This window comes from Artemia franciscana, chromosome 15, assembly GCF_032884065.1.
Source record: "Artemia franciscana chromosome 15, ASM3288406v1, whole genome shotgun sequence".
NCBI lineage: Eukaryota > Metazoa > Arthropoda > Branchiopoda > Anostraca > Artemiidae > Artemia > Artemia franciscana.
In genome coordinates, this window is record NC_088877.1 from 4673376 (window position 1) to 5186535 (window position 513160).

General features: G+C 34.6%; 9 protein-coding genes across 20 annotated transcripts in view; 5 read left to right on the forward strand and 4 right to left on the reverse strand.

Moving 5' to 3' along the window:
- LOC136036728 (RNA-binding Raly-like protein) overlaps positions 1 to 49781 on the reverse strand; it is a gene marked incomplete in the record, with an annotated part of 113052 nt that extends 63271 nt beyond the window's left edge. Inside the window, 3 exon segments of the mRNA XM_065719077.1 lie at positions 11532 to 11639; positions 37700 to 37845; positions 49695 to 49781. Coding sequence (XP_065575149.1) covers positions 11532 to 11639; positions 37700 to 37838 — 247 coding nt within the window.
- The window catches only part of LOC136036729 (uncharacterized), a 132054-nt gene extending 40075 nt beyond the window's left edge, over positions 1 to 91979 (forward strand). Inside the window, exons 2-6 of one of the 3 annotated variants that reach the window (XR_010619777.1) lie at positions 260 to 413; positions 15041 to 15161; positions 56154 to 56297; positions 59796 to 60378; positions 91712 to 91979. Coding sequence is in view for 1 of the 3 variants with exons in the window: in XM_065719078.1 (XP_065575150.1) it covers positions 56144 to 56297; positions 59796 to 60088 (447 nt within the window). In the remaining 2 variants the exon portion in view is untranslated. Of the gene's footprint in view, positions 1 to 259; positions 414 to 15040; positions 15162 to 56113; positions 56298 to 59795; positions 60379 to 91711 lie in introns of those variants that run through there. The other 2 variants (XR_010619778.1, XM_065719078.1) reach the window with 2 other exon arrangements.
- Positions 91980 to 94664: 2685 nt separating this feature from the next.
- Positions 94665 to 179522, forward strand: LOC136036730 (serine/threonine-protein kinase dyf-5-like). Of its 2 annotated transcripts, XM_065719079.1 has the most exons (9): positions 94669 to 95475; positions 110053 to 110107; positions 122554 to 122687; positions 131107 to 131319; positions 142004 to 142175; positions 154009 to 154184; positions 161320 to 161949; positions 172390 to 172502; positions 179218 to 179500. In XM_065719079.1, exons 1-9 carry the CDS (start codon positions 95375 to 95377, stop codon positions 179316 to 179318), a joined length of 1695 nt encoding a protein of 564 aa, XP_065575151.1. In that variant the 5' UTR covers positions 94669 to 95374; the 3' UTR covers positions 179319 to 179500. The 2 variants fall into 2 exon arrangements, with proteins under 2 accessions (XP_065575152.1, XP_065575151.1); XM_065719080.1 differs by lacking the exon at positions 172390 to 172502 and having other exon boundaries at positions 94665 to 95475; positions 179218 to 179522.
- A 14826-nt stretch (positions 179523 to 194348) lies between these two features.
- On the forward strand, positions 194349 to 244077 carry LOC136035960 (actin-binding Rho-activating protein-like). The gene is made up of 5 exons (XM_065717845.1): positions 194349 to 194544; positions 214251 to 214414; positions 223322 to 223472; positions 234693 to 234785; positions 243836 to 244077. Exons 1-5 carry the CDS (start codon positions 194440 to 194442, stop codon positions 243965 to 243967), a joined length of 645 nt encoding a protein of 214 aa, XP_065573917.1. The 5' UTR covers positions 194349 to 194439; the 3' UTR covers positions 243968 to 244077.
- An 8903-nt stretch (positions 244078 to 252980) lies between these two features.
- Positions 252981 to 374872, reverse strand: LOC136035961 (probable phosphorylase b kinase regulatory subunit beta). 7 transcript variants are annotated; one of them, XM_065717848.1, is made up of 22 exons: positions 374801 to 374872; positions 368339 to 368467; positions 362864 to 363021; positions 357444 to 357579; positions 354631 to 354853; positions 348313 to 348509; positions 343585 to 343744; positions 338861 to 339058; positions 337467 to 337605; positions 328321 to 328574; positions 317372 to 317389; positions 309748 to 309852; positions 308166 to 308291; positions 301994 to 302181; positions 300892 to 301007; positions 297363 to 297522; positions 294743 to 294845; positions 283858 to 284016; positions 279087 to 279289; positions 270932 to 271108; positions 266918 to 267158; positions 252981 to 255387 (listed from the first exon to the last, which is right to left on the reverse strand). In XM_065717848.1, the coding sequence occupies exons 2-22, from the start codon at positions 368398 to 368400 to the stop codon at positions 255061 to 255063; spliced, it is 3450 nt and encodes a 1149-aa protein (XP_065573920.1). In that variant the 5' UTR covers positions 368401 to 368467; positions 374801 to 374872; the 3' UTR covers positions 252981 to 255060. The 7 variants fall into 7 exon arrangements, with proteins under 7 accessions (XP_065573920.1, XP_065573919.1, XP_065573921.1 ...); XM_065717847.1 differs by having other exon boundaries at positions 374693 to 374862; XM_065717849.1 differs by having other exon boundaries at positions 374768 to 374829.
- Positions 374873 to 380158: 5286 nt separating this feature from the next.
- Positions 380159 to 395420, reverse strand: LOC136035963 (U6 snRNA-associated Sm-like protein LSm7). The gene is made up of 3 exons (XM_065717855.1): positions 395281 to 395420; positions 393355 to 393532; positions 380159 to 380337 (listed from the first exon to the last, which is right to left on the reverse strand). Exons 1-3 carry the CDS (start codon positions 395281 to 395283, stop codon positions 380201 to 380203), a joined length of 318 nt encoding a protein of 105 aa, XP_065573927.1. The 5' UTR covers positions 395284 to 395420; the 3' UTR covers positions 380159 to 380200.
- LOC136035962 (dolichyl-diphosphooligosaccharide--protein glycosyltransferase subunit STT3A-like) lies at positions 395405 to 449211 on the forward strand. Its single transcript, XM_065717854.1, has 13 exons — positions 395405 to 395532; positions 402161 to 402328; positions 407384 to 407544; positions 409834 to 409924; positions 411902 to 412008; positions 417445 to 417636; positions 421806 to 421959; positions 427511 to 427749; positions 429611 to 429808; positions 438618 to 438806; positions 441861 to 442080; positions 445292 to 445480; positions 448920 to 449211. Exons 1-13 carry the CDS (start codon positions 395436 to 395438, stop codon positions 449063 to 449065), a joined length of 2151 nt encoding a protein of 716 aa, XP_065573926.1. The 5' UTR covers positions 395405 to 395435; the 3' UTR covers positions 449066 to 449211.
- Positions 449212 to 452604: 3393 nt separating this feature from the next.
- Positions 452605 to 471702, forward strand: LOC136035965 (protein ABHD13-like). 2 transcript variants are annotated; one of them, XM_065717856.1, is made up of 6 exons: positions 452605 to 452825; positions 460294 to 460525; positions 462046 to 462236; positions 462883 to 463043; positions 467573 to 467785; positions 471509 to 471702. In XM_065717856.1, the coding sequence occupies exons 1-6, from the start codon at positions 452645 to 452647 to the stop codon at positions 471575 to 471577; spliced, it is 1047 nt and encodes a 348-aa protein (XP_065573928.1). In that variant the 5' UTR covers positions 452605 to 452644; the 3' UTR covers positions 471578 to 471702. The 2 variants fall into 2 exon arrangements, with proteins under 2 accessions (XP_065573928.1, XP_065573929.1); XM_065717857.1 differs by lacking the exon at positions 467573 to 467785.
- An 8208-nt stretch (positions 471703 to 479910) lies between these two features.
- Positions 479911 to 504651, reverse strand: LOC136035966 (uncharacterized protein C18orf19 homolog A-like). 2 transcript variants are annotated; one of them, XM_065717858.1, is made up of 4 exons: positions 504551 to 504651; positions 491768 to 492261; positions 485832 to 485974; positions 479911 to 480285 (listed from the first exon to the last, which is right to left on the reverse strand). In XM_065717858.1, the coding sequence occupies exons 2-4, from the start codon at positions 492190 to 492192 to the stop codon at positions 480041 to 480043; spliced, it is 813 nt and encodes a 270-aa protein (XP_065573930.1). In that variant the 5' UTR covers positions 492193 to 492261; positions 504551 to 504651; the 3' UTR covers positions 479911 to 480040. The 2 variants fall into 2 exon arrangements, with proteins under 2 accessions (XP_065573930.1, XP_065573931.1); XM_065717859.1 differs by lacking the exon at positions 504551 to 504651 and adding an exon at positions 496436 to 496570.
- Between the last annotated feature and the right edge of the window lie 8509 nt (positions 504652 to 513160).

A 513160-nucleotide genomic window follows, 5' to 3' on the forward strand; every position in this document is an offset into this window, starting at 1 on the left:
ATTCAAAAACCTCTATAGACTAACTAAAAAATATAACTATAAAAAAAGAATACCACATCCTTAGTAGGGGGATGTTTTACACCAATCGTCCAAATCATCTGTTTAGAGATCTTGTTACACTTATTTTGAAACTGAAATTCACTGTTTACATTGTCCAATGACGAGCATTCCAGTAGTATGCTACTGTTTGCAACAGACAGGATCTGAGTGATGGAAGCATGATGTAATATAGATTAAAACTTTTTCTTTCAACTTTCAGCAACAAAATCAAGTCAACATATCGGAAGCGCGTTATTCTACCCTTGAACTGCAGAACCTGGATAGGAGGTATATTTAGGTAGATGATACTGGCTACTAGGGACGTTTGAAGCTTGTAAGACTGCCAAGAATTGTTAGCTTTAGAGCTAAGTATGGTAAGCGGATTAAGTCTGGTAGCTACCGAAATAAGTCAGATACCTAACTTGTTATCATAGACAATGATGAAAGAGACAAAACTTCGTCATATAATTGAAGTCGAAGCATTTGTATAAATCTTTTCTTCTCAAGCTGTAATGTTTCTATACAGGAGACAAGCCTGAATGACATTTGCAAAACTAATGAGATATCTACTTAATTTATTAGCAAGAGGGACGAAATATAGTCTTATAGAAGTACCACCTTTAAGGCCAATACCACTACTGCTACTACTACTAGCAATTCACCGCAGCACCAAGCAGGCTCAAGCCAACACGGCTACGGACGCCTCTCCTCCTTACCATTACCTATTAAAAGGTAAACCACTTACCTCTTTTTCAAAAATAGTATTAATAATCAGGAGTAAGTTATTTCTAACCTCATAACAGCTATATTTAAGAAACATGTTTACCACAGTATAAGCACCTGGTGCCTGATTATTTATTATTGGTGTCTTTTTATTTTGATTCTTTAAGTACTGTCACCAATTCTTTCTCATAAAATAAATATTCCTGCTCATCCAAGGTGTCATAAACTTTTCATTTTCATCTATATCATTTCCTGTAGCTGTATCCCAGTCTATCCCATTCTAAAAATGTTCTTCCCCCATGTCTTTAAGTGTTTCTTTATAACAGAATTTACTCCGTATATGAAAGGGGCTTTTCCTCCTCAACACCCCAGTCTTTACGCTAAAGTTTGACTCTTTCTCTTAACTCTACTTTTTAAAACAGTAAAAACCTTTAGCGTAAAGAGCTGGGCGTTGAGAAGGAAAAGCTACTTTCATATTCGGAATGATTTCTGTTCGTTTTAAGTTTTAATGTCGCTCCTCACTTTCAGTTAAAAAAGCTTGTTTTTTTATTTAATTTCTGAACGTTTTTGAATTAATGCAGGTTTTGATTTTGGCTCTCCGGACATAAATAATTAAAACGAAATTTACATATTATTTTTTTTTTGCTAAATAACTTTCTCACAGTTTTAATCGAAAGATTTTGAGAAAAAAAAAGAGCAGGGGAGGAGGTGTAAGGAGGCCCAATAGCCCTCCAATTTTTTGATTACTTAAAAAAGGTAACTAGAACTTTTAATTTCTTACGAACGTTTTCATTAGTAAGAAATATACATAACTTACGAATTAACTTACGTAACGAACTTCTATATTCGTATATTTTTATTACGTATATGAGGGGGTTCACACCCTCGTCAATACCTCGCTCTTTATATTAAAGCTTAAATTTTGTCCCAATTCCTTAAGAATGACCCTTAAATCACAAAGGCCGTGGAATATATAGTTGAAATCACTAAAAATACTTTAGTGTAAAGAGCGAGGTATTACGACGAGGTGAACCCCTCATATACGTAATAATTTCTTTTCGTTTTAAGTTTTAATGCTACTCCTTACTTTCAGTTGAAAAAACTTTCCATATTTATTTTTTCATTGTTTTTTAAATAATGCTAGAAAATCCTGCGTTCCTTTCATTGAAATTCTCCTCCCCCATGACAAATTCCTTCATGGAAAGATACTCCCACGAAGATACTCCCACGGGGACTGTGGGGAGTAAGTCGTCCCAAAGCCATAGTTATTAGGTTTTTTGACTATCTCGGAATTTTGATCCAGTAACTTTGGGGAAAAAATGAGCGTGGGAGGGGGCCTAGGTTCCAATCAGCATGAAAATCTGATTCTTGTGATGTATCTTTTAGTATTCGTTTTTTAGAGTTTCGTTTATTATTGAGCCGGTTCGCTCTTTACTACAGTTCGTTACCTTGAACTGTTTGATAACATGGTGATTGTGGAGGTGAACATTTGGCGATTATTTTCTATTAACAAGAACCGAAATCCTGTGCAGACAATCTCAAGCCTATTAATCCCGAATAAATTTTCCGAATTAATTCCGAATATTCATACCTACAAATATTATGTTATTACAGAGAGGCACCCTATATCGTATAAAATTGCTATGAAAAGGTTTTCAAACAGTTCGTGGTAACAAACTCTAATAAGGGGCGATCCGGCTGAATAGTAACCAAAACTCTAAAAAACGGAATTTGATATCAATAGCTACAACAAAAGAATTGCATTTTAATGCTGATTTTAAATATATAAGTTTCATCAAGTTTAGACTTACCCATCAAAAGTTACGAGCCTGAGAAAATTTGCCTTATTTAGGAAATCGGGGAAAACACCCTCTAAAAGTCATAGAATCATAACGAAAATCACACAATCACATTCAGCATATCAGAAAACTCTACTGTAGAAGTTTCAAGCTCCTATCTAAAAAAAATGTGGAATTTTGAATTTTTTGCCAGATGGCTGATCACGGATGCGTGTCTATTTTTGTTTGTTTTTGTTTCGTTTTTTGTTGTTTTTTTTTCTAGGGGTGATCGTATCGATCCAATAGTCCCAAAATATTGAGAGAGGGCTCATTCTAACGGAAATAAAAAGTTCTAGTGCCCTTTTTAAGTGACCGAAAATTTTTGAGGGCACCTTGGCCCCCTCCCACGCCAAATATTTTCCCAAATTTATCGGATAAAAATTCTGAGATAGCCATTTTATTCAGCATAGTCTAAAAACCTTATAACTATGTCTTTGAGGATGACTTATTCCCCCACAGTCTCCGTGGGAGGGGCTACAAGTTACAAACTTTGACCAGTGCTTATATCTAGTAGTGGTTATCGGGAAGTATACAGACGTTTTCAGGGGGATTCTTTGGTTGGGATGGGGGACTTGTTGAGAAAAGGGAAATACGTTGGGGGAACTTTTCCATGGAGGAATTTGTCATGGGGGAAGAAAATTTCAATGAAGGGAGCGCAGGATTTTCTAGAATTATTAAAAAAAACGAAAAAATAAATGTGAAGAAGTTTTGGATAGGGAAAGTAAGGAGCAGCATTAAAACTTAAAACGAACAGAATTTATTACGTATATGAGGGGTTCGCTTCCTCCTAATACCTCTCTCTTTACGCTAAAGTATTTTTAGTAATTTCAACTATTTATTCTACTTCCTTTGTGATTCAGCCGTCATTCTTAAGAAATTAGGACAAAAGATAAGCTTTATTGTAAAGAGCGAGGTACTGACGAGGGGGTAAACCCCCTCATATACGTAATAAAAACAAATGAATACAGATCGTTGCGTAAGCTAATTCGTAAGTTATATATCTTTTACTAATAAAAACATTCGTAAAAAATTAAAAGTTCTAGTTGCCTTTTTAAGTAACCACAAAATTGAGGGGGGGGGGCAAATAGGCCTCCCCCCTGCTCCTTTTTTTCTCAAAATCATTCGATCAAAACTATGAGAAAGCCATTTAGCTAAAAAAAATAAATATGTAAATTTCGTTTTAATTATTCATCTGCGGAAAGCCAAAACCAAAACATGCATTAATTCAAAAATGTTCAGAAATTAAACAAAAAAACTATTTTTTTTAACTGAAAGTATGGAGCGACATTAAAACTTAAAACGAACAGTAATTACTGCGTATATGAAACGGGCTGCTCCCTCCTCAACGACGCTCTTTGCGCTAAAGTTTTTACTGTTCTAAAAAGTAGAGTTGAGAGAAAGTTTCAAACTTTAGCGTAAAGAGCGGGGCGTTGAGGAGGGAGCAGCCCCTTTCATATACGAAGTAATTACTGTTCGTTTTAAGTTTTAATGTTGCTCCTTACTTTCAGTTAAAAAAAAAATGTTTTTTTATTTAATTCAGTCTGAAAACGCCCACCAAAAAAGACTAAGATCAGAAAAATATCCATTAATAAATATCAAGCGCAAATGCTGTGTGATTTACTAGGCAATAATTTCCTCGAGTGATGTCACTCCTGAAGTGATAATATAGTCCACCGCAAGGATCTTAGTCTTGTAGCTACCCGATAGAGATGAGGCAGCCCTTTACAGAGACCATTGGTTAAAGATCTGAATATGACGCCCTGCCGTAGTTGTCCTCCTATAAATGACCCTCCTACGACAGTGTTGTGTGTCATCATGCAATTTAGTCCAATGCTGGGAGAAGGTTTGCAACTCACAAGACGTGTCAACACGCCTGTGGGCCGTGCTGAGTGTGCATTTCAGGGGTATTCTTCCTCCTGTGCTTTATTTTCACCCCCCCCCCCTCGAGAATGTGCCCCAGTTTCTATTGTGGACCCCAGAGACTAGGTCCCCCTTATGTCCCCCTTGTGCTTCCTATGGAGGTACCCTACGTATCTGTAGGGCACTTCTCTGTCTGTTCCCTAGGGGCGTGCTGAGTTGCTTGAGGGAGGCTTTACTCGGATTTTTACCCACGGATCTGTTATTTGGTTACGGAAGCAGATAATCAGGCATCAGGCATTTAACCACAACAATGGAACCAACAACAGTTTTACTCCTGTGCTAGCTGCTTCGAACACCTTAGTAAACATTCACTGTTGACAAGAAAACAAAATCAAAAAGAGATCGTAGGTAAACATAATGTCTGTAGTTTGTTACCAGAAGTAGTGCCCTAGCACTGCTTAAATAAAGAACCATATGCCTTCGGTTTATTATTTTAATTTTTCTCTCCCGCCACGTCGTAAGGAAGGACTGATCGCAAAAACTTTGAAGGGGGTTCATTCAATTGGAGCTTGAAACTTCGTGTGCCTTTCATAAGGTCCAAAAATTGCTGGAGGATAATCATCCCCTCCAACAACTTTTTGATTTTTCGAAATAGCAATTTCAGCATAACTGTTGTTCTGTGGGATAAAAAGGTCAAACGTTTTATTGCAGGAGAGTGGAAGGGGCTAACCCAGAAATTGGGCCAACAATGTTTTTGACCATGATCAGTTCGAAGATTGCTTGTTAGAAACCTACTGAAACCTGTTACTTGGCACAGCCCCTCCCCCCCACATACAAAGGGACCGAAAAAGGGACAATGAATTTTTCTCGATTGCCTCAAAACTTATATTCTTGTTCTGGGCTAAGGAGAACCCATTGTAGATGGAAAAATAGAAATAAGATTGGCTCCCCCCCAAAAAAATGGGGCCTGGCAAAGAACAAAGAATGTTTCCTCAGCCGCCCTGCATAGAATATGGAACTGTAGGTACTTGGCTGGGGGCTCATTTGAATGTGATTTGAAGCTTTAATGCTATTTTTCGGGCCAAAATTGACTTGAGGTCAACTAGCCTCCCTCCTGTCCCTTTTCTGTTCCCCCCTGTGATCCCATTACATTGAACTATAATTATGTAGCATTTTTCAGAAACATCAAAAAGTCTAATTTATATGCCTTCGGGGTCTAAATCACCCCGTAGCCCCTGGGATCTTGGCTCTTAATTATTAAATTGCCCCTTCATTCACAGTCAGGTCTTCGTAGAGAAGGAGATACTATTTGGTCTTGCTTGTCATATTGTCAAATAACTCAATCGTTTCGCTAGGCCCGAGTTCCAAGATCTCCCCACGGCTGTACTCTAGAAACATCACGTGTCCCTGAATAAATAAAAAGCCACTATGTTTTTTGGATTCCCGCAGCTAAGACATTTTGACAGATAGTATGTTGCTTGCTCATTTGTAAAAGAGAGCTGTTCTCCGTATGTTTTGGATTTTGGACACATCACCCCCGACCAAGCTTTGTTTTTGTAAGAAAACGTTTACGACTCGTCAAATTTGCAATAAGGGATCCTTTGCTGTGCTGATTATTTTCGTTTAGTTTACTGCTGTTGCGTTTTCCACCAAAGAAGTATAGGCCTTATTTTTAGAAGATCCCGTATAGATTTTAATAGGCACTTAAATGACGCATGTACTTTGACCACTTGAACATCTTGAGCGGTCAGAGCTTGCAGTAAGTCGGAATCTGTGAAATTTTGTTCAAATATTTTAACATGATTGGTAATTCTCTGAGAATTTCTAGCGCGAATAAAAGAAGAACCCTTTTAAAGCCAATTCAGTTTTTAGTCACTGAATTACGCAGGAAAATATTCTTTCTCATTTGGAGCCTCATCCAATCCTTTCGGGAGGGGTGTATGGCTCTTTAGAGAGTATAAATAGTAAAAAAGAGAAACACTTTTCAGAAGAAAGGGTCCATTGGACCATCTTGGTGGGATATGTAAAATCTATAAGAAAATACAGCTATGACACTGTACTTGAATTTACTAACTGAAAACGTGACAAAATTTACATAATGTATTTTGATTTTAAAAGGTAGAACTCGTATTATATTGAATTCTAATTATTAACTTGAAGATATGTCATTAATTGAAAACAGAGAGAAATGCTTTGAAGTGGCAGCACCTATTGTCCAAAAGTGAATTGAATGCCAATATTCATGGCGCTGCCTTCCTAATCCTAAAAAAGCGTATGTCCATAAACTCAGCTTTTTCCTAAATAAGCTTGAAAATATATTAAAGTAAGCTTTTCCTGTAGTTAGTCATTTTAAGTAATTTTAGGTCAACTTGAAACAACCTTTCAAACAGTTCGTGGTAACGAACTGTAGTAAGGAGCGACCCAGCTCAATAGTAACCAAAACTCTAAAAAACTGAATTTTGATATCAAGAGCTACATCAAAAGAATCGCATTTTAATGCTGATTTTAAATATATAAGTTTCATCAAGTTTAGTCTTACCCATCAAAAGTTACGAGCCTGAGAAAATTTGCCTTATTTAGGAAAATAGGGGGAAACACCCCCTAAAGGTCGTAGGATCTTAGCGAAAATGACACCATCAGATTCAGCGTATCAGAGAACCCTACTGTAGAAGTTTCAAGCTCCTATCTACAAAAATGTGGAATTTGGCATTTTTTGCCAGAAGACAAATCACGGGTGCGTGTTTATTTGTTTGTTTTTTTTTTTTTGTTTTTTTTTTTTTTTCCCAGGGGTCATCGTATCGACCAAGTGGTCCTAGAATGTCGCAAGAGGGCTTATTCTAACGGAAATGAAAAGTTCTAGTGCCCTTTTTAAGTGACCAAAAAAATTGGAGGGCATCTAGGCCCCCTCCCACGCTCATTTTTTTCCCCAGGTCAACGGATCAAAATTCTGAGATAGCCATTTTGTTCAACATAGTCGAAAACCATAATAACTATGTCTTTGGGGATGACTTACTCCCCCACAATCCCTGGGGGAGGGGCTGCAAGTTACAAACTTTGACCAGTGTTTACATATAGTAATGGTTATTGGGAAGTGTACAGACGTTTTCAGGGGGATTTTTTTGTTTGGGGGTGGGGCTGAGGAGAGGGGGCTATGATGGAGGATCTTTTCTTGGAGGAATCTGTCACGGGGGAAGAAAAATTCAATGAAAAGGGCGCAGGACTCTCTAGCATTACTATAAGAAAACAATGAAAAATAAACATGAAAACGTTTTTTTCAAATGAAAGGAAGAAGTAGCATTGAAGCTTAAAACGAACAGAGATTATTACGCATATGAGGGGTTCTAAAAATACTTTAGCATAAAGAGTGAGGTATTTAGGAGGAGATAAATACCTTGCTCTTTATGCTAAAGTATTTTTAGTAATTTCAACTATTTATTCTACGGCCTTTCTGATTCAGGGGTCATTCTTAAAGAATTGGGACAAAACTTACGATTTAGTGTAAAGAAGGAGGTATTAACGAGGGTACAAACCCCCTCATATACATAATAAAAATTAAAGAATATAAAAGTTTGTTACGTAAGTTAATTCTAAAGTTACGTATATTTTTTGCTAATAAAAAAATTTCGTTGAAATGAAAATCAATAGTTGCCTTTTTATGTAACCGAAAAATTGCATGGCAACTAGGCCTCCTTCCCCATCCCATATTTCTGAAAATCGTATGATCAAAACTAAGAGAAAGCCATTTAGCCAAAAAAGGAATTAATATGCCAATTTCATTTGAATAGTTTAAGTGTGGAGAGTCAAAATCAAACATGCATTAATTCAAAAACGTTCAGAAATTACATAAAAAAAACTAGTTTTTTTAACTAAAAGTAAGGAGCGACATTAAAACTTAAAACGAACAGAAATTACTCCGTATATGAAATGGATTGTCCCCTCCGCAATCCCTCGCTCTTTACGCTAAAGTTTGACTCTTTGCCACAATTCTGCTTTTTAAAACAATTAAAAGCTTTAGCGTAAAGAGCGAGGGATTGCGGAGGGGACAATCCATTTCATATACGGAGTAATTTCTGTTCGTTTTAAGTTTTAATGTCGCTCCTTACTTTCAGTTAAAAAAACTAGTTTTTTTATGTAATTTAGGTTAAATCGGCTAGTTTTTAGCCTCATAGTGATGCATTTCTGCATTCATTACCAGTACGGTATTCAATACCATTACTCCTTTTCAGAGTTTCGGTTACTATTGAGCTTGGTCAAGCCTTACTTTTAGATTGTTACCACCAACTTTTTGTTTGAAAATTAATTATCTTTTATTTATTATCTTGTATATTTATATTATACGATAGTCAAAATCATAATTGATAATATAATTAATAATGTAAAAATAATTAATATTAATAATTGTCATTAACTGAAAACAGAGAGAAATGCTTTGAAGTGACAGGACTTGCTATCCAAAATTAAAATGAATGCCAATATTAATGGTGCTGCCTTCCTAATTCTAAAAAAGCGTATGTCAATAAACTCAGCTTTTTCCTAAATAAGCTTAAAAATATATTAAAAATAAGCTTTTTCCTGTAGTTAGTCATTTTAAGTAATTTTGGGTCAACTCGAAAGAACCTTTTTAGGTTAAATTGGCTAGTTTTAAGCCTTAGAGGGATATATTTCTGTATTCATTGCCAGTATCCAATATCATTATCTCTTTTTTAGAGTTTCGGTTACTATTGAGCTTGGTCACGCCTTACTTTCAGATCGCTACCACCAACTTTTTGTTTGAAAATTAATTATCTTTTATTTATTATCTTATATATTTATATCTTATGATAATCAATATCATAATTAATAATATAATTAACAATATAATAATGATTAATATTAATAATTGTCATTAACTGAGAACAGAGAGAAATGCTTTGAAGTGACAGCAGTTGCTGTCCAAAGTGAAATGAATGCCAATATAAATGGCGCTGCCTTCCTAATTCTAAAAAGCGTATGTCCATAAACTCGGTGAATCTATAGGCCTGCATTCTACCCGCATGGCATATACCTTGTTCAGTTTATTTTAGATGGCTTCTGAGTGATATAAAACTTGTTGAACAAATGATGAATTATTTGTTAAAAACTATTTTTTTGTTAATAATAATTATTAAAAAATAATAAACAAATTATCAGCAAATAATAAATAAAAACAATAAATATATTGAAAAATAAGGGTATTTGTCTGTCAAACGAAACATACTCAAGAATTACGCTCTGTAAGTTCTGTTGAATCTGCAAAGAACCGGTTTACTGTCTGTATTGACATATAGCTTTGGCTCTGTGAAAAACCTAAGATGTAGGCATATTTAGATTAAATATTTAGTTGGTATTTTGGTTAGGCTAGATATTTAATATAATGCGTTCTGGGCGGCCTGCTTTCCATAGTTCTTTATCGTAGTTTTTATAATATTGTTAATAAATTATTACATTTTTATTATATTTCAGTACACAAATTTTGTTGGTATTTAATTTGGTTGTTAGCATAATTTGGTATATTTCATCAGGATTAACCCTTGGGTAAACCGTTTTTTGTCTTACAGAGCATAATTCTTAAGTGCATTTCGTTTAATAGACGAGCACCCAAATAAATTTTATATTATATTTTATATAAATAATTATAATTATACATTACATTTTAATTATACAATTATAAATTATACATTATAAATTATACATATAAATATCATTATACATTATATGTATAAAATAACTATACATTATAAATTATACATCACGACTTCTTATATGAACATTTCTTACAAGAAAAATTAATATTCAGTTTTTATGTACAATAAAACGCTTGCTGTAACTAAATTTATTTTATACCTTTTGAGAGGGGATAGGGGTGAGGATGAGAAGATCAAATTAGATAACAGATAAATTTATCGAGGGGATAGCTTCATAACTTAACGTTATCAGTAAAGATGGTGAATGCCTTGAAGATGTAAAAATTAGAATGGCGAAGGTACAGGGTGTTTTTTGAAAAAATTGAAACACTTTGGAAAAAATAGGAAAATAAACATCTCAACTAATATCAGAATTTAAGCAAGAGTAGTGACAGTGATCAAGTGTAACCCTGAAATGTGGATGCTCCGAAAGGTTGAGGAACGTATACTAGATGTGCTCTTGTGGAAACGTCTAAGGATGGATGACGGTAATTGTTTGACTGACTCTATATCAAACAAATAGCTGAAAGAAAAATTTTGTCCGATCCCACCTTTAAGGACTATAATGAAAGAAAGATTAATGTGGCTAAGTCACATTTTACGGATGGTGAATGATAAACGACCAAAAAGCGTGCTTTTTGGCCATCCGTCTGGGATTAAGTAAAAAGCAGGATGTCTCCAAATGTGATAGGAAGGAGTCATAAGAATGGCCTTAGAGGGATTTGAACTTTATGGGATGGGGGGGGGGGGTCAAAGAGTGAAGCTTTGAAAAGATATGGGTAAAGGTGGAATTTACACAGCCGTCTTAGCATCAGACAGATGGTGCTGAAATGAGCTGTTATTAATAGCAGTACTATTATTACTAGTATTAGTATTACTAGTATTATTATTACTAGTATTAGTAGTAGCAGTAGCAAGGGGCAGCAATAGTAGCAGTAGAGGAAAAATTCATTACAGTGCTCCCATATCGAGCCAAATACAAGCAAAAAAAAGCCAAATAAAAGTGAAAAATTTGATTAAAAAGGGGAAACACCGAGCCACAGCATCCCTGGCTTGGGGACCTGAGGCAGCTGACCTGGTTGCCTCCCCTAGGAACGGCCCTGGTGGTAGAAGTAGTAGTAATAGTAGCAGGAGCAGTAGTATCTCTAGTGCTACTATTAGCATCAATAGTAGTAGTGCTAGTAGTAGCAGTAGATTATGGTTACGGTAAGACAGAAAGTAAAAAATCTTTAAAAACGAGATAAACCTCCATAAATAGGGTAAAAATATTATTATCAATGCTGAGCCACCCCCTTTTTTTAAAGAGTGCTTGGATGCTCTCACGTAGCGTTTAATTTCAGGTTTAAGAGGAAAGTATTAGAGGACTTACCTAAAGTTTGACCAAGGACAGTACGCCCGTCCTCACCCTGACATGAACTCTTGGCATCAAACTGGTTTGTAAACTGAATGAAAGCATATCCACGGTGCATAGATATACCTGAAATAGAATTTAGCACGATAAAATAAAAGATTAAATGAGTATTTAATTAATGAACCATTTTAAATATTTCCCAACCTTAGATCTATTTTACTTTACACCGTTTAATTATAGACTTAATTTTGATGTTATAACTTATAAATTTAGTTATAAACTTAAATTAAATACTTATAAATAATTATAATTATAATAAGGTGCAAAATAATTGTGATTAAATTATAAGTATTAATTTACACATAAGTAATTATGGTTAGATAATTATAATAAGTACAAAGTCAAATATAAATTAAAGTTCAGTTATAGCCCAACATGTTTATTATTTTTTACAAAACATAAGGAACAGGACAGGCGTAGCAGTTTTCAAGAAAATGACCGCGATATTTATTCAACACGTATATAAATATGTATAAATATAAATACAATAAATATAATTTTATATAATTAAATAATTATAATAACTAAAAATTCAAATATAAATTAAAGTTCAGTTATAGCCCAACATGTTTATTATTTTTTACAAAACATAAGGAACAGGACAGGCGTAGCAGTTTTCAAGAAAATGACTGCGATATTTATTCATCATGTATAATAATATGTATATTAGTCTTAAACTCGCTAGGAATGTTGGCATTTTAAGAAAGTTGCAGTATATTTTCCCAAGAGATATTTTAAGAACAATATATTATTCCTTAATTCATCCTTATCTGCTATATTGTTGCAATGTTTGGAGTAGTACATTTCCTTCTCATCTCCATCGTGTTCGAGTTTTGCAGAATAAAGCGCTTTGAGTGTTATGTGGTGTAGGTTTTAAAGACTCGGTACAAAAGAGGTATATAGAATGCAAAATCTTGCCTTTAGCAGGACTTATTATTTTTTATCGAAGCCTGTTTATATATAAATATTTTCAAAATTGTTTACCAACATGTTCTAAAAGTATGTTTGAATTAGGAAGTGATATTCATACACATTCTACGAGACAGTCCGATATAATTCGTCGTCCGCTTGCTATTACCCGTAGATCTCAATTTTCTATTCGGCATCTAGGACCCCATGCATGGAATTGTTTACCTACGACTTTGAGAAACATGGATAGTTTTTTTGAATTTCGGCGGGAATTAAAGCTATTTTGCCTTAATATTTATGGTTTTGATAGTTGAGTGGACCTCAAGTGGAGCCAAGATGTTGGTTTTGATTTTGGCGATACTGGTAAAGTGGTTTTGGTTTCTTTTTGTTTTGTCTCTTTTGAAGTGTAAATCCGTTTCGATTGAAATGCAGGGTAATTGATTTTTTCTTCTTCTTTCTTTCTTTTTTCTTTTCCTTTTCTTTTCTTTTTATTTTTTCTTCTTTTTCGTATTGTTTTATTTGTATGTGTATTGGGGTTGTAAGCCCAAACAAGCTTTGCTTCGGGCCATTTGCTTGTTTTGTTTTGTTATTTATATTAATAAACCCATCTTTCTCTCTCTCATATAAATATAAATGAAATAAATATACTTTTATATAATTAAATAATTATAATAACTACAAATTCAAATATAAATTAAAGTTCAGTTATAGCCCAACATGTTTATTATTTTTTACAAAACATAAGGAACAGGACAGGCGTAGCAGTTTTCAAGAAAATGACCGCGATATTTATTCCACATGAGCGCACTTTGAGTCAGGTTTATTTTACCTAGGAGTTCAGCTTGCTCTACTTGAAACACCGAAGCGATAAATACGCCGACTTATTTATTTTTGCAATTTGTGTTTCAATATTTTTAATCCTAGGTTTGTAGAAGTACTTACTATAGAAGTTTAAGCTTATCCGACCTTACTTTGTACGCTTTTTGACAGTTCGTCTAATATATTTCTTCGTTTAACGTGTATTTTTTACAAATTTAAAACATTTACATAAAAACGCCGTTCTTTGTGTGAAAAAGGTAGTACATTTCTTAAAGGTGTGTGCCAGCGAGACACATTAAGACAGATCTGAATTTGGTGGCGCGGTGGATTGTCTATCAAAAGTTTCAGTTGGGAGTCTGATAAGTACATATGGCTTGTCACTCTAGATTAACCTGAATATCAATTATAAAAAAAATTACAGAAAAGGTTGAAAAAGGTTAAGATGAATATGAAAACCTAAAAACAAAAACAAGAATAAGTCATATAATAATTCAAACTTAAAAAGAACAGAAATTACTGTTAAACAAAAAGATATCCGTTGCGAATAGTTGTTTAAAACAAATAATCATATCAAACAAAAAGAAAACAGATAGTACTATAAATGAATAGATGAATCCTAAAACAAGTAGAAATTGAAATGAATAGCCAAGTCAAAATTAAACAAACAAAATTAACGCAAATGAGGGTAGGGCTAGCAGGACTCTAACCTTACCATATATCCCCGGAACCAGGGAAAGCGTATATGACGCCTATAAAACTTCACAAGACACCTCAGAGCTGACGCACAGCCCTGACATCCTCTCAATGTGGTGGAAGGGACAGCCACGCTTCTCAGGTCCTTGTCATACCTCCGTCATAAGGTAGATCTTGGCTGACCTCTTTTGCGCCTCCCCTTTGGGAAGCACTAATATACTATATTTGGGAGGCTATAATCTGGCTTACAATAGACTTGGCCATGGTGCTACATTGCATAGGGTCATTAACTAATCGGCCGTGATAATTAAAATTGTGACATATGCCATTTTTGTAACTTTTCAAGAGAGCCAAAAACGGAAAAAAACTTTGTCGGCTGTGGTCGCTCTGAAGGATAAGGCTGATGGAGATAAGGAGATCATATTCTAAGTGAATTCAAATTATTTCATTTTACGGCGAATGTCTCGCCATATACCAGGGCCTTATGACAAATGTCAAGTCCCCGTGTTATAGCTCCATTGGATAATCCTGTTCTGTCATTCTGAATATTAATTAAATGAAAAAAAGATTTTTTTTTTTTACTGAATATAAGTAGCGACATTAAAACTTAAAACGAACAGAAATTGTTCCGTATGTGAAACAGGCTCTCTCCTGCTCACCGTCCTGCTCTTTACGCTAAAGTTTTACTCTTTGTCACAACGCTTCGCTCATGTCCTCAACGCCTCGCTCTTTACACTAAAGTTTTTTTTATTGTTTTAAAAAATAGAGCTGTGAGAAAGAGTAAAACTTTAGCATAAAGAGCGGGGCGTCAAGGAGGGTACAAACTCTTTCCTGTACGGAACAATTTCTGTTTGTTTTATGTTTTAATGTTGCTGCTTACTTTCAGTAAAAAAACGTGATTTTTATTTAATTTCTGAAGGTTTTGAATTAATGCAGGCTTTTAATTTGGCTCACCGTACTTGAATAATTAAAACAAAATTTGATTATTAATTTTTCTTAAAACTAATATTAACCTTATGATAACTTAAATTAGATTTTTGTTTCAGTTGTTTAAGACTGACTCCTGAGTCACAAAGGCTATTTAATTAGGATAATAGCCTTTTTTAAAAGTTTAAAAAGAAACGTTAGCGTAAGAGCGAGCTACTGAGGAGAGGCAACCCATTTCGTGTACGTAATTTCTGTTGGCTTTACTTCTTACTTTCAGTTGAAAAAACTTGTTTATATTTAATTGCTGATCTTTTTTTAAATAATATCGGGAAATACAGCTCCCGCTCCATAAGAAATTCCCACCCCCCATGAGAAATTTCTCCACGAAAAAAATATCCTACGTAACTTAAATTCGCGATATTTGGGGAACCAATTTTTTAAGGCATTGTAACAAAACGGCCAAACAGGTCGAACCTATTTTTATGAAAATGAGAGTCACAAGTTCAGCAATTCTCAAATTACTGCAATGAATGAAAGAAAAGATCTTCAAAAGATATGCGCAATAATTTAAGTTTGTTTGAATCTCAATTTTATTCCTTACTTTCAGTTGGAAATTTTTTTTTTGTTATTTAATAACAGCCATAAGCCGAACACATACAATATCTTTAGTTTATTATCACATAAAAATCATAGTTATGAAGCAGCTTAAAGTAAAATCAAACAGTTCGTGGTAACGAACTGTAGTAAGGAGCGACCCGGCTCAATAGTAACCAAAAGTCTAAAAAACGGAATTTTGGTACCAATAGCTACATCAAAAGAATCGCATTTTGATGCTGATTTTAAATATATAAGTTTCATCAAGTTTAGTCTTACCCATCAAAGTTACGAGCCTGAGAAAATTTGCGTTATTTTAGAAAATAGGGAGAAACACCCCCTAAAAGTCATAGAATCTTAACGAAAATCGCACCATCAGATTCAGCGTATCAGAGAACCCTACTGTAGAAGTTTCTCGCTCCTATCTACAAAAATGTGGAATTTTATATTTTTTACCAGAAGGCAGATCACGGATGCGCGTTTTTTTTTTTTTTTTTTTTTTTTTTTTTCTTTACCTCGGGGGTTATCGTATCAACCCAGTTGTCCAACAATGTCGCGAGAGGGCTGATTCTAACGGAAATGAAAAGTTCTAGTGCCCTTTTTAAGTGACCAAAAAAATTGGAGGGCACCTAGGCCCCCTCCCACGCTAACTATTTTCCCAAAGTCAGCGGATCAAAATTCTGAGATAGCCATTTTATTCAGCGTAGTCGAAAAACCTTATAACTATGTCTTTGGGGACGACTTACTCCCCCACAGTCCCCGTGGGAGGGGTTACAAGTTCAAAACTTTGACCAGTGCTTACATATAGTAATGGTTATTGGGAAGTGTACAGGCGTTTTCAGGAGGATTTTTTGGTTGGAGGCAGGGGTTGAGAAGAGGGGGATATACTGGGGGAACTTTCCATCGAGGAATTTGTCATGGGGGAAGAAAATGTCCATGAAGGGAGCGCAGGATTTACTAACATTACTTAAAAAAAACAATGAAAAAGTGTTTTTCAGCTGGAAGTAAGCAGCAGAATTAAAACTTAAAACGAACAGAAATTATTACCCATATGAGGGGCTCACCTCCTCCTAATACCTCGCTCTTTACGCTAAAGTATTTTTAGTAATTTCAACTATTTATTCTGCGGCTTTTGTGATTCAGGGGTCATTCTTAATGAATTGGGACAAAATTTAAGCTTTAGTGTAAAGAGCGAGGTACTGACGAGGGGGCGAACCCCCTCATATATGTAATAAAAACATAAGAATACAAAAGTTCTTTATGTAAGCTAATTTATAAGTTACGTATATCTTTTACTTATAAAAAGATTCGTAAAAAATTAAAAGTTCTAGTTGCCTTTTTAATTAACCGAAAATCGGAGGGCAACTAGGCTTCCTCCCCCGCTCTTTTTTTCTCAAAATCATTGGATCAAAATTATGAGAAAGCCATTTAGCCAAAAAAAAATAAATATACAAATTTCATTTTAATTATTCCTCTGCGGAGAGCCAAAATCAAAACATGCATTGATTCAAAAACGTTCAGAAATTAAATAAAAAAAAACAAGTTTTTTAAATGAAATTAAGGAGCGACATTAAAACTTAAAACGAACAGAAATTACTCCGTATATGAAAGGGGCTTTTCCTTCTCAACGCCCCGCTCTTTACGCTAAAGTTTATTTTTTACTGTTTTTATATGTAGAGTTAAGAGAAAGAGTCAAACTTTAGCGTAAAGAGCGGGGCGTTGAGAAGGAAAAGCCCCTTTCATATACGGAGTAATTTCTGTTCGTTTTAAGTTTTAATGTCGCTCCTTACTTTCATTTAAAAAACTTGTTTTTTTTATTTAATTAAACACTAAGATCGACTTGAAAATAACACAAACGAATTATTGCTTATATCGGCCATTATTTTTACAAAATTCGAATTTTAGCTTAGAGAACGAGGTAATGACGAGGGGGCAAACTTCCTCATATACGTAATGCGAGGGGGTTCACCCACTCATCGATACCTTGCACTTTATGCTAAAGTTCAAATTTTATTCCAATTCTTCAAGAATGACCCCTGAATCACAAACGCTGTTTAATTAGAATAAATAGCTCTTTTGAAATTATTAAAAATACTTTGGCGTAAACAGAAAGGTATTGACGATGTGAAGAACCCCCTCATATACGTAATAATTTCTGTTGGTTTTAAGTTTTAATGTTGCTCCTTACTTTCAGTTGGAAAATTTGTGTTTTTTAATCTAATTTCTGATCGTTTTTGCGATAATGCTGGGATGTCCAGCTGGGATATCCTTCATAGAAATTATCTTCCCCCGTCAAAAATTCCTCCATGGAAAGATATTCCCACGTAACCTAATCCCTCCCCACCAGAGAAAACCCCACATGAGAATGTGTGTATACTTACCAATAACAAATACTATATGTAAATAATGGACAAAGTTCGTAACTTTTAGCCCTTTCCGAGGACTGTGTGAGATAAAGTAGTACCCAAAAACATAGCTATTAGACATTTTGACTATGTTGATCAAAATAGCTATCTCAAAAATCTTGATCTGGTGACTTTGGGAAAAAATTGTTGTGGGAGGGGGCCTAGTTGCCCCCTCACTCAAAAAGGACAGTCACTTAAAAAGGGCACTAGAAATTTTAATTTCCATTCAAATGAGCCCTCTCGCGAAATCTTATGACCACTGGGTATACGATCACCCTTGGGGAAACAAAAACAAACACGCATCTGTTATCTGTCTTCTGGCAAAAAATACAAAATTCCGCATTTGTGCAGATAGGAGCCTGAAACCTTTACAGTAGTGTTCTCTGATGCGTTGAATCTGATGGTGTGATTTTTATTAAGATTCTATAGCTTTTAGGGGGGCCTCCCCCTTTTACTAGAAAAAGGCAATTTTTCTCAGGCTCGTAACTTTTGATGGGTTGGACTAAACCTGATGAAACTTATATTTTAAAATTAGCATAAAAATTCGATTCTGTTGATGTATCTATTGGTATCAAAGTTTCTTTTTTTAGAGTTTCGGTTACTATCGAGCCGGGTCGCTCCTTACTTTCAGTTCCTTACCACGATCTGTTTGACAAGACCTGATAAAAAAGAGACGAACGCCACTTATCTTTTTGTCTTTTTGTCTTATATAGGGGTACACGATAGGACAATTATGACTGCACCATTCGATTCCTCGTGCTTAGTTTACCCATGATACATACATAATTTATTTTCGACCAAAATGGGATATGTCGCACTTAATTATCACAGCTGTGAACCGGTTCTCCAGCAAACTCCTATGTTTCGGTTAACTTTTACTGCCATGATATATTCAGAATTCTTCTAAGAAACATATTTTCATAGGCTAGAGAATGGTTCTCAAGTTTGATTGTCAGCTTCCAACATTTGCTAGCAGCTAGGAGGTTGGGCATCACGTTGTTATTCAGAAGGCGAAGCTCCAAGCGAATAGAGTATGTAATAATGCGCAAGACTGGTTTGAAGTTGTTCAAACCCAATATTGCTTATCCATTTCCCTTATAGATCTCGTAAGCTGTTAGACCATTATGGCCTTAATCATGTATCTAGCGCTATAAAGGACAAGAAAATGTCCAAGATACTTTTTATTTGTTTGTTTGGTTGGGTATGGGAAATACTGTTATAGAAATTTCTGTTGTAGATGGACTTTCGCAGCGTTTGTGCAAATTTGTCTCTGGCTTCTGGTGAAAAAAGTTCTTCAGCGATTTCAAATAAGAGGTGTCATTTTTTAGAAAAAGACAAAGGGGAAGTATTAATAACACCATTCCTAAATTAGCCTGCTGACTTGTCACTGGATATTGGTGATTTTCTTTTGCGCTTGAAGATAAGGGCAACTCGATTGAGATTACTGATTGTTCCTTGGATACTACGAGTCAGTACCTCTTTAGTTTCCTAATGATTAATGAAAAAGAGGTAATACACTCGCTTAAAATAAATCCAAAGTATGTAGTCTCATGTATAGTAGTCCTTTTCATATAACAAATTTAACGAATATCCTTTTAACGTAGTCCTTTAAACGAATATCTTAAGTTAGGCTTTAATTGGCATTGTTTCAGCTTTCGCAGAAAACTTTATGACAGCAATAGACTTAAATTTTTGAAAGAAATCGTAAGGGGTCTCTGATTAAGGCATATTTAATATTAATTTTGTTTCGTATATTAAAGAAGTATTTGACGGTTTTGAAACACTTCAGTAGGATAAAACCACGATTTATAATATTTCAAAACAGAGAAATGTAACGCTCTTTAGTTTTTTTTCTTCTCGGGCTGCTGCTGTGCTTTTTGGTATTCTAACCTCTTTTTATTTTAGTGAATTATGCCTGTTTTTTGTTTATTTTATCTTTTTCTGTTATTCAGCTTTTTCTTTATTATTCTAATATTGTTTAGATATGCTCTTTCCAGGCTTAGCTATTGAATAAATGATTTGCTCAAGGCTTTTGCATATTTTAAGAAGAACTGTGAGCTACAATAATAGAGATAGGAAAAGAATGGAGAACATTTTTCGCTACTTTGCGCTATTTTTTCTGTTATTCCTCTAAGAAACTAACGTAAACCAGGATTAACGGTAAAACCTGACAGCAAAAAATTGAAGTGTATGGTCTATATTATTTTTCCATCCTTTTGCTACGACGAGCCTAGGAATGGACCAGGGAAGGGGGTGATGGTGATGCAGGAGTTATACTCCCCTCATCTCTTTTAATAGATAACTTCGAAGACCACACTACCTTTCCATGACGAAAGTAAAACAGTTCAAAATAGTGATGATACCTTTTTATTGACAGTAAATAGATATAAAATTATTTAACTGGATATTTCGAACACATGTACAGTGTTCATTATCAGCAGTAAAACTGTTTTACTGCTTTTACTGCTCAGCAGTTTTACTGCTGATGATGAACACTGTACATGTGTTCGAAATATCCAGTTAAATAATTTTATATCTATTCACTGTCAATAAAAAGGTATCATCCCTATTTTGAACTGTTTAATCTCTTTTAAAGTGAGATGAGTCGTTTATTTTAACCTCAACCAGGTCCCAGCCACTTAATTCAGTCAGAGACTGTCTAAGTTGTATTTTTTTTTTCATTTAAAGGCTTTCATACTTCTCGGTAGATGATGGATAAAATCTGACAGCATTTAGCATCAGCTATAAATTGCAATGAAGACAAGCCGAGTCGTTTAAATCAACAGGCTCAAAAGAACTGACATAAACACTTAATTTTGTTCTTTTTTTCTTCCTTCAATTCAGTATTTTGCAAGAAAGTAATAAGCGTTTAATCTTTACAGTTTTGGCAGAAAGTGGGAACCTTGAGCAGAATTTACGAATATGTTATTACATTTATGAAGGCTGCAAGTAATTCATACTAGTGATCAAAAAGGATTTCTTTTTTGATTTTCTTTGAGGTACAAATTACAGAGGGGAGTTGAAAAAAGTAGCATAGAATTACTTTCAATTGTCTTAGAAGTAGAGCTTACAGTCTAGGAGCTGAAATGAAGTTTTATATTCTGTGTCAAAGAAGATTATCTATTGTTTTTCCTTAAGCTCTTGTTTCTTTCGACTATCATTTTGCTTTATAGTGGAAAGATTCGTTCTAGTCGTTAAACAAACAGATACCAACTTCAAACTGATGTCTGACATTAATAAAAATCTCCAGTTGAGGTTAATATGAAAACATTGAAGTGTACGACAGTTCCATAGCCATATTGTCGAAATATTAGGATAGTAAATGGACAAATTTTGAAACCTAAGATAGGAGCATCTTCTGTCAGATCTGAAAATGATGCCCTCTTCTTTTAATAAATATTCCTGTGCCAGATTTCGGTTTAGCACGTTATTTAGTTTTTTTTTTTGTTTAAAAGGAATGGGATTAGATGTGCCACCTAAAAAATAGTTTTACCATGGCTGACGAAAATGGAGCTTACCCTTTATTCAGGGGTGACCAGAACTGGCACGGAGCGGAGAGTTGATGGATCTTCCCTGATTTTAGTCATATCTGTCATTTATTTTGAGCTAAACTGTGCCCTAAGCACTTGATACACACATAGGGAGTCCAAGTTTTATAATTCCGTCCGTGGAAAGGGTTTTGGATTTTTAAGCTTTAACAACACAAAATGATTAATTTTGACGCTCCTTAGCAACTATTGGGTATCCGAATAGAGACTAGTCTAGTCGTTTAAATTAAACCAGGTTTAAAGAAATTCGATTTAAATCAAGTTGCCATGCATCGATTCCCGTTTATATTCGGGTATAATTGAGTTACAATAGCAATATTTTGATTTTTTTTTCTGTTCAGTAGATTTTTGTATATTGCAAGAAAATGGTATAGCTCCGGCCTCTATATTTTTAAGGAGAGAATGGCCATCTGGTCGGATTGATGAACATGAGGTTACGTTTTAGAAAGTTATACCCATGGCAAAAAGGGTGGCTTTTCGTTTTCCTGGAGACAGAGTCTACGGCTTGGGAGATGAAGTGGACTTACATAGCCTGTGTCTGAGTAGACTGTTCGAAGCTGTTCCCCAAGGTTTTATATATTTGGGCGTTGATTCTGCTCTTGAGTGCATTGCTACTTTTGAGCAAACAGGAATCAATTTCAAACTACTACTAAACTTAAATAAATAAGTTACTAAGATCTGTAACGGACAGTGGCTTCATCTCCAAAATGTTTCATTAGAGTTAAATAAACAGAAATGTTCAAATCAAAGGCCCCAATCTGTTGCCATCTTCTTCTTCTTATTTGATTATTTGGAGATACTAACGCATAATCCCTATGCAGCTCCAGGCCCTGCGGTAGCTGATATTGAACTTAGGGGCCTGTAGTATAAAGCAGAGATTAATCCTATTGTGCCACCACAGTGTGTGCCTTCATCTACTTATAGAAGCCATTTCTGTTTTTGATTTTGGTTAAGTTTAATTTATCAATTTTTCTAAGTCTAGGGTTGAAGCAGAGAAATGCCATCACAAGTGCCATATAAAATTCAATAGTTCACTCAACTCTAAAAAATATTGGAGCTTACCCTTTGGTATTTTTTGCCAGCTAAATTAAATAGTTGGACTACGGTAAAAAAATAATTATAGCTAAGAAAGAAATGAAATTTTGGATGGAGAGAATTTAGAGAGGGAATATCTTTTTTTCTCAATTCAATCAATATGTTGAAGAACTGATACACATATATCCGCAATTCTCAACAAGTGGCATTTAGTGAATTTCAGCAGGATGAAATCTTCATTGTCGTAACGCCCATGAAAAAAAACTAGATAATTATTTCGTGTAAAATAGAGCTGAGTCTGCGTTTGGTACAAAAATGAGTTAAGTTCTGATTTGGTGTCAAAACAAGCTAGAGACACTAGCCAGGACCGTGGGCCTTCCACTCTCTCTTTTCTCCCTGTTAAACTTCTAGTAGAAAGTTAGACATATTGCCTCTTCCTTAGTCAGAATAAAGCAAGAATTATCAATTTGTCCTGTTGGAGGCCATAAACCTGCCGTTTGGTCTTGTAGCCCCTCCCTGTCCCTCCCAATGCTGACTTCTTTGTGGAAAGTGGGCATCTTACCCAATGTTTGTTTCAAAATACTCAAGGTTCATTAGTCTGTATGACTGAAGAAGCAAAGGTGGCACAACTGGCTTCTCGGACTCAGCCCCCCTATCCTGAAATCGATTTTTTTTTAGCAGAAACTTAAATTTGTTACAACTTATTTGAACCAAAAAGAGAGACGAATTTTCAATCAGCGTGACTTCAGTAAATCGGGCCAGTACCCTGAGACTAGCCCTCACCGAGTACCATCTTATTCTCAAGTACCAACGAGTAGAAATTTAGTCCTATGGTATTTTGATTGAACTACAGTAACACAATAATCTCCAGTTCTTACTATTAAACACGTAAAGTATACCCGTGACCGACCCCGCCCTGCATTCTTGTCACCATTATCCCTTCGAGTGATCTACGATGATAAATTTTGAAAAAAAAATTTGTAAAGAGTCTTTGGGACATAAAAAAATCGAGAATCCCTCTATTGAGATATAATTGCGACAATTTTGATCTCGTTGTCTGAAACTAAAATTAATTTCAAACGAAATCTAATTGAAAACCAGGGAGTTAAACTAAATTAATTTTGCATCTTTAGAAGGAACACAAAAAGTAGATTCTTTAAATGCAAAATTTAGACTGATTTTATGACTTTAGGCACAAAAAAATTATCCCCAATGAATAAGGCTCTTTTCAGGGCAACTATAATAGAAAGTTGGCCATGAAAATAATTTTTTTTTAGGAGAGCAGATACTGCTGGAGCTACAAATTTACTGTGTGGCCTTTTTACCCCTCGTCCCTCTCACCACCAGATTTTCAAAAAGTAGGCAAGTTACCCCTTTTTGAGCAGGTAGCACAAGTGGCTTCTCGGACCCAGCCCTACCCTCCATCCTACGTCCAATCTTTTAACGGAAACTTAGAAATGTTGCACTTCGTTGAAGGATTTTCAATCTCTGTGACTGGAGGATTAAAGTAGGACAACGGTACCTAGAAATTACCCCCCCACCCACTACCACTTCCTAGTAGAAAGTTAGGCATAAGACATTTTGTGTGAACCATAAAAGTTTTCAGTTTTTACTACCGAAGGCGTAAAGTATACCGGTGATTTATCCACCTCCTCCCCTACACTCTTTTCACCATTATCATCATGACTTACGCTGAAAAATTTTGGATGAGAAAAACATTTGGTAAAGGTTCTTTGAGACATGCAATTTATTTGACATGGTTTTCAAGGACAAAAAGATTGAGAAACACTGTTCAAAAGAGTTAACAACAAGCGTAAACTGATGTCTTTTTCATGAATGGAGAGTAGCCTCTTTCGAACCAATTTATCTTCTGATCTCTTTCTTTTTATTATTCTTGTAAAATACGCTAAAAAAAAACTCACACACAGAAAACAATAGATTGCTTGAGAACAAACAATAAACGCGAAAACCTAATTGTATGACTTTCTTAAAGCTTAAGTATGACTCCTTTTCACCCTGAATTCGGGGATTATATTTTTGTTTCCTGTTATATAAAGAGCTTATGGATTGTAAATGGGACCATACGACTCGTTTAGCGCTTAAAGATGCCTGTTTTTTTTTAATCTTACTACTTTTTCTACCTTTATTTGCTACTTTGCACATATCCTATAAGTTATAGTTATCACTGTATAACTGTCGTAGCATCTTAAGACGAGTTCTTTTGATCTTTGACATCTGGACTCCGTTTCTATCTTCTTCTTCCTACAGATTTTGTATGTTTAAAGGTCAATGTAACTACTCTTGAATAAAATAGATGAGTAGCATGGGGAGCAATACTCCTGAATATACAGCCTGAGGCTCTAAGGATTATACCCTGAATCTCATTGCATATACCCTTAACCTCATTAGCATATTACAGACAGAACATCTCATTAGCATATTACAGATGATACACACAATCTTATGAATACATTTTTTATTGGAGTTGAATGAAACCGGTTTACATTCTTATGTAAATAAACATAAAATATAATAAGTCTAGCTTCCTACACAGAGTGAATATAAAGTGGAATTTTAAATACATCTTATAATACGAACCGGATTCTAATGAATCAAAAACGACAAGTCTGCTACTCTTTTTTTATGACACACACTTGGGTAAAGTAAACCGGCGAACTTATGTCCCCAATGAATCAATTGCTATAGCATTTTTTTAGTGGGAACTGGGACCAAAGACCAACCTCCAAGGGCCCTTAATGCCCAGCCCATCAACTTTTAACCCTTTTTTTGAACTTAAGATTCTTTTTTTTTACTTAATTTTTTGTCTTAGGAATTATTCAACTTTTTTTTACAAGTCTTAAAATGACAATAAATATACTTATAACAAGAAAATTTCATTTGTGATACTTTCGAAATAGGAAATGAACACAATATAGATATCTAAATCGTGATTTTTCCATTAGAAAAATTATGTATATAGTGATTTTTTTTACTTATTTTTATTTGAACTTAGAGAGTTTTTTCAACTTTTTTTTCATTTAAAAAATGACATTGTAACATGTTTGTATTAGAATTGGATATCGTATGCTTGTAATGAGTCTGATATAGGCAATTTGAAATGATGTTTACGTAAATTTGAGAGGCTATTAGCAAAGGATTCTGTCAACTGAATGTTTTTGGTAGGAAGCAATATAGGGCAAAAGGTTGTTAAGTTGGTATAAATGTTAGACTTAAATTAAGGATTTTTGTTTCAACTGTTCTGTTTCAAGGAAAAATATGATGTTACATGCTAGAAAAAAGCTTGAATCAAGGAATGTACCCTGAAAAGCTATAAAATCAAAGCACTTCTGTGTATAAATATCTCAGCTAGTAGTTAAGTTCCAAGTGTATCAGTTGCTAATTGAGTGAACAAAAATTAATAAAGGCACTTTTGAGTACAATAAACTGAGGTAATTGATCAATTTTGAGTGTTTTAGTTGCAAGCTGAGTACCAGGAATTTAATAAATACATTTTTGACTAAACGAAATCGGCTAGTTGATAAATTCCAAATGTTTTAGTTAGCGACTGGATATAAATATTTAATAAAAGTAGTTTTGAGTTGAACAAACTCAGCTAGTTGTTAAATTGTGTTTTAGTTGCTATGTTAGTAAAATATTTAATGACAGCACTTTTGAGTACAACAAACTCGTCTAATTGATAAATTCTGTGAGTTTTACTTGCAGGTTGTGCGCCAAAAATTAAATAAACGCACTTTTGAGTACAACAATCTCAGCTAGTTGGTAAATTCCGAGTCTTGGAGTTACCGACTGAGTATTATAAAATCTAATGAAAGCACTTTTGAGTATAACAAACTCAGCTAATTGGCATATTCTAAGTGTTTTAGTTGCTGATTGACTAACGAAAATTTAATGAAAGTACTTTTGAGTACAACCAACTCAGCTAGTTTTTAATTCTATGTGTTTTACTTGCTAGCTGAGTACCAAAGATTTACTAAAAGCTTTTTTGAGTACAACAATCACAGCTAGTTGTTAAATTCCGAGTCTTTTAGTTACTGATTGGATATGAAAAAATTTAATAAAGCACTTTTGAGTACAAAAAACTCAGTTGCCTGGTAAAGTGTCTTTTTTGCTCGCTGAGTAAAAAATTTAATGAAAACATTTTTGAGCACAGCAAAATCAGCTAGTTGACAAATTCTAAACGTTTTAATTGATGGCTGAATAACCAAATTTAATAAAAGTACTTATGAGTAGAAAAAGGTGAGATAGCTACCAGCTTTCGAGTGTCTTATTTACTGACTGAGTATAAAAAATTATAAAAACACTTTTGACTACAACAAACTGCATTAGTTAGTATATTTTGAGTGTCTTCGCTGCTGACTGAGCATAAAAATTTAATAAAATCAGTTTTGAGCAACAAACTGTGCTAGCTGATAAATTCTGTGTGTTTTAGCTGCAGGCCGAGTAACTGTAATTCATTAAATGTACTTTTGAGTAGAACAAAATCAGCTTGTTGATTGATTTCGAATGCTTTAGTCATCCACAGGGTATAAAAAATATAATAAAAGCAGTTTTGAGTAAAACAAACTGAGATAGTTGATAAATTCCGTGTGGCTTACTTGTTGGCTGAGTACCAAAAATTTAATAAAAGGACTTTTGAGTACAGCAATCTTAGCTAATTGGTAACTTCCGAGTGTCTTAGTTACTGACTAAGTATCAAAAATTTAATAAAAGCACTTTCGACCAAAACAAACTTTTTAGTTGCGAGCTGAGAACCAGAAATCTGATAAATGCACTTTGTAGTAGAGCGAAATAAGCTGGCTGATAAATTCCAAATGTTTTAGTTACCGACTGGGTATCAAAAAATTTAATAAAAGCAGTTTCGAGAACATCTAACTCAGCTAATTGGTAGATTTTGAGTATTTTAGTTGCTGACCGAGCAATCAAAATTTAATCAAAGCACTTTTGACTAAAAAAAAACTCAACTAATTGATAAATTCTGTGTGTTTTAGTCAATGAAAGATTTTGAATTGAAAATTCTTCAGAAGTTGATAAATTCCTTGTGTTTTACTTACCGAGTGGGCATAACAAATCCAATAAAAGCAGTCTTGAGTAAGACAAACTCAGCTAGTCAATAAATTCAGTGTGGTGTACTTGCTGGCTAAGTACCAAAAAATTAATAAAAGCTCCTTTGAGTACAGCAAGTTCAGCTAGTTGATAAAGTCTGAGTTGTTTAGCTGCTGACTGAGTAATAAAAATTTAATAAAAGCATTTTTGAGTACGAAAAACTCAGCTAGCTAGTAAATTCCAAGTGTTTTAATTGCTGGCTTAGTACAAATAAAAATTACTGAAAAAACTTTTGAGCAAAACAAACTCAACTAGTTGGAACATTCCGAGTGTTTTAAATTTTAACCGAATATCAAAAATTTAATAAAAGCAGTTTTGAGTACAAAAAACTCAGCTAGTTGATAAATTCCATGTGTTTTAGTTGCAAACTAAGTGCCAAAAATTTAATATATGCACTTTTGAGTACAAAACTGATCTCTTTGGTAAATTCTGAATGTTTTAGTTGCTGGCTGAGTACCAAAAAATTTAATGAACAGTACTTTTTAGTACGACAAACTCAACTAGTAGGTAAATTCCTAGTGCTTTGGTTTCTAGCTGAATATTAAAACTTTATTAAAGGCATTTTTAACTACAACAAAATTAGTAAATTAGTAAAACAAACTCAACTAGGTGATAAATTCCGTATGTTTGAGTTACCGACTGGTAATGAAAATTTAACAAAAGCACTTTTGAGAAAAACAAATGCAGCTACTTGGTAAATTCCGATTTTTGTAGTTGCTGACTGAGTACAAAAAATTTAATAAAGGGACTTTTGAGTACAATAAAAGAACTTGTAGATAAATTCCGAATGTTTTAGCTGCTGATCTAGTAACGAAAATTTAACAAAAGCATTTTTGAGTACAAAAAATTCGGATAATTGGTAAATCCCACATGTTTTATTTGCTGTCTGAGTACTATAAATTTAATAAATGTACTTTGGAGTACAAAAACTTAGCTAGTTGGTAATTTCCGAGTGTTTTAGTTACCAATTGAGTATAGAAAATTTAATAAAAGTACTTTCTGAGTACAACACACTCAGCTTCTTGGTAAGATTCGAGGGTTTTATTTGCTGACAGAGTAGCAAAACTTTAATGAAAGCACTTTTGAGTACAAAAATTCAGCTAGTTAGTAAATTCTGACTGTTCTAGTTACAGGCTGAGTACAAGAAATTTAATCAGCTAGTTAACATATTCCAAATTTTTTAGTCACCGTCTGTGTACCAAACAATTAAAAATAACAGTTTTGAATACAACAAACTCAGCTAGCTGATAAATTCTGTGTGTTTTACTTCCTGGCTGAGTACCAAAAATTTAATAAAAGCACTTTTGAGTACAATAAATTCAGCTAGTTTGTAAATTCCAAGTTTTTTTTCACCGACTGGGCATCAAAAAATTCGATAGAAGCACTTTTGAGTACAGCAAACTCAGATAGTTGGTAAATTTTGAGTTTTTTAGCTGCTGACTGAGTAAAAAATCTGATGAATGTAGTTTTAAGTACAACAAACTCACACTTACACTTAATAAAAGCAAATTTTAGTACAGCAATCTCAGCTACTTGGTAGTTTTAAACTTAGCTAGTATTATAGCAAAGTCGACTAGTTGGTAAGTTCCAAGTGTTTTAGCTCCTGAGTTAATATCAAAAATACAATAAAACCACTTTTTACCATAACGAACTTAACTAGTTGATAAATTCCGTGTGTTTTAGTTACAGGTTGAGTACCAAAAATTTAATAAAAGATCTTTTTTTACAACAGGCTCAGCCATTTGATAAATTTCGAAAAGGGCTATATGTATGCTGGTTAGCATTTCTATTCTTTGTTAAAGGTGAACACATTAGTTTTGTGTGTTAGTTCGTTTGTAATTAACAGTGTGAGTGTCAACTTAAATTGTATAATGCGGAAAAAAAATTTGAAGTCTCACTACTTTGGATTTTTTTCAAAGCCAGAGACACATGAGCGTGAATTACAGCCCAACTTTTGCCATCTATTCCACTATTTTCAAGATGACAACATAGCGTGGCCGGCCACGCTAACCTAATTTAAACTAACCTAACTTAAAAGTAGTTAACTTAATGTACCCTAACCATTTATGCTGCCCTCTATAAATATAGTGGAATGGATGGTAAGAGATGGGCTGTAATTCACGTTCATGTGTTTCTGAAATTGAAAAAAAATCCAAAGCAGCAAGACATCATAAGAATCTTTAATTTTTTCCGCATTATTCAATTTAGATTGACTTTCAAACTGCTGATTATAAACGAAATAACAAACAAAAATTATCTGTTTACCTTTAAAATGTTAAAAGCTGAAAACTAAAAAACTTAAAAAACTGTTCACTTTTGAAAAAAAACTAATCACCAACATATTCCACTTTCTGCGATTTATCAACTAGCTGAGTCTGTTGATAACAAACATGCTTTTATTAAATTCTATTAATTAATAAAATTAATTAATAAATATTAAATTATATTAATATTTCTATTAATTATTATTTATTAATTATTTTATTTTATTAAATTCAACTAGCTGAATTTCTTATGCTCAAAATGACTTTTATTAAATTTTTATATTAAATCAGCAACTAAAACACTCTGAATTTACAAACTAGTTGAGTTTGCTGTGTTAAAAAAAAGTGTATTTATAAAATTTTTTGTACTCAGCCAGCAGCTAAAAAAATTGAGAATTTACCAACTAGCTGAGTTTGTTGTACTCAAAACTGCTTTTATAATTTTTTTTATACCCAGTCAGCAACTAAAAAATTCAGGATTTATCAACTAGCTGATTTCGTTCTACTCAAAAGTGGATTAATCAGATTTCTTTTACTTAGCCTGCAACTAAAACACACAGAGTTTATCAACTAGCTGAGTTTGCTGTACAATAAAGTGCTTTTATTAAATTGTCGGTCAGCAACTAAAACACTCGGATTAGATCCAATAGCTGAGTTTGTTGAAACCAAAAGCGTTTGTATTAATCTTTTTGATTCTCAGGCAGTAACTGAGACACTCGAAAGTTACCAAGTAGCTCAGATTGTTGTACTCAAAAGCGCTTTTATTAAGTGTTTGGTGGTAAGCCTGCAAGTGAAACAGATAGAATTTATCAAGTAGTTGAGCTTGTTGTGCTCAAAAATGGATTCAGTACGTTTTTTGGTACTCAGCCAGGAACTAAAACATTTGGAATTTATCAACTAGCTGAGTTTGTTGTGCTCCAAAGAGCTTTCATAAAATTTTTGTTGTTTCATAAAATTTTTGTTAAGCAGTTAGAAACTAAGGCACTCGGTATTTACCAAGTAGCTGACCTTGTTGTGCTCTAAATTGCGTTTATTACATTTTTTTATACCAAGTTGGTACCTAAAACACTAGGGATACACCAACTAGCTGAGTTTATTTTTCTCAAAAGTGCTTTTATTAAATTTTTGATATCCAGTGAGTAAGTAAACATTCGGAATTTATCAACTAGCTGAGATTGTTGTAATTGAAATGCTTTTATTAAATTTTTGGTACTCTGCCCACTACCAAAAAATTCAGAATTTACAAACTGGCTGAGTTTGTTGTATTCAGACATGCTTTTTATTAATTTGCTTATTTCAGTCAGCAACTAAAACACTTGAAATATATCAACTAGCTGAGCTTATTATGCTCAAAAGTGCTTAATTTTTTTATGCCTAGTCGGTACATAAAACATACGGAATTCATCAACTAGCTGAGTTTTTTGGACTCAAAAGTGCTTTCATTAAATTTTTGTCAGTCGGTCAGCAACTATAACACTGGAAATTTACGAATAGTCTGAGTTTGTTGTACTCAGAAGTGCTTTTATTAAATTTTAATATTTAGACAGAAACTAAAACACTTATAATTGATCAACTAGTGTAGTTTGTTTTGCTCAAATCTGTTTTTCATTAATTTTTTTGGTACTAAGACAGCAATTAAAACATTTAGACTTGTTGTGCTCAAAAGTTTTTTTTATTAAAGTTTTGATATTCATTTGGTAACTATAACAATTGGAATTTAACAACTACCTGAGTTTGTTTTACTCAACAATGTTTTTGTTAAATATTTGGCACTCTTCTGAAAATAAAACACACGGAATTCATCCACGAACAGAGTTTATTGTACCCAAAAGTATTTTGATACCCAGTTGGTAATTAAAACATACGAAATTTATCAACTAGTTGAGATTGTTGTACTCAAAAGTCCTTTTACTAAAAAAAATTTAGACAGTCAGCAAATAAGACTCACGGAATTTATTAATTATTAGAGTTTGTTTTAGTCAAAATTAGTTTCATCAAATTTTTGTTACTCGGTCAGTAAATAAAACTCAGAATTTACCAACTAGCTGATAAAACTCAGAATTTACAAACTAGCTGATTTTGTTCTACTCAAAAGTACCTTTACCACATTTCTGGTACTCACCTTGCAACTAAAACACACAATATTAATAAACTATCCGAGTTTGTTGTAGTCAAAAGTGTTTTATTAAATTTTTGATACTTAGTCAGCAACTAAAACACTCGGAATATACCAAATAGCTGAGTTTGTCATAGCCAAAAGAACTTGTATTAAAATTTTTGATATCATTCAGTAACTAAGATACTCGAAAATTAGAGCCTAGCTGGGATTGTTGTGATCAATAGTGATTTCATTAAAATTTTTGGTACTTAGCCAGGAACTAAAACACTCGGAATTTATTAACTAGCTGAGTTTTTTGTTCTCCATAGTGATTTCATTAAAATTTTTGGCACTCAGCCTTCAACTAAAACCGTCGGATTTGATCAACTAGCTGATTTTGTGTGCTTTCATTCAATTTTTGTTACGCAGTTAGCAACTGAGTTTGTTGTATCAAAAAATGCTTTTATTAATTTTTTATACCAAATCGGTAACTAAAACAATCGGTAGCTAAAATATATTTTTGATATTCAATTAGCAGTTAAAACACTCGACATTTTTCACCTAATTGAGTTTGCTGTTGTCAAAACTGTTTTTATTAAGTTTTTGTTACTCAGCCAGCAGCTAAAACACTCAAAATTTACCAACTGCCTGAGTTTTTTGTACTAAAAGTGATTTTATAATTTTTTTATACCCAGTCGGTAACTAAAAACTGTACTTAAAACTGTTTATATAAAATGTTCGTTACTCAGCCAGCATCTAAAACACTCGGAATTTACCAACTAGCTGAGTTTGTTATACTAAAAGTTGCTTTTATTATTTTTTTTTATACTCAGTCGGTAACTAAAACACTCGGAATCTACCACCTAGATGAGGCCGTTGTACTCAGAACTACTTTTTCTAAATTTTTTGAAGCCCAGTTGGTACTTAAAACATTCAGACTTTATCAACTAGCTGATTTTTGCTCTACTCAAAAGTGCATTTATCAGATTTCTTGCACTCAACTTGCAACTAAAACACACACAATTGATCAACTGCCTGAGTTTGTTGTACTCAAAAGTACTTTTGTTAAATTTTATGATACCTAGTCGGTAAATCAAGACTCATAATTTGCCAGCTAGCTGAAGTTGTTGAACTCAAGAGTGCTTATGTGAAATTTTTGGTACTCATTCAGCAACTAAAACGCTCAAAATACACCGAATAGCTGAGTTTATGTACTCAAAAATACTTTCACTAGGTTTTGTTTCTCAGTTAGCAACTAAAACAATCAGAATTAGCTGAGTTTGTTGTACTCAAAAGTGCTTATATTAAATTTTTGGTACTCATTCAGCAACTAAAACAGACGGAGTTTATCAACTAACTGAGTTAGTTGAACTCAAAAGTGCTTGCAATAAATATTTTTTTCTCAATCAAACCATACAACATTCTGAATACACCGACTATCTGAGTTTGTTTTACTCAAAAGTACCATTATAAAATTTTTTGATACCCTGTTGATAACTAAAAGACTTTTACCAACTGGCTGAGATTGTTGTACTCAAAAGAGCTTTTATTAAATCTTTGGTACACAGCCTGCAAGTAAAACAGACAGAATTTATTAACTAGCTGAGTTTTTTGTACTCAAAAGTGCATTCATTAGAATTGGATTAGTCAATAAATACAACTAAAACACTCGAAATAAACCAACTACCTAAGTTTTTTGTGCTCAAAAGTACTTTTATGAATTTTTTTACCTAGTCAGTAACTAAAAGACCACGAATATACCAACTAGCTGATATTGTTTCACTCAAAAGTGCTATTATTAATTTTTTTTGTACTCAACATGAAAGTAAAACATACAGAATTTATCAATTAGATGAATTTGTTGTACTCAAAAGTTTTTCATTAAATGTTTGTTACTGAGTTAGTACTTAAAACACACGGAACTTATCAACTAGCTGAATGTTTTGCACTTAAAATTGTTTTCATTATATTCTTGATATTCAGTCAGCGACTAATACACTTGAAACTTACCTACTAGCTGACCTATTGTTATTTAAAAATACTTTTATTTAAAGGCTTCTCAGGGTATATTCCTTGATTCAAGCTTTTTTGTAGTATGTAACGTTACATTTCCTTAAAAGAGGCCATATACAAGAGAAATCCTTGAATAAATCTAATATTTCGAACAATTTAACAACTTATTTTCCTATGGGCACCTTTCAAAGATATTCGCTTGACAGAACCATTTGCTAATAGCCTCTCAAATTTACTTAGAAATCATTTCAATTTGTTTATATCAACCTCATTACCAGCATAGCATGTCCGATTCTAATGTGAGCATGTTACAATGTCATTTTAAGGCATGAGAAAAAAGTTGGAAAATTCGTAAGTTAAAAAAAAAGTAAAAAATGTGTCACTAAAAACGTCAATTTTCTGATTGGAAAAATTGTGACTAACTTCATATCATCTTCATTTCGTATTTCGAAAATACCACAAGTGAATTTTTTTTGTTATAAAGATATTTAATGTCATTTTAAGACATGTAAAAAAAGAAGAAAAATTTATAAGTCTCCAAAAAAAGCTGAAAAAATTTCTAAGATAAACAGAATTTAAAGTTAAAAAAATAATTTCAAGTTCAAGGGGGGGGAGTAAGTTCCCTCTAAAAAAATAATATAGCAATTGATTCATTGGGGACATAAATCGCCGGTTAACTTTAACAAAGCAGGCGTCATAAGAAAAAGGGGTAATAGTAATTTTTTGATTCTTTAGAATTCAACTCGTATTATAAAACGCGTTTAAAATTCCGCTTTATATTCACTCAGTGTGGGAAGTCTATAAAATTGTAAGCCGATTTCATTCAACCTGAATAAGAAGTTTATTCATAGAATTGTCACAGGATTACTGAATATGAATATATAATATAGTATATAATATACTGCAATATGCTAATGAGATGTTCCGTCTGCAGTATACTAATGAGGTTTAGGGTATATGCAATGAGGTTGAGGGTATGATCTTTAGAGCCTCAGGCTGTATACTCAAGAGTATTGCCCCCATACTACTTAGATGTCTCCAAATGTGTAGAAGAGCATAAAAAATCATCTTGAAAGATTTACAAAATCTCCTAAAGGAAGAAGAAGACCAAAAACTAATTGATAAAGTCTTCTGTCTACTGTGCCAATTACTAACTAACAGGAAATAGGCTTGTGATTTGGATCACCAAAACATGTAGGCAGAAATATATTCAACTGGAATTCTGTTTGAGAATAGATACACCAAGAAGGTTCAAGCTGGTCTAACGTTTTCAACAACTACGATTGACCCCTAGAAAACCTCATCGCTGAGAAGCTCTTTTGTGCCGCCCTGTTTCATTCTTGAATAAACGTTAACTTTTTGTTCTCCCAAGGGATATACAAATTGGCACCAGTTTTCTTAAATCATAAACAAAACAGTAGTGATAAATGATCCAATGACTACCTTAGGCTGTAGAAAAAACGGGACACCTGAATAATTTTTATCACACTTAGAAAAGACTGTCAGCATTTTCTCTTATTGATGATAAGTCTAATTGAACTGGCATGACAGATGACGGCATTAAAAATTAATCAACACGAATAATGGTGTTAAGCTTAAAGGTTAAATACAGTATATTCAACACCATTGAGTTCAACCTGGTATATATTTTAGCCAAACGTAACCTTTTCTTTAGCTTTGGGAAACAATCTTATTAAAGAAAGTGCGACCCCCATGTTTCGGCAGTTTTTTTTAATTATAATAAATTCTTCAGCAAAAACATTGCTGGATCCAAGATATGGGGGGGGGGAGGTAGAAATAGGGTGATAGTACTAATTCAAATCACGACTAATATCAATTGCTACTTGTTCTGGGTATTAGAGAAAAGCAAATTAATCCATCACGTTTATATAATTAATGGTTTAATCCGATCAAGATGATCAAAATCATATCAAAAGTCCTAATCATGTAAGTCACCAAGGACACAAAAGTGAAAACATTTTTTACCCTCAGGACTCATCCCTGGAAACTGCAGTTTTATAAGATTTTTCTTTTAGTAGTTTCAAAACTATAAAGCTCTTAAAATAGTACCACATTTTTATCAGCGCTGCCACGTTAACCATTAAAATAAATAAGCAAAACAAAATCGGATAGGTTGACGACACGTTTTGTCTGCAAGACTCCAATCTGTTGATACACAAAGATATCTATGCATCGAAGGAAAACTGTACCTTCTTAAGCTGTTAGGGGCCAATGTTTTTAGCTTACTTACTTATTTTTCACTCACACTTCTTTTTGTTAATGTAGACCCTAATACTACCAAAACTAAGTTTGGACGAATTTGTATCCCAAGTTTTCCTAATTTTAAGAGTTTTTGTGGCAGTGTAAGTTTACACCTAAACAATTTCAATAATCCAAAATTATTTTAACAGTTTTCGACGCTTAAAAGAGACAAATGTTCAAACGAGACAAAGACAAACTCTACCAGTCAAATAGTCTATCAAAACGTAGATAAGGACAATTTTTACTTTCAAAAATTCTACCTGATTCTTTAATCTTAGGTGGGTACAGATAAAGGTTTTTTTTTTTTTTAGAAAGCATTAAAAACTAACTAAGAAATAGCAAAATAATTCTGGTAATTTTTTTAAAGGAAAATTTTAATTTTTTAAATTTTTATATTTTAAATTTTACAGAAGAGAAAAAAGCTGAAAATACTTTTTGGGTTTTTCAGTTTCTTAATCAACAGTATTTTGACCACGGAAAGTTGTTTTTCTGTATCTGGCCTTGATTATAAACAACACAGAGACAATTTTAATCAACGAAGCATATATTTCAAATATTTCAAAATTAGAGAAAATAAGATAGCATTTAAAGAAAATTAAAAACCCAACTAAAATGTGGAAAGAGATAAAAAGAATCAACTAAGAATACTCTTTTAATAATGAGGGTGATAAACATCAATTTTACAAAAAGTATTAAATGACGTCTTTCAAATTACCGTATCCGTATTTGCAGCTCTTCAAATAATTTTAATCTTGAAGGAAAAATAAATAGGATCTGTCGGAAAATATTTTGTAAAAGGCATTCAAGTAGCATTTAGATATATAATGGTCAACGTAAACCTTAAATGAATCAGAAAACATAATAAAATCTGTACCAAATAAGCAGGGAATCTTTTGCAGTGAGGATAGTCCAAGGATTCTGAAGACTATCCCTTTGTTGGATATCAGACGTTTGGAAAGGGGACTTAGCAGGAAATGCGTCCGATGTCCACTGATGTTTTCAACAAAACAAACTTCTTTTTCCCTATGGATTTCCTTGTAAGAGACCTTTAAAGGGATTACTATTTGAAACTATGTTTTAATGATCTGTTTTTTTTTTCGTTGGAAGATATTACATTAAAAAAAAAAAAAAAAAAAATCAAGATTGAATTCAAATTGTTCCAAATTATGAAATTTTTCAATTTTCAAAGTTTTTAGCCAAAATAAAAATCTGTTTTTCAGACAGCGTAATAAAAACTTTGAGATAGCCTTTTTGTTCAGCATAGTTGAAAGGTTCAAAAACTATGTCTCTGGACCTCTGTCAAACTTTTTTGTTCCCTAGTGGGTTTAAAAAATTTGCCGAAATATTGTACTGGCATAGGCTTTATTCCCTACATTTATTGTTCAATAGTTAGCAAAATTATGTGAATATCTGACCAACTTAAGGATCTACCTACCGGCTATTCTTCCATATCTCTGGAATATTCGTTCAAGGTCCCCCTTGGTACATTGAAACGTGTTTAGATTTCCCACAAAAACTCTGGAATTAAGAGCCTGCGGATCCTGGGAATTAGTTTGATTGCCAACCATGCTCATTTTGGACCTGAAATTTAGATTATGATAAAAAAAAATGCGGAAATACCATTAATTTGACTATTACGCGGTTAGTAGATATTAGGATTTTGTATATTATTTTTAAAAAATATTATTATATTTAATGTATATTATTTGTACGTTTTTTGAACACCTCAAGAAGGATCAGACTTGTTGAACTGCACTGCCTTAAAGAATAAAAATAAAATAAAATAAAAATAAAGAAAAGAATAAAAATTTTTACTTTAAAGAAGAAATTCAAAAGTTTTAAAAGGCGATTGAAAATCTGTAATCACCTACAAAATGTGGTTGTTGCACTCAAGAACGCCTTCATTAATGCCTTATACTAATTTGCAGAAAGAGTGGAGGGGTGTAGGGAGAACAATTCCTCCTCACGTATAGGGTAGCTTATGTTGTTTTAAGTTTTAACGTTTTTAGTTTTAAGTTTTAATTTATTATTTTTTTTTACTAGTTTTTTAAACAGTTCATGGTAAAGAACTGTCAGCGGAATTTTGTTACCATTAAATACTTAAAAAAAATCATATTTTAATGCTGATTTTAAATATGCAAGTTTCACCAAGTTTAGTCTTACCCATCAAAAGTTACGAGCCTGAGAAAAATCGCCTTATTTTTGAAAAAAGGGGAAAAAACCTCCAAGAAGTCATAGAATCTTAATAAATTGTACCATCAGAAACAGCGTATCAGGGAACCCTACTATACAGGTTTCAACCTCCTATCTGCAAAAATGTGGAATTTTGTATTTTTGCCAGAAAAACTATCACGGATGCGTGTGTATTTGCTTGTTATTCACCCAGGGGTAATCTTATATATCCAGTGGTCCTAATGTGTTGCGAGAAGGTTCAATCTAACAGAAATTAAAGCTTCTTGTGTCCTTTTTGAGTGAGCAAAAAATTAGAGGGCAACTAGAACCCCTTCCACGCTCATTTTTTCCCAAAGTATATGGATCAAAATTTTTAGATAGCCATTTTGTTTAGTATAGTCGAAAAATCTAATAACTGTGTCTTTGAGGACAATTTAATCCCCCACAGTCCCCGGGGGAAGGACTGCAACTTACGAGCTTTGTACATTGTTTATTTATAATATTGGTTATTTGGTATAAAGGTAGCTCAATTGCATTCGAGCTATACTCTCAGCCTTGAGTTACCTAATATTTTGCATATATTGGTTATATTAAAAGAACCTTGAACCTTGGAAGTTTACAGACGTTTTCTTTTTTTTTTTTTAGTGGTAGGAGGATTCGGGGGGAGGAAATTGTGTGGGTGGATCTTTCCATGGCTGAGTTTATCATGGAAAAATTCATCTTGGGGGAACTGATCATGGGAAAAGAAGATTTCCAGAAAGGGAGTGATGGATTTTCCAGGATTATTGAAAAAAAAGAGAAATTAAATAAAAAACAAGTTTGCTCAACTGAGAGTAAGGAGCAACACTAAAGCTTAAAACATACAGAAATTATTACGTATATGAGGGGGGTTCGTTCCCTCCTCAATACCTCGCTCTTTACGCTAAATTATTTTTGGTAATTTCAAAAGACCTAGTTATTCTAATTAAACAGCCTTTGTGATTCAGGGGTCTTTCATAAAGAATTGCAACAAAATTCAAACTTTAGTGTAAAGAGCGACGTATTGACGAGGGGGTATACCCCCTCATATACAGAATAAAAATATACGAATAAAAAAGTTCGTTACGCAAATTAATTCGTAAGTTACGTATATTTATTACTAATAAAAACGTTCGTAAATAAAATTAAGAGTTCTAGTGGTCTTTTTAAGTAACCGAAAAAATTGGAGGGTAACTATACCCCCTCCATTTCCCCTTTTACTCAAAATCATCCAAAAAAAACTTTGAGAAAGTCATTTAGCCAAAACGCAAAAATCAATATGTAAATTTTGTTTTAATCATTCATCTACGATGAGCCGAAATCAAAACCTGCATTAATCTGAAACATTCAGAAATTAAATTTAAAAAAAGTTATTTTAACTAAAAGTAAAGAGTAACATTAAAAATTAAACCGAACAGAAATAATTTCGTATATCAAAGGGGCTGTCCCCTCCTCAAAGTTCTGCTCTTTACCCTAAATTTTGACTCTTTGTCACAGTTTTACTTTTTGAAACAATAAAACTTTAGCGTAAAGAGTGAGGTGTTGAGGAGGGGACAGCCCCCTGAGGAGAGGAATAATTTTTGTTCGTTTTAAGTTTTAATGTCGCTCCTTAATTCAGTTAAAAAAAAACTCTTTTTTTGTTTAATTTAAATAAGAACCTGGATTTCCGCTAGTATTTTTTTGCTTTTAGTAAACGGAAAATCAGAAGCCAAATAAAAGCTTCAAATGATAAAGATGTGTGTTTGAGCAAAATACTAGTTTTCATGAGTAAACGACAATCCAGTTAACAGGAAATATCACAATAGAGTAGAGCGGGCCTTTATCCTTTTATTTGAAAGATGTCTTTGTGTTTATAATAACTTATGTTTGTTTGAATTTTAAGTTCGTTGACCATAGTAATCACCCTTCGTTTTAGGTTTGATTTTTTTATTCATAGTAATTTATATTTATTTTAACTTGTACTTTTCATCTGAATTGTTAGGTGTAGTTTTAAATTGCCGTGTAATTTGTATGATTTTTTTTTAATTAGTTCTAGTTTTTATCTTTAACTGACAGAGCGTTGTTATTTTTTAAATGTGAGAGTTTTTTTTATAAACTTAAAGTAAAGAACAACAGTACAGCTTAAAATGAACAAAAACTGTTGTAAGGGAGAGGGAATCATAACGTTTCCGGCATATCTTTTTTTCTAAATTTTGTTCCCTGTTTGGGGGCTATCACCCCCTATGTCTGTTTTACCCATAGTAGAGCTCAACTACCATTCTTACAAATTAACCATTTATTTACAAAATCTTATGACAAAAAGTTGAATTTTACCAAAAAAGGCTGGTCGTTGATGGTCCGTTGATAAGTAGAGAGCCCATTCGTATTTCGGATAATTTCTGTTCATATCAAGCTTTAACATTGATTTTTGTTTTTAAATAAACAGACTGTTTTAGATTTTCGGTTATTCTCAAATATCTAACCTATAAGTGAGCAGAGGCTAAGAATTAAATTGTTCTTTCGCCATATTGACTTGAAGGACCAAAAATAAGAAATTATCAACATTAAAATATTCGTTTTAATCCCTTCTTTCTCTATAAATAATCCCGTTGAAACGTTATAATTGTTATACAGATAAGTTTGTGTAATATCTTGGGAATAATAACTTGGGATATTATCCCAAGATATTATATAGACATGATAGGTCGCCAAAAAAAAAAAAAAAAAATCAAAATTACTGCCCGGGCTTGGCAAACGCATAGACAGGAAAGGAAATAATGTCTTGCTTTTATTCCCCGTTCACTGCCCGTGTCAAGAAATTCCCCCAGTCTTGACACTCTCACCCGAGTCAACCTAAGATCCACTACCCAACCAATGGGTTAGGTTGACCCCCTTTCCTTTCCTTTCTCAGTTCTTTTCTCTGAGGGTCCGTTGATTTTTGAATTAAAATGGAATAGTTGTGGGCATCAAGTCAAGGCTAATTGTAGAATAAGCTTAGACAAATAGTCCAATTGAGTGAGAAGAAAAACCTGACATTAATTCCCCCCTTATAGGGATTGTAGGAAAAGGAGGTTAGTTCATTTTTAATAGCTATGTCTATCAAACAAGGACATCTCAAAGACTATAAAAACACTGCTTAAATACAGTGGAGGCAAAACTATATAAAAAACTGTCTATTGGTTCGTGAAACCCAAAACAGGCCAAAATTTGTTTTATCCTTAATAGGCTAGCAATCTACGGGGCCTGCATACTGGACAATTCAAATCTTTGACAACAAAAAGTGAGTTTTATGGATTTGTAACACCCTCGCCAACTATTATATTTTTTTCTTCGATTGGCGTGAAACTTTCGGGGTAACGAGACTGGACAAAGGGAATCTTGATGAGAACCAAAGTTTTAGATTAAAAAATGATGTTAACCATTTCTAGCGTAAAAACTAAAATTTTTCATGCCTCAATTAAAATTTCGGGACCTAGGAACCACAATTAAGAAAAACATATGCATTTCCAAATCACGAATTGAACGTGTATTTCTAAAGATATCCATGGGATTGGAGTGTCAGGATGCCTTTGTCCTTGTAAAAAAAAAGTTAAAAATTACATAGATTTTTATCAACATCAATAATCATGACCCTTTCCCTCAATCCAAAATAATTAGTAAAACAAATATTGCAAATTTTTTACGCAGGCTACCTTGGACCGAACACCTCGACAGAATATTCAAGTTTTGCTTAATATTCCAATTACAATACAATATTTTGACTCTTAAGCAGAAAAACTAAAAAAAAGACTTTTCAAACATTTCTAATATTAACCGAAAATAAGAGCGCCCATTAAAACGAAGAAAAAGAAGAAAATATTCTTCAAAGAAAAGTAAAGAGCCAAATTAAGGCCTTAAATGATCAGGGTCATTTAATAAATCAAACTTGAAAAGGACTGAAATCACTTTCCAATTAAAGAATGACGCCCAAAACGAACAAAGGTGAAAACCAAATTGAACAGCCACATTCACAGAGGAGTTTTAGTAGAAAACTCTCTAAGCTCTCCTTGAGGTCAATATTCCCAAAGTTTTGCTTTCGTATAACCTTAAAACGACTCAGGTACCTGAGACGTTTTAAGGGAAAGTCGTTTTAAATGAAAAGGTGCTATGTGTACCCGAGTCAAGAAATTATCTATTAATGGCTATCAAATGGCTAGTTCTCACATGGCTATGAAATGGCTGGAGGATCAAGAAACAACTTGACAAGAAATGGTCACAGAACCGTAACGAATAGCCTGTAGAAGTTTTGGGAGATAGTAGCTTTACTCCCGTTGCAGGGATTCCTGTTCCTTCTAAGTTTGACTTAGCTATTAATTTTAATTTCTATTTGTTCTAGAAATTATATTTTTATCCGTAGCGCTATCGGTTAACTTTGTGTTTTACTATATGTTTAACTTTACGTTATGACTATTTCTTTTTAATTATACTCGTTCATGGTTTTATTTATACATTGATAGTAATTTATGTTCATTTTAAGTTTGAGTTATTATAGGTGAATATTGTTTCCTGTCTTGGGACTTAATTCAACTTTTACTTTTCTTTGAAAAACCTCTTTTGAAAATGCTTTTCTTAATGAATTAACTAAATGAGCTCTTTTTCTTAAAATATATGTGAGGAAAAGATGAACTTTTATTAAAGAGTTGGCTTTGAAGATCAGCAGTAGTAGTGATGCTAGAGCGACTTTAAAGAGAGCCATAGGGGTTATACTATTGAAGCTGCTAGTCCCTCATGACGTTATTACCCAAACGTGGGTCTTATGCAAAACTCCAGACCACCTGTAATGGTATAGTAGACCTGTATGCTATGCAATAAAGTTTGTTTACTTATATCCATTTTTTCTTCGGATTTGACGTAATAGGACTTGTTAAAATTCAAGAGGTTGATAGTAAAGATGCAAACGTAGACTTTACATCATATTTTCTTCTTTGACTGCTTAAAATGTCCACGATGGCCTGGGAAAACCTTCAGGGGCCCCTGCCGAATTAAGATGCAAACGTAGGTGTTACATAATAGTTTTTTCGTTGGTTGTTTAAAAACCAAAGGTGTAAGAAAAAACCTTCAGGGTCCTGCAAAATTAAGATGCAAACGTAAGCGTTACATCATAGGGAGCGTTTTCTTCAACAAATTCTTCAAAGCACTTTCAAGACGTTTCAAGACATTTAAAAAAATGTTTTTCTTCAAGACGTTTTTAAAAGACATTCTTATTCAGGGAGTTTTTCAAGACGTTTCAAAATATTTCAAGACGTTTATAGGACAATTTTCTTCAAGATGTTTCAAGACATTCAAAGACTTTTTAAAGATATTATTCATCAAGACGTTTTTCAAGACGTTTCAAGAGATTTCAAGACGATTTTAAGGCATTTTCTTCAAAACATTTTTCAAGACGTTTCAAAACATTTCAAGACGTTTTTAAGATATTTTCTTCAAGACATTTTTCTTCAAGATTTCTTAAATACGTTCTGAGACAAAAAGTCTCTGAAAACTGAACAAAAAGTTGAACATTTTTTCAACTCGGGAAAGGATAAAACGGACTCTATACTAGGTAGTGGTGTCTACAGAGTCCCGTGTTCATGTGGAAAATTTTACATTGGAAGGACCCATCAACAATTAGGGGAACGATTGCAAGAACACAAAATTTCAATAGATAAGTCCCCTGGGATTGGAAAATAAAAATGACAACTTTGATTCAGCTCTGGTCCAGCATATATACGAAACTCCTGACCATTTAGTTCTTTTTGAAGAGGCAACTTTAATATCTACCGTAAATGGTCTACCGCAATCTTTTAAAGAGGAAATTGAGATAAAAAAAAACAAAAAAAATATATAAATAGAAATTTGGCTATAAATAGAGACACGGGAGGTATTTCCTTAAGCCCAATTTATAATAATTTAATATTAAAAGACTATGAATATTTTCTTCCAGTCTAATTTAAGACAACCTGTCCGCAGATCTAATGAAAACCGAGATTGTAGAAAGGCGAAATCTGTTGCAAGGCAAAGGATACTTATTCAATCTAATTGGTAACTTCTCTTTCATTGATTTCAAGTTGGTTTTTGTTGTTTGAGTCAGTGTTTTTCTTCCTTTCGTGTAGTTAACTTATAAAGGTTAGATTTTGCTGTTGTTTCTTCTTTGCTTTCTTTCTTTTTTTTGAGCACTGAGGATGACTTGGCAGAGGTCCTTGTCGAAATATTTGCTTGTTTTTCATATTTTACTACTGGTTGATAAAATCATCGTTTTTTCACCTATTTGTTTTTTCTCTTTTCATTTTTTATTTCCTTTCTTTGTTTTCATCCTTCAAGATTTCTTTGGTTCTTACGGAATAGGGAATGTTAACCTGTATTAAGGATGACGTATTCTCGTGGGACTTGTTTCTTCAGATGCCGTGGGGAAACTGCGCTTGTAACTGAGGAGGGCAAATACACTTAGTGCACACTTGGGTGTTACGTTAAACTTCAAGAGTTTTTCTTCAAGATTTTATTTTTCTTTCAAGGTGTTTTTTTTCTTTCAAGGCTTTTTTCTCAGGGAACCTTTATGTGCCAAAGATTTTTGTTTCCCTTAGGAACCGAAAGAGATTTTCATCCAATGGAGCTGTACGCTAGACAGCTGGATCAAGAAGAAATTGATGTTATCTTTATTTGGGGAATACTTTCTAAAGAAAACATTTAGAAAAAATCTATGGATCGCATGTTTTCTATGCCCAGAATAATTGACATACGGGGGAGAAGACTGATCAATGAAAACCGGATAGATTTGATGTGCAGCTGCTTGTTACAATGTTATTAATTTTCTAACGTGATTAGACGGGTTAAATTAGGCATTGAATCATTGAGAAGTTACATAACATTGGCCTTAGATATTTCATTGTGTAAAAGATTACGTATTGAAGATTAATCCTGGAACAAGAAATCTAAAAGACACAGATTTTTTGTTTTACATAAAAGTTTTGTTAACAAAAAACATTATAAAATCATGTGATCACACAAAAAGCAGTTAAAGTTCAGCAAATGGAAAAAAATGTGAAAAGACTGATATTGGATGAAAAAAAAGCGTGAATTAAAGAAAGGCAGGGACGTGTTACGTAATGCTTTAAGATACATTTTTTCGTCAGGATTTCTTTTTTCTTTCAAGGCTTTTTTTCTTGTTTTCTTCAGACGTTTTCCAGGACGTCTAAAGACATTTCAAGACGTTTTTGAGACACTTATCTTAAAGATGTTTTTCAAGACGTTTCATAATTTCAAGACGTTTTTGAGACATTTTTGTTCAAAAAGTTTTTCGTCAAGATTTCTTTGGTTTTTACACAATGGAGAGCAAACACGTGAAGTGTTAAGCAAGGACAATGGCCACTTGGGTGCTACGTAATACTTCAAGAGAATTTTTCTTCGGGATTTCACTTTTCTTTCAAGGCGTTTTTTTTCAAGATTTTTTTTTCAGAAAACCCTTATATTCCAAAGATTTTTGTCTCCTTTAAAAATCGAAAGAGATTACCCCTCAATGGAACTATGCTGTAGACATCTGGACCAAGAAGCAATTGGTATTATTTTTATTTAGAGAATACTTTCTATTGGAAACATGTTAAAAAATCTATGGATTGCATGTCTCCTATGTCTGGAATAATTGACATATGGGGGAGAAGATTGCATACTAAAAATCAGTTTTATGTAACGGGCAACTGCATGTTACAGTGTTATTAATTTTGTAACGTGACTTAGACGGGTTAGGTTAGGATTGAATCAGTGAGATGTTACATAGTATTGGCTTTAGATACTTCATTTCTTAAATGAGTCCGTATTGGACTTGAAACTCAAGAAATGGAAAACCGAAACGTGAAAAAAATTATATAGGATGAAATATAAGCAAAGAAAGCGTGAAATAAAGAAAGGCAAGGACCAAGGAAACTAATTACAGGGGGTTTGTTATTCGTGGTAGATTTAAGTCATATTAAGAGATATTTGTGAGATTTATATGAAAATACTTTGTTTCTATTACGCTATTAGACGCAGGTGTTTGCTATATCGTAATAGTTTAAATATTGGCATTACCCAAATCACATTTTGAATGAACATTAAGTATTATGCTTTACACAGCCGAAGCCTCATTACTTACCTTACTATTAATAAGAAAAAAAATGTCAACTTTACAACTCGTTTTCTCGCTCGTAAATGAAACAAGCAACCGAAGAAAAAAGAGACAATTTTTGCACTCAGTTATTTCTAAGTGGATTTAATGAAAATTCTACGTTTTGTTGAGAAAGCCTAGACTATATTTTTTTTTATCCAGCTGCCCCTTTGGTACTCTATGACTGCTCATTGGCAATAGCTAGTTCATAGTACGTTTTTGATCAGTATTATTTGTGCATTAGAAATATAAACACTTACATCTTACTTTAAAAAGTGAGGATGAAATATTTCACGAGAGTGTCTGTTCATGATAAAGTTATCGCAACTTTGAATGCTGACAAAGAGAAATATTTGAACTATATATTGAAATATTTGAGCATTAATGGGATTTTATTGGAAATGTATTTCTGCGTTGCCATGTCAGTAAGGTGTTAAATTCCTTTGGAATACCGACAAAATTCAACATTACTGCTGGTGGGGGATATGCGTTTTATAAATCGTCCTCAGCTGCATATTTATTGCACTCATAGCGGCTTTTAGTACAGCACTAGAAAACTTTGGTTTTAAGAATGGGGGAGGGGTTAAGAAGGGATCATTACAAAATTCCACATCCCGAGGGGCACACTTTTGATTCCTGGCATGGCCGGTTATTTATTTGGGGATAGGGGTCAGCGGCGTGACTCTGCAAGCTCAGCCATAGTTGACCCTGCTCTAAATGGGTGCCCGGAGAAATCTGAGGAAGGTAAGCAGGAAGGGTATGTGAAATCTCAGGTGGCTGGCCTCCATCCCCCGTCACACTTCTTTTCTGAAGGGAAAAAAAGAAATCAGTTCCGCCAGCTGAGTCTTAGAGGGTCTCGTGCCATCATATTTACTTACTCACTTACATTCCCAAATTTAAGGAACAAATTCCCTTCATTTAAAGTTTTAATACCATTTTATGAATTTTTTGTCGTTGTTGAAATAAGACAGAAAGATGCCATAAGCGTTCATTCTTCGTTGTATGGGGATGTGCGATATCACTAAGATGGTAACAAAAAAAATCTGAGATATAACGTTCGAACAGTCCCTTAAAGCAACTAAATAAAAAACACAAGTTTTTTTTAACTGAAAGTAAGGAGCGACATTAAAACTTAAAACGAACAGAAATTACTTCGTATATGAAAGGGGCTGTTCCCTCCTCAACGTCCCGCTCTTTACGCTATAGTTATTTACAGTTTTATAAAGTAGAATTGAGAGAAAGAGTGAAACTTTAGCGTAAAGAGCGGGGAATTGATGAGGAAGCAGCCCCTTTCATATACGAAGTAATTTCTGTTCGTTTTAAGTACTAATGTCGCTCCTTACTTTGAGTTAAGAAAACTTGTTTTTTTTTAATTTCTGGACGTTCTTCAATCAATGCATGTTTTGATTTTGGCTCTCCGCAGATTACCCCCTCGTCAGTACCTCACTCTTTATACTAAAGCTGAAATTTTGTCCCAATTCCTTAAGAATGACCCCTGAATCACAAAAGCCGTAGAATAAATAGTTGAAATTAATAAAAAAAACCTTAGCGTAAAGAGCAAGGTATTGTGGAGGAGACAAATCCTTTTATATACGTAATATCTTGTTTGTAATATAATATCAAATTCTAATATCGTGTTTGTTTTAAGTTTTAATGCTGCTCATTACTTCCAGTTGAAAAAATTATTTATTTTCTCATTTTTTTAAATAATGCTAGAAAATCCTGCGCCCCGTTCAGGGAGATTCTCTTCCCTCGTGATAAATTCCTCCATGTAAATATCCCCCCAAGTAACGTAAGACAAAGTTATTAGGTTTTCGACTAAGCTGAACAGAATAGCTTTCTCAAAATTTTGATCCGGTGACTTATGGGAAAAAGTGTGTGTTGGAGGGGGCCTAGGTGCTCTCCAGTTTTTTGGTCACTTAAAATGGGCACTTGAACTTTTAATTTCCGTTAGAATGAGCCCTCTTGCGACATTTTAGGACTACTGAGTCGATACGATCACCCCTGGGAAAAAAACAACAAAAAAAAACAACAAAAAAACAAGGAAACAAATAAACACGCATCCGTGATCTGACTTCTGGCAAAATATACAAATTCTACATTTCTGTAGATAGGAGCTTGAAACTTCTACAGTAGGGTTCTCTGATACGCTGAATCTAATGATGTGATTTTCGTTAAGATTCCATGAATTTTAGAAAAAAATAGGTTTTTCCCCTATTTTCTAAAAATAAGGCAAATTTTTCTCAGGCTCTTCACTTATGATTAAACTTACATATTTAAAGTAAGCATTAAAATTCGATTCTTTTGATGTAACTATTGGTATGAAAATTCCGTCTTTTAAACTTTCGGTTACTATTGAGCCGGGTCGCTCTTTACTACAGTTCGTTACCACAAACTGTTTGATTCCACTCAACTGAACAAGTAATATATTTTTCCTTTGAGTCAATATGAAGTAGAGCTTTGATATGTCATTAAGTCATAACTAAGTCTTGATTCGTCATTAATTGAGACAAAATGAAGTTAAAAGATTTAAAAACAGCCTCAAAAAGTTATGTCAGGTGCGGACGGTAGATTTGTTTAGGTGAGGTTGAAGACTACTTTGAAATAAAAGGCAAATTTTTTGAAAATTGAAAATTATGAAAAAAGTCATAAGCATGTACGGTCACTAAGGGGAGCACAGACCCGTGAGTATCACTGCATAATCGACTCAATATGGTCTTTAAGATGGGGCAAGAACATTCAGAGCCCTTTCTCCACAATGCAAGAGTGTGAATAGGCATTACAAAATCCATAAACACTTTAACTTCGTATATTCAGATCTAATTATATTATCAAATATTAGTTGTACTACAGCAGAAAATTATATACCCCAGATTTCAACAAAAAATCAAACCATTTTATTTTCACAAATAAAGGCTCGAAACTTCTTAACTACGGTTTTAGGTGGGCTGGGGCAGCTAAGGTAGCTGTAAATCGAAGAACCATGGAGCTTACAAGAATTAAAACCTTCCAACGGTAATTAAAAATTATAGTCTTTCGTGCAACCCCTCGGTATTCAAGACCCACCCGACTGAAATAGTAAAAGTAATATACTATAGCATCTTACGTTTCTTTGGGGTATTCTTTTCTAAGATTTTTTATAATAGTTCTCCGCTTGTTTCCCCTGGAACTTGTTAACTAGAACTGAAGTAACTTACAAAACAAAAGAAACTCTTTCTGTTCTCAAGACAAGGGGAAACAAAGCTGCGCGGTAATACAAGTTGGAGACGAAGATTAATAAAGAACCTGTGAATATAGGACACTGATAATTACCGTCTTTAGAAAATATGACTTCTAATTAAACATGATGATCAATTATTGTATCGCGTAAAACAAATTCAAAATAATTAGGACAAAAATTCCCAGACATTTATAGGTGCTTTGAAATTTATCTCCATAGAATTCATGTCGGTGAAAAATAAAAATCGGTTTTCAGGAGCTGAGAAAAATAACGAAGAACAAGGTTAAACTGAAAAATGGGTTAACATATATATATATATATATATATATATATATATATATATATATATATATATATATATATATATATATATATATATATATATATATATATATATATATATATATATATATATATATATATATATATATATACATACATATATATATATATATATATATATATATATATATATATATATATATATATATATATATATATATATATATATTTATATATGTGTCTGTGTATGTGTGTTTATGTGTTTCTTAAATCCAAATATTTGCATTACAGTAGTAAATTTGCAGTAGTGAATTTACAGTCACAAGTAGTTAGAGTCGCAAGCAATCACAAACATAAGAGGTCGAAAGCAGATACAGTCATAGATAGTCCTGGTAATAGCAGGAATAGTAGTAGCAGCAGCAGCAGTAGTAGTAGTAGTAGTAGTAGTAGTAGTAGTAGTATTAGTAGTAGTAGTATTAGTAGTAGTAGTAGTAGTAGTAGTAGTAGTAGCAAAAGTAGTAGTAGTAGTAGTAGTAGTACTACTAGTAGTAGTAGTAGTAGTAGTAGTAGTAGTAGCAGTAGTAGTAGTAGTAGTAACAGTTTTAGCAATGGTAGCTGTAGCAGCATAAGCAGTAGTTGCGGCGGTAGGAGTAGCGATAGTAGTTGAAGTAGCCCTGATAAGTTCAATTCAATACCCTCAGCTGGTCTTAAGATACTGCTAATGTGTCCTTTTTACAATCTGCGTGAATATAATATGGTTTGATTTTGTTCAACATCTGCCAAAACAACCCCTGATAGTTTCTTCTTAATGTTCATAGGATTCCAGATGTATTGCAGATATACCCATTTAATATTCATATTTAGTTAAACATGCCCAAAAAGTTTCAACTTAATACCTTATTCTGTCCCTAAGGTATCACCATTATGTCCTTATAACAAACTTGAAAGAACTTAGCGTCTTTTGATTTAGTTCAACATTGTACATTTGGCCTTACCTTAATATTTTAGCAGTAGGAATTGTGGCAGTAGTAATAGTAGCTGCCCTGAAAGTTTCAACTAATTCTTAAAGTTTTGCGATTCCTGAGATATTGTCGGTACGTACTTTTGACAACTAGCATGCATATAGAAACTTTCGAATTAGTCTTATTGAAACATAAACTTTCTCCAAAAGTTTCTACTTTATACTCTACTCCCTAATACCTTATACCCTCTATACCCTAATATGAACACTCTTAATAGTTTATACCCTCTATACTCTTAATAGTCTACTTTATACCTTTATTTACCTTAATACCATTAGCCTTAGTAATAGTAATACTAGTAGTAATTGCAGTAGTGGTACTACTAGTAGTAGGAGTAGTAACATACAAATAGTGCCTTTTTATTAATTGAACCTCCTCTAAATATGCCCTGAAAATTTCTACTTATTACTCTAAGCTTTTCCTTACATATTGCTTATAAACCCTTTTGACATCCTGTACACACATAGCGTGTTTTGATTTAATATAACCTTTCCGATAAATAAGAGTTCAAATACCGATAAATCCTTTTACTAGACAGTGAAAAAAATTAATAAAATACTGGTTATTTCTATGGCACATACTGTAACCGTCATCAGCAGAATATATCTGCTAATGACGGTTACAGTTTATGTTGTCAAAACATCGAGTATTTTTTTATTGTTTTTTTCACTGTTTAGTAAAAGATTTATCCCTATTTGAACTGTTATTTATCGTCAGGTAAAGGCAATGTGGTCTTCATAAAATACCCGTTTAATGTTTCCCCTTAGTATTTCCTGAAATTTTCACAAATACTAGTACTTGTAGTAGTAGTAGTAGCATTACCAGTAGCATTAGCAATAGTAGAAGCAGTAGTACTAGTGTGCATATATTACCTTTTGGTTGATTAAAGAATCCCCTCTGCATGCACTGAAAATTTCAACTGAATACTCTAAGTCCTAAGCTGTCCCTATGATATGATTTTTAGGCCTTTTTTATAACATGTATTCACAGGATGTGTTTTAACTTAATATAACATCCATGTGTTTCATCTCAAAATTCTCTGAAAGTTTCACCTCAATGCCATTGGCAGTAGTGATAGTAGTAGTAGTATCAGTAGAAGTATTAGTGGTTGCAGTAGCAATTGTAGTAGTAGCAGCAGTAGGCTATTGCCAGATATAGCAGTAGTAGGATGTGCGTTGTTCGTTTTGGTTAGTTAAAAATCATTCATAAATGCCCTGAACATTTGAATGTCGCAAGCAGTCACAAACATAAGAGGTCAAAAGCAGATACAGTCATAGATAGTCCTGGTAATAGCAGTAATAGTAGTAGCAGCAGTAGTAGTAGTAGTAGTAGTAGCAGTAGTAGTAGTAGTAGTTGTAGTAGTAGTAGTAGTAGTAGTAGTATTAAAAGTAGTAGTAGTAGTAGCAGTAGTAGCAGTAACAGTAGTAGCAATAGTAGCTGTAGCAGCATAAGTAGTAGTTGCAGCGGTATAGTTGAAGTAGCCCTGATAGGTTCAATTCAATACCCTCAGCCGGTCTTAAGATACTGCTGATATGTCCTTTTTACAATCTGCGTGAATATAGTATGGTTTGATTTTGTTCAACATCTGCCAAAACAACCCCTGATAGTTTCTTCATAATGTCCTTAGGATTCCAGATGTATTGCAAATAAACCCATTTAATATTCATATTTAGTTAAACACCCCCTTAACATGACCAAAAAGTTTCAACTTAATATCTTATTCTGTCCCTAAGGTATCACCAATACGTCCTTATAACAAACTTGAAAGAACTTAGTGTCTTTTGATTTAGTTCAACATCTTCAATAGCACGCTCTGAAAATTCCAACCTAGCTTTTCCTCGAACTTTGTACATGTAGCCTTACCTTAATATTTTAGCAGTAGAAATTGTGGCAGTAGTAATAGTAGCTGCCCTGAAAGTTTCAAATAATTCTTAAAGTTTTGCCATTCCTGAGATATTGTTGGTACGTACTTTTCACAACTAGCATGCATATAGTAACTTTTGATTTAGTCTTATTGAATCATAAACTTTCTCCAAAAGTTTCTACTTTAGTATAAGTAGCTGCAGTAGACTATTGCCAGACATAGCAGTAGTAGGATGTGCGTTGTTAGTTTTGGTTAGTTAAAAATCATTCTTAAATGCCCTGAACATTTCAAATTATTACCCTAAGCCATTCCTAGGATATTGCTGATATGATGCTTTGATAACATACATGCACATAGTGTGTTTCGATTTAGTTTGACACCTTGCTAAACATTCCCCGAGTTTTTCACCTTAATACCCTTTACTACTATGGCAACTGACCATTAGCCTCAGTAGTAATAGTAGCAGTAGTCGTAGCAGTAGTAACAATAACAGCAGCAGTAGTAGTATTGGTAAAATAGACGTAGTACCTTTTTGTTAGTTCAACAACCCCCTCAACGTTCCCTAAAAGTTTCAAATTAATACCATAAGGCTTAGAGTTTAGGCGTTTTGATTAGTTCAACGTCCATCTGAATGTTTACTGAAAGTGTCAACTTAATTTCTAAGATATTTCATAAATTTTGCTGATCCTCCCTTTTTACAACTTTCGTGTCCATGGTGTGTTTTGGTTTAGTTCAAGATCCCCTTAAAATTTACAGGAAAAAACACCTTAATACCCTTGCTATTAGCAGCAGTAGTAGAGTAGCAGCAGAATTAGTAGCAGTAGTATACACATAGTGTCTTTTGTTCAACATCCTACTCAGCATGTGCTGAAGCTTTGACTCAATACTCTAAGTCGTTGCTGTGATATTGCCGATACACCATTTGGCAACTTGCATGAACGTACTGATTTGTTTAGTCTATTTGGACTCTACCTAAATACTCCCTTAAATTACCGTCAGTTATAGCAAAATTGATGTAGAATAAGTAGTAGTAGCCACAGCAGCAGGAGTATACACATAGTGCCTTTTGGTTAGTCTAATATATGTCCCGAGATACCCTGGAAGTTTCAACTGAATGCTCTAAGTAGTTCCTGGGTCATCTCTGATACGTCCTTTTGACAACCTGTATGCACGTAGTGTGCTTTGATTTAGTTCAACATCCCCTCAACATTCCCTGAAAATTTCACTTAATTTCCTTAGTTTCATCAGTAGTAGCTGCAAAAGTATTAATGGAAGTATTTGCATTTGCATGTATATGTGCCTTCTGGATAGTTTAACACCCTCCGAAGCATATTCTGTAAGTTTCAACTTAATAGGGTATCACTGTATATATCCCAAGATATCACTGCATATGCCCTCTTGACATCCTGCAAGCATAATGTGTCTTAATTTAGTTTAACTTTCCCCTAAATATTCCCTGAAATGTTAACCTCAATATACTTACCCTTAGCAGTAAAAGTAGTCATCGTAGTTGTAATAGTAGCAGTAGCAATAGTGTAAGTAGTAGTTTAAGTAGTAGTAGTAGTAGAAGTTTTAGTAGTAGTAGTAGTAGTAGTAGTTTAAGTAGTAGTAGTAGTTTAAGTAGTAGTAGTAGTAGTAGTAGTAGTAGTAGTAGTAGTAGTAGTAGTAGTAGTAGTACTACCATGGGTATTAGTAGTAGTGGTAGTAGTAGTAGTTCTAGTAGTAATAGTAGCTGTAGCAGCAGTATTAGCAGTAGTAGTATTAGTATTAGCAGCAATATTAGCAGTAGGAGTAGTAGTAATAGTAGTAATAGTAGTAGTAGTAGTAGTAGTAGTAGTAGTAGTAGTAGTAGTAGTAGTATCAGTAGTAGTAGTAGTAGTAGTAGTAGTAGTAGTAGTAGCATTATTATTATTATTATTAGTAGTAGTAGTAGTAGTAGTAGTAGTAGTAGTAGTGGTAGCAGTAGTAGTAATAGTAGCAATAGTGGCAGTAGTATTAATATTAGTAGTAGTACTAATAGTAGTAGTAGTAGTAGTGGTAATAACAATAATAGCACTAATAATAGTAGCAGTAAGTAGTATGCACATCTTGATGTAATTGTACCCTGTTGGTCAGTTGAACATATTCCTCATCACTTTTGACGGCCTGTATACATCACTTTTGACACTTTTGAAAGCCTATATGCATACAGTGTGTTTTGATTTAGTTCAGCTTCCCTCGCAACATTTTCTGAAATTTTCAACTTAATACCTTAGCCTTAGTAGCAGTTGCAGGAGAAGTAGTAGTTGCAGTAGTAAAAGTAGCAGTAATAGCAGTAGCGTTCACATATTGTCTTTTCGTCAATTGTTTCCCATCATCCTTCCCTGAAAATTTCACTGTCCTTGTAATACCCCTCTTTGACAACCTGCATGCACATACCTTGTTTTGATTTAGCTCAAGGTTTCCCTTATCGTTCCCTGGAAGCTTTGCGTTAATGCTCTTTGTCTTTTTGGGCAACCAGGATTAAACATGCCCTCATTTCCCGATAGAATACAGTATTTGTAAACAACGCTTGAACTGCATAAGTAACAGCCCTTACCCCATCCTTACGAAGCGCTATTGTGCTGCTTATGTCAAAAATAATTGTAATGTTGCAAAAAGGCCGTATTGAGGGGGAGGGGTTCGGGCTTGGGGGTTTGAACCCCCTGAAATGTGTGTTCGAATCGTAAAAACATGACAAAAATGAATGTAAACCTATTTTCATGCGTATTTTGAATTTTGTTTACTCCCCTGTAATAAAATCCTTTGGTACCCCCTCCTCCCCCAAAAAAAAGTCCTGGATACAGCCCTGCGTTGAAAAGTAAAAATTTCCGTTTGTTTCTGATGCAGAGCACAAAATTTCATCCCAACCCCAGGTTTCAGTTTTATTTTGCATCACGAATTAAACAAGCATAGCCTTTGGTGTTTTTTTCCGCAACCATTATGAAACTAGCTAATTCACATTAACTAATCAATTTGCAAGAACAGAGGTTTTTGGGATCCGTTTTATTTGCGTATATTCGTAACTTCGGAGAAAAGGACGTCATTCAAGGAAATATCATGTTTTATCTTCCAGGCGGAAATGGTCTGCCACAAAACAAAGAAAAAGAAAAACCAAGACAATTAAGTCAGTCACTAAAATCTGAAAAATGTTTTCAGAGCCAGATTACAAGAGAAACAAAGGATTAACACACAATACAGGGGTATACAACGTCACTTGTGAGTCTTTGGATTCAGCCGCGGTGGAAATTGAAGAAATCAAGCCACTGAAGCAAGACGATGTATCAAAGAAAAAGAATGAAGGTAAATACATAGGTTGACGCATTCTCATTCAAGGGAAAGGGACAATCACTCGAAGTAAGCTAGAGAAAACGAAAGAGAGTTTCGAAAACGTTTTATACTTTATGAACGAATTCATTTTTGATTTTATTAGATATCTGGCGAATTTTAGAGCTCTGAGGGCTCTAACTCCCCTTATTGGATAAAGTTAAAAATAAATGTGAGGCATTAAAATAGTTTAAAATATCAAAAAGTAAAAATTAAATAAATTAAAATAAAATAATCTAGTTATTGAAATACTAATAAACGTACAAATTCTAATAAGAAAATTAGAACAAAATATATATTCATTTATCAACTGTAACCGAGAAAGCTGGTGAAAAACTTTGTAAAACTCCTATTTGTTCAACAATTTATAAGCTATTAATCGTCTCAAAGGCCCTATTTGGGCAAAGAGACAAAATCTATATTGTGAATAACACCCAGTGTTGACGATCAATTTTGTTATTATAATGTTTTTTTCTGGGGGGGAGTGAGGTAGGATGGCGAAGGGCTGTTTTTTGCAGGTTTTTTCTTGCTTCTCCTTCTTTTTTAACCAACCAAAAACTTTTAACTAACATTTTATTATGATTTTGAATTCATTCTGTTCTACGTTTCATTTTAATATTCTTGTTATAAATCATAAGGCATTATACACAGATAGTAAGTAGAACTAAATATAAATGGTAAGAACTAAATAGTGAAGAACTAAATATAAATAGCAAGGAACTATCAATTTTTTGAACATTGGCATGCATTTTTTGGGGGGAGGGGGGTCCCTCTTCCCTATATTGTTAAAATATGTTTTTTCTAGTATTCTCTGAATGTGTTTTATTGTATTTTACTGAAAAAAAATCAAAAAAATAAAAAATCACCTCCATAGATATTGTAAAATACATTTTGCTCACCTGCTTAAATTAATTTTTGTAAATTGACGCCACTGTTTTTGTATGTGAGCTAACTTGATTTTATACCTATTCTTTTGTCTGTAACATCTTGTCACTGTATACTCAATTTTACTAACTGATTCTTTTCTGTGACGAGTATCCTTTATACTGAGTGATTACCTGTGGACTTTATCTCTAACTTGAAGTAAAGAGCTACTTCCCCAAGTAGTAAAGGAAATTCTAAAATTGAATTTTACAATATCTATGGGGTAATTTTGTCTTTTTTTGATTTTTTCAATAAAATACAAAAAACCTTTTCAATGAGAATACTAGCAAAAACATATTTTAAAAATCTAGGGAAGAATGACCCCCTCCCCTAAAAAAAATCATGCCACTGTTCAAAAAATGATAGTTCCTTGCTATTTATATTTAGTTCTTCACTAATTAGTTATTACCATTTATATTTAGTTTTACTTACTAGTTATATAGAATTCCTTACGATTTATAACAAGAATATTAAAATGAAACAATCAGAAACAAGATGCAATCAAAATCATAATAACATGTTAGATAAAAAAGTTTTTAATCGTTTAAAAAAGAAGAAGAAGAAGCAAGAAAACAACCTGCAGCAAAAACAGCCCTTCGCTATCCTACCTCACGCTCCCCACCCCCCCAAAAAATATCATATAATAAAATCTGTCGTCAACACTGGGTGTTAAACACAATATAGATTTTGTCCCTTTGCCTAAATAGGGCACATTTACAAGAAAGAAAAGAATTGGAGGTATGGTGATTCCACATATATCGAAACTTATATATTTTTATGAAATATTTCAAATATTTCTTTATTGACTGTCAGAGAGAAATTGTTTGAAAGACTTTTCAATAAGTGATCGTTTTCAACTTCACATATCAATCACCATATCAATGGCACTAAATTGTTAAGACGACGAATGAAATCTGTTTTGTAAGTTTCAACCTAGTATTAAGATTAGTTTTTATCATTATAATAATTTTCTCTTTGGAAATCATAAGTGCAATATAGGTAATAATTTCTTTTAATTTAGCTTTAATGATGCTCTTTGCTTTAAGTTAAAAAACTCTTGTTCTGTTATTACATAACATTAAGAATCTCCAGTAATTTTTGTCCCGGTTGCACAAGTTCCATAAGCAATAAAGATTTTTGGTCCCAAAAACAATACCTTAACAATACCAAAAACATAATATTAAAAACAATAAATACCGAAAAACAACACCAAAAAACATAATACCCAAACAATAAATCCAAAAAAAATACCAAAATACAGTACCAAAAAACATAATACTAAAAACAATAGATACCAAAAAATACCGAAAAACAATACCAAAAAGCATAAACTTGTGGTTGCTTAACATTTGGTTAAGCTTTTGTGTTCGCAAGACATTTCAAGGTACGTTCAAAGCTATGATGAATGCCTTAGTCGTCAAAATTATTTTTGAAAAATAGACCCAATTTTCTATTACTTTTAGTAATAAAATCAATTAATTTTTAATTTATCTGTCTCTGCTTCGAACAGTTTCGGCTATAGAGTTTGTAACAACTGGAACCGTCTTCAAGAGGATGTTGCCTGTTCTTAAAGTTTTGCATAATTTAAGACATCATTACCCAGGATTGATTTTTACCACTAAAAATACAAGAATCTGAAGTTTAATTTTTAAGTATTTGTTCTACTATTTGCTTGGTTGCATTAGTTACTAAAAGAGCTATATTACATGTATTTACGCGAAAAGCGACCAAGCTTTGTTTTTGTTTTCACATATTTGCACACTCCTTTCAAAATTCATACTATTTTCTCTGAAACAGAAGTCTTGATATGTTGTTTCTTTTACAGCTAAATTGCCGGAATCATTCAGACTGAATAGTTCAAGACAGAGAAACCTAAACTTAAAACCTAAAAAAACTTAAACTTAAACCTAAACCTAAATTCATACTGTTTTCTCTGAAACTGAAGTCTTGATATGTTGTTTCTTTTACAGCTAAATTGCCGGAATCATTCAGACTGAATAGTTCAAGACAGAGAAACCTAAACTTAAAACCTAAAAAAACTTAAACTTAAACTTAAACCTAAACCTAAATTCATACTGTTTTCTCTGAAACTGAAGTCTTGATATGTTGTTTCTTTTACAGCTAAATTGCCGGAATCATTCAGACTGAATAGTTCAAGACAGAGAAACCTAAACTTAAAACCTAAAAAAACTTAAACCTAAACCTAAATTCATACTGTTTTCTCTGAAACTGAAGTCTTGATATGTTGTTTCTTTTACAGCTAAATTGCCGGAATCATTCAGACTGAATAGTTCAAGACAGAGAAACCTAAACTTAAAACCTAAAAAAACTTAAACTTAAACCTAAACCTAAATTCATACTGTTTTCTCTGAAACTGAAGTCTTGATATGTTGTTTCTTTTACAGCTAAATTGCCGGAATCATTCAGACTGAATAGTTCAAGACAGAGAAACCTAAACTTAAAACCTAAAAAAACTTAAACTTAAACCTAAACCTAAATTCATACTATTTTCTCTGAAACAGAAGTCTTGATATGTTGTTTCTTTTACAGCCAAATTGCCGGAATCATTCAGACTGAATAGTTCAAGACAGAGAAACCTAAACTTGATATTAATTGGAATAGTCATTCTGCTCTCTATTCTTCTAACTGTAGTAATTGTAATCCTCTGCACCAAATCAGAAGATGGCGAAGCTGTTTTTGAGGAAACTATTATTCAGGAATCCCAAGACCAGTTAAGTCATCCAAACAATGGAACTACTCAATATGAGGAAGGGAAGGAACCCCCAATTCAAGACTATTATTTTCCAAGAGTTGAAGATGTTGATATTCGGAGTACGTCCTAACTTATATTCTTCTATCGGACCTATAAGATAATTTTCGGCTAATATCGTTATGTGTTCATCTTTTTAATATGTGATTAAAACTAAATACATAACTTGGGCATTTTCGAAGGATTTTTTATTTCAGCAATTATTATCAGAGACAAACCGTGAAACTTAGACTTTTTATGTTACAAATTCTGTACCGCCATATAAATATTCAAAGGACAGCAAATTTTATTGATGTCAAGTTAAGGTTCCTCTAGTTGAAATATATATCTGAAGAAGAAATATCAATGAAACAAATTAAAAAGGTAACAGTTAGGCATTGCATTTTTTGCTGGTTTATTCGGCTTCTTTTCTCAAGTTCTTAGTGATTTTTTTTTCCCAAGAGCTTAGCTCTTCCAGCTTAGCTGTACAAAAATGAAAAAAATAATTAATTATAAAAACTCTGCATTTCATTATACCAAAATCACATTGGAAGCAAGAGTGATGACAGTGGTCAAGTATCGTTCTGAAACGTGAGTGATGTTCCGAAAGACAGAGGGTGTTAAAACAAGAAGAGCAATAGGGAATTTCTCAAGACAGTGGGAAACAAATTAGAATAAATAGGTAAAATTCTAGTTAATTGACTTCTTGCTATCTCGGAAAGGGTTTAGGTTAGGAAAATGAAACTTTCAGGAATGGGTCTACAGGCTAAAGTATGTCCCAGGAAGGTATTTTAAAGTACCCACCTCCACTCCCTCTCCCTCTAGAGGGCCCTGAAATATGCCTACATGACAGGTCTATACCTATTGAAATTTTGACAAAACAACATTTTACCTTAATTTTCAGTTACTAGTTGCTTTTTCTCTGCCTTTGGTTCTGAAAATGCAATCCCTGTTATTTGAGTAGAATTTTGAGCCATATCAATGTTTTTTTTAATTAAGGAAATGTATTTGCATATCTTTAAAACCTTATAAAATGGAATTGAGCAAAGTTATGAAGCTGAAAACAATTTTGTTGTACTTCAATTAAGCAGAAGATCTAATTTTCAAGGTTTTACTTTTATAACACACATATTTTTAAAGGTCATCAAAGGTCAGGGCCCTCTAAAGGGAGAAGGAGTGGAGATAGTTGCTTCAAAATACCTTCCCGGGACATACTTTAGCTAAAATACTTTATTTTAAAATACTTTAACCTAAACCCTTTCCAAGATAGTAAGAAGTCAATTAACTAGAATTTTACCTAATTATTCTAATTTGTTTCCCACTGTCTTGAGAAATTCCATACTGCTCTTCTTGTTTTTGGTGTTTGTGATGGAAAGGTAGGGTGGTCTTCGTCGCTATTTACATAGGATGTTTTTATATGTTTTCCACATAAATCGTGTACGGATTACTTTTGGTATCGGATTGACCGACCTTATTTCAAATAGTTAGGTGTAAGAAGAATATGGTTCTATCCCGGTTCCTAGGGGTATAATGAGGGAACGGTTGAGATTGCTAGGACATATATAGCGAATGAATAACGAATTATTGCCAAAGATCGTCCTTTACTTTCATCCATCTAGAACGAAACAGAAAGCAGGTCACCCACAAATGAAACGGGAAGAGGTCATAAGAAAGGATTTAAAGGAAGTTGTAAGTTCTTGAGATGGTCTAAAGAGGGAAACTTTGAAGAGACTGGGATGGAAAAAGAGGGTGCACAGCTGTGTTAACTTGAGGCGACCTGGTGCTGCAATGAGCTGTTAGTTGTTGCAGTAGCGGAACTGACATTCAAAAGAAATACAGGAATAGTCAACAGACTATTTTAAGATCTTATTTACTAGAATTTGTGGGTTTACAATGATAATAGTACGATATTAAGTAAATCAAAAGTGTGTGGAAAGTCCCAAGTAATAAATATTAACTGTCCAGTTTAAGAATGTTCACCACTGCAATATGCAGTAGCATAACAATCCTAATAAAACAATAATAACATTGAAAATAGTAACAACAATATTAACAACATAACAGTATTATTGACATTAAGAATATTAGTAATAGACATAATATTAACAATAGCAACACCAATGACAATAGTCACACAGCAATAGTAATAATAAAGCAGTAATCCTAACATAACAATCTTACAATTTCAAAAATGGTGCCAACAGCGAAGAATATTCAAGATTTTCTTCCCTTGAAAAATATTTAACTATGTTAACTGTTGATCAAACGCTCTGTTGTTAAGAGATCTGTTCACTCAATATAAAAAAAAAAACTGTTTACTCAAATTTGAAGTCAGCATTTATATGTAGCTCAAGCATTCGGTATTCAATTCTAAACTTTCATTTAATTTTTATCTCATTAGAGGAGTGTTAAATTTCTGTGGAAGAAATTTCTGCGAGAAAACGAGCTGGCCATATGTTCACTAAATAAGCCAATCGGAGCAAATATGAAGCTAAATCTTGACAGAAAACAGTAAATTTATCGTTCTAATATTTTTCGAAACGTGCCACATCTCAACTTGTAAAATGCGTTAATCTGAGAATATCTTTTCTTTTTTTCTGGAAAGAAAAAAAAATTTTGCTGGTCAGTTGCCCCCTAATAAATGGCTAACTAAAATATCGTTGAAATATACAACTATTCAAGTGACAAACCATATTCATGTGAAATATTCTTTATCTTATTTCGTTTTTCTCTTTAAAACTGTCAATTTTTGTTAAAACTTGTAATTAGAAATACTGGTCCGTTTTCCAATAAAAAAAACAACATCAAAAAAAGAAACATAAAAACCATAGACATAGGAACAGACAGAAGAAGACAGAAGAAGGTAAATTCAGACAGAAGAAGGTAAGTCCACCTATCATATCTGACCAGATATTTTCCAAGTTAAGTGGCTTGAAACAAATACGAATATGCTTCAACGTGAAGACTCTAGTATGGTCCATGGGGTTGCTATCCTCTTTTTATTGTTATTCAATAAAAAAAAAATTCAACCGAAAGTAAAGACCAACATCAAAACTTCAATATCAAAACGAACGAAAATTAATATTTTTATAAGGGAGATTGCACCCTCCTAAATAACTCACTCTTTACGTTAAAGTTTTTTCTTAAGAGCTTTAAAAAAAGTTTTTTATTACAATTAAATGGTCCTTGTGTTTCAGGAGTTAAAGCTTGACTTTTTTCCCCCCAATTCCCTTGGAGGAATTTTCTCGTACGCTACGCTGAATCTGATGTTGAGATTTTCATTAAGATTCTTTGACTTTTAGTGAATGTTTCCCTCTTTTTTCGAGAATCCAGCAAATTGTCTCAGGCTTGCAGCCATTGATGGCTAACACTAAACTCAATACATACGATATATTTGGCATCAACTTAATAATCCTACGCTTTTGAATCCACTCACTTTAGAAGGTGAGTGAACTTTCTCCATAATGATGTAGACGAGTAGATGAGCAGAGCTTGGAAATGCAGACCACAGGCTTGTGTGTGCTGAAGTTCATCTTCACCTTCAAGCACAACGATCGGAAAGAAGGTCAGTCGATGCAAGTATTGGGAAACTTAAGGAGTCAGATACTCCCCTGAAGCATAGTATTGAAGTATCGAATTGCTTCGTGCTCCTTAGTACACTTAGTACCAGTGAAGGTTCCTGAAAGTATTATAAATTGCAAACACGTGAAGCAGCACACCAGCTGCTTGGCAAGCGAAATTTTCTAAAGAAATCGTGGCTGACTACTGAAATGCTGCCGTTCATAGAGCAAAGACGGAGGGCAAGACACCTTAGGTACATGGTCACTTATTGAAAACTTAATGGGGTGCGGAATAGACTCATTCACCGGGACTGAACTCAGTTCGTTGCAAGGAAAGCTGATGAAATTGAACTAGTCGCAAAAAAGGAAGACATGGGTAGCCTGTTCAAATATCTCCAAGATCTAACAGAATATAAAACTCCCACTTTGGGACCTGTCTTATCCAGGGATGAAATGCTACTTTCTGATGAAGGTTCCTGTCTTGAGCAGTGGTTGGACCACTTCTTCTGGCTCCTAAATAATGACAGCTCGTCTTTCCTTCCAAATGAAGTTCTCACCAGTCCATCAGTCAAAGAAATGAAGAAGATGTTCCTCCAGATGAGGAAGGCTCGAGAATAACAAAGTTGCTGGTATCTATGGAGTAAGCTCTGAACTGATGAAATCTGTTCCTCCACACTCTGTTCTACAAAATCTGGCAAACTGAGATAATCCCTAAGAAATTGCTGAAAGGGTGTCATTATTTCCTTATGGAAGAGAGGCTCTGCAAGCGACTTCTCCAATTACCGTGGAATAAATCTGCTGTCGGTCCTCGGAAACCTTTTTACAATCGTTCTGCTGGATTGATGTTGGAATATTATTCGTAGAATTTGACGACCGGAGCAGGCTGCTTTTATGTCGGACCGTTCAACCATCGGACAGATATTTACGATTCGAAAGATAATACAAAACCTGACAGATAATAAAAAGATAATAGTCAACGACCGACGTGGCCCGTTCTTCCAAATCACGACAGGAGTGCGTCAAGGATATGCAGTGGCCTCAGAGCTCTTCAATGCCATTATAGACACATAATGACAAAGGCAACTTCACGTCTCAGTTTTGGGCTCAAGTTTGGGGACCGCTTCATCCCAGATATTGATTTTGCTGATGACCTTGCCATCCTAGAGGGCTCCATGGATCAGTTGTTGGAAGCGCTTTTGTTATTATGAGATTAGACCGCAAATGTGGAATTGCAAATAAACTGGGATATAACGAAAATTATGGCTATATACACGTCTTCTCCTGCTGTCATTTCCCCAGATACTCTAGACAGAACAGCTAGCATTGAAACCGCCTAAAGGTTCACCTACCAGGGCTCTACAAGTTCCTCAGTTATCGCTTCTCCCCAAGCTTCAAGCATGGATATGCAAAGCGTCTTCTGCCATAGGTAGGCTGAACCGTCACCTTTGACAAAAACCCAACACCAGTCGTTCAACTAAAGTAAAGATTTTCAACACCCTCGTCGGTTTTGTAATGCTTTACTGAGCTGGAACATGGCATGTATCAACCGCAACACTGAAGGCCATCGATGAATTCCAGACAATGAGTCGGGGAAGGATTGAAGGAATGATGGTTTTATTTCATGAGTAATGAGAAGCAGCTGCAGTTCTCTTGGTTTTCTATTTAAGCAGCTAAGCGCAACTTACGATGGTTCGGACACGTACTTATAATGCCCCTGCATTTACCCGCAAAGATGATCTTCGACTTCAACCCAAGAGAAGCAGTTTGGAACTGACCCCGTGGCCGACCAAAGATATGATGGTTTGACAGCCTGTCTGAGTTTCCGGCGATGGCAAATATCAGACCGAGTGAAGCAAAAACGATCACACTGGACCTAAGCGGATGGAGAAGGTAGAAGTTACTCTCTACGCTGACCAGCTCCCGACAGGAGACGTAAGTCAAGTAAGTAAAGTCTTTTGGTACACATATTGATATCAAAATTCAATTTTTAGAGTTTTGGTTACTATTGAGCCGCGTCGCTCCTTACTTACAATTCGTTACCAGGAACTGTTTGAAAATATGAGATTTTGTAATTTTCTAGAAATGGATGGTTACAGATTTGCATTTTTTTTTTCTTCTGCTGTTTATGCCACAGATAACAGTATCGAAGGAGTGTAAGGGCAAAAGTAAACAGGAAATGAGCTCATTCAAACATAAGTGTAAGTTTATATGACCTTTTTGATGCTACAAAAGATATATTGGCACCAGTAAAGTACTGGCCGGTGTTATTTTTAGCACTTTGTGACAAACAGTGACAGTTCTTGTCAGAATAGAGCCAGTGTGTTATCAAGAAAAAAATATCGAGACGCCCATTTAGTTTAGAGCTAACAAAGTACTATTTACAAATTTTTATGTTTTCAGTAACCATGCTGACAGAAAGTGGTGTATTCGTCTGTATGTAGAAAGTATGTAGTCCTGGTATGTAGCCTATGCAAATTGAATTGGTTGGTATAGACAGTTAAATAAAAATAACTTTATTCAGTTTAAAGTAAAGAGTGATATTAAAAGAAAAAGAAACTGTGCTATGTATGAGATGGGGTTCCACCTCCTCAACCTCACTTTTTAAATTGAAATTCAACAACTGCTTAATTGAGAGAACTTTAGAGTAGAAATAGAATTAATTCTGGAAATCACAAGTGCTCGCAATATATAAACAACGCTTGGATGGAAGTTTTATCGGCTGAAATAAATACGAATTAATATATCCCTGAATGTTCAAGGCATTATAGAAGAAAATGAGCTCCATCAACTTGTTCTTCTGCTAGAGCATGCTTTATAGAAGCACTGATGGGGAAACAATTCGACTTGTAGCCTAAAGAGAAAGCAAGTTGAGGGGGTATCAGCCCTTCTGCATACAAGGGTAGATTGTTTTCTATTTTGTGTTTTAATACTACTTTTTGCTTCAATTTGTGATTTCCGTTCGTTTTTAAGATCGTTTTGAGTGTTATTTAGGGAGTATGACTCCAGAGTCATAGTTTTGTCAATTTCAGCCTTTCTCATTGAAATAACTATTTCGACTTTAATTGTCACACCGCATTTTGCCAAGATGGAACTCCAGGCCAAAAAGGCAAGGAAAAGACCCTTTTTTCTGTTGAAGTTTTGTATTAATAAAATATAAAAACAAATACATACATCTATGTAGATGAAAAAAATATTAAAAAAAAACCTTTTGGCCTACCCATGAAAACAGATTGTACTACTCTGGCCTGCCCATAAAAACAGATTTTGCTACTCTGGCCAGCCCATGAAAACAGGTTGTCTTAGGGGCAAGACAGGAATGAAAAATTTGCTTAGAACTGATTAAAATGATGAACTAGCTAAACAATCAATACTGATAATGCAAGTAAATGCATAAATGTTTTCTCGCAAAGTTGCTCCTTGTGGAAAGTATATCTGAGAGGGTCAACTCCAACTGTCATTCTGGAGGTCTAACTTCTAGTGGGTTCTACTGGTTATTATGTCAAAGACTGTCTTTTCGGATCTTTATAGCTATAGCTATCCGTGGGTATGACACCACTTCCTGCTTTCTCATGTTTGTACCTATTAGCTAATCTCTGGAACTTACGTTCCAGAGGAATTTGGGCTGAGCGTTTATTTTAGAAGTTAGTCCAAGTTTCGCCTTTGACTTAACTGCATATGTGGCTTTTACAGTTATTAAATAATAAAAAACAAGTTTCTTTAACTGAAAGTAAGGAGCGACATTAAAACTTAAAACGACCAGAAATTATTCCGTATATGAAAGGGCCTGTCCCCTCCTCAACACCCCGCTCTTTATGCTAGAGTTTTTTATTTCTTTCAAAAGTAGAGTTGTGAGAAAGAGTCAAACTTTAGCGCAAAGAGCGGTGCGTTGAGAAGGGGACAATTCTACTTAAAAGAACAGAATTTATTCCGTATATGAAAGGGACTATCCCCCTCCTCAACGCCCCGCTCTTTACGCTAAGGTTTCTTATTGTTTTAAAAGTAGAGTTGTGAGAAAGAGTCAAACTTTAGCGTAAAGAGCGGGGCGTTGAGGAGGGGACAGTCCCTTTCATATACGGAATAATTTCTGTTCCTTTTAAGTTTAAAATCGTTCCTTACTTTCAGTTAAAAAACTTATTTCTTATTTAATTTCTGAATGTTTTTGAATTAATGCAGGTGTTGATTTTATATCACCACACATGAATAATTAAAACCAAATTTCCGTATTAGCTTTACTTTTTTTGGCTAAATGACTTTTTTAAAGTTTTGATCGGACGATTTTGAGGGAAAAAGGGGTGGGAAGGGGGCCTAGTTGCCCTCATATTTTTTTGGTTTCTTAAAAAGGGCACTAGAACTTTTAACTTTATTTACGAACGTTTTTATTAGTAATAAACATATGTAACTTACAAATTAACTTAAGTAGCAAACTTCTACATTTGTATATTTTTATTACGTGTATGGGTGGGGGGGGGGTTCTTCCCCTCGTCAATACCTCGCTCTTTACGCTAAAGTCCGAATTTTGTTCTATTTTTTTAAGAATCACCCCTGAACCACAAATGCCATTTAATTAGAATAAATAGCTTTTTTGAAATTACTAAAAACACTTTAGCGTAAAGAGCGAGGTATTGAGGAGGGGACGAACCCCTCATGCACGTAATGATTTGCGTTTGTTTTAAGTTCTAATATTGCTCGTTATTTTCAGTTGAAAAAACTTGTTTTTTTGTTTAATTTCTGAACATTTTTGAATTAATGAAGATTAGATTTTGGCTCACCGTAGGCTATATGAACAATTAAAACGGAATTTGCATATTAATTTTACTTTTTTGGCTAAGTGGCTTACTCAAAGTTTTGATCGGACAATTTTGAGTAAAAAGTGTGGGGAGGGGGTCCTAGTTGCCCTCCAATTTTTTCGTTTAATTTAAAAGGCCGCTAACTTTTAATTTTATTTGCGAACGTTTTTATTAGTAATAATTATACATAACTTATAAATTAACTTATGTAACGAACTTCTATACTCGTATATTTTTATTACGTACATGAAGGGCTTTGCCCTCTCTTAAATACCTCAATCTTTACGCTAAAGTTCTAATTGCCGTTTAATTAGAATAAATAGCTCTTTTGAAATAAACAAAAATAATTTAGCGTAAAGAGCGAGTTATTGAGGAGGGGACGACTCCACTCATACAAGTAATAATTTCTGTTCGTTTTAAGTTTTAATGTAGCTCCTTACTTTCAGTTGAAAAAAAACTTGTTGTTTTATTTAATTTCTCACTGTTGTTTTAAATAATTCTGGAAAATCTAGCACCCTCTTCATGGAAATTCTCTTCCCCCATGATAAATTCCTCCATGGAAAGATCCTCTCATGTAACCCCCGACCCACCTCCACCACCAAAGAAAATACCCCCTAAAAACGTTATTATACTTCGTCAATAACCAATACTATATGTAAAAAATGGGCATAGTTCATAACTTGTAACCCTTCCCCCGGGGACTTTAAGGAATTAAGTCGTCCTCAAAGACATATTTATTCAGTTTTCGACTATGCTCAACAAAATGGCTATTTCAAAATTTTGATCCGGTGACTTTGGGGAAAAAATGAGCGTAGGAGGGGGCCTAGTTGCCCCCCAATTTTTTGGGTCACTTAAAAAGGGCACTAGAACTTTTATTTTCGGTTAGAATGAACCCTCTCATGAAAGTCTAGGACTACACACCCCTGGGAAAAAAAGAAAACAAAAAAATAAATAAACACGCATCCGTGATCTTTCTTCTGGGAAAAATGCAAAATTCCACATTTTTGCATATAGGAGCTTCAAACCTTTACAGTAGGGTTCTCGGATATGCAAATGTGATTTTGTAATTTTCATGACGATTCTATGACTTTTAGGGGGTGTTTCCCCTTTTATAGAAAATAAGGCACATTTTACAGGCTTCAAACTTTTGATGGGGAAGACTAAACTTGATGAAACTTATACATTTAAAATCAGCATAAAAACGCGATTGTTTTGATGTATATATTGGTATCAAAATTATGTCTTTTAGAGTTTCGGTTACTTTTGAGCCGGGTCGCTCCTTACTACAGTTCGTTACCACGAACTTTTTGGTTCAGTATAGACAATAGCTCAAACCTAACGTTCTTGACTATCTCAGAGAACTACGTAAGCCTCTGCCTCAGCTGATATAAGAAGGCATATAAGGAGGCATATCCGATTTTATATCAACTTTGAATCATTCTAAATATGCTATAGCCGTTCTGCTAAGATTGGAAGAAGAAAGATAAGTCAAGATTAAGAACTGGAACACACGGAGTGCCGCAGCCAATCACATTTAATAGAGTGAAAATTGACCGAATAGAAGAAACACATTATCTGGGATTTTTTAATGATTGTAATTTGTCATGGAAAAAGCATAGTGATATTGTGTCTTCTAAAGTCTCAAGAGGTGTTGGAATACTGCGTCGCTTTAAAAATGTTTTTCCAACCAGTGTCATTATTATGCTGTATTATTCTTTAATAACTCCATACATATATTACTGTTGTTCACTTTGGGCTAGCGATTCTTACGGTAATTACATAAAAAAAAATAGTTTTTTTAACTGAAAGTAAGGAGCGACATTAAAACTTAAAACGAACAGAAATTACTCCATATATGGAATGGGTTGTCCCCTCCGCAATCCCTCGCTCTTTACGCTAAAGCTTTTAATTGTTTTAAAAAGCAGAATTGTGGCAAAGAGTCAAACTTTAGCGTAAAGAGCGAGGGATTGCGGAGGGGACAACCCATTTCATATACGGAGTAATTTCTGTTCGTTTTAACTTTTAATGTCGCTCCTTACATACAGTTAAAAAAACTAGTTTTTTTTATATAATTTCTGAACCTTTTTTAATTAATGCATGCTTGATTTTGGCTCTCCAAACATAAATTATTAAAATGAAATTTGCATATTAATTCCTTTTTTGGCTAAATGGCTTTCTCTTAGTTTTGATCAGACGATTTTGAGAAATAAGGGATGGGGAAGGAGGCCTAGTTGCCATGCAATTTTTCGGTTACATAAAAAGGCAACTATAAATTTTAATTTTTAACGAATTTTTTTATTAGTAAAAAATATACGTAACTTAAGAATTAACTTACGTAACAAACTTTTATATTCTTTAATTTTTATTATGTATATGATGGGGTTTTTACCCTCGTTAATACCTCGTTCTTTACACTAAATCGTAAGTTTTGTCCCAATTCTTTAAGAATGACCCCTTATCAGAAAGGCCGTAGAATAAATAGTTGAAATTACTAAAAATACTATAGCATAAAGAGCGAGGTATTCATCTCCTCCTAAATACCTCGCTCTTTATGCTAAAGTATTTTTAGAACCCCTCATATGCGTAATAATCTCTGTTCGTTTTAAGTTTCAATGCTACTCTTTACTTTCAATTGAAAAAACTTTTCCATGTTTATTTTTTCATTGTTTTTCTTATAGTAATTTTAGAAAATCCTGCGCCCTTTTCATTGAATTTAGGTTCCCCTTGACATATTTCTCCAAGGAAAGATCCTCCCACATAGCCCCCTCCCCTCAACCCCACCCCCAAAACCAAAAAAAAAATCCCCCTGAAAACGACTGTACACTTCCCAATAACCATTATTATATGTAAACACTGATCGAAGTTAGTTACTTGCAGCCCCTCCCCCAGGGACTGTGGGGGAGTAAGTCATTCCTAAAGACATAGTTATTATGGTTTTTGACTATGCGGAACAAAATGGCTATCTTAAAATTTTGAATTGTTGACTTTGGAGAAAAAATGAGCGTGGGAGGGGGGCTAGGTGCCCTCCAATTTTTTTGGTCACTTAAAAAGGGCACTAGAACTTTTCATTTCCCTTAGAATGAGCCCTCTTGTGACATTCTAGGACCGCTTGGTCGATACGATGACCCCTGGGAAAAAAACAAACAAATAAACACGCACCCGTGATTTGTCTTCTGGCAAAAAATACGAAATTCCACATTTTTGTAGATAGGAGCTTGAAAATTTTTCTATAGGGTTCTCTGATACGCCGAATGCGATGGTGTGATTTTTGTTAAGATTCTGTGACTTTTCGGGGTTGTTTTTCCCTATTTTCTAAAATAGGGCAAATTTTTTCAGGCTCCTAACTTTTGATGACAAAGACTAAATTTGATGAAGCTTATGTATTTAAAATCAGCATGAAAATCTGATTCTTTTGATGTATATTTTAGCATCAAAATTCCGTTTTTTAGAGTTTCGTTTACTATTGAGCCGGGTCGCTCCTTACTACAGTTCGTTACCACGAACTGTTTGATTTCAAAAAAGTACAGATACAACAAAACAAGGCTTTACGAGCTATAGGTAAGTATGAAAGAGGCTTTGTTAGTACTGAATCTATTTTTCAAAAGTTTGGTATTTTAAGCGTAGGACAAATTAGAGATTACCAGATTGGAACGTTCGTATATCAGTGTTTGAACAATATTGGCCCAAAGGTGTTTTCTGACTTATTTAAAAGGAATGCTTTTTATCACGAGTATGATACAAGAACTGCAGAAGTGTTGGCAAGCCAAGAGCAAAATACTACACGTTCAGGTTTTACAATAAAGCATATGGGTCCCACTGTTTCGAATTCAATTCCTGGGGGGATTCAAAGTGGGGTAAGTCTACCACAATTCAAGGCATCATGACAGAAAAAAAGACTTGACTACTGCACTTCTTCACAGACCAGCCTTGAAAAAAAAGTATTTGTTATAGTGATTGGAAGTTGTGAGACGACAGTATGTTTTTTTCCCTCTCTGTGTTCTTTTTCTCTTTTTTTTTAAAAAGTAGTATAGATGAAGTTGATTTGAAGTAAGAAATCACTTTGAATGCCATTTGGGATTTCCTGCAGTCGAAGGTAGTGTGTGATTTATAGTAATTTTGTTTAATAAATAATTTGTGAACTTGAACTTGAACAAGAACTTCAGATACCCCCTCCTACCACCAGCTTTCAAATCTAAAAAGGGTACTATATCTTAAAATTATTGTCCGTAAGAGCCTTCTTCCTACATTTTACGACCATTGAATTTGTTCGAGCAGCGTTGAAATTATAGCTTTGGAGGGAAATAGGAGATGCTAGGGCGTATATACTAGGACATAGAGTATGTGTTGACAATTTGAAGGTTCAATTTTCAATACGATTGGATCAGGAAGATGTTTCCCTTTTTTCTAAAAATAATTTGAATTTACTTCTGCAGAAACTTTTGAATGGTAGCTTGAACTTGGTAAGCTTTCCTTACTTCATTACATAAGCTCCACAACATTTGTTTCCAAACTTAAGTTGTTTAGAATGATGGCTATACAGGTTGCTCTTGACCTGCAGTTCATAGCCACGAACTGTCTGAATATAATTTCAGCGATTAAAAAAAAAAACTTCTAAATTGACTGTTTAAATTCAATAGTTAGCTATTCTGAATGTATTTCTAAAAGTAATTGTCTGTAAAGATTTTTTTTTTTCACTTTGGGAATGAATTCGCCTAAACAGACTGCTATTAGAAAGGATAAGTTTGTTTCCAATATTGTTCAATTTTCCAGTAGCTGACACTATTTGGAATGTAATAGATTCAATTTAACATTTTAAAAGAAGCTTTTCACAAAAGAATTAAGCAGTATGAAAAGAAATCATACTTTTCTTGACAGCAAACAGAGTATACAAAAGCAGCTGTGATTGCCAGCTAATAAAATATTTCCAAGAAAAGCCATTTGGGACGGTACTAAATCACATCTCCAAAAATAAAAAGTTTCTAGAAAAATATTTGTTCAACTGCAAAAGACCATTATCATTTTTTTTCATTTAAAAATATTTTTCTCTCAATAGGAAGCAAAATGTAGATGGGATATAAGACGTTCATATTAAAAGAATATGTTGTAGGAATTTGTCATTTGACAGACTGCACTCTTTTTACCTTCCTTTAACCGGATATACCGCAAAATAGTATTAACAACAAGAATTCGAATTTCCAACCATTTCTGTACGCAAGAACAGAGGGCAAATAGTATCATAGTAAAATAGAAACTCTTAAATATCTAAGTAGCCTAGAAAGACATGAGAAACCTATCTGAGCCAAGCTATCCATCTACTAGAAGGCTTAAGCTTTGCTTGAGGTGATGGGATGTAAACCTAACTTTCCAAAGAAAAATCCACATAACAAACAGCAAAGCTGCTTAAGATTTTAATGAGAATTTCCAGTCTAATGATATCCAGGTGAGGATTATCAGCAGCGGCGAAACGATAATTGCTGATAGCAGTTATCTTATCCAAATTAATATGATTGTTACATTAAGAGACCAAAATCTGGTAAATATCGACACACACCAGTGAGTATCCTAAACTTTTTTTTAAAACAGTTCCCGGTAACAAACTGTATTAAGGAGCGACCCGGCTCAATAGTAAACGAAACTCTAAAAATCAGAATTTTGATGATAAGAGATACATCAAAAGAATCGAATTTTCATGTTGATTTTAAATATATAAGTTTCATCAAATTTAGTCTTTGTCATCAAAAGTTACGAGCCTGATAAAATTTACCCTATTTTGGAAAATAGGGGAAACACCCCCTAAAAGTCATAGAATCTTAACGCCAATAACACCATCAGATTCAGCGTATCAGAGAACCCTATTGTAGAAGTTTCAAGTTCTTATCTACAAAAATGTGGAATTTCGTATTTTTTGCCAGAAGACAGATCACGGGTGCGTGTTTATTTGTTTTTTTTTTTTTCTTTTCCCCAGGAGTCATCGTAGCGACCGAGTGGTCTTAGAATGTTGCGAGAGGGCTCATTCTAACGGAAATGAAAATTTCTAGTGCCCTTTTTAAGTGACCAAAAAATTGGAGGGCACCTAGGCCCCCTCCCACGCTCTTCTTTTTCCAAACGGAACAAAATTTTGATATAGCCATTTTGTTCCGCATAGTTGAAAATCATAATAACTATGTCTTTGGGGATTACTTGCTCCCCCACAGTCCCTGGGGGAGGGCTGCAAGTTACAAACTTTGACCAGTGTTTACATACTCCCTCTTCACAGTATTTGGAAAAATAGGTGTCACCCGGAAATGCGGTATACTTGCCCAATTTGCGGTGATCTTGATGGGCTAGACCATTTTCTTTTCAGGTGTCAGGGGTTAAATGAGCTAAGAGGGAGCTTTCTTGGGGTGGATGGTCGTGAGCCCCTTCTTGGAACTTTGAAGTCGACTTCGAAAATAAATATAGTAGCAGTGGCAAATTTTGTCCGGAAGGGTCTTGTTATTCGAAAGTCGATTGTTACATAATTTAGTTTGTTTGTTGTTATATATGTATGTATACGGCCTGAAAAATGGCTTTAAATACAGTCATTCATTCATTTATTCATTCATACAGTAATGGTTATTGGGAAGTGTACAGACGTTTTCAGGGTGATTTTTTTGGTTCGGGGGGCGGGGTTGATGGGAGGGGGCTATGTGGGAGGATCTTTCTTTGGAGGAATACGACATGGGGGAAGAGAAATTCAATGAAAAGGGCGCAGGATTTTCTAGCATTACTATAAAAAAAAACAATGAAAAGAATAAACATGAAAATGTTTTTTTAATTAAAGTAAGGAGCAGCATTAAAACTTAAAACGAGCAGAGATAATTAAGCATATGAGGGGTTCTAAAAATACTTTACCATAAAGAGCGAGGTATTTATGAGGGGATAAATACCTCGCTCTTTATGCTAAAGTACTTTTAGTAATTTCAACTATTTATTCTACGGCCTTTCTGATTCAGGGGACATTCTTAAAGAATTGGGACAAAACTTAGGATTTAGTGTGAAGAGCGAGGTATTAACGAGGGGAAAACCCCCCTCATATACATAATAAAAATATAAGAATATAAAAGTTTGTTACGTAAGTTAATTCTTAAGTTCCGTATATTTTTTACTAATAAAATCGTTCGTTAAAAATTAGAAGTTATAGTTGCCTTTTTAAGTAACCGATAAATTGGAGGGCAACTAGGCCTCCTTCCCCACCCTTTATTTCTCATAATCGTCTGATCAAAACTAAGAGAAAGCCATTTAGCCAAAAAAGAATTAATATGCAAATTTCATTTTAATAATTTATGTGCGAAGAGCCAAAATCAAACATGCATTAATTCAAAAACGTTCAGAAATTAAATAAAAAAAACTAGTTTTTTAACTGAAAGTAAGGAGCGATATTAAAACTTAAAACGAACAGAAATTACTCCGTATATGAAATGGGTTGTCCCCTCTACAATCCCTCGCTCTTTACGCTAAGGTTTGACTCTTTGCCACAATTCTACTTTTTAAAACAATTAAAAACTTCTAAAATTTTGTAGGCTGACAAAACACAAAGAATCAAAAATGTCTAAGTAACTCTGATTATTAACATTTTTAGCTACCCTTAAGAAACGGTTGAATACAACAATACTTGGTGTTGCATAGCAGAGTCCTTTATTTTTCTTGATTTACTACAGTAATCGGCAATGAATGGAGCTTTAGAGTTGATTGAAACTTCTATTTAGGAACAAAAATTGCGTATATAATTTAATTTTCTTATTCATTAGACTACAAATAAAATAAATATGACTCGATTTGTTTTATGTAAGTTTATTATTAAGTCTCATTGCCTGAAGCAGAGGACCTCACTACCTCCTCCCTTAGTTTAAGCGCCCGACAGGGGTTTTAGTATCCCTTTATATAGGGCCAGTATAAGACAAGTGTTATTAAATTTTGATTTGGGCTTCAAACCGACAAGTCTATAGTTCAATGCTTTTTTTTGCTAGAATTTTAACTTTATATTTACAACTTTGCTCCATTTTTGACAAATAATTGACAGGTTTCATTTTTGTAAATATCAACTTTTGACATTTTTGATGCTGACTCTAAACGTGCATTTCTGTTTTGTCTAAAACAACATTTAAGAAGATATTTTCTTCTAGATATCTCTGACTTAGACTTAGACTTAGACTTAGGTCCTCCCACGCCTGAGGGTGCATAAGGCAGCAACAGTGGTTCGCCACGACGACCTGTCCTGAGCCTTCGACCAAAGCTCCTCCATCGAAGACCTCGCCAGCTTCGCCTCCTTCTCTAACATCCTGCCAACTGTCATTTTGGGTCTCCCTGACTTGCGGAGGCCAGGGGGTATCCAACAGCATATGTCATGAGGTAGCCTTCCATCACCCATTCGCACCATGTGCCCCCAATACATCCATCGTCGCTTTCTAATGGTATCAAGGATGGGGGTATGATTTGTCATGGTATAAATCTCATCATTTCTTATTCTCTCAGTCCAATGTATATTAAAAATATATCTTAGGCAGTTATTATCGAATGCCCATAGTCGTTTTCCTAGTTGCGCAGTGATACTCCAAGTTTCACAACCATATGTAAGGACAGAGAGGACATTGCTATTATAAATTCTGAGTTTTAGCTTCTGGAAATATTTACTATTTCTCCAAACATTTCTGAGACAATTGAAGGCAGAACCAGCCAATGCTATTCGGCACAAAATTTCTCTTTCAGGATTGGCATCTTGCGTAAGAATGCTGCCTAGATATTTGAACTCTCTCACTACTTCAATTTCCTCATTGTTGACCAAACGTCCCTCAGCTAAGTCAGGAATGACTGCATTTGACACTGATTTAGTCTTGTTAGCGTTTATGGAGAGTCCAACAGCATTTGCCACACGCTCAAGTTCATTTATATTGTGTTGTATATCTTCTGATTCGTGAGCGAAGAGTGCAATATCGTCCGAAAAAACACCATCATGAAGGGTTCTTAGTGGGTTTAATTGTAGACCCCCACTGAAGCTACATCCACGAAGTACAAAATCTATGACTATGGCAAATAACAGTGGCGATAGAATGCAGCCCTGCCTTACACCCGACTGAACGGTAAACCAGTCCGTTAGGCCACTCTCGGTTTGTACTGCACACTTAATATCGAGGTAAAGCGCTTTAATTATATTTACAATTTTAATCGGGATCCCGTAATGTATTAAGATTTTCCACATGGTCTCGCGGTGTATCGAGTCGAAGGCCTTGAGAAAGTCAATAAACACTACGAGTAATTGAACCTGCCATTCGTTAGATTCTTCGAGCAGGATTCTCAGGCTAAATATTAGGTCACAACACGATCTGTTTTGGCGGAATCAATTTTGTTCATCTCTCAGAACTTTCTCCTTTACTTTGAATTCTACTGAGAATAATTTGGCACAAAACCTTGCTGCCTAATGATTGTAAAGCGATGCCTCTCCAATTGTCTCATTTAGTCTTTTGTCTTTTTTTGAAGAGTTTTATAATTACTGCCTTTGACCATTCACTCGGGACTTTTTCATCTTCCCAAATACGTGACAAAAGTTCAAACATGGGCACTGCTAGGGCGCTTCTACCACATTTCAACAGTTCTGGGGGTATGCCATCGTTACCAGCTGCCTTTCCGTTTTTCAAAGTCATTAGAGCATCTTTTACTTCACTCAGCAAGAGAGGTCCGGAATATATTCCTAGATCAAACAGTGTTTCTTCAGGGATATTTAAAAAAGTCGTGGGAGGCACCTGATTTAATACCTCGGTGAAATGTTCCATCCAATGTCGGTTTATGTCATCCGTCTGGGTTAATAAGATGCCTTCTTTGTTTTCAACTTGGGTTGAAGAAGCCTTCGAAATACCCGCAAGCTCCTTCGTTATAGCGTACACAGTACGACTATCTCCTCGCCTGGCGGCTACTTCAGCCTGATCAGCCATAGTTTCGAGGAACCCCCTCTTATCATTCCTTGTCCGTGTTTTGACTTGTTTATTGAGACGCTTATACTGCGCTTTTAAATCATCAAGATATTCTCTAGTGCATGTCCTATTATGCTCATGTCTATCTACGAGAATTTTGGCTTCTGCCCTTTGATCAATGATATCCCAGGTACTTTCAGATATCCGCTGCTCTTTCTTCTTCCTGCTATATCCCACAACTTCTTGTGCCACTTCTTTCAGGGACTCGACGATCTTTTCCCATTGATTATCAATTGACAACTCGTCCCTTAGCATGGAAAATTTATTTGACAAAGTAGATGTATACTTTTGTAATACATAAGGGTCCTGCAGCTTTCTTACATTAAACCTTTTTACTGACCGCTGGGGCTTTATGACAGTTTTCAGTTTCAGCTTAAACTTAGCAACAACAAGTTGATGGTCGGAATAGGAGTCGGCACCTCGAAAGGTCCTAACATCCTCTAAACAACGTCGCCTTTGCTTGGCAATTAAAATATGGTCTATTTCATTTCTTGTCACACCATCAGGCGAGTTCCAAGTATATTTATGTATTTGTTTATGAGGGAACCATGATGCGCCGACGATAAGTTCATGAGTCGCACAAAAGTCAATTCAACGTACGCCATTATCATTGATTTCCCCCAGTCCATGCCTACCAAGGATAGCTGGGGCATATGAGGCATCACTTCCAACTTTAGCGTTAAAGTCCCCACACAAAGTCACAATATCATGCCGATGCGCTTTAGCAACAACATTTGACAACACGCGATAAAAATCATCCTTGGTCTGATCAACGGTATCATTGGTTGGGGCATACACAACAATAACTGTCAATTTGGCCTGAGAAGTGGCAAAGTGAGCACGAAGGATTCGCTCGTTAATAGGTTCCCAGTCCACTAGGCATTTTTTGGCCCGACTACTTAATGCCATTCCAACACCTGCCTCTTTTCTAGTTTCAAGTCCAGAATACAAAATATGGTATGTTTCACTATTCAAAGTACCAAAACCGGTAAGTCTGGTCTCAGAGAGTCCAGCAAGGTCAATACGGAACTTATCAAGGGTCCTCATAACACTGTTGAGTTTTCCTGGCTGTGTTTCTTGATTAACTGTTCTAACATTCCAGTATCCAATACGAAAACACTCGGTCGTTTTCAAGAATCCTGTCCGGGGGCGTGCGTTAGTCATCATCAAAGAAGAAGTCAATCCGAGGCTATCTATTGCTGTTTCTTGAGTAATCAGGCAATCTCTGAACAAGGCCATATCCAGGAAAGGGGGGAATTTAGTCTGATCCCTCTCCCAATTTTTCCCCAAATCAGAAATTTGACCTGACTACTCGTCAAAACGTAACAAAAATGAATAGAAAGAAATTTCAATGCGTTTAAACTTTTTTTTAACTCCTTGGAAAAAAAAAAACATTTGTCAACTAACCCGTAAAAAAAATCCTGGACCCGACCCTGTCTCTGAACACGGGCCTTAGAATTTTTTGAGTCATATTTATTTGAGTCAAAACTTGTAATCTTATGCGTATATTCACCACTGAAATTACAATATTATTTTGCTATGAAAAGAGTTGAATGAGACCTGGGCATTTTACTGTTCTTACCTTTTGCTTTTTGTTATTGTCCTTACTTTTCATTTTTTACTTAAAAAACACGGAAAAACTATTTGGGAGAAAAAGGCGCCTAATAGCCATTCCTATCTGAAATCAAATGAAAAAAAACAAGTTTTTTAAATGTAAGTAAGGAGCAACATTAAAACTAAAAACGAACAGAAACTACTCCGTTTATGAAAGGGGTTGTCCCATCCTCAATGCATTGCTCTTTATGCTAAAGTTTGACTCTTTCTCACAACCCTACTTTTAGAAAAATAAAAAACTTTAGCGTAAAGAGGGAGGCGTTGAGGAGGGGACAATCCCTTTCATAAACGGAATAATTTCTGTTCGTTTTAATTTTTAATGTCGCTCCTTACTTGCAGTTAAAAAAAATGTTTTTTCATTTAATCTCTGTTTGGATTCATTCAGCTTCGCCATTCAGTTTTGTCAGTCTTATGCAAGGTTTAATGGTAAAGTTAAAGTTGGGTTAGGTTAAATTAGGTTATAAATATCAGAAATGGGTTAATAACCTAATTTAAACTGTCACCATCTAACCTTCAATAAAACTGACAAAGCTGACTTGCAGAGCTGACTAAATCTAAGCAGAAAAAAAAAAAATGTCGAACATAAAGCGATGAACGTCGACATTCTCCAATTTCTGTCTTTCACGGTAACATATAATAAGAACATGAGTTACTAGTAAGGTAGTAGTAGTGAGGTAGTAGCAAAAAAAAAATTTATAACTGTAAAAGTTATTACACGTCTTGATCACGGAGGACAACTTGTCCAGAGAAATATCATCCGGGACAGATTGCCGATGCCAAGTTGAGAGGGACTACTTACTATCACCGAGTCCTACTTGTTATATATTCTTTGATGGTTTTAATTCTAGAATAGACAGCAAGGTCCTGCCGTAGATGTGGTCAAGGTACCTTTTACAAACAATAGGGTTTTCTAGCCCTTGCGAAGGCTGTGCATGAGAACGCTCAAAATCAACAAAATTATCGAAAGACCTGAATAGTTTTGTTAACTTCTCTTATAAGGGTAGCTATGACTTCCCTCGGAATGATGGGAATTTTGTCAAGCTGAAAAATGACAAATCTTGGGAAAGCAACGTTATTCCCTACACAATTTTAAAGAACACGTATTAGATGAAGGATAAATTATTTTACTCTATTCTTATTAATATGTGGCTGAATCTGTAGAGGGGCACGCAATCCACAAAAGACCTTTCGGTTTACCAACAGTACCTGTTGCGAAAAAATTACAGCTGTATTCCATCATTACTAAGCTATTCAAAAAAGTTCAGAAAAACAAATTCCGTGGAACGAGCTTCTGCCAGTACAATCACGCATGAAAACAATATATATATAGTACTGGGAGGCCGGCGGCTTTGCTGTAGAGCCCGGCACTCGGCACGCAGAAGGCTTCTATATATGGATTCTCTTAAAAAGTACAGTACTAGTCCGCTAGACATCACGATTGTACTAATTAAAGCCTTCGCTGACGATCTTTCAGAACCTTTGTCCTTACTTTTAAATGAAATCACCTCTCCTGGTAAGTTCTCAAATTGTTGGAAATTAGGTTTTATTACTCCTGTAAAAAAGAAAGGTAAAAAGTAAGATTATGATGGTGTACGGCCCATTACTCTTACTCCAGTTCTTTTCAAGTTATATGAAAGATTTTTAGCTGAATGGTTGAGCGTTAAGATAATCCCACATGTTGACTGAAGACAATTTGGAAACTTACACTCTACATTTACCACCCACTATCTTGTTCACTTTATGGACACAATATGTAACACACTTGAAAAACCGAGAACCTGCCTCAATGTTATCGCAGTGGACTTACAAAAAGCTTTTGCTTTAATGAACCCCAATACACTTGTGGAACAACTATCCATTGACGTTCAAGTTGACGCCTATTTAATTAGAATAATTGCGTCTTTATTTTCTAATAGAACACATGACTCCTCCTTCTTTCTCCTGCTCAATCCCCCTTGAATTGTATGTCATCATTATAAAATTACTGGGTATTACCATTTCAAGTAACTTAAAATGGGATTGTCATATTGATTTTAATTTCAAACGTGTAAATGCCGCATTTTACATCCTTAAACTCCTTAAATAATTCAAATGTCCCAAATCACAAGGTTTGAGGATTTTTCTCTCATTTGTACGCCCAGCCCTCGAGTACGCCTGTCCTGTTTAGCATCCTGGCTTCTTCATTGAATTGTTTGACAGAATAGAGGCAGAAACAAAAGTTTCCTTGCGTTTCGTTAATAATGCTCTTCACAACCCTCGGACAACTACCCTTTTCCTTTAGTCAATATTCACCCCTTCAACCTCACCTCCCGCGTTCTGCTGCAACAAAAATCCCCTCCTTACCCTAATATAAGTTTCCACTAAAAGACATAGAGAAAATTTCATCCCTTATATAGTTGACATATTCAATCAGTGAATCTCCTCACTCCCCCTTATTTCCCTTTTCATCTTTTATTATTGTTGTAAGTTTCGACCTTACTATGTTTTGGTCGCATAACTAAATTGTTTTTGTTTTAATTATTTTGTTCCCTTTTAACTTTACGATTTTTTCTTCGTTTTGACATTATACTGATTCGGCATTGACCTTTTAATTTTTGAGTTTCAATTTTTTGACATTTCTGTTCATTTGACGTTGACCCTTTTATAATTTTTTCGTTGTTGTATGTTTTCGGTTTTTCTTTGTTTTATTGACGTTAAGGTGCGAATTTGGCCCATTTGATCTTGTGATAGCCTTTTTTCAGTAATAAATCTTATCCTATGTGATAATTTTTAACCGTTGTTGCTGTTAGATAAACGGTCTACAATAAAACTACATTCTTTAACGACTGAACATATTTTTTAGGACGTTTTTCTATTACGCACCAGTTCAGCCTCCGACACTGGAATGCTTTAGAAACACCCTTTCAATTATTTTCAGGACATTTTCTCAATAGCATTTCGGCCCTGTATTGAGCCAAATTGCTGTTTTTCTCGTAAAGTTCTTGTGGAATAGGGTTCTCGTGGATTTTGAATTTAATTATATAATTTTCATGAGGGTCAAACTCCTTCTTTAGAATGTTTTCAGCCTTTTATCATCCCTTTTGTAAAACTATGTGAGCGTTCACGTGCTAATGATTAGGAGGACATAACTACAACAGGGACGCCGGGGGGCTCAGGGGGATATATAAATGACGATGGCGACACAGGGAATCGTCTTAGCATCACCATCAACAAAGCTCAAGGGCAATCATTAGAATCATGAGGTATAGATCTGAATACGGATTGTTTTCCCATGGACCATTATATGTTGCATGTTCAAGAGTCGTTAAACCTGACATTCTATTTATATGCACAGACAATGGGACAGCAAAAAATGTTGTATATTCGCAAGTTTTACGTAGTTAAAAACACATATATATATATATATATATATATATATATATATATATATATATATATATATATATATATATATATATATATATATATATATATATATATATATATATATATATATATATATATATATATATATATATATATATATATATATATCTATATTCACAGGTGGGACATAGGCACACAACTACAATGGCGCGTAACTAATATGGCGCGTAACGACTTACGCGCACGGGGGGGCTTGGGGGGGCGCGAAGCGCCCCTACGAACTAGGTGTTGGGGTGGCTCGAAGCGCCACCCCAACAGCTAGTATATATATATATATATATATATAATGTCCCAGTGTCCTGGTCGTCATTTGTGACGACAGTCAACACACAACACACAAACAACTTATTTTTATATATAGATTGCCACAGGAAGTTTCTTTTGTGCATTTTTTTTTGTTTTTGTTACTTCACTTCATACCATGCTAGTGGGCCAAAAATAAGCTTTGTTAAAAACTGTTCCACATGCTGACCAATGGTGTGTGCTGTGCATGTAATGATCTCCTGATTCACCGCCATGGGCCGGGAGCACAATAGTGGCTTAGGGGCTTATCATCTGACGCTTCCGGTGTCCTCCCCCCAGAGTTCTCCATGTACCCATTTAGAGCTGAGCTGACTCTAGCTGAGCTTAGAGATTCACACCATTGACTCCGTTAAAACCAAATAGCCAACGACACCCTCAATTGAACCCCCTGTTCTCAGGGTTTCAAGTCAAGTGTGCTAACCACTCAGCTAAGACGGTTCAAAAATGGATTATTATTGTATTTAATGGGTGAATTGCGTAACTAAAGTTTCGATTGGACCTGTTAGGGGAATAAAAAGGCATGGGAGAGGAACTGGTTGCCCACCAATTACTTTGGACTCTTAAAAAGCTACAGCTCCCTCTGTACGAAGTGCCTTAGTAAAAAAAAAGGAAAGAATACATTGTGTCCACACCGCTCTTTACTTAAATAACGCTGTTGTGCTACCTATGATTTTACTACAATCTGCTTTATTTACTACATTAGACTTAGCCATATATTGTTCAGTCATTAGCCCTTAATGTTAGTGGGGGAAGAAGGCTATTAAAAGGTGATATCAACTCATCATACATTCATTGCCACAAGAACCCTTTGGTAGGACAAGATCGTAAATGGTCCTTGATTTGCTACAGCAACAGCATGGCCTTTTGGCCTTGTCGAATGGATCCATTCAACTAAAATGCCCATGCCCTGGGAAAATTCCCCCTCCGTGCCTGAATCATATTGAATAATTAGCCGCCATGATAGTAAATTTAAATTTTTGTATGTGTGGCGATGAGAAGTCACCACATTTAAAAAAAGACAAAGAAAAGACTAAATAAGTAAGCAAAAATAAACAGAAAAGGTTTGTAATCTTATCCGACAAGCCCAATTAGTTATCTAAAGTATTTCACCAGACATATATAATATCAGGTAAAATGTATCTGGTGACATAAAAAATGTCCATTTTTTATATTGTGTAGTATATCGCAAAAGGATGACGCCCTTGTGATGGATATTTTAATAATTCTTCCTTTCTTTCTACTTTACCATCCGTTTTTTCCTATGCTGTAAACTACAATTTGTGGTTAAAATTCATAGTATTTAGCCAGGTTGTTTTATCAAGTAGCTCAGCTAAAACTTAGTTGATAGTTAATCAGCTAAAAATATTGTCTGCTAAAGATTTACTCGGATAATTATGCACTAGATGCGTTTTTACAGATTTTTTAATCTGTAAAAACACATTAACACACATTTGTGTAAAAACACAAACCTGTGTAAAAACACAGGAAAAAATTTTCCTGTTAAGTTAAATGAAAAAAAAAATTGCCTAGATACTTCATGTCGGAACCGAAACCGCAAAAGATTAGAATAATGTTGTCCTTTATTTAATACAAGTTAGTCAATTTGTAGAAATGCTTAAATACGAATCGCAATATGATAGCTTGGCCAAGGGTAGGAAGGGACAAAAAGCGCAGTACACCTTGGCCAATGATTACGAGGACGTTTATGTCCGTCCTCTGCCAGACGCTGAAGACTTTAGGGAAGAAGTAAGTAATCTCAAATTTCATTTCAAGTGACAACTTGTATGAATTACTGCTTAAAAATTGCTGCTTTGTCTAAATGAATATTTTTTTTGGATTCCAAGGACCCTTAGGGGTCCATAAGCTTAAGAATTTTATTTTGTTAGCTATTTTACGTAAAGAGTCCTGTACAAATTCAATTTATCAATCCCGTCACTGGTAAAGGAGTCAACTTTTCTAGTTTTTTTTTTTTTTGGAAGGGCGTCAGTTTAAGTTTCATGTAAAAAAAAAAAAAATATTTGAAAAGTATATCAATCTCTTCACGTCACGGTTCCTGCAGACAATCTTGTAATAAGAGATGCTACCAATTCCCGATGCATCATGTTCTTGAGAAGCTTCCCTCCGCAAGACACACAAATTTTAATTCTGCCTCGTGACTTCAAACGGGGCCGAAGCTTCATTAAAAATAAGAAGGCTCAATAAAAGATGTCCTATTTCTGCTTTTAATAATTGGCAAAAAAGCACCTTCTGCATATCTACACTGGGAACCTTTGTCTCCTTTTTATTTTGGTCTTTTTTAATTTTTTTGCCTCTTAGCCTCTATTGCAGCTCAATATTCTTTTAATCTTCCTTTTTGTGTATTAGATGCAAAATTATTGATACAGTGGCTCTCCGTTGTGCAGAAAAAGAACATAAATATCAGAACTATCATCCCAAGGTATACAAAGGAATGCATTTTCTTCCTTCAGTGTTTATCTGTACAAACCCCTTAACCCCTTGAAATTTGAATGCCTGAATTTTTAAGCCAGAAATTATCTGTCAAGATCATTGTAAAACTCTTTGGAAGGTATCTCACTTTGGGTACATGCGAGAAACGATAGTGCAATATTACTGGGTAGAAGTTTGGTTTTTCCAAGTCTATCACTTAGTTCAAATTTCAACACAAATTGCCAGTGAATACTCATATGGATTGGGCATCTCCTTTGGATACCACCGACAGCCCCTGCTAGAATCTTATACGATTTGAACTCCACATTTCATGGTGGGTTCCACTCGAAGGGCAGACCTTATACCAGATGGATGGAAAGAAAGCCTTCAGGAGTTCCACAGTATAGCCGGCATTGCTGTTGTTGAGACCCCCCTCATATGCGCAGATTGGTCCACCTGGAGGAGCAGAGTTGTTGTGCTCTCCACAATTACATATCTTGTGGCAAGAGCCATAAGTAAATTAAATAAGTAAGTTTTCTTTACTCATATTTGTCCTGCAGTATAATTTCTTATTACAACCGGCAAGCGCATTTTTTTTTCGTGGAGGGAAGCACTAAATCAGATTTCCCCAATCAAAAGATGATAAGAAACTTGGAATTTCATACCGCTATACATTCAATTTTAGAATTGATACTAGGACCTTTTGATGTATTTATAGGGAGAAAATAAACCATAAAAGGGTCATTTTAAGATTTTTCTTAACATTAGAATCAGAAATTAAGTTTAACAGCGTAATAAGCCATTTATTCGGAATACACAGGTAAATTGCACATACACATTTTGTGAGGGGACAATTTTGCTGGGGATTGTTTTAGTACAAGACCATCCAATCACCTTGTTGCAAGAAATGCCTACTTTCAACGCAAAACATTCTACCAGTGCACGTGGTATAGAAATAAGAAAATCAGAAATCATTTATTTATGATTGTTAAAAATGAATTGTTAAATCGATTAGTTCTGCAAGGGACTGTCACTAATTTGTTCTTCTTTCTGGTATTAACTACTGAGTTGGCAGCTTAGGGCAGAGTATGTCGGTGCTTGGGGTTAGCGGGGAGAAATTGCCCGAAACGCATTATCAACTGAAACCTGCAACCTTTAACAGTTCCAACCTTTAAAAACTCAAGAGCAGACTTATAATCTACAAAGTTTTCTCCAAGGATGAGTGTAACTGCTCTTTTTTTTAATCCTTCCACATCATCACTTAGATATTCAATATAATGAGTCTGAGGCCCCCGAACGGGACATGCATATTCTAATATGGGACGTATGCATGTCAGATATCCCGTTTTCAGGTGATTTACTGGGAAACCCAATCGGTGCATTTTTATCAAAGAGCGCAGTGCACAGTTGCCTTTCTAGACTAGCCCTTGAACATGATTACTAAAATGAGCAATCGGCGCTAAGTTTACTCACAGGACTGTAGCTGACGATACAAGCGGAAACCAGGGAGCTAATAAAGAAGATCTCTTTTCAGTAGATTAAATCTTACGATTTTGGTTTTGCTTTCGTTGATCTGCAACTATTTGTACTAAATTCTTCTTTGAATTCTGTTAAAAGATCAGGGCTGAATTTGGGCATTGCTCGGGTTGCATCAACTGTGAACTTAAGAAGTTCAGATAGATCGTCTACATGTATTTAAACTGGTCATCTATTTTGTTTATAACATAAGTAATTACCACAGGGAAAAGTAGAGCGGCCAATTTAGTGCCTTGAGGGGCTCCATATGTAATCTCTTCCCAGTCAGAGTCAAGATCTGCGGGAAAGAGGGCGTAAACTCGCTGGTACCAGGAACATAGGAAATCAATAACTAGCTGTAAATCAATAACTAGCTGTAAGATGTGTTTACGTGTGCCCATTCTTTTCAGATTCGTAGCAGCCACGAGATTCGTAATAAAATTAAATTCTTTCCTGTAGTCAACGAGTAACAAATCAACAAAAGTGTGTCCAGATTTGAGCCATTGCACGATCAGCTGATAAAGCCTGGCTAAATACAGTGTGGTGCCAGACCCTTTTAAACAACCATGTTGGTTGAATTGACTTCTTGTGCTGATATCAAAGTCCCATCCGTTTTCAGCATCCATAGCTCACTACTAACAGATTTTCCGGTCATCCCTTTGACTGCCGAATGCCACTGACGCAAATCACTATCAAGTAGGGTGGGGGGCAATTTTCTTAATAACACACTTCCTTTTAGCATGTCTACTGACACTGACAATGCGGTTCTGTAACTTTTTCGCAGCTTAAATGCACCCTTAACCATCTAGTTGGCATCTAAATTTGATCAATTACTTCAGGTCTCCCGTGATCTACGGCTTAACGGATTCAAAAACAGGCACTGCTCTTGTCGGTAAAAATTCATGGAACTTTTGAGCAGCAGGGAGTTGTGTTTCAACCTTAAGGTTCAAGTCAGTGATTGAGCATATTTCTTGAATAAGTAATTATCAATCCACTGACCAAAGGTACATATAGAGTGCCGGTTCAGTGGGATTAACTGTCACTTTGTTTCTTTTCGGCTTCGGCTTGTTGTTCTTTGCTTGTTACAGGATTAAAAAATGATCGGCAGTTTGCAATGGGCACATTGAGAGGGGAAGACAGTAAAGTTCACAGACATTGGTAAATGTCAGGTTTAAGGTACTGCCACTTTGATAGGTGGGAAAGTTCACCTCTTATATCAGATCAAGCGCATTGGATAGCCACTGTTTGCTGGTCTGGTTGAAGTTGCCTCCAACAATAAAAGCAGGAGCCGCATACGCACGTCTATACTTATCAAGGCAGGATTGTAAGTAAATCACAAGCTACTTTCTGTTTTTGGCAATTTCAGGATAATGGACAGATGCCACTATTAGGTACAAAAACTTCTTCAGCAGTTGGGAAGGCTTACATTCAGCCAAGACTAGTTAATGGTAAGAGTTACTGGGGGCACTTAGCAGTTAGGATGGGTGGTCGTTACGAAAATACAGTATAACACCATCGGCTCTGTGGCTTAGGCCCCTATCGCGTTGGGTGTTAAAAAAAACAAGTTTATCCTTTGATGTATCTGGTATCGTTTATTATACCCCAAAATTCAGTCACGATTGCTATTTGTACACTGGATTCTCGTAAGAAGACTTCTAGTTCGTCCATCTTTTTAGTCAAGGAGCGGGCGTCGGTTATGTAAACACAGGGAAGTTGCAATTTGGCAAACAGGATTCCGGTACATGAAACAGGAGGAATTTCACTGGAATCAGCAGAAACAGTCACAACAGCATAACACGGCTTAAGAGTCGGTGGGATTTCATAGTGCATCTGAGAGTTTATTTTTACAAGTGACCGTACTCTAACTTTCTGTTTTGTCTTTAATCTGGTCGACAAATCTGAAACATGAACTGGGATAAAATGCCACTTATTCCTTTTGCCTCCACGCTTGCCTCTGTGAGTTCGTCTGTAGGTGGTTTCCGGCAACATCACAACATGGGCCCAGAAAAAATCGGAACAGTTTATAAGAAGGGCTTTCTAAGGCGTTATTCTAGAAAACCTAAAAATTATTCTTATTCACTGTTCTAACAACTCATTAATTTATTGTTCAAATTATTCTAGAAATTAAAATGCCAGAAAATTGCTATACTTGGGAATAGAAAACGTAGTTTCCTCTTCCATCAGCATAAACATATTTTTTGACGTTCAATGTAGCTAAAATTATCCCCTTGTCCCCTTAACACATCCGAGTTGTTGGAACCACTGCTTGCAGCAATTCTTTAGAAGCCTATATTTTAAATTTTATGTTAATATGAGCCGAAATTCCCTCTTTTCTAGGTTTAAGCTATTGTTTGAAAGGTGATTTTGTAAGCAAGTACCGTCTTGTTGCACCAACTATTTTAGAAATGAGATACCCTTTTTTGACAAAAGAGGGACTAGCCAAATTAGACCGAGTGAAAGTTAAGTGTATGGGAGTTAATATCTTGGGTAGAAGTTAGCAGTTCACCTTATCTCCAACATAAAAAGCTCAAAATCATCCTGAAACTGGAGAAAACTAATAAAACAGGTGAATATCTCCTAAAATATACATTAATTTCATACAGATAGAAAATCGAGATAACCAGAATAAAACTAAGGTTTCAATTTTTCTCAGCATGAGAAAATACTTTAACCTCCCATTTAGCTAAATACGCCTATATTCAAAAACATATCCCTTTAAATCCAAGTCTCAATACAATATCTGTTGTTAATAGGATTGCACTTTCCCTTTGAAAAGTAAATACAGATAATTTAGAAATAATCTTGTCATGCTAGAAACTATTGCTGGCTAATAAAGCCACGCTCAAATCAGCCCTAAAAAATAGTGAACATTCATTTAATAGCGAGGGAAGAACAAGGGAAAACTTTATCCTTCCTAATGATCCCCAAGAGAAAGCGGCTTTGATGTTCTTTTATAATAATAGAGCTTAAGACTTAGGATTTAAGGATCATAACTTTTGAGCGTGAGTAAATTCAGGAATGGAACAATAGGAAATGCAAGAAATGACGGAAAAAAGTACTTCTTACACAAGAATAATGCAAAAATAGACCTAGCGCCGTGCAAAACGAAGAATTTAAACTAATCGTTGTACAAAACTTGCTATTGGACACATCTTAGTAAAATTATAGTCGGCAAAAGAATAATTGGCAAGTGTGTGCAACCAATTGTCTTAAAGGAGGGGGAAGCTATAAAGTTTCCGGGGTGTAAAGTCTAATAGCTTTTTTTTTTTTAATGGGAAACGTCATGCATTTTGTTAATCTCTAAGAAAAATGTGTCATCTGTAAATTATAATCCTATGTAAATGTAAATTTCAGTCTAATGGTCTATACCCTCCCACTACAACAAATAGCCTCGATACTTTTCTATTTTTGATTATCCTTTCTATTTCGTAATTTCTTATTTATTTTTCTATTTTTAGTTAAATTTATGACATCCCAAAAAATGGTTTTCAAAGAAAATCCAAAATAGTTCTCTTTGATAAATCTCAAATGTTTTGGAGACAGGGTCGTATCCAGTGGGATAGTGGATTACCAGGTCTGATACCCCCTGCTAAAATTTTATTTCAACTCGTACAAAAGTACTGTCTCCATGGTCGACTGTTAGACTAAGTCCATGGGAAGATTTTTTTTTTATCCTTCACCCTCTGAATAAAATCCTGGATACGACCCTTCTTGGTTATTAGTTATTTTCTACCATTCTTTCCCCTATTAATCATCTTCTTCTTCTGTTTTCTTTTATTGCTATCTTGTTGTGTTTCTGCGAAGGTACTATCATCTGCTTCTAGACGTCTCTACAAGATCAAATTTTACAAGTTCTTCTTGTGAAGAACCTTTTTCTTCTTTTTCTTTTCTCTTGAAGAACTTTTTTCTTTTTCTTTTTTTTCTTGAAGAACTTTTTTCTTGTTTTTTTCTCGTGTCGTCAATATACAGAAATTTTTCTTCTTTCTAACAACAGAACTAAATATACGCTATGTATATTTTCGAATTATTTTCACTTTCAAGTTAAAAGAAAAATGCAAAATAAAAATACTTGCAATTTCCGAATTTTCTTCTTTTCCAGGACCAATTGAAACCGAAAAAGGTCAGCTCAATTAAAGACATAGGATTTTGGATTCTTGCAGGATTTCTTGTAGTTCTGGCTTGCGTTCTTCTCATTGTGATTCTTACAATAAAATAAAGACGTTATGAGTAAACTGTATGAATGAAAAATGGAAGAAAAGGTGTTTAAATATTCGAGTGCTAAGATGTTTGTTATTGGTATGTTTTAGTGTTTGAAACAAAAAACTTAAATTATTGTCATAATATTGAATAAATGTTGGTTAACAAAGTTATGAGTAGAGTTTTTAACGGTTATGCCACGATCGCTTTTATTTACTGTTCAAAAACTAATTTATTTTTCGTTAAGAGGTTTTTAGTCATTTCATTTTTCCATCTTTGCTTTTTATTTCCAAAAGTTCACCGAAATTAGCAACACAATCAGTATTTCACTATTAACATCTCTTAAAGTATAATTTTAATAGAAATTGAACATTTAGTAACAGCTTTGCTCTGCTCTCTGACAACAGAAAAATGTATAAAATTCTGTATTTTATTGCTATTTTAATAAAGTACCTTGAGCCTTGAGCTTATGTAATGGCAAATAATAATGACATATAATAATAATAATAATAATAATAATAATAATTTATTCCAGAAAAACCCGTGGGCCATAGGAAAATTACATAACAAAAAACAAACAACAAATTAACTAAATTAAATTAATACTATTTAAAGAAAACGCTCCCGATGTGCCGCTGCAATCCTTACAAATCTTGCTATCCTTTTAATACTCAGGTAATTTATTTCTTTCATTCTATCTACCATCCATATCTCATTCAATTTTTCTTTACCATACATCTCTCGCCTCCAATCATTCAATTCGACACATTCATACAAAAAATGTATTAAACTTTCATCCTTAGATCCACACATAGGACAAGCAATAGATTCTACCTTCTCCCCTCTTCTCCCTTGATACTTCCTTTTCTCCCCAATCAAAAATCCATTTCCCCTCCAATCCAAATAAGCCTTCAAATCCTCTCTACTTAACCCAGCCTTCCCAAATGCACTAACAGTATAATTAAAATAACCATTTTTATTGTTCGCAAAGGGGTTGGACCATGACAATTCAAAATTAAAATGCTATTCGAGTAGATCATAGGCTACTACATGAACTAACATCATCACACAGATTACAGAAATATATGTTTTCTTCCATCCTTTCCTTTGACCTTTTAAAACACACGTGTCACTCACTTTACTTACCAGCCATCTCTCAACATACCTACTCTCTGCATACACTTCTTTATGCAATTCGTTTAACTCATATCATCTGGCCCAATTTCTCACCTTTTTTTTCAATAGTAAGGGGGTGGAGGAAAGGGTTAAGGGTATCATCTTGTAAGTAAGGTTTGAATTGTATGCAACTAAAAAATTAGTGATGTTTACAGGTTTTTTCCGTCATTGTTAAGACTTCCAGTGTGATTTACTCTTGATTAGAATAGAGTGAATCACTGTTACCCATAGGAATTTCTTAACGGAAATAATTCATTTTTGATTGTGACCATTTTTTACGGGGAAGAGGGAGGTCAGGCCTAGAAACAGTTTTTTTCGGCGCCAAAGGGCTATATATTTTCAGAATGACTTTTTCTAAGGAGGGCCAAAGCTTTCTTTTCTTGTGGGTGACCTTGAAATGACCCGTTTTGCACTTATAAGTAAAATGCAGCAATTCATCCATTCACAATGTAGAGGTAACGCTAAAACGGCTTCATTATACTCTACATCTGGCCCAATTTATCATCCATGCCTCCGCAGATAGGATAGTAGTCCTGTCCTTATAAAAGTAAATGCCATCCTGGCGCTATTTCATATTTCATTAAATAAAAACCAAGGTTTTCAACTAAAATTAAGGAGCTAGATTAAAAATTAAACCCAACCGAAATTATTCCGTATGTGGAAGGATTGCCCCCTTTTCGAAGGTTCGACTTCTGTCCCAATCCTTTAAGAAAAATTACTGAAATATAAGGGCCGTTAAATTGGAATAAGAAGCTTTTTATAGCACTAAAAATATTCAGCGTAACTAGCTAAGGATTGGGGAGGGGTAGCCTTCCTCATATACGAAAAAACTTGTTCGTTTTAAGTTTTAATGTTGTTTCGTTCTATTAAGTGGAAAAAACTTTTTTTTTCATTTCATTCTAAAAATTTATTTTATCTTATAGATCTTTTGAGCAGTTCCACTTTCTTTTTATTTGTTTTAAGCTGTATTTCGCTGATAACAACTACTGCATATATAGCCAAAACATCCACTTAGGTTGTATTCACTGTGCTATTCACTGTCTTCACATATTTTCTCACCCTCTTTTCTTATTTCGTATGTCGGTATGGTCTTTGTCAGTATTAACAAGTTATTGATTCACAAAGACAAATGTATCTTCAAAGAGGCCATACAGAGGCCATACTTCAAAAAATGCCATACTTCTTATGTCGCTTCTATTACATACTTCATGTCTGTGACTGTAAGTAAAGAACGACTCGGCTCCATAGCAATCGAAACACTAAAAACGGAATTTTTTGAATTATCAATCGATACATCAAAAGAATTGACTTTTTTTTACTCTGATTCGTGATATATAAGATTAATTTAGTTTAGTGTTAACCATCAAGGAAATGTTAATATTTACCTTGCTTTTAATTTATATTGCCTCACAAAGAACTGGTTTAATATCCAAATCATTGCTAACGAGGGAGGAGTTTTCAAAAAGTACTGAAAAGCTGGGTTTATCAAAAACATGGCTGCATAAAACCGAATTAAAAATAATTTTAGACACCATAAAAATTTAAATAATTGGTTACACCAACTTTGGTAGGGAGGTCGTTAAAAAAGTATAAAACTACCAAAGTGCCAACGATTTACAGGATATTTTCTCAACTGAAAATAAGGAAATACATTAAAAGTTAAAACGAAGAGAAAATATTTTGCATATGAGAAGGAATTGCCCTTACCTTAACTCTCGCTGTTTACGCTAAAGTTTAACTTTTTGTCATAATTGTTTCAAAAATAATGCTTAAACACAAGGGCTGTTGAATTTTAATGAGATTTATTTAACTCGCGACTTTAGTGTAAAGACCTAGGGTTGGAGGAGGGGCTGCCCTTCCCGATTTGCTGTTAGTTTCAAGCTCAAAGAAATAGTAAGAAATTCTATTTCTGTAAGAGAATATAACCTATATTTAGAAAAAAAAAAGAAAAAACAGATAAACAGAAAAAGGAACAGATTAAATCAATTGATGGCGTGTGGCAATTTCAAAGATTAACCTATGAGTATTAGTTTGACTAAAACGTCGTAAAACCATCTTAGATTACTGCAGCCAAAATTCCCCAGCTGTGAAGGTCTGAGCCCTGAAGGCATCCCGTAATTTGGCATAGCAAAGTTTTGCAATCCCCCAGAGTTCTTACACTATGAAGATTCTAGGAATTTATTGTTTGTAGAATACAGTCATGAACGGTTAAAAAGGTAAATATTATGCGCGCTTAGCTACGTCATTGTATATCTATCGTATCTAACGGAAACCAAAAATCAATTTTAACTTGGACCTGCATTGTCCTGGAATTCTATGCTTCAGTATCTTCTGCCCAAGAAAAACTAATAGTGGAGAAATTTGACATAAAAGACTTTCTAGTGAAAAAATGGAAAGATATAAGATGATTGGTCCTCTTGGAGATGGAACTTTCGGAACGGTTGTACTTGCACAAAGGAAAGAAACGGGAGAAAAGGTTGCGATTAAACAGTAAGCGGACTTTAATTTGAAAAAGTAACTCACGATTCAGGACAATTAACATGGCTATAACAAACTCGTAAAATTGCTCCCCATTCCACAATACAGTCATGAAATAATGAACAACTAATAGTTAAGAGCATTGTGTTCTCCTCTTGTGGTACCGAGGTACCAATCTTGTGCTAGCTGGGGTGGGGGTAATGTATAGTGAAGCTCTGTGTCGCCCCAAATTCCACTCTTTATAAGATTTAAGAGAGTGAATATGTTCAAAAGGGTAACACTTTTAGTTTGATGAAAGACAAAGACTTTTTAACTGATTTTCCACCACCAGTTAATCTTTAAAAGGTAAACCGGAATTTATTAACTTAGAAAACAATGGATTTATTAGTTTTTTTGTAGACTACAATAGCTTTGTATCAAGAATTATGCTGATGTTTCTTATAGAGGGGAATGGTAAATTTTTAGACAGGACGAGTTGTCCGACGGAATTAAGCACGTAAAAAGAACTCACAGTAGGTCCACCACACAAACTACTACCCAGAACTGCCCTTCCTCACTCTGATTCGTATTATTATAATCCTCGTTTGTATATAGTTTGAATGTGTTTTGACATCTTATTTTGCTCCTTTTCGTAAGATTTATGCAATTGGTAAATATTTATCCTTTCATAGGTAAAATTTATTGGCAACCATTAGTAATTGGTTATCTTTAAGTGTCGGACATAAGTAATATTTTTGGCACCGATTCGCCTAAATCATCACCAAATTAAAAAGAAAACAGAATCTATTTGGGCTTAACTAATTTTCTTGTTATTGCTCTCGATTTACAAAAACACTTATAAGAAAAAAGTGAGAAAAGATGAAAAAATAAAATGAAGAAAAGCTATAAAAACACAGCCTGAGCTTTGAAAGAGAAAATCTAGCCTACCAATAGATGTCAATTGAAGAAAATTCAGAGCAGGGGAGAGAAGGGGGGCAGTTATTGCTCAACATACGCTGGTGTGGATTTAAATTTGTTGTTTTGGTTAATTCTCTAAGAAAATACGAAAACCTCCCCGAAATTGACTCCACTGTATCTAATATGTTGGCCTTAAATTAAGATTTATTTTTTTCGTTTTTGACCCTTTTCTAATGTTTTCTATAATTACAACTTTCTAGATATTTGCTGTAGTTTTTGTTTACCCATTCAAAAAGGATTCCGAAAATACAGCCAAAACACTAGGACTTTTAGTATTTTAGAAACAATTTTCAAATCTCTTACTAAATAATTTTACCTGTTTTTCAACATTATCATTTTGTTTTGGTTTTAATCGGAACTACGATTTGGTTTAGAAACCACATACCAAAGATACAAAATCGTAATGTCAACGTCTATTAATATTCAAGAGGCTTATCATAAATAAACATTTAGGTTATCTCTTATCCTTCTTGTGAATGAAGGTCTAAGATACTTTTTAGTTACTATTTGTTTATGATTTTGTTGTATGCCCATGCTCGATGCGTTTTGGCACTATATAACACGGGGTTATTTGCCAGGAGTAATATTTTTACAGAGAATGTTCCTTTTAAAACATAAACGTAACAACATGAAACTGAAGTGAGGGCTGTAATCTCTGGAGCTGTTAGCAGATTATTTTTTTTGTATTAAAAAGTAGAATGACAAAGAGTCAAACTTTAGCGTAAAGAGCGAGGAGGGGACAACCCCTTTCAGATACAGAACAAATTCTGTTCGTTTTAAATTTTAATGTTGATGCTTACTAGAAGTTTAAAAAAAGTTGTTTTTTTTATCTCATTCTGAAAACAGCAGCAACTCTAATTCTTCTCATGATTCATGTTCATGCGTCAAAGAAAAAGAGGCTGCTTGATCAGCTGATGTCATTGCATAGATGTTACAGAATTGGTTGAAAATCATAAAATGAAAATCAAATTAATATGAGAGTGATATTGAAAGAAAATCAAGTATAAAACAACTGTGTGAACATAGAGGACAACATATGAGGATTCATAAGATCTACATAATAAGGAGTCTGATACCCCTCAACCTCTCACTCTCTTCGCTGCAGTGACTATAGACTCTCATTGCTTGAATATTGATACCTCTCACTTAATAGTAATGTAGTAAAAGTTTAGTGAAGAGAAAAATATAGTTGTTCAGCCAAAAAAAAAAAAAAAAAAAAAAAAAAAAAAAATATTAATAGGGTATTCAAGAGATATCAGGGCTTGTCAAAACTCATTGAAATTAGAAAATATTACATTGTAGTGAAATGGACAAAAACCACTAAAAGATGATTTAAAGTCTGTAGTAGTCGAGTAATTTCAAAAAAATTTTGAGGGGAATCCAGAATTTTTCTATGTACTATTAAATGGTGGTTTTAGCCCTATATTTGTCTTTTAATAATCCCAAAAACAAATTGAGATGTAGAAAATTCCTCGTGGCGTGACGCCACCAACCTTGGTTGCGAAGCAACAAAGAATTCGTGGTGGTGGATGAAATATTTTTGGCAGTACGCGAATAGTATCTGACAGCGAGCTGCAGGTTTTCGGTGCGGTGGCTTTGGGGACTGTCCTGAAGTACACTCAAATTTTAATAAGAAAGGCTATTTTAGAAAACTTTTTCCACAAAACAAGTTTTACCAAAAAAAGTAAAGAGCTCGATAAAGCCAAAAATGAACAACAATAGAACAAAAAATCTCCAACTACCCCAAATCACTATCAATAAGTAAATGAAACCCCCAAACGAACAGAAATTACAATAAATAGCCGAGTCAAACTCAAAACGAGCATAAATTAACATGAGTAGGGATGATAACCCCCACGCCTTCTCAAGACCAGAACATAATTTTTACTTTACTAAAAAAAAAGACCGTGAATTGTAATGCTAATTGAAATATACTGATATTTATTCCTTAAAGTTTTGATATTTTATTAATGTGAAAGCAAACAAAGTGAAAACATTTAAAACTTATTTTGTTTTTAGTAAAGCGCAAATTATGCTCTGGTATTGAGAAAGCAGGGGGTTGTCAGCCCCACTCAGGTTAATGTTTGGGATAGTTATACGCTAGAAAGACTATCTGACTCTATTTCTGCTCATTTTTGGCTTAACAGGGCTTTTTACTTTTCTTTGAATAACTTGTTTTGCGGAAGAAAATTTCTAAAATAATTTCTGATCGGTTTTTGTTAAACTTTAAAAAAAAAAATTTAATCCTGAGACAAACAGTAATAACTCCTGAAATTGACCTGAACAATAGAACATGAGATCATTCCCATACAAGTTCATCTATGCTCTTTGACAACCTGGATACACATACAGTCTTTTTATTTATTTAAATTGTAAGATCAGAAGTAGTAAAAGTAATAGAAGTAGCTTACTAATAACCCCGAAAATTTCAACTTAATACCTCCAGTTGTGCTCGATATAATGCTGAGGTGTCTTATTGGCAACCATAAATACAATGCCTTTTGATTTAGTCTTGAGTAACATTTTGTTTTAAAGCATAATGGTCCAATTGTATAACTGTCATGGGTGGACATGCCCAATATCCCTCAAGACATAGTTGCTGGACCATTGTACTATGCTGAACAAAATGACTGTACCAAATTTTGACGCACCAAAAATACGTTTGGAAAATGAATGGGCTTGAGAGAAGGGTTGCTTGCCCTCCAATCTCTTTTTACTCTTAAAAAGGGCACCAGATATTTATGGCTATTATAGAGTAGTGTTGCCTATGATATTTTTTATATGCGCTCTTGAAAACCTACATCCATACTGTTTTTTCGTTTAATTGAAACTCCTCCTAAACGTGCCCTAAAAATTTCACCTGAATACCCTCAGCTTCATTAGTTATAGTAACTGTAGTGGTAGTATTAAAAGTATACACATATACCCTTCTGACTAGTTCAAAATCCCCCACAATTTACCCTTATAGGTCTAACTTAACAATATAAGCTGTTCTTTAGACAGTGCTTAGTCACCTTAATGAAAACCCACATAGTTTTGCTCATAGTTTCTTTTGATTTAGTTCAGCATTCCCACCACCAATCGTCTTATGAGTATTAGCAGCAGTGTGCGCATAGCACCTTTGGTTTATTTATCATCCCCATCAACACACGTTGAAAGTTTCAGCTTAGTGCCATCAACCGTTCCTGAAGCACTTCTGATGCGTCCGCTTCTAATCCATGTGGTCATAGTGTGTTTTGAATTAGTTTCATACGGTTTCAATATTCCAAATTTTTTCGCCTTAGTACTCTTAGTTTTAGTAGCAGTAGTAGAAGTAATAGCTGTAGAATTAATAGTAGTAGCCTAAGCTTTAGTACCGGTAGTAGTTATAGAAGTAGTAATAATAGTAACAGTAGTAGGAGTATGAGTAGATGGAGTGTAATTAGCATGCAAATATTTTCTTTTGTCTGGTACAATATCCCTCACAACAAGCCCTATTAGTTTCAACTTCACACACTAAACTGGTCCACAGGTATTGCTGTTAAACCCTATTGAAATTGTGCAGAAGGATGGCGTGATGCGATTTAGTTCACCCCTCCCCCAAATTCCTTGATAATTTCACCTTCATTCCCTTAGGCATAGTTATAATAGTAGTCACGGTAGTAGTATTGATATCACTGGCTATAGTATTGACTAGCGGTACCTAAAAGCAGTAGTATTAGCATATTGCCATTTGGTCACTAGAAAATCCCTCTCATCAAGTCCTGGAAGTTTCAACTTAGTGCAATTATCCATTGATGTGACATCGCTGATATGTCCTTTTGATAAACTGTATGTTCATATGCTTCTTGAAATTTTCATCTCAATGCTCTTAGCCTTAGAAGTAGTTGCAATAGAAGTAGTAGTAGTAGCAGCAGTAAATGTAGCAGCAGCATTAGAATTAGCGGTAATGTACAAATATTACCTTTTGGTTACATGATCTACCCTTTTTAGGATTCTCTAAAAGTACCAATTTAGTACACAAATCAATTCTTGAGATAAGCTATTTTTACAATGTGTATGAACAGAATGTCTTTTGATTTTGTTCAAATTTTCCCTCAGTAGTGTAAAAGGAGTAGTGTAGTAGTAGTAGTGATGGTAGTTGTAGTTGTATTGGTAGCATGCAAGTATTGCATTTTTGATCATCTACCTTGTCATTTTCTGAATTTCCAAATTAATAATAAATTACTCCTGTGTTACACCCTTTTGACAATCCGTATACACATAACATGTCTTGACTTAGTTCAAAACTTCCCTCGATATTCTCTGAAAGCCTCACCTGAATACCACCCTAAAGACATTGTTATATGATTTTTGGGCTATTGGTAACAAAATGGCTATATCACAATTTCCAATTGAATGCGTTTCGGAAAAAGAGGGTATCAGGGAGGGGGGCTGGTTAGTTCCTCTCCATCATGTTTGACTCTTAAAAAGGAACTAGAACAATACATTTACAATCAAATGAGTCTCTTCTAAAGTTCCAAGACCACCCCTTCCATAAAAATCTTATATGCACATAGGGCATAACTTACAACCCTTAGACCCAGATTCGGGGGACTCTGTTAATCCCAAATGCCTTTTTATATGATCTTTGGACTATTTTTGAAAAAATGGCTGTTTCAAAGTTTCTATTGAATGCATTTGGAGAAAATACGACGTAGGGGTAGCTGCCCCCGATCACTTTGACTCTGTAAAAGGGCATTAGAACATCTGATCTCCAATCCAATGATCCCATTACGGAGTTTATACGACCACCCTTTCTATGAAAACCTTATATGCCATTTGGGCATAATTTAAAACCCTTGCACAGAGGGCTGAGGGGGGGGGTTCTCATCCTCAAAAACATAATTTCCAGACCTCTCACCTACGGTGAACAAAATAGCTATCTCAGAATTTGGATTAGATATGTTTTGGGAATTTGATGGGCGTAGGAGGGGGCTTGTTGCTCTCCAATCACTTTTCAGTTCTGTAAAGGGCAATACCCCTTTCAATTTCTAATCAAATGAGCCCTTTTCAAAGTTTCTACAACAACAAATAGCCATTTCAAAATTTCTATCGGATGGATTTCGGGAAAATGTAACATTGGGAGATGGCTGCCCACCCCCATTACTGTGCCCTAAACAAAGGGCACTAGAGCTTCTATAACCACCCTTTCCATAAAAACCTTATTTGCCCTTGGGGCATAAGTTACAACCCTAAGGCTGTGGGAGGTTGTCATCCTCAAAGACATAATTTCACGGTCATTTAACTACGCTGAATAAAATGGATATCTCAAAATTTTGATTGGATGTATTTGGGGAAATAATGGGCATGAGAGGGGGGTTGGTTACCCTCCAATTACTTTCGACTATTAAAAAGGCCACTATCACCATCAGTTTCCAATCAAATGACCCTTTTAGAAGTTTCTTTGACAATGAATGGCTAGCTCAAAATTTCTATCAGATATGCTTAGGAAAAATACGAGGTGGGGGAAGGGGGTCATCCGCCCTCCGATCACTTTGAATCTTAAAAAGGGCACTAGTATTTGTGATTACCAATCAAATGAGCCCCTTTGAAGTTCCTAAGACCACCCTCTCTACAAAAACCTAACATACCCCTGGGTATAACTTATAACCCTTTTCCCGAGGTTTGTTGGGGGGAGGGGTTGTTCATCCCCAAAGACATAATTTACGGACCTTTCAACTACGTTGGACAGAATGACTATCTTAAAATTTTGAGTGGATGTGTTTTGGGAAGTGGTGGGCGCGGGAGGGTGGTTATTTGCCCTTTGATCACTTCTTACTATTAAAAAGCGCACTAATTCTTACAATTTCCATTTGAATCAGCACTTTTCAAAGTTTATACGACAACTGATTCGATACGAAGTGCCCAGGTATAAAATACATAATTAAATAAACAAATTAAACAAAGTGCCCATATCGTTCTTTACTTAGGAGGCGCTATTACGCTGCCTATGATATTTTGAAAAAGTCAAATGGAAGTCGCAAGTCAAATTGACAAAAACCAAATTAAATACAAAATCACGGAATTCCAAAATTTCAGGTAACTAGGCATTAACCAAAGACATCGTTTCGCGTTCTGAATGTTGAGAATTATTTAGGCTATCTGAGAATAACATTCTTCGCACTGTATTATGTTATGTAAACAGATATTATATATGATATAATAGTTTTAAAATAGGGCATATCTCCACGTTTTGTTTCATAAAATTCCAATTAAAAATTTTAACTCTTTTCCAAGAATAAATTTTGAAAAAATATCTTACGAAATAAATTGGGAAAATAGCATCACTACTGATTTTTGTCTTACAATTTGCTTAGCTTATTGCGGTAGTTTAAAACAAGATTTACAATAAAACAATATTTTATACAGAAATAGTTATTTATATAAAGCATATCATAATAAGAGTGAAAAACCCCATCCAATGTTCAGTGGTATACTATAGTCAATTTTGGAAAGCTGATTAGCCCTGAAAGAAGCGAAAACTGACCTCAGCTTTCAGGTTGCATTCACCTATTTATCACCAGACTGGCTTATTTAGATGGTGATACTTGTGAAGTTTTGTTGAATTATCCTCTGGCCTTAATCGTTGCATGATTCATTGTGATTTGGTTTTAACTCAGGTAACTAACGAAACAAAAAGAAAATCTCGAGATTCTTGTAGGAAAATTACCAATAGACAATTCAGTGATGAGAAACTTAGGTATACCAATTACGTCCATATCTATCAAGTAAAGCATTTATGATGATTGCATTTACATCCTGTAACTGCTGGCAAGTTGCACTTTATCAGACATTATCACATCTACCCCTATTATCCAAGAACCATGGTTTACTGGAACCGAAAGAATGCATTTTTGCATACTGAACAATGCATTTTTAAACCTGTATTTTGGTGAAAGTTTTTATTGATATTTACATGTTTGGGTGAATTTATACGTGCTACTTATCTCTATTAGTCCCCAGAGCAAAGAAAGGCATTTTCCATACCCAAATGTTTTAAAATACCACATTCACAAACATTTTGTCCACGACGCTAATTGCATTGCCCATTTTAAGTGCTGTTATCCAAATACTGCAGATTCTTAGAGATCAAAGACCAAGAGGAAATTGGTGTCAAAAGCAGCGTATTTTATCATTATTTTGTATCCAAAACTCTGGAAATGACAGGTATTCAAAAAATTTGGCCTGTAACATCATTTACAGTTTATATTTTAGGTATTTATTTCCAGTTACTACAGGGTAATAGGTGACACCTTATGTTTTAAGCCATGTCAGTTCTTTCACATTAAGTTTGCCACATCCTTTTCTCAGGTCAGGTTAATGATTGCTTTGCAGTAACCCCAGGGGAAGACCCATATAGCCTCAACTGTATCAACTCAATTAAGCCAAGTAATTATTTTCATTTTCCTCTTAATTATGTTTTTTTCTGCCTTGATTCCTCGTCATAGGGGCTCCTGGGGGGGGTAAAGATTATTTTGCTTATGTATGTGCTATATGCTTAAAAATGTGTATATTTCATCTAAATACGTATAATTTCTTAACTTAAAGCCATTTTACCTGGTAAATTCTCATTTTTTAGAAAAGAGAAAACAAAGAATGATTTTTCATTCCAAAGACTATCCACTAGCTGTATTACTGCTTAGCAGTAAGTTGCTAAAATATTCTAAATAACTACTATTTGGTAGTTTATTAGCTGAAAACTTTGAAAATACGTAATTCCAACATTCTACCATGTCTCTCTGCTCAAGAAATTATGTCCCGGCTCTTAAATACAGGAATATCCAAATTACTAAATACTATAAAATTATGATTTTCTACACATAATTCCTTTAAACCTTTCCTGTCCTTTTGTATCGAAAAAATTAATAAATAAGGAGCTAAAGGAAAACTTTAATTATCACCCAGACGTCCTATCTGTTTCATGGAAGAAAGTGCGATAAATTTAATGGGGACGTGAAATTGGTCATAAAATACTTCTCTACTTCTTCTTGAAACGACAACTTAAGAGTAAAATATGATTTTTTAAATACTTCTTGCATTAAAATCAAAAAATTGTATTATCTTTTGATCTCAACAAAAAAAATGGCTAGCTATGGTCTTAGAACTGACAAAAAACACAATTAATTCATTTAATTAGAAAACAAAAGCGTAGGTTAAAGGAATGTCGACCGTTAATCTTCTTAAGCTCTTTGAATTTTCATCTTATCCCCCTCTGCAGGGGTACATCAGAAATGTCCTATTGTGCATTCACAACAATGCATAAGAGAAGAAATTGTGAAGTGGTTCAACCAGTTTCCTAGAGGGCTCTTTATAAGCTTGAGTAGAGAAAATTGTCTCTCTGCTGAGGCACTGGAGTGGGGAAGAGACACCAATACTGTGCAACATAAACTGTTGTAGCACAAACATAGCAAAATCACCAATTTTATAACAAAATCAACTGTTTTTAGGTAAAATCGGCAAAAAGTGATTAAATCACCGAAAAATCACTAAACGGAAAAAAAAACACCAAATTAGATGATAAAGCACCAACAGTGGCAACCTCGCAACTTTTTTTTGGAAAGAATTTATTTTATTCAACAATCCTTACCTCAAGTTAGACCATCAAATGTGAAAAGATCAGTCTAAGCAGCTAAGCCAAAGAGCATTAAAAAATATCTGAAGTAACGATAAACGAAAATGAAGAAACGAAAATATTCCGTTGGAATACTTGCAAAAACGACAATTACAATGAGGCAAAACCGAAAGTGAAGATGAGAGCAATATACGGTTAAAAAATAAGGGGAAGGGAAAATCAAAACCAGTCAAAAACAAAAGCTATAAAATTAAAATATGTAGTTACTGAAAAAAACGCCTAAATGGAGAACAAAGAAATGTGTAATTAAAAGATAAGTGGAAGCGAGAACTACAACGAGGCAAAGATGAAAATGATGATCCAAAATGAAACATGGTTACAAGACATGCGATAACGAGGGTCAGAACGAAGCGAAAATGGAAGTAAAGTGCAAAGAAATTTGTGGTTAGATGATAAGCGACAGGAAGAATCAGAACTTGTCAAAAATGATAGTGAAGAACAAAGAACAGTGTAGAGACGCAAAAGCGAGTATCAAAATGTTTCAAAAATGAAAGTAAAGAGCGAAGAACTGTGCGGTCAGAAGACAAGTCCAAAGCGAGAATCAGAGGGAGTCCAAAATGAAAATGAACAAGAAAGGAATACTACGCTAGAATAATAACACCACCGCAATCCTCGACACCGACAAACTGAGGCGCAAAACAAAGTATAAACATACAAAGATACCGCAAACGACTCAAGTGTTAATTTCATCTGATATGCCGATTGTATTTATTCCTCAATTTAGCCATAATAGTGCTATAACAGGTCATAATAAGGTTAAAATAGGGATCACTATTTTGGGCTAGTGATTACGCCGTTTTGGGCTATACGTCAAGTTCTGCTGAAAATTTGGCAAATATGAGCGGAAAAAAGCCATTGGGGTAAGCACTCAACCACAAGAACCCTGAATGACAGCTGACACCTGAACATCATCTTTTGCTACTGTCAGGGTGAATCAGCTTTCCAAAAATTATTTTAAGCAAACGACTTATTTACGGAATTCTTCAGGTTAATCTTGGATAGAGCTACTCTAAATAACAATTGTCAAACAGTTTATGGTAACCAACTGTAGCAAGGAGCGACCTGGCTCAATAGTAACCAAAACTCTAAAAAATGGTATTTTGGTATCAATAGCTACATCAAAAGAATCGCATTTTAATGCTGATTTTAAATATAAAAGTTTCATCAAGTTTAGTCTTACCCATCAAAAGTTACGAGCCTGAGAAAATTTGCGTTATTTTAGAAAACAGGGGGAAATACCCCCTAAAAGTCATAGAATCTTAACGAAAATCACACCATCAGATTCAGCGTATCAGAGAACCCTACTGTAGGTGTTTCAAGCTCCTATCTACAAAAATGTGGAATTTTAAATTTTTTGCCAGAAGGCAGATCACGGATGCGTGTTTATTTGTTATTTATTTTGTTTTTGTTTTTTTCCCAGGGGTGATCGTATCGACCCAGTTGTCCTAGAATGTTGCGAGAGGGCTCATTCTAACGGAAATCAAAAGTTCTAGTGCCCTTTTCAAGTGCCCAAAAAAAATTGGAGGGCACCTAGGCCCCCTCCCACGCTAATTATTTTCCCAAAGTCAACGGATCAAAATTCTGAGATAGCCATTTTATTCAGTGTAGTCGAAAAACCTTATAACTATGTCTTTGGGGACGACTTACTCCCCCACAGTCCCCGTGGGAGGGGTTACAAGTTCAAAACTTTGACCAGTGCTTACATATAGTAATGGTTATTGGGAAGTGTACAGGCGTTTTCAGGAGGCTTTTTTGGTTGGAGGCAGGGGTTGAGAAAAGGGGGTATGCTGGGGGAACTTTCCATCGAGGAATTTGTCATGGGGGAAGAAAATTTCCATGAAAGGAGCGCAGGATTTACTAGCATTACTTAAAAAAAAAACAATGAAAAAAATAAATATGAAAAAATTTTTTTTTCAGCTGGAAGTAAGCAGCAGCATTAAAACTTAAAACGAACAGAAATTATTACCCATATGAGGGGCTCACCTCCTCCTAATACCTCGCTCTTTGCGCTAAAGTATTTTTAGTAATTTCAACTATTTATTCTGCGGCTTTTGTGATTCAGGGGTCATTCTTAATGAATTGGGACAAAATTTAAGCTTTAGTGTAAAGAGCGAGGTACTGAGGAGGGGGCGAACCCCCTCATATATGTAATAAAAACATGAGAATACAAAAGTTATTTACGTAAGCTAATTTATAAGTTACGTATATCTTTTACTTATAAAAAGATTCGTAAAAAATTAAAAGTTCTAGTTGCCTTTTTAATTAACCGAAAATCAGAGGGCAACTAGGCTTCCTCCCCCGCTCTTTTTTCTCAAAATCATTCGATCAAAATTATGAGAAAGCCATTTAGCCAAAAAAAAATATACAAATTTAGTTTTAATTATTCCTCTGCGGAGAGCCAAAATCAAAACATGTATTGATTCAAAAACGTTCAGAAATTAAATAAAGAAAAACAAGTTTTTTAAATGAAAGTAAGGAGCGACATACCCCTTTCATATATAGAGTAATTTCTGTTCGTTTTAAGTTTTAATGTCGCTCCTTACTTTCATTTAAAAAACTTGTTTTTTTAATTTAATCGCATGAAAGATTGAATTTTTTCTAACTTTACAAGGATTGAATTTTCGAAACTAACAAAAATCACCCTGCCTGAGTCGCTTCTTTCGTTGTGATTCGATACAATTCAGAATGCGAAGTTTCATTAGATTTTTTTGTTCACTTTTCAATCTGAGGTCAGAAGTGAATGTTCACAAAAAGTGTCAGAATTACGCGCATTTATTATCTTTATGGGTAAACGGTCTACGTACTTTTATTTTTAAAGAATGTTGATGAAGATATGGTGTGGGGTACCCACAAGTGAGAAATGAGAAGTGGGTAGCCACAGTCCAAGACATATTATAATTATATTGTGGTCCAAAACTCCAAAGAACCCAAATGACCAAATAGATATAACAAGCAGGAATTTTTTTTCGTTCCAAGCAAAATCAATTTCTATCCCAAAAGTAAAATAATGTAGCCCAAAAACCCGCCCGGTGGGCTACTAGTAACTTGTCCCGCAAAGCTGAAGAATTAATGGCTCAATTAGCGGGAAATAGCCCAACCTGAAAACACAGCCATAAGAAGCAAGAGATTGCTTCAGGTTTCAGCTGACATTCGGGGCTCTCAATGGTTTGTATTGACATTTTGGTCTATTTCCTGCCACACTGGATTCTATTTATGATAATTGGGAGAATTTTTTTTTGGATTTACCCGCCAGCTGAAATCTTAGTTTATTTATTGCGATCTGGTTTACCTTTTTTTTCTCCTTGGATTTAGTAGCGGTGCCAGTCAACTTTATCAATCTAATGCAAGGTTTGATTATGACAGGTTAGGTTAGTTTAGATTATATTTGGTTACGTTAGCTTTGGTTTTTAACCCATTTCTGATACTTATGACCCAATTTAACCTTACCTAATCTAACCTAACTTTAACTTTTACCATCACAGCTTGCACAAAAGTGAAAAAGCAGATTCACCAAGCTAATTGAATCCAAGCAGAGAAAAAGAAATATCGGACGAAATATCGGAAGAAATATTACCGACAGTCATTTTCATTTTTCATTCTTTATTATCTCTTGTTCTCAAAAAGAAGAATAATAAAAAACCGAAATTTCTTTTGGATAAACCTAAAATACTGACTACTAAACGAACCGGAGGAATTTAAATTCAAAACTTTACGAGCAAGCCCACCTTTCTTCGAAAGGCTTCATTTATGAATCCATCTTTATGAAAAAAGTTTTTTTTTTTACCACGAAAGATCCCAAGGCAGATAGAGAATACATTTATCTAGCTGTCCTTCTGTTAGTTCTGACTTTTAAAGAGGACAGTAGAACTTAGGACTAAAGATAGAGCGAGACCCCTCCTGAAACTAGACAGTCTCTTGTTCGAAAAAATACAACTTAGAAACAGCAGGGAAATTTTCTCAAGACAGTGGACTTCGATCCAGTGAATATTTTGGCCCTATATCCAAGGTCTTCAGCACAACACCAGAAAAAAGAAATATATATATATATATATATATATATATATATATATATATATATATATATATATATATATATATATATATATATATATATATATATATATATATATATACTTACATTAAAATTAGAAAATTAAAACTAAAAATGTTTTTAAAATAGTTTTTAAAACAGCCCTAGCATCCTTACTTCAACGAAGTTCGACCAAGACTGATAAATAAAATGATGTGATGTGATAAATTCATTCAAACGAAACAGAACAAAATAATTAAATATAAGTTTTCACAGTTAGTCTTGCTTTTTTGGCAGCTGGCGTCAAAGGCCTTTTTGTAACATGTTCAATACTATTATAAATTGGTATTGAACCAGTTTGAACCAGTATTTTTTTTTCTGGTGTTGTGCTGAAGACGGCCCTTGGACATAGGGCCGAAATATTTACTGAATTGAATTCCACTATCTTGAGAAAATTTCCCTATTGTTTTCGGTGTTGTTTTCGTCACTATTTTTGTCGAGCACGGCTAGCTTACGTCTAGTTCGAGAAGGTTATTTCTGGTACAAAAGTAAAACATAAGAATAAATAAAATACAAAAACAACAAATACACATCAGGAAAGGAAAAAATACAAAATTTAGGATTTTCGTTGTTAGGAGCTTGAAAATTCTGCTGAGCGATTCTAGGACATCCTGAATTTGATAATACAATTTTCACTGAGATTCGACCACTCTCGAGTGGCAATTTCTGCTTTTTATAAAATTATGCAGGTTTATCTACGTTAATACATTTTTCTGGATACCTTTAAACCTAATAAATTTTTTTTTAAGTTTGCGGTCATCGCAAAATTAAAATTTTTTTTTAACAATAAAGCACTGCCAAAATTTTGTTTTATAGTGTTTCTGTTACTATTGGTATGGGTTGATCTTCAGCTATACTTTGTTTGATAATAATCTCCTATTTATTTTAGGATGAAGAGAAAATACTATTCATGGCATGAAGCGTTAGAACTTAAGGAGATCAAGGTGCGTATAGAGCGTATAAGGGCCCTCCTAATTAACTTCAGCTCGGCCATAAAGGAAAGATGATTGAATGTAAACTAATTTATGTACTTATCGGTTATATAATAAACACTATAGAATTTCGATCGCGGATGATGCGAACGTGACACAAGAAACTGGTCAAGCAACTTCTTTATACCACACAATTGGCTTTGGCTTGGTTGAAAAATAAATTGTAGCTATATCGATATTTAAGTATTTAGTTGGTATTTTGGTTTGGTTTGGTTAAGTTAGTATAATGTATGCTATGCTTTACCCCCCCCCCCCTAATGTTCAAATATATAGCTGCTTCAAATATATGTGCCTGCTTGAAATATCTACTATCCAACTAATGCCTCTACCATGATTTGAAACGAGACAGCGTGCCCGTTTAGTATTCAGTGTGTTTCAGTAGTTTAAATTATTGGTATATCTTATGTTAGCTTTAGATCGTTATTTTGTACTAGGATTAGTAATAATTTTCAGGAAGTCCATAGTTTTATGATGTGAGTTCTACTGGAAGGTAGTATTGGTTATTATTCATATTTTATTTTTGAGCTCATTACAGACAAACATCCTTTGGTTTAAGTTCATCCGACGCTTGTAATGTTGAAATAACGTAATAAATGTTTGTTTTGGCTATATTTTGAAAAATTAGAAACAATGGCCATAGAACTATTTTAAAAGGACATATTATAAACTTTTTTTCTTATAAGCTTACCATTTTGTCAATTCAAGCCTCCCCATCCACTCTGAGTTTAATTTTAAGCAGCTTACAATCTTTTTATGCAATCTTTTTATCCACCCCTCTCTTTACACACACCCTCAGACAAGATCTGCGTACTCTGAATATTTTGATAAAGCCACCTCTTACTCCTACCCAATTACCTTTACTTACTTTAAATACACAATGCTGATTTTTTCTTTTTTACTGTAGATACTCAGATTTTTCAAAAAAAAACTTTCAAACTCCCAACGCGTATGCACAAGTTCATAAATCAAACAGTTCGTGGTAACGAACTGTAGTAAGGAGCGATCCGGCTCAATAGTAACCAAAACTCTAAAAAATTGAATTTTGATATAAATAGCTACATCAAAAGAATTGCATTTTAATGCTGATTTTAAATATATAAGTTTCATCAAGTTTAGTCTTACCCATCAAAAGTTACGAGCCTGAGAAAAATTGCCTTATTTAGGAACATAGGGGGAAACACCCCCTAAAAGTCGTAGGATCTTAACGAAAATGACACCATCAGATTCAGCTTAGCAGAGAACCCTACTGTAGAAGTTTCAAGCTCCTATCTACAAAAATGTGGAATTTTGCATTTTTTGCCAAAAGACAAATCACGGGTGCGTGTTTATTTGTTTGTTTTTTTGTTTTTTTTTGTTTTTTTTCCCCAGGGGTCATCGTATCGACCAAGTGGTCCTAGAATGTCGCAAGAGGGCTCATTCTAACGGAAATGAAAAGTTCTAGTGCCCTTTTTAAGTGACCAAAAAAATTGGAGGGCATCTAGGCCCCCTCCCACGCTCATTTTTTTCCCAAAGTCAACGGATCAAAATTTTGAGATAGCCATTTTGTTTGGCATAGTCGAAAATCTTAATAACTATGTTTTTGGGGATGACTTACTCCCCCACAGTCCCTGGGGGAGGGGTTGCAAGTTACAAACTTCAACCAGTGTTTACATATAATAATGGTTATTGGGAAGTGTACAGACATTTTCAGGGGGATTTTTTGGTTTTGGGGGTAGGGTTGAGGGAGGGGGCTATGTGGGAGGATCTTTCCTTGGAGAAATATGCCATGGGGGAAAAAAATTCAATGAAAAGGGCGCAGGATTTTCCAGCATTACTATAAAAAAAAAAAACAATGAAAAAATAAACATGAAAACGTTTTTTCAAATGGAAGTAAGGAATAGCATTGAAATTTAAAACAAACAGAGATTATTACGCATATGAAGGGTTCTAAAAATACTTTAGCATAAAGAGCGAGGTATTTAGGAGGAGATAAATACCTCGCTCTTTATGCTAAAATATTTTTAGTGATTTCAACTATTTATTCTACGGCCTATTTGATTCAGGGGTCATTCTTAAAGAATTGGAACAAAACTTACGATTTAGTGTAAAGAGCGAGGTATTAACGAGGGTACAAACCCCCTCATACACATAATAAAAATATAAGAATATAAAAGTTTGTTACGTAGGTTAATTCTTAAGTTACGTATATTTTTTACTAATAAAAACGTTCGTTGAATATTAAAGTTCTAGTAGCCTTTTTAAGTAACCGAAAAATTGGAGGGCAGCTAGGCCTCCTTCCCCACCCCTTATTTCTCAAAATCGTCTGATCAAAACTAAGAGAAAGCCATTTAGCCAAAAAAAATTAATATACTAATTTCATTTCAATAATTTATGTGCGGAGAGCCAAAATCAAACATACATTAATTCAAAAACGTTCAGAAATTAAATAAAAAAAAACTAGTTTTTTTAACTGAAAGTAAGGAGCGACATTAAAACTTAAAACGAACAGAAATTACTCCGTATATGAAATAGGTTGTCCCCTCCGCAGTCCCACGCTCTTTACGCTAAAGTTTTTAGTTGTTTTAAAAAGTAGAATTGTGGCAAAGAGTCAAACTTTAGCTAAAAGAGCGAGGGACTGCGGAGGGGACAACCCATTTCATATACGGAGTAATTTCTGTTCGTTTTAAGTTTTAATGTCGCTCCTTACTTTCAGTTAAAAAAACTAGTTTTTTTATTTAATACGTTCTAAGACCATAATGGCTATGCATGATGTATGAAAACAAGAAAGGAAATAATAAAAGAAAAGACAAAAAACAAATAGGTGAAAAAACGAGGATTTTGTCAGCCTTTAGCAAAATATGAAAAACAAGCAAATATTTCGACAAGGACCTTCGCCAAGTCGTCCTCAGTGCTAAAAAAAAAAAAAAAATAATAAGAAAGAGGAAAAAGAAAAAAAAAGAAATAAAAAGAAACAACAACAAAATCTAACATTCTTAAGTAAACTGTACGAGAGGAAAAAAAATACTGAATCAAACAACAAAAACCGACTTGAAATCATTGAAAGAGAAGTTACCAATTAGATTGAATAAGTATCCTTTGCCTTGCAACAGATTCGCTTGTCTACAATTTCGGTTTTCATTAGATATGCAGACAGGTTGTCTTAAATTAGACTGGGCGAAAGTATTCATAAAGTCTTTTAATATTAAATTGTTATAAATTGGGCTTAAGGAAATATCTCCCGTGTCTCTATTTATAGCCGAATTTCTATTTATATCCAGTTTCCATGTACACTTCATGCGTTGTGCATAAATGTGAACAGGCCTTACAAAGAAAATTAGAGGAAAATTCTGCTTGGTCAGATTATAAAACCTTGGAAATTGACATAATAATGACGCTTGTACATTTTTGCAACAAGTTCTCTTTATATTTTATGTTTCGAGAAAAAATTTTCCTTCAGGTCAAGAGCCTACCCATGGGCACTGTTTTGTCTCCTTTTTTGGCAAATTTTTATATTGATTTCATAGAACAGTCTGCTTTGAATAGTTTCCCCTTAAAACTCTCTCTGGTTTCGTTTCGTTGATGATATTCTTGCTGTTTGGGAACATGGTCAGGACTCTCTAAAAGATTTTTTGGCACATTTGAATTCTTTTGATTCGAATCTTCAATTCACAATAGAACTCTAAGATTCAGCAAAGCTCCCTTTCTTGGATGTTTTAATTATAAAAAAAATTCCTAGCCTTGAATTTGCTATATATAGAAAGCCGACCAATAATGATCGGTATCTACATTTCTCGTCAAATCACCCTCCTTGTGTAAAAAGAGGGGTAGTAATTTCCTTAGTCGATAGGGTTCTAAAAATATGTTCACGTTATCATGTAAAATCTGAGGTTAGATTACGTTAAAGATATTCTATTCTGCAATGGCTACCCAATCAATCTCATTGAAAATATAATAGATAGACGATTAAAAAAGGTAAAGCAGGAAAATAGAGAGACCGTCCCCCTTGATTCAGTTACACTGGCAATTGAGAAAAAACTTTTACTACATTACCATACGTCTCGAAACTCAGAGAAAAACTTGGAAAATTTAAAAAAAAAACATAATTTCTGTTTCTTTCAAAACTGAACAAAAAGTTGAACATTTTTTCAACTCGGGAACGAAGAAAACGGACCCTATACTAGGTAGTGGTGTCTACAGAGTCCCGTGTTCATGTGGAAAACTTTATATTGACAGGGACCATCAACATCTAGGGGAACGAATGCATGAACACAACATTTTTATAGATAAGTCCCTGAGATTTGAAAATAAAAATGACAATTTTGATTCAGCTCTGGCCCAGCATATATAAGAAAATCGTGACCATTTAGTTCTTTTTGAAGAGGCAACTTTAATATTTACCGTAAATGGCCTACCGCAATCTTTTAAAGAGGCAATTGAGATAAAAAAAAACAAAACATATAAATAGAAATTTTGCTATAAATAGAGACACGGGAGATATTTCCTTAGCTCAATTTATAACAACTTAATATTAAAAGACCCTATGAATATTTTCGCCCAGTCTAATTTAAGACAACCTGTCCGTATATCTAATGAAAACCGAAATTGTAGACAAGCGAAATCTGTTGCAAGGCTAAGTATACTTACTCAATCTAATTGGTAACTTCTCTTTCATTGATTTCAAGTTGGTTTTTGTTGTTTGATTAAATAGAAAAAACAAGTTTTTTCAACTGAAAGTAAGGAGCGACATTAAAACTTAAAACGAACAGAAATTACTTCGTATATGAAAGGGGCTGCTTCCTCATCAACGCCCCGCTCTTTACGCTAAAGTTTGACTCTTTCTCTCAACTCTTCTTTTTAAAACAGTAAAAAACTTTTAGCGTAAAGAGCGGGGCGTTGATGAGGAAGCAGCCCCTTTCATATACGAAGTAATTACTGTTCGTTTTAAGTTTTAATGTCGCTCCTTACTTTCAGTTGAAAAAACTTGTTTTTTTTTTATTTAATTTTTGAATGTTTTTGAATCAATACATGTTTTGATTTTGGCTCTCCGCAGAGGAATTTGCATATTTATTTTTTTTTGGCTAAATGGCTTTCTCACAATTTTGATCGAATGATTTTGAGAAAAAAACAGCGGGGAGGAAGCCTAGTTGCCATTTAATTTTTTGGTTAGTTAAAAAGGCAACTAGAACTTTTAATTTTTTACGAATGTTTTTATTAGTAAAAGATATACGTAACTTATAAATTAGCTTACGTAAAGAATTTTTATTCTCATGTTTTTATTACACATATGAGAGCGTTCGCCCCCTCGTCAGTACCTCTCTCTTTACACCAAATTCTTAAATTTTGTCCCAATTCATTAAGAATGACCCCTGAATCACAAAAGCCGTAGAATAAATAGTTGACATTACTAAAAATACTTTAGCGTAAAGAACGAGGTATTAGGAGGAAGTGAGCCCCTCATATGGGTAATAATTTCTGTTCGTTTTAAGTTTTAATGCTGCTCCTTACTTCCAGCTGAAAAAACTTTTTCATATTTATTTTTTCATTGTTTTTTTTTTAAATAATGCTAGTAAATCCTGCGCTCCCTTCATGGAAATTTTGTTCCCCCATGACAAATTCCTCGATGGAAAGTTCCCCCAGTATATTCCCCTCTTCTCAACCCCTCCCCCAACCAAAAAATCCTCCCGAAAACGCCTGTACACTTCCCAATAACCATTACTATATGTAAGCACTGGTCAAAATTTGTAACTTATAGCCCCTTCCACGGGGACTGTGGAGGAGTAAGTCGTCTTTAAAGACGTAGTTATAAGGTTTTTCGACTACGCTGAATAAAATGGCTATCTCAGAATTTTGATCCGTTGACTTTGGGAAAATAATTAGCGTGGGAGGGGGCCTAGGTGCCCTCCAATTTTTTTGGTCACAATAAAAGGGCACTATAACTTTTCATTTCCGTTAGAATGAGCCCTCTCGCAACATTCTATGACAACTGGGTCGATACGATCACCCCTGGGGAAAAAACGAAACAAAACAAACAAACAAACAAATAAACACGCATCCGTGATCTGCCTTCTGGCAAAAAATACAAAATTCCACATTTTTGTAGATAGGAGCTTGAAACTTCTACAGTATGGTTCTCTGATACGCTGAATCTGACGGTGTAACTTTCGTTAAGATTCTATGACTTTTAGGGGGTGTTTCCCCTATTTTCTAAAATAACGCAAATTTTCTCAGGCTCGTAACTTTTGATGCGTAAGACTAAACTTGATGAAACTTATATATATTTAAAATCAGCATTAAATTGCGATTCTTTTGATGTAGTTCTTGCTATCAAAATTCCATTTTTTAGAGCTTTGGTTTCTATTGAGCCGGGTCGCTCCTTACTACAGTTCGTTACCACGAACTGTTTGATTACATAAAAAAATAGTTTTTTTTAACTGAAAGTAAGGAGCGACATTAAAAGTTAAAATGAACAGAAATTACTCCGTATATGAAATGGGTTGTCCCCTCCTCAACGCCTCGCTCTTGACGCTAAAGTTTGACTCTTGGCCACAATTCTACTTTTTAAAACAATTAAAAACGTTAGCGTAAAGAGCGAGGCGTTGAGGAGGGGACAACCCATTTAATATACGGAGTAATTTCTGTTCGTTTTAAGTTTTAATGTCGCTCCTTACTTTCAGTTAAAAAACTAGTTTTTTATGCAATATCTGAACGTTTTTCAATTAATGCATGTTTGATTTTGGCTCTCCACACATAAATTATTAAAATGATATTTGCACATTAATTCCTTTTTTGGCTAAATGCCTTTCTCTTAGTTTTCATCAGACGATTTTGAGAAATAAGGGGTAGAGAAGGAGGCCTAATTGCCCTGCAATTTTTCGGTTACATAAAAAGGCAACTATAAATTTTAATTTTTAACGAATGTTTTTATTAGTAAAAAATATACGTAACTTAAGAAGTAACTTACGTAAAAAACTTTTATATTCTTAAATTTTTATTATGTTTATGAGGAGGTTTGTATCCTCGTTAATACCTCGCTCTTTACACTAAATCTTAAGTTTTGTCCCAATTCTTTAAGAATGACCCCTGAATCAGAAAGGCCGTAGAATAAATAGTTGAAATTACTGAAAATACTATCAAACAGTTCGTGGTAACGAACTGTAGTAAGGAGCGACCCGGCTCAATAGTAAACGAATCTCTAAAAAACGGAATTTCGATACTAAAAGATATACCAAAAGAATCGGATTTTTATGCTGATTTTAAATATATAAATAGCTTTTCCTATGCTATATATAATAGCTTTTCCTATGCTATATGCTATATAAATAGCATAAAGGGCTTTTCCTCCTCGACACCCCGCTCCTTGCGCTAAAGTTTGATTCTTTCTCGCAACTCTACTTTTAAAACAATAAAAAACTTTAGCGTAAGGAGCGGGGTGTCGAGGAGGAAAAGCCCCTTTCATATGCGGAGTAATTTCTGTTCGTTTCAAGTTTTAATGTCGCTCCTTACTTTCATTTAAAAAAACTGTTTTTTTTTTTATTTAATAGCATAAAGAGCGAGGTATTTATTTCCTCCTAAATACTTCGCTCTTTATGCTAAAGTATTTTTAGAACCCTTCATATGCGTAATAATCTCTGTTCGTTTTAAGTTTCAATGCTACTCCTTACTTTCAATTGAAAAAACTTTTCCATGTTTATTTTTTCATTTTTTTTTTAATAGTAATTTTAGAAAAGCCTGCTTCCTTTTCATTTAATTTCTGTTCCCCCATGACATATCTCTCTAAGGTACGATCCTCCCAAATAGCCACCTCCCCTCAACCCCACCCCAAAAACCAAAAAAAAAATCCCCTGAAAACGTCTGTACACTTCCCATTAACCATTATTATATGTAAACACTGGTCGAAGTTTGTAACTTGCAGCCCCTCCCCCAGGGACTGTGGGGGAATAAGTCCCTCCCAAAGACACAGTTATTATAGTTTTTGACTATGCGGAACAAAATGGCTATCTCAAAATTTTGATCCGTTGACTTTGGAGAAAATATGAGCGTGGGAGGGGGCCTAGGTGCCCTCCAATATTTTTCACTTAAAAAGGGCACTAGAACTTTTCATTTCCGTTAGAATGATCCCTCTTGCAACATTCTAGGACCAGTTGGTCGATGCGATGACCCCTGGGAAAAAAAAATAAACCCTCACCCATGATTTGTCTTCTAGCAAAAAATACGAAATTCCACATTTTTGTACATAGGGGCTTGAAATTTTTGATATAGGCATCTCTGATCCGCCGAATGCGATGGTGTAATTTCCGTTAGAATGACCCCTCTTGCAACGTTCTAGGACCACTTGGTTGATACGATGACCCCTGGAAAAAAAACACACAAAAAAAAACACGTACCCGTGATCTGTCTTCTGGCAAATATTACGAAATTCCACGAATTTTGTAGATAGGAGCTTGAAATTCTATGACTTTTAAGGGGTGTTTCTCCCTATTTTCCAAAACAAGGCAAATTTTCTCAGGCTCGTAACTTTTGATGACAAGGGCTAAATTTGATGAAACTTATATATTTAAGATCAGCATGAAAATCCAATTCCTTTTATGTGTATTTTAGCATCAAAATTCCGTTTTTTAGAGTTTCGTTTACTATTGAGCCGGGTAGTTCGTTACCACGAACTGTTTGACTCAGTGTCTTTTTTTCTCTCGTACAGTTCACTTAAGAAGGTTAGATTTTGTTGTTGTTTCTTCTTTGTTTCTTCTTTTTTTCCTTTTTCCTCTTTCTTATTTTTTTTTTAGCACTGAGGAAGACTTGGCGGAGGTCCTTGTCGAAATATTTGCTTGTTTTTTATATTTTGCTACTGACTGACAAAATCCTCGTTTTTTCACCTATTTGATTTTTGTCTTTTCTTATTTCCTTTCTTGTTTTCATACGTCATACACAAGTTCAATTCTAAAAGTATTTTTATATTAAATAAAAATGCATCTAAATCATATTGATTTCATTCAACACAAAAACAAAACAAAAATAAGACTACAGACATCATACATGGCAAAACCAGCACCGTTAACAGGTTGATTCTGTTTTTCTATTTGAGTCGATGATTTTAATGGTAAATTTTTATTTACCATCATAATGATGATTTTAATGGTAAAAATTTTCCCGCTAGGGATTCAAACAATGAAGCTAACGGAGCCCTTTTAACCCAACGGCTACGTTAGTAATATAGATGGGACCTTTTAAGAAACCTTCCTCAAATAAATAGTCCCGTATATAGATTTTCAGATACTCCCTTTGTTTATATGATGCTTTTGGGTTTATTTGAAAGAAACCAGCTAGATTCAACTAATCTCCACTGAATGAAGGAAGAATATTAAGTAAATAGTGTGATACCTCTTTTATGTGTAATTATATTTTGTGTTTTAGACTGCGAACTAAGTTGCAAATCAGTTTTTAGTTTTCAGTACAATCAGCCACGTGTCGTTATGATCCTAGTACCAGATTAGTAGAGAACGCGAGTAGTAACCGCAAGTTAAAATATATCAAACAGTTTCAAACAGTTCGTGGTAACGAACTGTAGTAAGGAGCGACCCGGCTCAATAGTAAGGAAAACTCTGAAAAATAGAATTTTTATTAGTTAAATCAAAAGTTTTTAGTTAGTTAAATTTTTAGTTAGTTAAATTTTAGTTAGTTAAATTTTTAGTTAGTTAAATTTTAGTTACAAATTTTTAGTTAGTTAAATCAAAAGAATTGGATTTTAATGCTGATTTTAAATATACAAGTTTAATCAAGTTTAGTCTCACCCATCAAAAGTTAATATCCTGAAAAAATTTGCCTTAATTTAGAAAATAGGGGGAAACAAGCCCCTAAAAGACACAATTTCTGTTCGTTTTAAGCTTTTGTGCCGCTCCTTACTGTCCGTTAAAAAAACTTGTTTTTTTATTTAATACACTTAAAGCTTACAGTCAAATTCTTAGTCAAACAGTTCGTGGTAACGAACTGTAGTAAGGAGCGACCCGGCTCAATAGAAACCAAAACTCTAAAAAATGGAATTTTGATAGCAATAGCTAAATCAAAAGAATCACATTCTAATGCTTATTTTAAAATATATAAGTTTCATCAAGTTTAGTCTTACGCAACAAAAGTTACGAGCCTGAGAAAAATTTGTGTTATTTTAGAAAATAGGGGGAAACACCCCCTAAAAGTCATAGAATCTTAACGACAATTACACCATCAGATTCAGCGTATCAGAGAACCCTACTGTAGAAGTTTCAAGCTCTGACTCTTTCTCTCAATTCTTCTTTTTAAAACAGTAAAAAACTTTAGCGTAAAGAGCGGGGCGTTGATGAGGAAGCAGCCTCTTTCATATACGAAGTAATTTCTGGTCGTTTTAAGTTTTAATGTCGCTCCTTACTTTCAGTTAAAAAAACTTGTTTTTTTTTATTTAATTTCTGAACGTTTTTGAATCAATGCATGTTTTGATTTTGGCTCTCCGCAGAGGAATAATTAAAACAAAATTTGCATTTTTTTTTTGGCTAAATGGCTTTCTTATAATTTTGATCGAATGATTTTGAGAAAAAAAGAGCGGGGGAGGAAGCCTAGTTGCCCTCCGATTTTTTGGTTAATTAAAAAGGCAACTAGAATTTTTAATTTTTTACGAATATTTTTATTAGTAAAAGATTTACGTAACTTATAAATTAGCTTACGTAAAGAACTTTTGTATTCTCATATTTTTATTATATATATGAGGGGGTTCGCCCCCTTGTCAGATCCTCGCTCTTTACTAAAGCTTAAATTTTGTCCCAATTCATTAAGAATGACCCCAGAATCACAAAAGCCGTAGAATAAATAGTTGAAATTACTAAAAATACTTTAGCGTAAAGAGCGAGGTATTAGGAGGAGGTGAGCCCCTCAAATGGGTAATAATTTCTGTTTGTTTTAAGTTTTAATGCTGCTCCTTACTTCCAGCTGAAAGAACTTTTTCATATTTATTTTTTCATTGTTTTTTTTTAAATAATGCTAGTAAATCCTGCGCTCTCTTCATGGAGATTTTCTTCCCCCATGACAAATTATCGATGGAAAGTTTCCCCAGCATATCCCCCTCTTCTCGACCCCTCCCCCAACCAAAAAAATCCTCCTGAAAACGCCTGTACACTTCCCAATAACCATTACTATATGTAAGCACTGGTCAAAGTTTGTAACTTGTTGCCCCTCCCACGGGGACTGTGGGGGAGTAAGTCGTCCCCAAAGACATAGTTATAAGGTTTTTCGACTACGCTGAATAAAATGACTATCTCAGAACTTTGATCCGTTGACTTTGGTAAAATAATTAGCGTGGGAGGGGCCTAGGTGCCCTCCAAGTTTTTGGTCACTTAAAAAGGGCACTAGAACTTTTCATTTCCGTTGGAATGAGCCCTCTTGCAATATTCTAGGACAACTGGGTCGATACGATCACCCCTGGGAAAAAAACAAAAAAAAACAAAAAAACAAATAAACACGCATCCGTGATCTGCCTTCTGGCAAAAAATACAAAAGTCCACATTTTTGTAGATAGGAGCTTGAAACTTCTACAGTAGGGTTCTCTGATACGCTGAATCTGATGGTGCGATTTTCGTCAAGATTCTATGACTTCTAGGGGGCGTTTCCCCCTATTTTCTAAAATAACGCAAATTTTCTCAGGCTCGTAACTTTTGATGGGTAAGACTAAACTTGATGAAACTTATATATTTAAAATCAGCATTAAAATGCAATTTTTTGATTTAGGTATTGGTATCAAAATTCCATTTTTTAGAGTTTTGGTTACTATTGAGCCGGGTCGCTCCTTACCTACGCGAGCAGTAACCGCAAGTTATAATATATCAACCGTTTCAAACAGTTCGTGGTACCAAACTGTAGTAAGGAGCGACCCGACTCAATAGTAACCAAAACTCTGTAACCAATGTTACCAATAGTTACATCAAAAGAATCGGATTTTAATGCTGATTTTAAATATATAAATTTCATCAAGTTTAGTCTTACCCATCAAAAGTTATGAGCCTGAAAAAATTTGCCTTAATTTAGAAAATAGGGGGAAACAAGCCCCTAAAAGACACAATTTCTGTTCGTTTTAAGTTTTTGTGTCGCTCCTTACTTTCCGTTAAAAAAACTTGTTTTTTTATTTAATACACTTAAAGCTTACAGTCAAATTCCTAGTTTCAAAATAGGCTGCCGAAATTCGTGCAGAAAACGTGTAGGCATATTATATATGCCATTTAACACAGACCCGTGGCGCAAATTAAACACCAATTTGTCAGTGATGGAATTACATCGGACTGTTATCCCTACTACAACTAGGGCCAACACAGAGTGAACGAGGACCACCTGTGGCCAAAGCAGCTCTGGACACTATTGTTCTATCGAAATGCTGTATTACTGATAATTGTAATATTCTCTTTTAGTCCCTGAAGAAAATTATCCACCCACATATTATTAAGCTGAAAGAAGTTGTTAGAGAAAATGACACTCTTTACCTAATTTTTGAACACATGGAATGCAACTTGTATGAACTGATGCGAAGCCATTATGATAAAGGGTAAGCAGTTTTTTCACTGTGCTACGTGTGTAGGGGGAGGAGGGTTTTGGGCCTGAGCCACCATGAAATCCTTAGTTTCCCTAACTTTCATGATTATCCCTTCCCTTACCCATACTCAGCAGAAATACTCTGTTGTTTCTGCTGATGACGGTTACTGTACATGTGGCCGAAATATCCAATAGGTTTTTGTGAATTATTACCGTCTAATAAAAGGATTACTCCCTATTCGAAATCACTAGGCGTAAATTTAAGAAAGTAGAGGCATAAACATAGCTAGGAGATTAGGTTGTTCATCTTGAACAGTTACCATAAGGTTATGCATATCACCCTGTGCAGTGCATTACTAGGAATCTGTAAATTAAAGGATAGTAATTAAAGAGCAACACCAGTCTCAATTGTTCTGACCCTGGAACATCAACTAATGATGACAATAGACTGGGGAAAACTAGATCCGAGAACACTTTATGAATTAGAATAGTCGTTACTAAATGTTTGCATGTTATTTGTTAAGTCAATTCAGTAGTTTAAAGGTGAATAATCCAATTACAATTTTATATATGCTTTAGCACACCAAGTTATGGTGGATCTAATGATTAATTGGATTATTAATTCTTTAATTTAATGTGCTCTCGCTTTCTGGTAAAATTTTACATCTTTCAAAATGTTAACCACACTAATTCAGTTTTTTGTTTTATTCTAAATGTGATTTTATAAATGATGTATGCTATTTAAAAAATATACGTAACTTATATTTTGATGGGCTGTTGTGTACATTTTTTTCAGTTATGTCATCTGGTTTGATAGTGGGGTAGGCCTACTTATATAAAGTCAAAATTTAATAACTTCAGCAAGTGTTAAAGTTGAAAATGGTCAGATTAGCTCTTGATAAGCCTAGTAACTCACATTATGTAACACTAAATCTGTATCTGCTATGTATTGTCAATTTCAACATAATTTCTGGTATAAAATCTGATTCCTATTTTATAATTGCAGTAAAATTCAATGTTTCGGCAAATTTTGGGTACTTGTGTGAGCCCTCCATTTCTATTGAAATTTTCCATATGCGATATGAATGAATGAATGAATGAATGAACTTTATTACCCGTAAAGTATGAAAAACACAAAGTACGGAGTATTATAAATAAATAAACAAAAACAAATACGATAAACAGCGAAGAAAAACAAAATTCAAACTAATAAAAGACAATATGGACTAATCAACCAGTATCAATATGGAAAAAAGGCTGCAGAGGGTCATAAAAGTGAATAAAGTTGACAGTCTTTTTCCATAAATCATCACTGGAAGACCGAATCCGAGAAGGCACATCTACTAAACCAAATCGAGCAATTATTTTTTTGTTTCGGTGCCATCTAGGAAGCCGGAGGAGGAATTTGCAATATCTGAAATAAGCCGTACGTAGAGTATGTCGATCTTTCTTACGAAACAGATGAGCCATGCCTGATAAAAACAAAAGCACAGGGGCGCAATAAGCGTTATAAATCATGCACAAACCGTTGCGGTTGTAACGGCTTTTGTTTGGGGATATTTTTCCGTAAGCGACGCGTAGGTTTTTCACGGCTTGATTCACTAGGGATGAACAGGTAGCGGAAAGTGTTGGGCCGAAACACAGACCAAGCCAACTAACTAAAGAAGAACATGGTAGAACTGCAGTCCCAGTAACGAATGGAGCAACCGCATAAGGGCTATTAAAACAAATAAACTCGCATTTAGACGCATTAACTGACAGTCCAATCTTAGATAGTTCATTGGTTAATATAGTAAAATTAGAAAGCATTCCACGGCGAGTCCGGGCAACCAGAAGAACGTCATCTGCATATGCAATAGAAGACAAACCAGTATTACCGTAAAAAACAGAACTTCTAAGGGGACGCAGGCACGATGCAAGCACGCATTTAAATATACTAGGAGACAATACGGCACCTTGCCGAACTCCCTTATTAATTTTTACCGGGTCAGATATTTGGCCATTCCAGGTAACTTGAATTTTAGACTTTGAATACCAAGAAGACAATAAACTTAGTACGGAAGGATTAACACCTGAAGACGCAAGGGAAAATAGAGCCTGAGAGTGCACAATATTGTCGAAAGCTCCAGAAATATCAACAGTAAGACAGTATAAAGACATTTTAGCTTTTACGGCATCTTTCATGAGTCGGCTTAAAACATGATGTGCATGGGAGCAACCGAAACTTTTCCGAAAACCAAATTGAAAAGGCGTAAAATCACAATTCGACTCAATTTCTGGTAGTAACAAATGTTCAAGCAACTTACTTAAGAAACACGATACTGTAATGGGACGTTAATTTACACATGACGTGGGGTCCTTGCCTCGCTTTTGAATAGACGTTACACGGCCACAAAGGAAACTATCAGGAACAAGCGACTGTGCTAAGCAAGACTGGAAAAATATTCGTAGATGGTTAAGTAGAGCAGGACAATCATAAGCAAAAAATCGGTAAGAAAGGCCGTCACCATCAAGGCTATTTGAACGCTTAATTTTTCTTAAACCCCGGCGAATTTCAGATATTGCTACAGGCTGGACATGAGCCTGCAGGAGACGGTATGGTAAAATCGGTTTAAGCAACTTGTAATAAAAAGACTGAAGAAAACTATTAAATACACTGAACAAACGCTTATAATGATCAACAAAATTAGCTAGCTGGAGACAAGATAGGGTAGATGGGGAACATTTCTCACTATTAATAACCTTATTCCAGGAGGCTTTATCGGTGGGGCCTGGCCATGCATTCAAGCGTGCCCTCCTCAAACTGGCCTTATATTCAAGTTTACACTTTTGTTTCACAGAGAAAACAGCTCCGGAAGATAGTCGGTCACATGATATCCACATACGTAGCCAAAATTTGGCTTTTTGCTTAGCACGTTTTACTTCAGGATCAACGTTCCAATTAGGCTTTCTTGTACCACTCCTAACTTTATCCACAGGCACTGCAGCTTTGGAAGCTGATTTAAGGCAATGGACGATTTGACAATAATAGAAATTTAGGTCAACTGCACTTGAAGGCGAGGAAACTGACGTTTGCAGCAGGTGATATGGCACTTTTATGGTCGAGAGTAAAGTAGTTAGCGTAGCAAGGTATAGTGGGACATTAGCACGATCCCAATTCAACTTCGTATGCCACTTTGGCTGAGCCGAAAGTATTTTGCCAGATAGCTCACAGGACAAATTACAGCTAAGAATAAGGTGATCGTCGTCAATCGTCTCTTCGTCCACCCTGACAATCGATGATATTAAGCTGGAACTGGAAGAGATCATGTGATCCAGGTTCGATTTTGAACAGCCTCTGTTATGAATATACGTGAATGGGAGGCTCTTATCTGTGACGTGATATATGTTAGGAAGTGATTCTAGCAAGAGGATTGATCTATCGGAGGTACCAAGAATGTTACAGTTAAGGTCACCAGCTAAAACCCAATTTAGGTCTTTCAAACGTAGACTTTCGAGTAGAGACTTTAAACTGGAGCAACATTTAGCGAAAGATGTGAACGATGCTATAGAACGTTGATCGCAAGGTAAGTAAACGTTTATAAAGGCGGTACTGTTACATTGAATCGCTAAGATGTTATCATCACAATGAATCACAGAGGGCTTTGATGGGGAACGGAAAAAAATTGCTAGGCCACCGGAAGGGCGGCTTCTAGTTTTCTTGGCCTCTTGCGAAAAGAAATGGTGGACAGAAGATCGCTTCAGGCTAGAAACGTTTGATTTGGTCAAAAGATGTTCTTGCAAGAACACTATGTCATGGACTAATAATTCATTAATTAACAAGTCTTTGTCTTTTGTGCCGTTAATATTAAGAGAAGCAAAACTTAAAATAGTGGCTTGGTTCATTTTGGAGCAGAGATCAGAGCGCGTTTTATCACTGGGCAATTCATACTATAGGAAACATGAGCTTCGCCGTAGTTGGCACATTTCGGAGTCTCTAAGCAAGGATTGTCTTTAGTATTGGAATGACATCCAGAACATTTAGAGCACTTCATCTCATTCGGGGCACATGGGCAGTGAGCTAACGAATGATGGATACTTTGGCATCTAAGACACCGTCTGGGCAATTCTTTGTATTCCAATATTTTAAAAGACTCGTAACCCAAGCGCAGACCTGTAGCGATGGCAGATTTTAGTGCAGCGGAATCAAGAAACTATAAACGGAATGTATGAGAAGAGCCGATCTTGCTGGCCTCAACAAGACCAGGAATAACGGAGATGAATATACTGCTAGAAACACTATCAGGAAGTCCCCTACTTACTCCAAGAGGTTTGCGATCAATCACTTTAGCAAGAATATTTGGATAGCTCGCAACAGCAGATGCGGCAAGAGAATTGGCAGAAACTTTATCCCGCGTAACAACAACCCATCTTTTCCTTACCGGATCGGACTTTACCGACACAATACCGTCATGTCCGGCGAAAGAATCAAGCTTTTCCTTGCGAGAAACGGGGTCTCTTAGTTCTGGAGGCGGATATTTAAGAACAACGGCGTACGAGGGTTTGTGATTGGTACCCTTACTATCTGAGACCAAAGAACTATTAATAGACGTTGTTGGACTATTGAGGTGAGCAAGCGATTTTAACTGATCAAGGCACTGGTTGACTTTGGCGGTAAGGATAGAATAAGCTGACGCCGGAATGCTAAGGACTTCAGAGGGGGATTTGATCACGAACTCTGGAATATCAATATTTTCTGCAGAGCAGCGAGAAAGAGTAGCGATAATGTCCGACAATGAACTATTCTTAGCACTGGGTCCCGAACGACGAGGTATAGGCTCATCTGGGAAGCAATTGCTATATAAAAGTTTCTTAGCTCCAAGAACATCTTCATACGGGAAAAAATCACTAGCGTATTTCACAATAGACTGATGGTCCAACCCCTCATCGAGATTGTGCTGAGCAAAATTCAAAACTGGGCAATAATAAAGCGTACTGGTATTCCAATTGACCATGATAAGCAAATTTCACTTACGGCTCGGCATCAGTCCAAAAACAATTAAGTGAAAAAGGTATTTCCACAGAGAAGTTCTCAATAAGCACAATTATGAAATGATCCACACTGGCTAAATGAATGCAATGAGAATAAATAATAACTTATCTTTGAGTGGGGCTAGTAATCCAGTGATTTGCAAGTAATCCGAATATTTCAATGCACGACTCAGATGATAGTAGTGCTGAATACTGCTTTTGGGATTTATTCCTAATACGGCTCTGCTAAGACTACATCACGCAAGATCTTCATATAACTTAACTTTCAATTAACTGGGCCCATTATTTTGGTATATGTTTTCTTGTTATATGATAAACTAAACGAACAAAATAAAATTTTTACTCACTTATTTTTGGTACTCCACACCATGGAAGCATTTCCAAAAATAGTAGCCATAAGTGGTTGCACCAGTTTTAGCTGGGCAGTTGCCCCCTTTATATAAGCCCTCATTCCCCAGATTTTGAAAAATTTGATTTTGGGGGATATTTTCAGTGGCAAATGCCGTTTTAGGTATTTTCATTGGAAATTTGAAATATGGTAAATTTGTCAACCTAGATTTTTCAAGTAAATTTTATCCCCCCACCCCACCCTTCTGCCAAAAAATTATTAAATGTTGCCACTAACCGTAAAGATGATCATTACAGTACAAATCACTGGTATTCTAGGGCTAGTAAGTTTTGAAACCTGCAAGAGTTGTCTATTATGAGTGAAGGAAACCCTATGGTTATCAACTGAATTCATAATCAATAGCTTCAAACATAAAGTAAATAGTAAAGAAATTTAAAAAACGCACTTCAAATCTGACAAGACATGCGTGAAGAAAAAGTACGGTATTATAAAAAAAGAAAAAAAAACATTGCTCTTCAAATATCTTGGACCTATGTTAGAAATGAATTTAAAAGTTGTATTAGAAACAAAATAATAGAGAAAAAAATATATTAGATTCTCAGTACAAAAAGGCTGCTTAATAATAAGTTAAAATTAACTTTCTAACGATCTTTACAAAAATATTGTCTATAATAGAAAAAGTATATGCGCCTTTTTGAAAACACCATAACTTTTTTTCTTTATTCAAATAACATATTTTTACATTAAATACAAAATAAAATTTCAAGGAAAAATTTTCTGAATATCCTTGTTGAATTGCCAAAGGTAGTTCCCAAGATATTACTAGGAGAACACATGCATTATTTCAACTACTCTCCAGAGCAATCACCTACAATAACGTCATTTTCTTCGTTTTTCAGTTCTAATACTGAAATGTATCTTATTTCAGGATGTTCAAAAGATCTTTGACTATTTTTGACAAATAAAAACTTCACTTGACGTTCTTATTCTATGTAATTCTGGGAAAATCGCAATTGGGTTAAATCTTTTTAAAGCTCCTTCGAAACGTTCCAAGAAATAGCTCTTTTCAGTGCCAATCAAACAAAAAGAAAGCAGTTCCATTAAGTCCCAGAAAGTCCTTCAACGAAAATTCCCGCAATATCGTTAGAAGAAGACACAGATTAGTTAAGTTATCTCTCTCACAATTGTCAACAATAACACTATTTTTTTTGAGAAGTTCAACTAATGAAATGTTTCTTATTTCAGGATGTTCAAAAAGCCTTTTGACTATTTGGGGAGAACCTAAACTTTTTTGAAGCTCTAAATCTGCTCAGCTCTGAGAAAAATCGCACCTGTGTTATATTTTTTAAAGAACTGATTGTAAGAATTCCTCGAAGACGCTGATAAGAATAAACCCTAAATGTATATTTTTTCTATATGACCAATAGTCATATAGCTAAATAAAAAGAAAAATCTTCATCGAAATAAAAAAAACAAACAAATGATCTAATAAAAATTTAGTTCACGACCAAAAACCGAAGACGCTGATAAGAATAAACCCTAAATTTATATTTTTGGCTATATGACCAATAGTCATATAGCGAAATAAAAAGAGAAATCTTATAAGAATTTAGTTTACGACCAAAACCTCCTTAGTAAAACATAAAAACAAATAAAAGCCAAAAAAGGGCCATAGAACCCTTCATAAAACTTCACCCAAGACATGCTACGGAAATCAAGATGTCCCACGGGCAATGCTAACTATTTTCGATAAATTAAATTTTGGAAAGTTAAAAATTCTTTCAGCTCTTGAAAAAATTTACAATTGTGTTATATCATTCAGGAAATTAAGTGTAAACGCTCCAAAAATAGTTCATTTTGATCACAAGTAAATCGATAATCAAGAAATCATGTGGGATAAGAATGGTCTTGGAAGATATGGATAAAAATTGGATTTTAGTAAATATTTTGGCTACATGACCGATTACGAGCTGCGAAGCTCGCAATGATCCGAAGCGAGCTGTAAAAAAAACCAAACAAAGAAAAAAAAGCAAACATTTAATAAAATTCTAGAACACGATCAGAAAGCTCCTTGGTACACAAAAAAACGAAAGCAAACTAAAAGCCAAATAAAAAGTTAGATAAATAAAAGCCTGGGACTTCTTTACAAAAGTTTATCTAAGACACACTAAGGCAATCAAAATGCTCTACATGTATTTTGATTTAGAGCCTTCACTAGACCTTCAATCACTTGACTTCACCGGTTCTAAATCTATTCAGCTCTGACTGATTAAATCAAAATTCAAGTGAGTATTTCGACTATATGACCAGTAGCCGTCTATAAACACAAAAGAAAAAACAAAACAAAGCGATCAAATAGTAAATCAAAATCAAGAAAATACTCAACAAAAAATATAGTTATTCTTTTTTAATTTTATTTACTTTGCACAAAAAAAACAACACAGCTGCATTATATTTAAAAAAACAACTAATAAACCATACAAATAACTTAAGTGCTTGAGTTGTTATATCTTGTAACCACTTTTTAACTTAAAAAATAACAAACCTAATTAAGCTAATTTTCTTTTTTTAAATAAAAAAGAAAAACAATAATTAAAAAGGTAGAAAGGGTAAATAATTAGAATCAAAATGTAATAAACAAAAAACAGTTTCCCTCGTCAAAGCTTTCCAGATTCCACCTTTTTTACACCCAACTCCTAAGACCCTAGAGAGATTTAAAGCCTTTAATAAAACAACTGAAAAACCTAAAATAAATACCAAAATCCAAAGAGCCTTAAGTTACCTCACAAAAGTTTATCTAAGACAGCCTATGGCAATCAAGATGTCCAGCATTCATTGTACCAATTTGTGAGAGCGTGCTTAAAAAAAACAAAAAGGGAGAAATTGACGTCTTCCAGTGAATTCAGTGTTGTTCAAACTATTTTTACTAATTCGATTTTTTTCCACGTTTTACCTAACTGAGAGCCAGATCTGTGACACATTCTGCTACAAAATGCAAGTTCAGAAAAAAATAATACTATTTCCTTTCTAATCAGATGCCATTTTGTTTTAGAGACAAAGGATTTCCTGAATCAACGGTGCGAATTGTGGCATATCAGGTTCTTGATGGTTTGAACTATATGCACAGTCTTGGAATTTTTCACCGGGATCTTAAGCCGGAAAACATTTTATGCTCAAATCTGGGTGTTATTAAGATAGGTGATTTCGGATTGGCCAGAGATATAGCTTCTAGACCACCATACACTGATTACGTTTCCACTCGATGGTACTCATATATACATATCTATATCTATCTCTCTTTTTCTTTCTTTCTGTCTCTCTCTTTCTCTCCGTCTCTCTCTTTCTCTCCTTGCCCAATTAAATCTTTTTTGTTTTACTGATGTTATATAGTTTTTTCGACGAGAAATACTTCTTTCCGTTGATTGTGTTTGGGATCATCAACTTATCTTCAGCTCAATTCCTGTCGCCTAATTCACTCCAAATTTTTTTATTTTATATCTAATGAAAATGTATTTTTAAGGAAAGCAAAGCACAAAATTAATATAGAGGACTTGTTCAATGAGTAAAACTCTAGTAGGTGCCTCTATGGAGGGACCTCTGTGAAGGTACATTCGGGGTACTAGCTTGCTATTTTCGGTACCCAAGAAAATTCAAAATATCAAAAATTGCTAATTTTGGTGCTTAGAAAAAATTGATGAAGTAATGTAAATAACATGATAGCACATCCGGTGTATACAATCGTTTTACTATGGAAAGACTTGTCAATAATGTAGACCAAAGAATACAGGGAAGAAATACTCGTTAATGTTCTACCTTCACCCCACCCGTAAGAGCTAAAGATATAAGGTTATGAGAATGAAGCATAAGTGTTTTCTATAAGATATCCATGGTCTCTCTAACCAAGAACAGTTGCAAAAATACTTCCCACAGGCCACACATCTTGAAATAGTCATGCCAATAAAAAAACCGGGTCTCAAACTGCCCTCTTGATTTGAAAACTTTTTTTTCAGATAGTAGAAAAAAAAATAAAAAAACTCCCATTTTAGATTTTTGAAAAATGCCCCCTTTGTGTCTTCATTTAAAAAATCAGAAAAAGTCTTTCCCAGTTCTTCCACATTCTTGTGAATTAGTACCACTGCAAGGTACCAAACTAAGAAAACAAATGCCTTAAATTTTTTTTATTGCAAATTTGTTGTAAAATTTTTTTATAACAAACTACTATCACGCTTTAAATGCCTTCGGCTCTCAAAATTAGCAAACCACAGCCCCCGATTTTAGATCCCAAAGAGTATCAATACCCGATATGTATCAAAGACCTGAATTTAGAAGGAAACTCCAATCATTAGCAACAGGATCATTAATTGCGAAAATTGTTTAGCTAGGAAATCGTAAGTCAATGATGTTGACCGGTGGTAAAAGGAAGCAAATATTTGCCTACGGAATACTAACACACGTCCTCCCAAGAACCAAAAACGTAAAGCCGTAAAAATAAACACATATATGCCCCATAGGATATGTATGATTGCTTTGACAAAGGAAGAGTGCAGTAAAAACTTCCCTCATCACTCAAAGCTCAATTCAAATATTATTAGAATTAAAATACCATTTTTTGGATTTCCTAGGGCACACGAAGTAGCAAACTACTATTCTAAATTCAGATAAACTATTGTCCCGATTTTAGATCCCCAAGAGCACCGGTACTGGTACCGGAAGCCCGATTTTAGTGAAAACTCTCATTCCATAGTTGCACGAATTAACCCACAATTTAAATATACGATATACTTGATATATATGTGATATCAAAATTTGAATATGTGAATGCATATATGTGTGCGTGTTTGTAAAGGAGTTCATTTTTTTCGAACAGTGAGGAAACCCCCTTAGCTGACGATTAATTGAAAAAAAAATGATAAAAAGATTTTTCTTAGATAAAAGTGAAGAGTTGTACTTAAACCCAAGTTTATATATATATATATATATATATATATATATATATATATATATATATATATATATATATATATATATATATATATATATATATATAATATATATATATATATATATATATATATATATATATATATATATATATATATATATATATATATATATATATATATATATAATATATATATATATATATATATATATATATATATATATATATATAATATATATATATATATATATATATATATATATATATATATATATATATATATATATATATATATATATATATATATATACTAGCTGTTGGGGGCACTTCACACCCCCCCCCCCCCCGCGCGTAAGTCGTTACGCGCCATATTAGTTACGCGCCATGGTAGTTGTGTCCCTATGTCCCACCTGTGAATATAGATGGATATATATATATAGATATATATATATATATATATATATATATATATATATATATATATATATATATGTATGTATATATATATATATATATATATATATATATATATATGTGTGTGTGTTTTTAACTATGTAAAACTTGCGAATATACAACATTCTTTGCTGTCCCATTGTCTGTGCATATAAATAGATTGTCAGGTTTACCGACTCTTGAACATGCAACATATAATGGTCCATGGGAAAACAATCCGTATTCAGATCTATTCCTCACGATTCTAATGATTGCCCTTGAGCTCTGTTGATGGTGATTGCTAATCGACCATTCCCTGTGTCGCCGTCGTCATTTATATATCCCCCTGTACCCCCCGGCGTCCCCGTTGTAGTTGTGAAAAAAAAAAGGAAAAAAATAAAGGAGAAAAACAAAACTAAAAAAAGAATGTATAAAAAAACTAAAAAAACTAAAAAAAAGGTAAAAAACGAAAAAAACTAAAAACTAAAAAAAACTAAAAAAAAAGGAAAAAACTGAAAAATAAGCTAAAATAAAGGTAAAAACCAATAAAAAACTAAAAAAAAAAACTGAAAAAACTAAAAAAAGGCAAAAACTACAAAAAAAAACTAAAAACTAATAAAAAAAGTAAAAAAGCTAAAAAACTAAAAAAACTAAAAAAACTAAAAAAAGGTAAAAAACTAAAAAAAATAAAAAATAAAAAAAAACTAAAAAAAAGGAAAAAACTGAAAAATAAGCTAAAATAAAGGTAAAAACCAATAAAAAACTAAAAAGAAAAAAAGGAAAAAACTAAAAAAAATTTTCATCTAAAAAACTAAAAAAAACTAAAAAAGGTAAAAACTAAAAGAACTAAAAAAGAAAAAAATAAATGACGAAACTCAAAGAGAAAGCGACCAGGACAAAAGGAATGTTCGATTAGCAATCAACAAAGCACCGGGAAGCACCGGGACACAGGGAGTATGAATGACGACCAGGACATAAGTAAAAAAAAAAATTAACAAAACTAAAAAGAAGTTAAAAACTACAAAAAAACAGACCGGGACACCGGGATACAAATGACGACCGGGACACAGGGAATATAAATGACGACCGGGACACAGGGACACAACTACAACGGGGACACCGGGGGAAACAGGGGGATGTAAATGACGACCGGGACACCGGGACAGGGAATGGTCGATTAGCAATCACCATCAACAAAGCTCAAGGGCAATCATTAGAATCATGAGGTATAGATCTGAATACAGATTGTTTTCCCATGGACCATTATATGTTGCATGTTCAAGAGTCGGTAAACCTGACAATCTATTTATATGCAAAGACAATGGGACAGCAAAGAATGTTGTATATTCGCAAGTTTTACGTAGTTAAAACCATATATATATATATATATATATATATATATATATATATATATATATATATATATATATATATATATATATATATATATATATATCTATATTCACAGGTGGGACATAGGGACACAACTACAATGGCGCGTAACTATTATGGCGCGTAACGACTTACGCGCGCAGGGGGGCGCGAAGCGCACCCACCAACTAGGTGTTGGGGTGGCGCGAAGCGCCACCCCAACAGCTAGTATATATATATATATATATATATATATATATATATATATATATATATATATATATATATATATATATATATATATATATATATATACTAGCTGTTGGGGTGGCGTTTCGCGCCACCCCAACACCTACTTGGTGTTGGCACTTCGCGCATACCCCCCCAAGCCCCCCCCCGCGCGCGTAAGTCGTTACGCGCCATATTAGTTACGCGCCATTGTAGTTGTGTCCCTGTGTCCCACCTGTGAATATAGATAGATATATATATATATATATATATATATATATATATATATATATATATATATATATATATATGTTTTTAACTACGTAAAACTTGCGAATATACAACATTCTTCGCTGTCCCATTGTCTGTGCATATTAATAGATTATCAGGTTTACCGACTCTTGAACATGCAACATATAATTGTCCATTGGAAAACAATCCGTATTCAGAACTATACCTCATGATTTCTTGTGTACCGGTGTCCCGGTCGTCATTTGTGTCCCGGTGTCCCGGTCTGTATATACATTCGTTTTTGAATTGGTCTTTTTTTAGTTTTTAGTTTTTTACCTTTTTTTTAGTTTTTTTAGTTATACCTCATGATTCTAATGATTGCCCTTGAGCTTTGTTGATGGTGATTGCTAATCGAACATTCCCTGTGTCCCCGTCGTCATTTATATATCTCCCTGTGTCCCCCGGCGTCCCCGTTGTAGTTGTGTCCCTGTGTCCCGGTCGTCATTTGTGTCCCGGTGTCCCGGTCTGTATATACATTCGTTTTTGAATTGGTATATGATGAAATAAACTTTTGTGTTTTTCCCCTTTTTTCTTTTTAGCTTTTTTTGGTTTTTACTTTTTTTTAGTTTTTTCTTTTTTCTTTTTTTTGTGGTTATAACCTTTTTAGTTTTTCTTATTTTTATTTTTTTTAGTTTTGTTTTTCTCCTTTATTTTTCAATTTTTTTCCTTTTTGTATTTTTTCTTTTTTAGTTTTTTTAATTTTTTAGCTTTTTTAGTTTTTTTATTAGTTTTTAGTTTTTTTTCTTTTTAGTTTTTTTTGTAGTTTTTACCTTTTTTTTTAGTTTTTTTTACTTATGTCCTGGTCGTCATTTATACTCCCTGTGTCCCGGTCCTCATTTGTGTCCCGGTGCTTTGTTCATGGTGATTGCTAATCGAATATTCCTTGTGTCCCGGTCGCTTTCTCTTTGAGTTTCCCTGTCGTCATTTATATTCCCTATGTCCCGGTGTCCCGGTCGTCATTTGTGTCCCGATGTCCCGGTCTGTAATTTCATCAGTCGAAAACATGACGTCAGCCGACACACAAACATGACGTCACTCGACACACACACACACGTCCCGGTCGTCATCCCTGTGTCCCGGTCGTCATTTGTGTCCCAGTGTCCCGGTCTGTATATACATTCGTTTTTGAATTGGTATATGATGAAATAAATTTTTGTGTTTTTCCCCATTTTAGTTTTGTTTTTCTCCTTTATTTTTCAATTTTTTTCCTTTTTTTTATTTTTTTTTCTTTTTTAGTTTTTTTAGTTTTCAAAGCTTTTTTAGTTTTTTTATCAGTTTTTAGTTTTTTTTCTTTTTAGTTTTTTTGTAGTTTTTACTTTTTTTTTTGTTTTTTTAGTTTTTTTTTACTTATGCCCCGGTCGTCATTTGTGTCCCGGTGCTTTGTTGATAGTGATTGCTAATCGAACATTCCTTGTGTCCCGGTAGCTTTCTCTTTGAGTTTCCCGGTCGTCATTTAAATTACCTATGTCCCGGTGTCCCGGTCGTCATTTGTGTCCCGATGTCCCGGTCTGTAATTTCGTCAGTCGAAAACATGACGTCAGCCGACAGACAAACATGACGTCACTCGACACACACACACACACACAGACAACTTATTTATATATATATATAGATATATCTTCTATATATATATAAATAAGTTGTCTGTCTGTGGATCTGTGGATCAGGTGACGTCATGTTTCTGTGTCGGCTGACGTCATGAAATTAGTTGTCAGGTGACGTCATTTTTCTGGGTCGGCTGACGTCATGAAATTAGTTGTCGTCATTTTTGCTTTGACGGTGACGTCATTCAAGTTATATAAGACATATGTTCACGTAGAAATCTATTAATTGTTTAAGTTTACAATGACTGATGAAGATGCTCAAAGAGTCTATGCCAAAAAACTTGCTGCTGATAGTTCCTCGGCACGCTTTCTTTTCTGACTTTCTCTATCAGCAGCAAGTTTTTTGGCATAGACTCTTTGAGCATCTTCACAGTCATTGTAAACTTAAACATTAATAGATTTCTACGTGAAAATATGTCTTATATAACTTGAATGACGTCACCGTCAAAGCAAAAATGACGGCAACTAATTTCATGACTTAATTTCAGAACTTAATTTCTGTGTTGACTGACGTCATGAAATTAGTTGTCGTCATTTTTGTTATGACGATGCTTAGTATATTGTAAAACACATTAATTTGGTTAATAATATACCATTTAAAACACCAAAATGAACATGCTGGAGTAGTCACTCGGTGAGAGAGGGTGTCAGAACGGAGAATGAAGGTCCCAGGTTCAAATCCTGGTTAGGCTAAAAAAGGTAAAAATCTAAAAACTAAAAAAAAACTGAAAAAACTAAAAAAGGCAAAAACTACAAAAAAAAACTAAAAACTAATAAAAAAAAATTAAGAATAAAAATAAAAAAAAATAAAAAAGATAAAAACTAAAAAAAAGTAAAAAGAAAAAACGAAAAAAAACTAAAAAAGCTAAAAAAAAAGGTAAAAACCAATAAAAAACTGAAAAGAAAAAAAGGAATAAAACTAAAAAAATTTTCATCTAAAAAACTAAAAAAAACTAAAAAAGGTAAAAACTAAAAGAACTAAAAAGAAAAAAAAACTAAAAAAAGGAAAAAACTGAAAAATAAAGGAGAAAAAGAAAACTAATAAAATATAAATAAAAATAAAAAAACTAAAAAGATAAAAACTTCAAAAAAAACTAAAAAGAAAAAAGAAAAAAACTAAAAAACCTAAAAAAAGGTCAAAACCAATAAAAAAAAACTAAAAGGAAAAAAAGGGAAAAAATTAAAAATTTATTTCATCATATACCAATTCAAAAACGAATGTATACCGGGATGACGACCGGGACACAGGGAATATAAATGACACAACTACAACGGGGACGCCGGGGGGCACAGGGGGATATAAATGACGACCGGGACACCGGGACACAAGGAATATAAATGACACCCGGGACACTCAAAGAGAAATCAGAGACTGGGACACCGGGACACAAATGACGACCGGGACACAGGGAATATAAATGACGACCGGGACACAGGGTCATAACTACAAAGGGGACGCCGGGGTGCACAGGGGGATATATAAATGACGATGGCGACTCAGGGAATGGTCGATTAGCAATCATCATCAACAAAGCTCAAGGGCAATCATTAGAATCATGAGGTATAGATCTGAATACGGATTGTTTTCCCATTGACCATTATATGTTGCATGTTCAAGAGTCGGTAAACCTGACAATCTATTTATATGCACAGACAATGGGACAGCAAAGAATGTTGTATATTCGCAAGTTTTACGTAGTTAAAAACATATATATAGACATATAGACCGGGACATCGGGACACAAATGACGACCGGGACATAGGGAATATAAATGACGACCGGGACACTCAAAGAGCAAGCGACCGATAGATTGTCAGGTTTACCGACTCTTGAACATGCAACATATAATGGTCCATGGGAAAACAATCTGTATTCAGGTCTATACCTCATGATTCTAATGATTGCCCTTGAGCTTTGTTGATGGTGATTGCTAATCGACCATTCCCTGTCCCGGTGTCCCGGTCGTCATTTACATCCCCCTGTTTCCCCCGGTGTCCCCGTTGTAGTTGTGTCCCTGTGTCCCGGTCGTCATTTATATTCCCTGTGTCCCGGTCGTCATTTGTATCCCGGTGTCCCGGTCTGTATATACATTCGTTTTTTAGTTTTGTTTTTCTCCTTTATTTTTTTCCTTTTTTTTTCTTTTTTAGTTTATTTAGATTTTTAGATTTTTTAGTTTTTTTATTAGTTTTTAGTTTTTTTTTTCTTTTTAGTTTTTTTGTAGTTTTTAACTTCTTTTTAGTTTTGTTAATTTTTTTTTTACTTATGTCCTGGTCGTCATTTATACTCCCTGTGTCCCGGTGCTTTGTTGATTGCTAATCGAACATTCCTTTTGTCCTGGTCGCTTTCTCTTTGAGTGTCGTCATTTATTTTTTTCTTTTTTAGTTCTTTTAGTTTTTACCTTTTTTAGTTTTTTTAGTTTTTTAGATGAAAATTTTTTTTAGTTTTTTCCTTTTTTTCTTTTTAGTTTTTTATTGGTTTTTACCTTTATGTTAGCTTATTTTTCAGTTTTTTCCTTTTTTTTTAGTTTTTTTTATTTTTTATTTTTTTTAGTTTTTTACCTTTTTTTAGTTTTTTTAGTTTTTTTAGTTTTTTTAGTTTTTTAGCTTTTTTACTTTTTTTATTAGTTTTTAGTTTTTTTGTAGTTTTTGCCTTTTTTTAGTTTTTTCAGTTTTTTTTTTAGTTTTTTATTGGTTTTTACCTTTATTTTAGCTTATTTTTCAGTTTTTTCCTTTTTTTTTAGTTTTTTTTAGTTTTTAGCTTTTTAGTTTTTTACCTTTTTTTAGTTTTTTTAGTTTTTTAGCTTTTTTATTTTTTTTATTAGTTTTTAGTTTTTTTTGTAGTTTTTGCCTTTTTTAGTTTTTTTTTAGTTTTTTAGCTTTTTTATTAGTTTTTAGTTTTTTTGTAGTTTTTTCCTTTTTTTAGTTTTTTTAGTTTTTTAGCTTTTTTATTTTTTTTATTAGTTTTTAGTTTTTTTTTGTAGTTTTTGCCTTTTTTTAGTTTTTTCAGTTTTGACGTCACCTGATCCAGTTTTTTCAGGTGACGTCACCTGATCCACGATCCACAGATCCACAGACAACTTATTTTTATATATATAGATAGTTTTTTTTTTTTTACTTATGTCCTGGTCGTCATTTATACTCCCTGTGTCCCGGTGCTTTGTTGATTGCTAATCGAACATTCCTTTTGTCCTGGTCGCTTTCTCTTTTAGTTTTAGTTTCTTTTAGTTTTAGTACCTTTTTTTAGTTTTTTTAGTTTTTTTAGTTTTTTAGCTTTTTTACTTTATTTTATTAGTTTTTAGTTTTTTTTGTAGTTTTTGCCTTTTTTTAGTTTTTTCAGTTTTTTTTTTAGTTTTTTATTGGTTTTTACCTTTATTTTAGCTTATTTTTCAGTTTTTTCCTTTTTTTTAGTTTTTTTTAGTTTTTAGTTTTTTTCGTTTTTTACCTTTTTTTAGTTTTTTTAGTTTTTTTAGTTTTTTAGCTTTTTTATTTTTTTTATTAGTTTTTAGTTTTTTTGTAGTTTTTGCCTTTTTTTAGTTTTTTTAGTTTTTTAGCTTTTTTATTAGTTTTTAGTTTTTTTTGTAGTTTTTGCCTTTTTTTAGTTTTTTTAGTTTTTTAGCTCTTTTATTTTTTTTATTAGTTTTTAGTTTTTTTTGTAGTTTTTGCCTTTTTTAGTTTTTTCAGTTTTGACGTCACCTGATCCAGTTTTTTCAGGTGACGTCACCTGATCCATCCACAGACAGACAACTTATTTTTATATAGATAGATATATATATATATATATATATACTAGCTGTTGGGGTGGCGCTTCGCGCCACCCCAACAGGGTCATTTATATTATGAGGGAATATAAATGACGACCGGGACACAGGGACACAACTACAACGGGGACACCGGGGGAAACAGGGGGATGTAAATGACGACCGGGACACCGGGACAGGGAATGGTCGATTAGCAATCACCATCAACAAAGCTCAAGGGCAATCATTAGAATCATGAGGTATAGATCTGAATACAGATTGTTTTCCCATGGACCATTATATGTTGCATGTTCAAGAGTCGGTAAACTTGACAATCTATTTATATGCAAAGACAATGGGACAGCAAAGAATGTTGTATATTCGCAAGTTTTACGTAGTTAAAACCATATATATATATCTATCTATATTCACAGGTGGGACATAGGGACACAACTACAATGGCGCGTAACTATTATGGCGCGTAACGACTTACGCGCGCGGGGGGGCTTGGGGGGGGCGCGAAGCGCCCCCACCAACTAGGTGTTGGGGTGGCGCGAAGCGCCACCCCAACAGCTAGTATATATATATATATATATATATATATATATGTATATCTCTATTCACAGGTGGGACACAAGGACACAACTACAATGGCGCGTAACTAATATGGCGCGTAACGACTTACGCGCGCGGAGGGGGGGCTTGGGGGGGCGCGAAGCGCCCCACCAACTAGGTGGTGTGCTAATATATAGCTAGTATATATATATATATATATATATATATATATATATATATATATTAGTATATTAGATTCCTGTTGATCAAGACACTTACGAGTCCAAGTATAAAACTGATGATAGCAAAAACATTAATAACCTCCGAAATAGTGTAAAAGAGCACGAGACTCTAGCGAGCGTCTTTCTGATCATTATCTACTCCTAAAAAGAGCACCAGAGCTTTCCACTTACTATCGAACCAGCACATTTTGAAGTTTTTTTACAATCACCTCTCCATATAAATTAACTGTTTATAAAGTAGCCGTTTAAGCCTTTTCTCATTATCTCTTCACGCCCCTTCGGAAGTTCCCTGGTTTTGTTGATCCAAGTTGGACTTTAAGACAGTATGATTTGTTTCAACCCATCGACCTGGCCATCATTTATATTTTTGAATCATCATTTTGACCATATTTTCTGACCATCATTTGTATTAGTTTTAGTCCCTACACTTTGTCGTGACTTGTTCATTTGAAACCTATGCATAGTATCCCAGGTAATTGATTTATATGACATTTTTTAATATAATATGTTTTTGGCACTTAACATGGTTCATACGAATTCGTTACAGGTACAGAGCCCCAGAAGTTCTACTTCAAGCAAGTTATTACAGTTTTCCAATAGACATTTGGGCTGTTGGCTGTATTGTTGCAGAGATGTATACTTTTCGACCATTATTTCCAGGGAGCAGTCAAATTGACCAGCTTTTTAAAATATGCACAATTTCTGGCACACCAACTCAGGTAAATATACAAATTCACCAATCAAGAGATACCCCTGACAGATTTAGTCATATTTTTACTCCTGGAAGTATCTTGGGCGAGATCTGACAAATGTAAAACTTGATTGGTAGTACAAGCTTATACTCAGACCAAAACCATTTCTGCTATACCCTTTGTCACCCTAGAAGAGAAACCTTTGTGAATCCATTTGGGACACAAGACATCACATTTACATTTACTAATCAAGAGATACCCCTTAAATATTTAGTCATATTTTCGCTCCTAGAGGTATCTTGGTTGAGATCTGACAAATGTACAACTCGATTTGCTAGTACAAGCTTAAGCTCAGCCAAAACCGTTTCTGCTATACCCCTTTGAACCCTAGAAGAGGAACCTTTAGCAACCCATTTGGGACTCAAGACATCAAGGACTATAAGAGCAGCTATCACACCTTAGTTACAAATAGCATGGATTAGCAACAAGGATCCTTATATCAACTGATTCTGAAGATATATGGCTTTCATTTATTAAAAAAATCCAAATAAGACAATATACTCAACTGAGACTATACCGTAATGTATGCTGTATTTTTATGCACCACTAGCTGTTGGGGTGGCGCTTCGTGCCACCCCAACACCTAGATGGTGGGGGCTCTTCGCCTACCCCCCAAGCCCCCCCGCGCGCGTAAGTCGTTACGCACCATATCAGTTATGCGCCATTGTAGTTGTGTCCCTGTGTCCCACCTGTGAATATAGATAGATTTATATATGTTTTTAACTATGTAAAACTTAAAACAGTTCAAAATAGGGATGATAACTTTTTATTGACAGCGAATAGATATAAAATTATTTAACTGGATATTTCGAACACATATCATCCCATATCATCATCAGCAGTAAAACTGCTGATTCATCCTCAGTGTTCATCATCAGTTCACTGCTGATGATGAACACTGTATATGTGTTCGAAATATCCAGTTAAATAATTTTATATCTATTCACTGTCAAATAAAAGGTATCATCCATATTTTGAACTAATTTACTTTCTTCATGGAAAGGAACATATATCATGGAAAACACATATACAGTATTCATCATCAGCAGTAAAACTGCTGATTCATCATCAGTGTTCATCATCAGATTCACTGCTGATGATGAACACTGTATATGTGTTCGAAATATCCAGTTAAATAATTTTATATCTATTCACTGTCAATAAAAAAAGTATCATCCCTATTTTAAACTGTTTTACTTTCGTCATGGAAAGGCAGTGTGGTCTTTGAAGTTATCTGCGTAAAACTTGCGAACATACAACATTCTTCGCTGTTCCATTGTCTGTGCATATAAACAGATTGTCAGGTTTACCGACTCTTCAACATACATCATATAATTGTCCATGGGAAAAACAATCCGGATTCAGATCTATACCTCATTATTCTAATGATTGCCCTTGAGCATTGTTGAGGGTGATTGCTAATCGAACATTCCCTTTGTCCCCCTCGTCATTTATATATCCCCTCTGTGCCCCCCTGACGTCCCCGTTGTAGTTGTGTCCCTGTGTCCCGGTCGTCATTTGTCTCCCGGTGTCCCTGTCGTCATTTGTTTCCCAGTGTCCCAGTCTGTAATTTCTCTTTAATTGTCCCGGTCGTCATTTATATTCCCTGTGTCCCGGTCGTCATTTGTGTCCCGGTGTCCAGGTCTGTAGTGTCATCTTATAATGACGTCATATACAAAGCCTTATATACTTATATCTTGTGAAGATACAACATTCTTCGCTGTCCCATTGTCTGTGCATATAAATATATTGTCAGGTTTACCGACTCTTGAACATGCAACATATAATTGTTCATGGGAAAAACAATCCGTATTCAGTTGTATACCTCATTATTCTAACGATTGCCCTTGAGCTTTGTTGATGGTGATTGCTAATCGAACATTCCCTGTGTCCCGGTCATCATTTATATATCCCCCTGTGCCCCCCGGCGTTCCGGTTGTGGTTGTGTCCCTGTGTCCCGGTCGTCATTTATATTCCCTGTGTCCCGGTCGTTATTTGTGTCCCGGTGTCCCAGTCTGTAATCTCTTTGAGTGTCCCGGTCGTCATTTATATTCCCTGTGTCCCGGTCGTCATTTGCGTCCCAGTGTCCCGATCTGTAGTTTAATCAGTCGACAAACATGACGTGAGTCGACAAACAACTTCACGCGGCATAATGCTCAATCCTTATAATGACGACAGTCGACAAACATGCATGACGTCAGTCAACACACAAACAAACAACTTATTTTTATATATATAGATAGATAGATAGATATCATATCATAAATCATAAAATACCATATCATAAAATATTCATCATATATCATATCATATATAGTCATATCATACCAAATCATCATCATTATCATCATTACTTTTACAGAAATACCATATCATCATATCATATCATAAATACCATATCATAAATAAATATACATTTTTCGATACTTATTTGTTTTAATGATGATGAATGTATGAAAGAATATCAAAAAAAAAAATAAGCAAGGCAGGTTGAAGATAAAGAATCAACTTCAGATATTTAGTCAAGTTTATGTTAGTTCCCAAATAAACAGATATAGGCATACCTCCAATTATTATTTATTTTTTTTTAACTGTTATTGAATGGCAAAGTCAATCTATGTTACAAACACGTCATTTGTATTATTTATTGCTACCGATGCTTTCATGTTTCAATTTTGTTCTCGGTTTTTACTATTATCAGTGTTGAAATTAAAAGATTAGGATTTTAAAAACTTAAGATTTTGTTCCTAAACTGAAGAACCGCTAGGTCCATAATTCAAAACCATCTATAATTCAATTCAATATTCAATCGAAGTGTTCGTGTAATCTATATAGTGTTCTCTATAATTATTGTTCTCTATAATAAATTATAGTGTTCCCTATAATTCAATTCAATATTCAATCGAAGTGTAAAACTATGAGCATTATGAAACCTTGTGTCAGAACTAAATCTTTTACTATTAGAAAAGGCGAAATCGAGTCCTAATCAGTAGCGGTCCCAGGATTTGGGATGAGGGAACAGTGTGAAAAGATTTTAAATCCATATAGTTTCAACTGCCTTTATGTTTTTACTTAATAGAATTTTAGATAATTGTTTTATATTTATTAACGCAAAACAAGTAAAGAGTTATCTAATGCTGTATAGAAAATACATTCTTACATTTTTATGAAAAAAATCTCATATTCCATTAATTCGTTGCTATTGGTTTTGTAGCTTATTTAACCTTACTTACTCCCGTGTAAAACTGACATACCCTCATTGGGACAATAAAAAGCACCTATTCTTTCGTCTATTGACTAGAACAACAGAGAGTTAAATTATAGGTTTTGAATAATGGTGATAGCAAAGACTAGCTTATGGTTTGGAAAAAAAGCAAACAATACATAGGCGAGATTGGAAATAATTAGATGATTTATCTGTGCTTAGATTAATGCAAAACCTCTATTATTTACAAACCTCTCCTCTCTCTATCATGTTTTAATAAACAAATTTTTACAATTGTCTATCCTAATTACTATCATTAGTCGTATCTTTCAATATATGCAGTGTGGGCTACTTAAAATAGCTTATGTAGCAATTACACTAACCGATTCTCCAAAATAGGGGAATTGGTTGAGGTTAAGCTCATTGTGTAGTTCGCATAATAGAGAAATTTCTAAAATAGAGTAAATAGAGCCAAGCCGTCTGAGGCCCGCACAGCTACGCACGCTCCTACGTCCCAATCTATTTAAAGCCTCCCTTTTAAACCCTTCCAATAAGTCCAATTTCCCTTAAATCATTCCTTATGATATCCTCTCACCCAATCTGGGAATGACCTGCTTTTCTTTTGGTCCTTGGTGAAAAAAAAATTTGAGCAGCTCACTCTTTGAAATTCGGTTAGACATACAGGTACCCAAAACTATCCATAAGTAGTTTCTTTAGAAAATATCTAATAAATACCCTCCCCCCGTCTTTCGAAGCTTCCGTGTTCCAAAATCGTAATTGACTATTGTCGTCACTTCAGCATCCAGTATTCTAATCTAGGTTCTCAGACTTTATCTTCATGTTTTTTCAAACCTTTTTACCTGTAAAAACACCATGGGTCTTGACTTTTCTATTTTTGGCATCTCTACTGCACCCACTGTCTTTACTAATAATACTAGCTAAGTAAATGAAGCTGTCCACTTGATCGACATTTTCCTTATCCAGCTTCACCTCCTCATCTTCATTTATTACCAGTCTAAGTGACAATCTTCTTAATTTTAATTTTCAAGCCAATTCTTGCACCTTGAGCTCTCAAAACCCTTAAAAAATCATTCATTTTGCAAATATTTTTATTTAGGCCACTCAAATCATCAGCATAATTCAGGTCTAGTATGTTTTACTTTCCTAATTGATTCCATGCTTTCCCATGGCCCTTGCCGTGTCTTTAAGACGAATTCTATCAAGATTATCCATAGAAACGGGGATAGAACCAATCTTTCGTAACTCCTGATTCAATAAGAAACCAGCTACTAACCTCACTTCCCACCTTAACCGCAGTAATCTTATTCTCGCATATAGCACTAATCACTTTAATGTATTTGTCTGATAGACCGTATAAGGATAAAACCGTTTCTAAGGCTCTTCATCGATCTTAAGAGCATCAAGCACTTCATCAATATATGAGTAGGATTTAATCGACACATTCTCCCCCTTTCTTAAAACCACCCTGATAGTCTCTTAAAACTTTATGTACATCATTTGTAGGTCTATAAATAATCATCATAAAAATAATTTTGCTTCCTAAAGAAACAAGGCTAATGCCAGTAATAACCATATTTACTCTCATTACTTTTCTTATCGAGGTGATATCAGGACCCGGTACCTTATCATTTTCTAATTCTTTTAGTACTCTCTCTCATTCCCCTTCGAAAAATATATATTACTATCATGGGTGTTATGATTTAAGCTAAACGTTATGAAGGTTACGTTAAAATAACTTGTTAGAAATCTAAACTATGTTTTTTCATGAAATTAAATATAGCCAAGATACCGTAGCTTTATGTACAAAAATAACACTTAGACTGATCAGTTCTAAGATCTAATGGTAAATTTAACTGTATTTTTGATCAATTTTTTTGTTTAAGACTGCTTTAAAAAATGTCAGAGAAGTAAGGTAATACGATATTTCTTATCTCTCGGATTTTACGTTTTTGTGAAAGCCAAAACCTTTAATTAGACAAGAATATAACTTTGGGTTGAAAAAAGTTTTTCGTTATTTAATTATTTTATAGTTTTTGAAGCTAAAATACAATTGTTACGAAATTCAAAAATCACCTCTTTGTCTGGCTTCTGCTACTACTACGAATAGCAGGGATGACCTGCTTTTCTTTTGGCCCTTGAAGTTTGTCCAACAAGGAAGATCTTGGGCAATCTGTCATCCAATATCTGCAAAACGCGTCAAAGCCATCTCAATCTTTCTCTCATTATAGTCCTAGTAAGCAGGAATGAACCACATTCTACGTTTGAGCATACAGTTTGAGATAACAATGCGTAGCAAATATTTCTAAAAAAAACATCTAGTAAATTCTTCTCTGTTTTTTGGAGCGTCCACGCCCTTAATTCTACACTTGACTGCTATCATTACTGTAACTTTCAATATTCTAATCTTGGTTTGCAGGCTTACCTTCTTATTTTCCCAAACTTTTTGCAAATGTGAGAAAACACCATGGGCCTTGATTATTTTACTTTTAAGATCTTCACTGCACCCACCGTTTTTAATTAATAATTAAATTTAAAAAACAAAAATATTTTTCAAAAAAATTCTGTTATGTCTAAGTTCAGAATGTATCCACATTTGTCATCCTTTTTCACAATAGGTCTTATGCAAGGTCGAAACACAGTACACACTTATCCTAACAGCATCATGGTCATTTTCCTGTATTTTAAAATCTTTTAGTCGAAATAATCAAAGGAAACTGTCTTATGTATCCCTCTTTCCGTCTGGCTTCGCTTCGTTTAAAGCTTTGTTTAAAGCCTTTGTTTGCAAACTTACCTCCCTCTTCTTCTAAACTTTTTTCAACTGTGAGAAAACACTATGGGCCTTGACTATTCTACTTTTAACATTTTCACTGCACCTACCGTCTTTACTAATAATTAAATAAAAAAAATAATTTTTTAAAAAGAACCGTTATGTTTAAGTTCCTTTTTCATAATAGGTCTTATGCAAGGTCTAAACACAGTACACAGGATAGGGTCACTCAGGCTAGTAGCCTCCCTTACCTGTTTTCGTAGGATTTACCGTTTTACCTTTCATGTCATCCTCCGCTTGAGAGTGGTCTGAGCCCACCTACCCCCCTCCTATCCAAAAAATAATAAAAACAGACACAGTACACAAGAAAGGGTCACTCAGGCTAGTAGCCAGATCCTCCTATGATCCTATAAAAGTAGCTTTCCTATGATCCTCTGTTTGAGAGTGGTCTGAACCCACCTACCCCTCTCCCATCCCCCAAAAAAATAATAATAATAACAATGGCATGTCCCTTGTAAGATTTTATTTCGACTTCACCTTCTAAAATAAGAATACACATGTCAATAAATACAGACTTGTTGTTTGAGCTTAGTAACTCTGTTTAAACATCGAAAAAAGTTTTGTTTCCCTGGCAACAGAATATAGCAACAAGAGTATTGGACCCACCTAATGACTTAATTCAGTTGATGGAATGATACAACTGTTCAAGGTGAATTCAGCATTCTAAGTAAAACATCTTTGTGATATTGACAGTATATACATGCAATAAAAAGAATGAACCAAAATTATGAGACAAAAAAGTTGGAAAGTCATGCCAGTTTCTCGTCTTTTTAGTCATATGTTTGACAAAGAAACCTTTGTATAATCGAAAGTCTTTGTCTAACATCAACAGAGTTTCATTTGAGTGATGTTTCTGTTTGGAAAATTAAACGTCTTTGTGTTTTGGTTTCGAAAGCATTAGAAACATTTCCGAAAAGTCTTTGCATATAAGAAAGAGAAACAAGACAGAAAATGTTTTTATAAAATTGTAATGAACTAGCTGTTGGGGTGGCGCATTTTTTTTTCGTTTTTAAAGTTGATCGAAAGTACTATCGTGTATTTTCTACTTCCGATTTTTTGTTGGAGCAGGAAAGGGGGACATTCTGCAACATAATATTTTAAAGTACAGGTATCCCATTCAATTTTAGGACTAGTAAAAGTGTTGAGCAGATGTTGTTCTAAAATTTTTGTCTTTGAATTTTGAATTGTTGTTTCGCCATAAACTGGTACTCCAGAAACATGTTCAAAACAGAATGAAATAAAAACAACCTATTTTCTTAAAATTGATTGCAAAATAGATTTTTCTGGGCCCTAAAATCCATTTTAAGCTTCCATTTAGGGTCTAAATTTGAGATATATGCATTACTAGTCTAACCCCATGATTCAGAACGTAGGGCTAAGGCCACACCAGTGGAAAATGGCAGTATTTTGTCGGGTCATGGGCAGGACGTTCATCCTACGGCTCGCTATAGTTTAAACCTTTAATTTTAAAAAAAAGAGCATTTTTCATGTGAATGACGTCACATTCATATTCATTTGATAGTATAAAAGATACATAAGAATGTTGCAATGGCGTCATGCATTATATTAAAGGTGCTATGTAGAGACAATATTTTTCATTAGAATTAATTGTGCCTGCAGAACAACTTCAAATTAATGCCACGAGGGGATATTACAAGAAGAGCCCTCCGAAATTTAGAAATGCCTAGGTGGACATGGTCCAAAATCGGTTGGGAACCACTGATCTAACCTGTAAGGCAGAAATGATGCTAGTATGAAAAACAAAAATGATACTAAGTGTTTCTCAAATAAGATAGGAAATCATTCAAAAGATGCATTTCGAAAGGCATAGTTTCCAGGAGTCAACCATGTATTCTTATTTTCTTCTTGAAGTCAAAATAAATATATTGACCGCTCTTGAGCAACTGTTTTCTTATGGGGGTGAACACATTTTTTACTCTGACAGCCAGGAATTTGAATGCAATCTTCACTGGAAATGAAAACATTCATTTCCAGTGAAGATTTGAAGTATTTACTACAGTATGGAAACTCTTTTTTAGCTTAGATTTAATAGTTAAGATAACCTCCCATAGATGTGTCTACAAACCTCCAGTGTACATGAATTTGCATAATACGTGAACGCTCGAACATTTTATGAGAGGAATTATAAATTCTTCTCTAAAAAGAGGGATATCTACATGTATGATGTTAAGTATTTATATATCTATTTCCCTGTTTTTGCATTTGCAGCTAAACAATTCAAGTTAGATGCGTGAAATCTTCTGTAAATAAGCTTGGAACCATTTAAATTAGTCTATTAAAGAAAAGACAGTAACGGACTATAGACTTAAAAACAACTATAAACCGAAAAACTATAAAAAAAGGACTATAAACTGGAAATTTGACGTTGTAAAATCCAATTTTTGCGTAAATGCCAATGAAATATAAATACTTCTATTAGGTGTAACTACTCCACCAACTAAATACTATGTTCGCTATGTTGCTATACTTTTTGCACGCCAGGCATTTGTGACAAGTATTTTTTCCACGCAAAAAAAAATGATATTTTACATTACAAACCATATGAGTCATACATCAGAAAATCACATCATACTTTTAAATTTAAAGGAATTTACTTTTCTTTTCATGTCTTTATTTACGTCTGTATACAATAATTAATTTATCTCTACATGTATGGTCATTTGTGTCCCGTGGTATTTTTGTATTGTGATATCGTGATTTGTGTATTGTGATACACGGGATATCTACGGGATCCCATGGTATTGTGGTATTTTAGGGCATTTGTGTCCCGTAGACGGCCTAGAAGATGCAATTGGGAATGTAATATTGGTATGCTCAAACACATTCTGGGGTAAACTTCCATGTATGAGTCTTCCTCATCTCCAGGGTCCAGCTAGTTTTTCTTGTGCAAAGGTTTGAATGTCAAATTATTCATATAATTTAAAATATTATATATTCATATATTAAAAGTTTAACTTATGTGAAAGTTTTAATTCTGTCATTTTGAATGACCTTGGTAATCTAATTTTGATTAAATAATCATTGTTGTGGTTCTCGCTGCAACCTAGTAAAGAAAGAGCCCATAGTAACCGAAAAAATATACATGAGTAGTGAAAAAACTCTAATTATCGACAAAAGAAGACATATGTACCAAGTCAGTTGATACAAAGGATTGACAGCAATTATTGATGGCAGGATTGATAGTAAATATTAAGGTATTATCAGGTATATGAAAAGTTTCCCCAGGGTAGGTATAGAGCATATTGAAAATAATTGACGCGATTGGATATCTTTTAAGTAAATGTATTTGTGTTCACTGGTTATTCATTTTGTTATAATTCGTTCTTGCCACAGCCCGTTAATTAAAAAAAAAATAAACATCTTAAGTAAATGAAAATGCAAGCGCGAAACAGTAATTTTAAGTTTGGCAAGGATTATAGTACCATAAGTATTGCATCAACGTTAAGATTAAACCAGAATGTGGCTTATTTCCCAGAATGAAAAAAAAGATTAGAAATGAAGTGGAATAAAAATTTAATAAAATGTAAAATATGCAAAAATTGAATAGATCCAATATTTTCTACTCGAATTCAGTAGATTCTACTGAATAATCTACCTTGCAGTAGATTGACTGATTAAACAATGTTGGGGGAGTGCCGTCAAGTTATAGCGGCTTTGGACTACAGGCTGATTAGTCTGGAGCATTTGGTGGCATGGAGAGGAGAGGCTATGATTACTATTATTATTAGATATTTATTATTATTATATATTATTATTATTATATTATTATTATTATTATTATTATTATTATTATTATTATTATTATTATTATTATTATTATTATTATTATTATTATTATTATTAGAGGCTTGCGAAGGATTTAGATATAAATTCAACCCCGAGGCCTTTTTAATTATTTTTGCATTGATGAAATTGAAGACCCCAAACACAAATTATTGAAAGTTCTTCCCTTTAAAATAGTTAGATTTTCTAGATAATCAATTAATGGTTAGTTAATTGGAAATTTTGTCACCCAATACACTTAAAAAGCAAGTATGACGGTACAAGACCCTCAAGTTCTAAACCGGCGGTGTTGATATCCGTTTCGGGATGCTTCAGCCAGGAAGTGAAATTGGGGGACTAGGGGCCAGCTATCCTGTTCTTTTGCAAACCCTTCCTGCTTACCTTCCCCAGATTTCTCCAGGTACCCATTTACAGCTGGGTCGACTCTGGCTGAGCTTACAGAGTCACGTTACTGACCCCCGTCCTAAACCAAATAACCAACCACGCCAGGAATTGAACCTGTGATCCTCGGACAAAGGATTCTTCTGGAACAATAAAATTTATTTTTTAGTTAGCTGTCTGAATTTGTCATTCAGCATCATTTTAAATTTGAAAATACCATGATTGTTTTACAAGTTTCGAACGGAAATCTGGAATCTTGTGTGGAAGGGCAATCTTGGGGGAAATACCGCAGGGGAGGGGAGAATTTTCCATATCAAAAAGAAATTGATTTACATATCTTTTTTGTGACTTTTTGCGTATATAACAAAATATGTTAATTAGGTAAATTATAGAAATGTAGGGTAAAGGTCAACTTTTTTCAGTCCGGAATTAGCTTTACTATTGAAAGCATGCCATTCGAAAGAATCGATGTTCGTGTTTATCAATTCAGCGCATTATCGTCTTCTCAATTTAGTGACTTGATTCCCCAGTGAAGGGGAATTGTCAAGGGAAATCTTACACAGTGAGGGGGAAGTGGCTGTGAATTTTCTATAGGGAAAACGATCGGTGGGAGGATAAATTTGCGGGGATAATTTTTAAATACATTTAAACTTAAAAATGCGATCTTTATTAATATGTGGCGGAATTTTTCGCAGGGAAGGGGAGGGAGAATTTTCTGTGGTAGATGATTTTCCAGGGCGAATCTTCCACGGGGGGATTTTCTTTGAGGGGCAGTTTTTTGGAAGGGGAGTTTTTTCACGGGAGAATTACCTGTGGCGAATATTTCTTGAGTAAGCTAGAAAATAATATAGCTGAATAAATGTCTTGTGTCCACACTAGGTAGCGTAAAAAAGATTCAGCACATAAAAATATTAATATATTTGGATTTAAAAGGCCATTATATATGACATGTCTAGATTTATGAAATATAAGTGGCGTTAAGTCTCAACGGAGAAATTCTCATTTTGACATTTTGTGTCTTGGACAGCAGACGCATCTTTCGAATTCACTTTGAGAAGTAGGAAACATCATGAAAGGGATATTGAAGTGATATCAGATAATAAAAAAGAAGAAAAAAACATAATCAGCTTTATTATAAGACTGAAAAATAATTAATACGATAGCGAAGACACGGCAACCGCAAGAGAGCTTTAATAAAATTATTTATTTTTATAATATGGTTTTTACTTTCGGGAGGTGGGTGGGGTACAAGAAAATTGAACAATAAACCCTCAAAATTTGTTTTTTTAACTATTTTTTATAAGTTAGGAAAATATTTCGAGGAGGCGGTGCGAAACCCTTCACTCCCCTGGATATCACATTGAATACGCCTTGAATACATTAGTATTATTATGGTGCTTATTGGTATAGATTTTTACCTCAACCGTTATCTAATCTGTTTACATAAATTAATATCTAGTTGCTTAAGTAGAAAAGTATATATTGTGTTAGAATTTTTCAAATATAGACTAGAAAAATAAATTTTGGAGAAGGTTTGAATTGAGTAGCTCTTACAATTGTAGGATGAATGGCCTGATGGTTATTTATTAGCACAGAAGATGAATTTCCGGTTTCCAAAGTACCGTCGACGTCCTTTAGATTCTGTTGTGGCTGCAGCATCCCTTGAAGCTCTGCATCTTCTGACGGCAATGCTGGAATGGAACCCTAACCTTCGGCCATCAGCAAAGCAGGCATTAGCGTGAGATACTTTTCAATAATCTTTATTCTTCTTTCCTTATAGGATCAGATCCTTTAACTGAACACGGCAATAAAAAAAACCCAGTAAATAGACTCTGAAGCACGATACAAAATTTAATTTAGCAAACTTGTGACAGCACCAGATCAACTGACCGTCAAATGACCTCTATTCTGTGGTCTATAGATAAACATGTAATTTAAACAAGCATCGTCTTCCAATAGGTATCAAAGACAAGAAGAGAGATCTATTGATTTCTTTTTTTGGGAGCACGGTCATAACTCAGCTAAAGAAAAAATCAGCAGATTTTTTTTCTATACCAGTATCAGTTTCCAATCAAGTAACCTATACTCTAGATATTTTCATGTATTTTAATCGACCATCGTCTTCTAATAGATATCAAAAACAAGAAGAGAAATCGATATATTTTTTTATTGGGAGCACGGTTGCCACTCAGCTATAGAAAAGTCCATGGCAGGTGTCTAAAATTGTCCTCGTAGTGATAGGGATTATGGACAACGACCTTTACAAAGGGCTGACTCGACCCTTTTGGGATACCTTCAAGACTACGGATCTTGTGATCAACTCTGTTTCCACATATCATGTTATCATATTACTACAAACATTATGCTAATACGGGGAGGCAACCCATAGAGGATAAATTAACTAGGAAGAGGTTTTTCAGCCCAAAAATGCCCGTCAAAACATACCAAGCCCAGAAGGATTATCCATTAATCAGAATCCCGTTAGGATACTGTGTCGTTTACTAGGCTACAATTTCCTCGAGGGACCCCACTCCTCAAGTGGGAAGAGTTGACCTCAAGGTCACCAGTCTTGCAGGTGCCCCCAAAGTGTCAAGGCAGCCCTTTGCAGAGACCGTTGTCCATATATCTGGATCTTACGCCTTGCTGCATTTGTCCTCCTATAGAGGATCCTCCCACGATGATGTTCTGCATCACCACGCATTTAAACCCATTACTGGGAGAAGGTTTATAACTAATGGGCCGTGTAGACACGCAGGTGGGCCATGTTGAGTGTACATTTGAGGGGCCTTCTTTCTACTCCAACCGTATTTATGGCCCCGGGTGAGGTTGCCCCAGTTTCTGTTATGGAAGTTGCTAATGATGTCCTAGGAAAGAAGGTTAGGACCGCAGCTAGGAATATTGCAGGATCCTCACAGTATCCTCAACTGTGAGGATACAGTTGCAGGAAAAGATATAGAGGAAAATGAAAAAGTTTGTGATACCTTGGATGTGAAGGAAGATTTTTTTGTGAGGGAGAATTAGAGACAGTACTACAAGGATTACAAAAGAATAAGGCTCTAACTGCTGATAGTGTGGTAAATGAGTTTCACAAATATGGCGGCTCTGAGGTTAGAAATGAATGAATGAATGAATGAACTTTATTACCTTAAAAGTATAGAAAACACAAAGTACGGAGTATTATAAATAAACAAAAACAAAAACAATAAACTGCGAAGAAAAAATTCAAACCAATAAAAGACAACATAGACTAATTAACCAGTATCAATATGGAAAAAAGGATGCAGAGCGTCATAAACGTGAATAAAGTTGATAGTCTTTTTACATAAATCATTACTGGAAGACCGAATCCGTGAAGGCACATCCATTAAACTAAATCGAGCAATTATTTTTTTGTTTCGGTGCCATCTAAGAAGCCCGAGGAGGAATTTGCAATATCTGAAATAAGCCGTACGTAGAGTAGGTCGATCTTCCTTACGAAACAGATGAACCACGCCTGATAAAAACAAAAGCACAGGGGCGCAATAAGCGTTATAAATCATGCACAAACCGTTGCGGTTGTAACGGCTTTTGTTTGGGGATATTTTTCCGTAAGCGACGCGTAGGTTTTTCACGGCTTGATTCACTAGAGATGAACAGGTATTGGAAAGTGTTGGGCCGAAACACAGACCAAGCCAACTAACTAAAGAAGAACATGGTAGAACTGCAGTCCCAGCAACGAATGGAGCGACCGCATAAGGGCTATTAAAACAAATAAACTCGCATTTAGACGCATTAACTGACAGTCCAATCTTAGATAGTTCATTGGTTAATATAGTAAAATTAGAAAGCAATCCACGGCGAGTCCGGGCAACAAGAAGATCGTCATCTGCATATGCAATAGAAGACAAGCCAATATTACCGTAAAAAAACAGAACTTCTAGGGGGACGCAGGCACGATGCAAGCACACATTTAAATATACTAGAAGACAATACGGCACCTTGTCTCACCATGGGCCTATGTCATTTATATATATATGTATGTGCGATTAATAAATAAATGAACTTGAACTTGAACCTTGCCGAACTCCCTTATTAATTTTTAACGGGTCAGATATTTGGCTATTCCAGGTAACTTGAATTTTAGACTTTGAATACCAAGAAGACAATAAACTTAATACGGAAGGATCAACACCTGAAGACGCAAGGGAAAATAGAGCCTGAGAGTGCACAATATTGTCGAAAGCTCCAGAAATATCAACAGTAAGACAGTATAAGGACATTTTAGTTTTTACGATATCTTTCATGAGTCGGCTTAAAACATGATATGCATGGGAGCAACCGAAACTCTTCTGAAAACCAAATTGAAAAGGCGTAAAATCGCAGTTCGACTCAATTTTTGGTAGTAGCAAATGTTCAAGCAACTTACTTAAAAACACAATACTGTAATGGGACGATAATTTACACATGACGTGGGGTCCTTGCCTCGCTTTTGAATAGAAGTTATACGGCCACAAAGGAAACTATCAGGAGCAAGCGACTGTGCTAAGCAAGACTGGAAAAATAGTTGTAGATGGTTAAGTAGAGCAGGACAATCATATGCAAAAAATCTGTAAGAAAGGCCTTCACCATCAAGGCTATTTGATATTTTTTTGAACGCTTAATTTTTCTTAAGGCCCGGCGAATTTCAGACATCGCTACAGGCTGGACGTGAGCTTGCAGGAGACGGTATGGTAAAAGTGGTTTAAGCAACTTATAATAAAAAGACTGAAGAAAACTATTAAATACACTGAACACACGCTTATAATGACCAACAAAATTAGCTAGCTGGAGACAAGATAGGGTAGATGGAGAACATTTCTCACTATTAATCACCTTATTCTAGGAGGCCTTATCGGTGGGGCCTGGCCATGCATTCAAGCGTGCTCTCTTCAAACTGGCCTTATATTCAAGTTTAAACTTTTGTTTCACGGAGAAAACAGCTCCGGACGATGGTCGGTCACATGATATCCACAGACGTAGCCAAAATTTGGCTTTTTGCTTAGCACGTTTTACTTCAGGATCAACGTTCCAATTAGGCTTTCTTGTACCAATCCGAAATTTATCCACAGGCACTGCAGCTTTGGAAGCTGATTTAAGGCAATGGGCAATTTGATAATAATAGCAATTTAGGTCAACTCTACTTGAAGGCGAGGAAACTGACGTTTGCAGCAGGTGATATGGCACTTTTATGGTCGACAGTAAAGCAATTAGCGCAGCAAGGTATAGTGGGACATTAGCACGATCCCAGTTCAACTTCGTATTCCACTTCGGCTGAGCCGAAAGTGTTTTGCCAGATAGCTCACAGGACAAATTACAGCTAAGAATAAAGTGATCGTCATCAATCTTCTCTTCGTCCACCCTGACAATCGATGATAGTAAGCTGGAACTGGAAGAGATCACGTGATCCAGGTTCGATTTTGAACAGCCTCTGTTATGAATGAATATACGTGAATGGGAGGCTCTTAATTGCAACGTGACATATGCTAGGAAGTGATTCTAGCAAGAGGATTGACCTATCGGAGATACCAAGAATGTCACAGTTAAGGTCACCAGCTAAAACCGAATTTAGGTCTTCCAGACGTAGATTTTTGAGTAGAGACTTTAAACTGGAGCAACATTTAGCGAAAGATGTAAACGATGCTATAGAACGTCGATCGGAAGGTAACTAACGTTTATAAAGGCGGTACTGTCACATTGAATCGCTAAGATGTTATCATCACAATGAATCACAGAGGGCTTTGATGGGGAACGGAAGAAAATTGCTAGGCCACCGGAAGGGCGGCCTCTAGTTTTCTTGGCCTCTTGCGAAAAAACGGTGGACAGAAGATCGCGTCAGGCTAGAAACGTTTGATTTGATCAAAAGATGTTCTTGCAAGAACATTATGTCATGGACTATTAATTCATTAATTAACAAGTATTTGTCTTTTGTGCCGTTAATATTGAGAGAAGCAAAACTTAAAATAGTGGCTTAGTTCATTTTGGAGCAGAGTTCAGAGCGCGGGTTTTTATCACTGGGCAATTCATACTATAGGAAACATGAGCTTCGCCGCAGTTGGCACATTTCGGAGCCTCTAAGCAAGGATTGTCTTTAGTATTGGAATGGCATCCATAACATTTCGAGCACTTCATCTCATTTCGGGGCACATGGGCAGTGAGCTAACGAATGATGGATACTTTGGCATCTAAGACACCGTCTGGGCAATTCTTTGTATTCCGATATTTTAAAAGACTCGTAACCCAAGCGCAGACCTGTAGCGATGGCAGATTTTAGTGCAGCGGAATCAAGGAACTCTAAGCGGAATGTATGAGAAGAGCCGCCCTCAACAAGACCAGGAATAGCGGAGATGAGTATACTGCTAGAAACACTATCGGGAAGTCCCCTAATTACTCCAAGAGGTTAGCGATCAATCACTTTTTGCAAGGATATTTGGATAGCTCGCAACAGCATATGCGGCAAGAGAATTGGCGGAAACTTTATCCCACATAACAACAACCCATCTTTTCCTTACCAGATCGGACTTTACCGACATAATTCCGTCATGTCCGGCGAAAGAATCAAGCTTTTCCTTGCGAGAGACGGGATCTCTTATTTCTGGAGGCTGATATTTAAGAACGACGGCGTACGAGGGTTTGCGATTGGTACTCTTACTATCTGAGACCAAAGAACTATTTATAGACATTGCTGGACTATTTTGGTGAGCAAGTGATTTTAGCTGATACAGGCACTGGTTGACTTTGGCGGTAAGTATAGAATAAGCTGACGCCAGAATGCTAGGGATTCAGAGGGGGATTTGATGACGAGCTCTGGAATATCAGTATTTTTTGCAGAGCAGCGAGAAAGAGTAGAGATAATGTCCGGCAATGAACTTTTCTTAGCACTGGGTCCCGAAAGACGAAGTATAGGCTCATCTGGGAAGCAATTGCTTCCCAGATAATTGCTTCCATATAAATAATATGATTTTTGGTATGATTTTAAAAAGGGGGAAGTACCAAGTGATTCTAGGAGAACTTTAATTAAGCCACTGTATAAGTAAGGTGATAAAAGTGAGTGTGGTAATTATCTAGGCATTTGTCTGGTCTCTGTAGGTAGCATATTATTAGTAATATGATACTTATTAGACTGAGAGACGGTGTAGACAATCTTTTAAGCGAAGAACAGTGCGGTTTCAGAAAAGGTAGAGAATGTGTCGACCAAATTTTCACTCTTAATAATTGAAAAGTGCCATAAGCAAGCGTTCGATTCTGTTGATAAAAGAGCTTTAGCAAAGGTTCTATCCATATATGGTAGACCAGACAAATACATCTAAAGTAATTAATGCTATTTACGAAAATAACACTGCTGCAGTTAAAGTAGGAAATGCGGTACCTCTTCTTAGGACCAGTGGTTTGATACAATCCCCCATGGGGTGGGGGGGAGACAAAAGAAAACAAATAAACACGTATCTGCAGCCTTTCTTACGGTAAAAATTGTAGAAGTTCATATTTTTACAGATAGGAGCTTTGAACTTTACACTAGGGCTCTCTGATATGCCAAAACTGATGGTGTGATTTTCGTTAAGATAATTTGACTGTATGGTATGTCTCCCCTTTTTCAAAAATCAGGCAAGCCTTCCCAGGCTCTAAGCTTTTGGTAAAATATTTTGAATGAGTGTGTATTTGAGACAAATTCTTGTGTATTTGTTTCTTATGTATTTGTATTCTTAAACAATCTTAAACAATCTTAAACAACCTTGTATTTGTTTCTTAAACAAATTCTGTTTCTTATGTACCTGTAAGTAATCTTTAAGAATTTACATAGTAAACATATTAATACATAACTTTGATTCTTAGCTGTTCAGTGGCATATGCATTTCTTTTAAGCTCCTATTTCGTAACAAGAAATTATGGTTATATTTTCATATAACTTTAATTATTCAATCACTGCTTTTTACCCAGTTTACTACTAATTAATGGCAGTATTTGCCATTTGCTACAGCAATCAGGAAAGTTAAATTTTCTCGGGCTCCATTATTTTTTTCTGTGGGTTTTCTACCGATTTTGCACACACGTTCTTTATTTTTATGCTTGACACCTTTTACTAAGTGCTGTGTACAGCTCCATCATACATTTTGTGTACTAAAATTAGAGTTCCCAGGTTTATTTAATTTTTTTAGACGCACGAAGTTGTGTAAATTTCAATTCAATAAATTTAAAAATAATATTTAATTCTTATTGTACTTGGTACTTCAACAATTTCTGCGTAGTATAAACTGTTATGACTCACTATTCTAAAATAAAACCGCTTGCAATTTATCATACATTTTATCATCTTTTCCTTATGAAAGGGAAAAAATATAATATTGAAAAAAAACGAAATTATTGAGTTCATCTTTTCTTAATTTTTTTAGACGCACGAAGTTGTGTAAATTTCAATTCAATAAATTTAAAAATAATATTTAATTCTTATTGTACTTGGTATTTCAACAGTTTGTGCATAGTATCAACTGTTATTACCCACTATTCTAAAATAGGACTGCTTGCAATTTTTTAAACATTTCATCATCTTTTCCTTATGTAAGGGAAAAATATAATATTGAAAAAAATGAAATTGTTGAGCTCTTCTTTTCTTAATTCTTTTAGACGCACGAAGTTGTGCAAATTTCAATTCAATAAATTTAAAATATCAGATTTAATTCTTATTGTCCTTGGTACTTAAACAGTTTCTGTATCATATAAACTGTTATTTCTAATATAAGTTTGCATGCAATTTATTATACATTTTATCATCTTTTCCTTATGAAAGGGAAAATATAATATTGAAAAAAGGAAATTGAGGAGCTCTTCTATGATTATCCTTTGATCCTCTTCTTTTCCAGTCATGCTTATTTCACCGGATCCAGAGAAATGTTGCCAAATTCCAAACAATACCGAAACACACCCCACATACAAGACGAGCAAAAGAGATACGTGCCTTTTCAGAATAAAGGGCCTCCAAATCCTTGGCAGAAAATATCTGATGCTAGAGGCCCAGGTGAAAATAAATCAGTAAATTTAGCTAACGGAACTGTGAACAGCAGAGGTACTGCAAACGATAAAATTGATTGGTTAAGCAGAACACGGGTAACACATACTAACAAAAATAACAACAATTTTATTGGACAAAATTTTTCGGATATCCAAGAAAATCGAGCCTCAATAAAACAATCTCCAGAATCAGTTCCCATCTTGGTCCACCACAGCAGTGCTAACTCAGGGAAAACTGCAGGAAGGCGAATTTTAATTGATGGCTTTCATCACCCAAGCTTACCAATGAGTGGCAACTCCAGATTAGACTGGAAAGGGATGAATAGCATTGACACTAGCGATAAGGCAGTGCAAGTTCCAGAAACACCGAAAAATAGACATAGCCACTGTGTTAAAAGAGATGACGGAAGCCTTCCAAGAAAGCAACTGTTTAGGCCTTTGAATCAAAGGATACGCCCTTTGGAACAGCAAAAGCTTGGAAGGTAACTATAATTTCTTTTAGACCAGCCATACTCCTCTTACCTTTCCTATTTTTCCTTTTTTTTTCCACGTGCATTTAAGTACGAGAAAAACTGAAGAACGAAGTAAAATAATTAAAAGAAAAATAAAACCAAACAAGGATGATTTTCAGCCAGTTTGGCTGCAGATACTAAGAGTAACCTTTCTTATTAACCTTAACAAATGGGAAAAAATGACGGATGAAAAAGAAGCTATAGATAAAACATCATTCTTCAGTCAATTGTTTTTTCCTTCTGTTCAGGGTACTAAAGGGTAGTTTTTCCTTTTGCAATTATGACAGCAAACATAATTTGCTTCATATTTTCGTATAGTTCACTGGCTGAAAATAATCCCCGTTTTATCTTTCTAATGTTGTTTTATCTTTCTAATATTTTTTTTTCGCTTTTTGTCGCATGTAAAGCATAGCCAGTGCATTCTCAGATCATATTTACACGCATATTAATGTATTGGGCTGCGCAGGTGTGGGTTTTTGCGCACTTCAAAGTAAGAGATCATTTTAACAAGAACAAACTAGGACGTATTTTGCTGTCTTTTTGATTTTCTTAGTCTTTTGTCAATTACAATTTCCTTGTAAGTTTTTATATTGGTTATTCATTTTTTTTTTCGTTTCATTCTGTTTTTTCATCAGAAAAAGACCGTTATTGCCTAAATATTTTAGAAACATTTGAAAATCAGAACGAAATGAAAATAACTAAGAATATGTGAAATAAAATGGGCCGAAAATTTTGTCTTGAAGGAACTATATTCTTGTTTTCTTATTATCAACTGTTTCATCATTCTTATTATATTATAATTTTAGAACTTACATTATTCTATTCATCCAATGATAAGTATGATGTCGGGTGATATATTGATCTAACGATAAATCAGAATATTCTTTATTTTTGCTTTTGATATTCAATAGATCGTCATCGAAACTGTGAATCAGATTTTTGCTCAATTAACTCTTAGTTTTACCAGAGTTCAATAACGAATGTTAAAATTAAAATTATTTTGGATAATTTTTTTTCAAACTTCGAATAATATAAAATAAAACAATAAAAATAACTATGCTAACATAAAAGAATATCATGGAAATCCAGCGTTGTAATTATTCGGGCTAAGGATAGTGAAAAATAAAGTACTGGCTATTTTGGGTTGTTCAAAAACGGTAACACGTCAATGTCTTTCTCTGAGAGTCAGTTCTGTCTTTCTGGTATTAGTTGGCCAACTCTGGAAAACTTTCTTTCAGACAAGCCATGGGCACGAACATTAATTTCATGACAATCTCGTATAGATATTTCTGAGACCAACATTACGTCCACGAATTGAGCGGATCAGTCTTTCTTGTAACTGTAGACTCCCTATTGAATATCTGCAGAGCCGTGATACATTCGGCTGGCAAGTCATACCTTGCGTCGACTACCAAAACTTCGTCGTGTGATACCCCCCCCCAAACCGGCTTGTTTCTATCGTTAGATGAATCAAAGGGACTGTCGCGGAACTTGCATCTATTGATATTAATTCAGAAGCCAAAAAGGCTGAATCCATCTCTCTTGCTTGTTTTACTCAACTGCAATTGTTTTGCTCAACTTAGAGTAGATCGTCAGGGAAGAAATGCATCTTCTTGAAACCCAGATCAAGGCTTGTGGTAATCGTGACGAGTGTGACCTTACCAAGGCTTATAAACCCAGAAGGCATTTTATCCAGTAAAACCTTTAGGATGTCCTCAGCAACATTTTAGAGTCCACTCTCACTACTCGTAATTTGGGTGTCAGAACAGGCTATGCCAACTTGTGGATCCAGCTGTGTATGCTATGTATCAGTATATACAATTCAGTAGATTGCATATGCTATTATTCTCTTCTCATCCATTTGCGGAACAATTCCCTTGATCAATCGATGTCGATATTTTGTCCAATATATTGATATATTAATACTAACTTATAAACCTAGGTTTGCTTCTCAGTCAATTAGACTATATGTCTTGGCTTTTTCTACAATTAGCCATGAATAGATGCCCACAACTATTCCATTTTAATTCAAAAATCAACAGACTCAATCGAGGCCTTCGACCTCGAACTCGTATATATGTCTATCTATTATCCTTCCATGCGTCATTGTTAGGGCAGTAGAACCAAGGTAGATGGTCATAGAGCTAAGATAATGATAGAGCCTATAGTTTTCCAAATGTTTTATTAATTTGGCTTGGGTAAACGGCTGAAGTATGCGGGTTTAATTCAGTAGATTGTATATGCTATTATTCTTTCCTCATCCATTTGCTGAACAATTCCCTTGATCATTCGATGTCGAAATTTTGTCCAATATATTGATATAGAATGTCGTCCAACAGCACAGTATTAATCCTAACTACTTCCTTTGCAATCCTATATTAACTGCATATTTCGTCAAGAAACGCACAAAACGAGATAAATAATCAAGAAACGGATAAATATCATATTGTAAATATTAATTTTTTTTTAATACGTTTTATAGTTTTCACCGACCAATGGGGCTAGTATGAAGAGCACACAAAACGGAAAAGTATGTACGTCCAATAAGGGTTTTTAATCACGAAGCATGACACTGACATCACTGTCATGCTTCTCAGTCTTTTCACTCCAGAAATGGAACCATAATATGCCATTTCAGGTTTCATATGGCACTTTACGAAGGATCTATCAAGATGAATCAAACAGTTCATGGTAACGAACTGTGAGTAAGGTGTGGCTCAATGGTAACTGAGACTCTAAAAATCGGAAATTTGATTCCAATAGATATATCAAAAGAATCGGCTTATTACGCTGATATCCAATATATAAGTTTCATTAAGTTTAGTACTACCCATTAAAGGCTACAACCCTGAGAAATTTAGCCGGATTTACGAATAAAATTGAAAACACCCTCTAAAAGTCACCGAATCTTAATGGAAATCACATCATCACATTTAGCGTACCAGCAAATCCTACTGTCGAGGTTTCAAGCTCCAATCTGGAAAAATGAGGAATCTTATATTTTTTGCCAGAAGAAAGATCTCGGATGCGCGTTTATTTGTTTGTTTCTTTTTTTTCCAGGGGTGATCGTATCGACCCATTAGTCCTATAATATTGTGAGAGGGCTCGTTTGAACGGAAATTAAAGTTCTAGTGCCGTTTTTAAGTGACCAACGAGATTGGAGGGCAACTAGGTCCCTCCCCAACCCTTTTTCCATAAAATCGTCCGATCGAAATTTTGAGATAGCCATTTTGTTCATTATAGCTGAAAAATCTAATAACTATACATTTGAATATAACATGACCTGCCCCAAGGGAAGTGTTTTTGGTTATATAATTTACCTATTTTTTACGTAAAGTATTTGTTATTGGGAAGTATGCATACATTTTCGCGTGGAGGGGGAGAATTTTCTGCTGGGGTTATTCCACGGGAAATTTTCCATGGAGAGGGAATTTTCCGAGGGGTTGACTTGTTGGGGAAAATTATGCACAGGAGGAATTTGCTAGAATTCTTATACAAAATTCTTTTTATTCGTCTTGCTTTCTCTTTTTTGTCTCAATTCTACAATTGGATTGATTTTTCGGGTAATTTTTCGAGGTAAATTTTCAAAGGAATTGAATGTGTAGAGGATATTTCCGTGGGGTTTCTCCATGTAGGTGGAGCCAGATTTCCTAGAATTATTTTAAAACCAATCAGAAATTAAATTTAAAAAAGAAGTTTTTTCAATTGAAAGTAAAGAGCAACATTAACACTTCAAATAAAGAGAAATAATTACATATATTAAGGGGGTTACCCCCATCTCAACACCTCGATCTTTACGCTAAAGTTTGAATTTTGTCCCGATTCTTCAACAACGAATTCTAAACCATAAGGGTCGTTTATTTAGAACAATAAGAAGTTTCTTTAACTACTAAAAAAACTTTAGCGTAAAAATCAAGGTGCTGAGGAGGGGGCAGCCCCTTTCATAAACGTAAAAATGTCTGTTCGTCTTAAGTTTTAATGTTGCTCTTTAATTTTTTTTTTGTTAATTTAATTTGTAAAAGAAAGCAGAAAGGAGCAACAACTCTTAAAGAAATTATTAAACATCTATCCACGATTTTGTGGTAGCCTGCTAGCCCTGGCAAAAACAAAAAGTAATAAGGAAACACGTCACAACCACCATTGCAAAATAATACATTTTTATTCTGTAAGATTGGGCTCAAAACCGTTCATTCGAAGCTTTAGAATATGAAAAATTTTTTGTCCATGCTATAATTTGCCCCATTTGGGAAAAAATTTGGTATTTGTTGCACAAAATGGCAGAAATTGGCACTTTGCTGTGGTGCAATCTCTTTTGTTATTTTAATGGGACACTATATATTGTAATTTCAGTCAAATGGTCCCTCTTCCAACATTTAATGACTCATGGTATGACTAATACCATGAGTCGACTAATACGTGACTACGTATTAGTCGACTACCATGAGTTTCAACATTAATGACATTTCAACATTTCCATGAGTTTCCAACATTTAATGACTCATGGTTTCATGGTTTCATACGGCTATCCATAGGGAAAAAAGGAAAAAAACAAGCCACATTAGTGCTACCTATGCAAAAAGCGCTTTTCTTTTTATTCAAGGCAGATATCTAAGTCTCCTGTTCAGGATTTTCGACAAAGAAAATTCCAATGGTGCACTTTCCACTTCGATTCACTACCATTTTTAGGAGTTTCAAGTGTTTTTTTTAATAGGCTGCAGGAAACATTACTTCAACCATGATTCATGATTAGAAGCTGTTATTCTGCTATGATACCCTGAATACTAATGAAACAAATGTTTTTCTTCTTCTTCTGTCCTTGGTATTTTGTCCTTGGTCTTCTTATACGAAGCTTTGACATACTCTTTCGAAATTGACATAGCATAAACAGATAATATTATCTGGTATAATTAAGCCATGAATGTTTTTGCTTGTCCAATCAGGAGGAATAACTTAAAGTATAAAAAAAGCTAAAAATACACTGCTGCCACGTGAACCGCAAAAAGAAGCAGAACTAATTGGTTAGAGCACACGATACTTTCTTCCCTAGAATCCAAACATTAACGATCTGTTGACTCAAATACGACTGCACTTTAAAAGGTGAGATACTCCTCCTTAAGCTCTTTTGCTTCACATATTTTTAGCTTATTTGTGCTGATTTTTCTCTTATGTTTCTTTTTCTGTTAAATAGGTGAACTCTGTTACCAAAAACTACCTAACTGCATACCGAGTTTTGTCATTAAAAATAAACTTTCCCAATTTTTAAGATATTTAAGATGGTGTAAGTTTCCACTATGCAATTTCAAACACTTTGGTTTCATTTCCGCTGTCCCTGATACAGTAAAATACGCAACCTCTATGAATGAGGTTTGCTGGTGGTTTCAATACAACAGCACTCCTGCTTGTAAAGCACTAGGAAGCACGCAGCATGATTAGTTGTACTAGACGTTCGCTAAACAAGTAGTTATATCTTATCTGTCTTGCCAAACATAAAAATCTATCCAAACTGATAAAAGGAAAAGTTAGAACAAGAATATCCATAAGAAAATTATCCATAAGAAAGTAGAACCTTCGATTTAACTGAAGAGTAAAAAAAAATCAACTCATTCCTTGTATAACTTTTTATTAAAGGTAAAATTTTTAGATTTAGTATTGCTTAACTTCAAGTAATATTTAACGCTTACGAAAGATGCATACGCCCAAGATTTTCTTGATTTTAGTGTATATACTCTTGTTGAGTTATTGCGTCCTTATTTATAGGGATCTTCTCTTTCTTTAAAACCAGTCATTTACATCTTTTTGGTTGGGGAGGGTGATAAGTTGAATTACTAGTATAGAAGTTTAATGTAGAGGGCCACGGTTTAAGACTGCATCTACGCTACGATTAGCCGCTTTCTGCTTAACCCTATTTAGGGTGGTGGTTTCGCCTCCTTATAATTTCTTTGTGGTTAAACCCTTTAAACTTTTAGAATTAAGGCTAGAAACGCAAGGGGCCAAAAATGTCACATCACCAGCCTTTTTTTTCACCAAGTGCAATTAAGTTTATCTGACATTATTGAAACTAAATTAATCTCAGAATATTCCTTAACCGAAAAAATATTAACATATTTTCTTTAAACACCCGAATATAATATCAAAAGGCTCCCTTAAGGAGAAATTGAGGCTTAGAAAAGCATTTTCTTTCTTCTTCTTTCAAATAGTTTTCTAATTTTCACTCTTAACTATAGCATTTTCAAGTGACAAGAATTCTCACAACAAGATGACACAAATTTAAACATAAGAAATTCCAATTTATTGAAGGACGACAATAAATTCGCAATTTTTCGATATATTTATACATTTGACAATTTTTCTAAAATATTTTACTACATTGTTTTAAATTCTTCAAAATTACACCCCGGTTCAACTGATTCCAGTTCCCACTATGCCCCCTCAAATTCCAGTTCCAAATCAGGCTCTGGTTGCGTCAGTTCAGGATTGCACAGTTCTGCCTTCTGATTCCACAATTCAGATCCCGTCAATTACGCTCCAAGTTCTATTGTGTGAAAATTTGATCGAATAAACTTAATGAAAAATCCCTATTAGCTTTTCTTCTGATGACTCCTAGCAATTGAAGCCGACGTGTCACAACGTACCACTCCCGATGACACCCTTCTGGTGCACATTATCCGACCTATGGGTTTTTCAAGCCTTTTTTTCAAAAATCCTCAAAAAAGCCTTATTCCGCAATAAAATTCAGCACGGAACAAGTTCAACGAGCCAAACTCAGCACGCATCAATATATGCAAGAAGTTTCACGAACAAAAAATCAGCACGCAATAAGTTCTATGAAAAAAAATACGCAAGAAGTTCCATGAAAAAGATCAGATTCACGAAGAGAAAAATCAATGTACAAGTTTCACGAAGAGAAAAAATCAACGTGCAACAACTTTCACAAACAAAAATCAGCACGCAATGAGTTCCACGTACAAAAATCAGAACGCAACAAGTTCCATGACTAAAATATTCTTCACGAGGAGAAAATCGATGTACAAGTTTCTCGAAGAGAAACATCAACATGCAACAAGTTTCACGAGTTTCACGAACAAAAATCAGCATGCAACAACTTCCACAAACAAAAATCCTTACGCAACAAGTTACATGAACAAAATCAGCAAGTAATAAGTTCAACGAAAAAACTCATTTTCACAAAGAGGAAAATCAATGTACAAGTTTCATGAAGAGACAAATCAACATCCAACAAATTTACAAACAAAATCAGCACGCAAAAAGTTCAAATAAAAACAATGGTCACTTTTAGTTTATAAAATTTATTTTTTAAGGGAAAAGGGTTGGAAACGCCTTGGGTGTGATAAAGTGCGCCAGAAGGGTGTCATGGGGAGGGGAAGGTGGTACATTGTGCTACGCTGATCTCAATTGCTAGGAGTCATCAGAACAAAAGTGAATGGAGATTTTCTTAATAAGTTTAAATGATCGATTCTAGTGTAATCGCATATTTTTGCACTAAAATACTCGAAAAATGTCATATGTATCATAATACTTGATAGAGGGTGCTGTGTTCACCATTGAGTGTCATGGACCGGCAGTTGTCATGGAACTCCCACAACAAAGCGGAATCTTCAGCAGATTTGTGGTGCGAAACAACCATTCTAGCCAAAAGAAGGCCAAAGTGCTATTGTGTGAAAATTAGATCGTTTAAACTTTATGAAAAATCCCTATTAGCGTTTCTTCTAATGACTCCTAGCAATTGAAGCCGACGTGTAAAAATGTACAAAACAACAATTCTAGCCAAAAGAAGACCAAGCGCTATTGTGTGAAAATTCTGATATAGTCAATTGATTTGGAATTATCAAAAAACTATACTCATATTAAACCCCGGTTTCAGAGGCTGTAATGCCGTACGGTAGCGCATTCGTTTCTAAAGGTGCGGGTAGTCCTATAAAATAAACGGTAACATAGACATTTTTTAACGCTCCATATGAGAATTCGTTTGAAGCTTGAAAAAACTGTGTGCAGTTGTATATAATAGAGATTCAGCTATTATAGAGAAGGGTCGGTGGTTCTTTGTGTAGTTTGTGGGAGGAGTGGGCCTTAAGCGTCAAAAAGTGCGTTTCTAAGATGAGTCTTAAGGTCTAGGTGTGTCTTAAGATAAACGTAGCCAAATTTTCAAGCCTCACCACTAACAACACTAGTTAAGAATATGTTGAGCGATTTCTTGATTGTTCGATTAAACGTGTGATTTTACGAATGCTATTTGTCCTTGCAAACTTCCAACTTAGTTCATGGTGCAGTATCGAGTGATTTGCAAGCCAATACTGTAAAGGTCATGTTTGATTATCAATTTTCTGATCACCATCCCATAGCCTATTCAATAACTTTGCCATATTTGGTCATCATAGTACATCTCTTGGTACTTCAGCACCTCAACACCTTCATGACTAGATGAAAATTGATCAAGCGCTTTTTAACGTGCTGGTACAATCAATACTGGATAAAATAAGCATTCCTTTCTATCACCTTTTCCAGTTGCCCTCAAAAAAGAGAATCGAATCTTTCTAGACATACGCTGGCGCTGAAGTTCGCCACCCCCTGCTGCAATTGCTTGCTAGGGTCCCATTGGAATTGGTTTCTAGGCCCCTGGTGGAATTGGAGGGATCACTGGTAGGGGGGCTCACTGGAACTGCTTGCTAGGGGATGGTTCTGCCACATGATGTCACGGTGGTGTGAATATGCATAGCCGTGGCTCTAAGAAACGTAGCGTTTCCATTAAAACCTCTCAGAAATTACTCTTAATTCGTTTTAAATTTATCTCTAATAACAATTCCCCTGTGGGATTAGTTTCTAGCCCCCCCCCCCCCGTTGGAATCGTTTGCTAGGAGTGGGACAGCCATTGAGTGTCACAGGCTGGGAATTGAGAAAAATAATACCAAGAACAAACGAACAACATATAGAATTAAGTCACATGTCTTGTGCCCCATTTTCCTATATTTGTGCAAACTTAGATCATTCTGTAAGAATACATCTCTAAAACTTCTCTAAGTAAGAATATTTTTCTCTGTTTTGAACAAGTTTATATCATTCTCAAAGAAAACATCTCTTGAAATCCTCTACGAAGGACCCTCCGAAACGCTAGGATCATATCGTCAAAAAGTGAAGAATCGCTTTTTCCGGGTGTATAATAACCTTCTAAATAAAGATTTAGCAAGCAGGTGCACTTCAGATACAACCAAAATCTAGTAATCGATTTTCTCATCTGCATCTCAATTATTGAAGTCATAGTAAACACGTAATCAATAGCTTAAACATTTTAATAAGCTAGACATGGGAATTCTCTGCGTGTGGAATTGGTTATTTCGTAGAATATATTTCCTGAATAATAATTATAGAAATAGATTGCCGGTCCAGCTGTCTAGGGCACAGCTCCATTGGATAGAAATGGCGCTTTCGAATCCTAATGGGGTCAAAAATCATTCAAGGCTCCCTGAAGAAAACGCATTGAAAAAAAAGAAATCCCAGAGAAAAAAATCTCTTAAAGTATTATTTAACACACTGAGTGTGCGCCAGCCACAGTTACAGTCGGGGATCCCTCACAGAGGCCTGAAAAAACATGTCATGCTAGAATGAGTCATCCTTAACATAAGTAAACATTCCTCTATTACCTGACAAGCATAGAAATTATCAAGAAAAATACCTTGAAGAAAAAGTGTCTTAGAAAATGTCTTGAAACGTCTTGAAGAGAATAGTCTTAAAAAACGTCTTGGAATGTATTAAAACGTCTTGAAGAAAAATGTCTTAAAAAAACTTTCCTTCTTGACTAGTGGACTCTAACAAACTCTGGTAACACCCCAAACCCTATTATGTAACAACCAAAAGTAAAAAGATCCCATTACGTAACAACAAAAGTAAGCCCTCCCTATTACGTAACAGACACCTGCATCTCTTAAGAAACCCTTGAAACTTAAAAAAAAACCTGTGTCTTGAGGGGTTTGCCGTTCAACTTAAATCATTAAAGGAAGAAAGGAGTTGTGGCTATTGGTCTGCTTAAAACCAGTGAGGTCACTACTAAAAAACCGTCACCACTCCTAACCAAGGATTTCCAACTATTTTTCTCTCAAATAGTTTTTCATTATTCACCTCAGTTTAAAGAAATTTATCGAGCGGGAAGGACAGTCAACAAGTTCAAACATGTGTAAATAGAAGTAAATTAGGTCTAATAACAAAAAAAAATGATCTTCAGATAAATACTGCAATGTTTATCTTTGTAGATTTGATATTTTATTTGACTATACTCTTCCGAATTCAAAATATCTTCTTTTTTTTGGCAAGACCGATATGATAAAAAAAAATTGTGACTAGCTATAAAAACAACTGTGACTAGCTATACGTACTTTATTGTGCTTTATGTGCTTGCAGATTAGAATCACAGCGAGAAGCATCAAGAACAATACCACGCCTACGTCCTGTTTCACTACCCTCACTCAAGTTACCTAGAACATCAGCTCTCACTGGACTACGACACAATGTTGGTAAGCTATTGGATTTTGAGCAGAAAATACAACTTCAGCTTTATTTTCCTTTTAGAGTTTTGCTAATTCGGTGAAACTAAAATAAGCTCTTCTGGTAACTGAATGCGGCAGCAGCCTACTAATTTCGGTATCAATCAATAAAAAGTTCAAATTTGGGATAAGTCCTTTTAATAGACAGTGATAAATTACTACTGATGACGGTCACTGCATATCTATTAAAATTATTTATCCCTAGTTGAAATTATTATTTATCGTCGTGAAAAGGCAGTGTGGTCTTCAAAATTGTCTATAATTTCGGTATCTTTATAAACATAAAAGTGTCTAAACTTGGGGAAGCTGATTCTAAATTTTGGTACTCTGAAAAATTAGTAAGCTAACATATTTGGTATCGCATTACAGGCAAATATTGTAGAGTATAGCCCCTTAGATAAGCCAACTGAATTAGCAACAGTCTGTATCTTGAAAATAGTAAAAATTGTGCTTTAATTTGTCTACTACTACTGCAATTGCTAAAAATTCACTGCAAAATCGAGTCACCCGAGGTGAGCACAGTTGTGCACAGTCCTTTTCTATCCCGATCTATTCGAAACTTCTCTATTTACACCTTCCGAGGAATTCCCTTAGAAACCATCTTTACGACTTCATCCCACCCCGTACAGGCACAATACACTTTTTAGTTTGGCCTAGATGGTTAGCCAAAAAAGATGATCTTCGGTAAACTGTCATCCTTCATCCACCAAACTTTTTTTTAGCCATCCCCACCTTTCTTTAATTTTAGCCCTAGAAAGTGGGATAGAACCACAGTTTCATAAAGCTTGCTGTTTAAGATACAGTCAGTCAGATGGGGACCCAAAAGAATTCGTAGATAATTCCTTTGGAAAATCTCTAACAAATCCTATTCTGTCTTTCGAAGTGCCAGCGTTTCAAAGCCATCGTTCAATACTGTCATCATAGCAGTCAAGCCTAACCTGACCACCTAAAAAAAATAATCATTTGCTAACATTTTCAATTAAGGTACTCAGTGTGTCGTAGTGTCAAAATTGAGCAAACTTTTAGAAAAACCGCTAGTAAACCTTGATTTTTTTATTTTCCAGTCAGAACTCGGCGGATCTTATCTTTAGGAAGGAACTTGTTAATTTCAGTGCCGAAAAAAATTTAAAGGTACCCAAAATAAAGGATGTTGATTGCTAATTTTGGTACTAAGGAAGATAAAAAAAAAAGTAATTTAAATGACAGGACGGTACCTCCATATACATTGGGTTGCAGTGGGATCTTCATTTTTTAAAACCGTTAGACGTATTTTAGTGTTTCTTTTTACGGGCAAACTAGAAAAATTAAGCGACCGTGAAAATACGTAGAAGCTATATCTCTCAATTTCACTTGACATTTTGTCCGTAAAACGTAAAATAAAAATACAGTTTTAAATTAGAAATAAAAAAATAAAACAGAACTGAATAGTTTTTATGGGTGAAAGCTAGGGACATATCTACTTTTTTGTGCTGTTTCTACTTTCCCCAAGAACAACAATTTTAGATCATCAGAATTGAAATTTCGTACTTGACAACATTGTCAATTATTACACACAATATAGTTTTACTGATTTCACTTTATGTCTTTTCTTTAAAATACAACATCCTCCCACACCGTTCGGGGACAGCCTGCTTTCCGTTTAGCCCCAGAGGATTTGCCAACAAGGACTAACTTTGACAATCTGTCATTCTTCATCCACAGAACGTGTCCTAGCAATATCAACGTTACTCTCATTAAAGCCCTAGAAATTGTGATTGACCCAAATTTTTCGCACAGAATACTGTTTATGATATGAACAGTCGGTCAGGTACACAAAGCAATCCACAGGGAATTTTTCTGGAAAACAGTCTAGCAAATCCTTCTCCGTCTTTCGGAGTGCCCACGCTTCAGAACTTAACCACTGTAATCACTGTGGCTTACAACACTAATCGTGGTTCGCATACTGATCTTTCTCTTCTTCCAAACTTTTTTCGACTGTGAACAAACACCCTGGGCATTGGCTATTCTACTTTCAACGTCTTCACTGCACCTACCGTCTTTGCTAATATAAATTACAAAGGTAAGTGAAGCTGTCGACATCAACGATATTTTCGTTCCCAAATATCACTCCTTTACCTTCACTTATTCCTATTCTTCGTAAAATAATCTTCTTAACATAAAAGTCTAACCTATTCCTTCGCCCTAAACTCTCAAAACCTATAATACATTCATTTATTATCCTAACATTTTTATCTAGGATGCTTAAATCAGCATAATCTTAATCTAGGAAAGTTTTACTTTCCCTGTTGATCCCATGTTCTTCCACTGCCTTGGATGTGCTCCTTAGGACGAAGTCCATCAAAATAATTCGTATGAGGACAGAACGTACCCCTGCTTAACTCCTGATTTAATACAAAACCACCTACAAACCTCATTTTTTACCTTCACTATAGCAATGTTATTCTCGTACATAGAACTAATCACTTTGATGCATTTTTCTGGCACACAAAACTTGGATAGGACGTTCGCAAAAGCTCTTCTATCATCTAAATTAACCGCTTACTCATAATCTATAATTGAATTAAAGAAACAATTTTGTTCAGTTAAAATTAAGGAGAAAAATTAAAACTTAAAACAGCCAGAAATTATTACGTATATGAGGGGGTTACTCCTCGGCAACACCTCACTCTTTACGCTAAAGGTTTTTAGTACTTTTTATAAAAAGAAAAGCTTCTTATTGTTCTAATTAAACGAGCATAGTGTTTCAGGAGTTCTTCTTATAAAATTGGGACAGGCGTAAAGAGCAAGGTGTTGTGGAGGAGTAGCCCTTTCATATACGTAATAATTTGTGTTTGTTTTATTTTTAATGTTGTTCCTTATTTTCAGTTGAAAAACTTTTTGTTATTTAATTTCTGATCGTTTTTTTCAATATGCCAGGAAATCTGTCTACTCCTCCGTGGAAAAATCCATCATCCCCAAGGATTTATTGTATAGACAATTCAATCTGGTGAAAATTTACCTTGGACAATTACCCCTAACATCTCTACGCGTAAAATTGATATGATAAAGAGAAAGCAAGATAGAAGAATAATTTCGTATAGCATTTTTGACAAATTCCCCCAGTGTAAAATTTTCCCTGAAAAATTCACCTTCTAGAAACTTCCCTTCCCGTTGAAAACTATCCCAGAGGGGAAAAGCACCAGCATAAAATACCCCCTCCCCGAAGAATGTATGCATACTTCCCAATAACAAATACTATAAAATAAACAATAGGCACATTTTGTAACTTAAAAACCTATACCTAGGGGCTATGGGAGGGTCACGATATCCCCAAAGGCATAGTTAATCGGTGTTCCAACTATGCTGAACAAAATGCCTATCTCAAAATTATGATCGGACGCTTTGGAGAAAGAAGGGGAGTGGGAGGGAGCCTAGTTGCCCTCAAATTTTTTTGTTCACTTAAAAGGGGCATTTTAACTTTTAAATTCCATTCGAATGAGCACTCTCACAATATTCTAGGACCATTGGGCCAATATGATCACCCCAAGGGAAAACAAACAAAAAAACAAAAACAAACAAGTAAACACGCGTCCATGATCTTTCTTCTGGCGTCACATTTTTCAGGTAGGCGCTTGAAACTTCTACTCTAGGATTATCTGATACACTTATTTTGATGGTGTGATTTTCATTAAGGTTCTATGACATTTTGGGGGTGTTTCTCCCTTTTCAAAGATCAGGCAAACTTTCTTAGTCTCGTAACCTTTGATGTGAAAGATTATACTTATTGAAACTTATAAATTATTAACCATCACAAAACCCCGATTCTTTTGGTATATCTATCGGTATCAAAATTCCTTTTTTTTAGAGTTTTGGTTACTATTGAGCCGGGTCACTCGTTACTTACAGTTCTTTACTACGAACTGTTTGAAACTGAGGACTGAAGGGATTTGATGGCTCAGGCACTTCTCAGTTATTAATCTAAGAATGAAAATTTGGTCGATACTTCCTCTCCTCTTCTTTAAACCATGCTGTTCTTCTTTGAAAACTTTATGTACAGCATGTTTAGGTGTAAAAGTAATAAGCATACTAAGAAATTTACTTCTTACAGCAACTTCCTAAGACAGCACAGAGTATCCTAATTAGCTCAAATTGGCTAAAAAAATTATTCTGTTTCTGATAATTCTTGGTAAGTCTGGTAGTTCTTCTCCCAGATTCATTTTTGTGAAAATTGTCAATAATGTTATCTAAAACGATCTGAATTAGCCGTTCAGAGACCCGGACTATTTTGAAAGCTTATTTTGGCTGAAAAACGGTTGGCGAATTGGATTTCCCTATTCACATTTTCCTATCCCACGCCAGAAAAAGCTAGATTTTCTCTTCTTCCTTTGAAGTTTTAGGATAATTTTGCCAAACGAAGACATTTTTAGCTTGATTTATCATTATTTAGCGGATTCTGGTTTCTGATCGCACTTGAATTTTGTGGCGAGGAGACCTTTCCACAAATTCTCAGCTAGGCCGTTGCTTTGAAGAAAAAGCATAAATTGCTACGGAATCGGGCTAAGAATCAATATAAATTAAATATTAACGTAAATTTCGAAGATGGTTGAGAATTTCTGGAAAACTCTTTTGTGGCCTTGTGTATACCATTGAGTAGGTCGGAAAATGATCAAGATAATAGATGTTATTGTTATCTTATGTCTTGAATGGTACTTAAAGGAAAGCTTTTTGATCAAGACTGGATTTGCCGTTGCACATTTGCTCATGGTCGTCATCTCGCAAATGCGGGGGGGGTCTTGTATTTTTTTCAGTCAAAATACAAAAAAAAAGATATTTTTCGATGAAGATGTCAAAAGAACGGTAGATATTTCTCAAAATCCAGATGTGGAGGGTGCAAAAAATCTAGCCCCCTGACGTCCCTTAATCTGTTGCTGTTTAATATCAGGCCTTTTGTTCTTAAATACACTTAGAGGGGAGGAGTGAAGTAGTTTAGGGTTTTAAAACCCTGAAACACATTAGAGAGGCAATAAAAACAGGCTTGTGAAGAGCCAGTAGCCCACTAGTCAATAAAAAGACTTAAAAGGGCTACCGGCTCTACCTCCACTTAGTCACTCAGTTTTTCTTTTCTCGCTGATTTAAATTTTATTTGGTAGGCAGTAGCTGTAAAATGTCATTTCATTTCGTTTTTAAGCAATATCTGAAGTTCAAATATATTACAAAATGAATTTCTTGCAAAATTTCATGAATTTACTGGCTTGAAACGAGCCTTCCCTTCCCCTTTCTACCAATAAGCTTTGCAAATACGATTTTGACTCTGATTTATCAGATAATATTTTTGGAAACCAACGGGATGTTTTGGACTCATACTAGATGCGCTCCAAAAAAAAGTTACTAATAAACTTATCTAAAAAAATTAACTTATTTTTTTAAATATCATAGGATTTTCAAGATTTATGACTTTCTGAGTCATCTATTTTTAATTCTAATGCGACCCGCTTTTTTGTGATCGAAACAATTTTTGTTTTTTTTTATTTAGATTTTGCGACAATTTGGGTGCGTTAAATTTCTCCGTGGAAAGTTAATCTTAGAAAAGGTATTGTCATAGGCTAATTTATTTTCCCTCTTTTAATTAATGCTCTTTAAAAGATATTTGAAGCCTGTCACATTTTAATTGGACAAATTGAAACATTTTTGACAAAAAGCTAAAAAAAATTATTTACCATGTGTGTATTTGTCTTGAGAGAGGATATTTCGTTCTCAGTCCGAACCCCATTTCTTGTTCTATGCGCCAATGTATATTACTATTAACGAAATGAACTGCGTCGTAAATGTTTTTTTTAAGATGACGGAAGTGATCGACAGGACTAACTTCTCAATCAGAGGTCTTGAACACATATCCAATGCATTTCAGGTGTAACAACCAAAGTCTTAGTTAATATTGAAAGCTTTTCTCGTCAAATCCTTTTTCTGTTTGACAAGGAAATGGATTGTAATTTTCCACTTTAAATTCATAGGCAAATTCATTTTAAAGATAAAATATATTTTGTGCCCTAAAATTTTGAAAGAAATGAGACAAAAGAAAATTGAATACATTCCAATTTCGACATCGAGGAATTTTGTAAGAGTTTCGTTTATTTACATACTCCAAACCTGGAAGACAACATCATTAGTCTGTTTAGTTTCTACCGCGGAAACTACTGGAAAAAACATGACAATGCTCTAGATGTCGCTTTTCTTTAATGAGACAAAGACCTTTTCCGTTTAATTAAAATAGAAAATGGATAGAAATTACAGTTAATACTTAATGAATATTAGACAACACGAGCTTGATATTGCTTTCCTATAGTAATTTAATGCCAAGGTAGAAAGTTGTTTATGACAAAATAAATTAATTGCAGTTTGAACTAATATCTTAGCACGAAAAGCTGCCAACGGTGTGGCATAAGCCAAAGTTTCTGACGAAAGGAATTTAGAAAAGACAATAAAAACATAGAAAAAAAATATAGAAATAACAAAAAAAATATAGAAAAAAACGTATAATGTTTTGCGAGAACAAGAGAAAAAGTTTGTCCACAACTATCTCATATAGGTTTGGCTTATGTCGTAAACTCAAATAAAACAGGATTCTGAATGTAATGTATTCATTTCAAGACAAAATAAAACATACTATTAATATATATTGAATTTATAGGATACTTTCTGTTTTCAGAGACATCTACTACAAAATCCTTGAGCGGCATTGGAGACCTACCTGAAGAATCTTTTCCAGATGAAGATGAAAGTTGTAGATATAGCCCAGAGAAAAATTAACCCCAAACCTCTCCATGTCAAGAAAGCGGTGAGTCTGAGAAGTGGTGAATATTAAGTGAAATTGAAAACGGGGAAAAGATCGTACAATGTAAAATAAGTGTCAAATAATTATTTTTGTACCCATAAACTGAATAAACGAATTTTGTAAAGCAAACATTTCGACTCTCTAACCAAAACCTCGTAGCTTGCTGATATAAACTGGAAGGAAAGATAATATATAAATTAATTTCCCTTGACTTTTGCCTTTGCTCTATATCCTTGTGTGTTGAAGGAGTGACTTTTTACCGCAATGAAGAATTCCAAGTAAGAAAAATCCAGTGGGGAAAATACTAAATATCATTATGAATTAAACAAATGGATATGAATAAAATTTGCTTTTACCTAAAAATATTTGAATTAAAATATTAATATTTATCAAATAGTTCGTGGTTACAAACTGTAGTAAGGAGCGACCCTGCCCAATAGTAACCAAAACTCTAAAAAAATGGAATTTTGATACCAATAGCTACATCAAAAGAATCGCATTTTAAAGCTCATTTTAAATATATAAGTTTCATCAAGTTTAGTCCTACTCATCAAAAGTTATGAGTCTGAGAAAATTTGCCTCATTTTAGGAAATAGGGGGAAACAACCCCTAAACGTCATAGAATCTTCACGAAAATCACACCATCAGATCCAGCGTTCAAGCTCCTATCTAAAACAAATGTGGAATTTTGCATTTTTTACCAGAAGGCAGATCACGGATGCGTGCTTATTTGTTTGTTTGTTTTTTTTGTTTGTTTTTTTCCCCAGGGGTGATCGTATCGACCCAGTGGCCCTAGAATCTTTCGAGAGGGCTCATTCTAACAGAAATGAAAAGTTCTAGTGCCCTTTTTAAGTGACCAAAAAAATTAGAGGGTACCTAGGCCCCCTCCGACGTAATTATTTTCCTGAAAGTCACCGGATCAAAATTCTGAGACAGCCATTTTATTCAGCGTAGTCGAAAAACCTTATAACTATGTCTTTGGGGACAACTTGCTCCCCCACAGTCCCCGTGGGAGGGGCTACAAGTTACAAACTTTGACCAGTTCTTACATATAGCATGGTTATTTGGAAGTGTACAGACGTTTTCAGGGGGATTTTTTGGTTGTGGGGGGGGGGGGGGGGTTTGAAAAGAGTGGGATATGTTAGGGAAACTTTCCATGGAGGAATTTATCATGGGGGAAGAAAATGTCCATGAAGGGAGCGCAGGATTTTCTAGCATTATTAAAAAGAACAATGAAAAAATAAATATGAAAAGGTTTTTTCCACTGAAAGTAAGAAGCAGAATTAAAACCACTTAAAACGAACAGAAATCATTACGCATATGATGGACTCACCTCCTCCCAATACCTCGCTCTTTACGCTAAAGTATTGTTAGTAATTTCAACTATTTATTCTACGCCTTTTGTGATTCAGGGGTCATTCTTAAGAAATTGTGACAAAATTTAAGCTTTAGTGTAAAGAGCGAGGTACGGACGAGGAGGTGAACCCCCTCATATACGTAATAAAAAAATGAGAATACAGAAGTTCGTTACATAAGCTAATTTATAAGTTACGTATATCTTTTACTAATAAAAACATTCGCAAAATATTGAAAGTTCTAGTTGCCTTTTTAAGTAACCAAAAAACTGGAGGGCAACTAAGCCTCCTCCCCCGCTCCTTTTTTCTCAAAATCATTTGATCAAAACTATGAGAAAGCCATTCAGCCAAAAAATTAAATATGCAAATTTCTTTTTAATTATTCGTCTGCGGAGAGCCAAAATCAAAACATGCATTGATTCAAAAACGTTCAGAAATTAAATAAAAAAACAAGTTTTTTTAACGGAAAGTAAGGAGCGATATTAAAACTTAAAAATAACAGAAATTACTTCGTATGTGAAAGGGGCTGCTTCCTCATCAACGCCCCGCTCTTTACGCTATAGTTTTTTACTGTTTTAAAAAGTAGAGTTAAGAGAAAGATTAAAACTTTAACGTAAAGAGCGGGGCGTTGATGAGGAAGCAGCCCCTCATGTCTTCCTATTTTCCTTTCGCAGCCTTCCTATTTCTTCGGGTTGGTCTTGATTTTTAGACGTCAGCCTTTTGAGATTTGTTCGGTTGGTCTTGATTTTTATGAATTTATTGGGGTTTCTAGGGTCTGGTCGTGACTTGTATGTATTGGTCTTGATTTTCTGTCGTTTACCATGATTTCTAAAGTATTGTCTTGGTTCCTACGGATTTGTCTGGATTTGTATGCACTGGTCATAAATTCTACCGATTTTTCTGGATTTCTACATGATGATATCCTGATTTTTGCGAGTTCGTCTGGATTTCTAAGCATTGGTTATGATTTCTAAGGGGTTGCTCTAGGTTTCTACATATTGACCTCATGATTTTTTTGGATTGGTCTTTATTTTTAGAGGCTGGCCTCTTGATCCCTTGATCTCTGGTCTTGATCTTGGTCTTGATTTCTGGAGATTGGCCTTAATTTCTTCAATTTACTCTTCAGTTTAGATTTACATGAATTCGTTTGGATTTCTAGCGGTTGCTAATGCCTTGTATGTGGGCGATTGGTGCACTGGATTTAGGATCCTTTGTCCAAGAGGGTAAGGGTTTTAATTCTAGCGTTACAAATTATTCTGTTTGGAGCGAGAATCAGTCGCATGACTCTATAAGCTCAGCCAGAGTCCCCCCAGCTCTAAATTGGTACCTGGAGAAATCTTAGGGAAGGTAAACAGGAAGGATGTGTGAAAGCACAGGAAGGTTGCCCCCCCCCACATTGAATTTCATGGCTGAAGGGCCAAGAAACAGAGATTAGCACCACCGGTAGAGACGGTAAATTCCAATGTCGTATTCTTTACTTCTTCACCTTTCACATGTTGCCCTTCATGTTGCCCTTCATGTTGCCCAAACAGAGATTAGCACCACCGGTAAAGACGGTAAATTCCAATATCGTATTCTTTACTTCTTCACCTTTCACATGTTGCCCTGGATTTCTTTGGAATGGTCATGATTTTCGAAGGTTCACCATGATTCTAGAGTTTGGTTCTGGTTTATACGGCTTAGTCTGGATTTCTATGCACTGGTCATGATATCTAAGATATGTTCTGGATTTCTACATGCTGGTCGGTTGATTTTTGCGTGTTCGTATGGATTTCTAAGCATAGGTTATGATTTCTGTGGGGTTGTTCTATGTTTCTACATATTGATCTCTTAATTTCTTTGGATTGGTTGTGATTTTTAGAGGTTTTCTTTGATTTCTTTGGATTGTTCTTGATTTTTAGAGGTTGACGATGATTTTCAAGAGCTTGGTCTTGGTTTATACGGCTTGGTCTGGATTTCTGAGGATTGTTATAGATTTCTAAATGTTGATTTCTTGATTTTTACGGCTCGGTCTTCATGTCTATGGTTTGGTCCTGATTTCTATGGTCTGGAATCAATTTTTAAGCATTAGTCTTGATTTTTCTGGACTTCTAAATATTGGTCTCTTGTTTTTTGTGAGTTTGTTTTTATTTCTATGAGTTGGTCATGATTTCTCTGGGGTTGCTATATATTTCCATATATTGATCACTTCGGTTTATTCTTGATTTTTAGAGATTGGCCTTGATTTCTTCAGTTTGGCCTTACTTTTATGAATTCCTTTGGATTTCTTAGGGTCTGGTAGTGACTTATATGTATTGGTCTTAATTTTTTTATGCTGCCCTTAGTTTCTTTGGATTGGTTTTAAGTTTTAGAGGTCGGGCATTATTTCTAGAGTTTGGTCTTGGTTTTTACGGTTTGGTCTGGATTTCTATGCACTGGTCACAATTTCTGAGAATTGATCTAAATTTCTAAATGTTGATCTCTTGATTTTTACGGCTTGGTCTTCATTTTATAGTTTATTCTTGATTTCTATGGTTTGGTCTCGAACTCTATGCATTAGCCTCGATCTCTACAGTTTGGTCTTAATTTCTAGAGTTTGGTCTTGATTTTTATCTATATTTCTACATATCGGTCACTTGATTTCTTCGGTTTGTTCCTGATTTTTAGAGCTTGGCCATGATTTCTTAGGTTTGGTCTTGATATTTATGAATTCATCTAGATTTGTAGGGTTTGGTCGTGATTTCTACGTATTGATCTTAATTTTTAGATGTTGCCCTTCATTTCTTCATGTTATGGGATTAGGGAAAAGGCTTATCCAAGAAAAAAAAAACATTTTAAATTTTATGCCCTTTTCAAACAGTTCGTGTTAACGAACTGTAGTAAGGAGCAACCCTGCTCAACTCAAAAAAATGGAATTTTGATACCAAGAGTTACATCAAAAGAATTACATTTTAATATTGATTTAAAATATATAAGTTTCATCAATATTAGTCTTACCCATCAAAATTTACGAGCCTGAGAAAATTTGCCTCATTTTAGAAAATAGGAGGAAACACCCCTTAAAAGTCATACGATCTTAACGAAAATCACACCATCAGATTCAGCGTATTAGAGAATTCTATTGTAGAATCCTATCTACAAAAGTGTGAAATTTTGCAGTTTTTGCCAAAAGACAGATCACGGATGCGTATTCATTTGTTGTTTTTTTTTTCCCAAGGGTGATCGTATCGACTCAGTGGTCCTAGAATATCGCGAGAGGGCTCATTCTAACGGAAATTAAGAGTTCTAAGGCCCTTTTTAAGTGACCGAAAAATTGGAGGGCACCTAGGCCCCCTCCCACGCTAATTTTTTCCCCAAAGTCACAAGATCACAATTTTAAGATAGCCATTTTATTCACCAGAGTCGAAAAACCTGATAACAATGTCTTTGGAGACGACATACTCCCCCACAGTCCCCGTGGGAGGGGCTGCTAGTTAAAAACTTTGACTTGTGTTTATATGTAGCAATGGCTATTAGGAAGTGTACAGGTACAGACGTTTTAACGGGGATGTTTTTGGTTCAGGTAGGGGGGAAAAGTTTAAGGGGGGTACGTGGGAGGATCTTTCCATGGAGAAATTTGTCATGGAGGAAGAGAATGTCAATGCAGGGGGAGCAGGATTTTCTAGCATTATTTAAAAAAAACAATGAAAAAATAAACATGAGAAGTTTTTTCAACTGAAAGTAAGGAGCACCATTAAAACTTAAAACGAACAGAAATTATTACGCATATGAGGGGTTTACTTCCTCGTAATATCACACTGTATACGCTAAAGTATTTTTAGTAATTTCAACTATTTATTCTATGGCCTTTGTAATTCAGGGGTCATTCTTAAGGAATTGGGACAAAATTTAAGCTTTTGGGTAAAGAGCGAGGTATTGACGAAGGGGTGAACTCTCTCATATACGTAATAAAGAAAACACGAATGTGGAAGTTCGTTACGCAGGTTAATTCGTAAGTTATGTATATTTTTTACTAATGAAAACGTTCGTAAGAAATGAAAAGTTTTAGTTGCCTTTTTAGGCAATCAAAAAATTGGAGGGCAACTAGGCCTACTCCCTCACTCCTTTTTTTCTCAAAATCTTCCAATTAAAACTATGAGAAAACCATTTAGCCAAAAAAAAATGAATATGCAAATTTTGTTTTAATTATTTATGTGCGGAGAGCCAAGATCAAAACATTCATTAATTCGAAAACGTCCAGAAATTAAATAAGAAAACAAGTTTTTTTTAACTAAAAGTAAGGAGCGACATTAAAACTTAAAACGAACAGAAATTACTCCGTATATGAAAAGGGCTTTTCCTCCTCAATGCCCGCTCTTTACGTAAAGTTTTTTACTATTTTAAAAAGTAGAGTTAAGAGAAAGAGTCAAACTTTAGCGTAAAGGACGGGGCATTGAGGAGGAAAAGCCCTTTTCATATACGGAGTAATTTCTGTTCGTTCTAAGCTTTAGTGTAGCTCCTTACTTTTAGTTAAAAAAACTTTTTTTCATTTAATTAAGAATGAACGGAATTTTTTTATAAAATGACTGGAAATAAGGGACAATGCCAAGTAAAATCATAATCTAACAATGAAATGGCAAGTTTCCACAGTTCAAATAAAAAAAAATGGTCAATTTTACTTTGTAAACTTATTTTTGCGGAAAAAAGGTTGAAAACGCTTTAAGTTTCATATTTCAGGCCTGAGGGTGCCACTAAGCAGGCAAATTGTACCACATTGGCGTCAACTGCGACGAGTCATCAGAAGAAACATTAATGGGTATTTTTTTCATTAAGTTTAAAAGATCGAAGTGTAAACGAATATTTTCGTCCGAAAATACCTCAAAAATGCATTACGGGTCATAATGTAGGTCAGAGGGTCCCGGTGCCATCCCTTGAGGGTCACAGTGTGGGGATTAGACTAAAATGTAAAACGATTGATCTTTTATGACATAAAATAGTAGTAAATGCCCCTCTGCGGCGTTTTGTCAAGATAGGATGGCTTAAAATCTCCATTTTGAAACTTTAGTTGCTATAGAATTTACTAGCCTTAGCTTGCCCTATTTTTCCACTTAGAGTCAACAATAGGCTTCAGGAAGGCGTCTGAGGGTACCTTCAACATGCAATTTTTTCTATTTTACCCCGACCCAAGAAAAAATGCTCTAGCTGCCCATCTTCCAAAGGGTAAGATCTATCCGTAGATTCAGATATATTACACTAAACTAAGGTTCTAGTTGATTTTAGCCCTTGAAGAGGGTACTAGAACAATATGATAAGGCTAAAGAATTGATAATAAAACAAATAATGCATGTAAATGACATCGCTCTTTGATACGTTAAGACTGTTTTGTTTTTTTTTTTTGTTTTTTTTAATTAAGATAAAAAAACCGATCAATAGAAACTCAGGAAAAAACAAGGGCCAACTCTAGTATGATACTTTTATAGAAAAAGTTTTATGTCTAAGCCCCTTTCCATCACTATACAAATGGGTATTAAGGGCCTTAATTTCAGTGTAAAAACATTTTGAAGATCAGATATGATCGATTGGTATTTTTTCGTCTTAACATTTTTGGTGAAAAATGTTACTTCAAACGCAGCTTGTTTTGATGCTCTATCGAACCATTATGAGCAAAAAAGGGTTAATTAGAAAACTAAATAAAGAGGAATTTAATGTTAATGAAGGGAAGCATTGTTGGATATTGAAATGAAGCTGCCCCCTCAATAGAAATAATAACTTATACCGTCTTGCGCCCTTTCTAAATTTTAATTTTTAGTAAATGCTAACTTAATTGGCATAAGCTGATATTCAGTTAAATTAAAACATATTTCATCGGACGAATATATATATATATATATATATATATATATATATATATATATATATATATATATATATATATATATATATATATATATATATATATATATATATATATAGATATAGATATATATATATATATATATCTATAAATATATATATATATATATATATATATACATATATATATATGTATATATATATATATATATATATATATATATATATATATATATATATATATATATATATATATATATATATATATATATATATATTAAAGTGAACCTAGCCAAGTGGTTGGAGCGGTAGATTTGAAATTCTTAGAAACGGTTGTTCAAGTCATAGTGTCGCAAAATATTTTATTTGGAATGGGGACCGATGGTGTGACTCTGTAAGCTCAGTCAAAGTCGACCCATCTCTAAATGGGTATCTGGAGAAATCTGGGGGAAAGACACAGGAAGTTTCGGATGATTTGCCACCAACCCACAAATTGCACTCCCGGCCGAAGGCAGAAATCAGAATATCGGTATCTGTACTACCCAGACCATTGGTCCTCATTCAAAAAAAAATAAGTTTTTTCCTTTAAATGCATCTGGATTCTGGTTTGTTCGAATTGGTGACGGTTTCTTCTTATATTATTGGTAATATTATAATGTTATAATAATGGTAATATATATATAATATTGGTAATATTATCCTTAGTCCACGTATACTACGCTTTATGGAAAGCCTCAGCGATTTTGTAGATTTTTTTCCAGCATTTTTGCAGAGAGACGCAATTCCGTGTTTATTATAATTTTCCTACGCAAGCGAGTAAACGTCCTTAGGAATCAAGTGAATTGATAATACCTAGATATAAATAGCTTTAGAAAAATTAATTATTTCTTTAGGGTTCCGTTTGATTTTGCATATTAATTTATAGCAATAGTAAAAGTTAAATACCAGAAAAATTTTAAAGCTCGTATTGTACAAAATAAAGTAAAGGTAGTAACGATTTTTCCGTATCATTCCTACGATTTTCGAAGTATTTTGTGCGTCTTTTCTTCGAATTGGATACATAGTGGAAATTAAGGGTTATCTCTTGGCTCCTTTTGGTTGGCATTTATTTTGAAAAAAAAAAACGCTCAAAAATACGCAAGAAATCGCAGGTATCAAACATTTCGTGGTAACGAACTGTAGTAAGGAGTGACCCGGCTCAATAGAAACCAATACTCTAAAAAACGGAATTCTGATACCAATAGTTACATCAAAAGAATTGCATTTTAAGGCTGATTTTAAATGTATAAGTTTCATCAAATTTATTCTTACCCATCAAAAGTTACGAGGCTGAGAAAATTTGCCTTATTTTAGAAAATAGAGGAAAACACCCCCTAAAAGTCATAGAATATTAACGAAAAACACACCATTTGATTCAGTGTATTAGAGAATCCTACTGTAGAAGTTTCAAGCTCCTTTATACAAAAATGTGGAATTTTGTATTTTTTGCTAGAAGACAGATCACGGATGCGTGTTTATTTGTTCGTTTGTTTTTGTTTTGTTTTTTTCCAGGGATGATCGTATCGACCCAGTGGTCCTAGAATGTCGCATACGGAAATTGAAAGTTCCAGTGCCCTTTTTAAGTGATCAAAAAATTGGAGGGCACCTAGGCCCCCTCCCACGCAAATTTTTTCCCCAAAGTCAACAGATCACAATTTTGAGATAACCATTGTCTTCAGAGTAGCTGAATACCTAATAACTATGTCTTTGGGGACGACTTCAATCCCCAAAGTCCCCAGGGGAGGGGCAGCAAGTTACAAACTTTGACCATTGTTTACATAAAGTAATGGTTATTATGAAGTGTACAGACGTCTTCAGGGGGATTTTTTCGCGTTAAAGGGGGTCGAGGGGAGGGGGTTACGTGGGAGGATCTTTCCATGGAGGAATTTATCATGAGGGAAGAAAATTTCCATGAAGTATTCTCTAGGACTATTAAAAAAAACAATGAGAAAATAACTAAAAAAAAGTTTCTTCAGGTGGAAGTAAGGAGCAGCATTAGAACCTAAGACAAACAGAAATTATTACGTATATAAGATGCTTCGTCTCCTCCACAATACCTCAATCTTTACGCTAAGGTATTTTTAGTAATTTCAACTATTTATTCTACGGCCTTTGTGATTCAGGGGTCATTCTTACAGAATTGGGACTAAATAAAAGCTTTAGTGTAAAGAGCGAGGTATTGACGAAGGGGTGAACTCCCTCATACGTAAAATATATGTAGTAAAAATATAAAAATATAGAATTTCGTTACGTAAGTTAATTCGTAAATTATGTATATTTATTACTAATAAAAACGTTCGTAACAAAATAAAAAATTCTAGTTGTATTTTTAAGTTACCAAAAATTGGAGTGCAACTAGGCCTCCTCCCCCACCCCTTTTTATCAAAATCGTCTGACCAAAACTGTGAGAAAGTCATTTAGCCAAAAAAAATTAATATGCAAATTTCGATTCAAGTATTTATGTGCGGTGAGCCAAAATCAAAACATGCATTAATTAAAAAACGTTCGGAAATTAAATTAATAAAAAATTTAACTGCAAGTAAGGAGCGACGTTAAAACTGTTCATCTGCGGAGAGCCAAAATCAAAACATGTATTGATTCAAAAACGTTCAGAAATTAAATAAAAAAAAACAAGTTTTTTTTGAACGGAAAGTAAGGAGCGACATGAAAACTTAAAGCGAACAGAAATTATTCCATATATGAAAGGGATTGTCCCCTCCTCAGCGCCTCGCTCTTTATGCTAAAGTTTTTTATTGTTTTAAAAAGTACAGTTGTGAGAAATTGTCAAACTTTAGCGTAAAGAGCGAGGTGTTGAGGAGGGGATAACCCCTTTCATATACGGAATAGTTTCTGTTCGTTTTAATTTTTAATGTCGCTCCTTACTTGCAGTTAAAAAACTTTTTTGTTTTTTTAACTTAATTCTTGTACATAGGACTAATCACTTTAATGAATTTGTCTGGTAGACCGTACAAGGATAAAACAATTTCTAAAGCTCTTCATCGATCTTAAGAGCATCAAACACTTAATCAATATAAGAGTAGGATTTAATTTTTTTTTATTTCAGAATTAACGACGCTTCTTGACTACTAAGGTCCCTGCTTCGGCCCTGCAGTGCATTCCTGCAGCGTGATCCGATCTCTGGGTCCCGTATTACCAAGCTAAGGTCAAATCCACTGCGCCACCACAGGACAGTAGGATTTAATCGACATATCCTCCCCCTTTCTTAAAACCCCGCTGAAATTCTCTTTGAACTTTATGTACATCATCTGTAGGTCTATAAATAAGCATCATAAAAATAATTTTGCTTCTTACAGAAACAAGGCTAATGCCTGTAATAACCATATTTACTCTCATTACTTTTCTTATCGAGGTGATAAGTTTAGGTTTTTCTAAAATCACCAGGTATTTCCCTGTTTTAAAAAACTATATTCGTAATCTTCATTAAATTATCAATAGCCATCTTTCAGCAACACATTCACTACACTATCAGCACCTGGGACCTTATTATTTTTTAATCCTTTTAGTTCTCTCTCTCTCTCATTCTCCTTCGAAAAATATATGTTGCTATCATTGGTGTTATTAGCTAGGCCATGGCTTCATAAACTATGGGTCGCGACCCCATTTGGGGTCGCGTAGCAAAGTTATGGGGTTGCGAGTGATAAAAATACAATTTAACAAAAAATATTTTCTAACTTGTAAAATTATTGTTATGAAGAAAAGTAACAATCATCATAGATTAATATATCATAAAATTTTCTGGTTCGGAAAGACTGTTTATACCAGCATTTCTATTCCGATCATTATAATAACCTGTATAAATTTACTATGAATCAGAAGATGTAAAAAAATGTAGATTTATTTTTGTCAATCTCTTAAAACCGAAATAATCCTGATAAATATTATCAACAAAATTTCTCAGTGTTACTTCGAAGAAACTATATAAACATGTCGTGTTATTTTCATTTAGCCATTGTATGATTGTGAACAAAGTGCATATTATTCCGAATTAGTCAGTTTAACCCTTTCGCGACCGACGGAACTTTACAGTCCCGGCATGTAAAAATCCTTTGGGTGCTTCTTAATTGATTGATAGCACCAAAATTGAACGATGTGCTTCAGGTTGCTGTTAAGGTCATAAATTTTATTAAGAGCCATGCCCTTAACAGTCCCTTATTTTCAAATCTCTGTAAGGATACAGATTCCAACTACACAACTTTGTTATTACATGCAAAAGTAAGATGGAACGTCAAGAGGTCAAAGTTTAAAAAAGTTATCAAACAGTTCGTGGTAACGAAGTGACCTGGCTCAATAGTAAACGAAACTCTAAAAAACGGAATTTCGATGCTAAAATATACATCAAAAGAATCAGATTTTCCTGCTGATTTTAAATATATAAGTTTCATCAAATTTAGTCTTTGTCATCAAAAGTTACGAGCCTGAAAAAATTTACCTTATTTTAGAAAATAGGGGAAAACACCCCCTAAAAGTCGTAGGATCTTAACGAAAATGACAACATTAGATTCAGCGTACCAGAGAACCCTACTGTAGAAGTTTCAAGCTCCTATCTACAAAAATGTGGAATTTCGTATTTTTTGCCAGAAGACAAATCACGGGTGCGTGTTTATTTGTTTGTTTTTTTTTTTGTTTTTTTTTCCCAGGGGTCATCGTATCGACCAAGTGGTCCTAGAATGTCACAAGAGGGCTCATTCCAACGAAAATGAAAAGTTCTAGTGCCCTTTTTAAGTGACCAAAAAAATTGGAGGGCACCTAGGCCCCCTCCCACGCTCATTTTTCTCCAAAGTCAACAGATCAAAACTTTGAGATAGCCATTTTGTTCCGCATAGTCAGAAATCATAATAACTATGTCTCTGGGAATGACTTACTCCCCACAGTCCCTGGAGGAGGGGCTGCAAGTTACAAACTTCGACCAGTGTTTACATACTATGTAAACACTAATAACATAATAATGGTTATTGGGAAGTGTACAGTCGTTTTCAGGGGATTTTTTTGGTTTTGGGGGTGGGGTTGAGGGGAGGGGCTATGTGGGAGGATCTTTCCTTGGAGAAATATGTCATGGGGGAACAGAAATTCAATGAAAAGGGCGCAGGATTTTCTAAAATTACTAAAAAAACAATGAAAAAATAAACATGGAAAAGGTTTTTCAATTCAAAGTAAAGAGTAGCATTGAAACTTAAAACGAGCAGAGATTATAACGAAACTAAAAATACTTTAGCATAAAGAGCGAGGTATTTAGGAGGAGATAAATACCTTACCTGTGGAGGGGATTATCCCCTCCACAATCCCTCGCTCTTTACGCTAAAGTTTGACTCTTTGCCACAATTCTGCTTTTTAAAAATATTAAAAGCTTTAGCGTAAAGAGCGAGGGATTGCGGAGGGGACAACCCATTTCATATACGGAGTAATTTCTGTTCGTTTTAAGTTTTAATGTCGCTCATTACTTTCAGTTAAAAAAACTAGTTTTTTTGTGTAATTTTTATTAAAGGACGAGATCGAAATATTTTTAACTGAACGAAAATGTGAAATTGGTGTTTTTTATTCAAAATGACTTGTGGCTATCCATGCTGTGTTATTTGTCAGATATTTTTGTGAAGTTAGACGACCTTAAATTGTCTCTTCAATAAAAAATTGCGATATATTTACTTCAAACGATAAAATTGAAAGTTTTATTAAGAAGATCAGCATTTGGAAAAGTAGGGTAAAAAAAATTCGTTCAAAATGTTTTCCAGTGTCGACAATTTTGGAATTGAGAAAATTCATTGTTTGCTGAGCTTTTGTGTGACTCAAACTTAAAACTACAATTCCAAAAAAAAGCCATTGACTGAATTCTGGATTGGAACTAGAACTGAATTTTCCGCAATCACCGATATGGCGTTAAATGTTCTTCTGCTATTCAACACCACATATTTATGTGAAGTTACTTTCTCAGCTTTAACACACGTTAAATCCCAATGTCATTCAGCGATAAAAAAAAAAATGTTGAAGAGGTCTTACGTCCAGCAGTTTCAAACATTACACCAAGGTTTGATTTGTTATGCAATAAAAAACAGGCACATCCATCTCATTAAATTTTTAACTTAAACTTTGATTTAATATTTACCACGCAACTACTTGGATATATTTGAGAGAATTAAGACGGTCAGAATCCACTTTTGTTTTTGAAACTATAATAAAAACATTTCTACAACATTTTGTGCAAATTTCAATTTTAGATTGTTATATGTTTCAAAACGAATTCTAAATTTATATATTTTCATATGCATATGTATATTGTTACCTAATAAATATATCATCAAAAAATATTAATTTATTTTTCTTTTATACTTGTTGGGGTCGTTATGAAACTCGCAATCATAAATGGGGTCGGGAATTACAAAAGTTGAAGAAGCCCTGAGCTAAGCTAAACGTTATGAGGGTTACGTTAAAATAACTTGTTAGAAATGTAAACAATGTTTTTTTTTTTCATGAAAATTAAATATGGCCAAGATACCATACCTTTGGGTACAAAACTAACACTTAGACTGATTAGACTGATCGTGTCGGGGGGAGGGGGCTACGTGCGAGAATCTTTCAATGGTGGAATTTATCATGAGGGAAGAAAATTTCCATGAAGGGGGCGCAGGATGTTCTAGTATTATTTTAAAAAACAATGATAAAATAAATAAAAAAAATTCCAACTGGAACTAATGGCCAGTATTAAAACTTAAAACGAACAGAAAATATTACGTATATAGAGGTTCGTCTCCACCACAATATCTTGCTCTTTACGCTACAGTATTTTTAGTAATTTTAACTATTTATTCTATGGTGTTTGTGATTCAGGGGGTCATTTTTAAAGAATTGGGACAAAATTGAAGCTCTAGTATAAAGAGAGAGGTATTGATGAGGGGGTGAACCCATTCATATACGTAATAAAAATACACAAATATAGAAGTTCATTAAGTAAGTTAATTCGTAAGTTACGTATACTTATTACTAACAAAAACGTTCGTAAAAAAAAAAAAATTCTAGTTGTAATTTTAAGTAAACAAAAATTGGATGGCAAGTAGGCCTCCTCCCCCACCCCTTTGTCTTATCAAAATCATCCGATCAAAACTATGAGAAAGGTATTTAGCAAAAAAAAAAATTAATATGCAAACTTCGTTTTAATTATTCATGTGCGGTGGGCCAAATTTAAAACATGCATTAATTCAATAACGTTCAGAAATTAAATATAAAAACAAGTTTTTTTTAACTGCAAGTAAGGAGCGACATTATAACTTAAAACGAACAGAAATAGTTCCGTATATGAAAGGGGTTGTCCCCTCCTCAACACCTCGCTCTTTACGCTAAAGTTTTTTACTGTTTTAAAAAGTAGAGTTGTGCCAAAAAGTCAAACTTTAGTGTAAAAAGCGAGGCGCTGAGGAGGGGACAACCCGTTTCATATACGGAATAATTTTTGTTCGTTTTAAGTTTTAAGGTCGCTCCTTACTTGCAGTTAAAAAAAAACTTTTTTTTTATTTAATGAGGTGGAAAATTCGGAACTACCTTTATGATATCAGAGGGAAAATGAGTATATATCCTCTTGCAACTGTTAAATTATTTCATCCAAAAATAAATAAAGGAATGATAATTTGCAGAATAAAGCTTATAAACTATTGAAGGGTTTTTTCCAAAACGCAGCATGTGGGTTCTGAGCGTTATCCACATAAATATGTCACCATTATCTCACTTTCAAAACTCTGTTTATATCATTACCCGAGATGAATGTGCCTTAAGGATTAAGTTAAGGCTCAAATACGTATTGTAGAAGTCGGTCAGCCAAAACAACTCATTTTAAACAGATGGTCAAATTGTTTTCTTTTTTTTTGCAAATTGCTAAATAATCATTTGAATGTTTTCAAATTCCTTGGATTATGAATCAACAGATGGGGGCTTAGTGCCAAAATCTGTTCAGTTCTCTTCGTTTCGTAGTGGAATGGACATTAAAACTGTTTCAGTAAGTAATTTAAAAGTGTTACTGAGTTTTTCTAATGGAAAAAAAAAACAAATACAATTAGTAACAAATGCCTTGAAATACATCGAACCTGCTATTAAAAAAAAATATATAACCTCGGTTTAGTATAGAGTAAGGTTAAACCTCTCTAAAATTACAAATTCTTATGTAAAAATGTTGCCGCTTTACTGTCAATTTATAGGTTAGATCAGTGGGCCTCAAACTGTGGTACGCGACCGCCCAACAAAAAATAAAATAACCCTCTAACTTTTAGGACTGGCATTTTATTTATGTTTTAGATATAGTTTACTTCGTGCCGGTAACTGAAAAGGGGTACCTAAGATGTTGTGTGGGTAAAAAAGGGTATAGTGTCTAAATAAGTTTGAGAACCATTGGGTTAGGTCGTAGTTGTATCCGGGGCCGAACTATGAAGAAGAGGGGCTGTCAGTGTACTTGGGAGGGAGAATGGAGATGACGTGGCAGAAAATTACTAAGAGCCCACTCTGTTCATAAAGTAGGTAAGTCTATAATATTTTAAATAGATGAATCCCAAATATGTGAAAATAGCTGAATACTTGAGGTTATAGGTAATGAGGAAATGAGGTGGTAGGAAAATTATTCTATCGAAGAAGGATTCTAGCCATCAGGAACCAGAATCATCTATAATACTATGGGCAGGGCATTTCAAAGAGGGGAGGGGGGTGACCGGTACAAGCTGCCTTGGGCACTAATGATCTCGATTTATGTTTCCCTTTAAATGATTTTTGGCAAAAGGGGTTTCGGTACTTGTGTATTATTTAGAACACACTCAATTTTATATTTATAGGTGGTTAGGTTAGGCTAAGTTAGGTATTTGATATAATGCAACCCCCCCCCCATTAATGTGCAAATTTATAGTCCAGACTTTTGATAAAGCTGATGAAATAGACGCAAATTGACTTTTTTCAAATATGGCCTATTGTTACACTTCCAAAAATGTTCCTTCTCGTAAGAGTATAAAGTCATGTTGTACCCATTGACGCACTGTTTTGTGGTGGACAACAACCCCTTATCCTGGAAAAATATAATTGCCTCTTTTTCAGTCTTCGGCAAATCCCAAATCTTCATTTCAAAATCCATATTCAGACAATATCTTCTATCACTATGCATAGGAAACTAAATTGAGTTTTGTCTTTGTGGCTATGAAACCGGATTTTCTCAGCAAAATTCTCGAGTGTGTTCTGAATTGAATGAAATCAATAACAAGTGCCAAATATTTCATTAAAATTTACCTGCATCGTAGTTTGTTTCACGAAAGAAACCTAACTTCACTTATTGAATGTGTTCTGAATAATACATAAGTACCGGGGTTTCTCTACTTTAAAAATATATAACAAAACAAAGGAAAAACAGGAAAGTCTTATTATTTTCTTATTATACCACCTTCAATTGATTATTGCAGTCTTCAATTTAGTGCAGTCTTCAATTTTTAAGTTTCAATTTAGTGCAGTCTTCAATATTCAATTTAGTGCAGTCAATCAAATTTTTAGTGCAGTCTTCAATTTAAAATTTCAGTCAAGTATTAAACAATAGTTCATGGTTTACCTAAACTATTCTGAATTTTCACATTTTCTTACTTTTTGTCTCAAAGGACTACTGTAAAAAAATAAATAGTTTTTCAGTTTGTCGTAAAATTTTTAAAAACAAAACATGTCGAAGATGACTGAAAGAAGGCCAGTGGTGGCGCAGTGGATTTGACCTTAGCTTGGTAATACGGGACCCAGAGATCGAATCACGCTGCAGGAATGCACTGCAGGGCCGACGCACGGCCTTAGTAGTCAAGAAGCGTCGTTAGTTCTTAAATAAAAATAATAAAAGACTGAAAGAAGGTGAAACTTGGAACTTCTTTTTGCCAGTTACAAATCTTTGTTGTCAAAGAGCTTTTACAACAACATTAAATGGAGTTTGAGTAACAACACCGAGCAGGAATTTTGTCACTTTTTTGTCACTTTTGGTCACTTTTTCTTTGTCACTTTGTCACATTGGTTTTGTCACTTTTTTAAATTGTGACATCCTGTTTTTGCAACATTTTTAAGTATACAAAAAAAGTTTAGTGAAACGCTTAGTGAAAGCCAGACTTCAATTTCCCCAAATATATTTATGACTAGCTGTTGGGGTGGCGCTTCGCGCCCCCCTAAGCCCCCCCCCCCCGCGCGTAAGTCGTCACGCGCCATATTAGTTACGCGCCATCGTAGTTGTGTCCCTGTGTCCCACCTGTGAATATAGATATATATATATATATATATATATATATATATATATATATATATATATATATATATATATATATATATATATATATATATATATATATATATATATATATATATATATATATATGTTTTTGACTACGTAAAACTTGCGAATATACAACATTCTTCGCTGTCCCATTGTCTGTGCATATAAATAGATTGTCAGGTTCACCGACTCTTGAACATGCAATATATAATTGTACATGGGAAATACAATCCGTATTTAGATCTATACCTCATTATTCTAATGATTGCCCTTGAGCTTTGTTGATGGTGATTGCTAATCGAATATTCCCTGTGTCCCCGTCGTCATTTATATATCCCCCTGTGCCCCCTGGCGTCCCCGTTGTAGTTGTGTCCCTGTGTCCCGGTCGTCATTTATATTCCCTGTGTCCCGGTCGTCATTTGTGTCCCGGTGTCCCAGTCTGTAATTTTTCTTTGAGTGTCCCGGTCGTCATTTATATTCCCTGTGTCTCGGTCTGTAATTTCTCTTTGAGTGTCCCGGTCGTCATTTATATTCCCTCTGTCCCGGTCGTCATTTGTGTCTGTAATGTCATCTTATAATGACGTCATATACAAAGCCTTATGTACTTATCTATTTTTTTTTAATGTGTTTGTGCTGTTGCATTGATGATTTCTCTTTTCGTTATATGTTTATAACTAAGTAAAACTGAATATACAACATTCTTCGCTGTCCCATTGTCTGTGCATATAAATAGATTGTCAGGTTTACCGACTCTTGCACATGCAACATATAATTGTCCATGGGAAAAACAATCCGTATTCAGATCTATACCTCATTATTCTAATGATTGCCCTTGAGCTTTGTTGATGGTGATTGCTAATCAAACATTCCCTGTGTCCCGGTCGTCATTTATATATCCCCCCTGTGCCCCCAATGTCAGTCAGAACACAAACAAACAACTTATATATATATATATATATATATATATATATATATATATATATATATATATATATATATATATATATATATATATGTTGTTTGTCTGTGTGTCTGTCTACTGACGTCATGTTTGTCGACTGACGAAATTACAGACCGGGACATCGGGACACAAATGACGACCGGGACACCGGGACATCTATCTATATATATAAAAATATCTATATATAAAAATAAGTTGTCTGTGTTTGTGGGTGTCGAGTAACGTCATGTTTGTGTGTCGACTGACGTCATGTTTGTCGACTGACGTTGTTTTAAAGATTGAGCTGTATGCGTCATGAAGTTGTTTGTCGACTGACGTCATGTTTGTCAACTGATGAAATTACATACCGGGACACCGGGACACAAATGACGAGCGGGACACAGGGAATATAAATGACGACCGGGAACCTCAAAGAGAAATTACAGACTGGGACACCCGGACGCAAATCACGACCGGGACACAGGGAATATAAATGACGACCGGGACACAGGGACACAACTACAACGGGGACACTGGGGGCACAGGCGGGATATATAAATGACGACTGGGACACAAGGGATTGTTCGAATAGAAATTGCAGACCGGGACACCGGGACACAAATGACGACTGGGACACCGGGACAAAGGGAATATAAATGACGACCGAGACACTCAAAGAGAAATTACACACTGGGACACTGGGACACAAATGACGACCGGGACACAGGGAATACAAATTACGACCGGGACACAGGGACACATCATTAGAATAATGAGGTATAGATCTGAATACGGACTGTTTTTCCCATGGACAATTATATGTTGCATGTTCAAGAGTCAGAAAACCTGACAATCTATTTATATGCACAGACAATGGGACAGCGAAGAATGTTGTATATTTGCATGTTTTACGTAGTTAAAAACATATATATATATATATATATATATATATATATATATATATATATATATATATATATATATATATATATATATATATATATATATATATAAATATATATATAAATATATATATATATATATATATATATATATATATATATATATATATATATATACTAGCTGTAGGGGTGGCGCTTCGCGCCACCCCAACACCTAGTTGGTGGGGGCGCTTCGCGCCCCCCCCAAGCCCCCCCGCGCGCGTAAGTCGTTACGCGCCATAATAGTTACGCGCCATTGTAGTTGTGTCCCTATGTCCCACCTGTGAATATAGATATATATATATATATATGGTTTTAACTACGTAAAACTTGCGAATATACAACATTCTTTGCTGTCCCATTGTCTTTGCATATAAATAGATTGTCAGGTTATCCCCCTGTTTCCCCCGGTGTCCCCGTTGTAGTTGTGTCCCTGTGTCCCGGTCGTCATTTATATTCCCTGTGTCCCGCGTCCCGGTCATCATTTGTATCCCGGTGTCCCGGTCTGTATATACATTCGTTTTTTAGTTTTGTTTTTCTCCTTTATTTTTTTCCTTTTTTTTTCTTTTTTAGCTTATTTAGATTTTTAGATTTTTTAGTTTTTTTTATTAGTTTTTAGTTTTTATTTCTTTTTAGTTTTTTTGTCCCGGTCGTCATTTATATCCCCCTGTTTCCCCCGGTGTCCCCGTTGTAGTTGTGTCCCTGTGTCCCGGTCGTTATTTATATTCCCTGTGTCCCGGTCGTCATTTGTATCCCGGTGTACCGGTCTGTATATACATTCGTTTTTTAGTTTTGTTTTTCTCCTTTATTTTTTTCCTTTTTTTTTCTTTTTTAGTTTATTTAGATTTTTAGATTTTTTAGTTTTTTTATTAGTTTTTAGTTTTTTTTTCTTTTTAGTTTTTTTGTAGTTTTTACCTTCTTTTTAGTTTTGTTAATTTTTTTTTTTACTTGTGTCCTGGTCGTCATTTATACTCCCTGTGTCCCGGTGCTTTGTTGATTGCTAATCGAACATTCCTTTTGTCCTGGTCGCTTTCTCTTTGAGTGTCGTCATTTATTTTTTTCTTTTTTAGTTCTTTTAGTTTTTACCTTTTTTAGTTTTTTTTTAGTTTTTAGTTTTTTTAGTTTTTTACCTTTTTTTAGTTTTTTTAGTTTTTTAGCTTTTTTATTTTTTTTATTAGTTTTTAGTTTTTTTGTAGTTTTTGCCTTTTTTTTTAGTTTTTTGTCCTGGTCGCTTTCTCTTTGAGTGTCGTCATTTATTAGTTTTTTCCTTTTTTTTTTTAGTTTTTTATTGGTTTTTACCTTTATTTTAGCTTATTTTTCAGTTTTTTCCTTTTTTTTAGTTTTTTTTTATTTTTTATTTTTTTTAGTTTTTTACCTTTTTTTAGTTTTTTTAGTTTTTTTAGTTTTTTAGCTTTTTTACTTTTTTTATTAGTTTTTAGTTTTTTTTTGTAGTTTTTGCCTTTTTTTAGTTTTTTCAGTTTTTTTTTTAGTTTTTTATTTTTTTTATTAGTTTTTAGTTTTTTTTTGTAGTTTTTGCCTTTTTTTAGTTTTTTCAGTTTTGACGTCACCTAATCCAGTTTTTTCAGGTGACGTCACCTGACACATCCATCCACACATCCATCCACACATCCACAGACAGACAACTTATTTTTATATATATAGATATATATATATATATATATATATATATATATATATATATATATATCTATATATATAAAAATAAGTTGTCTGTGGATGGATGGATGGATGGATGTGTGGATGGATGTGTCAGGTGACGTCACCTGAAAAAACTGGATTAGGTGACGTCAAAACTGAAAAAACTAAAAAAAGGCAAAAACTACAAAAAAAACTAAAAACTAATAAAAAAAATAAAAAAGCTAAAAAACTAAAAAAACTATAAAGGTAAAAACCAATAAAAAACTAAAAAAAAAACTGAAAAAACTAAAAAAAGGCAAAAACTACAAAAAAAAACTAAAAACTAATAAAAAAAGTAAAAAAGCTAAAAAACTAAAAAAACTAAAAAAACTAAAAAAAGGTAAAAAACTAAAAAAAATAAAAAATAAAAAAAAACTAAAAAAAAGGAAAAAACTGAAAAATAAGCTAAAATAAAGGTAAAAACCAATAAAAAACTAAAAAAAAAAAGGAAAAAACTAATAAATGACGACACTCAAAGAGAAAGCGACCAGGACAAAAAACTAAAAAAAAAGGCAAAAACTACAAAAAAACTAAAAACTAATAAAAAAAATAAAAAAGCTAAAAAACTAAAAAAACTAAAAAAAGGTAAAAAACTAAAAAAACTAAAAACTAAAAAAAAACTAAAAAAGGTAAAAACTAAAAGAACTAAAAAAGAAAAAAATAAATGACGACACTCAAAGAGAAAGCGACCAGGACAAAAGGAATGTTCGATTAGCAATCAACAAAGCACCGGGACACAGGGAGTATAAATGACGACCAGGACACAAGTAAAAAAAAAAATTAACAAAACTAAAAAGAAGGTAAAAACTACAAAAAAACTAAAAAGAAAAAAAAACTAAAAACTAATAAAAAAACTAAAAAATCTAAAAATCTAAATAAACTAAAAAAGAAAAAAAAAGGAAAAAAATAAAGGAGAAAAACAAAACTAAAAAACGAATGTATATACAGACCGGGACACCGGGATACAAATGATGACCGGGACCCGGGACACAGGGAATATAAATGACGACCGGGACACAGGGACACAACTACAACGGGGACACCGGGGGAAACAGGGGGATAACCTGACAATCTATTTATATGCAAAGACAATGGGACAGCAAAGAATGTTGTATATTCGCAAGTTTTACGTAGTTAAAACCATATATATATATATATATCTATATTCACAGGTGGGACATAGGGACACAACTACAATGGCGCGTAACTATTATGGCGCGTAACGACTTACGCGCGCGGGGGGGCTTGGGGGGGGCGCGAAGCGCCCCCACCAACTAGGTGTTGGGGTGGCGCGAAGCGCCACCCCAACAGCTAGTATATATATATATATATATATATATATATATCTATTCACAGGTGGGACACAGGGACACAACTACAATGGTGCGTAACTAATATGGCGCGTAACGACCTACGCGCGCGGGGGGCTTGGGGGGCGCGAAGCGCCCTACCAACTGCTAGTCTATCTATATATATAAAAATAAGTTGTCTGTGTGTCTGTGTGTCGAGTGACGTCATGTTTGTGTGTCGACTGACGTCATATTTGTCGACTGACGAAATTGCAGACAGGGAAATCGGGACACAAATGACGACCGGGACAACGAGACATAGGGTATATAAATGACGACCGGGACACTCAAAGAGAAAGCGACCGGGACACAAGGAATGTTCGATTAGCAATCACCATCAACAAAGCACCGGGACACAAATGACGACCGGAACACAGGGAATATAAATGACGACCAGGACACTCAAAGAGAAATTACAGACCGGGACACCGGAACACAAATGACGACCGGGACAAAAATGACGACCGGGACACAGGGAATATAAATGACGACCGCGACACTCAAAGAGAAATTCCAGACGGGGACACCGGAACACAAATGACTACCGGGACAAAAAAGACGACCGGGACACCGGGACACAGGGAATATAATTGACGACCGCGACACTCAAAGAGAAAGCGACCGGGACACAAGGAATGTTCGATTAGCACCGGGACACGAATGACGACCGGGAAACAGGGAATGTAAATGACGACCAGGACACTCAAAGAGAAATTACAGACCGGGACACCGGAACACAAATGACGACCGGGACAAAAATGATGACCGGGATACCGGGAATATAAATGACGACCGCGACACTCAAAGAGAAATTACACAGTGGGACACCGGGACACAAATGACGACCGGGACACAGGGAAAAAACTACAACGGGGACACCGGGGGGCACAGTGGGATATATAAATGACGACGGGGACACAGGGAATGCTCGATTAGCAATCACCATCAACAAAGCTCAAGGGCAATCATTAGAATAATGAAGTATAGATCTGAATACAGATTGTTTTTCCCATGGACAATTATATGTTGCATGTTCAAGAGTCGGTAAACCTGACAATCTATTTATATGCACAGACAATGGGACAGCCAAGAATGTTGTATATTCGCAAGTTGTATATTCGCAAGTTTTACGTAGTTTAAAATATATATATATATATGTATATATATATATATATATATATATATATATATATATATATATATATATATATATATATATATATATATATATATATATATATATATATATATATATATATATATATATATATATATATATATATCTATATTCACAGGTGGGACACAGAGACACAACTACAATGGCACGTAACTAATATGGCGCGTAACGACTTTTGCGCGGGGGGGCTTGGGGGGGGGGGCTTGGGGGGTTGCGAAGCGTCCTCACCAACTAGGTGTTGGGGTTACGCGAAGCGCCACCCCAACAGCTAGTATATATAAATATATATATATATATATATATATATATATATATATATATATATATATATATATATATATATAGATTATTTGGAATATTTTGAATCATAACTAACAGTTCGTTAAATTTAAAACATAGTTTTCTGCTCGTGGCCAATCGTACCATTTGATTCCAAAACAGTCCTGGTCAACAGCTAAGTAGTAATTTCTTCTTCCTTTTTTTATGCAAATATGACTGATTTACGTCATAATCCCGTTATAACCAGAACCGTTCAATGGGGGGAGGGGCGCAACCAAGGCAAGCTGCCCTGGGTACCGTGGCTGGAGGGCACTGCATGTTGGACACTTTCATCATATTTTTTACTTTAACTCGGTTTGTTTTTTGCTTGTGTTTGAGATGGGAGGGGCTGCTGTAATTAATTTAACCCCAGGCATGACCAACCCTTGGAACGGGTATGGTTGCAACCAAGACGTAAACTGAGTATTTCATAATTATAATGTTCTCTTTTTATGGCATATCGTCAAGTGATGTCATTGTTTAACCTGATTCATTATCCTCATTTCCATAGCTATAGTATAATTTGTACAATTTATTTAAGGATGCTTGGTACCAAAAAAGTCATTTTGCGAGTCTCAGTGTCAATTGAAACTCTCAAATACAATGGGCTGATTAGCGAATGTTTCCAGCACCACAGGGAGCTTCCGAAGCAATTTTGGGTAAAGATTGATAGGGGATCTTAGATCTGTCAACAATTGAAAATTAACGAGAGGCTAGTTTAAAATAAAAGAAGCTTATAATAGCTTCTTAGTTTTTAAATAAAACACTGTTAATGAATGTACTTTCAGTATAAGTAATGTACACCCTCTATCCGCAAAGATTTGAATCAATGCAGTTAGCACAATAGGAAACTTCCAAAGCTGTGAAATTTTTCAATGAGAATTTTTTTCTGATTTTAATGTTTTCTGAGGAGGTATACTAGAATATTATTATTATTATTATTATTATTATTATTATTATTATTATTATTATTATTATTATTATTATTATTATTATTATTATTATTATTATTATTATTATTATTATTATTATTCAATACAGTACAATACAAAATACAATTCAAAATGGAATTACAATAAACTTATTATTACTGTTTAATCATAATAATATGTTTTGGATAAAGTGAAAAGACTTAGATTTTTTAAGTACAGTGCAAATTATGCTCTTCCTTTGAGAAGGCTTAGAGATTTTGAGCCCTACTCACGTTAATTTCTGCTCGTTTTGTGCTTGATTCGGTTATTTATTGTAATTTCTGTTCGTTTAGGGTTTCATTTATTTATTAATGCTGATTTGTGATAGTGTTACGCTTGGTAGATTATTTGATTCTATTTTTGCTCATTTTTGAATTAATGGAGTTTTTTACTCTTATTTGAAAAACTTATTTTGTGAACAAATTTTTTAATTAATTTCTGTTCGTTTTTATTGATATAGTCTTTTTCAGAGAAAAAGAAAATAATAGTTTAATCTTCTTGGTTTTTTCTTTAAGAATTTATGGTTTGGCCTGCTATTTGTATAATGGAGAGTTTTTCAACAATTTTCAACAACATACACCCTTTTGAAAATCTTAACACAAATAATAGTGTTTAATTTAGTATTATACCTTTTCTAGGTGACCTGAAAAATAAATTTATTACTATTCCCAAAAAAATTCTATCTATACAGTTTGACAGCTTGAATACACTTGCACTCTTTGAATTTTGTTAAATTTTAAGAGCATAAGTAGTAAAAAAAAGTATAAAAGTTTGAATAAAAGTTTGAACTTCATACCCTCGGTTGTTTTGGAATATTGCTGAGATGTCTTATCGGCAACCGGCATACACACATTGGGTTTTGATTTAATTTTAAAGCAACATTTAGTTTTTAAGCATAATGGGCAAATTGCATAACTGTGGAGCTTGACCTACCCAATAACCCTAGAGATATAGTTACTAGACCGCTCCACTATGCTGAACAAAATGGCAGTCTTGTTATTTTTTTGAAAGTTTTTTGGAAAATTATGAGCTAAAGAAGAGGGCTTCTTGCCCTCCAGTTACTTTTGACTCTTAAAGAGGGCACTATAACTTTTTACTTCCAACCAAATTAGCTAGTTTAACATATCAACGATTTTACTAGCTATGCTAGAGCAGCGCTGCTCTTTTTTCCCAATGCCATACATTGCTTATACGCCCTTCTAATACCTGCATGCATATAGTTTTTTCTCTTAATTGAAACTCAGCCCTACCCCGTACTCTTTTCTTCATTGTGTTTAAGATCATGAAGAAGGCTAAACGGCGATTCCACCGATGCTGCAATCTAATAACCAAAATCATAGATGGCGTTATCGTTAACCATAGTTATAGGTGGTAACATGTTTTCTTTTCCAACGGCACATTTTTATGAAGTTTATGTCTGATGTATGGATCGGACGTGGGACCCATTATTTCCTATGGTAAAAGAACGACACATTGCTTTACTGAGCCAACAAGTCGTTAATGATATTATGTTCTTAGAAATGCATTCCAAGGATATTAATTGTTGTTTCTGGGACGATGGTCAACTGATGTTAAGCGACACTATATCGTAATACGTTATATGCGTAATCGATTTCTCAGTTGGATATATGGCATCTTTTTTGTCATCATTCCGAGAATATGCATACCATGATGATTTGAGATACTTGCTTGACAGACATATTCTTTTGATGGTTAATGAAACTTGTTTCAGTCTCGAAAAATTGTAATGACTACAACCGGCAAAGTATCCTTTTTTGTAATGTGTTGGTTCTGAGCAGATTAGGTTTCAATTACCGGGCTTGCACATAAGGCTGGATCCCTGCATTTCCGTCCAGGACCCGAATTCCTCCTCAGGGGCCCCACGTCCCCCTTTCAGGGTACCACGTCCCCATCCAGGGCCCCAATGACCGCCCTTGGTGAATTCCAAGTCTTTTAATTTGTGACTAGGTATCAAAATTAATAAAAAAGCACCTTCGCATAGAACAAACTCAACTACTTTGTAAATTAAACGTCCTTTAACTGGTGACTGAGTATAAAAAATTAATAGAAAAGTAATTTTGCACAGAACAAACTCAGTTACTTGGTAAATTTCTAGGTTTTTCTTTGATGAATCAGTATTAAAAATTAATAAAAAAGCGCTTCTACATAGAAGAAACTCATGTACTTAGTAAATTCCAAGTTTTTTAATTGATGTGTGAGCATAAAAATTAATAAAAGAAAGTCCCTTTGCATAGAACAAACTAAGCTACTTGGTAAATTCCAAGCCTTTTAATTAGTGACATAGTATCGAAAACTAATAAAACAGCACTTCTGCGTAAAACAAACTCAGCTATTCAGCTATATGATTAGTTCCAAGTCTTTTAAGTGGTGACTGAGTATGATAAACTAACAAAAAGTACTTTTGCATAGAAAAAACTCAGCTATTTGGTAAATTTCAAGTCTTTTAATTGGTGACTGGGGATCATAAAATAATAAAAAAGCACTTTTGTATAGAACAAGTTCAGCTTCATGGTAAATTCCAAGTCTTTTAATTAGTGACTGAGTATAAAAAATTAGTAAAAAATGCAGTTTTGCATTGAAAAAACTCAGCTACTTGGTAAATTTCAAGTCTTTTCGTTGGTTACAGAGTATCAAAAGTTAATATAAAAGTAATTTTGTATAGAAAAACTCAGCTACTTGGTAAATTCATAGTCTTTTAATTGGTGACGGAGTATCAAATATCAATAAAAAATACACTTTTGAATAGAACAAACTCAGCTACTTGGTAAATTTCAAGTCTTTTCGGTGATGACTGAGTATCAAAAACTAAAAAAAGCACTTTTTTCCTAGAAGAAATCAGCTACTTGGTAAGTTCCAAGTCTTTTAAATGGTGAATGAATATCAAAAATTAATAAAAAAAGCACTTTTGCATAGAAAAAACTCAGTTACTCGGTAAATTCCAAGTCTTCTAATTGGTAACTGAGTGTAAAAAACTAATAAGAAAAAGTAATTTTTCATAGAAAAAACTCAGGTACTTGGTAAATTCCAAGTCTTTTAACTGGTGACTGAGTATCAAATATTAACAAAAAAATGAGTTCCCTTAAATGGAATAAACTCATGTACTTTGTAAATTCCAAGTCTTTTAATAGGTGACTGAGCTTCAAAATTAATAAAAGAAAACACTTTTTTATAGAACAAACTCAGTTATTTGGTGAATTGCTAGGTTTTTCTCTGATGAATGAGTATCAAAAGCTAATAAAAAAGTACTTTTGCATAGAAAAAACTCAGCTACTTGGTAAACTCCAAGTCTTTTTGTTGATGACTGAGTAAAAAATTAATAAAAACAAACCCCTCGCATAAAAAAAACTCAGTTACTTGGTAAATTCGAAGTATTTGAATGACCAAACTCAGCTACATGGTAAACTGATTATTAAAAATTATTTAAAAAGCCCTTTTGCATAGAGCTATTTATCTAGAACCTTTTGTAGGCCCTTTTGTTTGTTCTATGCAAAAGTGCTTTTTTGCTAATTTTTTATACTCAATCACCAATTAAAATACATGGAATTTGTCAAGTAACTGAGTTTGTTCTATGCAAAAGTGCTTTTTTTCATTAATTTTTGAAGCTCGGTCAGCAATTAATAGACTTGGAATTCATCAAGTAACTGAGTTTGTTCTATACAAAAGTGCTTTTTTTATTAATTTTTGATACTGAGACACCAATTCAAAGACTTGGAATTTACCATGTAACTGACTTGTTCTATGCAAAAGTTGTTTTTTTTTGTAATTGTTGATACTCAATCCCTAATTATATGACTTGGAATTTACCAAATAGCTGATTTTGTTCTATGCAAAAGTACTTCTTTATTATTTTTTTTATACCAATTCAAAGACTTAGAATTTACCAAGTAACTGAGTTTGTTCTATTCGAAGGGGCTTTTTTTTATTAGTTTTGATACTCAGTTATCAATTAAAAGACTAGGAATTTACAAAGTAGCTGAGTTTTTTCTTTGCAAAAGTGTTTGTTGTCAATTTTTGACCCTCAGTCATCAATTAAAAGACTTAAAATTTACCAAATGGCTGAGTTTGTTCCGTGCAAAGATGATTTTTCTTTTTATTAATTTTTGATACACAGTCATCAATTAAAAGACTTGATATTTACAAACCTGGGTTTGTTCTATACACAAGTGATTTTTATTAATTTTCAATACTCATTCACAAATTAAAAGATGGAATTTACCAACTAGTTGAATTTTTTCTATCCAAAACTGCTTTTTTATTAATTCATGATACTCAGTCACTAAATAAAAGACTTGGAATTTACAAAAGCTGAGTTTCTTCTAAGACAAAATGCTTGTTTTTATTAATTTTTGATGCTCTTTCACCTATTAAAAGACATGGAATTTACCTAGTAGCTGAGTTTTTTCTATGAAAAAAAATGCTTTTTATTAATTTTTGATACTCACTCACCAATTACAAGACTTGGAGTTTACCAAGTAACTGAGTTTTTTCTATGCAAAAGTGCTATTTTATTAATTTTTTACGCTCAGTCACCAATTAAACGACTTGGAATATACCAATTAGCTGAGTTTGCTCGATACAAAAGTGCTTTTTATCATTTTTTTTATACTCAGTCAACCATTCAAAGACTTGGAATTTGCCAAATAACTGAGTTTTTTCTATGCAAATGGGACTTTTTAGATTTTTGACACTCAGTCATCAATTGAAAGACTTGGAATTTACAAAATAGCTGAATTCGTTCTATTAAAAACTGTTTTGTTTATTAATTCTGTATGCTCAGTCATCCAGGAAAACACTTGGAGTTTACCAAGTAGCTGGGTTTTTTTCTATTCAAAACTGTTTTTTTTATAATAATTTTTGATACTCATTCACCAATTAAAAGCCTTGCAATTTACCGAGTAACTGAGTTTGTTCTATGCTTAAGTGCTTTTTATTAATTTTTGATACTCAGTCACAAATCAAAAGATTTGGAATTTACCAAGTAACTGAGTTTGTTCCTAGGAAAAGTCTTTTTATATTAATTTTTGATGCTCAGTCACCAATTAAAAGACTTGGAATTTACCAATCATCCGAGTTTGTTCTGTGAAAAAGTGCTTTTTTATCAATTTTGATCCTCAGTCACTAATTAAAAGACTTGGAATTACCAGATAGCTGAGTTTCCTCATATACAAAAGTACTTTTTTTATTTATTTTGATACTCATCAACAATTAAAAGACATGAAATTTACCAAGTAGCTGAGTTTCTTCTATGCAAAAGTGTTTTTTTTTATTAATTTTTATACTCAGTGTAGCTGAGTTTCTTCTATGCAAAGGTGTATTATTTATTAATTGGTGATACTCATTCACCATTTAAAAGACTTGGAATTTACCAAATAGCTGAGTTTGTTTTATATAAAAGTGCTTTTGTATGAGTTTTTGAGACTCAATCACCAATTAAAATACCTGTAATTTTTTAAGGGGGGTTATTATGGGTCCTTGAGGGGGACGTGGGGCCCTGTCCGGGGGCCACGAGTCCTTGGAGGGGACATGGGGTCCTTGACGGAAATTCAGGGACCCAAGCTCATATGCAAGCCCAGTGATAGATAACCGATGGGCTGAGGACCATTACATTACAAAAAGGATACTTGGCTGGGTGTAATCATTGCAATTTTTGGAGATTGAAGCAAATTTTATCAACCATCAAAAGAATATGTCTGTCCAGCAAGCATCTCAAAGCACTGTGGTGCACATATTCTCTGAATGATGCCAAAACCGGTGCCCAAAAACAAATCGCTGGTAGCATTTACCAATAAATACAACTGCAATTGAGAAATCGATCGCGCAGTTAATTTGTTAAGATATTTCAACCCTAAACATCAGTTGGCCTGCGTCTTAGAAACAATACAGTGATTTCCTTAGAATGTATTTTTAAGAACTTCAATGTGATTTTAATACACGGAAAAAAAGTTTAGAAATTCAAAAAAACGGTTGAGGGAGGGGCCGAAATATTAGGCTGGTGCTTTGGGGACCTGGATGGAAATATGGGGACCCAAACTCAGGATTATGCCCAGGTGATGAAAAACAGACGTGCTCAGGACCATTACATTACGTAAATGATACCTGTCCGGTTGTAGTCATTACAGTTTTTGGAGACTGAAACAATTTTCAATAACCATGAAAAGAATATGTTTGTCCTGCAGTTATCTCAAATCACCTTTATATGCAAATTCTCAGAATCATGCCGAAAAAGGTGCCCGGAAACAAATCACTGATTGTATTTATCATATATCCAATTGAGAAATAGATCGCGCAAATAACTTGTTGCGATGTTGTGATACTTAACATCAGTTGGCAAGTATCCCGGAAACAGCAGCATTGATTGCATTGGAATGTATTTCTAAGAACATAATAACTTGTTGGCTCAGTCAAGAAACATGTCGTTCTTTACCATTGGAAGAAATGGGTCTCACTTTCGATTTATACATCAGACATAAATTGTATAGAAATGTGTTGTTGAAAAAGAAAACATGTTACCATCTATATCTGTAACAATAACGCCCACTATGACTTTGGTTATATAGATGGCACATGGAATCGCCGTTGAACCTTCTTCGTTATCTTAAGCCACTAAGGAAGAAAAGAGTAGGGGGTAATGCTGAGTTTAAAGTGCATAATTGGGCACTACTAATGCCCTTAGTGCGATTAGTAACAGTAACAAGTAGTATTAAAAGTATGCACATAGTCTGGCTAGTTCAAAATCCACCACAACTTACCCTGAAAGGTCTAACTTAATAATGTAAGCTGTTATTACTATATTGTATTGTCACCCTATTAACAATCTACATGACTATAGTTCATTTAGATTTAGTTTAAAATTAGCCTAAATGTTCCTTGGAAGCTTCATCTTAATACCCTTAGTCTGTGTAGTAGCAATAGTTTTAGTAGCACTAGTAGAGTATGCACATTGCACCTTCGTTTTTTTAACATCCCCCTCAACACACGATGAAGATTCAACTTAATACCATCTACCGTTTCTGAAGCATTGCTGATACGTCCTCTCGACAACCTATATGCCCCCAGGGCATAACTTACAGCCCTTGCTCCATGGTTCTGAGGGGTTTTGCGAAACCGGAGACATTGTCATATGTTCTTTGAACTATTTTGAACAAATGGCTGTCTCACAATTTCAATCAGGTACGTTTGGTGAAAAGACGGGTAGTTGGGGGGGGGCTAGTTGACCTCCATCACATTTGACTCTTAAAACGGATTTAGAACTTCCAATTTTCAAACAAATGAGCCACCTCTAAAGCTGTTACAACCATTCCTTTCATAAAATCCTTAAATCCCCCTGGGCCGTAACTTACAGTTATATGATCCTTGGACTATTTTCAATAAAATGACCATGTCAAAAATTCTATTGTATGCATATCGAGAAAACATGATGTGTATGGCGGGGGGGGTATTTACCCTCTGATCTCTTTGAATCTTAAAAAAAGCACTTGAAGTTCTGATAACTAATCGAACGATCCCTCTCCGAAAATAAATACGATCACTTTCTATAACAACCTTTTTTGCCCCCAGGACATAACTTTGAAACTTGCTCTGAGGGCTGTAGGATGAGGGGGGGGGTGTGATCCTCAAAGACACAATTTCCGGACCCTTCAAACTACTCTAAACAAAATTACTATTTCAAAATTTTGATTGGATGTTTTTGGGGAAATGATGGGCGTGAGGGTGGGGAGGCTGGTTGCTCTCAAATCACTTTTGACTCTTAAAAAGGGCACCGTTACTTTTAATTTCAAATCAAATGAGCCCCATCTGAAGTTTATATGACCATCCATTCTACAAAACCCTTATATGACCCCTGGGTATAACTTGCAAACCTTGTTCCAGGGCTCGGGGGTGGTAGTGCCAACCCTCAAGGAATTGTTAAATGTTATTTGGACTTTTTTGAACAAAGTGGCTATCTCACAATTTCAATAAGATGCGTTCGGTGAAAAGAGGGGTCGTCGGGGGGAGGGAGCTAGTTGCCCTTCATCTCTTTCGACTCGTAAAAGGGAGCTAGAACTTCCAATTTTCAACTAAATGATCCTCTTCTAAATCTTATACAACCATCCCTTCCATAACAACCTTAAGTATCCCCGGGGTATAACTTACAACCCTTGCCCCCAGGTACTGGGAGTGTTTTTTAACCCCAAAGGCCTTGTTATTTGATCTTCGGACTATTTCAAATAAAATGGCTATCTCAAAATTTCTATTAGATACATTTTGGGGAAACACAACGTTTGGGGGGGTAGCTGCACTTCCATTGCTTTGACTCTTAAAAAGGGCACTAAAACTTCTGATTACCAATCGAATAAGCCCTCTTTGAAGCTTATGCAACCACTCTTTCTGCAAAAACCTTGTATGCTTCCAGGGCACAACTTACAACCCTTACCCTGAGGGTTGCAGGGGGTTGTCGTGCTCAAAGACATATTTTCCGGATCTTTCAACTACGCCGAACAAAATGCTTATCTTAATTTCACCTTATGTGTCCTTGATCTGATATGGAAGAGGTGTTTAAAAAAAGGTTGTAAGGAGTGAAGAGTCTTGTCTTTGATAAGGGCTGGATTGAAGAAAAGCGTTCACTGCTGTGTTTATCTTTCGCAGCTTGGTAACAACGATATTAGATCATCTAAAGATAATGGAAAGTTCAGAAACACAGTTAGAACGGTATCTAAGCCTGTAGAAACAGGCTGACCTGTGTAAAAACAATTTATTTATCCTTGAATAGCTTACAAAAGACCCCCATCCCCAGATATCCCCCATCCCAAAAAGGGGGAACAACCGTTATTATTCACTTTGCACATTTTTAATATTGGCAAAAACATGCTGTTCAAATGAGCATAAAATTTCGAATTCGATAAGGCCAAGTTTTAACGGACGTTGACACTCGTCTGGCACCTAGATTTTACAAGCAACGGACGCAGTCACGATAAGGCTTGATTAAATTCGAGACCTAGCAAGAGCCAGCCTCTGAGGTCCGTTTATTAGAACTTTCTTATAATTCTGCTAAGGTCAGCTAATTAGAGAGCTTCATTATCAGTCCTTAACCAAATAGAAAAAGTCTACAGAAATCTAAAAATCATAATTTTCCTTTTAGAGGAGGTTGTGTACTATCAAAAAATTCAATCCTTGGTAAATATATGACTGTTCATATTATTGACTTACCGATAAAGTGAATCTATCGTTCGATGTCTTTTCTTATGCTCTTTACGAATATAATAATGGCTTCTATCGCAAATTCTAACTTAAGCAGTTTTTGACCTAACCAAAACTAGTCTCATTATAAACAATTTTGGTGCCGAGAAAATGGATTATTTCTTCTAAAACGACCGAGAGAACGGCGCTAAAAAAACGTAGTAATATTTTGTCGGAGAATGACCGATAACTCATACTTTAATTGAAAATTCGTAATTTTTAAGAGCTCAAAAAGTTCTTAAATTTGAATTTGTGATAGAATCGATTATTTTATTCGTAAAGAGCATAAGAAGAAGTATCGAGTGGTATGTTCACTTTTATAAGTAAGTCATTAATGTGAACAGTAATATATTTACCCATTCCTTTTGTTCTTTCCAAATATTTTTGGTATGCAATTAATTCCTTAATTTCAGAGTTTAAGGCCACGAACTAACGACCTTCTGGACCGAGTAGTACAATAAAATGCAAAAGCGCAAGACACAAAAGAAAAGTAACAGTCAAATCCTTTTCGTCTGAGTGGTATCCAATGGGATCCTTTTTCATCCAACAGACTTCAGTTCCATGCCGTCTCCTTGAGCATTCAAGATTGTTTATCCCACAAGCCTGATTACTTATCCTTATCGTTTCACGATATGTAAGTGACGTCGGAGGTTAGGAGGATTGCTACTTAAAACAATATGGATTAATTACCTGATTATTTGCATCTCATAACTCTGGAAGAGTGTGTTTAAGTATACCATATCCACTTTATATTAAGTTCCTCTCTCACATTCTCAAATAACTGAAATTCCTTAATTTCAGAGTTTAAGGCCACGAACTAACGGCCTTCTGGACCGAGTAGCACAATACAATGCAAAAGTGCAACAGACAAAAGAAAAGCAACAGTCAAATCCTTTTTCATCTGAGTGGGAGCTTAGAAAACTGAAGGGAGCTGTAGCAGATAAATCAGATCCCACATATGGAAGGTAAATTTTCCAAATAATGTAATTTATATGTTTCATCTAGCGTCAATGACTGTTTTCTATAAGCATAAAAATCCCCCCCCCCCTTGTCTAGAGCTTGAGATACCAAGATCAGAGTACTTGAAGAATAGCTTCATTCGATGTTGCACTTCGATTAGAAGTGACTTTCCTAGGCCGTTATCTCTTATAGTTTTTCTCTCTAGTCCTTTACAAGGTGAGTCTACAGTTAATTAAAATATTTGATGTAGTGAGGTAAAAGACTAGCGGTAAATCAGATATTTGAATACGCGTGGTGCCAAGAATTTAGGAATAAAATGGAAAATTAATAAAAACAGACTTGAAAAACATAGAGCCAGGTCTATGACCTGCATTCTTCTCAACCAAAGTTTTAACGTAGTAATAGCCTCAAATTTGTAATCAGTAAACTCAAAACTTTATGAATACTAAATTGAGTGAAAATCAAGCATTCGGGAGACATGTACACAATACAAACTCAAAGGACGTTAAGTTTATAGCAAGGATGTAGATTATTTTATAAGGAAAATGGAATTGAAAAAAGATGCAAAATTAAAGCAAACATCGTTCAAAGTGTTAACTAAAGTCAAATTCTCTCCCTCTCTCTTTCTTTCTTATTAATCCATTATTTCTAATTAATGTTTATCAGTTAGCGTTTTAATAGTGCATGCGTCTTCCTCCTTTACAGTCTATGGAGCCTTTGTAGGGGTCAGTGCCCTGTATTTCTTTTACCATTTGTGTCTTTTCTATCGAAGAGAAACATTATTTTTGATATATATATATATACATATATATATATATATATATATATATATATATATATATATATATATATATATATATATATATATATATATATATATATATATATATATACACATTTAACATGTTTGGATTTTTGAATTTTATGTTGCAATATTAGCCTTATGCTGGTAATCAGCAAGCTGAGAAACAAATAAACATAAGCTTCAATGGATTGTAAAAAGCCGAATTAAAGAAAGTGGCAAGGGATAATACTTTTTTTCTTTTATACTTTGAAAAATATGTTGGATGAGGTATGGTGTCGTATGCAATCCAAATTTTTTCCATAATAAAATGCCTGCAGAACCTGTTTTTTTTCTATCAAATGATTTGCTTTGCAAATTAGTATAAAGGGGGTTTCGATCTACTTAATTTGTTAACATTCTTTGTTCATTTACCTGAGTTTTTCTTCAGAGATTTTCCTGTTTTTGTAGCGTCATTTTTTATTTCATAAGAGCTTTACTGTCTTAATATGTATTTTGATAAATGTGTACTGTCTTCTAAAATATGGCTGATATAAAGTCAAAATACAAACAAATATAGTATACAGTATACATTTGCTTTGCAAATATTAGATAACACTATAATCTAAGGTAACACCAACAGACCCTACCAAAAGAACGCATTTTTTACACGACCCCCAAAGGAGTTGCGATGGATTTTTTTTGGAAATCACTAGTGAATTAGACTGGAGTGAGATTAGTTTTTATTGCAAGGCTCTGTCTAACTTCGATGGAAGTCAAGGTCTATGTTTCTTATACATAGAAACATACAAAATTCCACATTTTTGTAGATAGGAGCTTGAAACTTCTATAACAGGGTTCTCTGATACGCTGAATCTGATCGTGTGATTTTCGTTAAGATTCTATGACTTTTAGGGGGTGTTTCCCCTATTTTCTAAAATAAGGCAAATTTCAGGCTCATAACTTTTGATGGATAAGACTAAACTTCATGAAACTTATATATTTAAAATGAGCATTAAAATGCGATTCTTTTGATGTAGCTATTGGTATCAAAATTCCATTTTTTAGAGTTTTGGTTACTATTGAGCCGGGTCGCTCCTTACTACAGTTCGTTACCACGAACTGTTTGATTAGATTGCACGAAATTCAACACCGACGAATGTACATATTCCATCATAATGGTATAACCAACAAATATGGACAATTAGCCGAAGTCCTAAATCAAATCAGTTTGTTACTCACCATGCTGTCAACCAGCTGTAACATCCTATTAAATTAGTTTCAAATAATCCTTTACAAAGTAATTGAATTCGTTATTTTCAGTGTGAGATAATGTCCGTGCAATATCTTCAACATGTAGGTCAGTAAGTATAAGTAGGGATTATACTTCACTATAATCCCTGTTGCGAAATTTTGTGTTGTCTTCACATAAAACTTACTGAATTAATAATGCCCAAGCAGTATCCGGTTTAGATGACACTTTGAACTCTGGAATACAACTGAGGCTATACAACTGAGGCTCGTTTGAGGCTAGTTAAAAAGATTTGTTGAGGGTTATAAGCATTGTTAGAGATTCAGATGCATCAAACATTCTGAGCCTAGTCAAAATTGTTGTTTCTGCCAGACATTTTGCTCAGTGATTAGTCCGTGGTCAAAAGAAGATGTTATTGTGGCATATTAATTTGGTATTAAAAAAAAATATTGACCTTCCTGAGTTTCCAAGCCCTTGAAGTTACAAAAATAATATTTAAAACGCCAAGGCTTTGACCATATAGCTTGTAGCTGCACTAGCTAATTGAAGCATAATAAATATGCTGGTGAGCATAGAAATAGCCCCAAGAATCTTTAGCTGTGAGCTAAGCACCAAGTGCGGCAACTGTGTTGGTAGCCCGTGGTCATAGCAATATAGGCTCCAGCTTTTATTCTAATGAGCTGACAAACAAGCATTGGGAGGTCGAAATGATAAGCTAATAAAGGTGAGGGGCTAGCAACCTAAGATTCTGTGAGGGCTAATGTTTTTTATTAGAATGTGAATGGAACAAGAGACAAGTGAAAAATTCTACAGTTTACTTTTGTTGTATTCGATATATATTGCATTGTCAGACATTTTCTAAGTTCTTATGATTCGAGAAGATTGAAACTTTCGACAGCTCTTACTCACCTAGATGCTACTTACTCACTTACTCATCCTCGCTAGATGCACCCTAGGTCGGCCTTTTCATGGCATTGTCTTAGAGGTTTCTAAGAAATACGAATTTAAATTCGTTGATGGTGATGATTTTTTGTTACAGCTGATTCAGAAAACATGGTGCTAATATTTTTTCGTGATTTTAATACGGATCTTATAACTGCTACATCCAATTTTTCAGAAATGTTTGTTAGTTCTTTGTCATTAATTGTGGGGCCCACCTCTGAGTTTGAAATTACGTAATTCTAATAAAGAGCACTTCTCCAAAACACGTGATAGCTCAGGAAGAACAGAAATTGGCCTATTATCTCTAAATTATTCGTCTCACCATCTTTATGAACAGGAGTCACGAGCTACTTTAAAACAAGACGGGAAGAAACCCTCTTTTATTGCAGAATTAAACCGGGACAAAATTGGCCTCTGATTAGTAGCAAAATAAACTCAAACACTCCTAACAACATGACATCACTGCCAGAGGCATTAGTTTTCATTTTGTAGATTACCTGTTTCATTTTACTTAATGATACACATGGTAAATATATTAAACCCTTAGATTCAAAATAACTATTGTAGTCAAAAATGCTTGGATCATGCAATATCGGACACATTCCTTCAGCAACACGCTTTCCAACCGCTAAGAAGTAATTTCCGAACACTGCAAGACATCTTCACCACTTTTTGGCATTTCATTTTCCTAGTGAACTATTTCAAGTGGAATCATTTTCGTTGGCTGCTGAAGTACTTCTTAGATCATGCGCCAAGTTTTTGCCGGATGTTCCGATACCTCCTCAAACTTCCTGGAGTAAAATTCTCTTCTGGCTTTTCTTAATAATCGATTCAGAGCATTGTGATAGTTATAATATCTTATATCATTTAAATCGCATTTATGATTGATTTTTTTCTGTAAAGCTGGTGTCTAATATGCATCAATTCAAGAAGGTCTGCAGTAAACTATGGCTTCTTTGGGGTTGTCTTCCGCCATCCTTTTTTCCTTTGACAATGCTTTTCCAATTCACTTTGGATAATCTGGTAAAACAAATTAAACCTTCTTCATTATTAGATGCAATTGATAAAACGTTATTACAATTAATTTGAGATAAAACATTCTTACAACGCAAGAGAATTGTTTTATTTACATAATGCAAAGAAAACTCATTCTTTAACCTACGACTATTTCCTAGAGGATTGGCATGTCTAGAAAATACGCCAAAATAGTCAGGAGTGTCACTAACAACAGCACGGAGGGAATCAGGGTTAACTTTAGAATGCATTACCAAAACATTTCGCAGATCCGTGACCCTCGTAGGTATGTTGATTGATGGAAGTAACCAATATGACAAGAAAATATTCCATAGTCGGTTGCTCTTTGCATTTATTTTAATCAGGTCAACATTTAGAACACCCACAAGAAAATACAGGAGATTTACTGGCAACTTCTCAAGCTGCTCCTTCAAAAGATCAAAGGATTTATATATGAGGAAGTCGGTGGGCAGTAGAGAAGTATTAAATAGCAAGAACAAACACCTAAACGAAGTTTACAAGCCTACCCTTCCCATTGTAAACAAAGTTTACAACCTTTAACAAGTTTTGTTTTTAACAAGCCTACCCTCCCCCCATAATATATAGTCAAATAATCAAATAATCGTCCAAGTCTGAAACTACCATAAACTACTATCAATCAATAAATGAAACTCAAAACAAACAGAAATTACAACAAATAGCCGAGTCCAACTCAAAACGAGCAGAAATTAATATTAGTAAGGCTGATAACCCCCATGCCTTTTCAAGATCAGAACTTTAATTTGTGCTTTGCTGAAAAAAAAAAACAAAAAAAAAACAAATAAACATGGATTGTCTGATCCCTATAATCTATCCCAAAATCTAATCTGCCCATAATATATTGCAGTGTTCTTCAGACAATGCAAGTTTTCCTTGGACTTGGAATATTTGCGTTACTATGAAAATAAACTTTTGATATTACAGAGAAAATAGATGAATTACTGATAAGAATACAAAAGCGTAGTGAACGCATTATTGATTCCCCTTTGAGCTGCACCCATGTTTATTATGCTCATTTTTTTTCTTTATTCACTTATTTAATCCTCTAGATTTCTTTTGTAAGGCAGGTAAAAATAAATTACTGTAATTACCATTAATAATTAAAACTAAATAAGAACTTTTCTACTTTTGATGAGTCTGAAGAACATCACAACTTTTGATGGACCCTAATATACATTGGAAAATCCTTTATTTAATATTTTACTTATTAGTTATTGCGGATAAGAAAGAGGGGTAGTGAATAACTTCCAAAAATCTAAAGCGAGTTTCGATTAAGAAAAGGTTCAGAACCACTGATCTATGGATCAATTTATACGGAGCAATTTAGGTTGATTTCCTTGTAAAACAAATACAGGATGCCTAAATCCTATATTTTATGTGTTACTTGTCAGATATTACGGATAGGAGGGGTTAAACGGATAGGAGGGGTAAAACCAGTTAATAAGAAAAGAGTTGCTATGTATTATTCTGAACACACTCAAGGAGTGAATTTAGGTTAAATTTTGATGAAATATTAATACTGTAGTTTGATGAAAATATAATACTGTAGCAACCAAATTATGGAAACTACAACAAAGAATTATGGAAATCAGGCAGCCCAGTACGCATTGTATTGAATACCTAACATAACCTAGCCTAATCACCTCTATATATTGAATATTTAATTACAGTAGTTTATTTCATGAAAGTATAAGCTAATTACAACCGAATGCGATAAACCGGTTTTACTCGGATCAAACAAAGCAAACTTCTTGAATGTGTTCGGGACAATACACAAGTACCAGAAAAGGTTGAGAACCACTGATGTGTATATAAGCAATTTATAGGTTGATCGTCTTGTAAACTAAATATCATCAAATTACATCCAAAAAACTACAATAACTGAAGTTTAGATATCAATAAAGGTTGAAGGTTGTCTGGGAAGTTACAATGACCTAGGTTAGAGATCTTATTTATTAATCTTTTTCTACCGATTTTTAACAAGATATTGACGACATTGACAGTAATATCAAATAGTTCGTGGTAACGAACTGTAGTAAGGAGCGACCCGGCTCAATAGTAAACGAAACTCTAAAAAACGGAATTTTTATGCTAAAAGATACATCAAAAGAATCGAATTTTCATGCTTATTCTAGATATATAAGTTTCATCAAATTTAATCTTTGTCATCAAAAGTTACGAAAAAGTTACGAATCGCATTTTAATACTGATTTTGAATATATAAGTTTCATCAAGTTTAGTCTCACCCATCAAAAATTAACGAGCCTGAGAAAATTTGCCTTATTTTGGAAAATAGGGAAAACACCCCCTAAAAGTCATAGAGTCTTAACGAAAATCGCACTATCGTTTTCAGCGTATAAGAAAACCCTATAGCAAAAATTTCAAGCTCCTATCTACAAAAATGTGGAATTTCGTGTTTTTTGCCAGAAGACATATCACGGTTGCGTGTTTATTTGTTGTTTTTTTCCCCAGGGGTCATCGTATCGACCAAGTGGTCCTAGAATCTCATAAGAGGGCTCATTATAATGGAAATGAAAAGTTCTAGTTCCCTTTAAGTGACCAAAAAAATTGGAGGGCACCTAGGCCCCCTCCCACGCTCATTTTTTTCCCAAAGTCAACGGATCCAAATTTTGAGATAGCCATTTTGTTCCGCATAGTAGAAAACCATATTAACTATGTCTCTGGAATGACTCACTCCCCCACAGTCCCTGGGGGAGGGGCTGCAAGTTACAAACTTTGTCCAGTATTTACATACAGTAATGGTTATTGGGAAGTGTACAGACGTTTTCAGGGGGATTTTTTTGGTTTGGGGTGGGGTTGAGGGGAGGAGGCTGTGGAAGGATCTTCTCTTGGAGGAACATGTCATGGGGGAAAAGAAGCTCAATGAAAAAGGCGTGGGATTTTCTAGCATTACTATAAAAAAAAACAATGAAAATATAAACACGAAAAAGTTTTTCAACTGAAAGTAAAGAGTAGCATTAAAACTTAAAACTAACAGATATTATTACGCATATGAGGGGTTCTAAAAATACTTTAGCATAAAGAGCGAGGTATTTAGGAGGAGATAAATACCTTGCTCTTTATGCTAAGTGTTTTTAGTAATTTCAACTATTTATTCCACGGCCTTTCTTATTCAGGGTTCATTCTTAAAGAATTGGGACAAAGCTTAAGATTTAGTGTAAAAGGCGAGGTATTAACGAGGGGACAAACCCCCTCATATACATAATAAAAAATATAAGAGCATAAAAGTTTGTTATGTAAGTTAATTCTTATGTTACGTATATTTTTTACTAATAAAAACTTTCGTTAAAAATTAAAAGTTCTAGTTGTCTTTTTAAGTAACCGAAAAATTGGAGGGCAACTAGGCCTCCTTCCCCACCCCTTATTTCTCAAAATCGTCTGATCAAACTAAGAGAAAGCCGTTTAGCCAAAAAAAAATGAATATGCAAATTTCATTTTACTAATTAATGTGCGGAGAGCAAAAATCAAAAATGCATTAATTCAAAAACGTTCAGAAATTAAATAAAAAAAACTAGTTTTTTAAACTGAAAGTAAGGAGCGATATTAAAACTTAAAACGGACAGAAATTACTCCGTATATAAAATGGGTTGTCCCCTCCGCAATCCCTTGCTCTTTACGCTAAAGTTTGATTCTTTGCCACTATTCTACTTTTTAAAACAATTAAAAACTTTAGCGTAAAAATCGAGGAATTGCGGAGAGGACAACCCATTTCATATACGGAGTAATTTCTGTCCGTTTTAAGTTTTAATATCGCTCCTTACTTTCAGTTTAAAAAACTAGTTTTTTTATTTAATATCAATATAGGTTGAAGCAAAGAGTATTGGTAACTCATAAGAGTGGAAACTGGCGATAGTGTAAAAAAAACACCAGCGCCATCTAGCGTCTGGCAAAATTTGCCATTTTTTAAGCCTAATTGATTAGCCATGAGACAAACAGGCTAGGCCTTATATATGTCTTTTAAACAGTAGACTAGCCTACCCTAAATAGCCAAATACTTGATTTTTAAGACTTACATAGATAATTCAGCTTTAAGTTATATAAATATACAGATCAGGCCCAAGGAGAATGGGAAACTATGAATTTTCAATACTATTTGGTCAGGCCTTTACCAATTATCCAGTTCGACTTGAATTTTTTCTACTTATTTAGAGACATTTTAATGATTTCGCCAGCCACTACACTGCGTCTAGCGCTAGCAGTTTTCAACTCCTATCTTTCCATGTTAAATCGCCGAAGTTTCCACTCTTATAGTTTCCTATGTTCTTTGGGTCGAAGAGGAAGTTGAAACGTTGGCTTCTGGGAAGTTTTAATGATTTAGGTTAGAGCTCTTATTTTTTTTTTTTTTTTTTTTTTTTTGCTATAAGTAAAGTTTTGAATGTATAATAGGTCATAAAGATGGAAAGAGCCATCATTAACCGCTTGAAAAGTGTCTCAGATAGCTGTTGATACAAACGTTGTTCAGCGTAATGGTAGCCCAATGGTTGAAAAAAATTACCCTATGTTGAATCTATCAGTTTGTTTCAGAGACATAACACAAGGGTAACAATTTTGCCTAATTAGAAAATTATAACAAATTTATCAGCTGTGTTTATAAAAAAAGAAATTCTTTAGAACTAAAAATTACATGTAAATCCAAAGTAATAAGACCGAAATTTAGAAGGGTAAATAAGAAGAACCCTGACCTGGCTTAAAAAACCCATGATTAGCAATCCTAGCTGTGATTGTTCAGCTTACTTTGGATTTATATATTAGAGGAAATACAAATAAATTGCAGCAAAAATACTGCTGATTTGTCTGTCAATGAGCAAATCAATTACAATCGTTCTTGTAAAATTGAATTATCTTTATGTTTTCGTTCTGTAGGCCCCCCGCGGGATCCTTAACTGAGAAGAGAGGTCTAGCTGCAGAACGTCACATTCAAACAGAGATTATCTTTTTGTGCGAAACAATTTACCAGTACGGGGAAAGATATGAGGATGGGACAGCTGCAATTCCTTTTGGAGAGCTGTTTTCGGTAAGAAATTCTGCTGACTATAATCCAAATAAAATGTGAAGACATTTGGAAATCTGAAAAAAGTTGAAACTCAAGCCTTTCCCCTATGCCATCTACCGATTATCTTTACGGCTGGCATGCTGTATGTTTTTTTTTTTTTTTTAAATTAACCAGTCTTTTCTTTACAACACTTTGACTGTACTCTGCCAAAACCTAGCAACTGGATTTTTAAAGTTTTCAAAATAATTGCAAAATAGTATGTTTTTTTTTATCATGGAACAGTAGAAGTAGATGAAGATACAAAGATTGAAAAAATGGAAAGATGAGTATACATACCAAGATTAGAATATTGGCAGCTACTGTAATGACAATGGTCAAATACGGTTGTTAAAGGTGGGCACTTAGAAACACGGAGATGTATTTGTTAGACAATTTCCATAGGAATTATCTACGGATTCCTTTGGGGCACCTGCCTGACTAATTGTATTTGAAACAGTAATTTGGATGAAAAATGTGGTTCTATCTTGTTTTCTAGGACTATAATGAGAGAAAGGGCTAGGAGGCTAGGACAGATTATATAGATTAAGGATGGCAGATTGCCAAAGATCGTCCTTTTCGGCCAACAACCTGGACCAAACTAAAATCAAGTTTTCCCTGAATGAGATAGGAAGAGGTCGCAAGAAAGGACTTGAGAAAACGGAAAACAGTGGAAGGATGTAAGGAGGGAAGTTTTGAATAGATTAGGATGGAGGAGCAGCTTGTGGAATTTTGGTGGCTGGTGCTGTAGTGAGGTGTTAGCAGTAGAAGTAGCATTAATATATACAAAAAAAATATATAAATTGCAAAAGAAATACTTTGAGCAGCTTATAAATGTCGTGCAGCCATTAGGGAATTTTGTAAGATTGCCACGATCCAAGATTGAAAACTGATGCAGTATCATTTGGTTTTTGTTGCCTAAATTAAATTTTGACGAAATTTTAGACTTTCATTCGTATGGATTATTAAGCATTCTGATTACATGAATCACGTTTTGGTTCATGTAAGCTGCTTCCAGAAAAGACCAAACACAAATAAAGAAACAATATTTAAAACACCTAAAAACAAATGATGTCTATTTCAGGCTGAAAACTGCTAGCCTTAACTCTTGAAAAATTGTTTAAAGAAAAAGTAAAAGAACACGCTGTTAATGTACATGAGCCAGTTCAATAAATAGCTCTAGGAAAACTAAGGAAATCCAGCATGATTTTCTAAGTCCATGGGTGCTTTTAAGTTATTTTCTATTTAAAAGGTTAAATATACTTTTGGAATCTTTCTGACAAATATGAAGTCTGTCAACATTCAACTTCTTTCATACTCACACTTTTTGTTGCGTTATATATGTATATATAAATATATATATATATATATATATATATATATATATATATATATATATATATATATATATATATATATATATATATACGTATATATATATATATATATATATATATATATATATATATATATATATATATATATATATATATATATATATATATATATATATAGATATATATATAGAATTTGTAGAATTATCCATGTAGTAGAATTTGCTCGTATATTATTTTTAACTAAAGTTCTAATTTCAAGACTATTTACTGACGTTTTTTTTTAATCTCGACAAAACAGGAGAAAACAGTCTAAGAAAAATTCTTGAGAGATATTCAGAAACTAATTTTTATGGAAAGTAATTTACTGGTACAGATACATTAGTAGAACGGTGATGGCTTTCCTTCCAGACTATTCATTAAATAGATTAAAATTCCTTGTTGAAACAACCTGTTATTTGAAAAAGTTTCGATAAACAGAAACTGCTGGAAATTACAGTTTTGAAAACTACAACTTATGGAGAGAATTGGAGAAAATGGACTCCCCTTCTAAATCAACCTCTATCTTCGTTAGTTTATACATCAAACAGTTCGTGGTAACGAACTGTAGTAAGGAGCGACCCGGCTCAATATTAACCAAAACTCTAAAAAATGGAATTCTGATACCAATACCTACAGCAAAAGAATCGCATTTTAATGCTGATTTTAAATATATAAGTTTCATCAAGTTTAGTCTTACCCATCAAAAGTTACGAGCCTGAGAAAATTTGCGTTATTTTAGAAAATAGGGGGAAACGCCCCCTAGAAGTCATATAATCTTAACGAAAATCACGCCATCAGATTCAGCGTATCAGAGAACCCAGAAGTTTCAAGCTCCTATCTACAAAAATGTGGAATTTTGCATTTTTTGCCAGAAGGCAGATCACGGAAGCGTGTTTATTTGTTTTTTTGTTTTTTGTTTTTTGTTTTTTTTTCCCCAGGGGTGATCGTATCGACCCAGTTGTCCTAGAATGTTGCAAGAGGGCTCATTCTAACGGAAATGAAAAGTTCTAGTGCCCTTGTTAAGTGACCAAAAAAATTGGAGGGCACCTAGGCCCCCTCCCACGCTAATTATTTTACCAAAGTCAACGGATCAAAATTCTGAGATAGCCATTTTATTCAGCGTAGTCGAAAAACCTTATAACTATGTCTTTGGGGACGACTTACTCCACCACAGTCCCCATGGGAGGGGCAGCAAGTTACAAACTTTGACCAATGCTTACATATAGTAATGGTTATTGGGAAGTGTACAGGCGTTTTCAGGAGTGTTTTTTTGGTTGGGGGAGGGGTTGAGAAGAGTGGGATATGCTGGGGGAGCTTTCCATCGATAATTTGTCATGGGGGAAGAAAATCTCCATGAATGGAGCGCAGGATTTACTAGCATTATTTAAAAACACAATGAAAAAATAAATATGAAAAAGTTCTTTCAGCTGGAAGTAAGGAACAGCATTAAAACTTAAAACAAACAGAAATTATTACCCATTTGAGGGGCTCACCTCCTCCTAATACCTCGCTCTTTACGTTAAAGTATTTTTAGTAATTTCAACTATTTATTCTGCGGCTTTTGTGATTCTGGGGTCATTCTTAATGAATTGGGACAAAATTTAAGCTTTAGTGTAAAGAGCAAGGATCTGACAAGGGGGCGAACCCCCTCATATATGTAATAAAAATATGAGAATACAAAAGTTCTTTACGTAAGCTAATTTATAAGTTACGTAAATCTTTTACTAATAAAAATATTCGTAAAAAATTAAAAGTTCTAGCTGCCTTTTTAATTGACCAAAAAATCGGAGGGAAACTAGGCTTCCTCCCCCGCTCTTTTTTTCTCAAAATCATTCGATCAAAATTATGAGAAAGCCATTTAGCCAAAAAAAAAATGCAAATTTCGTTTTAATTATTCCTCTGCGGAGAGCCAAAATCAAAACATGCATTGATTCAAAAACGTTCAGAAATTAAATAAAAAAAACAAGTTTTTTTAACTGAAAGTAAGGAGCGACATTAAAACTTAAAACGAACAGAAATTACTTCGTATATGAAAGAGGCTGCTTCCTCATCAACGCCCCGCTCTTTACGCTAAAGTTTTTTACTGTTTTAAAAAGAAGAATTGAGAGACAAAGTCAAACTTTAGCGTAAAGAGCGGGGCGTTGATGAGGAAGCAGCCTCTTTCATATACGAAGTAATTTCTGTTCGTTTTAAGTTTTAATGTCGCTCCTTACTTTCAGTTAAAAAAACTTGTTTTTTTTTAGTTAATTTCTGAACGTTTTTGACTATTTTTTAATGTTTTTTACTGTTTTAAAAAGAAGAATTGAGAGACAAAGTCAAACTTTAGCGTAAAGAGCGGGGCGTTGATGAGGAAGCAGCCTCTTTCATATACGAAGTAATTTCTGTTCGTTTTAAGTTTTAATGTCGGTCCTTACTTTCAGTTAAAAAACTTGTTTTTTTTATTTAATCTTGTCACAGGTCGATTGTTTACTACATTCATGAGATTAAAAGTGCCTCATCCCGTCACACTGGTCAGGATACCACAAAAATAAACCATAAATAAACAAAAGTCTAAATCCAAAATCAAATTTCCTAAATCTTCTCTTCTTCTGCTCCTATATGTGTCCTATGTTCACGTTACCAATTCTGCAGGGCCCAGCTTGGTTTAAAAGTCCACAGCCAACCCATCGTGTTTCTAGCTCCGGACCATCAGAATAGGCTACATAATCATCATGTTAAGCAGTCTGGTCAGGGTTTTGAAGAAGCTAATAAGTTGATAATTGTCGGACTAACATAGTGACAAGACTTCCTCTTGGTCTCCCCCTATTATTTATGGAGCTATTGGGTAAAGGTTTGGGTGGAATAGGAAGTGATTAGTAATAGGAGACACCATCCCCCAAATACTATCATTTGGGCAAGACTAAGCCCTGGTAAGGTAATAGTAAAGCCACAATCAGTTGCTGTCTAAGGAGACTGATTGTCATATCTGGCCTCCAAAGGTAACTCCTCCCAGCCAAACGTCAAAGTCGATTACCTCAGATAAGAGATAGGACAGACCTCCAACCACTTTCTTCGATCATTTATGTTATTATAATCAGGGCATATCTTCAGCATTCCCATTGTCCGGGTCTGGCTCTCATTTTGAAGTCACATCCCTGGTGGCAAACGGGCCTCCTTGTCAGACGTCAATTGTCTAGTTTCATTATATTTAACCATGGTAATGGGTTATGTTCCGTATTAATTTAAAATTTGTGGCCATAAATGTCATAACCAAAATATTCCTGGCTGCAAAGGGACTACCTTGCCAAACGTCAATTGTCTAGTTTCATTATATTCAACCACTGTAATGGGTTATATTCCGTTTTAATTTTAAATTTTGGCCATAAATGTTATAATCAAAATATTCCTTGCGTCAAAGGGGCCTCCTTGTCAGACGTCAATTGTCTAGTTTCATCCTATTTAACCATCGTAATTGGTTATGTTCCGTATTAATTTAAAATTTTGGCCATAAATGTTATAATCAAAATATTCCTGGTGGCAAAGAGACTGCCTTGCCAGACGTCAATCGCCTAGTTTCATTATATTAAACCATCGTAATCGATAATGGGCATAAATGTCATAATCAAAATATTCCTGGTGGCAAAGGGACTACCTTGCCAGACGTCAATTGTCTATTTTCATTATATTCAACCATTGTAATGGGTTATTTTCTGTATTAATTTTAAATTTTTGGCCAGAAATGCCATAATCAAAATTTTTCACTGCGTTCAAAATTGAACTGTCTGTTTTAAGAGCAAATGGTAATAAGAAATCTTGGTTTCGAAGTATTCTATCATTACAAAGGGCGATGTTCAGTGCATTAGCCGTATTCTTTTCATTCTTACCCTAGCTTACGGGGTCTAAGGCTTCCTAAGTCTGACACTTGTCTAATAATCCCAATCAAGACACAAACGGACTTCTTTTCTTGCAATAGGGACCACAACATTTCGAACTGTCTGTTTTTTCTTTCAGCGGGTTGGTATATTTTTTTTTCCAGCTTTATTGTTGGTTACACTCGTGAGGTGAGTATTCGATATCGGACTCGCCGACCCAGACCGTGTAGGATATGAGCCAACAGCAAACTTAAAACTTTTTGAGACTTTTTGCACTACAGTTTTGTATTTATAAAGAAAGTATTAGTAAGTGACTCCTGTATTCATGCAAACTATAAAAAAGAGTTGGAAGTTGGTGATGGTCCTCCAGGCCAAACTAGTTCTCATGTTAGCTCTGATGGTAATGCTTAAGCCTTGACTTACTTTGACTTAACGCTGTTGCTCAGCAAGGTCACCAGCGCAGAGGGAACTGGCTGACAACGCCGTCAGTCTTCCCCAAGTAGCTCTGTCCAGGGCTAAAGATGGGGCCTCATTTGGGTTGATGTTGCGATTGAGCAGGTGTTGGTTTATTACGTCACCCCATCTAGTGCGTGGCCTTCCTCGAGGGCGTTTCCAGCCATTTTCCGAGGGATTGAAGTCCTAGATGATCCTTGTGGGGGTATTTAGCAGGAGACGGAGTAGGTGGCCGCACCACCTTAGAGAGTGGGCTTCTACTTGTGTAGAGAGGTTCGCCAGCTTGAAAGTCTTCAGGATCTTAGTATTGCGGATCTTGTCATACCGTTTGAAGCCTTTGACTCAACGCAGGTGTCTGGCCTGTACAGCATCGATCCTTCTTAGCTGTGTCTGGTTTATCAGCCATGTCTCAGATGAGTACAGCATGATGCTTGAGACTGTGGCATTGTAAATTTGGGCTTCGGTATGGCGGCTAATTTGCGGTTTGTGGAAGACTGCTCTCAGGATTCGTCCGAACACAGAGCTTGCCTTGGCTGATCTGGCTGAGATTTTGGCGTCAAGTGTGCAACTTTAGGATATAATTGATCCGAGATATATAAATTGCCTTACCACATCGACAGCTTTGCCGTTAATCTCAACAGTTGACAGTGGTGCTGATGTGGTCCTTTCTATGGGCATGATCTTCGTTTTCTTCCAGTTGAACTGCAGCCCAAACCTAGAGGCTGTGGAGAAGGATGTCTCGAGTGCAGATGATAAGTTGGTCGAGATTGTCCCTAAGAACAACTACATCCTCCGCGAAGACAACATCGGACAGAGTTCTTCCGTCATAACTGATGCCAAAAGGGCGGGCATGGTGTGTCTTGTTCAGGATGTGGTCCATGACGCAGTTAAACAGCTCAGGTGCAGCAGTCCATCCTTGCCGTACTCCATTTTGTATGGGGAAGGAAGAAGAAATCTTCCCGTTAACCAGGACGGTGCTTTCTGTGTTGCTGTAAAGTTCTTTGAATAGGCTGACTATCTTTATGGGTAGGTCTGCAGCTTTCAGGACTAGCCAAAGGGACGGTCTGTCAACAGTGTCAAAGGCAGAACGAAATTCTGTGAAAACTATGTAGGCTTTTTTGTTGGATTCCACTGTCCTCTCAACGATCTGTCTAACCGTGCGAATCTGCTCAGTTGTCGGTCTTCCTAGCATGAATACGGCTTGTTGGGGGTGGCGTAAAGCATGTAGGAAACTTTTTGCACGTTTCAGCAGTAGCATCGCAAACAGCTTTCCAGGAACAGATAGTAGGGTGATACAGCGGTAGTTGCTGTAGTCTGTCTTGCTGCCCTTGCGTTTACAAACTGGCACAAGGATTCCTTTCTTCCAGTCTGATGGTATAGCTTCAGTGTCCCAGATTATGCTGAACACTATCTGCACCCAGATTATTATTGCAGAGCCGCCTGTTGTGAGTAGCTCAGAAGCGATGGCACGAGTGCCAGCTGCTTTATTGTTCTTAAGTTTCTTTACGACCGATCTGATCTCCTCAGGAAAAAATTCTTCACCGTTGGGGGCAGCGGTACTTTCTACAGCAGCAACAACAAGCTCTGGGTCAATGCAATCAGGTATATCTCAGTTGAGCAGTATGTCGAAGTGTTCCTTCATTAGACCAAGACATTGGGACTGATCAAATATGGTTTGTCCATTCAGTGCTTTCTGGCTTGTGGACGCCATGGTGTGTTCTTTCATGGTTGTGTCTTTCTTTTAGGCAGCTTGCTTGAGCTCAGCGGCTTTGCCTTCAATGAAGTCTTTCTTGTCCTTGTGAAGCATAGAGTCGCTCTATTTGTTGAGCTGTCTGTAGAATGTCATATCTCAGCGTAGTCTTGCTTGCCGTCTCTGCTCGATCACTTCAAACGTAATAATAATAATAATAATTTATTTATCACCCATTTTACAAGAACAGAGGTTAAGTGGAGTAAAATACGAAAGAAAAATAGCAAAATTAATACAAGAAACAAATTTAATCACATACAGAAAAAGACGGATAAGGCGATGAAAACATCCTAGCCTATAAATCGCTTCAATAGCTAGATTGGCAGATAATTTTTCGAAAGCACCAGTGATATCTGTCGCACAATACTTTTTAACGAGTTTTGTATTCCGGTAAGAACGACGTAGATATAAAAGAAATTTGCAGTACCGGTAATAATTTATACGAATACGTTTTAGATCACCAGTCAACAGAAGTGGCCTAATACCAGAACAGAAGAGTACAGAATGATCGCAAAAATTTGAATAAAGCCGAGTTAGCGCTCATCTCCTATAGTGTCCACGATTTTCTACAATCTTAGAGTAACCGAGCCTCAGGTTATCATTAATATCTTTGACAGCACAAGACCGGAGAGCATTCATAGAATCACAAACTGTTATACCAAGCCAACGAAACGATTTAACACGAGGAATATTAAAAAAATTGCAGTGTAGTGAATCTGAACAATTATTACTGTTGAAAACAAGAAACTCGCACTTGTCAATATTTAGGTATAGGCCGATTTCACGGAAAGCAGAAGTAACTGACTTCACTGAACGGGCAAGAGCAGACTCAATTTAACTAATCAGAAGAAGGTCATCCGCATAAGCCAGATATGAGAAATCAGATGGTCCTAGTAGGCACGTAGTCGATATTTGATAGTACATTTTCAATACAAGCATTAAAAATATACGGCGAAAGAACTCCCCCTTGTCTTACACCGCAACGAACAGGGATATGACCAAAATAAGAATTATCTAATGACTTAAGGCGAAGGTAAGAATGGGAGTACCAAAAACGAAGCACGTGAATTACCGACGGATTTACTCCTCTCTGGCATAATGCTTAAGGAGATGGAACCACTTAAACGAAAGTCTAAAAATTCTAAAAAATACATGGATACTTACTTATCTTATTCCTTAGGACACTTTGCTTCCATTTCCCCCCTCTAATGGAGCAATATGCAGCCCAGTTTATGCGTGGTCATTATATGTTACAATAAAGCTAGTCCTTTTTTCGTAATTTAAACAAAAAAAACAAGTTTTTTGAAATGAAAGTAAGGAGCGAAATTAAAACTTATAACTTTAACTCTTTCTCTTAACTCTACATTTTAAACAGTAAAAACTTTAGCGTAAAGAGCGGGGCGTTCAGGAGGAAAAGCCCCTTTCATATACGGAGTAATTTTTTTCGTTTTAAGTTTTAATGTCGCTACTTACTTTCATTTTTTTTAAAATGTTTTTTTGTCTAAATTTCTGGACGTTTTTGAATTAATGCATGTTTTGATCTTGACTTTCCGCACATAAATAATTAAAACGAAATTGGTAGAATAATTTTTTGGGCTAAATGGCTTTTTCATAGTTTTAATCGGAAGATTTTGAGAAAAAAGGAGCGAGGGAGGAGGCCTAGTTGCCCTCCAAATTTTTTATTACTTAAAAAGGCAAATATAGCTTATAATTTTTTACGAACGTTTTCGTAAGTAAAAATATACGTAACTTACGAATTAAATGACGCAGCAAACTTCTATATTCGTATGTTTTTATTGCGTATATGAGGGGTCTCAACCCTCGTTGATATCTCGCTCTTTACATTAAAGCTTAAATTTTGTCCCAATTCCTTAAGAATGACCCCTGAATCACAAAGGCCGTACAGTAAATGGTTGAAATACTAAAAATACTTTAGCGTAAAGAGCGAGGCATAACGAGGAGGTAAACCCCTCATATTTGTAATACTCTCTGTTCGTAATTAAGTTCCCCTATGGAAAGATCCTCCCACGTAACCCTGCCATCAACTCTCCCCTCCCCCCGAAACCAAAAAATCCCCCCGAAAACGTCCGTACACTTCCCAGTAACCATTACTATGTGTAAACACAGGTCAAAGTTTGCAACTCGCAGCCCCTCCCACAGGGACTGTGGGGAAGCAAGTCGTCCCCAAAGACATAGTTAAGTTTTTTCACACTATGGTGATTAAATTGGCTATCTCAGACTTTTTATCCGGTGACTTTAGGAAAAAATTAGCGTGGGAGGGGGCCTAGGTGCCCTCCAATTTTTTGATCACTTAAAAATGACACTAGAACTTCTAATTTTCGTTAGAATGAGCCCTTTCGCGACATTCTAGGACCACTGAGACGATACGATTACCTCTGGGGAAAAAAAAACAACCAAAAACAAATAAACACACATCCATGATTTGTCTTCTGGCAAAAAATTCGAAATTCCACATTTTTGTAGAAAGGGGCTTGAAACTTTTACAATAAGGTTTTCTGATACGCTGAATCTGATGGTGTGATTTTAAGATCATATGATCATATGACATTAAGATCATATTACTTTTAGGGGGTGTTTCCCCCTATTTTCTAAAATGAGGCAAACTTTCTCAGGCTCTTATCTTTGGATGGGTAGGACTAACCTTGATGAAACTTATATATTTAAAATCAGCATTAAAATGCGATTCTTTTGATGTCACTATCGGTATCAAAATTTCATCTTTAGAGTTTCGGTTACCATTGATCCGGGTCGCTCCTTACTACAGTTCGTTACCACGAACTATTTGATTATTTTATAGGTTAGTCTTGGGCAAACCCTAAATGTAACCTCAAATAGCAACGTAGCTGAATATACTGGCGTAATCAAATAACTCTGATAATTTAAAGCAACAATCGGTAAATGTTTCCTGGCAATCCTAGTTCCAGTACTAGTCGAATAAATGTAAACAATTCATTTCTAATTTCGTTGGACTAACTACTATCAAAGATACATCCCATTCCACCATTGGGGTTGAATTACTTATGGCCTCTAAGCTTTAATTGTGCACTCAAAAATATTTTGCAAAGAATCAAAAAAAAATCTAAAAATGACCTTCTTGGGAAAATTTCATAGAAATGTAGAAGAGACACAGAACTTTTTGTCACGGATCCCTCAGTAATAATTTCATATTGTGCACAAATTTGATATTACCTAGTCCCTAACAAGCAAAATTTCAAAGCTAGAAAGTAGGCTCGGAAAAGGCTGGGACAAACAATTTCTATCTTTCATAAAAATTGTCGGAAATTTTATAAACATGAAATTAACTTCTCTTCCTCATTTTATGATCCCTCTACCAAAAAAAAATCGAATTTCTATCTCTAACCGTTACAGACCCATACACTACTGATCAACATAAATATAAGCTTTTATAAGTATTAAAGAGAAACTGTTTCAAATGTATTTTATTTCAGTAATTCGCAAATGGCGCAAAAGCCCTACTTCGTTTGAAGAGGGCAATAACTCTTATGTACGGTAATTTCTGTTCGCTTTAAGCTTCAGCCAAAGAAACTTGAGGCTCTTAAACTAAGCGGGAGAAAACTAATTGGGGAAGATTGGTAAATTTATATTTGACTAAATTTATATAGTTTCTCCAAGTTCATGCGGTTGGGAGTGCGCTAAATTATGTTAGTCAGGTAGGTTGGACCACAATGCCAATTGCTAGTGAAGGTGCTACTTGACAAAATCCTTTATCATTATATAATATTTTTACTTTTAGATTTACTCAAACATAAACAACAAGCTTGTTGGACTTTTGCTTCGAGCGAGGAAACATCATCTGCTAATGTTTGAAGGGGAGACGCTTTTCCAGGTAACTATTCATCCTTTTTGCATTAACTTTTGATTTTTGAATGTTTTTTTTTTTAGAACTTAGCGTATACTAAGAAATGAAACATATAAAATATCAGAATATTAGCTTATAACCAATTTACCAATGGTTACAATTGTCACTTTTTTTCTTTTTTTTTTTGCTGTAACCAGGTTTATATTACAATACTGAAATCAAAGCTGTCCCTGCTGCTTATGAATCAAATCATGTAAAAAAAAGCTGTAAAAAAAAAATTGTAAAAAAAAGCTGTTGGCTTCAACAACGTAATATGGTTGTCGTTATCGTTATTACGCAAGTTAACTGATCAAGTTTCTTCATTATCTAAACATATTTATCAAAAAATCAATTTTAAAAAATGAGTTAGATGAAACATATAGGCCCTTATGGAAAAAATTGCGAAGAATGCTCAAATTTCTTAGGGGGTAGGGGTAGCCCATGTGGTGGAAACAGAGAAAAATTTCGCAATACTAAATGCCTGTTGTTGATTTTTGATACTACTACAACTAACTACTAATAACTCACCGCACCACCAAGCCAACTGAGGCCAACACAGCTACGCACGCTCCTCCTCCAGCCTAATCTATTCATGGACTCCCTCTTTAAACCCTCCCAAGAAGTTCTCATTTTCCTTAGATCTTTATTTATGACATCCTCCCACCTCAGGCGAGGACTACCTGCTTTCCGTGTAGCCCCAGACGGTTGGCCAAAAAGGACAATCTGTCATCCTTCATCTGCAGAAATTGTCCTAACCATCTCAACCTTTCTTTCATTATACCCTAAAAAGCGGGATTGAACCACGTTTTTCGTTGACCTTCTGTTTGAAATACGGTCTGTCATCTGGGTACCCAGAACAATCCGTAGGCAATTTCTCTGAAAAACTTCTAGTAAATATTCGTCCGCTTTTCGGAGTGCCCTTGCTTCAAATTTCTTTCATAGATGTTTCAAATAACACTGTTCAAAGTACATACAGCGTTCAATCAATACAAATTCTGCAATAGCCTTTAAATGGCTTACTTGTAGGAAGGGGGTGGAACTGCAGTAGTCAAACTCCTGTTTGTTTGTAGGAATTTCTGTTTGTTTTATTTGAATTTATTATTCATTCTAATGTCTTATCACTTTAAGGATTTACTTATTATCCTTATTTTTGATGTTATTGTTTATTTGATTTTCTGTTAATTTTCGGTTTCATTTGTTCTTTGATTGTAATTTCTGACCGTTTCAAATTTGAATGATTATGGGACTTTATTTCTGCTCGGGTTTGATTTTAATGCTGCTCTTTACTCTTCTTTGAAAATATCACCTTAAACTGAAAAATTCATGGTTAAGAGCCAGGGCGTGATACATTGCCCCATTGGAAAGTATAATCCTGCTGGGTTATTGATTGTGTGAGGGTTGCCACTTCTTCAGCACCTTGTGACAAGCAGTCTTTCCAGAAACGACCAGAAACGACCAGAAACGAGTTTCCTGAGTTTCCAGAAATTTCCAGAGTTTCAAGAAAGGCTTTCAACTACTCTACTGTCACAAGGTAAACGATAGGACTTGAACGTAGGATTGAACGAGAAACCCGTTGGTTAAGAGATACAGCTCAATCCGCAGCATCGTCACATGGTGGATTATACAGATCAAAATTAATTAATCCGTTTGTGAAATGTAACATTGACCCACGGTGAGGGCCGAAGGCCTAAGATGCCACGTTTGATTATAAAAGGAGTTACAAAAAAAAATTGAGAATCATATAAAGGTAGCAATACTAAAAGACCCTGGAATTTAATAAAATAACTGCTAAGGGGTAAAAATAATAGAAGAAGGAATTGCAATAGGAAGAATTCATATACTTAGGAATAAGGATATTAGTGATATTTGGGTGGCCCTTTTCCGTTTTTGTAAATATATTCTTTATCTTCCTCTTTGGTATAGGAATAGAAAAGTAATAAATAAGTTTCACCTCCCGAATATTACTGAAAAGCTGACTGGTTTACGCAAAAAGATTTTGGGAACAGCGTATCGGTGATGATCACCTCAAAATGGCTGAATTCGTTTTTTGTATTAAAATAATTTATTTAATGTTATTGTTATTTAATTTTTTTGGTGATTTCTTGTTGTTTGCTTTTTTCTTTATGTTATTGTTGATTTTCGCTTGTGTTTACTCCACTATTTATCTTTTTACGTAAGTGGGCTACAAACAAATATATAATAACTGAAAGCTGGCTTTATTTTTATAGAGGAAAGGGAAAGGCGTGCGAAAATTCGATTAGATACAGATATTAGACTCAAAGTGCGATTGCAAAAGCATCGGCAAGATAGACCTCTTACTTAAGGTAATCAAGAACCTTTGAGGCCTATAGCTCAAGATTGAGCAGGAAAACCAGAGGGTCTCCTTTGGGGCGACGGTATCCCTAGTTTCTCCTGAAGTTTTATCAAAACTACAAAATTCTTGGATAAAAGTGCATCACAAAGCAACCAAGGTGGTCAGTGGATAGTAATCAGCAACAGAAAAACAAAAAATCAACGAATAGTTGACATGGCTCTATACCACTACTAAAGTCAATAAAAGTGAGGTAAATATTGATGTAACTAGCAGCTTTTTTCAACTTTATCACAGGAACAAACGCAGGCAACAAAAACAGGAACGGATATAAAAACAAAAAGAGATACTCAAACATAAATCATTAAAACATAAACCGGAAAAACGCAGGAGCACAGGAACATGAACAGAATGAACGGGAATGAACACACGAACAAAAACAAAAAAAGGTACAGGATAGGATAAGCACATGCGTGAAAGAACACCAACACAGAAAAAAAGATTGACATTAACAATGCACTGGACTAGCAGAGGAACAAAAGAACAAAGAAGCAATGGAACACTGGAACAAACTCATGGACATGTACAGCAGCAAAAAAAGGAACAGAAACTGTAACGAAAACAATAGGAAACACAGGAATACAAAACATACTAACAGAGGAATTAACAGAAACTATAGGAACTAACAGAGGAAACAACATAGTAACAGTTAATGAATAACTGTCGATTAGAAACTGAATGATCTAGTTCTCTTTTTAAATCAAATTTTGAAAGTAATTTCGATGTGTGACGAAAACTACATATATCTGCAGCAATGCCGTTATTCATAGTGCAGTTCGCTCTTTGCTAGACTCTATATAAGAAAATACTTAAAACTTTTTCTTGTGTTATATATTAGTATGTAATATAATTAATTTGATAAAGTAATTTGATAAGAAATACCTGTAACAAATTAGTGCATTTTGGATGTAGCTTAGGGTTACATCAAGTCATTGAAGGGACTGGGGTGCAGTTTAGATGGAATCTAATGTATTTAGTCTACAAAAGTTTCCGGAATGTGCTGATCAGAGTACCCCCTTTAAAGACCTTATTAAACAGCTAAATTTTTTCTATGTAATATCGTTTCCGAGTACGTCGTGTAGAAGAAGTGATCGTAAAAATTTAAAAGAGAAACTCTTTCGCTTGGAAATCGAAAGTTCTAGCGGCCATTTTAAGAGGCGTAAGTCATTGGACGAAACAGATGTAATTTTTACAAAAAAGTATTTTCTGAATATACAGAAAAAAAATGTTAAAGAATTGCTCTGCTTATTTGCCGTATGGACTGTTGGAGGGTAAATACGATTAAATTCTAAAACAAAGTCAAAGTCTGGTTGTGTGTTATGGGCTCTTGGAGGCTAGATGTGATTAATTATTTAAAAATGAATAAAAAATTTCATTTAGGGGAAAATATACTGGGGAATGGTTTATTTAAAAAAGTTGTGATAAGGCTTATTGGGGATTAGAGGTTATTAATTTTCAAAATAGTCAAAGACGATTAAAAATTTCAAATTAGGTTAATAAAATGCGGTGAAACCGGTGTCTATTAGGTGCACTAACGTATCTCTCGGGCTAGACATCATTAATTTTTTTTTTTAATATAGTGAAAGACAAATAAAAATTTCGAATTAGGTGAACAAAATATCGGGAAAAGGGCCTGGTTAGGTGAATTGAGAAATCACGGAGGCTAGATTTAATAGATCTTTAAAATCAAATCAAAGAAAACAAAATCGATTCAGATGAATATAATATTAGGGGGAAGAGAGTAAGCGTAGATATGTTGCCCTCGACAAGTGGATGAGCTATAAATAATAATAAAAAGCGAATAATAGTTTATGATTGAAGAAGGGTCAGATAAACGGCAATTGGAGCGACTGGGTCCAATCGGGCCTCACGTCTAAAAGGCCCCAGCTCTGCCATCTTATTAATTAAGAGCAAATCGTCAGCATAAGCAAGGTAAGAAAAATCTGAAACATCAAAGAATTACGTAGAGGATATTTTCGCAAGCACGCCAGAAACACAAATTTTAAAAAGTGTAGATGGCAAAACGCCACCTTGTCTTACACCTCTTTTAACTTAGTCGTAGTTAGAAAAAATTTCAAACTAAAGAAAAAGAATTATAACACCAATACTACAGACGCAGAATATCTGAAAAATCAACACCTGAAATATAGAAAAGAAAAAAAGTTGGAAATGGATTGCACTGTCAAATGCTTTGAAAAAATCTAGAGCAAAAATACAAATTCTTTTACTCTTAGAATTATTATCCAGAAGAAGAGATGCTAAAATACGATGACAATGCTGAAAACCTATCCTAGGCCAAAAACCAAACTGGTTCTCTCCGTCATTAATCCTATAGTTCGATGGGGATAAATTATATATCACTTAATTTACTTATATTGCAAGAAACAGTAATAGGCCTGTATGAAGAATAATCACCAGGAGATTTTCCCCGCTTTAATGTTCGACTTATAGTGCCATACAGGAAACTCTCTGGAGCACTAAATGTGTATATACACATCTGAAAAAGTAACTGTAAATGAAAACTAAGTGCAGGGCAACTTTGCAAAAGAAGAATTTTAGATATCCCATCTATATTAATAGAGACAAATTTTAAATTCTTAATACCCCTACCCGGCCCTGAATTGAAAAGTGAAAAAAACACATATAACTGTCTTAGGAGTTTCAGGGTCTTGATAATTTTAAAATTAGTTATGAAAAAACAAGTAAATTTCATATTGATTCAATTTTTTGAGGGGGATGGAGGGAGGGTAGTGCATAGAAAAAATATAAATATTTCTCGATTTTGATGAATTATGAGTTAATGCGAGTGTACATTGAACATGGGCGTCTGTGTGGGATCTCTTTGGAAGATGAGATTTTATTGATAATTATAGAAGATGAAGAAAAACCATGGTGTATGATTAAAGAGTGAAGAAAGCAAAATAGTTGTCTTAGAGGTCTTGGGGGGACTATATGTCAGTAAAATATGAAAATAGAGCTAAAAAGCTTTTCTACTATACGACTAAATTGATGGGAGGGGGGCTATTGAAAAAGCAAATCCAAATAATTCAAGATTTCGAGAAAACTTAAGTTAACTAGAGCGAAGACTGAGCATTTGCGTCTATGTTGGGGTTCTTAGAAAAATTACTTATCATTAATAATTGAAAAAAAAAAAGTCTAGGTTTTGATTAAAGAGTGAATGAACCACATATACCCGCCGTAGGGGTCTTCGGAGGACTAGATATCAGCAGCTTTTACATATAGTTCTGAAAAAAAATTATATTATATGAATGAAATCTAAACAAACAAATACAAAGTAGAAACAATAGGGAAAATCTTTTCAAGACAGTGGAAATCAATTCTGTGAATATTTCGGCCCTATGTCCAAGAGCCGTCTTCAGCACAATAGGAGAACAATAGAGGAAATATGTATATATAAATAAACTTACAGTAAATTGTGAGAATTAAAACTAAATAATGTTTTTTAAACTTTTTCAAAAAACAGCACTAGCATCCTTACTTCAACGAAATTCAACCAGGACTGACAAAAAAAGAATGAAGTGAGAATATAAATTCATTCAAACTAAAGAGAACAAAGTGATTAAATGCAATTTCTCAGAGCCAACTTTGCTTTTTTAGCAGCCTGTCTCAAAGGCTTTTTCGTAGCTGGTTCAATACTATTGTAAATCGGTTTGGTAAAATATTTTGTTGGATCATTTTTTTAAATTAAATTTGAGTATAAAGAATTTAGTGAGTATTACCCTAAGTCGCTGTTCAAAGGAATATTATTATTTATTTTGAGATAAATTTCGATTGATTCTCGAACCACTTGTTTTATCCCAATGTATATCCCAAAAATCACAACAAAATTAGAAAAAAAATTAACAAAAAATTAAAAAATATTTACACAAAAAGTAATCCGTACGCAGTTTTTACTAATAATTTTAAAATCATTAATTTCTTAAATTCCGGCAAAGATAAGACCCCAGTTACTCGCCAAAGAGGGGTCTATCAAATACCCTGTGATTTTGGAAAATTCTTTGTCGGCAGGACCCATCAGAATCTAGAAAAACGGTTGCAACAGCATAAAAAAGACATCGACAAGGCATTAATTTAAAATAGTTCCAACAACTCCTTTGATTCTGCTATAGGTTGGCATATATTTAATAAACCGTCCCACACGATGCTTTTTGAAAAATCTTCACTCATCAGTAATGATTTAGGGATAAAACAGGTGGTTCGAGAATCAATCGAGATTAATCTCAAAATAAATAATAATATTTCTTTGAACAGAGACTTAGGGGAATACTCACTAAATTCTTTATACTCAAATTTAATTAAAAATGATCAAACAAAAATATTTTACTAAACCTAGTATTGAACCAGCTACGAAAAAGCCTTTGAGACAGGCTGCTAAAAAAGCAAGGTTGGCTCTGAGAAATTGCATTTAACCACTTTGTTCTCTTTAGTTTGAACGAATTTATATTCTCACTTCATTCTTTTTGTCAAACCTGGTTGAACTTCGTTGAAGTAAATATGCTAGGAATGTTTTTTTAAAAGTTTTAAAAAATATTATTTAGTTTTAATTCTCACAATTTAATGTAAGTTTATTTATATATGCATAGTTTCTCTCTTATTCTCGTATTGTACTGAAGACGGCCCTTGGACATAGGGCCGAAACATTCACAGAATTGATTTCCACTGTCTTGAAAAGATTTTCCCTATTGTTTCTACTTTGTATTTGTTTGTTATGGAAAGGCAGTGTGGTATTCGTCGTATTTTCCAAATCTAAACATTTAGAGAAGGTGGAGCAGAGGCGTCCGTGTTAGCGTTCTTGAGGAAAGAAGGTATCATTAACAATAAAAATGAAAAAATGGGGAATAAACACTTGGGTATGAAAATTTTAATATATCAGTCTTGTTGGCATGATTAGTTCTAAATACGCTTTATGAAGGTTCCAAAGACTTGTAAGATTTGTTTATTGTTCTAAATTCTGAACTGTTCTTAAAAGGAAATTCATTTCTTTATCTGGAAATTTTTGAAAAATATTGAATTGCAAGACTATAAAAGCAATCTATTAAACATAGAGGGAACTTTGGGACGGGGGGAGGGGTGTGAAGTATACAATCTGTTAAAATTATCGAAATATGATACCTATGAAAGCAATCTATGAAACTTATATGTATAGACAGACCTCTTTGTTCTTTTGCAAATAATGGCAATAATGTAGCATGCATTTTCTCAAGCTAGCTATTGAAGTGCTTTATAGGCTTGGATGTTTTCATCGCCTTATCCGTCTTTTTTTCTATATGTGATTAAATTTGTTTCTTTTGTATTACTTTTGCTGTTTTTCTTTTGTATTTTACTCCACTTAACCTCTGTTTTGTGAAGTGAGTGATAAATGAATTATTATTATTATTATTTGTCTAGAAATAAATAATTAATGCCTTATCATTTGGGTGAAGGGTGGGTGAAATAAATTCTCAAACGAACCGCATAAATTTGAGCAAAAAAATATTTTATAAATAGGAAAGTTTTGAAATTGGTATAAGGGGTGGAAGACCTATCTTTAGATCAAAAAAGCAATATTATTATCATAAATTGTTCAATCACTGGAAATAAAATAATAATATCCCAATTCTGGCTGTAAACGGTCTTATACATAAATGGTGAAATAAATTGCCAAAGAAAGGTTTATAATAGAGAGAGAAATCTACGATCTGAGGATTGTTTCAAGCCAAAAACAATCTTTTTCGGGATGGTAAAATAAAATGACATTAAATGGTGCAAATTTTGGCAGAAATAACGGTCATAGCTGTCCGTTGAAAATAGTCAGAGATTTTTCAGACATTGGAATAGGAACGAAGAAAAAAAAACATTCATTTGTAAGAAAACCAGCATTGGAGTAGAGCCAAACTTTGCTATGCTCTAAATATATATCTTATGTGAAAACATTCCACTTGTCTTGCATTGCATAATGCTGGACTTGTCCAGGGCTCCTTCAAATAGCAGATTAAGGGGCAAGCAAATGTTTTGGTTCGTCAAGGGTACGAAACAGGTAGATCACATAATGAGCTACTACTGGTTGTGTACTCCCTTTCAGACACAATCAATATAATACTAAGACCAAACAAGCACCCCTTTACGGAAATTCTGGAAAACATAATGAGGTTAACCAGTTTGATGCAGGCATTTTTAAGGCAGATGATATTTCTCAACAGAGCAGCAATGACTAAGCTCTTTGGTGCTAGCAAGCGTTGGAACTCAACCCATTATGGTGCAGAACCTTGAAATAATGAAAGATAACACCTCTAAAAAAGTTGAACAATCTTTGAATGGACAAGAGATAATAGTAAGCTCTGTATTTACTGTTGTCTTTGTCTTTTACAACACAAGAAATTTAGAAAAATTGAAAAAAGGAAAAAAGTATAAGAAAAAAGAAAACCAGTGGAAACATTCAAGGAACAAGTAAAAATTCTTTATAAAATAAACGTAAAATTTTACTCGACTTTGCAAAGTTAGGCCTACCCCCCTTGTACCTGAATTCCCCCAAGATCTGAATCTACACTTTATATTTCATTTCACTTTAACCTCTGTTTTCATTTACGATTTCTAGTCATAGTTGACCAAAATTGAAAATCTTCAATTTTTATTCTCATAAAAACTAATAATGTCTATTATTTTCTAGAGGCGAGATGACGACGTACCAGTTGTTCTACAAATTTCTTTAGATGAAATAAAGCGAATATTCAAGCGAGACGACCAAGACGACAAAAAAGAAGATTCAGATAGTTGCAACAACAATCTTATAGAAAATTAGGCTTATGCCAATTTAGAAATAGGCTGCATCAAGGTTTAGAAGAGTATTTAAATGCTAAGATAACGTTAAATATTGTACCATTGCTTTTTAAATTAATACGTAAATGTCTACATATGTATACCGGTTATGTTTAGAACAGAAAAAAAACGCAGAGAAAATGTTACAAATATGTATTTTACTTCTCGTCGACATTACATACCCTAGGACCTATGAAACAATATAAATCTATTCATAATTTAAATATGAAACAATCATTATTATTCTATTAGCAAAGTCTAATGCAAGGAAAAGGAGTAGAGAAACCCTTTTATATATAAAATATATGCTAAAAATGCTTTTTGGAAGCCTTTACTATGAATAATTTGATAATAGAGCTAAAAAAAAATGAGAAATAGAAGATGTGTCTAATTAGACAAGATGGTGTCATCGTCTTTATTTCACGAGATCTGCAGAAGATGTAGATATGTCAAAAGACATATTATGGAATATACAACCACCGTATTTTGCGTTGTTCTAACAAGATGGTCTAACTAACTTGTTCCAACTAAATTATTCTCAGTGTTAATGAATAAGAATTATTATTGCCAAAAAAGACAAACTAATACTAAAATCAATATGTGGGAAAGTAGACTGTTGTAGTTCTACTAAAATCTACTGCGACATCTCTTAGCTAAGTCAGAGGTCCAGGTAGACCGTGAGTGGTGACCAGGTGTCTGTTTCTGGGCCACAAGGTGCATACAATTCCCTGACTATCTTTACTGACTTCCTCTGTAATGTCATTGAAGGAACGGAGGACTGTTCTTTGAGACCCCCTCCCAGAATGTATCACAAATTAAAATACTTTTGTGGAATATTACTCTGCCGTAGGCGATATTGTCTATGGCCGACAGCAAGTGGTGACCTGATTCTGGACCAAGAGTTACCTGTTTCTGGAGCAAAAGAAATTTCAAATATCTAAAAAACATTGACCGCATATTCTTTTTGACAGTGCGCAAAAAGATGGTCCAAAAAGGCAAAAGGTCAAGGACATCTGGCAGATCGAGTGAGTCATACACTCTGGCTAGTATATTGTTCTTTGCAACAAAAGAAAAGTACAAATACTTTTCGCAACTCTTCACTAAGATGTATAAACAGGAGGGAGCATGTTGCTTTGACTCTGGTATCGACTGGAAGGTCAAGATACTTAACACTTGCAGATGGGGAACAGTTTGACTTGCTATTATGTTCTTTCTGTCATAGTCTTCTGTCGACTGTTGAAAACGCAAGTAGCATTCTTGGATGCAATGAAAGGCACGCCTATTATCCAATACTCACGGCTAAGCACAAAACGTTTTCCTTAATTGATGCCAACGGTTGTCATCAGGTATCATGTATTGTAGGCATAATTAACCAAAGAGAGGATCATGCCCGTAAACATGTAACCGAAAATTGAAAAATAAATTAAAAAAAACTGTCAAGTGAACAAGGATCGCCATTTGACGCTGACTCAAGAATGATAACTATTATTTTGATGAATCTTAATAATGACTTTGTGGAAAGAAATTTGTGAAAATTACAAAAAATAACCTGAAACCTTTCAAAAGGGTTTTCGGATCGACATGACACGCGCACTGTTGAAATCATCATAGTCAAAAACACTATTTTAGAGAATTGCAGTCCTCCCTCTTGAGCAACAAGGAAAATTACTCTTTCACATGGGACGCTGTGCTGGGTCTCCTATTTTTCCCTTTCTTCTGTCGCCGCTAGTGGGGCACTAAAACAGGGGTCAATGGTGTGACTCTATAGGTTCAGCCAGAGTCGACCCAGCTCTAAACATGTACTCGGAGAAACTTGCCGGACAAACACTGAAAGCGTCGGATGGTTTACCCGCAACCAAGTATTGCGCTCCCGGCCGAAGGTAGAAAATCAGGAGATCGGCATATGCCCTACGCAGACCACTGGTTAGCATGCGAAGAAAAAGTTTAGTAAAAGGATGGACAGGGCCTACAGTAACAAAATAAGTCTGAAACCCCTAAAAATGGCGCCGGATCGGAACACCAAGCACACCATTGGAATTATCGTGGCCGAAACCCCTACAGAGGAGGCTTACGGTCCCTTAGCTTGAACAACATGGAAAATCACGTTTTTTGCATGGGAAGCTCCTTTTTTTATTTCTTCGCTGGTTTCCCCGTCAGATCGAAACACAAAGTACACCATTGAATTGCCATGGCCGAAAACCCCTATACAGCAGACTTATAGCCCCTTGGATTGAACAGCAAGGAAAATTCTTCGGCTTGAACACCAAGGAAAATCACATTTTTTCATGGGAAGCTTCTTTTTTTCTCCGCTGGTAGCGGAGCATTGGAACATCATAGAGATCTGTTTAAGGGCTCATGTTAAAGGAGATGGCTACATCTCTTCGCTTTGTAATTAGGAAAACATAATATTTCAAATAAAATCGATTGACAAAAGTTGCATATCAAACAGTTCGTGGTAACGAACTGTAAGTAATGAGCGAGCAACCCGGCTCAATAGTAACCGAAACTCTAAAAAAAGAAATTTTAATATCACTCAAAAGAATGAAATTGTTATGCTGCTTTCAAATATATAAGTTTCATCAAGTTAAGTCCAACCCATCAAAAGTTACGAGCCTGAGAAAATTTGCCTTATTTTCGAAAAAAAGGGGAGCGCCCCCTAAAAGTCATAGAATTTCAATGAAAATCACACCACCAGAGTCAGAATATCAGATAACCCTCCTGTAGAGGTTTCAAACTCCTATCTGCAAAAATGTGAAATTTTTTATTTTTTGCCACAAGAAAGATCACGGATGCGTGTCTATTTCTTTTTTTCGTTTTTTTTTGTTGTTGTTTGTTTTTCCAGGGTGACTGGATCGACCCCGTGGTCCTAGAATCTCGCAAGAAGACTAATTCGAATGGAAATCAAAATTTCTAGAGCCTTTTTTAAGTGACCAAAAATTGGAGGGTAATTAGGCTCCCTTCCACGCTAATTTTTTCCCAATATCACCGGATCAAAATTTTGAGATGGCCATTTTTTTCAGCATAGTCGAAGCATCTAATAAATGTTACACTATTACACTACTATTATAATTATGCCTAAGGGTATGAAGGTGACATTTTCAAGGAATTTTGAGGGGATAAGATGAAGTGAATCCCAACACGCCGTCTGTATGCAGGTTGTCAAAAGGGTGTAACAGCAATATCTTAGGAACAGTTTGGTGTATGAAGTTGAAACTAACAGAGGTTGTTGTGAGGGATGTTGAACAAACAAACAAAAATACTTTTATCCTAATGCTACTGCTTCTACTCATATTGTTACTATTACTATTATTACTACTGCTACTACTACTAATGTCACTAAATCTTATGCTACTACAATTAATTCATTTGCTATTACTACTTCTAAAACTATTAAAGCTAAGAATATTAAGGTGAAAAATTTGGGATATATAGAAACTAAACGGACTAAAATGACTAAGTTCCCCAGTAGCTCTTTTTTGGACCTGCTACTCATTATGGCCTCTAAGGGGACAGAGTGGTATCTTAGTTTTTGTCTTTTGAAGAATCACTATTTCAATCAAGCAGGCAACTTTTTTTAAATAGGGTCATAAACAATACAAATTGTCAAGTGTTAACACAAAGATTTTTCAATAAAAAAACTAGTATTTTTGCTTTTCTGAGTTCTGAGTTCTTTATTTAACAATAAAATTCATAAACAAAAAATTACTTCAAGACAATCTCCCCCATAAGGCTCCATGGCCGGGAGAGAACAGGGGAGAAAAAAAATACCAACACAAAAAAAAATCCAAAAACAAAATTGAGTCGCCCACTTTAATAATCCCCAAAAATGACAAGCTAGGCAGGGGGTAGCACATGATTTTCCCAACTCAATTAAATATCCAACTCAATCCGGAGACATCAACTCCAAGGGAAACCGAAATACATAAAAAAAGAAACAAAAAAAAAAATAAATAAACAAAATTATTTACTAGCTAGAAAATCTCTTACATAATTTTTGAACATACCAAACGAGTGGCAGCTTTCTACGAACTCAGGGAGTGTATTCCAGATCCTGTTAAAAGCTGTCAGAGGGTTGAAGTCAGACCTCACTGACGGAGTGTGAAGAACCAGTAAATTGTTGGAAGTGCGGAGATGATAAGTCGATTGATCAGAAACAAAAGGTATATTATTACATAGGACAGCAGGAAGATGGCCGTGCAACTATAAAAAAACGAAAGAAGAACAAGAAAGAAAATAGAGAGATTTCAAATCAAGCAAGGGTTTAAGTGAAAATCGGTTAGTTTCCTGATTAAGAGTCCTTGCTTTATCAGAAAGTTTTGAAAGTGGCTTCAGAGACGAGGGAAAAGTTGACATCCAAATAACAGAACAATATGAAACATAAGACTGAACTAGGCTGCAGAACAAAATTCTAAGAATCGACCCTGGAAATATGTATTTGAGCTTTCTAAGGATTCCGAGACTCCTGGAGACTTTCGTTTTAATCAGGTCAATATGATGTTTGAACGAAAGATTTTCGTCAAGCAAGATGCCTAGGGATCGAACGTAACGATCCTTAGGCCTACTTAGAGAACCTCTTGATACATTTATTTCATTTAAGTCAAGGCAAGCCTTTGAGACTCTGGAGAAAATGAGAAAACATGACTTTCCGACATTTAAGGCAAGATAATTTACATCAAACCACTGGATAACCTTGTCAAAAAGACCTATCATCCTTGAACGAGGATCAGACTCAGTTCTACCAGTTGTGCCAAGAGTTCTGTCATTAGCAAAATGTGGGATTTGCTGTGGGATTTGCTCAAAAACTTCTAAAATATAAGTTAGCCAGAAATACCTCCAATTACCCGTGATTCTACTAACTTGTTATTCCTGCTTAAGCTTGCCTACCCTCAGTTCATTTTACATTCTATCTAACTCTACCTTACTCGGCTCAGTATGTTACTCAGCCATCGTGAATGGAGCTGTACAACTATTTTGTGTAGATTTTTACCCTTGTTTGATAGTTGAGACCTCAAACAGTTCGTGATAACGAACTGTAAGTAAGGAGCAACCCGGCTCAATAGTAACCGAAACTCTAAAAAACGAAATTTTGATATCAGTAGATCATCAAAAGAATGAAATTTTTATGCTGATTTCAAATATATAAGTTTCGTCAAGTTAAGTCCAACCCAACAAAAGTTACGAGCCTGAGAAAATTTGCCTTATTCTTAAAAAAAGGACGAAACACCCCCTTAAAAGTCAAAGAACTTTAATGAAAATCTCACTATCAGATTCAGCATATCAGAGAACCCTACTGTAGAGGTTTCAAGCTCCTAACTGCAAAAATGTGGAATTTCTTATTTTTTGCCAGAAGAGGGATCTCGGATGCGTGTTTATTTGTTTTTTGTGTTTTATTTTGCCAGAGATGGCCGTATCGACACAGTGGTTCTAAAATGTTGCTAGAGGGCTCATTCAAACGAAAATTAAAAGTTATAGCGCCTAACTCCCCCAAAAGAGAGCGGATCCACTCCGGTTACGTCAATCACGTATCTACGACATTTGATTATTCTACCCACCAAGTTTCATCCCGATCTCTCCACTCAAAGCGTTTTCCAAGATTTCCGATTTCCCCCTCCAACTCCCCCCAATGTCAACATATCTGGTCGGGATTGGAAATACGAGCTCTGAGACTTGAGTTCCTTCTAAATATCAAATTTCATTGAGATTCGGTCACCCGTTGTTAAGTTAAAAATACCTCAATTTTTCCAAATTTACAACCTCCAGCTCCCCCAAAGAGAGGGGATTCAGTCCGAATATGTCAATCACGTATCTAGAACTTGTGCTTATTCTTCCCGCCAAGTTTCATCCCGATCTCTCAACTCTAAGCGAATCCAAGATTTCCGGTCTCCAAGATTTCTGTTTCCCCCCTGCAACCCCCTATTTCCGTGGATCCGATTCTAAAGCACAAGATCCTTCTAAATAGCAAATTTCATTCAGATCTGATCATCCGTTCGTAAGTTACAAATACCTCATTTTTTCTCATTTTCTAAAGAGAGCCGATCCGGTCCGGTTTTTTCAGTCATGTATCTCGGACTTGGGCTTATTCTAACCACCAAGTTTCATCCTGATCTATCCGCTTTAAGCGTTTTCCAAGATTTCCGGTTCCCCCTCCCCCCAATGACACTGGATCCAGTCGGGATTTAAAATAAGATATCTGAGTTACGAGGTCCTTTTAATTATGAAATTTCATTAAGATCCGATCACTCCTTCGTAAGTAAAAATACCTCATTTTTTCTAATTTTTCAGAATTAACCCTCCCTCTCCCCAACTCCCCAAAAAGTGAGCGAATCCGTTCCGGTTATGTCAATCACGTATCTAGGACTTATGCTTATTTCCTCACCAAGTTTTATCCCGATCCCCCACTCTAAGCGTTTTCGAAGATTTTAGGTTCCCCCGACTCCCCCCAATGCCACTGGATCCGGTCGGAATTTAAATTAGAGCTCTGAGACACGATATCCTTCCAAATATCCAATTTCCTTAAGATCTGATTACCCGTTCGAAAGTTAAAAATACCTCATTTTTTCTATTTTTCGATTTAACCGTCGAATCGGGGAAACGACAATTTCTAATTTAATCTGGTCTGGTTTCTGATACGCCTGCCAAATTTCATCGTCCTAGCTTACCTGGAAGTGCCTAAAGTAGCAAAACAGGGACAGACAGACAGACCGACCGACAAAATTTGCGATCGCTATATGTCACTTGGTAGATATCAAGTGCCATAAAAAACGATCAGAAATTAAATTTTAAAAAAAGTTTTTTTCAACTAAAAATAAGGAGCAACATTAAAACTTAAAACGAACAGAAATTATTACGTATATGAGGGGGTTTGCCCCCTCGTCATTGCATCACTCTTGATGCTAAAGTATTTTTAGTACTTTCAAAAGAGCTATTTATTACAATTAAACGGCCTTTGTGATTCAGGGATTATCCTTAAATAATTGTAACAAATTCAAACTTTAACGTAAAGAGCGAGGTATTGACGAGGGGGCTAAGCCCCTCATATACATAATAATTTCTGATAGTTTTAAGTTTTAATGTTGCTCCTTACTTTCTGTTGAAAAAACTTGTTTTTCTAAATATAATTAACTAAAACTCTGGCATCCACCTGCAGTCGTATATCTGTAAATATTAAAAATGTTTCTTTCGTTGCGAATACAATTTAAAAGAAAGTAGGAATCTATTCCTGACTTTGAAAAATTTGTATCTAGAACACTTTGGTGTTTATTTGGGAGACCAGAATAAATTTCGGACCATTCCCTTTTATGTATAACCTGAGTTGAGTACTTGTGACTTTGGACCACGGAAAAGAGCAGTGTATAATTTTGCTCGGTATGATGTGGAGGGAAACACGAAACCCTAAGAGTGATGACTATTTTTTGTCTCACAAGAAATGTATAATATTTTAAGAGGATCCATAGACACAAATAGACATATCGAATCCAGATTCATCTCTAAAATTCTTTTCGTGGACTACAAGAATGCCCATTCCGTTCTTCTGCAGTCTTCCTAGACTTCCGTAAGGTTAATAGACACCAACGCCCCATGCATAATTAAACAGTGACTGAAATAGATTCAACAATTCTTCAACGCTACAATCAGCAAAGATGGAATTATCTCACAAAGTGGCGTTCAAACACTGGACTTAGTCTTGGAACAAGTGTGAAAGCTTACCTATAGAGAACTTTCGACCTATCAGATTCATAATTTCCGACCAATCATGTTCAAAATTTGTAAGTGTTATGAGACTTAGTTAAAGATTGCGTCCAGCATATGAATATCGCTTAAGAGACCTAAACTTGAGAGTGCCGCATTACTTCGATATATCGATATAATTACTTCGATACAATTACGAATAAAAAAGAAAAAAAAACGATTGGTATTCTTGTTCAAACAGTATACAATTTTCTCATAAGGAGGAGAATAGAGATCATGCTTTTAAACTTAAATCCTTTCAATTTTGACATGGGCAAATCTCAAAGTAAAGAACGAACCATTGGGCAATTATAACCAAAAAATTAAAAAATGTGTAAAAAAAAACGGGCTAGGGAAAGAAAATTGTCATTTGTAGCTGATTCAGGAATCTCGTTAGTCTTAATGCTAAATTGTTATTTTGAAAACCAGCTTACGGGAATTTCGACGAGCAGTCTGACCCCCCCAAAATGGCGTCAGGTTGAAACAAAAAGTATACCATAAGAATTGTCATCGCTGAAAACTCTATACAGAATAAGTATAGCCTGGTTTTAACAACCTGGAAAGTTACTTTTGGTATGGGTAGCACCAATCTATCTCCGTTACTTTTTTTTTCTTACCTGCTAGCAGGGCACTGGAATACCATCGACAGATGTTTAAGGGCTCATTTTAAAGGAAATTGCTATATCTACGCACTTTACATAAGTACCGAAACATAATTTAAAAACGAAATGCATTTCTTGACAAAAACTGCTTCTATATACACAAGATGATGAAGGGCATAATAATCATAAATTACAACAATAAATGACGTTATGATAAAACTAAATGGTAACGGCAGTTGTACCATAAAAGGCAAAGACGAGCTCCATGGCGAGTACCCTACTACACTCTAATAGAAGCTCTAAATGATACGAAGCAGTTTTGTGTTCGGAACTGAATGCCTACGGAAATTGGTCACAGCCCATACAGACCATATACAACTATTATCAGTCCCTTAACAAAGCTACAAGTACTCATGATTTCCTCGAGGGACGATCATTTAAGTCCTGAGCTTGCGCTCTTGTAAAAAGTAGATACACTAGAATTTAATTTATCTACTTGTCCATTAGCTTTTAATAAAACAATACCCTAGAAACAAAATTCAGGAAATCTAATTTTTATTATTTAATAACTTTTTGAAATTTGGAAAATTTTTGGGACTGGATTTTGAGACATTGTCCTACTTAAATTTCGAATGTAAAAGATTAAATGGAACAAAGATAATCATACATAGTTTATCCAACGTTTATTTCAATATGTAATATGAGCAAGACAAAGAATAGGGTACAGGCATATAGGAGAAATAGGGTATAGTAGGACAAAAAATTTTTTATTACAGATGGCGATAAATTAGTACAGAAATGAATAAAGTGAAAAAAAAAAAAAACAGAACCAAAGGAAATGATAATTGACAAGACTGGTTTCAATTCTGGAATTAGCACAGCTACCAAAGGCTAATGTTTCTTCCAGTCTCTATTAATATTCTGAAGGCTAATTTACTGAAGAATTAAACCTGATAAATATAAACTATTTATTAAAACAACAAACCAAACATATCACGGCACTAAGGCTACAACATTGTCTAAGGTGGGGGGGGAATGCGCAACCCAATACCATAGGAATTCAGTCATTGTTCATATTGATCACGCGTTGTGCACTGCTTCTAAATTAAAAATTAAAAGATTTCATGAAATGAAGATTTTCATATAAGCCACCCTTACATAAGATAATATGAAAAAAACTTCGTTTTCTTAAAGAGTTAAAGAGGCTGCGTCCCAAAGTCGAACCTTAAAACGTACAGGAATTAGAAAAGGCAGTTGGGGGGCTGCCGCCCCCCAAACCCCCCGCTTTTAAAGACTCTTTTGTACAGGTTTTTTGTTTTTTTGCTAACCCCCCGCTCTTGGCTTGGGAAAGGCCCTCTTTTAATTAACAAAACATTGAAATGAATGAATAATGGAATAACTTCGAAAAATGTTAAACACAAGAGGACAGGAGAACCATTGCGCCGAAACTAGTAATTAGTAACAATGAAGTCCCCCCACAAAAAAAAACCTGTACAAAAGAGTCTTTAAAAGCGGGGGGTTTGGGGGGCCCTAGGGGACCTTAACTTGTGAATTTCAGCCCGATCGGACAACGTTAAAGGGGGGCTTGGGTTGACAGGTCGAAACTTTCGGCCAGATTTTCCCCATGAAGAAAAAGTTGGAGGGGGATGAAATTTTGCAGGTTTCTTAGTTGGAGCTCGGGCTACGAAATGCATCCCTCCCCATCCGTCTGCGACCACTGGAACCGAAGATCGCTTAACATTGTCGTGTGTCGCCTCTTTATAGAGGCACGAGTGTGCCTCCTTGATCTGAGAAAAAATTACGAGCTTTAATACGACTACAAAGAGACAAAACAGGATAAAAACAAAAAGACTTCTTATAACGGGCAGAAAAATATTAAAAAAGAACAGTCAAGGGTGGTTTTGTTTATGGGACAAGGTGAGATATTATAAGGAGGCGTTTCTCTCCGTCCTTACTAATATTTTGATGAACAATTTTGTTACGAGCTTTAATCAATATGACAACAAATTATAATATGACTTAATTTAATTAAATTTAGTATGACAACTTAATTAATATGGCAATTAATTAATAACAATTAATTATTAATTATTAATAATTATTAATCAATAACAATTAATTAATAACAATATGACTTAATTAATAACAATTAATATGACATTTAATTTAATATGACAACAAAGAAAGAAAACAGGATAAAAGCAAAAAAACTTCCTAGAGCGGGCAGAAAAATATTAGTCATTATATTCTTATTTTTTTATCAATATTTATTTCTTTTGTTTTTTATTCAGTAGGAAATTGTTCAAATTTTGTGTGCTGCTAATACATTTTTGTCCATGACGCTTCTCCCCTCCCAAGTTCTCTAAGGTAATCTTGAGCGGGAAATAAAACGCACAAAAATTTAAGTCTATAATTCCTCTTTTCAAGATTGAATCTATCTAAAAGTATCTACAAATTCTTTTTTTTTGGGAGGGGGGTGTTAGCTGAATTCTCGAATCTAAAAAAATCGAACTGCATAAAATTTCTATTTGGATATATTGCTCCAAGATAGAAGTACATGTACAGTGTAAGCATAGAAAATCCCATCTTGGTGAGGATTTATACCAGAGGATTACTGGGGGGGGGGTTGGTAGGCAAAGCTACAAAAGTATTATAAGTCACGGAGAGAAGGAGGAGACAAAGAAAACGGTCATAAACAATGGCTCAATAAAATAAAACACTAGTACTTTGAACTCTTTATTTCTAATTACGATATCTGACAACGCTCTGCAAAATCATTCTCAATGGCATCTTCTTGCACACCCCCTTTCAAGAGATTATTAACAACAGCACGGGCAAGTAAGCCATTTGTCAAACTAGGTGGCGCTGAACAAAAGAGAAGAATATGCGTCTCGAACAGTTGAGACTCATCTGATGATTGTTTTTTAGTGACATCTAAGCTATTTTTCCGACCAAATCCAGTGTCCTTAAGGAATATTTGTAGGGCGTCAGAAATCAATTGATCCAGGTCAACTTGACAGCGAAACTGAAGCTCAGGGTTTCTCTCAAGAATAGTAGCCAAAATACATAATAGCTATAAAAAAAAACCAGCCGAATTAAGAAATTTCAATAATAGTTTTGATTTCGTCAATTCTAAACTTAGTTTTCTCAAAAAAAAATTAAAATTAAAACCTTATTCCTACAGAATTACAGTAAATACAAATATTTTTTTTTTATTGAACAGTTTATTCAAGATGCCTTCTGCTTATCAAACATTTTGTATTATCCAAGTACTCAAGGAGTAAGCTCCAATTCTGCTCTCCATCAGAAAAAAAATAACCCCTTTAATTAATTTGGATATAATGCACAATTTACCTATTTCTTTAAAGACGTCTCCTCGCCATAAAATTCCTATGAACGTTCACGGTGAATATGATAGGAGCAGTCTAGATAAGTAATGTATTGAGAGCATAGAAACTAGCCAAAAGCTTTATGAAGAAAAATAAGGAGCAAATTATACTTATATAAGGATATTTTGTATTTGTGTAATAACATGAATAAGGCGAACACCGCTAAATTAAAATACGGTTCTATTTTTATTAGTCACTCATTGAGGCAAAATGGCTAGCTTCAGAATAATACCGACATTTATCAATTTGGGTATAATGCAATATATATCTTCTGTTGTTTAAGACGTCTCCACATAAAATTCTTACAAGCTTTCATGGTAAACATGACAGGATTAGCAGTGTTTCCCGAACTACGGAAACTACGTTTCCCAAAATAAATTGCACATATATAAAACTCACTACGATTAAAAGTAATTAAAGTTAAAGTTGATGCTGAAACTGTAATAAAGAAAAATGGGAAACAAGTACATCCTTGCCATTGAAATAACTTGGTAACAAAGAACTTGCAGGTGTAATTATGTAAGTAAAAAAAAAATTAAGTCTGTTTTTTTTATTTTAAAACTCTTTCATTCATATTGGTAGCACTTAAAAAAAAAATTAAAAAAAAAAAAAAATCAGCAAAAGGTGAGCAAAAGGTGATCCTTGCCATTGAAATAACTTGGTAAAAAAGAAATTGCAGGTGAAATTATTTGAGTAAAAAAAAATAATTAAGTATAGTTTTTTATTTTAAAACTCTTTCATTTATATTGACAACACTTATAAAAAAAAAAAAAAAAAAAAAAAAAACAAGATTGGAAATTTCGTTAGATGGTTCGGATCCAGTCTTTGGAAACCCCTACTCTACACAAGTAATGTCTGGACACCAATGATTTAAGTTCGGAGCATTATGAAGAAAAATAAGGAACAAATTAAAATTATTTGATTCCTTTAACACCAGTTTTTGTGCAATAATGGGAATAAGGCGAAGACCACTGTAGTAAAACACAATTCTATTTTTATTAGTCACTCATTGAAGCAACACAGCTAGTTTCAGATTAATAACAACTCTTATCAATCTAGATATAACACGCTATTTATCTGGTTAAAACGTGTCCTCGACATGATATTCTTACGAATTTTCATGGTAAATATGAGAAGATAAGTCTAGCTAGACAAAGTAATGTCTAAACACCATGAATTCAAGTTTGAAGTATTATGAACAAAATTAAGACACATATTAAAATTATTTGATTTCTTTAAGTCCGGTGTTTGTGTATCTTTGTGCAATAACGGGAAAAACACAAATACCGCTTAAATGTTTTACTAAAATAGTTTTACTAAATAGAACATTTTTAGTATCTCTAATTTTTATTATTTTACTATTTTTACTAATTATGTAAAACTCTAACTTTATATTTTTACTATTTTTACTAAATTTTTACTATTTTTACTATCTCTAATTGAAGCAGTGCAACCAGTTTCAGAATGACTAATTGTTCAGAACAATGAGATAAATGGGCTTAATAGGGTTAATGCACTTCATGGCTCTTAATAGGATATTTCAAAGTGGAATTTAATTTTTTGCGACAAAATTATGGAAAATACATTTTTATTATTCAAAAATATATTTTTAATAATATATTTTTAAAAATATATTTTTAAAAATATATTTTTATTATACCATTCAATCAGGGAAGCAGAGTTGTGGTTCTCTCGATAGGTTATGTTCCACGTTTAGGGTTATAGGCCGAGTGGATTGGTGCGCTGGATTAAGGATCCTTTGTCTGAGAGGACGCGGGTTCGAATCCCGTCCGAGTCATTGGTGTGACTCTGTAAGCTTAGCCAGAGTCGACCCAGCTCTAAATGGGTACCTGGAGAAATCTGGGGAAAGTAAACAGGAAGGGTGTGCGAAAGCACAGGATGGTTGGCCCCCAATCCCCCATTGCACTGCCTGGCTGAAGGGCCAAGAAACGGAGATCAGCACGTAAAGTCTAATGCCGAATCCTTTACCTTTTTTTACCTTTAGGGTTATTTCTATTCTCTTCTAGTTTTAACACCCCTTCTCCACTTTTCTGTGAAGAAAATATACTTTTTTAAATTTATAATTATCTAAAAAGATTTTTAGGTAATTCTCTCTATTGACCTTTGAAATAGTCTTTTAAAGTTGTCCTCTTAATACCACATTCCTCCATAGCTTTTCGCATCGTGATTTGTCAAAGGTGACGGCTTTGGCTATCTGCTGAATAGATTCCACAATCGGGCAACTTGGCATCTTATACTATACTATATATTATATACTTATACTATACTATAACGTCTTGGCACAGCCGTGAATTTTCTATTAAAGGTTTCTCTTTAAGGAATAAAAAAAAAATTCAAATAGAGCCAGTAGGGATATACGCTCCAATAATATAAATACCAGTTATAAATACCTATTATATAAATAATTAATATTCACCATATACAGACCTAGCCTATACCAATTCAGGGTATATATTTGCACGTTAGTGAGTATATGTGTATGTATGTGTATGTGTATGTATGTGTGTATGTATATGTATGTATGTGTATGTATATATATATATATATATATATATATATATATATATATATATATATATATATATATATATATATATATATATATATATGTATATATGTAAGCCCTATAGATAGGTAGAGTAGCTCCATAGGAGGCTTAGGCCAAGTAGGACCTTGTCCCAGTGGGGCCCATAATAGAAACTGGGAAACCCTCCCCTGGGGGTCATAATTTCAGGTGGAGGAGGAAGAAGGCCCCTCAAATGTACACTCAGCAGGGCCAACTGCCGTGTTCACGCGTCAGATGAGTTACAAACCTTCTCCCAGTAATGGGTTAAATTGCATGGTGAAGCAGAACACCATCGTGGGAGGATCCTCTATAGGAGGACAACTGCGGCAGGGCGTAAGATCCAGATTTATGGACAACGGCCTCTGTAAAGGGCTGCCTCGACCCTTTCGGGGTACCTGCAAGACTGGGAAACTTGTGGTCAATTTTTACCACTTGAGGAGTGGCGCCCCTCGAGGAAATTATAGCCTAGTAAACAACACAGCACTCGTACGGGATTCTGATTATTGGATAATTTTCTGGGCTTGGTTTGTTTTGATGGGCGTTTTCGAGCTGAAAAACCTCTTCCTAGCTAATTTATCTACTATGGGCTGCCTCCCCGTAGTAGCATAATATTTGTAGGCATGAATATATAATGAGTCGGAGGTAATAGGCTTGGGACTGTCTGTGCAGGATTTCGACTCTTGTTGATAGAAGAGCATCGCCAAGTGCTGAAAACCATGTTGTGACCAAGATGGGCCCAGGATTGCACAAAGCCTCCAACTTACTGGAGGTCCCAGGGACTTCTTGCTGTCCGGTTCTAAGCCGGCTTAAGCGCTTCGGTGTAGACTTGAGAAGATATGTTGGTCCCCATCCTGCACTGGTATCCGGGATCACTGCTTTTCTTGAGGCCAAAATAATTTCAAAGATTTAAAGAACATGAAAATTGGAACTTGGAATGTTACGACGTTAAAAAATGACTATCGCATCGACATTTTGACTGACGAATTCAGACGGTTTGAACTGGATTTATTAGGAGTTTCAGAAACTCATATCCCAGGGGTAAGAAGCATGAAATTAGGTGACATAGAATTTGTTTACTCAGGAAGGAAGGATGGGGTACATAGACAGGGAGTAGGGCTCATGATGAATAAGGAAGCTGCTAAGTCTTGTTTAGGCTGGGAAGGTATTAATAATAGAATACTAATTGCTCATTTTATGACTAAAAAGTTTAGGGTATCAGTTATAGTAGTATATGCCCCCATTGAACCAACTGATGGAGATACTAGTGACTCAGATGAATTTTACTTACAGTTACAGGAGCAAATAGACAGGGTACCAGGTAGAAATATGGTGTTTTTGCTAGGAGATTTTAATGCCCAGGTTGGTAGAAATAGGGATAGATGGTATCCTAGCCTAGGTAATTTTGGTGTAGGAAAAGAAAACAGTAATGGCTATAGGCTTTTGCAATTTTGTAGGTGTAACAACCTAGTTATAACCAATACGGTGTTTGGTCACAAAATGGCCCATAAGTTGACATGGTATTCACGTGATGGTAAGACAGCAAACCTTATTGATTATGTTATTGTAAACAGAAGACTAGCAGGATCAATACAAGATACTAGGGTGTATAGGAGTGCCGTTATTGATGTTAAAAGTAAAGATCACCATCTAGTAGTATCTAAGGTTAATTTAAAGCTGAAATTTTGGAAGAGTAACTCCCTCCCGGAAAGTTATGATGTTGGTAGACTTCAGGATGAAAATTTGAGAAAAAAATTCCAGGAACAGTTGAGTACTAAACTTGAGGGTTTAAAATTTGACAATGTGGAAGATGGATGGAATAATTTCAGAAAAACAATTTGTGAAGTTGCTGATGGTGTCCTAGGGAAGAGTGCTAAGACAGCAACTAGGAATATTAGTGAAAAAGCTTTAGGTTTAATAGAGAGTAGAAGGGGTTTGTATAAGAATTATCTGAGCGATAGGTCGTATGAAAACAAAAGGAATGTAAAGAAAGTGGAGAAAGCATTAAAATATGAACTAAGGAGATGTGAAATGGAGGCGATGGATAAAATTGCTGAGGATCTGGAAGATGCGGCTAGACGGCATAATAGTAAAATATTATACTGGCATGTTAATAAATTGAAAGGGAGTAGCCGATCCGGACTAGTCCCAGTTAAAGATAGAAATGGGGTCACAATTAGTGATAAGGAAAAAGTTAAAGAAAGATGGGTGGAACATTTTGAGAATGTGCTAAACCGAGATACAGTTGCAGGAAAAGATATAGATGAAAATGAAAAAGTTTGTGATACCTTGGATGTGAAGGAAGATTTGTTTAGTGAGGAAGAATTAGCGACAGTACTAGAAGGATTAAAAAATAATAAGGCCCCAGGTGCTGATAGTATGATTAATGAGTTCCTTAAATATGGTGGCTCTGAGGTTAGGAATAAGCTACTGAAGATTATGAACATGATTTTTGAAAAAGGGGAAGTACCCAATGATTTTAGGAAAACCTTAATTAAACCACTGTATAAGAAAGGTGACAAGAGTGAATGTCGGAATTATCGAGGCATTAGTCTGGTCTCTGTAGGTAGCAAATTACTGAGTAATATGATACTTTTTAGACTGAGACATGCTGTAGACAAAGTTTTAAGGGAAGAACAATGCGGTTTTAGAAAAGGTAGAGGATGTGTCGACCATGTTTTCACTCTTAGGTTAATAATTGAGAAGTCCCTTCGTTGTCAAACACCTTTGGTCCTTAGTTTTATCGATTATGAGCAAGCTTTCGATTCTGTTGATAGAACAGCGTTGACAAAGGTCTTATCGTTATATGGTATACCAGAAAAATACATTAAAGTGATTTGCGCTATGTACGAGAATAATACTGCTGCGGTTAAGGTAGGAAATGAGGTTAGCAACTGGTTTTGTATTAAATCAGGAGTTAAGCAGGGTTGTGTTCTATCCCCCTTTATATGGATCATTTTGATGGACTTCGTCTTAAGGAGCACAGGAAAGGAAATTGGAGACCATGGAATCAAATGGGGAGGAAGAACGCTCCTGGACTTAGATTATGCTGATGATTTAAGCATATTAGATGAAAGTGTGAGCAAAATGAATGAATTTTTAGAGGTTTTACGAGTTCAGGGTGCTAAAATAGGCTTGAAAATTAATGTTAAGAAGACTAAGTCACTAAGGTTAGGAATAAGTGAAGATGAACAGGTGACCTTAGGTAACGAAAAGATTGATCAGGTTGGGAGCTTCAGTTACCTTGGTAGTATTATTAGTAAAGATGGTGGGAGCAGTGAAGATGTTAAAAGTAGAATAGCTAAAGCTCAGGGTGTTTTTTCACAGTTAAAAAAAGTTTGGAAGAATAGAAAGATAAGCCTACAAACCAAGATTAGAATATTGGAAGCTACAGTGATGACAGTGGTCAAATATGGCTCTGAAGCATGGACACTCCGAAAAGCAGATGAAAATTTACTAGATGTTTTCCAGAGAAATTGCCTACGGATTGTTCTGGGTACCCGGCTGACTGACCGTATTTCAAACAGTAGGTTGTCCGAAAAGTGTGGTTCAATCCCGCTTTCTTGGGCTATAATGAAAGAAAGGTTGAGATGGCTAGGCCACGTTCTACGGATGAAGGATGACAGATTACCGAAGATTGTCCTTTTTGGCCAACCGTCTGGGGCTACACGGAAAGCAGGTCGTCCTTGTCTGGGTTGGGAGGATGTCATAAATAAGGATTTAAAGGAAATGGGAACTTCCTGGGAGGGTGTAAAGAGGGAGGCTTTAAATAGATTAGGTTGGAGGAGGAGCGTGCGTAGCTGTGTTGGCCTCAGGCGGCTTGGTGCTGCAGTGAGTTATTAGTAGTAGTAGTTAGTATTATATAAATATTACTTGAAACATCACTCTAAGCTAAGCAGAAGATGAAACTTGCGTCAGGAAACTTACGACGTGGAAAATCTAGGTGAGGGAAGACCAAAGCATACGTGATTTATCGATTATTCTATGTTTTCTATGTCATTCTATGTTTTTAGAAATGTGTTTTTTAGTATTTTCCATAATTTCGTCGCCTAATTAAGAGCTATTTCTGTGAAATTTTCATGGAAGAAAATATACTTTTTAAATTTATAATTATCTAAAAAGATTTTTAGGTAATTCTCTCTATTGACCTTTGAAATAGTCTTTTAAGGTTGTCCTCTTAATACCACATTCCTCCATAGCTTTTCGCATCCTGATTTGTCAAAGTTGACGGCTTTGGCTACCTGCTTAATAGATTCCACAATGGGGCAACTTGGCATCTTACGACTATAACGTCTTGGCACAGCCGTGAATTTTCTATTAAAGATTTCTCTTATAAGGAATAAAAAAAAATTCAAAAAGAGCCAGTAGGGAGATACACTCCAATAATATAAATACCTGTTATAAATACCTATTACAAATATATTACTTGAAAGATCACTCTAAGCTAAGCAGAAGATGAAACTTACGTGAGGAAACTTACGACGTGGAAAATCTAGGTGGGGGAAGACCAAAGCATACGTGATTTATCGATTATTCTATGTTTTCTATGTTATTCTATATTTTTAGAAATGTGTTTTTTTCATATTTCCCATAATTTCGTTGCCTAATTAAGAGCTATTTCTGTGAAATTTTCATGGAATTGAAGTACACTCTGCCAAAAATAGTCTGTTGCTGCCCTATGCGTCTCTAGGCGTCAAGAAACTTAAGTCTAAGTATGTTGTCAGTTATTTTCAGGCATGACCATGGAGTATCAGATGCTTACGAAGTTAAATACTAAGGCCCAAAGAAAAGCCTTCTCTTTGAAATAAAATGGTTGTCAGTGACAAAAACCGATTATAATCCATTGCAATCAGCTATATTTAACGGCCAACTGTTTCGGAATTACGTTATGCTGTAGAGTGGGTAAAGAACAAAATGCCCGTTCAACAGAGTTTCCTTCTCACAAGTAGTCTTTATCAAGGTTGCCACCCTTTAGTATCACTATTTCTAGTGATGTTTTATATTGCCAAAAACAATCGCCAAATCAGCACACAAATCACTAAATTATTGAAAAAAAAACACGAAATAAACCCAAAAACCATTAAAATGTAGTGATTTTTTTTTCTCACAGGGTGGCAGCCCTGGTCTTCATACAGGATTTCTCTTGGTATATTTACAGCGGTTGACCGCTTCTGAACAAAAAATGGCAACCAATCAAAAGTAGTACCAGTAGATTCCTTATCTTGTGTTCTTCCAAATATCATGGTTGATTTTCAGACAATGAAAGGTTAATACGGAGCTCTTCTAATCTTGTTATACCCACCAATAAGAATGAAAATAAAGGATACGCAGGCGTGGCCTCTTCTATTTTATATAAACTTTCTAAGGTGTATTATCCTTCTGACCTCTACTCTACCAATTAGGATATGGCTTAGGCCCATTGATAAAAATACGACACAGAATCCATGTTCTTTGTGTTTATGCGTAATAATCATTAAGTTGTAGAGCGTTTCCTAATTAGTTATTTTTTCTTTAAGACGTGACTTACTTTCATTTTTTATATGTACCAAAATTTGTAGCATTGTCAGGTAGTTGAAGATACTTTGCTACTCCTAGCAACCAGACAATTGGCAAAGTTTGGGTGGTTAGCTTGCACCAAAAGAAAATCAAAGACTGAATATAATAGACTCTTTGGCACTCTAAGATGTGCTTAATAGGAATTAAAATTACTAAAGTCATTGACAGCGGAGTATTGCCAACCAGATGAATAGGAATTTAAAAAAAGCCCAATTTGATTCTAAGGTAATTAAATTTAAACAATTAAAATAGTTTAAAAATAGTAGTAGTAGTAGTAGTATGACGGCACTAGACCCTTAAGTCAAACTGGCGGTGCTGATCTCCGTTTCGTGACCCTTCAGCCGGGAAGTGCAATGGGGGACTGGGGGCCATTCATCCTGTGCTTTCGCACACCCTTCCTGCTTACCTTCCACAGATTTCTCCAGGTACCCATTTAAAGCTGGATCGACTCTGGCTGAGCTTACAGAGTCACGCCAGTGACCCCCGCCCAAACCAAATAACTGGCTATGTTAGGGATCAATCCCGTGCCCCTTGGACAGAGAATTCTCAAACCATCGCGCCAACCACCAAGCCATTACGGCTAGTTTTAAAGAAAATATAAAAGTAAAAAAATGGAAAAAGGAAATCTTTTGTACTCTTGTTGGAAAGTTCGAGTCTTTTATCTTCTGCCCAATGTAAAGCCGAAAACAAATATATTAATAAGATAAATGCAACCAACATTTCCATATACGTTTTCATAATTAGGATTATGTTTTGACCGAGGTAACGCTTGATGGTTTAACGTTTTGCGTTATTGTTTGCAGAGAGGAATTTCCTTTTTTTATTAATTTCCCACACTCCTTAGCCAGTAAAACAGACAAAAATTCTCACAAAAATGTAATATTTAAAGACACTTACTTACACAACATTTCATAATGCTAAAAAATACTAACCTAAGGAATACTTAATAGGATACTTGAGAGTAATTAAAAGACCAGAAATAACCAATGACATGCTATTGATCCCCAGAAAAGGTATTGATAACCAAATCAAAGAATCCAAAGCCCAGTACCTCTGGGCTTTAGAAATTAGCTCTGCACCTACTTCTAAGAAACAGGGCTTAGTGGATTGTCATTTAGCTATAATATCGCTTTGTTGTAAAGTTGCAGAGAGTCAATAGCCAAAAATAAAAACTGCCGTTTGTAAGTTTCTGGCTTTTAGACCTGATTGGAGTAGTATTTAATCCCATAGTTTCTTTTTAATTTATCATATTCAATTAACATAAAACACACACAAACAGCAACAACAAACCGTAGAGCTACTTTCTTTTCCAGTTAATTTTTTTTTATTATCATTGTTTTTGCATCTTATTATGTCTTCACGAAATTTTCGCTTTGTGTGTTTTTTAAGGACTTTTGTTCGGCCTTAATTTTGGATCGTTTCTTCATTATATTTTATTGATTCATTTTTAAATCTTGTTCAATTCTTGCAAAATCCAAAATTGCGCTACCTAAAAGAAAAAAATGAGCCGAAATAAGTAGAAAGGTCAGGTCATAGCTAAAAAAATTTAACTTGAATAGGTAAACTGCACAGTTAAAAAAAAAGCTTCGGGAATATTCTGTATCGAAATTTTTTTTTTTCTTTAATAACAGAGTTGAAATTTGTATCTGCAAGACAATCACTTAAAAATGTTGTCACACATGTTTATTTACGTCAGTTTCAGACCGAACCAAAAAGATACCTAGTTAATGGCCTTAGGCTTCCTTCAGGTGAAAGCGCGTACAAAGAGCAACAAAATCTAAATATTACGAGGGCGAGGGAAACATTAGGATTTTAGAAATGCCTATGTGGGGCATGGCGCAACATCGGTTGGGAGCGACCGGTCTAGAGGATCCCTTCTAAAAACGACTTTGGGTTTGAAAAATGCAGCTTTTTGTGTTTCAAATAAGCAACGATAGTCACTTTATATATATATAAAAAAATAAAAACTTGTATGTTTTTTAACACTTATGTGACACTTATTTAACACTTATATGTGACAAGGAGATATCTCCTAAAATAAAACTAGAATAATTTGATATTCGTTAGAAACCTTCGTCTCAATTTCTCTCTCTTTCTATTCCTCTATCTTTCTCTGTTGCTTTTTTTTTAATTTTACTTTGTTCCAAATCAAGAGAAAGAATTACCTCAACAATTACTTGCCGATACTCCGAATTCACACACTTACTTTCTATCCCTCTGTCTTTTTCTGTTGCTTTTTTTTAATTTTACTTTGTTCCAAATCAAGAGGAAAAATTACCTCAACAATTATTTGCCGATACTCCGAAGTCAAACACTTAATTTCTATCCCTCTATTTTTCTCTGTTGCTTTTTTTTAAAATTTTACTTTGTTCCAAATCAAGAGAAAGAATTACCTCAACAATTATTTGCCGATGCTCCGAATTCAAACATTTACTTTCTATCTCTCTATCTTTCTCTGTTGCTTTTTTTTAAGTTTTACTTTGTTCCAAATCAAGAGAAAAAATTACCTCAACAATTATTTGCCGATACTCCGAACTCACACACTTACTTTCTATCCCTCTATTTTTCTCTGTTGCTTTTTTTTAAATTTTACTTTGTTCCAAATCAAGAGAAAGAATTACCTCAACAATTATTTGTCGATACTCCGAATTCACACACTTACTTTCTATCCCTCTATCTTACTCTGTTGCTTTTTTAAAATTTTACTTTGTTCCAAATCAAGAGAAAGAATTACCTCAACAATTATTTGCCGATACTCCGAATTCACACACTTACTTTCTATCCCTCTATCTTACTCTGTTGCTTTTTTTTAATTTTACTTTGTTCCAAATCAAGAGAAAGAATTACCTCAACAATTATTTGCCGATACTCCGAAGTCAAACACTTACTTTCTATCCCTCTATCTATCTCTGTTGCTTTTTTTAAAGTTTTACTTATTTCCAAATCAAGAGAAAAAATTACCTCAACAATTATTTACCGATACTCCGAACTCACACACTTACTTTCTATCCCTCTATTTTCTCTGTTGCTTTTTTTAAAATTGTACTTTTTTCGAAATCAAGAGAAAGAATTACCTCAACAATTATTTGCCGATACTCCGAATTCACACACTTACTAAGCATATCTTCAACAGTAAGACGAAAATTCAGTTCAGACAAGGTCATATTTGTCGTTGTGGCTTTTTTGTCAATTTTGTGACCTTGGAGATTAATTCCTTCTAAAGTCTTTGAAAGGACCAACCAGACTTTGGGATAGAACCCGTCTGGAACCCGGCTCAAAGCTCCTTCCAGCTGGCGACGATGGAGTGGGCTTAGCCTATAACAAAAAAGGGATGTGACGCTCGGTTTAGAAGCACTGTATTATTGGCTGTTTTTTCACTAACGGTGAGTTAGAAACACTGAAAAAAGAGACTACTAGCTTGTAAAAACGTTACAGTTAATCTTTCGGTCAGCTGATCTGTAAACTGATTTATAGTCAATTCAGCTTTCAACCTACTGGTCAATTTACTGTACTGTTAATTTGGAAAAACGTCTCTTGGTCAACTGATCTGTGAACTAATCTATGGTCAATTCAGCTTTCGACCTTTTGGTCATTTTACTGTACTGTTAATCTGGGGGGTCAACTGATCTGTAAACTGATCTATGGTCAATTTAGCTAGGAACTTTTGGTCATTTTACTTTACTGTTAATCTGGAAAAATATCTTTGGGTCAACTGATCTGTAAACTGATCTATGGTCAATTTAGCTAGGAACTTTTGGTTATTTTACTGTACTGTTAATCTGGAAAAATATCTTTGGGTCAACTGATCTGTAAACTGATCTATGGTCAATTTAGCTAAGAACTTTTGGTCATTTTACTTTACTGTTAATCTGGAAAAATATCTTTGGGTCAACTGATCTGTAAACTGATCTATGGTCAATTTAGCTAGGAACTTTTGGTCATTTTACTGTACTGTTAATCTGGAAAAATATCTTTGGGTCAACTGATCTGTAAACTGATCTATGGTCAATTTAGCTAGGAACTTTTGGTCATTTTACTGTACTGTTAATCTGGAAAAATATCTTTGGGTCAACTGATCTGTAAACTGATCTATGGTCAATTTAGCTAGGAACTTTTGGTCATTTTACTTTACTGTTAATCTGGAAAAATATCTTTGGGTCAACTGATCTGTAAACTGATCTATGGTCAATTTAGCTAGGAACTTTTGGTCATTTTACTTTACTGTTAATCTGGAAAAATATCTTTGGGTCAACTGATCTGTAAACTGATCTATGGTCAATTTAGCTAGGAACTTTTGGTCATTTTACTTTACTGTTAATCTGGAAAAATATCTTTGGGTCAACTGATCTGTAAACTGATCTATGGTCAATTTAGCTAGGAACTTTTGGTCATTTTACTTTACTGTTAATCTGGAAAAACATGAACGTTGACCAGTACTTTTGCATGAAGAAGGAAAATCTAACTGACCATTTTCTGTCCTATTTTCATATTAATATTAAAAATTCATATCAAAGATAGTTCAAAAAGCACTATTTTATTTTTCTTGTAATAATAATCTTTTTACACTAAAAAAGTTCCATCAAAAGGAACTGTGTGATTCTTTTTAGAAGAAAAAAACATAATCAATCTATCACGTTTATGACAAAACTCGCCTTTTTTAGACATCGAAATTATAAAAGATACTACAACGTTGTATCAATTAAAAAGTAATGGCCACACAAAACGCTTTAAACATTTGTCATACAATAGCTCTATTACAGAATTCAACCATTCTGTAAAACAGAATATTATTCATCACCTAAAAAGTATTACTCGTTAATTGCCTTCAGAAACATTGAAAAAAAACTTGATTTTTCGAGGATTTTTTACTTGTTTAATTTATTATCATTATTAATATTTTATTTATATATTAATTATTTTTTTTGAAGAAAAAAACATAATCAATCTATCGCGTTTATGACAAAACTCACCTTTTTTAGACATCGAAATTTTAAAAGATGCTACAACGTTGTATCAATTAAGAAGTAATGGCCACACAAAACGCTCTAAACATTTGTCATACAATAGCTCTATTACCGAATTCAACCATTCTGTAAAATAGAATATAGAACTTTTTATTTTTTATGATCAGTTCTATGGTATTAATAGCTTTCTGAGGTCAATCAGAGTGTCTTTAGCCGTTTTACAGCTTAGGGGCAATTTGAGAGAATTATTTACACGGCCCACAATTAGCCTGTAGTCCAGAGGCGTGCCCTGCAGCCCACAGGCATGCCGCCCGTCAAGCTTTCATACTTGGTGTAAAACATTAAGACCCATTATCCTAATTAATCCTTCATTTAATATCTACTGGTTTTAGAAATATTCGGTAAAAATATTAGTGATATATAATTCAATTATCACAACTTAAACACTAAATTTCTGTTACTTGAATTAGTGCGAATTTTCTATTCACAAATAAATTATAGAACAAGACTTATCACAACTAGCAATGCCCCCCCCCCCCACTGAAGAGGCTAACCAGTAAAAAATATCCCTAGTCCATATTGACCAACAATTTAAAAACATGTTATCAAATCTTTTCCCTCGATATTCAAACTTGACTGTTATTGATAACTTCGAAGACCACACTGCCTTTCCATGACGAAAGTAAAACAGTTCAAAATAGGGATGATACCTTTTTATTGACAGTGAATAGATATAAAATTATTTAACTGGATATTTCGAACACATATACAGTGTTCATCATCAGCACTAAAACTCAGGTTTTAGCACTAACATCATCATCAGCACTAAAACTAATAATTTTATATCTATTCACTGTCAATAAAAAGGTATTATCCCTGTTTTGAACTGTTTTACTTTTGACTGTTATTATAAAACAGGACAAGTGTCTTTTCTACATGACAGTAAAAACAGAAACTATCAGAAATACGAGAGAGCCTACTGCCGCAAACTACACTTCAACGGCCTACAATTCAAAGCAAACCACATTTTCAAACATTTAATGCATAGAAACAGCAAAATTTTCAGTGCAAATATTTTTGAAAAATAGATGAAAACAGAGCGCTAACATTTACCGACATGCTATACCTATACATTCTAATCATCTTTCAGAAAAGCGTCATCACGACTTTTGGGCAAAGAGATGGGAGTTGAGGAGGAAGAACATCCCTCACACACATGCCAATTTATATTCCTTTGGAATTTTAACGTCACTCTTGAGCTGCATAAAAAAAATTGTTTTTTATTGTATTTCTGTCCGTTTTTTGTGTATGACAAATAAATATTTTATACATTATAACATAATTTGCCAAAGAACAGAACGCAAGGCCACGTGCCAGTGAAAAAAGAAGCGAAGGCAGTGTTAGGGAGGAAAGAGAAGAGGGAGATAGGATTGAAAGAGATAGAGGAAAGAAGAGAGAAATGGGAAGGATGGGTTGCCGATATACAGAGAGAGAAGGGGAGCAAGAGAGGGAGCAAAACTAAAAATGCGAAATGTTGCATTTTTTGTGGATAGGGGCTTGAAACCTCCAATATAAGGCTGTCAGAAATATTGAATTTAGTAGTATAGGTTTTATCTACATCGCAGTGAGGGAGACAGAGAGAGTGTGGGTGAGTGAGAGAGAGTGTGGGTGAGAGAGAGAGAGAGAGAGAGAGAGAGAGAGAGAGAGAGAGAGAGAGAGAGAGAGAGAGAGAGAGAGAGAGAGAGAGAGAGAGAGAGAGAGAGAGAGAGAGAGAAGTCCGTGCGGGTTTGGGAAAGGTAGAAAGAATCAAAGACATTGATAGGGAGAAATGGGGAAAGAGAGCAGTGAGAGAGATAGATGGAAGGAGAGTGAAAGGGAGGGATTGGACAAAGGGAGGGGAATAGTCAGTGATAGGAAGCAAGAGGGGGAGTGAGAAAGAGAGAGACCGAAATTTTTATATTTAGTTCTTCATTATTTGAACTTCTTTGGCTTCACCATTCCAGGATTAAGCCAAATATCAATAAATAAAATTAGCTTCTTCAACTAAGCAGAAAATATTCAAAAGCCCTTCCAGCTCATAAGACCGATTTAAATCCATGTCCAGATAAAAAGAAAACGCCTTACTTTTCATCACTAGCCCACTCCTTCACTGTCAAGACTTTGTATATTAGTCTTCTTAGTTCACTAGGTGATCGCTCATTCAACGAATCTTGAGAGGGACTGCCGTTCGTATTTCCATTCATTTTCAGTTCTTCATCATTTGTCATTGTCAAGTATAATTCAACAGCTTTTAAAACCCATCTGAAAAAAGGATATTAGAAATCTAAAAGGAAAAGAAAAAATCCGTCATTTGCAAGTAGGAAATTAACTGGTAAATTTAATCTAGTTTAATCCATGATTCCCAACGTGGGGCATGGCAATACTTAATGGTTCATAGACAGGATATACACCCTTCAGCTGACTACTTTAGAGCCTTAATTTTGAAAAAAAAAACATATTAGTTTTTCAATGACGTTATACACTGTATAAAAGGATTTTTATTCAGACGATACTTTTCATGAGCATAAAATATGCCTAGAAGACAACCCTAAAAATATACTAAGTATCTTCTTAATCTTTAAGGGACATCAGGATTTTAGAAATAACTAGGTGGGGCATCACCGTAAATGGGCTGGGAGCCACTGATCTAAATGAAGGTTGATCCAAATCTAGAAGAAGTTCTTCGAGGGTCTGTACCTAGGATGCTTTGATCCATATGAAGCTTGATCGTTAAGTTTAAAAATAGCTATTATTCATAAATAGCTATAAATTTATAATTTATAATATTATTATAAATTAAGTTTATAAATAGCTATTAGGTTCTCCTAAATAATTTCTAACTCAGTCTAAAGTCTCCAGTCAGTTTCTGGTCTCTGCCGTGCCTCAAATAACAAATTATATTTTGAGACCTTTCTAGAAAAAAAATTAATATCCAAAATTTAAGCCCAAAATCCATCATTTCTGGGAAGGAAAGCAGATTTGTGACTCTAGAATTTAATACAAAATATACATTTATTCTAAAATTCATCGTACATCCTGGGTAAGGCTTACAAGAATATGGCCACTTAGAGGACTTTGGTCCTCTAATACCAAGTATTTCAGAAGGAACTTCGAAATTTTCTATTTTTGAGGCGTATTTTGCTTTTTACATAAAATATGAAAAATCACAATTAGGAAACTCTAGGGTGTATATTTTGCTGTCACCTATCAAGTTTTGTCTCAAATGTAAAGTACGGATTAAAATGTAACAATCGAAGAAACCAACAATATTACAATTACGACATTTTGAAAAACATTGAAAGTCATATTTTTACCTTTGATGTAGGAAGACACGGATGTTTGTATTTTACAATAGGCTACAATTTGAAGCATAACTCCTCCTACGAAGTTTCTCCCTGGACCCAGGTCCCTTGGGATGGGGGAAGCTTCTAGCAGTCTAGTCTCAAAGGGATCGAATATAAGAAATCTTAATGCACAAACTAAAACTATAAGTACTTTTTTAATTTAATGTATGACAAAAATAATTTATATCTAAGGGCGTTTTGTTGCGGTAATTTTTTTTGTTATTGAATTAGACATTAAATAAATGCTGTGTTAGATTCTGCTTAACATATAGAAACCGATTTACCTTGGTATAGGTAAATTGAGATTGTTGTTCTGACCACGTTCGAAGAAATTCAGATCAGAGCAAATAATAAACTGTGGTCATTGAACCATATAATATTTAAGTTCAAATATACCACTAAAAACTTATTACAACTAAGAACAAAACTACATAAGTAGTTAGTGACGGCATACCTGCAAGGCAAATTTAAAACTACAACGAGGCTGCAGTAACAAGAGTGAAAGACAAACTTAGCCCCATATATACGTATAGAGCCCCAAAATACGATCAAAAGAGAGTCCAGCGAATTTTACTTGCAGTTTTTCATATCTAATCGGTCTTGTTTCCTAAGATTCCACGTAATATTCTTGCCAAATTTCAGAATTCTGATATCGACTCTAACACAATTGAGATAGATATCGCAGTGGACCCGTTTTCTGTAAACCAAATGAGACCAAAAGCGTGCAGTGGATACGGTTTAATATCTAATGGTTGAAAAATACTTCTGATGAAATTATAGTTAATCCTACAAAACCATCGTTCCTTCCAAAGCAGTCCTTCCCTTGCTACATGTGCTCAGCTCGTCAAAACTTAACAAATAAACAATAAGCATGGGAGCCTCTGATAGTTGCATTGCCGTTAAACATTTTAAATTTGGAAAATCATGTGATACTGATGGAATAAGCTCCGAATATATTAAACTAGGCTGGACTCTGCTACACAAATATCTCTCTCTTTCGTTCCTAATTTGCCTTAAATTAGGATTGATATCAAAGCCGTATTGAGGGTAAGGACTTGAACCCCCTCCCCCAAAAAATCTTTGCCCGACTCGTAAAAACGTAATAAAATACATAAAACACATATTTGATACGTTGTTTAATATTTTTTATAAGCACCCGCCCCACGAGAAAATATCCCCGGATCCAGTTGGTGCCCAGTACATTTTGTTTGTATAAACTTTTAGGCTTATCATGGTGGGCACACCTTCTTGTTGAACTGTTAGAAAAATATTGCGTCACTTAAAAATAATTGCGCTGCACACTATACACTGTGGCAGTATTTTACGCAATACTGTATCATGAATTGTTGCTTACTCCATTTGAGCTAAGTGTTGATATTAATATTTTCAGTCTTTTACCTGACTATTCATTTACGCAGGTTGTTTTTGTGCAGTTTCCTGAAGATAAGCAACTTAAGATTTGATTTTGGTTATTTGTTTTGATTTTGGTAAGATTTGGTTATTTGTGAAAAATCAGAAAAATGAGGTATTTTTAACTTACGAACGGGTGATCAGATCTCAATGAAATTTGATATTTAGAAGGATATCATGTCTCACAGCTCTTATTTTAAATCCCGACCGGATCTGGTGACATTGGGGGGGGGGGGTTGGGAGTAGGAAACCTAAAACTTGGAAAACACTTAAGAGTGGAGGGATCGGGATGAAACTTGGTGGGAAAAATAAACATAAGTCCTAGATACATGATTGGCATAACTGGAACGGATCCGCTCTCTTTGGGGTATTGGGGGGGGGGGGGGTAATTCTGAAAAATTAGAAAAAATGAGGTATTTTTAACTTACGAACGGGCGATCGGATCTCAATGAAATTTGATATTTAGAAGGATATTGTGTCTCAGAGCTCTTATTTTAAATCCCGACTGGATCTGGTGACACTGGGGGGAGTTGGGAGAGGGAAACCTAGAACTTAGAAAACACTTAGAGCGGAGGGATCGGGATGAAACTTGGTGGGAAAAATAACCACGAGTCCTAGATACATGATTGACATAAACGGAACGGATCCGCTCTCTTTGGGGTAGTTGGGGGGGGGTTAATTATGAAAAATTAGAAAAAATGAGGTATTTTTAACTTACGAACGGGTGATCGGATCTCAATGAAATTTGATATTTAGAAGGATATCGTGTCTCTAAGCTCTTATTTTAGATCCCGTCCGGATCTGGTGACTTTGGGGGGAGTTTGGGGCGGGGGAACCTAAAATGATAGAAAACGCTTAGATTGGAGGGATCGGGATGAAAGTTGGTGGGAAAAATAAGCAGAAGTCTTAGATACGTGATTTACATAATTGGAACGGATCCGCTCTATTGGCTCCGCTTCTATTCTGAAAAATTAGAAAAATGACGTATTTTTAACTTAGGAAGGAGTGATCGGATCTTCATGAAACTTCATATTTAGAAGAACCTCGTAACTCAGATATCTTATTTTAAATCTCAACCGGATCCAGCGTAATTGGGGGGGGGGGGCAGTTAGGGGAGATCGGAAATCTTAGAAAATACTTAAAGCGGTGAGATCAGGATGAAACTGGATGGGAAGAATAAAAACCTTTCTAAGATACGTGACTGACATAACCGGACCGGAACTGCTCTCTTTGGTGGAGTTGGGGGGGAGGAATTTTGAAAATTGAGGTATTTTTAACTTACGAAAGTATGACCAGATCTTAATGAAATTTGATATTTAGAAAGATCTTGTGCTTTAAAGCTCTAATTTTAAATTCCGTCCAGATCCTGTGGCATTGGGGGAGTTGGAGGGAGAAACCGGAATTCTTGGAAAACGTGAAAATTGGGGTATTTTTATCTTACGAATAGGTGATCGGATCTTAATGAAATTTGATATTTAGAAGGAATTCATGTCTCAGAGCTCTCATTTCAAATCCCGACCAGATCTTTTGACATTGGGGGGAGTTGGAGGGGGAAATCTTGGAAAACACTTGAGTCGCTTATTTAATGTATCAGTAATGCTTCATATTTCGTAAATTCCTAATTCTGAGAAATCGTGTTCAACGACCGTTGCGGCCGTTTTAGCTACAAAAAACTGCTTAACGATAATCGTTGTATGAGAGTCTGCATTATCATATTGAATTACCCACAATTGAACTTGCCACAAATCAGGTTCCTTTCTGCAAATTCTTTCATGCAGCCGTTTCAATACACTCAAATAGTAATCAGAGTTAATTATTTGACCATATATGATTGGGCTCCCCCCAATTTGACCATATATGACCATATATTACCATATTTGACCATATTTGACCATATATGATATGGGCTCCCCAAAAATGGGGAGCCCATTTTTGGACCACAGTTCTCCAATTCTCCAGGAGTCGAAAAAACGCATCAGCATTAATTTGATTTTTTTTTGACATCCTGAACTTTTTTTTCTGTGTCGAGATCCTGCCCTCTTTGAACCCCGCCACAGGGGCGGATCTAGAGCAAAATCTTGGGGGGGGCAATGTGGCAAAGGCACCACGAAAATTCATCAAATTGACAAATTTATTCTAAAAAAGAGTGTAAAAAAGAAAAAAACAGGGAAAGAGTGTTCCATAAAAATCTTGGGGGGGGGACCCCTCTGGATCCACTGGTGTCAGAAAACGATCTTCTTAAACTGGGCTTATCCTCAGAAGACGATCTTCTTAAACAGGGTTTATCCTCTTAAGGAGTTTTTTCCCCTTTTTCATAAAGGATTTCATTACAACTCGTTGCTCATGAAAATCACGATCGATTTCCAACGTCATGACAGTAAAATACACACGTACAAAAACAGAGCTACTTTAACGACAACCTGGTTTGAAGAACTGAAACTAATTTTATTCAAAGGGATTGATTTAAATTAGAGCTAATAAAAGAAGTGGGAGTACAGTTTAACAACAAGGCTCGTTCTTGCAGCCGAAAAACACAAAAAAATACGCACGACTTTAAATTTAAAAATATTAAAAAAGAATAGCCGAGTGGTTAGCGCACCAGTATTAAAATCCTGCGTCCGTTAGGGCAGGGGTTCGAATCCTGGAGTCGCTGGTTATTTCTTTTGGAAAAGGAGTCATTGGCGTGGCTCTGCAAGCTCTGCCAGAGTCGACCCTGCTTTAATGGGTACTAGGGGAAATCTGGGGAAGGTGAACAAGAAGTGTGTGTAAAATCACAGGATGGCTGGCCCACAACCCCCCATTGCACTTCCTGGCTGAAGGACCATGCAACGGGGATGAGCATCGCTCGTTTGGACTATAGTGACTAATGTTATGTCCTTTACGGCCCTAGTAGCAAAATTCTTGTTTTCTCTAAATAAGAAAATTCCGAATTATTTCAAATAAGAAATGTATTCAAACGGGAATTTTTTTTAATAAGCCGTTACTTGACTTAAATTCATATTATGCTATTTCATTTATGTTATTTGTTTTTCTTCAACTACACGGTGATCTTCCCAGCCGTCCTTAAAATTAGACAGTCTTTTATCTGACCATTCGACTTATTATCTTCGTAATTATAACGATATTCGAATTCAATTATGTCCATCAGTCAGATTAAATTTTGAGTCCCCGACTTCTAGTGAGTCTGCCAAGAATGCCTTCCCTGATTTGGCTAGAAAGTGTCATTGGTTTGGTACCTTTAGAAGGATTGTAAAAGAATTACTGATCTTTAATCAATTTAATTAGATTTATTTTTATTTATCTTACCTTTATTTCTTTAGCCCCCATCTGCGGTTGATATCTCCAATCTTAGTTTGGATTTTGTGTTGGCTTAGTATTTTTCTAAAGCAATTTGTACTGGCTTGCTTTTTAGAGGGTAGTCAACGATGGTTATTCGAGTTTATTTTTGCTTTGTATTTGATGATGAATGTTTCTGCTAATTTTAATATTGGGCGTATATTTGTTTTATGTTTCTTTTTGTTGGAAAAAGTCTATCCATCTATCTATTGTTTTGTCTTCTTTTTCTGAACCACTCCTATGTAAGTGAAATAAAAACATAATTTATTATTTTTACTTTTCTTGGAGATTCTAAGGTTAAACTGTTTAGCTTATTAACGGTAAATCTTCTCAGGTTCCAGCAATATGTTATTTACACAAGCTATTTATTAGACAAGGAAGTTTCCTTAACCTCACTGGGAAATTTAATTAAAGTTCCTCTTCTTTACAGAAGCCAAAGAATGTTAGAACTAAAGATCCAATTCTTGGAGTAAAGCCAATTCTGAAATGAATACTCACGAAAAACAAGGAATGCTAATCTAGAAGAAACTGTTTTACAATAACACTATTTTAGCCATTAGAACTAAAATACTTCCCCCTCAGAAAAAACCGAAATCCAGGCAAGACTATTCTTTCTTTGGGTGGAATCGAACCAGTTCATGGTAATCATTGGGATATGTAAAATGACTCTTTTCCATTAAATAAATGAAAGAATCATAGTTTGCAAACAATAGATATACTGCGATAAGCTGATTCTATATTTAATCTTATTTTGATCATAAATAGGTAAGAACTACTAAGTTCAGAATTGTGTATGAAGAGTAATTAGCATAAACAAACGCATATTTTTCGTTTTCGAAAAAGTGGTAAATATGACACAAAGAGGTGTAACTTCAATGAAAAATCGAGCGATTGAATCTAGCAAACTTAAAACGAAGATTCCACCCTTCTAACTACGAAACAAATCGTATTTTTGTTTATACGATTTTCACGATTCAAATTTCGGTTAAAAAATTTTTTACTCTTTTATTTTTCGATTTATATATTAGTTAAAACTGGTAAAAATGGAGGAATTGTCCATAATAAAATGTTCCAGTTTCCAAGGACAAAATCCCAAACGGTGGCATTTTGAATTAAAAGTAAGTTGCCATCAAGCCATGGCTAATAGGAGAAAAGGCCAAGACAGATAGTTTGAGTAAGTCATCTGGCATAAGCTTTTTTTAGGATTTTTTAAAAATGACGTCATTTCACTGGATGATAGATAGTCTATCATCCATCCATCCTACGGCAAAACCAAGTTAGATATACATAAAATGCTATGCATGATTTGCTTATTATAAACAAACTATAAATGGGTAGGCCTTAATTTTTTTACAGTCTGTTTGCACATGGAAATTCTTCTGTAGCTTATGGAAAATTGTAGAAAGCAATGGAATTTTACTGTCAACAAACCACGTGTTGACACGCAAACCGACTTTTTTCCTGCATGGCCTAGTTGTACACTTCCTCTTATTCTGGAAAAATATAATATCCTCTTGTTCAGTCATCGACGAATCCCAAATCTTCATTTTAACATCCATAGTCAGACACTATTCTCTATCATTAATTATCGCAAACTAAATAATTTTCATTCATGGTCAGAGAAACCGGTTCTACTCAGATCAAGAACTTGTGTGGGGTTGCTATAATACATAAGTACCAGACGTAGTTATTGCATTGTTAAAAAGCGTTGTTACAAACATACCCATTTAGTTAATTTTGGACTTGGCGGTAATCATTAATTCATAAATATATATTTAAGGTAGCTAATTAATTAAAAATTTAAAGCCCGATAAGAAATACGTCGTCTTATCAAGAATATAGATAACTTCGAAGACCACACTGCCTTTCCATGACGAAAGTAAAACAGTTCAAAATAGGGATGATACCTTTTTTATTGACAGTGAATAGATATAAAATTATTTAACTGGATATTTCGAACACATATACAGTGTTCATCATCAGCAGTAAAACTCTTTACTGCTGATGATGAACACTGTATATGTGTTCGAAATATCCAGTTAAATAATTTTATATCTATTCACTGTCAATAAAAAAGGTATCATCCCTATTTTGAACTGTTTTACTTTCTTATCAAGAATTTCAACTAAAAGCTAGAGATCATACGGTACCCAATTCGTATTTTTAGAATTCCTGAGAACAATTCTGGATTAGTTGCAATCAGACGACCACAATAAAGCAGGACTTCCTGCTGCAGAACGGCCTGCATCAGATCATACGGTGCTACATGTTTGTACAGTACTAACTGAATTTCCTTGGGGGTCATGGGTTTATCCAAGACTATCTCTTCTTTTCCAATTACTCCTACTGTCAGCTAAAAAGAAAAACATTGAAAGGAAAGCTAAAAGGAAAAGCATAGTTAGTAAACTATTTGGTAAACTAGACATTTATATCGTATTTCTTTTAGTGTAGTTTCGCTTTTATTTTCAAAACAATTCTAATTTTACGAGTTAAAACATTTTAATTTCTTAAATGATTATGTCAGGCATACATGGGCATCAATTTATCATTATTCCACAAGGCTCGTCATTTAATAAGATTTCAATATAAAATAAAAAAAACGGGCTACGCAGTTTTCAAAGCTTTTTCGTGAGTATTTCTACTGTTCTACTTCTAACTCTTAGCTAAGAAGAGAAGCATAAAATGAGAAGTTAAGAGGAGAACCATAGTTAGTAAAACAACAATCATAATAAATTAACAACCTCTAGATTTGAATACTTCGATACGTAGAAACTTAATAGTTTAATATCTTTACATTCTTTTTATAGTTCAGTATATTCTATTAAATTTTTATCGGTCAATAAATGGAAATAATTTGCAATTAAATGTTTGTGCTACAAAAAAAATACAAAGTCAATCTTGGGAATACTTGGGAACTCCTCTGGGAATAAGTTGCATGCGTCCCAAATTATTCGGTAAACTAAATATTTACTACTACTACTACATTAAAAACTCGCTGCATCACAAAGCCACCTGAGGCCAACAGAGCTACGTACACTCATCCATCTCAATATATTTAAAGCCTCCCTCTTTACACCCTCCCAGGAAGTTCCCATTTCCCTTATTCCCTTTTTACGACATCCTTTCACCCCAACCATGGACGGCCTGTTTTCCATTTAGCCCTAGATGATTGGCCGAAAAAGACAATCTTGGGAAATCTGTCATCCTTCATCTGCAAGACATGCTCTAGCCATATGCTAGAGCATATACATATACATGCTCATTATAGCCCTAGAGAGCTGGATGACTATTTGTCAGTCGGGTACTCGAAACAATCCGTAGGCAATTTCTCTGGAAAACATCTAGTAAATTTTCATCTGCTTTTTGGAGCGCCCATGCCTCAGAGCCATATTTGACCACTGTCATCACTGTACCTTCCAATATTCTAATCTTGGTTTGCAGACTTATCTTTCTATTCTTCCAAACTTTTTTTAACTGTGGAAAAAAACCACTCAGAGCCTTGACTATTCTATTTTTAACATCTTCACAGTACCTGCCGTCTTTACTAATAACCAAGGTAAGTGAATTTGTCCACTTGATCAATCTTTTCGTTACCCAACGTCACCTTTTCATCTTCACTTATACCTAGCCTTAGCGACTTAGTCTCCTTAACGTTAATTTTCAAATCTGAACCCGCAAAACCTCTAAAAGTTAAAAGATTTTGCTAACATTTATATCTTATTGTTAAGCATACTTGGAGATCAAACAATATTTTTTCCCATCGAGGGAGAGGGTTTATAATTTAATAATACTCAAAAGTAAAATAAAACAAGACTAATGGATTGCGTAGAGCCTTTAAAGTTTTTTTCACGTAGGCTCAACTCCTTCCTAAACATAATGTTTCTAGGATGGCTCTGACCTTATCCCGGAAGTCTGGGCGTACATAAGTGTTTTTTTTTTTTTTTTTTTTTTTTTTTTTTTTTTTTTTTTTTGTATCTCCTTGAAAAATTTTAAGTTGGAGGCTCCAAATACAACCAGAAAATCACATTTCTGAAATACTCAAATACTATCGTTTTTTCTTTCGGATATTGCTGAACGGGTCTCGACAATGTATATTGCCTATGCTTTTTAGTAGTGAATAGACAAACCTTTAGTTTGAAGTTACTGATAGAGAGCTGTGGGAATTCGAATCAATTAGTCAAAAGTGTTGAATTTGGAAAGCGTTTCAATAGGCACTAAATCAAAATTTTTTTTACACAATTTATGGACAATAAGAACTAAACGTCATCCGTCAAAGTTATTATTAGTATTTGTTTTTTAATATAACATCCTCTCGTATAGCTGCTTTATGTTTTCTATATTACGAATTTGCATTTGATAATCACACAACAATTAGCCTTGCCCATCCTAAGCTGTTCAGCAAATTATATACTATTTTTTGGCTGTTTTCCAAATAATACAGAAATAGCATGTGAATAAGAAAATACATAAATAACAACCACGTATCCAACAATAATGGTGACAATCAATGAGAAGGTGAAAGATACTTAGCCCCAAAAACAGTCGTGCCTGCTCATGCTTCAAACCAGGGAGTCAGATCACTAAAATGTGGAAGGGGAGGAGGAGTAAATGTATTTTTTTCAATATCTTAAAGAGGGGCAAATTTTGTTGTTTCATCGATTTGTTTTATGAAAAACCAAAAAGAGTATTTTCTTAACGACAATTGTTTTGGTTCTTTCAGACAAATTTTATCTAGCGTGATAATTCAAAAATGACACTTCTCCTTTACTTCCAGATCAAGCACCTTTTAAAGACATTTTTCAAAGCTTTCTATTGGGAAAGTGGAGTGAATAATGACTAACAAAAACAATTGAGGACCCAAGGAAAAAGAATTGAGTTAATATTGACCTTTCCATAAATCTCAATTTGAAATTGCTTTCAAGAATAAGCAATAGTTGCAGCAAAATCTACCACCTAGTGAAGAGAAAATCACAACCCTTAGCAGCCGAAACTTAAAAAACACATTTTGAAATAAACTTTCAAATGTAAAAGAATCACCATTTGACAATGATTAGAGTTGTAATTATTATCAAAGTTTTACAATTAGTTGTGAAATAACAAGCAACTGGCTATTTGTAATAGCTAAACTAAAACTGTTTTTAGGTTGTTTTTTTTAGATCGTGGAGCATCAAAAATTCAAATATATAATTTTAAATGCTGTTGTGTAAGCTTTTGTCTAGGGTAAAATAGTGCCAATATCTTTTCTTCTCTGGATTCTATAAATTTCTTAGGAAACTTCGGGCGTAACTATTATCCAAGCTAAGCTTACAAGCAAAAAGTAACAAAAAGCAAAAAAAAAGTAAAAGCAAAAAAGAAAACAAATTTAAGGGAATTTTCAAATAGACCTGGAAAAGTCTCGAAAACAGAAACTCAAAAACTGATGAAAGTCAAGTTCTGGAACCATCCTGGACAAAAACCCTAAACAAGAGGTTATGAGTCACCCATCTTGAAACACAAGGGAAATCCTTTTTTCAGGGGTAGCAGTGATGTGTCTTCCTTTTTTTATCTTTTTTTCCGCCAATTTTTTCCAAACGCCATTTTTGCACTATGCACAGGCAAGTTTTTATACTATGCATTGTCTTAGGATCCAAGAAAATAACGGAAAAGTCAAAAAGCAGAATAGAAAAGTTGATTTACTCGACTGGTCCCCTCCGTTAATTTTTCAACATTTTTCCTTTCTCCGCAACATTTTTCTTTTCGTACCCTTTTTCGTTTTCTCTGTTACTTTAGTTTTGTAGTTTTTAGTTGTCGTTGTTTTGTTATTTTAGCTTTATAGTACTAGTTCTTTTTTAGCTGTTTTATAGTTGTTGTAATTGGTTTCTTTTCTCCTTTTTTATTAAGTCCTACGTCTTGTTAAACTTAATATATCAAATATTTGAATACATAATTTTAAATGCTGTTATGCAAGCTTTTGTCTAGGGTACAGAAATTGTCCATATTTTTTTTCTCTAGATTCTATAAATTGTCTCTTTTTTCTATTTTTTGCAAAATGTGTGAGTCTTATTTTTCTTTCTTTTCATACGTACATTGAAAAAAGCTAAACTAATAAAGCTAGAAACATGAAAAATTTTGGAGAGTAAACTTATAGCCATGAGAATGCATATAAGCCGTACAAATCCCCCTCCTCTAAATAAATTCAATGAAAATAGCGACGACGACCACGATGCCTTCCCATCACAAACATTGTTTGTGAAATTCAATAAAAAAAAAAATTCAACTTGGAATGACATTATGATTATGAGGGGTAAGAAGGTTGGTTCATTCTTAGTACCAAAAACACTAACAAGAGGATACTAAAAAAAAAAGAATATTTTAAAAAAGGGAATATTTTTAGTTTTAAGATAAAATTCTAGTTCAAAGGTAGAGTGATTGCTATTAAAACCATTGATTAGTTTGATTGCTATTCAAAACGTTAGTTGATTCTGTATCTGTAATACTTTCAAAATTTTGAACCACATATGGCCAAGGAAAGGTCTACTCGGATAGAAATCGCTAAAAATCGCATAAAAATAGCCAAATGCAGAAAATACTACTAAATTTTAACGAAGTTGACAATAGTTTCAACCCTGCTCATAATCAATTATATCGAAACAATTCCTTAAAAAGACTTGGTGTTAATAACTAAATTATATCAAATAGTGATTTGGTATAATTATTAATTTTTGATTTCATGGAAATGAAGATGACTTTTTTTTTTTTTTTTTTTTTTTTTTTTTTTTTTTTTTTTTTTTTTTTTTTTTTTATACTAGTATTTTGATTTTCAAAAATAAATATTTCACTGACACATCAAAGAATCTATCAAAATATGCGCTGTTTCATTAAGCAAGATAATACTACTCTTTAGGGATTACGGCAAAACCTTTTCCCCAAGAATGGCCTTACCAATTTCCCGTTGACAAGAACGGTCGTGATAAATGGTGAAATAGAATCTACTAGCTGTTCCAAAATAGAAGAACAATATCGGACAACTGACCAGATCCTAACAGAGCCAGCACGACGTTTTACATCAATCATTCGGTCTCGTAGGGATTTGTTCTCAATCTGAAAATACATTTTTGAAATTACAATGAAAGTGCACTAAACATGAAATAGCCTTTTGGTAAAGGAAATAGTTTTATTGCTAAGCAAATTGAATGAGGGAGTAAAATCGAAGAAAATAGAAGTCTTTGATATGACTTAGGGCTTAAGAAGAGATACAATTTTCTGGTTACTCACCGCATACTGGCTTGAGACATGAATTTAAAAATGGCATTATCTTCTTACCTATCATCTCAAAACTATCGTTCATAAGTCATTTATAGTCAGAAAGAGCAATAATTATACATATATATATATATATATATATATATATATATATATATATATATATATATATATATATATATATATATATATCATGAAAAGAGAAATCACCAATGCAACAGCACAAACACAAAAAAAAAAAAAAAAAAAAAAAAAAAAAAAAAGAGAGACAGGAGGAGAAAAGGAAGACTGTTTTCCTAAATTAGTGATTAATATAGACCAGCACTTGAATGAGGCCTCAACCCTACTCATCCATACAATCACATAGGTCAAACAGCATAGCCACACACAATCAACCATAAAGAATAATCCATGGACAGGCAGTTATGTCGTCAATAAGTATAAGTCGTCATTTACCAAACAATAGAAAAAATAATATAGACAAATAATTCAGAGGCAACACCCAACATAAGGGCTCATCAGGAGAATACACTGGCCTATATAGGGTTTCGCCACTCTAAATTCTCTACCCAGCACAGTGTTGTGGCTACCACAGAATATCCATGGCATCCCCGCGTCAGGTATCACCCCCAAAATACATGCCTATGAAAGAAAAAAAAATAAATATATATATATATATATATACTAGCTGTTGGGGTGGCGCTTCGCGCCACCCCAACACCTAGTTGGTGGGGGCGCTTCGCGCCCCCCCCCAAGCCCCCCCGCGCGCGTAAGTCGTTACGCGCCATAATAGTTACGCGCCATTGTAGTTGTGTCCCTATGTCCCACCTGTGAATATAGATAGATATATATATATGGTTTTAACTACGTAAAACTTGCGAATATACAACATTCTTTGCTGTCCCATTGTCTTTGCATATAAATAGATTGTCAGGTTTACCGACTCTTGAACATGCAACATATAATGGTCCATGGGAAAACAATCTGTATTCAGATCTATACCTCATGATTCTAATGATTGCCCTTGAGCTTTGTTGATGGTGATTGCTAATCGACCATTCCCTGTCCCGGTGTCCCGGTCGTCATTTACATCCCCCTGTTTCCCCCGGTGTCCCCGTTGTAGTTGTGTCCCTGTGTCCCGGTCGTCATTTATATTCCCTGTGTCCCGGGTCCCGGTCGTCATTTGTATCCCGGTGTCCCGGTCTGTATATACATTCGTTTTTTAGTTTTGTTTTTCTCCTTTATTTTTTTCCTTTTTTTTTTCTTTTTTAGCTTATTTAGATTTTTAGATTTTTTAGTTTTTTTATTAGTTTTTAGTTTTTTTTTCTTTTTAGTTTTTTTGTCCCGGTCGTCATTTATATCCCCCTGTTTCCCCCGGTGTCCCCGTTGTAGTTGTGTCCCTGTGTCCCGGTCGTCATTTATATTCCCTGTGTCCCGGTCGTCATTTGTATCCCGGTGTACCGGTCTGTATATACATTCGTTTTTTAGTTTTGTTTTTCTCCTTTATTTTTTTCTTTTTTTTTTCTTTTTTAGTTTATTTAGATTTTTAGATTTTTTAGTTTTGTCCTGGTCGTCATTTATACTCCCTGTGTCCCGGTGCTTTGTTGATTGCTAATCGAACATTCCTTTTGTCCTGGTCGCTTTCTCTTTGAGTGTCGTCATTTATTTTTTTCTTTTTTAGTTCTTTTAGTTTTTACCTTTTTTAGTTTTTTTTTAGTTTTTATTTTTTTTAGTTTTTTACCTTTTTTTAGTTTTTTTAGTTTTTTTAGTTTTTTAGCTTTTTTATTTTTTTTATTAGTTTTTAGTTTTTTTGTAGTTTTTGCCTTTTTTTTAGTTTTTTTAGTTTTTTAGCTTTTTTATTAGTTTTTAGTTTTTTTTGTAGTTTTTGCCTTTTTTTAGTTTTTTTAGTTTTTTGTTTTTTTTATTAGTTTTTAGTTTTTTTTGTAGTTTTTGCCTTTTTTTTCTCTTTGAGTGTCGTGACGTCACCTGACACATCCACACATCCACAGACAGACAACTTATTTTTATATATATAGATATATAATTATACATATATATAATTACATCGGCACTCGGCACGCGGCAGGCTTCTATGTATAATGCTTCTATGTATGGATTCTCATTGTCGCTTGTCTTCTAGCCGCAGACACTTTGAGACAATTTGCTGTCTTTTCATACTGAAGTCTTTTCAAGATTTATTTGATTATAAAAGCAAGTCCGATTTCTAACAACGATATCGACTAAGCTTCAAACTTTTGCTTTTCTTTATTAAGGTTTTCGAATTGTTGTAATCTCATGTTAAAATATATACAGCTATTTTTGCAATTACCAGCCACCAGGCCTCGGCACTCGGTACGCGGAAGGCTTCTATATGTGGATTCTCATTGTCGCTTGTCTTCTAACCGCAGATAATTGGCTGTCTTTTCATACTGCCCCTTTTCAAAGATAATTGATTATTAAAGCAAGACCGATTTCTAACAACGATATCTAATAAGCTTCAAACTTTTGATTTCCCTTTAAGGTTTTTGAACTGTAATAACCCCTTGTTTAAATATATACAAATATTTTTGCAATTACCAGTTTTTGCTCTTTATGCAAATTAATGTCTTTTCATAATACAGTCTGTTCAGAGATATTTGATTATTGAAGCTATTCCAATTTCTAATAAAATAAAAAAAAACAAGTTTTTTAACTGAAAGTAAGGAGCGACATTAAAACTTAAAACGAATAGAAATTACTACGTATATAAAAGGGACTTTTCCTCCTTAACCTCCCGCTCTTTACGCTAGCTCCCCCCTCCCGCAAACCAAAAAAATTCCCCTGAAGACGTCTGTACACTTCCAATAGCCATTAGTATATGTAAACAACGGTCAAAGTTTGTGACTTACAGCCCCTCCTATGAGTAAGTCGTCCCTAAAGAATACGGCATTGGACTTTACAGTCCCTACCCGCGGTGCTGATCTCCGTTTCTTGGCCCTTCAGCCAGGAAGTGCAATAGGGGGGGGGGGCAGAGGGAGAGTGGAATTTAAGCATAAAAAGATAAATCTAAAGAAGTTGAAAGAGGAATACAAGACAGAGGAATAGGAAAATAAAGAAAAATTGTTACCAGAAAATTTTAACCCTAGTTCAAAGCACTAAAATGCATCAATAATTAAATCGATTAACAGGTTCAACGAACCTTGTTGGTTATAAAACATTTGCCCAAAAACCAAAGTATCTTAATTTCACATCAGAAACCATTGTCGCTGAAAAGTAACAATAGAGAGCATAATAGAAATATAATAATAGAAATAATAGAAATATATATAATAGCATAATAGAAAACAACGTAAAATAATAGAAAACCGAGAAAAATCTATCTGAAAAACGTTTAAGTTGTTTTTAGAGTGCTGAGCACTCCTCTTAAGGATAACACACAATGACGAATCCAGGGGGCCAGGGCCCCCCTCCAGAATTTTTCTTGCGCCCGCATTCCTTTTAATCATTTTTTACTCTTTTTTAGAATAAACTTGTCAATTAATGGGATCTTTATCACATTGGGCCTCCCCCAAGATTTCGCTGATAACACACAACACAGTTCATGATATTCAATGATACACAGTACAATGATGCCACACAGTACACAGGGATGGCTCAAAAGACTGTGCCAGCAAAGCTAATATAAAAATACCCAGGATCAACACAAGAATAATTGACAGAGTAAGAGGTAACAAGGGTATTTCCAGGACAAAATACCCCTAGCAAAGAGTTTGTTTCTTTACAAGTCGATGAGTCAATTGATTCGACAATACTGAACAAAAAAATGTTTCAGTATTACAATTTCAAACGAGCGAAGTTACACCGCAATAAAAAAATTTTCTTTGGTGTTAGTACATAAGGTAAACGACAAAAAAAATATCAAAATGGGTTTACCAGAGGGACGTAGGTAGTGCCGTATTTACAAAGAAGTTGTTCGAGGCCATTGCCCCAGGGTGCCAAAATTTAAAAGAATGTGAATTGGAATTTTTAAGAACCGCTGATAAGCGATATTCACATTGATAAACTCTTCCTTCATTTTGAAATAGCTTTTTGCATATACTGAAGCATTCTTAAAGCAAGATTAGGCTGGAAAGTCATAGAAAAATTTTCTAAAGGGCTTCAAAATTTGGTCATGGTTTAATGTCAACGATTATTTCAAATTAACTTAAGGGGGGATTATAAAACGAGGGCGTCAATAATATATGCATAAGCGGTGATTCAAAGTCAAATCTGGCTCTGGACATGGATGGCTGCAAATCGCCATTAAAACCATGACGATTTTTATTCTTTTTAAGTTTTAATCGCATTTCATTCCAATTCATTTATATTACTTTTCAACTTATTTCAGATAATTTTTTTTCTGAAACCTTGTGAAGTGCATTTCAATGCGGATATAAATAGTGCATTTTATTAAGCGTGTGCGATTTTATGAATTGTTTTTTTAGGCGAAGGAAATACTTTTTCTTTCAAGTGTAAACTACGTCCAAGTTGGATATTTAAAATCAAACTTGGACTGGGCATCCATATGAGGCCAAATGAAAAACAGGTCGCCCCAAAAGGGGTGGGAAACAGTCCCAAGAAAGGATTTAGAGGAAACTGGTACTTTATGAAAGTAGAAAGAGAGTGAAACCCTAAATAGAACAGGGTGGAAGAGGAGCGTGCTCAGCTGTGTTGACCTCAGGCAGCTTGGTCCCACAATAAGTTGTTAGTAGTAACAGCAGTAGAAAAAAAATTAAATGTTTCTGCTACAATATGTTCTAGCCCACAAATTTCAATTTACCTTACCAAGTACCATTGTCGCTCTGCTAAATTAAATAAAAATCAATTTTTTTTTTAACTGCAAGTAAGGAGCAACATTAAAACTTTAAACGAACAGAAATTATTCCGTATATGAAAGAGATTGTCCCCTCTTCAACGCCTCGCTCTTTACTCTAAAGTTTGACTCTTTATCACAACTCTACATTTTAAAACAATAAAAACTTTTGAAACCATTTGAGGAAACCCTACAAATTCCGGGGGCTGCTTTATTATTTACCTCATTCCTAATGGCCCTTTCCCTCAACTTATCCCTACGCACCCATCTCCCAATGGAGCAATTTAGCCCAGTTTATATATTACCATCATACTTTACAATAGTGCTGCTCTTTTCTTCTCGGTATTTGAATCAAACTCATTAAAAAATCCGCTGACAACACGATTCAAAAATGTGCTTCGTTTGAGTCGTGCAATAGATGTCGTTCCTAGTCTATATTCATTATGCTAGAAGCCTGAAAGAACAAGTTACAGAAAAGGATTAAAAAAGCTTTCACAGATTTGAGTACTTACAAGACCAGCACATAAATTTTCATCCAGTCATCAATTTTCAATTTATTTTCCCACGTGACAAGCTTGAGTAAATCACTGAATATACACGTGTTCACTGCAGTGTGTAAAACAAAAGAAATGACTTTGTACTGAGACAAAAGTAAAAAGATGCCCCTTAACATCCTTATCATGAAGAAATGTTACTGGTCGACTCTTTTTTAATAGAACCCCATGAACGGGTAGCCTCCGAAAATACATTATTATGAATGTAAAGCCTTTTCAAAAATGTTCCAGTCAAGAGGTACAAGGATTAAATTATTCAAATCAAATACTTCAAATCTTTGCTTGGAGGAAGGGATGAGGAGTCCGAAAAATTTCACTTTAGTTACCTTTTTAATGAGTAAAACAATAACAGACCCATTATCAGGAGGCACTCTCAGACACATACTTTAAGAGGACCGTGTTCACAAAAACTATCGAACATTCTTCAAACCAATAACAGACCAATCACGAAGCACAGAAGATTGTGTGCAAAACATATTCAATCAATCACTAGACTAATGGCAGACACATGTCCAAATACCTGCTTCACGAGGGTCATGCTAATGAAATTGTCGATCCATTTTCAAGAGAATAACAGGCACATCCTTATGCATTGTCAAGTAGAATGTTCAGATACGTGGTTCTGAAAGATCATTTTGCAAAGAATACTGGTCTATTTCCAAACCAATAGCAGGCCAACAGCTCAGTTGAGAAAATCATGCCTCCAAAAGTTGTTCAGGTATCTTCGAAAGACATGCATTCAGGGAGTATTCTTCGGGAAGACTATTTTCATGAAAATTATCGATCCATCTTCAAACCAATAAAACAAACATGTTCCGGCGGTTACAGGGAGCAGGTTGGGATACATGCTCCAGGAAAATTGTTCTCGTAAAATTTTTCGATTTCCCTTCAAACCCATAACGAACGCGTAACTAGACACAGAATATCATGCTCTCAAACGTAATTGATGCATCTTTAACAGAGACATATCCAGGAAGACATTCAGACGCAGGCTTCATGAAGATCACAAAATCTGACAAGTTAAAATTCGTTCAATTTTCTTCCGGTTTGCAAAATATCTTTTACGTTTTCTCTCTTGGATCCGCACTCCTATCTAGTTATAAAATTCAGTATTGCTGACCCCGTTATAGCTGTGGAAAAGCAAATTCGTGCTTATAATTCAATTTTGAAGAAGTTGAACCATCCTCGGTCATTGGTACTGGCCCAGTAGTTAAGATATACTTGTTTTGTTTTTTGTAAGTGTTTGTTTTCTTCCATAATTCTTGTTTTCCGTAATTTCTTTTTTTCTTCCGTTTATTGCTCCGTCTTTTCCTTTCTTTGTTTACCGGATTTTCCAATAAATAATAATAATAATAATATTTTTTTCTATAACTCTATTTACATATGTTTTTTCATATTATTTTACAAAAAAAAAAATTACGACTTCAGGAAATACATACAAATAGTGATCCTTCGTCAAACAAACAACTAGACACAAATCAAGTTCATCAAGATATCGGACCTTTCAAACAGTTCGTGGTAACGAACTGTAGTAAGGAGCGACCCGGCTCAATAGTAACCAAAACTCTAAAAAATGGAATTTTGATACCAATAGCTACATCAAAAGAATCGCATTTTAATGCTGATTTTAAATATATAAGTTTCATCAAGTTTAGTCTTACCCATCAAAAGTTACGAGCCTGAGAAAATTTGCGTTATTTTAGAAAATAGGGGGAAACGCCCCCTAGAAGTCATAGAATCTTGACGAAAATCCCACCATCAGATTCAGCGTATCAGAGAACCCTACTGTAGAATTTTCAAGCTCCTATCTACAAAAATGTGGAATTTTGTATTTTTTGCCATAAGGCAGATCACGGATGCGTGTTTATTTGTTTTTTTGTTTTTTTGTTGTTTTTTTTCCCCAGGGGTGATCGTATCGACCCAGTTGTCCTAGAATGTTGCAAGAGGGCTCATTCTAACGGAAATAAAAGTTCTAGTGCCCTTTTTAAGTGACCAAAAAAATTGGAGGGCACCTAGGCCCCCTCCCACGCTCATTTTTTCCCAAAGTCAACGGATCAAAATTTTGAGATAGCCATTTTGCTTAGCATAGTCGAAAATCATAATAACTATGTTTTTGGGGATGACTTACTCCCCCACAGTCCCTGGGGGAGGGGTTTTAAGTTACAAACTTCAACCAGTGTTTACATATAATAATGGTTATTGGGAAGTGTACAGACGTTTTCAGGGGGATTTTTTTGGTTTTGGGGGTAGGGTTGAGGGAGAGGGCTATGTGGGAGGATCTTTCCTTGGAGAAATATGCCATGGGGGAAAAAAATTCAATGAAAAGGGCGGAGGACGAATCTGGTCACGTTAGAAAAAAACGTCAAATTAAGAGCTTAATATACAATGCTGGGTGTTCGGAGCCTTTCTATTATGGAGTATAATTTGAAAATAACACAACTATACGAGCGATAAAACATATATACCACAACCATAACTCAACTAACGAAAGAACTGCTAAGAGATAACACAACTATAAAGCGAAAACAGGTGAAAACTAACGGGAAAATAAACGAACTAAGAGGTGGAAGGGGCCCAGAGAAAAAATATAATCCTTTTTCAATTTTGAGCCTAACTTCCGCAAAGGAGTAATAATGTCAGAAGCCCCGAAATACCGAATTATTTTCTTTTCAAACAGTTCGTGGTAAGGAACTGTAGTAAGGGGCGACCCGGCTCAATAGTAAACGAAACTCTAAAAAACGGAATTTTGATGCTAAAAGATACATCAAAAGAATCGAATTTTTACGCTGATTCTAAATATATAAGTTTCAATTAATTTAGTCTTTGTCATCAAAAGTTACGAGCCTGAGAAAATTTGCCCTATTTTGGAAAAAAGGGGGAAACATCCCCTAAAAGTCATAGAATCTTAACGAAAATCACACTATCGCATTCGGTATATCAGAGAACTCTATAGCAAAAATTTCAAGCTCCTATCTAAAAAATGTGGAATTATGTATTTTTTGCCAGAAGACAAATCACGGGTGCGTGTTTATTTGTTTGTTTTTTGTTGTTTTTTTCCAGGGGTCATCTTATCGACCAAGTGGTCCTAGAATGTCGCGAGAGGGCTCATTCTAACGGAAATGAAAAGTTCTAGTGTCCTTTTTAAGTGACCAAAAAAATTGGAGGGCAAATAGGCCCCCTCCCATGCTCATTTTTTTCCAAAAGTCAACAGATTAAAATTTTCAGATAGCCATTTTGTTCAGCATAGTCGAAAACCATAATAACTATGTCTTTGGGAATGACTTACTCCCCCACAATCCCTGAGGGAGGGGCTGCAAGTTACACACTTTGACCAGTGTTTACATATAGTAACGGTTATTGGGAAGTGTACAGACGTTTTCATGGGGATTTTTTGGTTTGGGGGATGGGGTTGATGGGAGAGGGCTTTGTGGGAGGATCTTTCCTTTGAGGAATATGTCATGGGGGAAGAAAAATTCAATGAAAAGGGCGCAGGATTTTCTAGCATAACTATAAAAAAAAACAATGAAAAAATAAACATGAAAACGTTTTTTCAAATGAAAGTAAGGAATAGCATTGAAATTTAAAACGAACAGAGATTATTACGCATATGAGGGGTTCTAAAAATACTTTAGCATAAAGAGCGATGTATTTAAGAGGAGATAAATACCTCGCTCTTTATGCTAAAATATTTTTAGTGATTTCAACTATTTATTCTACGGCCTTTTTGATTCAGGGGTCATTCTTAAAGAATTGGGACAAAACTTACGATTTAGTGTAAAGAGCGAGGTATTAACGAGGGTACAAACCCCCTCGTACACATAATAAAAATATAAGAATATAAAAGTTTGTTACGTAAGTTAATTCTTAAGTTACGTATATTTTTTACTAATAAAAACGTTCGTTGAATATTAAAAGTTCTAGTAGCCTTTTTAAGTAACCGAAAAATTGGAGGGCAGCTAGGTCTCCTTCCCCACCCCTTATTTCTCAAAATCGTTTGATCAAAACTAAGAGAAAGCCATTTAGCCAAAAAAGAATTAATATACAAATTTCATTTCAATAATTTATGTGCGGAGAGCCAAAATCAAACATGCATAATTCAAAAACGTTCAGAAATTAAATTAAAAAAAACTAGTTTTTTTAACTGAAAGTAAGGAGCGACATTAAAACTTAAAACGAACAGAAATTACTCCGTATATGAAATGGGTTGTCCCCTCCGCAGTCCCACGCTCTTTACGCTAAAGTTTTTAATTGTTTTAAAAAGTAGAATTGTGGCAAAGAGTCAAACTTTAGCGTAAAGAGCGTGGGACTGCGGAGGGGACAACCCATTTCATATACGGAGTAATTTCTGTTCGTTTTAAGTTTTAATGTCGCTCCTTACTTTCAGTTAAAAAAAACTAGTTTTTTTTTTATTTAATTTCAACACCAAAAACGGTCACAACGCACGGTCAGAAACGTGCTTCATGAAGATCAAGTTCACAAAATTATCAATCAATTTTTAAACCGATACCAGAAGCATATTTACATATTTTCAAAAAACAGGTTCTATATTATTTTACAAAAAAAAAATTATGACTTCAAGAAGTGCATACAAATAGTGAACCTTCGTCAAACAAATAACTAGACACAAATCAAGTTCATCAAGCTATCGGACCTTTTTCAACACCAAATACGGACACATATTCACACATCTTTCAGAAGCACGGTCAGAAACGTGCTTCATGAAGATCAAGTTCACAAAATTATCAATCAATCTTCAAACCAATACCAGAAGCATATTTAAGTATTTTCAAGAAACAAGTTCAAAAGAATATTCCAGGAACTTCACTGAAAATCATCAATCCATCTTCAAACCAATAAATAGACCAATAACTGTACGCAGAAGGTCATGCTCACAAAAACTACCAATTCATCTTCAAGACAATAACAAACTTTCACACTAATTACAGTGTCTTAGACGAGCAACTACAATACAAAATGGGATAGCTCAAGAAGAAAGGTTAGTAGGTAAGGGTAGTAAGGTTAATTAATTTTAACTCCTTTGTTAAATATTTGCTTATAATTTATTTTTTCAAGCCACTGATGTTATGACTAATTCAGTGAAATATTGGCTCACATTGACTTGTGGCATCCGTTTCTTCCTTGCCTTATTTAAAAAGAAGAATATGATTGACAGTCTTACCTGGTAATGCATTCCTTCTCTCCTTATTAAAATGGCCAGAAGTTCTGCTTGACCTTTAAATGTAGTAGTCAATTTTAGAGCTTCTAGGATATCATACGTACTCCTAAAAATAAAAAAATAAAATAAAAAAAAAAACCGTAGTAACTTGGCTCAGAGCTCAGAGCCTCTAGGCCACAAATAATGGAATGTCAAAAAAAATTCTCAGCGTTAAGTTGCCTTATTGAGGGAATATCCTTACTAAATATAAAAATCATTTTAATCAAATACCAAAGGAAAAAAATGGTTTGAAGTAGATTTGAAGATTACTTCTGTTAAGCAAAATATAACTGGTTATCACAAATTCGCATATAAAGCCTAAAAAAAGAAAAATCTATCGGTAACAAATCCTAATTCAGTTAAATTCGCCTCTAAAGCCTAACAAAAGAAAAATATGTCATCAACAAATACTAATTCGGTTTCACCAATTGCCATCTAAAGGCTTGCAAAACAAAAATATTTTGCAAGCAGTAACAAACTAAAAGAGTATCCACAGGCTTTCAAACATTAAAGAGATAAAACCAGCTTATGAGTCGCGGCACCCTCTACACCCAAAATGTGTGATAGCAGGGGGGCGTACATGGGAGTTATAGTTTTGCTTCTGAGTAAAATCACAGAGAAAACAGAGCTAACATGTAAAAACTGATGAGACTCGGAAATCGTAGGTTCTTTTTACTGGCTTAGTATTTCTTACAAAAAGAAGTTGGGTTTTTAAAGGGCGGAATGATTTGTCGCCCCGGGGATTGTATTTTCTTGTCAGTCTAGATTTATCACTAATCTTTGGTGAACCTGGTTGTTATAAAGCAAGGCCAATTTGTCCCAGAAATAAGGAATATTGTGATTGGCTTGCGAAAATATGTCGATGAAAAAAGCGAGGGAAAACTTTTAACGGAGCAGTATAAAAATGCAAAACATTACTTTGTGATGTTAATCTTACTGCTAGGAAAAAAAAACGTAACTTTGATTTTCTTTAAAGCAATAGGATTGCTGCATTAATCATCGGGCTATTGCTCAGAATTTTGATTACCTAGTGGATCTAGCGATCAGAAGTCAGAACTCAAACAGCAATAGACGTTGTTAATTTGACGAACATTTAATTAAGATTTAAAATTTGATTTAATTAAACAAAAATTAAACTTAATTTTAAATTTAAATTAAATGATTAAATTACTTTTTTAATTATTTCAAATTTTTCTAAATCATTAAAATTAGATTTAATTTTAAATCTAACTTTAAAAAATTGAAATTTATTAAATTTGACGTCATTTAAATTTAATATAGAAGATGTCACACCGATATTCTTATACAAGTGCACTCGATACTCGTAACTACAGAAACAAGGAATAAAAAGCTTGACCATAAGACCACGCTTCAATTAGCGCAGTCAGTCTATATTTTCTAATAAAAAAAAAATAATAAACAAAGAAATAGAATTCACATAAAAAATAAAACATAAACGGGACTGATTTCCAATAAAAGAAAAACAAACAGTTTCAACTAACTATTGGTATTTTTAAATTAAGCTTTGTATAGCCATTGCATTACGTCAAGGTTATATCCAGGATTTTTGTTTGAGGAATTTTTTTCAGGGACGGGGGGGGGAGGAGTTACGAAAAAACTTCAATACATGAAAAATCGTTTATTTCCATTTTGTTACACACGAGTCAGACAAAAATTTTGAAGGATGGACGGAGGTCAAACTCCTAACCCCCTCTCCTCGAACAAGGCCTTGATTACATCCCTAGGGACCAAAAGTGTAGAGCTTGCAAAACGTAATTTAAAATTTTAATCTACAGCATGGGTTTTCTCGTGTTTAAAACGAAAAGCTACTTTACCTATTTCATCGAACTCTGCGTAAAATACATTTGTAATTTTTGGGTTTTTGACTTTCTTCCATATCAGTTATGTCAACAAGATAAAGCTGTCAAAAACTTTGGTTTTGGAAATATGTTTTCTATAAAAATTGGACAAAGAAACGAAATTCATATGAAAGTTGGAATAAAAACGGGTATAATATGATATATGAATCTTCAACAAAAGAAAAAAAGCACAGATGTTAACAAATTCTTAACAAATTATTTCAACTTTTAAAATTAACTTCATATAATTTTGTTGCGTCCTTTTAGACGAAACCAGAGGTCTATCCCACCTCTTTTATATAATTTATATATTTTAATATAATAGTTTAATATAATAATTTAATTTTAATATAGTAATAACTAATTATATATATATATATATATATATATATATATATATATATATATATATATAATTATGTATAATATCTATATATATATATATATATATATATATATATATATATATATATATATATATATATATATATATATATATATATATATATATATATATATATATATATATATATACATATATATATATATATATTATAATTATATATAATATATATAACTACATATTATATAATTATAATATATAAAATATTATAACGAAACTTACGAACATAATTTACGAAAAAATTATGTAAATTAGATACTTGTAATTTTGTGAGCTTTTCAAACCGACAAAAACTTTCTCATACTAATTAAAAAGTATTTACTTATCGACAAATGATGAAAAGTCTGTATCCTCTTCGGTATATTTCAAAGCAGTCGGGACGTCTGTCAAACTTTGATAGCCAATGTATTCATGTTTAAGCTGAGTGAACGGCTGAACGTTCAATCGTTCAAAATCTTCGTCGCTGACAAAATCCAAATGCTCTATATTATTAAACTGATGTTAATTACTTTTCTACAAGCCAAATAAAAAAATTCCATATTAACTAAATATAACCATAGAATAAACAAAAGATAAAAGAAACAGCAATAAACACCTAGATAATGTGGTTTGCGACGGTCAGCAGCAAGGCGGATGGCAACGCTGCCGTTGAGCTTCAGCGTGGTCAGTTTTAAAGTTTAGACTAGACTCAATTGAAGGCTACTGCATCTACTGGGGATAAACAAACTTTCATTGACAATTTCTTTTTGCACGTGATAATACTGTTTCGAAGAGGGGTGTTAGTTGCATTTAATAAGCACCCGCATAGCTAGTTCAAATTTTAAAATTTCCAGCACAAAACGCTAAACACGCTCCAAATTTTACTATAAAAAGGTGAACCCAGTATTTCCTTTAACAGAATTTTGCACAGGTAAAGATGCCAAAAATTGGCGCTGTCACACCTGAAGTCCATACCTGATATTTTTACACTATGAATAAGGAGGATCAAAAAGTGATTTAACATACATTAAATAAATAATAGAAATGATTTATTATTACATAATCTATTATTATATGTAAATAAGTAATTGAATAATTCATTGTGGCCTCTTGGGGTATGATTTTAACAGTAAAGTTAATTTGTTTTGTTGTAAGGTTTGTGGTGCCGATTAGGATGTGCACTTTGCATTCCTCGTTTTATAATTTATTGAGTCCTATATTATTTTTTAATATATTTCTGCCTCTTGGACAAGTTTTCTTACTACTCGGAGTGACTGTTAAAACGAGAACCTGTAAACTAATATGTGCTCACTCAAAATTTAATCCTCCTGATTTTGACTGACTTCCTGATCCTCCCTTTGAGAACAGCTTAGAAAACAGTTTTCTGCAATTTTATCGGGAGTGTTAAAATGTCGGGTACAACTTTTAGGCGTGGTAAAGACAATATTATTAACCAAATATTTAGTGCTGGAAAATTTTCCAGAATTAATCTTCAAAAAGTACAGTAAAACAAATTTCAAAATTTCAATGAGACAGCAGTCAGCGGTGTGAATCTGTAAACTATGCCAGAATCGACCCAGTGTAAACTGTGACAGAGTTACATGCATCTAAATAGATGCCTTTATATAGCTTCTATCACAAAGCCGAAGCCTACTATTACTGCACATAAACAAAACACACATAGTTTAAACTTTTATCCTAAAATATATGAAGAATAACTTTATTCTGAAGACACTGCACAAGCAGCATCTATAGATGCCTTTATTGAGCTTAGAAAAAAGCATGCTATTACTGCAAATAAGACAAAACAAAAATAGTTTAACTTTATCCTAAAGTGGAGTTGACCCTACACTCCTTGTTTTTAAGATTTTTTCTTTGAGTGACTGCAAAAGCAGCGTCTATAGATGCCTTTATTTAGCTTCTATCACAAAGGATTAAAACCTACTATTACTGCACATAGGAAAAACTTACATAGTTTTAACTATATCCTAAAGTAGAGTCGACCCTACACCCCTTGTTCTTACGATTTTTCCTCTGGAGTGACTGCACAAGCACCGTCTATAGATGCCTTTATTTACCTTCTATCGCAAAGCAAAAGCCTAATATTACTGCAAATTGTCAAAACACACATAGTTTTAACTTTTTACTTAAAATATATCCTAAAGTAGAGTCGACCCTAAACCCCTTGTTTTTTAGGATTTTTCTTCTGGAGTGACTGCACAAGCAGCGTCTATAGATGCCTTTATTTAGCTTCTATCACAAAGGATTAAACTCTACTATTACTGCAAATAGGAAAAACTTACATAGTTTTAACTATATCCTAAAGTAGAGTCGATTGTTTTTACGATTTTTCCTCTGGAGTGACTGCAAAAGCACCGTCTATAGATGCCTTTATTGAGCTTCTATCACAAAGCGAAAACCTGCTATTAGTGCACAGAGACAAAACACGCATAGTTTTAACTTAATCCTAAAGCGGAGTCGACACAACATCCCTTCTTTTTACGATTTTTCCTCTGGAGTGACTGCACAAGCACCGTCTATAGATGCCTTTATTGAGCTTCTATCACAAAGCGAAAACCTGCTATTGCTGCACAGAGACAAAACACACATAGTTTTAACTTTATCCTAAAGCGGAGTCGACCCAACACCACTTCTTTTTACGATTTTTCCTCCGGAGTGACAGCACAAGTAGCATCTATAGATGCCTTTATTTAGCTTCTATCACAAAGGATTAAAACCCTACTATTACTGCAAATAGGAAAAACTTACATAGTTTTAACTATGGCCTAAAGTAGAGTCGACCCTACACCCCTTGTTTTTACGATTTTTCCTCTGGAGTGACTGCACAAGCACCGTCTATAGATGCCTTTATTGAGCTTCCATCACAAAGCGAAAACCTGCTATTGCTGCACAGAGACAAAACACACATAGTTTTAACTTTATCCTAAAGCAGAGTCGACCCAACACCCCTTCTTTTTACGATTTTTCCTCCGGAGTGACAGCACAAGTAGCGTCTATAGATGCCTTTATTTAGCTTCTATCACAAAGGATTAAACTCTACTATTACTGCAAATAGGAAAAACTTATATAGTTTTAACTATATCCTAAAGTAGAGTCGATTGTTTTTACGATTTTTCCTCTGGAGTGACTGCAAAAGCACCGTCTATAGATGCCTTTATTGAGCTTAGAAAAAACCTGCTATTACTGCAAATAAGACAAAACACAAATAGTTTTAACTTTATCCTAAAGTATGTCCTCCAACAATACTTATGTTTATGATTTATCCTCAGGAGTGGCTGCACAAGCACCGTCTTTAGATACCTTTACTTAGCTTCTATTACAAAGCAAAAACTTGTTATTATTGCACATAAGACAAAAATACACATAGTTTTAACTTTATTCTAAAATATGTCCACAAAAAATAACTATGTTTTTGTAGTGACTGCATAAGCATCGTCTTTAGATCCTAAAGTATATCCACTAAAAATAATTATTTTAATTTATCCTCAGGAGTGGCAGCACAATCATCGTCTTTACATATCATTATTTAGCTTCTATCTTAAAGATTAAACCTGCTACTACTGCGTATAAGATAAAAATGCAAACAGTTTTAACACTCCCCTAAATCATGTCCTCCAATATTACTTGTGTTTATGATTATCCTCAGGACTGGCTGCACAAGTGTTATCTCTAGCTACCTTTATTTATCTTCTGTGACAAGGAAATCACAAAGACGAAAATACACATAGTCAAGTTTTCCCCTAAAGAATGCTCTCCGATAATTCTTATACTTACAATTTATCCTATGGAGTGAGATTACTTTCCCAAGTGGTTTTGACCACAGATAAATGCAAATTTAAATTATAGCCTACCTATACAGGAAGACGAGATTAGATTTTGAAGACGACCAGTGCGCACTTTCAGCCCTTCCAGACTTCCATTTCTTAAAAGGGCAAATAAATCAATCATTTCTTTGAATTGCGGGTCTCTGAAAGCATAGAAGTGAGTGTTATAAACTTTCCCGGCATAAAAAGAAACAAAAGGAAATTACAAACATAGAAATTCTTATCTGCACCAAAATCATACAGAATTCCTAGCGTCCTTGAAACAATGCTAAGCTGAACAAATGGTTGGGGATTTGTGTTTATTTTTCCCGGAGATTTGTTGTCTAAAACCTGAAACTAAAGAGATATTTCTGGTAAGATAACTTGGATCAGATAATAAACAAATTACTTTCTCCAGCATAGAACAAGAGAAAAAAAAACATTCAAAAATTATTTTCATCTCTGAAACAAAGACAAGTTCTAGAGATTTAATTAGGTATTAAATTTCCTTTTTCCCGACAATTTTTTTCTAAGGCACCCTAATAAAAGCAACTTGTTACTGGAATTTTTTCTTGGAAGCAAATAGTCTCTCTAACAAATTCTCAAAAGGGCAAAGAAATTCTCAAAAGCAGGATTATTCTAAATGTAATTAATCCAAAACAGAATTCTTAACTTTACGAAATTAATGTCAAGCAAAAGAAATGGTGTGAGATTTCGTTTTTTTTTCTCTCTATATAAAAAGCATGAAAAAAAGATATACATACCTTTTATAAATAGTATTTTACTTTTTTAACACCGTACTCTATTACAATCTAGTTTGATACTGTTTTGTTGGTCAGACCCCTGTCTCTCCTCAGCCCATACCTGTCATTACCAGTTACAATGCAAGAATTGAGTAAAGCTAAAGGAACGGCAATTACCTCATATGCTCCTCCCGGATAAGGATGCAAACAGTAGGCCTTCCCGACAATCGCCAGTAACGACCAACGAACTACAGCTCTGTCTTAATATCGTCAATGAGCAACGACATACCGTGTGACAAATAGTTTGATACTGTTTTGTTGGTCAGACCCCTGCCTCTCCTGAGCCCATACCTGTTATTACCAGTTACAATGCAAGAATTCAGCAAAGCTATAAGAATAACAATTACCTCATATGCTCCTCCCGGATAAGGATGCAAACAGTAGGCCTTCCCGATAATCGCCAGTAACGACCAACGAACTGCAGCTCTGTCTTAATATCGTCAATGAGCAACGACATATCGTGCGACAAATAGAATTCGGATACTTCAAAGATGAGAGGGTAACAAAGTATAGTCTGGCCACAGATTCTGTATACCTGAAAAAAAAGGGGAGTGCATATTCAAATGGAGCCTTCTGACTCTTCAGAAAATGGAAGAATATAAATGGCTTCGCCTGTGCACGGATTCTAAGACAAACAGAAGTTAGAAATCAAAAGGAATTTTTTAAACCTTCAGCAGAGGAAACTGTAATAAAGTATGGTCTGGCCAAACACCCTGCAAACCTGAAAATAGCAGGGTGCATATTCAAAAGGAGTCACGGGCATGTACATTCAAAAATAGTCTTTTACTACCAAATATTACGCTCTGTATAAATTAGTGAAACTAAACAGAAAAGAAAAAGCACTACGAAACTATTATATTTAAGTACTGAGAAAATTACAAGCGTTATAAACCATTTTGGAAAGTATATGCTTAGAGCAATATCAAACGCTATATACAAATATATTCAAAATGTAAGCGAAATAACAAAATATTTTTTTTGCGTAAAATTATTCTGTTGTAAAAGAGTAAATCATCATCTAAATTGGTGTAATGAGGTGCATAAGCATTCACAACCTTAGAAATATAATTAAAACTGTTCAAACGCTGATTTTGCCATTACTTAATTTATTTGTAAGACGATTAGGAGAGACCGCGCCTCCCTCTCCTTTTTTGGAAGGTAAAAGACGATGTAAGACAGGTATTGCTGCATATTAGGACGGAGAGGAAAAATAAAACGAAGTTGTATTTTAGTATGGTTAAATGAGTTTTATTGCAATTGTGTTTTGTTAATTACAAAAGTACGTATATGAAGCAATTTCTTTCAAAATGAGCCATTAAAAAGCTCTATGCCGTTTCAGTGGAGGAAATAAGAAAAAAAGAGGACACAATAGTGTTACCTATACAAAAAAAAAGCGATTTTCCTTGTTGTTCAAGATAGGGGGCCGTAAGTACACTATATTGGTTTTTTGGCTATGTCGATTCCAAGAGTGTATTTTTGTTTCATTCCGACGCCATTTTTAGGGGGTTTCAGGCTATTTTTCAATATTTACTTAAATGAATTTCAAAATAAAATTTTGAAGATTATTTTTCAGAAATAATGAACTTACTATTTACTAAAAAGTTGCAAAATATAATCACAAAGTCAAAATTTGTCAAAATTATTGGGTGCAAGGATTAAAGGTATGACGGATTTATATATAAATTATGACGGGTTTTGAAATATTTAATTAAATAATATGATTAGAACATTTGTGTTTAATATGATGCGGGGAATTTTTTTTTGTATATTTATGCTGATGCTGTAGGCTTGTATTTATTTATTTTTATTTTGTCAGTGCTAATGTATGCAACATTGTCAGTGCTAGTTTTTATTTTCGTAGTGTATGTAACATTGTAACATTGTCAGCGCTAAAGTATGCCACCAGGCATGTGCACTGGTCTGTCATATTTATTTATGTAATTGTTGCAAATAAAAAATTATCTCTCTATCTATCTATCTATCAATGGTCAGACACGTGAGAAGATATGAGAAGTGTTGCAATTGAGTGTATAGATAAAAATCCTTTCATATTTCCCTCGATAAACTTCTGTTGATTTCAACAGATGGGGCCAAAAGTAAGAAACCGGCGTTTCTTACAGATGGGGCCAAAAGTGGACCGGCGTAAGAAACAGGGTTTGTTGCGATTTTGAAAGTAAAAATCAATCAAGAGATACTTGTTTACCTGACATCAAGAAGCGCATCGTGCGCGAAAATACCCAAAAGAAATTTGTAAATTTATGGAACTGGTGATTGCAATTGTCAACCCCATTATAGCTAAAGCTGTTTATCATCACCAATTCGAAGATTTTTTGAAATAAGAGAGGGGGTATGCTGATCTTTTGCTTCATAACAAGGTACATTGTATCAGATTGTATCAGATTAACGACGCTTCTTGACTACTAAGGTCCCTGCGTCGGCCCTGCGGTGCATTACTGCAGCATGATTTGATCTCTGGGTCCCGTATTACCAAGCTAAGGTCAAACCCACTGCGCCACCACAGGACTAACAAGGTATGTTGGTTGTCAAAAGGGGACGTTTCAAAACGTTTTACGCCCATTTCTCCAGAAATCCTTGAGAAGGGCGTTCAATATCCACAACTAACCGACGACTAGAGGATCCAAAACTCTCATGTCATGGTAGAAGCTATGGCTCATCTAAATCAGCTTAATCGTAAACTACAAGGGAAAGGAAACTTAACCTTTTCGATGTTAGAAGAACCAATTATATACGAAAAAAAAATATCAGTTTTTTCTCAGGATACTGAAAGGGAAACATTATTTCACTTGCTAAGCCTACTGAAACATCGCCAAGAAAATAATTTCTTCATTGATAAACACGATTTTAAAACAATAATTTCAAATATAAGGGAAGTATTTTTCAGCAGGTTTCAAGAATTTAAAGACAGCAGAACATCATTAACATTTACAAAAAATCCTCTTAATGCTACAATAACCAAGTTGAAATTTCCTCCTTTTGAAATTGACATTGGTAGCTTAGAAATACAACTGCCGGATTTAAAATACAAGGAAATACGGCACTCGAACAGTTTTGTGTTGAACTGGAAATAGTGGAGACAAAAATATGATCTTAGTTCAAAGCACAATGAGCATTTTCATATGCACATGAGCACATGAGCATTTTCAACGCTTGGTGAACCTGACTCTTGCGATTAGCTGAAATAGCTCACGTTAGCCGTTCTTTCCCTTATCAGCTGTGCATATATATTTTTCAAGTATTTTTCAAGTATAATTTCAAGTAATATTTATAGTATATTTTTTCAAGTAATCTTTTTATTACTTTTATTTTTATAGTAATATTTTTCAAGTATGAACAAACTGAGAAGTTGTCTTAATGATGAGAACATGGAATCATGCCAAAAATAAAAAAGCAACAACATACAAACCTAACTAGCTAAAACTTTACAAAGAAGGGCGAGCACATTTTTCACATTAATACATATTTATTAAATATGAAATTTTGTTTGATTTGATGTACTACTTATTTCGTGCAAAAACAGTTTAATAAACAAGCAGATTTGGCTCCATATTCTCTGAAGATTGTTGTAACATTCATATTTGGCTCTTTTGCTAATAAGTTTGCCGACCACTGGTCTAGGTTAATACTGAATGCTCTTGGTTTTTACACGGCGAAACTGGCTTTATACACTTCTAGGTAAACGAAGTTCATTGAGTATGATAAACAAGCCCCAAAAAAATAATATAACTAAACATCAGCTTTTATCAGCTCTTCAAAATTAACAAAAATAAAATCGCTGTATTTACTGAAAATTTATAATTAAATTTAACTTTATTTATAAATTTATAGTTGAATTTCACGTGGGGGGGGATAAAAAGGAAAATTATAGCTATACTCAAGAAAAAAATACCTTAGTTTTAAGAAAATTGTATAGTTAAATTTCACTTCATTTATAAAATTCCTAGTTAGATTTATGGAACTAACCGCGAATTTTTGTAGTTAAATTTAAGCAAAAAAAAGGGGGGAACGCTGAACAAAAACAAGAAGAGTTAAACATCACGAACTGGCTTTTTTTCTTCTTTTCTTCTTTTTGAACTTTGTTTTTCTAAATCTGACTTAGTAAATCGGTGTAGACACAATAAATTTTGTAGCAACAATAAATTAAAATTACACATTTAACAGGATCGTTCCTCGATTCTAGAAAGGGATTATTAAAATGATTTGAAAATGGTAAAAAAAATACCCATAAATTACTAACATAATGTGAATTTGTACCAAAAGGTAGAATAATATTTTCACTTCCACATTATTTGCTTCTCCAAATTTATCCTCCTGGGTACTGCGATCAACATAGGCAGTTATGAAAAGCGCTCTTCATTTGTCCGAACTGGGAAAAGGGCAATTATCCTTTCCCCCTCAAGACTTCAGAAGATACCTTGGTTTTTTGTATTCTCTTCGAAATATACCCTATTTATTACTTTCACTGGAAAAAATAAAAGAACACCCCCTTTGATTTAAAAAAAAAACATTTTGCGTCTCCTTACTAACACTGGTTGCCTTTGTCGGCACATGCGGAACTAAGGAAAGTTGTAATATTAGCTTACCTTGTTTGTTCCCAGGGCCAACCTAGAAGTTTTTAATCATTTTTATGTTTCTACATTATTTTTACGCCACTGTGGTAACGCTCAGCATCTGCAACGGTGTCAACTACGTTTTTCTCAACAATTTGGAGAACCGAAGAAATTCCTAAGGATTGGACAAAAGCACCGTCGTCAAAATATTCAAAAAAGGCAACACTGAAAAGTGCGAAAACTGGAGAGGTATCACCCTTGTATCAATGCCTAGCAAACTACTGGCGACTATCCTCCTTAACAGAATCCAACCAGCGTTGAACAAACATCTCCGAGAGGAGCAGTACGGATTCGGGCCAAACCGATCGTGCACCGATCTTACATTTACTCTTAAAATGCGGGTAGAAGGAGCGAATGAATGGTGCAATAAGCTTTATTTCGTCTTCATACAATCCGAGAAAGCTTTCGACGAGGTAGATCGCCAAACTCTTTGGAAAGTCATCCGATACTACAGTATTCCTGATAAGCTCGTCCGAATCATTGAAGCTTTCTTCAAAGAAACAGAATATTGCGTGAAGACAAGTGACGGGATCACCCGTTACTTTCGCATCATGACAAAGATGAACCAAGGCAAGGCCACTGTTATTTATCCTTACCATTGATTATATTCTCCGGACTTGCGACGGGCATGGAATCCTGCTGAATAATAAGAAACTCGGAGATATCGATTTTGTTGAAAATATCAGCTTACTAAAGTCCTGCAAACAAAAGCTCCATCAGTACCTTAATCAAGTCAGAGACGCTGTCGAACCTTTTGGCCTTAAAATAAATGCCCATAAAACAAAAAGTATGGCAAACACTGGATCTCCACTCGGTCTAGGATGCAAAAACAAGACAATAGACAAGTCGCATAGTTCAAGTCCTTTGGAAGTACAATCCAAAATTCAGGATCGTGTCAGCGAGAAGTCAAGCTAAGAATCAGTCAGGCTAATGCATCCTTCAGGTAACTGCCTCAAATCTGGGGCAGCTAGAAGTGCTCTTCCGGAGACTTCACAAACAGCAATGTCCTCTCAACGCTTTCTTATGGTTCTTAAACTTGGCACCTAGATCAAAAACTTGAGTAGAAACTCAGCACATTCGAAAACATGTGTTTAAGGCACGTTCTAAACATCCACTGGTCCCAAAAAGTACCGGAACCTACTGTACGACAGAAGATGTCTCACCCACTGATAGCCGAAGTTATCAGATATAGGAAGTGGAAATGCCTCTGCCATGTAATTTGCATGCCCAAAACGTGGCTACCAAATGTCGTCCTTCAGCGGCAGCCAGGTGGTACCAGAAAAAAAGGGCGCTACAAACACACCCTACGACGCAGCTACCGGGCTGACCTCACAAATCGCAATACCTCAATCCAACCCAATTGGGAAGATGCCTGGGCGGCCACAGCGATGAGAGATGACTGGCAATTCTTCTTGGATGCCCTAAGCACCTCTGGAGGCACAGGAGGATCTAAGGTCTGATTTAAGGTTTTTCTTCTTCGTATTTACGTTTCATGTCGAACATCGTTTATAGCCAGTGTGGTCTCAGAACGTATTTAGAGTGGGGATGGGGAACAACAGTGCAATAGGTTTTCTTAGAATTGTTTAATTTGATGTTTAGTATTTTAAGTTCTTAAACCAAAATCCAAAAACTCAAATTTAAATACTACAATCAAATTAAGAACAATACACAAATTAGTTAAGCAAAAACTTTAAACACTCTAATTACTTGAAATAGTTGGCCTCCAGTCTGGGTTGTACCTATAAATTTTATTGGTGGAGCGATAGCTATACACATTGGCCGAGGGGGTTAAACCTATTAAACTAGGTCTGGGTTCTATGACCATTAAGTTATGGACGATTAAATCATTACCATCCTACGCATTACATATACTTGTATAGAATTGGCTTACCTTGCTTGTCCCTAGGGCTCCAATAGGTCGTCCAGGTCTTCCTGTCAGATTGAAACTTTCTGAAACACCCAGATTTTGATAGACCTTAACTAATTCACCAGGTGGCCAAATTTGAACGGGCTCCACCTGTAAAGACCGACGGATAAGGAAGAAGACAAGGTAAATAAATCCCATGCATTTTACGCACAAAACCAATAACACTAAAGATTTAAAACAGAAAGATTATATTTATTTTAACTGAAATTTTGCCGGTTGGAGAAATGAATCATCAGGGGAGAGCCGAATACTCGCTTACATGAGAAATTTTTTCATTAGACAATCTAAAATCCAACAGTCAAAGTGAAATTGGTTAAATATTTAAATATGAACACAGCTACAGGTACTCCTACTCCAGGCTTCTTATTATACAAAAAAAAACCTGAGATTACAAATAAAAAGAAATTAGTAAAATTTATTTCTGAGGGATTTCTTTTTTACTTTTCCAGATGCGTCTTATTCTAAGCACTGAAACTATACAGTGGAATCACATATGCGTATTCCCACTAACCCCCCCCCCCCTCCTGTTTTCCAGCAAATTACAAAACACCCGCGCCATCCCCAATACCGCTTATCCACAAACATGGTATATTGAAACATACGTAAGTTCAACTTCTCACAAAATTGGAAAAAACCATATAAATGAAAAGAAGAAACGCTACAACTAACATAATTTTGTAACTTATGCAAAATCGAAGTTCAAAGCCGAAAATAATTTACACATTGAAAAAAGAAAATTTTGATGCAATAAATTAAAGAAAAATAGTTTGCATTTGATAATTTGAAGCGTTTTCAAAGGTTTAAACATCTCCAGTTTGTACTTAGAAATTTCGTAAGATCTGTGCTGGGTAGCATCACTTCTTTTTCCCGACATTAAAGGTAGACTTAGTAAAGTAGTCTATAGTCATTGAATTATAGCCCTTATTTATATCTTTCTCTTTTAAGTTCGACAATAATAAGTAAATGTCAAATTGAGAGGGTCAGATTCAGTGTTGCTGAACTTCATCTAAATCACAATATTAGCAAGTCCATCAAGGATCCCAAAATAACCAGAAATATAAAAACGACATTTTAATTCGACATTGATAATAATGACACAAACAATTTCATATCGTCTGCCCGCAATTTTATTTTTTTATTTAATAAGGACAGGATGGAATTCACAATTTTCGTTTGGGGTGGAGGGGATAAAATAATTTCTGTTTGGAAGAATTTACCAAAAGATTGTTTGTTCAGGGTCAGGGGGTTGAGATTCTTTGTAGGTGCATTTTTCAGAGCGATTTACGAGTCGAAAACTTTTTTTTTAGCTTTTTATGAGAAATAATCTCTGTACGTGCATCTTTAACGAACAATTTACGAGTGAGGAGAGAGTAAGAACCAAGTAACACCCTCTCCCTTCCCCAGCATATGCCCCTGAATGAGAACCAAGAACCAGGCATAAGAAAAACACGACATTGGAATAATATTCTAGATATAATACAAGCCTACAGGTAGCAATTGGAATAATATTCTAGATATAATACAAGCCTACAGGTAGCAAGCATACCTCATGTGGAGTTTGAGTTTGAATCCCATAAGTTGCCATCATGGCTTGCAACCTCATTGACTCAGCTATTAAAACCACTTGGACAACAAGATCACTTGCAGTACCCTAAAATAAGACACTTACAAAACTAAACTTCAAAAATAATGTTAAATTAAATCAATTATAATTAAAATAAACCGGAATAAAATTTCCTTAGAAAATATAAATTACGAAAAAATTCAAAAAATCAACAATATTTAAATTAAAAGGGGATAATGTAAATTGCACAATTTTGCACGAGGTGCAGAGCTTAATCAAAATGTTTTTTTTTTTTTTTCAGAACATAGACTATGAATAGGTGATAATGTAAAGTATTCAATCATAACCTACTTCATTTGCGATTAATTTGTAAAAAAAAAAATATACCTTACAAGGTTACATGCTTTTAAAATTCCAAAAAATAACTGATTTGAATTTATGCTTTTATAGAATAGAACTGACAGTTAAAATTTTGGAATAGGCTCTGAAAATTCACTTGAACTTACAAATAAAGAGAAAATAAGAAACTTTCCTGAAAATAAAGCGAAAAAATCTAAAATGAAAAAGCTGATTTGCCCATCACTTGCAGTCAACGGGATTAATATAAATAAAATGAAAATATAGACTTATACAACAATGGAAAAATTCCATAAAGTAAATAAAATCATTAAGTTCGAATACAACTGGAAAGGCAGTGTGATGCAAGACATTATTTATAGGATTAATGTATATGAGAAAATGAGACGTCAGTCCAATCATGAAAAAGACCCTTAAATTGTAGAACCGTTTTAACATTCTGAAGATTCCTATAATTGTAATTCCGCTTCCTAGACGGCATCACCAAAAGAAGAGGACGCCCCACGAATCACAAATATCATTTACCTCGATCCAACCTGAATATAAGGATCCTTGGGTGCCGCAGCGTGTTCCGTGGCCTCATGGTTTATGCTTGGACTATTTTAAAGGATAAGTGACTTTGCAAAAAAAATAAGTGTTTTGAGATAGCCAATATATCGGAGGGAAGAAAATAAATCCTAGTTCCGAAATTTTTATACAAAATAGTTAAGTTATTTCCCTTACACAAAAATGATCATTTACAGAAATTATTTGCGACTTAATAAGAAGAATTTCGGTATTACAGTAAATTATTCAGAATTCAAACCCTGACTGTTAAATTTCAGTTCCTTCCATGGCAACACTTCCGTAGCTTGTTTTAATCGTTCAAAGGCCCAGTGAGTCTAAGATGAATTCAAATTTGTCTCATAGAATATTCCAAGCTAGTTCACAAATCAAATTTGACATAACAGTTACGATAATTCAAAAGCTTTCAATTCATCAATTTTTCAAAGTTTCTATTTATTCTATTTATCTTTTATATTTTTTAATATTTTTATAAATATATTTTTTTTCATCTATTAATATCTTATTTTATTTCTTCAATTGGCACTTTACATTTACATTTATATCTATACTCTAATTCTTTACATTCTTTCTACTTCGAAGGTCCTACTCCCTTTAATTACAAAATTTCGATGATTGCCTAATCCGTTTTCTTGAGCTCTAAAGTAGAGCATGGCCAGGGCGGTAGCTGGTAATTTAACTCTCTTGATTCCAGGTAAATGTTGTTCAAGGGCAATAAAGTGCATGAATTGGACTTTGATTAAAATATGATATAGCAGCTGATGTTCTTCCAATTCAATCTGGTCCTCAAGATAATCAAAAGCTTTTACTTTCAAAAAATTTCTTTTGACACTACCAAAAGTTGGGAGATAGAGCTTTTGACATCAAAATTCTGTTTTCGGTATCTTGGATGTCAAGAATAGTGTTTCTTGTAAAAGTAGCTGACCCTTAGTCACAATACTTGTAAAAACACAAATTACAATCTTTTGTGTACGGCTCGACCGAAAGTAAGCGAGTGCGGCACAATTGAAAGTAAGCTATAAGAAAACTTAGTTATGTTCGGTCTTATAAACCATTAAAATATCAAGGAAATCAATATTTAAAGTATTTCTTGCCCCAAGGACGGATTATAGATCTATCCATACCTGAACAGGCGATTTATAAGGATTTTTTTTTGGTTGCTTCAAAATTACGAAGTTTTTAGGGTTGAACCACATTCTAGTCAGTGTTGTCAAATTAAACCGTGAAAATAAATAAGCAATACTAACCAGTTTTAATCTGACAGCGCATTTCGTCCATTAAAATCAAAGATTAACATTGTATCGATTCCCAAAAACAACCACACCTTTAAAGGAAAGCTACATCATCTTAAGCAGCTTGGCCTCTTATGTTTTTAGCGTATTTTTCGCTGACTTTTCAGCCGTGTCTCTTTTTTCAATTTGGCCCCCACTACTCCCAAAAACTGCACAGCTGCATATGACGCAGGGCTTTTTCATTAACCAATTTCAACAGTCAGATTTCGTTTTCATTGTTCTTGCTACTTTAAGAAATATGAGAGCTGAGCGCATAGACATCATTTCACAGCCTTAAGTTACACCCCCTAAGAAACACCCCCTACAACGTTATAACAATTAAATACCGTAATAATGCACCAACAATTAAACACCCCCTAAGAAATATGAGAACTGAGCGCATGGACATCACTTCGCAACATTAAATTAAACCCCCTGAGAAATACCCCCTACAACATTATAACAATTAAACACCGTAATAACGCACTAACAATTAAACACCCCCTAAAAAATATGAGACATGAGCGCATGGACGTTATTTCACAACATTTTCTTTCCTGAGACACATGTGTATTTTTAACAAAATATTTATAGTAACTGCAGTTTCTTCTATCCTATCTGGTCCTCAAGGTATTTAACTTTTTTTCGAGAATGTGTCATATCTTCTTTTTTCATTCCAAGCATAACGGGTAAATAGAGCTTTGACAACAAAATTATGTTGGCAATTCCTTCAATATCAACAAAAGTAACTGTAACTATGATTTTTAATTGGCTAAAAAAAAATGGCCAGTAAAATTTTCCAAACTCTTTAAACCCATAAACCCTCCTTTGCTTGAAAAAGCAATTCGAACTACTCATTTAATTTACGGGAAAATACACAAATTTCTTTGAAAATCGCAAGTATGATGCGGAAAAGACGCATGTACCCTTACCTTATCTTACAGAAGATGAGAATATTTAAAAAAAACTGTGTTTCTATTTAAACGCTATATTATTCTATTCAAAATATTTTTCCAAAGTTCAATAGTAACTTTAGTTTGTTCTATCCTATCTGGTCCTCAGGCTATTTAGCTTTTTTTTGTCTGGTCCTCGCTTTTTTTGTCTATCCTATCTTTTTTTGTCTTCCAAGCATAATAGGTATATAGAGCTTTGACATCAAAATTATGTTTGCAATTCCCTGAATACCGTGTCAATAGAATGTTTCTTGTAAAAGTGACTGGTTTTTAACAACGAGAAACCTCAAAAACATTTTCCTTGTTTTCCCCATCGTCTGTTTTAATCGGTGTCTCTTTTATTCTTTGGTTCATTTATTTTTCGCCCTTTTTCATCTTCTTTTTTCCCCTCTTCTTTAAAATTTAGTTCCCATAACGCAATTTCTTCTGAGACACCACTATCAAAATGGATTAAGTGAGTGCTAGAATTGAAAGAAACTAAAGAAGCTGAAACGCTTTTGTCTAGGGAAGAACTATACTAAAACTAAACACAGGGGTTGGAGCAGCAACAAGACAGGTATAAAAAACGTACATTTCAAAATTGCAAGCAAATCGGTAAACAATTGAACATAAAGTCTTGGATGAATAACGCATTCTTTTGCATCCCTAACATAACTAAACTATATAAATAATAAAGTAATCGATGATAATTCGATATCAAAGGTTACAACAAGAAATAAAGTACTAAAGCTAAAGTCAGGGAATAGAGAAAGAACGAGGTACCTATCGAAAACACACACATTTTGACATCGCAAACAAATGGGTAAACAACTGAAGGTGAAATTTAGGCCGTAAAGCCCATTCTTCTTATTTATGCTACTAGTAACATTGCCCTAGAAACATTTATACCCCTAGCAATATCCCAACATTCTCCTAGGACCTAAAGCCTATTCTTCCGATTTATGTCCCCCTAGCAACATTTACACCCCTATCAAAATTCCAACATTCCCTTGGAAGTAAAGCCTATTCTTCCGATTTATGCCCCTAGCAACATTCCAACATTCCCATAGGACGTAAAGCCTATTTTTCTAATTTATACCCCTAGCAACATTCCCCCAGCAACATTTATGCCCTTAGCAAAATCCCAACATTCACCTGAAAGTAAAGTATATTCTCCAAATTTATGCCCCTAGCAACATTTATACCCCTAGCAACATTCCAACTTTCCCCTTGGACGTAAAGCCTATTTTTGTGATCTATGCCACAAGCAACATTCCCTAGCAACATCCCAATATTCCACTAGGACGTAAAGCCTACTCTTCTGATTTATGCCCCTAGCAACATTCCCTAGCAACACTTATACCCATAGCAACATTCCAACGTTCCCCAAAAGCCTATTCTTCTGATCTGTGCCCCTAGCAACATTCCCCCAGCAACATTTATGCCCCTAAAAACAATCAAAAATTACCCTAGAACGTAAAGCCCATTTTTCTTATTTATGCCCGTAGAAACATTAATTTTTATACATGTTTTTGTATTTGCCATCAAAAGAGACATGCTCCTCATCGGATTTAACACGAAGTAAACTTTGATACCCCAAGAGCCATATCATAATGGTTAGCAATCCCTCCATCCCCGAGCCAATATTCCTAAAATATAGTTTGTGTAATTTTCATAATTTACTATGGCTATATTTTCTGTTGTAGGCCTATTTCTAATCCATACCTGAAACACTAAGTTATAAGCTATAAATAAGAAACGTTGTTAACTTCTGACCTTCCTTCATTAGGAAGAAAACATACAGATATGGAAGAAAATAGGATAAAACCTCCACTGAGCGCCGAGGAGGCGAATTCTCCCCTTTTTTGCGGATACGACAGTGGACCAAATGTGAACTTTATAGAAAATCTCTTGTCCAATTTTTTTAGAAAGAAGCGAGCTTTAATATACCTTAAAAACATATATATATATATATATATATATATATATATATATATATATATATATATATATATATATATATATATATATATATATATATATATATATATATATATATATATATATATATATATATTTCCAATTAAATGAGCTGTTTTCGAAGTTTCTACGACAACAAATGTCTATCTCAAAACCTCTATCAGATGTATTACGGGAGAATACGAGGTATTGTGGGGGTATCCACCCTCCTACCACTCTTGAGTCTTAAAAAGGGTACTAAAACTTCTGAGTTTAGACGATCTCCCTTTCTATATACCCTATATGCCCCCAGGGCAAAATTTACAACCCTTGCCCTGGGGGCTATAGGGGTTTGTCATCCTCAAAGACATAATTTCCGGACCTTTCAACTACCTTGAACCAAATAGCTATCTCGAAATTTTGATTGGTTTTGTTTGAGGAAATTGTGGTCGTGGGAGGGAGGTTAGTTGCCCTCAAATCACTTTCGACCATTAAGAAAGGCACTGGCCCTTTCTATTTCCATTCGAATGAGCCCTTTTTAAAGTTTCTACGACAACAAACGGCCATCTCAAAATTAAAATCAGATGCATTTCGATAAAAAGCGAGGTGTGTGGGGGGGGGAGGTATTCAACCTCCGATCACTTTGAATCTTAAAAACAGCATTATAACTTCTGATTATTAATCAAATGTGCCCCTCCAAAGGTTATACGATCACTCTTTTTATACATACCTCATATGCCCCCAGGGCACAACTTACAACCCTTGCCCTGAGGGCTGTGGGGGATTGTCATCCTTAGAGACATAATTTCGAGACCACTCGACTACGTTGAACAAAATGGCTATCTCAAAATTTGATTGGATGTGTTTGAGGAAATAGTGGGTGTCGGAGGGGGGTCAGTTGCCTTCAAATCACTTTTGACTATTAAAAAGAGCACTAGCCCTTTCAATTTCCAGTCAAATGAGTTCCTCTCAAATTTTCTACGCCAAAAAACAGCCATATCAAAATTTCTATTAGATCCATTTCAGGAAAATACGAAGTGTAGGGGGGGGGGTATCCACCCTCTGATCACTCTGAATCTTAAAAGGGGCACTAGAACATTTGGTTCCCAATCAAATGAGCCCATTCGTCATTCTCAGAGACATAATTTCTGGACTTTTCAATTACATTGAACAAAATCGCTATCTCAAAATTTGATTGGATGAGTTTGGGGAAATGGTGGGCGTGGGAGGGGGCTTAGTTGCCCTTAAAACACTTTTGACCATTCAAAAGGGCAGTAGCACTTTCCATTTTCAATCGAATGAGCTCTTTTTGAAGTTTCTATGACAACAAATGGCCATCTCAAAATTTCTATCAGATGCATTTCGGGAAAATACGGGGTGTGTGAGGGGGTATCCACCTTTTGATCACAATGAATCTCAAAAAGTGCATTAAAACTTCTGATTAGCAATCTAATGAGCCTCCTCCGAAGTTTATACGATTACTCTTTCTATATAAACCTTATATGCCCCCAGGGCATAACTTACAACCCTTGCCCTGAAGGCTGTGGGGGGATTGTCATCCTCAAAGACATAATTTGCGGATCTTTCAATTACGTTGAACAAAATGGCTATCTCTATACTTTGACTGAATGTGTTTGGGAAATGGTGGGCGTGGGAAAGGGATTAGTTGCCCTCCAATCACTTTCGACTATTAAATAGGGCACTAGCCCTTTCAGTTTCTAATCGAATGGAACCTTTTGAATTTTTTACGAAAACTTCTTCGATACAAAGTGCCCTGGTCTAAACAAAAAAAATAAATAAAAAATAAATAAATAATACATTGTGCCCACATAGCTCTTTACTTAGGCAGCGCTATTGCACTGCCTATGATTTAACTTACGAGAAATAATTTGTTCTATAAAATAATAAGTTTTAAATAGTACTACATCGAATCAAAAATAATTAATTGTAAGTCAATTTCAGAAAAGGTTATCTTTCGTCAGAAATGATAAATGAAATAAATAGATAAATAATACATTGTGCCCACATCGCTCTTTACTTAGGCAGCGCTATTGCACTGCCTATGATTTAACTTACGAGAAATAATTTGTTCTATAAAATGATAATTTGCACCATATAGTAATAAGTTTTTAAATAATACTAAATCGAAGCAAAAATAATTAATTGAGTCACCTTCAGAAAAGTTTATCTGTCGTTAGAAATGTTGGTCAGCTAAGACCAGGGTTGCCACCCAGAAAAAATCACTATATTTTAGTGATTTCTTGGTTCATTTAGGAATTTTCTTCAATAATCTAGCAATTTATGTGCTGATTGAGTGATCTTTTGTTTAGGCAACATAAATCACAAGAAATAGTGACAAATCACTAGAGGTGGCAGCACTGCCTTGGAGATATCCATGAATAATGAAATACCTTTTTATTTCCCAGAAGATTATTTAGCTTTAAGGTTAAATTAGTCCCTTAAGCAATCACACGCCAGAACATGCACCATGCCAATAGCAAGAGAATACCTAATTATACTTACGGCAGAAGCATATTTTGACTGAATCCGGTAGAGGCAGAAAAAATAGAAAAATACGAATTAAAGTGTGTAAAACATATCTAAGATTCTACAACTATAAAGTATACCCTGCGTTCAACAGACCGTGTTGCAATTAATAGTTAATATTAATCAATTAATGTAATAACAATTAATAGTAATAGTAATCATTCACAAATATAACGTCTTAAAACCCTGGAAGAAGGGCTAGTCTGTCTTAAGCCTTAGGCTTAAGCAGACACAAATAGAGAAACTACCAGGGACACAACGTGACTCTACCAATTATATTGAAAAACCCTGTTCAAGAAGTCTAAAGGTCTACTTTTAAGATTTTTCAAAATAAGGTCCCAAGCCTATATTTCGTCTTAACCTCTAATTGCTTTGTTGTGCAATACTTATAGATCATAAATAGTCAAAAATCAGTTGTTTTTTTTTGCAATTTTATATATTTAGGCATGACAATGATGACTTTCATTTTATCCCAGAGGAATTGCAGACAAAATTATATAAATGAGAAGTAGTATAGTGTGAAGAAAGTATCGATAAAATGGCAAATTATACACTAAAAGATATCAAAGAAGTTCCAGAACGTATTCTTACATGTTCTCAGTTATTTTTTATTCCTGAATCATTCGTATGTAACGTATGAGTTTAGTTTAGTATTTGTATGTGTGACTATAAATATCTATTACTTTAGTTTATTGTGCGTATGATATTACGATTTTATGCGTACCCATGTATGATTTTAGTTTAGTATAACCTTAGTCTTAGCAATTTATTCGCGTTTTTTTTTTCAAAAAAAAACGCGTCAATTTGTTGTTGTTTTTTTTTAATTTGCGGAAGTGACTTTCAAGAAAAGGCCCAATACTCAACTCAAAACTCAATCTAAGGGCCCTAAGCATTCAAAATAAAAGAAAGATATCCGAAATCTAACTACATGTACTTGAGAATAGACTCGAGAAACTACAGATTTACAAATTACTTATATAATTAGCTTATTACTTATGGAAGCAGGCATTAAGAGTATACATGGATGTCAGTACGGCAGGATTCTGAGAATTCTATAAATAAAAATCTGAGGCTTTTAGAAGATAGCTTACAGGCTCCAAACATAAGAAATCCTCTATTTCTTATAGAAGAAATAGAGAAATCCCTCGCAAGTTTCTAAGTTTTATTTAATTAATCTAATTCAATGCTATAATCTAAAAATGTTCTTTTTATCACTCAAGTTCTTTTTTTTATTTAATTAATTAAATAGTCTAAATTATTTGCACTTTTTCGTCTTCAATGTTACACTTAAACTATATGTATAGTTAACGGTAAAACAAAATATTTAATCTCTCAAACGTTTTTAAATTCAGGAAAAAGGAAAACTTCTCCCCTTTTCCTTGATTTCTTATAGGAGAAATAGAGAAATCTCTCTTAAGTTTCCAAGTTTTATTTACTTAATTTAATTCAATTTTATAATTTAGAAGTGTTTCTAAACTGACCAGATTTTCTAAATTGACCAGACCAGATGTCCAGACACCTGGGGTCTGGATTCAACCGCGTTCACAGCGTTCACAGCATTCAACCGCGTTCACAACAGCGTTGAAAGCGGTGTTTATATTACAATGGCTAACACATTTGAAAATCTGTCTTTCTGAAGACATAATTTCCATCATTCCTCAAAAAAGCACGAGCACTACTTCTGCAAATCTAACTTCCAGCCAAAATTTCTAAGGTACCTTCTCAGGTACCGCAGCGTAAATGTCTATTTGAGCCACACCCGTGCCTCTACCAACCCGGAATGAGGCTTTCAGAAGATAGCGTACAGGCTCCAAACATAAGAAATCCTTGATTTCATTTGAAAACAACTTCAAAATATTTTATTACTATGTATAATTTCTATTTGAAAATCAATTTCTTAATTATATTCGTGGAGAAGGCTACTCCTGCTTGAAACATTTTTGAAACACTTGCTTGAAACACTTTTTCACTCTGGTAAAATTACCAAACTACTATTTTGTTTTTATTTAAAAAATAAATTTTCAAATTAAAAATAACTTCAAAAATTTTTTGTTATTTACGATTTCTATTTAAAAATCGATTTCTTGATTAAATTTGTGGAGAAAATTGCTGAGGTGGAGAGCTTGAACTATTTTTTTTTTTTTTACCCCGGTCAAATTGCTAAAGTACGAATATATGATGATATTTTTAGTGGATATAATTATATACTGTTTTGGTTCATTTTCTACTATCTTGGATGACTCCTCGTTTTCAACAGAGCAAAAATCAATTCAACTTAATTAGATTGCTGACTCACGTGTTATATTAAATAAACAAGCTTCCATCTTTAAATTGTTTTGCTAATCTTCCGTATTAGACGAGGAATTCGCTGTCAAAATCAAGGAGGCACTTCCCCTTTTTTAAATTACAAATGACGCACGCAAAAGGTAGATGGTAGATCAGGATTTATCTTAAGGAGCGTTTAACTGAGTCAGTAGTCTGATTAATTTACGGAGCAAAAGATTGGATAAATTATTATTATGTGGAAGAAAAGAAAAAGAAATAAACACAATTCGGTTACCTAGGATTTGGTTCAAAGATGGGGGAGAGGAGCCAATTTAAGGGAAGAGGGCTGAACTATTGCAGGTCATTTTTAGGTCTGGATCGACTGTTAAATAATCAAAAAATATCCATATTGACAGTACGGATAAAAGAGATCTTTGAATGCAAATAATAATATGAAGAAATGTAGCTTTTAAGCAGCAGCTTAGTGCGAGCGCAGGGACCTCCCTAAAGACTACAGTCGGGAGGATCATGTAATAAAGCTTCAGTAATCAAAACACTGAACTAGCTAGACAATAAAAATGGATAAGAGGATAGAAAATTCCCATCTATCTTTTTCCGAAAAAAGATTTGTTGGAACGAGCAGACCGCTAAAAATGTCTCCAGTAAGATGGTTAGTATGGAACGACAAAAAATGAACTTGCAAGTTATAATTTTTTTAAGAGAATGGAGGCTCTTCAAAAACTCCTGGTATTCGAGGCAGGATCGCATCTAGGATTTGTGTTCGGGGGTTATAAAAACTTTAAAAAACGCATCGAACACTTGTCTATATTTTTTTTTTTTGCGTTTTAACGATTCGGACAAACATTTTTGGGGGTGAGGTTTCAACCCCTTAGCCCCCTACTCTCCGATACAGCCTTGCTTTGGGGGATGTCTCACTTTATCCGCTTAATTTTTAACATTTTTTAGCAGAAGAACTTATCAGAAGAATCTTTCACCACTTTCTAACGACTATTCCTCTAAAAGATGTATTATACACTTTTTTGTCGTTAGTGCACAAACATGACGTTTCTTTCCCTACGTTTTGTACGTCAAGTTCGAATATATTTACGGAAGTAAGTCACATATATTTCATTACATGACCAGATTTCGAAATAATATTCAATCTATGCACACGAAATGAAAGATAACGCATGGGAAAAGACGACAAGAGTAAAAAGGACCCAAAGTAAAATCTTCGACAATCTAGAATCAATACGTAGAATAAATGGTAAATATACAGGTGATTCTATTATTGATGAAGGAACAAGGTAAACACACTACTAGAAGCCTTTTCCAAATATAATAGGTGTTTTCCTCGAAATTGACGCCCGCCTCATGGTCCCTTGTATAGCTCTAGGATATAAGTTTATACAAAACTAAAAAAAACATATATTTTTTTATCATATTATCACGTTTAATTCCATTTGTATCTGCATTCATAAATCATTTGAAACAGTACTTGGTATCCAGCATAGTCTATATAAAAATCTTTTAGAATCAGATATAGATCTAATGGTTTTGATGAGTCAAGGAACTCGTTCACAAAAAAAAAATGATCAGATGTAAAACAACAAAGAAATGTATTGATTGGGTCATACATAGGACAATTTTGGGGGAGGGGCTGCATATGCAAGTAAAATGACTTTTGTGTTTAGAAAGAGCGTAAAAACGGCATCAAGAAGAAGGTTCAACTTGTACCTAAATCAGTAACGGAATTACGCATATTTACCAAATAAATGAAGTGGAACTAATATGTAAACAATGTGGAATATATATTCATACAGGATAAATCTTGCTTGAATAAATATACCACACATTATCGTATTCCAATAAGTCATTCATCAGCTATTCTCAGAAACTTGGTTTCAGCAGTAGAGAAGAAAACTCACACAGCACCCTCCAGAAGCAAAGCTTCAGCAGGGTTGACAGACGAGCAAAGAGCAAACATTGGGGTTTTTACAAGCCCAATTGATTACTAGACTTTTTTATGAAAAAAGTTCTAAATTCTGGTGCCAAAAAAAAAATTATTTTCCCTTAATTTATGTATCAAACAGTTCGTGATAGCGAACTGTAGTAAGGAGCGACCCGGCTCAATAGTAACCAAAATTCTAAAAAACGGAACTTTGATACCAATAGTTACATCAAAAGAATCGCATTTTAAAACTGATCTTAAATATATAAGTTTCATCAAATTTAGTCTTACCCATCAAAAGTTACGAGACTGAGAAAATTTGCCTTATTTTAGAAATTAGGGAGAAATACCCCTTAAAAGTCATAGAATCTTAACACCATCAGATTCAGCGTATCAGAGAGCCCTACAATAGAAATTTCAAGCTCCTATCTACAAAAATGTGGAATTTTGTATTTTTTGCTACAAGACAGATCACGGATGCGTGTTTATTGTTTTTTTTTTCCAGGGGTGATCGTATCCACCCAGTGGTCCTAGAATGTCGCGAGAGGGCTCATTTTAACGGAAATTAAGAGTTCTAGTGCCCTTTTTAAGTGACCAAAAAAGTTGGGGGGCCCCTAGACCCCCTCCCACGCTCATTTTTTCCCAAAGTCACCGGATCAAAATTCTGAGATAGCCATTTTATTCAGCATAGTCGAAAAATCTAATAACTATGCGTTTGGGGACGATTAACTCCCCCACAGTCCCCCGTGGGAGGCGCTGCAAGTTACAAACCATGACCAGTGTTTACACATAGTAATGGTTATTGGGAAGTGTACAGACGCTGTCAGGGGATATATTTTTTTTTGGTTTGAGAGGGAGGGCTTGAGGAGAGGGGTTTATGCGGGGAAAACTTTAAATGGAGGAATTTGTCATGGGGACAAATAATTTTCATGAAGGGGAGACAGGATTTTTTTTAGCATTTTTTTAAACAATGAGAAAATAAAAATGAAAAAGGTTTTTTCAACTGAAAGTAAGGAGTAGCTTTAAAACTTAAAACTAACAGAAATTATTACGCATATGAGGGGTTCACCTCTTCTTAATAACTCGTTCTTTGCTCTAAAGTAATTTTATCAATTTCAATTATTTATTCTACGGCCTTTGTGATTCAGGGGTCATTCTTAAGGAATTGGGACAAAATTTAAGCTTATGAGAGGGTCGAACCCTCTCATATACGCAATAAGAACATACGAAAATAGAAGTTCGTTACGTGAGTCTATTCGTAAGTTACGTGTATTTTTACTAATTTAAAAAAAAACAAGTTTTTTTAACGGAAAGTAAGGAGCGACATTATAACTTAAAACGAACAGAAATTGCTTCGTATATGAAAGGGATCTTCCGTGATCTTCCTCATCAACGCCTCGCCCCTTTACGCTAAAGTTTTACTCTTTCTCTTAACTCTACTTTTTAAAACAGTAAAAAACTTTAGCGTAAAGAGCAGGGAGTTGATGAGGAAGCAGCCCCTTTCATATATGAAGCAATTTCTGTTCGTTTTAAGTCTTAATGTCGCTCCTTACTTTCCGTTAAAAAAAAACTTCTTTTTTTTTATTTAATTTCTGAACGTTTTTGAATCAATGCATGTTTTGATTTTGGCTCTCCATAGATGAACAATTAAAACAAAATTTGCATATTTATTTTTTTGGCTAATTGGCTTTCTCATAGTTTTGATCGAATGATTTGGAGAAAAAAAGGGGTGAGGGAGAAGGCCTAGTTGCCCTTCGATTTTTTTGTTACTTAAAAAGGCAACTAGAACTTTTAATTTTTTAAGAATGTTCTTATTAGTAAAAGATATACGTAACTTACAAATTAGCTTACGTAACGAACTTCTGTATTCTCATGTTTTTATTACGTGTATGAAGAGGCTCACCTCCTCGTCAGCACCTTGCTCTTTACACTAAAGCTTATATTTTGTCACAATTTCTTAACAATAACCCCTGAATCACAAAAGCCGTAGAATAAATAGTATGAAATTACTAAAAATACTTTAGCGTAAAGAGCGAGGTATTACGAGGAGGTGAGCCCATCATATGCGTAATAATTTCTGTTCGTTTTAAGTTTTAATGCTTCTCCTTACTTTCAGTTAAAAAAAACTTTTTCATACTTAAATTTTTCTTTTTTTTTAAATAATGCTGGAAAATCCTGCGCTCCCTTCATGAAACTTTTCTTCACCCATGACAAATTTATCGATGGTAATTTCCCTCAACATATCCCACTCTTCTCAACCCCTTCCCCCAACCGAAAAATCCCCCTGAAAACGCCTGTACACTTCCCGATAACCATTACTATATGTAAGCACTGGTCAAAGTTTGTAACTTGTAGCCCCTCCAACGGGGACTGTGGGGGAGTAAGTCGTCCCTAAAGACATAGTTATAAGGTTTTTCGACTACGCTGAATAAAATGGCTATCGCCTAGGTGCCCTACAATTTTTTACATCACTTAAAAGGGGCACTAGAACTTTTCATTTCCGTTAGAATGAGCCCTTTCGCAACATTCTAGGACCACTTGGTCAATACGATCACCCCTGGAAAAAAAAAACAAAAAACAAACAAATAAACACGAATCCGTGATCTGCCTTCTGGCAAAAAATACAAAATTCCGCATTTTTGTAGATAGGAGCTTGAAACTTCTACAATTAGGTTATCTGATATATCGAATCTGATGGTGTGATTTTCGTTAAGATTCTATGACTTTTAGGGGGTGTTTCCCCCTATTTTCTAAAATAAGACAAATTTTCTCAGGCTCGTAACTTTTGATGGGTAAGAATAAACTTGATGAAACTAATATATCTAAAATCAGCATTAAAATGCGATTCTTTTGATGTAGCTATTGGTATCAAAATTCCATTTTTTAGAGCTTTGGTTACTATTGAGCCGGGTCGCTCCTTACTACAGTTCGTTACCACGAACTGTTTGAAAAAACGTTCGTAAAAAAATAAAAGTTCTAGTTGCCTTTTTAAGCGACCAAAAAATTGGAGGGTAACTATGCCTACTCTCCTGCTCTTTTTTTCTCAAAATCGTCCGATCAAAACTATGAGAAAGCCATTTAGCCAAACAAAACAAATTACTATGCAAATTTCGTTGTAATTATTCATGTGCGGAGAGCCAAAATCAAAACATGCATTAATTCAAAACGTTCAGAAATTAAATGAAAAAACAAGTGTTTTTAACTGAAAGTAAGGAGCGACATTGAAACGTAGAACGAACAGAAATTACTCCGTATATGAAGACAGTTTTTTACTGTCTTTAAAAGTAGAGTTGAGAGAAGGAGTCAAACTTTAGCGTAAAGAGTGGGGCGTTGAGGAGGGAACAGCCCCCTTCATATACGGAGTAATTTCTGTTCATTTTAAGTTTTAATGTAGCTCCTTACTTTCGGTTAAAAACACTTCCTTTTTTATTAAATTGATAACACATTCTGTTAGGGTAGTGATTAAAGTATTTCAAATGATTAGGCAGATGGTGCCGAAAAAATTTGAAAACGAGAGGAATTTGAAATTTTTTAAAAAAAATTTGAAAAATTTGAAAACGTTTGCAAACGTAGAGTTCATTTTCGATATTATATAAAAAAAAAAAATTATATCTACTTTTTCGGTCTAGAAACAGAAGGAATATTCGGTGCAGAAGAATACAGGGCTACTAATTGTACTGTTTTGCTAGTACAAAGGAGTGGAGAGCTCGTCCAAAATGCGACTTTTATTCTCGTCCCTTTTCATCTGCTGACCCGTCTACTTAGCGCTAAGTTTTTTTTTTTGGTGGTAGTTAATGTTGTATTTACGTTCGTTTTTTGTTAATTCGTTCTACGCTTGTTTTTTACAAGAAAGAAAATGAATATTTCCTATATGTTTTTTAATTTTTATAGATTCTTCAAACTTAAAAAAGTACACATAAAAATCATAGGAATATAATAAAATAAAAAAAGAAAATTATACGTTAATTTTTTCTGCTTTTTTTTGTGGCAACTAGGGATTTGAATGGTTCAATTATACATTTGCAGAGCATCTCTTTTATCTTAGCAACCCCTTCATCGAGAAGGGGACGACTTCAAATTTCAACTGAGGATCATAATAAAAAAAAATTATGTGTTGGTATTTTACGAGAAAAACGAGTTACGTTTTATCCAAAAGTTGTATAGAAGAAGGCCTAGTTAAAAGTTAAAATCCTTTAACTTATGGCTAAAATTGTGGCTTAAATTACCACAGTCTTGCAACTTTTGGTAAATTAGAGCCATCGAAGTAACTTTTGACTTGTTAAATGCCTAAAAAATGCATTTTAGATATCTAGAACTTTTGACTGGAGCATTTTCCGGACGATGAATTTCTTTCAGACAGTAAACACTCCTTTCTTATTCATGGTCAAAACATTTTACTCATTCTTTTTTTAGTGGCTATTCATTTGGAAGTTTGATAAGCTAACCGGTGCACCCAAAAAGGGGTGCTGATTGCCAAATGTAAGTGGAACATTTTTTTTCTTTTCTTCATAGGAAATACTCCGGCATGATTTTTCTTCTTTTTTTTTTTAATCTTTGCTTAAACTGAAAATACCTAAAATCATAGTCCAACAAATTCAGGCTGGAATAACTAGGGCGGCTCTTGCATAAAATATTGTATGAAAAATGTTAGATCTTTTGCACATCGTAAAACGTATGTGTATGATCTTTTTAGAGGACTTCTACAACTACTACTACCAACTCACTGCAGCACCACGCCGTCTGAGGCCAACACATATGCGGACGTTACCCATCCACCCAAATCAATTTAAGCTTCACCCTTCACAATTCTTCCTTATGATCTCTTCCCACTCCATTTGGGGACGCCCTACTTTTAGTTTTGTCCAAGATAGATGGCAAAGAAGTATAATTTTTTGGCAATCTGTTATCCTTCATCTTAAAACTGTGATAATCATCCTATCCTTTTTTTCAATAAAAACCGTAAAAAGTGGGAATGAACATCATTATCTACACAGCTTATTGTTTAATATACGGTCAGTTAAGCGAGCATCTAAGATAATTCTTAAAAATTTTCCCTGAAAATCATTTTAAAAATCTTTCTCAGCCCTTCGAAGCGTCCACATTTCAGAGTCATGCTTGACCACTGTCATTACCATAGCTTCTCTGGCTTTAGAGGACTTACAGTAAATAAACTAAAAGTTAACTCAAGCGATACTTAATACCAAGAACAGTAAGTCACGTCCCAGCTCAAGCAAGACAAATCAGCCGGGTGATTGACGCTGAAAAACAATTTTTTGTAGGATGAGAGAGGCATAAAAATTCGAAAAGGAGGTATTAAGGAGCCCTTTATCAAAATATTTCTGGTATATCCAGAGCATTCTGAAAAATATCCTATACCAAACAACGAAAATCAATTATTCCATGACAAAGTAGACTGTTCAGCAAAACCGGTTCGACTAATACTTTCGTGATTATTGTGTTAGGAAGATGACGATAACCGGGAATCACCAGGTTATTCACGACACCCAAAGCAGGGGAGCGTAAACTCGAACCCTTTTGTACTCCAATAAAAAAAAGGAAGAAAAAATAAAAACTTCCTCTTTAACAAATATGTTTTTAACATCTGGGACATGGCTCTTGTTCTTTTTACTGCTCTATGAAACTTCACCTATTTGGAGTCAACACAAAAATTGGATTCTTTATATATTAAAAGGTAACTTTGCTCAGGTAACCCCTAACTTCATTGACCGAAATAGAATCATTCAGATCCATAAACTTAAAAAATTGACCATTTCATTTGCCTCATTTTCAAAAATCTGAGATGTTCTGGAGGTATTTTTTTAGATGTTCTTAAAGCTTCATTGACCGAATTAGATCTTCATTGACCGAAATAGAATCATTCAGATCCATAAACTTAAAAAATTGACCATTTCATTTGCCTCATTTTCAAAAATCTGAGATGTTCTGGAGGTATTTTTTTAGATGTTCTTAAAGGTACCTCTGACACCACCATAGCTGGTGAAGTAGTTAAACCTTAAGCCTTTGTGCTAAAAAACATTGTTGGACTGTTTTATAGATCCAGTCCCCTTAATTGTGGACTCATAATTTCAGCTACACTTAAATCAAAGACAAATAACCAGAAAAACAAGAGCTAAGAACTCATATGGCACTTCTGACGAGGTCGAAAGAGCCAAGAGCCAAGAGCTCATATGGAACTTGTGACGAGGTAGGAAGAGCCAAGAGCTCATATAGCACTTGTGACGAGGTCGGAAGAGCCAAAAGCTCATATGGCACTTGTGACGAGGTCGGAAGAGCCAAGAGCTAAGAGCTCATATGGCACTTGTGACGAGGTCGGAAGAGCCAAGAGCTCATATGGTATGAGCTCTAGCCAAATTCTAAGAATCAATAGATTGATTTAAAAGGATAATCAGAGGCTTAATGCCGGTCGAGATTTAAAATAAGAGCTCTGAGACACGAGGTCATAAATATCAAAATTCATTAAGATCTCATCACCCACTCGTAAGTTTAAAATACCTCATTATTGCTACCAAACTACTGGTTCCTCGAATTTAGGTTATTAACAACAAGTGTCATTCTTTACTTATCGTTCATTACCATAAACTGTTTGATGGAATTGACAGACAGAATTACAAGCTTTAATAGCTGCAATATGAAATAATCCACAGCAAATATGTCAAGTAACTTCAACAGAAAACCAGAATGAACTTACCTGAAACGCCGAATATCGTCCACCTCTCCTAGGGCGATTATAAGATGGCAAATATCGTCGTATTAAATCAATTTCATTAATGTGCACAAGGCCTTCAGTAAGCAAATCAGCGATGACATACATAGCTTGACCCCAAAGAAAGATGTCACTAGGAGAGCCTTCTGATGAAGACTGACGGAATTGACTTCCTGGATCTTGGCGCTCATACTCAACTGAATCTTCCGGAACAAAAAAGTATTTTGGGACAATTGGATCTGTAAAAGATTATAGATTAGTGGCGATTAGGAATGACCCCCCTCCCCCTTAGGAATAGCTCTCTGGAACAGCCTCCCGGACAGCATTAGGGGTGCTGATATAGTTTTTTTTTTGGTTTCAACTTAAAAAATTTCTTCATAGACATAAAAGTGGGGATTCTTTCATGGTTTATGTGTCTGTTGTTCATTGAATTAGTTTGATTTAATTAGACGAACCATTACGAACACTGTAGCAGAAACCTGTACTTTTATTCAAATTGTATATTTTCCATTTATTTGTTATTATATGGATTGACGAATCTAAAGGGGACATTTCTATATGTTTACCTTCTTCTATCACACCCCAAATATATATAGTGCTATAGACAATAACGGTCAAAACCAGAATCTAAACAAATTTATTGCAAATGCTATAAAAATCAGGTATGTAGTTGATTTTACAATAGTCTAAAATAAACCAACCATGTGTGCTTAAACACCTGGATGTGTCAGAACGGATATTTTGGGTTTGTAAGGGGGGTTTTTCGAAAGTATTTCTGTAAACTCATAAAAGATCTAGCAATTTCTACATTGTAGTCTAAAAATAAACGACAGCACATTATTTTTTATGGAAAATTCTAGTAAACCAATGAACTCAAAATTCTAGTGAACTCAAATTTTTGATGGAAAATTCTAGTGAACTCAAAATTCTAGTGAACCAATTTTTGCTATGGTTGAGCAGTTCGAAAGTACTTGACAAAAAAGTTTCCTGAGACATGAACTGTCAATTTGACAAAAAAGTTTCCTGAGACATGAACTGTCAATTCAAGGACAAAGTTATAGTCAAAAGCAAAGAGTTTTGAGCCTCATAGAATTTTGATTTCTCCTTGACCGGACCAAGACGGAGGGTAGCAGCCTCTTGTCCCTCTTCTGTCCACCGCCTTCATCTGTCACTGAACTGATTGAAGCCAAATCCTGTAAAGTGTCACCATGTAAAACAGTTCCTAATAGCCTCCTTTTTTCATCGTTACTAGTTACGTAACTTCTATTATTTAGCCAACGACTAATTTTACTTGTAAAACTTTAGAAATCAATCTTTCTTGGCCATCATGAAGATGAACTTTAATGTCCTTTCTAGTCAGTATTTGCCAGAAAGTATAAAATTATGTTCTAAATTGAGGTAATTCCTGATGAGGATGAGGACATTTGGGGACTAATCCGTTAGTTGCACTGATTTTGTCTAAAGTAAATAGAGAATTATTCAATTAAAAGTAATGGTGGATGATGAGATGTAATGATGTTTGATAGAAAAATGACAATGAGTTCAACAAATGCATTTCTGTACATTATTTGCGCACTAACAACTAGGGGTAGAGCATTTTATCATTCCATCGTGAGGGAGAAGCATCAAAAGCTCATTTTTACGCACGGATTTTTCAAATTTCCGAGAAAGATCCTTCGAATCCATGTGCAAGAGAGATAGGGAGAGAGTGGATAAGTGGAATATCATCCTTTATTTTAGAAATATATTTGGACAAAGAATGCCATGTGGATTCTGGCGAGTGACAGCTCACCTGTTATTATGGAACTTAGCGTAAACTAAAGGACTACATTTGTATGCTAATCTAATTAGGGGTTGGGAGAAGAAGTGTATCTCCCAAGAAAGATAAGTTTTTAAACAGCCCCTTCCTAAACTAAAAACTTACTGTAAAAACTGTAATATATTTCTTTCCACTTGAGAAAAGAAGGAAGTATATGGATCAGGCTGTACAGCAAAACAGTCCTTACTTTTGCCTAATTGTTATTGGGACAACTTTTTGACTAAATATAAGGGATTAGTAGAATAAGGAATGAATTTTTTTTTGGGGGGGGGCATTTTTCTGATAAAAATTACTGGATAACATCAATGAGAGAGAAGAATCTTGGGGAAGTTCTGAAGCTAGGAAAATTTCTGAGACTAGGAATGAACCATAAATCTCTTTTTATCTGTAAATTGATGATGGACCGTATAGACGTAAATTACGTGCTTGTAGTTAAATGTTGTCGACTGTTGGTTTTTTTTCAAGATTTATTTATTAAGACAGCTTTCATAGCATTTGAAAAGGCCTCAGCTAAATTACACTGTCTCTTACAACACATGAAAAAAAAAGATAAAAAAAAACTAAGCATGACTATTCATGCTGACTATGACTATATGACTCATATAGACTATATGACTATAGACTGTATGACTATAATGACTATAGTCACTTTCTAATCATCCTTTATATCTTTCTTTCAATTGTCCTTTAGATAAAACTCGTGTGTTTTCCCACATGGCTACAACTTACAGGACCAGGTTGACAAATCAAATTAGCGCCATGAAGGCATTGTTTCTACTGCTTAACGCCTTGTAAGGGTCGGAAGATGAATAAAAGAATTGCCCAATCACTTCGTTCTGCATCTCATTGGTAAGAACCTGTTTGTCGAGTATTGGCTATGAGGGCAGTAAGAGGAGGTAACAACCTACTGCCTTTTTCACTAGCAAGGAGCAACTGTCCAAAATTGCACATAAGATGGAATTTCCTTTCTCTCAGCCTTGGTATTTTCAACATTGCAGTTGGAGTTACATACGTGTCATATTTGGGGCCCGGTAGGATTATATCACGTGTTTTTGAACAACCTCCAGATCGTCACTTAAGTAGGCAATGTCGTGCATCTGTGGTCCCCAAACAGGGCACGTGTATTTTAGGAAGGGACGTATACAGTAGATAAACGCTAGTCGTAACTGATTCACTGGGAAAGATAGTCATCGTGGTGTAGTCAGTGATTGCAAAAGCATAGCTGCCCTTTTTCATGAGGTTAGAAACATGGTAGCCGAAAGAACAGTCAGTACTGAAAATTCACACCAAGAGTATATGCAGTTGAAGTGGTAGGGGACCAGGGTTCAGGAAAAGCTACGTCCCTTTTAAGCGGATCAGAACACATCCCTTGTTTAATTACTGTTAATTTGAAGCCCATTATTCCTGCACTGATCAGTCAAACTGTCTATCAATTCAACTCGGAACTGGGGTATTGCTTGGGATTTATCGACGAGAAATTTGAGGAAGGTGGACAGATCATCGACGTATTTAAAGCGTTCATCAAAGTCAACGAGGACGTAGTTGTTCAAGAACAGTAAGGCAACCAGCTTGGTACCTTGGGGAGCACCACACGTTATTTCAGCCCAATCAGAGTGGAGATCTCCAGCGAAAAGCGCATAGACACACTGGCGATAGCTTCTGAGGAAATCGACTACCAACAGCAGGGTCTATTTTCTAGCCCCCATTTGTTTCATGCTTTGTACAGCAGTAATATGGCGGATTAAATCGAACGCTTTACGGTAATCAGCGAGCAGAAGGTTAACTATGGTAATTCCCCTGTCTAGCCATTCGGTTATCAGGTGATAGAGGCGCACAAGGTAATGGGTAAGGCTGCTTCTTGTTCATTTCGTCACGGCCCTTGTTGGCCTTTGTGCAGATAAGTTCCAACTTTCATTATAGCGTAATAACAGCTACTAATTGAGATTTAAATGCTCGGCTGAACTGCTATATGTGAAGCAATAAGCTGTGCAAAACTATTGTTTATATCCGAATAAGGCCATAATGAATGAAAGGTAAAAATAACGAAAAAAAAGATAATGAAAAAAAGGCTATAATGAAATAAAAAAAAATATATAATGATAATAATAATGATAATGAAATGAAATAATGAAATAATGATAATAATAATGATAATTTCATAATGATAATGAAAAAAAGGTCATAATGAATGAAAGGTAAAAATAACGTTTTGTCAACACAACTGGATAGCTATTATTCATAATGGCAATCCTGGAAAAACTGTGCTTTTTGGCAATCCAACGTGGACCAATTGAAAAGACCACTGTCCTCAAATGAAGCGGAGAGAGGTCACAAGAAAAGATTTAAAGAAAGTAGGAATTTATTGGATGAAGTATCCAGTGCGACTTCGAACAGGGTGGGTGCAGAGGAGAAGCATGTACTGGGCTCATGTGGTTTAGTTCTGCAATGAGGTGTTATTAGTAGTAGTAGTAAAGGACTACCCAATAAAGAGCTGCTCAAGACTGCGAGCAGCAGGAAGCTCTTTGCTGACAGTTTTAAAAAGGATTACAGATAAATGAAGAAGATATGTATTTCTCGAAGGCACAAAAATAATATTTGGACTTTAAAAGTTTGTGTTTACTTACCAGAAAACTAAAATCATTGAACTGCGTTGAAGTATATTGGCAGAGGAGGTGATAGCAACAAATTTCAGCCCAAATTCCTATGCACACAATAAGCAAACAAGGCCTTTTTTTCGGGAAAAACATATTTCTCAACGGGAGGGGGGGGCAAAGTTGATTAATGGGGATCAAATGACTGTGTTCGGTCTCTAGAATGATTAAATAAAAAACTAATTTTTTTAACTGAAAGTAAGAAGCCACATTAAAAGTTAAAACGAACCGAAATCACTTCGCATGTGGAAGTGCCTGCTTCCTCATCAGCGCCCCGCTCTTTACGCTAAAGTTTTTTTACTTTTTAAAAAGTAGAGGTAAGAGAAAGGGTCAAACTTTAGCGCAAACAGCGGTGCGTTGATGAGGAAGCAGGCCCTTTTAAATACGAAGTAATTTCTGTTCGTTTTAAGTTTTAATGTGGCTCCTTACTTTCAGTTTAAAAAAAACTAGTTTTTTTTATTTAATTTCTGAACGTTTTTGAATTAATGCATGTTTGATTTTGGCTCTCCGCACATAAATTATTAAAATGAAATGTGCATATTAATTCTCTTTTTGGTTAAATGGCTTTCTCTTAGTTTTGATCAGACGATTTTGAGAAAAAAGGGGTGGAGGAGGAGGCCTAATTGCCCTCCAATTTTTCGGTTACTTGAAAAGGCGACTAGAACTTTTAATTTTTAACGAACGTTTTTATTAGTAAAAAATATACGTAACTGAAGAATTAACTTACGTAACGACCTTTTATATTCTTATATTTTTATTATGTATATGAGGGGGTTTGTCCCCTCGTTAATACCTCACTCTTTACACTAAAGCTTAAATTTTGTCCCAACTCTTTAAGAATGACCCCTGAACCAGAAAGGCCGTAAAATAAATAGTTGAAATTACTAAAAATACTTTAGCGTAAAGAGCTATTTAGGAGGAGATGAGCCCCTCATATGCGTAATAATCTCTGTTCGTTTTAAGTTTTAATACTGCGCCTTACTTTCAGTTGAAAAAACTTTTTCATATTTATTTTTTCATTATTTTGTTATAATAATGCTAGAAAATCCTGCGCCCCCTTCATTGAATTTCTCTTCCCCCATGACATATTCCTCCAAAGAAAGATCCTCCCACATATCCCCCTCCCCTCAACCACCCCCCAACCCAAAATAATCCCCCTGAAAAACGTCTGTACACTTCCCAATAACCATTACTGTATATAAAGACTGGTCAAAGTTTGTAACTTGCAGCCCCTCCCCTGGGGACTTTGGTGGAGTAAGTCATCCCAAAGACATATTTATTACGGTTTTCGACTATGCTGAACAAAATGGCTATCTCAAAATTTTGATCCGTTGACATTGGGAAAAATGAGCGTGGGAGGGGGCCTAGGTACCCTCCATTTTTTGGTCACTTAAAAAGGGCACTAGAACTTTTCATTTGTTAGAATGAGCCCTCTTGCAACATTCTAGGACCACTCGGTCGCTACGATGAACCCTGGGAAAAAAAATAATAAAAAAATAAACACGCACCCGTGATCGGTCTTCTGGCAAAAAATACGAAGTTCCACATTTTTGTAGATAGGAGCTTGAAACTTTTACAGTAGGATTCTCTGATACGCTGAATGCGATGGTGTGATTAAGATTCTATGACTTTTAGAGGGTATTTCCCCCTGTTTTCTAAAATAAGGCAAATTTTCTCAGGCTCGTAACTTTTGATAAAAAGACTAAATTTGATGAAACTTGTATATTTAAAATTAGCATAAAAATCCGATTCTTTTGATGTATCTTTTAGTATCAAAATTCTGTTTTTTAGAGTTTCGTTTACTATTGAACCGGGTCGCTCCTTACTACAGTTCGTTACCACGAACTGTTTGATAAAGTGGTTGAATTGTCTGATAAAAGGTTTCCAGCAGAAAAAGCCCTGTGCGTCTCTTGAACCTAAATGGGACATTCAGAAGAAGTTTCGCTATTGTGAGAATGAGCGTAAGTCTAACTGGAATGATATTTATGAAAACATGATTGTGGAGGTGCCAACTTCGTCAACGAAAAAACGAAATTAAGACTTACTTCAAGGCTACGTTCCCATTAACAGCCATATATGAGTTAATTTCTCTTCGTTATATATGGTAATTAACTAAAAAACCTTTTTCCGCGAAATAAATTTTCAAAAAATAAAGAACTCCATTAAACCAAAAATAAGCAAAAATAAAATCAAATAATCTACCAAGCGTAAAACTACAATAAGTCAGCATCGATAAATATATGAAACCCAAAGGGAGCAAAAATAACAAGATATAACCGAGTCAAACACAAAACGAGCAATAATCGACATGAGTAGGGCTCAAAACCCTTGTGCCTTCCCAAGGCTAGAACATAATTTGCACTCTGATCAAATGAGATTCATTTGAATTAAATACGACTACCCATTCCATAAGAGCCTCATATGCCCCCAGGGCATAACTTAAAGCGCTATCCCCAGGGCTCTGAGGGATTGTTTCAACCCTGACGCCATTATTATATGTTCTTTGGACTATTTAAAAAAAAATTACCATCGCACAATTTTAATCAGATACATTTGGTGAAAAGAGGGGTAATTGGGGGGGGGACTAGTTAACCTCCATCACTATTGACTCTTGAAAGGGAACTAGAAAATCAAATTTCAAACAAATGAGCCGCCTCAGAAGTTTATAAAATTTTCCCTTTCATAAGAACCTTAAATGCCCCAGGCGCAAAACTTACAATCACCGCCCTCATGCTCTGGTGGTTTGTATCAACCTCAAAACCCTTGTTATACGATTTTTCGGCTCTTTTGAATAAAAGAACTGTCTCAAAAAATTGGATGCATCTCAGGGAAACACGACGTGTTTGTGTGTGTTGGAGAGGATAGCTGCGTTCTGATCACTTCAACTCTTAAAAAGAGCACTAGAACTTCTGATTACCAATCAAATGAGTTCCCTCCAAAACATAGACGATCCCCTTTTCTATAGGAACTGAATATGCACCAGGGCATAAATTAAAACCCTTTCCCCTTAGAGCTGTAAGAGGAGGTTGGTCTTCCTCACACATATAACTTCCGAACCCTTCAATTACAATGAAATAAATTGTTATCTCCAAATTTTGATTGGAGGTGTTAAGGGAAACGATGAGCGTGGAGGGGAGGGGGGCTGGTTGCTCTCAAATTACTTTTGACTCTTAAAAATGACACTATAACTTATAACCTTTTATCAAATTAACCCCATCTGAAGTTTATGTGACCGCCCATTCCATAAAAACTATATATGCCCTCATGGTATAGCTTACAACCCTATACCAGGTTGCTGGGGTTAGTGTCAATCCTAGGGGCATTATTCTATGTTCTTTAGACTATTTTGAACAAAATCACTATCTCATAATATCAATCAGATATGTTTGTTGAAAAGAGGAGTTGTCGGGGAGACGGGGGGGGGTCAAATGCCCTCCATCACTTTTGACGCTTAAAAACGAACTAGAACCTCCAATTTTCAACCAAATTAGGCTCTACTAAAGTTAAACAATCATCCCTTCCATATAAACCTTAAATGCCCCTCGGCGTAACTTACTACCCTCACCCCCCAGGCTCTGGTGGTTTGTATCAACCCCAATAGCCTTGTTATATAACATTTGGACTTTTTTGAATAAAATGACTGTCTCAAATTTTTTAGATTGTTTAGAGAAATGATGGGCGTGGGGGGAGGTCACCCTCCGGTTACTTTTGAATATCAAAAGGGACACAATAACAAAAGGGGCACAAGGACATACAACCTTCACCCTAAGGGGTGGGGGTGTCATTTTGAAAGATATAATTTCTGGACCTTTCAACTACGTTGAACAAAATGAATATCTCAAAATTTTAATTGGATATGTTTGGCAAAAGGGTGGGCGTGGGAGGGGGGTTAGTTGCCCTCCAATCACTTTTAACTATAAAAAGGGCTCTAGCCGTTTCAATTCCAATCGAATGAGTCTTTTTTGAAGTTTTTACGACAGCTCTTTCAATACGAAGTACCCGGATCTAAGACCAAAAAAAAATAATAATAAATGATACATTGTGCCAACATCGTTCTTTATTTAGGCAGCGCTATTTTGCTGCCTATGATGTTACTTTTTACTTTTAGTCCTATCTAAGCACTCTAGTTTATCTGGGGTACTCTTTTTCAGAGTTTCTGTAGCGTTTGTGCAAACTCTTCAGAGAGTGCGTAAAAACCAAAGCAGGAGAGCAGGTGAATGCACACGAAAATGAACAAATTAGAAAAAAAACCATATTTTTACTTTTAGAAACAAAAATAAAAAAACAAATAAAACTGAGAGAGCTACAATAAAAGCATAGCTGACAGGTAAAAAATACTGAAAACGCAGGTCATTTTTACTGGCTATATTAGCAGTGTGAGTAATAACGCACATACCCATAAGTGTGGCAATTGCGCTTATGGTTAGTTAACTTGGTGATCATCAGATAAGTTAACCCGGAAACGCTTGAATAAAAACTAGAAGCGGCAATGGGTCAGCGAACTAGACGATGCCTCCAAAAGAGTCAGAAGTTGGCACACAATAGTGCCTATCGGATCCATACTCTGAAGACAGGGATACCAGCTGCGATTAATCTGGGTGAGGTCAAGCTATAATATTACCTAGAAAGCTCCTGTAAGCATAAACTCTTCATTCACTTACCACCAAGATGATCCCTCTTAAGTCTGGGTTTGAGTAGCTTCTGGTACTCAAGCACTTGATCGGGAAGTCCTTTGAAAACTCCATCGATTATCATAAATAGATAAAATATAGGCCATTCACTCTCAATTTGTTCGAAGTTCTGAAAGAAAAATTATGCAATTAAGTTATGTAGGTAGAAACTGAAAGATAGAAATATCATTCTAAATACGCAACAAAAACTTAACAATTTTAAACTATTTTTCATCTCGAAGCTTCGATCTGGGTCATATTTTTGCAAAAGAACTCCCCGAGACTTAAGTTATGCAAACGATTTGAGTGTCCTATCTAAAACTTAGGGAAATGAATGCATCTTGGAAGGTTCTCATGGCCTAGTGAAATTTGTTGGCAGATTTGGCAGCCTTTGGAATTCTGTTGATTTCTGGTACTAACAGCTTCCGAACTTCTTCCATATCTGGCTGGACGTCCTCAGATTGGATTGTAAGAGGTAATAAGAAAACATATGAAACAAAAATAAATCATGGAAAGGACGAAAAAAGAAAACCTGAATAGGACAGAGGAGAAAGAGCGTGTGCAATTGTGCTGGCCTCAAATGGCTTGGTGCTGCGGCGAATTGTCAGTAGCAGCACAAATATAAAAATTAGTGCCACAAAACGACCAAGTTAAGTTTTTGCAAGATTTTACCTTTAGATAAATATAGTGATAAACCCTGCCATCTTCATTAGTTCAAAGACCATTATCGCTCCTTTATTTATTTCACAAGTAAAGCTAAATAAAAAGGAAAAATTAAGCACTATTCAACTAGACTTAAAAAAAACCCAGTCGATAGAATAAAAATAAGTTTTGTGGTATTTTCAAAGTCAGTTTAAGCCTTCAGTTCTTAATTCTGAGTTGAAGCCAAAAGACACAATTTTCTTTTATAGATTTCGAAATTTTGCTTTTCAACTTCTATTAAGTTTTAAATTGAGAATTAGAAACAAAGCTCATGAGAAAGATTCATAGGAAAATCCAAATAAGAAAGCAATTTTTTCGAGTATATTTGTTTCAAGTTGATAGCTCCTAGCCTATTGGACGTAAAATCAGTCAAATCATGACTTTATCAGATTTGCACATTTTCTTTGCAAAAACTTCAGCATTGCACCTATCTGAAAGGCACTGATGGAGCCCCCCCCCCCACCGTTCCTAATTTGAATATTACCTTAAAAAGTGACATTGAAAGGATTTTCACTAAGTTTAGTTTCTTCTCCCAATAAAACTTTGTCTGTATCAAACCAGATATGATTCTTGAGATAAGATCAGCGTGGTCACTTCCGGAAAGGTACTCTCAGAGCCCCCCGCCCCCTTCCCCTGCTTTGATTATTACCATGAAAAGTGGTATTGAAAAAAATATCACATACTTTAGTTTCTCCTTCCGTATAAAACTCTCTGTCTTTGTCTTCTAAGATGGTTCCATACCCATCCCGTAGAAATCGCTTAAATCCATAATTGCCTTTCAACTTCTTAACAATTTTCGCCTTAGTCTGATTGTAGGACATTTCGTCATGGGTTGCAAAACATGGCCACGAAAGAGCAGGTAGTAAAGAGCTGTCAGTATTCTATAAAAGAGAAAAATCTAGGAGTGCCTTTTGAAATAAGATCTCCACCTTCACAGATACATAGAGGTACTATCCTTCCAATGAGTGTTAACAATTTTGGGAAAAAATGTATTTTTGGGGTACTATTTTTTTATTTTTCTGAGATGGGATCCTTGGGTCCAATCTCGGAGAAAAAATTTACCTTTATGACCATCCTTTTCATTCCCCTATGTTAACCATGTTAATTTTGCACGGTCGTTCTCAAATCGATCATCTCTACTAACATTCTGATGGAACAAAATGCCCAAAATCGTTTTTTTTTTCTTTCTCTCTATATAAATTCCGTTGTGCATTTTAAGAAAAAAGAATACTATGAATGAGGCCTTAACCCTACTCATCCATATAATCACACAGGTCAAACAGCATAGCCATACACAATCAACCATAAACAATAATCCATGGACAGGCAGTCATGTCGTCAATAAGTATAAGTCGTCATTTACCAAACAATAGAAAAAATAAAGACAAATAATTCAGAGGCAACAACCCAACACAAGGGCTCATCAGGAGAATACACTTGCCTATAGGGTTTCGCCACATTAAATTCTCTACCCAGTGCCAAGTGTTGTGGCTATTAAAAGAGCAAAATACTAAAACCCTACTAGCCTCGACTTCTGTGGCACACTATAAGCAAACAAATATTCAATATCAATGAGCAAATACAGTGATGATTAATGACTAAATATGATTTTCTAAACCAAATCAAAATCAGAACTTCGTATGTTTGAGAGAATGGCGTTAATCACAACATCATAATCAATGGATGAATAGTAGGTCTGTTGGAAAGGGGGACCTAGGAAAGCTGCTTAGGGTGCCGTGACTGGGAGGCGCCATGGTAAAGGCTTCTGGGGCTTTTTTTGTGTTTGGATCGCGAGGGAGGCGTCATAATTAATTTTACTCCTGCCCCCTGGTCTCCTAAGCCTATCTACATTTCTAGAGAAGAAATAAAAAATTCCTCTAATAGGCCGTTTGACAGTCGATTTTGTCAAATATCTTGGATATGACACCGTCTTGAAAAAGAGGGTTTTGTCGAAATCTAACTACTCGTCTGTTAAATCAAAACATGTCTATGTCTACATGTCTATATAAAATTATACGTGTCACAATTAGACTGGGTTAAAATTGGCAATGAAATTTATTTTTCCTATTTCATTTCATTTGGTATAAATCCTCTCTCCTCTTTGTATTCTCCAAAAATGTACATTTTGTCACTTTTTTTGTTATTCTTTCCCCCATTAGATGTAACCTTTGGGTTTTCTTCTGAGGATGTTGCTGTCTGTATTTCTTGTGTATATATATACATTATATATATATATATATATATATATATATATATATATATATATATATATATATATATATATATATATATATATATATATATATATATATATATAGCTTACATGGAATTTTTTCTCCGTTGCTAAATGATCCTACGATTTATTCTGATAATCATCAAACTGAAAACCCTTTTGATTTTTCCGAAACGACGCCCCAACATGTGAAAAAAATTATCATTAAGCTTAAAAAAAAGTTCTTTGTCTGATGAATTTGGTTTTTCTACTCGAACAGTAAAGCACGTAGATACTGATGTTGCCCCATTACTTGCACACACATATAATTTGTCATTTGTACAGGGAGTTTTTCCCGATTTGTTGAAGAAAGCTAACGTTATTTCACTACATAAAGGCGGAATTACTAGTCATCCTTCAAATTATAGAGGTTATCACTTTTATCGGTGTTTAGTAAACTTTTGGAAAAGATAGCTAACCATCAGTTCCATAATTATTTAATTGGTAAAAAATATTTTTCATCCTTCTCAGCTTGGTTTCATTAAAGGGAAATCAACAGAGTTGGTGATTCATCAACTTCTGCTTGAGATAAACGATGCAATCGACGGTGATCAGCATGCGTGGTGGAATTTCTTGATGTCGCCAAGGCCTTTGACACAATTGACCATCGTTTGTTCTTAATGAAACTCCAAAAATATGGTTTTGCTTCAAAATCCTTAAATTTTTTTAAAACCTATCTTACAGGTAGAAAACTTGAATTTCATGATAGAATTAATAGTATCCGTTCAGAAAGTTTTTTTACATGTTGTGGGGTCCCTCTGGGTTCTGTTCTTGGACCGACATTATAAATGATTGCCCGAGGTATTACCCTGTGTAAAATTGTATATAGAATTGAATTGTAATAGAATTCATGGTATCCGTTCGGAAAGTTTTTTGACAAGTTGTGGGGTCCCTCAAGGGTCTGTCCTGGGACAGACCTTATTCCTTCTATTTATAAATGATTTGCCTGAGGATATTACCACTTTGTAAAATTGTAATGCTTGCAGATGATGTTGTTATTTTTGCATCCCATGCTGATTTATCCATACTTTTTCATATGAAATGAGATATATGAGACATACATTTATTAAGAAAAGAAAACAAACACTATTCGCCATTCGCCTGCCAAGAAAGGCAATAAGCTTGTAAGGGCAAGCGAGGTTATCACCCTCAGCTAATTAAAACCACGTTCATATCACGCTACTCAATACAAAAGAAACTCAAATGATGAAGGAATAAAGGAAAAAAGAGAAAGAGGAAAAAGACAAGAAGAAGACAGAAAAAAATTAACAGAAAAAAATTAACAGCAAATAAATCAGGGAAATGCCTTGAATAGAATGACAATCTGGAACGGGCCTTACATCAAAATTACTCACGAGATAAAAGAAACTTTTTTACCCGTGACTTGAAAGCCGGAAGACTAGGCACATTTTTCACACCCTCGGGCAAAATATTCCAAACATAGGGACCATAATGGCGAATCACAAAAGATGCCGGAGTAGTACTCTTAAACTCATGAGTTAAGTTATCAGCTTTTCTTGTATTATGATCATGACGGTCTCTATTAAAAGTAAAAAGATTTTCAAAAGCAGGGGTGAGCAGGCGATTTAAATATTTATACGAGAAAATCGCAAGTTGGTAATCTCGAATTTGGGATATATCCATTAACTTATTCTTTTTAAAATGCTCATGAGCAGGAACATCATCAGAATCATAAAATTCCGATAATAATTTTACAGCTCTATTCTGAAGTTTTTGTACTCTTTTGAAACATGTTACAAAATTACTTGCCCATATAGAGCATCCGTAGCTAATATATGGACAAAATATAGAAAAATAAATCATATTTAGAATCTTTTTTGGGACTAGAATTTTAATTCTTCGCATCACCCCAAGACCTCTGCTTAATTTTTCAGCTACAGCATTTGAATGGTTTTTCCACGACAGGTTTTCATCAATTAAAAACCCCAAATATTTCGTTATTGCTACTCTTTTTATCACATTTCCTCGAACCATGATTTGGTCATTGCCAACACTTGACGACAGTCTAGAGAATATCTTGAAAAAAACTTTAGAAAAGTTTAGGGTTAACAAATTTTGTTGAGAAAAAGTTAGAAATTCAGAGACAGCATTATGAATTTTATTATACAAAACATCTTAATAACACACTTTTATCCGTAGGGGATTGGTACACCAGAAATTTACTTTCGTTAAATGAGAAGAAATGTCAATATATGCTGTTTTCTCGATCTGGTTCCCAGAAAACAGAACAGATTTCTCTTTATCTGAATGATAGGGAACTAAAACGTGTTGATCAATTTAAACATCTTGGAAATATTTTGGATGAAAATAAGTCTTTCCCTGAACATGTGAAAACAATTTCTCAAAAAATCTCGCGAAATATCGGCATTTTTTCTCGTTTACGCCCTTTTTTCCCAAAGGATATTTTAAAACAATATATTTTCTTTTGTTAGTCCATATTTTCTTTATTGTGTTTCTATTTGGGTATCAACTTTTCCTTCAACGTTTATACCTCTTTAAATTCTACAAAATAAAGTCCTTGGATTAATTTTTATTATTAGTAATAGATCCTCAGTTAGCCCAAGGTTACTCCCTACAAATTCACAATTCCACAATTACCCAACATCTCATAGTTCTGATTTTTCTTTTGAAACTACGCCAACAGTACGAACGGCATTTAGTTTGCGCCATACTGGTCCGAAAGTTTGGAATTTAATCCCAATAGCTGTGAGAAATTGTAATGATAGAAACCAATTTCTGAAATTATTAAGAAATCATGTTGCTGGTCTCTCGCAATATTTTCCGTTGTGAGTGTGGACGTTCTGATTCCGTAAGGAGTGTGAACATTAGTTTAAGCTGAAGTGATGACCGTTGTTTTTTTTTTTTTTTTTTTTTTTTTTTTTTTTTTTTTTTTTTTTTTTTTTGGCGATGTACCACACGCTTAAGTATGCCATCAGGCATTTGCGCTGTTTTTTTATATGGTATAAATCTTGTCGTAAATAAACATGTATGAAGTTTTTCCTGCAATGTCTAAGAGGTGAATGGACATCATACTGATCCACAGACCTCATAAACATAAGAAGAAGAAGATGTATCTATCTATCTATCTGGTTTTAAAGCATTCAGTGTTTTCACCTTAGAGCTGGATTCTTTTGGCAACATTGTCTCAAATATGGAACGATTTCGATTGTGCGCATCAATGTCAACATAAATCACAGAATTGGCACAGCCTCTGTCCCCAAACAAATTGCATCCATTGATTGCTTCAAGAGCAGCCTTTGCCATACCAATAGAACTGAAACAAAACAAAAAATCATTATATATAATATAACTATAGAACTTTTATATTATATATAACTTAACTATACACCTTTTTATCCAGCCAATTTGGACCAAAAAAAACAGCATTAAATGAATGAACTTAAAACTAAACTTAAGATAAATTAAATGACATGATTAAAAAAAATTCAAAGTGTTTCGGTAAAAATTTTTCTTACGGATGCAATAACATTCATAGACATGGACATTTTTTTATTTTCATCCAAAACATATAAATTAAACAAAGAATTTACCACTAACGGCCACTCTTAAGACAAAAGAGTCCTGACTATGACCACAATTCTAACCACCATGAATCCGCTAAATCATTTCTTCAAATGATTTTGAAGAAAGAAAAAAAATCCGTGGGGGGGGGGGGTAAAAAAACAAAATAATTAATATTAAATACTAAATAAATAAATACCCTTTCCTCTTATCACACTTCTTTGCTTTTTTAAAAATGGAATTTAACCATTCTCTTGAATGATACCAGACTTACTGCCGCTCTGACCGATTCTGGAAGGTCATTCCAGACGCTGATACCTATGTTCCTGAGAACAAATCCTGTTCTCGTTGTATTTCTTCTCTCGTGAGTCAAATCCTCCGAATTCTGGGTAAAATAAGGGTGATAAAACGAGTTAGTTTTTTGAAAATCATAAAAGTACTCAGGGCTTACCTTATTTACACTTTGAAAAACAAAAATCGCTAGCTGGCAATCACGTAGCTCGCCTATGTTCAAAATATCATTCTTTCTAAAACACTCCGCAGTATTCTGACAGTTTTGAAATTCTCCTATGAGACGCAGTGCTTTGTTTTGTATTAAATAAAAAAAACAAGTTTTTTTAACTGAAAGTAAGGAGCGACATTAAAACTTAAAACGAACAGAAATTACTTCGTATATGAAAGAGGCTGCTTCCTCATCAACGCCCCGCTCTTTACGCTAAAGTTTGACTCTGTCTATCAATTCTTCTTTTTAAAACAGTAAAAAACTTTAGCGTAAAGAGCGGGGCGTTGATGAGGAAGCAGCCTCTTTCATATACGAAGTAATTTCTGTTCGTTTTAAGTTTTAATGTCGCTCCTTACTTTCAGTTAAAAAAACTTGTTTTTTTTATTTAATTTCTGAACGTTTTTGAATCAATGCATGTTTTGATTTTGGCTCTCCGCAGAGGAATAATTAAAACGAAATTTGAATTTTTTTTTTTTTTGGCTAAATGGCTTTCTCATAATTTTGATCGAATGATTTTGAGAAAAAAAGAGCGGGGGAGGAAGCCTAGTTGCCCTCCGATTTTTTGGTCAATTAAAAAGGCAACTAGAACTTTTAATTTTTTACGAATATTTTTATTAGTAAAAGATTTACGTAACTTATAAATTAGCTTACGTAAAGAACTTTTGTATTCTCATATTTTTATTACATATATGAGGGGGTTCGCCCCCTTGTCAGATCCTCGCTCTTTACACTAAAGCTTAAATTTTGTCCCAATTCATTAAGAATGACCCCAGAATCACAAAAGCCGTAGAATAAATAGTTGAAATTACTAAAAATACTTTAACGTAAAGAGCGAGGTATTAGGAGGAGGTGAGCCCCTCAAATGGGTAATAGTTTCTGTTTGTTTTAAGTTTTAATGCTGTTCCTTACTTCCAGCTGAAAGAACTTTTTCATATTTATTTTTTCATTGTGTTTTTAAATAATGCTATTAAATCCTGCGCTCCCTTCATGGAGATTTTCTTCCCCCATGACAAATTATCGATGGAAAGTTCCCCCAGCATATCCCCCTCTTCTCAACCCCTCCCCCAACCAAAAAAATCCTCCTGAAAACGCCTGTACACTTCCCAATAACCATTACTATATGTAAGCATTGGTCAAAGTTTGTAACTTGTTGCCCCTCCCATGGGGACTGTGGGGGAGTAAGTCGTCCCCAAAGACATAGTTATAAGGTTTTTCGACTACGCTGAATAAAATGGCTATCTCAGAATTTTGATCCGTTGACTTTGGTAAAATAATTAGCGTGGGAGGGGGCCTAGGTGCCCTCCAATTTTTTTGGTCACTTAAAAAGGGCACTAGAACTTTTCATTTCCGTTAGAATGAGCCCTCTTGCAACATTCTAGGACAACTGGGTCGATACGATCACCCCTGGGAAAAAGAAAAAAAACAACAAAAAAACAAAAAAACAAATAAACACGCATCCGTGATCTGCCTTCTGGCAAAAAATACAAAATTCCACATTTTTGTAGATAGGAGCTTGAAACTTCTATAGTAGGGTTCTCTGATACGCTGAATCTAATGGTGTGATTTTCGTTATGATTCTAAGACTTCTAGGGGGCGTTTCCCCCTATTTTCTAAAATAACGCAAATTTTCTCAGGCTCGTAACTTTTGATGGGTAAGACTAAACTTGATCAAACTTATATATTTAAAATCAGCATTAAAATGCGATTGTTTTGATGTAGGTATTGGTATCAAAATTCCATTTTTTAGAGTTTTGGTTACTGCAGAGCCGGGTCGCTCCTTACTACAGTTCGTTACCACGAACTGTTTGATTATTTGAGTTCTTTTATAATTTATCACGTAATTTCTTACCCAAACAGAACAACCGTACGTGATGTAAGGGTGCACAATAGCACTGTATAACAGTTTGACAACTGCTACTGGGAGCACTTTTTTCAGTCTCTTCATCACTCCCAATCCTCTAGCTGCTTTTGCCGACACTATTTCACCATGCTTCTTCCATGACAAATTACAATCAATATAAAATCCGAGATATTTACAAAAAAAAACACCTGTGTTATCCTAACACCATTATAAAGCACATTTTCAAGAAGTTCAGGTACACCAGTTCTACTAAATACCATAAAATTCGTTTTTCTTGGATTTACTGCAAGGGTAGGAAGTTTTCCTTGGATTTAGCCGACTAAGGACGTGGTTCGCTTTTTGCACAACCTCTTTTGAAGTCCGGGCAAACACTGTGATATCTGTATCATTGGCGAAAGAGGTTAAAACTGAATCATTTAGATAAAATCGAAGAGTATCCACATATGCCAAGAATATTTTTATTCAAAAATAAAAATTTTATGAAGCTACAAGAAATCAGAAAAAAAGAACTTAGTATCACGTTAATGAGACATGGGGCCCCCTTATTCCCTGTGTAGACGTGAAATTTTTACAAACGCAATTTAAGTTAATAGACAATCCAGCCTTATATCCTATAGATATTCTTGGCAAAAGTTTTCAAGCTCATGAAACGGCAATAGACCAAAAATAATTTAGGGCTTTTCGAAAAAAAAAAATTATAAACTGCCTCTCATAACCTGAGCAGCACTCAGGTCCATGAGATGGAGAGCAGGAGGGGGGAAGAATTTCCAAGACCTGGGCTTTATAACAGTCAAATATGTAAGGGGGTTTTGGGGACCGGATCCTTAAAAAAGATATCGTTCCTCAATCCAAAGGAACTTCAAATTTTTTTGTTATTTAGAGGAGTTTTTATTTACTTAGAGGAGGGTGTTAGGAGTCTTGGTCGGAACTAAGAACATTTTATATTTATATTTGAAAAATATTCAAAAGAGTTATTGCAATGTCAAGTTGCCATCCCAGGCCAAAAGACTAACAGATTCATGACGCCCAAAAATAGCATCATGAATAAATTGCTTGTCTCCGATGGCTTGAAAATTACACGCTAAGTCTCTGGCTTGAGGATATTCAACGAAGAAAAATGAAATTTGAATAGTTGATTTTTTTTTTTTGTCTCTGATTGCAATTCACAGGGATTTTCAGGTTAACTGAAACATACAGGGCATGAAGAAAGGGCCAGGTAAGGCCATGTAATGAAGACAAAGCTTTTGGAAATAAATTTTGCTATATCGATTTGCAACCCCGAAAGTTGGCCAAAAAATCTTGACCAGAAAACTTGTCCATTGAATACAGTAAAAAAGAAAAAAAAAGAAAAAATTCTATGAAGTATTTGGTTTTATAAGGTTTTTTCCTTTTTAAGTCTTCTTCGAAAGCATAATTGGATAATGTTAAAATTTCGGTAGGTAATTTCTGAATATATAAAAACGGTTTTTGTTGTATTTGACTGGCAATTCTTACTTTCCTAAGACCTTATCCGAAACCACCAAGAAGAAAGACAATGTCAGTGAAATAATTTTTGAGCATTAATTTTCTTGGTTTTTAGACTAATATACTGCATTTATTGTCGAAAATATCTCATGCGAGTCAACTAGTCTATTTCAAAGCAAATTTGGTTGGCTATTGACTAAATTTTTGATTATTTTCTCCGTCTTTTGCATTTTCATATTCTGAGTTCTTTCTCGAAGCCACAAATTTTTTTTCGCAATTTCAGTGTAAATAAGAAACATTTTTTTTTTGAGAGTTTGATGTATCTTTTCTTCGTTTTTGAAGCCCTAACAAACAAATAAGCGACAACTTCTTTCGTTCAACAGGACAGAAAGACGAACCTGCAATAAAAAAATAATTCCACATTACAAATTCCCCTCACCCAGTCTGAGAAGCTCACTGCCTAGATTTCTCTTTTGGGAAAAACTAAATTTACCTGGCATGTATTTCCGGCTTCCCTTCGTTATACTTTGACCCCCTGGCCCACATCCCAAAATCAGGGGTTCTATAGGCACGTTCAACATAATAAACGAGGTTTTGGATAAAAAATATCTCATCCGATGTGTAGATAATCTGGAGACCGGATGTTATCATCTGAACCAGGAAAACAAGAAACAGTGAAATCACATCAATCTAAAAAAAGAAGAAATTGTCATAGTTGCAAAAATGTATTTGAAGGGATCTATGAAGTTGTTTTTTACAACTTTCTTTATTAAATTATTCAATTTACTGTGTGAAAATTCCAAATCCTCAAACCTTATAAAATCCAAATTCTTTATTTATAAATATTTAATTCTTAATATTAAAGTGGATCCAGAATAATACACTAAAGACAGCTGGTACACACTAAAGACAGCCATGCTGACCCATCCTATTCCAGATCTACACCCATCCTGTTTACCTTACCCAGATTTCTACAAGTACCCATTTAGAGCTGGGTCGACTCTGACTGAGCTTACAGAGTCACCCCACTAACCCCCCAACCAAATGATTGGGTATACTAGGATTCGAACGCTCACCCTCTCGGACAAGGGTTCCTAAATCCAGCGCACTAATCCACTCAGCTAGGACAGTCTTTATATATATATATATATATATATATATATATATATATATATATATATATATATATATATATATATATATATATATATATATATATATATATATATATATATATATATATATATACATATATATATATATACATATATATATATATATATATATATATATATATATATATATATATATATATATATATATATATATATATATATATATATATATATATATCGGTTCGAATCCAAATGTACCCAATTATTTAGTTTGTGACGGGGGTCAGTGGCGTGACTCTGTAAGCTCAGCCAGAGTCAACCCAGCTCTAAATGGATACCTGGAGAAATCTGGGGAAGGTAAACAGGAAGGGTGTGCGAAAGCACAGGATGGTAGGCCCCCAACCCCCCATTGCACTTCCTGGCTGAAGGACTAAGAAACGGAGATCAGCACCACCGGTAGGGACTGTAAAGTCTAATGCCGTATTCTTTACCTTTATATATATATATATATATATATATATATATATATATATATATATATATATATATATATATATATATATATATATATATACATAAGCAGTTAGTTGATTATAAATAACATTTTCCTTCATATATGATTTGTGATTGCCTTTGATTTAAACTTATAGATATTGCAGAACGCTGGAAGAAAACTCATTTTCTGGTAGGACAACTAATTTTGTATTCTTGCTTTTTTTGGAGGTAAGTTGGGATAAGCCCAACTTACCTCTTTACCGTGGTAAGCCCTTTTTTCTTTGTTTCGTCCATTAACTGAGAAACAAAATTATATAGAAACAAAATTTGTCTGACAAGTGGTTGAGCTATTTCATAGACGCATTAATTTAAAATTGACTACATAGACCATTTGTTTTCATACACTTTCACTTGCATGCCACCAGAAAAGGTCCTCTAGAATTTAATAGGATTTTCTCCTGAAGCTGTCTATCTAAAAGCTATGTCTAATATATTTAATCAATTTTATATAACTTCTGAGTGCCAGTAACACCTCGTGAATCACATGAGGTTATACAACGGCTACTACTACTACTCCTGCTATTAAAACTAAGGATATTAAGGCGATAAATCTGGGATATATAGAAACTTAATGGAATTAAATCGAAACACGCTATGCTCACACAGGTTATCAAGCGGATGCATCAGAAATTCTTCAGGAATGGTTGATGGAATGTATTAAGGTGAAACTTCCAGTGTGTGTTTAAGGGGATGTAACGGGATGTTGAAAAAACCAAGCTAAGGGTATTGAGGTGAAGCTTTTCAGTAATATTTAAGTGGATGTTGCACTAAATAAACAAGAGCTAAGAGCTCATATGGCACTTGTGACGAGGTCGGAAGAGCCAAGAGCTCATATGGCATTAGCTCTAGCAAAATTCTAAGAATCAATAGATTACTTTAAAAGGGAAATCAGAGGCTTAATGCCGGCCGGGATTTAAAATAAGAGCTCTGAGTCACGAGGTCCTTCTAAATATCAAAATTCATTAAGATCTGATCACCCACTAGCAAGTTAAAAATACCTCAATGTATATAATTTGTCCTCTCCCTTCAGCCCCCCAGATGTTCCAATCGGGAAAAACGACTTTATCAAGTCAATTTGTACAGCTCCCTGACACGCCTACCAATTTTAATCGTCCTAGCACGTCCAGAAGCACCAAACTCGCCAAAGCACTGAACTCCATCACCTAACTCCCAAACTTCCAAGAATTCCGGCTTCCTCCTCCAACTCCCTTCAATGTCACCAGATCTAGTCGGAATTTTAAATGAGAGTTTTAAAGCAGAAGATCCTTCTAGATATCAAATTTCTTTAGGATCTGATCACCCATTCGTAAGTTAAAAATATCCCATTTTTCTAATTTTTCCGAATTACTCCCCCCCCCCCTCGCCCAACTCCACCAAAGAGAGCGGATCCGGTCCGGTTATGTAAGTCACCTATCTTGGACTAATGCTTATTCTTTCCACCAAGTTTCATCCTGATCTCTCCACTTTAAGCGTTTTCCAAGATTTTCGGTCCCCCTCCCCCTAATGACAGTGGACCCGGTCGGGATAAAAAATAAGAGATCTGAGTTTTGAGGTCCTTCTAAATATGAAATTTCATTAAGATACGATAACTCTTTCGCAAGTTAAAAATACCTCATGTTTTCTATTTTTTAGAATTAACCTCCTCCCCTCCCCCCAATTCCCCCAAAGAGAGCAGATCCGTTCCGGTTATGTCAATCCCGTACCTAGGACTTGTGCTTATTTTTCCCACCAAGTTTCATCCCGATCCCTCCACTCTAAGCATTTTCCAAGATTTTAGGTGCCGCCCCCCCCCAACTTTCCCTTCACCGGATAAGGTCGAGATTTAATATAAGAGCTCTTAGACATGATATCCTCCAAACATCAAATTTCATTAAGATCCGATCACTCCTTCGTAAGTTAAAAAATACCTCATTTTTCTACTTTTTAAGAATTAACCCTCCTTTTAGAGCTCTTAGACATGATATCCTTCCAAACATCGAATTTCATTAAGATCCGATCACTCCTCTGTAAGTTAAAAATATCTCATTTTTCTACTTCTTAAGAATTAATCTGAATCTAAGATTAATCTAAGAACGTATCTAGGACTTGTGCTTATTTTTTCCACCAAGTTTCATCCCGATCCCTCCACTCTAAGCGTTTTCCAAGATTTTAGGTTTCCCACCTCAATTCCTCCCAATGTCACCGAATCCAGTCGGGACTTAGAATAAGAGCTCTGAGACAAGATATCCTTCCAAACTTCAAATTTCAATAAGATCCGATCACTCCTTCGTAAGTCAAAAATACCTCATTTTTTCTAATTTTTCAGAATTGACCCCCCCCCCCAACTCCCCCAAACAGAGCAGATCTGTTCCGGTTATGTCAATAACGTCTCTAGGATTTCTGCTTATTTTTCCCAATAAGTTTCATCCCGATCCCTCCACTCTAAGCGTTTTCCAAGATTTTAGGTCCCCCCCCCTCCAACTCCGCCCAATGTCACCGGATCTGGTCGGGATTTATAACAAGAGCTCTGAGATACGATATTCTTCCAAACATCAAATTTCATTAAGATCCATCACCCGTTCGTAAGCTAAAAATACTTCATATTTTTTCCGAATTAACTGGCCCCCACTCCCCCCCCCCAGATGGTCAACTCGGGAAAACGACTATTTCTAATTTAATCTGGTCCTGTCCCTGTTACGCCTGCCAATTTTCATAGTCCTAGCTGGCCTGGAAGTGCCTGAAGTAGCAAAACAGGGACAGACAGACAGACAGACCGACAGACAGACAGACCGACAGAATTTACGATCGCTATATGTCACTTGGTTAATACCAAGTGCCATAAAAAAAAAACTATGAGCATGTGAACTTTCAAAAAGGTGACAAAACAACATCTAAAGAAAAACTTATATTATTAATTTAAACTTTTAAGGGTAAGTTGTGAGGAATTTTGAACTAGGCAGAAGGCACCATATGTATTGGAGTTTAGGAGCTTCAATTAAAGAAAATATGTAGGCATACAGGTTTTCAAAAAGGGCATATGAGCAATATCATAGGCAGCACCACTATACAATAGCTAGAAATATCATTGAAACTTTTAAAGGAGCTAATTCAATTCAAAATTAAAAGTTATGGTGCCTTTTTTAAGAGTAACAAGTGATTGGAGGGTAAGCAGCCCTTCTCTCAAGCCGGTTTACTTTCCAAGCGCATCCAGTCAAAATTTTGAGACAGCCATTTTGTTCAGCATAATAGAACAGTCCAGAAACTATGTCTTTGGGGATGTGAAAAATTGAATTTGAAATGTTTTCACTTTTCTTACTAGCATCAATAACAAAATATCAAAGCTTTTATGGAATAAATATAAATATATGTCAGCTAAACTGGCAATCCACGGTCATTTGTTTTTTTTTGTTTGTTTTTTTTCAGTATAGAGCAAATTGTGTTCTGGTCTTGAGAAGGCATGGGGGTTATCAGCCCTACTCATGTAATTTCTGTTCGATTTGAGTTTCGTTTATTTATTGATAGCGATTTGTGGCAATTTTACGCTTGGAAGGTAATTTGACTTTGTTTTTGCTCATTCTTGTCTTAATGGAGCTCTTTACTATTACTTGAAACACTTGTTTGGTGTAAAAAGTTTTTTTTAATTAATTTTCTTACACGGAGCTATGCCACAGGAAAATTATTTGGAACTGATTAAATATAGCATTTGTCTTCAGGCACGTTTGATGGATGAGGAGAAATGGAGCATATGGAGTGATGGAGGAGAAGCGTGCGCAGCTATGTTGGACTCAGGTGGTTTGGTGCTGCGGTGAGTTGTTAGTAGTAATATTAATTTGAACCTTACTATGTCAACACAATCTTACCTGTAAATTATTTTTAATTTCTGGTGAAAGCTCGGCACGGGTTGCCCAATCAAGAGTATGAAGACCATACTCCACACATTAACCCAATCAAGGGTTGCCCAATCAATGTATGAAGACCATACTCCACACATTAACAACACTTGAAATTTTTATTTGTAAATTGGAGGCAATCTCTTTAGATTGGAGGCAATTTACCGTAAATTGCTACCAGTAATTTAAAATAAATTACGGGCAGACAGAGAACAGTTTCTCTTCAATGAAAATTATACTCTGAATAAGATTTCTGATAAATAATAAAAATTAAGATACGCTTACCGATTTATCTGAGTTGATCCAACCATTTTACCAAATATTAAATTGAAAAACTGCGAAAAATTTTAAATCTTTAATTCCTTAAGGTTTTAGCTAAAGCTTAAACTCCGAAACTCTATGATATTAAATCCTTAATATTAAAGTGCATCGTTAATAATATAGATGAACCACATTTTGATAACAACTTATAGTAAGTAGTTCATTCCGAAAACCTTGCAAATGGATCAATTATATAAGAATTGCACACATGAAGTATTCAAACTAGTTCAGGCTCCAATAGACTACCAAAAGCTTGACGGTTCCAAAGTGAACAAAAAAATTACTCACAGGAATTATTCAAACTAATATAGACTCCAATACACTACCAAAAGCCTGGCAATTTCGAAGTAAGCAAAAGAATTACTCACAAGAATTATTCAAACTAATGGAGCCTCTAATATACTACCAAAAGTTTGGCGAACCCAAAGCTCAACGACTCAAAACTGCGACTTTTCAATAACAGTGCAAAAGGAAAAGCAGTTGTACTTTACGAAATCAAAACCTGGCATCTAAGCAGCAACAAGAGAGAAGAGTAATGGCTTTCGAAAACCCATGTCTCAAAAGAACGCTCAATATTCATTGGCACGGCAGGATAACTAACCAATCCATCCGTAACAAGGCCAATCTATCGTGATATATATATAACAAAGAAATCGCCGATGAAGGTACCTCGGTTACGCACTACGTATGGAAAATCTGTCGCTACCAAACGCAGTGCTCCACTAGTAGTAACAGAGGCAGACGCATAAAAACCCTACGATTGACGTGTCAGACAGACGTGTATAACATACAAACGTCAGTCCAACCTCTGTTGGAGGACATACTGGCAGCAAGAAATCAACGGGAAGATTGGCAGCTCCTTCTTGGTGTCCTGGGTCTCCTGGAGGCACAGGTAGATTTAAGGTCTAAGAGTAAGATCTAATATTAAATATAACAGTCATCAGATCTTACCTGTAAGTTATTTTTTCCTTCTTTGAAAGTAAACTCCTCTGACGAAAGTTCCGCACCAGTCGCCAAGTCAAAGTAAGTATGAAGGGCATACTCCACACGTTGACTAGACTTGAAATTTTCCACTTTTGACGTTTCACGAAACCAGCAGGACAATATTCCTCTTATACATTTTACAGCTGATTGGCCGAGCTCATAAGATTTACCTCTATCATCATCTATCCGTCTGCAAAAAAAAAATATAAATTAATTGCCCAAGGGACGAGGAAAAGTACCGTGTAAGTACTGTGCAATCAAAGAATGTACAAAAGGCTTCTTTCTCTGATAAACAAAACGGTTAAAAAACAGGATTGTCAAGCTACAAACTATGGAACAGCAAAATTTTATAAGCCCACTATTCAGGGCCAATGAAGCAGCAAAATCCACAACCCAGATCCAGAACTTGTCTTTCAAGTCAAAGCTGTTTTCCGTTGACGGAAAGGATGTTAGAGACAAGATTTGGAATTATCAGTGGAGCTAGGAAGTTTATAAAATCGGTTTATATAACTGGGTCACTTAAATGCAAACTGTGGAAAAGCAAAATTAAAAACCCAACCCAAAACCCAGAAAAACCCACTATCCAAACCCACTGCATTTTTTTCGAGCCAATTTGTCCGATTTACAATCAAGATTACAAACTCACGGTCCTGTTTTTAGTGAAACACCATTTTTGTGATCAAGATTGCCAGTGGAACAGAAAATTACAATCCAGATTTTGAATTTAAAATCCAGTTTATGAGTGGAAAAGGCCTTAAGTTACCTCAGAACTCCCCCAACAATTGTGCCAATAACCCAGCAGGCTACTGATGTTATACATACATATTTTGTTTGGGGGGGGGATGGGCCATTATTACATCAGTTTCGAATCAGTTTTGTGAGGCTGTCCATAAAAATGATAACAATATTGTTCCTCTGTAACACAAAACATCAAACAATGAGCCCAGAAAGGACAGAAATTGGCAAAAATGAGTGTGGTGCTGTCACTACCCCCCCCCCCCCCAACATCCCCTTGTTTGCTCGGAGAAGAAGTTCAGGTTTTTGACTTTACAGAATTTTTTGGAAGTGACCAATTCAAATTCCTTCAGCAGGCAGTGCATCTAGAACAGAAGAACTTCACCTCATTTTCTTAGAAAGATTGTTTTGAGTCTAGTTGACTTATTGCTAACTAGATAAATTAATGGTATTTTAGGTTCACCATAAAAAATTCCACCTTGAACCTCTTCAATCATTCGTCAAATTTGTCAAACCTGATCATTAGTAGATTTCTTTCTGAGGTCTATAAAGTAATTATGATGTTTGGCCGGGGCACTTCATCAACACCGAGTGAGCCACCCATTACAGATGAAAAAAAAAGCAGATAAGATCTATTGCTTCACTTGCAAGTCTAGCTGGCTACATCATGAAGTCGCGTACTATGTTATTCCCAACAGAAAAAGAAAGCGGACCCACGGACATCTAAGAGGCAAAAGAATCGTGTTAGAAAGGAACAGAAAGTTGGGTATGAAAGGATTACAACACCATGTGATTTGTCCCCTACAGTGGTTTATCTGTACGACTGAAGTTTTTACACTTATTTTCATATTAACTTGCTTTTTTGCTGTCTGGTTTGCTAGTTTTTTGTTTTTTTTTATTTAGAAGCTTTTTTTATTCCCAACGTTAAAAAAAAGGTAGTACTCTAAAGCACTTCAAAAAGAAAATAGAATTTTTCCAGCATAAACAATATTCAAAAATTAGCACATTTTAGGAAAAAAGAGAAATGAAGGCAGAGTTTTATTAAGTTTTCACTTTAGAAGCTTTGTCTCTAGTCTAAACTTCTTCAGCCAGTATCAACCCAGGGTGGGGGGACAAAGTCATGTTGGAACAGTTGTCATTACAGATTTTCTAATAAAGTGAGTGATTTTTTTTTATAGGTTTCAAGCCACCCGACGGAAAGCGACCTTGAAAATTAACACTATGAGAAATAAAGGACTAACTAAAGTTTTGCATAGTAACTAGGCTAACTGAAATAACTAATTGATAACCAATTAACTGAGCCTTGACCTTCAGCACGGGATCCGTTTATGGAATTTGAGGTCAGGGTGCCATGTTTACACTTGATTGTAAACATTCTAATACACACTACTTACACTGACATGGGTCATTTGGCACCATGGTCAGGCTACTTCCAAACAAAATGTTCTATTTATCCAATAATATAATTTGGTAAAGGCTGTCTCACAAAAAATTGCATTTCAGCTTTTTTACTTCTATTAGGGCAGTTTTCACAGAAAAATCTATTTTCTAGCATTTTTGCTTAAAATTTTTGGCAGTTTTACCAATTCTATTAAATTAGGAACAAAATTAGAAATTTGAAAACATCTAGTCTACGAGGGAAAATTCATTTAATCATAACTTACGGGAAGTTAAGGCGACCTAATTGTTTTCATTTTTTCCTGCAAATCTCGCAAAACTTTGAATAAACTAAGAACTTTGGCTGTCCTCTTGTAAAACTTAGTACCTGGATTTTTCAACTGCCAAGAAAACCTCAAAAATAAAGATTCAGATGCCGTAGATGTCAGGTTTTGTCATTCTAATATATCTGTGCTAGATTTAGTTAGGGAAAAACCGTAGAAATCTGTTTTTACCCTTGGTATATGCCTATAGTGAATGGTAGATTAAAAGGTAGACCGCATCATTGGACTCACAATGTCAATATTAGGGAAGGTTCATCCTCAGCTCGAAATCAATTTTTTACGCAGATATTAAGTTTTTGCAGAGGACAACCACATTGTGTGTACCTATAAGCCTGATAAAGAGCCCAAACAGCAGCTGCGCAATAAATGCTGTCTCTCACACTTCCAACCTTTTTGTTATGTGCTTGGGCTGGAAACAAGCCGGTAGTTGGACTCTGGTGTCGAAGCAACTGTCTTTTCACTAAAATGAAAAGAATCAAATAAGATATGAGAGCACCCAGTCTCTATTCTAAACAAAGTCAGGGGTGCACGTAATCAAATGAATTAAAAATAGTTAAGACAGTTTCTGTGCAGTTATATAATATAGTACATATGTAAAGAGCTAATTAATAAAAAAACATAATGGGCACTTATAAGGGTGTGAAAGAACGAGCAAGATTCACAGGACACGAACCTAAAAAATGAGAAAATTGTCTGATTCCCTCCAACACATGGAGTCAACTAACACCTGGAAATTGTCCTGCCTTCTAATTCGCTGGCTGTATGCTCGCTAGTTCATACCATACATCTAAGTCCATTATTTCAAATACAACATCTGCTTATTACACTTGTCAGTTAGGGTACTTTCTCTGACATTTTATAAAAAAAAGCGAAATCTATATAAAAATCCACATAACATCTTACTAAGGAGGGGTTTATCGAACAAAAACAAATTTGAGCTTCTTCAGCTCTTCTAAGCTCAAATTTGTTTGTAAAAACGATGGTAGCAGGGTGGTTTTGTTTTATTTCTTTCATTTGTTCAATATTCAGGATAACGCTAAACAGACGTTCAACACAGGCACCAAAAAGGGTTTGCTGAGCTAGCAACACTTCGAAAACAAAGTGATCAAGTCGCAGTGGACCAGCAGGAGCCCTCAGTTCTCCAATGCCCAAAACACAATACCCTCAAAGAGGGTCATTCGCGACAAACCGCGTCATAACAGCAAAACATGCCAATCAATCGTGAAAGTCTAATGGAAAGCAGGGCTGACTTATAAGAGCGTTCAGTGAAGACTATCATAAGTATTGACAAAAAAAGCTAACCTTTCTTAAAACTTTCTTAAAATTACTTAAAAAATAGCCATAATTTTACTGTCTTAATCAAATTTCTCAAGCAACTCGCATTAGTGATTGTGTCTGAGTTATGACTATATGGTTATCAAAGATACACATTTCATGAAGTTATAAAGAAAATAGTGAAATTCATAGGGTTTTTTGAAGCTATAGGGAAAATAAATTGTATTTGGCACGGAAAACCAGCAAGAAACCCTTTCCTCTATCAGCCTGGATTCAATTTCCACGTGTAGCTAGTTCTCAAGAACTCACGAATAATACTATGGCAGCTTTCCGCGAGTCACGAATATCAATGAAAAAGCAGAGTTTTTTAAGTTACTTAGCTTCCATTGCTCTTGATTCCTAACCTATCTTCGTAACATTTACTACAAGGACCCTATAATTTAAAAAGAGAAAAAATTATTGACATCTAGGTTGCTTATAACTTTAATGCTTTTGCAGGCACTAGTAGTAAAATTAATTCAAACATTAAACTCAAAATTATACTCAAAACCAAACTAGTTTTGGATTTGGAGCGTAACTAGACATAAAATTTCGCAAAACGAAGTTATACTGCTTCGTAAAACTACGAAGCAGAGATAATGAAGAACTAGGGGTAAGAATCGAAAATAAACAAATTGAAAATGTCGTAAAACTAAAAAGCAGAGATAATGAAGAATTAAAGTCAAAATCGGTCAGCAAGATCCCAAGCTTCCTAGGTTCTGATTCCAAGATGAACTAACGAAAATGTTCACATATAACCAACGTTTATTTCAAACGAAATGAACAAAAAATCAGAGTTCGAAGTGCGAACATATAAATCGGATACTGATTGGGCATTAATTTAGTAAGTTTTATGTGAAGAGAAAAAAAAAATTCGCAATAGAGATTATAGTGATATTAAAGATATTGCACGGACATTATTAATTCAGTAGGTTTTTTATATTGAGATTTATAAATAAGAATTATAGTGACTAGGACGATGATTTTCGATGGTGAAGTGAGAGCTAATTGGATGGTAATTAAGCAATGACAGGTTCTATCTTTTTTTTTGTCCGGTGTTGAACTTTCTGCAGCAGCATATAGAGAAAGATAAGGACTCAGTAATTCAAATTGCTGCAGTTTTTTGGGAAAGATTCAATTAAGCATGTGATCAGGACATGCAAAAAAGGCTTTTCAAGTGGACATTTTTGAAAAGCGAAGTGGTTCTCACCCTGCTATATCTTTTTATCAGATATGCACGAACTAATTAGTGGCTTAGTGCAACAAGATGAAGCTCCACCGCTTTTTGTCATTGACCCCTTGGATGTGCCATCGTTTCCAAATGATGCGCCTGCGATTGTAAATTAAATTTCTTGGTGGAAAAGCAAGAAACTTGCTCACTGGTTCCAGTCTCAACTGTCTGGCCATTAATGTCACCACGTCAACCCCCCAAACTTTGCTGTCGTGCTAAAGAACATTCCTGCAAGTATTAAAATGCATAACCCGAAGAACCAGCGCGAATTTATGCAGAAAATCGGCTGCGCAGATAGAGTAAAGCACATAGTTAGTCGAAAAAATGGACTGGTTGTTCATTTAATCGATGAAGAGTCGGCCATTGCAGCAGTTGCGGCCATTTCCGCCACATTAAAAATTCGAGCCAGAGTTATCAAAACTGAACATGCCGGTAATATCAAGATGGATCCCGATTATGATGTCTCCCAGATTCCTGGGCTTGAAAACAGCGTTGTAAGTGCGAAAAGATATGGAAGTTCTAGAATAGAACAAATGTTTATCTTAAATGAAATAAGCAAATTGAAAATAATGTAAAACTACAAAGCAGAGATAGTGACTAAAGTCAAAATCGGTCAGGAAGATCCCAAGCTACCTAAGTTCTGATTCCAACATGAGCTTATGACAATGTTCACTTACAACAAATGTTTATTTCAAATTAAATAAGCAAATCAAAAATATCGTAAAACTACAAAGCAGAGATAATGAAGAACTAAAGTCAAAATCGGGCAGCAAGATCCCAAGCTTCCTAGGTTCTGATTCCAAGATGAGCTTCTGGCAATGTCCACTTACAAGAAATGGGTACTTCAAAGGCAATAAACAAATTGAAACATATCCTAAAACTACAAAGCAGAGATAATGAAGAACTAAAGTCAAAATCGGGCAGCAAGATCCCAAGCTTCCTAGGTTCTGATTTCAAGATGAGCTTCTGGCAATGTCCACTTACAAGAAATGGGTACTTCAAAGGCAATAAACAAATTGAAACATATCGTAAAACTAAAAAGCAGAGATAATGAAGAACTAAAGTCAAAACCGGGCAGCAAGATCCCAAGCTTCCTAGGTTCTGATTCCAAGATGAGCTTATGGCAATGTTCACTTACAAGAAATGAGTACTTCAAAGGCAATAAACAAATTGAAACACATCGTAAAACTAAAAAGCAGAGATAATGAAGAACTAAAGTCAAAACCGGGCAGCAAGATCCCAAGCTTCCTAGGTTCTGATTCCAAGTTGAGCTTATGGCAATGTTCACTTACAAGAAATGAGTACTTCAAAGGCAATAAACAAATTGAAACATACCGTAAAACTAAAAAGCAGAGATAATGAAGAACTAAAGTCAAAACCGGGCAGCAAGATCCCAAGCTTCCTAGGTTCTGATTCCAAGATGAGCTTATGGCAATGTTCACTTACAAGAAATGAGTACTTCAAAGGCAATAAACAAATTGAAACATACCGTAAAACTAAAAAGCAGAGATAATGAAGAACTAAAGTCAAAACCGGGCAGCAAGATCCCAAGCTTCCTAGGTTCTGATTCCAAGATGAGCTTCTGGCAATGTCCACTTACAAGAAATGGGTACTTCAAAGGCAATAAACAAATTGAAACATATCGTAAAACTAAAAAGCAGAGATAATGAAGAACTAAAGTCAAAATCGGGCAGCAAGATCCCAAGCTTCCTAGGTTCTGATTCCAAGATGAGCTTCTGGCAATGTTCACTTACAAGAAATGAGTACTTCAAAGGCAATAAACAAATTGAAACATACCGTAAAACTAAAAAGCAGAGATAATGAAGAACTAAAGTCAAAACCGGGCAGCAAGATCCCAAGCTTCCTAGTTTCTGATTCGAAGATGAACTTATGACAATGTTCACTTGCAACAATTTTTTTTTTTCAAATGAAATAAACAAATTGATAATATACAAGTGTAAAACAGCAGTTAAACATTTTGTTATGGTAGTAAATAAAATTATCAAATAAAACCATATTTCGGTTTTAGATCCAAAAACCTTTATCAGCAGAAAGAGGGAAATTAGAAAAAACAATTAAAGCATACAAGAAACCGACGTAGGACAATGAAAAACTCCTTACACGAAGAAAATGAAACTGTAATTGAGTAGAATATGAAGTAGTTTCCTTCTTCATATTAGGAGGAGGAGATTATCATTAGAAGGATAAACTTAGAAAGGAATTTATCATTATCATTAGAATGAGTTTCCAGCAGTGTCGCTATGTCAAAATTTTAATTTGTACCTAATAAAGCTCTAAAATGTACTTTTTACCTATTTACATATTACTAATGGGTCCAATCTTAAGTATAACTAAAGAGGCGTACCTTAAGGAGGGAACTAAATGGGCCTCGTTCTTAGAGTTTAAAATTTGAGGCCAATTTCTTGAAACGAACAATTGAAAACATAAGTTCACACAGAACCTAAAGAGTCTCTTCAAAGTCGCAAAGGAGAGACAGACAAGTAACAAGAGATCAATATTTTTATAACAATGAACAATGAGAGTCCTAATTCTGGCTATAAAAAAAATCGCTGAATTTTGTCGCAAATGTACTGAATTTGTGCCCGTTTGGCAAAATTGTACCGAATTTTCGACTTAAAGAAAAAGTTCTAAAGATGCACAGGTCGGAAGAAATGTACTGAATTTGGTACAATTGTACCACCCATACCATCAGTTATTTCCAGTATACTTGACAAACAATTTTAAAAAATTGTCCGCTGTGAGTTTGCTCTGTTTTATTTTTCTTATTCTATATATAAAGTTGGTCACCTACTCACCTTTTTACATTATTTCGTTGTAAATTATAGCAGTTTATTTTACTTTTGATTTTATCTTTCTGTTGATAAAATTTCCGTATTTTAATTCGAAATTCCTCGAAATTGTAAATAAATGTCCTGATTTACTTCAATAGTGAACCTTCTAAGTAGCATATAAATAAACAGTCAACGGTGTATAGGGGCGCCATTTCGGGGAGGGGGCAGTTGGGCCTACTGCTGCCCTATATTTTGAAAAATAGTCCTTTTCATATTTTCATTGAAAAGATATCCCCCCCCCAGATCTTGATAAATACTTTTTATATCTTCCTTAAAAGTGAGGAAACATCCTCCCCCTCCCCTCCAATGTTTTCGTGAATTGGCACCCCTGACCATGTAGTCTTTACCTAAGCCATAGTACATGTCAAGCTGGTTCACAGTGTCACAGTAGTTTCCGACTTTAAGTATTGATTCAATATCTGGTTCTGTAATTGAACTTTGCCTTTCTACCCTGGCTCGAACGTTCATCAAGCTACCAGTTCCAAATCCACTCCGAAAAGCATGCCTTAAATAAAAAAAAAACAATAGAACAGAACCTTTATTACAACATAGTATATGAGAAACAATAAAAGGAAAAATAAATAAAGTAATAAAAAAATTAATTAAACAACAGTACTACTAAAAACTTGAGATTGTTTTAAACGATCGAAAACCATTAATTAGGAATATTCTAATCAGGCAAATTGCAAAAGAACAACCATGTACATTTTTTGAAGAAATATTCTTTAATTCTCCCATTATAATTTTCCAAATTATTCCTACTTTGAAATTCCTTATCCATAGCATTCAAATTAAGATTTCCTGATCTTGCTTTTAAGTTTTAAGTTAATTTTATCACATGAAAGCAATTTAACCATTTGGTCTTAGTACTACCCAGTTGTCGAACTATTTTCCAATAAAAGACTCTCATTTTTTTATTAGTGTTCTATACTTTTTTTAAAACGCAGAATAAGACTTCAAATTCAATTTAGGAAATTAATTATAACTAGTTAAATCCCTTGTGTCATATCTGGAAGTTAGATCATCAATTAAAAGCTTCTTAATTTTGTAAAAGTTTTTGCCAAAAATAATAGAGGTATTTGATCCTTGGGTGACTAATCTCAAACTGGAATTGGGCTGATTTAGTGGTAAAATTCCTTCACAAGGAATTATAAAGAGATCTTTACGCAAAGACGGCTCTCTTGTTATATTTCCAGTAACTAAAATAGCAAATTGTTAACCATTGCAAACTAAGGATAACTTTAACTGACAAGCCTCAAAACGCAATTCGATTCCACTTTAACTTCTCGCATTCGATTTATAAAAGACAAGACTTATTCAAGAATATTGATTCTAGCAATCTAGCATGAACCAGGATTCTACCCATTCTAAAACTTGCTACCAAAATATGTCATTCATTTGATAGAAAGCCAAAAGCAGTAAAGAATATTGTTGTCACCATTCAACAAGCCAATTAATCAACCAAACTGGCAATATAACGTTTGGTAGACAATCCCCCCAGCCGGGGGGATTCAATTGCGTCAATTCATGAAAATTTAGAGGTAGGGGTAAATATATTTTTCACGTCCTAGGGCGGGGGGGGATTTGTATTTGTTTTTTTATTCGAGTCAATGAAAATATAAAGGAAAAACTTTTTGAAGTAAAACGCCCCCCGAAAAGATTATCTTTTCATAATCCAGGGTGAAAATCTAGGGGGCACATGCCCCTCCCCCAACTACCACCAGTACCCATGCTATTTTGCCACATAATCGCTCACCAATGCAGTCTTGAATACCTACGTTTGGAGTTCTTGTTAATCTGTTTGATCCTCCAAATATTTTAAGGTAGAAAGGACAAAATATATTTTCATATTACTATGTTATGTAAATCAGAAATTTTTACCATGTAGAGAGCTAACAACAGTGTCCTTTGTGTATACTAATTTATATACTACTCTGACTTTTTTTTCTTTCTTTATTTCGACAACATAGAAAATTAGATAAAAAACAACACAACTTCTACACTCATAAATCGTAGACGAAGATGATAGAGTCTTTTCTCACAATATTTATGTAACACTCTTAACGAAAAGCTTGTAAAATTATGTAAATATAAAGAATAGACAAAATCATAGTTTATGCCCTGAGGGCATAAATTATGCCCTCAGGGCATATAAGGGAATATAGAAAGGGTGATCGTATAAACTTCGGAGGGGGCTCATTGGATTGTTAATCAAAGTTTTAGAGCCATTTTTGACATTCAGAGCGATGGGAGTGTGGATACCCCCCCCCCCACAAACACAACTCGTATTTTCCTGAAATACATCTGATGAAATTTTGAGATGACTATTTGTTGTTGTAGAAACTTCAAAAAAGGCTCATTTGATTGGAAATTGAAAGGACTAGTGCCCTTTTTAATAGTCGAATGATTGGAGGGCAACTAACCCCCTCTCAAGTCCACCATTTTCCCAAATACATCCAATCAAAATTTCGAGATAGTCATTTTGTTCAAAGTAATTAAAAGGTCCAAAATTAGGTCTTTGAGGATGACAATCCCCCAGAGCCCCCAGGGGAAGGGTTGTAAGTTATGCCCTGGGGACATATAAGGTAAATATAGAAAGGATGATTGTATAAACTTCGTAGAACCTCACTGGATTGGTAATCAGAATATCTAGTACCCTTTTTAAGATTCAGAGTGATCAGAGGGTGGATACCCCCACGGCACACACCTCGTATTTTCCTGAAATGCATCTGATAGAAATTTTGAGATGGTGATTTGTTGTCGTAGAAGCTTCGAAAAGAGCTCATTCAATTGGGAACTGAAAAAGTTAGAGCCCTTTTTAATAGTTGGAAGTGTTTGGAGGGCAACTAGCCCCCCTCCCATGTCCAAAATTTTCCCTAAGACATTCAATTAAAATTTTTACATAGCCATTTGTTCAACGTAATTGAAAGGTCCAGAAATTATATCTTTGAGGATGAACCTCCCTGCAGCCCTCAGGGCAAGGGTTTATATAGAAAGTGTGATTGTATGAACTTTTGATAATACTATATATATATATATATATATATATATATATATATATATATATATATATATATATATATATATATATATATATATATATATATATATATATATATATATATATATATATATATATATATATATATATATATATATATATATATATATGTATATATATATATATATGTATATATATATGTATATATGTATACATATATATATATATATATATATATATATATATATATATATATATATATATATATATATATATATATATAATATATATAACACTACTACTGTGACTGATATTACAACTATGTCTAAGGGCAGGAAGGTGAAATTTACAAGAAACTTTGAGGGGGGAAGATGAACTTAGCCATGTATGAACTTCAGATAGTACTATATATATATATATATATATATATATATATATATATATATATATATATATATATATATATATAATACTACTACTGTGACTGCTATTACAACTATGCCTCAGGGCAGGAAGGTTAAATTTTCAAGAAAATTTGAGGGGGGAAGATGAACTTAGCCAGAACACGCCCTCTGTATGCAGGTTGTCAAAAAGGTGTAGCAGCAATATCTTCGGAGCAGTTTGGTACGTGAAGTTGAAACTAACAGGAATTGTTGTCAGGGCTATTGAGCTAATGAAAAGAAAATATTTGCATCCTATTGCTACAACTTCTACTTATACTACTGCTAGTCTTATTACTGCTTCTATTACTATTATTGCCACTAAATCTTAGGCTACTACAATTAATACTATATCTACTACTGCTATGACTACTAATGCTATTAAGACTAAGAATATTAAGGCGAAAATTTGGGATATATAGAAGCTGTATGGAACTAAATCGAAACAGACTATGCCCACACAGGTTGTCAAGTGGACGGATCAGAAATGCTTCATGAATGGTTGATGGTATTCATTAAGCTGAAACTTTCAGCATGTGTTGAAGAGGTCATTAAAGAAACCAAATGTGCTATGCGCATACTGCTACTAATGCTGCTACAACTATTGCTAATTCACAAGCTAAGGGTATTTCGAACTAGCCAGAAGGCACTATATTTATACTTTTTATACTACCACTACTGTCAATGTAACTAATAATGCTAAAGGTATTAAGATGAAACTTTTAGGGAACGTTTAGGAGTTTCAATTAAACGAAAAAAACTGCAGGCATGTAGGTTTTCATTTTCCAAACGCATCCAGTCAAAATTTTGAGACAGCCATTTTGTTCAGCATAGCAGATCGGTCCAGCAATTATGTATTTAGGTATATAAGGCATGTCAACCCCCCCCCCCCATTTATGCAATTGGCTCATTATACTTTAAAACTAGATGTTGGTTTAAGATAAATCAAAAGGCATTGTATTTATGGTTACCAATAAGACACCTTAGCAAAATATTGGTAACGACTGGGTCTATTAAGTTGAAACTTTTAGGAATTTTTAGGAAACTTTTAGGAAATTTTTAGGAAAACTTTTAGGTATTACTACTTCTGTTCTTACAATTTGAATAAATAAAACGAGTATAAGAGTATCTAGGTTGTCAAAGGTCAAAGATAGAATCTTTTGGGAATGATATTAAGTTTTATTTCTCAGGTCAACTTCAGAAGCTATAAAATTAAATTAAAAAATACTGTTGGTCAGGATTAAAAATTGTTTAAAAAGTTTCTCCAACATACAAATAGCAACCCATACTATGGATTCTTATAGAACAAAACTAAAAAGATATAAAATATTATTTTTTCCTTGAAATAGATGATGTCAATAAAAAACAAACAGAAAAAACTTAAAAATCTTTCCATAAAACAAGTTTTTCAAAGAAAAGTAAAGAGCTCCATTAAGCCTCATGAGCAAAAATAAAGTCAAAAAATATTCAAAGTGTAAAACACCAAAAATCAACAAATAAATGAAAGTCAAAACAAACAGAAATTGCAATAAATAGCCAAATCGAACTTAATACAAGCAAAAATTAAGATGTTTAGGGCTGAACCCTCATACCTTCTCAAGATCAGAACACAATTTGCACTTTACTGAAAACAACATACTTTGAAATGTTTTCACTTTTCTTACCTTCATAAATAAAAAAATATCAAAACATAAAGGAATAAACATCAGTATATGTCAATGAAACTGACAATCCATGGTCCTTTTTTTCAGTAAAGCGCAAACTGTGTTCTGGTCTTGAGAAAGTAGCCTATGGGGGTTATCAGCCCTAATCATGATAATCTTTGCTTGTTTTGGGTTTGATTTGGCTATTTATTGTAATTTCTGTTCGTTCTGAGTTTCAGTCGTTTATTGATATTGATTTGTGGTAGTTTTATGCTTGGAAGATTATTTGACTTTATTTTTGTTCATTGTCGGCTTAATGGAGCTCTTCACTTGTCTTTGAAAAGCTTGTTTTGTGGAAAAAGATCTTAAATTAGTTCATTAAAAAGGCACTTAAATAAGGAAAATTTGGATGTAAATAACTAGAAATATGCAACTGCCTTCCTCTTAAACTACTGTACTACTTAGAGGAGAAAAGACAGATATTACTATGCAGCCCCCCAATAATATTAATTATCTTAGATATTGCAGAAAGACTTGGATACGAAAAAAATGTACCAGTATTTCGGCACAATGAATAGTTTCATGAAAACCCAGCAATACTAGACTTTTGACTACCACCTTCACCCAGACCAATATATTGGTCTGGGTATACTGTTCCAATATATGATTTTATGTACCTTCCCCTCCCCCTGCTATGTGCAGGCATTTTTAAAAATACAGTCAGCTTTAAGAAATTACCTTCTGGATTCAGATGATGACAGAGCATCCAGAATCATGCTAGTGTCAAACGGTGGCAACATGGCGGAAATAAGTCAAAGCAAGTGTCAAGACTTTTGCAAGTTAGTCTTCTGTGTGTATTCTCTGAAACTAAAAAATAATTCAGTGATATATTCTAGTTAGTTTCCTATAAATTAAAGGGCATTAATTCTTTATTACAATATGAAAATATCTTATAAATAGCCAACAGGTAATTTGTATTGAATGTATGGTAAACAACAACTTCTTGGACTAGACTTTCTTTGACATAAGAAATTGTTGTATTTCCGAAAAAACTACTACCACAATCCTAGATGGGCTGAAATCCCAATTCAGATCCTCTAGGATTGTGCCTAGCTTAAAAACTACATAGCAAAAAAAAACGAATATAATAAGATTAGTAAAAAAAATTAAGACAGCACATGGGCCAACTTTACAAAATGATTAAAAATAATCAAACTACTAGAATTTGTATTAAAATAAACAACTGAAATAAATAAAATTATAAATAGCTAGCAGTTGGTTCATGTTAAATCTAGGGTAAATATTCACTTCTTAGACAATGATTTGTTTAAAGAAGTGAATCTTGGTGAATCTTATCATAAGCTCAGATGGGCTTAATTTCTGTTTCAGAGACAAGTGTAAAACTAACACAGTAAAAAACGAATATGATAAGATTGGTTAAGAAAAACAGAAGACAGTCCATAAGTCAACATGCTAAAAAGATTAAAAATAATACAAAATATTAGAATTTATAAATAAATTAAACCAGTTAATAAAAACACAAAAAGACAGTAAATAAGTGAAATGGTATATATGATCAAGAAGAGGTAAACTGTTGGGATGATTTATAATTTTACTTAGAGGATACAAGTTTTTTTTTTAATTTAGAAAAAAAAAAACAGAATATACAAATAGAATAACCAAAACTAGGAAAATAAATTTTCGAAATGAGTGCTAAAAAGGGAGATAGAGGAAATACAGAGAGGAAAATCACTTATCTAACATATCAAATTAAGTAGGGGAGTAGGAATGCTTTTGTATCTTTCTGATACTGTATGGGATGAAATAGCAACTTCAGTTAAAGAAGAACATTTAGGCAAGGTCTAAGGAGGGAAATGTAAACTTGTCTGGGTACTATGGAAGGCACTATTGGCAAAACAAAATGATTTTTTTGTTTTCCTTTCCTCAAGGATGACCAGACATTTAATCAAGCTTGCATATCAATCACAAGAAAAGGAACAGGGAAATGCTGTACATATACTTCAGTAATATAACCTCTAATATTTGCAGCACTCCCCACTTTGGACAAAACTACCATAAACAATAGAATCATCTGAAATACAGTAATGTCAGTTAATAATTGTGCTATGAAACCAATTTTAGCCACAATCCAAAGTAGTGTTACTCATGTCTTTAATAATAAAGCATTCAAGATACAATTATTTACCTATGAAAAACGTCAGGATCTTGTGGTCATGTCTCTTTGCCTCAGTTCCCCTTCAAAATTCATTAAAATCAAATAAAATCCCGTCCTTAGTATTTGGTCTCTAGTATCCAAACATGAATTTCCTTTTGATCAATGTCTTCTAAATTCAGCACTATCAATATTTATTATCACCTTTGCCTTTTTTTACACAAAGACAATCAAAGGTCTTGCATTTTAATTCAAAATATTTACTACCTGAATTATAGTTTTCCTTTTGTCAGAAGGAATATGAAAGAGCAGGGGTGGGTAGAATATGGGCCACTTGTGGCCTACTGGATTATATGTGGCCAACTGCATGTAATGAAAAAACTAAATAAAACAAATTGACATATACAAAATAATTGATATATACAAAAATAAAATAAAGTTAAACATACTAAAAACAAGAGCTAAGAGCTCATATGGCACTTGTGACAAGGCGAGAAGAGCTAAGAGTCAAGAGATCATATGGTATGAGCTCTAACAAAATTCTATGAATCAATAGATTGATTTAAAAAGGAAAATAAGAGGCTTAATGCCGGTCAGGATTTAAATAAGAGCTCTATCAAAATTCATTAAGATCTGATCACCCACTCGTAAGTTATAAATGCCTCATTTTTTCTAATTTTTCCTCTCCCTTTAGCCCCTCAGATGGTCAAATCTGGGAAACGACTTTATCAAGTCAAACTGTGCACCTCCCTGACAGGCCTACCAATTTTCATCATCCTAGCACGTCCAGAAGCACCAAATTCGCCAAATCACTGAATCCCTCCCCCCAACTCCTCCAAAGAGAGCGAATCCACAACGATTCTGTCAATCACGTATAAAAGACATTTGTTTATTCTATCCACCAAGCTTCATCCTGATTCCTCCACTCCAAATGTTTTTCCAAGATATTCCCCTCCAACTCCCCCCAATGTCAAAAGATCTGGTCAGGATTTGAAATAAGAGCTCTGAGACATGAATTCCTTCTAAAAATCAAATTTCATTAAGATCCGATCATCTATTTGTAAGATAAAAATACCCCAATTTTCACATTTTCCAAGAATTCTGGTTTCCCCCTCCAACTCCCCCCAATGTCACAGGATCTGGTCGGAATTTAAAATTAGAACTTTAAAGCACAAGATCCTTCTAAATATCAAATTTCATTAAGATCTGGTCACCCTTTCGTAAGTTACAAATACCTCAATTTTCAAAATTACCCTTCCCCCCAATTCCACCAAAGAGAGCAGATCTGGTCCGGTTATGTCAGTCAAGTATCTTCGACAGGTTTCTATTCTTCCCATCCAGCTTCATCCAGATCTCACCACTTTAAGTATTTTCAAAGATTTCCGGTCTCCCCAACTGCCCCCCCCCCATTACGCTTGATCCGGTTGAGATTTATAATAAGAGATCTGAGTTACGAGGTCCTTCTAAATATGAAGTTTCATGAAGATCCGATCACTCCTTTGCAAGTTAAAAATATGTATGTTTTTCAGAATTAACCCCCCCCCCCCCCAATAGAGCTGATCCGTTCCAATTATTTAAATCATGCATGTAAGACTTCTGCTTATTTTTCCCACCAAATTTCATCCCGATCCCTCCAATCTAAGCATCCCCCACCCCAAACTTCCCCCAATGTCACCAGATCCGGTCAGGATTTAAAATAAGAGCTATGAGACACGATATCCTTATAAATGTCAAATTTCATTGAGATCCAATCACCCGTTCGTAAGTTAAAAATATCTCATTTTTTCTGATTTTTCAGAATTAACCCCTCCCCCAACTACCCCAAAGAGAGCGGATCCGTTCCGGTTATGTCAATCATGTATCTAGGACTTGTGCTCATTTTTCCCACCAAGTTTCATCCCAATCCCTCCACTCTATGTGTTTTCCAAGTTTTAGGTTTCCTCCTCCCAAATCCCCCCCCCCCAATGTCACCAGATCCGGTCGGGATTTAAAATAAGAGCTCTAAGACACGATATCCTTCTATCAAATCAAATTTCATTGAGATCCAATCACCCATTTGTAAGTTAAAAATACCTCATTTTTTCTAATTTTTAAGAATTGCTCCCGCCTCCCACAGCTACCCCAAAGAGAGCGAATCAGTTCCGATTATGTCAATCATGTATCTGGGACTTGCGCTTATTTTTCCCATCAAATGTCATCCCAATCCCTCCAATCTAAGTGTTTTCCAAGATTTTAGGTTTCCCTCCCTCCAATGTCATCAGATCCGGTCGGGATTTAAAATAAGAGCTCTGAGACACAATATCATTCCAAACATCAAATTTCATTAAGATCCAATCACCTGCTCATAAGTTAAAAATACTTCATTTTTTCTATTTTTTCCAAATTAACCGGCCCAACACCCCCCCCCCCAGATTGTCAAATTGGGAAAACGACTATTTCTAATTTAATCTGGTCCGGTCCCTGATACGCTTGCCAAATTTCATCGTCCTAGCTTACCTGGAAGTGCCTAAAGTAGCAAAACCGGGACTTTATGTTTCACCCCTCCAACTCCCCCCAATGTCATCACATCCGGTCGGGATTTAAAATAAGAGCTCTGAGACACAATATCATTCCAAACATCAAATTTCATTAAGATCCAATTATCCACTCATACATTAAAAATACTTCATTTTTTTCTATTTTTTGCAAATTAACTGGCCCCCCACTCCCACCCAGATGGTCAAATCAAGAAAACAACTATTTCTAATTTAATCTGGTCCGGTCCCTGATACGCTTGCCAAATTTCATTGTCCTAGCTTACCTGGAAGTGCCTAAAGTAGCAAAACCAGGACTGACAGACCAACAGACTGACAGAATTGGCGATTGCTATATGTCACTTGGTTAATACCAAGTGCCATAAAAAGGAAATTGACAAATACATCAAAATAATAAATGCAATCCCCCTTCCCATCAATAAAGTTGAGAAGAAGGCCCTTCAAATAGAGTTAACCCACCCTTGTGGTAGAGGGTTAGTAAAACTCTGCCAAAGAAAATTTTTTGTAACTCATCATGTAAAATTGTGGAGAGGCCTGTTTTAGTCAAAACAAAATTAGTAGTTTCTTCTATCTTATCTGTATAACTTCACTAAATTTTATTTTATGATACCTATGATTAAATCAAAATATATTGGATATTCTGGCTAGATCATCTTGAGATTTCACATTTACATTCATTTTTTTTTTTTTTTTTTAATTGGCAGACAATATTTTTCTAAAGCAAGACGTGCAAAAAATGACTGAAAAAAACTAAACTTTCAAATCAATACTAACCAACTAAATGATTTCAAATTTCTAAATACTTTCATAAGAACAATAATCAGAGTTAGGTTAATACTATAAAGTAAGAGTTGGCTTCCTTAAATAGTTTTTTAGGGGAGCAATGCACCTATATAATGACCATAAATACTTTTTTTTATGCTTAATCAAGACTATACAGCAAACAAATAAAAGGGAATAGAGAAACATTTTCATCTCTAACATTTTCATCTGTATTGTTTGCTGATAATTAGCTATGTTTAGCATACTGGTTTTTTTTTGTTTTTTTTTTTTTAACTTTTTAACTCTGTTGCTCTACCACAGTGTTCATGCACAGTCCAATTTTGGGGAGGAAGCTGAGATATAACTGTAACAAAAGAGATCATTATCTTTGGATAGAGCATTGAATAGGGAACAAAATGGTATATTTCTAATGTTTCTATCTGATCTGTTGTAGAACATAAATTTTCTAACTCAACTTTTACCAAATTCTTTCTTTCTTACCCCAGAAAATTTATTTTTATTAGATTTTAGAGCTGCATTATATTTAGCTGCCTGCTAGCTCAATTCTCCCCTCTGATTTCTAGATATAACTTTAGACTATACTCAGAAGTTCATGATCTTTCATGGAGGTTCCTCCATGAAAAACACTATAAGGTGAGAAGAAAATACTATAATAAAGGAAAGCGGTACAATTCAATTCCACATTCCACACTTTTTACAAATATAATCTTCTCCACTGTTACAGTTGCACTCTATCCCCAACTACTAATGGGGTCAACTATAGCCCTAGTGTAGGATAATCCAATAATCACAGTTAATCACCATCTCAAAAGCCACAGCACCATAGAAGCTATTTTACATCACCTGAGAAGTTGATTTTTTCACCATCAGATTTACCTAATTTTATTTGATAAGATGATCATTTATTTGAATACTTTTAAAAATGTAAAATACTAACTATTTTTAAAGCACTCTTAACCAATACTAGAATCTAGTCATAAATTATTTTTAGGTTGAGCTTAATCTTGGAAAATACTGCCAAATCTTGGGCAAGGATTTTTAAAGTTGGAACAAAGCATCTCAATCATGGGCAAATTCAATCCTTGATAAATTTTTTGAACAAGAATAATTGTACTTCAAATAGCCTAAGCTATATACATAAATCTTGTTTAAGTTTGAATTTTGAAAAAGGAAGCTTTCTATGACTGTAGTCAGCCATTCTTGACTATCTACATCACATCTAAGAGCCTATTTACATCATGATTGTAGTTGAGCCCCTTTTCTTGTTAAAAGATTTTTTTCTAATGTCTATTTATTCTTCTAGTTGTATGTAAACTGAGAATATAAATCTATCAGGACAAGCCTTTTAGGTCAAAAGAGAATCTCTTAATGCTACATTACATAGCCTGTTTATAGAGCAAAACTTATTTTTTAATTTCTCAAAAATTCCCAAAAAACTTCTAGACTTACTTTTGAAATTTTATTGATTGTATGCAAAATATACATAAAAGTTAAGCTCTATTCTAGTCTCATAGCAGATTTAAATGAAAGTACTTCATCTAGTTGATAAATAAAGGGACAACAAAATGAAAAAATGAAAAACCTAAAAAATATAAAACTAGCCTATTATTGTTTATTTGATTCCTAAAAATTCACTCCCTAGCTTTATCTCCCTATAAAAACTCAGATAGATGCTACCAATCAGACCAACAAACAAGAATTGATTTGTACAAGAAGATTAAGAACTTCAGAGTTTCAAGGTCAAATTGTCACATGTACAAAATTCAATATTTTACGTAGCGCTGCCAACTATTCATACAGGTAGCTGTCGGAGCTGGCTTGCATCACAGACCAAACGTATGCAATGAGCCAAATTACAATTTCATATGCATCCCGTGGAAAATTTGGAATTAAGTAATTTAAGCTTTCCCTGTTGATTATGTTGGGACTCACCTGATCATTCAGCACACAATCTTCACCGATCGGCGAAAACAGGATCATTCTATTGCTGGCAAGTGCGGTTTCGTTTTCTTACTTTGAAATCTTAGGTTATTTTCATTGCGCAACAACGATTTGTAAATTGATCCAAAAATGTTCGGATAAAAGGCTATATAAGGTACAAGATTTATCTAGGGTTTATTTTATATACATTTTATATTTTTTTAACACTACAGAGACATAAAAAAAAATATTATACAAAAATGTTGCTGTTAAACAAATTCTGCACCCTAAATTCTGCTAAACTACGATCGTAATTTCAAGGTTGAAGCACAATAACAGAAAATTTATATCAGTATTCTGTCCTAGACCACATAAACACAACGAAAGCTGTTTGATAAACTCTTGAAACTAGAACAACGATTTAGGTGGGTTTTTTTTTGCTTGACTCTTTTTGACTTTTTTTTGCTTGATTTATGTATTGCTCAACTGATTCGCTATGTCGTAGGTCACGTTTATGAAACAGGTACCTTGAAAAGACAGTATTGCTTTGTGGGTTGAAATATTCAATGAATTTGTTTATATATGGTTGAATTTATCTTGCTCTTTTGTAGTGAATGTAAAAGTACTCAAGATGTCTCTTCCTTTATCTCCAAGCCAAATTAGTAAGAAGACACACTGGATTTTTTCAGTTTTTCCACTAAGGGGGCCTTCAAACATCAGAGTTGCATGGTTTTAAATCTTGCCCATGCTTCTTTAAGATTGTCACTTGTCCAGTCCATTGTTGGGTAGGGAATACTGATTTCAATTTTTCTTTGCGAGGTTAATCTCTTTTGTTGTTGTACTTCGCGAGGTTTCTGACACCACGCAAAAATTATGATCTTTTATTCAAATAAGTACTAGAAACCCATGTCACCTAGAATAGAAAAGTGAGTTAGAATGTTACATTAACATTTTGTCTACCACGTGAAGAGATGAGTTATAGTTGGTACCAAAGAATGCTTAAAACAGCTACCTCGTCCTGTAAATGATCCTAAGGAGCACCAAGTCTTAATCAAATTGGGTGTTATTATAGTAATTTTCATAGTTCCCTGTGGTAGTAGTAACACAGTAGAAAACATCTTGCTAAGAGTAGTCTTGGTAGAACTAATAGTTTAAGGACAACCGCTGCAATTAGAATTAATCGTGACAAGAGAGACCATGAAAGGAGCACTTATGGCAAAGATAGTTGTATGGAAAGAAAAACAGGAATAGAAGTTCAATCATAAAAAAAAAACTTGAACTACGAACATACAGTTTAGCAAATATTTCATTATCAAACGACCTCTTACGGTGACTAGCCAGTCATAGATTTTCCAAAACAGCCGACAGTACTAACTCTTACGCAGTACCAATCTTCATAGCAGCCTAACACATAGTAAGACTAATTTTTTTTACAGATATTCATAAATTAAATGCTAAAATTTTCAAAGCCAAATTAATAAAGAGGAATCAGAACAAGGTAAACAATACGTGACAATCCTCCAAAATGGATTAAAGAGCATCATGAAAGGGTTCAGCAAAGAAATCGTCCAAAGGATAATTTTCTGTGGTGCGGCTCTTAGAGGTCCTATTCGGCATGGATGAAATAGATCTTGACCGATTTTCCTAATACCTTAAAACAACATTTTTTTGAAACAAAAAAGAAATAGTATTTACCTACTTCCTTTACAAAAACTCAGATACTTCAATATTTTTTTTTATTTTCATCTTAGCTCTAGCAATACGACACAATGATTACATTTATAATAGGTTCAAAAATTATTGACCAAAGACTATAAGGGCGACAAGAAATCTGTCTACATTTCCGAAACGTGTGCGCAAAACAGCATGCATAAGCATTCTTGCTTTGTGCAATCCTGTGCCTATCTTGGTCACAATATGGTTTTCAGCACTTGACAATGCTCTTCTATCAACAAGAGCCAAAATCCTGCACAGACAATTTCAAGCCAATTACCGAAGACTCATTATATGTTCATGCCTTCAAATATTATGCTAGTACATGGAGGCAACACATAGTAGATAAATTAGCATGGAAGACGTTTTTCAGCCCGAAAACGCCCACCAAAACTGGACCAAGACCAGAAGAATGGTCCATTAATCAGAATCCCATGCAAACGCTGTGTCGTTTACTGGGCTATAATTTCCTTGAGGGGCAACACTCTTCAAGTGGGGATAGAGTTGACCGCAAGGTCCCCAGTTTTGCTAGTCCCCCGACAGGGTCGAGGCAGCACTTTGCAGAGGCTATTGTCCATAGATCTGGATCTTCCGCCTCGCCGCAGTTGTCCTCCTATAGTGGATCCTTCGACGATAGTGTTCTGTGTCACCGTGTAAGTTAAACCATTATTGGGAGAAGATTTGTAACTCACTTAACGTGTGCACACACCAATGGGCTCTGCTGATTGTACATTAGTGTACCTTCTTCCTCCTCCGCCTGTTTTTCCGACCCAGGGCGAGGGTTCCCCAGTTTCTATTATTTACCTTAAATTTAATTTCATTGGCGTCCCAAACAATTTGCTCAATACCTAGATCATTACTAATGAGATTTGTATCTTACAAAAAGCTCTTAATGACCGAGGTTTTCGAAAATATGATTGCTCAGCGCTAAATCATAAGAAATAGAAATACTGGTACAATTCAGAGCCTTTGTTATGCCATCACTGTTTTGTTGTAGAATTTTTTTCAAGTTTTAGTGGGTACTGCAGACATAATAATTGCTACAATCGAATGGTACTTGATTTATTCCTCGTAGAGGAGCAACTCAAATCTTATCTTTACCCGACTTTAAAAAATCCACAATTCTTAACTTGGTTATAAAAATAACAAAAATATTGTTTTGTGTACAAACTTTTTAAATTTTGTTGTAATTTTTGGTATAAACACATATTTGCCTTCTTTTATAACTTTTTTTTTTCAAAAATCTAATTATCTTAAAAGGTTACTCCGACATTTGAAGGAATATTTCGACTCATATGCTTAGTTTTAAGTGTATACTTATGCTAACCTTTATTAAAGTTCAGATGTTTCTAAAGACTTAGGCCTCTATTTTAATGTTCTAGGATGAACAGAGGAGGCGATATGTCATATAATGCAAAACTTTAATTAGATGGAAATAGGCAGTAAAGTGGCCACTATTTGCTTAGCAAAATCCAAAACGTGAATTAATAATACCTTTGCGCTTCTAATAGTGCCCTTCAAGCGCTTCTCTTTAGTTTAATTTTGTGCATAATCTAGTCCTGACAACTTTTAATGAGTTTTACCGTTTCGGAAGTTCTGTTCACGAATATGATACAAGAAGATGTGATAACTTGGTTGTGGATATTGAAAGTAGTGTGAGATCTGATTCCACTTTGGAGAATCTTATCCCTTCTGTATAGAATTCGCTTCCTGTGAGCGTTAGGGCGACTGAGCACCTCCCACAGTTTAAAAAGAATTAAATGGGTATTTCTTGGGGAATTAGTTTTGTTTGGGTTTTATTTTAGTTTTTTTGAGTGGGGGGGGAAGCTAGTGGACTATTGGGCTGGAGGGAGGAGCGAGTTGAAGGGGTTGGGGTGGATGGGGCTGTATTCTGATGGTGATTGTTACCTGGGGGTGTTTAAGAGATGGTGATTGTCTTTTCTTATTTTATTATTATTATTATCTTAATTAGTCTAAGATGCTTCTAGGAATATTTATGTAGTTTTTTTTTTATTCGTAGTAATTTAGGATGCCTTTAGGAATCTTTGTATAGTTAATCGCTATGCGTTAGGAAAATTTAAAGTTTTCCCTAGCGTAGTGATTTATATCTGTAATAATTTATATTTTGTTTATTGTGTTAATGAAAGTAAAAGTCAAAGTCATACATTTACTTTCTATTATATGAATCCTCCAAAAAACAACAATGTTCTAAAAACCACCCCGCTTCGCAAAAAAAGGAAACCCAAATTTTTTGACAGCCAAAAAAAGTAAAGATGTCAATTTATTCGCCTCTGTGCCATAAAAAGACTCGAAAACAAATTTTGACAGTAAAAAGAAGTTTAAATATTAATTTTTTTCTGCCTCGTTGTGACAGTGCAATCCTGAAATATCATTTAGATACCCTAAAAAAGTTAGGATTTTAAATCTGCCTCCTTATTGTTACGAAATGAAGATTTTTGCCTCCCAGTTGGCTTCTGAGGTAATACGGACAGAATCCCTCAATAAATCTGAATTTAGTTAAGAACATTTAGGCAGTATGCGTTATCACTAAAGTTTAATAGAGACCACAGAAAGCAACTGAAACTTTGTTTCAAACTTGTTTGCTGAAAGAAAGAGTCTCTACAATCAAAAACTTAAAAATAACTCAACTATTAAAAACCAATCAAAAAAATAACTTTCATCCCACCGCTAACCTGAGCAACCAGTCCCAACCCTTAATCCATCACTGCGTTAGGGAGGAGAGACGCGCCCCCCACCTGGATCCGCCAGTGACCAAAACTGCTCAATCATTTCGTTTTTTGGCATGTACTATGTAAGTTTTCAAATGACATGTACTGTCCCACAGGTGTTCCTAATAGCTGATACAACACATTCAGTTACAAATTGCACTGAGCAACAACAGGCGAACACACTCAATTAGAAAAGCAAAAAAAAAAAACAACAAAGAAGCACAGCATCCAAGGAACTAAAACTGAGAACTGAGAGGCTAACGCGAACGCTTTCTTTCACATACTCGAAAAAAAACTTATCCCTCCTCTACAGTTGATTTTAGAGCTCTAGCCAAATTCAAATACAATCTTGATATTCTTTTAGAGAAGGGGGAAAGAGGTTAAGATTATTTTCAGGAGAAAAGAGAACACACAGAAAGCGATATTCTTGCCCGTTTAGTGGAGAGCATCGACTTCAAATATCCTCCTCAAAATTCCTTTCTCAAGACAGGAATTTTGGAGGGGGCTTGGGTATATCCAAAGAAAGGAGGGGCTTGGGATCTGGACTCCTTTAAAACCTCATTGTTTTGGCTAGGCCTGCACATCTTTCTCAGCATGGCAGGAGAAGGCTGCCACATAAATGAAAGTCCGCAAGCAAGCCAACCTTACCTCATAACGTAAATTATATACCATCGTTGGAGCGACTAAACAAAATATTATTTGAAAGTTAAACAAAAATAAAAAAGCATTTATTTCGAAAACAGAAAAATCATTCAGGCTGAATAAAAGGATTTGCTATGGCTTCCATTCCTTCCATAGGACAGATTAAGCTAACTGTTGTTCCTCGACATACAACAAGCCCCAGTGATCTTGTTTCGTCTGTGATCTTATATGGATCCTCTGGGTCTGTAAACAGAAACAGATTCAAAGTTATGCAAACACACATACATAGAAATGAACATGCACAAAACATTAAATTAATTACAAACAGACGAAAAATCACTAGCACTTTGTGTCTTTATTACCAGCATTATCCAAACCAACGATGGAACATGGGGCTGCTTTTATAACATCATATGAGGCGCCATTCCGTTCAATGGCCTGATATGCCAGCAGTCAACTTTCTACCTAGTATTTTTTTCAAAATAGAATTGTTTCTGTTGATAATCCTTTAAAAGGAATAAAAAGACCTAATGGAGCTAAAACGATGTCCTTCTATTATAGAAAATTGGCATAATTTTACCAAAAGATTGCTTCAGTATCGACACTTAAAACTCAAATTTCAACAATTTTCGGCGACGGATACTATATTAGATTTCATGACAGTTATCTTTTTAAAAGATAATAAACTGAGAAACAACCTGTAAAAAGAAAACTTTTTAACGTATATAAGTATATATATATATATATATATATATATATATATATATATATATATATATATATATATATATATATATATATATATATATATATATATATATATATATATATATATATATATATATTAACCAGGGGTAGGGTCGCCCATACTAAGTATTTTCATATGTAAAAATGATGTTTTCAGACAAAATCTGCCGAAAAATTTGAAAAATGCCAAGTAGCATTGCTACTTCAATACCCCACTTTTTGCACGGCAGGCAATGATGTCCATAATTTTTTTTCGGGGAGGGGGGAGTTAAAAAGAAACTTAAAAAAAGAATCAATAATTTGTTTATATGCACTTTTGCTCCATTTTACGAGTCGGATAGGGGGGGGGGGACCCGGTAGCACACCCTGGATAGGCTATAGCCTTAAATATGATTCTTAGATATGCTTCTGATATGGGGATGCTTATGATTCTATCCCCACGGCAGGTTCGACAGAGGTGGAAAGTGGCGGCTTTAACGCATACTATCCACAGTCTGCTGATAAAAAAAAATAAATAACAAAAAAAATTATATAAACTACTACTACTAACAATTCGTCATATATTCAAGCAGTCTGAAGCAAATACGTAGCAGCCGTTTAACAGATCATCTCCACTCTGCTGCGATTCCCAGCCAAGCTAACAATATTCCCGGTGAAAAAGAGTGCTCTCCTTCCCCAGACCCACGCTCCTCTTATTCCCTTCTGACTCCTACAATTAGCAAACAAACAACTGCTCGCTTTAGTAACCGTTTTACTTTTCCTAGGTTCCCTGTTAGGAACGCTGAACGCCTGAATTTTGACAAAGTGACCGAACTAGAGGCTCTCTCCCAATTACACAAAACTGATGTAATTGCTGTAACAGAGGTCCAGGCACAGAACCCCGACATTTTAAAAAGCAATAACTGCTCCCAATTTACAAAACCTCGTCCTAATGACCACCTCCTAGGTAAAAAGGGAGGCGAAATATTATTATTTGTAGGTGACTATCTCTTCTCTAAATTAATCCATGCTCCCAACCTTTCCGATTACGATTAAATCACTTGGGTAAGTGTGAGACCAAAAGTCTTGCCTCGCCTTTTTAATTTGGTTGTTTTTTGCTGCTTTTATTATTCCCCAAATCACAACGCTGCACAAACACAGCAGTTTCTCCAGCAACGTCATAGTAGTGCCGACTTTGTCCTCTGCAAATTCCCAAACGCTGATATTTCCCTAGTAGGTGGTGCCAATGACCTAAAGTTAAATTCCCTTTGCAGTTCCCTCAATTTAAAACAAATAGTAAAATACCAACAACCAAAGGAAATACTATTCTTGATTTGATTTGCACGAATATGCACACTCTTATAGCTCACCTGTTCCTTTGCCCCCTTTAGGAGGAAGCTACAATTTTCGTTTATTAATGAAGCCTCTTTCCAAGTTTAATCATACATTTTCTGTTACCCAATTCTCTTATCGTCCAATTTCCAATGAAGGCCTCTTCGAGTTTGGATCTTGGATTACAAATGAAAAGTGACCAGCTCTTAAGGAGAATAATGACATTGATGTTAAAGTGTCTTACTTCCAAAATCTGATTAAGCCCAAAACACTTAGAATCCTTCCCTGATACAAAAGTAAAATCGTGCTCTTATGACAAACCTTAAATAACTAATCAGTTAAAAAAAGCTATTTAGGCTTAAAATTAATCTTTTTCAGAATGAAAAAACATCTGAAGCTAACTCACTGCATAAACATATAAAACAAGAAATACGTAAATCTGCTTCGGCGTATTACAGTCAAGGATTTGCTTTCTAATAATCCAAAACAGTGGTACAATAGTATAAAAAAGTTTGTGGGAAAACACATAATAGTAGATTTTCATTTACAAGAAGAGCCCCTTGTTGCAGCCAATGATCTGAATAAATTTTTTTCCTCTATAGTTCAAAGCCTCCCTCCCTTTCTTTAAATACTGATTATGATCTACACTCTCCCAATTTCCCTATTATTTTGTCCTCAGATGTTGAGGCAAAAATTAACAACATTAAAAAGTGCAGCATCTGTCCACTAGACATTCCAATTGTACTAATTAAAGCCTTTGCAGACATTCGTTCAGAACCTTTGATAGTACTTTTTAATGAAATTACTTCTACTGGTAAGTTCCTTGATTGTTGGAAACTAGGTTTTATTATTTCCATAAAAAAGAAGTGTAGTAAACAAGATTTTGCTGGTGTCGGGCCCATTACTCTTACTCCGGTATTTTCCAATTTATATGAAAGCTTTTTACCTGATTGGTTGAAAGTAAAAATAATCCCAAATGTTGACCAAAGGCAATTCGGAAATTCGTGCTCTACCTCTACCTTACACTACCTGGTTCACCTTTTGGACACTATATTTAATAAACTTGAAAAACCCAATACCTGACTCAATGATATCGCAGTTGACTTACAAAAAGCTTTTGATTTAATTAATCATAATACATTAGCTAAAAAAACTAACCAATGACTTCCTAGTTGACCCCTATTTAATAAGAATAATTTCGTCCTTCCTTTCTAATAGAATGAACCCTCTTAGGCCCAATTTTTATTTCTTACCATGATAAACAGTCTTGGTGTTGATTTCCCGGATAGATGGAAGATCGTTCACGATTTAACTCTCTTAGAAACATTTGTCAAAAAAGTAAACCAATGGACATCTTGGAGTCAATATCAGATGAAACTGTTGCTAGTCATATGAGAGTCAACCCTTTAAAGTCAACAGTTTTGACAATTATTTTCCAAAAAACTCTCCCTTCCTGTCCTATCCTCCCTGAATGATCTGTTAATACTATGAAATTAATGGGTGTTACCATCTCAAGTGACTTAAAATGGGATTGCCACGTTAATGATTTCTTGAAACGTATAAATACTGCATTTTCTCTCCTCAAACTCCTTAATAAATTTAGATGTCCTAAATCACGTTGTTTGAGGATTTCTCTCTCTTTTGTACGTCCTGCCCTCGAATACGCTTGTTCTGTTTGGCATCCTGGCATCTCAAATGAATTGTCCGACAGAATAGAGGCAGTTCAAAAAAGGTGCCTAAGAATTATCTTCAATGAGGGTAAAATGCCTTACATTTCCCTACTTCAGAGAGCAAGTCTAGTCACCCTTAAGGAATGGAGAGCATAAATTTCCTTGCGTTTTGCCCACAATGCCTTGCATAACTCTCGTACTACTTCTCTTTTCCCTATTGATCATTTACCCACCGTACTCACCCCCCACGTTTTGTTTCGAGAAAAATCCCCCTTCTTGCCTCAATAAGAGTTTCCACTGAAAGATACAGAAGAACGTTCATCCGTCACATAGTTGAAATTTTAAATCAGTAACCCCCCCTCTTCTATTTCACTTCTGACCTTGTCTTTGGCACAATCCTTTGATTAATTGTAAATATTTCATTTTAACAGCTAATTTGACTTGATTTAAAGTTTTTTTCTGTTATTTTACAGTATTTGACTTAGAATACAAATTCGGCAATATTTTCTTTTAGCCTGTGATTTTGTTTTATCCCTCACCCTTTCTGTTTTTGCCATTAATCACATAAAGTTCATTTTGTTTCTTGTAATTGGACCTTTTTTCTTTTTCATTTGCATTAAATTTTTTAGGTAATTTTTATGCTTGATTAGTGTTTCTTCTACTTTTGTTCTGCTTTTTCTTTTTAGACATAAGGAAATTCGGCTCCATTAAAGATATAATACCTTTTGGAAATAAATATTATCTTATGTTAAACACAACAGCACATACTTCTCATCCATCCCAATCTGCACAGAGCTCGACTTATTACTCCCCCCATGAAGTTCCTATTTCCTTTGAATACTTTCTTATGATTTCTTTTTACTGCATTCAAGGACGTCCTGCTATTTTTGGCCAAGATGGACAGCCAAAAACCACAATTTTTGGTTGCCTATCATCTGCACAACATGACCTTACAACCTTTATGTTTCTTTTATTATTATCCTGAAAGTAGGCTTAAATCACATTTGTTGGGCTGATTCTTTGACATACTGAAATCCAAACGAGTACCTAAAACTATCCTTAGACAATTAGCGGCTAGCACACTAGACATGAAATCCTTCGTTCATGAGGACAGGGATTCGAGTCCTGGTTTTGCTGGTTATTTGGTTTGAAGCGAGGGTCAAGGACATAACCCTGTAAGCTCAGTCAAAGTCTACCCAGCTCTAAGTAGGTACCTGGAGAAATCTGAGGAAGGTAAACAGGAAGGGTTGTTATCCTCCATCCTCAGAACGTGCCAAGATAAGATCTGTTTAGCCTCTGACCGATTGTATTATTAGTAAACAAGATAGGATGACCGTTTCTGAAAAGTATATCACAGACAAAATTTTATTCTTCTGGTTTAAAAAAATTTTTCTGACAGAATCTTTGTATACATAGAAACAATGTCAAAGCAACTTACAATCGTGTTTCAGGAAATATTTGTATTTTTAAGTTTATTCAATAGATGTAATAGAGCAAAGGTTTATTTATGTTACATAGCCATTTTCTATAATTTGAAGTGGATGCCTTTGTACAGGCTACAATAAACCTTAAGGGGATACCTTTTTATGTAGCTTAATCTGTTCAGCCATAAAACAACTGGCAAAAGCTACCACAAAGGAGGAAGATGGACTTAAGAGGCTTTCTAGATCACTTTAACACATATAAAAAAAAAACTGGCAGTTTATTCTAGAAACTGAAAATGCAACTAAAATACATTTTTTATATATGTAAATTATTTGAAGCAGTGATAAGCTAGGTTTTACTGCTGAAGCTCACACAAAATAACAGATACCCCCATTTTAAACCTAATCACTCCCCGCGAGTTCAAAGAGGTGTTGTAACTCTTCTCCTGGGTGCTATCCTAAATATTTTATAAGACCCTTATAACCAAGAAGGATTAAATCTTATTTGAAAATAAGCCTTTTGGACGTGATTACCATATCTCATTTATCAATAATATAACTAGTCACAGGCTGAACAGAAATTCCCTTAAAGTAAGAGACCTTTCATCCTTTGTTGTTTCTAATGAGCCTTCACATTAGTTTCCATAACGAAAATTACAACAAAGAGGAGTATATTAAATACCACGTTGCTGTGACAATTATTATATAGGTAGAACCCATTAAAACATGGAAAAACTTCTACAACAAAACAGGGATAGCATAACAAAGGCTCTAAATTCTACTAGTATTTCTATTTCTTCTTTTTCAGCTCTTAGCAACCATATTTTCAAAACCCCAGCCATTCAATATTTTTGAAGACACAACTCCAATCAGTAATGATCTAGGTACTAAACAAATTGTTCGAGAGGCTGAAATTAAACTTAAGTTAAGCAACAGCATTTCTTTGAATAGAGACTTATGCGAATACATAGTTAATACATTATACTCAAAATTACAATGAGCCTGTGTTAAGAAGACCTAGAAGGCTAGCTACCAAAAAAGCAAGATATGCTTTAAAAACTTACTCCAAATGTTTTTTTTTTTCTGGACGAATTACCTCATTTAGCATTCGTAGCTGAAATATACTTCCATGCATGATATTGGGAATGTTTCATAGTTAGTTTTCGTTTCATTTTTCTCGTTTTTTTATCATAAATTCTTAAGTTATACCTACTTATATTGCTGAAGACGGCTTTTAACATGAAGCCGAGATATTTAATTAATTTCTTGTACATTTCACTGTCTTTAGAATTCCTCAATGAATGATTTTCATCCCTGCTATAGCATTAGCCCAACAAATTCAATATCTCAATGATTTTACCAGCCATTCTTTATTAGTTGTCAAAATATGTTTTTCCTACAAATGCTAAAACTTCGACAAAGGGATAGGCAATGTCTTTAGAACAATATTTTCAGAAACAGGATAACAAAATTGGGAAATAGCAAACTGCTAATATACTCAAAGAAAGGTATGATAAATTCAGCCATAAAAAAAATATTTCAAGTGATTCAGATGAGCTCTCGAATAATTCTATAAGATTGTACTACCCTAAACACGAATATTTAGGTCTCTTGGGTCGTTTTATACAAAGACAACTTGCCTATGACAGCTGTTAAGTTACAGACACTAACAATAACTGACAAGCCATAATAATATGTGAACATTTCTTTTAGAGGTTTTACGAGTTCAGGGTGCTAAAATAGGCTTGAAAATTAATGTTAAGAAGACTAAGTCACTAAGGTTAGGAATAAGTGAAGATGAACAGGTGACCTTAGGTAACGAAAAGATTGATCAGGTTGGGAGCTTCAGTTACCTTGGTAGTATTATTAGTAAAGATGGTGGGAGCAGTGAAGATGTTAAAAGTAGAATAGCTAAAGCTCAGGGTGTTTTTTCACAGTTAAAAAAAGTTTGGAAGAATAGAAAGATAAGCCTACAAACCAAGATTAGAATATTGGAAGCTACAGTGATGACAGTGGTCAAATATGGCTCTGAAGCATGGACACTCCGAAAAGCAGATGAAAATTTACTAGATGTTTTCCAGAGAAATTGCCTACGGATTGTTCTGGGTACCCGGCTGACTGACCGTATTTCAAACAGTAGGCTGTACGAAAAGTGTGGTTCAATCCCGCTTTCTGGGGCTATAATGAAAGAAAGGTTGAGATGGCTAGGCCACGTTCTACGGATGAAGGATGACAGATTACCGAAGATTGTCCTTTTTGGCCAACCGTCTGGGGCTACACGGAAAGCAGGTCGTCCTTGTCTGGGTTGGGAGGATGTCATAAATAAGGATTTAAAGGAAATGGGAACTTCCTGGGAGGGTGTAAAGAGGGAGGCTTTAAATAGATTAGGTTGGAGGAGGAGCGTGCGTAGCTGTGTTGGCCTCAGGCGGCTTGGTGCTGCAGTGAGTTATTAGTAGTAGTAGTAGTAGTATTTCTTGTAGTATCTGGTGTGAGATGCAAAACCACAAGATTGTGGACTAGAATTCATTCTAAAACCGTAGTAAGAACACACATTTTTACTAGCGCTAGGTTTTGTAGTCCACAGTGAAAATGGAAGTAAACTGCATAATAAAACTGTTTTTATATTTGACAACTTTTACTGGAAACATTCAAATAGAGCCTACGTTTAGCTCAGGATGATAGCTAATAATGTTCAAAAGATTGTAATTAAGAAAAAGTTTTAGGACAAATAAAAGTATATGCCTTTTTGAAAAATGTTATAGATTTTCTTTGTCCTATTAATCAAGTTCCATTAACTTACAGCCTTTCTGGAAAATTTACTTGTGCTTGAGATTCTTTGGCCAAGGATACATGTTCTGGAAGTTTAAAGCCGATTGGAAAGTACTAGAATACCTTTAAGTCTAAGTTAGACTGGACAGGGCGGGTTTTATTATCATAAAAATGTTATTAGTCTAGTAATTATGTTTGTTCGGTTTCAGCTGGCTTGAAGTCTGGTAACTCCTATTGATCTGGGCCAATTAAAAATTTTCTAAGTCTAGTGCATGCTCTGCAATATTGAAGTAAATCGGCCATCAAACATATACTCAATTAACCACACTAGCTGGTTTCAACTAGTTTCAAATAGTTCTAGTTTGGTAACTTCTTTTGATCTGGGTTGATTAAAAATATGCCAATTGTTGAACCTCCTCTGCAACGTTTAAGCAAATCAGCCACCAAAAATATGCTCAATTAACTACACCCTTTTGGGAGAAGCTACTCTCTTTTTTACCCAAATGTGCTCCAGTGGGCTGATCAAATTATTCCAACTCTTGTGGCTCCTTTTAGCTTTGGATGATTGAAAATACTCCAAGTTTGGTAACTCCTTTTGACCTAGGCTGATCAAAAATATCACATAATCCCTTCAGTTTGACAGGTTGATAATATTCCGAGTCTGGTAACTCCTGCGGGTCTCAGCTGTTAATATTTTGCTTTTTATGTTTCATACATATTGGGCATAAAAAACCCTCTCATACGTTTATTCTTCTTGTTGAAATCAGAACCAAAAACCAAGCTTGGTAGTCAAGTCAAGTGCCTAGACGACAAAAAAAAAACTATTTTTAGATAATTCAGTCACAACTAAGTACAGGAAGGCAAGGGAGGGTGCCAGAACTCCTAGATTAATAATCTTTGTATGATTCTAACTCAAACAAGTCACAATATACCCACCTTTTCTACTAGGGCCCATCTATAAAAACAGTTATTTTTTCAATTATTTGTTGAATAGTTAAGCAGCTTTGCCCTTGAGGTTGTGCAAGCCTTGTCATCCACAGAGGCATATTTAAAGGACAATCCGGCAATTCTGAGCAATTATATATCTCTTAATTTCACTTAGATGCCACAAGAGGTGTATAGGGTGTCCATGCACACACAGAATACAGAAAATTTGGGGAATCATAACTTCAACTTGTACCTCCAATTTCGCCTCTTTAACTTTCTTGTGAAATTTGTGTTTAATACGGTGGAATAAACCCACCTTGCTGTTCAGAAAACAATTTTATTGGTCTACTTTTAGGAAAAATAACTTTTTTTGTGCATTGGGCTCTTAGCCCAAGGACTTGCTGACTTTTGTTTCAAACCTACAGGAGAAAGCTTTTTAGCCCACTTTAAACAGATCCGTTTGAGAGATCCCTGAAAGTTAACAAGAGCTAAGAGCTCATATGGCTCTTGTGACAAGGTCGGAAGAGCCAAGAGCTCATATGGTATGAGCTCTACCAAAATTCTAAGAATCAATAGATTGATTTAAAAAGAAAATCAGAGGCTTAATGCTGGTCTGGACTTAAAATAAGAGCTTTGCAACACGAGGTCCTAATATTAAAATTCATTAAGATCCAATCACCCATTTGTAAGTTAAAAATACCTCATTTTTTCTAATTTTTCCTCTCTCTTCAGCCCCCCAGATGGTCGAATCGGGGAAAACGACTTTATCAAGTTAATTTGTGCAGGTCCCTGACACAACTACCAATTTTCATCATCCTTGCTTGCCCAGAAGCACTGAACTCGCCAAAGCACTGGTCCCCCCAAAAAAAAATCCCCAAAGAGAGCGGATCCATTCCATTTACGTCAATCACCTATCTACGACATTTACTTATTCTACCCACCAAGTTTCATCCCAATCCCTCCACTCTAAGCGTTTTCCAAGATTTAAGGTTTCCCCTCCAACTCCGCCCAATGTGACCAGATCGGGTCGAAATTTAAAATAAGAGCTCTGAGACACGATATCCTTCTAAATATCAAATTTCATTATGATCCAATAACCCATTCTTACATTAAAAATACCTCAATTTTCCTAATTTTTCCAAATTAACAACCCCCAGCTCCCCCAAAGAGAATGGATCTGTTCCAATTATCTCAATCACGTATTTATAACTTGTGCTTATTCTTCCCATCAAGTTTCATCCCGATCTCTCCACTCTAAGCGTTTTCCAAGATTTCCAGTTTCCAAGATTTCTGTTTCCCCCCTCCAACCCTCTTATGTCCCCGGTTCCGATTCGAATTGAAAATGGAACATCTGAGACATAAGATTCTTCTATATATCAAGTTTCATTAAGATCCGATCACCCATTCATAAGATACCTCAATTTTCATGCTTTCCAAGAATTCCGGCTTCCTCATCCAACTCCTCCCAATGTCACCAAATTTGGTCGGGATTTAAAATGAGAGTTCTAAAGCACAAGATCCTTCTAAATATCAGATTTCATTAAGATCTGCTCACCTGTTCATAAGTTACAAATACCTCATTTTTCTATTTTTCCGAATTACTCCCCCCCCCCAACTCAACCAAAAAGAGCCGATCCAGGTCCGGTTATATCAGTCACGTATCTTGGACTTGTGCTTATTCTTCCCACCAAGTTTCATCCTGATCTCTCCACTTTAAGCATTTTCCAAAATTTCCGCCACCCCCCAAATAACACTGGATCCAGTCGGGATTTAAAATAAGAGATCTGAGTTACAAGGTCCTACTAAATATGAAATTTCATTAAGATCTGATCACTCCTTCATAAGTTAAAAATACATCATTTTTTCTAATTTTTCAGAAGTAACCCCCCCAACTCCTCAAGAGAAAGCGGATCCGTTCCAGTTATGTCAATCATGTATCTAGGGCTTGTGCTTATTTTTTCAACCAAGTTTCATCCCAGTCCCTCCACTCTAAGCATTTTCCACGATTTTAGGTCCCCCCAACTCCTCCAATGTCACCAGATCCGGTCGGGATTTAAAATAAGAATTCTGAGACACGATATCCTCCTAAACATCAAATTTCATTAAGATCCGATCACCCATTTGTAAGTTAGAAATACCTCATTTTTTCTAATTTTTCCAATTTAACCATCCCCCCCAGATGGTCGAATCGAGAAAACGACAATTTCTAATTTAATTTGGTCTGGTTCTTGATATGCCCACCATATTTCATCGTCCTAGCTTACCTGGAAGTGCCTAAACTAGCAAAGCCAGGACAGTCAGACCAACCAACAGAATTTACAATTACTATATGTCACTTGGTAGATACCAAGTGACATAAAAACTATACAGACAGCCAATATCAAAAAGTCATCTGCAAATAATGGAATTTGCATAAATAGGGCCTTAACAATAGTGTCCCATGGTCATATCATCCTAAAGTCATCTATATTGGACTCCCATCTTTTCTGAGCAAAATTGTGATCTAAAACATTAACCTAGTGCCATTGGGAGATTGGGGTGGGCATGAAGGATGGGAAGAGCCAAAAAGGACGCAGGCAAGACTGGTTGCCCTTCAATCAATCATTCAATCTGAACTCCATTTCATGTTACTTCAACCAACAAGTGAAATGGGGTGTGGGGGGCAGCCATCCAGTTCTTTTGCCCACCTTTCCTGATTACCTCTCATCAGATTTCCCCAGAGATCAATTTAGAGCTTGGTCAACTCTGAGTAGGTTTACAGATTCACACTACTGACTTCTATCACAAAAAAACAATTGCCAATACTAGGACTTGAACCCCCATTCTGAAGGGCATATGATGGCAAACTCAGATAGCAACTTGGCTAGAAAAGCTCAAAAAGAGTACTAGAACTTTCAATTTCCTTTTAAATTGAAAAAAATAATGCATTGAGGACACACTGTTCTTTTTATGCCAAAATTAATGTCTTTACCATCTTCCTATTCCTATTATTTTACATAATACAGTGCAAATTAAAATGACTATGATTGGTCTTTGCTGATGCTTTGAAGTAAATCAGAACAAAATATTTTTTTTATCCCTCTCCTGCTATTGCATTTTTGAATTGTGTACTATAGCGTAGATTTCTTCAGATCTTTTGAGAATAGGCACCTTTTTGGCTTTCAATTTTCAATTTAGTAGAATATAAAAATCATAATATAATTTTGAAATAAACTGCTTTGAACACCCTTGGGTGAGATTAGTCATGGTAAGGGTGGTAAAGGAGGAGTCTTTGTGGCAGCAGTAGTGGAAATGTTAGTTGTTTCATGAGTAGTTGTATAGTAGGAAATATGTTAACATAGCAGCCATAGTAATGATAGCACTTATTGTATGCATTGTCATTATTAGAGTAACTGTGGGATTAGCCATGGTACTAGAACATAGTAGGTCTGCATGGTTTCTGAATATTTAAAATCTCATTTTTATTGGTTGTATAGTTTCTGCAAAGCTAAGATTCTAAAATTACAAATTGTAACTTAATTTGTTAATACAGTTTATTTAATTAATAACATTTATTTTCAATGAGCAATATTTAATTATTGGGATTGTTTTGTTAATTAATATGAGCTGAAAATAGTGTAACATTCCATACAAATACAAAGCAGATGGAGCTTGGGCCTCAGGGCTTCATTTTGGGTTCCCAATATACTATCTAAATTTTTGATTTAGATTTCACCTGGATTTTATTATTATTAGACTTAAAATGTTAGATTTCAACACTTCCACCTTTTCACACAAGATTCTATGAAAATTATAAATTATATAAATATATAATATATTTATATATATATAAATATATATTTATATTAATATATATATATATATATATATTTATAATAAATAAATATTATTTAAATATATATTTATATAAATATAAATTATAAATTCATAAATTATATTTGAAGCTTCTAATTTATTTTAGCATGTTCAAATTGCATAATTTGAAACCCTTTCACCTGGGGATACATGCATCATGTTGTTCCAAGAGGCATACCTTTTAGACTGTTCTGGTTAGAATGATTATCATGAAATTAGGTCAGATACCATGTTGTGTCATAAGAATGTCAAAGTGCATAAAAAAGAGCTAGGTGCCTTCCAATTGATTTTAACCCTTAAAAAGGGCACTAAATCTCAGAATACATAGTAGAAAGGGTCCTCTATCAACTTGTGACAAATTTCTATATGACAGTGGAAGATTAAGTATAGGTGACAAGCCTGCAGAGTGCAATATTGACACAATAGACATAAAATAAATATATATTATCTTTAAGGCCCACAAGCTAAGGTATTACTTTAGTTCAAAAGGCATTAGTATATATATATATATATATATATATATATATATATATGTCAACATGTGTAAAGATTCAAACCTCTGAGGAATTCAATGGTGTTATCTAGTACCAGATTTAAGAGAGGGTCAAATCCTTTCAAAATACCAGAAGCTTCTCTCCCACCAATAAATTTCACTCTGATTTGTTTGTCCATCAGCCTTCCAAGATCAAGGATGCTTTCTTTCTTCTTCTTTTCTTTAATATCAACTACTGTTGCCTAGAGAATTGAAAAAAAACAAAACAGAATTATAATTGCAACTTAAATTTCACAGGAGATTTGAATAGGCCAATGAAGCTATGTTCTGAAAAGCTATGGCCTGAATCATTGATAAAACTTTAAAACATTATCCTAGTCAGTAAACAGTAGAGCTAAGCTCTCCTATGGAATTTATTATATAATTTACTTATTTTTCTCTCCAGCCACTTTTGTGATGCCACTACAGAAGTGATGATTGTAAAAACTTGGGAGGGTGTTCATTCATTTGTACTGGAAATTCAAGCACTCCCTTTTAAGGGTTAGATGTTATTGGAAGGTAACAAGTGCCCAAATCCTGTACTTTTCACCTCTGGGCACCCCTGTAATCCCACCTGGTGGGTTAAACTAAAACAAATCAATTGATCAATATTGCTCAGAATAATACAAAGGTCAAACAAATATCACTCTGTGGTTGACACAATCTATGCAGCCCCAGGAGAGTGGTCGTAATAAGGCAAACTCCTCATTGTTTACAAACCAAATTTACAATAGAAAAAGGCAGAGACTTGAATAAAGCAGATTGGCAACTGTATTTACCAGAGCTCACTTTTCTTTTGTCTATAATCAAAGTTAAATTTAATTTCCAGGGTACAAGTCTATTATCCTTTCAACCTTAAGTTACACCTAATATATAGCCTATTAGACCCACAGCCTGATTGTGCTATGTCTGAAAAATGTTGAAGAAGTGATTGTCCCACTTTGTTGTTTAAGGCCCAATTTGAAAATCTCACCTAACTAGGTTAAAAAACAAGCCTATAAAAAAAATCACACAATATTGTGGCTTGGAATTTGGATACTGCATAGCCTTCTAAAGAGGTACGTGTTTCACATAAAAAGATAAAGTTAAAATTTCAGCATCATCTTAAAGAAAGCACAAGCAGAGAACTTTAATAGGTCTTACACATTTAGCCAAGGCTACACCTTCAGGTAGGCTAGGGAGGGAAGTAAAGAATCTGAAAAGCTTGCAAAATTTTTGGTAAAATTCTAGTTAATTGACTTCTTATTATCTCGGAAAGGGCTTAGGTTAGGAAAATGAAACTTTCAGGGATGGGTCTACAGGCTAAAGTGTGTCCTGGGAAGGTATTTTAAAGTACCCATCTCCACTCCTTCTCCCTCTAGAGGGCCCTGAAATTTGCCTACATGACAGGTCTACACCTATAGAAATTTTGACAAAACAACATTTTACCTTAATTTTCAGTTAGTACTTGCCTTTTCTCAGTCTTTAGTTCTGAAAATACAATTCCTGTTATTTGAGTAGAATTTTGAGCCATATCAATCTTTTCTTTTTAAATTTAGGAAATGTATTTGCATATCTTTAAAACCTTATAAAATGGAATTGAGCAAAGTTATGAAGCTGGAAACAATTTTGTTGGACTTCAATTAAGCAGAAGATCTATTTTGGAAGGTTTCACTTTTATAACACACATATTTTTAAAGGTCATCAAAGGTCATGGCCCTCTAGAGGGAGAAGGAGTGGAGGTAGTTGCTTCAAAATACCTTCCCGGGACATACTTTAGTCTGTAGATTCATCCCTGAAAGTTTCATTTTCCTAACCTAAACCCTTTCTGAGATAGCAAGAAGTCAATTAACTAGAATTTTACCAAATTTTCTTATGGATGGTTCAAGGGCATCCTAACTACCAACTTCAGGGCTAGCTAAATCTTGTTGAGAATAAGCCTTTAACCTAGAATGTTAGGCCTATTACTAACCATTGTACTATTAACTGAACCAAACAATCAATCAAGAGCACAAGCCTCGTTTTCGGACAATGTACATCCACCACGACACGGATTGTGTAGTGTTTAAATAACCGGGTAAGTAAACAAACGCAGTTCTTGTAAAAGAAAAGATTAATGACCGGCTTATGATGGATCTTTTTGGAGTTAGTTTTAGAGGGTTCAGCAATGAAAAACAGAAATCCTTACTGGTTCTAGTGACTCTCACCATATCTTGTGTCCTTTGTAAGAAGTTCCAACATTTCTTATGTATTTCCAGTCTATGTTTGCATTAAAGTCTGCACTATAGCTGAGCTTGCTTAAACCTCTAGAAAAATCCTGCTGGAGCTGCATCTTCAAAATTCTAGTTGTTCCTAAGTCAATATTCATGGCTATGGAATCTTGAGTAAGAAAAAACTAGGCTGTCAAATTGTCTGATTCACTTACTAATGAGATAGCTAAAAAAGAAAGGAACATTCATTTAGAATCAGGATCTCATCTTGAACCCACATAGCCTATACTATTTATGGTAAAATTCTAGTTAATTGACTTCCAGGGATGAATCTACTGACTAAAGTATGTCCCGGGAAGGTATTTTGAAGCAACCACCTCCACTCCTTCTCCCTCTAGAGGGCCCTGACCTTTAAAAATATGTGTGTTATAAAAGTGAAACCTTGCAAAATAGATCTTCTTCTTAATTAAAGTACAACAAAATTGTTGTCAGCTTCATAACTTTGCTCAATTCTATTTTATAAGGTTTTAAAGATATGCAAATACATTTCCTAAATTTTGAAAAAAAAAACATTGATATCACTCAAAATTCTACTCAAATAACAGGAATTGCCTTTTCAGAACTAAAGGCAGAGAAAAAGCAACTAGTAAAAGAAAATTAAGGTAAAATGTTGTTTGTCAAAATTTCAACAGCTATAGACCTGTTATGTAGGCAAATTTTAGGGCCCTCTAGAGGGAGAAGGAGTGGAGGTTGGTACTTAACAACAACACCTTCCCAGGACATACTTTAGCCTGTAGACCCATCCTTGAAAGTTTCATTTTCCTAACCTAAACCCTTTCTGAGATAGCAAGAAGTCAATTCAACTAGAATTTTACCCTATTTATTTACATTGGAAATGAACTATAGGTAAAATTCTAGTTTAGTGACTTTTGGCTCTCTCAGAAAGGGGATAGGTTAGGGAAAATGAAACTTTCAGGGATGGGTCTAAGGGCTAAAGTAGGTCCCAGGAAGGTATTTTGAAGTACTTACCTCCACTCCCTTTCCCTCTAGAGGGTCCTGACCTTTAAAAATATGTGTGCTATAAAAGTAAAACCTTGCAAAATAGATCTTCTGCTTGAATGATGTTCAACAAAATTGTTTTCAGCTTCACAACTTTGCTCAGTTGCAATTTATAGGCCTAATGCTTTAAAGATATGCAAATACATTTTCTAAATTTTGAAAAAAAAATCATTAATATGGCTCAGAATTCTACTCAAATAACAGGAATTGCATTTTGAGAACTAAAGGCAGAAAAAAACAACTGGTAACCAAAAATTAAGACAAAAGGTTTTTTGTCAAAAATTTCAACCTGTCATGTAGGCAAATTTCAGGGCCCTCTAGAGAGAGAAGGAGTGGAGGTGGGTACCTTGAAATACCTTCCCAGAATACATTTTAGCCTATAGACCCATCTCTGAAAGTTTCATTTTCAACTTAACCCCTTTCCAAGATAGCCAAAAGTCACCAAGCCAAATAGATGTGTAAATAAATATAGCCTAATTTTAGTTATATTCATAGGCTACACGAAATTTTCAACAGTTTTACACAGCAATGGAAAATTTGTTACACTTATGCAGTTCAAGGTGGGGTGAGGGTAAAGTTTATTTATGACAAAAATAGATCTTAGGGTAAGACCCCCAGTACCAACCAGTGCCTAATCTTTGACAATTTACTATGGGCTTACTTGGCTATATAGACAACATACTCCTAATCTTCAACATAGGTTGTTAGTTAGAACTAACCATAGGATTGGCTGACTAGAATATTATAAAACATGGGGTCTTTCAAAATTTGCATTTAGACAAAAGTTAGCCTACCTTGATACTCTGTTTTATTTAAATACAATTATTATGCTTCACAGCACTTGTCTTCAATTTAGTCTTTTCAAGATTAACTGGATTTGTCATTAAGATGTGTTGTTCTTGTTATATGATCCTGTGTCAAAGATTAGACTGCTTTCTCTTTAGGTTCAAGCTTTAAATTTTTGGCCAAGATAAGGTTCTACTGTTGTATATCTGTATATTTGAAATTGTGGGTTTTGTGTAGGCCTATGGTTAAAATATTCAAGAAATCACACACTTGTTAGAAATGCTTTTACATATCCAATGGTGATAAAATCCAATTTTAGGTGGTATGATAAAGATTTTAAAATGATTTGGATTCAGGATCAAATTCTGAAGATATGTCTTTTTCTTAGCTCTCTCATGAGTGAGTTAATCAGAAATTTTACTAGCAGGCCTGGGGTTTTTCAGATATATGCTTATTTTGGCAAATAGGTACAAGATTCCATAAATAAGATAGAGACAAATTGAGTACAATACATAATGTGCTTTTTTATGCTAAATATATAGGTTAGAAGATTCCATTTCCAACATAGAGACAAGGTAAATTCACTTCTAGATGCCCTTTTTTTGTGCTTTTTCAAATATGCTTATCGATTTACTTGCAAATGCACCCCCTCCTGATGTTTGCATATATAACCTTAGTAATATAATTCTCAGTTACATCAATGCAGTCATATAGCAGAAATGTACAGTTTAGGGGTTGCTTGATATCTTTAAAAATTGTTGAGTTAAGGGAATGAAACTTTCAGGATTAAACCCAGGATCAAAAATATATATTGGGAAGATATTTTCCAGCTACTACTTTTACCCCTCTCTGACTTCTAGGACTTAAAAGATTGCATACATGACAGGCTTTATACCATATCTATCTGAATTCTGACAAAAAAAAAAAAAAAATCAGTTTTCAATGTCTTTTCACTGCTTTTAGTTTTTGAAATAAAATCCCTGTTATTTCAGTAGAATTTAAGGGCATGAAGAATTTTTCCTAAATTTCAGAAATAGATCTACAGTCCTTTAAAACCTTCTACATCAGGGACTGAGTAAAGGCATAAGACTTAACACAGTTTCCTTGGTATTTTTGGTTGGTATGAGTTGAAGATCAATTTTGCAAGGTTTCACTTTTGTAACAAAGGCTTTGAAGGTTATCAAAGTGTGAAGGCATGCAGAACAAAACAGAAGCCACTTAGTGTGTAGTGTTACTGCTAAATTACCATTTATGAGGCTTAGGTTATGATAATGAAACTTTCAGAAAATTTTAGGGGGATGTCAAACTAAATCAAAACACACTTTATGCATGCTGGCTGTTGAAATCAGCAATATCCTGGGAATTTTCTTAGTTTTAAGTTGAAACTTTCAGGACATGCTAAGGAGGATTTTAGATAGTAACAAAGACCACAAGAGATCTAAAACAAAATGGTAAAATTACTCCACAATTATATAATAAATTTTTCCCCTGTGGCAGCTTTTGTCCAAAGTTTTATGATCTACCAAAATTACATAAGCAAGGCATTCCTTTAAGGTCCATTGTAGCTTGTATGAAAACCCTTGCCTCCAACATTGGAAAATGGTTATGCACAGCCTTCAAACCTTTGCTGTTAACTAAATTGAAATATAATATGTCAGTTCAAGTTATTAAAAGCATAGAACAGCTTAGAGCATTAAGTTGAAACTTTCAGTCCATGTTGAGGGTGATGTTGAAGTAAACAAAATGTACTATGTGTTACCTTACTATGTAAAGGTACTATGGATATTGAGGAAACGTTTCAGGAATCACTGAGGAGAATGTTGAATGAAATTAAAAAATAATATGTATATACAGGCTTTCAAAAGCGTATTTATCTAAAGAACAGCTTAAAGTATTTGGCCAAAAGTTTCAGGACATGTTGAGGGGTATGTTAAACTAAATAGAAATGCATTTCTGTGCATATAAGCAGTAATAGTAGCATTACTACTATTTTTATGGTTTTACAGTATAATATAATAAATGGTTTTATTGGTGTTATGTTTGATTGTAAATCGAAACCCTCTTTGTACAGTTGGGCTATCAAAAGGGAGTATCAGGAAATATCTCCATAAAAGCTTAAGATATTGAGTTAAAACTGTACATTCTTGAAGAGGGAACATTAAATTAGACCAAAAATGCACAATGTATATACTATTGCTGCATCTATTACTAATACAATTACTACTATCACTAAAACTGCTCCCAAGTGTTCCTCCTATTAATTCTGCCAATATGACTAATGCTATTGCTAATGCCAAAGGTTTTAGTTTAAATGTTCAAATGGAAACTTCTTGGGAGAATGTAAAGAGAGAGGCTTCGAATAGATTGAGATGGAAGAGGAGCATGCATTGCTGTGTTGGTATTACTTCAGTTCAAAAGGCATTAGTATATATATATATATAATATATATATATATATATATAATATATATATATATATATATATATATATATATATATATATATATATATATATATATATATATATATATGTCAACATGTGTAAAGATTCAAACCTCTGAGGAATTCAATGGTGTTATCTAGTACCAGATTTAAGAGAGGGTCAAATCCTTTCAAAATACCAGAAGCTTCTCTCCCACCAATAAATTTCACTCTGATTTGTTTGTCCATCAGCCTTCCAAGATCAAGGATGCTTTCTTTCTTCTTCTTTTCTTTAATGTCAACTACTGTTGCCTAGAGAATTGAAAAAAAAAAAAAAACAGAATTATAATTGCAACTTAAATTTCACAGGAGATTTGAATAGGCCAATGAAGCTATGTTCTGAAAAGCTATGGCCTGAATCATTGATAAAACTTTAAAACATTATCCTAGTCAGCAAACAGTACAGATAAGGCCTAAGGTGACTAGGTGCTGCAATGAGTTATTAGTAGTAGTCAGAGTTTCTAAACCAGAAAATGGAAAGTTCTTCTTGTCAGTCCAAAATCTTTGTTACTGTAAAAAACCAACATGTTTCCTTACAAGCATTTTCAATATTGCTGGACCTATTAAGGCAAATCTAGCAATTAGAGTCAGAAGTGTCTAGAAGACTGATATTTCAACTGTAAGAAAGGTAAAAACCTACTTATTCTCTTTGGCACTGAAAAGAACATGGACAGTGTACACTCATAAAAAATGAATAGAGATACTTAAAAAAATATTCCTCATTTCCATCAGCTATAGTTGCTGCTTTGGCTTCTTTATTTTTTTTTTTTTTTTTAAGAAGACTTCAGGCAGAAGCGACAACCAAGCTTCTAGCTTTGCTCTCTTCAAGCCAAGATTGGCCTGTGGTATAGATATCAAAGTGTCAGTTTTCAGACTAATCCTTTTTTCTGGCTTTATATTTTTCACAATGCTAAAAATGCACCTGACAATCCCAAGCTTTATAAGTATTGCACAACATTTGACACATTAAAAAAACAAAAAGCACCAATTGCTATTTTTATGTCACCAATATGTTCCACATGTCTGGTGGCACCAAAGGGAAGGAAGGTGGGAAGGGGTATTTGCTTCTTCTAGATTATGAAAATTCTATTTTATATTTCTATTGAAAAATTTCTTTTTTGTATTTCTACTGCAAAAAATATACTGGTCAGTTTCTCTACAATACACCCCACCCCCTAATGACCCAGGTATATAGGCTACCTAGGATATAGGACCTAGGAAAGAGTTTATATTTGGAAAGAGTGTAAGACAAGGAATTTCATAATACATATTTGTATTAGCATGATCCATTCAGATGTGGTTAATTATTACACTTTTATCGCTTACTCCCCCCCCCCCAAAAAAAAAACATCTTATATTTTTGTGAATTGGCATCACTGTCTCCCCTCCAAAATGTCAAGGGTTCATCATTATTCATCTGTTTCCTGCACATTTTCCTAAGTATATTTTTAAGATAAATTTGTTTTTAGGCTACATCCATACACCACAGGCCTGTCAAAAGTTAATTTAAGTTGTCATCTAAACTTAAGTATCAAAAACACTTTAATTCTTCATATTTGTCATCCAATAAATGAGAATATTATCCTTAGCTTCATGCATACAATTAAGCAATGCACGCCATTATAATTGAAGATCCTATGAATGCATCATAATGTTAATACAACCTATTTATGATTGAGCAAATGTTTATACTGATAATTTGACTAGGATGGAAATTATTGATATTCTTATGGAAAATAAATTGTTCAGAAAAGGAGCAACTTGTTGATTTTTCAAAGATGTTACATAAACCTAATGTTTTTTTTTATGGCAACACAAGAAGGAACTTTTAACATAAAACAAAACAAAAAATGATAAAAACATAATGTGGGTGGTAACCCTGAAAATCTGACCAAAATCCTGAAATCCTGGTACCTAATTGTTTTTTCCTACCAAAGAGCCAAAAATCTGATCTGGTCAGAAAAATTCAACATAGTGGAAGCACTAGTAGTACTAGTAGTAGTTCATAAAATGTTGCTTATTATTTGATTTTTTTTAGCTTCATATTGTATGATTTATCATCAATATGTTAAGAAATCCTCACCTTCAAACCCTGATCAAATTTGGGTGCTATTTTTCAAATGTTTGGTTTATATATTTAGTCCTGTTTAGAATGCTTAAGTTGCAACCATAGTATAATATTGTAACTTTTATTTTAGAAACTCTCTACAAATTTGATGTTATGTCAATCTTTTAGTTATAGACTTTCATTTGCTTTTTATTTGTTGGCAGTGTTGTCATTTTTTTATTGCAAAACAAAACTGTTCTTTTTTTTCAGCCTTTGCAATTCGCCTCTTTTCTGTTCTGAGGTTTGAGAGTGTTATTCATGAGTTTGATCCATACTTCAACTATAGAACCACCAAATATCTTGCAGAAGAAGGTTTCTATAACTTCTTGAATTGGTTTGATGACAGAGCATGGTACCCTCTTGGAAGAATCATTGGGGGTAAATTTCATTTTTATATTATCTCTGTTGTAAGTAATTGTTGCCTAAAATGGTTCTATTTGTCTTATGACTATACTAATGACTGTACATGTGTCTTAATTTTATTGAAATCTTGTTGTATTATTGATTAATTCTGTTTTGTTAATTCAGAAATCAAACAAATATTGAATGCTAGCTATTTGATCTCCTATTATTAATAACAGTCCAAAGTAAGCATCAGTACTTTTTCTGTTTTGGTAATCCTGCTTCTGTTGATTCTGAACGTAGAGTTAACACATTATCCATTTTTATCTTGTCTTTTTATCTTGTCTTTTTATTATGTTTTTATTTTTCAATTATTGACACTGGTGATAGTGTTTTACTTACCAAAGTATGTCATAATATGCCACACAAATAGAGCAAGATCAAATAGTTCATGGTAACAAACTATAAGTAATTATTGACATGGCCCAATAATGACCAAAATTCTAAAAAAGGAGTTTTGACAGTAATCAAAGCATCAAAATAATTGAATTTTTATGCTGATTCCAAATCTATAAAATTCACCAAGTTCGATGTTAACCATCAAAAGCGACAAGCCTGAGAAAATTTGCTTAATTTCATTAAAGTTGGGAAACACCCCCAAAAAGTCAAGTATTTAATGAAAAATCATACCATCAGATTTAGTATATGAGAGAACCATACTAAACTACAGAGGTTTCAAGCTCCTATCTACACAAATATCAAATTTTGTTTTTGTAACTAGGCTCTGGGGATGACATGATCCCCACAATCCATGGGGAAAGTGTTATGAGCTTTGAAATTTGTCCATTATTCATATATGGAACTGTTATTGGGAAATGTGCAGAAATATTTTGGTAGGAATTATCTGCTGGGGGAGTCTCATGGGCAGGAGATTCTTCAGGTGGAGGGGGGAGAATTTCCAGGTATGATAACAGAATGTCCAGTAAGTATTGTTATAAAACTTGATCAGTAAAAGTGGTAAAATTGGTAAAATATGGTAGAAATGCTCCTGAAATACTCCTATGCTCCTGAAATACTCCAAAACCTTCTCACACTCTATTCAGATAACTCTAAGCTCATCGGGGCAGCATCATCTTGGGCGGAGGCTGCATCAATCCAAGCCGATCTCGACAAGCTGGATGACTGGGCTAGACAATGGCTACTTGAATTTAATTCAAGTAAATGTAAAGCTTTACATTTTGGCAATAAAAATCAAAAACATATTTACACCATGCAAAACCAAATAACTGGTCAAAGAGAACCCCTAGTTGCAGTTACAGAGGAAAGAGACTTGGGTGTCATAGTTGACTGCCAGCTAAAGTTTCAAAGTCATACTGAAAAGATTGTAGCTAGTGCAAACCGCGCTTTAGGGAGAATTAAACGAACATTCACGACTAGATCTCCACAAACAATCACCAAGCTATACAAAAGTCTTATCAGACCAAGGCTAGAAACTGGCATGTCAATTGCATCTCCCTTCTACAAAGTGGACAAGGACATAATAGAGAAAGTACAGAGGAGAGCAACAAAGATAGTAGACGGGTGCCAACATCTTACCCAATGAGACTGCAAACTCTGAACTTATGCAGTATGACTTACTGAAGAAAAAGGGGTGACATGATTAACACTTACAAATTGATTTACAACAATCCAATTCATGGTCTCTTCTTCATCGATTCATCACAGCAGACAGGGGGTCATTCTAAGAAGCTCATAAAGGTCAACGCTCAGAGGAGGGAACGCCATCACTTCCTAACCAACCGGGTAGTAGACCAGTGGAACTCCCTGAGCAATCATACTGTATCCAGTAAGACCGTCAAAGAATTCAAAGTCTCACTTGACAAGGAGTGGAGCAATAAGGAATGGAGGCTGGAATGGGACACCTTGGAGTCCCAGACCAGAAAATAAACCCTAGTCAATAAAACCAACTCGACATGCAAAACAATTCCGAATCGATCCACATGGCAATTTTTGAAGAAATGCTGAACAATGCTACAGAATGGAAAATCCTTCAATTGCTCCAAGTTGCAATTTAAGGTAATTTAAGGTAAATTGCTGTTTTAGATTTGCCCTGTAGCCAGAAGACTTGTTGAACCTTTTTTTTTTGTCTATCCTTTTTTCAGCTTTTAATGGATTTTTTTTTAAGATTTTGATTTTTTTTAGGTCTAAAAAGGTAATACCCCTCTTCTATTTTGAAAACCAATAGGTAGAAATTATCTTAACATAAATGAATATGATTCTTGTTAAAACACTATTTAGATTAGGGCACATAAATTTGATTAGCACTCATTTTATTTATTTGTAGTAAATAGGCCTAGATTTGCCTAGGGTGAAAGAAAGGGGCTAATTTGGGCCCATTCCCTTGACCCTTAAAACTTCTTTGGATTTCCAGACGCTCCCTAATCAAATTATTTAGAATTTTTTTATAATTATACTCTTGCTTCCATTCATTTATGACGTCCAATTTAGTTCTTTTTATGATATACCATCTTCAAACACACTCATTCATAAGCAGCAAAAAAAAAAGAAAAAAAAGGCGAGTTTGTCCCCTCTATTCCTTTTGGCTTCCATCTTGACATAGGCATAAAAGTAAACTATCGTTTATTTTGGCCCTTCGTCTATTGTTTTGACAATAGGCGGTCGCATTACCTAGCACGCATACCTAGCGTGTGTTTTTTTTCTGCCCAGTGTGCCCATTGCAACACTATCCTATATGCACCTCTAAAAACGCTTGGTAAAAAAAACGTCAAGTGTGTTTCAAGGCTAAAAGGCTGTCTGACTTAACAAAGTGTATCAGAATGATTGAGATCTGAATGATTGAAAGTAGATATGGTTATAATTTTAAATGTTGCAATATTACCTGAAATAAAGTTATGTGTGCAGTTAGATAATCTACAGTCTTTAACCATGTAATTATATCTTACAAATATAGAAGAGGGACTTAGAAGGTAATTTCCAGTGCTTAGGTTTTTTTTTTCAATTGTTTTGATTGGAAACACAAAAAGGCTGATGACATATTGACATGTTATATTGATATTTATCATATTGACATATTAAGATCGACTGGCGTTGCAATGGTAGAATGTTTACTGCCTTGTATGCTAGGGCTAGAATACTACTACTACTACTACTACTAATAACTCACTGCAGCACCAAGCCGCCTGAGGCCAACACAGCTACGCACGCTCCTCCTCCAACCTAATCTATTTAAAGCCTCCCTCTTTACACCCTCCCAGGAAGTTCCCATTTCCTTTAAATCCTTATTTATGACATCCTCCCAACCCAGACAAGGACGACCTGCTTTCCGTGTAGCCCCAGACGGTTGGCCAAAAAGGACAATCTTCGGTAATCTGTCATCCTTCATCCGTAGAACGTGGCCTAGCCATCTCAACCTTTCTTTCATTATAGCCCCAGAAAGCGGGATTGAACCACACTTTTCGTACAACCTACTGTTTGAAATACGGTCAGTCAGCCGGGTACCCAGAACAATCCGTAGGCAATTTCTCTGGAAAACATCTAGTAAATTTTCATCTGCTTTTCGGAGTGTCCATGCTTCAGAGCCATATTTGACCACTGTCATCACTGTAGCTTCCAATATTCTAATCTTGGTTTGTAGGGCTAGAATAGCAACGGCAAAAAAAATGTTTGGTAAAAAACGACAATTTTTTTTGGGTCTTAAGCCTAGAACACACATAGCTTTTTTCAAGCACTCCTTTCAGCAGGTCAGTGGGCAAATTGCAGCAGTACAAAAAAAATGCCCTTTGTGCAAGATTTTCAAAGCTAAAAATCATGGACACGGACGTCTTTTGTCAACTGCAGCCTATCAATAGTTGCATGATTGTTCTCAACTTATATTTGGCTCTTTCATTATTATTGTTAAGTCTTTTATTATTAAAATTCACAATTTTTACAAATATTTATTTCATTAGGAAATTTTTAATTAAACTAAAATTTATTTCAATGAAATAATGTTTAACTATTATTACTTTTTCTTAGATCTTTTGATTTTCATGCTGAAGAGAAGGAAACGTTTGAGGATTACTTTTTTTTAAGACTAGGATGAAATTCGGAACTGTTTTTGCAATGGACAGTAAAATCTAGAAAAATTTTCGAGCTCAAATCAGTGCCCTTTTCTTCACAAATAAACGCCCATTTACCAAATTGGTGACGAAAAAAGCTACTTGTGTTCTATGCTTTAGACTGGGTAACATTTTTACAGACCCACAGGCCAAATGACATTGCTTGCTATACTTTTTTTTCATGAGAAACAATAAGTAAACTGTTCATCAAAAGAGAATAAGCAGATTTAAATAAGAATATATACTGTAAGAGAAAGACTAGTCAAAAACCAATTTATCACTCAATCATAAATGCTTCAAAACGAAATTAGTGACTGCAATTAACAAGTATATTACTTTTTTTCACCCTGCTATGTCTCCAGTAAAAATCAAAATGACAATATCATATCCAAACCTGTTTCTCCCAGCCTTTGCGTAGTTTTGCATGATGATAACTAGGCTACAAGCGTAAAATATTGGTAAAATATGTAAAATACCGGTAATTTCGTACAATGGTAAAATAGGTAAAGTAGCAGTTCTACAGGGGTCTGTAAAACTATGGTAAAATACTTTACCATTTACAACACTACCAGTAGGCTTAGTAATAGTAAGATTGAGTCGCTTCTAGATGAGCTGTGCTTCAGATTCTCTAGGGAAACCTATTAAATGTTATTCTTCAATTTTATGTCTGGCTATTCTTGGAGCAATCCTCTTGAATTCCTACCCTGTCAATCTCATAACTGCTAGCTAAGCAGGTAACGTTTTGCTTCTCTTTCCTTTTCTCTCTGTCTGTCTTTATGTCTGCCTGTATATCTTTGTCTTCTCCTTCTTTCTCTCCCTTTTTCCCTCTTTCTCTCTTCCTCTCACCCTCACTCTTTTTCTCTCCCTCTCCCTCATGTACTATAGCATTGTCCAGGGGCACTATTGTGTGACCAAGCATATGAATTTAAATGATTGTTGGTATGATTTAATTTAAATTTTATCTTGTTTTCAGGTACTATTTACCCTGGATTGATGGTAACATCGGCTCTACTTTACCATGTCATGAACTGGCTTCATATATCAATTGATATAAAAGATGTTTGTGTTTTCTTGGCCCCATTTTTTTCTAGTCTAACAACAATTGCCACGTTTCTGTTAACAAGAGAAATTCATGTAAGTCTATATTGTATGTATCTAGTTGAATTTGTGATCTGGGGCATAGGAAAAGATCATTAAATATTTTGACCTGCTGTGTTGTCACTTGGACCTTGTTAAGTTATATATATATATATATATATATATATATATATATATATATATATATATATATATATATATATATATATATATATATATATATATATATATATATATATATATATATATATATATATATATCTATATATATATATATATATATATATATATATATATATATATATATATATATATATATATATATATATATATATATATATATAATCACCTCATAATAAATTTTACTTTTTCAAAAGCCTAAAATTAACTTCAGACGTTAAAGTAAATGTTTCTTACTTGTATGTTAAAGGTATTTTGGTAAAAGTTAACGTAATGTATAAACATTCTCTCAGGGTTTAGAAAAGTAAAGAAACTTCTTAGAACATTAAGGGTATTGTAGAAATAAGCAAAACGAATATAAAATTCAAGGTTGATTCAAAGCACCATTTGAACCACTTAGAACAATGGAATCTTTAATATCTTGGCCTCTCTATCCTTCTATTTAAGGAGTGCTCTCTCCCTATATATATCTGAAAAGTATATGCCTAACGAATAAAATCTATGTAATATATACCTGACACTATATACCTAATATACCTGACGAATAAAAATAACACTGTAACACTACCTAATATACCTGACGAATAAAAATAACACTATAACACTATCTAATATACCTGACGAATAAAAATAACACTATAACACTACCTAATATACCTGACGAATAAAAATAACACTACCTAATATACCTGACGAATAAAAAGAGTGCTTGCCTAAGAATAGTGTTAAAAAGTGTAAATTAAACTAACATTTTTTGGCAATAAAGAGTCAAGTTCATTTTACAATCCCAATAAACTTACAATTATAAAATTTCGGTCAGAGCTAGTGGTTTATTAACATTCATATCTTCACTTAGAGAAGATTAGCTTCTGAGATTGTTCCAATGGACCTGCCGCCTACTATGGAAAATTTATCTATGTGTTATATTTTGCAAAAATACAATTAGCAGTATGTCTTGTCATATACATTCACATTGTGACGTAATTTTGCAAGACTGTAAATAAATCCTCACAGTGACTAATTAAAGGAGCTATTAAGTGGGACAAAATAAATGGAAATCTTCTGAAAACATAGAATTGGTGGCTAAATTAAATAAAATAAACCAACCGCACTCTTCCCTAATCGAATATAAAGGACATTCATAAGCAACAGGAAAACATGGACAAACAAGGTATTCAGGCAATCTTTTGAGGTTTTAATGAGTACAATTTATAAGGATAATGAAAGCATGGCCAAATAGTACCATTCTAGTCTCTGGAATTTCCCAAGCGTTAAATTTTTCCTGGAACTCTTTTTTCCTCATCATTCTTATCCAATTGTTATTTTTAATAAAACATTCCCAAAAAACTTGTTTCCATAAATGTTTGAATTCTTTGAACTGCCCTTAAAAATGCAAAAGGTTTTCACCAATACCCATACATGGACTCAAAAGTATCAGCTATACTAGTGATGAGTATTAAATTGAGTGATTTTGAAAATCTGGCAAATTCCGCTGTCCAGGACGTAAGGAAAAAAAGAAGAAAAGATTAAGAAGATTAGGTCACGTTATGCAGAGGTATGATAATGGGTTGCCAAGAATTGTGCTTTTGCCGCTCCAGCTCCTACCAAGCAAAAAGTAGGAGTTGGGAAGAGGCAATAATGACAAAGTAAAAGGAAGTGGGAACTTCATGGAAGGGAGTAAAGGTTAAATATCTGGATAATTGTGGGTGGAGTGGCGCGTGTGAGTGTGGTCAGAATTGCCAACGCGGCACAATTGTGCCGTTTTTGGTATAACCTAGAGGTCCTAGTACAATATATAAACATTTCATGATAAAGTCCAAAATTTCTGGCACGTTTGGGCTGCATTGCATTTATTTGGTCTAGTTTTATTTTTTCAAATTTTTGAAATCCCCTAGTTACTTCTTAGGGCTTTAAGATAAATAGTGATTTTCGTTGACGTAACACCAAAAGAAATCTGCATGAGTTTCAAACCAAATAAAGTTTCAAATGATCATATGAAAAATAGCACTCAAAGCCGGTTTCTGAGGTAGGATGAGGTTATTAGTGAATAAGAAAAATGTTGCTTGCCTTTCAACTTATTCTAGTATTATAATGGTATAATGGTATTTTCCATTGTTATTTAGCTTTTCTTTTAAATTTTTTTAGGATACGGGTGCAGGTCTTCTTGCTGCCGCTTTTATATCCATTGTACCTGGCTACATTTCAAGATCTGTTGCTGGATCCTATGATAATGAAGGTACTTCTGATTTATTTCATTTTAATGATAACAATAATTTTTTTGATAGACGCAACAATTAGAGTTGGTGTTGAAATAAACTTCCCTCTCCTGATTAGGATGTTTGCGGAGCGCATTGTTATTTTATCGCTATTTTTAACGTATGCAATGAAACATTGATTGATCAGATTTGTCTTAATCGACTTCTAGAAATCTAGCTCAACCTCAAGGTCTTGAGTTCTGTAGTTAAAAGTTTTGTAATCCCTTGAGATTAGAGTTCTTGATGTCCCATCATATGTATTTAGATGGGCATAGTATATAGAAACATATAATTGTTTTAATCCATTCGCAATAGAAAAAAAAAGAAACAAAAACATAAAGAAAATGTTAAAAGAAGAATAATATGATGAAAGAAAAATATTCGAAATACAATTATGTACCATGTAAGGGTCTAATCTTGTGAGTATATCTATTCTCTAGCTTTATGTACCAAATTTCTTATCTATAAACTACCTAAACTCATTTTTATGTATGAGTCTATTTTATTATACTGTTTTCTTTGTTGTATTATTTTTGTTTTGCTTGCTATTGTTGAGTTATATGTGCTTTTTGTTTTTGCTTGTTTATTTAGTTAGTTTTTTTGTACTCCGCTGTTTATACTTTTGTATCTTTGTGAGTAATAAATATAATAATAATAATAATAAAATCTTATTTTAAAGGATTAAAATACCACTAAATTACAACTGTTCATGGTTGATTAACAGTAACAAAATTATTGTTTAAGAAATAACAGATATGACTTTAAAAAAAAATAACACCAAAACAGTTGATTAAATACAATAAAGTTTTATTTTAAAGGATCAATGAAGGTATTTTGACTTTGTCACAGAAAGATGATACGGTTTTGGAATTTCTGCTTATATCTCCTCAACTTTTGACAACTCAGAAATAAAGAAGCTATTACTTTTTTGAACGAAAATTTTATCTCTATGGAAATTTTATTCAGGGGCCCTTTAAAATCAATAATGGGGAATTGTAAATCCTTTAAGTATACAGTTTTGCAAAAACAACAACAATGTTTTATCTAAATATTATGTTTAGCTAATTAGAAAATGCGATAGATATAGCAATTTTCATTCTAACAAGCCCTTAAACAGCTCATTATGAGATTGCCACGCTATTAGGGAAGAAAAAAAGAAAACACATTACTGCTAATCATGCAAAGATGTGGCTTTCTTTCTTGTTCAAGCCAGGAGGCTGTAAGTTTCCCCTTTAAGGTTTTCAGTAGTGGCGATTGCAATGATGTACTTTCATCTTGGCCCATTTTTTAGAGTTTTTGGCGTTTTTTTTTTTTTACGATATTCCCATAAATTGGTTTTCAAAATATCTTTTTAATACGTTACTAAGACTAATATAGATAATAGTTGCCACTCCTAAATCAACTGGAAATGGTAATCTTTTCAAATGCCAGTTATTTTTACGTATTTTTTATTTTGGTTTCTATGGGCCATAGTTCGTTCTTTACTAGGGTGCAACTACTTGATCTTGCAGATTAATCTATCTGGTCTGGTATGTTTAAATATGTTCGGTGAGCTTTTAAAATATGCGTGGGGAATGATAATAAGCCCGATAAGCTGAATTTTACTTGAGAGCCCTTAACTGGCTAACAGAGTAACACGTTTTTTATTTTTATTTTTGATTTATTATTGTTAAAGATTTGATTATAGTTCAGATACAAACCTGAAATAGCATTAATTCCTATTAGCCTATTTTTTTTTCTTTATTCGTAATTAGCCTCATAATTTCACATTCCCAAATAAAATCATTTTATTAGTTGTAGGTAAATTTAATTACATGCTATAACATCGTTTATAGTTTGGAAAATCAATCCCAAATATTTATTTGAAAACTAATATTGGTACTTACTTTTATAGTTTTTACTTTTAAGTTATATTGTTGTCCTTTTAACTTTATCCTTCTAAGTTTTTACTTTTATAGGTATAGCCATTTTCTGCATGCTGTTGACTTATTATTTCTGGATAAAAGCTGTCAGGACAGGTTCTCTTCTATGGGGATCAATGACAGCGCTTGCATATTTCTATATGGTTAAGTATCGTTTTCCCCTCTTTTCTTAATTTAATTTTCGCGAAAATGCAGTGGGATGTCGACAAATTGAAATTTAAAGCAGATTTGAAACTTCGAGTGAAAAAATAATTCGATGTATCGAAATTCGATTTGTCTAAACTGTGTATGAAGTAAATTAGGAAATGAGAGTTATTTGGAACGCCGAGCTGTCCAGTTCCCCTTGTTACACTGTAGCTTATATCGTCAGTGTGAGAATCGTATAAATAATATTGTGTCAATGCAAACAAATAATAACTTGGTGAGAAGAATTGTTATATAACTGATGTTATATAATTTGTATTATTCTTGTAGCTTGATTATCGTTTTATTTATACCAAAGGCGTCACTTTTTTTGAGGGGGGGGGATAAGCTAAGTTTTTTTGTTAGTATTATTCTCCCTCTGTATTTTGCTGTATGATAGCATTATGGCTTTTCTGTTCAAGATCTGTGTTATTTTAAATTTAATAGAAAATATAAAAGTATTCGGTAATGTAATGAAAGTTTCTTTGATTTTGTATTCCACCTCAAAGTTTCGATTCTGATGCGGTTCCTGGTTCCAATTTCGGTCAAATAGGCTGTTCTTTTTTATCAACATATTCGGTCTATCCTTAGTTTCTAGACTAAGGAGTGGGATAGCTTCCTCTCCCTCTGTTAATGGCTTTTTTTGTCGTCTTCAGTTAATTACTCAAGTTTTGCTTTCAGGTTTGTTTATTATTTGCTTTGTTTTTTTTCTGATTGTTACATCAGGGGTAAAAATGTCTCTTTCACAAAAAATTTATATGCCCAGTTTTGCATTTCCTTCTCATATTTGGTCAAATTAAGGATTTATTTTTTATTACCTATTTTCAAACATGCATGCTCATAAGCATTTTTAAAACGCTATCAATCCTCTCATAGAGCAATTAAAGGCAGAAATATAAAAACGATCTGTCCCGTCGAATAAAAAAAAAAATTAAGTGAGAAGAGGGAGAATGCAAGTGGAGAGAGAAATTACAAAGGAGACAAGAGACAGGGGATCTGAGATTGAGAAATAAGAGAAAAAGAGGGGATTGAACAAGAGAAGAAAATACAAAAAAAAACCAGGGACATCAATTAGACTCAAATATACCAAAAACTATTAGGGGAAGTAAATTAACATTGACCAAGAAAGAATTTCAGAATGAGATAAAACGTACGGTGGGGAAATTTTTGGCCGCTTAGTTTGACACTTCGAGTGATTAGAAATCGGAACGTGAGTGGAAACATCGTGGGTAATTAGGTGGGTTTTGAATCCTGCTAATATTTCTAATTAACAACCCTTGAGACAATTTTTTTAAGTAGCAATTGAACATAAAAGAATGTGAAGTAAAACGGGTACCAGATGTTATAAAAACAGTTAAGAAGCTGTTCCTTATATATTATTAAATTTTTTTGCTCTCTCATTATCTCACGGTGATGTTTAGGCCCTTATAGGTTGTTAGTGTTTTTCTGATATCCTCCTTAATTTTTATTTAGTTTGCCTATTTTTTGTGCTTTTGATGAACCACCCCCTCCCTTCGCTGATACAAGTGTGGCCTTATCTACCTCTTGTTATGGACATGTCACTATAGAAAGGGAGTTCAATGCCTTTTTCTGAATGAATTCAGAAACAACTGAAACTTCTTCTTTTGTTAGCAGTTCAAAAGTTTGATCTTTCCAAACTTTTTTTTTGTTCGAGAATGCATTAAATTATGATAGTTTAGGCTAGGTTAACATCATCCATTGAGAAGCAACTAATTACTGGAGTTATAAGAATGATCAGTTTTTTCGATCGGAGACTGGCCAAAAATCTAAGTAACGGCCATGTTGCATAACAAGTGATTCAACGTCAATCGTGTTAATTTTTTAATAGTGGTTACGTTTGGTAATGTTTTAATCCAATGGGTATCGATTCATGGGAATTATGTGGGTTAGGGGGCCAAATTCGTTTTTCAAAATAGAAGGGGACGAAGTAATTTTATGTGTTTTTTCAGCGTCCTTAATGAAGATACCAAAAAGCCAAATTTTATTGAAATAGGAAAGGATAAGCATTTTTCAGAATCAGGGATGGGGCAAAAAGTGTGAGACGTTTCCCCCCTCCAATTGACGCTATTGTTGTGGTCTCTGGTTCTTTTTCATTCAAGATATTTTGTTGATTTATTTTTGAGCGAAAGAAGTAATTAGATTAACAAAAAAAAAACAAGCAAAATTGGACGAAAAAAAGTTTTCATGAATGAAAGACTGTTGACCAAATTGTTAGGCTTTAGTAAAACTTTCTTGAAGGGATATTCAGCTGGTCCATATCTATGTTCGAAGACATGTATATTTATGTTCATATACATGAACATATTTATGTTCAAAGACTGTTGACCAAATAGTTAGGTTCTAATGAAATTTTCTTGAAGGGATATTTAGCTATTCCAAATTTATGTTCAAAGACATGTAGACGCCTTTCATATGATATTTTTACTATATTTAGTTTATTTCATTATTTCGGATTAACTATACTAGCAGCAGTAAATGGGATTAGTAATATTTGTTTCAGATTTTGTCATGCAGAGGCTACGTGTTTTTAATCAACCTCATTCAAATTCAAATTTAGTTTTTTTTTTTTTTTTTTTATAAGTAGCTCTCCGACATAACTGGTTCTCGATCTGGTCCAACAATCGCGCTAGAAATTAAAATAGCTTGAATTGAGGCATCTCTGGGCAAGTTAGATCATGCTTCTATTACTGTTAAATTCAAAGCTGAAATAAATCAGAAAAAAAACTTAATTTTTATAAAGCTGATGTGTGGCTATGAGCGAAGTGGATTGTCGCAAAGAATTTAAAATCTTGAGACGGCAGTGGTGATTTATAGGTTATTTTGTGATAAAATCTAGAAATTAGCAAAAAAAAAAAAAAAAAAAAAAAAAAAAAAAAAAAAAAAAAAAAAAAAAAAAAAAAAAAAAAAAAAAAAAAAAAAAAAAAAAAAAAAAAAAAAAAACAAGACCTGCACTGAACTGAGAAACTGTGGAGCTAATCAAAAGAAAGCAGCAAGCTTGAAGAAAGTTTGCCACAACTCATGCCGAGGAGGACTGTAAACTATTCTGTAGCATAAGGAATAAAGTAAGAAAACTAACACGTTATTTTGCAGCTGAAAGAAAAAAACCAGTCACCAAAAATATAAAAAAAAATCCCAAGGCTTTCTGGAATTCTGTAAGTCCCCAGCGATATGACCGACCTAACATCCCAGCTCTTATAGATCTTTTATCTTGATAAACATTGGAAAGACCCCAGTGAAAAACCCGATCTATTTAATTATCATTTTGCATCAGTTTTTACCTTACAATCGGAGGATAGAAATGAAGCAGCACGAATAGAGGAAGAAAATGTTGACATTTCAGTGATAGATTTGAATGAAGAGTCCATCTACCAAAAACTTCAAAAGCTTAACACAAATAAATCTGGAGGCCCTGACAGCATGCACCCTTGCATTCTTAAAGAAGTGGCAGCACAGTAACAAGACTCCTATCTCTAATCTTTATGGCATCTATGGATATGGGAAAACTCCATAGTGTCTGGAAAAAGGCAATAATCACCCCAATCTTCAAGAAAGGTGAAAGACAAGACCCAAGAAACTATAAGCTCATATGTCTGACATGCATCACTTGTAAAATCTTTGAGTCCATCATAGCAGACAGATTACTAGAATACCTTCTAACCGAAAAGCTAATGAACGAAAGATAGTTTGGATTCTGAAGACATAGGTCAGCTGAATCCAAGCTACTTCTAGTTACAGACACCTGGAGACTAAACCTTGACTAAGGCACATAAATCGACGCAATATACCTTGATCTTAGTAAAGCTTCCAGTAAAATTTCTCATTTAAAGCTCCTTCATAAGTTAAGAAACCTTGGGATTGTGGGCAGAGCTCTTGGTTGGATCGTGAATTTTCTGGCAGGTAGAACTCTGAGGGTGAAAGTATAGGGCCAACAAAAGTATCCAGCGGTATTCTACAAGGCAGCATCACCGGGCCCCTGCTCTTCAATCTTTTTATAAACGACCTGCCTGATGGTATTAACTCAGATATCGCACTCTATGTCTACGATACAAAGCATTTTAGACCTATCAAATGTCCAAATAAAGCTCAAGAACTGCAGACCGACTTGAACACGATAGCCGATTGGAAGAGGACGTGGGAAATACACACAAACAAAAGCTCCACCTCTGCCTTGGACAACAGAATTTAATGTCAACCAATAGCTTTAACACCAGTCTAATACCAAAAACATCTTTTGAGCGGGACCTCGGTGCAATAATAGATAGTGAGCTAAAAATTCACCAGTTACTACGAATCCATCGTGAACAAAGCTTCAAAAGTAGTTGGACTTATTTGGATAGACTTCATCCTAAGCGATCCTCAGCTTCAAGTTTATTAAAAAAAAATTCAACTCTATCCAAGTCTCTTGTTCCACCTATCATTGCATATGGTCATACGACAATGAGACTTCATAAAGACATTGATGCGCTTGAGAAGATTCAGTGAAGAGCAACAAAATCTGTACCAAACCTAAGAGGCCTCTCCTACTCTGAGCGATTGGAAAAGCTGTCACTTCCCTCTATCTCCTATAGACTCCTCCAAGATTATCTTATTGAAACTTTCAAGCTATGTCACAAGTACTACAATAACATTGGACCAGAGGAAACGCTCTTCTTCAACACAAACAATCTGCAAGGACATAACTTTAAGCTAAAACAAAACACATTCAATAAAGAAGTTGGAAGATGGGTCGTCTCAAACCGAGTAGTCAAGGAATGGAACAACCTCCCCCATGAAGTGATTATGGCTGACTCTACCAACTCTTTCAAGAACAGTATTGACAAGTTTTTTAATGAAAGTAAATTTTATAGAGGCGAAAGCCTTTTTAATGTGGCCTATTATTATTGTTCTTATTATATATAAAAAAAAACTGTGAAAATTAAGAATATATGGGATTTTATAAATTCATGTTCCTTTGTTGTTTCAGCAAATATGGAAGAGTATTTATCTACAAAGAGTAAATTTAAAAAATCAAAGCTGTTTAATGTTTTTTTGTTTGTTTTTTTTTCGTTCAAGAACCCCTTCCAACAAAGATAGAAATATGTACAATATTTAAGATTTTATGGATCCGCACTCCTTTATTACTTCAGCAAACATGGCACAATTTTGACTTAAAAAAATAAATAATAATATCAAAGCTGTTGTAAAGCCTTTTATAAAGCCTTTTTTAAAACTATTTATTCCAGAAAAAATGTAAAAACAACAATGTAAAATATTCTATGAATCATCCTTCTCTTTGTTTTAAAATAGGGCACAGTATTAATTTAAAAGAAAAACAGCTGGTGTACTGTTTTTATGTGTTAATCATTTTTATAAAAATGAGTTAATTTGTTTTTCAGGTTTCATCGTGGGGAGGCTACGTGTTTTTGATCAACCTCATTCCAATTCATGTTTTAGCTTTGATGATCTCAGGTCGTTTCTCGCACAAGATTTATGTTGCCTACAGCACTACTTTTACTTTGGGAACAATCCTTTCAATGCAAATTCCGTTTGTTGGATTTCAGTCTGTTCAAAGCTCAGAACACATGCTAGTAAGATATATTATTCCAAATATTGTAAATGTCTATATACAGTGCCCATTTTAACTTGTTTAACGGGTCACGCTGGAGAAGAGATGACGTTTTAATTTATTTTGAATCAAGCAGTTCGTGGTAACGAACTGTAGTAAGGAGCGACTCGGCTCAATAGTAAATGAAACTAAAAAACGGAATTTTGATGCTAAAAGATACATCAAAAGAATCGAATTTTTATGCTGATTTAAAAAATATAAGTTTCATCAAATTTAGTCTTTTTTATCTAAAGTTACGAGCCTGAGACAATTTGTCTTGTTTTGGAAAATAGGGGGAAACACCCCCTAAAAGTCATAGGATCTTAACGAAAATCACACCATCGCATTCAGCGTATCAGAGAACCCTACTGTGTGGAACTTACTATTGTTTGCCAGAAGACCGATCACGGGTGCGTGTCTATTTGTTTTTTTTTTGTTTGTTGTTTTTTTTCCCAGGGGTTTTTGTTCGTATCGACCAAATGGTCCTAGAATGTCGCTAGAGGGCTCATTCTAACGGAAATTAAAAGTTCTAGTGCCCATTTTAAGTGCCCAAAAAAATTGGAGGGCACCTAGGCCCCCTCCCACGCTCATTTTTTCCCCAAAGTCAACGGATCAAAATTATGAGCATAGTCGACTTTGTTCAGCATAGTCGAAAAACACAATAACTATGTCTTTGGGGTTGACCACAGTCCCCGGGGGAGGGACTGCAAGTTACAAACTTTGACCAGCATTTACACACAGTAATGGTTATTTGGAAATGTACAAACCTTTTCAGGGGGATTTTTTGGTTGGGGGGGGGCGTAAGGGGAGGGGCTACGTAGGAGGATCTTTTCTTGGAGGAATTTGTCATGGGAGAAGAGAAATCCCATGAAGGGGGTGCAAGATTTTCTAGCATTATTTTAAAATAAACCAATCAAAAAATAAATATGAAAAAGTTTTTTTCCACTAAAAGTAAGGACCAGCATTAAAACTTAAAACGAACAGAGATTATTACGCATATCGGGGATTCATCTCTTCCTAAATACCTCGCTCTTTATGCTAAGTATTTTTAGTAATTTCAGCTATTTATTCTACAGCCTTTGTGATTCAGGGGTCAATGTTAAAGAATTGGGACAAAATTAAAGCTTTAGTTTAAAGAGCGAGATATTAACGAGGGGGCAAACCCCCTCATATACATAATAAAATGTAAGAATATAGAAGTTCGTTACGTGAGTTAATTCTTAAGTTACGTATTTCTTTACTAATAAAAATGTTCGTTAAAAATTAAAAATTCTAGTTGCCTTTTTAAGTAACCGAAAAATTGGAGGGCAACTAGGCCTCCTCCCCCACCCTTTTTCTCAAAATCGTCCGATCAAAACTAAGAGAAAGCCATTTAGCAAAAAAATTAATACGCAAATTTCGTTTTAATTATTCATTTGCAGAGAGCCAAAATCAAACATGCATTAATTCAAGAACGTTCAGAAATTAAATAAAAAAACAAGTTTTTTTTAACTGAAAGTAAGGAGCGACATTAAAACTTAAAACGAACAGAAATTACTCCGTGTATGAAAGGAGCTGCTCTCTCCTCAACACCCCGCTCTTTACGCTAAAGTTTGACTCTTTCTCTCAATTCTACTTTATAAAACAGTAAATAACTTTAGCGTAAAGAGCGGGACGTTGAGAAGGGAACAGCTCCTTTCATACACGGAGTAATTTCTGTTCGTTTTAAGTTTTAATGTCGCTCCTCACTTTCAGTTAAAAAAAACTTGTTTTTTTTATTTAATTGTAAAAAAGTTCATGTGCAAGGCGTGTCATTGCTCGAGTAGGCAGTGAAAGCAGTGTTGAGGAATAAACCACATTGAGCTGAGAACTTGCATCAAAGGCTTTTACCACCCAATGAATATGCAGTGCAAACAAAAAGGAAAAAGATGGAACATTAACAAAGAAAAAGAAGAGACAACAAACGCAAGTGGTACAGTTAGAAGTAGTAAACACTTGGAATTCAAAGTCAAGACCAAGATCTAATTTCAGTAATTGAAAAGAGACAATCGCTTTAACTTGCTTTGCCACGAAGAGAACGGGGTAGGAAATACTGAATTTTTTTAATAATATAGCAGTTGTGGTTCTAAAGGTGGGATCGGAGAAGATATTTTACGGAGTGGAAGAAGACTGGACTGAGTTTTGATTTGATAGATTTTAAAGGACTTTTTCAAAACGACGATATGTATGGAGATGTACAATGAAGATGAAAAGTTTTAAAAGAAAAAGGAGATTGAAGAAAAATTAAAGAAATAATTAAAATAAATATATTATAATAAAAATTAAAAATACAGAGATAAAGAAAAAAAGAAGAAAAACATCTCATCACCCAAAAATTTCGTTTCATTTGTGACAATAAACGCATAAGATTGACTGACACGAATTTCGATGTGAGCTAATAGGAGTTTCCTGTTTCTGTTGAACTCAAGAGGAGTTTTCTTTGGTGGTGTTTGGTTCCAATTGGGTGTATAACTTTGGAACTTTTCGAATTTAATTCAAGTCCAAGTCGTGCATGCTTAGATTGCACCGATGCGAAAAAATTTACTCATCTCCTAGATTGTAAGACTCAAGTTCACAATGTTGACTGTGTAACGGACTAACGATCAATTAAGACATGTGCGGAGGAAGGACAAGAAAGCAGAAGATTTTGCATCTGTAGTCCATTGTTCGAAAGTGAATGGAGAGGTTTCTTTCTCAGCTCCAATAAGAAATCAGCTATCGCGTGTATAAAAGGAAAAAAAGGTAGGCGGTGCATTTGAGAGCCGTCAGGTTTGGATAACGAATGAAGTACTAATAGAACTTTAAGATGAGAATGCATGTCTTGGATGGATTTAATATGTGAAGGGATCACCTAAACTTTCTGCTGTATAGACGAGCGGAGTGGAATGAATCAAAGAGTCAAACCCTTGACGTACCTCGTGACCAGATAGTACGAGAGATTTGCCAGAAAAATCAGTGTCGAACAATGTCTCCGTAGATCAAAACTGTAAGAAAGAGTATGTCCCTTTTAAGCAATGAACGATTTTATCCTTGGATTTAGTCTGCGTTCCCTGTCAAGTTACTCAGTTTAATGGTTTAGTTAGGTTAGGATAGGTTAGGTTTCAATTCATTTCTGGTATGTATAGCCGAATTTAACTTAATCTAACCTAAACTAAAACAATCTAACCAAAATTTTACCATCATAGCTTGCATAAGACTGAAAAAGCTGTGCATAAGCCTGTGGTTTGTAGTGAAAACCAGTGTCGACCAATGTCTTCGCATAATAGAGAAGGCGTGATTGGAATCTTAATTGATATTTGGGACATAACACTTTGAATCCAGATGGTCAATGAAGAGTAGTTCAAAAATTTAGCAGAAACTATTAACTATCGTTAGATGACGGGACGACGGGCACTGGGTGAGGACTTTGTCTTTCTGTGGAATTGGACAGACATCCCCAATCGAAAAGGAAGACAATCCAACTTATTGTAAAGCAGTCATCAGCATCAAGAAAGCAATATGGTTAGCGAGCAGCTCACTGCCATGAAGAATATGAAAACCTAACTCTATCAATATCGGAGGATTTTTGTTTTACCTTCTTGAGTGTAGGATTTCTCGCTCTACAGAATCAACCAAGACAATAAAATAGCCGGGAAGACAACTTGGAAGAAACGCATCAATTCTTTATGGTTCACTTCAAGGAATGCGTTTTGAGGAGAAAATTCAGCCAAGAAAACGAATTTCATTTGGTTTCAGGAATATCTTGAACATATAGGCACGCGTTGAGGGGATACCTCGAAATATTTTTCCAAGAGGAAGTTTGGGATTGAGTGGCCTGCTGGGACGTGAGTTCGACTATATGTTTCATATGGTAGGTTAATTTCGCTACAAGAAAAACCGATATCAGTAACCAGTCAAAACTGGAGCCATAATTGCTACCAAAATTTGGAGTTCCTCCAAGCTATTATAAGGCTCGAATTGCTTGACTAATGCTTAGTGACACATCCATGGACGGATTTGAGAGATACAGCGGTTTTTTCTGCGTACCCTATGGCACTGTTACATCCTTATTGTTTGTTGTATTTTTTATTTAATTTGTTTTTTGACTTTGTAGTATTTGTAATTTTAATTTATGTTTGATTTTGTTCGTTTCAGGCCCTTGGAACCTTTGGTCTCTGTCAATTATTTTCCTTCGTTGAGTACCTCAAATCAAAATTGAGTAAAGAACATTTTGCAGTACTTTTTCGCACATTCACTGTTTTCATCGGAACATTGGCTGTAATTGTTGGAGGAGTACTAGCTGTATCAGGTATTTTTTTTCGTATGTATAAAATCAAGCCTTTGTGTGCGTGTACACTTTTTTCTTGGTATTGATAAATAAAATAAACTTAATCAAGACGGGAACGTAAATATTTTGACGACAACTTTTTTGGAACCATGAAATGTACACAGCCAAAAAATTGGAAAAATGTAAACTAAAGTAAAGGGAAAAAAATGAACAATAGTGGGCACGTCATGGTTACAAGCGTGCTGTGTCTACAGGCCCGGACACAATTCGAGCAATGATGCTCCATATTTGTGAGAATGAAAAGTGTGAGCTGTGGCTTGTAGCAAGCAGAAAGACTTGAAATCACATTATAGTTGACATTATAGTTATAGTTTTAGTTATAGACATTGTAGTTGACATTATAATGACAGCTTGATCCTGTCATTGCTCAATTTTAATTCAATAACAAATGAACTAGTATCATTTTTATACAATTCTAAAAAGGGAGGCTTACTGCCAGAATTGCGTCTCATTCAATCGGACTACCTGTCTTGGCTTTTTCTACAATTATCCATGACTATTCAATTTTAATTAGCAAAGTCATCTTTTTCGTCTACTAAATAGCCGGTTAAGTTGGCTCCTTTGCTATCATACGTATAGAAATGTTTTCTTCCTTTCTCCTACTGCTTTAAAAACCGTTTACATTGTTATTCTTTACTGATCATTATTATATATAAGCTCCACAAGTTAGGGCTAGACCGCCCAACCAATTCTAAATATTTTGGCCACACAGTGTAAAAAAAAGTTTATAATGAACGATAAATGGTGATCCTTTAGCGTACCATATCCTCTTAAGGACAGCTAATGCTCATATAGGCCAAGAACAATATATATATATATATATATATATATATATATATATATATATATATATATATATATATATATATATATATATATATATATATATATATATATATATATATATATATATATATATATATAAAATCCCGCTTTCTAGGGCGGTAATGGAGAAAGGTTGAGATGGCTAGGGCACGCTCTGCGGATGAAGGATAAAATAAGATAATATTTACTTTCAAATGCTCTAAGAGCCCAATTCGGTTTACATATGTCACGTAAAAGTAAATAACTTCGAAGACCACACTGCCTTTCCATGACGAAAGTGAAACAGTTCAAAATAGGGATGATACCTCTTTATTGACAGTGAATAGATAAAATTATTTAACTGGATGTTTCGAACAAATATACAGTGTTCCTTCCCCCATGACAGATTCCACCATGGAAAGATCCTCCAACATAGCCCCCTCTCCTCAGCCCCACCCCCAAACAAAATAAAATCCCCCTGAAAACGTCTGTACACTTCCCAATAACCATTACTATATGTAAACACTGGTCAAAGTTTGTAACTTACAGCCCCTCCCCCAGGGATTGTGGGGGAGTAAGTCATCCCCAAAGACATAGTTATTATGGTTTTCGACTATGCTGAACAAAATGGCTATCTCAAAATTTTGATCCGTTGACTTTGGGAAAAAATGAGCGTGGGAGGGGGCCTAGATGCCCTCCAATTTTTTTGGTCACTTAAAAAGGGCACTAGAACTTTTCATTTCCGTTAGAATGAGCCCTCTTGCGACATTCTAGGACCACTTGGTCGATACGGTGACCCTTGGGGAAAAAAAAAAAAACAAAAAAAACCATGACCTTGGGGAAAAAAAACAAATAAACACGCACCCGTGATTTGTCTTCTGGCAAAAAATACAAAATTCCACATTTTTGTAGATAGGAGCTTGAAACTTCTACAGTGGGGTTCTCTGATACGCTGAATCTGATGATGTCATTTTCGTTAAGATCCTACGACTTTTAGGGGGTGTTTCCCCCTATTTTCCTAAATAAGGCAAATTTTCTCAGGCTCGTAACTGTTTATGGGTAAGACTAAACTTGATGAAACTTATATATTTGAAATTAGCATTAAAATGCGATTCTTTTGATGTAGCTATTGATATCAAAATTCAATTTTTTAGAGTTTTGGTTACTATTGAGCCGGGTCGCTCCTTACTACAGTTCGTTACCACGAAGTGTTTGACTGTTTTACTTTCGTAAAAGTAAAGAAAACAAAATTTCAAATTAGTATATTAAGTCAAGTTAACACACTCAACACGCTACGTCATGTCAAATAAACAGTCAACACGTTAAAATCAAAAAGGTTTAAATTAAAAAGGCAAAATCATCAAAGATAAAGGTCTAATCAGAAAGCTTGACAATTGCTGAAGGGGTTAAATTACAAAGACATTACAAATACACAAAAATAAAAACGGCAATAGATGAAAAGGGAACATTTTGTGGCGATACACCATTAACAGGAAGAGAGACGAAGGAGTTGATTTTGGTAAGGACACAATCACGAATGATTATTAAGGTGCTCCAGAATAAAGGGGATAACACTTTTACGAAACCTGTATGTAACAACATGGATCGGACAGTAAGTTGGGATTGCTAAGGAGGCTGATCGAGGGAGTCAGTTCTAATGGGATTGTGAAATTCAGGAAGTGAGTCCTCAGTATGGGGATTGGAAATGACTGACTTAGCGAAACGCAAGGAATTTTTTCTTCCTCCTTTCTTTTAAGGTCTTAATGCGTGCAGCTTTAAGGAGGAAGGAGTTTGGAGTTTTGCCCTCTTTGTAAATGACCCTGAGCGCACGCTCAGGATCATTTCATATTCCTCTTCCAATAACGGCCTGACAAAGGTAAACACGGAGAGAATGTATCTTAGGACAATTAAATTGTTTTAGCAGGTTAAACATGGATAGTGAAACATTTGCTTGTCTAACAATGTCGGAAACATGCGTGTCCTATTTAAGGTCATTAGAAATTGTGACACCAAGGACTTTAACATGTTTCAGTAGTATTTCGAGTGGGATCGAGTCACAGAAAACGGTAGGAGATTTCAAGAAGTTGATCGTCATTATATGTGATTCAGCGGAATTAACTGTCATATTTAGATTCTTAGATTCTTCCGAACATTGGGTTAGGATTTCAACGGGGTCACTTTTAATATTCCTATGACATACTTCAAGGATGGACAAGTCATCCACATATTTCCATCTTTGGGGGAATTCCTTGCCAATATCGTTAATCATGACAAGAAATAAGAGTGGTTCCAATAAGGCTCCTTAAGGTATTCCACAGTAAATAGGGAGGGGTTAGAGTAAATATTTTTATATTTTACAACTTGTGATCTGTTTGAAAGGAAAGATGTAACAATATTTATTAGTAGAGGGTCAATTTCATAGTTATCCTGTAGCAAACGAATTAGGATACTGTGGTCAACTAAGTCAAACGCTTTTTGGAAATGGACTAAAACCAAGTTTAGCCAAACATTTGGTTTCTCTAGTACACTTAAGATGGTATGAACCAAGTGCACAAGGTAATGGGTGGTGGAGGTTTTTCTTAAATTACCAAACTGTCGGACGTCAATGTGTGGGCAAATTTTAACTTTAAGCCAGTCACAAAGGAACCCTTCGTAAAGTTTTGATAGAAGTGGAGTGAGTGTGATAGGACGCATGTTGTTAAAGTCAGATTGGAAGATTTCTTTGGGACAGGTGTTGTAAAACCTAGTTTCTAGCAACTCTGGAATTTACGAGATTTTGTAATTTGGTTAAAAATATCAGATATAGGTCCAGCAATTGTGTCTGAAAAGGCTTTAATCAAGTCATTTGGGATGTCTAAGGGGCAAGTGCTTGATTTTTTTAGCTTTCGGATTTTATTTATAGCATCAGAGGGAGAAATTTGGGGAAACGAGGTGGGGGGAGGAATAGTTTGACCTGAGCCAGTGAAAGGGGGAGACTTTGTACAATAGACCCAAGATGCAGGTTCAGATCGTTGGCTATGTTATAAGGGGGCTCAGAAAGATGAAAATTAACTTCAATAGGGTTTTTGCCGCAAATCTCTTTAATTTTCTTGTACCATTGCTTGACCTTGTTTGAATAACGATCGTTAACTTTACTATTTTTAATACTTAGAAGCTGCTTTTCTCAATTTTCTTTTCAGGAACTTTCTTAAATTGTTAGACCTAATTGATGTTTTTCCTTATAAGCTTTTTAAAAGTCTCAGTAATGTAAGGTTTATCGGTAGAGCATGTTTTAATTTTGTCACCGGAAAATCGGCTTCATAATTACTCCTCAATAAATTTTGGAGGGACAAAGCCTTGTAGTCGACATCGTTTGTTTAGTACACAGGGGACCAATTTTCACTAGGAATCCAAGAACCAAAATTGTAGAGTCCTGAGTCAATTAGAGGTCTAAAGACGGTTTCAGTAACAGTAAAGGACTCTTTAACTGCAGCCAGTGGAGATAGGAGTTGGCTAAAGTAACTACCCCCTTGAGGGGGCACAATGGTGACGGGTCTGTAGAAATTTGACATATTGGTGCATATTAAATCAAGAGTAGAGTTGCCTTTGGTAGTAGGGACCTTTACAATTGTTTTAGACTGGAAGTATTATATTTAGATTCAAGTTTTAACTCATTTGCATCTCCTAACAGGAAAATTCCAGCATTTGGGTATTTAGATAGTACATAGTCAGCAATGGCATCCAATTTTTCAATAAAATTATTTTTGTCAGCCGTTCTCTGCCCAGGAGAGCAATAAAGACAACACAGGACAATCAAATTGAAAGGATGCAGGAAAACCTTAAGTCGAACACACACCCATAAAATTTCATCAAAGGGAGCTAAACAAGGAACGGATATTTCAAAAGGATAAAAATCATTACGGACAAAGAAAAGAATTTCCCCCCTAATTTACCCAGAGGGTGGGTTTCGGGTCTGAGTTTAATAAACCGAGAGAAATTGTTCATTTCTGTGTGATTATGTGTGATCTATATATTTTAGAAAAGGAGTCTAATTCATTGTTTTTCAAATTTAAGACTTTCAGCGTGGCTTAACAAAAGTGTGCGGAATTTAAAACGACTTGTAAAGGTACCATTTTTAACTTAACTTTATTTAAATCACACATGGATAAATCACAGGGGACTGAGGGAGCACATTTGAGTTTTCTGGGATAATTATTAGAGTCAATATCTATAGAAGAATTATTTGCAGTTGTCAAATTATTTAAATTTTGTAATTGGGAGTAAGAGGAGCATGGGATGACGGATTGCCAAAGACTTTGCTTTTCGGACAGCTGTCTAGGGTTAAAAAGAAAGCAAATCGTTCTCGGCTGGGATGGGAGAAGATCGTAAGGAAAGATTTAAGGGAAATGGAAGCTTCCTGGAGGGTGTTTAGAGGGAGGCTTTGAATAGATTGGGGTGGAGGAGGGTGTGTAGCTGTTGTGGCCTCTAGTGGTGTGGTCATGTGGTAAGTTGTTAGTAGTAGTAGTAGTAGTAGTACCCACACTAAAAGCAATTGCTCTTTTTTAAATCACTCCTTTATTGTCTATTTTTTTCTCTTTTTTTCAAAATCTGATTTGCGGTGATTAAGCTTCCAAAAAAAGATTGCACCGTGGAATGAATATTTCTTCTTCTTGTTAGTACTAATTAGTCTGCAAATCTAATTGATACTTATCGATTTGATTTTCACCAGGAAAAATTGCACCTTGGACTGGACGTTTCTACTCACTGTTGGATCCATCGTATGCCAAAAATCACATTCCAATAATTGCTTCTGTATCAGAACATCAGCCAACTGCTTGGTCCTCGTTCTTCTTTGATCTCCAGATTTTGGTATTTCTATTTCCGGCTGGTATTTATATCTGCTTCAGCAAACTTAATGATGCCAATATTTTTGCAATTCTTTACGGTGTAACTGCTATGTATTTTGCGGTAAGTATAGACTCTCTTCCATCTCTTTTTGTATTTCCTTTTGTGTAAGTAGATTAAATCTATTTGACAAGGGCAAATTAAAGTGGACGTCCTTTTCTCTCTCTCTCTCTCTCTCTCTCTCTCTCTCTCTCTCTCTTCCCCCTCCTCCTCCTCCTCCACGCGGTCCTCAGTGTTAGAATGAAAACTAATGTTCTGAAGTGAAAACTAACAGAAAAGGTGAAACATTGAAAAAAACAAAACAAAAACAAGACAGAATAAATGAACAACTGTTCATAAATTTTAATCAAGTATTTTGTAATATTGATAAGTTTTTGTTTAATTCAGCATTTCTCCGATTTTGTTAGTGTTCACTTAAAAAAGTATTATCGGATCTAAAATATGATCAAATGAATTTGTGAATCGCAAATTTTGCGTGAATAGATTAAATGTTTATTTTCAGGGATTTTCTCCGCATCCAGGATGTTTCCGGGGGAACGGGGGTTACAAATGAATTTTTTGGGGTAGGGTGGAGGTTAAAAAAGCTTTAAAAATACTAAAAAAAAAAATTATTCATTTTTATTACGTTTTTACGAGTCGGTCGAAAATTCCGGGGAAGGGGCAAACCACCCCACTCCCACCCTTAATACGGCGTTGTGTATCATCTCTATCTTAAAAAAGTTCTTTTATTTTCTCTTGGATGAATTCTTGTTCATCCAAATTCTATGTGTCTTGAACAGTCTTGAAAAGTACAAATATAAATCAAATTGAATGTTTGATATATAAGGCTATTAATTTTTGAAAGATCATCAGTTCAAGATTCTATTTCACTTTAATTCTATTTTCATTTTCAATACTGCAATAACTTGGAAAAGAAAATATTTGTAATATAATTAGTTTTTAGTGAAGAACCAATGACGTAGTAGACTTTAGACTTTTGCAGCTAGGGAAGGGGGTAGTATCCAAACTCTTGTTTGTAGTAAAGCTATATTTGTCTTGAGCTGTCTTGGAAAGAACTACTAAAATTAAACTGAATATTTGATATATAATGATTTTAATTGCTGAAAGCTCATAAGTTCAAAATTTAATTTAACTGTAATTCTTATGTTCATTTTCAATGTTGTAATAAGTATAAAAGAAAATGTTTGTACTTTAATTCGTTTTCAATAAAGCTCCACTGACGCAGTAGGTTTTGGACCTTTACAGTGAGAGAATCAGGCGGAGCCCAAACTCTTGTTTTTAGATATCTTTGTTCGTTTCAAGTTTGATTTGCATATTCAATTTAAGTTTCACTCGTTTTAAGATTTTTTTATTAATTTATGTTAGTATCTATTGTATGTTTGTTTGCTATGATTGTTTATTTAATTTTTGTTCGTTTTGGATTTTATTTATGCTTCAATAGCAAATTTTTGTTCGTTTTAAGCTTGATTTGCATATTCAATTTAAGCTTCACTCATTTTTAAATATACTTATATTAGTACCCATGGTATGTTTTTTTTTGCTATGATTGTTAATTTAATTTCTGGTCGTTTTGAGTTTCATTTGTTTTTAATAGTAATTTCTCGTCGTTTTGAGTTTGAATTCTTTTAGGTTTTTATTTTTTCTGATCTTAAGTTTAATGTGGCCCTTACTTTTCTTTAGAAAACTTCTTTTTCGGAAAGTTTTTTAATTAATATCTGTTCGCTTTAAGATTGCGAGCTATTTCATCGATTCCTAAGTTACATCTGGGGCAAGAATAATCCGCATGCGAGCCAATCCTTTTTTTTTTCTTAAACCCCTTAAGATAGAATATATAGCCAATATTTTAGCGGGGTTTTCAGAGGGTTGGGAGCGCTATTTGAACTCGTGATTTTTTTGTATTTTATACCGATATTTTTCCTTTCAGGGTGTTATGGTTCGTCTTATGCTGGTTTTGGCTCCAATTATGTGTGTCTTATCTGGTGTTTCTGCATCAACGCTGCTGACTACTTACTGTAAAAAATATGTAGCTTCAGCCCAGGCTGCTCGTCCCGATGGGGCTGTCAAAGAACGAAGAAAAGATCGTGGGGCTGTAGATAAAATTTCTACCGACTTTAATGCTAAGGTAACTGTTTAAGAGATAATATGGTTGCTGTTCAAATTTTAATGAAAGAGGCTGTTAGCTTCATGTCCATGGCTCCTTTTTGTATTAATTAAAGTTTTAGAAAAAATTTCAGCTGAAAGAAGCAACATTAAAACTTAAACAGATCATAAATTTTAATAATGACGAAGACCACACTGCCTTTCCATAATACAACAACGAAAGAGAGAATAATGAGGACTTTTTTCCCAAGACAGTGAACCAACAAAACCTATTTGAATATTTCGGCCCTATATCTAAGGGCCGTCTTCAGCAAAGAAAAAATAAAAAACAATAAAACACTTACAATAAAAGTTGTCAGTTAAAAATCCATTTTTTTTTTTAATTTTAAAATAGCCTTGGCATCATTACTTCTTAACGAAAAGTTCAGCCAAGACTGTCTGATAAAAGCTAACATTTAACAAGATAAAAAGGTTCATTCATTTCACTAACTGTATTTATTAAAAATTGGAATGATTTCTTACTGCGATATTCGCTTTCTCTGCAGCTAATCTGATAGTTCTTTTAAGATTGGGCTTGTTTTTATTCGTTCCTATTTTTGTTTTATTTTGAATTAGATTATTTTCTATAATTAATTTTGTGTACATAGGGTTGAGTGTGTATTCACCCAAGTCTCTGTTTAGGGATGTATTATTATTAAAGTTTCGTTTGATTTCGATTGCCTCACGGACAGTTTGTTTGATTCCTAGGTCATTGCTAATTCGAATTTTTTCGTCAAATAGAACATAATGGTTTGGATTTTCAAAAATATGATTACTTAAAGCTGAATCGAAAGATATGGAGTTATTTTTAGATTTTAATGTTTTTTCAATACTTTCTTTGTGTTGCTGTAATCTTGTTCCTAAATTTTGGTGGGTTCGACCAATGTAATAATTTCCACAACTACATGGTATTTGATACACCCCTCGTAGACGAGTTATTGGGGTTTTATCCTTACCAGAATTGACAAGATTCATTATACTTAAATTGCTTGTGAATACAACATGTAAATTGTTCTTTAAACAAACTTTTTTTCAGTTTTGAAGTAATTTTCGGAATATAAGGTAGGTAAATTGTGCTTGTGGGTTTATTCGAATCATTTACTGGTGTGGGATTTGGATCTCGAGATTTGGATAGAACGACTTCGGAGAAAAAGGGGGCGTGGGAAAGGGGCTCGTTGCCCTCCGATCTTTTTGGTCTCTTAAATAGGACATTAGAACTTTTAGTTTCCGTTCCAATGACCCCTTTCCCGATTTTCTTAGGCCATTGGTTCGATGCGATAACCATTTGAAAAGATATAAAAATAAACACCTATCTGTGGTCCTTCTTCCTCCCCCCCCCCCAAAAAAAAAAAAAACAATACAATATTCTACATTTTTGGCGATGGGAGCTTTAAACTTCTACAGTTGGTTTGTCTGATACACAGAATCTTATGGTGTGATTTTTATGCTTGGCTTCTTATGACTCTCTCTTGACTTTTGTCGGCGGTTTTCCCCCCATTTCGAAAATCAGTCAAATTTTTTTCAGGCTTGTAGCTTTTGTTGGGTAACACTAAAGTAAATGAATCTTATATATTTGGAATCAGCATAATAATCGAATTCTTTTGATGTGCCTATTGATGCCAAATTTAATTCTTAGCTTTTCGGTCACCATTGAGCCGCGTCGCTCCTTATTTACAGTTCGTTATTACGAACTTTTTGCTTCTATTCATTTTTTTTTTTTTTTTTTTTTTTTTTTTTTTTTTTTTTTTTTTTTGTAAAGTAGGTATCGTGGCACTAAAAAATGAACGCTAAATTATTTACTTTTAAAATTATAAAGTAAATACAAAGGAAAAGGGGTCACTTGTTTAACGTGGAAACGAAATAGGGCACAAAGTAGTTTGCACTTTGTATGGCACTTGACAAGTTGTTCCTTTTTCTGATGGCTGGGAAGTCTGCTGATCGATGCGAAAGGCGGAACTTCTGCTGCAAACACTTCCGGTTGCTGCTCTGATTCAACCCTCTTGTATTATTGTTCAAATGTACTTACTCTACCATTCTACTCTACTTAAATTATGAGTTATTTTTTTAGATCTATTATGTGTGTTCTGACCATTAAAACTTTTTGGAACACTTGGCCAGTAAAGCATTTGTTGTTGTAAATGGCAAATTACATCCGGGGTAGCTGAAGTTGGCCTGATAAGACGCCATTGTAACATTGAGTTGCACTTTGTAGATTTTTTTTCCTTGTTATGCACAAGTTTGTTATGAATATGTTCTATATATATTATACCTTATATATATATATATATATGTTTATATATCTATATATATAAAAATAAGTTGTCTGTCTGTGGATCAGGTGACGTCATGTTTCTGTGTTGACTGACGTCATGAAATTAGTTGTCGTCATTTTTGCTTTGACGGTGACGTCATTCAAGATATTTAAGACATATGTTCACGTAGAAATCTATTAATGTTTAAGTTTACAATGACTGATGAACTTACCATGGCAAAAGCCGATGAAGATACTCAAAGAGTCTATGCCAAAAAACTTGCTGCTGATAGAGAAAGTCAGAAAAGAAAGCGTGCCGAGGAACTACCAGAGCAACGCGAAAGCAGACATGCTGCTAAAAGAGAAAGTGAAAAAAGAAGGCGTGCCGAGGAATCAAAAGAACAGCAAGGAAACAGGCTTGAGGCTGATAGAGAAAGAAAGAACAGAAAGCGTGCCGAGGAATCAAAAGAACAGCAAGGAAACAGGCTTGAGGCTGATAGAGAAAGAAAGAACAGAAAGCGTGCCGAGGAACTACCAGAGCAACGCGGAAGCAGACTTGCTGCTAAAAGAGAAAGTGAAAAAAGAAGGCGTGCCGAGGAATTACAAGAACAGCAAGAAATCAGGCTTGATGCTGATAGAGAAAGTAAGAAAAGAAAGCATGCCGAGGAATCACAAGAACAGCAAGAAATCAGGCTTGCTGCTGATAGAGAAAGTAAGAAAAGAAAGCGTGCCGAGGAATCAGCGCAACCTGAAAGTTATCGCCTGGCATTCAGGTACAACCCAGTCGATGAGTATAGCTTGAGTAGATGTGTTCAAATCGGGACAATGTCTAAAATTTGTCCCTATTGCAAGGCCTTGAAATTCAATGGTGAAACAATGGGAATGTGTTGCGCCTCAGGAAAAGTTAAACTTCCTCTATTGGCTGCACCACCAGAGCCATTGAAGACTTTCCTTACTGGAACTACGTCAGAATCTAAGCGTTTTTTTGTCAAAAATCAGAAAATACAACTCATGTTTCCAAATGACGTCGTTTGGAGCCCAAATCGAAAATCCAGATAAATTTATGTCTACTTTCAAAGTAAAAGGGCAAATTTATCATAGAGCAGGGTCCCTTCTACCATTCTCAGGCGAGAATCATAAATTTTTACAATTGTACTTTATCAGTGATAGAAATTCTGAATTGAATGCACGTTGCGAAATTTCTCCCAACGTTGAAAGGACAATCGTTTCTTAATTGCAACATCTTTTCCACGAAAATAATAATTTAGTGCGTCTGTTCAAAACAGCCATCGATTTGATGCCTACTGATACGCATAAAATTGTTATTTCCGCTGACAAAACGCCTCCTGGCCAACATGTGCGTAGATACAATGCTCCAACTATCGACGAAGTGGCAATCGTTATGGTCGGTGATCAGTTTTTACCTCGAGATATTATTCTTCATAAGCGAAACGCTCAGTTGTTAAGAATTGCTGAAACTCATCGATGCTACGATGCCCTACAATATCCTATCAATTTTTTGGGATGGAGCCGACGGCTATCACTTTAATATTAAATTGATGAATCCAGCCACTAACAAAGAAATGAATAAGAAATGCAGTGCAATGCATTATTATTCCTATAGACTAATGATTCGGCAGGATGAAGAAAATTATATTTTAAAATGCCGTGAATTGTTTCACCAATTCGTCGTTGATATGTATGCTAAAGTTGAATCAGAACGTTTGCTATATATCCGCCTGAATCAGACCAAGCTCCGCTCTGAACAATACATTCATTTGCGAGATGCAGATATAAATGACGGTAATACCACAAACGTTGGAAGATTAACAATTTTACCTTCGTCATATGCTGGCAGTCCCCGTCATATGCATGAATATGCTCAAGATGCTATTGCGTATGTTCGTCTCTATGGTCGTCCAGATTTATTTATTACATTTACATGTAATCAATCTTGGGACGAGATACTGCAGCTTTTACTTCAAGGACAATCGGCGGTTCATAGGCATGACATTACGGCCCGTGTCTTCCGGCAAAAGTTGAAATCACTGATTAACTACATTGTAAAACTTGAAGTGTTTGGGTCAGTGCGATGCTGGATGTACTCAGTGGAATGGCAAAAACGAGGTTTGCCACACGCACATATACTAATCTGGCTACATAAAAAAATTACTTCGAACGAAATTGATGATGTGATTTCCGCTGAAATACCTGATAAAAATGTCGATAAGGGGTTACATGATATTATTGTAAAAAATATGATACATGGACCTTGCGGTGCACTGAACGAAAATTCACCATGCATGGCCAAAGGAAGGTGCACAAAGCAATATCCTCGACTTTTAGTATCAAACACAATTAGTGGCAATGATGGTTACCCACAATATAGAAGAAGATCTACTGAAGATGGCGGTAAAACAGCAATAATAAAGAAGCGTAACGGTACCACCATCGAAGTAGATAACCAGTGGGTTGTTCCATATTCCCCATTATTATCAAAAACATTTAATGCACACATAAACGTTGAATACTGTAACTCCGTAAAGGCAATCAAATACATATGTAAATACGTCAACAAAGGCAGTGACATGGCAGTTTTTGGCTTGCAGCCCGAAATCAAAGATTTCGATGAAATCGTACAATATCAGGCTGGAAGATACATAAGCAGTAATGAAGCTGTTTGGCGAATTCTTTCATTTCCGATACATGAACGTAGTCCAGCTGTTGTTCACTTAGCGGTACATTTACAGAATGGTCAACGTGTTTATTTCACGGAAACCAACGTGCAACAAAGAGTCCTGAATCCACCGGATACAACATTAACAGCTTTTTTTTCGCTTTGCAAAAATGATTCTTTTGCAAAAAAAACTGCTGTATACTGAAGTGCCTTCGTATTACACGTGGAATACTAAAATTAAAATATTTGAACGTCGAAAACAGGGTAAGTCAGTCGACGGCCAACCTACCATCTTCAAAGATACCACGATAGGAAGACTCTACACTGTTCACCCCAATCAACATGAATGCTTCTTTCTACGCCTGCTTTTGGTGAATGTACCCGGTCCGATATCCTTTGAGTATTTGAGGACTGTAAATGGTACTATACATGACACTTACCGTAGTGCATGCCAAGCTCTGAATTTATTGGAGAATGACCAACACTGGGATAACTGCATCAATGACGCGTGCGAAACGTCAACCCCAAGTCAAATTCGTGCATTGTTTGGCATCATTTTAACAACTTGCTCTCCATCAGCTCCTACAGAGTTATGGGAAAAATATAAGTCAAAAATGTCCGAAGATATACTCCATCGAAAACAGTTAGAGACGTCAGATATGACTTTTGATTTTACATCAGATATTTATAACTACACTTTAGTTGTTATAGAAGATTTGTGCGTACGAATGGCAAACAAACCTCTTCAGGATTTGGGAATGCCTTCACCTAACCGTATCGCTGCTGTTTCGACATGTGTAGAATTGGATCGTGAACAAAGTTACAGTACGAGTGATCTATTGTCGTATGTACAAAATAACATTTCCAAGTTAACGTCGGAACAAAAAGACATTTATGATACGATAATGCATTGTGTCGATAACAACGTTGGAGAAATTTTCTTTTTGGATGCGCCAGGAGGTACTGGTAAAACGTTTGTGATAAAACTGATTCTGGCATCAATTCGATCAAAAAATGATATAGCGTTGGCAATTGCGTCGTCCGGAATAGCCGCAACATTGCTGCCTGGTGGAAGAACTGCTCATTCCGCTTTGAAATTGCCTCTGAACTTGCATTCTACAGAAACTCCCACGTGCAATATTTCCAAATCATCTGGGATGGGTAAAGTATTGCAGCAATGCAAACTTATTATTTGGGATGAGTGCACAATGGCACACAAAAAATCGCTCGAGGCTCTGGATCAATGCTTGAAAGATTTGCGAGGGAAGTCGAAACCCTTTGGCAGCACATTAATATTGCTTGCGGGAGATTTCAGGCAAACATTACCTATAATACCTAGATCAACTCCTGCAGACGAAATGAATGCTTGCCTGAAAAATTCTAATTTATGGGCACACGTAAAAACATTAAAATTAACTACAAATATGCGTGTCCGATTGCAAAACGATGACTCTGGTCAAACATTTTCAGATCAATTGCTGGCAATGGGAAACGGAAAGCTCCCAGTAGACTCAATTTCAGGACGTATACAACTACCTGCTGATTTCTGTAATTTAGTGACGTCCAAAAATGAATTGATTGAAAAAGTATTTCCGAATATTCTAAAAAATTATAAAAATAATAAATGGCTAAGTGAAAGAGCGATTCTCGCACCCAAAAATATAGACGTCCACGAAATCAACAATATTGTTTTGACCAAGATTCGAGACCAGGCAGTCCTTTACAAGTCAGTCGACACAGTTTTGGAACCAAATGAAGCGGTTAATTATCCATCTGAATTTTTAAATTCCATAGATCTTTCAGGGTTTCCACCACATGTGCTACAACTAAAAATAGGCGTACCAATAATACTTTTAAGAAATATAAACCCACCAAAGCTTTGCAATGGCACTCGACTTGCCGTAAAAAAAACAATGGAAAACCTAATAGAGGCCACAATCTTGACAGGGCCTTTTGAGGGTGAGGCTGTTCTTATTCCTCGCATTCCCATGATTCCAACGGGTCTGCCTTTTCAATTTAAAAGATTGCAATTCCCAATTCGATTAGCATTTGCAATCACCATTAACAAAGCTCAAGGTCAATCATTAGAAAAATGTGGTATAGATCTTAATACTGATTGTTTTTCCCATGGACAATTGTACGTTGCATGTTCGAGGGTCGGTAAACCTGACAATCTATTTATATGCAGCGACAATTGGACAGCGAAGAATGTTGTATATTCGCAAGTTTTACGCAGTTAATTTGTATTTTGGAACCAAATGAAGCGGTTAATTATCCATCTGAATTTTTAAATTCCATAGATCCTTCAGGGTTTCCACCACACGTGCTACAACTAAAAATAGGTGTACCAATAATACTTTTAAGAAATATCAACCCACCAAAGCTTTGCAATGGCACGCGACTTGCCGTAAAAAAAACAATGGAAAACCTAATAGAGGCCACAATCTTGACAGGGCCTTATGAGGGTGAGGCTGTTCTTATTCCTCGCATTCCCATGATTCCAACGGATCTGCTTTTTCAATTTAAAAGATTGCAATTCCCAATTCGATTAGCATTTGCAACCACCATCAACAAAGCTCAAGGGCAATCACTAGAAAAATGCGGTATAGATCTTAATACAGATTGCTTTACCAATGTACAATTGTATGTTGCATCTTTGAGGGTCGGTAAACCTGACAATCTATTTATACGCACAGACAATGGGACAGCGAAGACTGTTGTATATTCACAAGTTTTACGTAGTTAATTTGTGTTGTATCTATCTATCTACCTATCTATATAAAAACGAGTTGTGTGTATGCATGTTTGTTTGTTTGTAAAAAGAGCGTTTGCATATGACGTCATTATTAGTACATACGGCTTTGTATATGGACAGACAATGGGAAAGCCAAGAATGTTGTATATTCGCAATTTTTACGTAGTTTGAAACACATATATAAATCTATCTATATTCACAGGTGGGACACAGGGACACAACTACAATGGCGCGTAACTAATATGGCGCGTAACGACTTACGCGCGCGGGGGGGCTTGGGGGGCGCGAAGCCCCTATATATTATATATATTATATATAATATATATATATATATATATATATTTATATAATATATATATATATAATATATATATATATTATATAAATATATATAAATATAAAATATATAAATATTTATAATATATAAAAATATATAAATATATATATTATATATATATATTATATAAATATATATATATATATATATATATATATATATATATATATATTATACTATGTTTATATATATAAACGAAGTCTATGTAAACAACAAAATTTTTCTCCACATAAAGTTATTGACTGGATATTTGCCTGAAAATAATATGTTTTCTGTTGCAATTTTGTATGTTTTGACTTAAAGTGATCATTAAAATTATTTGAAATTAACGTAAATTGACAAGGAGTTGTGTTATTCAATATAAATTTTACAAGAGAACGAAACAACTGAAAACTGGTTGAAAAAAGTTGTCAAATGCTAGATGGCATTTTCTATTTTCCCTTTCAACACTAGTTTCCACTCGTGTATGTTTTTTTGATGTTCTTTGCTGAGCTCAGATGAAGATTCCCCAAATATTAGAAAATGAGATATTATTTTAAAAAAAATACATATGAAAGATATACTGTACACCACATCTACCTCGTCCTATATATACCGCATATATTAAAAAGGGAACATATTCATTAAAATCCCCAAGCCAAGCGTGAATACCTAGATAAATTATGGCAAGTTTTTATAACGACCGGAGGAAAGCTTTGTTCATACCATTAAAAAATTTTCGAAAATCTCATCTTAATGTTTATTTGTTTATGTTGTTGGTTGTTTTTTTCAGTTTTCCACTGGAATGATCGGGATCTTTTCGATCATGTTTTTGGTGTACAGTCAACATTGTGTTTGGGTCACAGGCGAAGCATACAGCTCGCCAAGCATCGTATTGGCTGCAAGAGGTCATGATGGCTCACGAATTATTTTCGATGATTTTCGAGAAGCTTACTATTGGCTGAGAATGAATACTCCTGAGGTTAATTTTTTCCCCTCTTTTTTTTCATTCTATCATCATATCTCTTTGTTATACTGACTATAATTTTTACTTTTGGATTTATATGAACAGTCCAGGTGGTACGACATAATAATTTTTTCCGATATCCAACTTTTGAAGAAAAGATTTTATATGCGTAACAAACGCTGTTGTTAATAGAAGCGTGTTTATTATTTCTTTTTTTTTCATAAACAAAGTTCCAAAATATTCATTGAAAACTTTAATAAACGTAGTAATTTTGTTTCTATATATTCTCGTTTCCAGTATTCTATCATCAAAGCAGATGAATGATTCATAAATATTTGTTCGATAAATATTCACAGAGATTCATAAACATATAGCTTCATAGATTGATTCATCCATAAGTGTCCATCGTTTCTCCTCACCACCTTACTGCAGATTGATCAAATTATTACCACTTCTGTAAATATTCTATACATTTTAATGTAAAAATGAAGTATCTGAACACTGAAGTTTCCTCTATTTAATAATTTTTCTCCTCCCCCCATAGACCCTAGAATTGTGATGTTATTTGGCTGTCTATATAACCTGCATTTTCCATGTAATTCAGCTTTTTTTTGTTGTTTTTTTTTTCGAACCCCACCCTCGCCGCAAATAAAAAAAAATTTCATGATTACGTGCCTGGATTTAATCTTTGTTTGTACATACCTTTTTTTTAAAAAAAAAAAAGCTGACATTTTTGTTACATTTGGCAAATTTTGTGATTTTAACAATTCTGGGTAGAAAAAGAAGAAGAATAATTATCGTTACCTCTGAACTACCAAGGACAATGAAAACTCAATTTGGTTGTTTGAATAGCCCCCCTCCCCAAATAAAAAGAAAAACGAATCTAGAAATTAAAGTTTTAGTGAAGTTTTATTGAATTTTTTATGAAGGAAAGTGTGTAGTGTCGTATGTAGTTTTTGGTACTAGCAGGTGCCAAATTAAAAGAAGAAGAAACGGGGGTGAATCACCCACCAAAAATTGGCTAAAACATGGCAAACACGGTCATATCCAGGGGAAGGGGCTAGGGGGTTCGGACCCCCCCCCCTTCTGAAATTTTGTCGGACTCGTTGAAACGTAACAAAATTCATATAATTTTTTGGCGTGTTTTTCAATAGTTTTTTACTCCCCCCCCCCCCCCCCCCGACAAAATAACTAATTAGTTTAACTTATTTATTTTCACAATTTAACCTCGCAACACTGATGGATATGTTGTACTGCCTTAAAAACTTCATAATTTTGAAATAGCCAAAAGAAAGGCATTAGATAGTTGTAGTTTTTTTTATAAAAATACCTAAAATGGGTCATGGGCAGGGTATTAAAAAAAATGTATATTAAAAAAAAAGAAAAAAACAAGAAAAAGGTTGTACAGAACTACCATTGAAGGTGTGAATAATTTTTGAATCGTTTCTCTGTCAAGTATATAAAAAAAAATTAATATTTTTGAAAAAAATAATTTAATTTTTAAATAAAATTTCTTTCAAATATTGTACCAAAGCCCTTTATTAAGCTATTATCAAAGCGAAGTCATTTCTTCTTTTTTTATGTCTCGGGAGTTGCAAGAGAGTTTGGTGCTCGAGCCTCTAGGTAGCATCAGAAATTATTGTACGTTTGAAATAATTATCAAAAGCCTTTATTAAGCTGTTTTCAAAGTGAGCGTTAATAGATCGTCAAGATGAAAGTGTGAACGAACATGCATTGCTCTACCGATCCTCCCTTTGAGAACAACTTAGCAAATGGTTTTTGGCCATAATTTCAGATGTGTGAAAATGACAGATACGATGTTTAGTGGTGTCTGTGAATGTCTAAGAGTCCAGTAATATAAGGACTTCGCATTGTCCCAACCACGGACGAAGAGCTAGAGCAATAAGGTCCATAGCCAGAAATAAATTTTTAATCTCCAATCACTTCTATATTTTCTTACAGCTTTATATTTTAAAGCTCCATGCTGCTAGTTTTTGAAAATTTTTGCTAAGTAAATAATTGGGAAGTGGAATGATTGGAAGTAAATTCATCGGAATAAATCGTGAACAAACAGCAAGCTGAGCCTAAAACCGATAAAAACAAAATATAAATACGTAAATATAATACAGTACAAATACAAAATACAAATACAAAATACAAAATGTTACTTCATGTCTAATCGCTGCAAAAATATAGATGAAATATAAAGAATACAATATAAAATATATATTATAAAATATAAAAATACAAAATTTAGAATGTATACAAATACAAAATACAATGCAAATACTAAATACAAAATGTTACTTCTTGTCGAATCGCTGCAAATGCAATGTAATGCAACTATAATGATAACGCACAACGTGAATTTCAAAACAATTAGTTCTGTATATATAATTATATCTGAAGATGCAAATGAATTACAAATGGTAGTTTTTTTTCTTAGTTTAATAAGTCTTCAACTGGTTTTGTATATTTCTTTTTATTAAAAGAAAATTATTAATACTGCCTTGGAAAGAATTCGAGGCTTTATATGCATAGTTTTATATATTGAATCAATTAGTTATGACCTTTCAGATATAACAAATCTGATATGCAAATCGGAAGTGATGTTTTTTATACAACATACTTTTCAAGCCATTTTATTCATAAAATTCAAGATGTCACCGTTATTTAAATAGACAAAAGTCTAATCTTGAAAAGTATATAAAAGTAATAAAAAGCTAATCAAAATAAACTAGCATAAAAAGTATAAAAATAGAACATAAGAAGAAGGTAGAGAGTCTTTAGGTGGTTAAACTTTGATATAGTCGGGTTCGACTCTGGGGGGGGGGCATGTTTTTCCAAAAACATGAAAATTATGTAATTTCAAGGAAAAGGGGGCCTCTTAAGGCCAATTCAAAGCATTAGTTTCGTGCCCCTCTTCCGCTACTCTTACTTACCCTATGCAGAGCTATTTACATAAATCTAAACAAAAGAAACAATGCATAATTTCTCAAATTTTTATATTTAGTTCTTTTCATATGTTAAAGGTTGAAAATTAAACTTTACAATTTTTTCACCATTTAGGATGCTAAGATTATGTCTTGGTGGGATTATGGTTATCAGATAACCTCAATGGCCAATAGAACAGTGCTTGTCGACAATAACACATGGAATAATACGCATATATCGAGAGTGGGACAGGCAATGGCATCTTCAGAAGAGAATGCTTCCCTTATTATGCAAGAACTTGATGTCGACTATGTATTGGTTATTTTTGGTGGACTAACCGGCTTTAGCTCTGACGGTGTGTAAGAAGTACTTAGAGTCTTTTCTTTTTCTTCTTCTTGTTTTCCTTCTTTTCTCCTTTTCTTATTTTCTTATTCTTCTCTCCTTCGACCATGTATTGGCCATTATTGGTGGACTAACCGGCTATAGCTCTGATGGTGTGTAAGCAGTACTTAGAGTCTTTTCTTTCTCTTCTTTTTCCTTCTTTTCTTCTTTCCTTTTTCTTTTATTCTTCCTTCCTTCGACTATGTATTAGTCGTTTTTTGTGGACTAAGTGGCTACAGCTCTGATGGTGTCAGCAGTACTTTGAGTATTTTCTTCTTCTTCTTTTTCCTTCTTTTCTTTTTCTCTTATTCTTCCTTCATTCGACTATGTATTGGTCATTTTTGGTGGACTAACCGGCTATAGCTCTGATGGTGTGTAAGTAGTACTTAGTGTCTTTTCTTCTTCTTCTTTTTTCTTCTTTCCTTTTTATCTTATTCTTCCTTCCTTTTGTATTGGTCAGTTTTGGCGGACTAATCGGCTTTAATTCTGTTGGTGTGTAAGCCGCACATAGATTATTTTATTCATCTTTTTTATTCCTCTTTTTTCTACCGCTTTTTTTGTGTTTCGGGAGTTGCGATTAGATTTCGATCAAAAAAAAAAAATTAAATTTAGGATGCGGGTTCCCAAAGTTGTGTTCTCTCTAACCGCCCGATTGAGGGACAAGCCTACTGCTGTAATATGCATTGAAAGGACAACCTAATCATACCATTAAATATTTTCTTAGACCACACTGCTTTTCCATTTACGAAAAATTAAGCAAAGAGAAAACGGGTTTTAATTTCGACAAAGCAGTGAACAAAAAATAGAATATAAAGACAAAACTACACTTTAACTACAAAAATAAAAATAATCCGAATATTTCAGCCCCACGCCCGGGAACCTTTCTAATTAATGGTTTATTAATTTAATGGTGTTGTCTTAAATTAATACCATCAGTGCTGGGAGTTTTGTTTATAATGTGAGTTGTTCTTATTTATTTATTGTTTTTTTTTGTGTGTTTAGTTGTCGTGTTTTTTTTTCTTTTGTGTGCTATGTTTAAAAAGAAAAATTTCTTCTGTTTCGTCGTTTGTAATTTTTTAGTTAAAGTGTAGTTTTGTCTTTATATTTTATTTTTTGTTCACTGCTTTGTCGAAATTAAAACCCGTTTTCTCTTTGCTTAATTTTTTATCATACCATTAAATTTATTAGTTTTATGTTTAATCATTCAGCGAACAAGAAATATCATTTTGCTCGGTTGTTTCCTTAAAGAATGATGAACTTGCTCAGAAAATAAGAAAATTTTGTGATTCTACGAAAAGACATACAATTTTGTCACAAGCCTACCGCTGTAACTTGCATAGGAAGCATAAGATACTTGTATCATAAGGATTTATCAGTTTAGTTGTATTCATTCACCCGGCCAGAATTGTAATGCTGCTTAGACTTTTCCTTAGAGAATGATCAAAACTGGATTATTTAAAATATGAAAATTGTTGGCATATTTTTCGCCTGTATTCAATCTGTTTTTTTTAATTTAAAAAAATGCGAGGCAAATTTCAAAAATATAATTGAGTAGCTGGATAAACCTGAATCTTAACTATAGAATGGTCGCAAAATCATCGCAAAATCGCTGAAATATTAAACGATACGGCTGCTGAAAGTAAACCTCAAAAATTACTCAAGGAATATAAGTCTCCGACTAAAATTGGATTTCTCCAATGGCGTCAATACGTAGAGGGGACGCGCATCCCCACTCCCTTAGATTTTTGAAAATAATTTTTGGGGGCATATTCTTATTCAAGAAAGGCTTTTTGGTAATTTCATAGGAGAAAGAAATGACTAGTTTGCCCCAACCCCTTTGTCTAGAAATTGAAAATATATTCCCCTCACCCCCCTAGCTTTTCATAAATTAATCCCACTGAATCCCTTGCTTTTGTTTTTTTTTATTATTAAAAGCCCTAACAAAGAAGATCGAATACTGAAAAAGTAACTGTTGAGATATAAGCTAATTGAAAAAATGTAATCTCTGGTTATAGCTGATAATGGTAAATGGGCAAAAACCCAAAATAGTCTTTGTTTAGGCTGGGGGGTCATAAATTGAGCCTCATTAAAATAGAAAATCAAGTGCAAAAAAATGTTGAGATATAACCTCCGAAACTGTTCATTATGATTTTGTAAGCTGAGTAAACCAACGTGACACTAATCTTTAATCCAATTATTGCAATTTCTCGTAGATTATTATACTTCAAATTTGCAATTTCGATAATTACCTTCTGTTAAAAATGGAGAATAGTACATGCGCATGAACTAATGGATTTACTTTTTTGCTGTGGCACCTATTTCTAGGTGGCACCTAGAAATAGGTGCGCCTGTGGCACCAATACTTGAACCTAAACTTAGCAGAATATATTTTTTATGTAAATTATATTCATCCCATCATTGTGCCTTTTAGCAGTAAATTACCTTTACGTAATTGCCGTCCTAGCAGTAAATTAGATTTACGTAATTGCCTTTACGTAAATCATCTTTACGTAAAGGTACCGTTGCGCCTTTTAGCAGTAGGTTGCATAAGCTTTAGCGTGTGTCAATAAAACAAATACTGTCCCTGAGCCTCCCCAGCGATGCCTCATTGCAGATCAAGTAGTTGAAATCCATTAGAGAGGAATTAGCTTGGACCTTTAAAAACCCCCTATAAGGGATTAAAAGCCGGTTGGGCGAAGCAAGGTGTCCAATACACCTAGAATTTCTGAACAAGCTTGCCTTGATTTATTAAAATCATTTGTTAAAATTTGGATTTCAGTTAAAGGGAAATGTTCTTTAGATACTGCCTAAAATTCTGGGTAAGCAATTTTTTGCGTTTTCTTTGGATGATTTTATATTGAATATAACCAATTATATATTATATAAGTATGTAATCGTAGAGTGTTAATAAAAAAAAAAAAAAAAAAAAAAAAAAAAAAACAGCTCTACTTTCACACAAAAAGGATTAATAAACGGACAATAACCTATTGTACCCTTTTTGTAAAAGTTGTTCTTCTTTCTTTGACCGAATCTAAAGTAAAACTAAATAAAGATCCTAAAAATAGATATAGCTAGTATTTAAATTTGAGCTTTTCAATAAGCAATATAAAATCACAAATCCAGTTATGTTTTTCTCGATCAACTTGATTTTCTTCTCTGGTCAGTTCCCGTATTCTTTGTTCTAGATATCAATAAATTCCTATGGATGGTTCGAATTGGTGGTTCGACGGAAACTGGGAAACATATCAAAGAAAGTGACTATTATACACCAACTGGTGAGTTCAGAATAGACAGAGAAGGCTCATCAACAATGCTTAATTCTCTAATGTACAAATTATGCTACTACAAGTTTGGTAGCATGTACACTGAAGGAGGTAATCTTTTTTCTTTTTTTTTTCTTTCTTTTTTTTGAAAGGGGGGCTGTGCTGAATGTATACTGAACAATAATTACTTCGTTAATAGAGTTTATAGTTAACCTCGAGTGACATTCTGTATGTATACGTGCAAAAAACAAGGATTTTCCCACAGATTGATCTAAAGGAATTCCCATTGAAATTTTTCACCAAAAATATACTTCTTTTCTTGTCTTGAAACAAAGATTTAAAAAAAAACGAAATAAAGAAGAAGAATTGTACAATCGTCTTGTTACGAGTTGCCCAGGCCCGAGTGCCACTTCTCTAGGGTGTTTTGTTGCTAGACATGTTTGTCTTGTGTACTGAAGGAGGTATTGTCAAATGGCAAAATTAGTTAACTCGGCCGCTTTTTTTTTATAGAATTCAAAGGGCTAGCATCCAACACTGTTCAAGCGTTGGTAATACTTGTTACCAACAAGTAAGATACTTGTTACCAACAAGTAATACCTCCTTCAATACTGAAGGAGGTATTGTCAAATGGCAAAATTAGTTAACTCGGCCGCTTTTTTTTTATAGAATTCAAAGGGCTAGCATCCAACACTGTTCAAGCGTTGGTAATACTTGTTACCAACAAGTAATACCTCCTTCAATACTGAAGGAGGTATTGTCAAATGGCAAAATTAGTTAACTCGGCCGCTTTTTTTTATAGAATTCAAAGGGCTAGCATCCAACACTGTTCAAGCGTTGGTAATACTTGTTACCAACAAGTAAGATACTTGTTACCAACAAGTAATACCTCCTTCAATACTGAAGGAGGTATTGTCAAATGGCAAAATTAGTTAACTCAACCGCTTTTTTTAGAATTCAAAGGGCTAGCATCCAACACTGTTCAAGCGTTGGTAATACTTGTTACCAACAAGTAAGATACTTGTTACCAACAAGTAATACCTCCTTCAATACTGAAGGAGGTATTGTCAAATGGCAAAACTAGTTAACTCGGCCGCTTTTTTTTATAGAATTCAAAGGGCTAGCATCCAACACTGTTCAAGCGTTGAAAATACTTGTTACCAACAAGTAAGATACTTGTTACCAACAAGTAATACCTCCTTCAATACTGAAGGAGGTATTGTCAAATGGCAAAATTAGTTAACTCAACCGCTTTTTTTAGAATTCAAAGGGCTAGCATCCAACACTGTTCAAGCGTTGGTAATACTTGTTACCAACAAGTAAGATACTTGTTACCAACAAGTAATACCTCCTTCAATACTGAAGGAGGTATTGTCAAATGGCAAAATTAGTTAACTCAACCGCTTTTTTTAGAATTCAAAGGGCTAGCATCCAACACTGTTCAAGCGTTGGTAATACTTGTTACCAACAAGTAAGATACTTGTTACCAACAAGTAATACCTCCTTCAATACTGAAGGAGGTATTGTCAAATGGCAAAACTAGTTAACTCGGCCGCTTTTTTTTATAGAATTCAAAGGGCTAGCATCCAACACTGTTCAAGCGTTGAAAATACTTGTTACCAACAAGTAAGATACTTGTTACCAACAAGTAATACCTCCTTCAATACTGAAGGAGGTATTGTCAAATGGCAAAATTAGTTAACTCAACCGCTTTTTTTAGAATTCAAAAATATCTTTGCAGTTCAACGAGAAAAAAAAACTATTCAGAAGAAGATGACTTTTTCTGGTTTGATTATAATCAAGTTAGGTTGTTATTTATAGATAAAAGACCTATACTATACTCAAATAATTAATGATATAAATTTGTTCTATTTATCGTTTCAGTTTATAGTATAGTATAGGTATAGGTACGGCACTGATTCTCGCTTAAAACAGTATGTAATCTGACTTAGTTGTTTAGAAAAAGAAGTTACCTCGTTTCAGTAGGTCCAGTGGCATTGTTAAATGTTGGAAGATCGTTTGGTAGGATAGATCCTATAGAGCCTTTTTTTTTCTCTTCTAAAAAGAGCGGAAAAATATATATTACATATTATATCCAAATATCAAGGCCTTATCAAGGGGATTTTGACCCCCTCCTCTGATGAAACAAATCCTGGATATGACACTGCCAAATGTATAATTCTGTCTGGGAGAGGGGGTTTTGTCGCCCTTGTTATAGTGCATGCAACATTGCCTATATAGTCTTAACTCTTAGTTTGTCATGCTTTGGGTGGTAAAGGCCAAAAAATCTATCAAAACACCCAAAAACATAAGTGGCAATATTGCTTTCGGGGGGACTTTTGTTCCAGGGATCATAAATCATATACGTGACATAACCGTTCACATATTGCGATTCCAACAAAGTTTACTAGCAAATAATTGCGTTTCTGCGAGATAATAAGAGTTTTTTAGCTGATACTATTGGAGAACTTCACTAACGAATTGAATCGTTGTCGGAGAATTTGATGTTCAAATTCAAGAAGTGAAATTCAGCAAAGCAGACAATGTTTTTTATGCTATAATCCTATACTATCTATACTATATATCTATAATAATCTATACTATAATCCTTGACAGGGAATCCATGACTACTAATATTTCTGAGTGAGCAAATTCATATTTCGGTTTCCTTCAAATATTTGCAACGCATCCTTGACAGGGAATCCATAACTGCTAATATTTCTATGTTTGCGAGTTCATTTTTCGGTTTCCTTCAAATATTTGCAACGCATCCTTGACATGGAATCCATAACTGCTAATATTTCTATGTTTGCGAGTTCATTTTTCGGTTTCCTTCAAATATTTGCAACGCATCCTATCATAGCAGGTTGTGCTTTTTTTTTTTCTTTTTTTTTTCATCCAAACTTGTATACTTTTTATGTCCCTCCCTCCCCTCCCCCCTCTATTAGAAGTTGTCTTAGCATTGTTAGGTAAGAATTATTGTTAGCTAGCACTTTCGTATCTGCTAGCTAAGAGATAATTGTTACCAAGCAATTTAATAATTGGATGGCAGGAAAAAGTATAAATGAAACGTATAAAAGTATAAAAAGTATAAAAGTATAAATTACGAAAATGAAATATTCACAGATAGTGCTTTGACAAATACAGCCTGCAAATAGGAAATATATACTTCCAGGTTTATTCTGTCTACTCTAGAAATTATTCGTATTACTTTTTGTTTTGACCATTTTGCCTTGGGTGTTTTTTTTTTCGTCTTCTAATTTTGGCTAGTATTCACCGCCATCTTAAACTACATATATTGTCTTAACTTTTTTGCCCTGCTACAGGTGGCAGAAATGCCAATATTGCTTTTGTTGTGACTTGTGTACTTGGCATTGTGATTCCGCTAGCCAAGGATATGATAAATTCGTAGGTGGTGCTTTGAAAAGCACAGCTTGAGAATATATACATGTTGATAACTTTACTCTGTCTCAAGATTTTTCATTTTATTTTATTTTTAGCTTTTTGTGAGCAATATTGCTAGAATTTCTAATTAATAAAACAAAATTTATAGGACGGCCACCAGGGTTCGATCGGGTCCGAAATTCAGAAATTGGCAACAAAGATTTTGAGTTATCAACCTTAGAAGAAGCTTATACGACTGAGCACTGGCTTGTGAGGATATATAGAAGGAAACCTCTTCCAAATAGAGGTGTATAATTCGAGGCTTTGCTCTTTTTACCAGTGATTCATTTTTGCTGATCAAAGTTTTGTCCTGAATATATTATAGCTGATGCTATTGTTCAGGTTTTGTCATTCTTTTTTTATTCTTTATTTTTAAATTAAACATGAAGGGTTTCCATCAATTGTTTTTGTCTTATCTGAGAAATGCATGGATGTGTGTCGTGGGAGTAGCCCCATTTCATTGGAGATGTTCTGAATTTTTTTTTTTTTGTAATAAGTAGATATCGAGTTGCCATTGGTAACAAATATTGTTTGCGAGGTATGTTTATGCGTATATTTTTGATTCAATTTTTGCACAAGTACTAAGGTGTTATATTGTAGGTTTCCATGTAAAGTCTACAATATAACGTCCCATCGTCCCACTTTCTAGGGCTAAAGCGAACAAAAGTTAAGATAGTAAGGTCGTGTTTTAAGGATGAAGGATGGTAAATTGCCTGAAAATTTACTTTTTGACCATTTGTCATGAGCCAACCAAAAGTGGGTCATCTTTAAATAGGACGGGAAGGGTCTGTAAGAGATAATTTAAGGGAAATTGGAACTTCATGGGAGGGTGTGATGTATGAAGCCTTGAATAGTTTGGTGTGAAGAAGGAGCGTGCGCAGTTGTGCTGGCCTTGGCGAGCTAGGTAGTGTAGTGAATTGTTAATATTGTCGCAAAAGTGTTTATTCTTACATTTTTAGTGATGTATGGCAAGATTTAAAATATTCAGTTCTAATCCTCAGTGTGATCTGTTTATTAACCTTTCTTCTGATTAAGCATCTGACTGAGCACCGATTTCCTGTACGTGTTTCTTTATATCTAAATTAGAGAAGCCGATCCTTTTTCTTTCGTTTTAAAAAAATGTTCATTCTATTTTTTACTTAACGGTGAACATAAACACACACTAGAAAAATTTGGTTATTTAACCAAATTCTTCTTGGGGAAAAGCCTTTTCTGGCTTTTCCCCCTTACGTTTATCGAATATCCTGTGTACCCTCAAGGAAAGGTGATTTATTTGGTCGACAATTTGGGTGCCTTTTTAAGCGTACTTCTTAGGTTGAGGTTTTTCGGTGACAAGCTGTCTTGTGAACCATGTTAATACTGTGGAGAAGTTTTTTTGTTTTTTTTTAATTTTAAAACTTGAAATGACGCGAAGATTTTAATGCGTCTGTTGTACCATGCATAAGACTATTACCGAACTCTATTTGATTGATTTTTGGAGTTAATTTCACCAAAAGTAGAATTGAAGGTGTAAAACCTACAAAATTCGGAAAAAGAAAATAAAAATATTTTCGCATCAGTCCCCTTGCCATCATCATCATTAGACTTATGATTATCTACTTAATCATTTGTACAATAGCAAAATTTATTGGAAAACCCTTCGAAACTATTCTTTTCTGCGGAAAATTAATGTTTCTACCGTAATCTTTATTATGGTCTTTATTATAATTTTTAAGTGATCATATATAACTAATTTAGGCCGTAAAATATATGTTTTATGCCATAAAATGAGCCACCGTTGCAAACGACGAGAAATACAGATACTAAATCAAACTAATCCTTATGCTTGTGCTGGACAGGAAAATTACTGATATTATTTCTAACGAAATTATGCAGGTCTTATTAAAGAATTTTCAATTGTCAAAATTTTACACAAAAAAAAAGGAAACTTGTCAGAGCTGAATCTTTAGAGATTTAACATGGGAAGATATGAATTAAAGACTACTAGAGCCACCTAAAGTGTGATCCCTGGTGAATTCATTAAAAAGTAGAAAATATTGAAAAAATGGAGTATTTGATTAGATTAATCTACAAAACAATTGGATTGAAGCTGAAATTTCCCTATAGGAAATAATTAATGACCGTTTTTTATGACCATCAATGGTAAAATCTTGACAGGTTAGGTTGGTTAGTTGACTCTAAGCTAGTAGGACTGCTTAGAGCGGGATCCCGTGACCCTTCGACCACTCCCACCATGAATATTAAAGTACCTAAAGTGCAACATACGCAATATTTTTGGGGCAAAAATGAATGATCTATTTGGCTTTTATTAGAGTGTGAAGGAAATAACATCCCTCGTGCAATGAATAGTACAGCATCACACTTACCTTGGACTTTAGTTCCTCAAAGGCATCCAGAACAAGCCACCAATCATGCCATCTATGGCAGTAGCATTGGCCAAGAATTAAGAAAGCATATAAGCTTTTAATAAAAGCACTAAAAGCTGGAATTTTACCACTGATTGCTGTTTCCTGCATATAGTAAAGGTAAAAATACATAGATCTGTCAAGTTAAGGGTATACGGGGTGAATTCCTTTTTTCTTAAAAGCCAACTTGAGCTTCCATTAAGCAGTATCCACTCTTTTATTAGGGTGATGGTGTTTAAAGGAGTAATATAATTTTCAAGAAAAATACGCGAAAGGAATTGATATCTAAAATACTTGAGGGGGTTCTCATGGTCCTCCACTACATGAATATTCTTTGTAAAGGCCACGTTTTGCAAAGTTAGTTTCAGATTGAGAGCAGATGTGGGGTACATAAAATTAGCTATGTGTGAAACTAGAAGAAAAACCATAATGGAGAAATTAAACTTTCAGAAATTTATTTTAATTTCTACTATTTTTTTAATTTGTTTTACAGACCCTTTCTTCACCCTCATCATTGGTTACAAGGGAAGCAAGTTTCTAAGCTAGTGGGAAGCTATTGTTCCACCTTTTTTGTGATATCTCTTTTATGGTTATAAATCGATGTTACTAGAGCATTTCATAAATATATCAAATTTAAAGCAGTCATATCACCGAAGTTCAGATTTTTCCAGAGAACATTAACATTTGGCGTCTTCGTGTCAAGTGGGACAAAAACTAGGGGAATCTAGCCGATCAAGGTGCACTCAAAAAGCTGGTTAAGGCTACACCTTATCACCAGACATATTGACTGGTTGATTCTCCTAGATTTTCGACCTAATTTTCAAAGAAACAACGAATGTAGAAGCACTCGCTGGATAAAATCCCGTTTCCGACCTAAATCAATGGTTTAAGTAAGTGTGTGGTCAAGCAAATTCAATTTCATGGTTAAAAAGGTTTGAAACTCATGCGTCAATCTGAATAGCTAACTGATAATCCCAACTGTGGAGGATAATGTTCCACGAAAAGCCTGAACGAAGGAAGGATGTAATAAAACAAAAGCTAAACTTCAGCATTTGGCAGGTTTTTCAGAAGTAACATGGAGGTTTTAAGATTGTCTACCACTAGACTCGTGATTCGTATATTCTTGCGAAATGCAACTACAATTAGATTTTTTCTAGCAATTTGAAGAATTGTTAAGAAAAAACACGTTTTCCAGCAGCTAAAAACAATTATGTTTCTAGTAAATATACTTTTCCACCCTTCAGGAAAATAATTAGCATGAGAAATAATGGTCGAAATAGTTAATAGTTTTGCTAAGTTTACTGTTAATTACAAATTTAGAATGAAAGACGATTAAATAGCGCCATTAATTATTAAGAAATAATATTAGGTAGCGCTACTGCTAGGTATTATTTGAAACGTCTATAAGTGGATTTGTTTGAATATATTTATGGATGCCTATCCTCCAGACTTGGATCCACCTCCTCCTGCAGGAAGCGTTGGAGCATTATTAAAGAAAGCTCTAAAGTCTCACTGGAAAAGCCTGGCACTTAATTTCTCAATAACAATTTGCCTTTGGTGGTATTTTGGGGGATTTTTTGGAATTTTGTTTCTCCTATTCAGTTTTGGAAGTGAGTATTAGCAGATTACTCAATAAAGCCACATGAAAAATATGGTTTAGTGACTTAGTCAGAAATTACATTCCCAGTTTTGCCTCTTCTTTGAAACTCTGAACAAGTAGCCTAGTATGGCCTAGAATATGCATTTTTCAGGTACAATGGTTAAATTTAGGGTACTCTCAGTAAGTTCATGTCATAGGACAGAACCCAAATAGAAAAATTCTAGATTACAGGCTTTTTCATGTCAATGGTGAGCTCTACCTAGATCTGGTAGGGTTTCTCAGGTGGCACCTCACTTTTTATTCATTTCTATTGTTCAAGTGATAGCAGGGAAAGGATGAAAAATCCAAAAATGTTCTCAGGCACTGAAAATCATACCTATGTCCCAGTCTGCTGTCTTTAAACATAGTTGAGTCAAGTGCATACATTTCAGGAATAGATCCAGAGCCTAAATTATGGGTCAAATTCTAGATAATCCACTTTTTGCTATCTTAGAAAGTAGTTAGGTTGGGAAAAATTACACTCATAGATCACCCTAGAGCCTAAAATAGCCTATGTCCAGTAAAGAAGTGTATAGGCTACCTCCACTCCTTCTTCCTCTTGAGGGCACTGATCTTTGACGGCCTTTAGAAATCTTTTATAAAAGTATAACTTGCAAGATACACCTTATGCTTAAATGAAGTACAAGAAAAGTATGTTTCAGCTTCACAAGTTTGCTCAATTCCAATATATAAGGTTTCAAAGATCTCCCAACTTCCTAAATTTAGAAAAGAACCCATTGTATGGCTTAAAATTTTTAATTTTAAAAGAAATTTGGAAAGTAATTGTTAAGTTAACAGTTGCACTCAAATGTAACACTTTACATTTGTTGAAATGATTTGAGATGTAAACTGTGTGCATATTAGTGGATACTAGGGGCTATAGTGCTGAGAAATAGGCCATAATATTCCTTATTCCTATGGTTCTTACCATGGCTCACACAGTAGAATGCAGCAGATTTACTAAACCACATGATCACTAGCCAATAGTCCTTGGATTTGTTTATATTATTAACAATTATAATTTAAGGTAATATGTCAAACATCATAATTGAGCCAAAGTTCTGAATATATTCTTCATTCAATAGCTTGTGTACTAAGTATCATGTTTTATTATGAATTTTTAGGTTTTAAGTAATAGTTTTAAAGTGATCTGAGGTGAGAGAAATTTAATCCTGGTTCCCAAGGAGTTATTTTTAAGTTCCTACTTTCATTCTTAAAAATTTTCCAACTTCTCAAGTAATTGTGATCAAAACTGTATTTTATCAGTGATACTTTAAGGACAAGAAAATTTATGACTCAGTAACATGTTTCAATGTACTATCTCACTAAGTTCTAGCTATCAATGTCTTATTATAAAATACAATTTTTACCTGAAATTGCATTGTCCAGTAAAATAAGGATTAAGTCCTGCAAGATTGCTTGTTAATGATGATGATGGTTGGACATCTCAATAGCAGCCCACTCAGTTCACCATGGTTTTGATGACTATTCCACATCAATGGTTCTTTTAAAGGCAGCAGTACTGGGGATTGTGACCACTTCTTCAGTGAGCAAATTCCACAAACTCACTATTCTGTTAGTGATAAAGTTATTGTGTAACATAGTAGTATATAGTAGAACAATTCTATTGAAAATAATCATTTTTTATATAATAGTACAACAAAAGCAGAGCTTGGAATGATGTGCTTTATCAAGTCAATTTTATGCAGCTCCCTGACACACTTACCAATTTTCATTGTCCTAGCACATCCAGAAGCACCAAACTCGCCAAAGCACTGAATCCCATTTCCTAACTCCCCCAAAGAGAGCAGATCCAGTCTGGTTACATCAATCACAAATCTACAACATTTATAAGGGTTTTAAAGATTTCTGGTTTCCCCTCCAACTCCCCCTAATCTCAACAGATCTGATCAGGATTTGAAATAAGAGCCTCTGAGACATGAGTTTCTTCTAAATATCAAATTTCATTAAGATCTGGTTACCCATTCTTAAGTTGAAAATACCTCAATTTTTCTAATTTTTCCAAATTAAATTAACAACCCACAGCTCCCCCAAAGAGAACAGATCCTTTCCAATTATGTCATTCATGTATCAATAACTTGTGCTTACTTGTCCCATCAAGTTTCATCCTGATCTCTCCACTCTAAGCATTTTCCAAGATTTCTGGTTTCCCCTCCAACTGCCCCCAATGTCACTGGATCTGGCCAGGATTTCAAAATGAGAGTTTAAAGCACAAGATCTTTCTAAATATCAAATTTCATTAAGACCTGTTGACAAGTTACAAATACCTCATTCTTCTAATTTTTCCAAATCCCCCCCCCCAAATCCACCAAAGAGAGCGAGTATGGTCCAGTTATGTCAGTCATTTATCTTGGACTTGTGCTTATTCTTCCCACCAAGTTTCATCCTGATCTCTCTGCTTTAAGCATTTTCCAAGATTTCACCCCCCCCCCCATGACAGTGGATCCAGTCTGGATTTAAAATAAGAAATCTGAGTTATGAGGTGCTTCTAAATATGAAATTTCATACAGATCCAATTGTTTCTTCATAAGTTAAAAATACCTCACTTTTTATGTTTTAGAATTAATGCTCCCCTCCCCCCAAATCCCCCAAAGAGAGCAGATTAGTTCCGGTTATGTCAATCATGTATCTAGGACTTGTGCTTATTTTCCCCACCGAGTTTCATCCTGATCCCTCCACTCCAAGCATTTTCCAAAATTTTAGCCCCCCCCCCAACTCCCCTAAATGTCACCGGATCCGGTCGGGATTTAAAATAAGAGCTCTGAGACATGGCAACCTTCCAAAAGTCAAATTTCATTAAGATCTGATTACTCCTTTGTAAGTTAAAAATACCTCATTTTTTCTAATTTTTCGGAATTAACCCCCCCCCCCAATTTCAGAGCAGAACCGTTCCAGTTATGCCAATCATGTATCTAAGACTTGTGATTATTTTTCCCACCAAGTTTCATCCCAATCCCTCAGCTCTAAACATTTTCCAAGATTTTAGGCTCCCCTCAATGTCACCAGATACGGTTGGCATTTAAAATAAGAGCTCTGAGACATAATATCCTTCCCAACATCAAATTTCATTAAGATCCAATCACGTGTTTGTAAGTTAAAAATACCTCCTTTTTTCTAATTTTTCTTATTTAATAGTCTCCCCCCCCCAGATGGTCAAACCAAGAAAACGACAATTTCTAATTTAATCTGCTCTGGTTCCTGATACGCCTGCCAAATTTCATCATCCTAGCTTACCTGGAAGTGCCTAAAGTAGCAAAACCAGGACAGACAGACCAACAGAATTTGCAATTGCTATATGGATTAGACAAAGTAATGAGGGGAAAGTACCAAGCCATATTGAGGAACAATACAAAATATAAGGGTGATAGTGGCAACTCTTTTCTGATATTGTTTCTGATTGTGCCCCCTAGTTCTGGCATTGGTCAAGTTGAAATGGCTTATTTAATCGAGAGTTAAAATTCAGGAGCTTATGTGTCATAGTAATATTACCCCTTTTATGTTTGTAGACAAGAGTGGGGAGTTTCAGTTTTTTCAGACAGGATGAGTAAAAATCAATAGAATATTCAGAATTTAACATGTGACAAAATTAAGGTATATACAGGCTCCTAGACTGACCCCTCATTAGTTTGTTTACTAAGACTAAAAAGAGCAGCAGCTAGGCTACAGGGCTTCACTTTTCTGGGCACCTTTTCAAATACACATTATTTGCAGTTTTTTAAGATTGTTATAGTTAATTACTTGTTTTTCTGGCACCAAGTTGATTAGCCTGGCTGCTTGGAACAACAAGTGCTGATATTTTTGGGTATAATTTAGTGGGTTAAAATATCTCTTTTTTCTGGTATATGAGTGTAGGAGTTTAAAGCAGCACAGGCATTGAAAACCCTGACAACCTAGGTTCTAACTAATGGGAAGTCCTGCATTCACTATACAATTCAGTTGTACTCGCTTATATTGGTCAAATCATAAGTTCTAAGACATGTTTTTTTCTAGTTCAAAATATTTTGAAGACAAATAAACTAAACTTGTTAATTATCCTGAAAATTTAACTATTCTTCATTTTGTTTATCAAGTTTGGCATCAAATATTGATTGAAGCTTGATGGTGTAAACTTATGCATTGAAAAGCTTACTTAATGTTGAAAATTTGATTTCCCACATTTGCTAATCAATAAAAAATATATGAACAGCTTTATAGTTTTTTTCTAGCCTACATTAAGAATATGTGTTTTTTCTCAGGAGACTAACTTGAGTATTAACTCTTGTAAGTCTTCCATGATTTCATGTTTATGAATTCAAGTAGGGGAAAAAAGAAATGTTTGAACTTGATTTTTTGAAAATCATTTTCAGCAGGGCTTTGTTCATAGTTTTATAGTTCTAGACTTGTATTTTGGAACATGTTGGGCTTTTACAGGTCTTTAAAATTTTAATTTCTGTTTTACTGGAATGTGATTACTGCTTCTATATACTTCGTATAACAATATATGTTATGTTTTATTTCTTTACAGTGGTATAGTGGATTCATAGCCTACTCTCCTCAGCAACACATGGCTTGGGGTGGGATTGAAACTGCTGCAAGGTTGGACAACGGACTTGCTGCTTGTCCCTGTAAAAAGAGACTCAGCAACTGAAACGTTTATACAATGTTCTGTGTACCATCAAAGGCTCTAAAATGTTTTAATCCCTTATCATTTTTTTATGTACTTTTGCTTATTTATATACTATTGTGGACATATTATTACTTACTGATTGCAATCATCATTATATTGCACTTCAATATGATTTAAAACGGCAACAAAAATTTTGATTCATCCAGCAATTACAGTCAAGCACTGATATTGTTAGTTATAAATGCCCAAATGCTAGACTGCTTTTTTGGTTGGTGACACCTCTTAATGCAAAGCAACTAGTTAAAATACCAGCTACTAGGGGAAGCACCTCTCTTGATGTTATTCTACCTAACATGAATAGTTTTTACAACTCCTCTCCCCCCCAGATTTGCCCCTTTTGGGTAAGATTTACCATCTTTCCCTCCTTTTGTCTCCATTTTCAAACTGTAACCATTCTTTTTCAGTGGCTTATGGTCTTTGCGCTCTTGGCATGTGGCTGAATGCCAAAGATTGTTCCAATATACTCAATTTACAAAATTGTGATACAAAAACTGCTGTTTTCCATAAATAGCTAAATCATAAATATCCCACTAATTTCCCAGAACAAAAAATTCAAAAAAACTCCAGCAATAAAGTATAGGCTACATCAATCAATTCACCAGAATATTAATTAGGATTAAATTGATACTGTTCATAAGTGGGAAATTGGCTTATGAAAAAATACTAAAGAAAGAGATTTGTAAATGTGCCTAATCTTATTACAATAATAAGGTTAAAGATTGTTTAATAGCAAACCAGAAAATTGCTATCCTGATGTTAAAAAGTTGTGTGACAAGAGACCTGACCAGCTTAATTTCAACTTACTAGAACCAATTGAAGCTACCAACAATATCGTTACCATTCCTCCCACTAATTGCCCAAAGCATTCTGGCATTATTTTATCAATTACTGGCTGTTACAATTCCTTTTTTTTCCTGTTATTTTCCCATTTAATATTGAAAAAAGAATTGGAAAACTAAACAAAAAACCAAAAACAAATGCCTGGCCTTTAGATGTCCCATATCGTATTTTTATTATTTGTATTGATGTCCTTTTGAAGCCCTTGTTTCTCCTTTTCAACCAGATTACTAAGCCTGAGCAATTTCCACAAATTTGGAAATAGGGTTGCACAACTCCCCTAAAAAGAAAGTCAGAAAGCTTGGTTCTGAAGGTGTTCGATCCATTTCCCCCTCACATGGATTCTCAAAACCATATGAAGGATTTGATGCGTATTGGCTGAGGGGAAAAAAAAATCTTCCTCTTTCAGACCTGTGGCATCTCAGAAACCTCAAATCCATTTCTAAATACCATGTTTATCTTATTAACTCCAATGGGAAGATTCTTGAAAAGCCTAATAGCTGGCTCAATTTAACTTCCATTGGTCTACAAAAAGCATTTGACCTTGTTAATCAAAATGTATTAGTACAGAAACTTGTCACTAAATCTAATATTGACTTTTTACTGATGAAAGTGGCTGATTCTTTTTTAGCAAATATATCACAAGCAGTAAAGTACCAATATTGTTATTACAATTCCTTCCCTTTTCACAATGGAGTAGCCCAAGGTACTCTCCTAGGCCCCCCTTTTTTCTTATTATCAACAGTCTTGCTAAGGAAGTTCCCCACAGATGGGAATTTGTTGATGACCTTATGCTCATTAAAGTCTGAGTAGAAATTTAATGAGTAACCCTATGAGTATCCTTACTGACATTGTACATAATCTTGGAATTAGACATGAGAGTAAGCCACTCTAAATCAATTATAATATCCGATTTTCTTTATTAAATCCCCACCCCTCTTTCTTGATCCTATCCCTCCTGAAATTCCTGAGCTCTCCTTGAAATTACTTGATGTAACAATTTCTTTTAATTTAAGGTGGAATATCCATACTAATAATATTATCCACAAAGCTAATGTATCTTTATCCTCCCTTATGCTCTGGTTTAAATTTTGTGTCCCTTTTCCCATTCTTCAACAATTTATACCTCCTTTTTCCATCTGCATCTTATATATGCTTGACTGTTTAACACCCTGGCAGTTTGCAGAAAGTGTAAGACAAAATTGGAGCTGTCCTGAAAAAGAGCCTTTGCTAATAATTTTTAAAGAAGTTAAAGTTCTGTACTCTTTCTTCTAAAAAGCTAGGTAAGAAACACTTGAGTGTAGGAGAGTTAACTTGTGTCTCCATTAAAAAAAAAAAAAAATACTGTACAAAACCCTCTGACAGAAAAAAATTCCCTAAGAGACACTCCACCCACCAGGCGACCTCTCAACCTGTTCCTATCTTGTCCCTCATTTGCTGCCTGGCTTCAAGATACAAATATATATATATATATATATATATATATATATATATATATATATATATATATATATATATATATATATATATATATATATATATATATATATATTTGTCCCTTGTATTATAGAAAAGATTCATCCAACTAATTTACTTCTTGTTGCTTGTTTTATGTTTACTTCTCTCCTCCTTTTTATGCTTGTTATGGTTCTTTTTAGGTTACTAATTTTACTTGTTTAAAAAGATTTCGAAATGATATGGCCCATATACATATGTTTTTTTTTTAATTTTGTATTTATTTGTTTTTTGACAATTTTGATAAAAATTATGGTGCATCCTTTTGCCAGTTTTATGTATATGACTGTTTCAAATCTTTCTTGATGTTATTCCGTTTTTTTTACTCTGAAATACAAATTTGGTCCAACAGCGCATGTGAAAGTTATTTTTTGGAATAAATCTTGCTTTCTTATTTCAGGAGCTTTGTACAACACAAGTGACAGGTTAATCTACTACCCTCTTATTCCTGCTCATTCAAGAATATATGTGCAACTGCCATCTACATTAGGTCTGGATTATGAATCTGTCACTATAAAATGTGCAGACAGAACGAAATTACACGGATTTTTAATATTACAGCCAGGAGAAAAGAGGTCAATGGCTCCTACATTGGTGTTTCTACATGGCAATGCTGGAAACATTGGTCATAGGTGAGAATACACCAATTTAACTAAATTAGCATGAACATGATACACGTGTATTTATAGATTTATTGAGGTCAAACCTTTAATGGAGGAAGTAGTTGAGCTTTTTCTTGGAGGAAATGGCCAAGTCTCTGAATTTTTTGTGTGTGTTCTTCAAAGCTATTAAAGTGGGGATTGTTAGATTCCCCGTCCCCCAATCTGCAGGAACATGAACTTAACCTGAGTTTGAAAATCCTTGGTCTTTATTAAACCACAGCCTATCCCCTTTGTAAGCCAATTTTAAGAATTGAGAGTTAATAGCGCTAACATAACTGGGAACTACTAAACTGCCAAATTATCAATTCACTAAACCAATCTAGTATAAGATAATTCCCTCCTCAAGAATTATAGCTCAGCAAGAAAAACATACAAACAGGGACTGTTGGGCTTTTTGAAATGGCTATTACCTCCCCTAGGAGTTTTTAGTAGTTATGTCAATCGGGAGTGGTTTAAATTTTAATGTGGTTTCGACATATATGACTTTATTAAGATTGGGATTGCTCACAGAAAGGCGATTTAACTTTGTTATGAACCCCTTAAGAGGGTCCCTGCCTAATCTGATTTTTATGAGGGAGGAAGTCCCTAAAATCTTGTCGCAACACTTTTAAATGGGATGTTGCATTTGAATCAAACTTTGATCATTGGATTCTATGGGTTATATTTGGCTATCCAGGATCACTCCTACCTCCGAAAGTCAGCCAAATTCTTGTAATCAGGAGATACATGAAGACAGGTTGTCAGATTTCGTCAAAAGCCAGAGAAAGCTGAGAGCTAAATTCCATGTTGTGTGGGTCCATAGCTGCACTTAACTGTATAACGGGCCCCTCCATTCTCGTCATCAGGATGTTTACCCCTAGGAGTTTGATTATCAGAGATGGAATGAGGGTTCTTAAATTCTAGAGGTCAGCACATCTACTTAAATGGGATGTCAGGTCTTAGCCAAAAATTTTGAAAGTTAGGATTATGACTCATAGTTATAACTTTCTAGGGCTTGTATCTAATCTGACATGTGCAAGGAGAGGGGGAAAGGATTTCTTTTTTTTTCCAAGAGCTATAGTAGTGTTTTTAAGTTTTTCTCTGGAAAGCTGCTGTTATGGTCTTAGGTGTCCATTCTTGATATGAGCCCTTTGAGAGAACAATTATATTCTTATTATCTGCATCAACCAAAAGCATTCAGTTCATACCAATGAAATGTGGTAGGAATTATCAAGCTCTGAAACACCCAGCTCATAGAGCACACAGTTCTTAAAGGGAGCACTATATGAACTGTAGGAATTTGTTGTGGAGGAGGTTGGGGGTGGTGGTGAAAGCCCAAAAGGTTGTATGTCTGAGATCATTATTTTTCTATCTATTGAGGAGAGGTGAGCCCTTTGATGGGATGGTTTTTATGTCCTTCTCTGTTTAAGATTGATTCTGGAAGTTTTATTGGCTAAGATTCCGTCAATATTCGGTTGACATAACATACTAGTTTATCTTCTGTTTTTTAGACTTCCAAATTCTAAAGTTTTACATCAACTGGGTTTGAACGTTTTACTGTTAGAATGGCGAGGATATGGACAATCAGAAGGAAAACCGTCGGAAGCTGGATTTTATAAAGATGCCATGGCTGGAATCGACTTTTTGTTGTCTAGAAAAGACTTAAACAAGAAAAGAATAATTGTTTTTGGAAGATCTTTAGGTTAGTCAATTTTAGCCTTCTCAAACTAGGTCATGAACGTATTCGTACGAGTACTCTTACAAGTCCTTATCATGTTCATAAATTCCTGTGCACATAATGGGAGTCTAGGGTATTCAAAGCTAGTCTTGAATTGTCACTATTCAAAGTTAAAGTACATTATATGGTACCTTTAAAGCAATTATATTGACAAAAAAAGAATATTTTGCCATCACTGACTACACTTCGACGACTAGGTTTCCCAGTTCTTCTGCCCTAGGAATGACGCAAGGACGGATAATAGATAAACTTATCTATTAACAAATGAACTAACATCATTTTTATACAATCCTAATAAAGGGGTTAATGCCAGGTTTGCCTCTCACTCAATGGGACTATCTGTCTTGGTTTTTTTTTTTACATCGAATAGTCGTGGGCATCTAGCCATGGCCAATTGTATAAAAATGTAAGAATAGTCGGTGGCATGTGGCCATATAGCTGATATATTTCGCAAATTTAGTTGTATTAACATACTTATTTCTTTGGTGATATTTTTGTTTATGTGCTACTGTAGCCTTTATATTTAGGGGCTCATATTTCATGTATTAATTAACTGAAATTAGTTATTTTCAAATTATTAATCAAATAATTTTACTTCATTTTTTTTCAGGCGGTGCTGTAGCCATAGACTTGGCAAGTCGGACTGAGTACCAAGATAAAATTGCTTGTCTCATTGTTGAAAACAGTTTTACATCCATACCAGACATGGCAAAGCTACTGATCCCTGCAAAGCCAATACAAAAACTGCCAAGTTTATTTTACAAAAATAAGGTATTGCTGCAAACCCATTTCTCTCTTATTGCATATGACGGTAATAAAGGTGATTTTTGTGGTGTTGCTAGAGAAATCTCCGATTTCTCTACATTGAAAATGTGAATTCTTAATAACTCTTTTTAAACAAGGCATCCACTATTCATTTGTCACCCCCGTATCCTGATGCCATGGGTGAGAGCAGCACCATACATCATCAGGAATCTTTCTATGGAGGAATTTATCATGAGGCAAGAGAATTTCCATGAATGGGGCGGAGGATTTTCTAGCATTATTTAAAAAAACAATGAGAAACTAAATAAAAAAAATTAAGTGAGCTAACAATTAAGTGAGCAGCTCTCATCAATCCTTATCCTCTTTTCCACTTTTATGTCATAAACAAATAGAAACGATTTCTGGGTGCAGTTTCTGTCATTAAAGAAAAAAGTGAAAAAAAAAAAATCAACCTCGTCTCTTCTGTCAACGAAGCTCAAATGTCTCTAATATTTTTTACTCTTTGCGCGACTTATTTAGGGTTGCTAGAGAAATCTCCTAGCAAAGAGACCGATTTTTTGCACTCAGCAGCGAGCAGCAGGACAAATCCTTAGCTGCAATTAGCACTGCTTTTAAACACAGTGTGACTGAATCTCAAGAATTACATTGTAACTAGTTACAACTGAAAAGCTCCTGAGAATATGTGTCGAGAATATGAATATGAGAATATATTCAGTATAACCTCTCATAGTTAAAAAGTTCCTTCACAGTAGGCTAACATAAAAATCCAGTAAAGCCATCATAATCATAGTCAAAAATCGTCACAATAACCGTAAGCAAGCTATTCAAATATTAGTGGAATGGTGATGAAGATTCAAGCTGTGGTCAAGCGTGGAAGGCTTTCTATGAAAGTCTTTCACAAGTACCAAATGATCTTCACTACTACTGGTTGTTTTTTGTATCATTACAGATTAACAACGTTTTTTTTTACTGCTAAGTCCCTGCAGTGTGTTGCTACAGTCGGGTCCGAACTTCGGGTCCCGTATTACCTAGCTGAGCTCAAACCCACTGGGCCAGCATAGAACTGGTCAATGTTTGTTGCTGTCATGTTTTGCAAATTTAAATCTTTTGCAAATAATAACTGTGATATTTTTCTGCGGTGAAGTTGAATTACGTTATAAGAAAATAACGTTGTTGTGCGGAAGGAAAGATCTTTAATGTGAAAAGTACTGAAGGGATAGAAAAGTAGGAGCCTTATCATGAAACGTTACCACCTTAGTATTAAACGTAACTTAAAGTCTTAGTTCTACAATGTAGAGGGTCATTAAAGCTTCAGCAATTATGTTAAGTAAAACAAATTAAGTTGTATTTTATGCTCCCATTCTAAGGAAGAAAGTTACATTCACAAACAAGAATACTCTCATTTTTTTTGTGTGTGTAAAAACTGAAGGCCATAAATGATTCTGACAAGAATAAAATTAGAATATCAATGGATATTGTAATCCATCCCATACTCTGGCCTTTCTCATTTCTTTAAGATACTTAATTGCAGAATAATTCCATAATATAGCCTATTGTTGGCCTTAGTTAGGAAATATTCAAAAGCACCAGCATCAATAGATAATCAAAGCTGATTGAATTCACCAGTGAATGTCGACTTCTACCAGGTATTGGTCTTTCATCGTAACATATATATATATATATATATATATATATATATATATATATATATATATATATATATATATATATATATATATATATATATATATATATATATATTTATCATATATATATAAAATTTATTATTTAGTTTACCTATTGTTGCTAAAAAGAGGGATATATTAACTGGATAAGCTTATTTTGGTGTTACTTGGTTGTTTTACATTTGCTGGTTTTTTTTTTCATAGGCATGTATTTTGGGGGTGATACCTGACACGGGGATGCCATGGATATTATGTGGTAGCCACAACACTTGACTAGGTAGAGAATTTAATGTGGCGAAACCCTATAGGCAAGTGTATTCTCCTGATGAGCCCTTGTGTTGGGTTGTTGCCTCTGAATTATTTGTCTTTATTGTTAGGTAAATGACGACTTATACTTATTGACGACATGACTGCCTGTCCATGGATTAGGATTATTCTTTATGGTTGATTGTGTATGGCTATGTTGTTTGACCTATGTGATTGTATGGATGAGTAGGGTTAAAGCCTCATTCAAGTGCTGGTCTATATTAATCACTAATTTAGGAAAACAGTCTGTTGCATTGGTGATTTCTCTTTTCATAATATATATATATACGTATATGTATATATATATATATATATATATATATATATATATATATATATATATATATATATATGTATATATATATATATATATATATATATATTATATATATATACGTATATATATATATATATATATATATATATATATATATATATATATATATATATATATATATATACACGTATATATACATGAGAATGCTCAGAGAGCATTGTCATGGTAGGCCAGTTTGGCTTAAGATCTTTTAAAATTCAAAACATGCTTGATGATGCAATGGCAAAAGAATGTCAAAATAATGCTTGATTCTGCAGGTGATACCTGAATATCCGTACCTGCAGGTGAGCTGTAGTCAATCCGACTCAACTACAATGCAATGAATACTTTACAATACATTTAGGTGTTTAAATTAGAAATTCTATTTTTATGCTGAATCTACCATGAAGTTAACCCAGATAAAGCTGAAGTCTTTGCATAAAGTTATGGTAATTAATTAAAGACTTTTATTACTTTAGTAGATTCTAGAAAATGTAAAAATAATAGGTAATTCGTATGAGAAATGTTTTAAAAAGTAAGGAGAATAGTGGAGATCTCGAGTTTCTGGGATGGTTCATCATGAATCTAAATACGCCTCTAGTTAACACAAATTAAGCTATAGGCTTTAGATTAAGTCCCGTTGATAAATTAGTGACGTCACATTTTAATTTAATATCAATTATTAACAAAAAACTTTATTTTTGCTTTTCCCTCCCCACTTGGTATAGAATTCATCAAGGAACCTTGTCAGGACCACTCTTATATCTAGTATTGGTCAATGAAATTGGTAAGAGATTCCCTCAAAGGCGTTATATGTAGATTACCTGCCAATCCTTGAAGTATGTCATAGAAATATAAAAAGTGACTCCATCAAAATCCTACCTATATTTTGGACAAAGTTCAGAATTTACATATGAAAGTAAATTCCACTAAGTTAACTATAATGACAATAGACATCTTGAAATCAATCCCTTTTTTTGTTAAACTCTTTATTATTATTTATTAAAAACTTTATTATTAACAAAAAACATGCAAGTAAGAGGCTTTATATTAAGTCCTGTTGATAAATTAGTGACTTTACATTTTTAATTTAATATCAATTATTAACAAAAAACATAACATAAGCACATCCTTTCCAAATGCCGCTGCATGATATGGAGGAGGGATAATAGAAAAACCACAAAAAGAAACATTAAATTAGAAGATTTTAGAAAGTGCAAAAAATAGTCGAATTATATAAAAAATATTAGAAATTATAATAGAAATAGTGAAGATCGTGGGTTGATTGGGACAGTCAGGTGCAAAATTTGTAGCCAAATGCTACTTTTTGGGAGAGATTATAAACTAAGGATAAAATAAAATTTAGAGACTATTCAATGAAGTTAAAAATTATAGGTAATGTAGAGGCAAGACTTAGTAAACTAAGTTTGATACTATACATTAAGTTGGAGATTAAAGTAAGTAAATTTTGTTGAAGACTTTACTAAGTTATAAATTAGTGTTAATAAGTAAAATTAAAGAATTAAAATTTAAAGAATAAAGGAGGATAGATTACCAAGTGCAAATATAAAAGAAAATAGACATAAAATACCAAAACGAATATGTAAAAAAAATTAATGACTAGAGTAAATTCACCTAACCCCAAAACTAGGGGATTTATTTACTAGTTATAGGAAAGCCTGAGAAAACGTTAATTTTGAAGATTTTTTTTTGGGGGGTGTGGGGGAATCTAGAGACACTCCCTCTGCGCACATAACTTGTTTTTGTCAAGTAGGGCTTATAGTTGACTTATTCATTTTTTATGATTTTAGGTCCTTTGATAGACGCCGCAACAAGTGCCGATTTAAAATAAGTTGTGTTCAAAGATAGCAGCCCTATTTTTTTGTTAATTAGTCTGCTAAGATCTCACTTTTCTGGTTTTACACCATTCTATTTAGATTTCAGTTTTTTTTTGCATAATCAAAGAGGTAAGATCTCAGTAACGAGTGCTCAAATTTAAATTTTTCTGCAGAGTTGGACATGGATGATATTCTCATCGAAGTTTTAAACCACTACTAGAGCAGAGTATACTTTGCTTTTTTGAAGAAAGAACCACCGGAGAAGCGGGATTGGAGCCCTTAGATTTTCCTGAAAAAAAATCGTTTCTTTCAAAAGCTGTAAGATCTTAGGAGATTGATAAGAAAAAAAAACAATGAATATCAAGTACTGAAGAGAAAGTTTTTTTTCAGTATGATTCACGGCGAAAAGTTGCCAGTGTAAAGTGTCCTGCCATATTCATATCTGGAAGTTTAGATGAATTAGTGCCACCTTTTATGATGCATGAACTGTATGAGCGGTGTGGGAGCAATTGGAAGCGCTTATTGGTTGTCCCCAGCGGTACTCATAACAGCACTTGGGCATGCAGACAGTATTATGAGGACTTGTCCCAAGCTTTAAAAGAGGTAATGATTCGTCTGTTGTTTTCTTCTATTGATTAGTAAACACACTGGATCGTGACCAAGGACTCATGAAGGTGAATTCGCTTTAGACATGTTGGTAATTTAAATAATGAGATTGCTGCCACCTGTTCAACCCCCCACCGGGCCTTTTACACTTATCTGCTTGACAGCCTTGTAGGGCGCATTTGACTGGAATTTGTCAGAATCTACTGTTGCAATTTTGCAACTTTAAAGTAGGCATTTGTTAAATCGTCATAAATGTTATAACTTTTTTTTTTAGCTTAATATAAATCCAAGTGAAAACTGCAATGAATTAACCTGCCCCACCACCAAGAGAGGCCGGTTCTTCTAGGTCCATCACTATCTAGATAGAGTACCTGTCATGAAAATTTGGAAAACCTGAGAATGCGTTTATTACCGCTTGGGACCTCAAGAAGCCCTGAAGCTCATGCGATAAAAAGATCCACTCACCTTCGTTTTAACAGTTAGCGTGCAAATATGAAATAGTGTACATAAATACAACAGATGGATCAAACGGATCATTTGAAGAATTTAGTGTATTATAGCCGTTCATTTCGGATGGGGTAAACATACATTTAGAGGCGAAGCACAACAGTTTATCTTACGAAACTTAGGTAAATACGCATAGCTTTTTCAAAATTGCAAACCGATTGGGTATCTCAAGATTTTCGATTGTTGCTATTTTGACTGTATTTAGGCCAAACATGACCCTATGTGCTGGTACATTATCTGTTGCCACCTAAAATTATCTGTTGCCACCAAACATGACCTTATGTGCTGGTGCATTCTCTGTTGCCACCAAACATGACCTTATGTGCTGGTGCATTCTCTGTTGCCACCAAACATGACCTTATGTGCTGGTGCATTCTCTGTTGCCACCTAAAATTCTCTGTTGCCACCAAATATGGCCTTATGTGCTGGTGCATTCTCTGTTGCCACCTAAAATTCTCTGTTGCCACCAAACATGACCTTATGTGCTGGTGCATTCTCTGTTGCCACCTAAAATTCTCTGTTGCCACCTAAACATGACCTTATGTGCTAGTGCATTCTCTGTTGCCACCTAAAATTCTCTGTTGCCACCAAACATGACCTTATTTGCTGGTGCATTCTCTGTTGCCACCTAAAATTCTCTGTCGCCACCTCTGTTGCCACCAAACATAACCTTATGTGCTGGTGCATTCTCTGTTGCCACCTAAAATTCTCTGTTGCCACCAAACATGGCCTTATGTGCTGGTGCATTCTCTGTTGCCACCTAAAATTCTTTGTTGCCACCAAACATGACCTTATGTGCTGGTGCATGCTCTGTTGCCACCTAAAATTCTCTGTTGCCACCTAAACATGACCTTATGTGCTGGTGCATTCTCTGTTGCCACCTAAAATTCACTGTTGCCACCAAACATGACCTTATGTGCTGGTGCATTCTCTGTTGCCACCTAAAATGGGCTAAATAAGCTTTCATTTCCTGTTCAAACTAACCCTCACTTAGCATTCGGCTACTCCTAGTGACCCCCTCCTTCTTAAAAAAAAAAATCCTCGTCCGTGACTATCTTTTCCAAAAAGACGAAATTTCGTAGAAAAAGGGCTGAAATATAGTTTACAAAGTCCCCAGACCTGTTGAGTTTTATCATGTTATTTCCATCAAGATTGTAAATTTTACAAGTCTCGCATGTTATAAGTTGTTATTAATTTGGCTTTTGATGTCTGCATAAAAAGCAGATTCTTTTCATATACATACTGTTTTCATGTTCTTTCCTTCTTTTGGGATTGATTTGTTGTAGAATCGAGAGCCAAAACTAAAAGTTCACTATGAGTTGAGAAGCCCTCGACAGACTTGAGTGCTTCTTGGAGTAAAATTTATACCTCATGTATGTATTTCTAGTGACCCAGACCCTCAGCATATTAACTGGGATTTAAATGTCTTGTAAACAACAGAGTAAAGATTATGCAGTCAAAGAAAGCGGCTTGGGTATTATCTTAAATGAAGTACCATGTAATGCCGTGTTAGTGTGCATTTTGGATTGCGCAAAAAGTACGGGAAGTGGCTCTCCCTGAACAGTTACTAGGGTTTTTTAGCTCTGATATACTATATCTGCTTGTAGAACAGTTTCATCAAGCTTAATTTAATATTTGTGAATTCTATTCGAAATAGATAACAGGATATATTTTTTAATTTGATTTATGTTTATGAAGTTTGTAGCCACTGTTAAGTGGCTACTTTCCCGCATTGGTGGTGTTAGTACTGCAAAAGAATCATTTGTAAGCTACTGAACTCTCCAAGTGCTTTTGTTTTAGCAAGCTTATGTTTTATGTTTAGCAAGCTTATGTTTTAAGTTTTATGTTTTAAAATAAACATATTTCAACTGCAAGAAACATTACTATATTCAAACTAATATCCTCTTCAATAGCTTCAAGTATTTAAAAAAAAAATAGTACACTTATAAATTTTATTCATATGACAGGATATCCTTTTTTTATTCTTTGTTTAAGTTAATTTATTAGTTTAGGTTGCTCCTATGAATATTTTGTAAGTCATCGCTATGTGTTAGCAAAACTAATTTTTTTTTTCCTCTACCGTAATCATTCTTAACTGTAGTGGTTTGTTTTTTTGTTTATTACGTTAAATAATGTCAAGTAAAATCAAGCCAAGGCCTAAAGTAAGTTTCCAAGTTCAGAAAAAAAATGATGTAGGCCTTTCTTCAGTGCATCTCACTTAAGTCCATTATTTTTTTCTTACTATGTTGTTACAACATTAGTGCCTCGAATCTACATTTTTTAGCAATTAACTTCAGTAGTTGGTAATCTCCGAGGGAATCCGGCTCGTTTTCCGAGGAGGATATACACTTGTGCTTTTTCCAGATTATTCAGGGGAAGAGAAGCTAGCAATAATCTCGCCTAGGGTGTGGTTATTATCAGGAACTTGTTATTGCTCCATGGTTGCTGTTGGGGGTACACGCAATGGGGGGGTGCATTGGAGTGAAGGAACATGCGCAGCTGTGTTGGCCTTTGGCATATTGGTGGCACAGCAAGTTCTTAATGGTTGTTGCAGTAGTTGATTATTTTCAAGCCATATTCTAACAGCCATTGCACCAACTTCCATCCTACAAGTTTTAATACAATTTTGAAGATGTTCTCTTTTAATAATATCTTTTTAACTTTTTTTACAAGTTAAATAAAGTTGTCATTATCATCACAGGGTATGAAGTATCTTCTGGCTATTGTAATTAATGAAAACGCAAAAGTGCCTTTCTATTATACAAAAACAAGAGGTTGTGGTCAAGTTATGGATCTTTCAGTTACGGTTTTTAGTTTGTATTTCATAGAGAAATCTGGGATCATGAGGAAGGTTTCTAATACTTTTTTGTATCTTTCTTCTATTTCGCCGGTGACTGTTGGTCATATAGCTGGTCACATGCACTTCAGTTTTATTTTAATCATCGTCATTGCAAAGTCATCAATCCATATAACATCTTGTTTTTTATATTAAAATGTGCACAAACAGTCTCCTTTTCATTATTTAAAACACGGCCAACATTACTACCCTCAACATTGCAAACATTATACTCGCTGTTTTTATTTTGATGCATCCTTAGCATTTTCCCTCATTCTCAGTTTATGCCTACAGACAAGCCCAGAACTAGCAAGAGATGTTTCTATCTCTTACAATACTTGTTCATCCTTCTATAAATTTCATCTTTTATTTTTCAGGCCTTAGATGAATACGAGTCAAGTGTTTTCGACGACTCACAAACGAAAACAGTTGTCATCAACATTTAGCGAAATATTTCGTCTTTTAGTTTTATTTTTTAAACTGTGCCATCTATTGATCTTTTTCCAAAAATTGACATGGTATTTTGTTTTATATTGTTTCTCGGATACTAATTAAAGACGCATTGCCTTGAGTTCAACTTAATTGTGGTATCATTTTATATGGAATGTTAAGAATTTAAATCTTATAATTAGAATATAAATTGTGCTTTTCGGCCATATAGGCCGAATCTGGGAATTTTATTGTTATTTTCAATTATTTTTCAATGAAAATACTAAAAAAAGAAGGGTAGACCACGTTTTATGGATGAATGATAACAGATTACCAAAGATTGTGCTTTATGGCCATCCAACGGAATGGGCTGAGATCATACCGAAAGAATCGGAGGAAACTGAAACCTCATGGGAAGCAGCAAAAATATAAAGATTTGAATAAATTGGGTGGAGGAGAAGCGTGTGCAGCTGTGATGGCCTCAGGGGACTTGGTGCTGCAGTGAGTTGTTAGTGGTAGAATAAATTTGAATCTTTGTCTATATTCTTAACGGATTGATTCAGAAATTAGTATCATTTTATGTTTCAGTTTCCAACATTGGAAACTGCCTCTTCTTTCCAACATTGGAATTCCCTGTGAAAAATTTGTCGTCAGCAGTGCTGTCACTAACCTGAAGTACTTTTACTTGAAGTACTACTTAAGTAAAATTTTTCATTACTTGTACTTAAGTAAAAACTCCAGGGTGTACTTATTACTTGATACTTAAGTAAGATTACGAAATACTTATTACTTAAGATACTTTTAATGTACTTCTTTTTCAAATACTTTACCTTTGACACGAAAGTTTTGTATGTTTGCTTTGGCAATGTACAAGACATCACCTTTAAATTTAGAGTAAACTCAGATACAGCTCCATGCCCTATTTTTGGATGTGAAATAAGGTATTTGTTTTTGACGAAAAAAAATTTTAACATGATTAACACTTGGTTTAATTTTGTTTGAAAGTTATATAATAAAAAATTGAAATTACTTCATAGTTCACTGGTCGACAGCAGTGCTGTCACTTGCTTGAAGTACTTTTACTTGAAGTACTACTTAAGTAAAATTTTCCATTACTTGTACTTGTACTTAAGTAAAAACTCTAGGGTGTACTTATTACTTGATACTTAAGTAAGATTACGAAATACTTATTACTTAAGATACTTTTAATGTACTTCTTTTTCAAATACTTTACCTTTGACACGAAAGTTTTGTATGTTTGCTTTGGCAATGTACAAGACATCACCTTTAGATTTAGAGTAAACTCAGATACAGCTCCATGCCCTATTTTTGGATGTGAAATAAGGTATTTGTTTCTGACGAAAAAAAAATTATAATATGATTAACACTTGGTTTAATTTTGTTTAAAAGTTATATAATAAAAAATTGAAATTACTTCATAGTTCACTGGTCGACAGTCAGCTAAAATCACTTGTTTTGTGCTAAATGTTGCATATTGTAGTCCATTTGGGCATATTTCTGACATTAGTGTTTAAGTTTTGTCATCTTGTCAACTGAACTAGATTTCTACCATTTCATCATCTTCAGGACCATATTATTGGTAAGACTACTAAAGCTATGAATCTTTGCCCATCTAAATTTTGTCTGCAATAAACAAGTCTAGGGAATTCTAGCTGGATCCAATGCAGTGGTATTTTGTCAAATTCATTCCAGAAAATTCAGGTATTCAGACGAATCTGACTTCAGATTTGTCACTCCATTCATAAGTTATAGGCCCTACTAAATTAAAGGAAAACTCAACTTTCTTAAAACTTGAAACACTCCCCCCTCGCCCTATTTGAGATAGGGTTTGTGATACCAGAACTTGATATGAGCCCTGATCTTAGGCATCTTTAGGTTTAGTTCATCTTAGGATCTTAGGTTTAGTTTTCTTTCGGATCCGTTACTCCATTTGCAAGTTATACTAAATTAAACAAAAAACTTAAATTTTTCCAGGAAAACCAACTCCCCCTTGTTATATTTGAGCTAGGGTCTTTATCTCAAAACTTGATTTGTGTCATGGTCTTAGGCCTCTTTGGTTCAATTTTCATTCAGATCCATCACTCCATTCGCAAGTTACTCTGAATTAAACGAAGAACTGTTTTTAGCAGGTTATGCCCTCTCCCCCCTGTTCTATTTGAGCTAGGGTGTTTATCTTTCAACTTGATGTGTCTCATGAGCCTTGGCACCAAATCCGGCTATCTAAATTTTCATCCAAATCCGACAAGGGGTTCTCCCCCTATATTTGATTACACAGACGGACGGAAAGACAGACAGATTTTGCAACGTCTTAGGTAGCCATGTTGACTCATTGGATCCAAAAAAAGGAAAAGAATAGCATATCATAATCCAGGCATCATCACCTATTTGGATAGTGGGAAATATCCATCAAGATAGGTTTTTGAGATCTGTCTGTCTGTCCGCCCGCCTGTGCTATCGAGTATAGCGGGAGAACCGCCAGTCAGATTTTTGTTAAAATTGAACTATTTGGATTAAAATTGAGCTTAATTAGGGCGAAGGGGCTTTAAGTATTAAAAAAAAATTGAGTTTTTCATTAAATTCAGTGTAACTTGCAAATGGAGAGATGAATTTCGATGAAAATTGAATAAAGATGCCTAAGAGTATGATACGCATTGAGTTCTGGGATGGAGACCCAAGCTTAATTAGGGCGAGGGAGAGGGCTTTAAGTGCTAAAAAAGTTGAGTTTTTTGTTTGACTCAGTTTAACTTGCGAATGAAGTAATGGATCTCAATGAAAGTCAAGCCAAAGATGCCAAAATCATAAGACACATTACGTTTGGAGATGAAGACCCTAGCTTAATTAGGGGGAGGAGGCATTTAATTCAATGTAACTTGCGAGTGGAGTGACGGATAGCAATGAAGATTGAACCAATTATGCCTAAGACCATGAGAGGTAAGTTTTTATATGAAAACCCTAGCTCAAATAGAATGAGGGGAAGTGGGTTTTAAGTGCTGAAAAAAGTCAAGCTTTTTGTTTAATATAGGATAACTTGCTAATGGAGCAACGGATCCAAATGAAAGCTAGACCAAAGATGACTAGGATCAGGGCTCATATCGAGCTCTGATATCACAAACCCTATCTCAAATAGGGTGAGGGGAAGAGGGTTTCAAGTTCTAACAAAAGTCGAGTTTTCCTTCAATTTAGTAGGGCCTATAACTACTTCCACCCATAGCTTGCCCAAAGACTGGAAATAACCCTTTTCTAAAATAAGCCATACTGGAGCCAACCTTCAACCAAATATTCCATCCACAGAGAAAAATTACTTGGTAAGGCACTTGGTATTTACCAAGTGACATACAGTGATCGCAAATTCTGTCGCTCTGTCGGTCCCGGTTTTGCTATTTTAGGCATTTCCAGATAAGCTAGGACGATGAAACTTGGCAGGCGTATCAGGGCCCAGACGAGATTAAATTAGAAATAGTTGTTTTCCTGATTTGACCATCTGGGGGGAGTGGGGGGACGGTTAATTCGGAAAAATTAGAAAAAATGAAGTGTTTTTAACTTACGAACGGGTGATCGGATCTTAATTAAATTTGATATTTAGAAGAATATCATATCTCAGAGCTCCTATTTTAAATTCTGACTGGATCAGGTGACATTGGGGGAAGTTGGAGGGGGAAACCTAAAATCTTGGAAAATGCTCCGAGTGGAGGGATCGGGATGAAACTTTGTGGGAAAAATAAGCACAAGTCCTAGATACGTGATTGACATAACCAAAACGGATTCACTCTCTTTTGGGGAGTTGGGGATAGGGCTAATTCTGAAAAATTAGAAAAAAAATGAAGTATTTTTAGCTTGCAAAGGAGTGATCGGATCTTGAATCTCATCGGATGAAATTTCATATTTAGAAGGAACTCGTAACTCAGATCGCATGTTTTAAATCCCGACCGGATCCAGTGTTATTGGGGGGGGACCGGAAATCTTGGAAAACGCTTAGAGTGGAGTGATCAGGATGAAACTTGGTGGGAAGAATAAGCACAAGTCGTAGATACGTGATTGACATAACCGAAACGGATCCGCTCTCTTTGGGGGAGGGTGTTAATTCGGAAAAATTACAAAAATTGAGGTATTTTTAATTTAAGAGCGGGTGACCTTTCGTGAGGTAATTTTGAATTTGATATTTAGAAGGAACTCATGTATCAGAGCTCTTATTTTAAACCCTGGCCAGTTCTGGTGACATTGGGGGAAATTTGGAGGGGGGAAACCGGAAATCTTGGAAAACGCTTAGAGTGGAGAGATCGGGATGAAACTTGGTGGGTGGAATAAGAAAATGTCGTAGATACTTGACTGACGAAACTGGACTAGATCCACTCTCTTTGGGGGAGTTAGGGGGGTCCAGTGCTTTGGCAAGTTCGGTGCATCTGGACGTGCTAGGACGATGAAAATTGGTAGGCGTGTCAGGGACCTGCACAAATTGACTTGATAAAGTTGTTTTCCCCTATTCGAACATCTGGGGGGGGGGCTGTAGGGAGAGGAAAAATTAGAAAAAATGAGGCATTTTTTAACATGCGAGTGGGTGATCAGATCTGAATGAATTTTGATATTTAAAAGGACCTTGTGTCCCAGACCTCTTATTTTAAATCCTGGCCGGCATTAAGCCTCTGATTTTCTTTTAAATTAATCTATTGATTCTTCTAATTTTGCTAAGACTCATGCCATATGAACTCTTGGCTCTTCCGACCTCGTCACAAGTGCCATATGAGCTCTTAGCTCTTGTTTTATTCTTTTTTTTCTCGGGAGATTTCTGACCTAGTCTCATGGTTTTTGCCACTTCATGATGTGAAAACTGCTGCTAGAAATAGATAGGTTGCAAATTCTGCAGTTAGACCAGCCGTATGGAATGCGTCTGAATCAGCGGGCTTGCTGCATGCCCGTAATTTTATAATATATGTTTGTAGGGAGTTTTACCGACCATCTGAATTGACTTTACATCATGCGGCTTGCTTGAGTGAAAACCAGCCAAAGAATATAGATACCATACATTTTCATAGCGCGTCTGAAATTTAACTTGCAAACTTGAGGCAGTTTCCTTGTAAAAGTGCCGAGGGCGAGACATGTCATCAAAGTGTGAATGAAGACTTCATTTTCATACTCTTCTTTTCTTTCAGCACGCTGACAGCCATCGACCTTCAGCTAGCTGCTAAAACTGTGGATTTTTGCTGCTCCTTTTTATTTAGCTTTGATTTCTCTTATTAAAAAAGTCTGCAACTGACTCACTTGACTCCTTAAATTTTAAATTTGAGTTTTTTGTTGCTAAGGTTTTTACTTATTGAATCAAAGAATGAACTACTTTACTACCTTTTATCTGTTTTAAAGCCAATCCAAAGTTGTTTTTTTTCTATTTTCAATTTTCTTCCACCATTCCGACATGTTTCAGAATAACCCTCTATTTTTATAAACGTGCCAGATTTAACTGAACACTAATCGCCAGAAGTTCAACTCTATGTGCACTGTGTTAATCCTGTCATGTGATCTGTCTGATCAAATTAGGAGTTTTTTGACTGCACTTAATTGTTTTGAGTCTTTTTCTTTCAAGCCATTGTGTTAAAGATTGGTTCAGATTATTTTTTGGACTTCGTTGGGTGTGTACCAGCCAAACAAGAGTAAACAATATTTTCAATATTTTTTCAATCATTCCTACAAGTTTCAGAACGACACTGTATTTTTTCAAACGTGCGAGATTTGATTGAACATCAATCACTAGAAGTTCAACTCTATGTGCACTGTGTAAATCCTGTCATGTGATCTGTTTGATCCAATCAGGAGTTTTTTGACTGCACTTAATTGTTTTGATAGTCTTTTCCTTTCAAACCGTTTTATTGAAAATTGGTTCAGATTATTTTTTGAACTTCGCTGGGTGTGTACCAGCCAAACAAGGGAAAACAATATTTTCAATATTTTTTCCATCATTCCCAAATGTTTCAAAATAACCCTGTATTTTTTCAAACGTGCCAGATTTGATTGAACACTAATCGCCAGAAGTTCAACTCTACGTGCACTGTGTTAATCCTGTCATGTGATCTGTCTGATCCAATCAGGAGTTTTTTTTTTACTGCACTTAATTATTTTGATAGTCTTTTCCTTTCAAGCCGTTGTGTTGAAAATTGTTTAAGATTATTTTTTTTGGACTTCATTGAGTGTGTACCAGCCAAACAAGGGAAATGGTTAAAAACGATAAAACGGAAATTCTGGTTCCAAGAGAGAGATGACAGGGGACGTTTTATAGGCAAGGGAAAGGGCTAAGAAGCCTTCAGAATGGCTTTAACAACAAGATAGCATGGGCTTGATATTAGAAATATATATATATATATATATATATATATATATATATATATATATATATATATATATATATATATATATATATATATATATATATATATATATATATATATATATATATATATATATATATATATATATAGAACATACATACATATTATAAATACTTCAAGTAGTACTTGAAGTACTACTTAAGTACAATTTTGGCAAGTACTTGGTTCTTGATATTTAAATAAAACAACAATGAGTACTTAATACTTGATACTTAGGTAAAAATTTGGAGTACTTGTTGCAGCACTGGTCGTCAGTGAGATTCGGACTTATGCCTTCCTGGATACTAGGTAGATCAAACCATAGCCAGATGCATGAAATTCAAACAAGTGGCTTGAGGTGAATTCATATAAACTCCACATAATAAGATTGTTTTAAAATAGGGACGTAAAAATTGTTTATATATATATATATATATATATATATATATATATATATATATATATATATATATATATATATATATATATATATATATATATATATATATATATATATATATATATATACATATATATATATATATATATATATATATATATATATATATATATATATATATATATATATATATATATATATATATATATATATATATATATATAAATATATATATATATATATATATATATATATATATATATATATATATATATATATATATATATATATATATATATATATATATATATATATATATATATATATATCTTGGCATGCTGACGAATGGTCTGCGTAACGCAGGTACCGAGCTCCTGATTCTTTGCCTTCGGTCGGGAGTGTATACGTGGTTGGGGTCAAATCATCCAACGCTCCAGATTTTTCAAGGTAGCTACTTGGAACTGGGTCCACTCTGGATGAGAATTTAATCAATCATTTATTATTCGATCATAGAGTAGAGTTGAAACAACTGAAAATGAGTTTTATCAGCATTGAACACTACAGAATTGCCCATAGAGTTTTGTCATAGTCACAGACGAATGCTTAGCTTGTCGTAGTGGCGCAGTGGGAGTTATCTCAGCTCGGTAATGCGAGACCCAGGGTTCGAACTCAGGTGCAGCAACACAGAGCATGTCTTGGAATTAAATTTTGGTGATGAGATTATACGAAAATGTCACTAAAATCATCCAAACAAGAAGAAAAAGCTTGCAGCTATTGGATACTTGACAGGTCGATTCTTTAAAAATCCAGTTGTGCCAAATCTACAAAAATCTATCGAAAAATACGAAAAATATAATAATAATAATACAATATAAATAAATAATATTTATATTTTAACAAATAGTTTAATAAATAAATATTTAATATATTTAAATAAATATAAATAATAAAAAATATAATAAAATATAATAAAAAATATACGAAAAATAAAATAAAATTAGGAAACGAAACAACGGTGATCTTCCGCCAGTGAAAAAACAAACAAAAAAAAAGACAAAATAATTGTTGCAGGTTTGACTTCCACTAAGCCATCCTCAACGTTAAAATTAAGTAAAAACAATGAAAAGGAAGGAAAAATGGAATATATTAAACAAAATAAACGTTTGAAGTAAACTACACTGACACAAGTAATTTCCCTGTTCCGATATAATTTGCTTCAAAAGGTTACTATTTTTTTATATATACCTCTCCCCCCTTTTTTCACCACAGTTGGCTTAGCGAAGGTCTTTGGAAACATCTGCTTTGTTTCTTCTTTTTTATCGAACGTTATGTATAACTAGTGTGGTATTAGAATGACATGGCTAGTGTGGTCATTTGTGATGGCCTAAGAATTAGTTTATGAATGAATATGTGCACTTTCGAAGTCCCTTACTGTACATACTAAGATGCACTATCTTCGCCTTACTACTGCTCCATCTTCACCTTAGTTCATCTAACACTCGCTTAATGTATGCAGTGAGTTAAAAAAAAAAAATGCCATAGGTAAGCCCAATCCTATGTCTTCTTGAATGCTGAAAAGGTTAAAAAGTATATATTTTTTAGTGTTGATATCATTTCCTCAAAGTTTAATGAATTCAGATTTCAGTCAATTGCAATACAAATTTCGCTCCTATGTCGACTTCCAGATCTAGCTGTTAAAGACACTTTCAATGTTTCTGATTACTTTGATCATAAGGTTTACCATTACCACTTTCATATTTTGTTTTAGGTCGCCTTCTGATTTTCCTTCTAAGCTTTGATCGTTGAGCACGAATTCTTGCTTGTATCTCTTCTCGCTTCTTTCTTAAAGCAATTTTCTTTTCATCATACATTTCTTTGAACCGTTTGGCGCTAGGTACTGGTTTGATGTAGCCCAACCGCTTTAGATAGTTGATTGAAATAGTGGTGCCACCTGTAAGAAGAAGCGTCACTTTTTGATATGTATATATATATCCCTGTAAGCATTATAAATAATTGTTAAAAAATCTGTCAGTAATATTTATAAAACATTTACTAGTTTTTGGCGGTTTGGCGGGTTTTGAACCGTTTGGTTATGGGTACATGTTTGATGTAGCCCAATCGCTTTAGACAGTTGATTGAAACAGTGGTGCCACCTATAAGGAGAAGCGTCACTTTTTGATATGTATATATATATCCCTGAAAGATATGTATATATATATATCCCTGAAAGCATTATAAAAAATTGTCAAAAAATCTGTCAGTAATATTTATAAAACACTTACTGCTTTTTTCCTATCACTATTAATACTATCATATGTAGTTTTTTCCAGTTTCATTCTTAGGAAAAAGGGGCATCGATGCATTTTTCCTAAGGGGGAGGGTTAATTGAAAAAGAGTGCATTTTTAGACCGCTGTGTTTCAACTTTTCTCTTTAATAGGGATTCATTCAGTCCCATCTCGGAGAGGAACCCCCCCGTATCGTCAGTTAGTGCTTAGCACTAGTGGGAAAAAAGCACTGCAAAAAATGACTTGGATAGAGATACTAACTCACTCCAACACCAGGCTACCAGAGGTCAACGCAGCCGCACACGTTCCTCCTCCTGTGTGCATGAAACAACTTCCATTCAATTCAGTCCTCCAACTCAACCACCGCTTAACTCAACATCCATTCAAACCAACCCCAAATTAGCTGCAACCCATTCAATCAAAACCATGCAATTCAAACCCTGTTTGATGCAACCCTCATTAAACTTATCACCACATTACTAATTTTTAGTAAAACATTTTACTTAAGCACTTGTTTACAGAAACCCCAAGCCGACATTTGAATAGGATTTAAAGAATGCTGATTAGAAGCTCAAAATTTGCTTTTCGCTTTGCACTCAGTTTCTACCTTATATTACAATGCCCTAAACTTACGATTACACCAAGACTTCGGTAATATTACTGGGATTAAGCTTTAAATAAAATCAAACTTTTTAAGATTTTTGTACGAACTTCGTGTTGAGGTTTACCCACCCCGACCATAGAAATATTACTAATACTAATACTGAATACTCACTATAGCACCAAGCTGTTTGAGGAAAACATAGCAACTAACACTCCTCCTCTATGCCAATCTATTTGAAGACTCCCCCCTACATCCTCCCAAGAAGTTTTAATTCCCTTAAATTCTTCCTTACGACCTCCTCCAAACCAATTCAGGGACGACCTGCCTTTCTGGTTGGCCCTAGATAGTCGGCCGCGATGTTTGACAATTTAAAAGTAATTTTAAACAGTAAACTGTAAATAAAATGTGGTTTGATTCCTAGAAATATTACTGCCGATAATCTAGCGCAACAAAAGTGTAGGTTTTTGGATTTATGTGATTTCTGGTTTAAAATTATAATTTTTGTATATTAATCAAAGCATATATTAATGACCAAACTATGCGCTACAAAATAAAAAGATGAGTGGCTGAATAAAGAGTTCGTTCAACAAAATTATCCTACCACTTTAAAGGAAGAAGACGAAACAACAATTTTTAAGCACTGCTAGAATAGATAAATCATAAAGGGAGATTGGAAAATAGTTCTTCTGAAAATGTGGATGGTAATCCCTAACACGTTTAACTTAAAAACGGTCAATAATCACTAGCTTCCACTTAAGCTAGTGTACTAAAAGTGATGATTAAACTCGAAATTACAGAAAAGATCCTGGCTTAAAGTTTTGAAAAAAAAAAAAAAAAAAAAAAAAAAAAAAAAAAAAAAAATGAAGAAAAATTATAGAAGTTTGGGTCATTGACCGCAATCCATTTTCAAAGCTCTACTTAATCTAGTCTGCTGGGTGTGCTAATTAGTATGAGCTCTAGGCTACCGCACAAATCATGATTTTTCAAAAGTTAATTCCGTTTTCTACATTTTTGAGTTGTGTAGTGTCGAAGTGTTTCACCAACTTAACAATTTTACATTCATAGGGGTTCCCCGGAGAAACGCGAACATAAATGCAGCCCCGGAGTTAAAATATGCAAATAGCTTATACAAAACATAATAGTCTATGCAAAACAGGACCTTCCGAGGAGCAATTTAGTATAAAGGTGGTAATTTCTTAATAATGGTAATTTAAAAAGAATTCGGATAAATTATTTCAAATTTTGCAAATTTCTTCTGTATCTTCCACCTTGGACAAAAAACCGGACTCTTGTTAAAAAAATTTCGTTCCTGATATAACTTTAAAGTTGGAGATTCTTCACAGACAACTCTCCAGTACAGCTTCTGCGCGCCTATCCCCTCACCACCGTCTTATCCGTTTTTTTCGTTGACTTTGTGTGTGTATTTGTTTTTCTCTTTGTGTTCTTTGAATTTCATTTTTTGTGTGTTTATTAAATTTTTTGTATTAACGTAAAAAATTTCCATTGTCATTACTTTTCATTTTTTGTATGTTTCGCTTATTTTGTGTGTATTTAATTGTTTGTACTCCACATTTTAATACTTTTATAGTGTTGTTGTGGGTAAGAAATAAATTATTATTATTATTATTAGACCTTATTAAAATCAGATTATTACATGGATTTTCAACGTTTACTAATGAAGAGCCTAAAACGAACATCTTAGACTCCAACACACTATCCCCTCAAAGCAAAATATAATTTAACTCATTTTTTCATTATAACGTCAAACACTAAATACTGCTCATGCTTCTAGAAATCTTTAATTTATTTTATTATTCTTGTCACAATCAATGTAGTTTAAGGATATAATACATATGTCGGCTAGGGTTATAATGAAAGAAAGATTAAGATAGCTAGACGACATCTTGAAGATGTAGGATGATAGATTACTAAAGAATGCTCTTTATGGTATCAGCCTGGGACGAACAAAAAAAAAGTCGTCTCCATAAGGACAGATTTAAAGCAAAATGGAAGTTACTGGGGCGGGATACAGAGTGAAGCTTAGGATACATTGGGACGGAGGAGTAGCGTACGCAGATGTGCCGGCCTCAGGCGACTTGGTGCTGCAATAGATTTTCAGGTGTAGCGTAGGAGTGCCATCTTGCATTTTTAGTAATTTTTAATTTTAGTAATGAAAGAAAAAACCGACATTTTGCTTTTTTTATGCTAAATTTAAGCGTGCCTGGTTAAAAATTCAACTCCAAAAGAACTAAATAACTTAATAAAAGAACGCCAAAATTAGGAATCAATAGGCAAAACAATTAATTATTACACAGTAGAAACATATGGTTTTTATAATAATTTACTTCAAGCCTCTATACAAAACGGAATGCACTAAGAGCAGTACGGCAAAAAAAAAAAAAAAAAAAAAAAAAAAAAGAACAACGTAAGTCCTGATTTCAGGACCACTGACAAAATAATTACAAGTATTACATAATAATAGCGCAAGATTTTACAATAATAATAATAATGGACTTCAGCCGTCTGTAAAAAAAAGAATAACAAAATGAAAAATGAATGCAAAGACAAGTAAAAAGAAACAGAGGAGAACTAATGACAGGAAGGGGAATGATAAGAACACTGACAACAAAAATCCCACAGCTGCACAACTAAGAGGAAATTTCAGAGAGCTTCATGACGTTTACAAAACCAATCCACTAGCTGGTTTGTTTCGGAAGGAAAATGATATCCCCTATACCTTCTCAAAATGTAACGGTTCGGTTACAGATATAAATGTGTAGCTGTTTTGATAATGAATAAGAAAACACAAGTTTAATTCAGTCAGGCTGTTGACTGCTCATAACTTATACTCGATTTTTTTAAAAGTTGATGCTCTATAATACCTTTTATGATAATGTATGCCATTATGTACTGTAATTAAATATTGTGCAGATATTTCAAATTTATCAGGCTTGACTGCTCAGAATTGATGTACATCGGCCAGCCTTTATATTTGTTTCTTCTTATCTTATACCGTTATACCTTTTTCAATGTTTCTCTTTAGAAATTAGTAAATTATTTTTAAACAAGATGAACAACAATGATCAGATTAGCTTATATTTAGTGCATGGAAAAAGTTAAAGCAGGACAAGGAAGAAAACATGAGGGACAACAAAGTATTTTACTGTCTATTCAGGTTACCTAATGAAATTAGTTTTTTCGGAACTGAGATTGCAATTGTTTCACTGACTTTAATAAACGAGCCCTGACTCATAACGTAAGAAATTTAGCAAGCCTTATTCAGAAGCGACTATGGGACCATTGTTGGTGATATCCTGAAAAGAACTGAAAAAACAACAACAAAAAGAAACAAAAAAACGCGGCTGTCAGTGAAGGGACTTGAAGGTCGGTCCCAATGAGGTTGGAGCAGACCCTGCTATCTGCTTTGAAGCATCTGGAAATCATAAGAAAGCAACAACATGTCATCTATTTAATAGCGGGGGAGGGGACTAGAATCTAGGTTTAATAAGGTAGGGGTGAATGTGCTTTGTAGCAATTTGAATGACATTCTTATTCTGTTGTAGTGTTTTTAATATTTCCAGCAAATAAATAGATTTTTCTGTATGTTCTAAATGTTATTATAAATGAAAAAAAAAACTTTTCTTGTCACCTCTTTTGAATTTTTAGAGGGAATAATTACATTTTCTTTTAAGATCTGAAATGTCACCAGACACACCCTGACAGAAAGGGCTGTATCAAGGATTGGGGGGGGTACACGTTTTGAACCCCTACCCTCTTCAAAATATTTCTCAGACTCATAAATTGACCGTAAGGTTCCAGAAAAGACATTTTTCCTAAAAAAGAGAAATTATTTCACTATCTCATAAATTGGTCTAAAAATTTAAGGTAATTTTATATATTTGAGACAACCCTTCCAACCTCCGGATAAAATTCCTGGATACAGACCTGCTGAAAGAACTGAAACGGAGCGAGTCCTTTTTTATCTTCTTCTTTTTCTTTCAGTTGAAATATGACATAGACTTATAATTTTAGATATAAAATCAAATATTTAGATTTCATAGTAAAAAACACATTGATGAAGTTCTCGTGTAGCAACAGCGTCATCAAAAGAGTCCAGACTGTTAGGACTATGCCACCATTCCTATTGTAAGTGCGCTACAACACAAAGGTCTAAAACTTAGGGTAATGGCAATTGAAATAAAAAAAGACACAACAAGAGCGTTTTATACTAACATTAGGAAAATCGCCTGGAGAATTTGTCCTCCATTTTCCATCCTCCAGTATAAAAGTATAGCCCGGAACGTGTGCAATCGGGGAAGGGGGGTTTGATGTCTGCCCCTTACGGAATGCTTAAATTTCCAGAAATTAGGGGTAATTAATTTCATTTATAAAATAATTTGTTTCTTTTCGTTGAAACCCATCCAACCCTCCAAAAAATCCGTGCGAAGTGACAGGGCTTGGGGTCTAGCATAATTACCAGAACAAAGTCTACAGCTTTAAGAGTGTATCTTTCAAATACACTCAATGGAAAAAAAATTCCTTCACTTGCATTTCTAGTTCGAAAATTCCAGCTATTCCCTGACAGCAGTGGCAAGATAGAAACTTACCCAATGTAACCCCATACCGAAGGGGTGTTGCGACTTTATACATTGCATATGCAACAGCTGCGTGGCCAACAGATCCTTTTAGTGTAGTAATAAACCTCTCTGGGACATTCATCCATTCCAATAAAGGAACAATGTCAACACCACTGCAAATAAGGGAAGCCAAAGATCATTCGAAAGAATTAGTTGAAACTCAAGATAGGAAGCTAAGATTACACGTAAAAGATGGTAACGTGGAGGATATATATATTTATATATATATATATATATATATATATATATATATATATATATATATATATATATATATATATATATATATATATATATATATATATATCATGAAAAGAGAAATCACCAATGCAACAGCACAAACACATAAAAAAAAAAAAGAGAGAAAGAAGGAGAAAAGGAAGACTGTTTTCCTAAATTAGTGATTAATATAGACCAGCACTTGAATGAGGCCTTAACCCTACTCATCCATACAATCACATAGGTCAAACAGCATAGCCAAACACAATCAACCATAAAGAATAATCCATGGACAGGCAGTAATGTCGTCAATAAGTATAAGTGGTCATTTACCAAACAATAGAAAAAATAATAAAGACAAATAATTCAGAGGCAACAACCCAACACAAGGGCTCATCAGGAGAATACACTGGCCTATAGGGTTTCGCCACTTTAAATTCTCTACCCAGCCAAGTGTTGTGGCTACCACAGAATATCCATGGTATCCCCGTGTCAGGTATCACCCCCAAAATACATGCCTATGAAAAAAAACAGCAAATGTAAAACAACCAAGTAACACCAAAACAAATCACAAATATTAACTCATTGCAAAAAAAAATAAATTAATGAACTAAACAATTATAGAATTCATCTTTACCATGTGGCTATTTTATATATATATATATATATATATATATATATATATATATATATATATATATATATATATATATATATATATATATATATACCAGTTTTATAATATATATATGTTATACGTGGCCAGTTTTTTTATGGAATGTTATACGTGGCATTTTCTTGTGTGAATAGACAACATAGCTTAAAAGTTCTGCTACCACCTGAAAATGAACGAAGAACATGTAATGAAGTGTGGAAGGAAGCCCTGACAACTACCAACAAAACGTCTTATTGTTAGAGTGATATTTCTTTTTTTTAATTAAATAAATGGTTATTAACTATAATATATACTACATCATCGACATAGCAGGTCACAAGAACGATCTAAATACATCAGGACTTTAAGGAAGAATTCATATTTTTCCCAGGGGGGTTGTAACGAATCTGTGATGCCGTTCTGACATAAAAGAAGAGGCTCACGTCTGCGGTTAGAAGACAAGTGACGATGCGAATAAATATAAAAAAGCCTGCTGCGTGCCTGACCCGGCGGCTTATGAGAACCCATATATAAAAGGCGGCGAAGCCACCTGACTACCAGTACTATATATATAAAAACCATTCCTCCATACTAGATGATACAAAATTACAAATCTATATAATGAAATATATGAAAATGCCCTGCCGCGTGCCTGGACCCGTCGGCGAAGCCACCTGGCTCCCAGTACTATATATATAGAAACCCTTCCTCCATACTAGATGATACAAAGTTACAAATCTATATAATAAAATATACGAAAATGCCCATCTTCCTAATTTATAGATAAAGACTGTATTTTTGTAAATACAAAAATTGTTAAAAATTATTAATTATTTTAATAATAAATTTTAATAATAAATTTTAATAATAATAATTATTTTAATAATAAATTTTAATATTATTTTAATAATTATATTAATAATAGTTATTTTAATAACAAAAATTATTAATTATTTTATGTCTATAAAAAATTATTATTGATTATCAAGGTTTCTGTTTGCAAAAATTTGCTACGATAGGCATTAGACAATAGTAACAACTGAGGTGCCTCAGCCTAGATAATAACTTACAAGCAAACTTCAACCTAATGACACGGTGTTTCAAGGATTTGAGACCCCTTCTCCCAAGCAAAAAAATTGCAAAAGTTTGGCCATCAGCACATACAACAGCCATTAGTAAATAACAAGAAAACTTGAACCTAAGAACACACTGTTTCAAGGATATGAGACAATTTCCCTTCAACAACAAAAAAAAATTGACCAAACAAAATTTTGGTCAAACGAAAAACAAATTTGAGTCTAAGGGCATGATTTTTCAAGGTTTTGAGACCCCTTCAACCAGAAAAAAAAAAAAAAAAAAAAAAAAAAAAAAAAAAAAAAAAAAAAAAAAAAAAAAAAAAAAAAAAAAAACAACTAATAAGAACCAGAGGAAATATCATTTTAAGGATTGCCCAATAGTATCTGCAAAAGCTTTGCAATTAGCACTTACAATGCACATTAGACAATAATAACAACTAAGATGCATCGCCCTCAAATAAACAACTAACAAGCAAGTTCGAACCAGAGGACACGGTGTTTTAAGGATTTGAGACCCTTTCCCCCTGTAAAGGATATATGACAAGAGTCTTACCATTAGCACTTACATTAGCCATTGAACAATAATAATAACTGATATAATAATATACTGAATAATAATTAGCACTTACTATAGGCATTGGACAAAAATAAAAACGAGGTGCATTGACGTCAAATAAACAACTAACAAGCTTGTTTGAATCGGAGGACACAAGTGTTCTAAGGATTTGAGACCCTTTCCACCTGTAAAGAAGTCTGAAAATTTTAGATGACCATTTTGTTCAACGTAGTTGAAAGGTTCGGAAATTATTTACTTGAGCATGAGACCCCCCTCCCCGCAGCCCTCAGGGCAAAGGTTGTAAGTTATACATTGGGGGCATATAAGGTTTATATAGAAAAGGTTTTGGTATAAACTTCGGATGGGGCTCATTAGATTGGTAATCAGAAATTCTGGTCCCTCTTTTAAGATTCAGAGTGATCGGAGGATGGATACCCCGCCTCGTATTTTCCCAAAATGTATATGGTAGAAATTTTGAGATAGCCATTTGATGATATAGAAACTTCGGAAAAGGCTAATTCGATTGGAAACTGAAGGGACAAGTACCCCTTTTAATAGTCGAAAGTGATCGGAAGGCAACTAAACCCCCTCACATGCCCATTATTTTGCAAAACACATCCAATCAAAATTCTGAGATAGCCATTTTGTTCAGTGAAGTTCAAAGGTCCAGAAATTATGTCTTTGAGGATGACAAACCCCACCACAGCCCTAAGGGGAAGGATCGTAAGTTATGCCCTAGGGTAATATAAGGTTTTAATGGAAAGGGTGGTCGCATAAGCCTTGAAACGGATGGAGCTAATTTGACTGGAAATCCGGAGTTTTTGTGCCCTTTTTAGAGTCAAAAATGAATGGAGGGCAGTCAGCCCACCCCCTGACCTTTCATTCTGAAAATATATCCGATTGAACTTTTAGGAGATGTATTTTGTTCAGCCTTGTTGAAAGGTCCAGTAATTACGTCTTTGGGGACATCAACCTCCCCACAGTGCTCAGGACAAGAGCTGTAAGCTAGGTAATTCGTTCATTGTCTACACATAGTACATGTTATTAAGAAAGGCATGCATGTTTGAACTATACTTTCCAAGAAGACGAAGGGTATTCAGGTGAGCCTTTCAGAGAATGCTGAGGGGAAGTGTTGAATTAAATAAAAAACGATATGTCCAGAAGGATTGTCAAAAGGGTGTAACACATGAATAACTAAGTATATTAATTTGGAAAATTCAGGAAATGATAAGAGATATGATAAAAAAGGCAATAACTGCATGCTACCAATACTAGTACAACTACAACCACTACTACTAACAGACTAGTCTATTTACAGTATCGAGGGGAAAATCGAGCTAAATTAAAAGACCCTATATGCATCCAAACTGTCAAAATAGCGCATCTCAAGAATGAATTTGGGTATTAAGTTGGAACTTTTAGAGAATGCTTAAAGGGGAAGATCGTCTCACCAAAAGGCAATATGTGCACACTACCAATAATAATACTGTTACTGCTGCGTTTACTACAACTGCTACTGCCACTTCTATTGGTACTACTTGTAAGGCTAAGAGTGCTGAGAGGAAAAGTTGATAACATACAGGTTATCAAAAGGACATATCAGCAATGTCATAGCAGCAGCTAATTGCATTAATTTGAAACTTCTAGAACTTGATGAGGGATGTTTTACTGATTAAAAAGCTATATATTAATACTACTACTCGTAATATCAATACTAATAACGTGACTAACATTACAACTATGCCTATGACTATGAAGGTGAAATTTTCAAGGAATTTTGAGAAGGAAAGGTGAACTGAATCACAACACTCCATCTGTATGCAGGTTATCAAAAGGGTGTAACAGCAATATCTTAGGAGCAGTTTGGTATGTGAAGTAGAAATTAACAGGCCTTGTTGTGAGGGATGTTGAACTAACCAAGAGAAAATACTTTCATCCTAATGCTACTTCTTCTACTCATACTACTACTACTGTTACTATTATTACTACTTCTACTAATACTACTGCCACCAAAGGTTAGGCCACTACAATCAATTCTACTGCTAATACTATTTCTACTGCTAGTAAAGCTAAGGATATACTAAGTTGAAAAATCACAGCACGATGTCTGTATGCAGGTTGTCAAAAGGGCGTAACAGCAATATCTTAGGATCAGTTTGGTATGTGAAATTGAAATTAACAGGGCTTGTTGTGAGGGGTGTTAAACTAACCAAAAGAAGGTATTTTCATCCTAATGCTAGTGATTCTAATCATACTACTACTACTGTTACTATTATTACTACTGCTGCCACTAAAGCTTAGGCTACTACAATCAACTCCACTGCTAATACTACTTCTACTGCTATTAAAGCGAAGGATATTAAGGTGAAAAATTAGGGATACATAGAAACTGAATGGAACTAATTTGAAACACACTATGCCCACACACGTTGTCAAGCGGACGCATCAGAAATGCTTCAGAAACGGTTGATGGTATCAAGCTGAAACTTTCAGAGTTTGGTAAAGGGGATGTTGAAGAAACCAAAGGTCCTATGCGCATACTGCTACTAATGCTGCCACAGCTATTGCTACTTTGCAATCTCAGGGTATTAAGTTGAAGTTTTTAAAGGAATATTTAGGCGAATGTTGAATTAAATCATAAAAACTATGAGCATTTGGACTTTCAAAAAGGTGATAAAGCGATATTTCATGAACAAGTTATATTCTTAGGTTAGATCTTAAAGGGTGAGTTGTGGGGGATTTTGAATTAGCCAGAAGATACTGTGTGTAAACTTTTAATACTACCGCTACAGTTACTGTAACTAATAACGCTAAGGGCATTAAGGAGAAACGTTTAGGGAGAGTTAGGGGGAGTTCCAATTAGACAAAAAAACTGTTTGCATGTGGGTTTTGAAGAGGGCATATAAGCAAGGGCATATAAGCAGTAAAGTGCAAATAATGTTCTGGTCTTGAGAAGCATGGGGGTTATCAGTCAAACTAATGCTAATTTTTGCTAGATTTCAGTTTGACTCTGCTATTCATTGTAATTTCTGTTCATTTTTAGTTTTATTTGTTTATTGATAGTGATTTGTGGTAGTTTTACACTTGGAAGATTATTTGACTTTATGTCCACTCTTTTTTGGCTTAACAGAGCTCTTTAATTTTCGTTGAAAAACTTGTTTCGTGGAAAAAGTTTTTTAAATTAATAAAATAAATATATCAAGTTTGCAGCCTATACTACACGGATAAAAGCAAAGCATAGAGGCCATATTCTGATAACTTCGACAGTCAGCTATTAATTTGGAGTCAAACCAATTTTTAAAATAGAATAAACAGCAAAAACTAGCAAAAACCTGGGCTCAATATATTCTCTTTTTCTATCCATCTTCAGGCTTTTTAAATTTTTATGGGCTATACATACCATTTCGCTGCATAAAAGAAGCTTCCAAACCAGACAGCTGAAGTAACACCATGTACAGGTATCACAACATACCAATATTCTTTATACATTTTCTTAAATTTCTGAAATGTTGTTAACTTGGATTCGTCAACAATTTCACTAGACTTCTCTTTTGCAGCTTCTTTAAGGCCTTTCTGTGGATCAGTACTATAAAGACGCAGAAAACACTGTTGCCATGTAAAACCATATGAAACACAATTCTCTTTTCTATTTAAACGGCTAAAATATAAAGCACTTTGGAAATATTGCCTGGAATAACTATAGTTACATGATGCCAATGGTACTTCTCTTATCGAAGATAGTATTCTTGAAGTCTGTTTGCCTGCTGAAAAATTCCTTGCTTGTAAACAAAGCCTTATTAGGTTAGATTTGCAGCTATTGAACATATTTGTAGTCTAATACAGCAAACTTCACAATCAATTATACACTTTAATGTAATTCATGGTAGATGAACCCTATAAAAAAATAAAACAAAATTAGAACAACATTTCGTGAAAAATTAGTCAAATTAAGAATGTTTCCAGCAAACAAACAGTAATCAATGATCTCCCCCTTCAAGTTGATGATCGCCCACTGTCTGTAGAAGGGTTCACAATTCAAAGTAGGTTGTTTATATGAATTCTTCTGTTTATAGTCCCCCAAACACTACCCTAAAAAAAGTAACAGGAACAGGCCATAAAAGGCCCAAAATCCTTTATTAAACTACAAACTTGTTAGAATCATAAACAGGTATGGAAAAAGTTCCAAAGCTGTCAGTAGCAGAACTCCAAAAGCTTCCAGCATTTTAGCAGCACATCTTGTTATGCAATTAGCAGCACATCTTGTTATGCAACTAGCAGCTCATTTTAGCAGCACATCTTGTTATGCAATTAGCAGCTCATTTTAGCAGCATATCTTGTTATGCAATTAGCAGTTCATTTTAGCAGCACATCTTGTTATGCAATTAGCAGCTGATTTTAGCAGAACATCTAGTTATGCAATTAGCAGCTCATTTTAGCAGCACATCTTGTTATGCAATTAGCAGCTCATTTTAGCAGCACATCTTGTTATGCAATTAGCAGCTCATTTTAGCAGCACATCTTGTTACGCAATTAGCAGCTCATTTTAGCAGCACAACTTGTTTTTTGACAGCTTTTCTCTGAGCAAAAAGTATTCTCATATGTAAAGCTTGCAGGACAGTAACGAATTTAGCTTAGTATAGCTCGCAGTAAGAAATATCACTAGTTTTTTGAATTACAATTAATAATGTAAACTAAATCAGCGCCAAGCTATATACTAGCTGTAAATATCATACTCCACAATTTTGTATGTACCATTTTATCAAAAGTACTAAATCATATTTATTCTAATACTGCTAGTGAAGTATAGTATTCAAAATCTGGAGTATACTGTATAAAGCTTACTGCTGTTACTTTTTGGATAGAGTTGTACAATCCAATACCATTGGTATTACGAAATAATACACACCCAACTGAATGTTTGATAGCCATCGATTGCTATACTGTAACTATGAAAAGCACCATTTGAATTTCTGGGAGAACAACATTGATTGGTAGCATGGCAGTGGCTAGGTTAGGATACTAATCTTTCACATTCAAGCTTTCCCATTACTAGCTTTAAATTTATGTACAACTTGATAGCTACCAGTATTTACCCCCTCTCTTATGTGTAAATATACAGCCCAAATTGTACTTAGCTGAAAGAAACTAACAAAGAAGCTAGTTTGTTCTTGAGTTTTAGACAGCATAAACTTGAGCGAGTGGCATAGAATACACAAGTACCAAAATTCTAAAAAAACTGAAATATAATTCTAAAATTTGGAAAGTCTTATTTTCTTTTAGGGGGGTGTAAACGCTGGCCACCACTAAAAACATTTAATTTTGTTACTTTTTATCACCTTTTTACCATTTTATAAAAAGTACTATATCATATTTACTCTAATGCTGCTAGTGAAGTATAGCATTCAGAATATGAAGTTTACTGTATATTTTACTTTATGTCTACTTTTGCTGTTACCTTATGGATAGAGTTGTACAATCCCATGCCATTGCTATCACGAAAATAATGCACACCCAACTGAATGGTTGATACTAATTGATTGCTATACTATAACTATACAAAGCACCATTTTATTTTCTGATAGAACAACATTGATTGGTAGCCTGGCAGTGGCTGGGTTAGGACACTAATCTTTCACATTCCAGCTTTCCCATTACCTGCTTTGACTTTATGTACAACTTGATAGCTACCAGCCCTTTTAATATTCATTCTCTCTGACAAATAAACAGTTTTGAGCGAATATGGCTATTTGTCTGAGACTTGGACAATTATTCACTTTCAGTTGAAAAGAAGTGAAGTAAGTAAAAACCTAACCAAAAAAAAAAACAGGAGAAACAAAAAGGATAACCATGGCTTAAAATAAAATTTTCAAATGCAGGCTTATCTTAGTTCTGACAAGATTTTTTGGCAGAAACTCAATTTCAGCTGGGGAGGGGGGGGGGGCAAACTGGAGTCTGTAGGGGGCAGTTGCCCTCTTCAGTTAAGCTGGATTAGGCTAAATTACCTTTTCTTAATTTCTCAATGAGATTTCCTTGATAAAATTTTTCAGACTGAAAAAACTCACCGTGTCTGTCTGCTTTGCTAATGTCACTTTTTGAAATCACTCACAATCCAAACTTATCATTTGTAGTAAATTTTTCAATTTTGAATTGGTTACAGTTCACACATATCTGACCTTAGGCAACCAGAAGTGATTGATTGTGAAAAAGATGCCAGTGTTCTCTTTAACTATTATCTTTATTGTAACGAATAAAATGAGGATAAATACAATCAATTATAGATGAAAGAGTACAAACCAGTAAAGAATCCCAAAGACGTTTATAGGATTTCCGTGGGGTGGATTTTCCAAGGGGAAATAATTTTGAAGGAGTTTTTGCAAAAGGAAATTTTTCTTGAGTTTCCCTTCTTCTAAGGTCGTAGCAACATGCAGTCCAGCAATATAGTTTGTATGTATCCAATTGGCAAGAAAACTTTAAAAAGTTTTTAGACTACACTCTTGAGACATCCCCCTCCACCCAAAAGGCCTCTTAATACTTTTCACACCGGGTAGAATTAGAGGCCCTTTAACTCAAGTTAGTTAGAGGGGTGAGAGACCCCTCAAAAATGGTGGCTTCAATATCGATATTTGGTCTATATATATATATATATATATATATATATATATATATATATATATATATATATATATATATATATATATATATATATATATATATATATATATATATATATATATGTCGGTATCAAATATGGCCCAACACTACAAAAATTATGCTTTTAGGGTAGGTAGGTAGTGTAAAGCCTGTAGGTAGGCAGTGTAAATGGTCGTAATTTAATCTAAGTTCGGTGAGGATCAAAGTTCTGATAAATCTGTTTAAAATAAAACATGTTAAAAATATTGATACAAAAAATAGTAAGTTTTAAAAGCCACCCTGCCATAAAAAGTAAAAAAGCTGTTCATCCATCAAGTAAAAAACATGATATTTAATATTTTCTGCATATTTTTAGCCTTTGCACTTCTGACCACTATAGCAAATGAAGCTTTCTATTCAAAAAAAAAAAAAAAAAAAAAAAAAAATCTTGAACCTTCTTTTGGATTTATGCGTTCTTTGTGAATATTTGCATCAGGTTGGGAGCTTCAGTTACCTTGGTAGTATTATTAGTACAGATGATGGGAGCAGTGAAGATGTTAAAAGTAGAATAGCTAAGGCTCAGGGTGTTTTTTCACAGTTAAAAAAAGTTTGGAAGAATAGAAAGATAAGTCTACAAACCAAGATTAGAATATTGGAAGCTACAGTGATGACAGTGGTCAAATATGGCTCTGAAGCATGGGCACTCCGAAAAGCAGATGAAAATTTACTAGATGTTTTACAGACAAATTGCCTACGGATTGTTCTGGGTACCCGGCTGACTGACCGTATTTCAAACAGTAGGTTGTACGAAAAGTGTGGTTCAATCCCGCTTTCTGGGGCTATAATGAAAGAAAGGTTGAGATGGCTAGACCACGTTCTACGGATGAAGGATGACAGATTACCGAAGATTGTCCTTTATGGCCAACCGTCTGGGGCTACACGGAAAGCAGGTAGTCCTTGTCTGGGTTGGGAGGATGTCATAAATAAAGATTTAAAGGAAATGGGAACTTCCTGGGAGGGTGTAAAGAGGGAGGCTTTAAATAGATTAGGTTGGAGGAGGAGCGTGCGTAGCTGTGTTGGCCTCAGGCGGCTTGGTGCTGCAGTGAGTTATTAGTAGTAGTTAGTAGTAGATAGGTCAAACTAATTAGCCTGCTGCCTAATTGCATGGCATTGCTCAGTAATTGTGATGGTAATAAAGAGTAGGAAATAAGGATTAAGATACAATTGTAAATGTGTAAAAGATTAAAACATTAAATAATATATTAGTTAGGGGTGTAACATGAAACAAAGAGATAGAAATACTTAGAAAACTTTTAAACCAAGGGTTTTAGGTATAGACAATAAAACATTAACTAAACACTATTTATTTAAAAAAAATGGTTCTTGAATCAAACCCAAAAAATGCCACAAACTCATGATGTATTCTCTTATTATTTACCTCTCCTCTGGCAGCTTCTGAGACGTGCCACCTTCACTGGTTTGCTATTAGCATTTCTTCATCCCATGGGATGATGAATTCCCACATTCGGCCATAATACCATGACATGCAGCATGCAGCACCAACGTGTCCAAAAGTAGGATATGCTTTTAACAGCTGTGTAAACAGCTACGGGGTTAAAAGGAAAAAGGAAAGGTTAAAGGGAAGCTCAAAACCCAAAAATTGATTAATTCTGGCAATCTTTCCCTGTCAGATAAGTAGGTGAACTAAAATTCTATTTTTCCTTTAAATTCTATTCAAAATGAAATGCTTAAAAGTAAAACAGTGGAGAAAAGAAAGAGAGGCATCTACAATCCAGAAGAAAAGAAAACATCAGTTCTTTCTGGCTAAATTAAAAAAAGAGTCAGTAAGATTCTCTGGAAGTGTCATGGGTATTCCTAGAGGAACTATGCAATACTAAATGAAAAAAACATGTGTAAAGGTACTGGATAACTGGAAATACAAAGGTGGTGGAAACAGAGGAAGAAATGCAGGTAAAGATTGGTACCGTGGTTTTATGAATCACCTTAAAACTCTATCAATAAGAACATCAGAGAGTACAAGCTTATGATAGGCAACTGCTTTCAACAGTAACAGGGTAGGAACTTTCTTTGAAAACCCGGAGCAAAGCCTAGATAAACAAATGTTCAGACCACAAGACATTTGGAATGTAAGGTCAGAAGTAAGTAGAGAGGGTCACAACAGCAGAAAGAAGTCAGTTGACCATGGTTTGTGCTGGTGTTAATGCATTGAGAACACAGTCCCACCTCTATTTATTTTTTTCCTGGAAAACAGTGTCCAGAGATATTAGTAAAGGGAGATTTAGTAGGAACAATCAAGATTGACTCAGAAAATACTTCTAGCTGAATGACTACCTTTCATTCTTTGCTTGCAGCATTTTATTAATCAAGTCAAACCCTCCAAACAGTCACCTGTACTTCTAAGAGTAGACAACCAGATAAGCTGATACACCATTGAGTTGCTTGGGTCTAGCTAAAAAATAATGTGCTGTACTTTTAACTGTTGCTACACACAAACTACAGCCTCTAGAAAAGATAGTCATCAGGCCTCTTAAAGCCTACTACAACCAGAAAGCCACAAGTTTTATGACTGCCCATAAATGTAAAACTATATCAGTGTATAACATTGCTGAGCTGCTGGGAAAAACATATCCAAAGGCTTTCCCTCTTGATAATATAATACGTAAATTCAGAGCACATGAGGTCTACCCCATCAAAAGAGATGTCTTCTAGGATTATGACTTCCTCTCGTCACAAGTCTCAGACGAAATGCCTACCACATCTAGTGAAGCACTTACCAGGGAAGTTTCTATGCTCAACACAAGTGTTCTGTGACATTTAGACTCCTTCTTTAGTATAGACCCCAAAATGGACACAGCACATATTCTGTCTCTAAATGAGAAACAAAGGTCAGCAGATGATTCATCGAAAAAAAATTGTTCAGGCAAACCCCTTTGAGCCAAAAGGTTGAAGTGCAAACTGACACCCCTGTGAGATAACACATTACTGCTGGGATAAAAGCTGTATCTGCCCAGAAAGCCCTAGTCACAGAAAGGAAAAAAGTCACAGAAGTGAAAATGCTAAAAAGCAAAAGGCGTATTTCTTGTAACAAGAGTTGCAGTTGGAGTGATGATTCTGACACAGATGAACCTGCATACAGCAACTCTTCAGACTTGAGTATGGATCTTGAAAACAAGCCCACTACAAGCAACTTCCAATTTGACAACAAGAAAGTCAATGCTGGTGATTACATTCTGGTTGAGCTGAAGAACAAGAAAGGAAATCCTGCTCACCTCATTATTAAAAAGTAGTGACTGAAGAACTTAAGCTCCTCTTTCTGAAAGAGACTGGCATAAGAGACGTTGCACTAACTGACAAAATGGATAGTGTCTTTAAGACAGAAGTTGAAATGAAACTACAATCACTGACAGGTCAAACATCCAGGTAACTGGAATGGCTTACTCTATTTGTTGATCAGTCAATTTATAAGTTGAAATTAACACACTTTAGTTGTTTTTTAACATTACTGAAATTGATTTTATGATTTCTTACATTGACCATATTCCTTCATAATTTTATAACCAAAAACAGGTCGTAATGTTTTCAAGGCAATTTTTCCTTTCTTTTTTCACATGGCCAAACATAGGCCAGAGACAGCCAAACCAGTACCATGGTGGCCCAGGTTAAGCACTTTTGAACACTTGCACAAAGAGGTTTCCAGTTGGAAAACCTCCTAAATTGGTTTCCTGTGGAGTATTTCTAATTGTCTTCTTTGAGGATGGTACTGAATGAGTTACCTTTGAGTTGACATTCTCTGGAACTTCTTATCATTGAACTGATTCCTGAAGAATTACAAGTCAAAACCAGCTGATTGTGGCTAGTCTCCTATCTATATATTGAATTAAAAATTGATATAGAATATTGAAAATATCAATGTGGGATACAATATTTTGAGCTTTCTGTTTATTTCCAGCTATTTGAACCATCTACCAGTGAATATCTAATAGAAAAATTCCAACATATGAAAAGTTCTTGTTAATATCAAGTGTAAATGTGAAATTCAACAGGGAGCTGTTCCCCCTGCCCCCCTTCTCTACACCCATGTATCTTTCCACTTTTTTAAGATTAATATATATTATGCTTTAATGACAGAATTCACAATATTATAAGAAAAAGTCTATTTTCCTTTTTCTACTCCTGCCATATCTACTGCATGATTGATGTCTACCTCAATATTTTGGTGAATGTTTACAATGGCCAGTCCAGTCAGTCTAGAGTCCTATCACTTTAGAGTTCTTTGTTAGAGTTCTCCTCTTCTATTCATCCAAAAATATTCAAAATAAAGACCAAAATCATCAGAAAAATATGAACTCTAACAAAGATGCATGTAGGGATGCACTTCAAAATCAGTGTATGAGTTGCAATACTCCTTAAAAAAAACTAATAATTATATGTTTGTTATTTTTGAATTTGATAGGTATAGATTGGTGATTTAATTTCTTGGGGTTTCAAGCTGTGGTAGATTTTTAATAAAAAAATTTTCAAATCTTGAAATTCTCAGATTTCAATTCAAATGTTTAAATCTCAATGTGTCTGTTGACCAAAAAAAAAATAGAAATTTGAAATTTGGCTCCAAATTAGGATTAAGTGAGAGAATTATCCTGAAAAAAATTTTGATTATAGACAACTAATCATTGAAATACAATGGGATGGCATGTACCAAAATAAGTATAAAAATACACATCAGTATATATAACAGTACTAGCATGTTGGGGTGGCGCTTCGCGCCACCCCGACACCTAGTTGGTGTGGGCGCTTCGCCCCCCCCCAAGCCCCCTCGCTCGCGTAAGTCGTTACGCGACATATTAGTTACGCGCCATTGTAGTTGTGTCCCTGTGTCCCACCTGTGAATATAGATAAGGTGAGAAATTCTGAAGTGATATTGTAGTTGCATTCCATTTCTGTGGTTAACTCAAGTAGTGTGAATTTCCAGTTTTTTCAACATTTCATTAGTAATTTTTTGGGGAAAATTGGTGTCATTTCACTGATTAAAACTGAGAATTCAGAGACCCATCTATACTGATTAGATAAAAAAAAAAAAAAAAAAAAATTATTTTCCTTCTTTTATAAACAATTTTTTTAAGGCTATTTTTTTTAAGTGATTACTCCAGCCTTTGAAGGAGTATTTTACTCTTATACTTAATTTTAAGTGTATACTTACATGATCCTTTATTAGAGTTTAGATAATTCTAAAGAGTTTGGCCTTTATCTTAATGTTTAAGGATGAAGAGAGGTGGTGATATGTCATATAATGAGGAGCTTTAATTAAATGAAAATAGGTAGTAAAGCAGCCACTGTTTGCAAACCAAAATCCAAAACGAAAATTAATAATATTTTTCCACTTCTTATGCTTTACTTTCTATTATACAAATACCCCCAAAAACAACAATGTTGTAAAAACCATCCATAATTTCTTATATATTTATAGGCTTCTAATATATTTTTTATATATCATGATTTCTTTTATATGCCATAATTTCTCCATACAAGGGAGGTTCTCCAGAGTACGCAGGAATTTATCTCGGAGGGGGGCCCAAAACCTTCAAAACAGCAGATATAAAGTAGCACTTTTTTATAGTAACTAAATAAATGCAAAAAGTATGTATAACAGAAAATACAGATTAACTTTAATCAGTAGTATTGTAGCAGATGGGGGAAGGAGCCTGAGGCCTCAAAAGTAATTTTTAGACTCAGGTTATGTTCATAGCGATTTAGAACCAGTGATTAATCTATTATATCCCACTGAAAGGGAAATTTTAGGGTTAATAGTGCAATATGGGTGCTGTGGGGGTAGTTCTTCTATTGCAAAAACGTCGATTTTAATGAAAAATGATAGTTTCCAAAATTGATCCATTAAAAGCTGTACTTTATCCTGAAAACGCCATAATATAAAGGATAATTCTATTTTGCTGTGGAAAGCAAACTCTTTTACAAAACAAAATAACAGTACAATCACTAATTACTTCAAAGAGGGTAAAAAGTTAGACAGAAAATGGGTTAATAATTGGGCAGTGACTTGATCAGATAATTACATGCTGTAAAATCCCAAACAAAAGCTTCAGACATGTATCTAGATTCTTAAAAAATGTCCTACTTTTGCCAGATGTCCCAAGAAACCATGGGGAAATTAAATATTTCGAAAAATTTTGGAAAAAGATGTACTCTCTGCATACATGCCAGCTCCAGACAATCAGATCTAATTTAGGATATAAGTAAATTTTGAATAAATGCTTTTATTAGCTTGTTACAAAACAATTCTTAAAAGGATTTTAATATTTTTATTCTATCAATTAGCTTGCCAACTATGCAAGAAGAAAGCTAGTTTGAAATATCTGCTTTATCAAAGATATCAAAACCATACTGCTACATAGTTTACATATGCTTGTTTTTGTGTACTCCATCTGCTTTTGGTTTGTTTGACAATAAAATAATTCATTCATTCATTTACTAATTGGAAGAATGATCATAGAGCAATAATTCTGTAAAAAAGGAGTCATTTGTGAACTGAAGTTATCAACTTCAGCAACATATCAGTTGTTTCCATCTGCTTTTGGTTTGTTTGACAATAAAATAATTCATTCATTCATTTACTAATTGGAAGAATGATCATACAGCAATAATTCTGCAAAAAAAGGAGTCATTTGTGAACTGAAGTTATCAATTTCAGCAACATATCAGTTGTTTTTCTTTGTACTCAGCTCAGAGAGTGCCCTTCCATGTTGAAGATACCTCTAACTTACAAAAGAATCTCCAAAGCAAGTGAAAGAAGATTTTTCATGCTGGGAAGTGGAGTTCTAAAACTTTACCTCTGCTAAAAAGTCCTTTTACATTGACTAACTTAAAACCTAAATTTTACTAAGCCAGATAGAAGTTTGAAAAATTTTCAGCTACTATTTTTATGTTTATGTCTAGTAGAAGACACCAAGTTTCAGCACCAGTCTCTTAAATGGGTGATTGAGATCTGTTCTCCATGGATGGTTCATGTATATTATAAGCATTTTTTCCTGTCTTGTGATAGCAATAATAAATCATAAGTAGATAATTTTTATAATAGCTATAGCTCTACAAGAGACTGGTGAGACCAAGATTATATTTTGGAATGTATGTTGCTATATTGATTAATAAAATACAAAGGATGGCCTCAAATATGTATTAAGACAGACAAGAAAATACATAAATTCACTCAAAACAAAGAGTATGCATGCTAACTGCAGAGCCTCAAGCTGCCAAATCTGACATAGGCTACAGCCAATGAAAGGGTGACATGATGATGACATATGAGTTGCTCAATTCTGACAATAAAGACTTTTTCCAGCTTGTCCAGTCATTAAAAACCCAAGGCTATTGAGAAAAACTGTTCCAAAAACATACAAAAACAAGGAAAAGATACCATTCCCTTTTTAACTGCATCATGAGCCTTGAAACCAGTCCAAGCAAGACAAGTTCACCAACCATTGACAGCTTCCAAAGCCAATCTTGGTAATGAGTGGATGACTAAACCATGACTCACAACGGATAGAGTAGATGCCCTCCATCTTTATTATCACTGACTTGAGTACAATAGACTTTTTTATATCACTAGCAAGTGTGATTTAAGGAAGTTTAAATTGAGGTAAAATTTTGGATGGGTAATTTTTCATCTTTTGATCAATAGACTATCATATTTTAGCAGCTGAAACTGTTTGATGTTTATCAATGTAATGAAAAGAAAAATACTCATGGCTTAAAAGGAAATTGTTCATTGGGCAAAATCCTAGGTAAATTTTTGACTTACAAATATAGTGAACATATCAATCAATACCTTTTTTCTATGTTCTTTACAAACATAATAATTACTTCTATTGCAAATTCAAAATTAAGCATTTTTTGACCTAACCTAACAAATTCAGCCTAACCTAGCTATAAATAATTTTGGCATTCAGAAAACATAGCATATTATTTTGTTAAAATGACCAGAAATGCACGCTTTAATTGAAAATTCAGCATCAAGAAGAAAAAAACAGCATAATTGTAAAATTTATTTATCCAACTTAGTTGTGGAAAATCAGTGCTTGTGGATTATATAACATTAAGAAAATTGATTTATAAAGAAACAGTAAGTTTAAGACCAATGTTTTAAACCTTTTTCATACCCAAATATTTTGTTCATTTCCAAGACATCAAAAAATGCTTAAATTTGAATTTGCAATAGAAGCAATTTTTATATTTGTGAAGAACATAAAAAAAAGCATCAAGTGGTATGTTCACTTTATTTGTAAGACAAAAATATGAACAAAAGAAAATTTACCAAATCCTAAATAATAGGTTTTTCATTATCTTGGAAATTGTTAAGTAAAAGGAACTCTCAGGAATAGATTCTAAATACTAAACTGTATATATAAAGGTGACAATGACAAATTCTGTCCAAATCTTTAATAATCAAGCAGAATCATGTCATCAGGCACCTCTGTACCAAGCAGCATAGGGATGAAGCTGTCCAATTCCAAAAGAACAGTGTGGATAGATCTTCCAGATCCAAAACTATGCAGCAAGCTTGGCAAGAGACTATTTGCTTTAAGATACTGAGTAACTGCAATATATCATACTTATATGTTGATAGTTTTCAATAAAATTCATTCTGCTCTCCCTAAATAATGAAGTGATATAAGTAGTTCTCAGTCCAGTGGTGGTCTGAAACATTAGTAATAAGTTAGACAGTAAGGGAAGTGGTGGAGATGAGACTACTTGGCATTCATACAGGATACAAGAATGAATGCATGAGATCAGAAAATTGTTAGTTTTAATGGATATAAGTTCCTTTAGAACCACATTTACATTAATTACAACTGATTCTACCTCAAGCAGCACATCATATACAGGAGGAGAAAAAAGGTTGATTCCTCCTGAAATCAGAGGAAAAAATGTTGGCTGAGAAATCCAACTTCCAGCTCAGTAACAAATGACTATTGTGTAGGATGTTGTGTAGCCTATTGAACATCTGTAGTAACACATTGAAAGACATAATGCCAGTAAGTTTCTGGGTTATCTTTAACATCCTCAACCAGTTTTCCCTCAAACTTAATCTCTAATTTCTTGATTAGGCCATTTGCCTGGTTACAAATAGTTTTGAAGATTTGATAATTTCTAGGATTTTCTCTTTCTATAGCCTAGTTTTCTATGCTCAATTTTTTCTTTTAATTAGTTGACTAATTTCAGCTGAAAAAACTGTTTGAGTGTTAGCTTGTTTTGCACGAAAGCTTTGATTGAAGATTCTTCAGCATGTACATTTCACCTTTCATTGTTTGAGCAACTCTTATCAATGTTATTAGTAAAAAGTAGATTTCAACTGACTTTGGCAAATTTTTCAGAGACTATTTTGTAATCAATATCATTTTGTCCTTTTTCATAGCCTGAAAATGAATTAATACATGAGAAATACGAAGGAATGAATAGCAAATAGTTTGAATTTTCATATGTAACACGAAGAGCAGTTAAAGAAGAGAGCCTCTGGACTTACTCATGGTACTAAAGCATGGTTTGGATGAATTCAAAAAAGTTCGCCTTATCTCAGAGTTGCATTTGCCCGAAATTAATCTGGCTTACTCAAGTATCTAAAAAGTGCTACTACGACATATAAAATACTACCTCCCAAAATATTGCCATGTGCGCTTCGTGCGAAAAATCTTAAGAATCACTTCTTATTTGAGTACCCTAGGCTCTTGTCTTCTAATGTTTTCTCTTCGGCTAGTTCTTCCGAACTGACTTCTGATATGACAGTAAATAGCTACTTATATGGGATACAATTACATACACAAGTGTCTCAGTTCAGTTCCTTTTATTATTGCAACAAATATATACAATTGCACTATTTCAATGGTCTCCATAAGGCTTCATGGCTTGTAGTATTGAGGGTAAATAACACTAAACTTAAAACAAATAAACAAAAGAATTCACTTCATTAAGTTGATATAATAATATAAACAACTCGTTTCTGGATGTTCATTTTGAACGGCCCATGAGTGCTTAGTGTGATAATACTCTGTTCGGGCTATCCATTTTCTAGAAAAATTCAGACAGAAAACTTGAAGTAGTAAAAAACATCGAGACGTGTGACCATTACTGTTTTCTTTTCCAACAAAAATTTGACCTATGCTATGATACCATCCATCCCTATTTCTATAGATCTTGGTGTTAAAATCCCCTAAAAAACACCACCAGATTTGAACCTGGGACCCTGTCTATTTGTTCCTGTAACTATAAGCAAAATTCGGCCGGATCACTACCATCCCTGTCAGTTAGTTGCACGGACTTAATAACTGATACCCTGCAGTCTTCAGTCATGAAATCTGCAACTAGTATTCTATTATTAATAGTTTTCGAGATAAGATAAGATAATATTTATTTCAACAAAGCGACTATCACAAGCCCAAAAGGGCCGAATTCGCACTTCAGCGTCAGTACAACATCATAAATTGCAATCAATAAAAAGTCAAACGATAAAAACTCGTAAAGTTAAAACAGGGAAAACAAATTTAAACAAAAATGTAGCTAGCAAGAATTACAAAGTTTGCAATTGCAAAATAAACACTCAAACTATAAGATAAGAGTGGAGTGAGAAAAAAAAGGGGGGGGTATTAATTTAAAATTTCAACTATGTGAGGGATTAATGTTCTTAGATAAGATAAGATATTTAATTTCAAAAAATAACTATCACAAGCCCCGAGGGACGCATTCCGGAATTCGCATTCCAGAGTCATAAAACCATAAAAATAAAAACACATCATAAAAATAGCACAACAACTAAAAAACTGGTTAAACAATGTCAAAAACAACTAAATCAGAAAGGCAAAGCCATTCATTTGTCAAAAAAAAGAAAAAATTAAACGGCAATGTGTCAGAAAGTTGAAAAGGTAAGTCGTAAAACAAAACTAAAAGAGTGAGGTAAAATTAGCGTTGAAAAGGTTTAAAAGAGAACATATAAACAATCGGTGGGAACAAACGAATCAAACGAACAACGACCTAAAGCACCTCACATGAAAGAGAAAAAAAAACGGGGGGAGGCGAAACTAGTTGGCTATTTTATTTATTTTTTCTGTGACGAAGGGGACAAAGGTTTTTTTATATCTGGAGGTAACGCAACGAATGGGGGACAAAACTGGGATGGGCTCAGAAACAGCTCGAGGCTGTCGTAATCTGGATGGTGAGTGACGTTTGGGGAAAATACTTGCCGTCCGAGGGTTCGTTATTGCATTTTTTGAAAAACGGAGGCACAACGACGACCTCCTTCGCTCAAGGGTTTCCAAACTAGCTTTTTTTAGGAGCAGAGAGTAAGGCACCTTGCCTTCTTTGAAAATTACTCGCAAGGCTCTTTTTTGTATTGACTCAATTTTGTCTGATTCTTCACGGGAGATGCCAGGGTACTAAACTGGACAAGCATATTCAAGATGCGGACGGACAAACGACGTGTACAACCTTAAGGAGTGAGAAGGGGGGACGCTATATTTATTTAGGAGCTTAAGGAGGGCGATAGACGCATTAGCTTTATGGATGATATCTTTAACGTGGATATCCCACTTTAAATTTGACGAAATTGTGACTCCAAGTAATTTAACCGAGGATGCATAAATTTCAGGAGGGATAGGATTAAGAAAACAGGGCGAGGATTTGAGGAAACAAATCGGCATTATCATGGACTTAGAGGGGTTTACGGTCATATCTAGGTCCAAAGCCTCACTTCCAATTTCATTGAGAATACTCATAGGGTCGCTTATTAAATTTCTGAAGCAACTTTCAACAATCGTTAGGTCATCAACAAATTTCCAACGGTCAGGAACTTCCTTCGCAAGGCTGTTAGCCATGACTGAAAAAAGGAGGGGGCCTAGGAGAGTTCCTTGGGGTATGCCATTGTAGATAGGGAAAGGATTTGAGTAATGGTTCTGGTATTTAACCACCTGTGATCTATTTGTTAAAAATGAGGCAACCAATTTTACCAGTAAGGGATCGATATTGAACTCGCTTTCTAGTTTCTCAATTAAAATATTGTGGTTAACAAGGTCAGAGGCTTTCTGAAGGTCAATAGAAATTAAGTTTAGCCAGGAATTAGGTTTTTCGAGGATTTTCCCGATGTGGTCAATAAGAGAAACGAGGTAGTGGGAAGTAGAAGTTGATTTTAGGTTTCCAAATTGTTTCAGGTCAGTAAGAGGTAGGATTTTTTCCTTTAGCAAATCTGCAAGGAATCCTTCATACAATTTTGAAAAAATAGGAGTAAGCGTAATAGGCCGAACACCATCAAAGCCAGGCTTTCCATTTTTCTTTTTCAAAGGGGTAATAAAACCCTGTTTCCAAATTGTTGGAATTTGCCCAGACTTAGTAATTTCGTTAAACAGGACAGACAAGGGCTTAGACAGGAAGTCACCGAAGGCTCTAATAAGGGGAAACGGGATATCCAAAGGACAAACACTTGTCTTTCTTAGTTTATCAATTCTTCTTTCAATCTCAGACGGGGAAACAGTCGGGAAAAAGGGGGATGGGGCTCGTGTTGATAATTGGATTGGCAATGCTGGAAGGCTCTGGACAATGGAAGCGAGAAATTTATTTAGATTATTTGCAGTAACATCAGGGGGCTCTGGTAAGTTGAAATTAAGCTGGTCAAGACTCCTGCCACATAGCTTTTTAACCTCGGAATACCAGTTTTTTGGCTTATTAGTGAACAATTCTTCGATCTTATTTTTGTAGTATGATCGTGCCAATTTACGAATTTCTCTTTTAATTGATTTTCTTAATATATTGGCTTGATCGAGTTTACCATTCTTAAACAGCTTCAATTTGGTTCTAATTAGTGTTTTTATTGTTTGATTAATAAAGGGTTTGTCACTTGAGCACCTTTTAAACCTTTTTTCTGGGAAACAAATTTGATATTTATCAATTAGCTTTTTATGAAACGTGGCTGTTTTCTCATCAAGGTTTTGTAAACTATAAATGTCGGACCAATCTTCAGTACTCAGCCACATACCAAAAGAAAGAAGACCAGAATTTTGAAGGGGGCGGTTAGTGCTATAAGTCTTTGAGAAAGTATGCTTAAAAGTTGAGGAGGGGGACAAAAGAATGGAAAAATGATAACTCCCACCTAATGGGGGCAAAGTTGAGGGAGGGCTGTAAAAATTATACATATTAGTTAAAATAACATCAAGAGAGGTATTTCCCCGAGTCGTCGGTGTTTTAACAATTTGCTTTACTTTAAGTGAAGCACAAAAGGAATCCATTTTAAGGTCGTTGGCATCGCCAACTAAAAAAAGGCCAGCATTGGGGTACTTAGAAATAACAAAATCAGCACTTGCCTGTAATTGCTGGACAAAATTACGTTTTGACTCGATATTTTGATTTGGGGAATAATAGAAAACAGCTATTGCAATAATACTAAATGGACGAGGGAGTACTTTTGGTCTAACACTTAGCCAAAGGATTTCATCATACTCGGATAAATTAGGGACTTGAATAACCTTTGGGTAAAGGTGACTCTTAGTAAAAAACAGAACTCCGTCACCTTTTTTCCTGAGTGGGTGGTCTGAAGGACGGAGTTTAATAAACTCTGAATAATTTGTCAGGTGTAGGGACCCTGGGTCATGGGATTGAACTTCAGTAACAGTTATAATATCTATCAAATGTGATTCTGAAACCACCTCGAGTTCAGTAAGCTTTTCAAAATTAAGACTTTCAGCATTAGTAACTAAAAGTTTAGGAAAAACAAACCGATTGGGGAATCGCGACAGGGAAACTTGATGGGTTTGAGAATTTCCTGGGGGGTAGGGTTTTAATTTAATTTTATTATGCTTTGGAGAAGAGGGGTAAGAGAAGGATTTGCTTTGGGGATTTGGATGTGGGGGGACGGGCAAGGATATGGACGAAGCACGAGGACTTATTATATGACAATTATTGGACGCAAAAAATCTCAGACCTGAGTCACGTTTACAGGGTAGGCACGAGGGATAAAACGAATGGGCTGGGGTTTCGTAAGGTGCTGGGAAAGGGGGGCTGGGTGGGAATAGTGATTCATGTCCGTCAAGAAATTGCTGGTTTGCGGCGGAGTAGGGAGGGTATGGGGCAGCATACTGTAAGGGGGAAGGAAATAGGACTTCTGTATACGGAGAGGAGGAGGAGATAACAAGGGGTAAGGCGGGGGAGTATGTAATCGGGAAGGGTTTATTAATTGTTGGGCTGAAAATGCAGGGGGATAAGAATGGGTGTCGACAGGAACCTGACCAAGGGGAGGATGGGGTCGTGAGTGCTTTCGACGCTGGCCTAAAAAGGGCGGGGCCTCCCTCCGAAATCCATCTCCGTTTTTTGTCAAATTCTTAGAACTAGCATCGTGCACATGCGAAGGTATAGCTTGTGGCTTAGAGAATAACCTACTAAACGACTTTGGTATAAAAACATGATACTTGTCACAACCGAAACAACACCGTGTTTTAATTTCTGTATCACCTAATTTCATGTTTCGTACCCCTGGGATATGAGTTTCTGAAACAGCTACTAACCACAATTCGAACCGTCTGAATTCGTCAGTCAAAATGTCGATCGATTCCATGTTGTAGTTTTCCTATTCTTTAAATTACTGAAATTATTTTCAGTAATTTAACGAAAACCAGTGGTCTCCAATGTATCCATGCTGGTCAAAACACGGTTTTCAGAATAGTCTTCATGGTTTCCAGCAACAGGTCACCTGATATTTTTTTTTTATCAATAAGAGTCGAAATCCTTCGATTTTTGCGCCAATGGCAAAATAGTTTTTAGACTTTTACAGTTAGGGAAGGAAGCAGTACGCAAACCCGTGTAGTGATTTCTATTCTTTTTAAGCTTGATTTGTATATGTGAGTTTTACTCTTTTAAGATTTATTTATTCATTTATGTTAGTACCGGCTGTATACTTGTTTGTTAAGCTTGTTTATTTGATTATTGTTCGTTTTGTAATAAACGATTCTTGATTGATTTTACCTTGATTAGAATATTCAATTTAAGTTTTACTACTTTCTTCATTTGTAGAAGTAGCTGTTGCTTGTTTGTTTTTTTTTATGTTCGTTTATTTAATTTCTGTTCTTTTGGGTTTCATTTGTTCTTTAATAATGATTCATAGTCGTTTTTAATTTTATTTATAATAGGCTTTTACTTTTGCTGATCTAAGTTTCAATAATTACTATTCTTTGAAAGGCTTCTTTATTGGAAGTTTTTTTTTTTTTTTAATAATCTAAACAAAGATGATCTGAATAGTATTAACCAATAATTTCTTTTCTTCAAGGATATGTCAACCTATAAGTTTCAACTAGACCTCATACAACTCTGCCTCCTCTGAGGAAAATATTAATCTGCAAATGCTTTTAAGATGTGGAGTTTTACTGTAGAAATGAGCTCTGCTACTAAATCACTGTCAAAAAGGTTGGTGTGCCCTGTCATTTCAGGCTTAAGGCTATGTAAATCTGTGAGTTTCAACCAATTCCATCCCAACTCTGGACTGAAATCTAGACTGAATTGCACATGGTAGGGGGTCTAAGGATGGCGTGGAACACCACGAACCCTCCAAACTAAAAAAGGATAGACTAAATATAGTAGTGACGCCATAAGGCTTTTAAACGCACTCATAGCCACTATTCCTTTCTTCCTTTAATGATTTAAGCTGAACGGCGATCCCCTCAGGACACAGATGCATGTTAAGTCATAGGAAATGCTTTCTAAGAGATGCTGGTGCCTGTTTCTTGAAAAACCTTAGGGCGTAGGAAAAACCTTCAGGGAGTCAAGATTTCCTTAGGTTTTACCTAATAGTTTCTTTAAAAAAAAAGCTTCAGGGGCTTCTTTACCCCAGGGACTTTTAAGATTGTTCTGTAAAAACCCTTCAGGGCTTCTTTGCCTGAGGATTTCTTTCAGTGTTACGTATAGGATTCGGGGTGTTACATAATAGGACGTGTTAGAGTCAACTAGTAAAACGTGGGGGGCTTTATTAAAACATTTTTCTTCAAGAGGTTTTTCAAGACATTTCAAGACGTTTTTATGACATTTTTTCTTCAAGACGTTTCTCAAAACGCTTCAAGACATTTCAAGACGTTTTTAAGACATTTTTCTTCAAGAAGTTTTCAAAGACATTTCAGAACATTTCAAGATGTTTTTTATGACATTTTTGATCAAGACGTTTTTCTTCATGATTTCTTTAGTTCTTACGTTATTGAGAATGTTTACCAGTGTTAAGCATGACGCATTCTAATGTGACCTGTTTCTTCAGGGTCCGTGGGATGGTCCCGGTTGTAACTGAGGGAGGCACACGGTACACATGTGGGACGTGACACAATTTTACGTGCCTTGCTAGATTTTTTGGGGGTAATGTAATCTTTCGTGACTTATTAAATTTATTGGGAATGATACAATCTCCAGGGACCTGTGTTACTTTAGGGCCCCTTGGGGAAATACCCGCTTGTAACTGAGGATTCGGTTGACAAATTCTACGTGATAGCCTATTCAGCCCATGGAGAAATCCTAATCTCGCATACTAGAATGATTAGATGTATTGCGTGTTCCCATATGATTGCAATAAGTGACATACAGGGGGGAAAATCGATTACTAAAATTTGCTTACATTTGAAGTACATCTGCTTGCTAAGTAATGCTCTAAGAGCATTAACCGATACTATTACGAAAAGCTCTTGGCGAGTTTTTTTTTTACTAATAGAGTCTTTTTCACACATATGGCATTTTTCTGGTATTTTCATGTAAAATATTCGTTAAAACTAGAATTTATCATTTAAACCTAACGAAAAAATTTCCATTAGCGTTTCTTCTGATGACTACTAGCAATTGAGACGATAGTGGCACAATGTACCAGCCCCCAAAATGACATCCTTCTGGCACACATTATCACACCTAAGAATTTTTCAAGTTTTTTCACTCAAAGTAAATTCATAAACTAAAAAATGACCGTTGTTATTTATTTGAACAACGGAAATTTACCATTTCATTGCTAGATTGCAACGTTCCATGACAATTCCAAGCCTGTGACACTCAATGGCCGATAAATAGCACCCTCTAGCAAGCATTATCAGACTCTTGTTGATTGTGAAGATATCATTCAGTAGAAGTACATAACCCCTACCCCCTGAAAACGACCCTGGTCTAACAACCAATTCTTAATTCAATTCTCACTTGTATTTGAATTATTTTCTCCCAATTATTAAAATAAAAAAAGGTAAACTAATTTTGCAGAACTTTGTAGCCACTTAAGCAAGAGAATGATAATTCTAAGTAAGAGAATTGGTTTTTAAGCAAGAGAATGATAATTTTACCGTTAGCAAAACGGGCAGTAGCCATACTCTTGCTTGTAGTCAACACACCCTTCAGTAGAAGTACATTACCCTTACTCCCTGAAGACTTATATTTAATGCTAGAGTTTATGTTTAAGCTAAGAAATTAGATAGGCGAAGTAGACATAAAAAAACAAAAACAAAACACGAACGCTTAGGTTATCTAAATAGCCATCTGTGAGTCCTGTTCTCAAATTGGAAGTCAAAGGATGAACTGAGACGAAGATAAACTATTTGAAATACCAAACATCCTATACTATTACACATTGGTTCCTTAAAAGACAGACATTTATGTTTTTTAATTAACGGTTCTTTCTACTAGGGTTTCGTCAAAACCTTACTAATTTGCTACACCTTAATGACAGTAAAAATTATACACAAGGAAAAACAAACCTGTCGTTATCCAAATAGTATCAAGCCAAAATCGGCGATTCAAATAAATCAAATGATAAAAAAAAAATCTTAGAACTAGGCGCCGAGAATAGGTTGGTATACTTTTTCACTTAACTATTTAACTCAAATGTTTGTCCCAAAAAAAACTGTAAAAAGTTTGGCTAGCCTAAAAACAGATATGACGAGGAATTTTTTATTCCGTCTCATTGTAAAAAGCCAAAATACAAAGGGCTAGCTTTTTTTCGTTACTGTTTTCCTTTCTTTACATTTTCTTTGTTTTTTTGTCTAAGACTATCTAAAAACACTAGATTAGGGAAATATCAAGATCACAGGCTGTTTCTAATCACGTTTTGAGAAAGCTTTGGTAAGATTTTATGCATCTGTTTTGGTCCATA

Bases quoted from the DNA above. Each gene is read 5' to 3' on its own strand.
- LOC136036730 (XM_065719079.1), top strand. From the start codon at position 95,375: ATGGAAAGATATAAGATGATTGGTCCTCTTGGAGATGGAACTTTCGGA. The intron at 131,320-142,003 runs GTACTCATATAT...AATTCGTTACAG, and splicing joins GATTACGTTTCCACTCGATG to GTACAGAGCCCCAGAAGTTC. The intron at 172,503-179,217 runs GTAAGCTATTGG...TTCTGTTTTCAG, and splicing joins TGGACTACGACACAATGTTG to AGACATCTACTACAAAATCC.
- LOC136035960 (XM_065717845.1), top strand. From the start codon at position 194,440: ATGTTTTCAAATTCCTTGGATTATGAATCAACAGATGGGGGCTTAGTG. The intron at 214,415-223,321 runs GTAAATTTTCCA...TTCGTTCTGTAG, and splicing joins TCAGATCCCACATATGGAAG to GCCCCCCGCGGGATCCTTAA. The intron at 223,473-234,692 runs GTAAGAAATTCT...TTTTACTTTTAG, and splicing joins CTTTTGGAGAGCTGTTTTCG to ATTTACTCAAACATAAACAA.
- LOC136035961 (XM_065717848.1), bottom strand. From the start codon at position 368,400: ATGTTGCCACCGTTTGACACTAGCATGATTCTGGATGCTCTGTCATCA. The intron at 357,580-362,863 runs GTAAAGACTACA...TTTTCATTTTAG, and splicing joins TGACATGTACTATGGCTTAG to TGAAAAGACAGTTGCTTCGA. The intron at 279,290-283,857 runs GTAAGGCCATTC...TTTTCTTTTTAG, and splicing joins TTCTTGTCAACGGGAAATTG to CTGACAGTAGGAGTAATTGG.
- LOC136035963 (XM_065717855.1), bottom strand. The intron at 380,338-393,354 runs GTTTGAATCTTT...TTCTGTTTACAG, and splicing joins CACCATTGAATTCCTCAGAG to ACCCAGAGGATCCATATAAG.
- LOC136035962 (XM_065717854.1), top strand. From the start codon at position 395,436: ATGATGGATCTTTTTGGAGTTAGTTTTAGAGGGTTCAGCAATGAAAAA. The intron at 438,807-441,860 runs GTTAATTTTTTC...TTCACCATTTAG, and splicing joins TGAGAATGAATACTCCTGAG to GATGCTAAGATTATGTCTTG. The intron at 442,081-445,291 runs GTGTGTAAGAAG...TCTTTGTTCTAG, and splicing joins AACCGGCTTTAGCTCTGACG to ATATCAATAAATTCCTATGG.
- LOC136035965 (XM_065717856.1), top strand. From the start codon at position 452,645: ATGGATGCCTATCCTCCAGACTTGGATCCACCTCCTCCTGCAGGAAGC. The intron at 452,826-460,293 runs GTGAGTATTAGC...TTCTTATTTCAG, and splicing joins TCTCCTATTCAGTTTTGGAA to GAGCTTTGTACAACACAAGT. The intron at 460,526-462,045 runs GTGAGAATACAC...TCTGTTTTTTAG, and splicing joins GCTGGAAACATTGGTCATAG to ACTTCCAAATTCTAAAGTTT.
- LOC136035966 (XM_065717858.1), bottom strand. From the start codon at position 492,192: ATGTTCAATAGCTGCAAATCTAACCTAATAAGGCTTTGTTTACAAGCA. The intron at 485,975-491,767 runs GTATGTATAGCC...CCTTATTTGCAG, and splicing joins TTCTTTTATGCAGCGAAATG to TGGTGTTGACATTGTTCCTT. The intron at 480,286-485,831 runs GTAAGTTTCTAT...TTCTTCTTACAG, and splicing joins TCGGTATGGGGTTACATTGG to GTGGCACCACTATTTCAATC.